This window comes from Eptesicus fuscus, chromosome 2 (genome assembly GCF_027574615.1).
Source record: "Eptesicus fuscus isolate TK198812 chromosome 2, DD_ASM_mEF_20220401, whole genome shotgun sequence".
NCBI classification, from domain to species: domain Eukaryota; kingdom Metazoa; phylum Chordata; class Mammalia; order Chiroptera; family Vespertilionidae; genus Eptesicus; species Eptesicus fuscus.
In genome coordinates this window covers 92139310-92716025 of record NC_072474.1, presented here as the reverse complement: position 1 = coordinate 92716025, position 576716 = coordinate 92139310, and the positions used below count along the sequence as shown (strand labels likewise).

At 43.9% G+C, this 576716-nt stretch overlaps 4 protein-coding genes, 1 long non-coding RNA gene and 1 pseudogene across 9 annotated transcripts; 4 read left to right on the top strand and 2 right to left on the bottom strand.

Annotated features, from left to right (window-relative positions):
- The first annotated feature begins 81209 nt into the window (after nt 1–81209).
- On the top strand, nt 81210–86827 carry LOC129150866 (uncharacterized). Its single transcript, XR_008557633.1, has 3 exons — nt 81210–81421; nt 84980–85171; nt 86498–86827. It is a non-coding gene; the product is annotated as an uncharacterized LOC129150866 (long non-coding RNA).
- A 48756-nt stretch (nt 86828–135583) lies between these two features.
- On the top strand, nt 135584–175425 carry NSUN7 (NOP2/Sun RNA methyltransferase family member 7). Its single transcript, XM_008140363.3, has 12 exons — nt 135584–135705; nt 136012–136403; nt 140636–140694; nt 141077–141207; nt 144103–144255; nt 144580–144763; nt 146358–146565; nt 158041–158184; nt 161457–161558; nt 163843–163960; nt 173106–173229; nt 173688–175425. Exons 2-12 carry the CDS (start codon nt 136091–136093, stop codon nt 174321–174323), a joined length of 2172 nt encoding a protein of 723 aa, XP_008138585.1. The 5' UTR covers nt 135584–135705; nt 136012–136090; the 3' UTR covers nt 174324–175425.
- Nucleotides 175426–179544: 4119 nt separating this feature from the next.
- APBB2 (amyloid beta precursor protein binding family B member 2) lies at nt 179545–519465 on the bottom strand. 3 transcript variants are annotated; one of them, XM_054729387.1, is made up of 18 exons: nt 519261–519465; nt 451683–451838; nt 415302–415407; nt 387434–387546; nt 355620–355688; nt 344536–345351; nt 285076–285284; nt 278279–278341; nt 277799–277884; nt 277633–277693; nt 253648–253794; nt 250961–251088; nt 191359–191473; nt 189873–189960; nt 188879–188962; nt 186430–186545; nt 184676–184855; nt 179545–180913 (listed from the first exon to the last, which is right to left on the bottom strand). In XM_054729387.1, exons 5-18 carry the CDS (start codon nt 355636–355638, stop codon nt 180746–180748), a joined length of 2280 nt encoding a protein of 759 aa, XP_054585362.1. In that variant the 5' UTR covers nt 355639–355688; nt 387434–387546; nt 415302–415407; nt 451683–451838; nt 519261–519465; the 3' UTR covers nt 179545–180745. The 3 variants fall into 3 exon arrangements, with proteins under 3 accessions (XP_054585362.1, XP_027999506.1, XP_054585363.1); XM_028143705.2 differs by lacking the exons at nt 250961–251088; nt 253648–253794; nt 277633–277693; ... (7 more) ...; nt 451683–451838; nt 519261–519465 and adding an exon at nt 212830–212932; XM_054729388.1 differs by lacking the exons at nt 250961–251088; nt 253648–253794; nt 277633–277693; ... (7 more) ...; nt 451683–451838; nt 519261–519465 and adding an exon at nt 197947–197966.
- LOC103284925 (mitochondrial fission 1 protein-like) lies at nt 432197–432768 on the bottom strand (annotated as a pseudogene).
- LOC129150521 (vasodilator-stimulated phosphoprotein-like) lies at nt 508748–519533 on the top strand. Its single transcript, XM_054722302.1, has 2 exons — nt 508748–508895; nt 518716–519533. Exons 1-2 carry the CDS (start codon nt 508748–508750, stop codon nt 519531–519533), a joined length of 966 nt encoding a protein of 321 aa, XP_054578277.1.
- Nucleotides 519534–555594: 36061 nt separating this feature from the next.
- UCHL1 (ubiquitin C-terminal hydrolase L1) lies at nt 555595–567841 on the top strand. Of its 3 annotated transcripts, XM_008140249.3 has the most exons (9): nt 555595–555710; nt 555828–555839; nt 556295–556423; nt 559313–559463; nt 561582–561667; nt 561747–561794; nt 563049–563115; nt 563993–564051; nt 567421–567841. In XM_008140249.3, exons 1-9 carry the CDS (start codon nt 555678–555680, stop codon nt 567505–567507), a joined length of 672 nt encoding a protein of 223 aa, XP_008138471.1. In that variant the 5' UTR covers nt 555595–555677; the 3' UTR covers nt 567508–567841. The 3 variants fall into 3 exon arrangements, with proteins under 3 accessions (XP_008138471.1, XP_054579831.1, XP_054579825.1); XM_054723856.1 differs by lacking the exon at nt 555828–555839; XM_054723850.1 differs by lacking the exons at nt 555595–555710; nt 555828–555839 and having other exon boundaries at nt 555934–556423.
- The last annotated feature ends 8875 nt before the right edge of the window (nt 567842–576716 follow it).

Below are 576716 nucleotides of genomic sequence, written 5' to 3'. Positions count from 1 at the left end.
TAGCTGGTTTGGCTCAGTGGATAGAGCGTCAGTCTGCGGACTGGAGGGTCCCAGGTTCGATTCCGGTCAAGGGCATGTACCTTGGTTGTAGGCACCTACCCAGGAGGCAGCTGATCGATGTTTCTCTCTCATCGATGTTTCTAACTCTCTATCCCTCTCCCTTCCTCTCTGTAAAAAAATCAATAAAAATATATTAAAAAAAAAAAAAAAAAAGGATAGGCAGACTGAGGGGGAGACAGGAGAAAAAAAGAAGGCAAAGAGGAATCTAGTCCTGGCCAGTTTACTCAGTGGTTAGGGTGTCAACCCGTGGACCCAAGGGTTGTGGGTTTGCTTACCTGTCAAGGGCAGGTACCTGGGTTGTAGGTTCCTCAGCCCCAATAGGGGTGCATGTGGGAGGCAACCAAGCCATGTGTCTCTCTCATGTGGATGTTTCTCTTTCTCTCCCAGTCCTTCCTCCCTTCCACTCTCACTAGAAATCAAGGGGAAAATATCCTCAGGTGAGGATTTAAAAAAAAAAGAGGAACATAGAGGATGCCACACATTGTTGAAGAGAAATGCTTCAAAAATAGGGCCATGCCCCCAGTGGAGGTACCTCCAGCCCAAACTAGAACTTTGGGTTAAGCAGCTCATTCTCACTCGCAGTGACTAGAAGGCCGGCATCATATTAGAAACTGGACTGCAGAGCCAGTTCTGAGGCCTCCATCTTAGTTCAAATCCTGGCTCCATCATTTACTAGTTATTTGTAAATCATTTAACCGCTCTAGACCTCAGTTTCTTCATTTATACCTAGGAATATTCATAGCACCTGCCTTCTGACTCATAAGGATAAACTGAGTTAACATAAATATAGTGCTAAGAATGGTGCCTATCTGGGTTAAGGGCCATACACCCTTAGTTATTCTTTATTCTTACTATTCATGGGTGGCACCATGAAAAGAACACTGGACTCGGAGACAAAAGCTCCGCCATTTCCTAACAATGCAGGGGTTTTAGAAAAGTTACTTAAGTGTCTGACCCTCAGAAGTTATCTATAAAATAAAGGGATTGCATTATAGCTAAAATTTATTGAGCACTTAGTATATGCCTATGACTGTACATACTCTTAAGTTTTTTCATTTAATGTTCACAATGATACTTCGATGACGATTTCTCATCTTTTCTTCCATTTTTTCCAAGAAGAAAGCTGTGTCTTCAAAAGGTTAAGTCTCTAGCCCAAGGTTAAAAGGTTGGGTATCCTATACTGGTGTGTAGCACAGCAAATGCATTTGAAGGAAAGAATGTGATCAATGTCCATAAAAACCAAAGAAATGTGGGGCCAGCCCAACAGTATCCAGATAAAGGTCAGGGCATTTGGTTGTCCCACAGGACTGGGGATGGAACAAGACGAGAGAGGTATGGAAACAGAAGCTATATTGGAGAACCAAGAGGTCAAAAATCTATTATCACATCATTCCTAATGTTACCATGCTTTATAAATGAGACAATCTAAAATAATTATTTCTATATTAAATACCCTAACACTGGCTTCAGTGACCTCAGATAACGGTTTTAATTTATGCAATTTATATCTAAGAATCCCAACAACATTCTTTTTCGAAGTGTTTTCTCTCCCATACTCTTGAATAGAAAGATTAAACATCAGAAGATGCCATTTTGAATTAATGTATAAGTTTAACATACTCACCTCCAAAAAAAAAAATAATAGAGTTTTGTTGTTGTTGTTGTTTTGTTCGTTTATTTGTTTGTTTTTTAAGCAAGGGAGGTTTGGCAGTAGACAAGTTAATCCCGAAGTTCATAAGCAGGACAATTCTGACTGAAGGACAAGCAGCACTATCAGATATTGAAACATAGTATAAAGCTTCAATAAATAAGTAGCGTGATCCAGGAGGAACACCACACCTCAGATTATTTCTATAAAAACATTTCAAATACAAAATCTAGCATCCAGTCAAAGAGAACCAGACAACATGAGTGAGAACCAGCAAAAATATAGGAAACAAAATTAAACTCACAGGGACTTCAGATATTGAAATTATTAGACAAACTATAATAATTATGCTTATTATACAAAATGCAGTTATTATCTTCAAAGGACTAATAGTTAGATTGACAACTGCCTTCTTGGCACCGATAAAGAAACCCAAAACACAGTAGAATGTATTCAATATGGTGGAAAACAAACCAAAACTATGAGCAGAGAATTTCATTCTCATCCAAAATTTTTCAAAAATGAAACTGAAAATAATGACATACTCGGTCAAATTAATAGTGAGAGTTCATCACAAGTGGACGGCCACTACAGGATGCTCTTTAAGCAGAAAGAAAATAGTCAGGAGGGGAAGTTAGAGAATACAGGATAGAATAAAAAGCAATAAAAATGATAAAATTAAATAAACATCAGCTATATAAAACTTTCATGGTAATGTCTTATGAGGTTTTAATATAAACAAAGATTTAATAAATTAAAAATACTAATTAAACATGGCAAGAATAGCACATAAGTCAGAAGGTAGGTAAATAGACTTAAAAGCAGTCCAGCAACCTATAAGGTAAATGCTATTGTTTAAAAAGACAGAATTCCAAATTAATGAAGTAGAAAATGGGATGATAAAACACAGATACTTATACAAAAAAATGGAATGCTGGCACAGGGGTAGTTGGAACAATGGAATGGAAAAGAAAATCCAGAAAAGTATGGATGGAAATTCAATAGATGATGAAAGAGGTATTATATACCAAGTAGAGGCCCAGTGCACGAAATTCGTGCACTCAGGGGTTGGGGGTCCCTCAGTCCGGCCTGTGCCCTCTTGCAGTCCAGGAGCCCTCAGAGGATGTCCCTCCACTGCCACTGCACTAGCCAGCCATGAGCCTGGCTTCTGGCTGAGTGGCACTCCCCCTGTGGGAGCACACTAACCACTAGGGGGCAGTTCCTGCATTGAGCATCTGCCCCCTGGTGGTCAGTTCTGCTGTTCAGTTGATTTGCATATTAGCCATTTATTATATAGGATAGAGACAGGACTTGGTGTTGGGACATCTAGATATTCATTTAGCAAAAAAAAAGTTAGATTTGTACCTCATATCTCATGTCTGATATCTAATAAATCCTGAATGGATCAAATATTTAAATGTGAAAAATTAAATCACAAAAGTTCTACAAGAAAACATAAGAGAATTCTTTCATAATTTCAAAATAAGAAAGACCTTTCTACCATGACTCATAAACCAAAAGCCATAGCAAAAGTCTTATAATTTCAAATCCATACAATAGTTCTTAAAACTACAAATAAAATCAAAGGGTAAATGATCAACAGGAAAAATAGTATTAGATAGCTTTGGTTTAAATACTAAATTTGTTAAAAGCTAAAAGGTCAATTAGATGATGTTTTGCCACAAAGCTGTCATAGCAACTGAAGAGCAGTATTTAGAATATTTTTCCATTAAAGAAATTAGAAAGAGTAGTGCCAAGTGGACAGGTGGAAGAAGCCACATTGTGCAGGTCTTCGGTTCTGCAGCCTCCTGTGGGTGTCGTGGGTTACTGGACTTCTGACATCTACGACCTTCTCTAAGAATGCAAGAGGCTCGTCCTACAGGGCCTACACAGAACATCACTGCATTATTTCAGAAATAGCCCGGGAAAAGCTTCTACCATGAGAGAAACAAGCTTTCTAGTAAAAAAAAAACAACAATAAAAACCACATACATTTTAATTATCATTTTTCTAAGAAAACCTTGAAGACCTATATTTGCTTGATTCCAGTGAACCTCAGGGGACCCACCCGACTGAGACAAATGAAATAGAAGTAAGAAAGAATCTCCAGATACTTTTCTTTTAAATATATTTTATTTTTTTTACAGAGAGGAAGAAGGATAGAAAGTTAGAAACATCGATGGGAGAGAAACATCGATCAGCTGCCTCCTGCACACACCTCCTACTGGGGATATGCCCACAACCAAGCTACATGCCCTTGACCGGAATCAAACCTGGGACCTTTCAGTCTGCAGGCCGAAGCTCTATCCACTGAGCCAAACTGGTTAGGGCAGAATCTCCAGACTCTAAAAAACTCAAAGAAATTACTCCTTCCAGGCTGTTAGACAAACCTGGATTCTGTAGGTATGTTTGAGAATTTCATAAGTAACCACAAGATCAAATACTGTAGGAGGGGAGAAGAAAAGAGCAAGACTGCTATCAAAATATTGGAAGAAATATAATTGAAGGGGAAAAAAACACAAAATCAAGAATAACTCAAACAGGTTACACAGATGACCAGGTGGTCATTTTCCTAAAGAAAAACCCTGATCAGGGGTTGGAGGGAAGTCTGGGTAGGGAGGGTATTGGCCCCACAGAAAGAAACACTATCATTCACAAAGGGAATATTACTCCCGTAGCTACCTTTAAGGAGTCTCACCAAGTTACCTGGCCTTGGCATCTGAGTAATGGCTTTGTCCTTAATCTGCCGTGGGCCACTTGATCAGGGCCGCTGTGTGCCAGGTGACCAACCCCTGAGGGTTTTCCTGGGACTGTCCTGGTTTTAGCCCTGAAAGGACCAGTGAAGCCACTCTGCTGGCCAAGAGCACAGTGCCACTTGGTCATTTGGAATTTTTCTCTTCTGAAGAGACAAATCTGGTTTTCTTCACGGCTTTCTCGGTGCCTGGCCTCACGTATGACAAGCTCCCAACGGGCAGGCCAGGCCGCAGGAGGGGAAGAAAGAGTTTGATCTCTCAGATGCTCTCTTGGCAAACAGCCCCAGTGGGAAGGGTGGGGTCTCTTGGGGTCTCAGACTTGTCAGTAGTTCCTCTGGTTCTATCCCCACCCAGTTACATGTCCAGGGTCCAGGTTCTCCTTGGGAGAGGGTCCTGGGGAATGGCGCCTGCCCTGGGGTCCACACAGCCTGCTAAGGGACAGGGCGTGCAGTCGGCCTTGGTGGGACGGCCTCTCCTAAACTCCGCCTGGGGCGGCACCTCAGGCAATGAAACGCATTCCTTGAGACCATTCCCCTTAGCTTTCCTAGATTATACTCTCTCATCAGCCTATTAAAAATGTGGGACATATTCTAGCTGCTCTCTATCCTCTGATCACTGGACATAACACATATGAAAGCATTTCACAAACTGTAAAATAAAAATAAATGTAATGGGTTAACATCATAATGAGAAATCATTTGGGTTGAGGGTTAGCGGTTGACGGCGGCTTCTCTTTCTTGATGAACTTGTATAATTACCATGGGGCAGATACTGTTATAAGCACTGTGCATGTGTTAGCTCAGATAACATTCACAAAAACCTTATACAGTATTATGAATCTGATGCCCATTTTACAGAAGAAGAAACTGAGGTAGAATGATATTAAATAACATTCTGATTCAGGCAGACTGGCTGCCAAGCGAATGCTGAATGTTTACCTGTCACTCACGCCATTCCAGGAGAAAGAAGGGAGTGTTCAGATAAGGTGCCCCTCCTGGAATGAATCAGTAACTTTCAGCCCACCCCAAGCATTTGGTGGCCTGAGGGTCACGTGCTGAGTAGAAACCCTGAGTGAGTCACTCAGGAACACATGACTGTGTTAGTTCCTTCTGGGTCTGCTTCCTGGAACAGCCTTCCTCGAGTGCTGAGCCGACAGATGGGACCAGTTTCAGTTCTGGGAAAGAGGCTAATTCCAATCGCTGCGTCCACACTCCAGCTCTGCATGCTGGTGACCCCAGCCTCACACGGACGGCCACGGAGACTTCCTCAAACAGAAATGCCTGCTCACCAAGGAGGGTCCCTGACCCACAGGCTGTCTGCAGACTAAACTCCTGGCAGGTGGCCTCAGGAAGACCCCGGCGTTAGTAGCTTAATGAAGACCGTTCTAGAAACAGCTCACGGGATAGTCCAAACACATGCAGAGAGTGTAATAGGCACCTGGTCAGATTCTATGCAAAAATAATGATGTTCCTCTCTGCCAATTATTTTCTCCTCCTGTGTCCCAATTTAAAAAAATAAAAATAAAAAATCCTGAATTCCCTTTCCTGATCCTCTCCTATGGTGTTTCATGCTTTTTTTTAAAAAAAGGTCTGGAATAACCTTAGAATTACAAAGAGACAGGAATGTCGCCAAACAAGAAACCAGAAGCCTCAATCTCAGCCTTATCACAGACACTCTCAAACTGGCGTTTTCTCCTACTTCAGCACAAATCTTCTGATTAGATAGCTGTGGGACCATTGTGCTTTTCCCGGGTAAAGAAACCAACACGCACACACGCTTAGGAGTCTACCCCCGGTGCCTAACAGGTTATTTGTTGAATAAATGGTCTCCCTCTGATTCCATTTTCTACTTCCATTCATTGTCAGTGTTCTTAGCTTTTTCTTTCTATACCCTTACCTAGTGTCAAAGCCTACTTAAAGTACATTGTTCTTAATTCTAAAAGCTTGTATTTGGGGGCCTTTCCTATAATTTTCTCTTTTACCTTAACTTCAGGAATTCCCGTGCTACATAGGATATCAAGAGGTTAAGAGATCTAACTTCTGTTCCTGCGACCCTCCACCTATGAATGGTGTGAGAACAGTCCGTGCTGTGAGAGGACTGACCACGATAATGCTCCTAAGATACCTGGCACGATGCCTGGTGCACAGTGCACAGCTCAAGCAGCCTGGCGGCCACCGATGAATAAAATCCCTCCGTTAAACAGGATTACGAGTTCAGATTGTCTCTGTCGTTAAAATGTTGTCACTTTTAAAAGTAATGATGAAAACTGAGGTCTGACTTCAGGGAGGACGAGATGGCTCACTGCCCCCACGTCGTGGAGGTTGTGCCAATCAGAGCACTTCGCCGCACGTGTGGGTAAATGCACGCTAACAAGCAGCTCTGGGGGAAGCCTATGAAGCATTTCCCCTGTGGGCCATTTCTTTGCTGCCATGTTTTTGTTTTTGGTTTTTTTCTCAGTGATTTTGGAGGTACTGCGTTGGGAAAGTGGACTTTAAGGTAATTACTGACCAGCAGGAATACAAAGCATTTTCTCCCACCCTGATCATTACTGTGCAAAAAAATCGTATGCAAAATCTAGTAATTTTTTTTTTTTTTTTACCCAGAAATGTTTTCAGAGTGCTCCCAAGTTCTAATTCCGTTGAAATGCCAGCATGCTGCATATCCGCCAGGAAATCTTCCTCCACTAAACTTTGTTTAGTTAGCAAAGTCAAATGATTCCACCTCATGGATATTTTCTACGTTTGTTTACTTGCACTTTAAAAAAAGACAATCTTAGAATCCAAGAGACTGACCTGTATGCTTGAATCCTTTTCTCTTTCTCATTTTCCTCCTCCAAGTCTCCAATGCCTCCTCTCGGGGAGAGAGAGTCAAACTGCTCGACCAATGAGTTCAGGTTCCTCATTTGGAACCAAAACTCTAAATCCTCTTTCCGGTTTCGGGGCTCCAAGAATTCCTGAGAACACTACAAGATAACCTTTGGGTACAAAATGAGGAACTCGGACACATGGTAGAGGCCCTATGGCCATAGGCACAATGACAGCTGATTTACACGCTGGAAGGAGAGGGGCCTGAAATGATGGTTGCCAAGTGCTCCCCAATGAGCCAACCAACTGGGGGCTGCATTCACTGCTGGTGTCAGCGGCACTCCTCGCATGGCCCTTTCCACGCCGCCCATCCTTCGCCGTGGTCGCTTATTTCCTATGGCACAGCAAAGCAAGAGAGCGACTCGTGGCCACCTCAGCCCGGTCCTCCTCGCTGGCCAGCTCCACAGTCCCACCCTGACCCTCTGCAGGCTGCCGACGAGGGTCCCGGCAGTCCTCGCCCGAGGGCATCTGTACACGCGGCAAGAACCTGGCTTCAGAGAGATGCCAAGCTTGAAACCTGAATCTAGCGTTCCTGATGATGACTTAAGTTTATTTCAAAAATAACACTGCACTGATACCAACTATATGAGACTACTGGATTGCACGTCAGGTAGAGTCCAGAGTAGGAGCTCAAAAGAGATAGCTATTATTTTCTGTTGCGTTTTAAAATTCAGGGTCTACATCATGAGCGCTCAACAAATGATAAAGAATAGATTATGTTAGTACTTAGCTTTGCCTTTTAACATCAAATTAAATCGCTTTTTTTGTTGTTGTTCCTAAAATAAATTACCTGATAGGACAATGCTGAATCACTAAGCCTTTAGGAATATAATCAGCCTCAGAACAGAGTGAGCTGAGACAGAGAACGGACCCTGGAACGTTCATCCGTCATCCACTTCCCGACAGAGAATTCTGTCAGGCCTGGGAGGCAAATAGAGTGTCATGATTGTGGCCATAAATGATGCACTTGAACAAGCTCACCAGCACCCAAAAATGACCATCTATCATTCTTGCATACCAGGCGCTGGGGTACTATGAACAAGCTATCATGGAGGGTTAAATTGTGGCTTGTCATTCCTTAAGATTTACTCAATATATTCTGGTTTCAGAACATATTCATTTCACAAGTTTTCACATATTATTCAATTAAGACTCAAAATTCACACATATTGAGGAATAACCCCCATCACATCATTCCAGGGTGTGGCCATAAGCACACATATAGGTCCTAAAGGAGCTATAAGCATGTTCCCTGTCCACAAATACCTTTCCCTTATTGGCATCATATAAAATAAGCAACATATAAAATAAGTAACAATGCAAAACAGTGTTTGATTAAGGAACAAAATAATTGGCATGGCACATTATATGATTTACTCTCCTTGTACTCTGCACCCTTCCCCTCTGCTGGAGGCTGATCCATGTGGAGTTGTCTTCTCCCGTGCCCTCTGGCACCCCACTGGGCTAAGCCAATGGGGGCACGGGCAGAAGATGAGAGACTGGGAGCAGAGGTCAGGGTTCCTGGCTTCCGGGTGACAGCAGGGTGGCTGCGGGCCTGCTCCATGTAACTATTTTTTCTCTGTTTTTGGAGTACTTCACAATCCCTTCTTGGTTTCCCCAAACCTCGATAACCCCTTTAATAATCGCTCCTCAATTATCCTGTTGAGTGTACATCTCTTTCCTATCAGGAATCTGACTGATAGAGCAGCCTCCCCTTCCTCCCACAAAAGATACAATCACTCCAGAACCTAGTACTTGTTTCACAGCAACTGAGCTGAAGTGACTGGGGAGAACACCTTAACTTAGGGGTATTTCCCCCCAAGAATCAAGCTCTTAGAACAAGTGCCTCCTGAGTGCCTGCGAGGTGTCAGCACTGTGCTGGGTGCTGGGGGTAGGCGGGCACCAGGCCTCACACACTAAAGGGAAAGACGGACCATGCACGAGTAAACCAGATGCTCTCAGACAGCGGTAGGTGCTGAGAGGTAAACACAGCGGGGCAATGGGTGCAGCCTGACAGGGATCGGGGAGAGAAGGCCACTCGCAGATATCTGTGCTGAGAACTGAACGAAGAAATGAAGGAAGTCTAGCAGAGCTGACGGAAGAACAGTCTAGATACACACAAGGCAAACACCTGGTGCAAATGCCCTGCAGCAGGAGCAAGTTGGTTCGCTTGTTTTGTGTTTCATTCCAGGAACAGGAACCTGTAGCTGGAATCTGGTGATAGAGGATGAGGAGAAAGAGCCGAGTTGGGAAGGTGGCCCGGGGTCTTGCGGCAAAGGGCCTTGGGAGCCATGGAAAGGAGTTGGGGTCTTATTCTAAATACAAGGAGATGCTACTGGACTGACATTGCCTGAACACATTACTCTGGCTTCTAGTTGTTTCTTGTGTCTACACTGGGCCCTCTGCCTGTTTCTACTCCAACTTTATGCCCTACTCTCAATTCCTGCTCATTCATCAAAACCATTCAATTGTCACTTCCTCTAAGAAATCTTTCCTAATCACCACCCTGGTAGAATCCATGGTCTCATTCCTGCCTCTGCCCACACTGGACTCTCTTCCAACTTCTACGAGGGTACCTGTGACATTTATTGTCCTCATTTACAAACTCTCTCCCTGGACTAGTAGTAAGCACCTTGAAGGCAGGAACTTTATATTCATCTTCGTATTCCTAGCACCTATCAGAGAGCCTGGCACATAGTAAGTGCTTAGTACATACTCATAAATAAAACTTTAGTAGAGATATGGAATGTGCCCACTACAGAAAGGACAAAGTAAGAGAAGAGAAACTTTGGAATCAAAAGCTAATTGCAGAATGGGGCAAAGAACAAGAAAGGATAAAAGGAAAACAAGACAAGGTCAAGGATAAGCACAAGAAGAGCAAGTAAATTTAACACTAAAATAACTTTAACAACTTGCAAAGGAATGGCAGCTCTGACAGAGCCTTCCAGATACAACAGCAAGAGAGCAAATCGGATGCTTGAGGACAGTGTTGGATATTTTATAAGGCCAATAATAATAATAATAACAACAACAACTTTGTGATCAGCAACAATTATCAAAAACCGAGTGCATCTCAGATACCAGGTAATTTATGTGGGTTATAACTTTTAATACTTGTAACAATGCTTTTAGGTAGGGACTATTATTGTCCAATTCTATAAATGAAGAAACCAAGACTTAGCAAGTTTAAAATACTAGTCCAAGGTCACACAACTAGAAAATGGCAGACCTGGAATTCAAGCTCAGGTCTGCCTGACTCCAAACCTGAGCTTTTAACTACAAGTATTTGGTGTTCATAGCATAAAATATTATTTAAGAGCTTTATAATGTTATCTATAATTAGATTCACTTAACCATACTGTTGAACAGCTCTTCACCAGCTGAGTTGTTTAAAATTTCAAAGTTTATCCCTAGCTGGTTTGGCTCAGTGGATAGAGCACTGGCATGAGGACTTGAAGGGTCACAGGTTCAAGGGTGTATGCCTTGATTGTAGGCTTGATCCCCGGGCTTGGTCCGGGAAGCAACCAATCGATGTGTGTCTCTCACACTGATGTTTCTCTCTCCGTGTCTCTCCCCATCCCTTCCACTCTATCTAAAAATCAATAGAGAAATATCCTCGAGTGAGGATTAACAAAAAATAAAATAAAATTTCAAAGTTTATCCCTAGCTGGTTTGGTTCAGTGGATAGAGCACTGGCATGAGGACTTGAAGGGTCACAGGTTCAAGGGTGTATGCCTTGATTGTAGGCTTGATCCCCGGGCCTGGTCCGGGAAGCAACCAATCGATGTGTGTCTCTCACACTGATGTTTCTCTCTCTCTGTCTCTCCCCATCCCTTCCACTCTATCTAAAAATCAATAGAGAAATATCGAGTGAGGATTAACAAAAAATAAAATAAAATTTCAAAATTCAAATTATGGTATTTTCCATGATAAGTAAAAATAAATATATGGTGCAATTTGGCAATCAAAAATTATCCAAGACCCTCTGGCTTTGACAAGCTTAAAAAACCAAATTATTACATGTGTTTTGTGATTTGCTATGACATACACTTCGTTGTTTGTTTTTAACTAAGCTCATTATGATGTCCTCACAAAGTAAACTGGTGAGAACCCTGTGGCCCATCATGGAATCTTTTGTTGTGATCCATCAGACCAGTGCTCTTCTGTATTAACATCATGAGAAACACTTACATATGATTTTAAATTTACGGCAGCCACATGTTAAAAGTACAAAAACCAGCTGACATTAATTTTAATATATTTTCTTTAACCTCAACATATCCCAAACATTACCACTTCAAAATGTAATCAATATAAAAAATGAATTACTAAATAAGATAGTTCACATGATTTTTTTTTTTAACCAAGTCTTCAAAATCTGGGTATATTTTATGCTTAAAGCACATCCCAATTTGGATGTTAAATGTTCATCAGAAATAATCAGTATAACATAAAATTTACAGTTGAAAAAGTAGATTCACACATCCAAGTTACTCCAACATACTTTAAGCTTACCGATAAAGCTGTGTTTAATAAAAAATACTTTACAGGGCCTCCGTTTTTAAATTAATTAAAGTTAAAAATTCAGCTCAGTCACAGTAGCCACATTTCAGAAGCCACAAGCAGCTGGTGGCTTTGGACTGCACAGAGCAGTGGCAGAATATGAACTGACTGCCCTTGACTTACAGGGGCAAACCACTGTGCATTCACTACTTCCATTACAGCTGCACAAAATGTGGCTCGGAAACAAAGCAGAGAAAATAACCAAGGGACATTATTAATTCATTACTCTGCTTTTCTAATAGGTTGTACTTGAGGTCATTACATGAATACCTACTCCATGTGACTGGACTACTTAAAGATTTTATCCCAACAAATCCTTGCTCGAAAAACCAAGAAAACTAAGAGGATTATGTGTTTCCATGTTAGTTAAACTAGAAAAACAGAGTTTCTGCTGTTTATTTTAAAACTTTATTGTACACAGGGAAAAAACTGGTATGGAATGAAATTCATGAGCCAAATAAAAATGAAAAGGGGAAAATAAGATCAAATTCCTTTGAGCCTAATTCTTTTTTTAAGTGTATTTTTATTAATTTCAGAGAGGAAGAGAGAGAGATAGAAACATCAGTGATGAGAAGCATCTATTGGCTGCCTCCTGCACGCCCCACACTGGGGATTGAGCACACAACCCAGGCATGTGCCCTGACCGGGAATTGAATGGGACCACCTGGTTCATAGCTTGACACTCAGCCACTGAGCCATGCAGGCCTGGTGAGCCTAAGTCTTATGTATCCATTTCATTTCCAGGCACCAGAACAAATCTGCAATCATCAAAAACTGTGACATTTATTGTAGAAGTAAAGAAGCAACTAAATTACCCCATATATACTTAATTGTTTCATTAGGCTCTAATAAACTGATCTTTAAAGGTCTTACATAAAGATAAAGTGCATACATTACACAACTGCCTATTATTTTCTTGCCTCAAACGGGTAGTGTTGGTTAACCAGGGTAACCACATTGGTGGGGCTCGTTGGGCTAAACCCATCTTAGCATCCATACTGCACAACAAAATCAAGGAAATCCAGGCATTCCGGGAGACAGAGGTGTTTCAGCGCATGATCACGCATGCCTTACTAACCACGCTCCTACTGTTACTAATGAGATCATGACAGGTCACCCACCAAAGCTCTCTAGGGCATACACAAAGGCTATTTTTATTCATGACTGATGTCCAGGACCAAATACAATGCCTGGCAAACAACAGGCACTCTAGAAATATTTGTTGAATGAGTTAATGAATGAATGAATGAATGGATAAATACATTCTGGAGAACAAAAGTGGAGTAGTCATTCTTTAGTATTCTGGAAGGTGGGAAAGATGATCGACACTCTTTTAAAAAAAAATTTGTATTGATTTCAGAGAGGAAGGGTGAGAGAAACATCAGTGAGGATGTTTCCTGCACGCCCCACACTGGGGATCAGCTATCTCCTGCACACCCCCTATTGGGGGTCAAGCCCAAAACCTGGGCATGTGCCCTGACCGGTAATGGAACCATGACCTCCTGGTTCATAGGTCAACCACTGAGCCACACTGGCCAGGCATGGTGGCATTCTTTATCTCTTCCCATACAAACCTCTTCCTCCAACCCTAAGCCCCTTCCCCAAAATACACTGACATGTCAAGTCCACTCGGTTCAAGTTCACTAAATGCCCAGCACTGTGCTAAAGGCTAATGGACCAGCAATTCATAAGAGAGGGTACCCGTCTTAGAGAGTTAGCGTGTTAGGAAGACACCGTAAAAGCTGCCTCCCACCTCCCACTCCTACGCAGACATGTTGAATGTAGGGATCGATGTGTTATAATCTGCTGGGTTCATCCTGTTGAGGTTTGGGATCAAGAACCCTTTGGGCAGTGTGTGTGTGTGTGTGTGTGTGTGTATTGGGGGGGGGGGTGTCCCCCTAAAGAATGTGACTGTGAAAAGAAGAGGCTCCTCAAACCAGAAAGAGAATCTGGAAGGTGAGCCTTTGATCGCCAGGAATAGAAACTCCTGTGTTGGGGTGTTTGCTTGAGTGTCAGACTTTGGAGGATGCGCCTGGGTATCAGGGGGTTAGTAACCGCCTCTGTTTCATGGAGACGAGAGGGAGACAGACCTAGAGCAGAGGCCCACCTACCAGCAAAGATGGGAAAAAAAGCCTTCACTTGTCAATCAGAGTGTGTAGTCTGCATGTAACTTTGTGTTTATTCCACCCCCTCAAGCATCCTCTATCCAGCTTGGAAGTTTTAAAGTGGGAGTAGAGCTCCTGAGAACAGCCAGGAGGGGGTGGGTAACAGTAATGGGTAAGAGCCGTCCAAGGATTAGGTGGTCCTTGGAAAAGAGTCACAGGGAGGAGGACCAGGCACCCCAACCACTGATGACCCCCTCCATTGCCCATTTGGAAGATCTGAGTTATTTTAAGGGTGTTTTCTGAGTTTCCTTACAGAAAACATGCATAAACACACACAGCAGGTGAATACAAGATGGTAACATGAAGGGATGGACGGGAGATGCAGAACAGCTGTGTGCAGGCAATGAACAAATATTTTAGAAAACAGTGTGACCTTGGGCACGTCACATGACTTGCTTGGGCCTCAGTGTCCTCATCCATAAAATGGGGGGTTTGGGCTGAATAATTTTACCAAAGGGATGTCCTGCTCAGACATGAGCTACTAACCTAAGTACTAAAAGGTGTGATACACACTAAGTGCTCAGAGTTCAGAATGGAGGAGTCTACTGTGCTGGGTGGTTGGAAAGGGCTTTGTGGAGGAGGCGGGACTTGAACCGGGACTGAGGATGAGGAGGATTTGAGTATCTAGCAAGACAAGCAGAGGGAAAGGGCAAAGGGAAGAACAGTTTGACAAAAACTCACAGCCTTAAGTTTGGGACTGTGTGTGGTGTGTTTGGGGAAGTCCTCACTGCTGACTTGGGAGGAGGGTCCTAGGAGCTGGAGCAGAGGCACAGGGACCACAGACTGTGCTGGGGGAGGAGCTGTGGGCAGGGGTGGGGAGTAAAGGGAAGGCAGAGACCAGAAGCCTTGACTCCCTTCACTCCTCCCTCTGGTTCCAAACATTTACCCAATACATTCAATGAACATGTATTGAGACTCTGTGCCAGGCATTAGACGCTGCAGAGAGGTAGGGGTGGTAGAGGGACATGGACACGCAATATGAAGACAAAATAAGCCTTTTCCTTCCACTTCTATGAATTCTTTTCCCTGCCAAGCAAGTTTTAGAGTTCGTTTTAACTTGATTTCACTAAATAAAATATTGGAGAGGTGGGGTGGGGCATTCTCAGCATTTTAATTCACAACTACAAGACCGTCCTTGGCATTTTCCTTAACCATCAGAGCCTCTGTCTATGTAATGGGCATAATGACACCCCTGAAAGTAGCTGTAAAAATTGAATGAGATGCCCAGAGCACGGGTGAGGGGGGAGGCCAGACTAATTAGGGTTGTTAATTAACATAAACAGCAAGCAGCAGTGCCTTAGACCAGTGGTCGGCAAACTCATTAGTCAACAGAGCCAAATATCAACAGTACAACGATTGAAATTTCTTTGGAGAGCCAAATTTTTTAAACTTAAACTTCTTCTAACGCCACTTCTTCAAAATAGACTCGCCCAGGCCGTGGTATTTTGTGGGAGAGCCACACTCAAGGGGCCAAAGAGCCGCATGTGGCTCACGAGCCACAGTTTGCCAACCACGGCCCTAGACAAATGCTGGTTACTTGGTATTTTCACTGTTTTCATTTCAGGGAAGTAAAAAGGATGAAACTGCAGTTCCAGGGAATTGTAGTGACTTGACCAAGTGACAAAGCCAGGCTCTAAACCTGGACCTCTGCCAGGCAGCACCATGAGTAAGTCGCACTGCAGTCTATGTGTTTTCCATTTGTCAGTAACTGGCCAGAATCTCTCTTTTGCCTGGCCAGTCAGGAGACCTTGCTGTGTCCGCTGGGACAGGGACCCCAGCCCAGTGCCCTCCCCACTGAGGCCCCACTTCTCCCAAGGTGTGCAAAACCCTCCCAGACCTGGACTTAAGGACCTGCAACTCGCCGGAACCGGTTTGGCTCAGTGGATAGAGCGTCGGTCTGCGGACTCAAGGGTCCCGGGTTCGATTCTGGTCGGGGGCATGTACATTGGTTGTGGGCACATCCCCGGTGGGGGGTGTGCAGGAGGCAGCTGGTCGATGTTTCTCTCTCATCGATGTTTCTAGCTCTCTGTCCCTCTCCCTTCCTCTCTGTAAAAAATCAATAAAAATATATTAAAAAAAAAAAAAAAAAAAAGACCTGCAACTCAAAGGACCAGTGACACCCAGCAAACACAGAGCCATGGCATGAACTGGGGTGAGGCCAGAGGAATGGCAGATAAACTTGAATTTCAGATAAACAACCAATAAAACTTCATTTGTTTAACTATGGCAACCTTAGGTCAACAGGAAACTGAAGACTGCTTGCAAGGTGAGTCCCCCAGGGTAAGCAGGGAAACTGTCCAGCCCCTGAGGCTTCGCCATTTAAATTCAAAGCTTCTTCCCCGAGGTCATCATTGCTGGGGTGGTTTCCCTTTCAGGATTCAAAGTGTCACAACTGAATACACAGTAAGAATAACGGCGACACCTGGGCCGTCCTTGCACATGTCTCATTAAAACTGAACCTTTCCTCAAAGGATGGCCAACCACAGCCAGAAATGTTCGGGTAGGGCAGGAAGTCGTGACACTCCCTTAAAAACACTCAGGCATAAATGAGTTTGTTTCTGAAGTTCATATAGAAATCCACTGGCTGGGGTGAGAGCCTAGAAGTTTCCCACGTGTGGCAGTAACCAGACTTTGATCGAAGGGACAGACTGATTTCGTTCCAACTATGTCCATCCTCTCAGATGCCTGGGTTGGGCTTGGAATGTAGTGATGAGCTGCTCACAGCTGTAAATTATTTTTCGAGAATTAAGACTCCAAAGAAAGATCCTGTATTGACAGGGCGAGGGGGGGGGGGGGGGGGGGGGAAGAGGTGCCACATCTATACTAATAGAAGGGTAATATGCTAATTAGACCAGGCGACTTCCAGACATCCTTCCAGACAAAGCCATGGTGGCGGGGGCCAAGGCAGAGGTGGTTAGGGGTGATCAGGCCAGCAGGGGAGAGAAGTTAGGGGCAATCAGGCCTGCAGGGGAGAGCAGTTAGAGGCGATCAGGCTGGCAGGCAGAGCTGTTAGGGACAATCAGGCAGGCAGGCAGGTGAGTAGTTAGGAGCCAGCGGTCCTGGATTGCGAGAGGGATGTCCAACAGCCGGAAGTCAGACATCCCCCAAGGGGTCCTAGATTGGAGAGGGTGCAGGCTGGGCTAAGGGACCCCCCCCCCCCCATGCACAGATTTCGTGCACTGGGCCTCTAGTCTATAATAATAAAAGCATAATATGCTAATTAGACCAGACGTGGGATCGAGGCAGCCACCAGGGCTGCGAGGGAGGGATCCAGGCAGCTGTGGCTGCGAAGCCCTACTCTTGCACAAATTTTGTGCATCGGGCCTCTAGGGAGTTAATAAGAGACTGGGCAGGGCAAAAAGCAGGGCTAGCAGGGGACAAGGAAGAGCAATAATGAAGAGCTATAGTCCCTCTCCACCCCCTTGTTGGCAATGGGAGACACTGCCATACTCCAACAGTGGTTGCATTGGAATTTTCACTGATGTGTAAGTGTTGTGTTCTCTTTCAATCTCTTCCAATCCCTTCTACTGTATCAAAAATTCTGATATTTGATTAGTGGTGGCTTAGGTCTGAGGGGAAGGGGGATAGAGCGGTACTAGCCAAAGGTTTTATTTTTGAGGTGATGAAAATAGTCTAAATTGACTGTGGTGATCATTGCACATACCTGTGACTATACTAAAACTCATTGAATTGTACACTTCAAATGGGTGAATTATATGGAATGTAAATTCTACCTCAATAAAATGGTTTTTTTTTTTAATTCAGGTACTTAGGAAGGTCAAATGGAGGACAATGATCCTAAGTGCCTGAGGGGGCAAGGAAGGCAATTCGGGAAGCAGCGACTTTCATTTCTTTTTCTATTTTTGGTAGGGGCCATCTTTCACTTTCCTCTAGCTTCATTGTTAGAAAAAACAGCAACTCAAGCGGTCTGACCTTTGGCCTCACTAAAAAAAAGGTGGGGCTAGGACAACCGGGAGAGGACTTGCCCCAACCACCAGGGGCAGAATGGGGCAGCCCACACTCCACTGTGACTGGCAGTTGCCAGGCAGATGTGTCAGGTACTGATTAAAGCTTTGTTCTGTGTGTGTTTTTGTTTTTGTTTTTGTTTTGTAAGACAGAAATTCAGATGTGTGTGGAGGGCAGGGAGGATCTCTTACATTTTAAATGTGGGCAACTGATTCAATTGTTAACGATTGAGCAAGACAGCAATGCCTGGAAGAGGAAACCCGACACATCTTGGGGGCCTCGTTTTGCCCATTGACAGCCTCTTAGCTAAGATCACTAAGCAGTCCTGGTAGAGTTCCCTGTTCCTGGGCAAGGGCCCTGGTATCCATGCTGAAGACACACTGCCTCACTTGGTAATCAGTACTTAGCTTAGCTGTGGTTAACTTAAAAAGCAACGGTCCATGCCTGGCTGGCATGGCTCAGTGGTTGAGCATCAACCTATGAACCAGGAGGTCACAATTAGATTCCCAGTCAGGGCACATGTCCGGGTTGTGGGCTCAATCCCGGTGAGGGGCATGCAGGAGGCAGATTCTCTCTCATCACTGATGCTTCTCTCTCTCTCCTTCTCACCAAAAAAAAAAAAAAAAGGCAACAGCCCAAAGGGTGGAAACAATGCAAATGCCCATCAACAAATGAATAGATAGACAAAACGAAGTAAAGCCAGGAATGAAGTGCTGATACATGCTATAACGTGAACAGACCTCAATAGATCATGCTAAGTGAAAAAAGCCAGACATAAGACCATCTATTGAATAATTCCATTTATATGAAATATCCAGAATAGGTAAAGCCATAGATACAGAAGGCAGATGAGTGGCTGCAGAGGCTAGGGAAAGGTGGGATGGGCAGTGATTTCTTAAGTAAACACAGGGTCTCCTTTGGGAGTGATGAAAACACTTGGAACTAGATAGAAGTGATGGTTGTGTAACATTTCGGATTCCCGGCCTCACACCCAGAATGTCCTGACGCAGGACTCGGGCTGCTGGCACACTTGAGAATCCCTGCCCCTTTACATCAACACTGAAATGGCATTCAAACCCTTAGTCTGCTTTAATAACCTCCCCCAACCAACTTAGTATCGATGAAAACAATTTGGGACACCATCTATTATAAAAACATTAAAGAATGTTTTTACTCCATGAATAGAAATAGAAACCTTAAACAATGCCTGACTAAAGGAAGAACTGTGGAAGGCCACGTTAGATGTACCTGAACCCTGGCACATGCATATCCCCACCAATCAAAGGGAATAATTCAGAAAATCATTCTTCTCTTTTCCCCTCCTCCACCCACTTCAGATATGAAAATTTCCACTCTGGCCTCTTTTTCCGGCTAGAGCTGTGGAAGCATATTCCACTATACTCAGGGATATTCCTCTTGATTTGAAAGTGATAATGGAGAGATGAGGGCCATTGTGCAATGCTTCACAGATTGGTTCTCTGGGAGATGTTTTGGAAAACAGCATGTTCCTGTGCCTTTCACTTTTTTTTCTTTTTTTTTTTTGAACTGAGATAGCAAATCGGCACAGAGTGACATTGGACCAAGGCAGGAAAAGCCAAAGCCTGTGGCATGGCAGTCTTCTGGAACGGAGGACAGAGCTCACACTCAAAAAGCTATCATCATGCAGGTTTACAAATTGCTGGTGGGAGTATATACACAACCATGGATACCAAACGCCTCTACCTGGCATCAAGGCCTTGCCTAACAGACCTTAAACCTCATCACCTTTCTCATCCCTCCCTCTATTTCCCTTTGTATATGGTCCAACTGAATCACTCCTTGGTCTTCGCTTGCAACCCGATTACCTCTGCCTCAGTACCTTTGCTCACGCGGTTCCCAAGGCCTAGAGTTCTCTTGCTCTGAATTCCATTGTTGCTTTTCCTGCGGGTCCTCTAGAAGCCCTTCAGAGTGTCCCCAGCACGAAAACACCTCTCCCTCCTTTCCGCTCCAATACCTTTGCTGTACCTCTCTTGTAACCTTTATCACACTCTACCTTTCCTTCCTGGAGTATTTATCATTTTCTGTTGTTCATTGTTTCGTTTCACTTGCTCACTTGTGCCCTGAGGTTGAAGACTGAGTATTATTCTTCTTTGTATTCTATCTGTCATCTCCGCAGACACCCAAGATGACCATTCCCTTCTTCTCTGCTAAGAGAACTCCCAGGTCTCACTGCTAATACACAGACCGCCCGGCTTCAAAGCCGATGAAGCTCACCACTGCGCATAGGGGCCCCTTAAGGGCACAGCACCATTCAACACTCAGCGACTACTGGAAAAGGAAGTAACCAACTGGGACAATGACCTACATAGCTTTGGCTTGGGAAAGGAGAAGAATCTTCGTTAGAGAGACAAGGAAGTGGTATATTATCGTTATTAATTTTTTTTTCAAAAGAAACTGAAATATCTTCAACTCTTCGTAGTTTTTGTTTAGAAGTTCATTCGCTCACTTACTCCTGCCGACCATGGCCTGTCTACCTTTGCTAGTGTGGACGTGATCTCTTGCTGCGCCAGAAGTGGGAATTTTAAGACACAGAAGGCAAGGGAAGTGCAAGGGAACTCCATGAGCCTAATCAGAGACACAGGCAAAGCATATGGCTAAGCAAGAGCTTTCAGGAGCGGGGAGGTGACTATCCTTGGAGCGGTTCTTTCTGTCACAGGACAAATGGAATTTGGTTTTGTAGGCATGAGGGTGGGAAAGTGAGAGCAAGAGGAAAAGAAGCTTAAAGCAGAAGAATAAGATCTAATCATTCAGGGGGTGGGGGACTGGACGGGGAAAGTTAATCATTCTTGGTCTCCTGAGACAAGAGAAAAGGAAGGGAGAATTTCTGGGTTATTACAGAAAAAGCCTTTTGTCCACTGCAGCCTTCTCCTGGCCAAAGCACATATACCTACATACCAACCTTCCTCTAGCCAGATTATTTACTTTGTGTATGTGTGTGTGCAAATGCTAGACAAGGGGTTGGCAAGCACTGTTTGTAAATGGTCAAATAGTTGATACTTAGGCACTGGTGACCGTACAGTTTCAGTTCCAAAACTCAAATCTGCCACATTACACAAAAGTAAACATAGGCAATATGTCTTTTATTGTTGTTGTTTTTACATTTTTAAAAATGTATCTTTATTTATTTATTTATTTATTTATTTATTTATTTATTTATTTTTTATTTTTTAAAATATATTTTATTGATTTTTTACAGAGAGGAAGAGAGAGGGATAGAGAGTTAGAAACATCAATCAGCTGCCTCTTGCACATGCCCTACTGGGGATGTGGCCGCAACCAAGGTACATGCCCTTGACTGGAATCGAACCTGGGACCTCTCAGTCTGCAGGCCGATGCTCTATCCACTGAGCCAAACCGGTTTCGGCTGTATCTTTATTTTTGAAAGTATTATAGATGTCCCCTTCCTCCCCTAGTGGCTCCTTCTGGGCCTTTACTGCACTATTGTCTGTGTCCATAGCACAATACGTCTTTACACTGTGTGCCAATAAAACTTTATTTATGGACACTGAAATTTGAATTTCATATAATTTTCAAGTGTCACAAAAGGTTATTCTTTTTATTCTCCCTCCCCGCCATGATTAAAAATGTAAAAGCCACGTGTTATTTATGAGTATATACCATGTGTAGTAAAGATAAGAAAACATAACAGGGAATGATAATCCCTGCATTTAGGGTAGAGGCCACTCCTGTGAAGGGAGGAAGAGCATGGGTAATGTTCACAAAGGGCTTCAATTAGCTCTCCAATGCTTTATTCTTTACTAGAGGCCCTGTGCATGAAATCTGTGCACTGGGGCAGGGGGGCAGGAGGCGGGGGGAGGATGGCGTCTCTCAGCCCAGCCTGCACCCTCTCGCAGTCCGGGAGCCCTCGGGGGATGTCCGACTGCTGCGGAGGCAGGAGAGGCTCCCGCCACTGCCACTACGAGCCCAGCTTCTGGCTGAGCAGCGCTCCCCCTGTGGGAGCACACTGACCACCAGGGGGCAACTCCTGCGTTGAGCATCTGCCCCCTGGTGGTTAGTACATGTCATAGCGACCAGTGGTTCCACTGTTTGGTCAATTTGCATATTAGCCTTTTATTATATAGAATGTTGGATCATGGACACAGGGGCATTGGGTGTACCATTCCCTATACTTTTCACTAGGTCCGAAATACTTCAATAAAACAGAGTAAAAGGGACATAAAATGAGATTGCTCAGGTTCATTTCTATTTTTTCAGTAATGACTATGTCAGTAAAAAATAACAAGTAAGTAAACAAACAAACGCTAACATGTGTCCATGAAAAACCTATTATTTCAGCTTGTAAATCCCCATAAAGACTTTCCTCGGGCGTCTGAGCCGTAGAAAAACAAGGCACCTTGTTATTGAATGAATTGACCTCTCTTATCCAAAGGATCTCAATTTTACTTCTGCACATGGCATTTTCTGCTTTCTAAACCTGCACTTTTTGGTCAATTTAGCATGCCAGCTGCTAGCATAACTCCACAAAATGGCAAATTCTTAAAGCAGGGAGCTACGTTAGGTCCCTAACAGTTGCTTTCTGGAAATTCTTTAGTGTATTATTGCATAGCAGAGGAGTGTGATAAGGATCAAAAGATTAGAAATGATTTCAATTAATCCCTTCTGATAATATAGGTAGAGGAATAACCCATTGAATTTTGCCTCAATTTCCAATGGAAAACAAAGTACACATATCATTAACCCAAATTACAGTACTTTAAAATGCTGTTTTAAAGAATCAAAACGTCATAACATGCTCTGTGGGGCTTGAAAACCGAAAATTATGTAATAGGATAAGAGTCTAAAGTAAGCTACTTCTAAGAACCCTTTGATGAAGGGTTTCTACGTTCTTTTTCTACCCAATCTCCAGCATCCTTCTGTCCTCTGCTCATATGTGTATAAATTTCAAATGAATTATATCAGAAAGTCTTTTGCCTGGCCAGTGTGGCTCAGTGGTTGAGCACTGAATTATGAATCAGGAGGTCACAGTTCGATTCCTGGTCAGAGCACATGCCCGGGTTGCGGGCTTGGTCCCCACTGTGGGGTGTGCAGGAGGCAGCCAATCAATGATTTTCTCTCATCGTTGATGTTTCTGTCTCTCTCCCTCTTCCTTCCTCTCTGAAATCAATAAAAATATATATTTTTTAAAATAAAGTCTTTTGTCCATCAGTCTGAAGGAGGATCTATCCTTGTATGATTAAAATATTAACGGGCTCATCAACCTTAACTTCAGCAAATAATTAGTACTGATAAAGATTGTACTATATAGCCGAAGCCGGTTTAGCTCAGTGGATAGAGCGTCGGCCTGCGGACTGAAGGGTCCCAGGTTCGATTCCGGTCAAGGGCATGTACCTTGGTTGCGGGCATATCCCCAGTGAGGGGTGTGCAGGAGGCAGCTGATCGATGTTTCTCTCTCATCGATGTTTCTAGCTCTCTATCCCTCTCCCTTCCTCTCTGTAAAAATATCAATGGAATATATTAAAAAAAAAAAAAAGATTGTACTATATAACTAAAATAATTATTAGAACAAGAAGTCCCAAAGTTCATATGCCTCAAAGTAGAAAAAATAAAATGTTCAGCAGAATTCTCAAACCAAAACAGGTAGTACCAACCCAGGAACATGGGGATTACGTGAGGCTGATCCTTAGCATGGCAGATCAAAGGTGGCACTCCCCACATTGAGAGTTGGGTCTACGTCCCTCCACTTGAACTGGGTGTGTTCTATGCCTGCTTTGCCCTGAAAGTGACACTCTTTCAGCTTCCAAGCCCAGACCCAAAGAGGCTAGCTTTGATGGCCTTCTGACCCTTGGAATGCTTAGCTGATATGGAAGTCCAACTAATTTGTTGCAAGAGAGAACTTATGGAGAGGCTTGAGACTGACCCTGCCCAGAATCCGTGGGCCAGATTAGCCACAGGTTGAATATCACCAACTGATCCCTGTTGATGCATGTATTACAGAAGAATCTCCCAGCTGAGATCTGCCCAAATCATGCCCAAACCATGAGAGAGATGGTACTCACTGGTGGGTGTTTGACTTACTAAGATATTGGGCAATTTATTGTATATCAAGAGATCATTGGAATCCATGCACCATTCTGGAAACTACAGACTAATGTGACTCTTCACTTTAAATTTCTAGAGGGGTGCCTTTCACCCCAAAAGAGGGATCTGAAGTAGTATTCCTCTTGAGAGCAAAACTCGGCCCCATGGGTGAAATTTATGATAAAGAAGATTCCAGATAAATGTAAGAGCTTCCCAGTAGGGTTTTCCATTTCCATGCTGAAGTGTCTCAGGGACATAACGATGCACCCATCACTGTAGGAATTCAAGGCCAACATGGAAGCAGTGAGACCTGTGTCTGGATCTGTTTTCCTATAACTACCTGTGTGTTGTAGCCTCCCTCAGACAATTTGCTCATCTGTGAAATAGAGACCGTTTACATGGGAAGCTCAGTGAACACATTTATCAGATCATGGTTATCACTAATGCTGCCGAGGCATTCCTGCATTGGATGGAATGTCGAACCAGAAAGTCCCTGTGGCCTGGTCCAACTAAAAACATGCTAGATGATCCCATGACCACTCATGGCAAGTCTGTGTCAGCTGAAAGCAGCCAAATGTTTTTCAATTAAAACTCCATCAAGACCACAACATTCTCTTTTTGTTAACTTGGGGTCATTTAATTTGTACTGAAGACCCCTAATTATATGAGCAGAAAAGCAGAAAAAGAACAATGGATTGAATCTACATGTCAAAAAAGCTTTGTTTAATGGCTTGAAATAATTCGTTATAAAATGTTCATTATGGATTTTATCACATAGCTAGCTCACCACTCCTTCTCCATTTATTGCCAGCCTCCTGCTCCTCTCTGATCCTGGAGACTCACAGTCCAAGCACAACTGCCAACCCCAGCTGGCCCTGAGTCGTGGACAGGACTTAGAGGAAACGGTTTCAGACAGTCACTTACTAGCCCTGATTCACAGCCCTTTGGGTCTCAGTTTCTTCATTTGGAGAATGGGGATAATAATGAACCCTCATAGAGATGTTCTAAAGATGAAACAGAATAACGACTCCATATGGTTTACATGTTGTAAAACAAAAGGCAGTTGTTTGTAGCCATGACTTTTAAAGCTAAAATGTGGCAGATAAAAATCCCAAGCTCACGGAATGAAAACTTTTGAGAGAAACAGCTCAGGATCTGAGAGTCATCATTAGTTTATTTATTTTTCATTAAGTATATTTCTTTCTTTCTGGAACAAGCCTTTTTACTTTTTAAAAAATTGTTAAGTCCTTTTAGTTTTTCCCATTTTAAAAAAATATATATTTTTATTGACTTCAGAGAGGAAGGAAGAGGGAGAGAGAGATAGAAACATCCATGATGAGAGAGAATCATGGATCGGCTGCCTCCTGCAAATCCCCCACTGGGGATCGAGCCCACAACCTGGGCATGTGCCCTTGACCGGAATTGAACCTGGGACCTGTCAGTTCACAGGCCAACACTCTATCCACTGAGCCAAACCGGCCGGGGCATTTCTTCCCATTTTTAAAAATATAAACTTTTCAATGACGTTTAGCATATGTTCAGAAAACGCACAGGCTAGGAGGGCACCTCTCAGTAAATTTTCACAAACGGAACAGGTGTTTCACCAGCAGCCCAGAAGTCCCCCTCATGGTCTCTTTGTAACCAGCTGCCCAAGGTTTTTGAACTCTATGTAAATGGAGCTTACAGTGGCTACTCTATAGGGTCTGGCTTCCTTCACTGGACATCATGTTTGTGAGCTTTGAGCACATTTTGTGCAGTAATAGTTGTTCATTCTCATTATATATGGAATATCCCACTGAAGGAATATACCATAGGTATTTTTTTTTTATTCATTCTATTATTGATACGTATCTTTGTTGCTTTCAGTTTGGTCATATTTTCAATAATGCTGCAAAGAGCATTGTTAAGCTTGTCTTTGGTGAACATCCTATATAATAAAAGCCTAATATGCAAATCAACCGAACAGCAGAACGACTGGTCGCTATGATATGCATTGACCACCAGGGGGCAGATGTTCAACGCAGGAGCTGCCCCCAGCCCACAAGCCCCAGGCCAGCCAAGGCAGAGGCCAGTGGGAGCCCCACGCACACCCCTGCCGGCTATCCCACAGAGGGAGGCAACCGGTGGGGCCAGTGAACAGGCGGTGCCAGGCCAGCCAAGGTGGGTGCCAGCGGCCCCCACCCCCCCCACCCCCCCCCCCCCCCGCATCACTCCACCAGTCATCCCACAGATCGGCCCTGATCGCCAGCCAAGCCTAGGGACCCTACCCATACATGAATTTCATGCACCGGGCCTCTTAATATGTACATATTTTTATTGGGTACATTCCTAAGAATCAAGTCACTGGCTCAAAAGGTATGTACGTTTTTAGTTTTAGTGAATCCTTTTCTTTTTTTTTTTTTGGCTCCAGACATTTTAATTAGTGCTTATTTCATATATGTCTCCCTATCTTTAGGATCTCACTCCTTCTTTGACCTCCACACAACCAACCACACTTCACAATGTTAAAAATAGCCCTGGAGATGTTTGTTTCAAAACATTCTATGATTTAGGAATGCAGCATTCAAGATCACATTCAAGGTCTTTACCCTCTGGCCCTAACCGATCATTTACTCATTCAACAAATAATGTCCCCAGCCTTGAGGCACTTCCCAATCTGATAGGGACGCACTAAACAAGTAACAGCAATGTAAGAGAAGACCTTATCTCAGAGCCAAGTTCTGGAGGAACCCAGAGCACGTGAGAAGACTTAACTGAGGATGAACTAGCCCAGCTGTCACGGCTCAGTGGTTGAGTGTAGACCTAGGAACCAGGAGGACACAGTTCAATTCCTGGTCAGGGCACATGCCCGGTGGTGGGCTCGACCCCCAGTGTGGGGCATGCATGAGGCAGCCGATTGATGATTCTCTCTCATCACTGATGTTTTCTCTCTCTCTCTTCCTCTCCCTTCCTCTCTGAAATCAGTAAAAATATACTTCAAAGAAAAATAAAACAAATGTGGAGAAATTATTTGAACGGATCCTAAGAAAGGATGGACGAAGAAGAGGTAGGACTATCAAAAGAACAATATATTACAATGAAAAAGCATGAGTCCAGGGAGGAGGGAAGCCCACTTGATGTGATAGCCACACTGAGGTGCTGATGTGTGGGAACCAGATGTGGGGCTGTGGTGTGGACTGAAGCCAGGTTTTGAAGAGCCTAGTGCAAGTGTTAGACCCTTACCCTCCAAGCCCCAATTTCTCAATACTGTATGCGTGACACACCCTGCTGGTGTGCAAGCTGCTCTTGGGTGGTAATGACTGAAGGAAGTTCATTTAAATGGTTTGGTTTATCTAAATGCAATTAGAAAAATACTGCCTTTCCATTTAAGGTAGTGAGATAAAATTTCACTTTAAATAAATGCATTTAAGCAAAATAAAAGTGAGTTGATACACAGGAAAGTATTAATGAAACAATGATACAGGTGAAATACAGGTCTGGGGAAAATTGCAAAAGTAGTAGGAAATGGCTGTTGTTGGGAAGGTAAATAGAAAGATGGAGAACCAGGGGCAGATTTTTGATAGGAAATGATGTGGTCAGATGCGTCTTTCATAGAGACAACTGCTGAGTGAGGACACCTGGTCTCTGACCTCATCTATCACTCTCTCCTGTATCCCCATTGTGCCCTTGAACCCCATCGAGACAGCTGCACTGATTGGGCTCGCCTTGCCCATGACCCTGCCTTTGTAGGAGACTGGGTGCCTGAGAGATGAACTCCAGAGCCAGACCGCCTGGATCCAGCCCCTAAGCTCTCCACCTACTGGTTGGTAACCTAGCAAATGTTTGCCTCTTTGTGCCTCATATGCCACCTCATGGGGTGGTAGTGAGAACTCAGAAAGTTAGTATTTGTAAAGGGCTTGAAATGTGACTGGCATTCAGTAAGTACTGTGCTACATTCCATATGTATGCATTAAAATGATGGGTTTACCTGCTCCAAAATGCACCCTCCCTCTATGCCTGGCAAAACTTTCTATTTGTTCCAAATCCAGCTGAAGTCAAGTGATGAATGAATAAACACAATGTGGTATATCTATATAATGGAATATTATTCAGCCATAAAGAAGATAAAGTACTGACACAACACAACATGAATGAACCTTGAAAACATGCTAAGTGAAATAAGCCAGACACCATAGATCACATATTATATCATTCCATTTATATGCAACTAGAGGCCCAGTGCATGAAATTCTTGCACTGGGGGGAGAGGGGGAGGGGGAGGACCTCAGCCCGGCCTGTACTCTCTTGCAATCTGGGACCACTGGCTCTTAACTGCTCACCTGCCTGCCTGCCTGCCTGATTGCCCCTAACCACTCTGCCTTGCCTGCCTGATTGCCCCTAACCACTCTGCCTTGCCTGATCACCCCTAACTGCCTCTGCCTCAGCCCCCTGCCATGGCGGCTTTGTCCGGAAGGACATCCAAATGACATCCAGAAGGTCATTCAGCTGTCGGGTCTAATTAGCATATTACGTTTTTATTATTATAGATGTCCAGAACAAGCAAATATATAGAGATAAAAAGTAGGTTAGTGGTTGCCAGAGGTAAGGGAGAGGGAAATGGGAAGTGAGTACTTAACAGGCCTGGGTTTCTTTTTTGGGGTAATGAAAATGTTCTGCAATTAGTGGCAATGGTTGCACAATTTAGTGAATATACTAAAAACCACTGAATTTTATACTTTAAATTATGAAATTTTATCTCTCCCCTAAAAACATAAAAAAAAAACAACAAAAAACCAGTGCAACCAAAAGACCATCCCCTGACTATCCCCTCCTTTGGGCTCCCTGGTGAGATCACATGCCCTGCTACACCACAGTAAGTGGGCACTGTCTCTATAGAGTGTGAGCAGCTCAAGGGCAGGAAGAGTGTCCATCTGTTCATCTACAACTCCCCAGAATTTAGCAGAATGACCGGCAAGTGTCCAGTCATTGCTCTAGTCATTGCTTGTCAAGATAATAAGCAGAACACTACCATACAAGACTTGGAGAGAAACTTATTTCCTTAAGGGTGAGGCTCTAAAGTACCAAGCCAGTAGCAAAAAATCTCATATGCCCTGGCACGGTGCGGGGCTAGGGTGGGGGTGGGGGCACCTCTGCTGAGTATTAAGACTGTGTGAAAACAGCATAAAAAGCCCTTTCTTTCGCTTGAGAATGAAACAAGCTTAGACTTAGTTTTCTTTTCTCTCTTGTCAACTAGGCTTGCTATGCCGGGCCAACGTGCAAATCCCAAATTTAGGTACTGTTGGACTATACCAATCTCTGCTCTGGCGACCACTGTCCTGCCAAAGCCATTGCTAGCAAAGCAGGTACAATTCTCAGATCCTGGCATGGAAGCCACACTCTGGGTGAGCACACGCTACGAAGTAACTCTAAGCTGCAGAAATTCCACGGACGTGGCACCGTGCAATGAAGCTGAGGGTCTTGTACGTACACTCCTTAGAGCCAGTCTGCTGATCCTGCTGTCATTACTGCTTCGGAAAAACAAGATGACACAAAATCCGTGAGCTACCTGCGACGTTGGGATACATTTCCTTACCTCTTCTTTTTATATCCACCTTTGCTGGGGAGGCAGGTGTGAAACAGAAAAAGACCAGCACCTTGACTTAGAACACCCAGGTTAAACTGTGGGAGAACACCCGGGCTAAACGGTGGGTTCCATATGAACTAAGCAGATTCCTCACGGAGCCTCAGTGTTCACCTCTACAAAATGGGGGCTGTGAGTATCACAGGAATGCTGTGAGGATTAAGTGAGATCACGGGAGGGACGGTAGTGTACAGAAGTGCCGTACGGTTTGAGGCCAACCATGTGAAAAAAAATGCAAACATGTTCAAAAGGGCTTAAAGGAGAGGCACCAACAAAGCTAATGGAGCTCTCTGAGTAGGAGCCCAGGTGATTTTTCCTTCTTTGATAGTTTCCATTTTTCTATACTTTCTATAAAGAACATGCTTTGCCCAGGAGACGAAGTCCTTGTGATCTGGTTTCTCCCCACCCCTTCAGCCTCATCTCTCTCTGGGCTCAGGGATTCCCCCTAAATGGCAACTACTTGTGTTTCAGATCTCTGAGTCTCTTCCAAGACTCATTCAAGAATTACCTCTAACTCTGGAGCCAAGCTGCCTGGGTTCAAGCCCTGGCTCTGCCCTTACTAGCTATGTCATCTTAGGCAAATTATTTATCTGTACCTCAGTCTTCTGGTCTGTAAAATTACAATAACTGTATGTATCTCCTAGTGTTTTTATGCAGATTAAATGAATGAATCTTTGTAAAGTACTCAGAATAGCACCAGACACCTAACACGTGTTATGTAAATGTTATAAGTATATTAAAGGTCTTATCTTTATGAAGAGTTCCCTAAACATCTCCCTTTTCCCCGGCTATGCCTCCTCAGGTTGAACTGATGCTACTGATTCCTAATAGCATCTAGAATATTTTATGGCACTCATTTAAATATACACTGAGTGGCCAGATTATTATGATGTCTGAACGCATAATAATCTGGCCACTCGGTGTATATCCTATATAATAAAAGGCTAATATGCAAATTGTCCCCTCGACCAGGAGTTCGATCAGCAGGCAGGCTGGCCAACCGCCCATGTCCCCTCCCCCTCGCCAGGTTGGCCAGACCCCACCCATGCACAAATTCATGCACCGAACCTATACTGTATATATACATACATATACATATATGTGTATGTACACACACACACACATACATATTTTATTGGTTTTTAGAGGAGGAGGAAGGGAGAGGGAAAGAAAAACATCAATGTGAGAGCAAAACATCAATCGGCTGCCTCCTGCACGCACCCCCACTGGGGATCAAAATGTTTTCTTTGTTTGTAATAGATTTCTTATGGAAACTAGGTAAACTCAGCTTCCCTCAGCCAGGAACAACTGCAAACCTAAATGCATTTATCTTTCTTTCCCAAATCTACAGGACATCAAATATTGACCAAAATGTTTCCGCAGAGGGAAATATCAGCCTAGTACATGGAGTTCGTTTCTAGCCATCCTTTAATGTTTATCGTTTTTCCAAAGCTGTGGACAATGCATCTTTATCCCCGTATGTATTCATTTACCATAGCTCTTCCCTCTCCACAGAGTTTAAAGCACAGTATAAACGTTTTTCATTTTAAATGACTTTAAGATACAGACTTGATAAAGCATAGAACAACTTCATTCTACTTAATCTCAGGCTTCAAACTTTAGGTCCGAAAAGATTCTACTAACAAACTTTCTCAAAGCCCAGCTTTGACAGAAATGTGTAAATAACAAGACACCTCTCAAAAACGAAAGTCCAGCTGGTGTGGCTCAGCGGTTGAGCATGGACCTAGGAACCAAGAGGTCACCGGTTCAATTCCAGGGCACATGACGGGGTTGTGTGATCAATGCCCAGTAGGGGGCATGCAGGAGGCAGCCGATTGATGATGTTCCTCTCTCATCAGTGTTTCTCTCTCTCTCTATCCCCCTCCTTTCCTCTCTCTCTAAAGTCAATAAATATATATATATATATTTTTAAAAGTCTAACAAATTCTGGAAATATTTAGTGACATTTGACTAAGGACGAATTCTCAAAACTGGAGAAGGAAGGAGTGAAGTGACTGACATTAGTCACCAAACCCACGGCAAAGGGAAAAACAGACTATGAACTGAGGCCTTCGCTGGCAGGCTGCTGGTGAACCCCAGCACCCAAAGGGCAGCGTTCAATCCAACCTTGTCACTGACCTCCTTCCCCAAATTCCTTCCCAGACTCTGGCTCTTCAGAAAGAGATAAGGGTAACCACTAAAGAAAGTTTGAACACTTCTAGTTCAGGTTCTGTAAGACTGTAGTGGATGTGGGGAACGAAGGCTCATCTAGAATGGGGTACCTTGGCACTATGAACATTTTGGACCAGATAATTTTTTGTTTGAGGGGCTGTCCTGTGCGTTGCAGGATGTTTAGCAGCTTGCTGGCCTCTGCCCACAGATGCCAGTAGCACCCTGCCCCTCCCAGACGGTGACAACCAATAACGTCTTCAGGTATTGCCCAAGGCCCCTTGGAAGACAGTCTCCCCCAGTGGAGAACCACGGTCTAGAACCACCCCCTACACCAGCTACATTCACTATCTTGAATGGATTCAGGAGTCAGGAATCAAGTCTGTAGGAACTTTGTAAGATTTGGACAGACCATCTAACCTAGCAATTTCCTTCCTGTGATTTAACGTCAGGGTGCCTGCCCTTCTAATCCCATAGCCCCCGTCTACTCCCACCACCCTGATCTTTCCTTTAGACATCTAACGAATAGCAATCTATGAGAGATTTGAACCATGAACGTAAAAAGACTTCGAAGTCAAGAAATTTGGGGCTGTGCAAAATATGTCTAGTCCAAAACCTCCCTTCCCTTCTATCCAAGTTTAAGGACAAGGAAATTGAAAGGCAGTAAAACATACCAAGTCCAAGGGCATTTGTCTGCTAAGCCAGCAACAGATCTCAGTAAGAGGACTGGGTTCTGGTCCAGGGATTTTCCCAGCCCTTACTTCGGAAGCCTTACAACAGTCTGAAATCCTGACCACTATTTACCCTGGTCAAGTTGCTTGACCTCTCAGTGCCTCATTTCCACATCTGTCAAATAAGAATAATAGTAGGGCCTGGCTGGCGTGGCTCAGTGGTTGAGCATCAACCTATGAACCAGGAGGTCACAGTTCGATTCCTGGTGAGGGCACATGCCTGGGTTGCAGGCTCGATCCCCAGTGTGGGGCATGTAGGAGGCAGTCGATCATTGATTCTCTCTCATCATTGATGTTTCTATCTCTCTCTCTCTCTCTCTCACTCTTTCTTCTCTGAAATCAATAAAAATAAATAATATTAGGACCTACTTCTTAAGGGTGGTTCTGTTGATTAAATAAGGTCATGCCTAGCATACAGAAAGTGCTTATTCAATGTCAGCCATTATTCTTAGTCATTATTATTTTGTTTTTAGCTACCAACCTCAAATATTTAGTTACAGACAGCCGTTCAGCAATTACTCAGACGCAAGCCTCCTCCTTTCTCCGTGAGATTATTGTAGGCACACATTAACAACTCTTCGCCAAAATGTATTTCTTATCAAAATCAGAATTTGAATAAATGTGAAACCTTCAGGCACTACTTTTGGAAAATGACCCATCTTATACAAAAACAAAACGTACACCATTTGGCTCAATTAAGAAAAATAAATTTGATTATACCCCATAGACTCACTGGTGTTGACATACCAGAATGAAAAGCTACAGCCGTTGACAATTCCTATAGCTATGATTGCAAAATAATACCCATCTACCATCCATACTGGTTTATGACTTTTTAAAACATTACTTTTTTAAAAATGAAGTTTTCCAGTGTGTAAGACAAAAATATAGCATTTTATTCCTACAAATTTGGAAATATATGCTCAATCACTCCCCCCCCCCAAAAAAATAACCAATTTTTTTTGGGGGGGAGGGCTTGCAGGGGTGATGCGATAAGCAGAAAAAGCTTCCACTCCTCTAAGCTCCAAAAGGCTTGTGCCTTATTCACCATCATATCCCCAATGCTGGCTCTAGAACAGTGGTTCTCAACCTTCCTAATGCCATGACCCTTCATTTTTTATTTATTTATTTATTTTTTAATATATTTCATTGATTTTCCACAGAGAGGAAGGGAGAGGGATAGAGAGTCAGAAACATCGATGAGAGAGAAACATCGATCAGCTGCCTCCTCCACACTCCCCACTGGGGATTTGCCCGCAACCAAGGTACATGCCCTTGACCGGAATCGAACCTGGGACCCTTGAGTCCGCAGGCCGACGCTCTATCCACTGAGCCAAACCGGCCAGGGTGCCGCGACCCTTTAATACAGTTCCTCATGTTGTGGTGACCCCCAACCATAAAATTATTTTCGTTGCTACTTCATAACTAATTTTGCTACTGTTATGAATCGTAATGTAAATATCTGTGTTTTCCGATGGTCTTAGGCTCTACAGCAGCGGTTCTCAACCTGTGGATCACCACCCACAGGTTGAGAACTGCTAGCAGGGTCGCCTAAGGCCATCGGAAAACACAGATATTTACATTACGATTCATAACAGTAGCAAAATTACAGTTATGAAGTAGCAACGAAAATAATTTTATGGTTGGGGGTCACCACAACATGAGGAACTGTATTAAAGGGTCGTGGCATTAGGAAGGTTGAGAACCACTGCTCTAGAAGCTCAAAAGATGAGTGTGCCAGAGAAATAAGTCAGCCTTTCACAACGTAGTTTACTAGTAAAATGAGTCTGAACTGGCTTCCAGTTTCCACTCACATGTCACGCAGAGGTGCGGCAGGCCCTTTGTAAAGTTAGGTAAGGAAAAGAGAAAATATATTTGCATGTTCTAAACGGATCCATTTTTATTGTCAATATTTACAGCACGAATCGGCATGCCTCTGGGTGATTGTAACTCAAGGAAATCCACTGTTTCATCCTGCAATATTTTCTTTTATCTTTCGTAATGTGGGTGAATTTTTGTTCATGCATGATTTACACTTAGTTTTGAATATCAAATATGTTGTTTAATGTATATTAAATATGTATTCAAGTTTTAGAGATCATTACGTATATATTAGTACATAAATTAATGTTAAATAGATAATATAAATATCAAATATACATTTAAGGTTTCAATATTCTATATAGGATTAATTTGAATTAGAAGATTGCTTGGTGACTGAAACTATACTTAAGATTTTTAAAAAATATATATATTTTTATTAATTTCAGAGAGGAAGGAAGAGGGAGAGAGAGAGAAACATCCATATGAGAGAGAATGATTGATTGGCTGCCTCCTGCACACCCCCTACTAGGGATCGAGCCCACAACCAGGGCATGTGCCCTTGACTGGAATCGAACCCGGAACCCTTCAGTCTGCAGGCCGACACTCTACCCACTGAGCCAAACCAGTTAGGGCCTTAAGGTTTTTTAATGGGGGGGTAAATAGGGACGAAAAGAGACTTTACTTTGGGCGAAGGGCACACGATGCAGTGCACATGATGTTTTGTTGAGTTGTACACTTGAAACCTGTATGGTTTTGTGAACCAATGTCACTCCAATAAGTTCTATAAAATCTATACTAATAAAAGGGTAATATGCTAATTAGACTGGGAGACCTTCCAGGAGACCTTCCGGACGTTCTTCTGGACAAAGCCATGGTGGCGGGGCCGAGGTAGAGGCGGTTAGAGGCCAAGAGGGGAGGGCAGTTGTGGGTGATCAGGCTGGTGGGGGGGAGGAGAGCAGTTGGGGGGGAGCAGACCAGCAGGGGGGCCAGTTGGGGGCGAGCAGGCTGTCAGTGGGTGTCAGTTGGGGGTGATCAGGACAGTGTGTGGGGGGCAGTTTGGAGTGAACAGGCCAGCTGGGGGGCAGTTGGGGGCAAGCAGGCCAGCGGGGGGGGGGGGCAGTTGGGTGTAAGCAGGCCAGCAGGGGGAACAGTTGGGGGCAAGCAGGCCGGCAGGGGGGGCAGCTGGGGGTGAGCACACTGGCACGGGGGGCAGTTGGGGGTGATCAGGCTAGCAGGGGGGACATTTGGGGGCAAGCAGACCAGTGGGGGGGGGGCAGTTGGGGGAGAGCAGGCTGGCAGGCAGAGTGCTTAGGGGCAATCAGGCAAGCAAGCAGGTGAACAGTTAGGAGCCAGCAGTCCCGGATTGCGAGAGGGATGTCTGACTGCTAGTTTAGGCCCGATCCCTGTAAACCGGCAGCAGGACATCCTTCAAGGGGTCCCAGATTGGAAAGGGTGCAGGCCAGGCTGAGGGACACACCTCCCCCCATGCATGAATTTCATGCACCGGGCCACTAGTAAATAAAGATTGTTAAATGTTCAATCCTTTAGCCCATCCCCCATCACAGTTTCCTAAACACGGTAGCTGCTCAATTAAAAATATTATTTTGTTGCCGAAACCGGTTTGGCTCAGTGGATAGAGCGTCGGTCTGCGGACTGAAAGGTCCCAGGTTCGATTCCGGTCAAGGGCATGTACATTGGTTGTGGGCATATCCCCAGTAGGGGATGTGCAGGAGGCAGCTGGTCAAAGTTTCTCTCTCATCGATGTTTCTAGCTTTCTATCCCTCTCCCTTCCTCTCTGTAAATTATCAATAAATATGTATTTTAAAAATATATATATTATATTGTCACTTGAGATTATTATATAAATAAAGGTCACACACCTTACCTATATGTGTAAATCTGGACCAAGTGAAAAAGAGAAATACTGAAATATAAAATAGTTGCCTAGAAGAGGAACCTCCTGCTCTTGTTGGAGGTGCTGGATACCAAAGGGAAACTTACAACATCTCCTTGGAATTTTTTTCATTTTTTTATTAAGGTATTATATGTGTACATATCTTATCATTGCCCCCCCCGCCCCGCCATACTTGGGATTTTTATGAGGCATCTCAGTAAAGATGCTCAGAACTGAACTCTTGATCCGCTCTGCCCTCCTCAAACCTGTTCTCCCCCATTGCACCCAGTACCTCAAGTCAGAATTCTTATTTCTCTCCTTTACCTCTACATCTGGGTTATCATCAGATCTTGCTATTCCTGCCAGCCATCGGTGAAACTCCTGCCAGGGCTGAACCGAGGCTGTAAAAATGCAGTTGGATGCACAGAAGAAATTGCACCCATTTATTTGACCAGCTTCTTTCCACCTCCACGGCTACCCTCCAATAGGAACTCAAATATTCATGCTTTGTCTGCTGGGACAGCCTCCCTCTAGTCCAATGTTCACCCAGTTGTCAGTTAGCTCTTGACAAGTATATCCTTTTCAATGGCTTTTCCAATGGGCTTAAAAAACAACACACATACTCCTTTCCGTGGTCCTGAAGGGCCTACATATGGTCTCAGTAACCCCCACAACCCTATCTCATATCCATCAACTCCTCGCTCCCAGCACTTACATCCCTCAACATGCCAAGCTTTTTCCAGCCTTAGGACCCTTATAAATGCTACTCCATCTGGCAAGGATCTTTCTATTCATCAGCATGACCTCCCCGGAGGAGCCTTCTGGGACCACTCCAGTTAAGAATCCCATCACTATTGTCTGGTACCTGCTGGTTCCTTCCGAGCACTGAATCCCATCTCCATCACCAAAGAAAGCCCCATGAGAGCAGAGGACTTTACTCTCCACTGCATACCTAGTACCTAGTGTTTGGCACATAGCAGGTACTCACACAGTAACCGCTGAGTCTATGTCTACATTAGAAAAGTAGGTCCTTTCAATGTCCAGTTTAATTAATAATCATCTTTATTTTTTACAAGTGGACCTATTTACTCATTCTATATTTGGGTAAATTTTTCTAAATCATAAGTAATTACCACCAGCTCCTTCTGCATAGTATATTGTTAAAGACAGGTCTGTCTAATTTAACATTTATATGCTATACATTTTTAATTTCCCATTTGGTAGCTATGGTAAGTAATGAAATGATTTGCAGAAAGTGCCATAAACATTAGTTGTTTATTAAATATATTTTTTTTAATTCCTCAGCAAATTGTCCAGTTACTATCAATTGTGATAACAGTTTCCAAATCAATTTAGAGGTGAAAAAATATACAATAATTCTAAATCAGCCACAAGCCATGATCAACAAGTCAGAAATAACCATAACCAGGATCTTCATGTGCCTTCAGCAGGATTTATGTAATATTACTTTTCTGACTGCAAATAACCTTCCTGGAGTATATGCTCACCTTCAGGACTGGCTCTAGGGTAGTAGTCACGGGATTCTACCCACCACGGGGGAAGCCCTTTCCGGTGCCGAGTTATGGATCTAAATGAGGCAAGTGGACACACAGAGGGAGTTGTACTTCCAAAGATCAAGAAATGCACTTTTCATTGGCCGTGGCTGCCTCCGGCGAGGAATGGCGGTAACGGTGAAAGGAACCGGCGTGTGAAGAAGTGGCACTTTCCGGGGCGCTGTGTGAGAGCGGTGAGGCCTCTGGGTGGGAGCGGGGGAGGGGGAGCGGGCTCGAAAAAAAAAAAAAAAAAAAAAAAAAAAAGAAATGCACTTTTCACAAACCAAGGTAATTGTACAAAAGGAGAGAATGAGGCCGGTGCTAGCAAACAAGTGTGACAAATCAGAGAGTTCCTTTGCCACTCAGTAAAAGGCAAGACCAAGGTTTTGTGTAAAGGTCTGGGGCACTGGTCGGCAAACTGCAGCTCACGAGCCACATGCGGCTCTTTGGCCCCTTGAGTTTTTAGCAAAGGCCAGCTTAGGAGTACCCTAATTAAGTTAATAACAATGTACCTACCTATATAGTTTAAGTTTAAAAAATTGGCTCTCAAAAGAAATTTCCATCGTTGTACTGTTGATATTTGGCTCTGTTGACTAAGGAGTTTGCCGACCACTGGTCTGGGGAAATACTAAAGACTCGGCCAATGACACCAGCACTCTTATTTCATGTCCGGTCAAGTTAAAATACCTAACTGAGCTCTGCAATCGAGGAAAATCTAGATGGAATCCTGTAGCCGCAGTTGGCATTTGGCAAAATCTCAAAGGTCAGAAGAGATAGTTTAAAACAAAAAACAAAACAAAAACAAAAACTTGTCTTGACAGTTAACTTTCAGAACAACCATTAATTATAATTAAATGACAATAGAAAAAGTGATAAACAATATAGTAACATGAGTTAGTTAAGTGTAATTATCTGTAGGGCATGCAATTCACAAGCCCGGTTCAAACCAGAGGGCTGTAAGAATTGGAAATCACAAAAAGATTGCCAAAGACCAGGTTTTGATTTGGAAACAGAGAGAAGTGCTGAAATGATTGCACCATCCCCACACCGAGACCTGCCTTGCTCATTACTTAGTCATCAGCCTCCATCAGGGGCTTTGGGTGGCACAAAAATAATGAAACGAGAGAAAAAACAAGGCCGCTTAATAGGAGAAGTGTAGGAGGAAATCCATGCTTATTCAGAAAGGTGTGTTCAAGGTTGTATTTTGAGTAGAACACACAAGTTATATGACACTTTCAGTTATACTTGTGCTGTGTAAAAGCCTGTGTTTTATTCATTCATTTAAAAAATGTTTATTGAGTGGCTACTCTGCAGCAGATTGCGATAAGATGCTTGAACTAAATGAAGCAGACATTCTAGTGGAGAAGAGACAAGCCATACAATTATGTAGTATGCTAAAAACTAGTTAAGTATACAGTATTTTAAAAATAGAACAGGGTAGAGAGATAGAGAGTGCCAGCAGGAAGGAGGAATTACTGTTTAGATGGAGGGAGGAGAGGAAATACCTGAAGGAGGTGAAAGGGTGAGCCATGCAGGTATTTGGAGAAGCTGATTCAGGGAGAGGGAGCAGTGCAAAGGCCCTGAGGCATGAAACCGGTAAAGCAGAGTGAATAAAGAGTGATAAGAGTTGAGATTAAAGAAGTAATTAGGTTAGAAATACAGTGGGTACCTCACTGGCTTTAGAGTGCGATGGAGAAGCACTGGAAAGTTTTCAGTAGAGGACTTACATGACCTGACTTCGGTTTTGAAAGAGTTGCTCTGGATCCTGTGTCAATAACAGGTGTGGATGAGGGCAAAGATGGGAGTAGGGGGAAAAGATAAACAGATTCTACAATTTCACGGACTAGTTTCTTCACTAGCTATAGCCAGTGGGAAAAGGGTAAGACCTTTCACACCTTACTAGGTAGGATGTGTGAGAACATGGACATTAACATTTATTTGTTTGTTTAAAAAATATTTTTATTGATTTTAGAGAGGAAGGGAGAGGGAGAGAGAAACATCAATGATGAGAGAGAATAATCTATCAGCTGCCTCCTACACACCCCCTACTGGGGATTGAGCCCACAGTCCGGGCATATGCCCTGACCAGGAATCAAACCAGTGACCTCTTGGTCCCTGGGTCAACCCTCAACCACTGAGCCACACCTGGCTGAGCCTGGGTGTTAACATTTAATTTCAGGGTCTGTGTGCCTCCCACAGTTCCCACCGAGGGAGTGACTCCCGGTTTCCGCAGTGGGAATGGCACTAGGAGGATATCCCAAGAGCCCCACCTTCCCAAGTTCGGGTGGTTATGAATATGGAGCAACCCCAGTTGAAAGGCACAAATTCCATTAAAAAGTAAATATTTAAAAAAATCAAACTCATAGAAATAGACAATAGATTGGTTGTTGCCAAGGGATGAGTGGGGGGTGAGGGGGAAATAGGTGATTATGATCAAAGGCTACAAACTTGTAGTTATAAGAATGAGTAATTCTGGGGACCTAATGTACAGCATGATGACTATCTATCTATCTATCTATAGATATATATATATAAAAGGCTAATATGCTAAGTGTCCATCCACCCATCCAACCAGTCGCTATGATGTGCACTGATCACCAAGGGGCAGACTCTCAACACAGGCGCTGCCGTGACGTGCACTGGCCATTTACAGAGAAACAGCAGCGTGGACCTGGTGCCGACAAAGCAATACTCGGCTTCCCCCAAGTGGGACACAGGCCCCGCTATCACCCCAGAGCGACAGCCCACCAAATCACAGCCGACACTGCCGAGACCCCATGGCACAAAATTCGGCCCACAGCCCAACCCAGCCCAGAAATGGTGGCTGTGGGCGCCAGGTAATGACATCACATAGCAACACCTGGCTTCCTCTCCCTAGCGACTAGCCTCCTTGGAGTTTCTTCAGCCCAGGAACACAAATTGCTTTATAGCCAGGTGCAAATATTTTACAATTTAACCAAATGTTTGTGAAGTGTTTTCCCATGCCTCATCTCATTTGATCCTCACAGAAGTCCTGGAATAGGTAGATAGGAGACTCAGTAGAATCCTATTTTCTTTTCATTAGCCAGAAAACGAAGATTTAGAAAGCTTAGAAATTTGACCTGACTGAAAAGAAGTAAGAAATGGTGGACCTTGAAAATGACTTTAGGTTTTCTCACTGCACAGAATTTAGTCAAACACTGCTGCAGTTAAATTTTTTACCCTTTGTTCTCCCTGAGTGATCTCAATAATAATATACTTTGTGTTGATATTTACTGCTGTGTTGCTGACAATTACCTGAAAGAGAAGTTGGGGTGCTTCACTGGGCAGGGAAAAAGTTTAGCTACATCAGAAAGCAGGTCTAATTAAGCAAGTTTATTCTATATCTATAAAAGGCTAAGTTGATGCCGAAGCCGGTTTGGCTCAGTGGATAGAGCGTCGGCCTGCGGGACTGAAGGGTCCCGGGTTCGATTCCGGTCAAGGGCACGTACCTTGGCTGCACAGCACATCCCCAGTGGGAGGTGTGCAGGAGGCAGCTGATCGATGTTTCTGACTCTTTATCCCTCTCCCTTCCTCTCTGTGAAAAATCAATAAAATATATTTTTTTTAAAAAAGGCTAAGTTGACTCACGCATGCATGATACATATAAAGCTCTCGCTGGCACCAATCACACATGTGTGTTTCCATCTGTCATTGTGGATCGTGAATTTGGTTGACACTTGTATTATAGAGAAAGGGTGAATAGCGATATTAAAATATTTCTTCTAATTAATTTCCCTTCAATATGCATGAATCCATGCACCAGGCCACTAGTAAATAATACACTATTGGATTATTTGGAAGTTGCTAAGCAAGTAAACCTTAATGTTTCAACATACACACAAATGGTAATTATGTGAAGTGATAGATGTATTAACTAACCTTATTAGTATAGTTATTTTTCATTATATATGTGTATCAAATTATCACATTGTACACCTTATTCTTACACAGTGTTATACGTCAATTATATGTCAATAAAGTCCCGGGGGGGGGGGGGGGGGGAGACGAGCATAAATTCCACTCATCAGTCTATCTGAGGCAGATTTTGAAAACTACAATGTAGGGCAAAGAGCAAAGATGGTCCCTGGGCCAAAACTATTGTTTGCACCAAGTGGGAAGAGCTGACTTATTCCTGCATTCTCTTTGCTCTGCAAATAGGATTTCACTAGAGGCAATTGTCTCAATACTTCTTTAGCCACCTGTGCTTCCTCAACTCTTTCCTTTAGCCACGAGAACACCAGCCCCCCAGGAAAACCGCACCACTGGGCTCACAGACCTGAACATTCACCTGATACTGTTCTTCTCCACTTGGATTCTGTTGTGGTTGTTCATTTTCCCTAATGTAAGAATATGCACATTTTTCTATTCATTATCTAACAAATTCCTTCTAACTCTGAGAAAATGTATTTCCGCCCCTTCTCATAGTTACCTCGCCACAAGGCTGAGCCCTTTAAAGACTGGTAAAGAACAGAAAAAGAGGAGCATATACATTTCTACACAATGTAATGGGCACCTAAGCGCTGTAAGAGATCGACCCTCCCTATCCCAGGCCTCCCGACCCTGCCAAGCTTTCCGAGGCAGGGCTGTGGATAGGGCTTAGGTTCTCATCCATTCCTGCCTGAGTTCATTACAAGTCATTCAGATAACTACGATGAATTCTTATGTTCTTTTATGAGCACTCAACTATAAACTAGGGACATTGAGGGATGCAAATGTTATCCAGACACAAATCCTGCCACTAAGGAACTTCATCTCTGTCTGGTAGGAAAAACAGTACAGGAACCAAAGTCAGAAGTGATACAGGTGTGCCATGAGAAGTACACAGAGGAGGCACTGTGGCAGTTGTGAGAAACTCCCAGATTGCATATCACACTTATGACTAGTTAATACTAACCAATAAAAAACATAGTAAGAACTACTTAAGTTCGGTGCATTAAGCTCTTTCACACAGAAAATGTCTACTTTGCATCAGTCATCTTCAGAATCGCGCAGTCTCACACTTGACAGATATGATATAGCATCATTCCTTTCGTTTCTGACAGATCTAGTTTACTAAGGGAGGGAAAATGCACCTGGATCGTTCTAAGTAACATTCTCTCCAGACAACTAAGATACAAAAACAAATAGCAAAATAGTGCCTGCCCCCAATGCCAATGGCCATGTGGTCCAAGCCAAGGAGTTATGCTGGGAAGAGAATCCTGGATTCCAACTGGCAGAAGAGGTCACGAAAGACAACTCTTCCATGGTTAGAATAATGACACAAGAACTCAAACCCAGAAATGCATTCAAACCTGATGTATATGCACATCATACTGAGTACATGCCAGGCACTGTTCTAAGCTCTGTTCAGACAGTAGGTTAATTTATACTAATATATTAGTGTATGCCACGTATACTTTAACAACAACCAAAAAAAAATTAAAGAGAGAGAGAGAGATTACATAAGTTTAATTAGTATCATCAGAAAGACTCCAGGAGATCTTGTACAGACTAAGATCCTAAAACGAGAATAGTCTGCTAAGAAAAATGAGTAATGAGAGAATAAACAATATAAGACACATTGCAAATAGAAGGAGGCAATCTAAGAAGTTGAATATGCCTCTATCAGGCATTTTAAAAAGAGAAAAGAGAAATCTAGGAAGTATATACAAAAAAAAATTTTTTTTTACGATCAAGATTAATTAATTCAATTCTTACAAGACCCTGCCAGGTAGGCAGTTTATGTTTGGGGAAACTGAGTCACAGAGTGTTTTGATTTGTTTTTAAAGGTAACCTGCCTAAAGTCCCACAGCATGTGAGGGGCAGAGCCAGGATTTGAACCCAGGCTATCTCTGCTCCTAGGCACTCTGCCAGGCAGTTTGAATTTAGAGCCAATGGTCAGCCCTTTCCCCCAAAATTGTCATTTTTCATGCTGGCTGACGCCATTTTTTTTTTCCTTTCCACACGTGATCAAATTCTGCTGAGAACAAACTAGCTCCTGAGCCGAGCTCTCCTGGGCATCGGCATGCTGCAGCTTTGGCCTTTTGTAATCTAACTAAACTCCACGGTAAACCCGCAGCCACCACGTCCCTCCTGGGCAAGTCTACACAGTCAGACCATCTGTATGGAGAAATACAACACAGAGCTTAGCCCGGAGAGCATAACAAACAACACAAACATGAGGCCACTGGATTTTCTGTTAATAATAAGTTGCAGTGCCCCACTGAGTTTTCTGTGTCACCAAATCCTCCCGGCCGCCGTTATACAAAGGCAACTTTGTCTTAAGAAGGCTACTGCGAAGATGGGCCTAATCTTGGCAAGGGCTTGGTGTCCCAAGAACCATGTTATTATTTCAAAGACGAAATGACAACAAACAAAAAGAGAAATATGATTTAAGCCATCTTTTCAAAAGGCACACCGTGCTATCACGGGCAGGGATCCTTACTTTCAGAAACACGGATATTTCACCTGAGCTCAAAAGGCCCAGATGTACATTTTTCAGAACGGCAATCAAGTGGATCTAAGAGAACGAACAACCTGAAAAAAAAAAAAAATCTTCATTTTAGTAAATAGTTCTTTATGTGTTTTTGGCACGATGTGCAATGTTTCACAGGAATGACCAAGCCGGGCCTCAGTGCTCTGAAGGCTGAATGCTTTTTGTTATAATTTTCACAGGTTGGCATTTCCTTGGTCAGGTAGAGGCGTCCTGTTCCCGTTTCACCGGCACAATGCCCCGCATTCATTGTGCACCCACCCGCTGCCCGTTGGTACCTATAGTTAACTCTTGCTCACCCAAGTGTGGATTAGCCTGGGATCAGCTGGTCTCTCTCTCCCCAGCTGGTGGAAGCTTCCATGTTCACAATATTGACTACTATCCAAAGCCAAGCACAAACAGGAGGCTACAACGGTCAGCAACTCCCCTTTCTTCAACGTACACCCACCAGGCACTTACAATGGTCCTTGGCACTAGGCCGCCACGTTCATAAGAACCACAAACAGACACTCTCCCCCAAGACAAACATCGTGATTTGAAGAGAGCAGAGATTGTTTTCTTGATTAATATGAATGGCTACAATTTGTAAAACAAAGTATATATTTTGCACTACCAGGAATCTGCGGAGACCAAAGGACTGGTATTTTCCCCAAATCACAAAGAGTTTTCAGGGTTACATTAGCACTTCTCCGATGTCATCTCTCCTATACATGGATGGCCTTCAGCAAGGTGGGGAATTGTACTTTTGATTTCTAAAACGACTCTCTCAAAAACGGAGAGGGTTTGCCCAAAGGGCAACTATAAACTGTAGCTAATGATTTCTATTAAAGTATCAATTTACTTATGTTTTGTATTTTACAGACATATAAACTGTATACATCCAAGCACGTTTCACAAATCATTCTGCACGAACTAAATTCAGATGATGACAAAAACTGCATATTCACAACAGAAAGAATGCTCACAGTATATACATAAGTTATAAAAACTAAGCTGTGGGTTTGGTGTTGTTTTTCAGTTGTCCTTAAATCACTGCAGAAGGTAGAGGACAGACACAGTGGGAGTGAGGTTGGGAGGCTTGTGCCTTTTGTAATCAGTTTACTTTTGGTTGTACCAAGAGATGATATCTTTAGCTCATTCAAATTATCTACTGCACTGCGCTAGGAGCATTTGAACTACAAAAAGTGAGGAAACGAGCTTCACATCCCTACAGTTGACAGTTCACCTTCAATTTCAGAGGACATCGATCACCGCCAAGCCGGCTTGCTGGTGAACTCTGCATTACTAACAGTGTTTGCAAATCACCTGCTTCTGGGCTCTGTAGTCCTCCAGACACGCTCTCCCCTTCTACTTTCACTGGGAAATCCTCCTTCACCTCCTTTTCAGGGCAAAATATAAGACGTTCTGAAAAGAGGGGGTTCACTGACTTCAAAAGGAGGATATCCCCGCCCCCGCCCCCCCCCCCCCCTCACCCCGCCGGCTCTCCCGCATACAGATGCTGATAGACTAGAAAGGGAAGCAACTCTGACAGAAGTGGGAACACTCAGAAATCAAGGCCAGGTGACCTCAGGAGTGTTTGACTGACAAGACGATTCAGGACCACACACAAGAAGTGGCAGGGCGCCATCTCCCCCTAAATCCCTCCAGCATGAGAAGTTTCCAACAGATGGAGGTGGCACCCGAACAGTGAATTACTGTTATTTCTATGACAGTTCTTCTCTAGAGATCCTAAAGGCCCCCGATCTCGTAAACCTGCATTGCCATTACTGAAAACCTTTTCCCGGTTGTTCTTTGAAGCAGGTACTCTGAGCAGGTGGTTGACTAATGCACACCTCTTAAGACATTAAACCAGAAAATCAACATCATCATAAGACACAGAGACTGCTCCCAAGAGGAAAAAATATATCTCTTAATCAGGCCAGCAGCTGTAACGTTCCCATATAACCTTTAACTTGGCATCATTCTGACAACCACTTTTGAAGCTGCATTATACCTTCACTTCAATGTCACAAATGTTTGGTGCACAATACTAGAGTCATGACAAAATGTATTGTTTCTCTAAGTCTTAGGAATCCCAAATTAAAACCCTCTTCAGAGTAAGTTTTTTTTTTCTAGGATTACGATTTCTCTGGGGAAATCTAATCCCAGTTTCACTTGAACCTGGGGTCTGTGTGGCGAGGAGCTCTCCTTTTCCCCACCAGCACCTCGGTCTCCATTCCCCTGCCTGGTCCTGAAAACTCAGAGGGGACTTGAAATGTGTCACTCAGAGGGTGGAAACCTGTCTGAAATAGTCGAATACTTTCCTGTTTCCTGTGGCTCAATCACTGGGAACTGGATTTACTTTTAATCTTCAGATCAAGAATAAAGTTTGGAAAGCAAACTCATTTTGTAAAAGAATTCCATCTACTTTAACTTTCTAATCTTTGTTTAAATTACCCAGTAATCAAGTCAAAGAGGCCATCCATCAGGGAGTGTATCAAAACAGGGGGAAGGGTTAGGTGGGGAAGAAAGGATACAAAACCCCAAACTTCTTTCTTTCCCTCCTCCCAGATTTCCCTTTCAAACCAGTTTGGCTTCGTCCCCTTCCAAGATTCCAGATCATCCGTTTGACAAAGAGGATTATTTAAATTAATAGCGACACAATTTCCCACCAAGCGTTATCGCATTGCCGAGGTGGGGTACTACGGTTTGTCTAAGGGTTGTGCTTTATGCCGCTGACAACACCTCACTTTTAAGAACTGGCACCTGAAATTCTCAAATGCTCTTGGTCTAGTTGTAACTGTGCTTAGATCTGCGGCCACCTCTTCACGTCTGTGCTGTCAACCCTTTGCTATCCCTCCTCTGAAAAATGCATGTGATCCAGCATTAAAACTTTTAAAGAATACATTTCTAACCTACATTCCTACTGAAGAAAATGGAGTGAGTCATTCAAATGCCACTGGGAAGAAAAAAAAAAAAAACACTATTATTTGATTTTTCCCTTCAGAGCAGTATGGCCTATAAGAAGTACCTGGAGACACTATCTTTCTATCACTTTGATAAGCCTCAAGACAGAAGCCACAACCAAGAGGAACCGAACATTTACCTAATTAAAAAAGGAATAATTTACTTGAAAAATTCCATTTCATTTATTGTAACTGATTTCTTAAGTATCTGGTGACTAGTGATTGGCCCCACACTTTTATGATTGAATTTTTAACTTTAAACAACTAAGCCTCCAGCCAGGGTTACCTTTGGAGATAAATGACTACAGGAAGGCATTCCCCCCCTCCCCCCTTCCTCAACATTTCAATGAGATGGCTGTCTGGCTTCCTCAATCTCACTTCAATAATCTGAGTCTAAAAAGTCACCTGTGCCTCCAGCATGTGTTTTCAAGGGTGACAAAAATCTGTGTTTTTTGGATGAAAAGGTTCCACCACCGCAGGAAACATGATGCGGGTGGCTGTGTAGGATTTTCTGCTTTTCCAGAAGCTGACGCTTTTAAAATCTTTTTTTTTTTTTCATAAACCATTTCTCTCCCACTAAATATACGAGAGTCACAAGGAAGGTTTCGGAATGAGGGATATAAGGGCTAAAGAGAGAAGAAAAAGAAAAAAAAATATATTTTTTTTTTTTCTTTTTCAAAATAGGGACCCAAATGTAAGATGAAGCAACAGTAGTTGGAAGGGTTACCAAAAACCCCCTTACCTTTGTTATGTATTTGGAGTCGCCCCACTTCAGAAATTAGCACCATTCAATTCACAGCCCCGGTGGCAACTGACACGGCTAGCAAGTCACCTACGACATCTCCCCCGGCCTCGCTCTTTTTAATGTAAAACCAAAATAAGGAGTGTCCAAGCTACTCCCCACCGCGCCGCTTAAAGCAACAGGTCGTTTTCAGGCTGAACTCCCAGGCCCTGGGAATTCCGGTTGGTCAGAGTTTTTCTCACTTTGGAAACCTGCAGAGAGAAGCTCTCAGCGGGGACAACTCCCCGAGCCCGGGCTGCTCGCCGTCCCGAGCTGCACCCTCCGCAGCGGGAAGCGGGAGCGAGAACCAGAAGGCAGCTAGCTCTGGGGGAGGGGGGGGGGAGCCTCAACTCCGGGCCGGAGCGAGGACTGGAAAGCGCGGCGATCCTCCTGGCAGGACGGCGCCCCGTGCGCACCCCGGGGAGACGCGGCCCGGGAGCCCAGCGGCGTGCGGCGGGCGCAGCGCACGGGAGCGCCCAGCGCCTGCTCCCCGAGCCCTTCCCGGTCCCCTCCTCCCTCCTCCCGCCGCCCTCCCCCGCCGGGGCCATTCGCCTCACAGTAGCAAGGTTGTCTCTCTCCGTCTACTCCCTTCCCTTAAACTCACCAAACCAGATTTTTACTCTCCACAACCGAGAACTTCCCGTAAATCTGCACTGAAATTTTACCCTGCTCGCTGAGCCTCCCCTGGCTGGAGGCCAGCGCAACATTCCTGTTGTTTTAGGAGCCGAGATACCTTTGCCGAAGGTTAAAAAAACGAAGCCCGCCTCGATGGGAGAGGTCGGGGGGACCTGGCCGCAGGCTGCCCTCCCCGCTCAGAGGGTCACTTCCATTCCAGACACCCCGACGGGACCCCAGAAGGGACACCTGCTCCACCTGAGCACAGCGATCCGAAGCAGCCGCCCCGGCCCGCTCCGGGCTGTTCGGAGAAACCGAGCAAGAACCACGTCCGAGGAATCAGGAACCTGCAGCTGAACCGCGAGCCGATCAGCACCCCCCCCCCCCCCCACCTCCCCATGCCGGCCCCTAGTCAAGCCGTCGTTCGGCCAGGTAGGATCCGAGCGAGCCCCGCGGCGGGCCGGACGGAAGGGGGACCCCCCCCCCCGCGTGTCCTTACCTGGAGGCGAGCGCCCGCTCGGACCAGCGCAGGAAGGAGCGTCGCGCGGACCGAGGCCCGACCTTTGCCGGGGGCCTGGGCAGCACGGCCTGGGGCCTGGGTGCAGCTCGCCCAGAAGTGGCTCAACTTGAGTGCGCCCTGCCCTAAAGTTACAGCTGGTTTCTAGAAAGGGAACCAGAGGACGCCGGGCTGGAAAACGGCAGCCGAGGCCTCCCTTAACCTTTCCAGATCTCGGAGGAGTTGGTTCTAACTCCCACCCCCATCCTCATCCCCAAAGGAGCCGGCAACCCGTGCCCCACCCCTGCGCATTACCTGTTTACACAAGAGTTCAGGAGCCTCACGCATTGCAACGGAGCGCTAAGCTTGTTTACAGGCGCGTAATCGGCCAACAGGAATCGAATTCTGTGACTAAACAAACTAGAAGAGGAAGCAGGAACCACCAGGAACCTGAAACGGAGTTGTGATTTCTGGTTGCAATGTCATGCAACTGAGAAAAGAGAGAGAGAGAGAGAGAGAAGTGCTGTTTCTCTTGGGGCTACTTGACTGAAGAACTAGTTCAAAAAAATGCTTTTTTGATGGTTAAATGAATTAATACATACAAAGAGCTTGCAACAAGTGCCTGCCACATAGCATTAGCTGTCTTTATTGTTATTAATTATTATTATTATTATTTGTACTATGGCTTTTTTTTTTCTGAAGAGGAGAGGGAGTGATCAGTTAGGTAAGGCCATGAGCAATTTTTTTAAAAAACATCTCCTAGGGTCAGTTTCTGGAAGATTCCAATGATGAGGTGTTTTTTGTTTTTTTTTGTTTTTGATAACAGTTTACATGGGGGAGAAAGTTCGTGTAAAGGAGTGTCCGACTGATTTTCATCTCACTGAAAAGTTGCAAGATTGACAAGATACGTGGAGATAAGTTGGCCTGTGCATTCCAAGAAGCTCACTAACAGAGGGGAATCTCTGGACCCAGCAATCAACCCTCCATGTGTGCTTCATTCTAATATGGATTTAGGCATTTGATTTGCTCTCTGACCCTGGGAGGAGGGTTCCTTATCCTATTCAATTAGAAACTGATGCTAATAGTGTGAAATAGGGGTGTGAAAACCAGTATGAAATAGGGGGAAATAATCTTTAAACCTCTCATGAACATTAAAAAGTGATTATTGCCGAAACCGGTTTGGTTCAGTGGATAGAGCATCGGGCTGCGGACTGAAGGGTCCCAGGTTCGATTCCGGTCAAGGGCATGTACATTGGTTTTGGGCACATCCCCAGTAGGGGGTGTGCAGGAGGCAGCTGGTTGATGTTTCTCTCTCATCGATGTTTCTAGCTCTCTATTCCTCTCCCTTCCTCTCTGTAAAAAGTCAATAAAATATATTTAAAAAAAGAAAAGCAAGCACTTTCAAAAAAAAAGTGATTATTGGAGGCTAAAATCTGGTCCGCGCCTACAGAACACCCTTTTCCCTTAACTTCAACTTTAAAGAAGAAATCCCTTTACATCAATGAGGTCCTTTGTACTTAACCAAGCATTTCACCCACCTCATCTGATCTGATCTTACAAATCAATCCTAAGAGCTACTTTATACCCCTTTTGTAGGTTAAGACACTGAGGTCAATTAGTTCAAAGTTTCATTTCATGGTGTGGCAGAGACTAGCTCATGGTTCTAGTTAAATCTAAAAAACAGCCTTTGCCACCCTTAGGGAAAATGATTCCTTAAAATTAGCAATGAATTCTGAAACATTTTCAGTTCCTTTGATTATGTATGTATGTATGTATTGTTAATCCTCACCCAAGGATATTTTTTCCATTCGTTTTTAGAGAGAGTGGGAGGGAGGGAGAGGAAGAGAGAGAAATTTTTGTGGGGGATTTTTAGAGAGAGTGGGAGGGAGGGAAAGGGAGAGAAAGAGACAGAGAGAGAGAGAGAGAGACATTGATGTGAGAGAGACACATGGGTTAGTTGCACACATCTGGACCAGGACCAGGGATCAAACCTGAAATCCAAATATGTGCCCTTGACCAGGAATCAAATCCAGGACCATTCACTGTATAGGCAGATGCTCTAACCACTGAGCACAATGGCCTTTGATTTTTTTTTTTTTTATCTTCCTCAAATGGCAAAATTTAACTCAGGTCAATTAAACATATTCTGAGTTCTAGATTTGTTCCTGGTCCATACAGGCCAAAATGAACTATCAACAACAGGGGCTCTGAATATTCCCCGGTCCTCTCACTATATCTAGGGGTCGACACTAGCAAGCATGAACAAGGGCTCCACACTTAAAAACTCCAGTTTCATATTAGCCTTTCTTCTCCTTCCCAGAAATATCTGGATTGTGGCCTTAAAAGCCTCTCACTGTCAGGGACCCTCTGAGTTAAAAGATTCAAGGGGGGACCTTCCCAGTCTCACAGATTTTTCCACCTCAGAACAGGTTTTTCAGTAGGAGGCACTGGGCCAAAGCCTGGGGAATAATGAGCAGAAATAATAAAATGAGTTTGAAAGTGTGAAGGTCAGTGACTCCCGGTGACCTGGAGCTGGAGTCAGGGAAGATGGCCCTGGAGGCACAGGTCCTGGAAGCAAGTCCTGATGGCAGTTCCGAGTCGATTACTTTCAAATGTTGTCTGGATCGTCTGCTCCTGTTTTCTCAGTTTTGCCCACTTCCACCTATTAAATGGGTATAGTTTTTGTTCCTAACTACTCCCAGAAATATGTCACAAATTAAACAGGCTTTTTTAAGTGGAAGGCTTTAGCAAAAGAAATGTGAGCTTTCATTATTTCTTCTTTGTGGCAAAACCTTGAGGAATAATAATAATAATAATAATAATAATAATAATAATAATTTAATTATCAGACAAACCTCATGCTCCTGGGGTATTTTAGGTGTGCAAAACCCTTCCTTTCCTTCTTTCCCTTCTGTCTGGGAGGCAATGTGCTAGAGTGAATGCAAACCTCATGCAGATTGGTTTCCCACAGATTTGAGTTTGAATCTTCATTTTATCTCTTAGCTATCTGATGCTGGGCAAATTGCTGCTTTCATTATAAAGTAATAACTGCCACCTCTCCAGATTTCTAGATCAGTTAAATGAGAGGTGAAATCTTAGCACAATTCCTCGCACACAGAAGGTATTTAAATAATGGTATTTCTGCCCTAGCCAGTTTGGCTCAGAGGATAGTGCGTCGGCCCGCAGACTGAAGGTCCCAGGTTAGACTCCGGCCAAGGGCATGTACCTCATGTACCTCGGTTGCAGGCTCGATCCCCGGCCCAATGAGATATTATCATCTTTGATCATTACCGCTGAGGTAACTATAGGCAAAGCTCAAATCCTTTGTATTGCCCCATTGCTCAGATTAGGAAACCCAAGAGTTGTTCCAAGTTGCTAGTAAGTAGCAGAACCAGGTTTTCTTTTGTTTTGTTTTTAAAAAAAAAATGTTCTTATTTATTTCTGAGAGAGGAAGGGAGAGAAGAGACAGAAACATCAATGATGAGAACAAATCACCAATAGGCTTCTTCCTACCCGCCCCCGCGCCCCCCCCCTCCCCGACTGGGGATTGAGCCCACAACCTGAGCATGGACCCTGATTGGGAATTGAACTGTGGCCTCCTGGTTCATGGTTAATGCTTAACCATTGAGCCACACTGTCCAGGCCAGAGCCAGTTTTTTGTTTGTTTGTTTGTTTGTTTGTTTTTACTGCTTTTGACTATTCCCTACTATTAGAACTGTGATTACGTTATGATTACTTTATTCCTACTCCCACTTAGGGAGAAGAATCAAGGAGTTCCAAAAGATTGCTTTAGTTTGTAGTTGTGGGGAGAGAGCCAGGAGATTCTGGCCAGAGTTTCCGGACACTTCACATTTGGAGGCATGGAAAGCCACAAAGGAAACCATCAAAGGTCTGTGCTCTGCGCAAGTCAGGTGTGCTGACCCTCTGGAGTTCGCTTCCAGCCCTATGACAGACAGAATGGCCGCAAGGGAAAGAGCTCGGGCTTGATGTCAGCAAGAGCGAAGCTTATTTCCTGGCAGCTGTGGGGTCCTGGGCATAAGCCTCAGTTTGCTGCCAATGGCAGTACCTAACTGTAGGGTCGTCATGATGCTTAAACAAGATGATACACATAAAAGGCCAACGTTCAACACACTCTAAGTTTTCAATACATGTAAGTTATTTTTCTAATCAAATAACAAGTACTAAAATGGTACATGTGAGGCCTAAATGAGGAATGTAATAAATAAATGCAACGCGCTAAGAACAATGCCTGGCACAGAGCAATTGCTATTTGCTATTAATTATTGTTGTTATCATTTTTCTGTATAATAATTTCCTGTGACTGCAGTCAGGTCCTGGTAAACAATCTACTTTTTAGGGGATAGGAGCTTCTGTTACTTATTTCTTATGAGAGCTGACATTTTAGGTTCCATCTTATAGTGTGACAAAGGATAATAAATCCTTCTCAATGGTTTTATTTTCCCTCTGTTTCCCTCATTTCTCCTAATTTTACCTGAAACAGAAAAAAAAAATTATTGCTGGATGGGATAAAATTACTGGCGTGAACCCAAACTTTCTATTGAGGCTGCTGATATTTCTTCCCAACAGAAATCATTCAGACATAAGCCCTATTTTAATCTAGAACATGCACTTGACCCAGAGAGACCTTTCAACTCCATAATTTCCACAGCCTCTTTCCCTCATATGGTAGCCACTAACTTCTCATAGAAACCTCTTTTAAAATCTTTTATTTTTTTTTTGAATTTTTATGAGCTTATTTTAGCCAAACAGACAACATGCCAGAAAAACCTAAAAATCTTTTATTTTTTTTTTAATTTCCATAATAAATCCCCACTGGATCTAATATGTGCACATTTAAGACAAGTTATTCCTGGGCACTCTTTAATCCAAGGGATTTAGCCCAAGCACAACCCGAGAAGGCAGTCAGCAGCCCCCAGGTCAAAGGAGGAGGGAGGGCCAGTCAGAGCTCTGCCAGACAGGCGCCTGGGTTTGTGGTTTCCATGCCACACCATAGGAGGGCCCCTAACTGAATTTTAAAAATGTACTGAGTTCACAGAAAAGGGAATTAAGTGTAGCAGGGGTTCGCTCCAAACATTAATCTCAGAAGCCAAATCCTTGATTTTGAGAAAGGCCTTCAATATGAGTCCCTTGACCTTCGTTCTTCCTGCACAAATAGCTCTGCCAAAGCCCTCCAGCCTGCGCTGACGGCTCCCCGCCTCCACCCACCTGCTGGGATGGAAGGAGCACTAATGTAAATTAGGGGCCCTTAAAGGCCCACCCGAGACCAAGAAGTGGTTTTGTTATGGCAACAAATGCTGTTAATTCCTTTATTTCCCTTTAGGACCTATTCCCCACCAGAGAAGATCTCCAGATTTCTTTTTAGTTTAGAATGGAAAACAGCCACACATCAGAAGCTCACTCATTCAGAAATTACTAACATTGAACTAGTGCTTACCAGAGTATTGGCCAGACATTAAGCACTTTACATGTATTTTGATTCTCACAAAAACCCCATGAGACAGAGACTGCTGTTGTGCCCATTTTGTAGGTGAAGAGACCAAAGCACAGTGCGGAGAAGTGACACTGCTGAAGTCTCACAGCTAGAAAGTGGCAGAGCTGCAGTATACACAGGCGGCCTGGCTCCAGAGCGTGTGATCTTAACCACAGCACTCTATTGCTTCACAGAAGAATCTGTATGTGCATGTGGTTATATTACACATGGGTGCCTGCGTAAAGACAGTGCCTGGCACAAAGTAGGCACTCAATAAGTGTTTGTTGAATGAATGAGTGAATGTAGATATACACTGAGTGGCCAGATTATTATGATCTCTGAACGCATAATAATCTGGCCACTCAGTGTATATCCTATATAATAAAAGGCTAATATGCAAATTGTCCCCTCGACCAGGAGTTCAACCAGCAGGCAGGCCGGCCAACCGCCCATGTCCCCTCCCCCTGGACAGGCTGGCCAGATCCCACCCATGCACGAATTCATGCACCAGGCCTAATATATATATATATATATATATATATATATATATATATATATATATATATATGAGAGAGAGAGAGAGAGAGAGAGAGAGAGAGGGTGGCCAGATTATTATGCGTTCAGAGATCATAATAATCTGGCCACTCAGTGTACATTTCTTTTTTTTTTAATATATTTTTTATTGATTTTTTTACAGAGAGGAAGGGAGATGGAGAGAGAGTTAGAAATATCAATGAGAGAGAAACACCAATCAGCTGCCTCCTGCACACCCACTACTGGGGATGTGCCCGCAACCAAGGAACATGCCCTTGACCGGAATCGAACCTGAGACCCCTCAGTCCGCAGGCCAGCGCTCTATCCACTGAGCCAAACTGGCCAGGGCTCAGTGTACATTTCAACGTTATGATCTCAATATTTAGAAGTGTGTGTCAAAGGAGGTAGGGTTTAGCTCATCTAGGATCTGAGGTTTAGGGTCACATTAGAGAATGAATACAAGTGTGTTTTCAAAAATATGATTAAGGTTTTAATTTGATATATGCTATAGGAAATGAGTATTTTGTGGGATGGAATTAATTGCAGGTGTGGCCAAATTTACTGACCATAAAAACCACATAAAAATAATGTGAATATTCTCACTTTGTTTCTGTTGTTTCTCTGCTTGGAATACTCTTGTATGCTACATCCATTCATCCATTACCAGTTATAAACATAGTAGTTAAGAACATGGTCTGGCCCTGGTCAGTGTGGCTCAGTTGGTTGGGTGTCATCTGGTACACCAAAAGGTTGCCAGTTCGGTTCCCAGTCAGGGCACATGTCCAGGTTGTGGGCTTGATACCCAGTAAGGGGCATGCAGGAGGCAGCAGTCTATCAATGTTTCGCTCTCACATCGTCTCTCTCTCTCAAAATCAATTTTTAAAAAATCAATTAAAAAAAAAAAAAGAACACAGTCTGTCCTTTCACCCAAACTTCCAACATAATTTTTTAAAAAAAGAATATAGTCTGGAGCCAGACACCTGAGTTTGAATCCTATCTCTGCCATATACTGTGTGACTATAGGCAAACAACTTGGCTTTAGAATCCTCATCAGTACTCACCTCCTTAGGAGTATGAGGAAGATTTTGTGTGTTACTTATAAATAGGATCTGAGAATAGCACCAGACTATTACATTGTTACTAGAGGCGCGGTGCATGACATTCGTGCACTGGGGGGTGGGGGTCCCTCAGCCCAGCCTATGCCTTCTTGCAGTCCGGGACCCTTCGGGGGGTGTCCACCTGCCTGCTTAGGCCCGGGCCTTAGCCCTGTCTTGGAGGCAGGAGAGGCTTCCGTCACCGCAGCTCCTGCATTCAGCGTCTGCCCTCTGGTGGTCAGTGCGCATCATAGCAACCGGTCATTCCACTGTTTGGTCTATTTGCATATTAGCCTTTTATTATATAGGACTAGAGGCCCGTTGCAGGAAGATTCCTGCAATAGGGCTTTCTGCAGCAGTCTGCTTCCCTCCCTTCTCCCCCACCCCGCCTGCTTCCCTCCCTTCTCCGCCACCCCGCCTGCTTCTCCGCAGCTTCGCTCCCTTCTGCAGTTCTTGGCTTCCTTCTATGCTGTCTTCAGTCTTCCCTCTGCACCTGGATATGCAAATTAACCACCATCTTGGTTGGGTTAATTTGCATACTCGCTCCTGATTGGCTGGTGGGCATGGCTGGTGGGCGTGGTTTGTGGGCATAGCGGAGGTACGGTCAATTTCTCTTTTATTAGATAAGATAATTATCCATTCTACCTCCCATCCATTACTTTATCCAAAAAATACTTATCAAGGATCTACTATGTGCCAGGTTCTGTGCATCAGGCTGAATATAGAAAAATAAATGAGATATGGTGCCTATCTCCAAGACACTCATATTCTGTGGCAATAGGTAAGCAATCAGCCAATGATCTTGCAGTGTGTAGGCCCATCAAGTCAGTGGCAGTCTAAGCTAGACTTTAGGGGTCAATCTAGGGGTGATGATGTCAGAACTGAGAGGTCTAAAGGTTACATAGGAGTTAGGCAGATAAAGCAGATGAGAAGTGTATTTCAGGAAGTGAAAATCACCAAGGAAAATGAGAAATGGTGGATTCAGGGGTGTGAAGGCAAGGAGATCTTTATAGCTAGAGGTTTGGATGGCAGTGGCGTAGATGGAATTGAGAGATAGGGCCAATTGATGGGGAGAATTATGTTATGCTAGAGTTCAGAAGAATTTTAAATAGGGATGCTGATATCAGGTTTGCATATCTACTAGAGTTGAAGTGGTAAAGTAGATGGCGAGGAGAGGATTCAGGATATATACAGGTGGTAGGAGTCATGGGGCTTAGCGATTCATCAGAAGATTTGGAGTAGAAATGATCATTCATTCCATAAATATTTGTTGAACACATACTATGTGCCAGGTACTGTTCCAGACCTTTGTTTTGCTTTTATTGATTTTAGAAAAAAGGGGGAGAAAGAGAGAGAGAGAGATCAATTTGTTATTCCACCCATTTCTGCATTCATTGGTTGACTCCTTTATGTGACCTGACTGGGGATCAAACCTGCAACCTTGGTGCATTAGGACTACGCTTCAACGAGGTGAGCTACCCAGCCAAGGCTACAACAGGTTTGATGATGGTAAACACTAAAAATGAAAATAAAGCAGGGGAAAGAATAGAAAACTAAAGCAGAGAAGAAAAATAAAGCTGAGGCAGACTGCAATATTTCAAAGGTGGTCAGGGACGACCTCCCTGAGCAGGTGACATTGAGAGGGACTGAAGATGGTGAGAAACAGAAAATTCAGACACCCAGAGGAAGTGCACTCCAAGCAGAGCAAGAGTGTCTGTGGCATATTGAAGAGCAGTCAAAAAGGTCGGTGTAGCTGGAGTGGAGGGGTGGAAAGAAAGAGTGATAGAAAATGAGTTAGTGAGATAATGCAGCGAGATAATGTGTACAGCCTCATAGGCCATTGTAAGGACTTTGGCTTTTGCTCTGAGGGCAGATCTGAGTAGGTTTCCGTTTGTTTATTTGTTTGTTTGTTTGTTTGTTTTTGTTAATCCTCACTGGAGGATATTTTTCCATTGATTTTTTTTAGGGAGAGTGAAAGAGAGAGGGAAAGACTGAGAGAAACTTCAATGTGAGAAAAACACATCAATTGGTTGCTTCCTGCATGAGCCCCAACTGGGGCCAGGGACAGGGAGGAGCCTGCTACTCTATCCACTGAGCCAAACTGGTTAGGGTGTGACTCTAGGGTGGGGGTGAGGAGGGTGAGGGGGTAAGAGATCAACCAAAGGACTTGTATGCATGCATATGAGCATAACCAATGGACACAGACATGAGGGGGGTGAGGGCATGTACTGGGGTATGCAGGCGTCTGGGGAGAGGTCAATGGGGGAAAAGGAGATTTATGCAATACTTTAAACAATAAAGAATTAAAAGAAAAATAGAAGGTTGCTCTGTGTGCTGTGTTAACACACGCTGCAGGGGATCAGAGCAGCAGCGGAGAGACCAGTGAGGAGGTCACTGCAATAGGGTATGAGTCCAGCTTTGAACTCCTGAATCTGAGGTGCCTGAGGGATACCCATGTAGAAAGGCCTAGTGGGCAGTTCATTGGGTGCACCTGGCGGGCATGAGAATGTCCTCTGCATAGACACAGTTTTGGTGGTGCTTGAAGCCATGAGACTACTTAAGAGTGTTGGGAGAACAAGAAAGAGGACTGGAGATAGGTACTCTGTCCTGGCAAAGGGAAAAGTGCCCTTGAAGAAGGCTTAGAAGAAAGTATTAGTCTAGAAGAGAATGAGATTCTACAAGAAAGGCATGTTCAAAGTCAAATGAGATACAAGCAAGATAAGGATGGAAGACTTATTTTCTTTAGCAACTAGGAGATAACTGGCGACCTTGACAAGGTAATTTCAGTGGGTTGGTAAATCTGAGCAGTGAATGGGTGGTGAAGGAGTGAAGATAGTAGGTATATACAACCATCTCAAATAATGGCTTGGAATGAAGAACAGAGATAAGATAATAACCACAGGATCAAAGGAGAACTTGGTTGTTGATACCAGAAAGGCCTCAGGATGTCTATAATCTGATAAGAAAAGCTAGTCAGGTGGGACCAGGTATTCTAGATGCATTGGACAATTCATTCACTAATTTATTCACTTGTTCAACAAATATTTGTTCAGTATCAACCAAGAGTCAGTCACACACTGACTGTTAAGAAAGGGATACACAGATGAACAAAAACATGGTCCATTTCCTGATGTTGGGAAGACAGACACATCTATAACTAATACAAAGTGAGGAGGGCAAAAGAGATGGATGGGAAATGCAAGGGAGAAATCGTCAATTCTGCCTCCGTGGAAAAGGGAGAGTGAGGGAAACTTCCTGGAGGTTCAAACATTTGAACAGGGAATTAAAAATGAGAAAATGAAGGGTAGCAGAGCATTCTAGCCAGGGGAACTTCATGACCAACAATGACAAGATGCAGAGATGGGTGGAGAAAGCATTAGCATCCCGTGTGATGGAAGACTAGGGGTGTGGTGAGGCAGCAGGATTTGAAGCTGGCAAAGTAGGGTTGGGCCAGGGAGTAAGAGACTTGAAAAGAGAATGGTCCTTATTGTTATGGGTGATCAGATTTGGGCAGAACCTTACGTGGTTCTGGGTGTGTTTTAGAAAAAAACACTCAAGCTTAACACAGAGGATAGATTGAAGAGAGAACTTGGGAGGAAATTGCAATGGTTCAGGTGAGAGATGACAAGGTCTGTAGGGCAGTGGCTGTTCCAGAAATGTTGAATGTGGTAGCTACTGCAGATTATCCCATTCCACTCTCCTCTCAGTGTACCTTCCTGTACTGACAGGTTGGAGGACTAAAAACTACATTTCCTGCCCTAGGAGGTTTGGCTCAGTGGATAGAGTGGTGGCCTGTGAACTCAAGGGTCCCAGGTTCAATTCCAGTCAAGGGCTCATGCCTGGGTTGCGGGCTCGATCCCCAGTAGGCGGCATGCAGGAGGCAGTCAATCAATGATTCTCTCTCATCGTTGATGTTTCTATCTCTCTCTCCCTTTCTCTCTGAAATCAGTAAAAACATATTTTTTAAAAAATTAAAATAAATAAAAACTACATTTCCTAGACTTCTTTGCAGTTACAGTTCCAAATGTAATGTGAGTTCAGACAAGCAGATCCATTTGCACAAGATTTGGAAGGTCAAAGTGAGGGAGAGGCCAGGTTTCTGGTTGTTTCTGCTGTTTCCTCCACCAGGCACAGTCATAAACACACCGTGTTCCTGTGGTAGCGCCCCAGGGTGCTGCTCTATCTAGCTTTATGGGTGGAGCATGGAGCACAAGGCACCTTTCCCTTCCCGCGCCCCCCCCCCCCCCCCCCCGGATCTAGTAGCCATAGCACGGCTCTGTTGCAAATGTGGTTGTGGTCGCTTTCTGACCCCAGACTGCAAAGAAAGTGTGTGTCACAAAATACAATTGTTCCAGGGATGCTGTTCTGCTTCCCCATCTTCTTGATTGTGGCTGGCAATGTTACTATAGAAGTCATACCTCAAGGTCCAGCCAAGTGCCTGGTGTCCCAACAATTATGTAAGCACCTAATTGCATATATTAAATCCCTTTTTGTTTAAAACAGCTGGAGTGATTTCTACTTACTTCGATGGAAACCCACCTGACTGTTGAATACATAGAACTGAGAGGATCTGATGCCAATTGAACACGGTAAGGAAGAAGGGAGTGGGTGGCAGTGAGAAAAAGAGAGGAGGCAACTACTTCCAAGGTTTCAAGCTTCATGTGGCCATCAGTCAAAACAGGGATTACAGAGAGGGTTGGCGTTTTGCAGGTAGGAGAGCGGGGCATCTCATGAGTTGGTTGGAACAGGTTCTCCACAGCATCAAGCAGTGAAATTAGGTCATTACTGACTAACAAGGGAGTAGAAGGAGATTCCGTCCCAGAACCTAAGTGGCATTTTTATTGCAACACATCACTGACCCACACCTTCAAGTTCAATTCTTGTAGGAAGAGTTATATGAAATAGCAATGGAGGAGTTAGTGAAATTCATACATAATAACCCGTCTGTCCCTAGGAACATGTCCCCCTCATGTCTTACTATTCAGAAAGCTAAGTGATATCCCTTCCTTAACTTTAGTAAGACCAGTGCATCTTTTCTTTTTAGAATGGTAAGTACCAGTATAGGCTACCAGCATCTTCCTTTCAGGGCCTAACTGACACAGTGTTGCTCAAATAAAATCACATTCTAACCTTGACCTATTCCTCTGGCAATGATAACCATTCCATGGTCCAGTGACCCATATGACTCCTCCCCTCAAAAATATTGTGTTCCATTGTGGTTATTACAACAAACCTGAACAAGTAGTATGGTCTTCTTTTTCTTTAGTCTTCCTTTTTTTTTTTTTTTAAAAAAAAAAAAGCAGTTTATTCCATTTATTGTCAGCACAGTGACCATCTTTCCAAGGTTGTAGGCAGTAGAAAGGGAAATGGACCTCATTAGCAACTTTGAACTCTTTAGACAAGTAACAGCCTGACACTGCCAACTTGAGATGGGAACATATGTTTTCTGTTTTTACAATAAAATTCAGGGATTTACCCACTTGTCATTAAGTATGGGCCTACATGAATACATTTTTTTAAATTGATTTCAGAGAGGAAGGGAGAGGGAGAGAGAGATAGAAACATCAATGATGAGAATCATTCTTTTTTTAAAAATATATTTTATTGATTTTTACAGGGAGGAAGGGAGAGGGATAGAGAGCTAGAAACGTCGATGAGAGAGAAACATTGACCAGCTGCCTCCTGCACATCCCCTACTGGGGATGTGCCCGCAACCAAGGTATATGCCCTTGACTGAATCGAACCTGGGACCTTCCAGTCTGCAGGCCGACGCTCTATCCACTGAGCCAAACCGGTTTCGGCTACTGATGAGAATCATTCATCGGCTGACTCCTGCACGCCCCTACTGGGGACCGAGCCCGCAACCCGGACATATGCCCTTGACCTGAATCAAACCCAGGACCCTTCAGTCTGCAGGCCGATGCTCTACCCATTGAGCCAAGCCGGCTAGGGCCTAAATACATTTCTTAATGGATATGAGGATTGGAAGCAAGAGATAGAAGTAGTAGAAGCTTTTGTAATCTATTATAAATATCAGCACCCATTTAAAAAAAAAAAAAAGATCCTTGGTAAGACTTCAAGATGCATTTGAACATGCCTTTATTGTAGTACTAGTGACAGTTAATTAAATGTAAATATCTTTATGCAATTGTATTATGATCCCCCTCTCGGGACTGCAGAAATTGTCTTGTTGAGCTGTGTTTTCCCAGCGCCAAGCAGAGGCCCATATGGTGTGCCCTCAAGGAATGCTTGAAGGAAGTTTCTAAACTGGGATCAAGAGACAATATTTTAGTACTGGCTCTGCTTCAGTTTCCTCAGCTATGAAATGAGTTTCCAGGTCATAAATTCTTTTACTTCTTTGAAGGGCTCCTTACTCATAAATATTTTTGATCCCTACAGGAAAAAAGATAAAGAATCTCCTTCCCTAAAAATGTCTGCAGTATCGCTGGTGAGTGCATTCAGCCTGGTTGCGCGTACATCAGGGGGTGGATTAAATGACTTCTGGAGGTTCTTCAAGGACTCTGATGGTCGGGTCCTATTAACTCCCCGTTACCCTGAGATCTGCGTCAGGATCACTGGGTGTGGAGCTCCATTCCAGAAATGATTTTGGCTACTGGATTGTTTCTATTCTCCTCTTGTTTACCATCAGGATATTTCCCCTTTCCATGGGGATTTTCTGAAAAGGTCACATAGCCACTTCAGAAAACTATGCTCTTGTTGAATGACAATGATAGCCTCTTTTTCTGGTTGCAACCAGAAGCAACTGCTGTCGGACCTAAGCAGAAAGAGGGGGCTAGGCGACTTAGCTGGCCAAGGCCAGAGGGAAAGTCCAGCCTCCTATGATGACATTGGGACTATGGCTAGATATTGTCCATAGAAGTGACAATTAGGCAAAGTTCCACCAAGGCCCGGCTGGGGAAGCACAGGGGGAAGGTAGCATCTTCTGTGACCAGCTCTGGGCTTATAGGGAAGGAGTCCCAAAATACTTTGGACCATCCCATCAGCATCTCCTTTCCAGTTTGCTTCCAAAATGCATACACGAGATAATCCAGTATCCTTTGGACTCAAGAACAATCCTGCTAGAAGCACACTGCATAGGCCTGGATAGAGCTGTGATTATAAACCAATCTAATCATTCACTAATCAAATACTTTCTGCGGCCCTGCCATGTGCTAGACAGACCCTGCACTAGGTGTTAGGCTCAGGATGGTACATAATCTATCATCATAATCTATAGACTGAGGTCTGGTCTGGGTAAGCATAGACAAGCAGAACTAATTATTATAACAGCACTAGAGGCCTGGCGCACGAAATTCGTGCCCAGGTACGGTCCCTAGGCCTGGCCTGCGATCAGGGCCATCTTCCCCAGCCCCGCACCCCGCCACCACCCACCCCCAGTTCCCCTTTCGCCATCAGGTGCCTGATGGCCGGGGGAAGGGACCAAGAGGTGGTCAGTGCGCCTCATAGTGACTGGTCCAGCGGTCGTTCTGGTGGATCCACCGTTAGGGTCAATTTGCATATTACCCTTTTATTATATAGCATAAGGGCCCTGCTCTGCCTGGCTACACAGAAAATGAAACAATTTATTCCTATCCTAATAGTGCTGCTGATTCCTCTATCCCAATGGTCGGCAAACCGCGGCTTGCGACCCACATGTGGCTCTTTGGCTCCTTGAGTGTGGTTCTTCCACAAAATACCATGGCCTGGGCGAGTCTATTTTGAAGAAATGACGTTAGAAGAAGTTTAAATTTAAAAATTTGGCTCTCAAAAGAAATTTCAATCGTTGTACTGTTGATATTTGGCTCTGTTGACTAATGAGTTTGCTGACCACTGCTCTATCCTATGTGCTGGCAGGGCCAGTGTCTGTGTGTCGCTCTGCCTTCCCATCTCACAACCTGTCCTGCTTACAGGCACGTGACCCTCTGCATCTCTAGGCCAAGGACTCTGCCGCCCAGATCCCTCAGTGACTCCCATCCCTTATCCGTAAAGAACAGCCCCCCTTAGCAAGGCATACGATTTGACTCCCACTTTCCTTTTCAGTTTTCTCTCTGGCCGCTTCACGGAACAGTCCATAATTCATGGCGCTCTTTCCATGTCTCAGTGCCTCCGGTCTCCTGTAGCAGATGCTATGAGACTTGCTCACATCAGGCTGTGTTTACCTGTCTACCCTAAAAGTTGCTGCAAACAGCTGTATCTCTCTGAGGATTTTTGTTTTTAATCCGTGGGAGGACTAGGAAGGGCAAGCCAGAAGTGTCCCTGGACACAAATCCCCCACCCAGCTTCTTTGCCCTTCTGTTAGGATAACTTGGAGACATGCTTTACACTACACTGACTCCCTGAGCTGTGCAAAGGGATTAAGCTGCAAATTACCCACAATGGCAAACATCTGATAACAGATCTTTCATTCCTGGTTGCAGGCTCCACTCCTCTACCATTCTTTCCATCTCCCAAATGACCTATTGCCTTCAAGTTCTTGTCTCTGGGGCTACCCGTGGAGAGATCCAAACCAAACAGCCTCTTCTATCTCCCCAACTTCGGCCCTTAGGCCCCTCGTCTCCAGTCAGTGGAACTCCTTATTCTTTTTTATTTTTTTTTTATTTTTATTGATTTTTCACAGAGAGGAAGGGAGAGGGATAGAGAGCTAGAAACATCGATGAGAGAGAGACATCGACCAGCTGCCTCTTGCACACCCCCCACCAGGGGATGTGCCCGCAACCAATGTACATGCCCTTGACCGGAATCGAACCTGGGACCTTCCAGTCCGCAGACCGACGCTCTATCCACTGAGCCAAACCGGTTTCGGCGGAACTCCTTATTCTTGAAGGCTCTACCGAACAATCACCTCCTCTGTGATGCCAGTTCCCATCCTCCACACGCCACCATCCACATGTGAAGGCCTCCTTCCCCTAAGATCCTTGGCCATTTACACAGACCTCTCTGATGATGCACATCACCGGCATGGTAATTATGTGTAATTGACTTTGCCCACTAGGAACTGGGACTCGGTTCATCTTTGTGAACTGAGGCTCTAGAAGAATAGATACTATAGAGTAGATACTTAATAAATATTTGATGAATGAATATATGACCTGATAGGACTGTAGGGCAATACAATCCTTAACGGCCATTTGTACACTTCCCGCTAGAGGAGAATGAAAGACCAGGAAAAACTCGCTGGACACCAGGAGTCAGACCATACAAGGAACTGAAACTGAAGGCACCTGATCGCACCCCTGCATTCCATCCGCATTCTGAGCCCACCAGCTCAGCCTCCAAACCCACGGAGGACTAGTTTCCCACCAGTGACTGCATATAAGGATGAACTCCAGCTCCTGGGTGCACCATCATTGACCCAATGTCCCCTTGGCTTGGTGCTGTGCAGCCCTTCCCTTTGGATATCCCCCTGCCCCCCAACCCCTTTCCCTTAAATAAATTAAATTTTTTCTTTATCCACTGTCTGAGGTGGCTGTTTGGCCTACCCACACGCCACCATGCCAACTTTCCATGCTCACCTTCCATGACCCTCTGCTGTTGTTTCCTGGCTATAATCCTTATGGACACAGCAAGAAGTTGGAAGCCATGTTCCTGACCCAGCTCTTCTGGCCCAAGAGAAATTCTGACTATGCCTCGAGAGGAGGTTAGGAAACCTCTCCGTGCCCCTCCCACAGGACTGAGTAAACTGAGGACTGAATAAATAGCCCAAACAGAGATGTAATCCAGGAGAGGAACCCAAAACTGTTGGTTGAGCAGGCAGCTGGTCTTCGGGGAAGGCTGGTTTCAACAGACTCTCTGTGCTTTGCCTGCGGCGTTATTTTAATATCTCACTGCCAGGGAAGACCTGACCCCTCTGAGGAACCAGGAGGAGCAGGGATGGAAGGCGCTGGCTGATCCCCTGCGATGTGAGATTTCAAACAAACAAATAGAAACACAAATTCCAGAGAAGGAAAGTTGGTCTTCCCTGCTGAGCAGAAATGGAAATGAACTAAACCGCTTGCAGCATAAGAAATGGGAGTTGGCAAAGGAAAGTGACCTTGTGTTCTACCATGTTCGTGGAAATGAGGAAAGGAGGAGGACTTGACCAGTGGCAGTAAATGCACTAAGTAGGTAAGGGAAGAAGGAAGGAAGGAAAGAAGGAAGGAAGGAAGGAAGGAAGGAAGGAAGGAAGGAAGGAAGGAAGGAAGGAAGGAAGGGGCATTAGCGTATCTTTTCTTCCATTGCTTTTTAAATTTTTCTTTTTATAATTTAAAATTTTCTTTTTATAATTTAAAAAGCAATGGAAGAAAAGATACGCTAATGCCCCTTCCTTCCTTCCTTCCTTCCTTCCTTCCTTCCTTCCTTCCTTCCTTCCTTCCTTCCTTCCTTCCTTCTTTCCTTCCTTCTCCCCATTGCTTTTAGATAAAGTATAAGGGAGGGGCGGGGAGGGGGGAGAGAGAGAGAGAAATATCGATGTGAGAGAGACACATCAATTGGTTACCTTCTGCACGCACCCCTACTGGGCAGGGATGGAGCCTGCAACCGAGGTACGTGCCCATGACCAGGAATCAAACCCGTGACCCTTCCCTGTGTAGGCCGACATTCTAACCACTGAGACAAACTGACTAGGGCACATTAGCACTTCTTAAGGGCTGCCATGTGCCAGGCAGGTAGCATTTATTTTTTATATCAGAGAAATTTGAGTAATTATATTATTATTATTATAAATTAGAGCTCAATTGCTTTGAGCTATTATGGCCATTCTACAGATGGAAAATCAAGCTCAGAGAGGTTAAATGATTAGCCCAAGGTATCCCAGCTAGTTAGGAATGAAATCTAAGTTTAAATGACAAGAAGAGTTTGAAAATAATTCATGTCCAATTCAAGAAACAAGATGAAAAAAAGGAATCATGTCATAACAATTTTTTTCCCCTCCTCTGTGCATTTGCAAATTCACTACTTTTTGGTGCATTGTGAGGTGGTGCATTGTGAGTTTGGTGCAATGACTGTGGAAGAAAGAAGGAGAAAGGATCTTTTAGAGGATCAAGTTTAAAGAGGCCCAATTTTGGGGGAAATCTCCAAATTTAGGTTTAGCAGCAAGCTTGGCTTAAAGAGAAAGAAGGGAGAGAGAGAGAAGAGCAGGAGGCTGCAAGCATAAGATTTAAATTTTCACACTTCCTAATATTAGTTATGACTGGAGTGAGACACTAAAATACCACCCACAAGACTGGCAAGTACTGCCCTACTTTCAATTCAGCCCAAAGCAGGAAGGCTTAGGTATGTCACGAGAAAGCCTCTTGTTACTGCCCTAAGACCAGAACAAAAGCACTGGAGGAAACTCCCAGCTCCACTGCATGATTTCCAAAGAAGCCCTGCTGGTCTTATGACTGTGACGGCTCAAGTGTCGCAGTTGTGTAACTCGCTGATATTCAAAAATGATCCTCGAGTCCATCACGCAGGATTATGAAGATAATGTACACCAGTTTTAGTAAAAGGGGAGAGGAGTGATAACTCTTGCTGAAGAACAATGAGAAGAAGAAGAAACCTGGACTGGAATCCTGGACATGAGGGTTCTAGTTCTGGCTCCTTCACTATTTGAACTTGAGGTGATACCTCTGTACTTTCCTCTGCTTTCAGGAAGGAATTGTGCTAGACGTCGTGGAAGAGAACTTCCTGCGCCAAAGGTCCAAGGCAGTGATTTTCAGCAAGTGTGCCGCGGCACACTGGTATGCCACAAGAATTTTGAAAACATGCAATCTGACTAGTCAGGGGCACTGACCTCTTTTCCCTTAGATTGTCAAATCAAAACATGACATCAGCCAACACAACAGTTGCTGTCTGGTGTGAATCAATCAAAATTATACTTATTTTTTGGTCAGATTGGCAAAAATATATATTTTTTGGTGTGCTGCAGAACTTTAGCAATTAGTTTATGTGTGCCATGAGATGAAGTAGGTTGAACATCGCTGATCTAAGGGATTGATTGGAGGCTTTCTGTCTTTCTTTCTCTCTTTCTAAATATATTTTTATTGATTTCAGAGAGAAAGGGAGAGGGGGAGAGAGATAGAAACATCAATGATGAGAGAGAATCATTGATCAGCTGCCTCCTGTACACCCCCTACGAGGGATCCAGCAAGCAACCTGGGCATGTGCCCTGACCAGGGAATTGAACTGTGACTTCCTGGTTCATAGGTTGATGCTCACCCATGGAGCCACCCCGGCCGAGCTGACTGGAGGCTTTCAATGTGGTAAGAGCTGTTGGGTTGTGAGTCAGAAACTAATCCAAGGGCTATTTTTACTGCTACTTATTTAAAATTTTCTAATTTGGTTTCAACTAAATGAAAGAGAAAAAAAGGGGGGGACAACTATCAAGAGGTAAATAGGAAAAAGGAAATAGCAAATAAATATTTAAAAATAACAAATATCTTTTTATCAAGTTAAATAACAAAACATTTAGTGTACTAAAAGAATTCTTTTGGGTGGCAACGTCATACTTTGTTTTGAGTCCAGAAGACCTACAACTGAATTACAGTCTTATCATTTATGGCATAAACAACCCCGAATAAATCTCTTCATCTCTTTGAGTCTCAATTTCTTTGTGTAGAAAAACAAAAAGGATAATTATAACAACAGTAGCTACCATTTATTGGATAAATTTATGTACTAGCCACTGAGCTAGGCTCTGTGTATTATGTCTCTGAATCCACCCACATTGTATGAATTAGATATTACTATCTCCACTTTATAGATAAGGACATTGAGAGCAACCAAATCAAAGAGTAGAGTGAGATTCAAACCCAATTTGGTAAAACTCTGAAGCTTATTCTCTTATCTACCCTCCTATACTCCCTCTAAGGATAATAACACAGATCATATAAGTAATATTTTAAAGGATACTTTGTAAATGGCAATATACAAGTGTTCCATACAGTATTCATTATCAAAACAACAATAATGGTAATAATGAAGTAGTAACAACAATAATGAATTTTTAAGCGTTCATAATCAAAGTGAGTATCCAAATAGAAATATTCATAATCTTATTTGAATATCTAGTCAAACAGGGCCTAGATGCTGACTCCAGGCTAATCAGGCCCTGGGAGCTTCCCTCATCGGTTGTCATCACTGAGTATCTCAGTTTCTGGGCTCAGAAACAGAGTTTGCATGAGCAGAAATGTTGATGTCTGAGAAACAGTGCAGAGAAGATATAGAGCACAGTGAAACCTCTTTGTTCTGTACAGTTTTATCACCGAAAGTGCCATCTGGCCAAGCATACCAAAAAAAAAAAATAACCAGAGATTGCCAGCTGGCAAATTTTACCTTTAAAAAAAAAAAAAAAAACAAGCAAAAGACTCAATAATCAGTGCAGTAATTCTGGATTGTAGTCAGATTAAATAGGTGGACAAGTGTCCCTATGAGTCATCAAGGCCTACAAAGAATCCCTCTGGCCTTTTAGAAGTAGATCAGTTAACTTGAAATTGAATCTCTGCAGAGGAACAGGGCATAGCTCCTTTAAAAGAGGATGTGGGAAACCAGTTGACTCAAGCAGGTGGCACCGTTGACCTGGGAGTCTAGGTCCCACTGAGGTATCAATGCCTGTCTGAGGAACCCTCCTCCCTACCTACTAATTACTTCAATTTTTTCAGTTCCCTTAAAAAGTCTTTTCAAACCTGTTAAGACACAGGATGTTATATGTGAGAAGGACCTTCGCACTCATCTGGTCAAATGTTCTCATTTCACAGGGGAGAAAACAAAGGCCCTGAGAGGTCAAGTCTGTAGGCCCCAGAGCTCGTCAGCGGCACAGGCAGAACATGAATCTCTACTTTCTATACACATATTGTTCTTCTAACAGATGCCACTGCCCCATCTCAGCCTTCATTCACCCTTCGGTGCTTTCACCCTGATTTTTATTTTGACATATCTACACCACAACTCACTCATAGATGCACTAAGATCTTTGGGAGGATAATAATCCCAGAGCCCTACTCCTAGGCACTAGGCAGTACTTTTCATGTGCACAAGTCTAAGCACTTTAAACATAGGAACGTGTGAATTCTTAAAACAACCCTAGGAAGTATGCACTATTTTTATCTCTATCTTAGAGAGACACAGATAGGTTAAGTGAAATGCCTTAGGCCACACAGCCAGTCAGTGGTAGAGCCAGGATGTTAACCCAGGCCAGTCAGCTCTAGTGTTTATGTTCTTATCTCATACAACGATGTATAGTCATGATTACTGGTTGCCTCTGGAGAGGAGAAAGGGGGTGGGGAGGCTATAGGGGCTACAGTGGGAAGACTTTATTCTCCCTGTAAACTTTCATAGATTGCTTATATTCCTTATATTTTTGCCATATGCTTTGTCACTTATTCAATAAACAAATTAAAATAACTATTGTGGGTATCTTTTAAAAATAGTTCTAAAATGGGGAGTGGTGATGGTTGCACAACACTGTGTAGATGTACCTAGTGCCGCTGAATTGTACATTTAGAAATGGTTTACATGGCCCTGACCGGTGTGGCTCAGTTGATTGAGTGTTGTCCCATGCATCAAAGTGTTGCCATTTCGACTCCTGGTCAGGGCACATACCTGGGTTGCAGGCCTGATCCTCGGTAGGGGGTGTGCAGGAGGCAGCCAACTGATGTTCATTCTCATATCAATGTTTCTCTCTTCTTTTCTCTTCCTCTCTCTAAAAATCAATTAAAAGTCTTTTAAAAATGGTAAATTATAGACTTTATATATTTTGCTACCGCAAAAAGTTCTAAAAGCCTTTTTGGGAATGATGAAGAATACGGGGGCAGTGCTTTTCAAGACTTCAAGCAGCATATTTGGGTCTGGAGCCTAAACATCACAAGATAATTCAGTAAATGTTTATTGTACACTATTGTACAGAAGGCTCTGTACAAGGTCTGGCGGGATATATAAAGATGATAAAGCCATCGTCTTTAATCTCAAAAAACGGATGGGAAGGCAGCTTGGGTGATGGAAACACAAAGTCAAGAGGAGAGCTTCTTTTCTGTGAACCATGATGCCTAAGGTACCAAAAGGGCATTTTTATGGGGCTCGAATGAGACACTGTGTAAGGCACCTAATACAGTGGCTGGCATAGGTAGGAGTTTAATCAATGCCAGTTGTTATTATTACTGTTATGTGACTCTTCTGAGACTTACTTTCCTCACTTGTAAAATCAGAGGCTATGGACTAGATAACCTACAGACCTATAACCAGGAAGTGGGGTGGTCTTCTCTGTTTTGTCAATGAGTAATGTGAGACAAGGCATGCTAGAAGGACTACAGGCAGTCCTTGGGTTATGTTGGACTCGACCTATGTCATTTCATGATTACGTCACCATCTCCCATCCTATCTAATAAAGAGGGAATATGCTAATTGACTGTCACACCCTCACAAAGATGGCGGCGCCCACAGCCAATAAGGAGGGAATATGCTAATTGACTGTCATACCCTCAAAGATGGCAGCGTCCACAGCCACAAGATGGCGGCATCTAGTCCCCTCAGCCCTGCTGTGTGCCTGCCTCTGGAGTCCCCCAGTTCCCTCAGCTCCCCAGCCGCCCAGAGCCAGACTGAGGCACAGGTAACCAGGGTCGGGCCGAGGCTTGTGCTGCCGGCAGTGGCAGCAGCAGAGGTGTGATGGGGGCATCGCCTTCCCCTGATGGCCGGGTCGCCTCACACCCCTGAGGGCTCCCAGACTGTGAGACGGGGCAGGCCAGGCTGAGGGACCCCCCCTCCAGTGCAATTTTTATGCACCGTGTCTCTAGATTATTTATTAAAAAAAAAAAAGTCCCGTCATTTCGATGTATGTACATATATGCTTTATGTTTTATATTATTTACTGTATTTATCACATGTAAAGGTCAGGAATTGTTACCTTTCTTTTACATTTTTTTTACAGTTTCACTTCATTACTGCTGTGTATGTGCTCCATGTGAGTGACGTAGGTGCTTATGTAGGTGGGTTCCGACTGACGGCAAAAATCGCGTTACATCATGCCATAGGAGCAGATCTCCGCGTAACCCAAGGACCTACTGTGTCCTCACGGAACGAGAAAACAGGAGCCCTGGGTGAGAGTGGCTGAGCTCCATTTTGAAGTGACAGATGTGAGCCCTGCCATAGGCGCTGGAGCTGCCTTCCGGCGCTCACCACTGCTGAGCCGGTGGTGAAACAGCCGCTATTAAAAGTAAATGATGTAAACTTACACTTAAATACACGACGCTTGAAATGAAGTAACAAACAGTCAAAACTCATCATTTCCCAATTATTTCATTACATTTCACTGTTACCTATTTTTAAGGTTATTTCTATCCATTGTATTTGAATGGTGGGGAGAGTAGATAATGGTGTGCCACTCTGCATCTCTTCCAAACTCCTTGTTCAGTGATGCCAGGTTAGTGGCTTAAGTCACCCAAGGCAGGGATATTTACACTGCGGAAACCGGTAACAGTGCAAAGAGGCCTCCAACCTCCCCCAGAACTGGCTGTTACGCGTTTACCAGCGCACCACTGGTTCAAACCCGTGTGTGCAATCTGGGTCTCTCGGAAGGACCCTCCTACTGCTCTCAAGCAGGAGCGTGCGTAATTATTATCCCATTGCACATACATCAGGGGACATGAAGAAACAGGCTGTTCGATGTGGCCCTCTCCTCCTCTGTTTCCTTATCCAAAGTAAAGTAAATAATTCTGAGTGCTTGGCCCACAGCCAAGGACCTCTCGTGTTCAATTCTTCATCTCCTGTTTGCAAGAGCTAATTACAGTGAGGGGAGTGCAAAGTGAAATAATGGCTTAGTCACCCCTGAGAGCATGAAGGCTCTGTACTGCTCCTCGGGGCAGTGAACACAAACCCCAGTATGATGGCATGTGACTTTTTCTTTCTCTAAATGAATCAGACTTTGTGAATAGAAATTTAGATTTCCTCCGCCCACTCTGGCCCCACCATGCCAGTTACATATTTTTCTGTCTTTTTTTTCTAGTTGAATTGACTCACTAATTGTTTTAGGAGCCTATTGGTCCGAACGTTCAGTACTGATAATATCAGACAGAGGTGTAATTCTTGCTCTGCAAACTCACTGATTATACAGCATAAATCTGATTCTGTTTTTCTGTAGAGAAAATGAAACCCACTCCTAAGATAGAGAACTGAGCACTGGGTTTGGGAAGGCCATCTTTTCTCTCTAGGTTTCTGGGTTTCAGTGACCTCTCTGTAGACCCAGAACACTGCAGGGTGGCTTTGAGCTGAGTGCCAGGCCACAGTCGGACACAGTTTAGGGCTTAAAGGGTCCAGGCCTCAAGACCCTAAACACTGGACTGATGTTGCTGCTCCCCAGATCACAGGTAATTCAAAATAAAATTTCTAATAACTCAAAACCTACATGGCGAAAAGTATCATATCTTGAACAAGCACGTGTACTCCAGAGCCAGACTGATTGGATTTGAATCCTGACTTTGCCATTTATTACTTTTGTGATCTTGGGAAAGGCGCTTAAAATCTGTGTTTCAGCCCTAGCCAGTTTGGCTCAGTGGATAGAGGGTCGGCCTGTGGACCAAAAGGTCCTGGGTTCGATTATGGTCAAGGGCACGTACCTTGGTTACAGGCTCCTCCTCAGCCCCAACCCTGGTCGGGGCTCATGCAGGAGGCAACCATTGATGTGTTTCTCTCACATCTCTCACATCGATGTTTCTCTCTGTCCTTTCCTCTCTCTTCCACTCTCTCTAAAAGATCAATGGAAAAATATCCTCGGGTGAGGGTTAACAAATAATAATAATAATAATAATAAATAATAATAATAATAATCAATCTGTGTTTCAGTTTCAAAAGGGATAATTAATACTACTTACCCCAATAGGGTTGCCATGAGGATTAAATATGCTATCATTTGTAACATGCTTAGAGAAGGGCCTGGTACATATTAAGTGCCATATAAATGTTAGCTATTATTTGAATGCTGATATGCTAATGGTTTTGAATTGAACATCTATGCATAGGTCGATTGAAACTGAACTATGACTTATAGTCCTTCTCTGAGCACTTCATAAATATAGCCATTAAATGGTAATTCTTTGAGTGGAAAACCCAATGGAAAAAAATCCATGTGGGGGAAGAGTAATGCTATAAATGCAAAATTTCAGAGCTTGATATTTTAGGCATATGTGGCAATATAATAACTCTCCACTTTAATACATAATCAAGTCCATACTACCTTCATGCACAGTATAATTCATTTTCAGATTTCAAGATGTGGTCCTCCCAGCAAACCGCAGGAATCGAACCATGATCTCCTGGTGCATGGGTCGACACTGAACCACTGAGCCACACCGGCCAGGTGAAATGTTTTGTTTTAAATATACCACAAATCTAAAGATATTTATTTTTCTGCCTCTTAAATATACTACAAATAGTATTTCTGGCATTGGATTTTTTCTCCTTTCAACACCACTACATCTCTATACAATCTAAACCACACAGATTAGTACTAGGTCATATATCCAGCCCTGGATTGTATTTTAATTGACTTATGGGTTGTCAATTCTGTGGAAGTTCTACGAAGACAAGGAACAAGTCTATATAGCCTATTTCTCACAGAGCCCTAAGAAATAATTAATCCAAGGACTAATAATTATAGACCACTTAATTTGTGTCTGGCAATATTCTAAGTACTTTATACTTATCCTCTCACTCACTCCTCAGAACAGTCTTTGCGGCACACACTATTATTATCATCCCCATTTCACAGATGGGGAAACTGGGGTTAAGTGACTGTCCCTCGTCAATCAGCTAGTAAGAGGCAAAGCCAAGATGTCAGCCAAAGTCTGTCCAACCCCAAAGCTGCCAGTTCAACCACTAGAGTATACTACATGCCTGCTGGTGCTAAATATATAACAGATACTTAGTAAATGTTTGTTGCCTGATCAGTCGATTGATTGCTTTATGTGTCTGTTTATTCTTTTATTCTTAGTGGAGGGAGAGAAAATGAGGATGATGAGGGAAGAGACAGTTAATAAATGGGAGTATCCAGAAAAATAACTGAGCTTAGGGCTGGGGGCCAAGCAGAGACTGACACTGGGGAGTGTAGGGAAGAAACAGAAAAGACACTTGGGAGGGAACCAAGGTAGTGACAGCCTTGGCTGATGTCACGGTTGCAAGACACACTGGCATCATGCAGGCTTTATGCTCCTACCTACTCTGATGTCACTTGAGAATGGAGACATGGTGTCCTCTTGTGTCCCTAACCTTCAACAACCATATATTTTGTTAGTTTACATTTCACTCATTCATCTATGAAGTGATAGAATATATTGTAGGCCCTGGGGCCATATAAGTGAACAATATAGATAAAAATTCCTTCTTTCATAAACCTTACTTTTTAATTGGGGGGATATAGGCAAAAAATAAATATTTAATAAATAAGTAACTTATATAATAGCTTTAAGTGGCAAATTTCTGTGGTTTACAAAAATAGAACAGGATAAGGAAGACCAGGTATGCTGGGGCTAAGAAGGTGGCCTCACCTACAGGGTGGCATATGAGCAAATATTTAAAGAAGATGAGGTTAAAGGAAAGATGAGGTTAAAGGAATGGTTAAGCTCTAGCTGGTTTGGCTCAGTGGATAGAGCATTGGCTGGCAGATGAAGGTTCCCGGGTTTGATTCCGGTCAAGGGCACATGCCCAGGTTGTGGGCTGGATCCCCAATAGGGGTGTGCAGGAGGCGGCCAATCAATGATTCTCTTTCATCATTGATGTTTCTATCTCTCTCTCCCTCTCCCTTCCTCTCTGAAATCAATAAAAATATATATATATATATAAAAGAATGGTTAAACCCATATTGCTAGGTTATAGAAATTAAGAATGAATGTTTTATAATAAAACTAGAGGCCCGGTCCACGAAATTCGTGCACGGGGGTGTGTGTCCCTCAGCCCAGCCTGCACCCTCTCCAATCAGGTACATCCCTTTCACAATCCAGGACTGCTGGCTCCCAACTGCTCGCCTGCCTGCCTGATTGCCCTTAACCACTTCTGCCTGCCAGCCTGATCACCCCCTAACCACTCCCCTGCCAGCCTGATCGATGTCTAACTGCTCCCCTGCCAGCCTGATTGCCCCTAACTTCCCTCCCCTGCCAGCCTGGTCACCCCAACTGCTCTCCCCTGCCGGCCTGGTCACCCCTAACTGTCCTCCCCTGCAGGCCTAGTCCCCCTTCCCACAGCCCTCCCCTGTAGGCCTGGTTGCCCCCAACTGCCCTCCCCTGCAGGCCTGGTCCCCCCCAACTGCCCTCCCCTGCAGGCCTGGGTTCCCCCTAACTGTCCTCCCCTACTGGCCTGGTCACCCCCAACTGCCCTCCTCTGTGGGCCCAGTCACCCCTAACTGCCTTCCCCTGCAGGCCTGATCGCCCCCAACTGCCCTCTCTTGCAGACCTGGCCCCTCCCATCTGCCCTCCCCTGCTGGCCATCTTGTGTCCACATGGGGGCGGCCATCTTTGACCACATGGGGATGGCCATCTTGTGTGTCGGAGTGATGGTCAATTTGCATATTACCTCTTTATTAGATAGGATTACTACTGAGAAGTTGAGTACTTTTACAGAGGAAAAGTTACTTGTAGCTCTTCCATTCTGCCCTGGGAGGTCTCAGAGATGACAAAGCACCTATAAACTCAATTTTCATCTCAATTTGTTTAAAAATAAAATTGCCATCTCTTCTAAGTGGTGGTAGCATACATGTGAACCTTCAGTCAGTTGTTTGCTTGTGCACATGCTGTTTGTGAGCTTGTATGTTGAGTGGTTTGCTCTCATGAGCACGTAACTGGAATCCACAAATGACAATGAAAACCACCACAGGCCAGCAAAGACTGACTTTCTGTTCGTGAATGAAATGAAGTATAAAATTAGCAAATAGCTCTTCAAGAATAGCCAAAAATGTGTATTTTTAATATAAATATACAAAGAAGCGCTACTTAAATAGTTTCTTAGACAGGAACATATAAAATTGAATGTGTTTCCAAATTCCTATTCTGATACAGTAACAGCTAACAATTATTGAGCTCCTACCATGTGCAGATATTGTGTGAAGTATTTTATGTGTATAACTTCATTTAATTCGCTCACCCACTTCACGAAGGTTATTGAGCACTCACTTGTGGCAGGCATTGTCTTAGACTCTGGGGACATAGCAGGGAACAAAACTGGCAAAATCCTTGATATTATGGCTATAGAGTAGGTAAGTGCTGTAAAGAGAAATCAAACCAGGGTGTGGAGAGTGCCTTCAGGAGGCAGTGCTGCCCAGAACTGAAGAGTTTACTCTTCAGTGATCAGAGAAGGGCTCTCTAATACATGACAGTTCATTTTCTGGGAAAAAGTATTTATAGGCAGAGGATACAGCAGAAAGTAAGAACATATGTAGTATTTGACTATGTAAGCTAAGTTTTATTTTATAGAAAACTGGAGGCTCAGGGATAGTGTATATATATATATCACATAAATAATAAGAGGCAAAGCTACAACATGACTCCAAATCAATTGACCTCAAAATCCATGCCTCACTGTCCAAAAATATCATTAGTTTAATTACCCAAACCCAAAGAGTTACTCCTTTAAAAGATTGGCAGAGCATAGGACTACCAGGAATTAATTGGTGCTGCTTTATTTCTATAATTTACTCTAGCCTTAGGCAAATTACTGACACTTGCTCTTCTCCATAGCCTGTAAAATGGGGTTCAGGTAATTAACAACTCACAACAACTGTTATGAGAACTAATTACACTGCTTACAAAATACTTTGAACATTAACAATAAGAGTGTCTTCATTCTGAGTATCACATTTCCTCCCAATGGAACTCCAGAACCTCCCTCCCTGTCCTCCCTCAACGTCCATATCTGGTCTTTCTCAGATTTCCCTCTGTTGGCAAAACGAATTACCTAGTTATTAAATCCAGAAGCCCAGGAATCATTTTTAACTCCTTTTCATTCACTACACACATTCCCTCGTCCTGTTCATTCTACCTCCAAAATGTATCTTATATCCATTCACATCTCTCCATCTTCAATGCCACCCGTCTATTTTAACCCACCATCCTTTTTTTGCATGAACAATTGCAATAATTGGCTAATTGGCCTCCTTTTCCATTTTTCTTCTTCCCAATGCATGTGCCACACAAAAATCCAAGAGTGACTTTTGAGAAGAGAAATCACAACATATCATTTCCCTACTTAAAACCCTTCAGTGACCACCTATTGCAGACAGGGTAAGTGCAACCTGCTACCATGGCTAGAGTGACCAGCTCATCAGGTTTTGCCCAAGACTTCCCCGATTTAAGCACTAAAAGTCCTGCATCCCAGGAAACTCTTCAGTTCTGGGCAAATAAGGATGACTGGGCACCTTAACCATGGCTTGTAGGGCCTCACAGCCTCATCTCATGCCACTGTCTCCTCAATCACTACACCCTTCACACACTGGCCCTTGTCAGGTCTGGAAACATCCTGACCCTTTCCATTCTCAATGTCTTGTTGTGCTTGCCTTGCCTTGGCCTGGAATGCTCTTCCATGGCTGGATTTTGCTCATCCTTTAAGGCTCAGCTTAAATGTTCCAGAAAGGTCTTCTCTGATCCAAGTTAGCTCAATAATTCCTTTTTGCTATTCTTATTATAACATTCTTCTACATTCTTCCTCCCCAGCACTTGTCATTAGTCTTAATTTATTTTCCATATACCTAGTTGTCTCTGTTTTCTACCATTGGAGTGTCAGAGGTCAAGAACCTTGTTTGCAGTGTTCCCTGTGGTACTCCCAACACATAGCACATGGCAAGTGCTCGGAAAATATTTACTGAACCAACTTTAAAATTTTGAACCTCACTCCCACCAAACAACAGGTGGAGACCCAGGCCGTATAGGGTCTAGAGATCCAGGTCTTGCAAACACCAGAACATCTGGTAGACCTTGCTGCCCACCCACCCCTACTGGTGTCTGAGACCTGACCTCAAGGGGACCCCAAAGAAATTTTGGTTTCTCTGGAGGCCTAGAGAGGTTAAAGAACTTGGCCTATGCTACACATTCAGTTTACACTTTTTATAGGCAAGGCTAAAACCAGTATTTCCTGATTTCTTACCAACTAAATTCTTTTTTTTTTAAATATATTTTATTGATTTTTTACAGAGAGGAAGGGAGAGGGATAGAGAGCTAGAAGCATCGATGAGAGAGAAACATCGACCAGCTGCCTCCTGCACACCCCCTACCGGGGATGTGCCCGCAACCAATGTACATGCCCCTGACCGGAATCGAACCCGGGACCCCTCAGTCCGCAGGCCGACGCTCTATCCACTGAGCCAAACCGGTTTCGGCATCTTACCAACTAAATTCTAATTTCAAAGGATCTTAGTGTAGGAAGAAATCTCCAGGCCCCATTTGCTTTAGCCCTTCAAATAACACTCTACCCCATTAAAACATAAGATATCTGAAGCCAAGAGAAATAAATGACTTTTCCAAGGTCACATGACTCTGGAAAGGCAAGGAAAGACTGCATTCTTCTATTACATTGTCTCTAGTTTGAAATATTTTTCATTCTGGACTTTTTACAACCATCCAATCAAGTATCCTTTCCATAACGAACAGGATAGCACATGCTATTTTTTTAAAAGAAGAGGAAAAAATTGATGCAGGGATACCTCAGGAGTGGCAAATTATTTAAACAGATACAATGCTTTTGTGTTCCCGATTCATTAATTCATTCATCAAATATTTGATTGAATTCTTGCTATGTGACAGGAATTGTTCTGGACATTTGGGATACAGCAAAGAATAAAACAAACGAAGCCTAAGAGCCCTCCTAGAACTTACATTCTCAGGTGGGAGACAGATCTTAACAAATGAACAAATAAATAGATTTTTTTTAAAAAATATATTTTATTGATTTTCCACAGAGAGGAAGAGAGAAGGATAGAGAGTTAGAAACATCGATGAGAGAGAAACATCGATCAGCTGCCTCTTGCACACCCCCCACTGGGGATGTGCCCGCAACCAAGGTACATGCCCTTGACCGGAATCGAACCTGGGACCCTTGAGTCCACAGGCCGACGCTCTATCCACTGAGCCAAACCGGTCTCGGCCAAATAAATAGATTTTTAAGTGTAAGATGGTCAAAGTGCTATGACTATTAAAGCAAGGAGCACAGCTGCTTCAAAGAAAGACACTCCAGTAAGGTGCCACCTGAGCAGTGATCTGAGTGAATTAAGAGCAGGAACTAGAGGAAGAATGTTCCAGGCCAAGGCAGAGCAGATGAGCAATGGCCCCGAGGCAGCGTAGGACTTGGCATATTCAAGGGAATGCCCAGGGCCCTGTGGTTGGAGTGGAGTAAACCAGAAAGAGGAAGGAAGGGTCACAGGGAGCTAGGGCCAGATCCTGGTGGTAACTACTCTTCAAAACTCCTTTTTTAAACGATGTCTTCACTAGTATAAAGCTAATATTTACAAAGCTAGGCCTTGGAGAGAGGGGTTTTATTGCGCGTATTTGTGTGTGTCTGTTTCAGTATGTTAACCAGCATCACAGGATTTGTTTTTTCTTTCCCTCACTGCCTCTTGCTGTTAGGATGCTAATCTATCTAAATCCACTCAGCTTCACCAGTTTGGAAATCAGTCACTTTGTAGCCAAAAAGATCAACGGATACGTCTCAACAGAGCAGATAGAAGGAGCCACTCCCATGGATCAAGATCACCGCAGAAACCTGAGCTACTGCTCAGCCAATAGTTTCATATTGGTTTCTAAAAATAAGTAAGAATCTGAGTCATCCTTTCCTTAGTCAGACAGAGCTTTATTCCTTTTCTCCAGTGGCTCCTGGTTGGTTAACACATCACTTAGCAGCAGCGTGGGCAGGGCCAACCGTTCCCCGGGCCGTAAGTGGTGTGGCAGTGAGGGAGCAAGGTGAACTTTCAGGCTCTGAAGTCAGGTCTAAGTCAAATCCTGCCCACACAGCCTTCACCAGATGGCTTTCACCAATTAACTTCTTTGAGCGTCAGTTTTCTCTTCTGTAAAAGGGGGCTGTTAAGGCTGTATTCGCTTTCTACTGCTGCATAACACATCTGGAGACGGGAACAGCGCCCATTTATTATCTCGTGGATCTGGAGGTAAGAAGTCCCAGATGGCATAACTGGGTCCTTTGCTCCAAGTCGCACAAGGCTGAAATCAAGGTACAGGTCAGTGCGCTCTTGCCTGGAGCTCTGGGTCCTCTTCTTAGCTTATTCCTGTTCTTAGCAGAATTCCATTCCTTGCAGGTGCTTCCTTGCTGGCTGTCAGCTGCGGGCCTCTCAGCGACGATGGAAGGCTGCCCACATTCCTTCTCCAGTGTTCCCTCCAGCCTCAAAGCAGGATCCACACACCAAGTCCTCTCCCACTCGGGGGGTCTGACTTCTGGTCTCAGCCATCTCAGGGCTGCTTTTCAGGGCTCAGGCATTTAGATCAGGCCCACTCAGATCATCTCCTTTTCTTAGGATCCACTGTGTCATATCACATAATATAATCACTAGAGTGAAGTCTCATTATATTCACAGGTTCCAGAGAGTAAGGCCATGACATCTTCCGAGGCCATCTTAACAATTTTGCCTACAACAGATGATGTCCTCAGAGAACTTCCTTGAAAATTAGAGATAATGGATATGTGTAAAACAGTAGACAATCACTTTAGCCAGTGTTATACATGAGGACCCTTCTGGTGTACGGAGCAGATAAGTATCTGAGCTACTTGCTGAATCAAGTATAAGACAAGACTCTGAATTGTCTATAGTAAATACTTATTATCTTTCTCACATTCACAGATGTTAAAATAGTATTTTGCACAGAATAAGTGGTCTCTGTTTTACTTGGAGCATTGATTTGATGACTTGGTTTGGAAGTTCTATTTGACCCAATTTAACAAGACAAAGATTGGGTTTCTCCTTTTTCTTTTGAGTACGTTACTTCTTTCTACCTTATCAAATCATTTGGCAAAGCTGCCTCTCCTTCCTTCCCGTGTACTTTGGTGAGACGTTCATCAGCACAAGGCTGAGTTCGGGATTTTACAGTGAAAACACCGAAAGAATTCTGGGAATTGACTCAAGTCCTGCCACCTTGAAAATTGGGAAGGAATGTCCTCTGCATATATCATTGAAGGCCCAGAAAACATAAAAGGGGAGTGGGTGGAGTTCAGAATTAATTTCAGGATATGATTTTTTGTTTGTTTGTTTTTTCAAACTATAAGCAAAAGTTTACTTCGAAAGTCACAGAGGTAGAAAAAGTGAGCGGTGGAAGAAACAGGCTCAGGAAACAAGGTACAGAAGCAAAAGAAGGGGCCCGTGGAGCTTCCGTGCCTGGAGGGAAGAGGAGTGGGCCGGGAAGGTGCAGGCGCGGCGCCCGGGAGAGCGCCCAGAATGTGACTATTTTGGTTGACTATAGTTAAGATGGCCAAGGCTACAGTTTTCACGTTCATGACATGACACGGTTTTGACATCATGACATCATGATGCACAGCACAGCACCGTAAAGAGCATAAACTCTAGAGCCACGCCACTAGAGTTCAAATCCTGTCTCACCACTCTCTTTCCGTGCGGCCTTGGGCAAGGTACTCCATCTCTCTGTGCTTAGTTTTCTCATCTGCAGAGCATCTACTTCATAGGGTTGTTATGAGGACTGAATTAATTGAATTAAATATTTATGAAGTGCTCACAACGGGGCCTGGTGCAGAGAAGTACGACATAAGTGTTTGTTAAGCAAATAAACTTTCTCCATCATCTCTTTCATCCGATCTGCTAAGAAGTAGCAAAAGTGAGTCCCTTAAGGCTGCTCTCTTCTTCCCCAGCCTAATCTGTTCTCTTATAAGACAGTGGCATGGATTTTTTAAATTATGCATTATTGATTGATTGATTGATTGATTGATTGATTGAGTTAGCAAAATTTACACCTCCTACAAAATTTAAAAGGGTGCAAAAAGATAAGCAATAAAAAATAGGTTTTTCTCTTACTCAGGCATCCAGATACTGAGCTTCCAGAAGCAATAATTGATACGTTTTTTACTCACTTTCCTAAAGATAGTCTGTATATAAACTATAGTGTGACTATTTATATGATAATATATCATATAGATCATCTTCACAAATATGTTTGTTGTTTTACAAATATGTTTTTAACACGGACAACATTGTATTCTTTCCTGCACTTTGCTTTTCTTCACTTAGCAATGTCTCTTGGAGACTCCTCCACATTAGCTCGCAGAGAACTACCTTGTTCTTTCAGATGCTGTAGAGTATTCCACTAGATGGCTATATCATGTTTATTTAACCAGTCCCCTGTAGATGGACACTTAATTTTCAAACTTTTCTACTATAAATAATACTCTGATTAATACCCATGTGTCATTTTGCACATCCGTGAGTATATCTGCAGGATAAATTTCTAGAGGTAGAATTGTTTGGTCAAAAAAAATGTGCAGTGTTGATACCGATTGCTGAGTTGTCTTCCATGGAGTTTGTACCAATTTATACTCTCTCCAACGGTATATGAGTGCCTGATCTCCCATCCCTTCACCAAAATAGTGTGTTATTTCCAAGTTTTTCTTTGCCATAGACTGCAGGCCTGACTTTGACCTCCCATGTCAATGTGGTTATTCATATTCACTAGCAAATGTAGCAGCGAAATAATTAGGGATGCTCGTATCTGTAGTCATGATAGCGCAGACAAACGGATCTCTGGAAACCAAGATCCTTTAAGGCAAAGGACAACTAAATCTGACTCTGTTCCATTCTCCATGGTAACAGCCTGGCTGTCAATACAAGATTGCAAAGACTAGCTGTCAATACAAGATTGCAAAGACTTGATGAGGACAAAGATTCAGTGAAGACCAAAAATGATCTTCCACATGCAGATAATATACCTTCGGCTCTGGCTGCTTAATGTGGATCCCCTACGGTTCACAAGGCAGTGGGACAGGTGACTGGGGAGCAGTGGCTGTTTTGAGCCTGGACATTGGGCCCTTTTATTCTGAAGACTGGCTCTCAGCAGGTACAACAGAGTTCTTTGTGTTCAGGAGAGAAAACAGCCTAAATACCAAATTGCATGAGCACCACCAGTCAAAAGTGTGCAGAGTCAACAAGGAAAATGCTGGAGTCGTTGAAACCTATCTGTGTTCAACGTGATGGCACGTCTGGAACTCACTGTTCCGTGCTGGGAAGCACCGTGTGCCTGGGCCTGGGAGGGGCCAGTGTCTGTCAGTGCATTTAGCTAGTGAAAGAAAGAGGTCTTCTTCCTTGGATTTATACTTAAAACTACCCAGTCCTGGCAATATTATGCTTTATGATATTACTCAAGTGATAACTGACAGCATGCAATACTATAAAAGTGATTTTATGTACCAGGATATGAACAATTGTTTCTTTTGGCACATAATGAGAGGGTAGGGATACTGCAAGCCCAGATGAACACCCACTTCTTAAAGTAATAAGGTTTGAATTGTAGATTGTATACAGTGGAATTATAGATAGCTGTAGTTTAGGTCTTTTTGTACCTCGGCCTTGTCTGGTAAAGGCTTGTCAGTTTTTGGAGAAATTTTTCTTTGAGCCAAGAGTTTATATGCATGTTGTGAATCTTAGTTCAAATTGGTTGGAAGTTGGATAAAACTCTAAGTCTGAATGTTTCTTGTTTCTTCTCTTTTCCAGCTACAATTTTGTTCAAAGTCCAATCTTCGTTAAATAACATAGACCTCTCCCACTACCCTCCTTTTTTCCATGATGATGACGTCTAACCTATGAGGACTGATACCATGTCACTTGGATGAAGAATTGGGTTAATGCCAACCATGCTATGGTGTGTGTGTTTGCTTTTCCCTAATTTGGATGCCAAATAAACAGGTGAATGAATTATCTCCATTTGGTCTTGTACATATTCTATAATGGTAATTGCACAGATATTTAAAAATTCCATACAGCAGCCTTGATATGCTACTTATGGGACCCCTTGCTGATTGGGTCTTCAAATGAAGATCTCCCCATTATGGGAGGATATACTAGTAACCTTTTGGGTATGCTGACTCTTCTGTTGAGAGCAGTGTCCAGAGAAGGAAGCAACTAGGAGTCATTAGTAGTCAACACTCAGCAGCTGGGATGGGTGCACTAGCAGGTAAAGGAAACCTGGGCAGGGCACCTATGGTATCCACTACACATAAAAATGGGGGAGGGAGGTGGTTGGACTTGCTCTAAAAATAATAACTCGGGTGAATCTTCCAAAATTTCCCCACTAAGTCTCTCCTGTATAGAAATTTTAGATTAACTGTGGCTAGACAAATATGTCCACTTTCCTGATGTGTGTCTGGAATGTAATTTTGTTAAAAGAAGAGCATTTGCTAAATTACCCTCTCCCCCTCACATTTTCATTTCTCAGGAGAGGAAATCATAAGAGGAAATATTATTCTGTCCTTAATTTTTTAAATGTATTTTTATTGATTTCAGAGATGAAGGGAGAGGGAGAGAGATGGATAGAAACATCAATGATGTGAGAGAATCATTGATTGACTGCCTCCTGCATGCCCCATACTGGGGTCCAAGTCTGCAACCCAGGTATGTACCCTTGACCGGAATCGAATCTGGGACCTTTCAGTCTGCAGGCCAACACTCTATCCACTGAGCTAAACCAGCTAGGGCTGTCCTTAATTTTTACTTCCAAGGCAGAATAGGACCACGAGGGATAAATATCATGACAGAGAATCTTAAATTCCGGGAATGCCAATTTTCAGAGAGTTCCCGGAAAAAGATAGCTCTGAGTCTCTACAAAGAAACTCTCAAAGGAACTTGGTTCAAGGAGGAAGAAAAATTCTGAAAAGTGAAATGTGAACTGTTGATCCCAATGGATACCTAAGAGTGACCCCCCAGCAACTGTGTCTGGACTATATGTCCCAGCTCCCTGGCCATAGCTGGTCTAGGAGTGGACAAATGACCCTAGTTGGGTCAACAAGCTTCTAGGTCCAAGGAATCTGAACTGCTGAACTGAGAGTCCAGGAGTAAGGGGATGTCCATGCCCCGAAATGGAGCCAAGAACTGCTACTGAGGTGACCCTTTCCAAAGTTTGGTTCCAACTCTTCCTCAGAGTCTTTTGGTTTAGTAACTGTTTTTAATCAATTTCAAACAAGTCATTACTATGTATATTTCATGATTTACTTCATCAGTTATTCCTTGTTGTAGGAGTGTGCAGACAAATATGCCCAGCTTCAACTCCAGTGTCATGACAAGGGACTGTGCATGAGACCAAACCCTATCTCCTGTGGATGGACTTTAAAGAGCAAAACTGATTTATTTTGGCCAGAGTTTGTTTCTGTTATTTGCAACCAAAAGAGCCTTAAAAAATACAGATCTTCAAGTTTTGCATGAAGAGTGACTACAATTCACATATAGCTATTACTTTAAAAACTATCTGTACTAGTAGACATTAACAATTTATGTTAATTCTCAGTTTTAGTTTGATAGTAACTTTTTTTGCCCTTATGTAGTTTTCTCACTCAATAAATACTAAAAGCCCAAATAAAGTAAAAAATGTGTTGATGTTAATAAGATGATTTCAATAAAGAAGAAGGTTGGGAACCACTGATCTAGAACATCTGACAGAGTATTGGGCCTTTTTGTGAGGTAATGACAGTGACACCTAAAAGGTTGGTGAGCATATATGTGAGGCGGGAATCACTGATACCTGCTCAAAGTCTGGCGATCTAACAGACCAACTGCATGGCTCAGTGGAAGTATTGGGTAGAGATGCTTGCAAGTACACTTGTAACAATTTTACAGTCTCCATCTCACTCTACATTCAGAGCGGGCTTTGAGTGGAGGATTCAGGTAAGTCATCACGGGACTGTGCAATGTACTTGAAAGGGTCTGTGCTCCAGCTTCACACTTCTTATGAGGGTCTATGTATTCTGGGAACTTACTTCCACCACTCTCTTCCTTTTATTATTTCTTTTTAAAAAATATTTTCATGCCCCGGCCTGTTTGGCTCAGCGGATAGAGTGTTGGCCTGCGGACTGGGGGGTCCCAGGTTCGGTTCAGTTGGGGACATGCAGGAGGCAGCTGATCAATGATTCTCTCTCATCACTGATGTTTCTATCTCTCTCTCCCTCTCCCTTTCTCTCTGAAATAAATAAAAATCTCTTAAAATATTTTTATGTTTTTATTGATTTCAGCAAGAGGAAGGGAGAGGGAGAGAGAGAGACAGAAACATCAATGATGAAAGAGAATCATCATCGGGTGCCTCCTGCATGCCCTTCCCTGGGGATCAAGCCTACAACCTAGGCATATGCCCTGACCAGGAGTCGAAGTGTGACCTCCTGTTTCATGGGTCGATGCTCAACCACTGAACCACGCTGGCCGGGCCTACTCTCTTCCTTTTAACACAGTTACGCCTGGCTGTTGTGGCTCAGTGGTTGAGCACTGACCCATGAAACAAGAGGTCCCCAGTGGAGGTTGTGCAGGAGGCAGCCAATCGATGATGTTTCTCTCTCACTGATGTTTCTATCTCTCTATCCCACTCCCTTCCTCTCTGCCTAAAATCAATAAAAACATATCTTTTTAAAGTCAGTTAGAGTGTGTGGTGGTAGACATAGCCTGTACTTTGAAAGCAGAAAGAGTTTACCTTCCTATAGAAAAGAACCACTGGGATGTTGGCCATGTCCCTTTTGCTACTAATAAAGGTGAATACTTGGAAGCAAGGGTGAAAATCCAGAGTAAAAATTGGTCACTATTGGTTGGATAGGAAGATTTTTATTTTATAATTCCTCTTGACATTGTTTTAAATGATTATAAGTATTGAAAATCATGATCAATCTATTTAAAAGGCCAATCCTGCTCTCTTTGCAAAAAGTAGTCTAAATGAGTGATTACAGTGGTCCTCATGCAACATGTGGTGCATTTGAACCAGTGCATCTGCTTAATCAATAGAAAAATCTCACTTCCTGCTTTAAGATTATTTGAAATTTTAAGATAAATTATGCATTATCATTAAAAGTATGTAAAATCAATAATACTTTCAGAATATGTTATTAACAGCTACACACCACTGCCCCCACCACACTTACCTATACACTGTCCTCTGCTTGACCCGCATAGTCAGAGAAACAAGTAGTTTCTGAGTTCAGAAGCATTACTAACCAACCATGGAAACCATCCTGCATAACTATTACTCCTCAAGTCTCACCACTTTGCTGACTCCTTACATTACATGCTCTTAAGGCTAATTTTTTTCAAGTATATTTTGAAGATGGACTACCTTTATTTCTGGTTTTCCTTGCAAAAAAAAAAAAAAAAAGAAAAAAGAAAAATTCAACTTGGCCTACCTCTCTGACACAGAGGCTCCCGAATCCCAAGCGGACCCAGATTTTGATGTTTCCGACCTTCTTGGAAACAACCGGGGAATTCTTTCCCATTTGGAAAAAAACCCTGCTGTTTTCAGGTAATACTATTCAAAATGAAGATGGTCTTTCATTGGAAAAGTTATTAGATTTTAACTTGAAGATGCAAAGCCGCTTAGTTGGGGAAATACATATCTTGACCAGAATCGTATTTGACTTGCTTTTCAAGTTACCACTGAGCCAAAAGATGGAACAGTGCCTAATGCAGAGAGAGGACACGCACCCACCTCTGAAACCCTGTTAATACCAGCAAACAATTCCTCAGAGCCCATCATTTCTGTTTGTGTTCATTCATTTTCACCTGAAATAACAAAGATCAGGTCACCTTGTCTATTACCTGAAACAAGTTTAGAAAATGGCCCGGCCAGTGTGGCTCAGTGGTTGTGCATTGTCCCAGGCACCAGGAGGTCCACTGGTTCAATTCCTGGTCAGGACACATGCCTGGGTTGCAGGCTTGATCTCCAGTAGGGGGCGTGCAGTAGGCAGCCAATCGATGCTTCGCTCTCATCATTGATGTTGTTATCTCTCCCTCTCCCTTCCTCTCTGAAATCAATAAAAAACAAAAACGAACAAACAAAATGTTAGAAAATGGGAGACCAACAAGTACAGCATCAGTCTGAATTGATCAATATTGGGAACACCTTGTTAATAACATTTAATTTTGTTATGTAACCTGATGTAGCCTCTCCCTAAAGTACATTTCATTGCTAACGATACATAACCCGTATGTTCAGAGTGTTTCAGACCCAATCTAAGAAAGAACTGAACGCGGAAATTACCTTCCTTTAGTTGTTTCCTTGTATCTGTTCAGTTAGTTTCTTTACAAAAATAAAAATGGACATTGCTGTTCAGTGACCATTAAGTGCTTAATTTGCCACTGCGTGGCTAGCCAGACTCTGCGGAAGGTGTTATGCAATAGAAAGAGCTGGCTACTTTGATACAAGCTGCCACATTTGAAAAACAGCCTGTACTCCAAGCTCATTTTTAACGGGGCGCATGTTTTCTCACAGAAACAATATGCTAAACACTGGATTGGTCCCCTTGATAATTCAACAGACGTATTTAAACCTAATAATATACTGGCACACTTACCACATCACATAATGTGTTTTTCCAAACAATACCAACATAGCTGTGCTATTGCTCAAACTCTATTGGGAAATTTTAAATTTCCTTTTTGAAATCACCAACTATGGCTGAAGCCTTTTTTTGTCTTTGGGGGTGGTGAAGTCAAAGAAACCTCTGTGCTTGGGTGGGTGGAGGTGGAAGAGGACATGGAAGGGATAAATGGTGATGGAAAAAATAAAATAAAACAAAAACAAAAAAAAACCCTCTGTCCTTGAGGCACAGGAAGAGATAAGTATTTCTGGAAGTGTCCTTTTGCCTTCTCAGAACTGAGTTTCTGCCCTTCTTTTTACCTCCCTGCTGCTACATGCAGTCACCTCCAACTCCCAGGTCTAAGGACCAGTCCCCATGGGCAGTACCGAGTCATGCCTTTCCTTCATTGGGATCTACATTTGTCTCTTGATTAACCATGTTTTGTTTTGTGTGTGTTTTTTTCTGAAGACTTAACCTACACAGTTAGTTTCCTGTGTAAATACTGTACCTTCTCCAAGTCACCCTGGACCTCTGTACCCTACTACACACAGGTGTATGCAGGTGGATTAATACCCAGATTTCAAGATTCCTTTATTTATTAATTATTGCATGCTCTCTTTACCTCAACCTCTGCACCATCTGATCCTTATAAATCTTCTTTAAAAATATATTTTTATTGATTTCAGGCAGGAAAGGAGAGGGAGCAAGAGATAGAAACAACAATGATTAGAGAGAATCATTGATTGGCTGCATTTCCCTTACTGGGGATTGAGCCTACAACCTGGCATGTGCCCTGACTGGGAATCGAATCATAACTTTCTGGTTCATAGGTTGACACTCAACCACTGAGACCCACTGGCTGGGCTGAATCTTATAAATCTTTGAGAATGTATTTGTTACAAATTTAGAGTTCTCTTATTAAGACATTTTGCTGTTGGGTTACCCCGGCCTTGTGGATCCATTTTCCTGTGGTAGCAGTGGGAATTCTAAGTGTTCTGGAATATATTATGGGCCACAGAAATCAGATCATGAGCTCATGATGGGGAAGTTTCCTTGGGAAAAATCGCAGTCAGTGCCCTTTGTGATGGTAATTAATTTTATGGTGGAGGTAGAGGTAAAGGTAAAAGGTTCAGAAAACTCAACAGAAAAAGACTCAGACAGTGAAGAGCTCTCAAGAAAGCTGCAAATTAAAGGAATAGAAAGATTGTGCCACAGAAAGGGCAGTAATCCTTCCAGAAAATTGACTGTGACATTCAAAGCTATTAAAACCACAATTTGTAAGAAAAAGTGCAGCCAGAGAAGACTAACTGAATATATATTCCTGAGGTACTTTATCTATTGATGGTTCTTTCTTTTGTTACATCAAAAATATTGTCATATAAAGTATCTCAGACAGCCCAAATGACAAAAAATAAGCTTTTATGTAACAACTATTATCTCTACTTATTACATTATGCTACCACTTTATGTGACAACCATATTACTGAACTTTGGGATCAGTACTGGATTCTTCCGAATACAAAATTACAAGTTACCTTAGTTTTGAATTACAAGTTACCTTAGTTTGCATGGCTTTTATCTTGAATATATTTTCTATTATTAGGTTCTGTATGTCTAAGCAAAATATTGGAAACTTTGCTCACCTTCGTGTATTCTAATTAATAAATTGTATTAGAAACAGACTTTAATAAAGATCCATTTATTCATTCTTTTAAAAAAGAGGCATTCAGCAAATATATGGCTCCTGCCAGGCACAGTTCTAAGCACTGGGGCTACAAAGATGAAGTGGAGTGGATAGTCTTTGCCGTTGAAAGCCACAGTTTAATAAAAATAGAGAAGCAGAAAAAAAAAAAATAAAAAAAAAAAAAAAAAAATAGAGAAGCAAGCCCTAGCCAGTTTGGCTCAGTGGATAGAGTGTCAGCCTGTGGACTGAAGGGTATTCTATTCTGGTCAAGGGCACATGCCCGGATTGCGGGCTCAATCCCCAGGTTAGGAGGCATGCGGGAAGCAGCCAATGAATGATTCCCTCTCATCATTGATGTTTCTATCTCCCTCTCCCTTCCTCTCTGAAATCAATAAAAATATATTTTTTAAAAAATAAAGAGGCAAACAAATAATTAGTGTACAAGAAAGGACTGTAGCTAACTCTTACAGAATGTATCAAGGTAGATTCCGAGAGGAGGTAATCTTTTGAGCTGTCCTAAAGGATGATAAGCAATTTGCTTTGTGGGCAAAGAAAAGGAAGGGCACTCCAGGTCTAGGGAACAGAATTTGTGATAATATATTAATGTGAGAAAGAGGCGATAATGATTGCTTAATGTGGGTGGGACACAGGGGGTCTTTGGGAGATCGGTGGGAGATGAGGTTGGAGAGGCAGACAAGGCCTAGGCCATGGAAGGTCTTAACCCCAGCTAGGAAATTTAGGCTTGATCAAAGTTAGGAGAAATGAAAGGATTTTTTTATTTATTTATTTTTTATTTTATTGATTTTTTACGGAGAGGAAGGGAGAGGGATAGAGAGCCAGAAACATCGATGAGAGAGAATCATCGACCAGCTGCCTCCTGCACACCCCCCACCAGGGATGTGCCCGCAGCCAATGTACATGCCCTTGACCGGTTTCGAACCTGGGACCCTTCAGTCCGCAGGCTGACGCTCTATCCATTGAGCCAAACCGGTTTCGGCGAGAAATGAAAGGATTTTAAATCAGGAAGTGAAAGGATGAGATTAGCATTTTAGGAAGGTTACTTTGGTAGCAGTGGAGTAGATGAAATAAACAGGGAAGGGTCAGAGACCAGTGGTTAGAAGATTACCACATGGATTTGAGCAAGAAGGATAATTACGAACATATACTGAGTGTTAACCATGTGTCAAGCACTTGACATGTGTTACCTCACTTAATCCCCACAATGATACTACAAGATACTATACTAGTCAGGACAGGTTAGCTTATGCTGTGACAAGAAACAACGCCAAAATCTCATGGCTTAAAACGATCAAAATACCAGTAATTCTTTGCTCATGCCACATGCCCCATGCAGGTTGGTGGGGGAACTCTGCTCCTCACAGTCACATAGAAACCCAGGATAATGGAGGCTCCATTTCAAAATATACCTCACAGCAGTGGCAAGGGGTCATTCCCTGTGCTTCTTGGGAAGGGAATGTGGTTCATTGTGTCTGGACTCTCAAACTTTTGCCCAAATGTCACACAGCCACAACCAATACCACAGGAGGCAGGGAAGTATAATCCTACCATGTGCCCCAAAGGAGAACCAGAAATACCTAGACACGAGCACTAATTACTACACATCCTATTTCTAAGTATAGAGTAAAACTGCATATTTCTGACCTTTTAAAGCTGGATGTAGTCAGATGACCTAACTTGGTCAATGAAATGAAAGAAGCTTTAGGAACTAGGAGTCTTTAAGAACTAAGAACTAGAACATAATTGATCAGGCTCTTGCTTTCATTCTGCTGTGGCAACTGGCCATATTTCAGATGTGGCTGCTCCTTTATTCTGGGTTCCAAAGTGAGAATAATAGATAGCAGAGCCTCCATCAACTTCCATTGGGCATGTAGTGTGAGCTGCTATTGTACATGACTAAGAATTGAAGGATGTTTGTAACTACATAACTCAGTTCACCTGGGACTGTCATAGAGAAGACAGAATATTTCTGTGCAATTAAGAAAATTTCCACAGATAGGCTTATCATTATTATTATTATTCCCATTTTACAGGTCAGGAAACTGAGACTCAGAAAAGTAAGAGAATATGCCCAAAGTTGCACTTAGTCACTCCATTGTCTTCTGTTCTCCCTGGTTTCTAACAAATTGGTTATCTCCACATAGTTGTTGCCCTGTATGTAACATGTCATTCTTCTATGGCTATTTTCAAAATTGTATTTATTTATTTATTTATTTATTGGAAATCTGAGAATAATGGACCTACGTATGTTTTCTTTCTATTTATATTGCCTGGGTTCCCTGCACTTCTTGGATTTGACATTTTCATCAACTTTGGGAAATTTTGGCTATTATTTTTTCAATTATTTTTCTGTCTTATTCTCATTGTATTCTCCTTTTGGGATACAAATTACATATATGTCTGATATTGTCCCACAGTTCTCTGAGCATCTATTCATCTTTCTTCAATCTATTCTTCCGTTCCTCAAATTGGATATTTTTTTCTGATTGATCTTCAGGTTTACTAACTCCTCTGCCATGTCTCATCTGATGTTAATCCTCTAGTGAATTTTGTTATTTTGTTTTGAAAAGTTCAAGAATTTGCATTTGCTACTTCTTTATAGTTTCCATTTCTTTGCTGAGATTCCCTATCCATTCCTTATTTATTTACTCATTCAAATCATATTTTCTATCATTTTGAATATATTGGTCTTAAATTCCTTGAATATCTTTATAATAACTGCCTTAAGGTCTTTTCTACTCAATCTAACATCTGAGTAATAAGATCAATTTCTATTTTCTACTTTTTTTCCCTACTATTTTTGCATGTCTTGTATATTTTTTTTATTGTAATACTGGAGGCTACAGGTGATACATTGTAGAAATTTTGGATTCTAGATTCTGTTATCTTCTGAAGAGTTTTTATTTTTATTCTAATAGGCAGTTCAGTTATTATCTGGCCACTTTGAACTTATGTAGGTTTTTTTCTTCCTTTGTTAGGGTAGATCTTTGGAAAGTCCAAGATGTCTTCCCAAACCGCTCTAACTTAGTATGTTCAACCTTCATATGGTTTCCCCTGTGGATCTTGTCAAGGCTCAGTTTTAGGCATTGTTAGGGCAGATCTAGTGTAGGTCTTCCTCTAGGGCAGTCGTTCTTGAACTTTAGCATATATCAAAGTCATCTCAAGAGCTTGTTAAAACATACTTTTCTGGGCTTCTTCCCTGATTTTCTCATCTAGTAGATGTGAGGTGGCCCCTAGAATATGCATTTCCAACAGTATGTCTAACAAATTTTCAGGTGATGCTGATGCTACTGGTCTGGGGGCAACACTTTGAAAAAAATTGCTCCAGAACATGATCCTTACTTTTATTTATTTTTTATTTTTATTTTTATTTTTTTTTACAGAGAGGAAGAGAGAGGGATAGAGAGTTAGAAACATCGATGAGAGAGCAACATCAATCCGCTGCCTCCTGCACACTCCCCACTGGGTATGTGCCCGCAACCAAGGTACATGCCCTTGACCGGAATCGAACCTGGGACCCTTCAATTCGCAGGCCAACGCTCTATCCACTGAGCCAAACCGGCTGGGGCAATCCTTACTTTTAAAATGTGATCTTCCCGGTGTTCCAACTGGATGAATGAGGTATTACTAACAAAGTATTCATGTGGCTTCCACTCAGGCTAAGCCTAAACGCTCATGACCCCCATCACTTTTTAAATTCTAATATCCCTGCTCGGCTTTCAACCCCAGAAATGCTGGTATCTGGTAATCCTTGGATAGTCTCACCTTACACATGTGCGACCAGCTCTTAGCCAAGTACCCATAGGAACTCTACAGGGATTTGCGGCCCTCCCTCTGCAAAGCTCCCTCCTCTCCAGTGCCCTACCCTGCAGATTCCAGCTACTCCGCTGCACTAATTTTTCATGGATGAGTGAAAAAGGTGGGTTGGCAAAAGAGGCATGGAAGGAGTGGTCCAACAGGCCTGAGAAGAGCCACTGTCCCAGAAATCAACGGTGAAGAGTTTTAAGAAGATATTTTGAATTCTTACTATGTCACCATCCCCGATGCTAAGAGGTTTACAATTAAAAAAAAAAAAAATTCCAATCAACCCAATAACATGATACTATTACCAATCCCATTTTATAGATGAAGATGAGGATGCAGATAAAGAAACTGACTGTTAATTAACTAGCCCAATGTCATGCAGCTGGTAAGTGGCAGAGCCAGGACTTCAATCCAGGTATTCTGGCTCCAATACTAAAAAACACAACAGCGCTCTGCCTCCCTCCAGAGCAGGAGAGGATGGCAAATGCTGCGGGCTGTCCAGGAAGCTGAGGATTAAAAAGTGCCTATTGGATTAGGGCCACTGGTGAGCTCAGCAAGAACTCATTGCAGTAAACAGTAGGTGCTAATTAACTGCTCAACATTATCAGCTCCTGGGCTTAACTCTTCTTTCGGGCTAGCAGAGGGCCATGCGCAGGACACCTCTCAGCCCCAGCTTGCGTTGTCCTCCTCAGAGACCGGCTCTGGATTCCTGATCAGAGAGAGGAGACTCACTCCCTTCCTGCATTCAGCTTCCTAAGGGAAGTGTGAGGTGCCGATTTCTAGCCCAGCAACCGTGCCCAGGCACAGATTTACATGCATCCAAACATACCACCAACTCAATTACCTATGTTCAGATTAGCCCCAGCAAATCTTTAAGCGCTCCCAGCTGTCTTCAGGTGTTCAGGGGATTATTATGGAGCGATGTGGATCAGCTGTTCTCCATGTCTCCTGTGGGCAGAACAAAAGGAAAGAGGCTTAAATGTCAGCAAGGGATTTAGATGTAAGCGAGAACCCAGTGAGGCAGGGAGGTCTTGCGTTTCCAGCCTTTCTGTTTTATTTAGCCCAAAATAGTCCCTCCCCACCACACCATCTCTTTTTTGTTTTATAACAATGACAATAATAGCAGATGATTTTATAGTTCTTACTTTGTGTCAGGTATTGTTGAGTTTTTAAATCATATTCACTCACTTAATACAACAACATGGTGGGACAAATACTATTGCCATCCCCATTTTACAGATAAGAAAACTGAGGCTCAGGGTGAATAACTTGCCAAAGGTCGCACAATGAGCAAAACAAGTGAAGCCTCCTGCCCGTGCCCATCCTCTTAACCACTACCCTACACTGCCAGTCTATAGATATTGCACCAGAGCAGAACTCAAATAAGGAAGAGCATGGAGAAACGCATGGAGGCTATAGTAGATTGTTCAAAATGGCCCTGAACGAACTGTGCCGCCCTGAAATCACAGTCCCCTTCCACACTGAACCCATGCCAGCATGACTCGCTCGGCCAACAGCAGGTGACGGAAACAACTTTCTGGACTTCAAAGCCCAGGCCTTAGGAGGACTGGAGCGTCCGCTTTCTCTCCCAGAACCCAATTTGTAAAGAAGGACAGGCTGTCTACCTGTAGAGAGAGGGCCCATGTGGAGAGGAGCTTCAGAGGTTGAAAGCCCATGTGGAGGCACCTCTGCAAGGAGCCAGCACCAACGTGGCCAATGAACCGTCTTGAATCCTCTCCTCCCAGCTGAACTGTCCCAGGAGACACCTTATAGAGCAAAGATGAGCCGAACCTGGTGAGCCCTGCCCCAGCTCCTGACTCTAAAAGGGTTGTGTTTTGCCCTAATTGTTTTGCTCAGTGGATAGAGCATTGGCCTGCAGATTGAAGGGTCCCAGGTTCGATTCCGGTCAAGGGCACAGCCCGGGTTGTGGGCTCGGTCCCCAGTAGGGGGCATGCAGGAGGCAGCTAATCAATGATTCTCTCTCATTATTGATGTTTCTATCTCTCTCTCTCTCTCCCTTCCTCTCTGAAATCAATAAAAATACATTTAAAAAATAAAAATAATAAAAAGGTTGTGTTTTTAAGTCACTACGTGTTTCTTTGTTATTTTGGTGAAATATACATAACATAAAATGTACCATTTTAACCATTATTTAGTGCACAGTTCTGTGGCATTAAGCACATTCAGATTGTTGTGCAATCATCACCACCATCCATCTCCAGAACCTTTTTGTCATCTCAAACTGAAACTGTCCCCGTTAAACACTACCCCTCCCTCCTCCCAGCCCCTGGTTACCACTGTTCTACTAACTGTCTCTATGAATATAAGTCAATAGGTTTTATGGTGGTTTTTAAAAAATGTATCTTTGTTTAAAGTATTACAGATGTCCACTTTGTTTTTTATCCCATTGACCCTCACCCTGAACCCACTCTTCTCAGGCCTTCACCCACCATTGTCTGTGTCCGTGGGCTAAGCATATATGCATATAAGTTCCCCAGTTAATCTCTCCCCCGCAACCCCCCACCCTCACTCTGAAATTATGGTGGTTTGTTAGGTAGCAACATATAACTTCATACAGATACTGACAGATTTAATGATCTGCTTTTAGAACATATTAATGTGTTTGCTAGTTTGTTAAACACCACAGAGTTGTAGGAGCATCAGGAACCCGCCCAGAGCTTTAGTTTGCTGTCATTTGTTTAATTCTAATGTGTCACAGCCTACGGTGTTACAGGTAAAATTATAATTATACCTAACATTTACTTTAAGGTTGAGAGGGCAGTTTCATATTTAATGTGTCATTTGCCTTCCAGAACAGCCTTGGGAGGTAGAACTAGTTTTTCATTTTATAGATCAGGGGACCAAGGATCAAAGAGTTTAAGTGACTTGCTCAAGGTCACAGCACAGAGTAGAACTGGTTGGTCTGCTTCCACGTATTGATCATTCCTGCCTGGGAAGGGAGATGGGGAAAGGACCCAAAAGACAAGCTAGCAGCTTGAACGGGGAGACACAAGCCTTGTCCTCAAAGCATCTGCTCTTCAGGACACACCCATGGATACACCCAGAGGAAAGCCCTTTGATTGCACTGAGTACTAACCAAGATGGCTCCCCATGAAATGTTTTATAGGGTGTGGCTGGGTCCCACATTAAGAAACAAATAGGTTTGGCTGGTTTGGCTCAGTGGATAGAGTGTGGGCCTGTGGACCAAAGGGTTCTGGGTTTGATTCCGGGAAAGGGCACGTATCTCAGTTGCAGGCTCCTCCCCGGCCTGGGCTCTGGTCCGGGCGCATTCAAGAGGCAACCAATAGATGTGTTTTTCTCACATCGATATTTCTCTGTCTTTCCCTCTCTCTTCCACTCTCTCTAAAAATATCCTCAGGTGAGGATTAAAAAAAAAGAAAGAAAGAAATAGGTTTGGCTTGTATTTGGGGCAAGACTAGCATGATAAGGCAAGTCAGTTACATTCCCATTGAGTAAAGCCATAGAATCATATCCTATTCCTAAAAGGACAAAATCAATCTAGTGGGTCACAAACTATATTTTTTTAATGCAATAGAGCAGAAGTCATTGAAATAGTAAGAGTGAATTTTTTTGTGTGTGGAATTTATTTTATTTATCCTTAATAATAAAAGCCTAATATGCTAAGTGTCTGGTCATCCGGTCAACCAATCAAAGCATAATATGCTAATGATATGCTAAGGATGCTCAATTGCTCGCTATGACGTGCACTGACCACCAGGGGGCAGACGCTCCGACCAGTAGGTTCGCTTGCTGCTGGGGTCTGGCTGATCCGGACTGAGCAAGACAGGCTGGACAGGCCCTGGAGCCCTCCTGTGGTCCCTCCCTGGCCCCAATCATGCACCGGTGGGGTCCCTTGGCCTGGCCTGCACACTCTTGCAATCTGGGACCCCTCGGGGGATGTCAGAGAGCTGGTTTTGGCCCAATCCCACAGGCATAAAAGGCTAATATGCAAATTGACCAAACAGTGGAACAACAGGTGGCTATGATGCACACTGACCACCAGGGGGCAGATGCTCAATGCAGGAACTGGCCCCTGGTGGTCAGAGCGCTCCCACAGGGGAAGTGCCGCTCAGCCAGAAGCCGGGCTCACGGCTGGCGAGTGGCAGGAGCCTCTCTTGCCTCCATGGCAGTGCTAAGGATGAGTGACTCCAGGCTGACTGACGCCAGGCTGAGTGACCCTCCCCCGCCACCCCGAGTGCATGAATTTCGTGCACTGGGCCTCTAGTATTGTATATACATACTTGACTCTTTTTTTTTTTTTTAATTCACTCTTTATTTTATTTATTTTTTAAATATATTTTTATTGATTTTAGAGAGGAAGGGAGAGGGAGAGAAAGATAGAACCATCAATGATGACAGAGTATCATTGATTGGCTGCATCCTACATGCCCCACACTGGGGATTGAGCTGAATCCCGGGCATGTGCCCTGAGCAAGAATTGAACCTCCTGGTTTATAGGTCAATGCTCAACCACTGAGCCATGCCAGCTGGGCCATACTTGACTCTTCATAATCATTTTTTTTTTTTGGGGGGGGGGGGTTGGTCACTTTATGAAATGTATTTCTTACTGTGGATGCTGGTGAAAATGCTTGAAAACTACTGCCCTACCCCATTTCTATGCTGGCCACAGCCTTTCTCAATGTGCAGAAATATTCTGCAGACTCTGTGGAAGTACAGTCCATCCACATGCACTGGCCTTGGGCCAACACAGTAGAAAAGAGACCGATGTCATTTTAGCACAAGAACAACACTCCAGAGGCAAGTATGGAATGCCTGCATGTTGCATGTAAAAGTTTTCCCACTGTCCAAAGCCATTTTAGGGTACAAAAGCATATGGTGGTACAATGCTGAAAGCACTGGGTTAGATAGGGGGAAACTGAGGTTCCAGTCTTGGGTCTCCATCAAAGACCTATAATTTCTCAGGATTTTCTGGGCTTCCATTCTCCTGTCTTTAAAATAGAGGGATGCAACTAAATTTATCCTGAGGGGAAGTCTCCCACCTAGAGAAGAAACGCTGGTGAGATTTATGTCCCTGCCTCCTCGTTTTCCCAAGGAGGGGCACCTGGGGTGAGAAATGAAGAGGCAGAGGGAAAGTCAGTCTCTTAAAAAAAAATGTCCAGTTTTTTGTTTATATTTATTCTGAGGTTGATAGGGATAGGTAATATATCCCCATTTTAGTTAATGTACATTTCTGGTTTGAGGAAGGGGACTTATCTTGAGTACCCCACCCAGGTCCATATGTCTATAATCATGAAACTTACATAAATTTGTTCTCATGAATTAAACAATAAACTGTAATTGTCTATGTTCAAGGTATGATGGTAGAGTCATGGCACTTCATCACATATAAAATTTTGTTCCTGTAATTAAGCCATATATAGGAGAGAGCAGTTGGAATTCCTCAGGAGTTAAAAGCACATGAACATGATGATTCTGAGAAAACACAAACCATATATCCTATCTAATAAGGAGGGAATATGCTAACTGACTGTCATGCCCTCACAAAGATGGTGGCGCCCACAGCCACAAGATGGTGGCACCCAGTCCCCTCAGCCCCGCTGGGACAGCAGGCATGCGGCACAGCTGGGCCCACCCCCAGGCAGGTCCGGCCGCTCCGAGTGCCTGCCTCCAGAGTCCCCCAGTCCCCTCAGCCCCCCAGCCACCCAGGGCCAGCCCGAGGCACAGGCAAGCCTTGGATGGCGGCTGCCCAGCCGCCCAGGGCCACCTGAGGCTCAGGTAACCAGGGCCGGCCGAGGCTTGCGCTGCCAGCAGTGGCAGCAGCAGAGGTGTGATGGGGGTATCGCCTTCCCCTGATCGCCGGGTTGCCTCCTGCCCCTGAGGGTTTCTGGACTGTGAGAGGGGGCAGGCCGAGCCTCTAGTATATATATATTACCAGAAAATACAGTAGTCCAATAGATCTAATCCATTTTATCGAATCCCATCAATATAATCCAATATACCGTATTTTCCGGTGTATAAAACAACTTTTTAGCCCAGGAAAATCTTATACGCCCAGTCGTCTTATATGCCGGAAAGTACGGTAGTTGATTTCAGAGAGGGAGAGGGAGAGAGAGAGAAAACATCAATGATGAAAGAGAATCATTGATTGGCTGCCTCCTGCACCCTCCCCGCCCCCCCACCGCCTCCCCCCGGGGATTGAGCCCACAACCCGTGAATGTGCCCTGACCAGGGAATTGAATCATGACCACCTGGTTCATAGGTCGACAGCTCAACCACTGAGCCACGCCGGCCAGGCGAAAACACAAACTTCTTGATGGCAGGATTTCAATCCTGGAGGGAAGGGAGCTGGGCCAGTGGCCACTGACAGCTCCTGATGTCAAGAAAGGCTCCGTGGCAAAAGAGAAGGAGCCTGGCTGTGGCCGACAGCCACTGTTTTAAAAGAAAAGGAGCGTTGTAGAGCCTCAGCAATAATGGCCCTGCCTCTGCCAGGGTCGGCAGGAAGACAGGTGCAGAGAGCACTGAAGAGCTCTCTCAGCCTTAGACGTGGCCCAAGAAATGTCCCAGAAGCCCGTGCTTCTTGACATGCTGGGCTGAACCTGGAGCGGTTCCAGGTATACACAAACGGGTCTGGCTGGGAGTGACGTGGGAACTCAGCAGCTTTGTTTGCAACTGAAGAGTAAAAGTTGTTTTTTGGTCAAACAGAAAATACCTTTGTCCATTTGAGTTTAAAACGAAGTAATGCTGTTTGGAGACTGATACAAGCAAATTCATTCTCATTGGGGAACTCTACATCTTTGTTCAATTTAGGGAAAGTATAAAGGAATTATTTGAATTGCTTCATTTATATTTTCTCATGGTATAGAGAAATGTATGTGATTTGATGATTAATTTTTATGGTAATTTTTTTTTTTAGAACGCATTCAACAAGATGCCATTTAGAAGATTTGGATGTTGCCTACCTCTCTGGAGATGATAAAATGCACATAAGTAAGAAAAGATTTATTAAAGGTCAGTGAATTGTATTACTAGACCAGTGACCTCTCCCTCCCCCTAAACTAACCCCAGCCCAGCTTATCTCAGTAAACCAAAGGAAATTTAATCTTAGCCTTTGCTATATATTCGGTGCATTCTGGCTGACATTTAAAACCCTGTTAGAAATCTGGTCAGCTTCCAAGCACATGCAATACTAGAATGGAGAAATAGTATAGATAACTATCTCATTTTTCTTTCTCTCTGAAACACTGACAATGATTCTTTGTAAAATGTCTCAGGACACTGAAGGAAGTTATCGACAAACATTTTGCAGAAATCTGTCAAGGGCTGATGATTGCAATTTATATAATGTGGATATTCCATGCCACAGGCTTCACGTGTTGCATGATTAAAACATGCATGGAAGACAATGGGGTCTATAAGCTGCCAAACATACGGGCGACCAGCAATCAAGGTGCATGTTCAGTTGTATGTTCAGTTCCTGAGAGGACAAATGATGACCTCAGGGGGGCGTAAGCGGAACCACCAAATACACAACGATCCCCAACCACCACCAGAGCAAATATACTAACCAGCAAAGCAGGAGAAGCCCTAACTGCATCTAGCTGCTCAGAAATCCTTGCAAACGTGTGGGATATGCCACGTTCCAGTGCCGTGCCGGGAGACAGGAATATCACAGGCACTTGAACACTCAGGCCCTTATTTCTGCCATTCATTGTCACCAAGTCCCAGCTGTAATCAAGGCTACGTCTCAGGCAGGATTCCGCCCTCTTCCCCAGCCCCATCCTGCAGAGCAGCCACTGAGTCATGCAGTACGTGAGCGCAGATGCCAAGGCCAAGGCTCCGTCCCAGACTGGATCGTAACCCTTTGGAGACTGAACACTGGAGTGAGTAAGAAGACTTCATGAGAGCGTGGCACAGCACAGCAGGCTCACTTGACTAATTCTCAGAATCAACCACCCAAGGCAATTCTAGATTTTTTTCTCTGATAAGCCTCAGTTCTTTTTACTGTGTGGGAAGAGACATATAGATCATGTAATTCTACTTGCGTTAGGGTTTTTATTTGGGATTTCACCTGTGCCCACCTACTCTTTTTCCCAGAAACAGCAGCTCAGTCTCACCACTCCCCTAGATCAGCACAGTAATCTCATGCTTGCAAATGACAAATGAACATTAGGTTAAAGTCTCTCGAACTCCTCAACAAAGATGATGACATTTTCTTTCAAAGCATTGTACTTTGCATGTCAATCTTAACTAAACTATTTGCTTAGGTTAAAATTATGTGGAGTATATTTTTAAATCCTTTCTGGATGCACACATTTAAAATAAGTCTATATATGTTATATGCACAAACACACACACACACACACACAGAGATAAATATACAATCAAGTCAACCTTTTTTTAAAAAAATTCTTTTTAAGAGCCATTTCAACTAGTCACCATGACTATGTGGATCCATCTGTGCTTTTTTGTTGTTGTTGTTTTGGTTAAAATAACAAATAACTAGAGGTAGTCAATTTGTCCATGCTATAAAAACACATCTACTAGTATAATTTGAGTATCTCTCTGCAAACAACAGGTAATGTGCTAATGGTTTCCATAGAAATGCAAAGTCCAAAAACACATCAAGGTTCCTTTCCTCACCTCTCTTGAACTTTCATTACTGGGTGAAGAGAGATCACTCATTTGGTTGGGCGTTTGAGAGATGTCACCATTATGCTTCTGTTCATAACCATCTCTATGTAGGAATAGTATAGCTCATAAAGTATGCGCCTATTATTGTCTCATGCTCCCCACAACAGCCCTGACAGGTTGGGCAGAGCAGAAATAGTTATTTCTATTGACAGATGGGAAACTTAAGCCAGAAGAGGTTGAGTTACTTGCCCAAGGCTATAGTACACACCAAATTACAAGCTGGGATTCAAACCCAGATCTTTCTCTACTTTGTACATAAAAAAAAAATAAAAAATACTGGTGCTTTTAAAAAAGATACTACAACTCCCACTTGCTTCGGTCCTCCTCTGAAAACTAAAAGGGATAGAGTAGATCACCAGGCGAGTCCAACAAACGTGATGCCTGTGTCACAACCAGTGTAGGGCACTCATCCCTATGGCCAGGATGGAGTCCAGGCAGTGTATGAGGGACTATTTTATGGTCTGGCAGCAGCTGCCCTGTGTGCATCCTTGGAGGAGTCCCAAAGCCCTGCATTTGGGCTGTAACCACTAAACGCGCCCCCCGCCCCCAGTTCAGCCCTCATGGCCTGCTCCCTCATCCTCTGGTAAAGTACAAGAGTCGGGGAGAAGATAATTGGCAAAGAGTTGGTTCTGGGTGAGGGGTTGGCACAGCTCCTTGTGTGGGAAAAGACATAGAAGATGGGAGAGATTGGCCACAATTTTCGGAACTTCCTCCAAGGGAGGGCGGCAGAAAGCTTTTTGCACAAGTAGCATAACGTGAAGTACTGGACCTGGTTCTCCAGTAAGTGAGCGAGGGAAGAAGTCTGAGATGTCGTCAAGCCCATCCCTCATTCACTCCTTCACCTGTTCATTCAACAAACAATTATTGAGCACCTACAGGGCAGGATATAATGGGACAAACCAACGTCCCTGTCCTCACAGTTTATTTTCCAGTGGGGAGAGAAACAGCAAGCAAATCAAGAACTAGTACATACGCTGGTGATCAGGGCTGTGAAGGACAGGAAAGCAGGGTAAAAAGAGAAGTGACTCCTCACGGAACAAAAGGTCCTACCTTATCTATGTTGGCTGGGGACTGATAAGGTGCAGCCCACTGATAATTACCTTTGAGCAGAGACTTGAAGGAATTGAGGGAAGAAGCCACGGGGGTATCTGATGGGAAGAGAATTCCAGACAGAGGGGACAGCAGGTGAAAAGGCTTTGCTACAGAAGGCTTGGCATGCTTAAGGAGCAGCTAGGAGGCCTGTGGGGTCAGAGTGGCATTAGGGGGAAAACTGTAGATGAGATCAGAGAGATTGTGGAGCCCTTAGGCACAGGATGGGCAAGAAGAGGTTGAGTCCTGTGGGCCAGTGTTAGGCTTGAGTGACAGGGGGGCACATTGGAGGTTTCTGAGCAGAGAAATGATAGGATTTGACTTTTTTAAAATAAAATTTAAAAAATTTATTGATTTTAGAGAGGGAGAACGAGGGACCGAAAGAGAGGAGAGAGAGAGAGAGAGAGAGAGAGAGAGAAAGAGACAGACATTGATTTTTGTTGCTCCACTTGTTTATCTATTCACTGGTTGATTCTTGTATGTGCCTTGACCTGGGATCACACATGCAACCTTGGCGTATCAGGCAGATGCTCTAACCAACTGAGCTACCCGGCCAAGGCCGGATCTGACTTTTTATTTTATTTATTTTTTATTGATTTCAGAGAGGAAGAGAGAGGGAGAGAGAGATAGAAACATCAATGATGAGAGAAAAATCATTGATCGGCTGCCTCCTGCACGCCCCCTACTGGGGACCGAGCCCACAACCCGGGCATGTGCCCTTGACTGGAATCAAACCTGGGACCCTCTGCGCTCTATCCACTGAGCCAAAACAGCGAGGGCAGGATCTGGCTTTTTCAAGTATTCTTCTGGCTGCTGTGTTGGAAAACATATTGGGACTACATCATGTAACATGATGAAAGTCAACTTCATTCTTAAAAGACCTTGTACACTATTCTATTGCCATCATATTTTTCAGATTGTTTTTCATGCTTTTCCCTAAACAGGTTTCCATCTATTTGTTTTATTTTCAATAATCAGATTCCTTAAAATAGTCTGATCTTGTCATCATCCCTTTTCAACCCCCAACGTGAAATTCCTCAAATGGCTTTCATTTGTTCTTAAGAGAAAGTTTTAACTCCACCCTCTGGCCCAAAAGGTCCTTTAAGATTTAGCCCCCACCTCTCCTTTTGTATTCCCCTCCATCTTCCACTTTCTACTCCAGACACATGGATCTTTCAGTTCTTTCTACTTCAAGGACTTTCTCCAGATCATGTCTTTTTCCTGATATGTTCTTCCTCTGTCTGCATGGTACATCCTTGCCCATCCTGTGCCTAAGGGCTCCAGGAATTTGTTGAGTTACTTAATTCATGCATCAAATGTGGTCTATAAAATGAATCCACACTTTGGAGTTATTCCTGTTTTGGAGGAAGTTCAGAATTCACTATTACCGAAATTCCATGTGGTATTATTTTAGATTATGTGAACATATTTTGGAGTAAATATATGTGATATTAATAAATTATGTGATTGCATTTTGGAATACCTTTCTTAGACATTATCATTCTAATTCACCTTACTACAACATTACAGCATGATAAATTACATGAAAAATCTTGTTAAATAAAGGCTTGCTTGTCATGAATTTTAGTGTGACTACTTATTATGGATTTCCCTAGTTTGGTATCTTGTTAGTAATCTGAGAGACTCGTTCTCCCTCTGTTACCAGAGCTATATTATATTGTTTAATTCTTTGTAGATATCTTTTAAAAAAATATTTTATTGGTTTTTTTACAGAGAGGAAGGGAGAGGGATAGAGAGTTAGAAACATCCATCAGCTGCCTCCTGCACACCTCCTACTGGGGATGTGCCCACAACCAAGGCCCATGCCCTTGACTGGAATCGAACCCGGGGCTCTTCAGTCTGCAGGCCGACACTCTATCCACTGAGCCAAACGGGTCAGGGCTGTAGATATCTTTTAAAATTATGGAGTTGTGCTGTTTAATATGGTACCCCAGCAACGCATGGCTTTACATTTTAAGCTAATTAGAATTAAAAATTTTAAAGTCCATTCCTCAGTTTACATCTGGGCTACCACAGGAACCAGCCCAGATACTGAACATTTTCTGTCATTGCAGAAAGTCCTGTGGGGCAGCATTGTTCTAGAGCCTGCCTGTCACATCTCCTGAGTGTTTTGACATATCTTGTATTTCTAAGGAGGTATCTGCAACAACTCTATCAAGGGCCTTTCCTTTAGTGCCTACAGTGTGACAAAAATTGTGGTAAGACAGTACCAGATAGATAGGCAGGTAGATAAATTATCTTATTTATTCCACACGAGCCAACGCAGTAAGGCTATTCTATAATATTACTGTAATAAATTAGAAATTGGATACCCATTAACTCAGGTTTCCATATTCAACTCTTGAATCATCAGGTAAAATGTAAATTGGTCCACATCCCATCAGACCATAGAGGCTTACAATGCAGATGAAAGATAATTCTTGCCAGTGTGGATCAGTCTTTTCAGAATCTGAAAAGCTTTCAAGTTCAAAGACAGGGAGTAGGGGGGCATTGAACCCTGAGGCCTAAACAGCCAGAAAACATTCAAAACTGGAACCAAACAATGGATGGGCACAGTGTTCTTTACTGAAGAAGATCAATTTATCTTTTATCATCAAAGTTATAAAACTTTTAATATCCTCCAAGAAATAGTCTGCTTTAGAAAATCATATATACAAACATGTATATGTGGGCACATACATGGAGAGAACAAGATGGGAGATGATTTGCAAGTCTAGAAATCAGGAAAAAAAGGCCTTTAAAATGTATTTTGGCCCTAACTGGTTTGGCTCAGAGGATAGAGCATCGGCCTGAAGACTGAAAGGTCCCAGGTTGGATTCCGGTCAAGGGCATGTACCTTGGTTGCGAGCACATCCCCAGTAGGAGGTGTGCAGGAGGCAGCTGATCAATGTTTCTCTCCCATCGATGTTTCTGACTCTCTATCCCTCTCCCTTCCTCTCTGTAAAAAAATCAATTAAAAAATATTTTTTTAAAATAAATAAAATGTATTCTGATGATACCTAATAAGTATATCCACATGAATTAGTATAATACTTGGCTAAGAGTAACCAACATAATTATAAGTGATGTCAGAAGTTGCAACATGAGAGGCAATTCCAAATAACTTAGCATAAGAAATTCCTTATTGTGAACATCAAAAAAATGGTAAGCAATTATTTTTGTCAGCAGGAAATCCATTTCTCTTCATTCCCACTAACAATTAGCAAATAAATATGTAAAGAATATTGGTTTGAAGTAAAGGCATCCAAACAATACCTGTAGTGCCCCCATGTCTTGGCTTGGCCCTGGAGCTCAATATGTTTACTGCCATTTTATAGATGGGAAAACTGAGGCTCAAAGATTTCCTGGGTAATAAGTGGTGGAACCAAAATTGAAACCTAGGTCTCATCAACTCAAGAATTCCATTCTGACTCCCTCTCGGGCAATATTGACTCTGACTCATCTTTGATTTTTGTGGTTACATTCTGAATGAAACCAGAATATTAGAACATCTGTTTAAGAAACTGAAATCAAACTTGAAGGAAGCAGCCAGGACATTGTTAATGCAAGACCAATTTAGCTTTTGATTCAGAATATTCCTTTAAAAAAAAAAACAAATTCATTTTAAAGATTATGCTTCAGTCCATGGGAAATATCTAGAATTATTTTTAGTTATTTAAAAGCCTATATCTATTTTCATCTCATATTGTTTAATAAAGTTCTTCATCCATTAAACAACCTAAAGCAGGGGTCAGTAAATTTATTATGTAAAGGGCAGGTAGTAAATATTTCAGACTTTGAGGGTCATATGGTTTCTGGCACAATTCCTCAGTTCTGTCATTGTAGCATGAAATCAGCTATAGAAAATACATAAATTAGCCCAGCTATATTACAATAAAACTTTATTTATGGACTCTGGAATTTGAATTTTATATAATTTTGCATTCCATGAAATAGTCTTCTTTTTATTTTTTCCAATCATTTGTAAATATAAAAACTAGCTGGTTTGGCTCAGTGAATAGAGCATCAGCGCACAGACTGAAGGGTCCTGGGTTCGACTCTGGTCAAGGGCATGTACCTTGGTTACAGGCTCGATTCCTGGTCTGGCCGGGGCATGTGTGGGAGGAAACCAATTAATGAGTCTCTCTCACATCAATGTTCCTCTCTCTCTGTCTCTCCCTATTGGAAAAATATCCTTGGGTGAGAATGAACAACAACAACAAAAACTACCCTTAGCTCTTGGGATTTATACATAAAAAGTACTTACTAGGCTAGATTTGGCTTGTGTTCTATAGTTTGCAAATCTCTATTCTAGAGCATGAAATCAAAACTTGTTTCAGAATCTGGAAGAAAAATAGGATTCTGCTCTATTTTTTCTACTTACTCAGCTTAATGAGTTGTATCCTGTCATAGAGAAATGACAATAATGAAAGCCCCAAGAGCGTAACTTAATTATATGTGGGGAAGGGGCATTTTAAGGCCATGAGCCAGAACTGCTGTGAAATGCTTTTAATTAAAGCAAAGCCAGAATGCCTGCCATTATTACTCCACATGCCTTACCTATAACACAGTGGCAAAAACACAATACACTCTTTCTAGTAGAAATATTTCATTCCCTCTGCCACAAAATTACATACTATTATTAACTGCAAACTCTGCAAATATTAAGCTAAAGGGTAACGCAGGGAGGAGAACAGTAGGTTACATTTTTAAATTCTAATATTTGTTGTCCCAACCTGGAATCAATGGATTCAAAAGAAACACTTGCTTTAATTTTCTCCAGTAATGGATTATATACATATAAAATCTATATGTGATTAATATATCATGACTTTGAAGATTAGTTAATTGGACTCCTCTTATATCATTCAATATTTATTGAGGGTTTACTATGTTCCAGGTACTATTCTAGGCTCTCTCCCTCTTTCTTTCTCTCTGAAATCAATAAAAAAATATATATTAAAAAATAAAACATATTTTGCAATAATACGTCTGCTGAACTTTGCAATAAACTCAAAGAACTTCACACCGATTTTTCTCTCTCTCCTACCTCTTCCATGTCTTCCCATAATCTGTGTCAAATAGACTGAGGAAATCTGAGCATGACAGAATGCAAGTTGTACAAGAACCTAACTAGTTTAAGCAGGGAAAGTATGAGGGTTAGAATCTAGGTCTTCTATTTTGAAGAATCTCCCTCCTCTTTATCTCCTATACTAAAACTTTAAATAAACCGTTAATCAGACAGTTCCAGCTGCACAAACTGTTTGTCACACACAGTATTTCTGCTTAAAGTGAGCAAAAACAAGAAACATTTTTTTTCTTTTCACTACAAACATAAAAAACTAGAAATACCAGATGGACCTGGAGGTAATGAACGCACAGCAAGTTGAACTTTTTACCTGTAACATCACTTTATACGTGCAATAAACAGCTATCATCGAAATGAGATGATGCTTTAACTAAGCCACTGGGTTAGATGGTTGACTTTTCCTTGAATGAACTGTCATTCTGTCTTTCCACTGCCTCAGTTCCCATCGCCTGGTGCAACCACTGAACTGACATTGCTTGTAAAGCTCATGCCTTCATCAGCATGTTTTTCCCAGTGCTGATTTGTGGTTTGGGGTGGCCAGGGATAAATGTAGTGGCTCATCCCACAACCCCAGGGCTTTCTTCAAGGGGTGAAAATCTGAAATCAAGATGATCCAGGGCTGGCTAAGGGCCACCCTCAAAGTTCAAATCTAGTTTTGGCAGATCCTGAGAACCTGCGTTCTTATGTACGTTTTCAAGTTGACTACAGGTCGGCACAAGGAATTCTCACCTCAAGATCGGATTCTGGACTGGAGCTAGCCATGACCTGGCATTCTGGTGGTTACTGAAACTGGAGAGTTCCCTTCAAACACAGGGAGCGAAGAGATGGGGCATGCTCAATGACCACACATAGGCAGCCCCTCCCCAGAACACACATCGAGTCCCACTGCACCTAAGCCTGCACTTGCTGGGTTCTTAACCCTCTTTTCACCATGGATCTCTTTACTCATTCTGAGAGTAAAGTTTTTAAATGAAAAATAATGTATAAATAAGCTATATTGCAATACTGTTACCAAATTTCCTTATATCGTAATGTATGTTTGTGCTTCCTTGTTAACACATTAAATAACAGAATCCGGGTTCTAATGACTACATAAATTTGAAGCAGTATAATGATATTTCTAAGATATCAGCAACAACTGTAATGTGATATAAAAATGTCTGTAATTTCTTTTAGTGAAAAGTCACAGGTACTGCTAGTGTGGTGTATTGCCTACAATCATTACTGAAGGAAATTAGAACTTTTATTTACAGGTTAATTTTTTCAACTAAGATCACCTTGAATTCTATCAACGGACCCCACGTTAACAATCCCTGAGAGGTCTGAAAATAAACAAAAACCCTAGTGACCACCTGATGAGAAAGTTTCCAGGCGGGGGATGCCCCTTGTTTTCCAACCATCTTATTTACGAATCACAGTTCTAGTTAGTACTCAGCGAAAGATGCCTCCTGTCCACGATGTCTCCACACTGTTGCTGACGTTCCAAGTGTGTGCTGGTGTTTCTGACAATTAGAAAACACACTGAGAGCAGATCCCTTTCTAAAAGAGACATGCTACACCAAGACAACTATTCAGATAATTTACCGTAAATCCTCCCCCCAAATTTAGGAAAAATACAACACTTATTTTACTGATTTACACTAGCCATGATTCTGCTTTAAGCTCCTTTACTTGTGGAAAAATACTTCAATTAAAAGCCCTTTGTAACGCAGTCAAATACTCTTTTGATGAACCTACAATTAGAGGTCAACAGACCAAGTTATAGAAAAGCCTGGCTTCGGGGTGATTAAGATCTGGTCAAAGTAAAATTCCAGATAATTACCATCTTGGAGTCATCTTCAACATTAGTTTTTTCAAATTTATTTATTAGCAGAAATGAAACAAAGAATGGTCAAGACAACTGTTATTGTTGCCAGAAATAGCAGCATTAACATCAATTCAGTCACTGTCCACATTCAATGAAAATATTACTACAAAGTTAGCAAGAGAGACTTTTAAACTTAGGCAGTGATTTGTGTGTGTGTGTCAAAATAAGTTCAAGCCCGGCTGGCATGGCTCAGTGGTTGAGCATCGACCTATGAACCAGGAGGTCATGGTTCGATTCCCGGTCAGGGCAAATGCCGGGTTTGCAGGCTCGATCCCCAGTGAAGGGGTGTGCAGGAGGCAACTGATCGATGATTCTCTCTCATCATTGATGTTTTCTCTCTCTCTCTCTCCCTCTCCCTTCCTCTCTGAAATCAATAAAAAAATATTTTTTAAAATTTAAAAATTTCAGTTAATGGATAAGGAAACAATTTCAATCTTATTCCTGATTTTAAAAGAAACACAACAATACATACCAAAGTAAATTACAATATGAAAATATAATGTGTAACTACTTTGTAAATGATTAGTATAGTTAGTTCTGATAGCAGAGTGACCTTAATTTATGAGTGTGTGTATATCATGCTGCAAAGAGTGTGTAAATGATTTTATTAGTTTCAAGGACACGGCGGCTTAGGTGGATAAAGAGAGTACTGTGCTTTATTCTAAAGCAAAGCACAAACCCAAAAAGTTAGCTCATATCTAAAAATGCTTTCACAATAATTAACACCATGTAAATAAAGCTTCATTTTTTAAAGGTCCTGATGCAAAATAGGCCTTGTTCTTTGAAAATTATGTCTTGCTTAATTTGAAAAGTTAATGAAACTATAAAAAGTTGTGTTTGATATTAACCTTGACATTTAGACTTGGGCAATCTGAATTCCAGCTATAGCTGACCATAATAATAAGCAAACAAGTTATCAGATATCTACAAGGTCCCTGACAAACCAAACCATTGAGAAATTGCTTGTTTCATAAATAAATCTGTTAGCTAAGTGCAAAATTGTTGATTTCACTTAAAATTGTGAAAAAATAAAATGTACAAATTGTAGTTTGCTTTTTTGTATTATTCTTTTTACTCACTTGCTTTCCATTAATTGAAAGACCAATGAAAAAAGTAACAAAAATAAAATTTGGTGTGAAAGCTAAACTCATAAATAAAATTTATTTTAATTGAAAATTGATTCCTCTGTGCCCTCTACCTCAAGCATTCCAAAATAATAACATTTTGCGACAATTATAGACTCTTTTGGTTTATAATTTCCAGGTTCAAACATAAGCAAACAGAACATAATGTGATGAATAAGTACAGCAAGGTCACAAGATCAATATAAAAAAAATCAATTGCATTTTTGTACACTTGAGATGTACAATTTAAAGTGAAATAAATTAAGAAATTATTCCACTTATACCAGCATAAAGATAAAATCCTTAGGAATACTTTAACAAAAGAACTGTAAAACTTATACTATGAAAACTGTAAAATATTGTTGAAAGAAATTCAACACAATCTCTATAAAATCCTATCTGGTTTCTTTGTAGAAATTGACAAGTTTATCTTAAAATTCATACATGAACTTAGGGGACCTAGAATAGTTAAAACAATCTTGAACAAAGATGAACAAAGTTGGGTTTTCACATTTCTCAATTTCAAAATTTATTATAAAGCAACATTATTTAAGATAGTGAGTACTGGCATAAAATATTCATGCAGGTCAATAGAATAGAATTGAGAGTCCAGAAATAAACTCCTATATCAATGGTCAATTGGTTTTTGATAAGGGTGTCAAGATTTTTCAATGGGAAAGGATAGTCTTTTTAACAAATGGTACTGAGACAATGGGATATCCATATATGAAAGAATAAAACTGAATCCTTACCTCAAACCATCTATATATATAAAAGCCTAAGCGACCGGCAGACCAGCCGACCGGCCGACTGTTTGACCGTTCAACTGTCCAACTGGTAGCTATGATGCACACTGACCACTGCGGGCAGATGCTCAATGCAAAAGCAGAAACCACAAGTATGGAAACATGGAACAGACTAATGAAACTCAGAGGGAAGGAGGAAAGGGGGAGGGCGGGAAGAGATTAACCAAAGATCTTACATGCATACTAGAGGCCCAGTGCACAGATTTGTGCACTGGTGGGGTCCCTCGGCCTGGCCTGAACCCTCTCGCAATCTGAGACCCCATGGGGGATGTCAGAGAGCCTGTTTCAGCCCAATCCCCATAGGCCAGGCTGAGGGACCCCACCGGTGTACGAATCTGTGCACAGGGCCTCTAGTATATTATAATTAATGCAAACTGAATTAAAGACCTAAATGTAAGAGCTAAAACTATAAAACTCTGAGAAGAAAACAGGAGTAAATACATGTGACCTTAGATTGGATAATAATTTCTTAGCTATGATACCAAAAGCACAAGAAACAAAAGAGAAAACAGATAAATTAGACTTCATTAAAAGTTTAACTAGTCATCATCAAAAACAAAAACTTTAATAATGCAAAGACACTATCAAGAGAATTTAAAGACAATCCACAGAATGAGAGAAAATATTTTCAAATCATAAATCTGATAAGGAACTTGTACCTAGAATACCCAATGAACTCAATATTAAGACAAACAACCCAATTTAAAAATTGGCAAAGGATCTGGACATTCTCCAACTGAACATTTCTCCACAAATTGCTAATACGCATATGAAAAGATGGCCAACATTATCAATCATCAGGGAAATGCAAATCAAACTTCCAATGAGACACCACTTCATGCCCACTAGGATGGCTATTACAAAACTAAAACAACACAAACAAACGAACAAAAAATGGACACTAACAAGTGTTGTTGATGATGTAGAGAAATTGGAACCCACATACACTGCTGGTAGGAATGTAAGATGCAGCTACTGCAGAAAACAGTCTGGCTAGTTCCTCAAAAAGTTAAACATATAGTTACCATTTGACTCAGCAGTTCATTTGCTTTTAGGTATATGCCCCAGAGAAATGAAAACAACTGTCCACACAAAAACTTACACATGAATGCTCATAGCAGCATTATTGATAACTAGAGGCCCGGTGCACGAATTTGTGTACTGGTGGGGTCCAGGGCAAGGTGCCACAGGCAGTTTGCTGGCCAGCCCCACCCCCAATTGGGGTGGGGGTACCCACTTGGGGACAAGGCAGCTGAGTGGCCATGGGCATTCTGGTCCTTCTGCCATTTGGTCAATTTGCATATTACCCTTTTATTATATAGGACTAGTAGCCCGTTTGCACGAAGATTCGTGCAATAGACCTTCATTCACCTGGCTGCCTGCACCAGTTTTCTGCCGGCACCGGGGACCCAGGCCTTGGCTGTGGCCACCGCCTTCTGCCTTCTTTCAGGGTCCGGGCTTGGCCCTGGGCGGTGGCCTTGGGCTCGGCTGCACCCAGCGTCCCTGCGACCAATCGCAGGAGCCGACCCCCAGTGGTCTCCTGCGATCGGCGCTGGCGCCCAAGGCCGGGAAAGCCTCAGGCGGCTTTCCCGGCCTTGGGCTCAGCCGCACCCAGCATCCCTGCGACCGATCGCAGGAGCCGACCCCCAGTGGTCTCCTTCGATCGGCGCAGGCTCCCCGCTGGCGCCCAAGGCCGGGAAAGCCTCAGGCGGCTTTCCCGGCCTTGGGCTCCGCCACACCCCAACGTCCCTGCAACGGTTTCCTGGTGGGCGTGGTTGATGGGCGTGGCTTGGTTGGTGGGCGTGGCTTGGGTGTAGCGAAGGTGCGGTCAATTTGCATATTTGTCTATTATAAGGTAAGATTATATAGGATAGCCTAAAAAGTAGAAACAACCCAAATATTCATTGACTAATGAATGCATAAACAAAATATGATTTATCCATACAATGTAATATTATTTGTTCAGAAAAAGGAATGGTATGTCTATATTTTTTCCCTTATTGATGGATAGATTACATATGTAATAGATTATTTGCTAAGAACCATTCTTATATTTCTGGAATAACTCCTGTTTGCTCATAGTACATTATTCTTTTGTAGCATAGTTAGATTTTTGTTTCTCATACTTTATTTTGAATTTTTGCATCTTTCTTCATAAGTGAAATTGCTCTATACTTTTATGTTGTTATACTGTATTTTTTAGTTTTGGTATTAAGGTTTGCTGTTTTATACAATAAATTAGGGGAGTTTCATCTGGAATGGTAAATAACTTTGTAATTATCTCTTCTTTCTTTAAAATACATTTTTATTGATTTCAGAGAGGAGAGAGAGGGAGAGATAGAAACATCAATGATGAGAGAGAATCATTGATCAGCTGCCTCCTGCACACCCCACACTGGGGATGGAGCCCACAACCTGGGAATCATGTATCCACACCCTGCCCCTGGAAATCAGCAGTCAGCTACAGCATCCTTTCTTAATGAGTTCTGGCATGGTCTCCTAATCCTTGTCACCACAGTGTGACAGACAGGCCCTCTTTTAGCATTGGCACCCCAGAAGGTAAACCCCAACAGAAGGTCAGTTTCATGAGGGTAGGGCTTTGGTCTGTTTTATGCACTGTTATATGCCCAAACCTGGAGAAGTGCCTGGAAGGTAATGAACGTTCAATATGTACTTACTCAATGAATTCTATCCAGTTGCCATCCTAGTTGCAGAGCTATTTGAACACAGCTCAATTCCAGTAAATTAAACCTGGACATTATAAAGAGAACCTTTTCAAAATCTGTGAATGAAAAGAAAATTTTAAGTCAGTTTTAAAAAAAACTGACAGGAGCCAATCTCTCTTTTTTTCACACTTGTAGTGCTACTACTGATTATGAATTTTTAACTTTTAAACATTTTCAAGTAGGCTTCATACTCTCAAAAAAAAAAAAAAAAAGAGATAGGTCCCTGATGTATTTATCAGAAAGCCTACAATCATACTGCTTGCTAAATATGTTATTATAATACTAGATAATAAAATCCAAACACTTTGCAAAATTCTCCATAATGTCAGTTTCTTAAATTCCCTTGAGAAGCACAGAATGAAATAGGCAGGCTCATTCACAGCCACTGGTCACAGCGTTCCAGAGTTGTCATTGCCTTTTAGAGTTTACCAAAAGCCCTAGTAAAACTTTAATAATGATGATCATTATCATGATTATTATAATGACTATTCTTTGTTGGAGTGCTTATTATGTTCTAAGAATGATGCTAAAGGTTTCACATGCATTATCTCATTAAAGCCTTAAAATAATGCCAATAGTTACTTGCTCAAAGTCATCCAGCTAATACATGAAAGAGCCAGGATTAGAACACTGGTCCGCCTGACTTGCACAATTGGAATCTTGTCCGCTCAGTCAGCAGCCCTCCCCATTTTTGTAATGAGAATACTCAAACCCCCAAAAACGACATGATTTGTCCATGATCATACAGCTAGAGCTAGTAACCTGCAGAGCCAGAGCTAAAACCTATATGTATTTTCAGGGCCAGATTCTTCGCTTATACAGTTGTCCGTCCACAAGCAAAGCATGGGGCACATAATTTATTCAAAATATGTTTTAATCACTGAAATTAAAATTTGGCCTTCCCATAGATAAAACTAGTGAATACTGATTTTTTTAGTCTACTTTGCCATTGACAGCAAAGCATTGTATTTAGCAGCCAGGATGAGGATCGGGAAAGCAGTGTTACGGCACTAAGTAGAGTACACAAAAATCATTGATCTTTGTTCCAAACTAAGCGAGCAAAGTAAATGATTATCTGTGAAAGTGGTCCGTGATTAAATGCTACTGTGGCATGGCACAGTGGAGGAACTCAGGCCGAAGACCACAGAAAGCCTTGGCTGGAGCTGAGAGTCATGAAATACGATTTAAAGTGGGGGGAGAGAACTGTCTTGTATTGCTCACCACGTGGACCCAGATCCCTCCCGAAGGCTCTTCCCACACTTCCCTCCACAACTTTGAATCTCCGGCACCTGGAGGGCTGGGGGCCAGAGCCCAGGGAGTGGCCCACCCTGTAGTTTTCAGGGCAGAGCTGACCAATCAGCTGTGGAAAGCAGCAGGTGCCCTGTCAATCTCCGGGAGAACAATGGACTTCTCAGTCCTGGCAGTCGCCATGGCTTCCCTCAAGGCCACCTCCCTCACACTTAAGTCCCTTTTTATTGAAGCCAGTTGAATGCTGTCTTATCCGCATTAATGGGGCTTGGGCTGCTCCCAGACACAATTAGATTTTTATGCCGCCTGGGCAGAGCAGCTCCCTGCATTTCCAATGTCCCACCATTCCAGGAGATTGTTTTACTTTGAAATCCACAATTAATTTTTGCTCAGCAGATTATTAGATGAGAGGAACACTAGGCTGATACGTAGTAAAATACTAGCGGGGTTTTACAGGAAGTCCAATGCCAGCAACATGGTGACTAATAATCAACTCTGAGAGGCATGCTCACAAGTGTCGCAGCTCAAACAGCCGAAATTGTTCCTATAACTCCCCTTGCTGGCCAATGTAAGGAGCAACACAAGAAAAAAATCAACTGTACACTTCCTGCTCTCCCCAATACCTCTCTTCCTCTTACTGCATGTCCAAAAACTCAAGGTTAGAAAAAACAAAATGGTTAGAAAAATAAAAAGGGGGGAAAAAATCTAGTGTGAGGGGGCCAAAGTCAAAGGCTTTATTTGAGAGGTCAGCTATTCAAGTGGGAAGTAAGGTGAGTTAATCAACTCTGATGAGAAAAAGTGCCCTCGCCATGTGAAAACTGCATGCCATTCATTTCACTTCACAAGAAAGAACACAAATTACATACCCGCAGCACCAGAGAATCTAGCTATTACAAAGCCATGACATCCAACTAATCTCAGGGGAGTGGGTGAAAATGAATTACATTTGTTGAATCTGGCACTAGTCATGATGAACTGCAGGTACGAGAGAACCATCAATTCAGTTATCTCACTGAAATGACATTTTTAATTCAGAAAGAAAATTCCTGGAACATATGTGTATTCAGAAATTAAACACTGGCACTACACTCTAATTAATCTTAGGGAAAGGTGACACGGGAAATGTAGTCCACCAAATACACAGATTTCTGACAGTTATATTCTTTAGAATGGTTTGGAAGATACAAGCAGTTATTAGCTTTAAAACTCTGTCATTTGAAATGAAATAGTTCCTACACCCTGGGGTCTAGTCTTGTAATAACAGTAGATGTGTTCTTTCTGATTGCTCTGCCATCACTAACAGTCCCATCACTAGGTCAGCTTCCGATCATGCCTCATAACAAATTCTGCACAATCCAGAAAGGATTTTCCTCCCAGTGATTAAACTATAAGAAAAGAAGCTTATTTGAAGGCCATTTTGAGATGTTACATTAACTCTCAGAAGTTCTCCCATGTAAGTTACTTAGTATTTTATGTTCTTCTAATAATTTGCAAGATGATATCCTCATGGCAATTATATTTGCTGTATTTTGGAACTCTATCACACTTACTTCCTGAGGTCAGGACCTGCAAAAAGAGAAGTTTGAGATAGAAGAGTACTAAGAAACACTCATAATTGCAATCCTAGGAGCCTGTTTATAGCATTCAGTCCTAAATTATATCCTACTAGCTTTCCCGTTGCAGGAAAAATCCTGCAATAGGATTTCCTGCTGCACTCTACTCCGCCTCCATTCCTCCCTTGTCTTCTGCCTCACCTTCTCCTCCAGCCCGCCCGAGTTTCCCTTCGGCCCCGGCCCCGCCTCCGCCTCCGCCCCGCCCTTGTCACCCGGCTCACCTTCTCCTCCAGCCCGCACGCGTTTCCCTTCGGCCCCGCCTCCGCCTTCTCCTCCAGCCCACCCGCGTTTCCCTTCGGCCCCGCCTCCGCCTCCGCCCCGCCCTTGTCACCCGGCTCACCTTCTCCTCCAGCCCGCCCACGTTTCCCTTCGCCCCTGGCCCCGCCTCCGCCCCGCCCTTCTCCTCCCCCCCCCCCTCGGCTTGCTTGTTTCTTGGAAGCTTTACTCCCTTCTGCAGCTCTTGGCTTCTTTGGCCGCTGTCTTGATATGCAAATTAGCCGCCATCTTTGTTGGGGTAATTTGCATACTCGTCCTGATTGGTTGGTGGGCGTGGCTTGATTGGTGGGCGTGGCTTAGGTGTAGCGAAGGTGTGGTCAATTTGCATATTTGTCTATTATTAGATTAGATACTTGCTCCCTAACTGCTCCAGTTATGTTAGTCTGGTTTCCTTACCCAGATTTCAAGCAAGGACTGTCATTCAATCTTTATATAAGCCCCATGGAGACTAACAGCAGTGCTGGTCTTAAAGTAGGTAACCAGTCAAAAGACTCATTGCATGCAGGGAGCCTCCTGCCCCCACCCCCCTCCCCACCCACTCCGCCGCCCGGAGGCCCCAAAGGAAAAGCACAAGCAGCGTGAGACGCCACCATTCCGGAGACACAGGCCACCGCTCATCCTCGTCGCTTTTTAAAAAAAACGAAAGGAAAAAAAAATCGCAAACTTAGAAAACTTTTTAGAGGAAAAACTATTTAAAACTGCATTCTCTTACAAATAGGAAAGGTTTAATAAATATTTGTTAATACAGTTATAAAAATTATTTTAAGTTGATAAATTTTGTTAGAACCATCGCCAGACTCTTTGTTCCCAGTTTCATAAATTACAATTTAATTTCCCCCCAGAGTTAAAATGACAATAAAATATAATTTTATACGTAAAATTTTAAGCCATGTGAATATGTAATAGCACTATAAATAATTATTCTGATGTTACCTTTATGTTTGTAACTCAGACTAAGTTAAATGGATTTCAAGGTCTATATGGGTTTAACCTCAGCCATACACTAGCATTTTTTTCTCATACAACTATTTTATTGAGATATAATTCAAACACTTAAAATTCATCCTTTTAAAGTATACAACTCAATGGTTTTTAGTATACTCACAAAGTTGTACAACCATCACTGCTATATAATTTCAGAAAGTTTTCTTTACCCCCAAAAGAAATCCCATTTCCACTAGCAGTCACCCTTTGTTCTCCCTTGGCAACCACTAATCTATCTTTTGTTTCTATGGATGTGCCCTATCTATACTAATAAAAGGGTAATATGCTAATTAGACCGGACGTCTTCCGCATGTCCTTCTGGACAAAGCCACGGTGGCAGGGCTGAGGCAGAGGCAATTAGGGGCAATCAGGTGGCAGAGGAGAGCAGTTAGGGATCAGGCCTAAACCAGCAATCGGATATCCCTTGAGGGGTCCCGGAATGGAGAGGGTGTAGGCCTGGCTGAGGCCTCCCTCCCGCCCCTGTGCACAAATGTCGTGCACTGGGCTTCTAGTACTATATAATAAAAGGCTAATATGCAAATCGACTGAACGGTGGAATGATCCATCGCTATGACACGTGCTGACCACCAGGGGGCAGACGCTCAATGCAGGAGCTTCCCCTGGTGGTAAGTGCGCTCCCACAGGGGGAGTGCTGCTCAGTCAGAAGCCTGGCTCATGGCTGTCGAGCGCAGTGGCAGTGGGAGCCTCTCCCGCCTCCGGGGAAGTGCTAAGGACCCCTCGGGGGATGTCCACCAAAGGGTCCCAGATGGTGAGAGGGTGCAAGCCAGGCTGAGGGACCCCTCCAGTGCATGAATGTCATGCACTGGGCCTCTAGTTTCATATAATTGGAATAATAAAATAGGTGGCCTTCTGTGTCTGATTACTTTAATTTAGCATGATGCTTTCAAGGCTTATCCATGTTGTATTATGTATCAGAACTTTATTCTTCCTGAGCATCAGTTGATGAATATTTGGATTGTTTCCAACTTTTGTTGTTGTTAATCCTCACCTGAGGATACTTTTTCATTGATTTTTAGAGACAGTGGAAGAGAAGGAGACAGAGAGAGAAAAACATCAATGTGAGAGAGACACATTCATTGGTTGCCTTCTGCATGAGTCCCAACCAGGGCCAGGGATTAAGCCTGCAACTCAGGTATGTGCCCTTGATCGGAATCGAACCCAGGACCCTTCAGTCGGAGGGCCATTGCTCTATCCACTGAGCCAAACTGGCTAGGACTGTTTCCATCTTTTAGCTATGAACATATGCCCTAAGGGAACCTTTTTTCAGTTCCCTTGGGCATGTAACTTGGAATGGAATTGCTGAGTACAATGGTAATTCTATGTTTAAGTTTTTGAGGAACTATCAATTTGTTTTCCAAGCAACTGTATCATTTTACATTCCTACCAGCAATGTCTAATGGTTCCAATTTCTCTAGGTCCTCACCAGTGCTTATTTTCTGTTTTATTTTTTTTTATTGTTATTGTTGTTGTCATCATTGTATTAGGTGTGAAATGGTATCTCATTGTGGTTTTGATTTGCATTTCCCTAATGACTAAAGATGTTGAACATTTTTTTATGTGCTTATTGGCCATTTGCATATTTTCTTTGGAAAAAAATGTCTATTCAGATATTTTGTCTACTTTTTAATCCTTTGTCCTTTTTTTAGAGTCTAAAAGTGTTAGACACTGATTATATAATACATATTGAAAGTACACACACACACACACACACACACACACACACCTCAAAGATAAGGTTCTCCAAAGGTTTTTGGACATTTCATCACCCTCGTACTTGGAGGTCTATCACAGTTGTGTGTACTCCTGACTTGACTAGGTGTGAGATGATTGTAATCCTTTGTTGTTGTTTTTTTATTGTGAGTTGTAAGAGTTCCTTATACATTCTGGATATACATCCCTTATCATATATATGATCTAAAAATATTTTTTACCATTCCATGGGTTATCTTTGCATTTTCTTGAGAGTATCAGTAAAGTTTTTACTCTTAATGATGTATATCTGAGCTTTGGATGAAGTCCAATTTATGTAATTTTTTCTTTTGTTGCTTCTGCTTTTTGTGTCATACCCAAGAAAGCATTACCTAATACAAAGCTACAAATATTTCCTCCTGGGTTTTCTTCTAAGAGTTTTATAGTTTTAGCTTTTACATTTAGGTCTTTGACCCATTTTGGGTTTTTGTATATGGTGCATACACTAACATTTACATTTTCCATGTGTAATCATATGCATTATCTACCATCGTTTATATAGAGTAGAACAAACAACTACAGATGTAAGTAAAAGGAATGACAATTTTCAAGTAATCAAGCTTATTAAATAAAAACTCACAGCAGTTAATTTTAACAAAACAATTATCAGAAATTTTATCTTGAGGGTAATAAGCACAAATATATTAACCAACTTCTTTTTCCTATTATATTAAACTCAGTAACTTTTTAAAAATATTTTTATTGATTTCATAGAGGAAAGGAGAGGGCTGTGGTTGGGTGATTGTGGGAGGGTCCAAGGAAGCAAGGTCCTGGATTGAGTCCTGTCAGAACGCAGGGACAATCTATGACTGGGTGTCTCATACTTACTTATAGGGAGGGCAGACTAGAGCGAGATTAAGTTCCAAAGGTAAAGAAGCAGTAGTGACTCATATTAGCTGTAAGAGAAAACTATTTGGTATTTTGTGGGTTGCACAGAGACTTGGCTTTTGTCTATGCCACTTTCTCCCTCCTTTTCCTTCTCCTCCTTCTTCTTCCCCTTCTCTTTTAATCAATAATTGTTTATTGAGCACCATATCAGACAGTATTCTACTGTTAGGACTATGCCATAACAGGACAGTCTCTGCCCTCACAAAGCTTACATTGTTATTCCAATTTGGAAAGCACAGTCATACTATGTTCCCAGATCACAAACAGTAACACCAAAAAGGGTTTCAGAAAATCCAAGGAAAAATATACTGACCAACTTTCTTTTCTTTTTAAAATGTATTTTTATTGATTTCAGAGAGGAAGGGAGAGAGAGAGAGTTGGAAACATCAATGATAAGAGAGAATCATTAATTGGCTGCCTCCTGTAGGCCCCCTACTGGGGATCGAGTCCGCAACTGGGGCATGTGCCCTGACTGGGAATCGAACTGTGACTCCCTGGTTCACAGGTTGAGCTCAACCACTGAGCAACACCAGCGAGGCTCACCAATTTTCATGATACTAGTAAAACCCAGAGTAGTCACCCAAGCAAGGCAAACTTGCTTCCATAGCCCTATCAACTTGCTGCCAATCTTACATGGAAAAACCTTCTGATAACAAAATATATTATATATATATATATATATATATATATATTTTTTTTTTTTTTTTTTATTTATTTTTTACAGAAAGGAAGGGAGAGGGATAGAGAGCTAGAAACATCGATGAGAGAGAAACATCGACCAGCTGCCTCCCACACAACCCCTACTGGGGATGTGCCCGCAACCAAGGTACATGCCCTTGACCGGAATCGAACCTGGGACCTTTCAGTCCGCAGGCCGATTCTCTATCCATTGAGCCAAACCGGTTTTGGCTGATAACAAAATATTTTTAATATTCAACTGTCCCCAAAGAACAACCACAATGCCACATGTGCTTTTTGTCTGTGTTCCATATCAAAATGTTCTTGCCTCTAGTAGCTGAAAGAGGTTTTTTATGTGTTTTTTTGAGGATGAAAGGTACAATTACTGAAAGGGCATTTGACAACATGAATTTTATATTAGAAGCTACCAACGTGCCAGTCAATCTTTCCAATTTTATTGAAAACTAAAAATAGCTCTGCTCAATCTCTATGCAAAATCTCTCTGCTCAAATTCTGATTATTAATTTTTTAAAACAAAGTCTTCTTTAGGAGAATATATTTTCTTATTTTGTTAAATTTTTCTCCGAAAAATACACTGAGTGGCCAGATTATTATGATCTCTGAACACATAATAATCTGGCCACTCAGTGTATATCCTATATAATAAAAGGCTAATATGCAAATTGTCCCCTTGACCAGGAGTTCAACCAGCAGGCCGGCCGGCCAACTGTCCATGTCCCCTCCCCGTGGCCAGGCTGGCTGGACCCCACCCATGCATGAATTCATGCACTGAGCCTCTAATATATATATATATATACTAGTGGCCCATTGCAGGAAGATTCCTGCAAGCGGCCGCTGCCCGCCCTGCCCTGCCCGCCCCGCCTGCCCCGCCAGCGCTTTCCCTCTGGCAGCCTCCTTGCTTTCCGCTTTCCCTCCCTCTTCCTTCTATGCTGTCTTCAGTCTTCACTCCTCCCTCCCTCGGTGTATGCAAATTAACCGCCATCTTTGTTGGGTTAATTTGCATACTTGCTCTGATTGGCTGTGGGCGTAGCAAAGGTATGGTCAATTAGCATTTTCTCTTTTATTAGTGTAGATACACACGCGCACACACACACACACACACACACACACACACACACTGAATGGCCAGATTATTATGCGTTCAGAGATCAGGATACTAGGAAATAAGCAATGCTAATTACATTTAACCCAATAATTTAGGTGTTTTCATCTCTAAAATAAGCTTTGTGCTTTGGACTTTAATCTCTCATTTACAGGAAACTTATAAAATGAAGTTGCTACAAAGCTCTCCAGTTGTTTAAAACACAGGGACCTACTGTTTGGCAAACTGCTGGATCTTTGTTTCTTTGTTCTCTTCTTGAATCCTGCTGCTCTCTGTTCCATTTCTCTGAGTATACAGTTTGTACTATTGTTAAAATGCTTTCAAATAGAAATGTCTGTTCGGGAAAGGTATTCAGGAGGTCTGATAAGTAGATGACATTACTACTCAACAGCACTTGACATTACTCTGTTTCAAATAAATTGTCCAGTATCAACTACCTCATCTTCTTCGTTACTTCTACTTCTTTGAACAGAACAACTTAAAATTAGCTGTACTTCTGAAAATATAAGATAGTGTATAGTTGGTTTATCAAAATTCCTCTCACCTGTCCATAATACTACAGAAGGAAATGCTATAAAAAGTTACTGAGTCTGGCCAGCATGGCTCAGTGGTTGAGCGTGGACCCATGAATCAGGAAGTCATGGTTTGATTCCCAGTCAGGGCACACATACCTGGGCTACAGGCTCGATCCCCAGTGTGGAGCACGCAGGAGGCAGCCAATCAACGATTCTCTCTCATCATTGATGTTTCTAACTCTCTCTCTCCCTCTCCTTTCCTCTTTGAAATCAATAAAAATATATTAAAAAAAAAAAGTTGGTGAGTGTATTTTTCCTTGGATTTTCTGAAACCCTTTATGGTGTTACTATTTGTGATTTGGGAACATACTATGACTGTGCTTTCCAAATTGGAGTACCAATGTAAGCTTTGTGAGGGCAGAGACTGTCCTGTTATGGCATAGCCCTAACAGCTAGAATACTGTCTGGTATGGTGCTCAATAAACAATTATTGATTAAAAGAGAAGGGGAAGAAGAAGGAGGAGAAGGAAGGGAAGGAAAACGAGGGAGAAAATGGCATAGACAAAAGCCAAGTCTCTGTAACCCACAAAATACCAAAGAGTTCTCTCTACAGCTAATATGAGTCACTACTGCTTCTTTACCTTTGGAATGTAACCTCGCTCTAGTCTGCCCTCCCTATAAATAAGTATGAGGCACCCAGTCATAGATTGTCCCTGCGTTCTGACAGGACTCAATCCAGGACCTTGCTTCCTTGGACCCTCCCACAATCACCCAACCACAGCCCACATCCTGTAACAGGTCCTTTCTAACACCCTCTTACTGAGATGCCCGCTGCTCCCCGTGGTGTGCATCCTCCCTCACTACAGCGAGTAATAACCCAGCTTGTTTAACTGCAGGTGTGTCCTTGGTGGCTTTGGCTGGAGGGCACTGCCATTTTCAAGTACATTATTTAATGTAAAGGTCATAACAAGAGCATAAACCTGTATTTATAGATGATCTTAGGGCTCCTACAGGTTAATTTTATTCAGCATTACAGGCAGAAAGAGAGAAAGCTGGGATTTGAACACAGGCCCTTTGAACACTTCTTACTACCTTGAATGACTGAAGACAGAGAAAAATACAGACAGGAAAATGTCCGAATGGAGACAAGACGATTTTTTTTCTTACCCTTTTAACTGCCACTTTCATGGAGCAATATCTCCATCTTGTGATATTTTATAACGAAGGTTTTTTATCAATTAGATTTTACAATTGTAGGCAATCCTTTAGATACAACCAAGATTTAAGAGTATATTTTATTGATGCTTGCTCTTCAGGCATAATAAAATTAAGCCATTAAATTAAAAACCAGAGTTATGAGGAAAGAAATGTCTTTTATTATCATTTATGGCACTTTTAAAAAAAACAAAACAAACTGAGAGACAACACTACTTATCCTTTTATTTGAAAATAACGTCCCTTGCCCTAACCGTTTTGGCTCAGTGGATAGAGCGTCGGCCTGCGGACTCAAGGGTCCCAGGTTCGATTCCGGTCAAGGGCATGTACCTTGGTTGTGGGCACATCCCCAGTAGGGAGTGTGCAGGAGGCAGCTGATCGATGATTCTCTCTCGTCAATGTTTCTGGCTCTCTATCCCTCTCCCTTCCTCCCTGTAAAAAATCAATAAATATATTTTAAAAAAAAAAAGAAAATAATGTCCTTTAAGATGACTAAATATCACATAGAGTATATTGGTTGCCTTTGCACTAAGAAACTTCTGGTGCCTAAAAGATAGGGGTGGGAGACTTTCCATTGAATATCCTTTGGAATTTTTTTAAAATTTAATACTATGTGAATATATTTCAAATATATTTGAATATAATGCAAAACATAAATTAAAAAACTTAAAGGTCAAAAATAAAATACCAATGCATGTCCCTTTTACGTTATTAAAAGCAGAATCTGCAACTAAGGTACTACAGAGAATAAAATGAATTTTCTTTTGATTTTTCATTTACAGTTATAATTGGCCTAGATTCCTTATATATGAGACTGTAGTGTAGCAGCGGGGAAGAAATACAGTCAAGGAATAAGAGCTCAGTTAAGAGATGACGAGGAGTCAGGTATAAGCTGGAATAGAGGAAGACAAACACGTCATGCGGGATCATGAATATAGCAATGAACATATTCTTCAACAGTCATGCTCTCTGGATTTCAAGGAAACCTTTTCTGAGTCACTTGGAAGAGGCTGAGAGTAAATTTAAAGCAAGGAAGCACTGGCATATGGAGCAAGTACTTTACTGACATACTTGCGCTAAAAAATCATTTGTTATTTGTCTGAAACTCAAATGTAACTAAGCACTCTGTAAATTATCTGACAACTTGATTATACATTCATTGGGGAAAAAAAAAATTACAGACAACTCACCAATTTACCAGCAGATGGCTCCCCAAAACTAGTTTAGAGTAAAACAGTACACTTAAACCTGGTGAGGAATCATTGTATAATCATTGTAGTAATGATTGTACTCATTTTGTTTTGAGTATATTTATTTGATTGGTCTGGTGTGGTTAGCTTAGTTTTTGGAGGAGGAGTGAGAATTTTGTATTTAGTTATATAAAAACATAAAATACCCCTTCCCACCATTTTATGACTCTTCGTGATCCTTAAATTTAGAATTAAAATGAAAAGAAAATCATAATTTAATTTTGTACACTGTTTTCTTTTATATTTGCTCACGCATTTAAATGCTAAGTCAACACGTATAATTTCAGTGTAAACTGACATACCTTTCACAAAGGAATTTCATACAATCATGTATGTTGAACATTAGGGCAGGAATCTTCATAAAAACCATACCTTTACCTCTTCAGCATAGTTTGATATGCTAGGAGAGTGGTCGGCAAACTCATTGGTCAACAGAGCCAAATATCAACAGTACAACGATTGAAATTTCTTTTGAGAGCCAAATTTTTTAAACTTAAACTTCTTCTAATGCCACTTCTTCAAAATAGACTCGCCCAGGCCGTGGTATTTTGTGGAAGAGCCACACTCAAGGGGCCAAAGAGCTGCATGTGGCTCGCGAGCCGCAGTTTGCCGACCACGGTGCTAGGATATTCTAGCATTGAGGCATGAACTCTTAGTTTTGACCCCAAAATAGACTCACAGTGCTTCCAATAAAGTACTAAATAGAATTTTTAATCCTGCCACAATTTTACTAACCCTTTAACAATGCCAGAATGTCTTGCTATGTTTCTCTCTATGATTTATTTTCTAAGAAAAAAAAAAAGTGTTATAGAAATGATTGTATCTTAAAGTCTACTTTGTCTAACAATGGCACGGCCACTCAAGCTCTCTTTTGAAAATTATTTTCTTTTTCTATTATAGTTTGCATTCAACACTATTTTTTAAAATATGTTTTTATTGATTTTTAGAGAGAGAGGAAGGAAGAGGGATAGAGAGATAGAACATCAATGAGAGAGAAACATTATCAATTGGCTGCTTCCTGCACACCCCTACCAGGAATTGAGTCCAAAACCTGGCACGTGCCCTGACAGGGAATCAAACCCGTGACCTCTTGGTTCCTGGGTTGATGCTCAACCTCTGAGCAACACTGGCCAGGTAAGCTCTCTTGGTTCTATAGTTTTCTATCCTTTTACTTTCAACCAATTTGTGTCTTTTAATCTAAAATATTTCTTTTGCCCTGGCCGGTTTGGCTCAGTGGATAGAGCGTCAGCCTGAGGACTGAAGGGTCCTGGGTTCAATTCTGGTCAAGGGCACAAGTCTGGGTTGTGGGCTCGATCCCCAGTAGGGGATGTGCAGGAGGCAGCCAGTCAATGATTCTCTCTCATCATTGATGTTTCTATCTCTCTCTCCCTCTCCCTTCCTCTCTGAAATCAATAAAAATATATAAAAAATAAAATATTTCTTTTGTAGCCAGCATGTAGTTGGATTTTTCAATTTATTCTACTAACCTCTGCTTTTTAATTCGAGTATTTAATCAATTTATATTTACAGTAATTACAAATTAGGTAGGATTTACATCAACCATTTTTCTATTTGTTTTCTGTTTGTCTTATAGCTTTGTTCTTTTATTCCTCCATTTCTGCCTTCTTTGGTTAAAATAGACATGTGTATATATATATATATATATACACACACACACACACACACACACATATATATGTGTGTGTATATATATATAGATTTCGGAGAGGAAGTGAGAGGGAGAAAGAGATAGAAACATTAATGATGAGAGAGAATTATTGCTTGGCTGCCTCCTGCATGCTCTCCACTGGGCATCGAGCCCCTAACACAGGCATGTGTCCTGACCGGGAATTGAATTGTGACCTCCTGGTTCATAGGCTAAGGCTCAACCACTGAGCCACGGCCAGCTGGGCAAAATGAACTTTTAAATAGACATTTTAAATATATATTATTAAATAAACATTTAAATAGATCTTTGAATATCTTTCTCCTATTGACTGCCAATCTTAGTCTTTTTCTTTTTTTTTTTTTTCATTTCTGACACCTCAAGGTGTGCCAGGCTCATCTTGTACTTTCCCAGCACCTTATGTATCTTGACCATTTTACAGTTTTTGAGGTCTTGTAAAAGGTGTTTGTTTTAAATCTTTATTGTGGAAAGTATTACATGTCCCCTTTATTCCCCCATTGACCCCCTCCAGCCCGCCCCCACCCCTCCTCCCTCCTACAGCAGACCTTCACCACCCTATTGTCTGTGTCCATGGGTTATGCATACAAAGTCTTTGGTTGATTATCTCTCACCCACCCACCCTCCCCTGACTTCCCTCCAAGATTCTGCATTCTGTCCCATGCTTTAAATCCTTCTCCACCCACTTTTTTCTTAGTAAATGAAGCATAGATTTGAACAAATCAAGACACAAATATAAAGTGGAGGGCCTTCCCATGGGGTTATGCAACGAATTCATCACAAAACTAGGACTAAAAACCAGGTCTTCGGATTCTACCTAGCTTTAAAATTTCTACTGCCATTATGCCATGTAAGTAGACTAAACTCATCTGTGACATGAGATCCTTCTAATTTCTTTCTTGCCAGTTCTAAATGTTTGTATTTTCTCCCTCTTGTTTCAGAGGAACCACTTATCTTCTAACTAACTCTTGAATTTAAATCTCTTAATGCAGTGTTTTCTCAAGTGTGGTTTGAGCACCACTGAAGATAGGAGAGATGATCTGAAGTGGTATGCAGACTTGGCATTGAATAACATTAAACCACACAGCAAAAAAAGCTGCTTTATTCAATGCTCTTTTGATCCTTCTGACAAGGAGAAAGTCTCATTTCTATACCTGTGTTTAACACGTATATTGCCCATCTGCCCTTGAACCAAGAACAGTCAACCTCAAGCCGGGAGCCTTGGCACAACTGTTTCTAGCTAGAATTTCATGGCATTGCTTTTGTTGCGGTTATTTTAATTGATGGCATATCATGTTGATTTTCCATTTATAGTTCTACTTAAGTAAAAAAAAAAAAGTGAATCTGATTTAAAAGAAAACATTAAGTAAATATTTGAGTATGGCGAAAAAATCTTGCAAGTGGTGCTTGAATAACCAACCCTAGGAAATTACTGTGTTGGTTTATGCTATTACAGTGATTGTCTGTTGTAATCCTTGTTTCTCCTGGGCCAAAAAGGACAATCAAGGGCTGGAATGAGAAGTGTTTTGAGTCCTCTTTCCCCCTGGCATCCTAGGTAACTCAAACTCTTCCTTAGTTGCTGTTGTCATTTTTGGCTTCTAAATTTCAGAGTATTATTTCTAAGGGCACCATCTCTGAAAGACTATGGTGTAGACCAGTGATGGGCAACCTTTTGAGCTTGGTGTGTCAAACTTTGCCAAAAAACTGAGCATAACTCGGGTAGTGTGTCACTTTGAGGAAAAAACATTATTTCGCAAATGTTTCATCCTCAGGAGCAGCAAATGTTTCATCCTCAGGAGCAGCAAATGTTTCATCCTCGGCATGCGGCCACCTCAGCGGCCGCGTGTCATCAGAAATGGCTACGCGTGTCAGTGCTGACACGCGTGTCATAGGTTCGCCATCACTGGTGTAGACTTTTGTTCCTCTCCACATGCCCTACCCTTTAGAACACTTTGTTCCACCCAGTCTTCTGCTGCTTCCCCTCTGCAAGTGAATAAGGCTCTTTTAACTAATCATTCATTATTAATGGTCTTGTGTTAAATAACCCACCCACAATCATCTGTTGTTTTTTGCAGAGGGATGTTTGCATTATCAGCTTACTACATCCTTTTCAAGTTGAGACAAGTTTCCATAAGGACTACTAGCAAGAGGACGCTTGAGTAATGCTACCTTTCACAATACGTAAAACATTCCTTCGCACTAACTCACCCAGCATCAGAGGATGATATTCACCTAACTGGGGTGAGTCTCCTGCCTTCTTGGGCATCTAGCCCTTATCCCCTCCTTTGGGGATGGGATATTTCAGATCTGACCATGAATTCCCATTTCTAAATAGCAATAATTATAAATTGCATCCTGGTGTTTAAGAACACAAGTTATAAATCTTTATTTTTCATATGCTTTTTACATTTCTATAATAGGCTTTAGAGGAACTGAGCAGTTTTATACACCCAAATCAAACTGAAGCAAGTGAGCAAATGCATTTTGAGCACCTACTTGGCGAACATATAGGAGCTACTCTGAGTCAAATCGAAGGAATGTTAATTTACAAATATTTCCAATACAGACCCCCTGGGGAAAGAAAAGCAGTCCATTAAGTTCCTTTGGCAGGAAGCTCCCGGTAACTAACTCTTCAGTTTCGACACCATCTCTAATTTACTGTTCTGATCATGTTACAGAGTGTGACTTAAACAAAGACTACATTTTTTACTACTCTGCTTTCACAACCATTGACTCCACACACCTATCTCTATGGTTACTTTTGTACACTGCTCACTGAGATTGAATGTGCTCCCCTTGGGCCCTCCCCTCCACAATGAGGCCATAACCCAGAAGTGAGAGGTAAGGAGGCAGGATTATACACACAATTAGAGTAAATAGCAACGGTGAGTTCACTAACCCACAGCTGTTTGCCTATGCTTTATTTTGGTGGTAAAGACTCTCATTAAATCTATTTTTCAATACAATGGATTGTCACTCATATTGATCTATCATAAAAGACAAGAAGCTTCTCAAATAATATTTTGAAAGACAATCTTATCTTAAGTTTATAGCTGGCTTTTAGCTCATATTTTCAGCAGATTGTACTGTGTTCTATGTGATGAATAATAAAATGCACCATAACTCCTAAGACATCTTATATTTACAATCTTCTGTGCATGTGTGTGTGTTAAAGAGAACAATATTTTGCTAACCTCTGGGAATAAAAAGATATAATATGTAATAAAAATAAAACAATTTTAGAGCATGTGTTGTTCAGGTTGTGTGGCTAGAAAGAAGGTAGACGAAGGGGGAATACAGATATGTGCAAATAATTTTTAAATTTTTATTGTGTGTGTGTGTATATGTATATATATGAATGTATATTATTGATTTCAGAGAGGAAGTAGAAGGAGGGAGAGATAGAAACATCAATGATGAGAGAGATGAGAGAGAATCATTGACTGGCTGCCTCCTGCACACCCCACACTGGGGATCGAGCCTGCAACCCAGGCATGTGTCCTGATGGGGAATCAAACCGTGACCTCCTGGTTCATAGGTCGATGCTCAACCATTGAGCCACGCCTGCTGGGCGCAAATATTTATAATAAAAATTTAATGGTGCCAAACAGAGGCCAAGGGATGTTAAAAACTTGCATAAGATTTCACAGATGTAAGTTAATCAAATTCGAAAGTCTATCCCTTCTTATTTCACACACCAAGAGAAGGACTAGGAACCACAATTTAGAATCCCTGAGTATCCATAATAATATTAGTGTAAATGGTGTTTATTTTCCAGATTGAACCACTTCTACAAAGTAGTTGGGCAAATTTCTGAGATTCCTAAACAGGAGTCAGTAGGGTCTCTAGACTTACGTACCTTAAGTATATTTAGCATGCTTGCACTTGCAAGCTTTTTCATATGACTTTGTTTGATTTCAGTCCAGAATTAAGAACTTCACTCATCTTGTAGACTTTGTTTTGTTTTTGCCTTATGGAGAAAATAGGGACCAAGTACCTAGCAGATTTTTTTTTCTTTTAAATAGATATTAGCATGTATTTTATTAATTTCTTTAAAAGATTTAATTTTAAACTTGAAACATAATTTATCAAGTTTCTTCCATAATTCAACGCCTAATTCTATTTTACAAAAGGTTTTTCTAAACCAGGAAATGTAAAGTACATACATGTGACATTTCATTGCATGACCTTTATATAGTCACGTTAGTATTAGTTTACTGAATTTTACTGCAAGAGAAATTAGAGTGCATGCAAAAAGGCTCTAGATATTTCGACTGGCATTAAAATTATTAGACTACCTGACCTGAAATTTGCTGGAGAAGATACAAAGTAGCAATAGAAAAATAAAGCAATCTTTTCCTTTCCTTTTTGGTTTTAGAACTTGCACTTTGAAGATAGCAAAATAGGTTAAAAGGCCATCAATGAAGTGTTTAAAACGCACAGAAACTCAACAATAAACTCAAATCTCAGTCATTTGGTTTTATTCTAGAAATTCATGAGTATTTTTCCATGTTTAAGATTATTCTTTGCCTTGACCAGTTTGGCTCAGTGGATAGAGCGTCCCAGGTTTGATTCCAGTCAAGGGCATGTACCTTGGTTGGGGGCACATCCCAAGTAGGGGGTGTTCAGGAGGCAGCTGATCGATGTTCTCTCTCCCTTCCTCTCTATAAAAAAAATCAATAAAATATATTTTAAAAAGATTTTTCTTTGATGCAGACTTCGTTCTAGGGCTCTCAAAAATTAAGAATAGCCATATTAAAACCCTCTGGGGAGGTTTATATATGTTCCCAGTTGCATTCTATAATTTGGAGGGTGGGGCGAATTTGATCTTTCGTAGGTCCATTTCAGCAACGCCTTTCTTTGCAGGCAACGTCTGTAAAGGAGGGAGGTGGTCTTAAGTTGGCAGAGATCTTTAAATAACTTACCCTGGAAGAGTCCGTCTAACGTGTTAGCTACAGTTGTAAAAAAAAAAAAAAAAACCACAACCACGGAATACATTAAGTCTCTTATTTTTTCCCCCCTTTTCGTCAATAGTTCTACACCCACCTGTTTGCATTTCCTGCGCCTCTGCTAAACCCGCTAAACTGGGTGTTGTCCGCGACACAAAATTCGGGCTTCCCAGGAGACCCTAGGGGACGTGTCGGGAAAGAGGGGCCACTTGCCATCCTGGGGGAGTCAAGGACCCCCAGGTCCGCGCTAAGGTGGTTCGACTTCGGGGTGGGCGGGGCTGGCCCAGGTGTCCCGAGAGGCGGGAAGAGCAACTCGCGGAGCCCGAGGCAGCCTGGGCCAAATCCCGCGGGAACTGCCCTCGGGCGGCGTCCGGCGCCCCGCCCCCAGACCCCCGCGCCCTCCTCCCCCCCGCCCCCCCCGCCCCGTTCTCGGTTGCCATGGAGACCAGGATCCTAGGCGGAAGAGCTATCCCCGAGGCGGAGGAGGCGTACCAGCGGCGGCCTGAGCCCGCGCGGGGTCCATCGGCTCGCGTTCCACCGGCTCAGCCGTCACGCCCGCGACGAGTGACCGCGCGTGGCCGGCGAGGCGCTGCGGCGCGTCCTCCTCCCCGAAACCCCAGCGAGGCGAGCGCCGGAGGCCCCGGCCCCTGCCCCTGCCCCGAACCCGCCGGTGGGAGAGGCTGCATTGGAGCCGAACGGCCCTCGCTGGCCTCCGTCGCCCTCCGTCGCCCCCGGGCTCGCGAGGGCGCCTGTCCAGACGCCGGCCTCGGTGTGCGCCGTGCCGCCGCTGCGTCCCCCGGCCCGGGAAACGTCCGCCCTGGGGGGTAAAGGAGGATTCGCGCGAGCTGGTGACAGGGGCGCCCGTGGGGGCGGTGGAGGCGGCCCCCTGGGGAGCTGGGTCCCCAAGCCGGCCTGGGGGGGAAAGCCGCCTCCCCAGCCGTCTCCATCCCTCTCCCCCTCGGAGTGTGCGGTTTCGTTGGGGCTTGTTGGGCTCGGAGTCTAGGATGCTCCGGTCGGCCGGGGAACGTCACCTCCCACCTCCCGGTCTGGAAGGCCACAGCCGAGGGGGGCACCAGGCGCGGCCCCGCCGAGAGCGGGGTGTGCTGAGGTAACCCTTTCTGTTCACCCAGACGATGCTGAAGGTACCGGGAAAACCCATTTCCCGGAACCTCTGAGTTGCAACCGACGGCGGCCGGCCCAGGGGCGGACATGCTGGAGCCAAGGGAACTGCCGTTTCCCGGCGAAAACCAGACCGAGGAGCTCCCCCCGCTCGCTGGCCTGGCCCGCGCGGGCGACGAAGCCCCCAGCGACAAGAACCCGAGTGGGATCCCCGACAAGACGGGCTATCCGGACCCCGTGTACGTTCTGGCGGCGAACATTTTTCAGGGGATTCGGATCGAAACGTCACCCGAGAAAGTCTTAATCAAGTACGGGAACGAACCCCTGCGGCCCCTGGGCGGCGAGGCGGAGGATGAAGCCTTTCAGCACCTGTCCTACGAGCTGGCCTTCAGCGCCCTCAAGTGTGAGTAGCGGGGGCCCCGCCTGGAGGATCGGCACCGGAACACGAGGAGAGAACCGGCGGCGCGCAGCGCCCCCTCAGACCACGTTTTGTTTCTGTGCATGTGGATGTCTGTAGTCGGTGGTGGCAAAGGTCAAGGAATGAGGAGAGTTCCCGTAAAACTCGCTCTTTCAGGCCAGAACTGTTTTTTGTTTCAGTGTAGATTTCGTCTAGCCTGGCGCCTTAGACGTAAGGCAGTCATTAAGTTGAACAAGGAAACACTCCCCGTTAGCAGGAAGAACCAGGGTCCATGGAAGCACGTATTTATAGTTTCCCTCTCCTTGGGTATTGCTTCCCACTCTCTGTGTGTTTACATCTTGTGTTTTAGTTGTGTTTTAGAGTGTGCAACTCTCAAAAATATAAATAAAAAACCAGTAAGAGCCGGAACCGGTTTGGCTCAGTGGATAGAGCGTCGGTCTGCGGACTCAAGGGTCCCAGGTTCGATTCCGGTCAAGGGCATGTACCTTGGTTGCGGGCACATCCCCAGTAGGGGGTGTGCAAGAGGCAGCTGATTGATGTTTCTAACTCTATCCCTCTCTCTTCCTCTCTGTAAAAAATCAATTAAAAAAAAAAAAAACCAGTACGAGGGTCGGGGAGAGGAACAGGGATGGAATAAGAAGAAAAAGTGCAATATATTAAAAGTGAATATACAAATTAAATCAACCCCAATTCAGATGACCCCATTTATCATCAATAGCTTTGATTTGGGGAGCTTATCCATTCATTCCTCCAAACTTTTGCAGAATTCTGCTTGCTAATTTCCTTCCAGGGCGTGAGATGCCATGTTGCAGATTTCCTCAGCGGTGGTTCATTATTAACTTGTGAGTGTGGGGAGCCGATCCCAGGGTAGAACCAAATATCGCTACTGGGAGAGCAAGAAGTCAGAGGGCTTGGAGACATTTGTTTTTGTACTAGCCATAAACTCTAATTTAAACAATACAGTGATTTATAATGTAATATAAACTGCAAAGTTTATGTTGGCTTGTAAACGGACTGAATATAGTTACAAAAAGCAGTTCTGGAACTATTTGGAGTATTAGCATGGTTGGAGTGATAAGCACATAGCTTCCTAAAGAGATTTAAAAGGGCAATTACTCATTTGCCTTTCTATTTTTAGTATTAATACTTACTGGGCCTCCTTGCACATAGGCAGTTAACAATTGTTTAGAGGAATTAAAATGTCCCATTCATTTCTCTCTTTAAAAATAAGTTTTTGTTGACTTTAGAGAGAGAGGAAGGGAGAGAGAGAAACACCAATTGGCTGCCTCCCGCACATCCCCTGCTAAATAATGTTCCATTAATTTCTTAGATATGATTATATATTTTTGGTTGTCTGCTGAGATAATGTAAACTTTAAGGCCAGGAATTTGTCAATATAGAGAAAAATTTGATGTTAAGAGGCAACTTCCCTTTAGTTTTCTTTTCTCCTGCTTGTGATTTTTTTTCTTTTAAAATCTGTCTTAACCATTTTTCCTCCTCCAGTTTAATCTTAAAGACCAACCAATGAGTCAATGAACATTTTTACACTTTTCCTCACAAGAATGAAATGCAGACTGGGCATCTCTGTTGATTAGTTGGTATTTAATGTTAATGCCAACTAACATTAAATGTATTATAGACACTTTGTTTTCCTAATGGAATATTGAATCTTACCTTTAAAAATAAATACTAAAAGTCTGAAATTATTTTATGTAAAATTATGCACTAATTAGATCGTCATGTGTGTAGTAGATTCTTTTTTCTCTCAATCTTTATTTTTGTTTTATGAAAGGGTCTTGTTACTATTGATTTTTAAAAATATATGTTTTTATTGATTTCAGAGAGAGGAAGGGAGAGGAGAGAGAGATAGAAACATAAATTATGAGAGAGAATCATGAATCAGCAGCTTCCTGCACACCCACTACTAGGGATTGAGCCCGAAACCCAGGCATGTGCCCTGACCAGGAATTGAACTGTGACGTCCTGGTTAATAAATCCACCCTCAACCACTGAGGCATACCAGCTGGGCCCTATTTGATATTTTTTAATAACCCAGAAAACCCCATTCAAATAAATCATTATCATAGGCTTTTACAAACCTGCTTTTGCTAGAAATATTCAAATTCTAAAGATGACTTTGGTTGTTTACTTGGTACAAATATTTTCTTCTTAGAATAATAATATATTGCTTAAGTTATCATCTGAATAATTTCTGAATGTTCAAGTAGAGTAAAACCCTGAATTCCTAAGTGCAGTGAGTTTTCAAGACAATTAAAGGCCTGATATTTTGCTTTAAAATATTGGAAGCTCTTGTCATTTCACATTTATCTTCTGCATTGTCAGTGCTTTATCAGTACTTTCACATTATATTTTGTAAGCTCCTATTTGGTTTATACAATACAGGTTCATGGAAGCACAGTTCAGAAAAGAAAACTAGGGTTTCTTTCATACGATTTTATAGGAGCAGTAAAGCTGAAAAGATTAATGTACAAGCTCAAGAGAGCTTGGGTAATGGTCTGTTTTCTGGTGAATTTGTAAACAAGTAATTAGATCATATTACTTTCTTTTAGGAAGTACAGGAGAAAAAAAATAATGTCAGAGAAAATCCCTTAATTATATACATGTTAAGTGTATTCCTTTGGTTGGGTTTTATGTTTTCCAGTTTTATTGTTTGCTCCTTTGATGATATCCTTCTTTGTGCATAAGCTCTATCAAAGCAGAGAGTGTATATCTGATTAACCTAAGGTTTAAAGGGCTCAGTATAATGTTTTTTGAAATGAAGACAACCACTACTCCTGCTTTACTAACTAGCCTGAAGGCCTCCTTTTTGCTAAAGGAGGTAATGAAGAATAACCTACCTATTCCTATTAAGTACTAGAAGCTAATTTTCTTTTTCAAAGAATCTCTGGATCTTTCAAGGAATACTAAATATTTAAAACAAAGAAAAACTGGCAAAATGATATCTTAAAAAAATAAATTTCTTTAAAAAAAAAAAAAGAAAAAACCTTGAGGAAAGATATGTCCCTGTAATTGTTGATTTTATTGATGGCTTAATTCTTTCTCCAACTTCTCTAGGTGTATATAGTAGTTAGTGAATTATAAATACCAGGTACTGGTGTGGCCTTAACCTGGCCATTTCAGAATCATCTAACCTGTCAGCGAAAAACCTTTTAATTGCTTAATGTATGCTTTGAGAACACGTTCTGAATCCCTTGCTCACTTTCTTCCCCTTCTGGCACCCTTAATATTGTTACATTTCATATTGTCCCACAGCTCCCTTAAGCTGACCTCCTGTTTTTCAATTGTTTATTTCTTTCTGGTTCTCTGATTGAGTGATTTTTTTCTACCCTGTCTTCTAATTCACTGATCTGATCCTTGGCATCCCCTAATCTGCTGTGTATTCCTTCCACTGTGTTCTTTATTAGTGCTATGTCATTCTTCATAGTTACTATATCTGTTCTCATGCCATCTTTGCCATCATTATTTTGAACTCTTATGTCTGATAAATTCCTTATCTCCATTTTATTTAGCTCTTCTTCTGGAGAATTCTCTTGTTCTTTTGTTTGGAGCTTGTTTGTTTTTGTCTCCCCATTTTGGCTGCCTATTTGAGTTTGTGACTATGTATTATGTAGATCTGTCATGCCTTCTAATCTCTAGTGCAGGACAGTGTCAGATGCTGTTTCTGACTGGCCCTGTATACCCTGTGTGGAGCTCTCTGCAATCCACAGCTTGTGGCTCTCTCTGCTGTGGCTGGGTGCCTTTGGAAAGGACCAAGATGTGCACTAACAGTGACAAGGATATTAGAAGTTATAGACCACCCCTCATGAACATAATCATATAACAAAAATCCTAAATAGAGTATTAGCAAATTGAATCCAGCAATACATAGCAAGAAAAGACATTATGAAGGAGAACTTTAATGTTTATCAAAAGACATAAATTAAAGGTTGGGATTTCTTTATTACTACTTTGACTATTCAGATAATGCACCTTTGACTATGATTCCATGTGGTGCCTGGGTCATTAGGGTTCAAATTCATAACAGTTGCAACTATTTCATCATGTCATTGTAATTTAAGTCTTTATCAAGAATTGAGGTATATTTTAGATATGAAAGTAAATGTATTTTATGACATTGTCTAAAGTGTATTTTGATTCCAAAGTTTTCATTTTCAGCTTTGGTATATTCAGTAACAGACATTTACCTTGTCTTGCAGATCAAGGTATTTTGGAAACTATATTAATAGATAGCTGCATCTTCCCAAGTACTACAATAGTAAGTAGACACCTTTTATATAATTAGCTGTCTCCTGATTGTTATTTCAAAAGTACAAAAAGCCTTCAGGTTTAAGTCATAACTAGTTTTCTAAATGCTGACACCTCTTTAAAGTATATTCTTAACTCTTTTTACTTCTAATGCTTCTAATACTGACCCTAGTCATTTTGATGAACATGCCAAAAATTGTCTTCTTTGAAAGATCTATTTTGTACTGGGCTCTTTTTTTTTCTTTTCTATTTTGAGGTCTTTTTCTCTCAATCCAGCCAGACTCTGTAAATATAGTCATATTCCTCCCCTGTTATGAAAAATAATGGAACAAAAAAATAATGCTATTAGATATTGTTTATATTCTTTTCTTTTTGTGTGTTTCCCTTGGTAGCCAGATCATTTGAGCAGTTTAATTATTGTGATGCTGTATGATTTCCAAGATAGAAAATTTCAAGCTCGTCTCTTTTCTGATAACAAACAGTGCATAGTGGAAGTTCAAGAAGTAGAGAACCTTCTTAACAGGTAACTGTAAAAGTAAAAAGGATCCTATATAATAAAGATGTAATATGCAAATGGTTGTTACGCCGTGAAGTGTAACGACTAGATCAGCAGGAGGGTGGGACAATGAGCTACAAGCAGTCAGCGGAGAACTACAGGAGGGGGCAGGGCAGCAAGCTATGAAGGGGGGTGGGGGGTGGAGGGAGCTACAGGAGGGTGGGGCAGCAGGCAGAGAGCTACAGGAGGGGGCAGGGCAGCAAGCTATGAGGGAGGGTTCGGGGTGAGGGGGAGCGGAGGGAGCTCCAGGAGGGTGGGACAGCAAGCGGAGAGCTACTGGAGGGCGGCAGCGAGCTACTTGTGAGCTACTGGCGCACGGATTTGTGTGCAGGGCTACTAGTGTTTTATATGGACTCATTATTAGTATTTTCATTGACAAAATTCTATACAGTATAATGTATAATACATGTTAAATTTTATAGAGAAAAAATATAACAGTTCACAAGTTTCTTACATTCTTTTTTTAAAAAAACTGTGTTTTTTTTGTTTTTGTTTTTTAATTTCAAAGAGGAAGGGTGAGGGAAAGAGAGATAGAAACATCAATGATGAGAGAATCATTGATTGGCTGCCTCCTGCACAGTCCCCATTGGGGATAGAGCCTGCAACCTGGGCACGTGCCCTTGACTGGAATTGAACCTGGGACACTTCAGTCTGCAGGCTGACACTCTTATCCACTGAGCCAAACCAGCTAGGGCTCAAGGTTATTCTTGAGGTTTATTATTCAATTAGATCCCTACTGTGAAAATATGAATATGGGTCAAAAGAAAGTCCTCTATTCTCATTTATTAAAAACTAGAGGCCCGGTGCACGAAATTCGTGCACGGATGGGGGAGGTGTCCCTCAGCCCAGCCTGCACCCTCTTCAATCAGGGATCCCTCTCACAATCTAGGACTGCTGGCTCCCAACTGCTCGCCTGCCTGCCTTCCTGATTGCCCCTAACCGCTTCTGCCTGCCAGCCTGATTGATGCCTAACTGCTCCCATGCCAGCCTGTTTGCCCCCAACTTCCCTCCTCTGCCACCCTGGTCACCCCTAACTGCCCTCCCCTGCAGGGTTGATCACCTCCAACTGCCCTCCCTTGCAGGCCTGGTCCCTCTCAACTGCCCTCCCTTGCAGGCCTGGTGCCTCCCAACTGCCCTCCCCTGCTGGCCATCTTGTGGTGACCATCTTGTGTCCACATGGGGGCAGGATCTTTGACCACATGCGAGCAGCCATATTATGTGTTGGAGTCATGGTCAATCTGCATATTACTCTTTTATTAGATAAGATAGAGGCCTGGTGCAGGGGTTGGGGTCAGCTGGTTTGCCCTGAAGGGTGTCCCAGATCCGGATGGGGGTTCCCTTGGGGTGTGGGGTGGCCTGAGCAAGGGGCCTGTGGTGGTTTGCAGGCCAGCCACGCCCCCTGGCAACCCAAGCGAAGGCCCTGGTATCTGGAATTTATTTACCTTCTGCAATTGAAACTTTGTAGCCTGGAGCGGAGCAAAGCCTCGTGCTCTCTCCATGGCCAGCAGCCATTTCTGTTGGGGTTAATTCACCTTCTATAATTGAAACTTTGTAGCCTGGAGTGGAGGCCTAGGCCCGCCCTGGCAGGTAGAAAGCTTGGCTTCCTCCATTGCCGGGGGCAACGCTGGCCTGCTCTCTCCAGCTCCGTGGCTGCCGCCATTTCTGTTTGGATTTGTTTACCTACTATAATTGAAACTTTGTAGCTTGAGTGGAGGCTTAGGCTGGCAAGGGCAGGAGGAAAGCTTGGCTTCCTCCGTTGCCTGGGAAACCTTGCTCTTTGGCTGTAGCTATCTTGGTTGGGTTTATTTGCATACTCGCTCTGATTGGCTGGTGGGCGTGGCAAAGGTACGGTCAGTTTGCATATTACTCTTTTATTAGGTAGGATTAGGGCTATAACATCAAGAAAAATGATTGGGTCTTCATGGTCATGCTAACCAATTCTTTTTCTTTTCTGTTGTTTGGAACTTTGAGGCATGGGATAATCAGAACTAGGAAGGGCTTGATACAGATTCATGCAAGTTCCTTAATCTTATCAAGACTACCTTGGCTTAGCCCTAGCCGGTTTGGCTCAGTGGATAGAGCGTGGGCCTGCAGACTGAAAGGTCCCATGTTCGATTCCAGTCAAGGGCATGTACCTTGGTTGCAGGCACATCCCCAGTAGGAGGTGTGTAGGAGGCAGCTGATCGATGTTTCTCTCTCATTTATGTTTCTAACTATCTCTCTCCCTTCCTCTCTGTAAAAAATCAATAAAATAAAATAAAAAAAAAAAAAAAAAAAGACTACCTTGGCTTGGTAGCTCAGTTGGTTAGAGCGTCACCCTCATACACCATGGTTGTGGGTTTGATCCCAGGTCAAGGCACATACAAGAACCAACCAATAAATGCATAAATAAGGGGAACAACAAAATCAATGTCTCTGTCTCTCTCTGTCTTTTCCCCCCTTTCCTCCCTTTCTCTATCTCTCTCAAAAAAAAGAAAAGAAAAATGACTACACTGTTGCTGTCTTAAGGTCACAAAGTTAGTAAGTGACAGAACCTGACTTTAACTTCAGGTTTGTCTGACTCTAAATCCTACACCTCTCTCACTACATTAAATTTGTCTTGAAACTAGCACTTGATATAAGTATCTGAGCAGATGTACAGTTAACTATACAAGGGCAGCAAAAACTGAAAAGAGGAAGCAGGATTATTGGATTTCTGTTTTTAAATATGGCCATTTATTTATTTTAGACTACAAAAATTTGAAATAGAATTACTGAAGGATTTGTTAAAATTTGAAATCTAATTTGTTAATGTTTCCAGTGGAAAATTGATAGACTTGTCTTCAATGCAGTAATCACCAAGAATGGATTTTCTATCTCTAGTTTTAAGACAAAATTGGCTGCGGCATTGGCAAGATGTCGAATCAAACATGATGCCCTTTCAATTGACCACATTCTTCCAGAAACAGTTAGGAACCAGGAACTAAGGGCCTCCACTTTGCCACTTTATGCTTGGATAAATACTTTAAAAATTAGGTAAGAGTTTTAATCAAATTCTTTATTCATATTTCAAAATAATGTGATAAGAAATATTACCTTTTAAATGGGTGGGGGCACATCTTGGGGAGTAATTGGAGAATCATAGTTTAGTTCAGAATCTTGTCACCAAATTACCAAAGATAATCACGTAAATAGGTTAACTTTTCTGTCTCTATCTTTTAACTTACTGTTGCCTAAAATTGTAAGTTCCATTAAGTGTAATATATGGAGTGATATATTTTTTTTGTAGGCAAAGATGCTAGTATTAAACACATTTTTAATGTAATATGTTTGTAGTTACAACCTAATGTATATTTACAGCCCTGAAGAAGTTTATTATAGTTTGAAGAAAAGAGGCTACACTAAAGTCAAAACTGTATTGCATATTGGTGGAAAAGTCTTTGCTGTGGACCAACATTGCTATGATGTCTTAATTTTTCCATCTCATCTTAAAAGTGATCTTCTAAATATAGATCTCTTCAAAGATTATAAACTCATATTTCAGGTAAATGAACACTTACATTCATTGTGATTCTCAATAATCCTACTTATCCAAAGAATCTCTCCACTTAAAAGTAAAACCTGCTGTAGCTGATTTGGCTCAGTGAATAGAGCATCGGCCCCAGGGACTGAAGGGTCCTGGGTTCAATTCTGGTCAAGGGCATGTACCTTTGTTTGCAGGCTCAATCCCCAGCCCCAGTGCGGGAGGCAAGCAATCTCCCTCACATCATTGTTTTTCTCTCTCTCTGTCTCTCCCCATCCCTTCCACTCTCTCTAAGAATCAATAGAAAAATATCTTCAGATGAGGATTATCAACAACAAAAAATAAATAAAATAAAATCTAACAAACATTATATTTTTCTAGATTATCAGGGAGGTTTCTGATTTTCACCTTGAATAAAATTAATACCTCTACAATCAGTGTTCCTATTATACTTTGGCATCTTTGTCCTATGTGAAGTTGTAAAGAACATATTCTCTCCCTAGATTCCATAGGTGGGGAGACTTGTATTGCTGGCAACTATATTTTTCTCTCTCAATGGAAGATTCAAGAGAAGGTACAATGATACCTTTTCTTCCTTACATTTCTGTGGAAGATGCTAGAGCCATCCAGCATTTGAAAATGCAATGTGTGATACTTTCCCATTATCTCTTTAATATAGTCTTATAGCTTTGATTTGTAAGAGGTGTGTAATGTCTATCAATGCAGGAAGAGAATGTGAGATATAATGAGGTTTCCATAAAATAAAAAGTAAAAGGTCTAAAATATTAAGTTAAATTAATTTTTATGTCCTTAGATTCCAATTCTTAGCTCAGATTCACCTAGCCTTCTAAGGTTTATCCCTTTACTGGACCCATATTCTTGGGCAGAACCTTTTGGCCTTATATTAGAGTGACACCCTACTGAGCTCTGAGATCAACTGCAGAATCCCAGTCTGTATAGCTCCCTTTTATATGCTTATCAGCCATTTTTTAAGCTCTGTGAACTAGCAGCAATTTAAATTACAATGTAATAGGGAAGAAAGAATGGCAGTAACCCTGGCCAGGTAAGCTCAGTTGGTTTAGCATTGTCCTGATTCTCCAAGGTTGCTGGTTTGATCCCTTCTCAGAGCACATACAAGAATCAACCAATAAATGCATAAATAAGTGGAACAACAAGTTAATGTTTCTCTCTAGTTCTTCTTTCTTCTCTCTCAAATCAATAAATATATATATATATATATATATATATATATATATATATTTTTAAAAGGGAGAATGGCAGTAGTAGATGAATGGGTTTTCATGAATGAATAGGAATGGGCAGGACATCACTAATCTATTAATCACATTTTGGGGACTTTGGCATTGCATTATATACCTCTTACAAATCAAGTTAAATGATAACAGTTATAATTTAAGCTAAACAAAGGTCTTTGTTTTAAATCAGTTTATATCAGTTATTTTTGTTAACTTTATATTTTAATGTATAAGATGTTTTAAAATAAAATGGGTTAGGTGTCTCTTCAAGATTCCTACCAACTACTTTCTTTTACCAAAAAGAAGTCAGTTCATGCTTCTAGTTAAATTCTTTGAAATTCTAATCATATATCTTTCAGGACAAATCTCGAAGTCTTGCTGTCCATTCTGTAAAGGCTTTATTAAATGTGGATGATGATATCTTAATGGTCAATACAGGTTCATGGTACACAGTTGCCCATATGTCAAACTTAACAAATAATGTCTCAAAAATATTTGTGTGTGGAGTACAATCACAAGCTAAGCATCCTGACCTGAAGAACCTTTTCACAAAAATGGGATGTAAAAGTAAGTACCAATATTCATTTGTTTGATAATGTTCTACAAGATTTAGAGCCCTGGCCAGGTGGCTCAGTTGTGTTGGAGCATTGTCCTGAAACACCAACGTTGCAGGTTGGTCCCAGGAGAGGGCATATACAAGAGGGAACCAATGAATGCATGGATATGTAGAACAACAAAATTGATGTTTCTCTCTCCCCCTTCCTCTCTCTCTCTCAAACCCATCAATAAAAAATTATACAAAGGTTTAGAAATACTAAAAATGTTTGAATTTGTTATTTTTAGTATAAAAACTCTATGTGAACTATACTCTTAAAATCCTCACTAAGTCATGCTATATCCGTCTGTTTTTATTGCTTAATATTGGTTAAACAACTATAGTTTTTGAAAAAGTATTTTTATTGATTTTCAGAGAAAGAGAGAAGGAGAGAGAGAGAGAAACATCTATGTTAGAGTGACACATCTATTGGCTACCTTCTGCCCAGAGATTGAGCCTGCCTCCCAGGCATGTGCCCTGATTGGGATCGAACCAGCAACCTTTCGGTGCATGGAACAACGCCCAACCAACGTAACTACATCAGCCAGGACTAAACAACTACAGTTTAAATTAATGGACATATTGGTACTTTGGTATATTGCTTGACATTTAGCCACTATTTAATTTTAGGTTCAAACAATAAGTAGTCAAAGTGAGTGGTAGAAATGATTGATGATCTTTTAATAAATAAGAACACAATCATAGGAGTGCTTAAGGGACAAAGATATTATCTAGAAGATAAGTCCCCTTAGGCTTCTTATTTTTAAAAAGGTTTTCATTGGATCATGCTAGGACTAAAAATAACATTTATTATAGGCCCAGTGAGGCTGAAAAGTAAGAAAAACTTTTGACAGATTCACAGGGTGAGGGAGAGAAAAAGTAGAATTCAGGGCTTGACCTAGAAAGATAGACTGGTAAATAACCAGCATTTCATTTGGAGCACAAAAGAAGTATATCCTGGATAGTAATTAGTTCTCCCATGAATTGAAGCCCAAATGTCAATCATCTCAATTAGCAGTTGGATTAAGGTGATGTGGGATTGCTAGTACTCAGGTGCCTACCAGAAGTGAAAGTAAATTCTCCCTGGAAGAAAATAACATAATCCTAGGTTTCATATCATCTCTTAAATTTTTTCAAATGCAATGTCTGGCACTACGTTATAAAACACAACCCACAAAAAGAAAAGCTATAGCTGTAATAAAGAGAAAAAAACACTATAATAGAAGCAAGCCCACAGAGGGTCCAATACTAGAGATATCAGATGTGGACTTCAAAGTAACTATGATTAATATGCTGATGAGACTAAATGCTAAGTTGTAGAATTTTAGCAGAGAACTGGAAACAGTAATTTTAAAAAGTGAAAAGAAGCCCTAACCTTTGGGTCGGCAAACTCAGTGGTTGGCAAACTCATTAGTCAACAGAGTCAAATATCAACAGTACAACGATTGAAATTTCTTTTGAGAGCCAAATTTTTTAAACTTCTAATGCCACTTCTTCGAAATAGACTCGTATTTTGTGCAAGAGCCACACTCAAGGGGCCAAAGAGCTGCATGTGGCTCACGAGCCGCAGTTTGCCGACCACGGCCCTAACCGGTTTGGCTCAGTGGATAGAGCGTCGGCCTGCAGACTGAAGGGTCCCAGGTTTGATTCCGGTCAAGGGCATGTACCTTGGTTGCAGGCTAGATCCCCAGTAGGGGTATGTAGGAGGCAATTGATCGATGTTTCTCTCTCATCGATGTTTCTAACTCTCTATCCCTCTCCCTTCCTCTCTAAAAAATCAATAAAAAATATATTTTTTTTAAAAGTGAAAAGAAGCCCAAATGGTGTGGCTCAGTGGTTGAGCATTGACCCATGCACCAAGAGGTCACAGGTTTGATTCCTGGTCATGGTATATGCCTGGGTTGCAGGCTTGATCCCCAGTAGAGATGTATAGGAGGCAGCACATCAATGTTGATGTTTCTCTTTCGTCAGCGTTTCTATCTCTCCTTCTTCTTCTTCTCTCTCTAAAATCAATAAAAACATTTTTAAAAAATTAAAAGTCAAAAGAAAATTCTAGAACTGAAAAATACAATATGTGAAATTAAAATATTGATAGATTTAGTAGATAAGACAGAGCTAAAGAAAGAATAAGTGAGCTGATAAGCCTGAAGAAAATAACCCAACTAAAGCATGGGAAGACAAACGTGTGAATAATATGGAAGATAACACAAAATACACGAGACTCAGTGATCCAGTGATTGTATGTATGTTGTGATTGGGGACCCAGGAAAAAAAGGAATTGGGAAGAAATAATATTCGAAATTCAGGCTGGAAATTTTTCAAAATGGATGTAATAAATTAAGTCTTAGGTCTAAAAAGTCCTATGAATTTCAGTAAGAATAAATATACAGAAAATATACAAGGCACATCATAGCATAATTGCAGAAAGACAAAGTCAAAGAACAGTGTTCAAAGCAACCAGGGAGATGATACATACTATTCTTCTTCTTTTTTTTTAATCTTTATTGTTGACAGTATTACAGATGTCCCCCTTATTTTCCCTCCATTGTCCATCTCCACCCGGTTCCCACCCCACCCCAGGCCTTCACTACCCTACTGTCTGTGTCCATAGGTTAAGATCTTTGGGTAATCTCTTCCTGCCCCTCATTCCCCTCTTCCCTCTGAGATTCCTTAGTCTGTTCCATGCTTCCATGCCTCTGATTCCATTTTATTCACCTGTTTATTTGTTCATTAGATTTCTTATTACCGTATTTTCCAGCGTATAAGACTTTTTAACCCAGGAAAATCTTCTCAAAAGTTGGGGGTCGTCTTATATGCCAGGTGTTATCTTATAGGGCGGATATATCCCAAACTCTATATTTTAACTGGAAAAGTTGGGGGTCGTCTTATATGCCCAGTCATCTTATATGCCGGAAAATACGGTAGTTTGGTTTTGATTTTTAGATTTGATTGTTGATAGATATGTATTTGTTGCCATTTTGTTGTTCATACTAGAGGCCCGATGCACAAAGATTTGTGCAAGAATGGGCCTTCCTTCCCCTGGCTGCTGGCACCGCCTTCACTCTGGCTGGAGCCACCTTTCTGCCTCCCCACGCTGCCCAGAGGCCCGGAGCGGCTGGGGTGGTGTGGAACACCTGCATCATCGCCATGGCGATGACGCAAGCATCCCACCCCACCCCCAGCCACTTGGTGCCTACGTATGCAAATTAACCCGCCATCTTTGTTGGGTTAATTTGTATACTCCTGATTGACTGGTGGGCGTCGCGAAGGTATGGTCAGTTAGCATGTTACTCTTTTATTAGTGTAGATTTTATCCTTATTCTTCTTTTTCTTAAATAATACCCTCCAACATTTCATATAATATTGATTTGGTGGTGATGAACTCCTTTAGCTTTTTCTTGTTTGTGAAGCTCTTTATCTGACCCTCAATTCTAAATGAGAGCTTTGCTGGGTAATCTTGGTTGTAGGTCCTTACTACTCATCACTTTGAATATGTCTTGCCACTCCCTTCTGGCCTGTAAAGTTTCTGTTTAGAAATGATCTGACAGTCATATGGGTGCTTGCTTGTTGGTAACTAACTACTTTTCTCTTGCTGCTTTTAATATTCTCTCTGTCTTTAACGCTTGGCATTTTAATTATGATGTGTCTTGGTTTGGGCCTCTTTGGTTTCCTCTTGTTGGGACTCTCTGTGCTTCTTTGACTTGTAGGTCTATTTCTTTCACCAGGTAGGGGAAGTCATTATGTCTTCAAATATGTTTCAATATCTTGCTCTCTTTCTTCTTCTTCTGGCACCCCCATAATGCAAATGTTGGTATGCTTGAAGTTGTCCCAGAGGCTCCTTACACTTTCTTCATATTTTTTTATTCTTTTTGCTCTTCTGATTGGGTGTTTTTTGCTTCCTCATATTCCAAGTCATTGATTTGATTCATGGAATCCTCTACTCTATTGTTGAATCCCTGTAAATTGTTCTTTATTTCAGTTAGTGTATGATTAATTTCTGACTGGTCCTTTTTCATGTCTTTGGCATTCTCAATAAGATCCTTAAAAGTCTATTGAAGACCCTTGAGTAACCTTATGACCATGGTTTTGAACTCTGTAACTAATATTTGCTTACTTCCAATTCTTTCATTTGTGACATGTTTCTTTGTCTCCAAATTTTGGCTGCTTCCCTGTGTTTGTTTCTGTGTAATAGGTAGAGCTCCTATGTCTCCTGGAATTGGTAGAGTGGCCTTATATAGTAGGTGTCCTGTAGGGCCCAGTGGCTCAGCCTTCCCAGTCACCTGAGCTGAGCCCTCTAGGTGCACCCCTGTGTGGGCTGTGTGCACAGTCTTGTAGTTGAGCCTTGATTGCTGTTGGTCTCTCTGGGAGGAGTTGACCTCCAGGTCAATTGGCTGTGATGACCAGCTGTGACTACAGTGGGAGAGCTACTGTGCAGGATTTGAGGCCTAACTGTGGAGTAGTTCCTCCCAGTATGTGTCTGGGTCCCCCAGAGCCACCCAGTGCTGGAGCTCAGAGATATTAAGTCCGAGTAAGTTCACATGCTGGCCATTTAAAAGGAACACCTGGGTCTCTGGCAGCCTCTGTGTCACTGAGCCCCAATCTTCATTGTGTGTATGTGTGTGTGTGTGTGTGTGTGTGTGTGTGTGTGTGTATTTTTATTGATTTTAGAGAGGAACGGAGAGGGGGAGAGAGAGATAGAAACATCAATGATGACACAGAATCATTGATTGGCTGCCTCCTGCACGTCCTCTGCTGGGGATCGAGCCCGCAACCTGGGCATGTGCCCTTGACCAGTATCAAACCCGGACCCTTCAGTCTGCAGGCCAACACTCTATCCACTGAGCCAAACTGGTTAGTGCCCCGCTGGTTTTTACAGCCCGTTGTTATGGGGACTTCTCTTCCCAGCTCTGGGAACCTGGGCTGGGGGGTCTGGGACCCTTTTCTCCTCTTGGGTGGCCTCCACAGAGATGATCTCTCTGCTGATTAAAAAAGCAGCACGCGTGGGTGTTGGACCTGCTCGCTCAGTGCGGGCTCCCTTTCTACCAATCTCAGTGTATTTTCTTTATTCCTCTAGTTGTAGGGCTTCCATTCAGCCAGCTTTCAGGCAGTTCTCATGATGACTGTTTCAGTATTATAGTTGTAATTTTGATACATATTATTCTTAATGGAATAAAAATAAAACTAAAAACTAACTTTTCAACAGAAAAAAACTGAAACTAAGACCTTTAAACAATATCTACATGCTGAAAGAAACTGTCAGGCTAGATTTTTATACTCAACAGTATAAAATAAAGTGAAATAAAGACATTAAAATATCAATTAAAATAAAGTGAAATAAAGACATTTTCAGACAAATAAAATCTGAGTTTGTAACCAGCAGACACACTAAAGGGTATACTAAAGACTATTGTTTAAATAGAAGGAACATCATCTCATATAGAAAGTTGTAGATACTGGAAAAAATGATGAACAATGGAAAAGGTAAGTACATACATAAATCTAAATAAGAGTAGTGTAATGTCTTGTGGGATTATAAATATGTGTGTTATATGTACTTAAAATACAACAACATCACATAGAAGGAAACAGAATTAATATGTTCTGTCATACTTGTTCTGTCCATGAAATGATAAAAGTAGTAAATTACTAAGTCATTGATGTGTGTTATAATATTTGGAACAATCAAATAAAGGATGTATATCTAATAGCTAAGGAAGAGAGGGAAATGGAATTGGAATATTATATTAACATGTATGATACATACTACTGAAACAACTGCAATATATAATAGAGGCCTGGTGCATGAAATTCATGCACGGGTAGGGTTCCTAGGCCTGGCTGGCGATCAGGGCTGATCTGTGGGATAACCAGCAGAACAATTGGGGGGCCCACACTGGCACCCACCTTGGCTGGCCTAGGGTCTGTGGGTTGGAGGCAGCTCCTGCATTGAGTGTCTGTCCCCTGGTGGTCTGCACGTCATAGCAACTGGTCGTTCCATCGGTTGTTCTGCTGTTTGGTTGATTTGCATATTAGGCTTTTTATATAGGATTCACACATACACACACACACACACACACACACACACACACTAGAGGCCCAGTGCATGGATTCGTGTACTGGTGGGGTCCCTCAACCTGGTCTGCAGCTCTCCGACATCCCCCAAGGGGTCCCAGATTGCGAGAGGATGCAGGCCAGCCCAAAGGACACCACTGGTGCACATTTGGGCCATGGGAGGTCTCCAGGGCATGTTGGGCCTATCTCGCCCAGTCCCAATCGGGGCCCAGGAGGGACTGCAGGAGGGCTCCAGGGTGTGTCCAGCCTGTTTTTGCCCAGTCCTGATGGACTGGACCTCAGCAGTAAGCTAACCTACCGGTCAGAGTGTCTACCCCCTAGTGGTCAGTGCACATCATAGCGAACGGTCGAACAGTCGCTTAGGCTTTTATATATATAGATTGTGCTAAAACCACTCAATGAGGAAGGAATAACAAATACTGCTGGGACAACTGGAGAGCCACTTGCAAAAGAATGAAGTTGGCCCTAGCTGGTTTGGCTCAGTGGATAGAGCATTGGCCTGTGGACCACAGGGTCCCAGGTTCAATTCCAGTCAAGGGCCCATGCCTCAGTTGCAGGTTCCTTTCCAGCCTGGGTCCTGATCAGGGGTTATGCAAGAGGCAACCAATCGATGTGTTGCTCTCACATTGATATTTCTCTCTGTCTTTCCCTGTCTCCTACACTCTCTCTAAAAATCAATGGAAGAAAAGCCTTGAGTGAGGATTAAAAAAGAGAGAGAGAGAGAAAGAATGAAGTTGGACTCCTACTTCAAGTTATATACAAAAATTAACACAAATTGGATTAAAGACAGAGATGTAAGAGGTAAAACTATAGGGCTCCTAGAAGAAATCACAGGGTATACTTCATGATCTTGGATTTAGCAGTGGTTATCCTATCTAATAATAGAGTAATATGCAAATAACCATCACTCCGCTACGCCCACGATTGGGCAGTGGGAGGCTGGGGGGTGGGACTCGGGGTGGCCTCTCAATGGCCAGATCAGTCGCCGCTGAGGGGAGACCCCTCAGCATTTGCGGGTCGGAGTGGTGGCGGCGGGTCCTGGACCCGCGAATGCTGAGGGGGTCTCTCTGGGGGCGGCGGGGGCGGGGTCTCTCCAGGGGCGGCGGTGGCGGTGGCGCCAGGACCCGCCCCCATCAGCGCTCGCGGGTCTGGGGGCGCCACCACACCGCCACCGCTCTGACCCGTGAACGCTGAGGGGTCTCTCCGGGGGCGGCGGCGGGGGCGGGGTTTCTCCAGGGGCGGTGGGGGCGGTGGTGGCGGCGCCCGGACCTGCCCCCATTCGCGTTCGCAGGTCTGGGGCAGCAGTGCCTGGACCCGCCTCCATGCACCTGCACTGGGGGAAGGCCTGGTCAGCAGCCGCCGAGGCTGCTTCAAGGGCCAAAGAGGGAGGCAGGGCCAGACCCCAGCGGCCGCAGCTGCTGCGGGGCTGGGGAGCCAGGCAGGGCTGGACAGGCAACCTCAGGGTGGGCCTGGGGGTGGGTCCAGCAGCGCAGCTTGACAGCAGACAGCAGGGCCTGCTTGGCCGTAGCTGCCGGCGACCCACAACAGGCAAGTGGGCCTGCAGGCAGCACCCAGCAGGGCCTGCTTGGCTGTTGCCACGGCGACCCAGGAGCAGACAAGCGCAGCTGCAAGGCAGCACCCAGCAGGGCTTGCTTGCCCATCGCTATGGTGTGGAGCAGGCAAGCCCCGCAGAGAGCAGAGAACCACAGGGAGCGGGCCTAAGCCGTCAGCAGGACATGCCCTGAGGGCTCTCGGATTGGAGAGGGTACAGGTCGGGCTGAGGGACCCCCTGTGCATGAATTTCATGCACCGGGCCTCTAGTTTAGATATAATAGCAAAAGCATAGCAACAAAAGAAAAAAATAGCTAAATTGGACTTTATCCAAATTAAAAACTTTTGTTCTTTACAGGTCACTATCAAGATAGTGAAAAAGACAACCCACAGAATGGGAGTAAATATTTGAAAATCATATTTCTGATAACAGACTTGTATCTAAAATATATTAAATTCAGTAAGATAAATATCACAAATAATGGCTAAAGGACCTGAATTTATTTTGACTCAAGATAAAGATCATAAAACAATTCTGATCTGGCCCTGGCTAGCTCAGTTGGTTAGAGTACTATCCCAAATTGCCAAGGTTGTGGGTTTGATCCCTGGTCAGGGCACATATAAAAACATTTTTGAGCCCATTCTGATAAAAATCACTACGGATCCTAGAGACAGTTAAAACAATAAAAAGATACTATGAGCAACTTAATGCCAACAAACTTAAACATTTAAACAACATGAGCATATTCCTGGGACAATACAACTTACCAAAACTTAACACAACTTTTGGTATACTCCCTATACTCCATTTCTCCATTGCCACCTGGCTCAGTATTAGGCTCTGCCTTCAGAAGGAGCTGGAGAAACATTGCAAGACTGGAGAGGAAGAAGAAAGGACTTTTCTTCTCCTCCCAAGGTCTGTTTTTCCCTATGGTGACCATGCAGGAGTCCTAACAGTGTTAGCCTTGCCCTCTTAGAGATCTCAGTCTCAGCCTTGTTCCCCCTCCCCTTGCTCTGACTTGTTAAGTTCCTTGTTTACAGTTCTTTCAGCTGTGGTAGGCAGTGGCTACTCTGCAGTTATCACCTCTGTACATTTTAGAGCTCTCAAGTAGTTGACCACCTTTTACCTAGTTAGCAGGGAAAACAGGAACTATTGGGTGGCCAAGCATAGAGGAAAGGAGGTTTCTCTTTTTCGAAGTATTCCAGATAATAAATAAAAAGGATGATAGAATTAGTATACTAGTACAGTAGCCCCTCCTTATCCACAGGGGATACAATAGGTGCCTCAAACACATGTGGTTTGAGGCACCCATGATAAAGTTTAATTTTTTAACTAGGCACAGTAAGAGATTAACAGCAATAACTAATAATAAAATGGAACGGTTTGACAATATACTGCAATAAAAGTTATGTGAATATGGTCTCCCTCTCTTTCTCTCAGAGTATCTTATTGTTCTGTGCTCACCCTTCTTGTGATGAGATGTGAGATGATAAACACCTACATAATGAGATGAAGTGTTAGGCTACTATGATCCTCTGATGATGTATCAGAAGGAGGATCATCTGCTTCCTGCGATCCTCAATCATTGAGCCATGATGATGTCAATGGTTGATGATGTCATTGGTTGATGTCTGGAGCAGCTGAAGTTGATGATTGGGGAAATTTAATATTTCAGACCATGGTTGACCACAGGTAACTGAAACCATGAAAACAAACTGTAGCTAAGGGGATACCATCCTATGACTACTTTATAACCCCTTTGCTGGTACTACAGAGGGAACATAGTGGATGAATATGACACCATTTGTGAAGTAGTTTTGCTTCCCCCTGCCTCCCCACTGAAAAAAAAACAAAAAACAAAAAGAGAGTCTGAATCTAATTGAGCTAAAGATCTACTGATTGATGGGAAGAACAAAAAACAGGGACATATGAAATTACACTCTAGGGCAGCAATTAGCAAAATCCAGACTGGGAAAATCTAGTAGTACAAGTAACCAAGTTTCATTAAGAAATAAATGGTAAGAATAATGGAAAGGGAACCTTCTTTAGATAAAAAATATTTAATATAAGATGTATCAATATAAACTATTAAACATTTTTGACGTGTGTCTGATGGGAAATTTGAGCCATCATTTGATGTCATTATTATTTGATGGTAATGAGGAATTTTTTTTAAATTTTGCAATTCTATTTTAAAAGGAGTTTTTATCTTTTAGAGATATACGGTGAAATATTTATAGATTCAAAGTAATGTGGGGTGTTAGAAGTGGGTGCAGATATAGATGAAACAAAATTGAACATGAATGGTTCACTGTTGCAGGTCTGTGACAGTACTTGAGAATTTATTATATATTATGGCTATTTTTGTATATGTTTGAACTTTTCTAATAAGTTAAAATGGGTGTGGGGTGAGGGTGGGGGAGCAAAAGGCCCACTTGAATAAAACAATCATTTCAAAGGAGACGGAATAGGAAGAGGGAAAACTTGATCAGGTGAGAGGAAGGAGTGGGTAGGGCAATTTCGGGAGTGACGACTCAGCAGTGAGGGGAACATGAGGCATCGCAGAAGTAGAGAAGTGGCGTTAAGATAGGGGCACAGAGCCCTAACCGGTTTGGCTCAGTGGATAGAGTGTCGGCCTGCAGACTGAAGGGTCCCAGGTTTGATTCTGGTCAAGGGCATGTACCTTGGTTGCGGACACATCCCCAGTGGGGAGTGTGCAGGAGGCAGCTGATCGATGTTTCTAACTCTCTATGCCTCTCCCTTCTTCTCTGTAAAATATCAATAAAATATATTAAAAAAAAAAAAAGATAGGGGCACAGAGCCCTGGCCAGGTTTCTCAGTGGCCTGGGGACTGAAAGCTCCCGGGTTCGATTCTTTTCAAGGGCATGTACCTCAGTTGCAGATTGCTGTTGGAAGATTAACAACAACAAAAATGATGGGGCACAGAGAGTTATAACCCGAGGGAGGGCAGACTCCCAAACTAAATTTCAAGGCCCCTGAGGGACCTTACACTATGCCTCATAAATACTACTGATATCTTTTTTCTGGGAAGATAGAATATAAAAGGGGATTTTAAAAATGGACAGGGAAATAACCATTACTGAGCACTGGGTGTACGTGAGGCACCATGTGAGCTTAACTACTTATCTCAGTCTTCACCACCGTTAGATGAGGGCGGCTTTGTTATCCCACTTTATAATATATTTTATTGATTTTTTACAGAGAGGAAGGGAGAGGGATAGAGTTAGAAACATCGATGAGAGAGAAACATCGATCAGCTGCCTTTTCACACCCCATACTGGGGATGTGCCCACAACCAAGGTACATGCCCTTGATCAGAATCGAACCTGGAACCCTTCAGTCTGCAGGCCAACGCTCTATCCACATAGCCAAACCAGTTAGGGCTGTTATCTCACTTTAATGAATAAGGAAATGGAGGCTTCGAGAGATTGTCACGCAGCTAGTAAATAGTGAAATCGGGAATCAAATTTGGGTATTTCTGCCTCCAAAGCCATTTCCCTCCACTGCAGCCTATTGCTTTAAATGGAATCTGAAGTTCAGAATGGAAAACTTAATTATGTCTTATGTAGGAAATGTTTAAACTTCAAAATCACTCTCTCAAGTGAAGAGAAAACCCTACAGAATTCATGTATTAACTGCGAATTTATCAGAGATGAACATCCTCCTTTCAGACTACATTAGGATTACTTTTTGTGGCTATGAGGATTTAAAATCCAACACTGGTAAATAGGCTTACTTACATACTGCATTAGGGCTTTTAATTAGTATTTTACATTAAATTTTTCTATATTTTTTCTCCCAGATGTTGAAATACTTCCTGAGACATTTCTGGACATTGAATGGAAGGATAATAGATTACAGAAAGTTAAAGTGATTCTGCTGCTACCTCGTTGTTCAGGACTGGGTATTAGTAATCCAGTAGAATTTATTTTAAATGAGCATGAAGGTACTTGTTTTAATTTTTAAATTCTAAATTATTGAAATGTATTGATAATTTAAAATTATTTAAAATAATTAAAATGACATCAGATATATCTGATTAATGAATAGCTTCCATGTATGAAATACTATGTATAATGTACTTGATATCCACTGCCTCATTTAACCCTCAAGCCAATCCTGTGAGATATGAGCAAGGGTGATATTCAAAATATTTAGTAATTGGAATGATGTAGGCAATCAGAACAGAAGCTGGCCAGTGCTGTTCTGGCATATTCTGGAGCTCAAATTATAGGCATTATAATTTATCAGCACTTATTTGTATTTTTTAAAAATATTTCTTTTATTGATTTCAGAGAGGTAGGGAGAGGGATAGAGAGATAGAAACATCAATGATGAGAATCATTGATCGGCTGCCTCCTGCACGCCCCCTACTGGGAATCAAGCCTGCAACCCATGCATGTGCTTTTGATTGGGATCGAACCTGGGACCCTTCAGTCCGCAAGCCAACACACTATCCACTGAGCAAAACCAGCTAGGGCAACAATTTATCAGCATTTTATAGATGAAAAAACTGAGACTCAGAAAGATTAATTCATTTTTATAAGGTCACATAGCTAGTAGCAGAACTAGGACTCAAATTTAGAGTTGCCTGATTTCAGAACCTATATTCTAAACACAGTCCTAATTAAATCATAATCAGACTGTGTCAAACTCAAGACTTCCTTAACATGTATGGTTTCTGATATGAATACTCAGATTAAATATTAATTCTAGGAATATTTTATTTCCTTTAATAAATTTCAAAATATTATTTAACATGAACCTTTATTGAGCACTTACATGTAAGGCACTACTGAGCTAAGCACTTTATTTAGATAATGTTACCATATCCTCACAAGATGCAAAGAAGTAGTTACTCTTATAATCTTCATCTTACAAATACAGAATCTGAGGCTTACAGTAGAGTTTGAAGTCCCCCAGTCTTTTGACTAGTAAATGTCAGAGCCCGGATTCAAGTACAACCGCTCTGACTCCAGGGTCAGCACTTCGAATCCTTCTCTTAATCACAGTATATTGGCCCCACGTTAACTGAAATTGACTTACTCTAATCCCTTGTTTATATTGAAAGGCATTCCACTAATCAGAACATGGTGAGTAACTTTTCTCTTTCTAGCAAGGACATAATTAAAAATTGAGAAAAAGAAATGAAGGGAAAGGAACTAATATTTATTGAGCAAAACTGTGTCCCAGTTGATATTCTAGGTAGTACACATGCACTACCACTTAATAGTCACAATAACTTTTTGGGGGTAGTGTTATTTGATTATTTCTATTTTACAGAGAGGAAAAATCCAAGACTCAGAGAAATTTAGCAAGTTGCCTAAGGTCATATAGCTAGTAAATAGAGAAACTGGGTTTTAAACTTAATCAGCACATTTAAACTTAATCAGCACATTCTTTCCAGTAACTACATTTTATTTATTTATTTGTTTGTTTGTTTTACTACATTATTTTTAATTGGACTTACACAGTACCATGCGGAATATTGATGTGCTGTAGATAATGTTTTTCCAGTGAGAGTTAAACAGAAGAATAACTATCTGAGATGGGAGAGCAGGCTGAGAAAATGCCTGCACTAACTCTGGGAAATGATCAATGAAGAATTAGTAGACACTGAAAGGAGAGGGGGAGAAATAGCACCTATAATAAGCCTTGCAGGCAAGAGAATCATAGCTGAGAATGTGGGTCTCTGGCCTTATCCTGGGCCATGTTGGAGTGGGAATGCAGAACTAAATAAGCTGTGGATGAAAATAAACTGGAGGCTGGGAGACCAGCCCAAGGGAAACGACAAACGATGAGAAAGGGAGAAAGGAAAAAGTTTTCTAGGTATTGGTAACGTTTTGAGGTCTTTGGCAAACTTGGAAAACCGAGGGCTTTTGAAGGAAACTGTACTCTGAGGAAATAATAGCCAAAGCAAATAAGGAGCTGCTGACCTGATGACTGGTAGAAACAGTAGCCATGAATTTAGGGGATGAGTCCAAAAGATGTTTTATCAGACTTAGATGCTAGGTGGAAGAGAGCAATCATGAATTCATTCTGGAAAACATTGAAAACTGTTAGTTAGAACCATTGAAGAATATATGAAGTTTAAAATAACTTGGAATTATTTTAAAATAGGATGAAAAAGGTAATCTATATGGTTTTAGAGTGTAATAATGTATAAATAGTCCTTTAAAAAGTGATGGATAATTTTAGAACAGAGATAGAAAGATGTGGAGTGTAAAACTAAATTGAAAAGAAATGGAGTTTAATTAACCTTCAGTGATATTACTGGAGTGGGGAACAGCCAAATATGGGGTAAAAATAATTGGCTGTTACAATCCAGGGAGTTACTAGGAGGTGAACAATACAGAGGTTAGAAATTTGGGCTCTGTGGTCAGGTTTTGGAGCTAGAATCCTGGTTCAACAGAGTAGCTATGTGACCTTAGACAAGTTGTTTAATGTAGAAGAGTTATTAGGAGCAGGCAGTGACAACAGAAAAATTACATCAAGTAAGAAGCCAAAAAGAAGGAATAGAGAAGATGAATGGATGTACCATAATGGATGTACATAATTATTTCACTTCAGCACAGTTTCCTCAATGTTAAAAGTTGTTGAATAAAATAATCTATATAAAGTAGCATTCACTATGTCTTAGCTAATAATATCAAGAAATATGTTAACATTAGCTTCAGAAATTAAAATGTTACTGTAATAGTTTCTTGATCTATTAAGAAGGCATATATTTGCTTCCCTGAATTTTTTTCATCCAAAATTTCTTTTGGTAAGTTAATTTTTTAAATTGTATTCTTTGTGTTTTTTTCGTACTGAGATTAGACTATAGGTCATCATTTCTACTTGGGAAAATAAATGTTATCTTCTCTTTTCCTCTATTAGTCTCTAGGCTGACAGCATTCTCTTTTCTGTACCTAAAGACTTACTTGGCTAGTTGAATGGCTATCTCATAAGAGTTTGGAGAAAAAAGAAAAACTATTAAAACTAAAAAAAAAATATCTTTGTCAACTTAGTTTTCAATATTTAAGTCAGTGTTTTTCTATCTATTTAGTTTTAATAATTTTCATGACAACTTTCATTAATACTATCTATTTAGTTTTAATAATTTTCATGACAACTTTCATTAATAGGGAAAATGGTCAAAAATTAAATAATGTGATAATAGCAATATATAAAAAACATGTAATAATGATATAATTTAAAACATTTGTTTGCTTTTAGATACAGATTTACTTAAAGATTTCTCTCAAGGAGGCACATCAGAAGATAAACTTCGTTTTCTTGCTCAACAGCAATATGCACAGCTAACACATGCAATGCAATGTAAGTTTATCAGTTCAGTCTTAACATGTTTGTCATTTGAGAAACATTAATACTCCATTTCTCTAGTTTAATCAGGTAGTGAGGTGTGAACCATAGTGAATTTCCCGGAACACTCAGTCTTAACAACCTTAAAGTAACAAAATGTTTATTTTTATCAACTTAAGTCTTTAAAAAATATATGCTTTGCTATCATTTTTAACAGAGGTTAGCAAGGATAATTCACATTTCTTAATGCTGAAGTGAAATAATTATGTACATCCATTATGGTACATCCATTCATCTTCTCTATTCCTTCTCTTTGGCTTCTTACTTGATGTAATTTTTCTGTTGTCACTGCCTGCTCCTAATAACTTAATAACTCCTGCTTCTATAATCCAAATTTTAATTAAACTCTTATTTCTCTTACTGCCAAGTAGAGAATAGAGAGAGGCAATTACAGATCAAGCCTAGATCTCTTGATTTGAAGACTAAGTTCTTTAATCACTGCATTCAGATTTAAGTACCATTTAGATTCTGAGTACACATGGACATGGAACTCTGAAAGTGCCTGAGAAATTGTATACATTTTTATGAATTCAGTGCATGTTTATCAAATGCCTACTCAAAGGTCAGTGTAGGTGTTAGAGACAGAAAGCGTTCCTCCACCCGGTGCGAGCAGAGCCAGACACTAGACACTGAGAATTGCAGTGGAGAAACACTGGCTATTTTATTGACAAATGGTGCCACCCAGGAGAACGGGAAGCTAATGCCCCAAAGCCTGAACTCCTTGATGATGGGTAGGTAACAGACAAAGAGCAAAATCTCAAGACACCGTCGGTTCCAGGTCATGTTGGGAGCTGATTGGTAGGAGGTGAGGTAGGGGTAGAGAATAATTTCCTCAGGTCTTAAGGGCAGCTCTGAGGTATTTTCTAGTGTCCCTTTGTCTGATGTCATGGGAAAGTAGCTGGGGAGTGGTTCCACCTTTGGGCTCAGGAACTGAAACTTATGTCAAGATGTTATCTTTAGCCTGCCAGAGGTCTATACCTTGTGACCATTAGTCAAGTCTGATCTGTCTTCTACTCCCTGGGGTTGCTGATTATCCAGGGGGAAGGCTAGGTCTCTGAGGGGTGTATATATAGCTAGAGGGATATCATTTCTAGAACTAGGACTTAAAGCTAAATTTAATCAAAGTTATAGGGACCCTCGGTTTCATAGGGTATTGGTAATTCAGATCATAAAGATATAGCATACATGAGGTAGAAATAAGGCAAAATGTAAGGCACAGAAGAGGTCTGCCCTTTTGATACTACTAAACATTAAACATGATAATTGTGTATATTATCTATGAAATAAGTTGGATAGAAGATTAGAAAGTTGGTAACTAAATTTTATGATATTTTTTCTGACTATTCTATTTAAAATTAGAGTATCTCTTGAAACTAGACATCCTCCATGCCTGCTTTGTTTTTCCTCTATGGCATTTATTATCTAACTACACTTTTCCTGCTTATTTATATCTCATTATGTCAATAAAACATAGAAAACAAGCTCCCCAGGGACAGGGACCTTTGTCTGTGTATCTCCAATGGCTAGAACAGTGCTTGGTAAGTGTGGACAAATGAGTTGCAGGTAGTAGCATTACCTCATTTTAAAGATGAAAAATCTGAGAGTTTCAGTAATTTTCCTAGGTTCAGACAGCAATAAATAATAGAACTAAGATCCACATCTATGTCTGTCTGTCTTTAGAGTCCTTTTAATTAGTTATATGATATGGCTTGTGGAATAGTGGCTGGAAGTAATCGCTCATGGTCATTGCAGTATTTGTTTGTGTTTGTAACTTAACTAGGCTGGTCACATTGATTGAATTTTCAATTCCATACAAAACAGATTTACTTTACTTTTTGGCCACAGACTACATAATTAATATGTGCTATATAGCCGAAGCCGATTTGGCTCAGTGGATAGAGCGTCGGCCTGCGGACTCAAGGGTCCCGGGTTCGATTCCTGTCAAGGGCATGTACCTTGGTTGCGGGCACATCCCCAGTAGGGGGTGTGCAGGAGGCAGCTGATCGATGTTTCTCTCTCATCGATGTTTCTAACTCTCTATCCCTCTCTCTTCCTCTCTGTAAAAAATCAATAAAATATATTTAAAAAAAAAATATGTGCTATACAGGGGAACCATCTATGGAAATCATTCCCATCGAAGCCATGCAGTATTAGTACAAACAGAGGTTCGGAAACATAGCACATTTGTTTAGAATTGTTAATGGGGTCATTGTGTTAATTACATCTTCTTTAAATGTAGTTACTAAAGCTCAAGCAGTTGTTTACTGCACATGTTCAGTTTATCCAGAAGAAAACGAAGCTGTTGTTAAGAAAGCACTGGAATTTCAAGACCCTGGGACCAAAATACAACCTTATAGGTAAGAAAGGACAGGATTCTTCTAAATAACTCAACCAAATATTTTTAAAAGTGAAAAATTATTATTTTCTAAGTTTTCTGAAGATATTCCATTTTATTTTTGTTAGACTTTAATATGCCCAAGTTGCCCATCTTCTTACAACATTACCATCAGTTCTATAGAGCCTTTACAATGGCTTGGTATGAGCATTCTCTTGTACACTGGATTTCTATTGTTATTGTTAAAGCTAAAGCCATTTTGGCCTTGACTTATTGTTTTCTGGAAAAATTGAGTCTAAACTTTATATCCTGAGTATTAGATACATGCATGTCCCAGTTAGAAAAAAAAAAAGTATATAAAATATTCTGAGAAACTAGAGAGAAAATTGGTTGTTTATTATCTGAAAACATCCATTTCTTAGACCCTTATATATAGCCTTTGGCACCAGCAAGACTGAGGTAAAAATAGCCTAAATAATTAGAATAATAACTTCTGTGTAAAATGTTGCAATGAACTGGGAATAGAGAAGAAAAACAGTAATACTACAACTGAACTATGAACATCAAGATAAGGAACAGAAAAAAAAGATAAGATATAAGACTATACAACACCAATTAGTTCTTCAAGTCTGTGACAATAAAGTATTTTAAAATGTTTCCTTCTATTTTCTAAATATGTTTTTATTGATTTTTAGAGATAGGAAGAGAGAGAGAGCGAGAGAGAGAGAAAGAAAGACAAACATCGATGTGAGAGGGAAATATTCATCAGCTGTCTTCTGCACACCCCCTATTGGGAATTGAGCCCAAAACCAGACATGTGACCTGACCTGAAATCTATCTGGGATGATGCTCAATCAACTGAGCCATTCCTACCAGAGCTCCTATTTTTACTTATTATTCATGTTTTTGAAATTTTCCTTTAATTCTTATAGAAGAGTCTTAATATGCATATGGTTTGCTTCCTTCTTTTAATTTGGCATTTTTCCTTTGTCCATTCACAAGTGGACATGTTAATCACACCTGTATTTCCCTTCTTATTTTACTTCCTTATTTAGTAACTCCTGTTGGTAGCTAACAGCCAATCTTATGTTCTGAGTGATTCCAACATAGCACAGGCTAAATCACCATCTAGTGGCACAGAGGATTATTGCACGTATATAACCAAATTCATCAATATGGATGATCATTTCTTAGGAATAAGGTTTCTAAGAATGTAGTATGGCAAACATGGAGGAACATCCATATTTTATTTCACTAGATTTTATTTCAGGTAAACCATTATTAATCTACTAGGGGCCCGGTGCATGAAATTCATGTGTGTGGGGGTGTGTCCCTCAGCCCGGCCTGCACCCTCTCCAATCTGGGACCCCTTCGGCAGATATCTGAATGCCAGACAGGATCGGGCCTAAACTGGCAGTTGGACATCCCTCTCACAATCTGGGACTGCGGCTCCTAATCGCTCGCCTGCCTGCCTACCTGATTGCCCCTAACCACTTCTGCGTGCCAGCCTGATCACCCCCTAACCGCTCCCCTGCTGGCCCAATGGCCCCCACTGCCCTCCCTTGCCGGCCCAATTGCCCCCAACTGCCCTCCCCTGACGACCCTATCGCCCCCAACTGCCCTCCCCTGCTGGCCCGATCACCCACAACTGTCCTCCCCTGCCACAACCTGCCTCCTCTGCTGGAACCTGCCTCCTCTGCACAAGGTGGCAGAGATGCCGGGACCAGCTACCTCCACGCTGCGCAGAGCTGCGGGACCCCCAGACCTCACCACGCAGAGCAGCCACCAGGCCCTGCCTCTGCTGTGTGTGCGGCCATCTTGTGGTGGCCATCTTGTGGCAGCCATCTTGTGGCAGTCATCTTGTGATGACGTTGTGCATGAGGGCCTGCTAGGCTTTTATTAGTATAGATAATATGGTATAAAATACATAAGTAATATTTAGGGACATATTATAAAGAGAATAATCTTGGATTTGGGCTCAAATTAAAGAGTATATATTCAAGAGGTCTATAATTGTTGGGGATACTGTCAAAGAAATTATGAATTACTTAGAGAAATGCACTATATGGTCTCTAAGAATAATTTCTTAATTTCCAAAGTAGTAGACTTTAGGGTTGAAAGCAGTATTATATGTCGTCTAATCTAATCACCTATTGATAACTTTTCCTTATAATATCCCAGAAAGTTTCACCTCATTTTAGACTTTAGCCATCATCATACTTACCTATATGTCAATGCAACTTTTTTTGCTGCCCCTATTATAAAAACTTCAGTTTTATTTCATTATAGAAATACTAACTTAAAAAAAATGAGTTTTTCCAAATCCCATTTAACCATATAACCCTTACCAGTTTGACAAGGTTATGCATATTTTACATTTTAATTGGTATTGTCAATTACCCACTGAAATATACACTCTTATAAACCTACTTAGAGGCCCGGTGCACAAAATTCATGCACGGGGGGGACAAGGGGTATCCCTCAGCCCAGCCTGCACCCTCTCCAATATGAGACCCTTTGAGGGCAGTCGGACATTCCTCTCACAATCCAGGACTGCTGGCTCCCAACTGCTCGCCTGCCTGCCTTCCTGATTGCCTCTAATCGCTTTTACCTGCAAGCCAGATCACCCCCCTAACCACTCCCCTGCCAGCCTGATTGATGCCTAACTGCTCCCCTGCCAGCCTGTTTGCCCCTAACTGCCCTCCCCTGCAGGCCTGGTCACCCCTAACTGCCCTCTCCTACAGGTCTGGTCCTCCCCAACTGCTCTCCCCTGCAGGCCTGGATCCCCCCAACTGCCCTTCCCTTCAGGCCCTGTTGCCCCTAACTTCTCTCCTCTGCCGGCCTGGTCACCCCTAACTGCCCTCCCCTGCAGTCTTGATCACCCCCAACTGCCCTCCCTTGCAGGCCGGGTCCCTCCCAACTGCCCTCCCCTGCTGGCCATCTTGTGGTGGCCATCTTGTATCCACATGGGGGCAGTCATCTTTGACCACATGGGGGCAGCCATTTTGTGTGTTAGAGTGATGGCCAATTTGCATATTACTCTTTTATTAGATAGGATTTCCCCACAGCTCCACAGATGCTGGGTTTTATCAGACTTTAAATCTTCATCAGGCTGACGTGAAGAGATGAGATCTCTTTGTTGATTAAATTTTCATTTATCTATTAACTAGTAGCCCTGCACATGAATCTGTGTGCCAGTAGCTCTCTGTGGGGCCTGGCCGCTCCGCACCCGCTGCCCAGAGGCTCTCCGTGGCCCAGAGGTCCATCCGCGGCCGGGCGTGGAACACTTGCCTCGTTGCCAGGGGCGATGATGCAAGCATCCCCCCTCTCCCGCCTCCTCCCCCCCCCCCCCCGCACCGCTCTGTGCCCACTGCCCAGAGTCCCTCCGTGGCCGGGGTGGAACTCTTGCCTCGTCACCACAGCGACGAAGCAAGCATTCCGCCAGGCCACTCACGCTACCCACTCTCAGCGGCCGGCCCCCCTGGGACTGGGGGACTCTGGCTGGGCTGAGAGTACTGGGCACCACCATCTTGTGGCTATGGGTGCCGCCATCTTTGTGATGGAGTGATGGTTAATTTGCATATTGCCCTTTTATTAGATAGGATGAGATTGGGCACATTTGCTGTTTACTGACTGGGAAGTGTACTGTGGGGTAAATAAGAGTGAGGGTTCTAGAGCCGTAGACTTCAAACAATTTTGCAGTGTTTGAAAAAGAAACTCATTCAAATGCTCCCTACATGTTTTTAAATAACTATATAACTTTTTCTGTTTTAAAGTCTAATATTGTCTACTTGATGTCTAATATTTTTTATCATAAGTTTAAATAGTTGTTAAATATATTATTTATGGAATGTTCCATTACACATATGATTTAAATATATTTCTGTTAAATCTTTGTATCTGCAGATTTATCTTATTCAGTTTATGGAAAAATGATGAATTTGTTACCTATTTTACAAAACTAGTTGTCATTGTGAAAACCAGATTGACTTTGTCAGAAAAGTCTGAGCTTTTAAAAAATATATATTTTTATTGATTTGAGAGAGGAAGGGAGAAGGAGAGGGAAATAGAAACTGGGATTCGAGCCTGCAACTTGGAAATTGAACCGTGACCACCTGTTTCATAGGTCTATGCTCAACCACTGAGCAACACCAGCCAGGCTACTTTTTAATTCAAATAAGCATGTTTATATGCCCCCATGAGTTTCTTCTAATTTTAATCTAAGATAGATATGTGGAAATAAGGAGGGGGGAGTAGAGGGGAGAAAAGAAGGGAGGGAGAACAGAAGGGAGGGAGGGAGAGCAGGAAGTTCAAGAACAGAGATTTTCAATGTTTGGCAAACTCAAAGATTTCTTACCTACACCCTGCTCTGATATTGGAGCAGAGAGCTGCGTTCTTGAGTTGTACCTTTGTTTAGCAGTACATCGCAGGACAATGTACTATAACAAGGCAAGTGAGTGCCTTTTTGTTAAGTAGGAGAAGGGTACCATGGAAGCAGAGGAAGGAAAGGTGGCTGTAACATGGATTATATTACCTTCCTCAATGGATCTTGGTGGAGATTGAATATATAACTCCATGGCACATAAGAAATGTATAATAAATTAGCCTGTTCATATTCTTTACCACCTTTTCAACTGTATCATTTCTCTTCTTTTTATTTGCCTTGTCATTGTGTATTAGGGATATTAACTGTTTTCATATGAACTATAGATATTTTAAAATAAAATTTTAATTAAAATTGCTTTATAGAAATCTCAAATTTCTGTGTAGACAGGAGTATCAATCTTTTGGCTTGTGTTATATCGATCCTTAGCTTATACATTTTTTTTTTTTTACCAGTTTTCCTTTAATATTTTTATATTTAAACTAGAGGCCCGGTGCACGAAATTCGTGCATGGAGGGGGGGTTGTCCCTCAGCCCAGCCTGTACCCTCTCCAATATGAGACCCCTCGAGGGATGTCCGACTGCCCGTTTAGGCCCGATCCCGGTGGGCAGTCGGATCCCTAAACGGGCAGTCGGACATCCCTCTCACAATCCAGGACTGCTGGCTCCCAACTGCTTGCCTGCCTGCCTTCCTGATTGCCCCTAACCGCTTCTGCCTGCCAGCCTAATCACCCCCTAACCACTCTGCCTGCCAGCCTGTTTGCCCCCAACTTCCCTCCTCTGCCGGCCTGGTCACCCCTAACTGCCCTCTCCTGCAGGGTTGATCACCTCCAACTGCCCTCCCTCGCAGGCTTGGTCCCTCTCAACTGCCCTCCCTTGCAGGCCGGGTGCCTCCCAACTGCCCTCCCTTGCAGGCCGGGTGCCTCCCAACTGCCCTCTCCTGCTGGCCATCTTGTGGTGGCCATCTTGTGTCCACATGGGGGCAGGATCTTTGACCACATGGGGGCAGCTATATTGTGTGTTGCAGTGATGATCAATCTGCATATTACTCTTTTATTAGATAGGATAGAGGCCTGGTACAGGGGTGGGGGCCAGCTGGTTTGCCCTGAAGGGCATCTCGGATCAGGTGGGGGTTCCCTTGGGGTGTGGGGCGGCCTGAGCAAGGGGCCTGTGGTGGTTTGCAGGCAGGCCACGCCCCCTGGCAATCCAAGCGGAGGCCCTGGTATCTGGAATTTATTTTCCTTCTACAATTGAAACTTTATAGCCTGGAGCGGAGCCAAGCCTGGGGCTCCCTCCGAGGCTGGCAGCCATTTGTGTTGGGGTTATAATTGAAACTTTGTTGCCTTAAGCGGGTGGGCTGGGCCAGGGTGTGCGGAAAGCTTTGCTTCCCCTGTTGCCTGCGGCAACCCTGGCCTGCTCTCTCAAGCTCCATCCTGCCGCCATTTGTTTGAATTGGTTTACCTTCTATAATTGAAACTTTGTAGCTTGAGTGGAGGCTTAGTAAGCCTGGCAAGGGCAGGCGGAAAGTTTGGCTTCCTCTGTTACCTAGGAAACCTTGCTCTCTGTGGCTGTAGCCATCTTGGTTTGGGTTAATTTGCATACTTGCTCTGATTGGATGGTGGGCGTGGCTTGTGGGCATGTCAGAGGTGTGGTCAATTTGCTTATTTGTCTATTATTAGGTAGGATAATAGATTTATCTGCTGTTTATTTTGGTAAAGAAGCTCTCTGCTCCAATGTCAGAGCATGGTGTAGGTACAGAGAATGCTCCATTCCCCACCTCAGGTCCTTTACCTCCTTCCCCTCACTGATTTAAAATGCCTCTGGTTTTTTATGTTACAATCCTGCATATACTTCTGTGTGAGTCTGTACTTCTATTCTACTCTGTTAATGTCGGCTATTTCTATACTAATATAACAATGCTTTAATTATTATAATTTTAAATGGTTTCCTTCTCAAATTGTATTATTTTTTTTTAATTTCAAAACTCTTACCCACATTTGTGTATCATGTAAAACAACCCAAAGATACATAATGAAAAGGTTAAGAATTACCTTCCTGTATCTCTTCACCTCCAAATTCCCAAATGTCCAGCAGCTGGAACAGGGTCCTGGAGTTCCCTTGATGACCTGGTGTAACCCTCTGTTCCTTTCTAATATGTGAAGGTCTGGAGGGGGCACTGGGAGAGCTGGGGCAGCTAGAGGGCACCAGAAGAAATACTATTACCACTGGTATAGCCACACCAGTGTGTACTAGTCGAATATTAGCCACATGAGTGTGTACAGGCATACCTCGGAGATAACTGCAAACTCGGTTCCAGAGCACCAGAATAAAGTGAGTTGACATCTTTTTGCTGTGGAGGGTCTTGCCTTCAATGTGTAAATAACACAACATTTGTGAAGGGAAATAAAGTGAAGTGCAATAAAATGAGGTATGCCTGTATATAGATAATATATACACTAAATATATGGAACTGTTCCTATTTTAATAAGTTTTAAAAATTGAAATGTTATCCACAAACAATAATTCATTTTAAAGTACATACTTCATTGCTTTTTAGTATACTGAGGAAGTGTTTTTAGTATATTGTGCAACCATCAGCACGAGTTCCAGAACATTTTCATCACCCCAGACAGAAACTTTGAACCCACTAAGGAGTCACTTCTCATTCCCCAGGTCCCCTAGCTCCTGGCAGCCACTTATATACTTTTGTCTCTATGGACTTGCCTATTCTAGACATTTCAGTTAAATGAATTTATACAATATCCTGATATCATCAACTCAAAAAAATCCCAAATGTCATCATCTCAGTCAGGTGTGAGACTCTGGGTATGAACTTATTTTACTATTCAAAGAAATGGACTATCAACTGGGGTTTGGAAATCATTTTGCTTTGGAGGGACATTTCTGGACGGTAACTTGACCAATCTTAATTATGGATTATTAGTACCATTAAAAAAGAGCATACTAGTATATGTAGTTAAAATACATCATCGCCTATCAAATAAGTATTTATTGAATACCTATTATATATCAGATACTCTTCTAGGTGCTAGGAATATATCAGTGAATTAAAACTGACAAAAATCCCAGCCTATGAATATTTATATTGTGGAGCTATGTTCCTAATTGGGAAGAAATGATTATTTTCAGAGAGTATTCTTTAAGTGAAAACATTTTTAAAAATTATTTCTATGTGTTGAGAACATAGATGAATAGGCCTTAGAAATTCAGTTTATTGGTTACAGTTATTGGTTGGCGAGAGGAGAAACTAGCTCTCTTGCCTTTATAACCTACATAGCTATTATTATACTAGTATTTTAACAGTTCAGGTCAGCATAAGCATTTATTAAAGCACCGCCATTTGCCAGATGCTTTGGCGTGTCATTTGAGGTCATGTGTGTTTGCCTACATTCTAAGGGACCTCTCCATCCCTTTACTCACTTTATGCCCCAGACATATGGGAACACTTGCCATACTCCAAACAGACATTTTCATGTTCTCCTTTCTGTCTAGAATCACCTTCCTTACCTTATTGGAAACCTAATATTCTTAAAGATATAGCACCAAGGCTGCTACTACTGTGAAATCTTCATATTTGATGTCTCCCATGGCCAGAGTTGACTGTATTTTATTCTGTATTACCATGTAATTTTGTCTCTAGTTTGCTCAGCATTCTTATTTGTGGTTTTTTTATATTGTGAACTGATTACAGTCTACAATTAAATTGTAAACCATTTATGAGAATCAATATTTAGGTGCTTTGCACAGTAGGCAAATCATTAATACATATACATTTAAAATGTTTGTTTTTTTCCCCAGCGGTACAGATCATCATTCAATTTATGGAATGGTCACTTCTGAGACAACTCTTAATTCCCATACTACAAAATCCTTTATTTTCACTTCTAGCAAATGACTACAAAATCCAGACCAGAAACTCTCCTGTCTGCCACACATAGACCAGGAGGCACTTTCTCTGTCGGCTGTAGCCACAGCCCTTTAAAATGGTTTTCAATTTCAGAATATAATAGACAAAATTATTAAGAGTTTCTGATATTTTAATTTATATGAAAAGTTTTTATTGCCTTGGTTAAATACATTTTAATTGTAAAAGTATGGAAATATAAGAATTATTATTTATAAATGAACCACTTACTATTAAATAAGAAATTAATTATTAAATACAAAAACCAACATTTTATTTTAAACATATTAGTGATTAGAATTTTTTATTTCTGATATGAAGTTTTTATTATGTACTTTCTTGAACACTACATAATTCATCCATTAATACAAAAAAAAAGTTATTGGGAAGAATAATGTAGTTAAAATGCTAGACCAAATTTTTTTGTTGTAATTGTGCAAAAGGCAACTAAAAGAAGGAAGTCATACCTTGTGTAGTTTGACAACATGTGGAAGTAAAGAATTTTTTGGATTGTACCTTTGTGATTACTATACATATTAACCTGTTTTGATTATGGGAGCCTTTTTTTTTTGGTGTTAACATATTGACTTGGGGAAGAGTTTTTAATTTGCTAAAAGGTTAGTATTCTTGGCATAGTTTTTTTTAAAGGTGGAAATAGACTAAATTATGAGTAAACATGAAATATTACAGTTTTAAAATTATAATAGTATTGTACAGTTTCAGTATTTTATCCTAACTTGGAATTTACGTTTAAATGACTGGTAAAACATAACAGAAGAAAACTTGTTGCAGTTTACTCTCTCCCTCCATTGGCAAATTAGCCTTTCTAACTAGGACTGTTTGCTCCTGTCTCTTGCAGGCTTAGTCCTCCTGTCCTTCCACTGTGTTCCTTAAAGGAAGTACATTCGTCTGCTGATAAATTCTTCAGAATGGAGCCATCTGAAACTACCAATGGTTGTTTTCTTTCTGTTCTAACAAGGGAGGTAAGGAAACAACAAATCCTCAGGAAATCTCTGAGCATTTTGTAACAGTGTGCTTATTTTATAAATAGCTAAAGGGCAGGAATAAGAATTATTACTGTGTGGCAAAAAAAGGAGAAAAAAAAAGCCCGTTTTTATCTTTATATTTCACCTGAGTATTCCTCTCTTGCCTGCTCTCCATCCCCACTTCTCCATACACTTTGTCAACACCTAGTTAATCTTATTTCACATATAAGAAATAAGCTCTGTCATTCTCTCCCCCCCCTCCCCCCGTCATAAATGAGGAAATTTAATTACAGAAGTCATTTGCTGAGGCTTATGGGATATATTAGAGACTAAGGCCTAAAAACCATTTCTTTTAGTATAATGTCCTCTCTTACTTCTTCTGAAACACTGATAAATATTTGTAAATATACACACTAAATCAACTCCCACATTTAGTACCTGCTTCTTTATTGTAGCGGGACCCATCTGAGACAGTGTCTGTGAAAGATGTTTTGGCTCGCGCTGCAGCAAAGGGTCTACTGGAGGGAATTGAGTTGGGTAAATCTTCAAAACGGGAGAAGAAGAAGAAATCAAAAACAACATTGCCAAAAGCTTCCTCTACTGACAGTAAAGGCATTCAAATGAAAATTGCTGAGTTCCTGAACCGAGAAACTAATGCAAATGCTAATCGGTCACAGACAGCAACAACAAAAATATCTCTTCTACAGAAAAGTACAATTCAAGTGGGTTCTACCTCACAGGTCAGAAAACCCAACAAGCCTGCCGCCAATCCCTTGGTGCCTGCATTTATGAAGAACACATCTCTCTCCAGACCATATGAGCGTCCCACAAACTTCGTAAGACCTCGCCCGGAAGACAAGATGGTTGTACTGAAACCCGTAGAGATTGTTTTGCCTCCAGTAATGTTCCCATTATCACCTCCCCCAGGGATCAGACCTCATATACCAACTCAACATTTTTACTATCGTTGGTTTGCACCTAAAACTATTGTGCCCGGCTACCATTCCACACCATTGATATCCAGAAAAGGGGAAAAGCCGAAAGGAAACTTACCTTCTTCCTTACTCAGACATCGTCGACCATGGCTTTGACTGTCTTGTATGTGTGTTGTTGTTTTTCTACAGGGGTCAAGAGCAGGTTTTTTTTTCAGCCTGATATTTCTCTGAAGGTTAGACATCCCTACACATGATACTCATCCTTTCAGTCACTTAGTATCTTCTACATGTGATATTACCTTCAAGGGAATTAAGACAAGTGAGACTACACAATCATGGAGGTGGTTAAGCAAAGCAAAACTCAGAGATTTCGACATCTCAGTGCTGATCTGTTCTAGAATGGCCACGTGTAGACCCAGCAGCTGTTAGAACTTGTCTCACTCTAATTAACTTTCAGTGGGGACCAGGACACCACCTTGAAAAGAAAGCTACAACAGTTTTCCCTGAGGGGAAGCACTGCCTTACTCACAGGCTTTTTTCCTAACTTAATTTTTGAGGCAATTTATTAGAAAGCACAGGTGTGGAAAAGACGCTGGCCCCCCTCACCGACTTTAGATTGCTCTTCAGTGTCTAGTCAGTCATAGTTTAACGTTTTTAGTCACGATCAAGGTTCACTTTTTCTTAAATATCAGAACATTCATGAAGCCGGGGCTGATGTGAGTTTTGATGGAGGTTGAGTCTGAGTAGGAAGAACAGGAAGCTCCGAAGTTCCAGGTGTGGGTAGTTCAGATGTCCAGTTAGAGTGAACACTATTTCTCATTGGAAGAGCTTCCAGGATCTTGAGCAGATCGGACATAATCAGCCCTCCCTTCTATTTATGCCAAATAGGATTGTAAAAAAGTGACTATAAGCTAATTTCCATCTAAATAGTAATAATTCTGAGGAAGAGGCAAACTGTTGAATACAAGTGACACCTATTGTTGAAGAAACCCATAACAATTTGATTCTATTCAAAGATCAGATATTGAAATCTACAAGTCATGTCAAATGGCACACAGTAATCAAATTTTGGTAAATCATTTCTGATGCACAATGAAAATATATTATAGCAGTATGTTAATTATATTAAAAATCAATTAATCTTGACTATATGATCAATTGTCTACCAAGAATTGGTATGATCATTTCTGGGTCTATTGATTTTTTTTCCCTATCATGGCAAAAGAAATTGCTTTTGACATTAAGTGGAATAAATTACACCTACAAATCCTATTGTTCAAAAAATGTTCATAGACACATTCATAAAGTTTGAATTTAAAGTTCTATTTTCAGAATCCAGTTGTGTTGAACAGTGTTATATAAATTTCTGAATGTTCAATTCAGGTGGCATGATTTTAGTAGAATATTACCTCTTCCAGATGAATGTTTAGATCTGTTTCAACTCTAATGTTCTTTATTTTCTCACTTGAAGTGAGGATAAAAAATGGTGAATATCATTTTAGTAGTAAATTATTTTTATTTTAGCTGAAGGTTTACATTTACCAGTGAAATGTGTCAATGAAGGAAACAAAACTTTTTATATTTGAACCAGGTTATATTTTCAATATCAAAAGAATTCCCATGTTAATTATGACTCTTACAATGTACAAATATTTTAAATGCTCAACTTATTTCACTAATTTCACAGTTAAAAACTATGTATTTCTTTGCTCTAAAAGTTATAGTTTCACCCTCTTATTCCATCTGGCTTAGAGTGTTCCATGCCTCTGGGAAGCCAGTGCAGCTGAACTGAACTTTGGTAAAGAGCTGGTATTTTATCCCAGGAATCTTCTACCTCTTTCCTACCCTCTTCCCTCTGCCCCAGGCTGAAAAGTACTCCATTGTCAAAAAGCAGCAGGTCTGAGGTGTTTGTGGTAAGTTATATGAAGAAAACTCTCATTGTTAGGAAATAGTTCAGGATATTTTTCTGATCTCTGTCGCAGCATGATTCACGTCATGTCACTTTAGCCGCTTACATTTAGAATCGCGTAACATGCACCTGCCTCTGAATCATCTTCTCTTTGGAAGTACATGGAGATCCTGATTAAACCATTCACTAAGCCTGCAGGTTTCTTTGAGAATCTTCTAAGAAGGGCATGATCAATTATTTAGATACTGTGGTAGAGTCAAAAAGGAAAAGTACCTGGGATAAAAATAATATTTGAGAATTCTAGTGAAGGAGAATTAAACATTGACATTTTTCTTTCTTGAGGTTCCTAGAGAAAGGTGTTGCAAAAATCTAAAATAATACTGTATTTAGATATTCCAACAGCAAATTCAGATTTTTATCTAAACTTACCATTACATAATACCTGAAACCAAAATGAAATTTTGTTCCTTGAGAGTAACTGCCTTTGATAGAGTAAGAGATAAACTATCGGGGGGAAAAGCAAGATGAGCATAGCATGGGAACATACTTTAAATTGTTTCCTTCTCCACATGTCTAACACTTAAACTAAGCCAGATTTAACATATTTGTTTTTCTAGTTACCTTTGATTTGGGATTTAGTGCCTGTACAACTTTATTCTTCATTCTTTGATGTCAGGTTCTTTCTAGTTCCTACCAGATGGAAATATGCAATAACTAAACAAAGCTGAATCTGACATTGCTGAAATGATTTTTTAAAATATGTATTCTTATTGATTTTATTGATTCCAAAAAGGAAGAGGGAGAGAGATAGAAACATCTATGATGAGAACCATTGATCGGCTGCCTCCTGCACGCCCCACACTGGGGATCAAGCCCACGACCAGGGGCATATGCCTTGACCAGGAATCGAACCGTGACCTCCTGGTTCATAGGTCAACGCTTAACCTCTGAGCTACACCAGCTGGGCTGAGATGATTTTTAAATTGAGGTAAGAATAATCTGAAAATAAAATGATTAGCATGGAGAACTTATATTTGTATTTCTACATATATGTGACTGACATGCCAGATAAATGAGCCAAAAACTTTATGCAGCTAAATTTATTTTCACAACATATTACATTTAAATGTGTAAAAGTGGTCAACAGTAAATGGGCAAGAAAGCAAAACCAAATGTTCTTTCAGGATAAACAAGCTGCTTTGGGTGGCAGGGAGAGCTCTCGATAAAGTGTGAGCAGTACGTTTCCCTGGAGCTGAAACACACCTCATGTTGCTGGCTGTGTAACAACCTGTAGCTGTGGGGGAGGGTCAGTCAGTCTGGCAAACCAGAGCGAGTGGTTTCACTAAGTTGTGCTAATACCAGGGAAGTGTTTTCCGAGTTGTGTGTGAAATCTTGAATGTGTTGCAATGCTTACAAAAATGAGTATGTCACATGAGAAAAGGAGGAAAGCTTTAGGGCTCCTAGTAAATGAACTGCTCTGTAGAATCATCTTGCCAATGTCGATCATAAAGTCATAAAGTGATTTTTTTTTAAAAAAAGTAGCAGTGCCGGCAGGTTATCACCAAGAACTTATTTTAATGGAAATGAGAATAATGTCCCTTCATGCAGTAAGACACAAACAAAAAACAATGGTTCTAATGAGCTCTGGGTGGAAACAAAGGCGTGTGGACATGTGTCTCTTTCGGAGGAGATCACACATGTTGGATATAAAAGTGCAGCACCGAGCAGTGCTTTAGTTTGCAAAGTAAAAACTTGAGCCCTAGGCATGTTGGCCATTCCCCTTGATGCCGCCCACGAGCACATATATGAGGTGGCAAGTCTGTGTCTGTCTAGCTGCTTTTAAAAAATAAAATGAACTTTAAGCATTTTGCCTTTTCATCTACATATTCCAATAAAAATGTGACTACAAATCATTACAAAACCACCTTTTAGGCAACAAATAGTTCACTGAGATTACGTAGACCTGGATACATTGTGAGATAATATCCAGTAAAGATAATACATTAACACAATAATGCAGTATATTTCAGTAAAAATAGAATAAATAAAAATATTTTAAGCTGTATTTAACAGGTTAATTAAAAAAATGAGAAGACATACAAGGCATAGTGAACATGGCTGCCTGTTTACCGAAGGACAGACATAAAGAATGCATAGATAACAGAGTGTTGCTACAACATCATGTCAAACACTGGTGTCCCTGCACAGAAAAACACACACACTTTCATATATACTTTTTGGCCATGGCAGAAAGTGTCTGAACATACTGTTTAACATAATTAACTTTACAAAATTAACCACATTTAGTATGCAAAGCTACCTTCAAAACAAAGTATCTGCAGTAAAGTTTTCAATATGTAAAGGCTATCATTCATTTTAATGTATCCTATAATTGCATATATAAATCAGTTTGCTACTTAAAGCTAGCTCAGTATGCCTGATCCTGTAAATAAACAAACATATGCCTTAAAAAAATGAACACAGGGTTCTGGTAGAGATCTCCAATATAAAAGTGGATTGTTCAGAAGTTTGAAGTTTATCATACTAAAATGTTTCATTGTGGAGATCAAGATGAAAGAGGATCATGATTGAATTTGAAAAGCTTTCAAAGGGCACAGTATGGATTTTCTTAATGCAATAATTTCTGAAAATGGTATTGGTTACTTCAGATAGAAGCATATAGGCTGGTGAGAAGTATAATTCATTTCTAGAGGGGCATCTTTTTTGTCATAACATGAAGGTGCCAGCCACAATTTCAGAATTCTGAGAGGGAACAGAGGCAGGAGGCCACTCCTCATTCCATGTTCTCTGGTGGCTAAGCTGCGTGGATTAGGACCATCTCCACCACCAGTAACATCATCTCTGGGAAATGGCCTGGGATTCTGTCCTCTCCAACACACCAGAGGCACCCTGCGGGACAGCCCTGGACTGAGAAGGCAAGGGTTTTATAATTCATACCAGTGAGAGGAATTCCGCCACATTTCCTACTTCTACAGGGAATGCTACGATTTCCTGACCATATTGGGTCTGCCCAGAGTCAGTGTGTAAAGGTGAGGAAGCAGCATAGCCTACAAATGGGAGGGGAAGCCTGGGTCCTAATCCTGGTTTTCTCACCAACTTTGGTCAGACCTCAGGCTTGGAGACTGAGCGTCTCGGTACTTCATGTTTTTATTTCTCAAATGTGTTTAGTACCTTCTCTACCTTATAAGGCTCAAGTGTGATAAGGATGTGGAAACCATAAGACAAGCACATAGCAGGGGATATACAGAAAGCAGTTACTTTTATCACTGAATGTTGTAAAATGTTAATTTTGACATTAGAAAGTAAGACAAATGTTGGGATTGATCTCCTTAGCAAATTCCTTTTAAAACAATGTTAACAAGGATCTAAATCTGTGACTTACAGCTAAGTTTCATACCTATAGAGAGAGGAGGAGAAAAGCATTAGTTTTGGGAAACTTGTTAGTACATTGTCCTTATGTAGATTTTGCTCTGATTAGAAATTTTTAAATCTTGAAAATATAATGGAAAAAAGATAAATAAAAAAATATAGCTAGTGGAGTCTACAAATTCGGATAGTAAAGACATAAGTCCAAGAAAGGTTCAACTTAATGTACTTTGTTGCCATGGAAAATACATGATGGACAGACAGCTTTCTGGGCAAAAAGCATTAGGGTAAGATTGAGCCAGATGCGGAATCCTAGCAGACGTTACTTAGGAGGTGGACAATATAAAATATAAATGGCATTTCCTCAATTCCAAATTGCATATTGGCTAATTAGCAAACTAAGGACAAAAGGCTTACGAGGAATACTTCATTTTAATGTTGTTTATGCAGAGAATGGCCATAGTGAACTATAATTCTCTAGCTGCATTGTACAATATAAGGCAGAAGTTTGAATATGTCCCACCCAAAATGCATTATGATTTTGTTAACCTCTTTCTTTTTCTTAATCGGTTTGAAAACCATCTGAAAAGAAAGGCTATTTTTGTTCCATTTTAATTTCTGACATTTGGTTTGTTTTCAATTGTGAAGTTTCATTTTTCCCCCCAACACCCCACAATCAGCTGCTGACATGAAACGGTGTCCACGTGTCGAGCTCGTCAAGGAAAGCGGCCAGTCGGTTTCCATTCTGATGCCAATAGCCAATTTTGACAACGAAAAGGTCCAGTTTTACGAATTTAACTAAAAATCATCCTATTTTTACAGCATCTCAGTGGTGTCTGGGATGCAGAGTCTTCTCCAAAGTTGAACACAGGACAAAGTGCCGTAGGACTGCAACGCTGCTCAGGACAGATCCTGTCACGAAGACCGCAACCCGGGCGTCCTTCACGCCAAGGACTCGGCATCAGTTCGCGAGGAGGGAGGGGTGCGGCCACATTCTTCCCCGTGTGTGTGAAGTTAATCATGTTCACGATATTTACAATAAGAAAAAGACCTTCCACGGCTCATGATGGAACTTACAGCAAAAAAATTAGTCATGCTTCTTTTCATATCACATGATGGTGGCAAGACGAGAGAACATGCTTGTCTAACACTGTTCGGCGAAGGATAAATTTTCTGAAGACAAAGCATCAGCAGCGGAACGGAAGGCCGGAGACAGTCCGTGTTCTTCAGTGTAGCTATTCGATCTTCGGGGAGAGAGGGCGGGATCCTTTAGCATCCGCAGCTACGGCGTTTCCGTGACAGGGCGTTTCTGTTTCAGAGTGTCAATGAGGGACAAGACCCCGCGTTTCACATTGGTTGTGACCCGTCTGGTCACCGAGTCCGCTGGCGGAGGAGGTGGCCGGACTTTCTGTGACGGCGGCCTGGCTACCAAGCACTTCTGGTATCGCAGCTGAAACGAAACATGGTTGATGGTCGTTAATAACGTATCATCCCTTCTTGTTGAATGTGATTTTAATTAATCACCACTACATTTGCTCCCCAAAGTTAACGACCTAGCTCCTAAACATGAATCCAAGAATCCAGTAATTTTTTCTTTAAGTGGAGTGTTATTTAAATTTCCTTAAAAGATCCTGAGGCTTGACAAAGATGCTTTGGCTTTGCCATCTTTTTCTTCCATCCAGCTCCTCCCTCTACTTGTCCTCTGTATCGATAGGCTGCAATTCACACACTACCTCATAGTCGAAGAGCAAGTCTGAGTTTTACAAGTCTAAACCTTAATGGGTTAATTAAAAGAATCCATTATCCTGGCACCACGAACAGTTTCTTATCCTTCAGAAAGAAAGATAACACAATCCATCTGCTTTTGTATTATACAAAGATAAGTAATTCTTAAAAATTAGATTAAAAGGCTAAAATTTATCCTTTTTTTTTTCCTAATCCAAGCACTTAAAAATAAATCCATGGCTGGATTTTAAAAACCTACTTAAACATTAATAATTCCCTCAGCACAGTGTGAAACAGGCTGATGCTCCCCACCCCCCAAAAGCATCATCTATTTGTAGCAAGACTCTGGGTCACAGTGTCTGTCACAGCCCACAGGCCTCAAAACTAGCCCCTTCAAACCCAAACGCACGAGAAATGGGTTTGAAGGGGCTAGTTTTCATTTGAAGGGGCTAGACACATTGCGTGTCCCCTCTGTGTAAGGTACCCGCCAGGTCTGCACCACAACCCAGACTACACACTCTTAGAACTCGGGGTTGTTAACGGGCAGCTGTGGCACATGGCACGCTGGACTGGGAGTTCCTAATGCAAATTAGGCAGTTCCAGCGCGAGTCAAAACTGCCCCTATCCCTCTCCGCCTTATTCTAAATTTCACCAAAATATTTTCAGCTGGGCTCTAGCACACAGCTGCAAAATTTGCCTAACAATTAAGTAGATTCAAGCGAATGTGTTCACGCCACAGACATCTCAGATGGTACAGATTCATGCACAGATATTTCAGACGGAGAAGCATACAGATGTGACTCAGGACGCTGGCTTCGGCATATAAGGAAAGGTCTGATTTTATCAACGGGCCTTATACAGGACTGGCTGAGCCTCTCCAGCGGCTGCCCTAATGCCATTAAAGTAGCAAGCAAATGAGTAAAAAATTGCCTCTAAGACATAAAATGGGCCTGGGAATCAGAAAACAAACTGTAACCAGTGATAAAGCTAATTATTTAATTGCCGTTGGCATTTGAAATGTATAATTAAGGCGGAAAGCTATTCATTTTATGACTAAAACCATCTGTTACGATCATTTTCAATTTCATGACATACCTAAATAGTCGCCCTCCATTTCTGCTTGGCTGAACTCTCCATCTTCTCTCTTCTTCACATAGTCCCTGCATCCCCTCTCTGTCGCCCATGCCCTGTCAGGAAGGTTCATCTCAACTCTTCCCGCACCCCTGTTTCCCCCACCTGGCCCTGCTCCTTTATATGCATAATCCTGGCTCCACAGAACCAGGGGGACTTGTACCCCTGATCAAGGACTGTGGTAAGAAGGAAGCCAGCTCTTCCCTTCCCTTCCCCATCCGCCCCTCTCCATTTCAAAGGGGTCTTTTATGATAAAAGTCAATCGGCTCTTTTCTTGTTCCTCACCTCTGTTACCTGCCATCCACCGCATCTCTTCCCCCTCATGCTTAACCCAGCAACATGCGGTGTGGGAAACCACAGAACTCCCTCAACTCCTCTAAACCCCACTTCCTCTTGGATTCTTGGCATCTTCTGGCCAGTCTCAAAGTCCCTCTAACACAGCAATTTTCACCCAGTGTCCCACAAGGATTTTAAAAACATGCAATACGGCCGAAAACGGTTTGGCTCAGTGGATAGAGCGTCAGCCTGCGGACTGAAAGGTCTCAGGTTCGATTCTGGTCAAGGGCATGTACCTTGGTTGTGGGCACATCCCCAGTAGGGGTTGTGCAAGAGGCAGCTGATCGATGTTTCTCTGTCATCGATGTTTCTAACTCTCTATCCCTCTCTCTTCCTCTCTATAAAAAATCAATAAAATATATTAAAAATTAAAACAAAAATAGAAAAAAAAAACCCACAAAAAAAAAACCAACATGCAATACCTGACTACTTAGTCAGGGGCACTAACCTCTTTTCCCTTAGAGCAATGGTCGGCAAACTGCGGCTCTGTTAACTAATGAGTTTGCCAACCACTGCCTTAGAGTGTCAAAAATAAATAAATAAATAAATAAATACAACAGTCAACAATCTGGTGTGAATAAATCAAAATTATACCTATTTTTTTTGTCAGATGGCCAAAAAACATCTTTTTTGGTGTGCCACAGAATTTTAGTTACTGGGTTGTGTGCCCTGAGATGAAAAAGGTTGAAAATCGCTGCTCCAACCTAATTAGCAGGCTAAGCCCCTCCTCAGGCTCTTAATCTACCACCAAGACCCTGCCCCAACCACATATCTATATGCCTCCATTCCAGTCGGCTTTACTGGTTCATTTCCCTCAATGCCATAATGCAAGGATGCTTTCTTAGTCCCACTTGAATTTCCCAGAGTCCAGCCCATAAGGGGTGGGTTGAACTAGATGAAGCCCAGGTACTTCAAATTCAGAATCTCCTTCATGCCCCCTCCCCGCCCCGCAACCCCCTGCCATGCGACTCTCCACAACATCCGCCAGGTCACCTGCTCCTGGTTTCCATGCTCTGCAACCCACATCTGGACCAGTAACCTGGCTTCCTGGTTGACGTCCCCACCCCAGACTCCTCCTCCCAAACGTCTTCCACTTTGTTTTCTTTCCTTTTGCTCTCGAGTTCACTTTAAAAACCTACTATGGTCAATCCACTCCCCTGCTTAGCAACCTCTGCTGAAGATAAACGCTTCGGCACAGCATTATGGGCACTTCATGATACAGACCCTGCGTCCTTCCACTTGGCTCCCCCGCCCACCACGCTTCAGGTTTTGATGCCCACATTCACACAATCCCTCGTTTTTACTAGCACTTTCTCAGTGCCAGCATCACTGGTGCTCAAAGTATTTTGAATGACAAAGTATTTTTGTTTGTGTGAAATCATACAAGATGCGAAGAGCATTGGGCTTTGGTACCCAGAGCAGGTGGGACGGAACGCAGACTCTCGTCAGCTCTGTGCCCAGGGCCCCCTTCTTTCCTCCGAGCCCGTCTTCTCATAAATAAAACAACTAACAACTGCCTAACAGGGTTGTTGTAAGCCCTGAGTTCACAGACACGAAGTAAATAAAATATGAAAGGACAGTGCACATAAACCAACTCTCTGAAATAAAAATCATTCAATCCATTAATTTTTTTTATTTAAAGTACCGAGTCGGTTCAAAACAGTACCAACTCATACATGACCAACATTTCCTGATCACATCCTGAAATTAATAAGGGACTAAGAACTGAGAATCCTTACACTCGTGGTTTCAAAGATTGTCCTTTCCAACGTTCCCGGAATCTCGATGGAATTTGGCTCCATCCGGCCCTGCTTCTTGCAGGTGCCCTCGCCCCTGGTTATGGCAAACTGTTTATCACAATTGATTCTGTCCCCAGGAATGAGAGTGTTACGCAGTAAAGCATTACGTTTGAGATTAGACTCTTCTCCTTTTAAAATTAGTGACTCTGCTCCAATTTACGGCACAGAAAACATAAGCAGGGGCGTGCGGCCGAGCCAGTCCCCGCCGCGGGATTACTCACCATGCAGGCGGCCTGCACCGCCTCGGACACGTTAGCGGCGTTAGGTTCGCACCAGAAAACGTGGCACTCAAAGCGCTGGTTCCCAGTGTCCATGATGAAGGCAAATGTATGGATATCCTTCCCGACGCCCATGAAGGACAGAAACCGCACGCGACACTCCACTAAGATTTCCTCTTCATTCTGCAAGACACACTGCTCAGCAGCCCACTCTCGGGGAGCCAGGCAACCGTCACAAACACATCCAGACCCTCCATCAGAGGTTCAAGCTCGGGGTGGCCACCTCTAGGATTCAAAATATGCAGCCAGCCTGAATCTGGGCAGCACGTGTCCCCAGGGGCTGGAAAGGCCATCGCTGCTGAGGTGTCCCATCCTGGCATTTAATCTCGCTCTGAACTACACACAACCGAGGTGCGTGTTCCGCTCCCTGTGCACGTGCTCCAAGCCCGGGGCTCACTGAGCGTGGGGCGATGTCATGCAATCTTCTTACGTGTTCCCCCCATAGGCCACCCAGGGGCTCGAAGCCCATCTGCCCAAGTGAACCCACAGGAAACCCCGCGGCCCCCAGAGAGAAGGAACCGCGGGATCTGTCTCCATCCGGGTCTTCTTCCCAAGCTACACGGCACGCCGAGTCATATTCTACCTAAAACCGTGTAAAACAGAAAGTCTCCAAATCGTTTTTTCTCTTTCACACACTGGTATCCGTAGTGTGAAAGGATGCAGTGTGCAGGACGGTCCGGAATGCATCCTTACGAATGCCACGCCCTTCGCAGCAGCAACCACATGCAAGTTGAAATCAGTGAACACAACCAGCACGGAGACTTGTGGGCCCTTAGCCCCTTGACTGATTAAGCGTTCACGCAGGTGCTGTGGGACTAACAGGCCAACTGAGCTAGTGTGGGAGGCCTGGGAGTTTTCTGGGGAGACATTATGTTCAAGTGGAAATCTGGGTGAGGCACAGGCGTGGAGCACAGGAGCAGGAAAGGGCGCGGCCCGTTTGGCGCCCGAGGAGAGCCCAGCGCCGCCCGCCGGAGAGACAGGCAGGCGGGGGCAGTGAGCGTCCTCCTCTCCCTTAGAAGGTGAAGCGGGCCTGGAGGTGACCTGCGGAGGACAGAGGAGCCGCCGCGGGTGCGCCGTCTTTCCCTGACGGTGTTTCACGCAGGCAGAGAGGTGGGAGAGTCTGGAGCCAGGCTGCCTGTGTTCAGTCCTGACCCTGCTGCGTCCAGCTCCGTGACCCTGGGTAGTTACCTAACCTCTCTGTGCTTCCGTTTCTTCCACCACGAAGTTGGGATAATGTGAGTGGAGGCGAATGCTGGCCTCACTCAAGATGACCAGTGGCCCCTGCTACTAACTACCAAACCGCAGGATCTCCGATAATGGAAGCCACTCCTGCCCCCCAAACCCCAGAAAATACAGCCCACTTGCCACCGGAGCCCGAGAGGGACCGGCCAGAAAACCAAACCACCAGTGCGATACTGCTAGTGCCTTCCAGGACCGCCAGCAAATGACCTCACTCTCTCGGGCAGATGAGGGAGAAGGAAGCAGGAGCACCAGAATGGAAGCAAAGGTGTGCAGACCCCCAGACGCAAAGGGCAAATCTTTTTTTTTTTTTTTTAATGGAGGCTATTTTAATCATAAGCAAGCACAACTCCCCAGAGCTCCAGCCCTGGCTAGGTACCCACGTTTCACGGAAGACTGTTGTGTCCAGAACCCCCGTGTCACCCAGACAGGCCAAGTGCGTGCGCGATCCTTCTTACCTTCTCACTGATGACCGTCACAGTGGCATCGGCCACGCTCATGCTCACGGATGGCCAATCCTCCTGGCTGGACGAGGTCATTAGGCTTTCTATGGCATTGTTCAGGGTATCCATTCCTGCATGGATTGAAGGAATCATTGAAAAAGGCCCTATAGCTACGTATCACTCACAAATGGGGGCCCAAATCACCCAGTAACAGCTGCACCCAGGCTGATCTTTTTTTTTTTATAGCCCCAGAAGACATTTCATTTCTCATGTTGGCTTAAAAAAATAAAATGCCAGCCTTTTCCACTGGAAGGGTCAGGAGACATCTGAGATGTAGTGAGTGATGTCTTGTCTGATGGGACCACATGCTCCTTTCCCGTTCTCTCTCAAGGTTCCCCAGCCCCGACTGTATAAACCAGTGATGGCGAACCTATGACACGCGTGTCAGCACTGACACGCTTAGCCATTTCTGATGACACGTGTCCGCATGCCGAGGATGAAACATTTGCTGCTCCTGAGGATGAAACAATTGCGACTAGAGTCTTGGAGTTAGTTTTTTCCTCAAAGTGACACACTACCCGAGTTATGCTCAGTTTTTTGGCGAAGTTTGACACACCCAGCTCAAAAGGTTGCCCATCACTGGTATAAACAGCACTCAAGCAAATGCCACGTGTTTCTAAGCACAGAGCTTTGGGAAAGGGGACCCAACAGAAGCCACCATTTACGTTGTTGCTTCAACAAGGCCAAGCAGGGTGGCACCTTGACCAAAGCTGTAGGAGCTATTCAATGGGGCGCTTTTACTGGGTGTTCCCACAGCTGTGTTTTGGAGGGGAATGGAATTATATTGCGATATAATCACATTAACATACAAGTCGCTCACTCAAAGTGTCTTAATTCAGCCCAGGCCGTGTGGCTCAGTTGGTTGGAGCGTCGTCCCACACACTGAAAGACGGTGGGTTCAATTCCTGGTCAGGGCACATACCTAGATTGCGGGTTCAATCCCCAGTGGAGGCGCGTACAGGAAGGAGGCAACCAACTGATGTTACTCTCAAACGTCGATGTTTCTCTCTCTTCCTTCCCCTCCCTCTAAAGTCAGTAAAACAGCCCTGGCCGGTGTGGCTCAGTAGTGAGAGCATTGGCCTGTGCATCAAAGGGTTGCAGGTCCAATCCTCCGCCCTGGGCCCAGTCAGGATGCATGCAGGAGGCAAACAGTCAATGTGTCTCTCTCACATAGAGGTTTCTCTCTCTCCTCTCTCCCCCACTCTTTCCACTCTCTCTAAAAATCAATGGAAAAAAAAATATCCTTGGGTGAGGATTAAAAAAAAATCAAATCAAATCAATAAAACATCCGCAGGTGAGGGTTAAAATAACTTTCTAATGTATAATTCAATTTGTTTTTGTACATTCAGAGTTGTGCAACCATCCACAGCTCCCTTTAGCAAATCTTCATCAGCCCACCAAGAAACCCTGTCCCTTTTGGGAGTCACCCTCCATGGCCTCCCAGCCCCCTAGCCCTAGGCAATCACTTAGTTTCCATCTAGAGATTTGCCTGTTCTGGGCATTTCCCACACGTGGAACCAGAGTACGTGGGCCTTTGGGCCTGGCTCCTCCCACTTCGCACACGTGGTCAAGGTTCATCGCGTGGCAGGCAGCGTGTGCCAGCGCGCCATCCCTTTTCCTTGCCACGTAAGACCCCTCTGTCTGGCAGCACCACACCTCATTCATCCACGTGCCAGCTGGCGGGCATCCGGCTTATTTCTGCCTTTTGGTCGTTACAATAATGCTGCTGTGAACATTCACGAGCACATCTCTGAGAGGACGGATGTTTTCATTGCACTGGGGTAAGTGCCTGGGAATTCCTGGGTCACACGGTGACTCCATGTCTGACGTTTTAAGGATCTGCCAGACCGTTTCCCCAAGCAGCGGTACGATTTTACACCCCCAGCAGCACGAGGGTCCATCCGGGTCAAGGCGGCACCTCCCGCGGCCTCTCAGCTTCCTATGGCCAAGCAGCGAGGCCCTGCCCCTGGATGTGAGCTGACTGCTGTGTGCGCTGCTTCCCGGCCACACCTCGAAGGGAAAGCATGAGGACTCCCCAGCCCCCCCCCCCCCCCCCGGCAACCAGGTGACAGGGACTGAAGCAGGCGCCCGGGCCCCAGAGACGGAAGCCCCACTGGAGAGCAGCAAAGCCCTGGGTCACGCTTCTCCGGAATGCTGCGTAACGAGAAACAGGTGCCGCTTCATCAACGTCCCTGCGTTCTGGGGATCAAGGGGCCTAGCCTGCCCTCCTCGCTCTTTCCATCAGGACTGCCTGTGTGCTCTGGCTGTGACAGCGCAAGGGCCTGATTCAAGATAAGGAAAGGGGCCGAAACAGCAGACCCCCCCCCCCGCCGTGATGGGAGGGCGGACACGCCCCCGAGCTCCCCAACACCTGCAGGTGCAAAGACACACAGGCCTCACGTACCGACCGGCTTGTCCACAGGTAACATGCCCAAGTACTGCACGTGGAACTTCTGCACCAGCTCCGTCTTTGGTGTCGGGAAATCGACTGCAGGGAACAAAAGCAGCACATCTTTCTCTGTGGTTCCAACACGCGCACAAGAACAGCCATCACCCTGTGTCATCTGGAACGCACTCCCGGTGCCACACTGTCCTCTGTTTCTGGAGGTAAATGAGGGCCTTGCTCTATAAGAACAGAGACGCTGGGGCCCCGTCGATCACAATCCCATTCAACTTTCACTTCCCAGGCGGAGACACATTGGAAAGCAGGACCCGGCCCCGCCGGCGTGGCTCAGTGGCTGAGCATCGACCTATGAACCAGGAAGGAGGTCACGGTTGGATTCCTGGTCAGGGCACATGCCCAGGTTGTGGGCTCAATCCCCAGTGTGGGGCGTGCAGGAGACAGCCGATCAATGATTCTCTCTCATCACTGATATTTCTCTCTCTCTCTACCTTTCCCTTCCTCTCTGAAATTAAAAAAAAAAAAAGAGCAGGACCTGGAATCTATGTGTACAAGTTGTCCTTGTCTCTTTGATGTGCACTAAAGAGCAGCGTTTGATGTCCTATATGTTAGGCGTGGTTGATGCCCAGAGAAAATTTAATCACCAAGGGTGCAACCAGGGAAAAGAACTAAACAGAACCCCCCACCAAATATCAACCCGCATATTTTTTAGCTAGCTGGTCCTTACCCAGGCTGTAGATGAGTTAGAAAACCACTGAGGATAATATTTGTTAATCTTGTTCAACAACAAAACTCATCCTGGCCCTTTGTGCCCAATCCCATTGACACCAATCAACTCTGAGCCGTGGCGGGGGCCCGAGGTCCCGCTCAGCATGAGCTGGTGGACGTGAGCGTGGTTTTAAGGGGATGAGAAGCACCAGGGGACTATCCCGGACCCTTCGGTTCCTGGGTAGGATGGAGAGCGCCATCGTGAAGAGAGCAGGTGCCGCCGACCTACCTTGCAAGGGAACGTCGAGGTTCACATTGGTTCTTTCCTGTAAGGAACTGCAGGCCAGGGCTTTGGCGTTCTTCCGTTCGGCCATAATCTGAAGCAGAGAGATCACAGCGTGGGCTTGTGGTTACAGAGCTCGCCTGCAGCAATTCGAGCCAGTCAGGTACCTGAGCAGACTGTACTTCCACGTTAAACCAGCTGCCTATTCTGAGAACGGTGCCATTTTCCCTAGGGATGCGAGGTGAGGAACTGTGCCTCACAGGAACAGTCTCCTAATCAGTTGACATTTATTCTTCCACTCACTCCCATTGTTCCTAACACAACCCACACAAACATCCCTGGCCTGTGCGGACCTGCTGGCCCACTGTGGGGTCCCCCACTGCTTCTGGGCAATGACTCTCAGGTGCCATTTTCAGGGCTCTGGGGACAAAGCACATTAGTCCCCCCGTTCCACAGGGACCCATGCCAAGTCCCAGTGCCTGCCTGAAACCGTGGATAGTACTGAACCCTGTAAATGCTTTGTTTTTCCTCCTCTACAGACATATCCACGATAAACTAGGCACGGTAAGAGATTAACAACAACAACAACAAAATAGAACAACTATAACAATATACGTTGATGAAAGTTATGCGAATGGCTTTGGAGCCATTCGTAAATAAAATGAGGGTTACTTGATCACAAGCCCTGTGATACCGAGATAGCTGCCCTGATAACAGGACGGCTAAGTGACTAATGGGCGGGCGGAATATACAGCGTGGATATGCCGGACAGAGGGAGGAGTCATGTCTTGGGCCGGATGGAGCAGGATGGCACGAGATTTCATTACGCTACTCAGAATGATGTGCAAGTTAAAACGTACGAATTGTTTGTTTCTGGAGTTTTCCATTGAATATTTTCAGACTGAGGTTGACCGTGGGTTACTGAAACCGCGGAACATGAAGCCGTGGGTAAGGGGAGAGACGACCGGACATGGGTTTAAATCCCGCCTCCGCCACTTACTAGCTGTGTGACCTTGAGCAAGTCACCTGACCCCTTGGGTCTCTTCCTCCAGCGTACGTGGGGATGATAATATTTATGTCCCTAATAATAATAATGTTATGTCAGTTCTAGGATTAAATGTAAGCTCTCAGAAATATTAGCTGCTGTCGCTGTTATTCTCAAACTGTCTAAATCTGTCAGCCGTCTTCCAAATGGTCTCCTTTCCGTTAGGAGAGTCATCACTTTCACTCGTTTATGGTGCTGTGGGTCTGAAGGAAGGAAGGAAGCACCCCTTCAATGATCCCCAAAGCAACTCACATCTTCATTCCCGGCCCAAGCTTTCCCTCCACGTGGAACAGAAGACACTGTGTCTCCAGTGTCCTCCCCAGAGCGCTGTGTCTGGGCCAGCGGCTCAATGCGCGGTCAGCGGGCCACCCTCCCACCCCTCCACCCGCTCCCTGCTCAGCAGTGAGGAAAGCGAGGGATGAGCCACTGCGCCCTGACCCACCTTACCTTGGAACAGATCTCGTGGAGACTTGTGGCGATGGCTTTTGCTGGTGTGTCACATCGAAATACATGACATTTCAAAATTCTTGTGTCTCTGTCTCTTGCTACATAAGCAAAATCTCTGTACAAACAAAATGCATCAGGACGTTACGAAAGGAACCTTGACTAACACACTCTGGTGGAGAATGGCTAACTGAGCTGGTGGCCCGTGGGTCAGTGGTCAACAGTATGCAATGGTTAAAAAAAAAATCGACAGCCACCTAAAGCAGAGGAACAGCTTTATGGGCGTTAGGAATTCATTTCTGAGGAACAGGACCCAGGCAGGTGTGCGTTAGGTGCCGCTGGGTCTGACTCCTGGCGGCCCTGTGACTGAGTGGTGGCCACAGAGTCCCGTCTCCGCAGCCCTGCTCAGCGCCTGCAGACCCGGGCCGACGGCTTCTTTCATGGAGTCACTCCACCTGCTGCGTGGACTTCCTCTTTCCCTGCTGCCTTCTATTTCCCCAGCATGACTGTCTTTTCCCAAGATCCCTGCCTTCTTCTCACGATGTGCCCTAGGTAGGACAGCTTCAGTTTTGTCATTCAGTGATGTTTCGGGCTTATCTTGGAGATACTGCGGGTTTGGTGCCAGACCAGGGTAATGCGGTGAGTCACGTGTCATTTTTGGCTCCCCGGTGCTTATAAAAGTTGTGTTTACACTGAACAGTCGTCTGTTAAGTGTGCAACAGCACTGTATCCACAGAAATAATGTGCATGCCCTCACTGAAAACGCTTTATTGCTGGAAACACTAACCTTCATCTGAGCCTGTTGGAAAATGGCACCAAAAGACTCACTTGGCGTGGGGTTGCCACAAACCTTCAATTTGTAAAAAAAATGTAGTATCTGCTAAATGCAATAAAACGAGGTACACCTGTACAGTGTTCCCCAAACCAGGTCGGCGGTAGCCTTGGACTCTCTAACAACCCTTAATGAAAAGGGAATTTTATAGAAACAAATATGATTATAAACAAAACAGGCGTGAGAAGAACACGAGAATCTGCAGGAGTGAAACTGTGACCAACAGAGGGCAGCAGAAGCAAACAGGCTCTGACGCGTCAACATGTGCACAGAGACGAGGACCCCAGCAGCTGGCGGAAGCTGACGGGCAGCCACAGGGGGCGCCGGAGCACAGAGACCCCACAGACTGGATCCTGCCCCAGGCGACCACAGGGTGAGCTCAGACCCCGCCCGCGGGGAGCGTGCAGCCGGGGCTGGCTTAGGTGTCTATTTTGCTGATGAGAAGGGTAATTACTGTGACATTACCTGGCTTCAAAAGAACCATGTCACATAACTCAGTGTCTCACTGTTAGTGGTTTAAAGATCAAAGTGTTTATGAGAAATAAATGGCGAGATGTACCCGCCTGGTAACGGATCACGATGACTGCTTTGCGTTCGTTGCTAAGCCAGGATAATGTCTGCATATGTAATCACAGATGAACTTATTTTTAATGATTTCTATTAGTGTAAGAACTGGCGGTCTTCTCACAGACTGTGACTGACACTTTCCCCAAGACACCCTCCGCTTCCTCGGAAAGGCATGGGGATGGAGATTCTGGGGTAACTGGCCACGGTGAAGGCCTAGCGGGAAAGCCTGCCCCAAGGCCCTGCCACGCCCCAGGCGGCCCCTCAGTGGGACTCCCTGAACCCGGCCCCAGGTCAGGGGCACCTTTACCTGACAGCGCACAGGCACTTGAACTCTAGCCTGTCCACATCTGGCCTCCCTACCTTCTCTCTCAGCTGGCGTCCTCCACGCTAGAACCAGGAGTCCTTCCTGACTTCCCCACCCCAGCCCCAAGTTCAGCCCATTTTACCTTCTGAAATGCCCTGGACCCCTCTTTCCTCGCCTGTTCCCCTCCTCCTCCCTCCCCCCTCCCACCACGCAGGCACGAGCAGGCTCTCGCCTCCCTGCCTTTGTCCATGCTGTCTCCATGCCCCTGTCGAGGTTTAGGGCTCAGCTGAAGCCGGGTGGGTGCCCTGCCCGGTGCTGCCACGGCTCCCCAAACAATGTATTTGGTGCCATACATGTTTCTTTATGGGTTTGTCTTCCCACAATTCCATGCAGCTCCTCGAAGATGACTTGTGCCTTATTCATCCCCGATACCCAGTCGAGGGGCCTGGCTACCATCGGACCCGAGTGCCCGTCCTTCCTGAAGCACAGGCCTGCAGCACCCGCCCGGTCAGAGGCAGCAGCGGGTCCTGTGGCCGCGGGCCGAGGGCTGGGGCTGAGCGAGGAGCTGGCCCAGACCGAGGGCTGAGCAGCCTTCCTCCAGGCTGTGGCCCAGAGGCCTTTCCATCCCAGTCTCAACCACCATCAAGGCAACGTATTACGTAAAAACGAGGTGACAGGAGGCATCACTTCTGGAGCCCATGCTCAAGGGAAGCCGTTTTGGCCCCCTTCCTCTGGCTGCTCTTCCTCCGAGACTTACCCTAAAGTCACCCCCACACAGGCTCACCACCCACCACGCCTTGTCCTTCGAAACGCCACCGTCCGCCCCATGGTTATGAGGCAAAAAAAAATCTCTGCAAAGCTCTATGGCCCCCCAGAGGGAGTCTAAAAATCTTGTCTGGATTTCAGGACTCCCCAGATTTGTCCCACCGACTCTGCCAACATCTCTCCTCCAGCCGAGGAGCTCTCCCGTCTGCTCCAGAGTGTGGGCCACGTGTCCACTCATGGCAGCTCCCTCGCCTGCTGACCGCGGGCCTCCCGCCCGCTGTGCAGCCCAGCCCAGAAGCCTGCCTGGCCTGCTGGCCCTTGCTTGTGTCTAAGAGCTTATTACGGTATTTAAATCTGTACCACGCAGGATGGGAGCTGTGGCTGCCAGGCAGGTCTCGGCTGTGTCTGTCCTCTCTCAGAGACAGTGCAGAACAACTGGAGGGCAATGAATTCTAGTCCTATTTTATTACTGGTTCCCCTGAGGTATAGAACCTTGGGCATGGAGTCTAATCTCACCACTAAGTAAGGGGGATACGCCAAAAAATCACAAAAAAACACCATTTCCAAGGGCCCTTTCTGGCTCCGAGGCGCAAACTTCCAGATCCATCACGTTCTTACATAGATAGAATTTGCTTATGTTTTTATCTTCTTCGAAAGGACTTCAAGAGGCACCTACAGACTTCTCACTGGTCACCTAGACCCGTGGTCGGCAAACTGCGGCTCGCGAGCCACAGGCGGCTCTTCGGCCCCTTGAGTGTGGCTCTTCCATAAAATACCACGTGCGGGCGCGCACGTACAGTGCGAGTGAAACTTCGTGGCCCATGCGCGGAGGTCGGTTTTCGGCTCTCAAAAGAAATTCCAATCGTTGTACTGCTGATATGTGGCTCTGCTGACGAATGGGTTTGCCGACCACTGACCTAGACGAACATTTCGAAGTCCCGTCTGCAGCAGTCTGGGCAGGCGGTGCCTGGGCCATGTCAGTAACATGAAATCTCAATCACTCAGCCTGTCTCCCATTGCTGGAACATTTCTAGTGAACCAGAATATTTTCCCCCCTAAATAATGAGCCGAAACTTGCCTCCCTGCGACTGCTGCTTGTGGGATCGAGCTCTGCTTCCTGGGGCCGCGCGGGAACAAGCTGACCTTGTGAGTAACACACAGCCGGGACCTGTCTGGCAGTAACACCCCTTTCTTTTCTATTAGACTCCCTTCCACTCTGTCTGTCCCCAAACCCCCTCGGTTAGGGTCCCTTACCACATCTCCACAATGTGACACCGTCCTCCCCAGAACCCAAATTTGCTCAGGTCAAATACACATCGCGTTTGAAGCCAGGAACTTGCGAAGGCTGGCAAGTGACAGGCATTCGGATAATGGTATTTGATCTGCGCCATCCTATATAATAAAAGGCTAATATGCAAATCGACAGAACCGCGGAAAGACTGGTCACTATGACGTGCACTGACCACCAGGAGGCAGACGCTCAACGCAGGAGCTGCCCCCTGGTGGTCAGTGTGCTCCCCCGCTCAGCCAGACGCTGGGCTCACGCTGGCGAGCGCAGCTGCTCCCGCAGTGCTAAGGACCCCCCAGGGGATGTCCGACTGCTGGCGTGGGGAGCGGGCCCAAGCCAGCCGTCGGACATCCCCCAAGGGGTCCCGGACTGTGAGAGGGTACAGACCGGGCTGAGGGACCCCCCACACACACCCCAATGCACAAATGTTGTGCACTGGGCCTCTAGTATCATTATAAATGTGGTAAAACAAGTACAAGAAAAAGCCTAAAGTACTGCCTCCTAACCCACGAGGGATGTTTTAATGACCACCTGCATGCATATGACTTAGGTTAAGACTCGCTGAACTGTATGTAAAGGCCCTTTCCTCCCAGCCTATCTTCCTGTAAACCACAGAGGTGTTACTACTGCAGAGAGTGGGCCCCACCTGCAAATAAGGACAAAACAGCAGCAGAGAGATTTGGTCCAAGCATCCCATTTCTAGCCCTCTGTGATAAAGGGCCTTCCCTCCTCTGTGCTCCACCTGCACAGGGCCTGGGGGGAGAGTCCTGTCTCAAGACTGCCTGCTCTTATATTCTGACTGTGCTCTGAAAAGCTTGTTTTGAGGGTGGGAGGAGGGACGAGGGAGAAAGGGATTGAGAAATGTCATCTTCCTAGATGGCCAATCCAGAAGGTTTCTTCTCCCCCACCCCCCCACCCCTCTCTCACACACACAGGCCTTTGTTTTCTAATTTTCCCCGTGGCATATGCACCACACGTGAGCATCATTAACAGCACAAAGCTCAGGCTCCAGCCTGGTAAACTCAACTTTCCTTTTCCTTCCTTGCCAAGCTTCAGATGCTGACTTAGTAAATTCTAAAAGGTGTCCCCCAGGAACTTATCGCCCGGGTAAACCCTTCTCCACAGGGAGCCCCTCCCCAGGCACCTCCCTGAGACCACACAGGCCGTGTGAGCAGCAGATCTGAAACTCACCGCCCGCACACAGTCCAGGTGGCCCGGGCGGACCTGGATTGGCAGCCGTCTCCGGAGCAGTCTTGCTGTTCATTCATTTTCAGAGCAACGGCTTCCCAGCGAAAAGACCCGAAGGTGGGAACTCGCACACAGCTGAAAACAGCCTCACCGTTGGCTCACACAGGGCTTAGTACTTTAGACGAGGGGGCTCGCATCCAAACAGCCAGCCCTCGTCTTCCAGAACCTTCCACTACCTCCAGAGGTCAGGCTCACAAGTTCTCTTCATCGTCCCCGTCTGGCAGGCTGGTCCTGGGAGTGCCCCCCTCAGTCTATGCCATTTCCTGCTCCCTCCTCCCCGCTGAGCCCAGACAGCAGCTCCTCCTCAGGGAGGACAGGGGCCTCAGCCAGAGGGGTTCACTGAGATCCACCCTAAAGCGATGGCCTGGGTCTCCTGACTTTGCCAAGCAGTAACCATGATCAGTCCTTCAAGGAGAAACATTTCAAGGCGTCCTCCTTTTATCAAACATGGAGAGAGGCTCCCGGCCGGTGTGGCTCAGTGGTTCAGCATCGACCTTTGAACCAGGAGGTCACGGTTTGATTCCTGGCCCATGGCACACGAGTGGGTTGCGGGCTCGATCCCCAGTGGGGGCGCGTGCAGGAGGCAGCCAGTCAGTGATTCTCTCTCATCGTTGATGCTTCTGTCTTTCTCTCCCTCTCCCTTCCTCTCTGAAATCAATTGAAAAAATATATTTTAAAAAAATGGAGAGAGGTGAAGGGTTTGAGAAGTACGACTCGGCAGTGATAGGGCAGTCACAGGATGTAAAGCACAGCCGAGGGAGTGTAGTCAGTAACACCAGTAACTGTGGGTGCGCCAGGCGGGCACTGAAAACACGGGGGGAGCACTCCGTAAAGCAGGTGAATGTCGAACCGCTGTGCGGTGCACCTGGAACTAACACACAATAACCCCGAGTGTAAACCGCAGCTGAAAAACAAAACATGCGGGGAAAGGGGAGCTTTCCTTACGTGACAGAGCGATGGAGGGAGGAGATTAAAGCCTCCACCCGGCCCGACGGGCAGGCTGACGTTCAGCGCCCTGGAGACGCACAGACCCGAGGCGTCAGTGCCTTTCACGTCAGAGTAACACGCTTCCCACGGGCTGCTCGGAATGCCACGTCTGTGGGCCCAGAATCGAGATGGACATGGAGCCAGGCCTCCTGGCGATTAGCCTGGAGCCAAACCTCACCGATAAGACTCGCCAATCCGTAGCCTAAGCAAGTCCTGATAGTACTTCCCCAAGGAGCGGGAGGAGCCTCCTTACCCAGCGTGGCACGTAACTAAAGACTCCTGTCGGCTGACGGCTAGTGCGCCCCGGGACGCTGCCGCGGCCACCCGCCAGTGACCACGCCCCCCGTTCAGCTGCCCATCACCTTCCCCAGACAGGGCCAGCGACAAAGAGGATCAGGGACCCAGATGCAAGTCAACGCTTTGCTTTAAAACTAGGACACACAACAATGATGATGATAAAATGTTAAACAAAATGAAGTTCTGTCTCCCACAGACAGGACGGCTGTGACCGTGGCATGTGGCATGGAGACAGGCAGCAAGTGAGCTTTGCCAGACACGAAGGCACCAGGAAGGGGAGAGAAGTGAAAAATCAACGGTTACCTCTCTCTGCATCCGGGAAGGCATGAGGGAACAGAGCAGAAAACAGCACGTTAGCATTCACACGGCATCCGGCAAATACGAGTAAAACCAGCCCGTTGACAGCAGCTCGGAGCACTGCCATCCCATCTTATTCCCCAACTCGGCTGCAATGAAGAACCCTTCGGTGCTTATTTTAGCTGAACTCTTACACCGAAGTGCGTATTTTGAGCCACGTTTACCACGAAGCCAAGAGAACCAGCTGAGTTTACAAGGCAACATATCAGCCGGGGGAGGTAATCGAGCTTAAAATATCCCCGTCCAATACAGGAAACTGTTTGCAGTCAACACAGGCCGGGCACGCAGCCCCGTGTTCCAGCTCCACCTGCTCCCAATAAAAACCACGTGGGAACAACGACATGGACACGGCCGTGCCGGTTTTACCAACATGCCTGACATTCTATTAATAGAGCTGCAACGTTATAATCGAGGGACTCTCACTGAAGTGGCTCCGGAGAGGGCCGCAGGACACGGGGGCGGAGACAGGGCAGGGCAGGGCAGGGCAGGGCAGGGCAGAGGTGGGAAGGGGGCGGGCCAGTGAGTGAAAGCGGAAAGGGTGAGGACAGGGGGATGAGCCGGGGAAGCAGAGAAACGCTGGGAGCAATGGGAGGTCTGCGGCTGAACACTTTACGTTCCATCCCCGGAGCCGCCCGGAGCCCCTTAAACTCCTGACCGAGTGCTCACCGCCCCCTTCTGCTCGTGTCACAGCCGCTGAAAGCGTGTGAGAGCAGAGCCCCACGTCGGTCACATGTGTGCATTCAACACGGAGCAACGGGACGGCAGAGGCGGGGGCGCCCGTCACATGGGGGCAAGGAAGAAACCCGCTTTCTCAGGCGCCCCGTGGCCAGGGTCACGGAGCAGCGAGCGGGACCCTGCAGATATGACAGCTAAATGTGTGATGTGAAACGCAAGCTCACCGGACAGGGAGCCACAGTCATTACGTGGAGCGGCACGTCCTGACAGGGCCTCACCACGGCGCACTAAGAGGAGAAACCAAACAGGCAGACGGTCCCCGTCGCCGATATCCGGTCTCGTATGAAAAGCAACAGAGTTCGAGTGTGTGTTGTGATGCACACACAGCAGGAAGTCTAGAACAACATCACACCCAGACTGTCGGCGGGAGGAGGGACCTGTGGCCCTCTCCGTGGACTGGCCAGGTACCACGGACCACGGGACGCGGGGGAGTCACCTCCCGCCCGTGTCCCTCTGCTCTGCCTTCGACCCACTACCAAAGTTAGTCTTTGGAGGCAAGCAGACCATTAGCAAAGGATCCAAAAGACCTGGACTCGAATCTAATGCTGAGTAAACATGAGAAGCTTACCCACTCCGAGTCCTGGGTTTCTCATCGCCGACTAGACGTTCAGTCAAGGAATTGCACAGAGCTCGGATTTTTATCAGAAACAGACCTGTGCACGGCTTGACTCTCACTACAAAGAATGAGCGGGTAGCCTTTCCTTGACTAGATTCTGACATCTACCCAACTGTTCTTAATTTGTTACTCTGCATAAAAAGCTTATGCCTAGTGAATGACAAAAAAAAACACAAACCACTGCTCAATAACCTTAAACCTAGAGACCTAAGAATACAACATGCTTCTTTGTGCATAATTATTATTGGAGCCTCGGTTATTTTAAATCAGACCCATTACTAGCATTCACTTAAAGAAATAACATCGCGATGTAGCCGCTGTGTTTTTTTTCCATTAGGGCCGAACGTGGAAAAAACGACACTACAAACTTTTTAACAAGGTTAATTGTGTTGGGGGTATTAGACACTGCCTGATTTAAGTGTCGAAGTGAAAACCGGCCATAAGCAGGGGCTTTAGAACGATCTCTGAAATGTCCTTTAAAAAATGCGGAAGAGTCACAGAGGCAGCGGCTCCAGCGATTTGACACCTTATAAATTTGCTGGGGGGAAACCATCAGCACCCAGGCCGGGCTTCTGCCTGACACACACCATCCTGAGAGCGGAGAAGGCTATATTTAGTCAGGCGCAAGCTCACTCCCTTCTCACTGTACACGACACACCAGCGGGGAGAACTAAACCCCAGAAATAATTCCACGCCAGCCGCACAGCCGGGGCTGCCTGATCAGCATGCTCGCAGGGGCTGTTTCTTGGGAAAATGAATGTGGGAGTAATTGGCATTGTTTTCATTAAAATAAGCCTGACATAACAGAACTACTTGGCATGTGTAACCGGGCATCCAAATGAGTAGGAAATTCCCCCCAAAGAAACAGCACACCAGAAGGACAGCGTCTGTTCTGGCTTTTTGGAAGACATTTCCGAACCCCTGGCCCGGCCACCTGTTTCTCATGCAGCATACAACCACACACGCTGAGCCCGGAGAGGAGACCCGCCAGTGTACTTCTCCCTCCATTTTCACAGGACTCTCTGCTTCGGGCTACTGTTTGGTGCTTGTCTTTCATCACCGGGGGTCTTAGAGTACCAGCACAGGCCAGCATCCTCCACGTGACAACGAAGCTAAAACTATAAAACTGTCATGAAAACTCCCATGCCACCTGCTGTACCTGAACCTGTTTATTTCTGCCTCCCACCCCCCCCCCCCCAAGCTTCAAGTGTTTGTGTTTTTTTGTCCCTGACGTTGATTAGCTATTCGCCCTTGGACAAGGCCCTTGGCCTCTGTGTTCCTCAGTTTCCTCATCTGTAAAATGGGAATAACACTGGTACTAAGAGTGCTGTAAGGATTACTCTTTAATCTGCGTAAGGCTCGCACAGCCTGATGGTGTGCACAGTGTGCACCTGATGTGCGTGCTGACCCGTGTGGTAACTAACTAGGGGGTGAAGAGGGAGGGATGCCAACAGGAAGGTTCCTTCCTAACCTGTTTTGGATCCTGGGACCTTTTGGAATCTGATAAAAACGCTCCAGAAAGAAATGTGCGCTGACCCACAGTTTTATGCACACTCTTAGGTGGGTGGGGCCAAGGTCCAATAATCCCTGAAACTCACTCACAGACCCCTTTAGTATCCACGCCCGGCAGGGGAAAGTCCTCTGACCTAACCGGAATGCGGGTTTTATGCAAATTTACCATCTGGTGTGTGGTGAGTTACAGGAAAATTAAGCTCAGGGAAAAGGTTCCGTCCTTCCCAGGACCCCGTGGCTGCAGCAGAAACACCATCTCTGACCAAGGGTGCCCCGTTCTCTCCCACCTCCCTGCTCCGGCCCAGCACAGGACAGCCTGTACCTGGAAGAGGAATTCCAGCTTCAATGGGACTGGCTGTGAAGCTGAGGCCTTAAAGTGGTGCAAGGTTATTGAAATGCAAGGCACATCCTTCTAAACAAAGGGCTTTCTCATGCCACTGGAGAGAAGACACAATAGTTACCACTCAGCTCACTAATGAGGGAAAAAAACATATTTGAGAGGCAACAGGAAGTGAGTATTTTTTAAAAATCCATCTTTCAAGAGAGCACAAATGAACAAGTGTCTGCTCTCATCTGTTTTGTATTACAGTGAAAAAAACAAAAAACAATCTCACTTATCAGCCGAAACCGGTTTGGCTCAGTGAATAGAGCGTCGGCCTTCGGACTCAAGGGTCCCAGGTTTGATTCCGGTCAAGGGCATGTACCTTGGTTGCGGGCACATACCCAGTAGGGGGTGTGCAAGAGGCAGTTGACCGATGTTTCTCTCTCATCGATGTTTCTAACTCTCTATCCCTCTCTCTTTCTCTCTGTAAAAAATCAATAAAATATATTTAAAAAAACAAACAAACAAACAAAAAAAACAATCTCACTTATCTGAATATCTGAGCAAAAGAATACAAGCACGACTTACATTTAGTTCTCCAGTGAGAAGTAACTCACAGAGTGTTACAATTCCATGGTATAAAATTTAGGGCATAATCAAAAGATAAAAACGATGTACATTATACCTGAATTATGAAGCCATGGGCTGGATTCCTTCCTGAAAGTTGAAATGGTAAAACAAAAACAAAAGCTACTGGATGCCCAGGAGGCTCCTCTCTGACAAGGTGTGACTATTGACAGGCTTTGACACAGAGAGGGAAAAGGTTAGCTCTTCACGCGGGGAAAGTGAATTCCATCAATAAAGGCCACGAGGGCACAGACCACGGGCAAGGTACAAACAAAACTGCTGGCTAAAACCGCGGTGAGCCTGAGGATGAATTCCCTTACCCAGCCATAGCAGAGGGCTTCTTGTGGGCAAGGCACCTTCTTATACCAGTTCCTAAACTGTCCTAAATTTTTAAGAGGATTTAGGGCTATCACGATATGGCCAATCCCATTTCTCTGTGCAGACAGAAGGCACACTAGTGTCGATGACACAAAAAGCCACGGCACTGGGCCTTCATTTAAATTTTGTCAATGTCCATCCAGATAACATTATTCCTGCCTCGAGGCCCGGTGCACGAAAACCGTGCACGGGTAGGGTCCCTAGGTCTGGCTGGTGATCAGGACCGATCTGTGGGGCGATCGGGGCCCCCACTCACACCTGCCTTGGCCTGGCACCGCCTGCTCACCTGCTCCACCATCCCGCCACCGTCCCGCTCTCATCGGGGCCCATTGGGGCCAGCAGCACCTCCACTGCCGCCCACGGCCAGCGCCACCCCCTGGTGGTCAGCGCACACCTAACTCCGGGTTGGGTGAACTCCCGCCCATGGGGACAATTTGCATATTAGTCTTTTATTATATAGGATGTTTGATAGGACAAGGGTCTCAAGATCTGGGTGGTTCTTACTAAACGCTATTATTGCTAAATGTGAAAATGTAGTACCATATTTTTGCAAGAGGCAGCTGCAAGTGGATGGGCTTGACCTGAATTGCAACCAGAACTGCAAATGGATTAAGTGCAGCCAACTGCAAAGAAGAAATTAACATGCAATTAACCAAACAGTATACATAAGAAATGGCTAAGCCTCCCTCCAGGGGGAGAAAGGACTGTGGACATGAGTCCCCTGTCTCCTTTACTTGTTGCAAGTAAACAAAACTACCTAACAATCACACAACCACGTCTAGTTTTTTAATAGAACACCCCAAGCACCAAACCCTTTGATTTTGGTAACACTGACCCTCTATAAACTCAATAATACCTAAACAAAAAGAGGCAGCCACACGAGGATGACTGATGGCTAATAACAAAATAGCAACAGCCGCTCCCCTTTATGGAGCCTGCCACCAGCCAGGCTGTCTTGGGTGTGCGTTATATGGCCACGCCTCACAATAACCCTGCAGAGGAAGCATTTCACGACGCTCATTTTACAAACAAGGAATCGAAAATCCATGGAATTGAAGTGAACTTGCTCGAACCCCCACAGCTAGAAAGTGGTGGATCCGTAAGTGGAACACAGGTCTGCCCGGCCAGTCTCCTCTCCTTTGTTTTTGGGGCACCTGGCCACCTAAGCCCGCCTCCCTCTCCATTAATGGGCTCCTCAGAACCCCACCTTTGGATGAGGAGAGGTGGCCTCTGCTTGTGTCTCTCTCCTGATTGGATTCTTGGTTCCATCACTGCTGGGCCTGGTGACAAAAATTAAGTGCTATGTTTGGTCTGAATCCTTCTGTTCTCCAACTGGTACACAGGCCTGTCTCTGCCCTAGAGCCATTGTGCTCTCTATTCCTGCTGCCTGGGTCACATTTCCTCATGTCTTCCATGGAGGACTCCTCCCCCGCATCACCTCCAGTCACTGCCGACACTCACAGCCATCTAAAGCTACCCTGCTTATTTGTTTATTGTCTGTCCTTCCTTCCTTCTCCCTGTGAACCTCAATAAAGAAGACCCCTACCAAGAAAGGCTTGTGGCCGAAACCGGTTTGGCTCAGTGGATAGAGCGTCGGTCTGCGGACTGAAAGGTCCCAGGTTCGATTCCGGTCAAGGGCATGTACATTGGTTGCGGGCATGTTCCCAGTGGGGGATGTGCACGAGGCAGCTGGTCGATGTTTCTCTCTCATCGATGTTTCTAGCTCTCTATCCCTCTCCCTTCCTCTCTATAAAAAATCAATAAAAAAAAAAAAAAAAAAAAAAAGAAAGGCTTGTGGTGGTTAATTGCACTCAAATTTAAAAAAACACAGAGCCTAGCAGCCATTTCTACACAGGGGCCTCTCACACAAACTGTACTTCAGGGAAAGCCTGCCTATGCTGTTTTCCTGCCACCGGAGTCAGCCCTTGGAGAGGAGTTCCTGGAGTCCTGTTTCAACCAATAGGACTGAGGCTTTTCCCATTCAACTGGAGCTGTGCAGCACCAACCAATCAGAGCAGCTCCATTCTGACCAATCAGGAAAGTGCCTTTTGGCTCAATCAAACGGTGAAGATTTGGAGTCCTCATTTGCATGACCAGGGGCAGGGGCTTGTGCTTATATAAGCCAGCTCCCCGCTGGCTTGGGGAGCTCACTTTCCCCATGGAAGGCTGAAGACTGCGTAGTCCCGGCTGAGCTGAAACACCGAAGATGTCTCACACTGGCCAAAGCAGGCTGGCCCTGGGGCTGGCCTCACAGCTATGCTGTAGCACAACGGAGCTGTTTTGCACTGAATAAAGTTTCCTTCTTCACCGCACCCCAAATTGGGGATTTCTGTTGGCACTGAATTGGTGCCAATGACCATTGGTGGATGATTCCCACGGTGTTGTCCAATCACCACCACCTGGCGCATAATATGTAGTCAGTAAGTATTTTTGAACGACTGAATAAATAACTAAAAAGGGTAAACGAAGGACTTTTCTCCTTATACCTGGTTAGGTTGGTAAGAACCTAAGGGAACGATGCCGTGAATAAAAGGGAGTTGGCTGGATTTTTATCTCCCGTTACTATTTATCACAGACGTCACTTTAAAAACGATGTTAGTTCATATTCCATTTTCATGTCATCTGAAACAAAGTTAATAAAACATATTTCACCTGAATGGGCAGGAGGCGAGTTCTGAAAAGATTAATCTCTTGTGACTATTTGAAAGCAAAGCAAATCTATACTCTGATCACCTCCAGCAGGAACAGCCATCTTGTTTCCAGAGCCCCTAACTAGATTCCTTCTTCAGAACATCTGTCTAAATGAAAAACGGCGCTTCTGCTTCTGAGGAAATCAATATATAAATTCCCCCTGTACACTGATTTCTATCAAGATTTACTGACTCCCTAGATAATTTTCCTAATAATTGTACCGGAAGAGAAATAAACCTTTGTGTATCATTTAGGGAAAAGAACCCAGACAATGCATTCCCATACAGGCTGAGGCAGAGAAGTTGGGAGAGCTGCACGAGAGGACCCCCACTTCCTCACCCCCCTACCCCATCCCCCCAGCCCAAGGCCCTGAACTACCTTAGCAGGAGTTAGCTTCTTGATACAGGCTGAAAGAATACACCTTTCTTATTCAGAAAGGTTACTTTTTAAAAAATACATATTTTAATTGATTTTTAGAGCGAGGAAGGGAGAGGGATAGAGAGATAGAAATATGAATGAGAGAGAAACATCCATCGGCTGCCTCCTGCACGCCCCCTACTGGGCATTGAGCCAATAACCTGGACATGTGCCCTGACAGGGAATCAGACTGTGAACTCTTGGTTCATGGGCCAAGGCTCAACCACTGAGCGACACAGGCTGGGCAATAAGGTTACATTTTATATGCAGCTAGTCTCCTTGTTTCAGCACCTTTTTTTCTTTTCTATCAAATATGATCCTACCTAATAAAAAGGCAATATGCAAATTGACCGTACCATCGACACACCCACAAGCCACACCCACCAGCCAATCAGAGCAAGTATGCAAATTAACCCAACCAAGATGGCTACAGCCACAGAGAGCAAGGTTTCCCAGGTAACATAGCAAGCCAAGCTTTCCGCGAGCTGTTGCAGGCCTAAGCCTCCACTCAAGCTACAAAGTTTCAATTATAGAAGGTAAACAAATTCAAACAGAAATGGCGGCAGCCACGGAGCTGGAGAGAGCAAGCCAGGGTTGCCGGCGGCAACAGGGGAAGCAAAGCTTTCTGCACAACCTGTCCGGACCCAGCCTCTGCTTAAGGCTACAAAGTTTCAATTATAGAGGTGAATTAACTGCCACAGAAATGGCTGCCGGCCACGGAGGGAGCAGCAGGCTTGGCTCCGCTCCAGGCTACAAAGTTTCAATTGTAGAAGGAAAATAAATTCCAGATACCAGGGCCTCCACTTGGGTTGCCAGGGGGCGTGGCTGGCCTACAAACCACCATAGGCCCCTCGCTCAGGCCGCCCCATGCCCCAAGGGAACCCCCACCTGATCTGGGACACCCTTCAGGGCAAACCAGCTGGCCCCCACTCCTGCACCAGGCCTCTATCTTATCTGATAAATGAGTAATATGCAGATTGACCATCACTCCAACACACAATATGTCTGCCCCATGTGGTCAAAGATCCTGCCCCCATGTGGACACAAGATGGCCACCACAAGATGGCCAGCAGGAGAGGGCAGTTGGGAGGCACCCGGTCTGCAAGGGAGGGCAGTTGAGAGGGACCAGGCTTGCAAGGGAGGGCAGTTGGAGGTGATCAACCCTGCAGGAGAGGGCAGTTAGGGGTGACCAGGCCGGCAGAGGAGGGAAGTTGGGGGCAAACAGGCTGGCAGGGGAGCAGTTAACCTTTTGCACTCGGATGTCGAGTGTGACTCGACACGGTTAGCATTAGAATAAAGGAATCGAGAAAAAAGCAAGCGAGTGCAAAGGGTTAAGCATCAACCAGGCTGGCAGCGGAGTGGTTAGGGGGTGATTAGGCTGGCAGGCAGAAGCGGTTAGGGGCAATCAGGAAGGCAGGCAGGCAAGCAGTTGGAAGCCAGCAGTCCTGGATTGTGAGAGGGATGTCCGACTGCCTGTTTAGGCCCACCGGGATCGGGCCTAAACAGGCAGTAGGACATCCCTTGAGGGGTCCCAGACTGGAGAGGGTACAGGCTGGGCTGAGGGACAACCCCCCTCCGTGCACGAATTTCGTGCACCAGGCTTCTAGTAACACTAAAAAACAAAACCCACAATTCCATGACAGGAGTGTCCTGCTTTTACTGAGTTTACCTTCCTTTTATTGTCCATATTTTTTTACTTTACTTTTTTTTATTGTTTAAAGTATTACATATAGTAGTACATATATATCCTTTTTTTTTCCCCATTGACCTTCCCCCAGCCTCCCCTACCCCCTGTCGCATGCCCTCATCCCACCCCCCCGCAGTGTCTTGTGTCCATGTTTGTTAGTATTTGACAAACAAACATACCATCTCCAAGAAGCTCAAGTGTGGGCTTGGGATGTTTGAATATTGGTTTATAACAGCCCACCCTTCTCCAGGAAGTCTCACGTCTGGTTTTCAGAACACCACAAAGCCGGCCAAAAGGTGACCGAGACTTCTTACTGCCAAAGGACAAGGTCCCTATTTCAGTTGTCACTGTAAGTTCCATTCAAGTCCTTTAAATCAGGGGCTGCAAACTATGGTCCCTGGGTCACAAACCACCTACCCCCTGCCTGTTTTTATAAACAAGATGTCACTGAAACACAGCCGCACCCTTCTACCCACTATTTTCCGTGGCTGCTTTTGTGCTACATTGACAGAGCTGAGTAGTTGCAACAGAGACCATCCAGCCCCAAAGCCCCAAATATTTAAAATCTGGGCTTTTTCAGAAAAGGTGGGGAACCCTGCTTAGATGACACCCTGACTCAGGCGTGCAACATACAATGTGGACAAAAACTGAGATTAGGACCAGTAATGAAAACGCAAGGCCCCATGTGGAAAAATTATTAAGGATTTCAAGATGGTAACGCAGAGCATTAAAACGAGTTTGCGTCACACCTGTGCGACTAGCTGAAAAGCTGGAATGATCCTTGTTATAGGGGACAAACTCCGGGGCCAGCGAGAAGCTATCCCACCCAGATGCAGGAGTAGGTCCCTTCCAATTTGTATCTTCTTTAGAACCGAAGAAACCTTCCACTCAACTGACATTTTACATGGACATCCAACACGAGAACCAGAATTCATATAGAGCTCTGCCCCCGTTCACTTATTTCACGAAGGTCACTAGCAGGCTGTGACTGTTCTTAGAATGCTTAAGGGGGCCAAAGGGAGAAAAATGAAAAACCAAACACACTGGACTACTGGAAAACAGCATTTTCATGTAACCTGGCAAACAGATGCATGCTTTGACATGACAGAATCAGGCCAAATCAGCCCCAATTGTCAACTGTGCTCTCAGCTGCTTCTCCTCTACCATAATTATTTTAACTGTCATAATTTATTCATCCCCAGAAAAACTCGCATGTGCTAGGGCAGTGGTCGGAAAACTCATTAGTCAACAGAGCCAAATATCAACAGTACGACTGAAATTTCTTTTGAGAGCCAAATTTTTTACACTTAAACTTCTTCTAATGCCACTTCTTCAAAATAGACTCGCCCAGGCCGTGGTATTTTGTGGAAGAGCCACACTCAAGGGGCCAAAGAGCCACATGTGGCTCGAGAGACGCAGTTTGCCGACCACGGTTCTAAGGTAACCAGTCCAGGCTTTCGGATCAGGAGGCCTGGCAGCCCCAGTCACTTCTGCCCCTTCTCCTCTGCGTAAGGAATATTTTCTGCATATCTACACTAATAAAAGAGAGATGCAAATTGACCGTACCTTCACGACGCCCACCAGCCAATCAGGAGTATGCAAATTAACCCAACAAAGAGGGTGGGTTAATTTGCATATGCAGGCACCGAGCGTCGTCACAGGTGTTCTTCACCACCCCAGCCGCTCCGGGCCTCTGGGCAGCGTGGGAAGGCCGAAAGGCAGCTCCTGGCCAGAGCAATAAAGGGGCTCTGGCCGGAGCGAAGGCGGTTGCCGGCAGCCAGGGGAAGGAAGGCCCATTCTTGCACGAATCTTTGTGCATCGGGCCTCTAGTATATACAGTATATATACACATATATATATGAAATATTTTTCAATTTTTTTTTCAAAACCAAACTCAAGCTGGTTCCGAACCAAAGTTCCCTGACCTTTGTAATCATTCAAGTGCACAAATCTGAAGATTGGCACCAAAAATCCTATCAGAACCCAAATATTTCATTTCTCTACTTTCAGATACAAGGAAATGGGTTTTCTAGCTCACAAAGTGCTCAGTGCATTTCCAGCAAAGCTACTAAGAAATTTTAGTGCATGGGATGATGCTCAATCAACTAAGCCATACCAGCCAGGGCTACTTCTTCTGATTTTAAACACATATGGAACAAGTTTTATTTATGACAGAGTATTGGTTACTGGAACCACGTAGGACGCTGCATGTGAAATAACTTCAAATGCAATTGTCAATGGTTTCTTAAGAGCAAAGGTAAGAGTTATTTTGCATAGATTAAAGCTTAAACCTATCTTCTTTCCTACTCTGATCCTTTAGTTTTATGACAGAACAAAGAAAATGCTCCAAGGTCTAATAATCAGGTGAGATAGTCCAGGGTGAAAACATCTTAGAAAAATGGCCAAATGCATAGCATCCACTGGCTATGTCCACTCATCCACAGTGGAGAATAAAACAAAACTAAGTCAAGGTCTCGATACAAATTTGTCCTTATACAGTCATTATTCCTATTAATATGCATTTCTAACAGAGATAAACAATAAATCTGAAATTCCAGGTGTGGTCCTAATTTATTCCACTTCCTGCATCTTCTACACCCAATCCTGCCAGTTCAGTCTCCACACTTGCTCCCCTTCATCCCCTCTGCCATGGCTTTGATCTTCCCTGGACCAGGACTTGCTAACTGGCCCCCCAGCTTTCACCTCTGCCCCTGACATCCATTCCCCTTAACAGCATTCATTGAGATCTTTTTAATGAAATAAATCAGATCATGACACGGCCCTGGTTACCACCCTTCAAAGGCCCCCATGGCATTAACAAGAAAACCCAAACCTTGAACCACAGACAAAAAGTAGGATCTTGTCCCCACCCACCTCTCCCATCCCGGAGCACACCACTGGCCTCCTCCCTCCTGCTCAACCACGCTGGCCTCCTTTCAGAGCCGTGAACACGCTAAGTGCCCCTCTTCCTCAGACCTTCCTACTTGCTCCCCACATGCCTGGCTTCTTCTCAACCTTCAAGCTCAGCTCAAATGTCCCCTCCTAGGACAGGTTGCCTCTTGGTGGGCCCTGTACCCAGAGCTACTTTCTGTTGCATTGTGCTATTGCGTGTCTTCATGGCATATATCCTAATCTATACCATCTTGCTTCTGAATTGTTATTTTGGCTTATCTCCTGCCTCTTTGAATCTTGCCTGCCTCCTTCCCTCACATACCTCACAAGATGCCTGACATACAGATGTCCCATATCTGCTGAACAGCTAATTAACCTGTCAAGTACATGTAATGGCCATAGTGAAACCCTATAAATAGAAAATAAAATATTTTATTTATATTCGTTCATCTGCCCATTCAACCATTCAGTTATTTATGCCAGGTAGTATGTTAGGACCAGAAAAGTCTAAAAAGGTCTAAGAATTTCTAAAAAATGTTATATTCATAAGTGTTTAAAATAGGCACTTAGAAAAAAACCAACAAGTTACACTACTATTTAGTATGTTTTCATGTGACGCGAGGGATTTGTAGAGAAGTCTGAGAGAGCATAAACTGGGTTTTCCCACTTGTATCCCAGGTCTCTAAACCCAGGAGTCACCTCTTCACACTTGGGAGACTGTGGACAGATGTAAAGCTTTGCTCACTCAGTGCTCCAGAATGAAATTCATCTCCCCAAGCAAGCTGCTGAAGATGAAGGTTATTGAGGTGAGACTAGGAGCCTGCATGACTGACAGTTTTCTGAACAGACTGGAATTATCACATCCAAATATACAACGCCATGTTCAGACTCTTTTAGAACTCAGCTTCTGGCCCTCCTTGCAGCCCCAGGCTCTTGAGAGAGATATCCCTGACCAAGGCCAGCCGTTTCAAGAAGGCAACCCCCTGCCCTAACCGGTTTGGCTCAGTGGATAGAGCGTCGCCTTTGGACTCAAGGGTCCCAGGTTCGATTCCGGTCAGGGGCATGTACCTTGGTTGCGGGCACATCCCCAGGAGGAGGTGTGCAGGAGGCAGCTGATCGATGTTTCTCTCTCATTGATGTTTCTAACTCTCTCTCCCTCTCCCTTCCTCTCTGTAATAAATCAATAAAATACATTTAAAAAAAAAAAAAAAGAAGGCAACCCCAGCGCACAGTGACCACTCATCTGGTTAACTCCGCCACCCTGGGAGGGGAGGTGTCCTCGGCACACCTGTTTGCACTTGCAGCTCTGGGCTCAGCTGATCTCCAGGGCAACAGCCCGCAGCAACATTCTCTCACTCCTTAGTGTCATCCACACATTTCGGAGGACCTGAGCTGGGCCCTATGCCAGCACCGTGTGAGCGCCAAGAAAGCAGAAAGGGACCTGTTGCATTGACCATTTAATCATTGCTGCCGATGCCCGGCACATAGTAGGTGTTTAATAAATACTTGTTAAATAAATTATTCCCATTGCTCAAAAGCTGGGGCCTGCTAGAATGACCACAGAGCTCATAAATATACCTGCCGTCAGAAAAGTGGGGTTCCTGACCACACCGGATCGTAGCCCATGCCTTCACCCTGAGCCTCGCTCACCTTGCCAAGAACGACAACCGCCCCTTCTTCAACAAGAACGGCTGATGCTTTGTGGAAAGTCTTCCCCCCCATTCAGCCTTCTATTGACATTTCATTTTGGACAACACAGCCACAGTCTGTAATTTAAAAAAATTATAGACAAAACCGACAAATACAGATTTAGGGCGGTTTTCCTCACAGGATGTCATGCTTCTAACTTCTTCTTTCTTTTTTTTTTTTTCCTTCTAACTTCTTGCAAAAGGCCGTGGGACACCTGAAAACTCCTTTTACAAAGCAAATGGCAACTAGAAGGCAGTAACAAAGAGCTGAACTTGAGGGAGAAAACTTATAAACTGCCTTTGTGTCAGAGCAAGCCTGGAGCTGAGACTGAGTACTCAAAGGTCTAAGAAAACCACAAAGAGAACAACAAAGAAGGCAGGCGGAACCCAGCTTTCCTGAAACAAGCCAAAGCCAGGCTACAGTTAAAAAAATAAAAATAAAAAAGACTAATGGAGTGCCGCCTTCTCCCTCCCACCCAGGGCCATAATGAAGATGCACAGCCAACACATTAATTAGGGAAGCCGCGGACATGCCTGGCTACAATATCGGCACAGGAAGCAGTTATCAGTTAGGAAAGCCTCGCATTCCCCGAGAATCCAATAAAGTGTTGTATGCAATATTTAAAGGACGTTCTTCGTTTTTGTTTTTAAAAAAGACTCCCCTTTCCATGCCAAGAGCAAGCACATGGTAAGTTGGCTTCTTTTCTACATTTTGGGTATTTGAGACGTTTTCTCCCATGGAAGTCACACCAATATTCTAAATCACATAATAAAAATGATTTGAAAAAATGTGGTCTTTCTACACCAAAGCATATTGCTTTTAATGCAAAAACTGGATTACCCAGACCCTGCGCTAATTCCTCACTCCTAATAGACAAGAAGGCATACATGCGATTCCCCAGAGGGCACGTGAGATACATGCACTCATTCCACCCGATCCTACAGCGCAGACCCTCGGAACAGGCCCCCGCGGAACAGCTTCCAGCCGCGCGGGGACACGGGGATCAAAAGCCTCCCCGCCTCCCCCATCTCACACCCCCGCATCCCTCTTCCCAGGAGGCAGAAAGACCCCTCCTCAACCCCAGGCCGCCCTGACCACACGCCTCCCTAAGCGCTGACTCCGGGGCAGGAAGGGGCCGCCTTTGTCCCGCGGGCTCCCGGGCCGCCCCGCCAGCCCCGCGGGCGAGCTCGGGCTCCAGCCGGCTCCTTACCTCCGCGCGCACCTGCAGACAAAGGCGCCCCGCGCCCCGCTCACTCTTCTCACCTTGGCCTCCCGGGGCTGGGCGGGGATGCCGCCCCCGGCTGCGGACCGGGCCAGGGGTGCGGGAACCGGCAACCCAGGAGCCGGCGCTCACTCGAGCAGCAGCAGCAGCAGCAGCAGCAGCGCGTTCCTTCGGTCTCAAGTTGAAGTGAGTGGCGTCCGCGCCTCTCGGCGTCGCCCTCCCGCCCGCCCGCGCTCCCCGCCCACCGCCGCCGCCCATTGGCAGCTGGAGAGGCGCGCGGGCCGTCGCCCCGCCCACTCCGCGCCCCGCCCCGCCCACTCCGCGCCCCGCCCCGCCAGGTGCCCCGCCCCGCCAGGTGCCCCGCCCCGCCAGGTGCCCCGCCAGGTGCCCCGCCCCGCCAGGTGCCCCGCCAGGTACTACCAGCTGCCAGGAGCTGGGCCAGGGCAATCCGAGAGAAGGGTGGGACACCCACATCACCAACATACCCCCATTCTACAATAAACACTTCCCTTTCTGGACTCCAGGACTGGGGAAGTTCATTCTAATCCCACCGAACCTCTTTCGAAAGCTGGCGTTCCGGGCCTGGGTTTTGGTTTCTAATAGGACCAAGGCTGATCCCTGCGGGGTGGAGGTGGGGGGACAGCGCAAGGGCGGCAGGCAACCCACAGCCCGAAAGCCCCTGCGATGCCACCGAGCAGCAGAAGCAAGCTGTGGTTTGATCAGACAGACAGACAGCCAGTTTTGCACGGAGCTGAAAGGTACTTCTCACAGACTCCCCGCCAATTCACACGAAGCCCTTAGCAGTAGGTCACCCCTGCACACCTTTCTGGTCGCCACCTCCCTCAAGGCACCTTTTGTTTACTGCGGACCTGAAGCCAGGGTGACACTGGCATCCCAACACTGTTCGTCGCTAGCTGAGAACTCACGCAGGGAAGCAGGGAAGTGTCCAGTCGGCTAAGCGAAAGCATTTTAAGAAGAGGGTGCTGGCCAGCCATTGGCCAAAATAGACTTTGAAAGGAAAACCCGAGGTCTTTGACTATGTTGTGTGTGTGTACTGAAAGCACTCCTTCTTTCTAATTGTTTCTGGGCAAGAATAAGCTATTTGATTGTGCAATTAACGAAGTGGAGTAGGCAGGGGACATCAGCCAAGCTTTCTGTCATATTCAAAGCTCGATACACTCCTTTTTCAGGGAAACAAACATAAAACATAAAACATACATGGAAAAGCAAGGGTGTATGTAAGCAGGAGGTCTTGTCTGGGTTTATTTAGTAAAATACATCACAGGTGTACGGGAAACTCTTTTCAATGTTCATGTCTTTATTTATTTTTAATATATTTTTATTGATTTCAAAGAGGAAGGGAGAGAGAGAGAGAGAGAGAGAGAGAGAGAGAGAGAGAGAAACATCATTGATGAGAGAGAATCATTGATCAGCTGCCTCTTGTACACCCCCCTACTGGGGATTGAGCCAGCAACCCAGGCATGTGCCCTTCACCGGAATCGAACCCGGGACCTTTCAGTCTGCAGGCCGATGCTCTATCCACTGAGCCAAACCAGCTAGGGCCAATGTTCATGTTTTTAATGTTCATGTCTAATCAGACATCTACTCATTTGTTCAACACTTAATAAGCTCCGTGTTGACAATTTTATGGGCTCTTTTGGTTAATGGTTGTCTTTCAAGGGGGCATGATTTAATTCATGAATCTATGACCAGTAATACTGCAGCTGTTTAGAAGAGATGTTTACAGTGAACTGCTCTGGCAACCACCATTGATTGGAACACAGCCCAAACTGGAAGTGGGGGTGGTAGGTTTGAGGCTTGGGGTTTAGCAGTCAAAACGGACATCACCAAGTCTGGAGGCGTGAACCGATTTCCCCACTGCACCTGTCACCTTCAGAGGTTTCCCTTCCTTCCTGCCACATAATACCTGTCAGTTTGGCTGTCTGATTCTCCGCCTGCAGCAGAGCAGAAGCAACAAATCAGATGGGGCTGCCAGATGCCCACAGGTGATGGCACGATGTGACAGCTGAGGGTCTGCCGACAGGCAGTCCTGCTTGACAAGTCCCACCAGCTCTACCTCTGACTGCTCTCTCAAACTCGTCCCCGCTCCCAGCGCCACTGCCACCTCGTTCTACCTGCTGTAATCTTGATGTCTGCAGCGACCTTCTAACAGTCACGTGCTTCCACTCTTGTTCCAGAGTGGCTAGTCTCAGAGCCACACATGTGTCCCTTTAAAAAAACAAATCACAGCCCTAGCTGGTTTGGCTCAGTGGATAGAGTCAGCCTGTGGACTGAAGGGTCCTGGGTTTGATTCCGGTCAAGGGCTAATGCCTGGTCGTGGGCTCAATTCCCCAGTGCGGGGGGCATGCAGGAGGCAGCCAATCAATGCTTCTCTCTCATCATTGCTGTTTTTTATCTCTCTCTCCCTTTTCCTTCCTCTCTGAAATCAATAAAAATATATCTAAACAAACAAACAAAAACAAATCACAAATCTGAGCATCCATGCGCCTGCTTTAAATTCTATAAAGGGAGAAACCAAGATGGCGGCATAGGTTAAACACCTAACCTGCAGCCGGGCACAACAATTTCAAAAATACAACTAGAGGTCAGAACGGACATCGTCCAGAACCACAGGAAAGTTGGTGGACTGAAATGCCCACAGCTGGGGGGAAGGAGAAGGCCACGGGGACAGTCGGGGAAGCCGTAAAAGCCTGAGGTATGGAGAAACGGGCGGAGACACGAGCACACGCGCCTGCGGGGAGGATGGAACCGGAGAGGAAGGGGCGGCTGATGACCTGGCCGGAGTTCACTGGCAGGAAGGAGATAAAGGCTCCGGAGTGCGCTGAGCACCGGCTCCGATTGCACTGAACCCCATTCCGGGCGAAACCCTGGGAAACTCACTCACTTTCGCAACTCCGCCGCCCCCGCAGGCCGCCCGGCCCGGGACGCTGGGGACGCCGCCGCAGCGGCGCCCGGAGCCCGGCGGCCTCCCAGCACCCGTCCCCGCCGCGCAGCCCCCGCGCGCCTGGTGCCGCGGGCCGCGCGCCCCGCACACCGGACGGAGGCCCGGGCGCCCTCTCCGTGCACCTCCCGGCGGCGCTAGAGTTCAGTAGAGTTGACTGAATTCAAGGGATTAAGAAGTACAAATTGGGGGGACACCGCGGCGGCGACGTCCGGAACGCGGCGATGGCGGTGCCTGGAGCTCGGCGGCCGCCCAGCGCCCGTCCCAGCCGCGCGGCCCTCGCGCGCCTGGTTCCGCGGGACGCGCGCACCGCGCACCGGACGGAGGCCCGGGCGCCCTTTCCGTGCACCTCCCGGCGGCGCTAGACTTCAGTAGAGTTGACTGAAATGAAGGGATTAAGAAGTACAAATTGGGAAGTTTGAAAAAGATGGCGGCGGAGGTTAAAGGCTGTTCTGTTGCCTCGCACCCAGCGAAATCGGAGGGGATGAGGTGTGGAGGCGCGTGGGTCTGGCTGGTGGCGGGGGAAAGGGGCTTTTGTTCCAAACCTAGGGGAGATTAGCTCTCCATCACCCTGAAATCCATCTTCTGGCGAACCCCGGGAGACCCAGATGCCTGCGGGGAGAGGCGGGACTCTTGCGGAGGTGCGCCCAGCAATCAGTGTTTGCTGCGCTGGAGTGCGGAACGAGGGGACTTAGATACATGGAAGGCAGAAGGACCAGACTCACAGCCATCGCGGCTCGCCGCACCATGGCCTGTTGGCGCCCTGAGACCCCGCCCCGCCCTGGGACCCGCCCCGCACGTTTTGAAGACCTGCCCCGCAAGTCTTGCAGGCACACCTGCGCCCCAAGCAACGGCTTATGCATGTGGGTGGCCTGCCCTCTGGCAGCGGACCAGATGAACTGCTGTTCTAGTCGGACTGCTCCAGGGCCACTCAGACAGGAGGAAGAAACTACAGTTTTTGCTGTAATCCTTGCTGAGTGCCTAAGGCAGTAGCTGATCTACATCCCATTGGAGACCCAGAAACGAGGGCATCTAGTGGTCTGTGGGAGATGACACCAGATTTCAACCACGTGCATAAGGGACACATTCAACGGGAATATTCAGTGAGCGCCAAAGCTTTGCTGCACCAAGACCCGGCCCATAAACGTGTCTCCTGCACAGCAACTCTTCCTTTATAGACAAAGAGAGCCCCCCCAGTGACACCAACAACAATCAAGACTTAACTATACAAAGGAGGACCAAGATGGAGGCATAGGGCGGAAGCCTGATTGTTGCCTACCACAACAACTTTGAGACTACGACAAGAGAGCAGAGCAGACACCATCCAAGACCACCATAGGGCTGGCTGAGTAGATGCTCTACAACTAGAATAAAAGAGGGGTATGTGGGATGATGCTGATGCCCGTGACCCAAAGACCACACTTTAAGAACTACGGCTCAGGCGACACAAAAGAACTATGGCTCAGGCGATACAACAGCGGCCTGGAACGTGCTCGGCGCAGTTCCCCCGGCGGTCTCCGGCTGAGGGGACGGCTCCACTGGCAGCCAAGCACGGACAGACGAGCCCCTATGAGACATGGGGTGGGAGACTCCACGCTTGCTGACCTCCGAGTCCGTCAAGAATCTCAACGCCCCGGAAGCGGCCAGGTGCGCATGCTCGGCGACCGGCCACCAATGCAGACCCAAGGGCCGACGCAGCGACGCCAGACCGGCCCACCGCCATGCACCGGGTGCACCGGAGCTTCGCCGAGCCGCCGCCCGACGAGTTCTGCAGCAGCCATACTGGAGCTCTGGAAGGATGGCCAGGGGAATTGCTGAGGGGGGATTGACCGGCAGGAATTGGGATCGGGAAGACGGGGCCCCGCTGAGACCCGGGTGCGGGCGGGGTTGCGCGCCTCTGGGCTCGGGTGTGGTCACACGCCTCTAGGTATAAGTGAGGCCTCACGTCCCTGGGTCTAGGTGAGGCTACATGCCCCTGGGTCCAGGTGAGGCCGGACTCCGGGTCCGGGTGAGGCCATGTGCCCCTGGACCCGGATGACGCTGGATCCCGTGCCCGGGCGAGGCCAAGCGCCCCTGGGTCTGGGAGAGCCCACACACCCCTGGGTCCAGGCGAGACCATGTGTCCCTGGATCCGGGTGAGGCCGCGTGCACCTAGGCCCGGGTGAGGCCATGTGCCCCTGGGTCTGGGAGAGGCCAAGCGTCCCTGGCTCCGGGTGAGACCATGTGTCCCTGGATCCGGGTGAGGCCGCGTGCACCTAGGCCCGGGTGAGCCCAAGTGGCCCTGGGTCTGGAAGAGGCCAAGCGTCCCTGGGTCCGGGTGAGACCATGTGTCCCTGGATCCGGGTGAGGCCTCGTGCACCTAGGCCCGGGTGAGGCCACGTGCCCCTGGGTCTGGGAGAGGCCAAGCGTCCCTGGGTCCGGGTGAGACCATGCGTCCCTGGATCCGGATGAGGCCTCGTGCACCTAGGCCCGGGTGAGCCCAAGTGGCCCTGGGTCTGGGAGAGGCCAAGCGTCCCTGGGTCCGGGTGAGACCATGTGTCCCAGGATCCGGGTGAGGCCTCGTGCACCTAGGCCCGGGTGAGCCCAAGTGGCCCTGGGTCTGGGAGAGGCCAAGCGTCCCTGGGTCCGGGTGAGACCATGTGTCCCTGGATCCGGGTGAGGCCTCGTGCACCTAGGCCCGGGTGAGCCCAAGTGGCCCTGGGTCTGGGAGAGGCCAAGCGTCCCTGGGTCCGGGTGAGACCATGTGTCCCTGGATCCGGGTGAGGCCTCGTGCACCTAGGCCCGGGTGAGCCCAAGTGGCCCTGGGTCTGGGAGTGGCCAAACGTTCCTGGGTCTGGGTGAGACCATGTGTCCCTGGATCCGGGTGAGGCCTCGTGCACCTAGGCCCGGGTGAGGCCACGTGCCCCTGGGTCTGGGAGAGGCCAAGCGTCCCTGGGTCCGGGTGAGACCATGCGTCCCTGGATCCGGATGAGGCCTCGTGCACCTAGGCCTGGGTGAGCCCAAGTGGCCCTGGGTCTGGGAGAGGCCAAGCGTCCCTGGGTCCGGGAGAGACCATGTGTCCCTGGATCCAGGTGAGGCCTTGTGCAACTAAGCCCGGGTGAGGCCACGTGCCCCTGGGTCTGGGAGAGGCCAAGCGTCCCTGGGTACGGGTGAAGCCAGATCCTGGGTCCGGGTGAGGCCGTGCGCCCCTGGATCCATCCGGGTGAGGCTGGGTCCCAGGCCCGGGTGAGACCACGCGCCCCTTGGGTATGGGTGAGGCCACGTGCCCCTTAGTCCGGGTGACGCCGTGCCCCTGGGTTCGGCCGAGACCAAACCAGAGGGAGTCGGACCTCCATTACCACCATTTGTCCACCATCCTGAGCTGAGGGGTCAGTGCTGACATGTACACATAAGGAACCACTGGACATCGAAATTGGGTCTCAAAAGAACTGTTGGTCCAGGGGGAAGCTCACTACAGATTGATTCATTTGCCTGTCAGCATAACTATTATTGCTCGTCTCACATTCAGTTCTTATTAGTATATATCTAGTGACATATGATCTCGCTCATCTAGGGGAAATGATGAACAACATAGACTGAGGAACAAGAACAGAACCAGAAGCAAGGAGGCATCGATCGGACTATCGGGCCTCAGAGGGAGGATAAGGGAGGGTAGGGGGAGGGTGGGGGGGAGGGGGAGAGTTCAACCAAAGGACCTGTATGCATGCATATAAGCCTATCCAACGGTTAAGTTCAACAGGGGATTGGGGCATGCGTGGGGAGAGGGGTGGGATGGGAATGGGGGGATGAGGACAAATATGTGACACCTTAATCAATAAAGAAATTAAAAAAAAAAAAATAATAAATAAATAAATAAATTCTATAAAGGCTTCCCCGTGACTGGAGACACAGTCCATAATCACTTTCAGGGGCTCTGAGGCCACCTGGGACCTGGGATCTGGTCCATATTTTCTTTCTAGTCAATATTGCAACCACATTCCCTCCTCTTTCTCTCTGCTCCAGCCTCATCTTCTCCAGGTTCTGGAACACGTCCAGCTACTTCCCACCTCACAGCCTTTCCACCACTCGTTCACCCCTCCTGAAATGCTCTTCACAGCACTGCTCACCTGGCCAATCCTGCTCATCCTTTAGATCTCAGTCCATTTCTTTGGGAAAATCATCCTAACTGGCATCCCACCCCCATCCCCAAGCATCCCAGACTTTTCTCTCACAGGTCTCCTTTCACTTTACGGTTTTATAAACTTACTAGAGGCCTGGTGCATGAAATTCATGCACAGGGGTGGGGGTTGGGGTGTCCCTCAGCCCAGCTTGCACCCTCTCCAATCTCGGACCTTTCAGGGGATGTCTGCTTGCTGGTTTAGGCCCGATCCTGTGGGACTGGGCCTAAACCGGCAGTCAGACATCCCTCTCACAATCTGGGACTGCTGGCTCCTAACCACTTGCATGCCTGACTGCCCCTAACCACTCTGCCTGCCAGCCTGATCGCCCCCTAACCGCTCCCCTGCCAGCCTGATTGATGCCTAACTGCTCCCCTGCCGGCATGATCATCCCCAAGTGCCCTCCCATGCTGGCCCGATCGCCCCCAACTGCCTCCCCTTGTGGGGTTGAAGGGACTGGGGGACTGAGGCTGGATGAGGCAGGGCTGAGGGGACTGGAGGACTCCAGCTGGGTAAGGCGGAGCTCAGGGGACTGGGCACTGACATCTTGTGGCTGTGGGTGCCACCATCTTGTGAGGGTGTGATGGTCAATTAGCATATTCCCTCTTTATTAGATAGAATAGTAGTGTCTAGTTTGTTTCTGTATAATAAGAAATTCAACCTTGACCAGAGAGAGGTCTGGCCTTTGCCCTCGGCTTCTGGGAGGTGATCTCTAAGACCATGGAATGTCATACCTGATACAAGTCTTAGGTCACACTAGTTTAACAATGTGATTTAGGGCAGGAGCTTTGGGTCATCTGGCATCAGTTTCGCCTTTGGAGGGGCTGGAGACTGAGATCAGCCACGTGGACAGTCAACCATACCTTCATGATGGAGCCTTAATTAAAATTCTGGACACCAAGGCTCGGATGAGCTTCCCTGGTTGGCAATACTCCATGCATATTGTTACACATCAATACTGGGGAAGTCACACTGTCCATGACTCCACGGGGAGAGGACAACTCTGTGTTTGGAACTTTCCTGGACTCTGCTCTATGTAGCTCTTCCCTTGGCTGATTTTAATGCCTATCCTTTGGCGTAATAAACCATAACTGAGTAAAATAACTTGCAGTGAGTTCTGTGAGTCCTTTCAGTAACCTGTAGAACCTGAGTGGTCTTGTGGACTTTTCCCCCAGTATATTTTAGCAGCAAGCACATTTCCTAACCCATAGGAAGTGCTTAATATCCTATCTAATAAAGAGGGAATATGCTAATTGACCCTCATGCCATCACAAAGATGGTGGCACCCACAGCCAATAAGGAGGGAATGTGCTAATTGACTGCTCCGCCCTCAAAGATGGCGGTGCTCACAGCCACAAGATGGCGGTGCCCAGTCCCCTCAGCTCCGCCAGGGCCTTGCTGTGCACCTGCCTCTGGAGTCCCCCAGACCCCTCAGCTCCCCAGCCATCCAAGGCCACCCCGAGGTGCAAGCAAACCTCGGATGGTGGCTGCCCAGCTGCCCAGGTCTGCCTGAGGCTCAGGTAAACAGAGCCGACCAAGGCTTGCGCTACCGGCAGTGGCAGCAGCAGAGGTGTGATGGGGTGTCGCCTTCCCCTGATCGCCGGGTCAACTCCCGTCCCTGAGGGCTCCTGGACTGTGAGAGGGGGCAGGCTGGGCTGAGGGATCCCCTCTCCAGTGCATGAATTTTCATGCACCAGACCTCTAGTATTTAATAATGAACAAATGTGATAAACTAAAATTTTTCTATAGATATTTTTTAAATGAGCATGCATGCAATCCGCATGTACTGCCTTCACAACTTCAGGAATAAATTTCACTTTGAAAACTCCTACTTCTGAGTCAGGGTCCAGATCAAATGTCACCTCTTCCGTGAAGCCCTTCCCTACTCCCCAGGGCTTGTCATTTTTGGCTCTGTAGTCTCTGGCCCATCTCTCTGTGTTCATAGCTGTCAGCAGTATTGAAACATCTGTCTTTGTGAAGGCCCCACTGAAACATCTGTCTTTGTGAAGGCCCTTTGTTAGATGAACTCTGAATCCTAGCATCAGGCGTGTACACAGAGCAAGTATACAAAAGGTGTTTGCAGAATGAAGGCAATTTTTTAAAACATGTTTGGTTTATAGAAAAATAGGTTCAGTTATCTGTGAATTCTGGTACATATTACCGTTCATTCCCTAAAAGATAAGGTAGCTGTTACTGTAGTAAGTGGGTGCTATAATGGTATTCTGCTCTATTATTTTCTTTTCCTCTTTCTAAAAATAAAATTGTTCCTTATAATTATCATCCACTTTAAAAGCCTGACATGCTTTAAATAAAAATATGGAAGTAGATCATCTGACTTTTAAAAATCATCTCACTCCCTAATTAGAATAAAATATTACAGTTTATTTACATAATACATTAAGAAAATAAAAAAAAACCACTAATCTTACTTTCCTCCATACAAACCTAATTAAAAAATTCAACCAGCATACCAATAACCTGTGATGTCCCCAAGTAGCACAGAAAAAAAATCAATTTTATTTCCTGCAGACCTGCATTTAAACTGGATAATAACTGCTATCCTGTGTAACAGCCATAATCCAATTTCAATTTGTTTGATTAGATGAGTATAAACACTAAACAAGAAAGTCACGGGATTTTAATAGCAATGTTCACACTGTTAACTCATTATAGAACAAAGCATTTTAATTTGCTCCTAGAAAACATGCTACCAGACATATATATATATATATATATGAATTGAACTATCCTTAGGTAGCACCACAAATGTCCTTATAGTGCCTCACCCAAAGGTAAAAGCAGCTTTGAACTCAGAGGCCACCTGAAACTCTCCCTGACTTTAGGATAATAAAATCCCTGATCAATGCCTTAACTATTGGAGATTGTATTTAAACATCCCTTTGTATGACCGCATAACCACTGAGGATATCAAAGCAGCACCCGGATCAGTGGGTTCTCGTTGTGATGAGTGGTTCTCATCACATTCAGTGGTTAGAATGTGCATAATAATCCTTACAGTGAACATCCCAGGGCCTCGCCCCCAGAGTATAACTCAACCAGTAGGTTTGGAGTAACCCCCTGCTTTTTTCTGAATCAACACCACCCCTTCTGACCCAAAGGATTCGGAGGCAGGTGGCCCCTGGACCACACACTTAGAAGTCCTCTGTGTAGGTGAAGAAGTCAATGACACAGATAAAGACACTGGACAATATGATGCTGTATGTCTTTTTGTGTCCCCCACTAGACTCTGAAACTCAACCATACTTCATTTGGGCTTGTATCTTTATGGACCAGTTCAGCTTCATAAATACATTTGCATAGTCCTGGCCAGCGTGACTCAGTGGTCAGAGCATCGGCCTCACACCAAAAGGGTGGCAGGTTTGATTCCCAGTCAAGGGCATGTATCTGAGTTGCAGGTTCGTTCCCGGCCCCAGTTGAGGCAGGTGCAGGAGGCAACTAATCAATATGTTTCACTCGTATCGATGTTTCTCAGTCTCTCTCTCTCTCCCCCTCCCTTATTCCCTTCCACTCTTTCTAAAAAGAAAAAAATTTGTATTTATTAATACATATAATAATAATTAATAAAATAAATTATTTCATTAAATAAATTAAGTTTACTTGTAGCAAAGTGGCATGCACTCACACTCATTCATGGCCACCAAGAGAACACACCAGGGGTGAATTTCCGAGGGTCACACATGATCCTAACAAGATTATCATGAGGACAGGACCTTGATCTAGATCAGTGCCTTTCAAATTTCACTGTGCAAGGGCAACCTCTGGGGATGTGCTAAAATGCTCACTGATGCAGTAGGTGTGGGGTGGGGTCCGCATTCCCGAAAACATCCCAGGTGGTGCTGATGCTCTAGGCCGGAGACTGCACTCTGAGTGGAAAGAACCCAGGTGCAAATTAGCCAAACCATGGACACAAAGATAAATATACAGCCAAAAATAATTCGAGCGCAGATACACAGTGAACTGGGACAACACACAGTGAACCTGGACAACAAAAGCCAGGGAACTGTGGACCAACAGTAATATTCCCCAACTTATTTTAAAGGACCAGGGTACAGGGTGGCTGCTCTTGGAGGAGTAACTGCATTTGAAAAAGAAACCCCCACCGCCCATGGAACTGATCAGGTCCAGCTGGGCCTTGGCAGGCACTCACATAGGGATGTGACTTTATTCTAAAAGACCTCCAAGTTTTACCACAACAGCTTTTTAACTCAGTTCTAACAAAATATTTGAAAAAAAATTCTCCTGCCCAATGGCCTGTTCTGCCCTATAAAACGCAAAGGCTATCCTATCTAATAAAAGAGTAATATGCAAATTAACAATCACTCCGTTACACCCACAAGTCACGTCCACCAGCCAATCAGGAGCGAGTATGCAAATTAACCCAACCAAGATGGCTACGGCCATGGAGCAAGCAGGAGGCTTGAGTTTCTCTGGCAATGGAGGAAGCCAAGCTTTCTGCACACCCTGGCGGGCCCAGGTCGCCGGGTGGCGTGGCTGGCCTGCAAACCACCACAGGCCCCTTGCCCAGGCAGTCCTATGCCCCAAGGGCACCCCCACCCTGATCTGGGACACCCTTCCGGGAAAACCAGCCGGCCCCCACCTGTGCACCAGGCCTCTATCCTATCTAATAAAAGAGTAATATGCAAATTGACCATCACTCCAACACACAAGATGGCTGCCCCTATGTGGTCAAATATCCTGCCACCATGTGGACACAAGATGGCCACCATAGGATGGCCAGCATGCGAGGGCAGTTGGGAGGGACCAGGCCTGCAAGGGAGGGCAGTTGTGGCCGATCAGGCCAGCAGGGGAGGGCAGTTGGGAGGGACCAAGCCTGCAAGGGAGGGCAGTTGGGGGCAATCAAGCCTGCAGGGGAGGGCAGTTAGGGGTGACCAGGCTGGCAGAGAAGGGAAGTTGGGGGCGACCAGGCCGGCAGGGAAGGGCAGTTGGGGGGGACCAGGCCTGCAGGGGAGAACAGTTGGGGGGGGACCAGGCCTGCAGGGGAGGGCAGTTAGGGGTGACCAGGCCTGCAGGGGAGGGCAGTTAAGGGCAATCCGGCTGGCAGGGGAGCAGTTAGGCATCAATCAGGCGGGCAGGGGAGTGGTTAGGGGGTGATCAGGCTGGCAGGCAGAAGTGGTTAGGGGCAATCAGGAAGGCAGGCACACGAGCAGTTGGGAGCCAGCAGTCCTGGATTGTGAGAGGAATGTCCGACTGCCCATTTACCGGGATCAGGCCTAAATGGGCAGTCAGACATCCCTCTAGGGGTCCCATATTGGAGAGGGTGCAGGCTGGGCTGTGGGACACACCTCCCATGCACGAATCTTCGTGCACTGGGCCTCTAGTCTATATTATAAAAGGCCAGTGGCCGTAACGCCGGAATGACCAAACAAATGGTCACCAGGAGGTGCATGGAGCACCTCTCGGTCCTTCCCCCAGCCTGTGAGCCACTTGTGGCGAGGGGGCGGGGCTCTTGGCTCTTGCAGTGTGGAGGGGCTCGCAGCTCGCGTGGCGAGGCGGGGCTCATGGCTCATGGCAGCGAGCTACTCGTGCATGGCGGGTCTGGGGTCCTGCCAGCATAGCGGGTCTGGGTCTTGCGATTTCACGCGCTGGGCCTCTAATTTATAATAAATGTGTACAACCATAGTCTTTGTAAATGGAAGATATTTCCAAGCCCTAGGCAGGGGGTACAGCTTATATCCTTTATACAATATTTAGCAGACAGAACCTCCCACCAGACTAAAGACAGCGGGTGAATCGCTGGATTCCCTAAGGAGAGTTGACTTCCCCTCCTCCCCACACCTCACCCAATAGTTTTCATGTTCCCAACTGCTAGGTGGTGGGAGGTGAGCATAAATCATTACCCGCTATGATTCAGAATCCTAATAGAACCAGCACAGCATTCAGTTCTTAAAAGTCATCCGCTTAGCTGCCTCCCTAGTCAACACCCTGGCTTGCTCTCTCTGGAAAGCAGAATTATAGGAAGATGCAGGGGCACAGAAATCCTGAGGAAGACAGAGCCCACCCAGGAACAAAAATAAAGGGCCAGGAGAAATGCCTGCTGACCAGCAACTTCCATCATTAAAATTAGAGAAACTTCATGCTTGTATTTCTGTATTAGAAACTCAAGCTTCAATTGATACTGAATCCATGGTTGAAGGCAAAGGCAGGGGTATAGGAGGATGGGGGCTGGTAGAGACAAGCCAAGAGAAGATCTTGGGAAAAAATTGTCTTTTCCCTCACCGCTGGCCCACCGCTGATCTGGTTCCCGCCCCTATAGTTTTGCCTTTTCCCAAAGGTCATATAAATAGAATCGTATGAACCTTCCATCTTCCATTTAGCATAACTGTTGAGTGTATCAGTAGCTCATTCTTTTTTATTGCTGAGAATATCATTGTATGGATGGACCATATTTTGTTTATCCATCTACCAGTTGATGGATATTTATGTTGTCTCCAGTTTTGGGCATTTATGAATAATGTCAATAATAAGAAAACAACAACAACCCAATTTTTAAAATGAGCAACAAATTTAAACAGACACTTTGCCCAAGAAGATAACATGGTTTTCATAGCCCAGGAACGCTGCTCAATATCATTATTTGTTAGGAAAATGCAGATTAAAACTGCCATGAGTTACCACGTCACACATTGTAGAATCCTGTAATAACAGCAACAAAATCCGACAAAGAACAAAAGCTTGGCAACTCCAAATGCTGGTGAGGATGCTGAACAACTGGAACTCCTATGCTGCTGGTGGGAATGCAAAATAGTGTAGCTACTTCCAAAAGTGGCTTGGCAGTGTCTTCCTTCCTCCTTTTTTTTTTTTTTTTAAGTTCAATTTCTTTTAAAAAAATATATTTTATTGATTTCAGAGAGAAAGGAAGAGGAAGAGAGAGATAGAAACATTAATGATGAGAGAATCATTCATCGGCTGCCTCCTGCAGTCCCCCTACCGGGGATTGAGCCTGCAACCCGGGCACGTGCCCTTGACCAGAATCCAACCCGGGACCCTTTGGTCCACAGGCCGACACTCTATCCACTGAGCCAAACCGGGTAGGGTGGCAGTTTCTTATAAAGTTAAATGTACCATTACCACACAACCCAGCAATCCCACTCCTGGGTATTTACCCAAAAGAAGTGAAAACATATGTTCACACAAGAACCCGTACATGAACGTTTATGGCAACTTTATTCATAACTCATTATGAACTTCCCTTTTCAGATGTATAGGCAACTGTCTTTTAGGATGGTTTTCCTAAAACTCCTCTGGTTTATTTCAGTTTTTCAATGTTCACAGACCTGAGCATATCAGTGATTTAAAAATAAAACTAAGAGATTACCAAAGAAAAAACTGAGTTTCTTGGTGGTCACAAAACTCCATTCTTATAAGCCTGCTGTGGAGGCTGAGTCTCAACAGAGAGCTCACTGTGTTATTGCCACTTACAGCACCGGGAGCAGAAAGAGACACAAGTTGGTGTTCTGACCCTTAACTGAACCTTGACTCTCTCCTCCCCACATTGCCTCCCATAATCCATTTACATGCCCTCATCCCCCAAAGAGGTATCAGCTAGGCCAGGGGACTATGGAAAGCAGGGCAGATGGAATTAGCCAGCACTTCGATCCTTTAGTGTCGAGTTTACATAAAAACATCATTTATAATTGCTAGCATTTGTTTTATCTTCATGCTCAACTAGAAGTTCCTAGTTTTGAAGGACAGTGGCATTTTGGATGAATTATGGTACATCTAGCATAGCTGGGCCTTGTTTTTAAAGTTTTATTGGAACACAGCACAGCCATTCATTTATATCTTGTGTAGGGTGGCTTTTGCCTATCCCTGGCAGAGTTGCATATTTAAGACACAGAGTGACCTACAAAATGTGAAGTATTTATAGTCTAGCCCTTTACAGAAAAAGTTTGCTGACTCTGGATCTCATCTGCAGTCATTCCATTAATATTAGTGTTCTAGTTGTGTATCTACTAATTCCTAACATTTGTGTAATATTTTATTTATATCTTCAGATATGAACAAATGTCTGTTCATATGTATAATGTCATTACCCCATTAGCCCTATTAATTTGGCAATTATTATTATTACCATGACCTTTTTACAGACAAAACACTTCAAAGAGAACGGGTGGATTTATTTATAAAGAGGTGAAGCCAGGACTTGAACCCATTTGATTCTTCAAATCTGCTTTTGTCACAAATAAATAAAACAAATAAACAGAAAATAAAATATAGCACACATAGCAAGCTCATCATTTAGTGGACAAGTTAAAATCAACTTGGATTTCATCTGCCTAAATGCCCCACTGAGCTCATTCAATTAAAGTAAGTTCTACACAAAGTTCACAGATGATGCTCACGTCCCCACTAACCCTTCTTTCTGGCACGAAGGGACCGCTTAACCTACAAAAACTTCTTGTGACAAACTGTATTCCTTTCACATATATTAGTTCATTATACTAATTAATGATCAGAGAGTTGATTCAGGTTTTATGGGAGCTAAAACTTAGACAATTTCTGGGTCCCTCTTTAAGAAAAAGAATACAAAAATATCTTCCTTTTGCAAATTTTACAAAAACCATGAGACCTTATTCCTAGGCCCCCACCCAGAGCCTGGAAAGGGGCCCTAAGTTTAAGCCTCATTATCCTAATAGTAAATCCTCCTCCGTGTACTATCTCTCCCCCTTAGAGAAAGGAAACTCATATACTCTCAACTCAGTTTCTAGAAAAGAGTGGAGCCTTTTGGCTAAGCAGAATGATTATTTAAACCTGCCACCCCATCGCTTTCTCTTAATGCTACGAGTCTGAAAGTGTTCATGCTTATTCTTGTCAAACCCTTTCTTCAGCCTAAAGCAGTAGTTTTCAAAGTGTGGTCCACAGACAAAATTAGACTCAACTGGGGACTTGCTAAAAGTGCAAGTTCTCAGGCCCTGCTCCAGAAGTACAGAGTCGGAAACTTGGAAGATGGGACTCGACCGCTTGTGCTTTGGAAAGACCTATAGCCGATTCCGACGCGTGCTCAAGTTCGAGCACTGAGCTACTAGGCCATAAGTTCTACTTTCTCCGCTCATGCAAAAACATTTTTGAGGAAATGAGGGGAAACTATATTGTTGAGTAAGTTTTATAGTTTCTCTTTAGGAACACAACAATCAATTTTAACATCAAGCAATCCCATTTTTTAGAATTTTAGAAAAATATGACAGGTGAGATGTGTCAAGAATTAACCAGAAGGAAAGAAGCAAATGCTTACAGCTCGCAGTCTACTGGGATGACTTCTGAGTGCACTGATGATAAATCAAACAAATTCATGACTTACTGAGTGGGAAATGTATATTTAAACACTCCTGACAGTCAGAAGATTAAATCAGTAATTCTGAACTCTGAATCATCTTAGAAATTGAAGGAACTTTCCGCAGGAACGCTAAATTACTTGCCCTAGCTGGGTGGTTCAGTTGGTTGGAATGTCATCCCATACACAAAAGGTTGCAGGTTCGATTCCTGATGAGGGCACATACCTCGGTTGTGGGTTTGATCCCTGGTTGGGGCACATACTGGAGGCAATGGATCAGTGTTTCTCTCTCACATAGATGTCTCTCTCTCTCTTCTCTCTCTCTCTCTCTCTCTCTCTCTCTCTCTCTAAAAATCAATAATAACATGTCTTCAGGTGAGGATTAAGCAAAAGCTAACTTACCTCAAGTAAAATTCCTTATTTTCAAAGAGTGGGCAGTTGGACCAAATTTATTCTTTTAAACACCAGAGCCATTTCTTATTCAGCCACCAAGACTTCTTATTTTAATATATAGTTCTCATACAAATAAACTGCTTTGATTTGTCCCTCCACTGTTTTCTCTACTAATACTTCTGATCAGCATTAGCTAACCAGCGTTGCCACTGTTGAGTTGATATATTTTAATTCCCACCAGAAGCAATGTTTTAGTTGGCCTGTGCAGCTTTATATTGCACAGATGCATAATTTTCCCTTTGGTCTCTCCACATCTACAAAATGTAAATAATAAAACCTGCCCCCTAAGGCTGTTGTAAGGATTTAAAGAAACAAAAATAAAACCACATCAATGTTTCTCCATCTCCCCCCCGCCCCCCCACTTCTACTCTGTCTGAAAGTCAATGGGAAAAATACCCTCAGGTGAGGATTTAAAAAACAAATCAAAACCAAAAAACAGATACAGTGTAATTAGCACTGTATTCAGCAAACGGTAGGTACGCAATGGTAGGCAGTTGGTATTTCCATGATTGTTAACTAGGCTGCTTAAATATTGAAATGAACATAGCCTGTCCTAGCCTTTTTCTGGGAAACACCACAAGACCTAAACCCACGTGGCAACAGCAGGCTCCTGGTTGGCATCCAGCATGAAGTGACCCTGGCCAGTTAATTAGACTAGGGTGGGCGCCTGGTCTGGGCGGTGAGCTTCTCTTCCCTCAGGAACTTGAAATTGAGAGACTATACTCTTAGACTGCCTAGAGAAGAAATATGCATGGTCACTTTCTTTCTTTTTTTTTTTTTTAAATAAATAGTTTTATTGATTTCAGAGAGGAAGTGAGAGGGGAGAGAGAGAGAAATAGAAACATCAATGATGAGAGCAAATCACTGATCAGCTGCCTCCTGCAACCCAGGCACGAGCCCTAACTGGGAATCAAACCGTGACCTCCTGGTTCATAGTTTGACACTCAACCTGAGTCATGCCAGCTGGCCTACATGGTCATTTCTACCATATGAAGCAGAGAAGAGAATGAAACCGAGAAGAGAGGTGAGAAACAGAAGTTCATCCTGACACTACTTCAGACCCTGTTCTGTCCAAGGCTTGGCCACCCCTACTTTGGGGTTCAATAAGACAATCAAATTGTCTTTTGTTTAAGATCAAATTGTTTTCTGTTGCTTGTAATCAATGATCTTTAACACCTCCAAGCCCCCCATGGTGGTAGGTCCCCCATGAGGCCTGAGGTCAGTGCCAACTCGACATATATGACTCCAAAAGCAATCCCTGGCCACGAGGATGGCTGTTTACCCAGCACATGTCCAAGAAGACATATCTTCCAATAGGTGGAAATCCAAAAAGGCAAGGGGCCCTTAGTCAATACATTGCAAGTTCAGACTCGAGTTGAAGATACCAGCCCATCCAAAGGCTGGCGGAAGGAGAGATTCAGTGCAAAGGGTTTTATGCTGGGGTCTGTCACCCACCAGCTGTGGGATCCCGGTTAATTCTCTTCACCTCCTGAGTCTGTGTCCTTTAGAGTTTCCTCTAAAGCAGGGGTGAGGAATGTCCAGCTGTGGGCCATATGAGGCCTGTGAAATCCTTTGGTCTGGCCCTGCCAAGGCATTAGGGGTGAGTCAATTAAATGTTGGACCAAATATAGCAGGCTAATTTTCAAGTTGATAATTCTGTATGGCCTGCGAATGATGTTATAAATATCCAAATGGCCCTTGGCAGAAAAAAGGTTCCCCACCCCGCTCTAAAGACTATAAGACAATCACAACAACAGTAGCAGCAACTATACAAGGACAGTACATGCTTACCTAGTCTTTATCAGTCAGGGCACAACAAGGAAAAGAAAAACTGCTCTAAATATTTCAAACGGAGGGAATTTAATAGAATTGGTGACATGTGTAATGGATGAGTTAGAAAACAAACAGAAGATAGTGAGGTCCAAAGATTAGCAAGAGCAGGAAGCAACCTACCACTCCCAGGAGAAGGGCCCAAGGGAGGAGGTGGTAGACCCAGAGCCCTGGGGTCAAGGTCAAGGCCACCCAGAGGAGCCACAGTTTGGAGGCCCTTAGAGGGGAGAGGAACCCTGGCTTCTACTTCCTCCAGCCTCCAGCGCCTCCCAGTGGCCAAACCCAGGCTGAGCCTGGGACAGCCTGCAGGGGTCAGATGTCAGCAGGGGAGGGCTGGGAATGGAGGGCAAAAGCACTTACTAGATATCTGCCAGACACTGTTCTCAACTCTCAGCAAGAGTAGCATTCACTCTTACGCGGCAGGCAATGTTATTATCTGACGAGGAAGCTGAGGTACAGACAAGTATGTCCCAAGAACACATAAATAGTGAGTGGCAGGGCTGGGATTCAAATCTTAAATATCAATTTTCTTTCTTCCAGAGGTGTGGCAAACTAAACAAAATGCCACACCATTGCAAGCACTGTGTGTCTGCTATTAGACAATGCAAATGCTTTAAATATTTAATACTGGAACACTGCATTTATGCTATTTATCCACAAAGGAACACCATACCAGTGTTCTTGGTCGTTCTGAACCCTGCATGGCCACAAACTCAGAGCCCTAAAGGTTCACAATCGGGTCCTAAAAATGTGTTTTCCCTTCTTGAAAAGGTCAGCTCTCTAGGCAAACAATTATCTCCTTCCTTTCTCCCTTTAATAGATAATTTTCAAGAAACTACTGAATTTCAGCTATGATGGTATTGAGTATTCAATATTTGATGCCCTCCCCCAAGCCCAGTTTTTACCTTTCCTGTATAAAAGTTATTGTTAACTGATGACTCTGATGGCAACCTGAGTGTGTAAGGGCCCAGATGAAGTGCATTCCAATAACTGCCTGTTCAAAAGGCATGCTGTGTCACGCCTGTGCCTCCTGTTCCATGTCCATGGCAGACATGACTAACAGATCACAGAGCTCCTCACCAAGCCTGGTTTTGGTCTCATGGCTCTTCTCAACCCAGCACTCCAGGCCCTTCATGTCAGTAGGTCAGAAATGGTGAGCAGACCCCCTACGTACTATCCTTGTTTTAGGGTAAAAACTTCCTGAAAATAAGGCAGATGTCTGAAGGGACTGCTTTATAAACAAATCAGGCCAGAATTTTTTATTCTGAAGGCAGGCAGTGAATGTCTGTGAAATCACAGAAACCTCTGAGGGAAAAAAAAAAAAAGGCTTTATTATTTCATGGTTTATTCCATTGTATTAATTTCCATGTCAATTATATAATTATTTTTCTTTATAGGCTTAAAGCTATGAAGGCTTATTATCTATGCCATTTACTACTAAATACTTAGTATTTAGTCAATACTAAAATTTACTGGAATTTATGTTCACTAATGTAGGCTCTACATACTACTTCAGAAATGGAAAAATACGAGGTCAACCGTACTATGCACAGGTGTATCTATCTCTTAAAGGGACAAAGTGCCCATGATTGTGCCCTACACTACCTTCCAGTTTAAATGGCTGAGAGAGAAAAAACATCCAAGTGTCTAAAAATGTAGGTACCAAAGCATGTTATACATCACTTTGGAGGAAGACACAGTTCTCTGGCAGCAGACTGCTCACCCATGAAATGGAATCACCCGTCTAGGAAAGGATGATTAATTATTTAATAAACAGTGTGTGTTTTCCGCTTCACTGAGAAAAACACCTGGGAGGAGGTGCTCTGGGAGTCTCAATGGGCGGCACCCTCTTCCTCCAGCCCACGAGGCCCATTGCTGTGGGTGCGGAGGGTGGAGAGCCTGCGTGAAGAACAGCCCCGCGGGGGTGCGGAGGGGCTCTCTGCAAGGTGCCCAGGCCTGGCCCCCTCTGATTTATGATCTCACACCAAGCTGCAAGTCGGTTCTCAAGCCTCCACCTCTACACAGGACACGGAGGTTCAGGGTGAGAGACTTGCCGGGCGTCCCACAGCCAAGAGGCAGATGAGACCTCGGCATCCACTGGGTGCGTTGGACCCCAAAGGTCCTCCCAAGGCACCACCTAACCTGCACCACCCAGAGAGGGTCCCCGCCATGCTGACTGCGGGAGGCTGGGAAAGGTGTCATCCGGTCCTACCCGCTGGAACCTGTAAATGTTACCTGATAAGGAAAAAGGGTCTTTGCAGACACGGTGAAGCTGACGATCCTGACATGGAGCTATTGCCCTGGATTATCTGGGTGGGTTCCAAATCCAATCAGAAATGTGCCTACAAAGAAGAAGCCGAAGGAGAAGGCTCTGTACAGAGGACGTCGGGGCTGGAGCGGTGGCCACAGCCAAGGAATGCCGGCAGCAACCAGGTGCAGTGGGAGTCAGGACAGATTCTTCCCTCGGCCTCCGGGGGGCTCCCTGCCAACACCTTGATGCCGGCCCAGTGAGACTCATGCTGAACTTCTGGCCTCCAGGCTGAGAGAGGGTACATTTCTGTTGTTCTAACCCAGCCGGTCTGTGGTCATCTGCCACGGCAGCCACAGGAAACTAACACACGGCTGCTGATTACAAGCTGGAGTGGCTGCTGTGTGTCCCCTCAGCTTTACTGGGAGCCAAATACCAGGAGCTATACCCCCATCCGGGTCAAGGGCTTTCAACTCTTTTTCTGAAGCTTCCTTGTCCCTCCCCCTGTGTGATCCTCAGCTCAAGAAACAATTGGGGTGTTCACAGGAACAACTATAAGGGCAGGAAAAGGACAGGATTTAGAATTCATGGTTTCAGACAAAAAGCTCAGTTACTTTTTTGTGTGTGCAACACCAAGTAATACATAGACAAGTTCTAGGTCTCACTTTCCCTGATCTGTAACAGGCATAGTAATAATACAGAGACGGGTGTGCACAGACCCTTAGTAAACTCTAAAGCACTATGTGGAAACTTTCATGGAAAGAGTTCCAATATTCTCCTTGATGCAATCAAAAGCATCTTTAGGAACCTAACACTAAGAATAGCATCAGGTTGAGCTACGTACAAGGAAATATAAAACACGGTGCGGGCTGTCAAGGAAATTACCTTCTCACTAGGGAGACATGCACATCTACAACGTTTAGTAACAACAAAGGTTGAAAAGATTAAGTTCCAATAAGATCTACATGACTGCAGAGATAACAAGCGACCACAGGGTACTGGGTGGTGTGACTATCCGGTCCCCTTCCTAGGGGAGGGGAGTGTATTTCTCCAACCTCTGAAGGCAGGGTTGGTCATGTAACTTGCTTTGGCCAATGAAGCGTGAGAAAACATCATTTCCAGGCAGAAGTTTGATGAGTCAGTGCATCTTTTTGCCCTCCCACCAAGGCTGACAATACTCTAGTCTCAAGAGTGACTGTATCATCGGCTTTGGATGCCGAATGAGGGCAATGACTACAAGGAGCAGTGCCTCCAGCCAACCCGCCATGGACATTTAGCAGAATGAGAGGTGCTTTAAGCTTCTGAGCCTTTTGGTTGTTACTGCAGCACAATGCAGCCAGTGCTGACTGAAATAAATGGTGATAGAAAGGGTAACAGGAGAGTGGGGCCTGGATGAAACCATAAGGACAGTGATGCCATCTAACACGTGTGGGGGCTTGATAGTTACATTACAAAGTGCTTCATGGACTCAAGGACTCGTGTGACCATTTGCTGTTCCACTTAGTAACTTCTATGAGGGTAGGGACCATGATCTTGTTCACAGCTACATCCTTGGTGCCAAGCACAGGGATGACACATGGTGGGAACTTAATACATGGGTGTCCAATAAATAAACAGACAGGTAGATGGGGCCATACCACAGAGGAAGAAGGAAGGAGAAAAGAAATTCCACAGCTTGACACCTCAAGGTTGGACTAGGACGATGTAGCCTTGGGCATGAAGAAAGCCAACTTGACTAGTCACTTAAAAATACACCAGTACAATCAAGGTTAAATTATAATCACAAAGCTTTAAAAAAATGATGGAGCCCCTTCTGGATGATGACTCTTCTCTTCCTGTCCTGATTAATATACTTCTTCGGTGTAATCTATTCTAACAGCATGGTTCCAAGGCCTAAGAGAATGATTAACAACATTCTGATTAAAAGTGAGCCAAGATATAAAGACTTAAGATATAGGCCATCTTTTTTTTTTTTTTAAAGAAGCATTCTAATTTGTACAGTACAGACATATTAAAATCTTATCTTTAATTTAAAAAGTTTCCCCTCCCTTTATTTCCAACCCTTGACTTAGTGAGTTATGAATATGATTCAGTTTTCTCTTTCTTAATATCCTCCATAGCTTCTCTTTTGTCAATAGAAAAGACAAAGCAACTTTTAGCTCGAAGGTATGTAGAGATACATCAAAACATTTCCTTTGGGCCCTAACTGGTTTGGCTCAGTGGATAGAGCGTCGGCCTGAGGACTGAAGGGTCCCAGGTTCTATTCTGGTCAAGGGCATGTACCTTGGTTGTGGGCACATCCCCAGTGGGGAGTGTGCAGGAGGCAGCTGATTGATGTTTCTCTCTCATCAATTTCTGTCTTTCTCCCTCTCCCTTCCTCTCTGTAAAAAAATCAATAAAATATATTAAAAAAAAACCCACAACATTTCCTTTGGGCAAGAAAGGGGCACAGGCAATTACTCTAGGCCAGTGGTCGGCAAACTCATTAGTCAACAGAGCCAAATATCAACAGTACAACGATTGAAGTTTCTTTTGAGAGCCAAATTGTTAAAACTTAAACTTCTTCTAATGCCACGTCTTCAAAATAGTCTCGCCCAGGCCGTGGTATTTTGTGGAAGAGCCACACTCAAGGGGCCAAAGAGCCGCATATGGCTCGCGAGCCGCAGTTTGCCGACCAAGGCTCTAGGCCAGTGATGGCGAACCTATGACATGCGTGTCAGCACTGACACGTGTAGCCATTTCTGATGACACACAGCCGCTGAGGTGGCCGCATGCCGAGGATGAAACATTTGCTGCTCCTGAGGATGAAACATTTGCGAAATAATGTTTTTTCCTCAAAGTGACACACTACCCGAGTTATGCTCAGTTTTTTGGCGAAGTTTGACACACCAAGCTCAAAAGGTTGCTCATCACTGCCCTAGGCCATCGAATTTGTGGGGGAAATATATTAAGAAAGTCTACACCATCCATTAGATGTTAATGCTTTTGGTAATAGCTGCTTATCTTGGTAATGGGACCCCTGGTGGTGGGGAACAGTACTTTGGCAGCAATAGCTTTAGGGCTGAGGCAGTTTCTGTGACACTATTATTCTCTAATTCATGTACAAGGCCACAAACGTCATTTAAATTGGTCAATAACTACGAATTGATATATGTATGTGTACACATACATATATGTATATATATATATATATATATATATATATTATTTATATTTTAAATTGATTTCAGAGAGGAAGGGAGAGGGAGAGAGACAGAAACATCAATGATGAGAGAGAGAGAATCATTGCTTGGCTGCCTCCTGCACACCCCCTACTAGGGACTGAGCCCACAACCGGGGCGTGTGCCCATGGTGAGAACTAAACCTGGGACCCTTTGATCCGCAGGCCAATGCTCTAACCACTGACCCAAACTGACTAGGGCGAGATATATTTTTAATGTTGTTGTTCTCAGGAGGACTTTTACAGTAAACAAACAAACAAAGAAACAAAAACAACCCACCCTCAAAATACTCCTATTGCAGAATGCATAGCATTTCCCAATTATTGAATCATAGGAAAGTTGGGGGGAAAATCTGTTTTAAACACCCTGTTGGTTAATGGGGCATTATAACTGGATTCTGTTTGTTTATTAAAATTTATATCCCATTTGCCTCACAAAAGAATTAAGTGATTTGCAATAAAAGACACACATTCTATCAGGCTCTTAAATTAGAAAAGTAAAATTTAAAACCAACTAGAAGGAAGAAGTAATTCTGTAAATCAATTAGGCTAAATATTAATTTAAACCACATTCAACCATTTCTAATCCACAATAATAGCAGTCATATGGTTCAATCTACTATTATTACTACAATTAGGGATTTAATTTAACTTGAAACTTCCTGGCAAAAAGGGAAACATGATAAACTATGCAATTATCACTCTTAACCAAATTATTTAAGAAAGAGAATATTCACTGACTGCAATGAAAGCTATGCTCATAATCAAACAGCCCTTTTCAGTGACGGCATGGGGGGTGAAGTGCTAAGCAAATGAAAAGTCTAAAAGTTTAGCTTTGTTAAAATACAATAACTTGACACATAATTATCATTGAGAATCCCTACATCAGTGCTCTTCAGCCTTTCCTAGCCCGGCTGACCCCGAAAAGCTGACCCTCTGGAAGTTCATTGGTTTTAGACCGTGGAGTCATTTTTTTCTCTCTCTTTATACACAAGTTATTAAACTGGTACAGAGTTCAGCTCAAAACTTTTTGGAAAAGTTAACCAAGATCAGTGTTATTCAGACTATGACCAATTCGTGGTGATAAGCAGCATTTAAACAGTTAAATAGAATAGAGTAGCAAAGACGAGAAACACCACAGGGCCGGACACACAGTGAAGGTAAACATGGTGTGAAATTTTTGTTCGTTATATGTGAGTGAGTAAAGGAGACAGAGAGAGAAGAGAGGAGGGTGGGTAAGGGGGATATCAGGCCATGTCATAAATTATGTTTCTTATGGGTTATGACAAAATAAGTTTGAAAGCCAATAACACAGAAAAATAGATGACTAGAAAGAATGTAGCGTTCACACAATTTTTAAAAATCTAATTACCGTCCCTGCAAAATTTATTTTTATGTAGGTGAACATACACATTATCAGCAACTTAGATAAAACTCCCTTCAACGTGATGTGTGTATAAATACATACATATATGTATACATACATACAGGTGTGTGTGTGTGTGTGTTTAATTCATTCTGCTTGGGATCTTTGTGATTCTTGAAAGCACCTGTGCTTCCTGGTGGCTTGATGATCAGTTTTGAAAGATTCTGTCTTTCCTATTCCTTTACCTGGCTCTGGTGTCCTGCTGGTTCCCTCAATCATGAGTTAGACACATCTTTGACAAGTTACTCATTGTATATGTTTAAAATTACATTTTTAAAACTGCCTTATTGAGGTATAATTGACATATAATAAACTGCATATGTTTAAAACATACAATTTGATGTTTTGATATGTGTATACACCTGTGAAGCTATCCCCACAATCAAACCAGTGAATATATCTGTACCTTCCAAAGATTTCTCTTGTCTCTTTATATTCCCTGCCTTATGTCCCTTCCCAGGTAACCACTGATTCACTTTCCATAAGTATAGATTCGTTTCCCTTGCATTTTCTAGAATTTGATATAAATAAAACCATACAGTATGAACCTTTTTTGAGGGAGGCTGTTTGGTTTCTTTCACTCAGCAAAATTCTTTGGCGAACGAGCTATGCTGTGAATATCAGTAGTTGACTTCTTTTTGCTACTGAGTGAACATCCATTGTATGGACATACCATAATTTGCTTATCCATTCACCTGCTGATGGACATCTGAATTGTTTCCAGCTTTGCTTATTACTTACTGTGTATATGAGTCTGTTTTTAACTTTTTAAAAATTATTCTTTGACCTAAGTACTAAAGAGGCTGAATCATTAGGGCTGAGCCCTCCCTGAACGTGAGGAGGGTAAGAGGACACGTGCAGCTGACACATGCAGCTGATTAGATGACAGAGCCATTACCCATGGTGGAGTAGCAGGAGTTGGGTGAGTGAGTGAATGCATGCATGCAGAAACGAGTGAATGAATGCACGAATCTAGAACACAGGAGAATGAATAACTAGGAAGATGGGGTTAGGTGAGTGGGTGGTTAAAGACGTTACTCTCAGTTTTGAGTGTAACAGCCATGTTTTGGCATTCCAGCAGGCAGCTGCTACCACACTCAGAGCAAAGGTGGCAAATAGGTTAGCCAAGTAGGGCCATACTCACGGTCTATGACCTCGTGGTAGCAGTGAGGAGAGAAGTTTCCTCCAAAGGCAGCTGAAATGGATGCTGAGCTCTTTGGGTTTCAGACAGTGGCCTAGAGATTTAGGAATGACTGTACTTTCTTCTCCTAAATCTCGATCCCCATTCCGGTTATGTCCCAAGGCAGATGGGGTGTAGGGGCTGCTGGGGGGCTGGGACAAGGGGAACTGGATACTTGCAATTTGAATCAAACACCTATTTCACAGATTTTCTAATCAAAGAAGGATTAACTTTAAAAAATATGACACCAGTGCTTCTGTTGGTATGTCTGCAAAATCCCTGCAGAACGTATGCCAGGATGTCATTACCCATTTAGTGTGCCTCCTGTGGAGACCCGGTTCAGTGCCCACACAGAAGTGTTTGGTTCTACTGAGCCAAAATTGAGACTTAAATTTTTCTGGCTTTGTTTCCAACAAATGTGCACTCAGGAGTTCTCTTTGCAGGGGTGGCAGGAACGAACTTAGGGATCAAGAGGCAGGGGCCATGAACGATTTCCCAGTAACAAGGGACTCGACTCTATCATGACATCCCGGGCTGGGCAGCTCAGGGCATAGGGCATGGCCACGAGCCCTGCCTGAGGGTGGGTCTCCAATGGGCCAGGTGCTCTGTGCAGGAAAATAGGGGCCCTTGAACATGCACCTGCAGCCACTCATTGAAAGGGGCGAACTGGGCAAGACAGGGTAGGTGACGAGGCCTAGAGAAGCAACGAGAAACATGAGGCATCGTCTGTAGAAAGAAAGGCAGCCATGTCTGGTTGACCTTTATGTGCCTCCCGCCCGCCATGCCATTACTCACAAGTCTGTGAGCCCTGTACTCAGTCCTCCTCCCTCCCCAGTCTCCATCAGAGCCTATAATTATGCACACCTACTCCAATCCTGTCCCCAGTACTTTCAAACGTTTCTTTCCCTTTGGCATGTGTCTGGTGTGAAACATCTGAGTGAGGTAATTTTCTAGGTGATTGTGACCTGCTGGCCCCGGGGGAGGGACTGGGAGGTTGGCTGGCAGTGGACATAGGCAGCAAGGGAAGAAGGGAAGCGGGGAGGAGGGGAGGCAGGGAACCTGATCGGCCCTGTTCACCGGCCAGGCCTAGGGACCCCACCTGTGTACAAATTTCGTGCACCAGGACTCTAGTTTTTAGACATTTAAAGTCAAAGAGAGAATAATGCTAATCTCCCATGTGTTTAAGTTCCTCCCAATTATTTTATATGTTTGACCCAGGCAGCAGTTCAAGGAAACATTACTACCTTCATGAAAGCATTACTACCTTCCTACAATTGGGAACAACGTGTGATGCTTCTAAGGAAGCTCCTCCCCATATCTGCCACCCCAGCAGCGACCACCACGGCAGATGTAGAGGCTGGGACACTAAGCGTCCCCAATGTCACTGCATGAAAAAAAAACCATCATTAAAAGCACACGGTGGGATTCCTCTTCCACTATTCCTTCAGCTGACCAATTCTAGATCTCCAAACTTCACATAATTGTCCGTGATGGGACTCCTTGAGTCCCACCTGATGTTCTCAAATCTGTCTTCTCCAGTGACTAACTGCTACAGTGATGTTATAATATGACTAGAGGCCCGGTGCACGAAATTCATGCACCGGGGTCTGGGGGTGGTCCCTCAACCCGGCCTGCACCCTCTCACAATCCGGGACCACTGGCTCCTAACTGCTGGCCTGCCTGCATGCCTGATCACCCTAACCGCCTCTGCCTGCCTGCCTGATTGTCCCTAACTGCTCGCCTGCCTGCCTGATCGCTCCTAACCACCTCTGCCTGCCTGGTCGCCCCTAATTGCCTCTGCCTCGGCCCCACTGTAGTGGCTTCGTCCAGAAGGTCATTCGGCTATCTGGTCTAATTAGCATATTACACTTTTATTATTATAGATAAGAAATACATATTTAGTTTTTCAGTCTCACCAGGGAGGGAAGAGGGGTTTGACATTGAGCTGATTACCAACAGTCAATGATTTAATCAACCTGCCTATGTAACGAGATTTCCATAACACCCCTAAACCACAAAGCTGGGAGAGCTTCCACTTTGGTGAACACAACCAGGTGCAGGATGGTGGAGCACCCCAAACTCTTGAGGACAGGAGCTCCTGTGATCGCAACTCTTCCGGATCACAACCTACTGCTTCTTTATCTGGCTGCCCATTTATAAACTAGAGGCCCGGTGCACGAAATTTGTGCACGGGTAGGGTCCCTAGGCCTGGCCGGTGATCAGGGCCAATCGGGGCCTTCCTTCCCCTCGCTGCTGGCTGCCAGCCGGGGCCTTCCTTCGCTCTGCGCTGCCCACTGGTGGTCAGCACACGTCATAGCAAGTGGACGAACTCCCAGTCGGTTGAACTCCCGAGGGGACAATTTGCAAATCAGCCTTTTATTATATAGGATGCCTTTATGGTGTTTCCCTGAGACTATGAGCCATTCTAGCAAATTACCCAACCCGAGGAGGGGTCGTGGTAATCCCCGATGTATAGCTAGTGGGTCAGTGTTCCGGACCTGTGATTGGCATCCAATCTTGTGGAACTGTAAAATCTTCACTAACTACAGGGAGGTAGAATTGAATTAAATTGTAGGACATCCAGTTGGTATCCGCAGAGAACTGGAGAATTGCTTGGTGTGTAAAACCCACACATTTGGTGTCAGAAGTGTTCTGTGAGTTGAAACAGATCACAGGAGCTATGCTATGTTCCCAATGATCAGACTCACCACGAAGCCAAAAGTCTCAGATGACTGCATTTGAGTTAAAAAAGTTCAAGGTGACGACTTGTGCATGGAAAGCAGTGACTGCCCATTCATCTGCAATAACACGAGGCTTTCAGCAATTCATCACACACCTAACTATTTATTGAGCTTATGCCACATGCCAGCAACCAAGCCAGGCTCTGGGTTAGAAGAGCGACAACTTTCTCTTCTAAGACACTAAGCCATGTATGCATATGTGGATTATTAAGCTGTTTTTCCACTAAAATTATTCTTCCTTCTGTTGTTGGAATGCTCCAAGTATTCCAAGAAGACCTATACTTCAGGGCTGACACTGAGAATCACTGCAGCCAAGCATGATTGATCTCTCCCAATTGCATCCACAAAGCCCCAATCCTCATCTGGCTTGGGACTCTGGGGAGTTGTACAGTGGAAGTTGTTCAGGGATCAGCATGATAATTCCTTCCTTCCTTCCTTCCTTCCTTCCTTCCTTCCTTCCTTCCTTCCTTCCTTCCTTCCTTCCTTCCTTCCTCCCTCCCTCCCTCCCTCCCTTCCTTCCTTCCTCCCTCCCTTCTTCCCTCCCTCCCTCCCTCCCTTCCTTTGTTCCTTCCTCTGTTTCTTTCTCTCTCTCCCCCCCCCCCCCCCCACAACAACCTCAGGCCTCCACACTTCACTGGCTGGTGCTGAAACATGCTTATAAGAAATGCTAGATCATGTGCTGAACCAGTTACCAAAATGGATGATGTGATCTTCAGAAGATACTACTATCATCACATATGCACCAGCAGGGACAGTCTCTCTGTGAAAGATCTGCTGGAAATGCCTTCACACATTCCTCTGAGGGAAACCACCTGGATGATCCCTTACAATGTCTTCCCTAAAAGGTTATTCTAAGCTGAAAGTATTAGCAAGCAGCCCAGCATGATTAATAGAAGGCAAAGAAGCCACTTCTAAAGAGATAAAATATAACTACACTGTAAGTCAGCAAAATGGTCAAGTACACCCTGATGCCTCCACCTCTCATGGGGCTGCATGAAAAAGAAATCAACTCTAGAGGTCAAGATAACACCGCAGCCCGGGGAGAGAATTATAGCTGTGTCCCTGAGGACCCTTCTCCTGAGGCAGGACAGCACATCCCCCGGATTAAACTTTCATCAGCGGGTTTGGAATCCATCAATCATTCATTACTGTCTGGCTCAGAGAACCCTCTGACTAGACGTCATTACAAAGTCCCTATCCTCTATGCAGAGACCCCCCCGCCCCCTGCCCCCTGCCATTACTCCTAGGAAAAGAAACAACTGCCAGGCAAAAATAGAGATAACTTTCAGATTAATTCAAAAACCCAGCAGCCCGCTATCTCTACATCCCTGTCACCTGAAAAAGAACTGCCCTTTGTCGCTGCCAACTTCTACCAATTAGCAAGGACGTCTCCTTGGCACGAGCGCTGTGTGTCACCTGCTGTGGGTGCAGCTGAACAGAAAGGACAGCTCCACTCGCTGCTGCTCAACAAAGCTGCTCCAGCAGCCACCTCTGCACCGTGCCGGCTGCCTCCTCAGTCAGCACCAGCTCCTTGGGAGGTCAGCCAGGGAGCACACAGGCAGGAGACAGAGAGCACACGGTTACTTGAACAGAGAGAAGATCATGTAAGATCACTAGGAAACTAAAAACGCCAGAAGGGAACATGGAGAGGTTACCGGGAAAGCAGCGATGGCAAGGTGGGGCAGTGACCTGCAGGGAACAAAGGACACAGGTGGGAATCATTCACCCTTAGAAGCTTGGAGGTGGCGCCCCAGGGAGCAAATGCACTCACACCGAGGAGGACGCCCTGCATGGCGGATGCTGGTCTCTAGGCCTGAAGGGCCTCAAGGCTCCAGAGCCCAGACCTTTAAGGAGAGCGGGTGGTGCTGGGGGCTCTGGAAGGGGTGGGGTGCAGCCGTGAGTGTTGGAAAACCTGCAGGGTGGGGTTCGAACTGAGGAAGCTTGTCCAGGATGATGCTCACAGCAACAGGAAGCAGGTTCCTTCTTCCCCCTCCAGCCTTGCAGTCTCCTTCCAGTCACAGCCAACAGGCAGCAAACGAGAGAAGCAGAAATGTGTTCTGCAGAGTCCCAGCCCCGGCCTCACAAAGCGGAGCAGAGAAGGTGGGCTCGGAGCTAAGAGACTGCAGCTTAGTAGCTGGCAGGGGAAGCTGGGTGTGGGCTGCGAGGTGGCTCATTTCCACACTCCATCAGAATGCTAGTTGCTTCACCTCTCTTTTTGGATAGTAGTTTTACCTTGACAACTGTCAGCCCAGCTAGAGACTCCATTTCCCAGAGTCTTTTGCAGCTGCCTTGGGCCAACAGGATGTGAACAGAATCCTATACAATAAAAGGCTAATATGCAAATAGACCGAACGGTGGAACAACTAAACAACCGGTCGCTATGACGTGCGCTGACCACCAGGGGGCGTGCGTGGAACATGGTGGGTGTTGGCTGCGGTGGGATGGTGGAGCAGGTGAGTGGGGGTGCCAGACCAAGGCAGGGCACAGGTCGCTGTCATCGGGGCGAGCCTCTGGTGGTTACTGAAAATTCTGTGCTCCCATGCGTCGCGGTCCCGCTGGGTGCTTGCACCTGCTGCCGGCACCAACCCTGTTCACACCCACTGCCGGTGCCCGGCACCAGTCCTGATCGTTCAGTGCCGTCAGCAGGTACGAGTGGGAGCAGGGCTGCCAGCAGACAGGGAACCAGGGCTGTAGCAGAAGGGGCCAGGCGGGGGCATGGAGGATGGGCCGAGACCCACCCCTTGCCCACTGCAGCCTCACGTGACCCACAGTTCCTTTCAAGGTGCACGAATTCATGCACTGGGCCCCTAGTGTGAGTATAATGTGAGGAATGCAAATTCCAGGTCGCTTCAACTCAGAGACAGGTCCCTTGAACCATTCGGACTAGGACAACCCTGGAGGGATGACACAGAGGGACAGACAGAGCCTGTGTGGCCAGAGCTGCCCGCAGACAGCACTGCTCACTGCAGACTGCCACGGGACAAGTAACCTGGTACTTTAGCTGTTACCAGACCCTGGTTAGTACAGAGGGTTAGCTCTAGGAACCAGAGGAGCAGTGCTCAGGTACCCGGCATCCTGGCAGAACTGAGCCACAGGTAGGAAAGAAAAGGACTTGGCCTTTTCCACACGACTTCCTACAACAGCCAAGAAGATCCCCAACCCTATGCTGAAAGCATCACTGCTAACATTCTTCTGTAAAGAGCCAAAGCCAGGCATGCGGGGTCTCCACATCTGTATTCTTGGCTAATTTTTATTTTTTCAGACAACCCACTAGAGATGTGAGGCCACGCTTAGCTTGGGGCCATAGTTTGTCAATCTCTGCTCTCAATGCACACCTGTGTCTTTTCTTATGAAGCCAGATCCTTAAGATCAGGGACAGGCCACAGAGTCCGGTCTCCCCTCGGGCCCCGGGGTCATTTCAAACCATCCACCATCTCTTGTTGGGATTAACAGGGGAGCGTCCTCTTTGGACAGAGGGAGATCCCAGGGGTCTGTTTATGCCCTGCCCCAGACAGGCCACCGAAGGGGAGTCGCACCCTGCTGTGCCCAGCCTCTAAAACAACTTAAACCAGGGGCTTGTGGGAAAAAGCCAGCTGGGAATATCCTTAGGAGCAGAGAGTAGGGGAAAATATTCTGCACGCATGGCACTATATTCTTTAGGTAAACGTTCCCTGAGATCCTAACCAGATAAAACAATGAAAGGTAAACTCATTTGGAAGTTCATGGATGCTCTATGGCATGGTAAAACTTTATTAAAAATTATTCATAAAAAACAGAAGAAGTGTACGCAATGCCTGCTAGGAGGAGAGTTTTAGTTCTTCAAACTATGACCATGAGCCATGTCACCGGGTCGACACGTACTGCGGAAGAAAGCCCTTTTAAAAAGCACTTGTGCACAGTGGCTGTGACAGCCGCCGCCGCTGCTGCAGCACGGTGACCTTTATTAGAGCAGGCCCAACGGGACGTCCAACTTACAGCGGCTGTTTATGGGCAGTGATTCAGTTCTTCTCGTACGAGCCAAAGTAGCAATCTATTGTCGTCACTGATTTAAATTAACGCGCTGGCTGGCCAAAGCAGCCTTTCCCAAAGTGTGCTCCGTGTGCCTGCGTTTCCATGAAGAAAAGGGGTCCGCTCGGGTCCGGAAATGCGTTCCTGGCGGGTCCCAGTGCTCGTCAGCACAGGAAAACCTCCCAGGAGGTCTCAGTTTCCCCACGGACCCTAGAACCTTTTTTTTTTTTCTCTCAAGGAAAGTCTACGAATGTCTTACTTCATTAGTGCTCCACGGCACCCTGATATGGAAAGCACTAGGGAGAATCCCACTATGGGGTCTGAAGTCCTGTGACGGTACCATCTGCCTACGCTCCTGCCTCACGGGAAGCAGATGGACTAGCACTCCACTGACCATTAGTAACGTACGTAAGAACCTGTGTGTCCAGATGATGGAGGCATATCCGCCACAAGAGGAGGGAGGTGTCCTATTAAAAGTCCCCTATGTTCAGAAATTACGTTGCCGGTTTCTGATTCCTCTACAAAAGAACAGGGAGGAAGCTTTCCCCAGGGCCCCCATCGGTAAAGAGAGCTGTGGCCGGGCAGCAGCGTGGGCCCCTGAAACAGCCCGCCCCATCCTGGGACAGGCAGCGTGGCAGGCCCACCGAGACAAGAAGACAGGTGGGGCACTGGGCTCGCCTGCCCGGGCACTGGGGGCAAAACGCCAGCTCGAAGGCCCAGAGCCACTCACACCCAGAAGGACGAGGGCAGGAGAGAGCAGGTCAGTCTGGGTGCTCCCGGTGCTGCCTCTGAACGGAATGCAAGGCTCACGAAACCCCGTTCCCCACTCCACGTCTGGAGCCTTCACACGGACCCCACGGCGATCAAAAGGAACCGAAGTACAGAACGGCCCAGGGAGCGGAGGCAGCCCGCCCTCTGCCCGGCAATAGTGCCAACGCGCTCCAAGGGATGCCAGAGGCAGGCCTGGCTCAGGACCAAGACAAAAACTTCAGCCGCGTCGAGCAACCACCAACCCCCCCCTCGCCCCCAGAGAACCAACACCAGTGTGACTGCCACTCCTTCATAAGAAGCAGCTTCTCAAGTCAACCTTGGGGACCCGTGGGAGAAAGGTCACCCCCAGATCACCCCCTCACCTAAAGTAAACTTACTCCCTAAGGAATTCCTTCAGAGCAAATCAAAACCACTTGAAAGCCTTAAGAATAGGCTAAACCCAAAATAACGTATAAATTCGGAAATCGCATGGCTTAGTGAAGCACTCTGACCTTCCAGGGGGACTTGTGCCCTCCAAGGCTCTGGTATACACACACTCCTTCTCCACGTCAACCACGTCAAGAGATCCCCTGAGAGATTCCAGTCTCTCGGCAAGGAAAGCCACAAAAGAGAATGAGAAACAGGCTCGTTTCCACAAGCAAAATGAAACACTTTTATGTTTTATTCATGCAAAGCGCAAACCCCTTCCCTTTGCGGCATTACGAATTGAATTTGCTCTTGTAAATGGCTGTAAAAAAAAAAAAAAAGAAAAGAATCAAAAGCAAAAGAAAGTTAAAAAAAAAAAAAAAAAGCAGGAATGCAAAGGCCCCTTCTTCTAGGGAATGAAAACTCCGGGGACCAATGGGGGAAATAGAACCTTTCACTGGCAGACATACATTTTTATTTGCTGCAATCTGGCCCGAGGCCCCAACCAGCACATGAGCTTGTTCAGATCCTGAGAGCCAACAGGGAACCCTGAGTGAGTTTCTAAATTACAGAAGTTGGAGGAATTGAGCAAAAAAAAAGAAAGAGAGAGAGAGAGAGAGAGTGAGAGAGAGAGGGTGGGGAGAGAGAACTCATGGACGTGGACAACAGTGTGGTGATTGTAGGGGGTGGGGTGGGTGGAGGTGGAAGAGGGAAAAGGGGATAAATGGTGATGAGAAAAATAGAAAAAAAACTCACCAACAATCGTATCTAATAAAGAGGGAATATGCTAATAGACCCTCAGGCCGTCGCAAAGATGGCGGTGCCCACAGTCAATAAGGAGGGAATATGCTAATTGACTGCCACGCCCTCAAAGATGGAGGCACCCACGGCCACAAGATGGCAGTGCCCAGTCCCCTCAGCCCCCCCAGCCGCCCAGGGCCGGCCCGAGGCGCAGGCAAGCCTCGGATGGCGGCTGCCCAACCACCCAGGGCTGCCTGAGGCTTGCGCTGCCGGCAGTGGCAGCAGCAGAGGTGTGATGAGGTGTCACGTTCCCCTGATGGCCGGGTTGCCTCACACCCCTGAGGGCTCCCAGACTGTGAGAGGGGGCAGGCCGGGCTGAAGGACCCCCCCCTCCAGTGTATGAATTTTCAAGCACCAGGCCTCTAGTTTCTAAATAACACTTACCTACTAACATTGAGCAAGAAGAAGTGGTTTAAAAAACATGGGTAACCCAGCCCACCTCTTAAAGACATAACCAAGGCAATGTAACCTAACTTACACTGACATCCCCGGGGGCAGAGGTGAGGCTCTTCCTGCCTCGTAGGACAACTGAACTCGGAGCGTCTGGCCTCTCCTCCTCTGCATCACAGGATAAGCTGCTCTTGAAACCTCCCTGAGGCCAGGCCCCTCCCTGTCTTTGAAAGGAAGCCATGAACGTAATTAGCTGCACCCGCTAGTGCTTTGACAAATCCAGAGCTAACACCCACTAAGCATTTGCCGCGTCCCCATCACTGTGCCAGTTACTGTACACACACACAGGCACACGTACCATGCTATGTGGTCCTTAGGATCCGCATTTCACAGATGACGGGAACCGAGGCTCAGAGCTTAAATAATTCAGTCAACTGGAGTTTGAATCATTTTTTTTTTCTTCCTGAACATGTAGCGTTTGGCCTCACTTTAAAGAGTTGGACTGGGCTGAAAACCTCATCAGTGAAATCCGCTCACAACGTACCCTTAAGGAAACACAACCCCATCTCCTTGTACATGTTTACAATGATCTTCACCTTGGCTCCCGCCTTAACAAACAAACTTGGAGGGCAGGAACCAGGGAAGGATCCGGTGTCTTACACCCTCCCATCAAGGCTAAACATTTTCAATGCTGAGCAAACATCATCAGGTATTTTCCTTGTAAAATGAATCAATTCGTGTTGGGCATCCACTCCCATGCCACAGCTCTGCCAAGCAAGTGAAGGGCAGGTGTGTTCACTTAATCTACCCCCTCGTTCCCCTCAAAGCACCTGGCCCAGCGGCCGCCCTTCGGCACCCCGTTACGGAAGCTCAGGCACAACTAGGCACAACCGTGCTCCCGGGAGGGTTCTCCCACCAGCAGTCAGAGGACGCCTCCCCTTTCTTGTACAGACCATTTCTCAAGTCTGGTTCCAGCAAGAATGCTTGTTCTTTGACCGATGGATGCCTAACCATTTTCCTTTCTGGCGTAGAACTTGCAACTGAACCAAGGCAGGGGCAACCCGAGGCAGAGCTCTAGAGAGGATCACCCGTTCCGATAACCCAGATGCCCAAGGATGGGACCAGGGGAGCCACCTCGCTGCTGTCTGGGATTTTCACCCGCGTTGACAATGTTCTTACCCCGTTTCCACAAGGCAGTAACTAACCACCCTATAGTGCAGCCCTAAAAGCTCCGAGGTCCTCAGGTACGCTGAGAGTTGCCGAAGATTAAGTAAACAGTTGACCCCGGAACAAACAGTTGACCCGGAGGTCTTCAGCAGGGGTTAGGGGCACCAACCATCCGAGCAGTGGAAAAGCCACACGTAAGTTCAGTCGGCACTCACACACTCCGATTCCCAACTGCAGTTAGAGAATACAGCCGACCCTTGAATGACATGGGTTTGAACTACTTGGGTCCAATTCATGAACCCAAGCAGTTCCAGCCTGCGTCGTTTCAGGGCTCAGCTGTGATTCAAGCGTTCAGTGCCTTTAATGCAGCCCAGGTGCCGAACGGTGGCATCCACGCGGCGTCTGTGATAACGGCCGCTTTTTAGATAGAATATGAATATGAAAATCAGAACTTCCAGTCAGCCTGGAGGACAAAAAAATTCACCACACACCTGAGTGAGAAGCACCTCGGTCAATCACACATTTTCAGAATTTCAGAAAAAGACGCATTGAATGGAGATTGGATATGACCCGATGTTTCAACGTGTTAAAAAGTTCAGCCACCCTAAGCCCCCCGAGTTCTGGTCATAGTGACTCAGCGATCTGAAGGTGGTGACTCAGGCTGTGCAGCTGCTCCCCCACGCAAGCTGCTCCCCCACACAACCCTTCTACAAAGTACCAGGGGGAGGCGTGGGGAACGAATGGCCCAGACCCCACCGAATGGAGTGGAGGATTAAAACAGAATGCAGAGCAGGGGGGAAGGGAAGTGAGGGTTCAGGGAGCCTGGTGCGTGGGGAACGTCGCTGGATGAGGATGAGCAGGAGGAGAAACACGCAGAAACCGAAGGCAGGATCCAGAACTGACCAAAGGCTTGAGGTACCGAAACCGGGAGGGGAAGTAGCGTGGAGGGCTTCCGCGGTGGGGACAGCAATCAGCTGTCGTTTTTCACATTTCTGAAGGAAGTCTACCGTCATTGCACGCTCAGTGAAGTGCAGCAGCAGGTGTGGAGCCACACCGGGGCCCCGGTGAGGGGACGGGCGGCCCAGCCCCCGGACACTCACCGGCCGTCGTCGCGGCCCACGCCCCACACGCGGATGCTCACGATGGGCTGCGAGTGGAGCACCGTGCGGTCCATGGGGTCCACCAGGCTGAGCGTGTCGTTCTCCAGGATCAGGTACATGTCCTTCCCCTGCAGCCAGAGAGAGCACGTTAGCCTCCTCCCGAAGCGCACACGCCCTCGCCAGGTCTGCGGCTGCCTAGGGTGTCCTTTCAACGAGCAAAAGCAGCCACCCCGTGGTCTCGAATTTGTTCTCCTAAAGGGAGAGACACCCTCTCCCGAGTAAAGAGTTCATAAATCTTGCATACTGCCTCACATCCCAATTTCTCTCTCCCTCTCCAAGTCCTCTGGAAAGTGTCCCTGGCCTGCTTTCTCGCCGGCTCTAATTTTTCATTATTTACATTTCTGAATCTTCAAGGAAAAGGTGGGTTCCCTGGAGAATCTGGCCCCTCACCAACTCCATGCCTGGCGTCCTCACACAACCATGCTCTCCCCATTCCTTCCCCCTGGCCAGACCCCAGCAGGCCCCTCAACGGCCTCTCAGAGCCACAACGATGTCCGTCTCTTCTCACCTCTCACGCCACTTCATGCCTGTGTGCTGTGGCTGGCAATTAACCTGCTCCAGGTCTGACACAGCCCGTGATGCCCTTAGCTACAGGGTGCTGTGCAGACACCGCCGCAGGGAGAGGTCGCGGCTCCTTCTCTCCCACATCACCACTCAGGTTTTGGGCTTCGGCCTCCTGTCCCCCCACAGAGGTTGGCCCTTTCAGGGCGGGAATGCTAACTATTCAACTTTATTCCCCCTGAAATTCCTGGAGCATACTTTTAAGAAATGATTCAACTCTGCTGTACAACTGAAAGACTGTGCCTCCTGAAGGTCACGGCCACCCCTGGTGCTGTGACCCTGAAGCTAGGGAGGCCTGGCTGGGAGAATGGTGAGGCTTCCTGATGGGTCTTCAAGTCCCAGAGCAGGATAGCTGCGTTACCCTGAGGCCTGGCACTTGAGGAGGATGTTTTAGGTCCCTGTCCAAGGTTCTCAGAGTGAATACAAGCGCCACTGCTTACGTGGCAGACATGGGTTTTCGGTGCCTCTGCTGGCCAACGTGTAAGCTGAGGGTCTACGTCTGCGATCCAGGATGATCTGAAATCTCCCCAAAGGGCAGGGAAGCCGTTTCCAGAAGAGAGCCCTGGCAGAAAGCACAGCCTGCGCAGGACTGCAGAGCCGGAGCGACCGGCTGCCCGCTACCTCAGGTCCACGGCACCCCCAATGTCCTTGCTGGGGAACTGCAGCTCTTTCAGCTTGTGTGGGGGAGGGAGAGGAAGGGTAGGGCCCATGTGTCTGTGGCCACTTCAAGGTCACAGCTGTGTCCAGACCTTGGGCAAAGGGCCAATCCTTAATTAACTAGTTTGCAGATTAACCATGACTGCGGTGTGGGTCCTGGAGATTCAGTTGCCCCGTATCTCACGGACGCTGGTCAGTAGCTGAGCAACAGTTCACAGAGCAAGAAGAGAGCCAAGCTGCCGACACCGTACACTGTCCTTCAGCTAAGGGCTGCGCTCCTTGCCTCCAGACCGCACCGCAGTGCCCAGGAGCTGCATGATCGCCGCGACCTGGGAACCGGAGAGCAGAGCAGGTCCCAGGTCCCCCTGGGCCACCAGCGATGTGCTCTGAGATAACAGGGTCGCTAAGGATTTTTGGTGCCTTCCTCTCAGCCAGACCCACGGTGGATGGCTCCCAGGACAGCTCCTACAGGTAGCAACCCCTTCTGTGCAGCTGCTTCACGGCAAACACTGTGCAGGGACTAACAGACGGAGGGGCTCGTTGTGGCTGACATCACCACCTGACATGCCGAACACGCCTTTCAGGATGTGGCCCACAGTGAGGCCAGGTCCCCTCAGGAGCTGGGAGATGCACCTTCTTTGGGCTGGTTCAGCTTATTAAACACCTCGGCTGGGCCTCCTAAAGCCAACAGGTTCTGCTCACTGGGAGGGACCGAGCGGGACTCGTGTGGCAATTCTATCCGAGACGCTCCGGGCATGCTGGCTGGCTGGTCTCAGAGCACGGCAGGAACTGGTTTTTCATATTTCGCATGATTTCTATGGATATCTCATATTATTTTCCTTTCTGAAATTGTCTCAACTAATATTTCAAAGTGGAATAACTTTGTTCAAAGTGAGAAAGAATAGATAGGTATCAATTTCAAAACTCATGTATAAAGTTGATTTTCAGATTGTAAATAAAGAATATGGTAGAAAGGAAAATTTTTCCAACTTTTAGAGCAGCTGCATTGACATTTCTGTGTGTATGTGTGGGGGCCACATTCCCCTCTGAGGACATACTTTGAGAGGGCCCTGGGTCGTCTTCTTATATCCTGGCACGCCCAATTGTGCACGCAGATCCAAGGGGTTTTCTGGGCCCTGAAGTCCACAGTGGACTCCTGGGGACTCAGGGATCTCAGGCTAGACCCCGTCACTGAGGCGTGGAGAATGTTCTCTCCCAGGGCCCCGTCCTCCCTGGGACCGGACACTGCTGACGGGTGCCTCCTGCCTACATCACCTGCCTCTGTGGGGAAATGCACCTGCTACACCCCCGTCGCCCCTCAGGTCCACATCCCCACAGGGCTCCGGCTTCCGCGAAGCACAGCGGGATGGAACCAATCCTGCCGTTCATTGTCGCCACGCGCTACTTACCTCTCCCCAAATGCCGACCGTGTCCCGGATGTCATTTTTGCAGTAAGAGAGCTGCCTGATGCAGTTGTTGACGGCAACACTGCTTTTCCCGGGGGCGAGGTCCTCCTCTGCCATTTCTACCCATCCCAGGGAGCGCACAGCAAAACACTAGAAGACAGAGTCAGGAACGTGAGATTCCTCACAGGTCACAGGTCACAGGTCACTACCCGTCAATCTGCCATAAAAGCCTCCGCAAGGTATGCCTAATGAGCCTTTAGTTGCTATATCATGTTCAATATCTCATCCCTATTTTTTTTTGGGGGGGGGGGGGTTAAATTTATTTTATTGATTTTTTTACAGAGGAAGGGAGAGGGATAGAGAGCTAGAAACATCGATGAGAGAGAAACATCGATCAGCTGCCTCCTGCACACCCCCTACAGGGGATGTGCCTGCAACCAAGGTACATGCCCTTGACCGGAATCGAACCTGGGACCCTTGAGTCCGCAGGCTGACGCTCTATCCACTGAGCCAAACCAGTTTCGGCTCATCCCTATTTTTTTTAAATTTAATTGATTGGGGTGACATTGGGCAACATGAACATATAGGTTGAGGAGTGGGTTTCTGTGCCACAGGAGCTGTATACTGCACCACGTGCCCACCACCCAAAGTCAAACCTTCTCGTCACCATGTATTAGGACCCCCCTCTCCCCATCCCTATTGTGGGAAAATTACACTGTGACTTTTTTTGCTATTAGGAAGTGTAGTGATAAATATCCCCTTGCCCAACTTTCTGTGTGCGTGCTCAGATTTTTTTCTTAGAATAGATAACGAGAAGTGGAATTACAGGGCCAACGGACATAAAAACTTCTAAGCTCATTTATCTACTAGAAGGCAGTGTTTTTAATCGTAAGAAGTGCAACCCCCATGAGCTCTGTTAGTTGTTAGCACCTAGAAAAAGACAATGGGAGAGAGAATGAATCAAGTCCGTGTTAAGCACTTTAATAACAACGAGGCCAAATGTACCCTCTGATGCCCAGGAGTGAAGGGAAGAGGTGCTTCCGTGACCGCGGTCTCGGCTCCTGCCGCTTGTTAGGAGCAGCACATCCCGCGAAGCCCGCAGAATGGCCGGCTCGTGAGACTCCTTACAGCGCAAGTTCATTTATTCTTTTATCATTTAGAGATATTTTGAGATGACGCTCCTTGTCTTTTAAAAGTTCAGTTATTCAATTAAAATAATATAAAAAGCATCGTATGCATATCGCAACACGTAAAAAGTCCGAAGACGTATAAAGAAAGAAGTCCCCGGGACCCGTGTGGGCTGCAGCATCTGCTTTGCTGATCATCACCAGGCGGGCCGGGTGGCTGGACTGGGTCCCTCACCTGACCCTGCAGCCCGGGGCCCCTTATCCCCCTCGGAGGGCTGGGTCCCTCCAGAGCTTGCATCAGTGGAAGAGACCACCCTCCCGGGACAGGAGGGCCATCTTGTAAAGTTTCCCAAAGCGAATGTCACAATAAAATGAGGAAATGCGGCTAATTGTCCCAAAGGGACCCCTCCAGCCCAGTTCAACCTTCCCCGTCTCAGCCTCACAGCCCAGACTCCTTCCAGAGTTGTTAATCATAGTATCTCAGGGGACACACACACACACACACAAACACACACACACACACACACAATTACCAAAGGCAACCTACTTAAGCCCAGTACATGAGGATCCTCCCACCCTACAGAAGTACTGAGGTACCTGTGTGACCACCCTGAGCAGAACCGCTGCCACAGGCTGATGGTGACTAAGGGCCCTTTACAAATGCACCAAAAAGAAGGTTGCCCTTGGGATGACTGCAAAAGCTCCGCAGGGCCCTGTGTCCTGGTTCAGAGAGAGGAGCAGACAGGCCTCAAGTCAGGAGTCAGGCTGTGCCCTGTTTCTGTGTCCTGGGGAGAGGTCTGAGAGATGCCCTCACATTCCCTCTGGGAGCGCGACTGCTCGATGTCATTACAGTTTTTTTTTTTTTTAAAAAAATATGTCTTTATTAATTCCAAGGAGAGGAAGGGAGAGGAGAGAGCAATAGAAACACCAATGATGATAGAGAATCATTGACTGGCTGCCTCCTGCATGCCCCTACCGGGGATCCAGCCCACAACCCGGGCATGTGTCCTTGACCGGAATTGAACCCGGGGCCCTCCAGTCCGCAGGCCAACGCTCTATCCACTGAGCCAAACCAGCTAGGGCTCAATGCAGTTTTGAGTGTGTGGCTCTAGAGTAGGGATCGTCTGGATTCAAATCTTAGCTCTTAGATGTACTGGTACTGTGATTGTGGGAAAGTAATATACAAAGTCCCATTTTTTCCCCCCATTTCTAAAAATAGAAATAACAATTGTTCCCTCTCAGGGTTCTCACTAGGAGATAACAATGTAATATAGCAAGAGAACCAGCATGTAGAAAACACTCAATGAACATGTGTTGAGTGTGAAAGAGCAAATGAATACAGTGCCACATAAATCTTAACTAGGGCCATCAAAGGGGAGATTGACGGGAGCAGAACATTTGTACTTAGGGTGACCATACATTTCATTTGTCCCAAGATGGCTCTGGCTCATGTCTGTTGTTGTGGCAAAATCATTAAGAGCAGCTCCCAGTTTGAATAATAAATTATTACAGTCACTTTAGTCAAAATTCCAGCCACTCAGCCTCTGGTATGGAAATAGGCTTGGACAGGATACTGAGATGTGCCCAACTGGAAATGGGGTTCAAAATCAACAGAAGCTGCTATGAGTAGAGTATCTTGGTGATCCTGGGTTTGAATCCTAAGAAACCAGTATTAATGTGGAATGTCCTTAAAACTAGAAGCCAGGAACATACTTTTCCACTTTCTCTAATTGCCTACTACAAAATCCTACAGACTATGAAAACCCAAAAGAATTTATTAACAACTAGTGGCCTGGTGCACGAAATTCGTGCACATTAACCCTTTGCACTCGCTTGCTTTTTTCTCGATTCCTTTATTCTAATGCTAACCGTGTCGAGTCACATTCGACATCTGAGTGCAAAAGGTTAAAAAGGAATTAATTAGAGGAAATATTTTAATATTGCTATTTGCTCTTTCTCTAAAATAGAAGTGTCAGAGATGAAAGAAATTAGTAAAATGTATATGAAAATCTTCCTCCTGTCAGAGTCTGGGGCACGTTACGGGACCCAGAGTCAAGTCCCCGCCCACCTGCATGCGCTTCGAAATCGTGCGAGACCCAGACCTGGCTGGCCCCACCCCCCATCAAGCCCCACTGGGCGGGGGGCGCAACCTCAGGTCCTCCGGCCTGGGGCAAAGGGCATGGACTGAGGTCCCCCTGTCAAGCCTCACCGGGTAGAGGGGTGTGGTCTGAGGTCCCCCGGCCCGGCACTGGGACTGGGGGCATGGCTGAGGTCCCCTGTCCTGGCGCCGGGGCAGGGGGCACAGCCTGAGGTCCCAGTCAAGCCCTGCTGGGCAGGGGCGCAGCCTCAGTTCCCCTGCCCCGGCCTGGCATCATGCAGCCTCAGGTCCCTGCTGATTGCTCATTACGGCTCCTTACAGGAACCCTGCCTCTGCTGTGGGCGCAGCCATCTTGTGATGGTGTGAGGGTCAATTTACATATTACCTCTTTATTATATAGGATAAGTAAGGTAAAAAAACAAAAATACTGGCTGCTTTTTGTCCCTTGAGTCCAAGAACACCTGGATTTAAAACTAAACCAGCTCACTAAAAAAAAATCAGGGGTATTTTTCTTGCCTAAGAAATGCAAATGGCTAACTAATCCGACCACAGCACATTAAGTATATTGTTTTGTCATGCTGATAAAGAGAAAACAAGAGCCCTAAATATATTATTATAAAGTTTTTATTTTAAGTCGTTTTCCTTGTACAATCCTGCTCTTGCAGTTTAGTTTCTGATTTGAAAAGCGTCACCACCAGAGCAAAAGAAAACTGGGTGCATGGGGAATAACAGCTCCACCAGGGAGTGTGCTCAGCTTCCTCCCAAGGATGGAGCAGCAAAGAGCAACCTGTGCTGTTTGGTGCTGCCCCCATGTGGCCTGGAAGGTTTATAACCACCATCACTTTTCCTTTGGGTGGGGCGTATGTGTGTGTGTGTGTGTGTGTGTGTGTGTGTGTGTGTGTATTTAATGGTTTCCATACTAATCAGCTCTGGGAAGACTCATTTCAGAGTATGGGAAGAGTTCAAAATATTTAATAAACCTGCCTTTAAAAATGCTTTTTCAATTTTTGAATAAAGCTCAATAGTTGTACTTTGATTGATGCTCGTTCATCAATAGCTCTTAAACAAAAGAGCAAAAATGAGTAATGGTTTAGAGCAGTGGTCGGCAACTCATTAGTCAACAGAGCCAAATATCAACAGTACAATGATTGAAATTTCTTTTGAGAGCCAAATTTTTAAATTTAAACTTCTTCTAACGCCACTTCTTCAAAATAGACTCGCCCAGGCCATGGTATTTTGTGGAAGAGCCACACTCAAGGGGCCAAAGAGCCGCATGTGGCTCGCGAGCCGCAGTTTGCCGACCACGGGTTTAGAGAATGCACTGTGCCATCAGATGAATCTGGATTTAGTCATAACCTTGCTATTCTGGGCAAGTCACTTCAGGTTTCTAAGTCTCAGTTTCTTCATCTGTAAAATGGGACTAAAAATAGTACCTATGCTTTACAGTACCACTGTGAGGCCTAAATGAGATAAAATGCCGGTAAAGTGCTTAGTATACTGCCTGGCATATAGTAAGAACTCAATAATGTTTATTATTATTATTATTATTGATACATTTAACACTTTTCTATGTGTGAATTTTAAAGATTTTTCTAGTTTAACTGATTTTAGCCAAGCTAACACATGGAGTGGAGGGGAGGTACAGCAGATCATGGTATGTGTGAGCACACTACCTAGAGGGCTTTGTTAAAATGCAGAAAACTAGGCCCGCCCCCATGGTTTCTGATTCAGTGGGTGAGGGTAGGGCTCGAGAGTCTGCCATGTGCACACTGTCCACCAGGCGGCGCCAACACACTTCCTTTTTTCCTTCCTTCCTTCCCCCTCCTTTTTCCTTCCCTCCCCAACCCCCAACACCAGGTAACAGATCACTGAAGGTAAGGAATCTCCATGGAGACGGGGAAATACAGCTGCAATCAACTGAGGCCTGTGCTCTGTCCACCACACTGCTGTTCGCACTGTGTTCTGTGATGGCCTAGTGTTGTTAGGCTCGGGGACAACCTGAGGGCGGGGCCGAGGGTCAGCCCAGTGTGGGGCTGGGGCCCCGGGGCCTCCTCAGCTAGAGTGCTGCTCCTTCTCTCGCACCAAAGGCTTCCTGCTGTTCAAGCACGGCCAGTGCTCCCAGCAATGACAAATCCTCTACAATGCCTGGCCCACTGTCACTCTTCCCTACCATGCTGAGTAGGGTGAATTGTCACCACATTATTAACAATGTAAGTTTAAAAATAAAAACCAGAATGTCCATTTATTAATTTCCAGAGAGAAACATATGTCTAACGGAATGCTTGGGTTGGCTCACAGGAGGATTTGTTCTCGAGAGAAAATCCACTCCCGTTTCTAGTGACCAGCCCACTGCAGGCTGCTGCGTGAAGATGCAGGCAGAGAAGCCCACTTCCGCATCCCGACGGCCAGGACCCTTGGAGATTCATGGCCAGTGTGACAGACAGGCCTCTGGGTTGTGATTTAGTGCGAACACAGGTAACTGTGTTAGTCATGTCCTGCCCAGGAGGCAGGTTGCTCTTCTGAGGCCTATTTTTATCAATAGAAGAGCTGAGTGGAGGGGGGTTTAACCAAGAGACTTAGCTCAATGTTTCAAATGTCCCAGCACAAATTATGTGCATATGCATACTTAAACCCAAACTTGCAGGCATATCACACTGCACATGTTCACGTGATCGTCACCATCCTACCTAGCAGTGACCATTTTCCGAGAATTTTACATATTCTGTGCTGAGTATTTCCTATACAAAATTAAGAGCCTACACCTGCTGGGGAAAGCATGAAGGATGGCACCGACAATCATGGACCGTTTTCCAAACACTACATGCTTCACGACACGTAGCGCATGTTCCCCAGCCCTACAAAGTATGAGCTACATTTGCTATTTTCTTTCTTTCTTTAAAAAAAAATATATTTTATTGATTTCAGAGAGGAAAGGAGAGGGAGAGAGAGATAGAAACATCAATGATGAGAGAGATTCATTGACTGGCTGCCTCCTGCATGTCCCCTACTGGGGATCGAGCCCTCAACCCAGGCATGTGCCCTTGACCGGAATCGAACCTGAGACCCTTCAGTCCGCAGGCCGACGCTCTATCCACTGAGCCAAACCAGCTAGGGCTACATTTGCTATTTTCTATACGAGAAACCGATGCTCAGAGAACTTGGTGAACCGCCCAGGGTCCCACAGTAAGTACGCAGCAGCTAGAGCTCCAGCAGAGGCTTAGTCCTGAGGGTAGATCATTATCCTGGTTTCAGAGAAGAAACCAGCTCAGTGAAGTTCAGTGCAGGGACCCCCTGAGGACCAGCTGGATGCCCAGCCTAGTCCCGATCCCACTGCCCTTCCTTCTACCTTAGTTGTCCTATAAACAGGAACCTCCATCCAAAGGAGGCTCTGTGAGACCAGGCCTGTTCTGTGGCCCTCTGATCGCCCACTACTCAGAGGGCCCGGCACATACTTCATGCTTCGTAACATTAGTGTCAAATGAAGACACGTGAGCTGGAGACAGACCGAGGTCTGGTGGCAAGAGGGGACCAGATCTGGTTAGGAGCCCTGGACCACTACTTCCTGGCCGTGCCCTTGCCAAGTTAATTGTCACCAGTTTTGCATCCTTGGAGGGATACCCCTGCCCTTGCAGGTAGGTGCTGCGAGGATTCAAGGGGTGTGTGCCGAACCCTGGCAGGGAGCCTGGCACAGCCATTTCCACTATAGCCCAAGGCCCAAGGCAGCTCAGAGTCACCACGAAGCATCTCTAAGAAAGGATCTGACAGTCACCACAGGAACTTCTCCTGGTGGGACAGTGAACACGTGTCACAAAAGCAGCAGAAGTTCCTGCTGGAGACACTCGGATGCCCACAAAAGCCGGGTCTGTGGCAGCAAACACCGGATTCCCAGCCCACACTCTCAGAGCTTGAGCGAGAGCCAGCGCAAGGCCAGGCCAAGAAGCGAGGCTGGCCGGGACCCGCCTCTATTCCTGCAGAGGAGCAGCAGATGTCCCCACTGCTGGGAAACCATCCTTCCTCCCAGAAGCTGTGAACGGTGTTTTAGTCTTCCCTACGGGAGTCCTGGAAGAAACTGGAGGCGAGTTCTCGGGTCCACACCGCTGACTTACACCGCAGGGTCTGTGTCTGCTGCTGAAAGCTGAGAAATGCTATCTGCAGAGTCAGCATAGAGTGAAACCACAGTGACTACCCGAGCTTTGCATGGAAAGCGGGCCACACTATTTTGCTGGGGGAAGCGAGGTGGCCAGGTGAGCTCTAGGGGAGATGCTGGTTCAGAGAGAGGAGCAGAGAGGCCTCAAGTCAGGAGTCAGGCTGTGCCCCCTGGGCTGGGGCTGGGGCCCGAGGCAGCAGGGAACAGCCAGAGCGGGGACACTGGAGAGACGGGGTTTTACACAGCCCACTCTCCACTGGAGACAAGTCTACTTGTAATACGGGAATTGCAATACTCAAATAAACAAGGGTATCATTCTCATCAGCAGCTAGCCATAAGTATGCTCTCAGGCGGAGTCTGAGGCAATTCAGGACTAATCGACCCTCTGCTCTAAAATGGGCCCAACAGATGTCTCCACTAAGAATGATGCCACTCGGGTCCTGAATAAAGCCCTTCCTCTGAACAGCTCCAGTGCAAATACAGTCAGTCCCCATCATCTGTAGACTCACCTGCTCACTGAAACGTATTTGTCCCCCACAACAAACACTCCTGGCACTCTTGTGGTCACTCATGGACATGTAGAGTGGCAAAAACGTGAGCTGCGTGATACGCACGTCCCCACTGAGGTTGAACAAGGCAACTCGCTGCCTTCTTATCTCAGCTCTCCTATTGCAGAGAAGTGTCCTTTCCGTGGTCTATTAGCGCCTTGTTTTTTTGCATTTGTGTGCTTTTTGTTGGTGACTTCGCTGTTTAAAATGCACCCCCCAAGCACAGTGCTGAAGTGCTGTCTAGCGTTCCTAAGTGGGAGAGGGCTGGGGTGTACTTTATGGAGAAAATACGTCACGTGAGCTTTGCTCAGGCGTTGAGTCACAGAGCTGTTGGCTGTCAGTTCCGTGTGAGTGAACCAACAATCCGCGTTCAGCAAGGCGTCTTTAAACAGAATCACACATAAAACAAGGTTATGCATGGATGGGTTGATGAAAACGTAGTGACAGGAGGCTCGCCGGAACCTAACCTTGCACTTCCCCTGGGGAAATGGCTCAGGATTTGCTAATTTATTGTGGCTGCGCCTTCAGAGAAGGACTACAAATAGCGAGAAATGGCTGCATCTGCCCTTCACCCCAGGAGAGGGGTAGTGAAGGTGAATTGAACGACTCTCACGCTTCCTAGATCTTGGTGAAGGAGGGTGTAGGTGGGACAAGGAACCAGGAACCCTGGGTTCTTGTCCTGGTGCTGCTACTAACTGGTGACTTTCAGGACGTCACCTGATTTATCTAGGCCTCACGTTCCTCATCTGGCAAAAGAGAGAGGAGAGAGAGGGAGTTCAAGAGGGAGAAGGGTTTGGGCTAAAAGACTGCTCAGGACTTCTCCAACACGAAAGTACCCCTCAGACGTTGTGTCCCTTCTTGACCCCATTGCCACTCACTGGGCTCCGGGCTGATCCCCCCTCCTCCAGGCGGCTTACCTGGGCTCTCCCCCTCATCTACCTGGTCCCTCCCTCACCTCTTCCTCAATGTCACCTCTCAGGAGGCCTTCCCTGACTATTAAACCTGCCTCCCGGGACCATCTAGCTCTCTTCCCTGATTTATTTTCCTCCATGGCAAGGATTTTCACCTGAGGCACTTATACTCCACTTGTTTTGCTGTTTCTCTCTCGACACTGGAATGAAATTACCTGAAAGCAGGACCCGGCCTGCAGCGCCCCAGCCCCAGGCAGAGAACCTGCCGTCAGGGTGAAAGGAGCCCACACGTGTGAAGTCAGGTGTGAGCGGTCCGGTAAAAGTTAGCTCCCATCACCGGCATCATCGGACTGATTGCATTTTTATTGCTGGTTTAGAAGAAGGGTTTCGTTGCACTACTCACCAATAAACCCGCAGACGTTTTTACAAGGTGTCTGAGATGAACTCCGTGAGCTCATCAAGTGCAAAGGCCTACGAAACCTCAATTAAAAGCATTGCTGTTACCAACCCAGAGAGATCATTCACGCTGTTCTAGGTCCCATCTGAGCTGATTCCTAGACTTTGCACCACAGTCATGGGGAAAGGCATTAACCACAGCGGAGACCCACGGCACACAAGGCCCTGGGGACGCTAGCGTCCGACCACCTCATTTCACAAACGAGTACCAAGTCCTGAGAGCATTTCCCAGAGCGGCCGCTAGTAAAAACGAGGCCTGCCTTGTGCCGGGGGGAGTGGGCGCGATGGGGCCTCGAGAGCGTGGACGCCACCGTTAAAGGATCCGCGAGTAACGACCACCTCCTGCAATGGTCCCTGACCAGCCGGTACTTACTGTGAGTGCAAAGAAGAAGTGAGTAGGAATAGATGCTCCTGCAAGACGTTTATGGCAATCCAAGGAAAAAGAAGAATTTTAAGTAGTTGTTTTAGAGAATGTGCTTTACACGAGGTGCACTGAATTCTTAGGGGAGGAATGCATGTGCACAGCTCTGATATTAAAAAGGACATTTTCAGCAATCGGTTAGAATAAAGGCTGAAAGCCTGATCCCAGAGATGACGAGGTGTCTGAGGAATAGACATATCTCGGGCTTTATCTGAAGACAGACAGACCAAGAGAGACCTCTCGCGGCTTCGGCTCACAGGCGGGCACGAAGCAGTGCTGCCGACGACAAACCTATTTTAGAAACATGTCAAGTTCCTCAGGCAGCGATTTTCCACTTTGTTCCTCACCTGGAGGCTGGCAGCTCTTACCGTTTAGCTGAGCTGAGCTCCTCAAAATGCAAGATGGGTTTCTGTTAGGATGAAACAGCTTTAGCCCACTTTTAACTTACACGGTTGGCTTCTGTTCCAAGTAGGCGAGGTACCTGTGTCTCCAATATACTCACGCTTTAACTTGTGCATGTGTGGACACAAGGAAAGATGGATCGAGGGAGCCTTAAGGAAGCCCAGTGGCTGACCAACCCTGGTGATCACACAAAAGGACTGAGGAGAGGAGGGACCCAGAATGTTGGAAGGCAATGGATTCCCAAGATTCCAAGAGACGTGACTGCAGATTGGATCCTGCCACAAAGCCTTGAGGTGGTAATGGGACACCAGGAAGTAAGCCGCTTGCGGAGGCAAGCCTGGACAGACGGGGCCCAGAGAGAAGCCCTGGGTGAGGAGAACGAGCTAGGAAGGATCAGAAGGAAGGAGAGGAAAGTTCACATTATCCAGCATACACAGCCGGCAGCCTCAGCACCATGGGTGGGGCTGGGCCACACCGAAGACTATTGCTGGCTCCCTGCACAGACCAGGGCTCCCAGACTGGGACCAGCCGGAACAGCACCTGCTGTTGCCTGGGGCTCGTTACTGCCACCTGCAGTACAACTGGGACTCTGCACCCTGAGCGGACCTGGGCTGGGTCTAGTGATCTGAGCCCATGCTTTCCCTGAACCCCCACGGCAGATCCTCAGTAGCTCATCTCTTAATGCTCTGCTATTCTCTGAAGTAATGCCAGCTCCCCAGTTATCCTCTGAGCCTTGTGTTCAGAGCTGAACTCAAAGCTTTTCTTGTCCTCTGCTTGATCAATGAGGTCCAGCAAGGAGAAGTGACGTGCCCAAGGTCTCCCAGACTCTGAGTGGCAGGTACGGTGAGCATGGGGTCTCCTGATCCTTAACACAATGCCTCTTCCATTACCCACTGCGGCCTCCCTGGGAGTCACTTGAGATCAGAGACCCCTGTAAATAGTATTTTTCAAACCTCGCAATGCCTAGGTGAGTGCCAAGTACATTATCAGCACTTAATATCTGTTGATTATTTTTTTATTCTAATGAGAAGCTACAGAGTATCCAGGGAGCAATCGCCAAAACTAATCAGAGCAACATGAGTCCTATGAATTACAATTTATACATTTATATAATATATAATATATATTACATTATATTATAAAACTACATTATTTTTTTCAGAGAAGAATGAAAAGGGCATCTTGAATTATTATTATTACTATTATTTTTTTAATCCTCACCCAAGGACATTTTTCATTGATTTTTAGAGAGAGGGGAAGGGAGAAAGAGAGAGAGAGAGAGAGAAACATTAATGTGAGAGAGAAACATTAATCAGTTGCCTCCTGCACGTGCCCTGATCAGGGATTAAACTTGCAACCTGGGTATATGCCCTGACTGGGAATCAAACCCATGACCTTTTGGTGTATGGGATGGCACTCCTACCAACTGAGCCACACTGGCCAGAGCTTGAATTATCTGAGTGACTGTGGGGCAAATGCCAGCCAAGTTGTCCTTCTACATAGGGTATGAAGAAAAAGGTGGAGGTTTTGGAATTACGGGGAAAATTTGGAGAATGGTAATAGTGAACTTCTTAAGGAAAATGATGTTTAAACAAGGAACCCTGTACTGAGGGAACTGTGGGCTCTTTATTCCTGGGGCAAAGCTTCCAAAACAGTCTGATGAGTTCATTGTCCCCAGGGAACTTCCCGTTTCAACGAAGATGCCCACGCCAGCGCCACCAGTTTATTCTGTGTTTGGGTTATGATTCTGTCTGCAAAATGCAACCTCGGTGAAACTTACTGCATGGCAGTGATTAGAGCCTCGACCATCCCACTTTTCAAATTTCTTTGGGAAGAAGAATCCTTACCTCTGGAAGGAGAGGGTGGCAGCACGTAAAAGAGGGCGCACAATAATATTCCTTTTTATGTCTTCAGAAAATATCGACTCATTAACAATGCAGTGTGCCTGGTGCTGGCCAGTCCACATCATCTCGTTCCACACAGCGTACCATGCAGCGCATCGGCACCTGCTACAAGGGCACTGAGCACGGCCACGTGTGCCTCTGCAGACTCTCCGTCCTTCTCAGAGAGGTCCCCCGAGAACTCGAGAAGGATGGAATGCAACCCCAAAGGCTGCTGGGGCCACTGGCAAATCTCCCAGCTTCCTGTGCCCACTTCTAACCTCCTGTTAACTTTTTAATAACTTAAGAAAAGGATCTTTGGGAAAATGTTTCCTAGGTGCTACATTATTTAACAACGGTCTTATCTCCTGGACAGTATGAGTTCTCCAATGCAACAGGCCAGAGGCTGCAATCCCTCACTTTTTGGCCATTCTTCCTCTGAAAATCACTGCAAACACTAGGGAGAAGTGGCAATTGACAGTTTCCTACAAAATGGGCAACTTTAAAGTCAATTATTACTTAGATAGAACTTCGGAGTATTTTTTTTTTTTTTTTTAAGCTCGTATGAAGCCTCTGGTGACTAAGGCCCAAATCTTTTCAACCAGGACTCTGGAGGCTGAGGCCAGACTGGGCTTCCCCCCGGGCACCAGGACAGGAAGACGTGTGTTACTGAACAACTTGATCCATTCGATCTATTCACCCACTGACAGAGAGTTAAGTTTCCAATTAAACCGTTAGCGTCATTGCTTCGAGAACTGATCTCAAACGCTTCTTCAACTCGAAGCAACTGAAATCCCACGGATCGCTGCAGGTGGCTGCTTCCTTCTGTGACCCAGTTATGTGGTAACTGCTGTTCTGAAACGGATGACCATGTTCTCTGCCCTATTGTTTTCCTTTGCTTCCCTTCCCAGTGTGATCAGTGTCCTACCGCCTTGCATGTAATTGCTGTTGAATAACAATGTGCTAAGTCAGTGGTCGGCAAACTCGTTAGTCAACAGAGCCAAATATCAAAAGTACAACGATTGAAATTTCTTTTGAGAGCCGAATTTTTTAAACTTCTAACGCCACTTCTTCAACATAGACTCGCCCAGGCCGTGGTATTTTGTGGAAGAGCCACACTCAAGGGGGCCAAAGAGCCGCATGTGGCTCGCGAGCTGCAGTTTGCCGGTCACGGTGCTAAGTGAATGGCTGGCTGAATCCATTGCAGACACGTGTTGAGAGTTGTCACCCTCGGTGTCCGTTTAGAGACTGAAAATACGGAAGCCTGACTACTGAACCGGTCCCCGATGAGCAGCAGAGCCAGGAGGAGAGCGCAGGCTCTGATCTTCGTGGCTTCGCACGTTGATGAGATGTTTAGACAGGAGTCCTTGCAGTGAGGGGACAGTGTGCCTTAGCTAAGACGGCTCAGTCCTGTAGGAGGAACCATCATTTCACTACAAATTCTCTTAACTGCAAAGAAATAAGACATGTCTGCATTTCTCCCGAGATCCTGGTGCTGGAATTAAGTTCTCAGTCAACAGCCCCAAGAGGACAAGACTGGATATCCGTTGGCAATGTTCCAGGCAGCCTGGGAACCCCAGCTTCAGGGTCCCCAAGTCTTGACCAGCTGGCCCTTCCTGGAGGACCCAGCCCTGATAGAGGGATTACCCGCTGCTTCTGCCTGAGGCCGCTCGGCTCGGTGGCCACGCGTGGCCCAGAATTCCCTGCCAGGCTCCCTCGGGGCCGGGCTCCCGCACCTGCTGCTCTGGCATTCTCGGGATGCCCGTCTCTGCTGCGGCTGCTGGCGGCTGCCCACCCCCTCACCTGTTCCCACCGCCTTCCTTCAGGGGCAGAGGGAAGACTGCCTTCCTTCATTAGCCTCTCCAGGCATCTGCCTCCACAGGGCGCAGCTGCCAACCGTTGGGTAACAATGCAGCTTGTTTCAAGAGCGCCCTTCAAAACTCGGGGGCTCACACGGCTGCCAATTCCTCGAATGCTCATTCAGGGGCCAGAAGTTCATAAGGGAAAGGGAGCCGTGGTCCTGCCAGGAGCACAGCGTCACGTTGGGCTGTGTTGGCAAATACAGGGAGGAAAACAGTTGTGCAGACACAGAAGCTGTCCTCTCGCTGGGAGACAAATGATCATCCGGGGCCAATGAGTGGCTCAGTGTCCAAGGGGCTCTGCCCGGTGGAGGCCACGCTGGCCCAGGTCAGGAAGCCACGCTGGGGTTCTGCTCTTCTGAGACCAGCCTGTGCTCTTGGGCAGGTCACGTGGCCTCTCTGCTCGCCTCCCACTCGTCCTCGGGCCTGAATGGGATGGTCCTGACTTTCTCTTTGTGAACGTCAACCTAAACGCCACGCACAGGACGGCCCGCATTCTTCCAGGACGCGGTATGCTCGTCCCTGGCTCTGTGCCTTGGTTTCTTGATGCCACCGTGTCAATAATCATGCTCTCCACTAAAGACATTTTCGTTGAGTGACTGAAAGGTGGGAACGACATTTGTCACAGGTTGCATGTCCCAAAGGTGGCCACCAGAAAGCCTCCCATCCCACGTGCTCTCTGCAAGGTGACCTTGCCGCTTGCCCTCAAGAGGTGGACCCATGTCTCCATGGTCGGTCTGGGCTGTGGCCTCTCTGATCCACAGGAGGGATGTGGTGCTGTGTCCAGGACCAGCCTCGTCTCACCTGGTGGCTTCAGCTTCCTGCTTCCGCATGAGAAGTACACCTGCCCACCCAGAGACCAGCACTGCGAGAAGCCCAGGCCACCTGGGCAGGCCCTGGAGGGTGAGACCCCAAGTGAAGAGAGAGAGAGACCACTGAGAGCACTGAGCTGCCAGCCACATGGGTGAAGAAGCCACCTTGGAAGTGGGTCCTCCAGCCCCAGCCGCCCCCGTGTGGATCAGAGAGGAACTGCACTGCTGAACCCTTCTCTAAGTCCACAGAATCCTGAGCAAAATATGCAGTTGTTTTTGACTATGGTTGGTTTGGTGTCACACAGTATATAGGATTAGATAACAAAAGCAATGTAATCTACAGTACTAGACAAATAAGGATAGGCCTTATCTTAACAGATCTGCTCCTAAAAGCACTTGCTGAACAGGAACACAAATTTACATATAACATTATTTAAAAATCTGCACTTACACTTACAGAAAGGGGGAGAAGTGCTAATTTCTATTGCAATGCAAGTACACTCATCCGCTTAGGCACCATCTCCTGGGAGAGCACATGATTCACCCCTCACAGCCAGGGGAGACGCCCCATTCCTGACATCACAGCTCAGCACGCAGCACAATGCATTGAATTTGCCTGTTTGCTGACTGCCCCTAGAAGCAGGGGACATATCTAGTCCTCTTTGTAATAGGAATAATGATAATGGCTAATGCATAAAGAATGCTTATTATGTCAAAGCACTTGGCATATATCTTATGTTTACAATATCAACTCACTCAATGTTTAGAGTAGCCCTGTGAGGTAGATACTATTATTACCTTCACTACAGATGAGGAAACTGAGGTAGAGAGGCTAAGGAACTTGCCCAAGGCTGGGTAACTTACCCAGATGATAAGGAGCAGAGCCTGGCTTTGAACCCACGCAGTCTGGGTCCAGAGTCCATGCTCTTAACCATTATACCATGCAGCCTCTCCTCTGGCATTAGGCATTCCATAAATGCTGCTGATGCTATTAATGAATCCACCATAGAAATCAACTCCAAACTTCTCACACAGATCAGGGTTTCTGAAGTAAACAAACCTGCGCCACCACATGAATAAAAATCAATTGTAAGAACTATAGGCTGACATAAAATCCCATACAAAGGCTAAGTAATGATAATGAATTTGCTACACAGACCAGAAATAAATCGGAATGAGAAAAGATACTCCCTACCCCTTCCTGTTTACCTATTAGTGCTAATCAAGTCAGCAGCCCCTAATATCATTACTTCCTGAAAATCTATGCGAAGAGGAACCCAGGGAGGCACCGACCAAGCTCACGGATGAATACATTCGAATCGCATGCTCATTCACCATTCACCGCAGCAAGTTCCTCTACCAAACCTCCTGACCAACTGATTCGTATCATCTCCTTCCCCTTTCTCTCCATCTGGGGCAGGTTACAATGAGAGTAAGGAGAAAAGCTGGGCTTTCACCAAATCCAGGGTCTGGATAAAAAAAAAAATCCACAAGCAGCTGAGAACTGGTTGCAAATGGCCACAAAAGAACTGGAAGGTCGGTGTAGACGGACTCTGACCACTTCCCGGCAGAAGAGGCGTGGATACGATGCCTCATTTGCAGGTTTCAAACTACTCAACACGTGGTTTAGTAGACCAGCCGCACCAGCAGCACCTGAGCGCTTAATAGAAACGTAGTTCTGTGTCCTGCCCCAGGGGTCGGGATGTGTCACCATGTACAGAACACCCTGAAAGCAACTGCAAAGGACGAGCCATGTGAGCTTGGTGACGGTGAAAAGAAGGGGGAGTGACTCTCCAGTTCCCTCACTGCACCAGCCTCCAACATCTCTGCTACCTCCACCCAAACTCCCAGGCGGCCAACCTGACCGTCAAGCTCAGGGAAGCAATGACTGGGAGTGGGCGGGCACGGCGTTTTCTTGGACTTTGGCGTGAAATGCATCTGAGTTCGAGCCCCAGTTCCACCAGGTACCAGCTGTGGGAGAACACAGATGATGTCATCTGTAATGTGGGGGGAATAAGCCCAATGCCTTGTGATTGCAGAAAATTGAACGCAGGTAGGTACCTGTGCCAGCCACCTGTCTCCAGCCCAGGAGAATACTCCAGAGCACACTCTCTCTTTCCTTCTCCCGATCTGATGAGAGATCAGGCTGAGCAGTTTCATCGCCAGGTGCCAAGGATCAGAACGGCCGCGTCCCATTTGGAACCTTCAAATCGCTCAGAACCAGAAGTGGCTTCCGAGATGATGACACATTCATTGAACAGATGAAGCCGCGGAAACCCAGAGAATGTAATGCTTGGGATAATACAACCCTCCTTACCCAGCTCCTTTATTATGGATATCAAGACCAGTGAAGTGCGGTTCTAAAACCCCCTCCCTCACAAATACCCTGAGAACGATGCTCTTCACCGGAAGCCGACAATAGGATGGGTGGTCGGAGGCCCAGGAGACCCATGTTTGAATGCCGTCTCCACTACTAACTGTGTGGCCCTAGGGCTTATTTACTCAGATTTTCTGGGGCTCACTTTTCTCACCTGTAAAGGCGGCCCGTTGGGTCATCTCTATAGTCACTTTCCCTTATACGCGATCCAATGATTCCAAATGAAATGTAGCTTTGGCCAAGGTCTTTAAAGATGTAATTTTCAATATTTTCCACAAGGTGGCAGAACATCTCCTTCACAGAAGTCCCAGCAGACTGACACAAAGGATGGGAAAAGAACTTCAAGAAACTAGTGCATATTTTTCAAAATATTAATTTTTCTGCAACTTAGTGATAAAATTTTATTTTGGGGTTGGTAATTCTAATCAAGCGTTTGGCCAGCAATGTGCCACATGCCAGGAGACAAGGAAAGTGTTACAGAGCTCAATTTGTATTTTAAGGTATTAAAGTAGGATGCGTACAGGGGAGAGACAGTAAAATAATGTGAGTTTAGAAACACAAGCTACCCAACCACCCAAATCTGGCAAGGACTCGCCTTCTTGGTAACAGAAGCATGAGAGGCAATTATTTTCAAAAGGTTTGAATATACAGAAATTTAAAAAAACAGTTTCACATGGAAAAGTGCCACAGAATAAACAGAGAGATAAAAGTGACTACAAAAAATATTTAAGATTCTAATAGTAGAGTTTTGAATTTTAAAATGCATAGGGATGAAGCACAATGTGGTATACTGAATTAGATCCTGGAACAGAAAAAAAGACATTAGAAGAAAAACTGGTCAAAATCAGAATAAAGCATTTAGCTTTGTACCAAAGTTAATGTCTTCGTTTTGACACCTGTACTAGGGTCATGTAAGACAGACATTAGGGGAAGCTGGGTGACGGGTAAAGGAGAATGCTGCACGGTCTTTGCAACTTTTCTGTAAATCTAAAATTGTCCCACAATAAAATTTTTCATCTAAAAAATGCATAGAAAAATAAGACAAACTGATAGCCAATAACAGAGAGAAACACAAAGAGTTTCATAAGAAATGTCCTGTCTCGATGATGATTTAAGAAAAGGAAATTGGAAAGTAGGGGGCAGTCGCTCACATGCAATAAAACAAAGACAAATAAAAATGGCAAAGCCTGGAGCAGAGTAGGCAGTGGACAAAGAGGTGTATTCGAGGACAGAAGCCATGAACTGACAGCCTTTGACCTGGTAATATCAGTTTTAGCAACCTACATCAAAGCAATAATTTAAAAGAAAAAAAAAAGGTCACCTATTTTTATGAAATCGTAGATCTGCACTGTAGTACTGAAAATTGTTTCTGTGGCCAGTGGGTGCCTAGACGAACTCTGGTGCTATAAATCACATGGGACATTATAATGGAATGAAGAATGGCGAACTGAGGATTGTAGAAAGGACTATGTGAAGCCATTTTTAAAGAGCTCACTATATGCAATGTAGCATCCTAGACCGGGCCCTGGAACAGAAGGACATTAGTGGGGTGGGGAGGGAAATGTGGATCAAGTTTAGTTAATAGTAACTTCTTAGTTTTGACGGTCGTGCCATGATTATGAAGATGTTGTTAGGGAAAGCTAGGTGAAGGGTATATGGGAACTCAATCTCTGCGATTCTTATAAATCTTAATTTTTTGTTAAAGTGAAAACGAAGAGCTCAGAATTATACACAAACACCTACTGTGATCAACTACAAAAAGACTTACTGTATAAAAATTAGGTGGGCTCGAGGAACATTTCCAGAGTTATAAAAACACTTTGCTCTTTGGGTGGAGGGCGGGGTGGGGAGACAGACAGGCATTCTGTGTTGCCGTTGCTATTTAGAGGTCTCGCTGGACTAACCATGATCAGGACGCCCAGACTCACAGAGGACTGGGAAGTGTCCACATCCTGACCGTCTAAAAATGTGCTTTTTGGCGTGTAAGTGTCATGTAGGGAATAAAGAAGAAACTTTCTATAATAACTTTTTAAGGAACCACTCCTCAGAGACTACACTTATAATTTCAGGGTACGTGAAATTAAATTTTTTCTTTTATAGACTAGAGGCCCGGTGCACAAAATTCGTGCACTGGGGAGGTGGTCCCTCAGCCCGGCCTGCACCCTCTCGGAATCTGGGACCCCACAGGGGATGTCTGACTGGCAGTTGGATATCCCTCTCGCAATCCAGGACTGCTGGCTCCTAACTGCTCACCTGCCTGACTGCCTGATCACCCCTAACCACTCTGCTGCCTGCCTGATCACCCCTAACTGCTCGCCTGCCTGCCTGATTGCCTCTAACCACCTCTGCCTCGGCCCCTGCCGCCACGGCTTTGTCTGGAAGGACATCTGGAATGACATCCAGAGGGTCGTTCGGCTGTCTGGTCTAATTAGCATATTATGCTTTTATTATTATAGACATACTTTCTGGTTATTGCGGGGGAGGGGTCGCACTCAGTTTCCTAGTACATGGCATGTAAATGTTTATCTAAAGAAGTTACTTATACAAAGCTTGAGCATTTGGAAAATCCTGGTTTTCTAGCCATTGGTCCCCTCTTAGGTGCCCGAGGCAACATTAAATAGGTGAGGAGCGACTGTGAGGGTGGATGGGAGAGGGGGTTGATGCGGGGGTAGAGGGGGGAGAGGGGGACTCCTCCAAAGTGGCTTCATTCAAGTCAGTTCTAAATTCACTGGCTTCTTCAAAATTTGTAAAATGCAAATGCATTGGGGCTGTTGGATTTTGAAATAGCTGTAATGCTGAGAACATCTTGGCTTTCTCCACAGGGCTTCCCTTGGCCCGATGCCATGAACGGTGGCGTGACCACATGACCACGCACCCCGAGGAGAAGCACATCGGACAACAGCTCAGTGTCTGCAAGGGGACTAAGCGGTGGCCGCAAATGTGCACATCGGCCAATCACCAGCGATGCAGACCCCCTCCACTCCAACCCCCTCCACTCCAACCCCCGCTTCCTCCTGCTGTGGGCCCACCTTTATCGTAAGTCCAACTGAAATGATACTACTGAGGAGGGGTCTGAAAAACGCTGCACCCACTGCACTTCTAGAGTCCAGAGTTCATCTCGGCCTCAAGTCAGACCCGCAGGCGGGTCCACCATCCCCCACCGGTTTTCAGAGAGGGAGTTTTGCTTGGGTGTTTGTCCTTCCTTTCCAGTGACTAATGCTGTGAAATACCAACATTAGACAATACCCAAATTTCTCTCTGTCTCTGAGTGCTTGGCATTCGTGGAGGACACTGATCACAGTATTTGCTGGGGGCCCCTAGAGAAAGCTCCCAGTGAAGTCTAGTGGGCAAGGGCGCTGGAGCCCCATGGCCTGGGCACCAATCGTGACTCCACGACTGATTCGCCGCTGACCTTTCCAGGCCTCGGCGTCCTCATCTGCAACATGGGGACAATGGTACTTGGCCCCCTACATTTTTATGAGGGTGAGAGTCAGAGGAAATAAATCTTTAGGATCACGCCTGGCAAAAAGTTAGCCCTCAATAAAGACTCATGATGACAGTGATTTTAGGACGAGGTACTAGAAAAACCATCACATTCCACAAGGAATGCTTTTGCGCTCTGCACAGTGTGATTCGTATAAAGTGGGGTTCAGAGCCCTTTCCCCTCCCTCTATGCTTGGGGTTCTCAACAGCAACAGTGACTTTCTACAGCACGAGGACCTTGAGGTCCTGGGTGGGCGGGGCAGTGAGAAGCGGGTGCACTTTGCCGAAGTCCCTCCAAGATTCTGAGTTGCCCTTAGAGGTTCGTGTCATTCACCCTCAATGCACACAGGCTGATGCACTGATAATGCCCTTATCTTTCTGCGCCTCCCAAAGAACACATTCCTTCTCATAAGTCTTCTCGTATCTTTTAGGGAACAAAGCAGGGTACAGAGTACATAATACAGCGCATGTATTTTCTTGGTTAGAACTGAGCACAACTGCAGCACCTTACGAGAAAGCTGGCCTCCGCACCAGCACGAACACATTCACAACAGGTGTGGGCACAGACCTGCCGGCCACAGAAAGGTGGCAGGTAAGAGCTCGAAAAGCAAAACACCTCGGAGGGAAAAAGAGAAAGCGTCGACTTCGGTGGTATTTCAGCCAGGCCTCCATGCCTGGTACCAATTCCCTCCCCGTTCCAGGCACCACCCTCTGACCCCTCTCTTGTCAGTTTCGAACGGTAGCTTTAGGGCCCTCACTGCCCCAGCCCTGGAGGGTGGAGAAAGAGCCCTGGCCGGGTGGCAAGGTTGTTTGGAACACCATCCCGTACACCAAAGCACTGTGGGTTCGATTCTGGGTCAGGGCATGTACCTAGGTTGTAGGTTCCTTCGATCCCCAGTTGGGGTGCATGTGGGAGGCAGCTGATCAATGTTTCTCTCTCACATCAATGTCTCTCTCTTTCTCTCCTCCCCCCTTCTTCTCTCTCTAAAACCAGTAAAAACATATCCTCAGGTAAGGGTTAAAAATAAAAAGAGTGGAGAGAGATACTGCTGCCGCTCACTCCTCCTCCTCCAGCCTGTGCTGATGGCCCTTGTATAACACCTGGTAGCAAAGCAAATGATTCACATCCCACCTTCCTTGGGCGGGGGGCATGCCTTGAGGTCCTCCATCAAGCCCTGCCAGTCGGGGGCACAACCTGAGTTCCCCTGACCCAGCATACGGGGTGCACCTTGATGGAGGACTTCAAGGCACGCCCCCCGCCCCGGTCTGGGCTGGCCCTTTCCCCTCCCTCTAGGCTTGGGGTTCTCAACAGCAACAGTGACTTTCTACAGCACGAGGATCTTGAGGTCCTAGGTGGGTGGGGTAGTGAGAAGTGGGTGCACTTTGCCGAAGTCCCTCCAAGATTCTGAGTTGCCCTTAGAGGTTCGTGTCATTCACCCTCAATGCACACAGGCTGATGCACTGATAATGCGCCCTCCCCCGCCCCCATGGGGCTTGACAGGGGACCTCAGGCTACGCCCCCCATCCTGGTGCCGGGCCAGGGGAACTAAGGCTACGCCCCCTGCCTGGCAGGGCTTGACAAGGGTGGGATGGCCGGGTCTGGGTCTAGCCCAATGGAGGGGGGCGGGGGGGGGCGGCTGGGTCTGGGTCTCACGCAATTTTGAGGTGCATGTGGGTGGGCAGGGACTTGACTCTGGGTCCCGTGGCGTGCCCCAGACTCTGACAGGAGGAAGGTTTTCATATACATTTTACTAATTTTCTTTCATCTCTGAGACTTCTATTATAGAGAAAGGGCAAACAGTAATATTAAAATATTTCCTCTAATTAATCCCCTTTTAATGTGCACGAATTTCGTGCACCGGGTCACTAGTTTAAAAATAAATAAAATAAAATAAAATAAAGGCCAGCATGCTAGCAGCAGGCCAAGGACTTTTTCCGAACAGAACACTGCCGGCTCCGAGCGGCCTTCGTGCGATCAGGCTGTGCTTGGAATGAAGCCGAGCAGACGAGGAGCAGTGGAGTCAGCAACCATGAACCCTGCGTGTCTTACCAAAGCCATGGCACTTCGGCAGTTTCCGGCAAAGGAGTCAAGGCTCTGGGCCTGCAAGGTGTAACTGCGACTAAGGGAGCCTGTTCCCTGTTTCATTCACAGACACAGATCTGTGATTCACAAAAAAATATCTAGAACCAGCTTCATAATTTGCAAATGAAAATGAAAATTGGGGCCCCCTTGTTCAAAAGAGCAGGGGAAAAAATGCTGCAAAAGTACTAAAACATGAAACGTCTCACTTTGGCATTCTCTCTCTCTTGACTTACGGTGTTTTTAGCTTGTTATTTACTGTCACGCTCCCTCGGGCATGGGGATACTGTCAGGGTGAGTGCAGACCATCCCAGGCCCAGGGGCCCTGCCCACCCCCACAGACCATCATCTTCTGGGTTCCCCCTCCCATCAGAGATGGCGAAATTGAGCCAGGAACCTCCCTTTTCCATGGACTTACTCCCCTAACCCCCAACCCAAAGCAGACAGGTGTCCCTCAAGTTTATTGCAACATCTGCACCAGGACATTGCTAGGTCCCTAGAATGAGAGTAGGCAGGCTTCACCCACCAGAGTCGCCCACTAAACATCCCAGGTGCTACCAGCACTGCTTTGACCCTTCCCGAGACACCGTGGACCTTACGTGCCCAACACCAACTCTCCCCATGCTCACGCTAGGCTCCTACTGGGGTGGAAGGCAACAGAGGTGGCTGGATGGGGACAGGGATAGGGAGGTCTGGCAGAGTCTGGTGTAGGGAGGTGGCAGGGCTGTGCACAAGCTAAGGCTCCAACCCCTGGTGCACACTCCATTGCCCCACGGGACTCACTAACACACAAAGTCAAAGATGAAATGATTAAGAATTTCAAGGCGGCGACTGCATTGAATGAAACCCCAGGCCTGAGGCCCTGATTCACAGCACAGGGCCCTGTACAACGGCATGACACCAAGCCCATAAGGCTGGCCCTCGGGTACCCCACCGGAAGGCCAAAAGCAACAGTTCACTCTCACTCTCCATCATAAAGCGTGCCTGCGCTGATGACCGGCACGGCAAGGAGGCTTCGCCCTGCACAGGTGTGAGGCCACCCTGGAGGAGGCGGCGTGAGGGGTCTCATACCACCTGCGAGGCAGAACCGGGTTTACCTTTAAAGGCTTCTGAAGCCCATCCAGTCAAACAGTAATTTTAACTTGCCACGTTGTGCAAAAAGCCGATACAGGCAGAGTCGTGATGATCACAGAAATCCTCCCAAAGCTAACGTGGTCTATAGGGATTTACTTTAAGTGTTGGGGAGATTAGAAAAGACAGCGCATCGAGGGATAATTACTTAATAAGTGGCTCTGGGTTGATGGTTTGTAAGAACTGGGCCATTATCCAAAGTCATTACTTTGAGGTGAGACTATAACCTAGTCGCTGAAAGCACGTTTTTACCAACCTTCGCTTCTGGGTCACTGTTGATACTACAAGAATCGTCATCATCAGCATGTGGGGCATTTCTAGAAAAAAAAACACAAACAAGCAGGAAATGGGACTTAGAATTCTATTGCAAACTCTGGTGGCAAAAAAGCCACCCATCACGGCTGGGCGTCCCAATGCCCTACCTGAGCTTCAAAGACGCATAGCGTAGTGTTGCTCCTTCAAACTCTTTGAGACTGGGGTCCGGGTTAACGGTGGCTGCGTGCAGATCCTAGAGGAAAACAGACGCCTGTTAGTGGAGAATGGGGGAGGGCCCGTGACACGGCTGCAGATATCATGAGAGAGGAGAGTCCTCCCGGCCGGAGGCAGAGTGCACGTGAGCGTAGGCGGGAGGAGGCATGCAAGGGCTGCTGGGTGCTTGCTGGCTCCGTGCAAGGTGCTGCTCACAGACAGCAGGCAGCCCGGGGCAATCAGCTTGAAGTCATTCGCAAGGGGAGACGTCAAAAAAAAAGGCCACGTGTGTGTGAGCTGGGCGTCCCTAGCAAGAAGCCCCGTCACTCCGTCCCTGCCGAATGCATGATGCTCGCAGAGAAGAGAAAGGTACAGCCACAGCCATGCACAAAGGACAACACAGCAAATGATCTAAAAGCTGACAATATACTTGCCTTCCAAATGTCACTATTAATCTTTCCCCCATTCAGAACAGCAAAATCACTCCATGGCTGTTTCTAGACATATAATTATTCACACAGGGGGAAAAAGCACATTGATTTAAAAAAAAAGAAAAGGAAAGAAAAGGAAAGAAAAAAAAAAAAGACACAAGACACGGTTGTTAGCATTGATATTCACAGGATGGGTTAGGGAACAAATTTCACTCTAACAGCCACTTGCTAGCTCACTTTCTCTAGGTCTAGATGAGCATCCAAAAGACTAGGCAGCAGGAAAGAGAGGGCACTTTACTTACCGAAACACATGCCTGAACAGTATTAGCAGACAGAGAACTTGTTTGCTAACTGCGGCCTTACAAGCAAACAAAATGCTTCCAAATATTAAATCCCCAGCACAGCTAACCCCATTGGGACCATTATCTTTCCCATGAACCAAACAAAGCTGTTGTCTTAGGTAGGGGTGCAGGGAGGGGTGCACTTGTCAAGGGCCTGGTTTGGAAACTGAGGAATGTCCCTGGCCAAGGGCATAAAAAGCTGAGGGGTCAAATTATTTTCATTTTAAAGAAAGAAAAAGGACAACGAACGGGGAAAGAGTTAGCAAGAAACAGCCTGACATCACCATCTTGCTGAGCTTTATCCCAGAAAAAGCGAAGGTAAGTTCCTCTAATCCATAGAAAGCCCTGCTTCTCGGACACACAAGCCTCTTCACACATTAATTAACATTTGTTCACTAAACACAATTACAGAACAAAGCAGGAAGCCTTGCCTTGGTGGAAGAACTCTTACAATAGATCTTTGAATCCAAACAAAAACTTCTAGTGGGGAAATTCCACCCCCCCCCCACTAGATTGAGTGAATATTCAAATATTTTTCATCTAAGATTTGGGGAGATAATACTAATCAGGCCCAGGGACACCCTTATGAATTTGTTGCATTGACTCAGTGGGCAGATCTTTTTTTCTCAGATAATAAATCAACAATGGAAATGTCAACTACAGTCCTTTGACAATGAGTTGAAAGCACCGCCCGTACCTTTAGCTCACAACATTAATACAATTTTTTAAAACCACTCAAAGCAGAAGGAGCCACGTTCCAATAGCCCGGGTGTTGAAAGACGCACTTATCTAACTCTGAGGGACTTTGCAAGGGCAAAGCCATGGCAAACTTAGATCGGCGAACTCTCTCGCACGCTTGGTGTCTCTGTTGCTTTCTTCTTGGACTAGGCACCTGAACTGCAGTTTTTCAAAACAAATTAGAACGTAGGCCACTGTGTTTATCTTTAAAATAAACTCTTTTTATTGAATAAAAGAGTATGAATGCTGCCCAGTCTGTTACCTCTTTCCTACTCCATCCCCCAAAGCAATGTTCGGCTTTCACTGAGGAGAAAATGAATAATGCAGGAGGGTCTCCAGGGGTTAGCTGAGGGTGCCTGGGAGCCCCCTGGCATGGGTGGGCTCTTGTGCATGTGTGTTTTCCAGGGGAGATGATCCCCAATTTTTCTTATATTTCCAGAGGGGCCAGAGACCAAAAAAGGTTTAGAGTCACTGTTGTAGGGGTATCGAGTAGAAAATAAAATTTAAGCTAAAAATCTCTTTTTCAAAAGGAAACTAGTTCTATTTAGCTCCGAATCATCATCATTGTTTACATGTGATCAATCTTTGGTTTTCACTTAAGTCAAATTTGAAAGAGGATATCAGAACATGAATTAGGAAGACTAAGATCACTGTGTTTTTGCAGAGAAATTTTTTCTTAAAAGGGTGTATGTCTGACAAAAGAAATCTGAAATTGCTACTTATACTTAAGAGATACTCTACTGGGACTGGGGAGGGTTGAAAGAAGAGTATTTTTTAAAAACAAGTATTCAGAAAAACCTGCATCATTTAATAAAAAGTTCTCTGTAAGTGTGTCTAAAAATGTTTTATGTATTTACTCTTTGGAAGAAAGGGTCCCCGTAAAGTAAAACTCGATTACAGTCCTAAAACTACATGAATCTAGCTCTCATGCTACGAAGACACGAGTCAGCTGGCAAGCTTCCAACAATCACCCTTTACAGATTTAAATAAACAAAGGTCTAATACAGTGATTTTTAAAAAAAACTTAAAAAAACATGGGTACTCCTCAAGAAACCCTTTCACACAAAAATCAAGTTAGGAAAAATAGAAACTGACATTTTATGTTATGGTTAGGCCAAAGACCTTTTTTTTCCTTCTGTATTTAAAAATAGTCATTAAAGATTTTTTTCTCTTCAATAAGTAATCATAATTTCTTTTTCTTTAAGGACAATGGAATTCAACAATTTGTTTTAAATGTTCAGAACCACATATTCTATTCATCTATTTTTTTTTTTAATTAAGGGGAGAGAATACAATATTGTAGCTAATACATTTTTAAAAAAATAAAACAACCCGCCCTCACTGGTCTAGCTCAGTGGATAGAGCGTTGGCCTGCCGACTGAAAGGTCCCAGGTTCAATTCCAGTCAAGGGCATGTACCTGGGTTGCAGGCATATCCCCAGTAGGGAGTGTGCAGGAGGCAACTGGTCGACGTTTCTCTCTCATCGGTGTTTCTAACTCTCTATCCCTCTCCCTTCCTCTCTGTAAAAAATCAATAAAAATTATTAAAAAAAAATAATAATAAAAATAAAACAACCCAACAGAGATTCTTTGGTTCTACAGGAAGTCTGCAGCCGCCCCAGCCTGTAGTCTGGATGGTGGGAGTGAGCTATGAAAGGAGAGGAGAGACAAAGAGAAAGCCAAAGAGGAAAAGGCAGGTGGTGGGCAAAGTCACAGCACGAAGACAGGGGGACAGGGTCGTAAGGGAAGAACAGAGACCGTCTTCCATGAGCCATGACCGCCTGGTTGATCATCTCTCGGGCACAGAGAGTGATGGTCTGGCGTTAGAGTTACAGCTGGGGACACATTCTCCGGGCGCCTGACCTGACCTTGCCCAGGGTCAGCGCTTCTGACCCTGATTACGGTGATTGTGCTCCATTCTGGGTTCTCAGGCAGCCCTGGGGCCTAGCTCCTCAGAGACAGTGTGTCTGGGGGACTGACCCAGCGCCTGGAGTGTGGTACCTTCGTGACCACACAGCAGACGCTGCGTGAGGATGAACCCACCAAAGGAATTCAGTTCTCTAACCTTGCCCAGAGAGAGTTTTCTTCTTCCATATTTCTCTGCTGAGATCTTGGAAAGCAATTCCACAACTCACACAAAACCCTACTTTCTCCTCCGCCCTCTCTCCTTAAGGAACTGGGAAGCACCTTCGGGCTGGAAAGAGTGTAAGGAAGACTTGCCTAAGGGCTATTAGTTATCCATAAACATATTTTGTGTAGCTCCCTCTTCTAAAATTCAACCTCTAAGTGATTTGGAACCAGTCAACAGACTGGGGGGAGATGATCACGGGCCAAATTTCAGCAGCAAAAGCTTCCTGGCCAGTTTATAAACGTTCGAAAATACTGCTGGCACGTGGAGATGAAACATTATCCGCTGTGCTTAACACTTCCCCAGTCAGCTCTGGAACGTGATATGTAAAATCGTCAAACTGTAAGGAAGCCGTCAGTCCTAAACTTTTGTGGGGCTTAGTCAACAGATCTGGCACTCACTCTTTTCTAAAAAGCCAGCTCAGAGAAAAGCTGAATAAAATATGCATTTCTAACACAACGTCTTAGAAGTTTCTTCTCTCCGTTAACATTTCCCTTTCTCTCGTGTTTCCAAATTAGCTGAAATAGAGTCTATTTAGGGATCAAAGAAATGGTGTCAGAGAAATAATCACGTCTCTTTAACGGTTGTTAGGACCTGAGATAATGTTATCAAGAGAAGTCATTTTCTGGAAGGTTCTGCATATGACACAGCCCTCGTCTGGGGGAGGTGAAGAGATTCCAGGCTCTCCAAGACCCTCACATACAGTATAGTGAGGCTTGGGACGAGGGGGACCTTCATTCAAGCTCGACTCTACCGGGGGTCAGGTGCGTGATCCTGAACAAGCTCCTTCCACTCTCTGTGTCTCAGTGTGGTCAAATGGGAAACGAGAGTGACAAGTCTGGTGCCAGGTGCACAGGGTTTTATGAGGACTGAGGTGATAAGGCATGAGCCTGGCCCTGTAAACACGCAATCACCCTCATTGCCTCTGATTTAATATCCGTTGCAGCATCTGCACGCCCTGGGTACCTGACAGCTGGGTCTTTCCCCCAGTACCCCACTTGTTCTCTCTACTTTTGCCCCTGTGATTGTAATTCATTGGCTTTTATTTTATTTGTTTTTTTAATTCTTTATTGTTTAAAGTATTACATATGTCTCCTTTTAACTTATTGGCTTTTAAGTCTGCTTGGTTCTTTGACTTAATGGGTGGCCTTATGTACAGGAAAAACATGCATGAAGCAAACAACGGAAAGGTTCATCTGAAGAACACCTTATCCCATTGGCCTATCAAAGTGCTGGATAGGAGTCACTCTCCCTCTGAAACTTCAAAAACTACACATCCATTAGCAAAGTTCCTTGGAAGGATGAGACTTTGTCAAGAACAATGGCGTTAGCAACAGAAGAGAGGAATGGAACCAACAGGGAGGAGGAAATCCACTCAGTCCTGGGCAGAGCACAGGCCCTGGGGCCAGAGGACCGGATGAATGCCCACCCCAACACCAGCTGCCTGCTTACTCCAGTAAGTGAGCCTCAGCTACGTCTTTTCTTAAATAGGGAACATGATGGCGGTCTTCCCTGCCACATGAAGAGTCTTGAAGGAACAAATGAAATGACATCCATGAAATATCCTGAAAGCCACAGTAAGTCATAAATAGCAGCAGAGGCTGAGCAATGGGGGTGTGAGGGAAACCCTGTACTCTAGGATGGGGGAGGGAGGGCCAGGGGAAGGGACCCCCAACCTGTAGATGGGAAGAAGGAAGCAGGCATGAAGAGGGGGAAGAATAGGCACAACTGGGCATCAGAAAAAGGCTCAGGGGTTAGAGATGGACTCGCTACCTGACACTGGCCCCCGGGCCAGCTGCCCACCTGTGCTGCATTCTTCCCAAAACAAGGAATGAAAGTCTACTATAGTCACTGAAGAAATAAAAATCCGAGACACAGAAACCGTGGGGTGCCCTCCTGGACACCACCATCCCCACACCCTGGCCCCAGGAGGTGAGCTTTAGAAGGACTTCATTTCTCCCACATACAGAGGACAAGAGAGTCACTGAACACAAATGGGAACCCAAAGATACTCTAATCTCCTCCCCTCTGGGTCCAAGTGAAAGCAGAGCAGGCTGAACCCCCAAAGCCAAGGAAGAGGAGTGAGAAGCACTCGGGCCTGTAATTCAGGAGGATTTAGGAAGTCCAAGTTCTACGCCCAGTATTGCCGCTGGTCACTGACCTCTCTGTGCCTCAGTTTCCCTGTCTCCGATGTATGGACACTGGTGTCAAACGGCCCCTTCCCACCCTGGCATTCTCTGGCTGTAGGGCCCTTCTCATTGGTGGAGATGGCTGAAGGGTCGCATTAGGGGAACGAAGCCTTGGAATGGAGAAAGACTCTAACAGAGACGCCAAGAGCAAAGGTGTGTGGGTAAGGAAGAGAGAGGATATCCGTGCCTCAGTGAGAACTGGCTCAGATTCTGGGAGGCCACTGCCACGCTCTGTGAGCATCAGGGCTGTGTTCGTTCATCTTTCTCCCCCGGTGCACCTAACACAAGATGAATAATTGACAGAGTGGAATTTGCTCAGGGAGCAGGCACATGATGCTTCAATGAAATGTTATCAAAATCGCCCGGTGATAAACAACAAAATCCTACGTGGCTCAGTAACAGCAGGATGTGGTGGGAAGGTAGGTTTTACTGCCCCCCAGAGAAGAGCAAGCAAATAATCGAAGATGTAGAAAACAAGATCTCTTTCCTTTTCCTGCAGGAAGGGTGATAATAGTTGCAAATATATAGAGGAGCTTTGCAGGTAAGAGATGCAGTTCAAATGTCATCCATGTCCCCAAAGTAAAAGAAAATGGGTTGTTTAAAAAAACAAGATTGTGGTCAGAGAAAAGCAAAAATGTCATGGTGTCGGTGATCAAATCACTTTTCTTACATAAAAAAAAAAAAAGCCATGATATAATTGTGACCTTTTCCAAATGTAATTCTCTTGACTATTTCATTAGCAGGATTCACAGAGGTTCTCTGCAGGACTCTTTATATTAATAAATACCACAATGGAATTTTTTTTTAATGCCTCAATTCTTTGTTTAAACATTCCGATTTCTTCCTCAGGGACAGCAAAAATTTATGCTGCTCATTATTTCTAAAATCACGTCACTTCTGCTAAATAAACAGATCCTGTTTTTAAAATAGAAATTAAGCATTTAAGGGCTCTCAAGGGTTATTCTTACAGACATCCTCTCCATGCAATCCAATGAACCCAAGGATAATAAGATATGCAGTAATTATAAGACGTCTGGCCAAGAGACGTTCTTCTGTGTGTAAATATTTTATGGAGTCAGCACCACGCAATGACACCTACAGAGTAAAATATTGCCTCTGGGAGCCCTGGGGAATCTTAACCACTTCTCATTAATCAGCCCCTCTTACTTGGTGTACCTAAAACAGTGTTTCAAGAGATCAAAAGCCATTAAAAAATGAAAACATCCCTGAAAGATGGTATTAACACTATTTACCAAGAGGTAGCATTACTCAGGTTTCAAATGCAACATGCACGATAATCAAAAAGCTTACCTGGATGACCTGTTGGGGCAGAAGCAATGAGTGTAAAGAGAAATCACCAGTTACATCCACTCTACTAAGCCGTTACAAAGAGACTCCGTTTTACCTCGCTCTCTGGGGTGGGAGATGGCGTTACAGAACTAAGCGAGCCTTTCCTAGATCCCTGAAGATCCGCTGGGACGGAGACAGGGCGCTCCCACTGCGTCGTTCCTGTTGGTATGTGCCAGTAATAGGTCCCAGCGATGTCGTTGACTCTTTTCCAGCCAGGAGGCAGATCCGGGTCAGTCTGAAATGAGTGATCACTCCATACATCTGCTGGGAAATGGAAAAAAAAAAAAAAGAGAGAGAGAGAGAGAGAGAGAGGGTTTTGTTAAAAGAGGAAACAAATTACAGTCTTCCAAGTTTAGTACCAACAGTCAGGAGAATTCCATAGACAGACGTGTCCAGAGCCCAAGTGAGAAGAACCACAGCCATCCAACGGATACAGAGCATGGTAAAGGGGTGATATGGAATAAAACAAGGGAGGAACTGGAAAGGAAGGATGATGTTTGAGAATCTACTAGTATATATATAAAAGGCTAATATGCTAAGTGTCCGACTGTCCGGGTAATGACGTCACGCAGCAACGCCCGACTTCCTCTCCCTAGTGACTAGCCTCCTTGCAGTTTCTTCAGCCCAGGAACACAACTTGCTTTATAGCCAGGTGGAAACATTTACACTTTAACCAAATGCCCGTGCCTCATTTCATTTGATCCTCACAGAAGTCCTGGAGTAGGTAGATAGGAGCCTCGGTGGAATCCTATTTTCTTTTCATTTGCTGGAAAATGGAGACTTAGAACATTTAGAAACTTGACCCAACTGAAAAGAAGACATGGTGGACCTTGAAAATGACTTCAGGTTTGCTCACTGCGCAGAATATAGTCAAACACTGCTGCAGTTAAACATTTTACCCTGTGTTCTCCCTGCGTGATCTACAACAATAACCCACTTGGTGCTGATATTTACTGCTGTGTTGCTGACAATTACTTGAAAGACAAGTTGGGATGCTTCACTGGGCTGAAAAAAGTTTAGCTACATCAGAAAGCAGGTCTAATTAAGCAAGTTAATTCTAAATCTACAAAAGGCAAAGTTGACTCGCGCATGCGCAATACATATAAAGCTCTTGATGGCGCTAATCGTATGCATGTGTATCCATTTGTCATTGTCGATCGTGAATTTGGTTGGCAAAAGGGCGAATAACGATAATAAAATATTTCTTCTAATTAATTTCCTTTCAATGTGCACGAGTTCATGCACCAGGCCACTAGTACTATATAATAAAAGCCTAATATGCAAATTGTTTGACCAGGAGTTCGACTACTCGCTATGATGTGTGCTGACCACAAGGGGGAGGCATGGAACATGGTGGGCGTCAGCGACATGGCACTGGCAGCGGGCAGCAGTGGCGGCGCCGCTGGCCCTGATGAGAGCGGGACCGCAGCAGGATGGTGGAGCATGTGAGCAGGCGGCACCAGGCCAAGGTAGGTGTGAGCAGGGGCCCAATCACCCCACTGATCGCCCTGCAGATGGCAACCAGCGGCCGGCAGGCCCTGCTTGCCCGATCGGGGCTGGGCCCTGGGCTGAGATGGGGAACTGGGGGGTGGGGGTGGGGTGCGGTGGCCAACCTCCCACATGGCCCGGGCAGGGGCTGCGACGGAGGTGCAGTGAGAATTCGGGGTGTCCGCCAAGCTCGCTCTCTCTCCTCCTGCACCCTCCCCTGGGAAACCAGGGCTCGTGCGCCAAGGAAGTCCCCACACTTAGGTGCCAGGCCTCGTGAGGAGGCCTCCCCACAGCCATGCGGCCTCTTCCGAGTGAGCCAGGCCACAGCCACTGGGACTGCAGGGGCCGGTCGGGCTCCCCGTGGGTTCACACAGGAGCCGGTCTGCGAGGCCAGCTGGGAGAGAGTGCACTGCCCACCTGGCTTCTGTGTGGCACTGGTGGGCAGCCCAGAGGCCCACACTGCACCCTGGCCTACAGCGTCTGGCCGCACTTATTGCATCTCCGCGTGGGGACTTGGGCACCATGACTCAGGCAGAGGGGGACACATGGGGGGCCCAGAGGTCAGCTGGGACCTGCCTTTCCATGCCAGATGCTTGTGCTTTGAATGCTGGCCAGGCCTAGGGACCGCACCCGTGCATGGATTTTGTGCACTGGGCCTCTAGTATTTATATAAAGGACCCACTCACTGTCAAGTTATCCAACACCTCCAGAATCCTATGATCAAATTAAGACTCTATTTGTGGTTAGGTGCCGTTGAGTCAGCTCTGACTCCTGGTGGCCCTATGACTGAGTGATGGCCACGGTGTCCTGTCCTCAACAGCCCTGCTCAGCTCCTGTAGACCCAGACCTATGACTTCTTTCATGAAGTCACTCCACATTTGGACTTCCTCTTTTCCTGCTGCCTTCTATTTTTCCAGCATTATTGTCTTTCCTAAAGAACCCTGACTTCTCATGATGTGCCCAAAGTAGGGCAGCTTCAGTTTTGTCATTATTGCCTCCTGTGATGTTTCAGGCTTAACTAGCTCCATTATCCAGACTTAACTACCTAAGTGAAACTTACAAGGTTATGCACAAAATCTATTGAATCCATTTATAAATTATTAGTAAAATTTACTGCCTGATATCCTATAACATTCCCAGCAATGAATACAACTCGTATCTTCTTTTAACCACTTTCTATAAATGAATACTGACTGTATTTCCACCTTTTAATAACTCCTCCCATTTGATATAAATATATGCACAGTAGCAATGCTTTTTATAAAATTCTAGAACTCTAAATTGCACAAAGAAGATTCTCAAGGAAGACCACCTGGGAAAGCCTTGGTATTCAGGAAGGGACCAGGCCGACTGTAAAACCAGGCTAGTAATATCTATAATAATAAAAGCGTAATATGCTAATTATAATGGACAGCCAAATGACCTTCCGACGTCCTTCCAGACAACCTTCCAGACGAAGCCAGGGCTGCTAGGGCCGAAGCAAGCCGCCATGGCTGTGAATGCTGAGCCCCTTGCACGAATTTCATGCATAGGGCCTCTAGTACATATATAAAGTCGGGTGGGTGTGAAATATGACAGAGAATGGTGGGGACTGTGGCAAACTGGCAAGCATGTGCAAAGTCCAAAGGCGTTCAAATTCAAGAAATAATTTTTAAACACTGCAGGGGAGGTGGTTAATAAAATTAATCAGCCATTCCCTGGCCTATGTGAATATTTTATAAGTTTACTAAATAGCTATATTTGCTTTTTGAAAATCTCTTTCTTGACCTTTTTTTTTTTTGAGTTGAATCTGAAATGGATTAAAGTGCCAGAGAAGGCAGGAGAGGAAAGAGGAACAGAATAAGAAATTCATAGAGGCAGAGGCAGAATGGAGGAATCACAGACAGCCCATCACTGCAGGTGGGTAGAAAAACTTAAGAAACTTGAGCTCTGAATCTGGGGATCACTTTATTCTAAGGATCAGGTCCTTTTCTTGGTGGCCATTCAGAAAAGGCTGGAGTGCAATGCAAATGAGAAAGCCTGTGGGCCTTGCTCTGTGCAAATGTCACTGCATCACGTGGGCCGGCGGAGGGAAGGCTGCTACAACCACCACAGGAAAGAAAGAAGCGAAACAAAGAGGCTGATTAAGACTATGGGCACAGATGTACATTCATGAGGCTGTTTGGATCCCAGCATTCACTTTCTCATTTAAATTTGCCAGAGGCAAAACTGCCACTTGTCTCAAATTATGATGGAACTTACCCTCCCCCTGCAGGAAATTAAGCATGATTAAATAATTTCAAGTTACCCAAAGTCCAAACAAACATGTGCATAAACTCCTTTGTCCTGTGTTGGTTTTAGGAGGTTGTTTCTGCAGTTACATTGTTTTCAGCATCTCAACTGAGACAGGACAGGTAAATACATGGGTCTGGGGAACGTGGAAAAAAACGCTCAGGGGTGTCCCCTGTCCCATTCCAGTGGCTCCAAGACAAGCTCTGGGGCTAGAAACTGAAAGGATATAAAGAGGCTACCAGTTACCACTTCTGGAGTTTCTGAGGTCTGTGGGCCTGCGTTTACACATTTGTCCTAGCTTCCTCTACAGCTGGGGCATTAGCATAGCTGGAGAATAGCTATACACAGAGCACTAGCACAATATGAAATTACTAGAGGCCCAGTGCACAAAATTTGTGCACAGGTAGGGTCTCTAGGCCTGGCCGGCAATCAGGGCCGATCGGGGCCTTCCAGCTGCCGGCCGGGGCCTTCCTTCATTCCGTGCCACCCCCTGGTGGTCAGCACATGTCATAGCGAGTGATCGAACTCCCGGTCTCCCGGTCGAACTCCTGAGGGGACACTGTGCACATTAACCTTTTATATATATAGATGTCAGACCAAGGACAGAGACCAAGGTCAGTGGTCTTCAGGTTTGGCTGTGTGAGGAGGTACCTCAAGGGCAAAATGAAAGGAATTGTGGGTTGCAGGGCAGGAACTAATTGGGCTGTTCTGTCTTTAACCAGACCCACCCACTTATATTTGTTTTATACTCTGAGTTTCTGCTGAGATTCTATTGGAATAAAAAAAGGGGGGGGGGAGTGATTCTGTTGGTAAAAATTAATGATGGTGAAATGATGATGATGGAGAAAGTAAGGTGGGCACATCCACAGTATTATTAATAGTTCTAGAACCACTTACAGAATCCCTTCCACATCATCCCACACTGGCAGTAAGGGGCTGTAAGCCCTATGAGGGCAAGCAGACCTCATGCCGGTCTCATTTGCCATTATATTCTCAAGGACTAGCACAGCAGGTGTTCACTAACATTGAGTTGGATGGATGGTGAATGGATAAACGGATGGATACATAAATGAATGGATGGGAAGAAGAAGGAATAAAGAAGGGAGAAATGGCCCAAACCGGTTTGGCTCAGTGGACAGAGCGTCGGTCTGCGGACTGAAAGGTCCCGGGTTCGATTCCGGTCAAGGGCATGTACATTGGTTGCGGGCACATCCCCGGTAGGGGGTGGGCAGGAGGCAGCTGGTCGATGTTTCTCTCTCATTGATGTTTCTAGCTCTCTGTCCCTCTCCTTTCCTCTCTGTAAAAAATCAATAAAATATATTAAAAAAAAAAAAAAAAAGAAGGGAGAAATGAATGAATGAAGTCCTTGAGTAGTGGGGATTTGGAACTTGGCACTTAGCAAAAGAGGGATTCTGAGGAAATGAGTTCTGTGCAAGTTCACTAAAGGGAGCAACTCCCCAACCCACAGGGATGCTAGCTTCTGGTTAGAGTGATGTCTACTTCTCTGGATGGTGCACATGAATATTCTTATGTATAAAAAAAATGCAGAAGGAAATTTTGGGAAGAATTCTGGGCTGGAAGTCAAGAGACTTTGAGCTGAGATTTTGTTTCTTTCTTTCTTTTTAAATATATTCTTATTGATTTCAGAGAGGGAAGAAGAGGAAGAGACAGAAACATCAATGATGAGAGAGAATCATTGATAGGCTGCTTCCTGAACAACCCACACTGGGGATCAAGCCCGAAACCCAGGCATGTGCCCTGACTGGGAATCGAACTGTGACCTCCTAGTTCATAGGTCGATGCTCAACCACTAAGCCACGCCAGCTGGGCTGTTTCTTTTTTTTTTTTAATCAATATATTCAGCAAGGAAAAACAAAAAACATGTCTTCTGGGGCACCACGGCCCTATTTATACTTCACTAGAGGCCCAGTGCACGAATTCGTGCACCAGTGGGGTCCCCCAGCCTGGCCTGCAGGATTGGGCCCAAACTTGCTCTCTGACATCCCCCGAGGGGTCCTGGATTGCAAGAGGATGCAGGCCAGGCAGAGGGACCCCCACCAGTGAACAATCAGGGCCAGGGAGGGATGCGGGAGGTTGGCCAGCTGGGGAGGGACTGCAGGAGGACTCCAGGGCATGTCCAGCCCATCTTGCTCAGTTCCGATCTGCCGGACCCCAGCAGCAAGATAACCTACCAGTTGGAGCTTCTGCCCCCTGGTGGTCACTTCATGTCATAGCGAGCAGTTGAACAGCCTTAGCATATCATTAGCATATTACACATTGATTGGTTGAACGGATGACCACACGACTGGACACTTAGCATATTAGGCTTTTATTATATAGGATTGTGTTTCGTCTTCATAGCCCAAATTTGTTTTGTAGTTTTTTTCCTACATAAAATGATGCATATATTTAAATAAGTGCCTTGGACCTTACTTAATGGGCCAGTGGTTTTCAATTGTTATCAAATTGGGGAGGAAGACAGTGGTGCAGGGAGGTGGAATTCCAGATCCTTCCAGAACCTTTCAAACATAACAGCACCATTTTTCTCTGTGAGGGCTCTCAGTTTTACATATTGGTCTTGTATGTATTATTTTCCTTGCAAACAGGGGTCAGTTGTTTTAAAGAATTTTATTGCTTACAATAAAGCTAGAAACCACAGCCAAGGCAAGAGAACAGTGGGGCCAAGGCATCTAAACACCAAGAAACTGCTTCTGTCATAAGATTGTTCAAAAATACTGCAGAGCAGCTTAAGTGGCTGCCCTCAAACAGACACCACAGTGGAGAGGGCATGCAGGAGGGCACGCGGGCTGCATCAAAACAGGAAAGTCTGCAAATACCAGGTTATCAGAGGAGAAAGTTCCAACTCCTTTTGATTCCCAGAAAATTACTTAGGTTCTGCTGAAGAAAAAGCAAGGAGCTGATGCCATGGAAAGGAAATGGTAGCTGGACTTCACTTTTTAAAAGACCCGAGAAAAATCAGTATGGACAGCTCGGGGGGGAAGTGAGAAGGTGAATGAATAAACAGGGGGAGAAACAACAGAAAAATATCACAATGGCTGCAATGCTGAGGCCATGAGCCCAGCCTGCTGCCCCGACCAAGGTCAGAAGGCTAGTAAGTGATGGCACCAAGATTTACTCCAGGAGACTGGCCCCTGCACCACTCAAGTCCGATGAGGGCACTTCCAATGCAGGCTTTCCCCAGGCACTTCCTTTCTGGGCCTCCCTCCCTAATCTGCCTCCAGTGAATCGGGACAGCTGCTCCAGCTGCCCACACATCTGGGCTCACCCATCAGAGGCCTTGGGATCACACTCCCTTCTAAGGCAGCTGCAAAGGCCATCCTAACTGTCCCGAGGATCTTGCCCGTAAGCTGCTTAACGGTAAGGTGAAGTCACAGGCTGACAGGTGGATGAGGGACGAGGAGCGGAACTCAGGAGGTGCCCTTTCAATGTGGCTCTGTGGTCCTTCATTGTTCGTAGTTTTGTTCCTTCCTGAGGGAACAGGAAGCAGGGCCTGGAAGTCAGCGTGTAAAAATAGCAAGGCTGAGAGCCCCAGAAAGTCCCTCTCCTGCTGGGAGCCTCTTGGGCCAAAAGCCCTGCTTGATGTGGGAACAAGGAGCCCATCTGTGAGCAGCAAGACCAGCCCCTGCAGCCACCTCTGGCGCCTGTGCCACTGGCCTGGCTCCACCCGTGTCTTTGCAGGGGCCTGTGTGTGAGGCAAACCAGCTTCTAATCACCCTCTCCCCTGGGCTCACTTGCAGGAATCCAAGGGTCAAATGAAAACAAATTAGCATCTACCAGCAGCAGCTGGAAAATTCCTCGCCTCCTGGAGGCCACAGGCAGGAGGAATGGGTGAGCCGGGATTCTGAATTTGGCCAGGTCTGCAGACGTTTCCCTCGGGTCCTCAGATGGCACGCACTCCCTTCCTCAACGCCTTGGGTGTGCAGGGCATGGGGAGGGAGTGGGGAGGAAGAGGAGATGGAGTGATTCATTCAGCAACCATTTCCTATCTGCTCTGTGCCAGGCATTGCTTTAGGCCTGGAGATACAGAGGTCATCAGATAGACCCAGGCCAGGCGTCAGGGACCCGGGGCCATGGTTCTCAAGCAGCAGAGTCACCCGGAGAACCTGCTAGAGCGGAGGCCACTGGGTGCCACCCCAGCGTTTCCGACTCAGTGGGTCTGAGGATTTGCAGTTCTAACAGCTCCCTGGTGCTACAGATTTCATGCTACGGGTTTCAGAACCACACTTTCAAGAACCACTGGCCTGGAAAAACAGAAAAGGTAATCATTCCTTCCCAGCAAACTCCATCGAACTACTGGCTCCATAAAGGAAAGCATGTGAATATGTATTCAATCATTCATTCATTCAATCATTCATTCATTCTTTTGTATTGAGGGCCTCCTATAAATGCCAAGCACTGTTCTAGAAGCTGTGAACATGGTAATGAGTAAAAGGCAAATTAGGAAATGTGATCAATTGTGCCTGGGGACGGGGTGGCCTATTTGGACGGGGGTGTGTGGGAAGGTCTATGAGGAATCAACTAGAAGGGGTGAGCCTTGGGGAACAGACAAGAAAACAGCATTCCCAGCAGAGGGAACAGCCAGTGCAAAGACCATGTGGCAGGAAAGAGCTTGTCATGTCATTATAATGGGAAAGTCATCGGTAAGGCCACCCGGGCTAAGAATTCACTCTCTGTGCAAAGGAAAACTCTTGAAGGTCTTGTGTGATCGGTGTCTTCAAAATCAGAAGGGTAATTTGCACGATGCTCCCATTCTTGGAGAAGAAAAGACCGTCTCTTCCAAAGTCTTAGTTGCAGCTGCTGCTACTCTTTTAAGCAATGTTATTCCTGAGGGATCCAGATACTCTAATCCAAACCATTTGAATTTGGCTTTAAAACTCTTTTTCTGATCATCCGGTGGTCTGCTTCCTTTGCCTCTCTCTTCTCTCTCTCTCCCCCCTCTTCCCCTCCCTCTCTTCCTCCCTCCCTCTCTTCATCCCTCCCTCTTTTTAGTTCCTTTATTTTTACTTGACTCAGAACTTCAGATTACTGCGAACAAGACTTTTATTTCCTCCAGCTTCATTACCAGCCTTTGAAGACAGCAGCACAGAGCGCAGACTCTAGGTCTAGATCGTTAATTATGTATTTGCTCAGGGTTCCAAGCAGCACACAGACTGCTTAGAATTGATGCAAGACTGTCCTCAGCCAAAGGGACTGGCAAACCCAAGGACTATGGGAACAAGAGAATGAGCCCCAAAGTGTTTAGAATCCTGACCCACCAGCCTGCCACAAACAGTTTCGGGGCCTCCTGTACTTCATGATACGTATTTGCAAGGCATCACTGAGAGCCTGAAATCTCTCTCCCAGCCTTAGGAAAAACTCACGCTGTACTCAACTGAGCTTTCCTGGGGTAGCATTCTTTTAACAGTTACAATAAAACTCCTAACGGTTTTGGGAGTGAGAATTTCCTAACACATTTCCCCATATCTTTCTTTAAAAAAAAAATTAAGATATCTGAGTGTCCTTCAAATAGGGCGCTATTTGTAGCTGAGGATTTTTCTGTTAAAGATTTTGGAGTAAATATTCTAAGGACTCATTATTTAAATGGGCCTTACATTTGGGCCTGGCAACACTGCATACTTTGTATCCTTTTATCAAGTATTCTGGCATAAGGCCAGCACAGAATTTCTTCATTTACTAGGGAACTCACTGGAGACACAGTCTTTGCTGAGCTTACCCTATTCCATTTTAAGCTTCAGGGCCATTTGACTATCGCAGACAGGAGCTCTGGAGCCAGCCGACAGCCTTGAAGCCGAGCCCCAACACTGGCTCGCTGTGTGACCTCAGACCAACGGCCCAATGTGTGATGGCCCGGCTGCTCCGCGCATCACAGAGCTGCTGACAACGCCGCCCGCAGGGGACTGACGCAGAACCAAGGGCCCCTGCACAGAGCCCGGCACACGGGACTCACTCAGTAAATCTGAGTTATTATGACGGCGATTGGCTTCATTCAAACGTGGCTGCGGGGACACAACGTTTTTGAAACGGTCTCAACCAACCACTGTGCAATTCATTTTAAAAACGGAAGACGTCTCAGAGCTTGCCAAAGGTGTTTCTACTAAAAAGGCCGTTTTTATTTAGACCAAGAAAACCGGACGATAACTCTGGCACTGCCCTGACCATGCAGAACACATGCTGGTGTGTACGTGGCACCTCTTTTAATCGGCACGGGGCTGCTTTATGTCATGTAGTTGAGCCATGAAAGCAGCCGAAATGAAGTCCAAACAAAATAGCTTGTTGGGTGTGCTGTATTATTTAAGACATCCGTCCTCTGAGACTGCTTCTGCTCTAGCTCACAGCCCCGGGAAGGTCTGTATAGAGGAACGGACCCGATGTTGGTGGAAGATGAAAAGGAAGACGTGCCTCTGTTCACAGGCTGTTATCCAAAATCGAAACACGACGCCGGAGTCAGGGGGACTCTGCAAAGACACTTAACTTAAAAACCAAATGGCACAAGAGGTAAGCAGCTGAAAATTATTCAGAGGGAACACTGGTATTCGTCAATATCCATCGAGCCATCCCTATACATACATATAATTGAGGTGAATCTTATGGCCTGGCTATAGATATTGTAATATCATCAGAAGGTCTTATTCTAAACACCGAAATACTTAATAAGACGCGCATTTCCCTACAAGTGATACAAGAAGACATTAAAATCGTACGAGGACATGAAGTATCTGAGAACACTACTTCCTTGTAGAGGACGCACCAAGGACAAAGTGGCCTAATTTACAGCCACCGCTGAGAAGCCACAGGCTTAAGGGCCTCCCCCTCAAAAAAAAAAAAAAAGTTAAAAATAAAAACATAAAGCACGAGTGGAGATTTATATTTCATTTTAAGGAAGCTACAGACCATTTCGATAACCTCACTTTTGTTTTTCTAAGAAGCGCTGGGAAAAATTTGTGACGAAACCAACAAATGTCTGAAATCCAAAAATCTAATCCATGATAATGAATGGAGAACGGGTGCAGATGAGGATGCTCTTGAAATCATCAATATTTAAATAACTTTAAAAAGTAAAGATCACAACATATTTGTGTAAAATTGCTAGGCAGGTTTATTAATTTTACTGCCAGTTGTCTGACTATACCACGTACCTATTGAATGGCAGCCACGCAATACCAGATGGGACTAATCAGGAAGATCAACAAATCAGGCCTAATATTCTTTGCTTTTAAGTTTGGGAATTTAGTGCCTACTCCTCACTACAGTGTTCTAGGAAGATCTATCTATGAAAACTGAGCAAAGATGACCGGCCGGCGTGGCCCAGTGGCTGACGTGGCTCAGTGGTTGAGCATCGACCTATGAACTAGGAGATCATGGTTTGATTCCCAGTCAGGGTTGTGGGCTTGATTCCTTGTAGGGGACATGCAGGAGGCAGCTGATCAATGATTCTCTCACATCACTGATGTTTCTACCTCTCTTCCTACTTCCTTCCTCTCTGAAATAAATAAAAATATATTTTTTAAAAAAGAAGAAAATTGAGCAAAGTGTTACTGCACAACATCATTCAGAGAATGTGTCCAGCTGCCATACCCTTGGTCAACCCAACCACACAACTTTGCCATTTGATTATCATTTCACAGTGAGCAGTTAGAAGAGAGAAGACAAAATACCACCATCATAAGCAGAAATCTTTCTTTGGCTTCCATACAATTAGATAAAATCACTGCTGGCACCACACTCTTTCAAGGTAGACTGGTTTAAAAGTACATTAAATAGAGCCAATGTTCTTTTCCATTATTTTGTCAGGGTCTTCAATACACTTTTCTCTTAGAGCTGTGTCCCTCCTCAGGCTGCAATGATGACAAGGTGGAAGCTTTCCAAGGTTGCCTGGACCAATTTCAAGGTCATTATTATTTTAAACGGTGGTGTGCCAGGACCTGACTTCCCAGCGACATTAAATATTAGAACAAAAGGTGATTATTGAGAATCTAGGAAGCAGACTGTTCAATGACAAATGACCATTTGGCCTTTCCTCAACGTATTAAAAAGCTGAAGTGGGTGCATTCTTTCTTAGAATCAAAATCTTTATGTGGGAGCACACAGAACTATGCTCCCACAGGTTAAAATGCATACATTTTGTTTCTAATGTAAGAACAAGAGCATGCACTGCTGGCCCCTACAGGACTTTCCAAATGCTGTAACCAATCCAACCGCACGGGATCCCACAAAACCTTACGACACAGATAGAGGAGATAACATCCCCATTTTACAGGTGAGGAAACAGATTTCAGCAACGTTAAATAACTTGATCAAGGCTAGGAAACTGGTAATCGTTGACTGTGGAGAAACCTCTGTATTTTTGTTCATGAAACGTTCTCTTTGTTAAGTGTGTTTTTAAAGGTTAAATGCCCTTAAAAAAACAGCAGCACTGAAGTAAATTGTTCAATCTGCCAGAGTGTTTAGTGAACAAGTTTGCAATATTTGATGTAATATAGGACTTTAAACTATGGATGGGGTGGAGGAGTTCAGAGAAGAATGTTTTTCTGAAATTAACTTTAAAAACACACTTAAAGGAATGACAGTAAAAGCTGTTTTTTATTACTCCTCTGAGATATTTATTCTCTACCTGAATTTTAAAAAGAGTTTGAAGCTACTTACATAAAACACATATATTTCAACTAATAAAATAATGAGAACAGGGAGTTGAGAAGAAATTTAATTTCTTGCTCTAAAAATGTACAAAGTTTTAGTTGTCTGATAAAAGAAGTTTATCAAGAAAGAAACTTTTTCTAAGTACAAAATCTAAGAGGAACTCGGCATGTGGGAAACAGCACCGGTGATACAAGGGCAATAACTGATACGGAAATTCCACATTGCATCCGATGGTCTTACTTCGTAAATCTTGTTCTAAATGGTAATCATATGAACAACAGGGAATTAAATGTAAACAATTTTTAAAAAATAATAAAGTTAACTAGGCAAACCATTCTGTGCTTTTCCTTTAATTTATGAAAAGCCTGATAAGGTACCTGTAGCAGACAATGCAAGGTGTTAATCAATATTCAGTGTCTTCTTCCAAAGCAATAAAGACTTCTGATTGAACAAATGGCCACCCCGAGTAAGAATACATTTCCCAGCCTCCCTTGCAGCTAGGTGTAGCCATGTAGGTAACATTCCAAACATTGGGGTGTTAAGTATAGAATTATATGGCAGTTTCTCAGAGCCTTCCTTATAAAATAGCTGGAAAACATTTTTTCTTGCTGTTTGGAATAGACATGCCACCTTGGACCATGAGGACACAGGCTATACTCTAGGGATGGTGGAGCAGTATGGTCAAGGAATTTGGATTCCTGAGGTATTTGTGAAACAGAGCCAGCATGAGTGGGCTGCTACTGCTAGGCTTCCATGTGAAAGGAAAATCAATTTCTGTTGTAATCCACCACTGGGATTTTACAGTCCTGTATTACTAGCAGTTGGAGTTGATCCTAACTCATCCATCTAACGGCAGAAAACGGAATTCCAGACCTAGTACCTAGGAAAGAAACAGCTTCTATCAAATTAGTTTTGCAAACCCATATTCAATCTCAAACTATAGGCACTTAAATTACATAGTTTTTAAAAACCCAGGCTCCTGGCTCCCAAATTCTGCAACACTCTTTTCTAAAACAGCACATTGTTGGAACATAACGTCATCGGTCATCATTCATTCACTTCCCATCACCCACCAATTCAAGCATCCTAACGTCACCTCCAACTCTCGTCAAAAATACCAAATTCAGTGCTGGGCTTAAATGTTCACAAACTTCAAGAAGTATCAGGATTCAGCCAACCACATGCAATGTCCAGCCACTCATTTGATTCACATGTTTTAGTTCTTAGATCTACACCAGCCTCCTCCCCCAACCCCTCCAACTCTAGGTCAGAAGAGAAAAGCAAAGATTTCCCAGGGAAAACAAAACGGCAAAACCGATTAGCTGCGGCACACCTGTGCAATAGTTTGGCTTTTCCTTCCACCATTAGAAGAGTGATATGCAGAGCCCTGAAATTTTCAAAGATGCTGGGGGCACTGGCAGGAAAGAGGCAGGGGTATTTGTGGATCCCATCTGCCAGGGAGACACGTGTAGAAAGTATCTTTTTTTCCCCCTAATGCTTCTCAAAATAGAATCCAGCATAAGACAATATTAGATAAGTGAGCCAAAATTCCAGAAAAGGACAAGTAAATAAAAGAGTTATTCTCAAAATCTCAAACAATAAATTAGTGCTTAAAGTTCAGAAGGACTCCCTTTCTGTACTAATTTGGTATGGAACTATTTGGTCTTTAAATTGTGGGTCCCCCAATAGCAAAATGTTCAGAAAAAGTTAGAGATACTATTCATCACAAATTAAACACATCTTAAGTTCCCTAAAGAAAAGACTAGGCTGGTTCTTTGTTTTATTTAATCAACCAAAGTACCACATACATGTCTCATACACAGCAGGTGTGCAATGTGGGAGGGGTTCCCTTTTTCATATTTCATTCTCTGAAACTACAGAGGCCACCTAGATAACACCCACACAGATGAAATCTATGGGAAAGAGGATCCCAATGAAGAGAAAGGAGGAAGGAAAGAAAAAAAGGGAAAATGGGGGTGTGGGCATGTATCACTAATTAGCCTGCCTGGCGAGTTCTACTTTGCTATGGAATCAGAAAAGGAACTAGAATCATTGTTTGTTAGTTTTTATTCACCCACAAAGGTACTGGCTTAACCCTCTAGGCCTCGAATTCCAGCCAATAAGCTATAATTTCCTACTAGAAAAATGCTCTTATCTGCAGGGTGTCTCGGAAGGATTCCAAATTTATTATGCTACAGAAATAGGTTTGGGTTTTTTTGTGTGTTTTTTTCCCCTCCTCATCTCAGTCTAAGCCTCTCACTTGTGAAAACTGATTCGAGCAACCATTTTTGTTCTGGGTGAACTCCATTTCCTTCTTTCTGGATCTATCGGTAGGTGGTGTCCATTTGTAAATGATGGTCTATTCTTGAATTCTGCTATTTCTAAGCATCTTCCTCCTCAACTCTCCCCATTTTTTCCTCTCTGAAAGAAATTACTACACCCTCGAAGCCTCTGAGAGAAGACTCTCTCAGCACGCACAAATGGTCCTTAGATCTCAGAAGTGGGTACAGAGGAACATTCTTTGGAAGCCAATGCATCAGATGCTGTGTCAGAGTCCGCCTTGTTGCAGACAGAACAGTGGATGGCTGTGTGGAGAACTTCACCCTAGACAGCTGTTTGTGCTTCCTTCCTTGGAGAAACAAACTTTGTGTGTCTTATGTCACAGACGAGCTTTGATGAATGAACTGAGAGCACACACCCCTCTCTTTCGTGGGAAGTACCTAACTTTGGAGCCAGGAGCGGAAAGGAGCTGCGTGAAAGAAAACACTGTGATTTTTTTTCTAAAAAATTCCCTTTGGAGAAATAAACAGTATAAATTACTTTTAAAAGCAAGGGTGTATTTTCAGTGTAAATTTTCCATGGATTATTTTCGTAAGGGTAATAATTTTTTTCTTCCACTTTCTGCTTTGATGACAAATTTATTTAAAAAAATATAGTATGCTCTCTGAATAGTGGGAGAATTGCATATTTTCTTATTGTGAAGGAAGGCTACACTTGCACTTGGCCCAGATCCGAACTGGTCACCCTGGGAAAGCTTGACCCCTTTCATGGCCATTGGGCCTGTTTGAGAATCATGTCTATGAGATTTCGTTAAGCTACTCCTGAAAAAAATAAGCCCCAACTGGATTCACACTAGTAGTCAAAGGGATCTGATTTAACAAACAATTGCAATGCTTGTTTTTCACTGAACAAGGTTATATCAAAGTATAGCCATCAATAAAAATAAGGTCAATAATTTTTTTCCAAAACTGGTACATATATATATACTCTATGACCCAGCAACACTAAGTATATGCTAGTATTCCACACACTTTCTCACGCAGTTCCGCTAGAGCACATATGCCACAGTGTTCCCTGTGGGGGTACGGGAGAAATGGAGGCACTGTGGGAACCCATCATTCTACGAAGGAAAGTGTGCTGGATTCACACCATGGAACACCAGGCAGCAATGAGAAACAATGCATTAGATGTACACACGGCCTTATGGGTAGATCTTTAAAACACAGTGCAGGGGGGGGAACCCTTTAAGTAAGTACACACACACACACACACAAAACAACAGTGCACATTGCAAGTACATTTTTGAACAAAGATAATAGCCATTGTTTAGGTTACTGAACTGGCCAAGGCTCTTACAAGCCCTAAGTTCTTCTATGGTAGCCATTAGTCACACCGGCTACTGAGCACATGAAATGTGGCCAGTCCACACAGTGATGTGTCATCAGCGTGACACACACACTGGATTTGGAAAACTTAGTACAATAAAGAGAACAGAAAATATTTTATTAATAATTTTATTTGGACTATATATCAAAATGATATTGCAGATATATTGGGTTAAATAAAATGCATGATTAAAATCAATTTCACCTGTTTGCTTTTACTTATTGAATGAGGCTATTAGACTGTTTGGGGTATTACATATGTGGCTCACGCTGTATTTCTAATGGCCAGCACTGGTCTAGAGGCTTCCAGTGAGCCAGGGGTAAAAGAGGGATCCTTTTTGAAAAATTTATTTGGAACCCCAAAGTGGGAGGTTGTGATAAACATAATGTGATCCCCTGACTGGAAAGATATAAAAGCAGTTCAGGATTAAATATTAACATTTTAGGTCAGGATTTGCCAACAATTCTGAAGCATTCACGACCTTCCATTTCTCTCATTTAAAAACTTACTTAGGATTAGTGCCACTCTTCCGACATTGAAGCCCAGTCCTTGAAACCAGACTAAAATGAAAAGAAATTGTCTACTATACCTCATTCTGAAGCTAAGATTTAAAATAATAAAATTTAGTTGGGAAAAATCTGATATAATTGATCAATATAAGATACACAAATATGATTTGAACATCCACAGGGTGCTTTTAAAATAATAAAAAAAAAGATTTTAAAATCAAAATGACCTTAGCATTAACAATTTAGAAATTACATGGTATTCAGTAATCCTCACCCTTCCCTCCTGACCCCCGCAACACACTTACACTCTCATTGTCTCGCTCTCTTTCTTATGTGGTCCTTTGCCACCTATGGTCTATTTTCTCTACACTCTTTTATATGGGCCAATTGTGTTCTTTTATGGCAAAAACCTTGCATTTTCATATTTGAAACTCTAGCACTGAGTACAATGCCTGGCACAAGATGGATGGTCAACAGCTGTCCATCAAATTAATTATGTGAGAGTTCCTAGAGGGGCAGACGAAGATGTTTGGCGAGGAATAGAGTCAGATAACTTACTTTCTTATGATTGCTTAAGAACATTATAAAAAAGTGCCCTACACTCAGCAATGTTTCCAGATTTCATCAACATCAGCATCAACATGGATGTTCACTGAGAAGTTTATCATGTGCCAAGCACTGTTCGAAGCACTTCACACTTATTGATTCATTTTCTCCTTACTAGAACCTTTTAAGGTTGGTGTTATCTTGCCCCCATTTTATAGATGAGGCATAGAGAAAGTGACTCATGGTCCCAGAGCTAGAGCTGGGGTTCAGGCAGGCAGTTCCCCACCAGAGCATGTGCTTGTAAGTGCATGTTGGTCAACATACAAAATCAAGTTTCAGGAACGGAATTGAGAACAGTACAGCCCGCATACGCACGCCTTGCTTTCCAACCTCCACAGCAGGGTGTCAGTCCAAGCTCTCAAGAACCTCGCCTGGATTTGAAAATGGTTCATAATCAGTTATTGTGACAACACTGCTCCCTCTAATCATACCCCAACTAGTAATTCCCAGAGAACATCCGTTTCAACCACTTCTCACTCCTCTTCCCGTACAAAATAAATGGACTTCCCTTAGCATGGCAGTGTGGCCAATGCCCTCATCAACGGTGTCCACTCCCTCCAACATCTCCTGCACTCTGCCCTGTCCAATCCAGACAAACACTCGCTGGTCTCACAACATACTGCGCATTTTAGCAGCCATGTGCCTGTGCTTATGCTGTTCCCTCAGCTGGAATCTCCTTCTCTACCTTCCTCCAAACCAAAACTTGGTCATCCTTCAAGGGTTGCTTCCTCCACGAAACTTTTCCCAAGCACCCATTTTAAAAATTAACCTGTTCCTCCTTGTCCTACCACCTCGCTTTAGAGACAAATTACTTAGGCTGATTTTCTACTTAGTGTTACCGTTTTCTTTCTTTTTTTCTTTTTTTAAAAATATATTTTATTGATTTTTTTTACAGAGAGGAAGGGAGAGGGAGAGAGTTAGAAACATCGATGAGAGAGAAACATTGATCAGCTGCCTCCTGCACCCCTCCTACTGGGGATGTGCCCGCAACCAAGGTACATGCCCCTGACTGGAATCGAACCTGGGACCCTTGAGTCCACAGCCCGATGCTCTATCTACTGAGCCAAACCGGTTCGGGCAGTGTTACAGTTTTGTTTGTTTGTTTGTTTGTCTTTTTTTAAAATATATTTTATTGATTTTTTACAGAGAGGAAGGGAAAGGGATAGAGAGCTAGAAACATCGATGAGAGAGAATCATCGACCAGCTGCCTCCTGCACACCTCCTACCAGGGATGTGCCTGCAGCCAATGTACATGCCCTTGACCGGAATCGAACCTGGGACCTTTCAGTCCGCAGACCGACGCTCTATCCATTGAGCCAAACCGGTTTCGGCAGTGTTACAGTTTTTAGTGAGACACCCTCCCCCTCAGCTTATGAAGTCTGGAATCAAGGATTGCACAAGTGTGGGGTCTGCGACAATGCCCTTGAGAGAAAGTTGAACGGGAGGTGGAAGCCACTTCTCACAGGGCTTCCCAACCGCACCCATGAGTTCAGAGTTCATTGTACAGCAACAAAATGCTACCGAAAGTTCTGAGCAGGAAAATCCATATGTTTTGTGAATATTATTATTAACAAGGTAGAAAATAGATGAGATGGAGTTGGGCGTATCAGTGTAAAAATTATGTCTCATAACGCATGTTCTCAAATTATGTGCCAATAATAGAAGTGAAAACACAGAACCAGATTAACATATAATTACAAGATCGACACTGCTATTTAATTTTGCTATCGCTATAAATCAGTGATTAAAAACCAGTCACTGGCCATTTGAAAGAGTCCTTCCTCCCAGCCTGTAACTGTTGCCATGACAACATGACTTCCAGCTGTATCTCTGTGAACAAGCTTATGTTTACCAGGAGAAGATGAGGATCGATCAGGTTACATAAAGAATACATTGACCAATTTTGAAATGTAAAGGATATGTGTTTCAACCCAAGGTTACCCAGTATAATCTATTTAAACTCCCTTAAATTACAGAACCAGACTGGGCTTTCCTAATCAATAAAACTGAGCTTAGCATCTATATTCCTTACAGATAATAATAATACACATGTTAGTCCTACACACCAGCCTTGTAATTAGGGATTTTTCCAAAACACAGTCTGCCCTCACACGATCTGATATTACCTTAAGTCTTCCTAAGTCAGAGGCCGGCTGCCCATCTATCTCCTGCCTCATCCCATCTGAAGGATGCACCATCACTGCGAACTGACTCTCTGCTTCAAAGGAGACGGGTGGGGAGTGGGATGGAGGTCCATTATCTCTCCCACCCACCCAGATATTCTACGTGTGGACATCCTGCATGACTATATACATTACTTTGAAAATTCTGTGAAAATCGGTAATTACTTGTGAATAAGATCCACAAATGAATGAGAACGTGACTAAATGTTTATACACAGAATCAATTTCCTCACCCCCCACCCCCAACCCCATGCAATGGAGTATTTATTAGCGTCACCACCTCTCTCCCTTCTCCTTTCCTTTGTGCATTTGGGTGTTTGTTTGTTGGAAGAGGGAAGATAGCCTTTGCACCCACCTCACTTCAGCCATGGTCTTGCCAACCTTTGCCCCAACCAGGGGCTCCAACACCCTAGGCGAGACTCGCCAGGGACAGTTTCTACCTCTAGGGGGCATCTGGAAATATATGGGGGTGTTTGGGGTACCACCGTTGAGTGAGGGCCAGGGATGCTCCATGTCCTGCGATGAGCAAGGCCTCTACCCAGGGTAATGAACTGCCCTGGTTTTCCCGGGACTTCCCTGGTTTTAGCAATGAAAGTCCTACATCCTGGGAAGCTTCCCAGTCCCAGGCAAACCACCCCCTTATGTCCAGCACTAATGAAGGATGTCCCTGTCAAACACTGGAGACCTTCCTCTTTCGCAGACAGTAAACATACATTTGCCCCATGAGTCCAAGAATCCTCTATGGTTCCATAACTCACCAGTCTCTTCTGACTGTGCCGTTTATTTATAGTTTATGTCTCAGAGGGCAAGTAATTTTCCTCATACATACTTGCAACCTTAGGCATTCTTAGCATGGGTGAACATGCAAGCCAGCTTTTATGAAAATAATTCCTACATCAAGGCTACGAAATGTCTTCTTAGTGCTCAGCATATTTCTATTGACTGACAAGCTCCAGCAAAACCCAACCCTGGGGATGGGGGATGTCAGCATAATTCTTCCTTAGGTGACGCAACCTCTAGAAGGCAGGAAAAATTTTAATCCAAAAATCAAACCGCATATACAGAGAAACAGATCCGTGGCCTTGCGACCTGCCTTCTCTTATTTTTTTTGGTTTCTTTCTTCTCTCAATGATTCTTAAGCTGAGGAGGCATTTTGTACTATTGGCAAGTATAAAAACTAAATTCTCCACTCGTTCCGATAAAGGACGCAGTAACTGGAGTGAGACTCTCTAAGGATAAATTCTACATCGCGCAGAAATGGCAGAAACTTGCTGTGGGAAAATAGTGAAGTCAGCTGCTTTTCATTCTCTCTGCGTTCCCCCATCCCGAGGCTACTAGACAGCATAGCTGCTCAGGGATTCTGCAATGTTTTTCCTGGAAGTGTTTTCCTTATATGGGCATCAAAGGAGACCTGGTTTCTTTTTAGTAACGGTACTTTGGAGGCGCTAAGGAGTTAACACCCCTAATTTAATACCAGAAAATGTTTGAAGAGCCAGGAAAGTAAGTATCCAACAACTGTTCCTTTGATACCTTTTGGTTCTTAATCTGACAGCAGGTGGCTGGTATTTTGCTTTAACATTAAAATGAGTGAAGGTATTCCCCAAAATTGTTGGTCTACAGCTAAACCACTGACTTAGATGTGAAGAGGGTACAGTGCAAAATAGATCATTTCATATTCACATTAAAGCTTTAACTTAGCTTCAGCGCATTTTCTTATGAACCAATCACTTTATGAGAACGGTAACCAAAAAAAACAGAAAGATATTTGGTTTCAATCCCTAAAACTGAACAAGAGTGCTCTCAGGAAAAAAACACAAAACTCCCATAAGTTCAATCCGGAGTTATAAAATAGATAAATTACAGACTATTTTGTTCTAGCATGGTTCCATGCTAAAGGATTCATGTAAACATCCTTTCAAATAGCAAACTTCCCTAATGCAGTTAATCTGTCCAATTTCATGTATTCTAAGCCACCCACTAATTTTGAGAAATTCCTAAATAGTAAAATGAAAGGGTCTAAAATAAGCCACTGTGGCACAGAAATAACTCTGCACTGAAAGCATTTGAGTTTCTGAAATCTCTAATCTGCCCAAAAGCAGAGCCTCCCCAAAGAACTCAGCCATCATAAACCCTCTCCTGGGAGACGAGAAGTCCACACCCAAATAGACGGTCACCAAACTATCCTAGCTCCCACCTACTCTCCTAAAACCCTAGTTATATTCCCCCAAATAATTGGTTTTCCCATAAATGCCCTTTCTCCCTTCTGAAAAAATGTTGTTTGTTCTCCCCAAAGTGCTACTTTGCCCATCTCCATCCCGTTGAGATGGTATATAAGCTCCAAATTCTAACAGCCTTCTCCAGGGAGCTCTGGAGGAGGCATTAAGTATGTAATTCAATCTGTTTTCTCTTGCTAGTCTGCTTTAATATCAATTTAATTTGCAGGCCCCAGCTATTGAACATAAGAGGGTGTTTTTCCTCTCTGGTAAATATAAGGCTTTTTCCCTCCCCTCCTCTTCCCTCCCCTCCCCTTCCCTCTCTGCATGGGAGAACATCTTCCCTCCCCTCCCCTCCCCTCCCCTCCCCTCCCCTCCCCTCCCCTTTCCTTTCCTCCCCTCCCCTCCCCTTTCCCTCCCCTCCCCTCCCTCCCTTTGCCTTTCCTTCCCTTCCTCCCTCTCTGTCTTCCATGTTTCTTTCTTTCACTGAACATCAGCCATGAGTAAGGTGTCAGGCTAAGTGTTGGGCTCGGGCAGTAAACACGACAGATCCCCTCATTGCCCTCAGGCTTGCAGTCCTCAGAGAAAGAGTGACATCCAGTAAGTAATTTAAAGCTACACTGAAATTACACCCTTATGAGAAAAGTAGAGTCTCATGGAACTTTTAACCCTTGTTAATTTAGTTGGTACTCACTAGACTGCAAATTCTGTGAGGGTAAGGACAGTCTACTTTGCTTAGTGCCATCCCCGGAGCTGTCTAGTTTCTGGCACTACAGTAGGTACTTAACAAACACTTCTCGGCAGTCGATATCCGCAACCACAGTATTTGTTGAGAGCCGGGGGGATGCAGAATCCTGCCTTAGACACTGGATTCTCTCCTTCTCAAAGAGACCGGGTAGATTGGAATGGCATAGACCCCTCACTCCAGAGGTGCGGGAGATTCTCCAGTCCCTCTTCTAAATCTACTCTCCACCCTTTCCACCCTGCCCTACACTCCGGGAAGCTAGATTCTAGGCAGGTTCGGTTGCTGAGCAGCTCAGCGGGTGACAGGAAGGCGGGAGGAGCCAGAGGCGGGAGTGAGAATTCCCCAGCTCCCTCTCTCAGGAGCACAGGCCGGCGGGGCTAAGATCAGGCCCCACTCCTACACCCACAGCTGCACATGAAGCGCTGCGTGGGCCCCAGGAACCTGCCCTTCCATTCCCTTGGAGTGCGAACGCAGACCAGCCGCCAGCCCCATGAGGCTTCCCCATCCCTTGGAATTTCTCTAACCGTGTCCAAACCTCTGTGAGCACTATTCTTTCTCTGTGAACAGTATTTTTTTGAACTCCCCCAGTTACACTGCTGGAGTGGTCATCTATCTCCTGATTCACACAGAATAAGTGTATTATAGTTGTCGTCTGCTAGGGCTGCCCTAACCAAGTACCACAAACCGGATGACTTTTAACAACAGGAATTCACTCTAGCTGTTCTGGAAGCTGGAAATCCAAAACCAAGGTGCTGGTAGGGTCATGCTCCCTCTAAATCTCTAGGGGAGGATCTTTCCTAGCCTTTCCCAGCTTCTGGTAGCCACAGCTCTTCCTGGGTTTGTAGCAGCCTAACTCCCATCAATGCCTCCGTCTTCACACACATCTCCCTGTGCGTCTCTGCCCAAATGCCCCTCTCCCTGTGAGGATACCAGTCATGTTGAATTAGGGCCCATCCTACTCCAGCAGGACCTCATCTTAACGTGATGACATCTTCCAAGACCTTATTCCCAAATAAGGTCACACGCACTGGTGTCAGGAGTTAGAACTTCAACATATCTTTTAGGAGGACATAATTCAAACCGTAACAATAGCTAATGTGTTCAGCGACGTCTTCTACATCCCGAATTGTCTGAGGTCAGGGAGAAATCTTCACCCACCTGCCCCCACAGGACCCCGCCACGGCCAAGCACACAGACAGTGTAATAAATGTGTGTTCACACAGACCCAACCAATCAGTCAATGAATGGCAGGCAGAGTTATTAAAAGAGAGAGTTGTGGTGTTGTTATAGTTAACAATATCATGTCAAGGCGATGTGATAAAAGAACAGAAGCTGCTGCCCCATTTCTTCTGCTGCAGAACTGAAGGCCAGGATGCTGAAGGCACGGTTTGCTGTGCATCTAGCTCTGTGCACATCTAATTCTACGACCTCCACGAAGATCTGCCTAGAGACGTTCCCCTCTTTAATCGTACACAATCAGAGGACATCTACTGAACAGCTCACTGCTTTGGGCTGGACGCAGATAAATCCTGAGGATACAGATATGAATGAGATATGGTCACTGCCTTCAGGGAACTCACATTCCAGAGGGGCCCAAACCTCACACACAATGCAGAGGGCCTTGCGCTCACTGTTCGTTTCTCTGCTTCGTTCAAGTGCTCAGAGCATGATTTCACCTTTTTTGGTGACTCGAGGCCATTACTCCAAATATCAACTGCTACAATGAGTTTTAAACTCTTCACATACATCACTGCTAACTGAATGCTCTCGGACCACTTAAAGTGTGGTCTGGGCTCCTTGCCTCCCCTCCGGCCGCCCCCCGCCCCGACTCCAGTGCTAAGCTTTCACCTTGCTAACACTGGAAGGCTTGGCTCTATCGGTTTCTTTTCTCCCAATTCTCCCTTCCACCTCCTAGTTCCCTTCTAAACCACTAAACCCAACCTCTTGCCTACATGCAGCTGTGTTACCATTGCGTCTAAATCGGAGGAAAAGGCTTGGAGCGAGGACCTGGCTTTCCTCAGTAACTGAAGTGAAAATGGTTGGGACACGGACAATGGCCTATATTTGGCTTCTTCAAAGGCTTTTGCCCTTGTTTCAGCTTCATCTCACTGATCTAATTCTGCTCCTACCCCCTAAACCAGGGTGCTTTTCCATGTTGAGCAGTGATCACAACTGATTTTGTTTAATTGTATGTTTCATTCCTGTCTGACTCCTGCAATGGAATTTTAGCTCCTTGAGGCTATAAGTGGAGCAGACGGATATAAGGGATGGATCTTTAGCATCTTGTGCAATAGCTGGGTGCATGCTACACGCTGTTAATAAATACCCTCATCTTCTAACATTTATGAGCCTTTGCCACTCCAGGCACCGTGCACTGTGTCTCCTGTAACCTTACGTTGGCTGGAACGGAGGACAGACTGCCGTAAGGTCCCCTGTGCAGTGCAGGGAGGCAGCTTGCAGGTATAAGGGGTCTGAATGCAGTAGGAAAAACACCCTACTTCCCCCAGATAAAACCTTACTCTTGACAAAACAGAGAGACCCATTCTTTACTTTTTTTTTTTTTTTTAACCCACAACTTAGGTTGACTCTAATTCTAGGGAATCTCAGGAATACTTTCATTCCCACTTAATCCAAACCAGTGAATTTAAGTTATTCAGACTTTTAAAAATTTCTATCCTTCCTTTTAGTTGAAATTATTAGGAAAACTAGCATCAGTAACAAGGTTTATACAAACTCATAAAATACGAATGATGTTTAAGGCTGTTTTTTGTTTCACGTAAAAGCTATCCTTTCTTTCCTCTATAAAATTCAGTGCTACAGAGTTAACAGTATATAGAAAATTTACTAAAATTAAACTTTAATTCCAAATTGTTTTTTTTAGATCTGGAAAAAAAACTAATAATGTTGATACAAGTGCAAAAATCCCAATTTCATAGTAGCAAGACAGAATCAAATTCAGAACGGTGCTTACTTTAATTTTATGTAAAATGCGTAATAATTTACTGTAACAATTAAATAGTAAATGTAATGGGATTCACTCAATATCAGAATTATCCAAGATGCCAGTTCTTTTTTTTGAGGGGTGGGGTGCTAGCCAAGGAAGACTGAATTACCCCTTTATTATTTCCATAAAATGAATTTTTTAAATTACCATCCTCCTACCCACCTACCTCCTGATAGCCACCAGCTTGTTCTCCATACCTATGAGTTTGTTGTTTTGTTTTATTTATTCCTTTGTTTGTTTGTTTTAGATTCCACATATAAGTGAAATCCTCTGGTACTTGTCTCTCTCTGTGTGACACATTTCACTTAGCAGAATGTCCTCTAGGCCCATCCATGTTGTCGCAAATGGCAAGATTCCATTATTTTTTATTGCTGAACTAGAAGCCCGGTGCACGAAATTCGTGCCCTCAGCCCAGCCTATACCCTCTCCAATCTAGGACCCCTGGAGGGATGTCCGACTGCCCGTTTAGGCCCGATCCCACCGGGCAGTCGGACATCCCTCTCACAATCCAGGACTGCTGTCTCCCAGCTGCTTGCCTGCCTGCCTTCCTGATTGCCCCTAACCGCTTCTGCCTGCCAGCCTGATCACCCCCTAACCACTCTGCTGCCAGCCTGGTTGATGCTTAACTGCTCCCCTGCCAGCCTGTTTGCCCCCAACTTCCCTCCTCTGCTGGCCTGGTCACCCCTAACTGCCCTCTCCTGCAGGGTTGATCACCTCCAACTGCCCTCCCTTGCAGGCCTGGTCCTTCTCAACTGCCCTCCCTTGCAGGCCGGGTGCCTCCCAACTGCCCTCTCCTGCTGGCCATCTTGTGGTGGCCATCTTGTGTCCACATGGGGGCAGGATCTTTGACCACATGGGGGCAGACATATTGTGTGTTGGAGTGATGGTCAATCTGCATATTACTCTTTTATTAGATAGGATAGAGGACTGGTGCAGGAGTGAGGGCCAGCTGGTTTGCCCTGAAGGGTGTCCTGGATCAGGTGGGGGTTCCCTTGGGGCGTGGGGCGGCCTGAGCGAGGGGCCTGTGGTGGTTTGCAGGCTTGCCACGCCCCCTGGCAACCCAAGTGGAGGCCCTGGTATCTGGAATTTATTTTCCTTCTACAATTGAAACTTTGTAGTCTGGAGTGGAGCCAAGCCTGCTGCTCCCTCCTCGGCCGGCAGCCATTTCTGTTGCAGTTAATTCACCTTCTATAATTGAAACTTTGTAGCCTTAAGCAGGTGGGCCAGGACAGGGTGTGCGAAAAGCTTTGCTTCCCCTGTTGCCGGGGGCAACCCTGGCCTGCTCTCTCAAGCTCCATTCTGCTGCCATTTCTGTTTGAATTTGTTTACCTTCTATAATAGAAACTTTGTAGCTTGAGTGGAGGCTTAGGCCTGGCAAGGGCAGGCGGAAAGTTTGGCTTGCTCTGTTACCTGGGAAACCTTGCTCTCTGTGGCTGTAGCCATCTTGGTTGGGTTAATTTGCATACTTGCTCTGATTGGCTGGTGGGCGTGGCTGGTGGGCATGGCTTGTGGGTGTGTCGAAGGTACGGTCAATTTGCATATTACCTTTTTATTAGGTAGGATAATATCCCATTTACACCTTTATTCATTCATCTATTGATGGACATCTAGTTGCTTCCATATCTTGGCTGTTACTAGCAAGGCTGCAATAAACGTAGAGGTGCACATATCTTTTTGTATTTGCATTTTTGTTTTCTTCCAGTAAATACCCAGAAGTGGAATTGATGGATCATATGGCAGCTCTATTTTTAAATTTTTGAGGAATCTCCATACTGTTTTCCATAAGGACTGCACTAATTTATAGTGTACAAGGGTTCCCTTTTCTCCACATCCTTGCCAATACTTGTTATTTATTGATTTATTGATGCTTTGATTTGCATTTGCCTGATAATGAGTGATGTTACACATCTTTTCATATGTTTGTTGAACATCTGTATGATGAGAAATGTATATTCAGATCCTTTGCCCATTTTTCAATCAGATTTTTATTCATTTCTTTATTTTTTTGGTGTTAAGTTGTATGAGTTCCTTATATATTTTGGGTATTAACCCTTTATCAGATGTATCATTTGTGAATACCTTCTCCCATTCAGTAGGTTGTCTTTTCATTTTGTTGGTGGTTTCCTTGCTGTGCAAAACCTTTTTAGTTTGATGTAGTCCCATTTGTTTATTTTTTCTTCTGTTGGCCTTGCCCGAAGAGACTCATCCTAAAAGCAACTGCTAAGAGCGCTGTCAGAGAGTTTATTGTCTATGTTTTCTTCTAGGAGTTTTACCATCTCAGGTCTTACATGTAAGTCTGTAATCTATTTTGAGTTTATTTTTGTATATGGTATAAGAAAGTGGTCCAATTATTTTTGCATGTATCTGTCCAGTTTTCCACATACCATTTATTAAAGAGACTATCTTTACTCCATTGTATGTTCTTGCCTCCTCTGTCATAGATGAATTGACCAGATAAGTGAGGATTTATCTATGGGCTCTCTATTCGGTTCCATTGATCTATATAACTGTTTTTATGCAAGATGCTAATTCTTAATCTGACACCAGGTGGCAGACATTTTGCTTTAACATTAAAATCTGTTAAGGTATTCCTTTTAATCCTTTGGTTCAGAGACGAGAGAGACCTTTGGCAATCACATTACTTACAATAGGAATTCCAATTTTTAAAAAGCAGAAAAACATTATGTCTACAGATGAAAGAGTGTTTCCTAAAAACACTTACCAGCTGTGACCCCAGAGCCTTTGATCACTAACACGTCCTGTTAGGCAGGGGTCACAGACAGACACAGTCCTGCGGACCAGGAGTTTGCAGTCTAGGGTGGCGGAGGACATGAATTGATATTCACTCAAATAATTAACGAACGGAAACTGTTATCAGTGCTACAAAGGCGCAACACCTCAGCGTTCTCTGCAAACCTCATAGAAGAAACATGGGGCCAGAGGTTTCAGAGAGGACAATATCCTCAATACCTCAAAACGCAAAGCACCTTGCCAGATGCTGATGGGCAGTGGCTCTCAACATGCAAGCATGAGGGCATCTTGTCTAGTATTCTTAGTAAATACCTACTGAGAAAAGACTCAAGTTATAATAAAGCCAGTGAGCTTTTAAAGAAACGTGTTTTGTTTTGTTTCATCTCATGGGCATCTAAATACACTAGAAAGAGAGTCACACTCATATCAATCATTGGCTACATTTACCGATACACAGCCTCCAAAATATCTCATTGTTGCCAGAGGCCCTCGGACCACAGATGAAGAATTACTACAATATGCGATAGGTACAAAGATGATCCCCCGACGGACACTGGGGACACTATCCCAACCCCAAGGAACCTTTGTTGTTGTTTTTTGTTTGTTTGTTTTGTTTTTAAATATATTTTTATTTATTTCAGAGAGGAAGGGAGAGGAAGAGAGAGATAGAAACAACAATGATGAGAGGGAATCATTGATTGGCTGCCTGCTGCATGCCCCCTACTGGGGACAGAGCTCACAACCCAGAATTGAACCCTTGAGTCTGAACACCGAAGCTCTAAACACTGAGCCAAACCGGCTAGGGCAAGGAACCTTTGTTTTAATGGAGACTTAACAAATGGACAAATGCGTTTCATAGAAGGTAAAGAGTAAACACGAACTCCCCAGGCCCCAGAGTCCAAGAGGGTGCGGCACAGTGATGTCACAGATATAGGCTTCACGAATGGCAGAAGTAGCAAAGGGGTTCCGCCCTTCTCACATGAACGTAAGAGATGTCCTCGTTTGTACCTGCAACCAAGCTGAGATATAAGAAGATGAAAGAGAGGGCTATGGCCACATTGCTTCCCCCACCTTGGGACTTCAGCTCATGCACATGCCTTGACAACTGCTAAAGAAGTGTGCTCAGACCCATGTTGGCAAGCAGTCCATTGCTTCACCCCAAATCAGGCAGCCGGGGACTGGGCTAAGTCACACATTACTTTAGTCAGGCACTCAGACTAAGGACCTTCTATGCCTACTTGATACACCCACAGTCTCTATACTGGGACAATAACGAGATTCTCGATTGGTAACAGTCACTTTTCAAGCTAAGAGCGAGTCTATCCACCCCAGAGGTCATTTAGCAGGAGGTCCTCTGGAGAGGAAGCTTGAATACAAACTGCCATAGACACACATTGTCTTGTCAATGGTAAGATTTTACTTCGGAAGAAGAAATGTAAAAATATTCAATCCTATTTATACTTAAGTTGACATATTTTTTAAAAACTACCAAGTATCACTGAATATGGGGAGAAAGGAGCATGGAAAATTACTTAATGGATATCAATCACATTGTCAACCACAAAAAAAAAAAAAGTGGTTGTTTTTTTTTGTGTGTGAGGCAGTTGGATCATAAAAGCTTTCTGTAGTTCCTATCCCCACCATTAGCTCTATGTAATTCCTTGACTGTGTGAGTTATCATGAAAATGATGAAGATTATACAAATACAAATAAACAACCCAAAGCTCATTTTATCCAGGATTCCGAGTCATTTAGTAACTAATTGGTATACACATCAGAAGAAAAATGTTCTAATTCACAAGACAATAATGGGAAACAAAGAAAACTGTTCATTAACGTCAGTGAGCTCCAGATTAATAAGAGTACTTGGAGCTCATCTTAAAAAACACACAAAGAGACACACAGAAAAGGAAAAGATAGAAAGGGACAGAGCACTTGCAGCCTCCCCTGCTCCACGACCTTGGGAAGTCTCTTCCAGGGAGACAGTTTCCTCATTTGCACAAGGAATGCAGGTAATGGGATGAACTCTGGGAATTTCTAGCACTCTGTGATTGCAAATTCTGGAAGGAAAGGCTAGAAATATTTTATTCAGCTTACCAGCATTTCTCAAAAAAGTTGCAGATTAAAATTGATATAATTAATTTGAGATCCATAAAAATTAACTTTTAAAGAGTTAGCTAGACTGACTCTTTTTTTTTAAATTAACTTTATTATTCAGCAGAGTGCACACTGGGCCTTCGTTTGGAGGGGTTTTAAAGACTGGGCATTTAGGGGAGGATCTCAATAGACTTCATCAGCTTTATGCTCTGACACTTTATGTTTTTATTGATTTCAGAGAGAGAAAGGGAGAGAGAAAGAAACATCAATGATGAGAGAGAATTATCCTGCACGCCCCCTACTGGGGATCATGCCTGAAACCCAGGCATGTGCCCTGACCAGTAATCAAACTGGTTCATGGGTCGACACTCAATCACTGAACAACACTGGCCAGGCAAAAATTAATATTTCTATAGAGCTTCTAACCAACTAACAGTCAACCTTTAGTGCCCAACATATAATAAACAATCTTTGGACATGTGGTAGGCCTTATTCCTTTTTTTTTCAATTATTGTTTACATTTAATATTATTCTGTATTAGACAATCATATACTTTACAAAGTGGTCCCCTGATATTTCCAGTATCCACCTGGCACCATACTTAGTTATTACAATATTATTCACTGCATTTCCTATGCTTTACTTTACATCCCTGAGACTACTTCGTAACTACCAATCTGTGTTTCTCAAACCCTACACCTTTTTCACCCAGTCCCCCAGACTCCCTCCCCTCTGGCCTTATTCTAAGATGGACCAAGATCTCTGCCTCCTGATATACATGCTCTGCATCAATAGGGGCGATACCGATGAGGACTATGATGGACGATCATGCCTCTGATGATGCTAGATTGTAAGGTGAAGGGATTTTGCAGACTTAATTAAAGCCTCTCATCAGTTGACTTTGGGTTAATTAAAAAGGAGAATATCCTGGACCAGCCTTAGCCAATCAGGTGAGCCCTTTAAGGAGATGCTCACCTAGAAGTCAGCCACCACATGACGAGGGCCCCAGGGCAGCCTCTACAGCTACAGCCTGGCCAAGAGCTAGCAAGAAAATGAGGATGCTGAGCATAATCGAACTCTGCCAACAACCAGTGGCTTGGAAGAGGACCCGATGCTCCAGATGAAACTACAGCCCCAGCTCACTCCTCGACTTCAGCCTTCAAGCGTCTCAGCAGAGGACCCAGCTAACCTACACGCAGAATCCAGACCCACAGAAACTACAGGTGTTACGCCGCTGCATTTCTGGTAACTGGTTACTCAGCAATAGAAAACTAATACAGGACACCTAGGTGTGGGGAGCAAAACCAGGGCCATTTCCACATTTCACCACCAGCGGGACCTTTCCTGGCCTCCCCCAGTCCGCAACTTCCTGGAAAGCACTATCTGTCTCCTCAGGATTATTATTTTTTTCTTCTTCATCCATTTTGAATTCATTTGTTCTTGTACAACCCGCCTGAGGGAGCGGGAGCCATTCCACCGTGGGGGTAAGAAAAAGGAACGTCCACATATGATCCGTGAGGGGACATGGCTGAGCCAGCGAGTGTCCAACTAAGGCACGACCATTTAGCTCAAAGATCTGTAGTAGCAGAGAGGGGAAAGCTTGGGACAGCATCAAAAACAGTAGAAATCATAGACCTACCAGTAGAGAGCTGCCTCTCCGTTTTGTGCAATCTAGTAGACTGTGTTTATGACCTCATAACTTGATAGCTGCCTAGGGGCACAAAATAAAATTTAGATTGTATACCCTCTGAGGGCAAGGACTTAAAAAAGGAGTAAGAAGTGTCCAAAATGTACTATTTCTCAAACTCAGGCTTTTTCCCAACTCTATTCCAGTCCCCAATCTCATCTGTTTTCATGACTATGAGATCTCGGATCAGGTTGTCAAAGTAGAATTGGGGGACCCCGTGTCCGGTTCACTTAGGGATGCTTCCTAACAACAGACTCCTGGGCCCATTTTTAGGCCTTACTGAGTCAGAGTCCCTATGGGGTGGGGCCTCAGGAATGTACACTTTTTACACATTGAGTCATTTGTACACTAAATTTGCAAACTAATAATATAACTTGGCCAATCCCATCATTTGTAGATGAGGAACACGAGGCTAAGCAACTTGTTTGTGGAGACATGGTTAGCAAGGAGAGCTAGGATTAGAATCCAGAATGTACAACCTACTGATGTAGGTCAGGAAGCTGGAAATGAATCCGTGTCTGCGTTTTCCACAGGATATTCCCCTCCATTAGTACAGATAATTAAGTAGTGAAGATAAAATGACTTTCTAGTGACAGAAATACGTAAACACATTAGGAAAACAATTCCATTTCGCCGAGGTCTGTGACTATTTAGCATTTTATGGTTTATGCAAAATTTGACAATACACTAAATTATCACAGAAATGGCTTGTGAGGAAGGTTCTTCATTGAATGTCCCCTCCCAACCACCTACGGCTCCAAACGAGTGGCCATTCGGGCAGCACACGTGGTCTCTGTGGACAGTGTGGCTTCCATGATGATGTGTATGGGCTGCCCCTACTCAGCCCAGTTGCAGCCTTAAATTCTTCCACCACAGCAGTCACATTGCTGTTTGGGACTATGCTTCTCTCATGTGCAGATCACGCAGTAAAGTAGAATCTGCCTTAAAATACCTCCCAATATCACTCAATTTCCAATAACACCTATTGTTATGGACTGAAGCGGTCCCTTCAAAATTCATATATTGATGTGTTAACCCCCAGTACAAGAAAATGTGACTGCATTTGGAGATAAAGGCCTATAAAGAGGTATTTAAGGTTAAGGAGGCTGTTAGGGTGCGTCCTATTACAATAGGACCAGTGTCCTTACAAGAAGAGGAAGGACCAGGGATGTGTGTGCACAGGGGAAAGACCATGTGAGGAGGAGGCAGCTTATTTGCAAGCCAAGGAGAAGGGACTCAGGGGAAACCAACCCAGAAGCCACCTTGGTCTTGAACTTCCAGCCTCCAGAACTGTGAGAAAATAATTTTCTGTTATTTAAGCCAGCAAGTCTGTGGTATTTTGTTACGGCAGCCCTAGCAAACTAACACACCCATCTACAGTAACAACTCTCACTAAACATAACATCCCCTATGCGATAACCAGAGTCAAGAAAGGAGCTTTGAGGTTGCATTCCAGCCATCCTGCCCTTCAGATAATCAGTGTTCTGATTGCAGCAACTTTTTTTTTTTTTCAAGAAAGAAAATATTTAGTCAATGAATTTTTAAAAACCCATATTCTCCCTGCAAGTGTGTAAGTGTGGGTATTTCTGTGGTCACGAAGAAGCAGAGTCCATAAAAATAATGCATATTGATCACCTCTGCTCATCACTCAAAAATAAATCTTCATTTTAAATAATTAAACCCATAGACACACAGAAGATCAATTCAATGGAGAAAAAAGCAAACCCCTGTCCTCCTCCCCCAGAATGAACTTCAATAACCCATGTCAACAAACACAAACACCGGAGCAAAACCACGTGGGCAGGTTCCCTTCCCACCTGTCCTCCCACCAGGACACAGACCATCAGAGGTGCCTCCTCCTCTTCCCCAGAGAGGAAATATCAAACTTGCCCAAATCCTTCTATCTGTCCACATGCACCAAGTAGAAAAGTAGCGAACCATCCCTGACATGTCACCTTGGCCTTTCCAGGGAACCTGAACTGCCCTTTGTCATTCCCTCCTAGCCTGACCCAGGCTACCGGCTGGGGGAGGAGAAGGATGGACACAGACAAGACATTATCTACGTTCAGGGTTGCAAAAATAATAACCGTGGTTGACATTTATTGAGCACTTATCATGAGCCAGACACTGTTCTAAGCACCTTTAAAAACAGAAATTACTCACTTAATTCGCAAAACTTCCAGTTTCACAGGCCAGGAAAATGAGGAACAGCGAGGTTAAGAGGCTTGCTTAAGGTCATATCGCCAATAAATGGTGCCACTGGGATTCCAACCCACGGCTCTCAACTATTACACTACTTGCTCTCTCCTAAGAACTGAGGCAAAGGCAGAGATGGTTTAAAAGCGTTCTTTCAGTGATCTGACTTCCCACCCATGTCCTGAATACTGTTTATGGGGGGAAAAAAAAAAGAATGAAACAAATAGTTTAAATGTAAAATATTGGGAACTAGAAACATTTCCCAGACATCCTCTTCCTACCATTTACGAGGTAGGTAAATATTTCTCTCGTTAATGGACAACACAGCTAAAGCTGACTTAGTACAATGCCACAGCAAGTCTGTATCCCTAAATCGAGTCCTATTTATATGATTTTTTGATTCCTGAATCATGAGGGGAAAAGTAACATTCTTACTTGCAATACTGCGGTGAGTTCACTGGCTAATGAAATGATCCAAAGAAGAGCCTGGATCTGCAATTATCTAGTTAAAATGCTGGAGGTGGACTAGTCCACAGATTCCTAACTTCGTTTGGGTCCTTGGAGACAGAAGAAGGCGGCAGTGCAAGGGATCGTTGGGTGAGGCTTAAAAATTGATGGCCTGTCACTCGGCATAAATCACAGGCTCAAGAAGGCTTTCTCAGCGGTACGAGGCCGGTAGTCATGCACGAAACCCACAGGGGGCTGCCCTCCTGGGAAGCTGACCAGTCTCAGCATGTTTAGCATTTGTGTTGCCTTCTGAAAGTTCATGTAACTGGGCCTAGAATCAGTTATTTTTGAGTGAGTTCAGAGTTTTCTTTCTCCCTTTCAGGGATCATAATAGACTTCCTTTCTGAGAAAATGGAGGACAGAAGTTGGTCAGGTAACATAAGCTTGGATCTGGGGATTTTGAAAGAGGTATATGGTCGCTGGCCAATCGAACTTCTCCACTGCAGCCGAGGGTGAGCAGCGGGGAGGAGTCAGGGAGGCAGAGTTCCTGCCACCCCCCTCAGGAGCACCTTGCTCTGTGGAAATGGTCCAGGCCAGACATGTCATTTGGCTCACTGTGGTGATGTGTTCTTCTAGTGCCACCCAGACCCCTGGGGCCCCGAGAGACAGAACGACACTAACAAGAAGCAAAGAGGCCGAGAAAATCTGCCCAGACAAAGCTGGGAATTCAGTGTGCTGCTTATTCTTTCCTTTGGGTAAAGAATAGCTGTTTGCAGTAAAGATGCTGCCATATCAGTCTTCATGTTATGAGGAGTATATGAAATCTACAATAATAAAAGAGAAAGATGCAAATTGACCGTACCTTCGTGATGCCCACCAGCCAATCAGGAGTGAGTATGCAAATTAACCCAACAAAGCTGGTGGTTTAATTTGCATACACAGGCCCCAGCAGCCAAGGGCGGGATTCTTGCATCATCGCCATGGCGACAACGCAGGCGTTCCGTACCACCCCAGCCACTGCAGGCCTCTGGGCAGCGTGGGAAGGCAGAAAGGCAGTTCTGGGGCCTGAGCAAAAGCGGTGCCAGCAGCAAGGGGAAGGAAGGCCCATTCTTGCACGAATCTTCATGCATTGGGCCTCTAGTTAATAATAAAACCCATTTTACTACATTTTTCAACAACCTCCACCCTCTTGGTGAATACTGCATGTACCTAGTACTATTCTTGCTGAGACCCTTGCACAAGGAAACAAAGAGATTCACGAACTCACTCTTCGTCACAGCTTCATTTACAGTAGTCAACCTTCTCAACAGAGGTATCTGTCAAAATTCTTTGCCTCGGTAACTAGTCCGAAAAAACACTTGCACATATTCATGAGATATACAAGAATGTTCACAGAAGACTAGTGTGTCATGGGGAAAATAAGAAACAACCTAAAGGCCCATCAATAAGAGATAATAAAATAAACAAAATATATATTCTAAATTATTACGCAGGGGAATAATGGAGGTCTGAGCCTGGAGTCTTGAACCAGACTTCCTGTATTTCAATCCAAACTCCACCAGGCATTGGACAGTTGTCTCTTCCAAGGTAAACCAGGCTGTGACAGACAGTGGTTCATGGATCCGTGTGTTGCTGTTTAATGGTCTCACTATGTGACCTTAGAGAAACTGTGTAACCTCTCTGGGACTCAATTTCCTGGCACTGTAAATGCAGATAATAACAGTTGTCTTCTTCTAGGGCTGGTGTGAGGTTATAAGTAAAGTGCTTAAAACACTGCCAGGCATGGAGTAAGGGCCATAGAAGTGTTAGCTACTAGTAGTACTATCCCCAATACAGGGCTGTGAGAATACATAGAGATTACCTCATTTACACAAAATTAAATCAACAAGCCACAACCACATATCTATCTACCCATCTCTTCCTCCATCTCCCTCCCTCATCTCTTTCTCTGTCTGTCTCTCTCTTACACACACACACACACACACACACACACACACACACACACACACACAGAGTTTCTCTCTAGAGAAGAGCAAAGGCAGAATGGGGAATGGGTATGAAAGAGAATTTTGACTCATAAGCCTATCCTTCAGAACTGCCTGGATCTTTTAGAACTGGAATCATCTACACTGGCTCTCTCCAAGTTCTTACCTCCTACTCAGTCCTAACTCTACACCAATTGCATTCCACTCATGGCACGTCTCCAAAATTACTGCCCTCTAGTCATTAGCAACCTCTTGGTAAACTCAAAGCATATTTTTCAATTCTTATTTTACTTCACCTCTTAGCATCTTTCAACGCTACTGACACCACTCTTTTAAAAATGGCTTCCAGGAAACCTCAGCCTCCTGGCTATTCTGCAACCCCTCTCGCCACTCCTCAGTCTCCTCGACTATCTCAGGGCCTACCCCTGGGCCTTCAGTGTTGAAGGCTGATCCTGGGCCCTTTCTCCTCTCATCTGATTCAACTTCTAGGCAACCTCGTCAGTGCCCAGGGCTCCAGCTACCGTGTCTAAGAACATTCCTCTCACATTTACACTCCAGATCCTTCCTTTGAGCAGCTGACAACATCAACTGCCCATTTGGCATCGTAACTTGATACACTAAATGTTCCAGGTCCAAGATCTGGTCTTCGGTTTCCATCATCCCCTATCTCACCCATCCAGTTTTGGAAGCCACATATTTTGGGCTCCTCTTGACAAATCCCTCTCCCGCTAGGCCCCCAAATCTAATCCTACAATAGCTAGTTACTGCATCTCCCTCGCATCCGTCTCCTTCCCTCCTCCATCTCTACTGCTGCCTTCTTCAGCTTACACACTCACTCACCTAGGAGACTGCAATTGTCTCCTAACTGGTTTCCAGGTCTTACTCTTGTCTTCCTCTCACAGGTTCTTAACCCAGGGTCCATGGACTCCTTCCCAAGGAGTCTGGGATAGAATTCATGTGGCCCGTGAACTTGGATGGGAGTAAAAGAAATCACATCTTTATTTTTATTCATCTCAAACTGAAATGTTCCATTTCACTCAATCATGAATGTCAGCAACAAACCACACTAGTATAAGGAGAATACTAGTATTCCAAATACTGTTGTGATTTTACCACCAACAGATGTGTTCATATCACATGACAGTTGCTATATACCTTGTTTACTGTCATCCCTACTTTGAAATTACTGTAGCTATCAGACTGCCCACTGATCCTTACTTATTGTGCTAATAAAGAAGCACATATAGTACTACATCTCATGTGTGTGTGTTTAATATTTTGACAACTACATTTAAATGTAATTGGTCTCCTTTGTAATCCTATATGTTTTATTTTACAGATTTTCAAACATTATTCTTAGAAGGTATGCCTAAGCTTCATTAGATACCCAAAGAGGTCAAGGGTGCAATAAAGGTCACGAACTCCCACCAGCTGATTTTTCACACTACAGTCACAATTATTTTCTTAAAACACAAATCTGAGGTCACCCTCACACGCCTTTCCACTGTCTTGCTAATAAAGACCAAAGTACTCAACAATCTGGACCTGCTCACGTCTCTGGCTTCACCTGGCATCACTTGTTCCCTAGGTCGTCTATATCAGCTGTCTTTCAGCAACTCAAACGTGCCATCCCCCACCTACCCCAGGGACTTTGCTTATGATCTTCTCTGCCCGCTCATCCCTACCTCCACCTGTTGGCACAGCTAACCCTTTTCCAATCTTCAAACCTTCCTACAAACATCACCTCCTTAAGGAAGGCCCTCTGGGACCCCAAGGCCACCCCTTCCATTGGCTCTGCACTCTCAGAGCTACCAGAACTTTCCCCTCAAGCACTTGTCATGATTGCTAATAAAATCTCCTGTGTGGCTGTATCAGCTCCATGAGGCAGGGGCCATACTCCTATGGAATCTATTCTACTGCTGGTCCATGCTATGAAATAAGTTAATATTTGTCAAATAAATGAGTTTGGGGGAAAATCTGAGATGTCCAATGATGAAACTAATTAAATAAATTATGGTACTCTACACACTAGTTACTGAACAGCCATTGAAACCACTTAATAAACGTATATTTGCTGACATGAAAATTTATCAGCATGTCTAATATTTAATGTAATAATAAGTAAACAAAATAAAATAAGTAATAATAAAATAAACAAAAATTTATTATTTGTCTAATATTTAATGTAATAAGTAAAAGGGGCAAGTTACCAAATAAATGTTGAGCAATTTCACTGTAATTAAGAAGAAAAAATAGATATATAAACATATGAAAAGCTAGAGATAGTGCCATAGAACAAAATCTGAAAGGATATTCATAAATGACGTTTAACAGTTCTCATCTCTCAGTAGTAGAGTTAGAGAAGACTTTAATAACATATTGTATTTATTGCAGTATATCCAAAATGTCAACGTGTGATCCATATCAAAATATTGACAGGGCCATTCACATTCTTTTCTTGTATTACGCGTTTGAAATCCCGTGTGTGATTTAGAAGAGATGATTTTAAATTGTATATTTACATTTACCTATGTTGCCTTAATTTTATCTTCAATGGACAAGCCTTGATTTATGCAATTAATAAATTAATAAAACTTCAAACTATCTAATTATTTAAAAAAATAATTAAATAACCCACAGGGGGCGAGTTTGCTTGAGTGAACCAAGGCCCATTTCAGCAGCCCCATAAGGAACTGTAGAATCTAAGTAAGTATATACCTGACAGGGAGCACAGTGCCCGCTGTGCAGTAACTATGACAAGCACAGGTCTCTTCAGGTTGGTAGTGATTTCATTATCTTGTAAAATCTACTTAAGTTATAGTGAGTTTCATGTTCAATATATTGAACTAGTCCACAAACTGTAATAAAGAAGATAAAAATCATGGCAATCTTATCCAGTATTAAAGGCAGACTTCTTACCAGATATTCTGAAATTAAAGTAATACTTTTTTATTCTGTTGCAGTTTAATCACATTAAATCTCTAAGTATTAAAACAATAAAAAGATAATACCCCCGAATTAATTAATTTGAATTGGAGTGATCCTGGGTAAAAAGATAAACATCAGTCATTTCTAAAAGTTGAGGAAAGCATTCTAAATATAAGTCAAACTGGGCGAGAAAGCGTCACTGGTAATAAGCACAAGTCTTCAGCTCCAGTTTCTACCTCATTACAGTGAAAAGTTACTTTGCCTTGTACTAACGCACTGGCTGAAATGAACTTGTTGATTCACATATCTTGAGCATAGACTTTTTCTACTTGAATCACTTAACAGGTCACCCAGAGAAGAAATTAATGACCATGAAGGAGAAAACAGAAGCTTTACAACAGATTCCGGTTCTGTTTGAAAACTTTCAAGCTCCACAGACCACAATTTACAAAACTTCACAGTAAAGCTAAGAACTTTAACTTGCGACAACTCTTTTCAAGCTGCTTCAACTCAAAATTGCTCATTTCCCTCTTTTTATGATTCCCCTGCCAGGCTCACAAAATAATAATAATGATGATGATGATGATATAAAAAAAATCAAGTTCTGAGGTGATCTAGAAGCAAGCTATAACCAACGAAACACCATAACCTGAGATTACTTACAGTCTCTAGCTGTGACCGTGCAACCCACTCTCAGCTGATCTGCTACCAGCATCCTTTAGGTTTTTGAGCTACATGTCTCAGTAGTTTCCTGTCCTCCTTCACAGGCCTCCAATGCACACAGTTTTGAAGCAAGGCCCACCATTTCACGTGGAAACAAGAATGTAGTTAATTAGCCTACGTAGAATCCGATTTCGTGGGGAAGAGAGAAACCACCTCTCCCATGCACATTTGCCCAGACACCATGTTCCTGAAGCTCTCCATGCAAATGAAATCAACACCTCCTGGTCCCGCAGAGCTGAGCAAAGGCAGCTGGGAAAGGCACATTCACCACTGACCCGCTTCCAGTTTGAAAGACACTGATGCATGATCTGACTTACTCCATTCAAGAGACGAGCTCTACACACAGGGCATTTGGAACATGAATCTATTATATTAATCTGTCATCCATGATGGATACTAAACAGCCACCTATACAACAAAAACCACCTCCCATACACACTGCTCTTTCAAGCACAAAGGAAACCATTCAATAAGAAGACCTTCCTTAGAAATTGTTGGGATAAACATGGAGGGGAGAAAAGGGCTAATAAAAAGTTATAAAGACAAATTTGGGGGGGGAAATTCTTTCCGAGGTTCTTAACCTTCAATACTCCACAGGAGCACAGCAAGAATGGTAGAAATTGATTTTGTGAGAGGCTATTAAAGAGAGTGCTGTTCTCATCAGAAAGTCCCTCCCCCTTTCAACCATAATCAATAATTTAAAGCAAAGCCAAAAATCACATCAGCCAAATGACCATGAAAACTTTTTTTTTTGCGGAGCATAGAAGCAAAATTAAATTAGTGTCTGCTAAGGAATTATTACTCTTAAGAGAATTATGAAGTAAAAACTTTCATTCTTTGCCACAGCTTGCCAATATACTCACTTGAAAAGCAAAGTCCAATGTTAAACAATATGATACCAAGTATAATAATAAAGTTATCCTTTTTATTACTCAGATATTTGATGTGCTGTCAAATTTAAAAGCAATTTGAAACTTAACCGGCACAAAACATTCTTCAGAACTTGGCAGTATAATTGTAAAGAGTTGCTTTCTTTCCCAGTTTAGCCAATTTCTTAAAGTTACAAAATAATCAGCAGGAAGTGATGCTTTGATTACAAATTATACTGAGCCAGTTCTTTATTTTTAATGTGCTTTGTTTTCTTCAGGCACTTTAGTTCCTTCTTACTAGGGCGGTGGTTGGCAAACTGCGGCTCGCGAGCCACATGCGGCTCTTTGGCCCCTTGAGTGTGGCTCTTCCACAAAATACCACGGCCTGGGCAAGTCTATTTTGAAGAAGTGGTGTTAGAAGAAGTTTAAGTTTAAAAAATTTGGCTCTCAAAAGAAATTTCAATCACTGTACTGTTGATATTTGGCTCTGTTGACTAATGAGTTTGCCGACCACTGGACTAGGGTATGAGAATTCCCATATTTCTGGCCGGTAATCACAAAATGAAAGCAGGTGAACTTTGGCGAGTAAGCTATGTACCACCATGTTCATGACTGCTCTCGAACTCTTTCACTGTGATGATTCTGTGAGCCACCAAGCATCTGAGAGATGGATTCATCCTAAGCAGGTGCTGAATAACCATCTCTCTAGGATGGAACAGAAGGGAATTAGAAGGGATCTAGAGTAGATAACAATCTAAGGTCCCTTCAAATTCCAAGATTCTATGGTCTTTCACTGCATTAAAAAGATTTTATGTTCAAACATTAGCATTCATCAAGCAAAATCAATCTCTTCAAACCTCAGCTTCCATGTCTGAAAAATGGGAATAATTATATCTAGATTACTCTGAGAACTGCATGAGATCATGGATGTTCATGTAGTTGCTGAGAAACATATGGTCACCATGACTGAGTGACTCGCACCAAGGATGATTCAAAGCCAATTCTGACACAAGAATTTCAAAGCCATATTACAGTCACACACAAAATCCCAGAGAGTGGCTGAACCAGACCCAACCTAAGATGTGTTGTTCCCATTGCTCTTAGTCTGAAAGCCCGTATTCGATACACCCTATACTTCAATGCAAAAGAATTAAAAATTAATTCTTTCCAACAACCCATCCTTTTGTTTCCAAATGACAGGGGCTAGCACATGATACACACACAATTAAAACTGCTGTTATGAACACGAATAAATTAAGGCATTTTCTTCTGCTGTCCGAAGTCTTTTTCTGGATTTTTCCATTTTCATTTAGTGGATGAGAAACAAGTGGATTTTTCAGTGGCGTAGAGAAAAGAGAGGAGGTTGATAATGTAGCCCCCCTTCCCCACCTCATTTACACATGCACAGTATCCACAGTCAGGTGACCATTACTACTTGCTTGGACTCTCAAAGCAGACAGCTACCACATGATGCCTCGCCTCTTCCTGTACTGTTCAGGGTCTGAGGTAGAAGGAAAGCCAAGCTCAGCTCAGGCAGGGTGCTCTCTCCCCTCAACTGTTCATGGATGCACACCAGAATGGACATGAAAAATGCCTTCCACAAGTGGATACTTCTCTGCAGAAAGCTTCACTTCCTGGAAACAAAACCCAAATCTCTGCATCTAAAATCTATGCTTCCAAAAATTATGGCCTTTCTTTCATCACTTAGCTTTCATAAAAACAATGTGCAGATGAGCTTAGTGGAAATCAATAAAACACAAGAGTTTTTAATTTCCCTTGAGTAGACTAGAAAGTACTTTTTCCCCCCAAAGCCATCCCAAATGTGTCCATTTTCAAACTAGCTGCATATTTACTTTGTTTCATAATTTGCTTGTGTATTTATTCTCTAATTACTCTAATAAATAATTCATAGTAACTCAGAGAAGTGCATGCATCATATAGACTATTATAAAACCTCCTACTGAATCTGGTCCCTGTTATATGGAGCTTTAGAGTGATCACTGTGTCACAAGAGCTTCATCGAAAGGGAATGTGTTTGCTAGAGGATGGTGTCACAGACGCCACATTTATAGATTAAATATCACCCAATCAGACTTTTTAATCCAACAGCAACAAGATTATAATCACTGTGTATTAAGGAAGAGCAAATCCTGGTTTTAAAGAGATTTTCAGCAGACTGTCCAAGTGGGAGAGAAAAGAAGAAAATGAAAGACCACATACAAAATGCCAAAACTATGTTCTCAAAGAATCAATGGAATAATCTGGCGAGCTTGAAAAAAATGCTGATACCAAAGCTTTAAGTAAGTACTGTTCCCATCACAGACCAGTCAAAGCATAGTTCAGAGTGGAAATACCCCAGCATAGTTTTTAAAATCTTCCAGGATATTATAATGCATAGCCAGAGTGACTGGGTTGAATCCTTTGCCGAGGACAATGACACATTTTTTTTCCTATGACCCATCATACACGTCTACCATAGGTTTTTGGCCCACCTGTTACACCAGTAGTCTCAAAAGTGGGAGTGGTGCAACATGGAAGCAACCCAAGTATTCATCAACAGAGGAATGTATAAGCAAAATGTTGTACCTATATATGCTAAAACATGAATGAACCTTCAGGACATTAGGTTAAATGAAATAAGCCAGTCACAAAAAGACAAATACTATATGATCCCATTTATATGAGGAATCTAGAGTAGTCAAAATTATTGCAACAAAAAGTAGAATGGTGGTTGCCAGGGGCTAGGGAGAGAGGGAATTTGAAGTTATTGTTTAATAAGTATGGAGTTTTATCAGATGAAGAATGCTCAGGATGGGTGGTAGTGATGAGAGAGAATCAATGATGAAAGAGAATCATTGATCGGCTGCCTCCTGCACGCCCCACACTGGGGATCGAATCTCATAACAAAACTAATGTAATTAATGTAATTGAACGGTACACTTAAAAATGGTTAAGATGGCAAATTTTGTGTTATATGTGTCTTACTATAATTTTAAAAAAAGAGAGAGTAGTGCAAGATGGCCTATGGCAGTGGTCGGCAAACTGCGGCTCGCGAGCCACATGAGGCTCTTTGGCCCCTTGAGTGTGGCTCTTCCACAAAATACCACGTGCGGGCGCGCACGTACAGTGCGATTGAAACTTCGTGGCCCATGCGCAAAAGTCGGTTTTCGGCTCTCAAAAGAAATTTCAATCGTACTGTTGATATTTGGCTCTGTTGACTAATGAGTTTGCCGACCACTGGCCTATGGAATTATGAATAAAGTACATCTTCTATTTATACTTGTTATCCTATCCATTTATTTCTATTTTTGTGTGTTGTATCTATACACATAATATATTAGTATATTGCAAATGTGCATGGCTTATACATAAATATATATATATATATATATATATATATATATATATATGGTCAGTATATATATGCAATTATCAGGATGGACAATTAAAAGAGTTGCAAAATGCCAGATTTCCTAGAAAGAAGTGTGGATCTTAAGGCCCCTTTAGAAGACAGGTGTGAAACATATGCCATCATTAAACAGAGTAAAGTTTAAAGCAGTGATGGGCAACCTTTTGAGCTTGGTGTGTCAAACTTTGCCAAAAAACTGAGCATAACTCGGGTAGTGTGTCACTTTGAGGAAAAAACATTATTTCGCAATATTTATAGTTTAAATAACATAAATGTATAATTGTTATATATAATTGTATTGAATAAACCTCAGCGGCCGCGTGTCATCAGAAATGGCTACGCGTGTCAGTGCTGACACGCATGTCATAGGTTCGCCGTCACTGGTTTAAAGACTGGAGCAGGCCAAGGCAAGCAGGGGAAGGCGGAGCTTATGGCACCCAGGCACCTGCCTATCACAGGCATTCACTGAGCAGAGCAGCTCATAGAGCCTACTTCCATGCAAGTTCCGTTCTGCTGGCTCTACGATAATAGCAGACCAATGCTAACACCAAATCAAACGAACCACCAACAAGCATCTTGAAATTTTGGGAAAACTAGATAAAATGAAAGTAAGGAAGCAAAGACTACTGGTTCCTGTTATGTGTCAGGAATATATTTGACATACACATATATACACATACATACACATTTTGCACATATTTCCACACACACACGTTACATATATATTATTAGTTCATCTCATCATGGCAGGAATTTTATGAGGAAGGTGATATGAGCCCATTTTATACATGAATAAATTGAGGCTTAGAGACACTTAGCAACTTGCCCAGGGACACAGAGCAATGAAGCCGATCTGGGATTCAGGTACATCTGACTCTAAATACCATCCTTTTGCCGCTATACCACAGGGATGCGTGAAGTGTAAGAACTACATTTTCCCATCATGACCCAGTAAATATGCATGTGTTTGTTCAACTGTAAAAACCGCTTCATAAAATAATACTTAACTTAAAACTGACAGTCCATGCCCAGCATGATGGGGACATTCAGCTGTTTCCGGTGTCTCACCAGAGAAAAAGTGATCTTTTTACAAAAGGGCTAAAAGCAAGTGGTGAGAGTCCAAAGTTGATAATTTCTCATGAAAGCACTCAAGCCAGAACCGCTTCTTACACAGAGAAAAGGAAAAAAAGAGAACTCAGCTAATAGCTCAGCATTTCATTAGCCTGCCGTTCCACACCTCCCAGACTTCCAGAAGGCTCTTGGCAGAACTATGCAAGCTCCTTGCTTCACCGCCATGGCATCCAGACCCCATGCGTCATGCAGGAAAGGCGCGGTGGGTCCAAGGGTACCCATGTGGGCAAAGCGACACCGATTAAACAGTGACTCATTTCATCCCAAGCTACATCCATCATTTAAAAACTATGTTTCGTCCTGCCACTCCCAACTGTACACACGGCATCGTCTCTTCCACGTCTGCCAAGGGAAGCAGAGACTGGAATTCAGCTCAGGGGGGTTTAACCTGGGCTTACGTGCTCTTCGGAGGCAAGCAGAGGAAAAGAGAAGCAGGGAGGACGGGAACAGTGAGGGGAGGGTGGGGATCTAGTCTGCTGATGACACAGACTTCTGCATTCTCAACTGGACTTTGGTTTTTAAATGTCCTATTTTACTTCCTGGTATTGATAAGAAGTGCCCTGGAGAATGTCATGCACTATGAAATTCGCACATCTCTACCTCAACCTGTGCTATCCTTCAGATTAAGAATAAAATGTCCAAAACCCTTTAGGTTGAATTATGATGGGCCAGAGTCCATACTAAATGATGCTGTTTATTTAAATAAAAAAACATACACAAAGTACACAGGAAAAAGTACGTACGGAATTCCAACGATAGCAGTTTCCTCCTGCTTCTTGGTCCTGAGTTTGAAGTGAGGTGGTTTTGTTTGTTTGTGGCAAATGAGCAGAGAAGAGGATAAAGAAATACAATTGAGCTCTAGACCCTCTTTACAAAATAGACACTTTAAAAAATATATATTTTTATTGATTTCAGAGAGAGGGAGGGAGAAGAGAGAGAGAGAGAGAGAGAGAGAGAGAGAGAGAGAGAGAGAGAGAGAGAGAGAGAGAAACATCAATGATGACAGAGAATCATTATTGATTGGCTGCCCCTGCACGCCCCACAATGGGGATGGAGCCCGCAACCTGGGCATGTGCCCTGACCAGGAATCGAACCATGACCTTCTGGTTCATAGGTCAACGCTCAACCACTGAACCACACCAGCCAGGCCAAAATAGACACTTTTTAATTTACTGCTTTGAAGATTCTCCTTCCCTAATTCAGCTTATCCCTCTGTTTTCTAGATTTCTTTTAGAACCTGCAGAACAGCAGAAGGTATTTTAGCTAAAGATGCTACTCATCTTGCCCACTTTACAAACAGCACTCCTTTTCTCATAATCATCCATCATTTCCACTAACAAAAGCAAGTTCACAATTAAGCATTAGCATTCTCCAACCTGGCCTCCACCTACCTAACTGACCCCCCCTCACAATTACCCTTCACAGACTTTCCTCTCCACCCAAATTGCTAGAAGCATTGATCCCGGTACCGAGAGCAAATGTTCCCAAAAGCGATTTCAGGGGGTCTCTGAGGTTGAAATTATTTCCATAACACTAACATATTATTTACAGCCCTTTTCACTGTGCTAACATAACCTTTAACTGATAGAGCACAAAATTTATGGATAAAATTGCTGGCATCTTAGCATGAAGCAAGACAATGGCACAACTTGTACCAGAAATTATGGTACTCCCCAATACTACACACACCCACTGAAAACAATGTCAGTTTCACCCAAGAATGTCCCTGTTGCAGCAGAAATTTTTAGTTTTATTAAACCTCAATCCTTAAATATATGCCTTTGTTGTTGTTGTTAATCCTCACCCCAAGGATATTTTTCCATTGATTTTTAGAGAGTGGAAGGGAGGGGAAAAGACAGAGAGAAACATGGATGTGAGAGAGACACACAGGTTGGTTGCCTCCTGCACCCACCTTGACCAGGTGTGTGGATGGAGCTTTGCAACCTAGGTACACGCCCTTGACTGGAATCAAACCCCGGACCCTTCAGTCTGTGGGCCGATGTTCTATCCATTGAGCCAAACCGACTAGGGCAACTATTATGCCTTTTATTTTTATTTTCTTGTGTGCTTTGTTTTGTTAATCCTCACCTGAGGATATTTTTCCATTGATTTTTAGGGAGAGTGGAAGAGAGGGAAAGACAGAGAGAAACATCGATGTGAGAGAAGAACATTGAGTGGTTGCTTCCTGCAGGAGCCCCAACCTGGGTCCAGGCTGGGGAGAAGCCTGCAACCAAGGTACATGGCCTTGACCAGAATCGAACCCAGGACCTTTGGTCTGCAGGCCAACACTCTATCCACTGAGCCAAACTGACTAGGGCTATTATGCCTTTTATTTATTTATTTATTTATTTATTTATTTATTAAAATATATTTTATTGATTTTTTACAGAGAGGAAGGGACAGGGATAGAGAGTTAAAAACATCAATATGAGAGAAACATCGATCAGCTGCCTCCTGCACAACCCCTACTGGGGATGTGCCCGCAACCAAGGTACATGCCCTTGACCGGAATCGAACCGGGGACCCTTTAGTCCGCAGACCGACGCTCTATCCACTGAGCAAACTGGCCCGGGCTATTATGCCTTTAAAATGTAAGTATGCATACAGTACTTCTGCTGCAGACGAAGGTCAGAGTGCTTCAGGAAAAGCACACAGAGCACCCTTTTTACTCGAAAGAACGAAGGACAAACTATGGTTACTCAAATATGGGTACTAGGCAGAATATTCTAAAAAATGAATGAGGTGAGCCTGACACATCAAGGAAAACAACTGATGGCATTTGCTGCCGATGATAAAATGCGAGCTTTCAAGCAAAAGTTGGAATTTTGGAAAACTTGTATCCACCACTGAGAGCTTGACAGCTTCCCCAATAATGAATGGCTTTGCTGATGAGGTGTGGAGAGACCAATGAATGTAATGTTTTCATAGTGTATAATGAAACGTGTCAACATTTGGAAGAGCTTCATAACTCACTGAACCAGTGTTTTCCAAGTCGCCAATGCGTGATGTCACAAAATTATGTATGGGTAAAACATCCATCCAGAATGTAGGACAGACACTGGGTTTTAATGAAACAGAGTCCAAAAGAGTTTACTATTGTGGTTTCAGATTCCACATTGTAACTAACCTTTAAGAAACTACCAATTATCGAGCTTTGGTGTAACATCAAAAAAGAATAGTCATAATGGTCTGAAAAGGCTATTAAAATATCCCTCTTTTCCTTCTACAAAGCTGCATGAGGACAGCAGGATTTTCTTCATCTACTTTAACCATGTTTATTGAAACGCACTAAAGGTAGAAGCAAGAGACTCCAGCTACCTTTGAGTAAGACATATATTATAGAGATTTTCAAATAAAGAAAAACATTACTTTTCTTATAAAATTATTGTTGGCTTTGAAAAAAATGGTTATGTCTCAAACAATATGTTTTATTCTGTTCATGTTAATGGACTTCTTATTTTTTTAAATAAATAAAATTTAAATATATCTCAGTTTTAATTTTTTAATACAATAAATATTGATATACTCGATGTACACAAAAGTTTTTTGGGGTTCTCAGTACTTTTTGAAGGTGTAATGGGGTCCCCAAGACCAAAGTGTTTGAGAATATTGCCTTCCAGCAATCTCTTCTCTTGCTTTCTCCCTGTTTCTTCTTCCTGTGTACTCACTCCTTCTTTACTTCTCTAAACACCATCATCTTTCAATTCTGTCTTCTTCATGCATTACATGAGGCCTGCAGATCAAGAAATGCTTTGTCTGGAACTTCAGGACCTTTATCTGTCCTACATACTTGGCAAATAATCCACCGGGTATCATTTTGAGGTAAATGTATTTATTGCACATTATTTTTCCCCACAAGCATGCCTCAGGCTCTGTTTCTTCTATGTGCTCAGAATACAGCAGTGAACAGAACAGACTGCATCCTTCCCCCTGCAGCTTATAATCCAGAATTACCACTCAAAATGTGACTCAAAATGTGGTCGAACACCAGAAGCATGTATCAATATCAACGGAAAGAGCTTGTTAAAAATGCAGAATGTCCACATTGTAAAAATGAAAAAATATTTTTATGCAGAATCTCAGGCTCCAGCCCAGACCTACAGAGTCATAACCTGCATTTCAACACGCTCCCCGGAGAGTTTCCTGCACATTAGCCTCTGAGGAGCAGAGGATTTACTCATCTCTCTAATTATTATGAACTTCTTGGAGGTAAACTATTACCTTTAATATGTTGTACTGCTAGTGTAAATAATACAATGTACTTATTATGCTCATCACTCATTCAAACATGAGTACCCACTATATAGGTTTATTTCTGGAGATTTAAAAACAACAAGAACAAAGGTAAAACATCCTATATCCTGAAGAAGCTTTCCACCTCATAGGAAAGATAAGACTAATTATAATGATAACTAACGTTTCAAAAAATGCTTCTTGTGGGCCAGCTTTTGTGCCAAGGGCTTTATATAACAATCCCATAAGGTCGGTAGTATTATTATTCCCACATTAGAGATAAGAAAGTTGGGGCTCAGAGGTTAAGAAACTGATGCAGCTGGAACCAGTGAGGACGTTGGATTCTAAAACCCAGAAGGCGGTAAATGCCGTAAGAGAGTTAAAGAGATTTGAAAGAATCTTGAGGAAGGGGCCTGTGAGTTCCTCGAAGGAAGCATTGTGCCTCAACCACGGAGTCACCCAGAACACTAGCTCAGTTCCTTACACACAGGAGGAACTCAGGAGACGTTCATCCATAGAAAGTATGTGAGTGTCATCCTCACTAAAGTACCCTTAAAATAAACAGTCTGGAGTTTACCAAACCAATCATCCTTACCTCCATTAAAGACATGACGGAACTAAATCCATTCCATAACTCAGGGCCCTTGTCCCATAACACATGCAAGAAAAATAAACAGGGGGCAGATGGATAAGACATCAACTAAAAGGTGAAAGCCACTCAGAAATCATGAAAGAAGCTGAGGCGTGTTCTGGGGAAAGAGGGGAAGGGCAGGAAGCCATGGGATGTCTGCCGTGTCCACAGTGAGCAAGGGATGAAAGGAATGTTGGTCAAAGGTCCCCCACAGATTATAGCCTGGAGCAGACACAGAAAAGCAAAGTGGAGAATTAGCCCATTACTAAGAAGTGTCCCTAGAGGCTTCCATCAGCAGGTGTCTCCACAGCCCCAGTCCTTGACCTTCTGCTATACCTCCCATCAGCCCCTTCCCAATGATTTGGAGCTGGGGGTCATCTTTGTTCTCTCACTTTCTGACAATTCCACATAGAACGTTTTCTTCTATAACATTCTGAGAAACTGTTTTATGGTTCTATTATGATTACGCTACATATCTATTAGGGATTAAATAATAGGCTTTCATGGGCCAGCCATCTTTATACCTAACCACCACATACACTACCATATGTATGAGAGAAAGATCCTGGTAACAAACCAACAGACTGAAATCAGCTTCTTAGACAAGACACTGATAGGATGGAAATCTACCATTATAATATCCCAGATGTACCAGTTCAGTGCAATTCTATAGGAAAACTTCTTCAAATACTGAGGGAGAAAACTAATCAACCACCAATGTCTCTAATTATATTAAGGAAGAATCCTTGCAGGAATTAAATTGTCATTCTCAAGAACAAATCTCAGGAAAGCAAACCAACAATAAAAGCTTACATACGATAAATATTATCTCCTCTCTTAGATACCAACACCAATATTTTGGAGTTGGTGTTTTATCCTGTTCTCTCACTTCCTGACCATTCCATATGGAATGCTGACAATTTTCTAATAGTCGACTAATTGGATTTTTCCAGTCACATCTGTTTGAATATGAAGCTTTTATTTCACCATTTTACACCCAAGGTTTCTAGTAGATAAGCACAATATCTAAATTATAAGAGTAACTGGTAACTATCCTCACATTTATGAAAGCGAACTGGGTATATTAACTGAATCAGACTCGAGGTACAAAAATTTATGAACCACCCACATCCCAGCTTTTGAAAAGCTAATGTTTTCCCTCCTCTAACCAGATTAACAGATGGAAGAGCTCTGAGGAGTCATCTAAAGATGACTTTGGAAATTTCAAACATGTTTTGCTTAATAGTTCATGTCACACTTTATAATTCTACCAGAAGGCATGGGACTGAGACTAGAATGACTATGATGAAAACAAGTCCATAGATACGAGGAGGTTGCCACAATGGCGCTGCACTTGCATGCAGTAGTCACAGGCAAGATCAACATCAGCCCAGTTCTTTCTACCATAAGTTTCATGTGTACACGATGGCTGAGGGGACGAGCAGGGTCCACAAGCCCAGTGGCTGTGCCGAGGACAGGAGCCACCTAAAGCTGCCGCTGAGTGTGGCCTATTTGGCATTTGAGCCCAGTGTCATGAGATTTCTGGATTTACAAGGAAAATAAGAGACCCACATTTTTATAGAAGTTTCCAATTTCTAAGCTTTGGCATTGAATTCCAAGTCTTCTCAAACACTGTCTACTGGACACAGCCTGTCTGCGGGTTGCCGGTAGGCTTTCCAGCACTGCCCATTTGTGAAGCTTCCACGGCATCCTATTGCCTGTGCATTGCTCTAGAGTTAGGGTCATCATTTTCTTTTATATTCTACACTAGAGGCCCGATGCACAGAATTCGTGCAAGGGGTTTGGCCCCTGCTGCCACGGTGGCCACCTCTGCCTCAGCCCCCGCCACCATGGCTTTGTCCAGAAGGTCATCTGGAAGGGCGTCTGGTCTAATTAGCATATTATACTTTTATTAGTACAGAAAGCTCCTAAGAAAATCCTGTATATTTGGAAAGCAATGTCTCTTAAACAGAGCTGAGAAAAACATGGCTATTATAAGCTTCGATCAAAAAGAATAACCCCATCTCCACATGCCAAGTACGCTGAACTATCCCACCCTTCAGAACTGAGCCATACTGTTAAATGTCAAGCTCTACTATATCATTATGATCTTTTCCATACTTTTCCCCAATCTCAGTTGGGTTTGCGGTTTCAGATTCAACAGTATCAGGTCCATACCTAAGTTTCCTCATCTTTACAAGGAAGAATTTGGATGAAGGTAACCCAAAACTACCTTGAGGTCCCTTGCAGCATATTTTATTCACTTACCAATTCTCACAACGCTTGCAAATGTTAGCTTTCCTTCTCGAAAAAACGGAATATAATAATTCTTACAAACATCCTCTCACATCTCCTCTGTGTTGCATACAGTAAGGCATTATCTATGATACATCTGTACTGGGTTAAGTAGTCTCCCCAAAATTCATGCCTACTCATGACCTCAGAATGTACCTCATTTGGAAATAGAGTCTTTGCAGATATAATCAATTAAATTAAGAGGGAGTTATACTGGATTAGAGGAGGCCCTAAATCCAACGACTGGTGTCTTTATAGCAAGGGGATGGGAAGACAGAGGTGGAGTTGCACTGATGCGGCCACAAGCCCAGGAATGGCAAGCATCGCTAGGAACCCTCAGAAGCTTGGAAAAGTCAAGGAAGGAGTCATCCTGCTGACACCTTGATTTCACACTTTTATCCTCCAGAACTGAGACAGAATAAATTTCTGTTGCTTTAAGCTACCAAGTGTGTGGTGATTTGTTACAGCAGCCCTGAGAAACTAATAAAACATCTAAACATCTCCTCTTCTTTGCTTATAAACTTGGGCTGCCCAGGATCTGGGCTTATTTCTTGTTCTTACTAAGATGTGACATGTGCCAAATGGGACACATTTTAGAAAGCACTCTATATATGGTGGGAACATTCTCCATGGAGACAGGAAACTAACTGTGTTTGAGCTATCTGAGGTCACAGTTCTAATTTATTTCTATGTCTTGGGTATCTCGCACAGCTCACAGAGTAGACTTTTAATGCACATACACATGCCATTAACCTGTGCTCAGCTGGGGCCACTGAGGAGGCGGGACCTCTGGCCAAATTCTAACAGATTAATGGTATGTGTATGTACATATGAATGAACAAATGAGAAAGAATGAATGGATGAACAAATGAGCAATGGTAACTATGCATGTATTAACTTAAGGTTCTGTTGTGAGGATAATGAGTCTGGGCAGATAGTTCGTGGTGAAATTTGACCAGAAAACATCTGAACATGGCAAGTAGTATTTTTGTGTCTAAGATTCCACTGAGGCACAATCTTACAGGCTACATACCTTCCATTAAGGGCATGAGGGCATCACCTGGCACTTCTGCCCTCCTTCCTAAGCAGCCACTCTTTGTCTACACTACTCTTTCCCCAGAAGCTAAAAAACTTGCCAAAATAGAAACTAAAATTTTTATTTTCAAAATGCTAGTAAAGCAGAGAAGAGTGGGGTAAAAGTCATGACTTAAACTTCTTTAGTGATCAATATAAAAGAAATGAAAGTGATTCCTTACTTTTTAACAGCTCTAAAGGGCAATGATCTCCCCAGATAGCCATCCAATGAAAGTCTCTTCAACTTCCAGCACAGATAACATCTAGAACCCTAACTTCCACATCCCAATCAATCAAGTTTCTCCTTCCTATGAGCATCTATCCACAGCACTCTAGCCTCTTATAGCCCCTTCCTGGTTCCATCTAAAATATACCTTCTTTCTTGTGCTCACTGACTGTTAGATTTTTGCTGCTGCCCCTTTCATTATATTTATCTTTCTTCCCCACCCCAAAGTATCTAGTATAATATTTTATAATGCAAGACAATCAAATGTTCAATTGAATAATTATTTTTCTCTAGAATGTTTTAAAAAGATTTAATTGAGCAAAATCACTTTCTTCCTTAAGTTCATGGGATAAGATAAGAAATATTTTTATACATCTTACTCCCAAGGTACTAAAATCTAATTTGGAAATCACACGATCTACCCCAGGACGCAATGTGTCCAGGCTATTTTGGAAACATCTCACATCTGTCTCCTTGAATTCCTCCTGTCACATCATGGAACTGTCAACTGAGAAGACAGGACAGGAAGGCCAGTGAATCACTAAAGGGTGTTTAAAAGACTGAAATTAATTCAATGGGGGCAAACCAGCTGAAAACAGCATTTCCGATATCCTGGAATTTTCTTTTTCCGTTTTAAAGGGATTGGGAGCTTTTAAAAAGCAATTTAAAAATCATTTATGGTTGAAATTACCAGAGCAATGTGACATAAAATGAACATCTAGAAGAAGTTCCTAAAAGTGTTAATATAAACGTACCCAATGCTCTAACACTCTTGAGCTAGCTAAGGCCAGAAATAAAAAGTGCTGCCAAATGAGACTGACATAATCAAGTTTGTGCCTTGGCTTCCACCTCCCCCAACTATCCAGCTTGCAAAAGAGCACCCCTTTGTTTGCCTGGAGAGTGAAAGCCAATCAATTTATAACATCAAAGGATTCAAATTCCTGAGCAGCAGGGATCCATCTGCAATGCAAAGCAACTGGACCCAGGTAGCACCAAAATGTTGCCTCTTCCAAAAGTTTTCATGAAGCAAACATAAGACACCAGGTGATTAACAGAGAGACCACATACACAATCCTATCAACCTGGGTTTACCTGAGCCCCTGTGCACACCTGGGGCCACCGAGGAGGCGGGACCTCTGGCCAAATTCTAACAGATTGAAAGTCCTCACTTTCAACTACCAATGCTTTTCTTTTAGAATCTAGGAGAAGGCATGCTTCTGGACTTTATGAAACTCAGTAATTTCATAGATGCTTTCCTTTTATAGAATAGCCTCTTGTTTTCTCAAAGGACAGAAAGGAGGCAAAGAGGAGCAAGATATTGTACACATAGGATTGTGCAAAAAAAAAAAAAAAAAGACCACAAAAAAACACGTTACTAAGATGCTGGAGGGGGCAATTCAGAAAGGGGAATAGGAAATCGAGAATCTTCTAATTAGTCGGTACTCTTTATTTTACAAACAGCCTTTAACTTGGAAAGGATGCCCCGAAGGTAGGGATGAGTCTGTTCTCTTTTTCTAGGCTCCCCAAGCACACAGTCTACAACTCAAAGGTAACTGTGTCATCCTGATTTAGTCACAGGACACCCCCCCCCAGCGATGAGTAATTACTTAATACACCGCGAAGACGCACACACACTTTTTCTACGTATGAACTATCACAGTGCATGCTAGTATTTTACAAAATGTTTGCTCCTATTTTTCCTTCTTCAATAGTCAGTGTTTGTGTGTATTACATATAAACACGGGTATACTATATAAAATATACAGAATAAACATTAATTTTGCTATTAGAAGTGAAACATACAATGTTTAATTTAAACTGATGGTGATCATTGTACACACTATGCTTCACAGGAAAGATGAAATCAAAAGCAATTTTATTTCGCTCACTAATTTAGTATATGGTGGTCAGTACCTGAAACTCCAAAGTGTGATCATGAAGTAGAGGATTCTATTCAGTAGGCGTTCACAACTGGCTCTCAGGAAATTCCAAAAGAATTCCCAGATATTATTAATACTAGAGGCCCGATGCATGAAATCCGCGCAAGGGTAGACCCTCACGGTCCCAGCTGCCTCAAACCTCTAGGCCCGGCTGCCTCGGCCCTCACGGCTCTGGCTGCCTTGCCTTGTGGTAATGGCAGTGGGGAGGTTGAGGTGAGTCTGGCCCCACCCACTGGTCATTCCAGAAGGTCGTTCTGGAAGGTCGTTCTGCCATCTGGTCTAATTAGCATATTAGCTCTTTATTACATAGGATTATTATATAGGACTAGAGGCCCAATGCACGAAATTCGTGCAAGGGGCTTGGCCCCCGCCACTGAGGCGGCTGCCTCAGGCCCCGCCCGCCGCAGCAGCCGCCTCTGCCTCAGCCCTTGCAGCCCCGGCTTTGTGTCCGGAAGGTCGCCCAGAAGGATATCCGGTCTAATTAGCATATTATGCTTTTATTATATAGGATTAATATCTGGAGACACTGCAGCATGCTGAAATAGGCCCAGAGATCCCAAAGGGACCATTTTGAAGGATAGCACAGGTTTGGCCTCCAGTATGTTTTTAAAAAACTCAGTCTCACTGCTTTAGAGTCACAGCTAACACACTCTTCCCAGCATATTCTATTCAAAATGTCAATCCTTAGCAGCCCATTCAGGGCCATCACCATACTGTCACCCATACTTTAAAATTCTAAGGTCTTCAAAACTGACTTTAAGGGAGAAAAATGAACATATCCCTCAACATGTCAGAAAACCCTCATCCAGTTCCCACGATGCACGCACTGTAATGAGTCATGTAGAGAAGCCACAGGAAGGACCCCCAGGGCACTGAGCGAGGAGCAGTGAGCAGAGGGACCCGAGAGCCGCCGTGGATGGAGAGGACTGCACATTTCAGCAAAACTCTGAGCTCTCCGCAGGCCCTTCCCGACACCAGCACTCCGTATAAGCGATGGGGCTAGAGATACTAACCATCTAAATTTCAGTGGTGAGAAACTGTTAAGTAACTCACAGAGCTTGAAAATGATGGAATAGCACCCCTAATACTTAAAAAGCCTGAATGTCCTGATATGGACAGTTCTACAAAATACATATTTAAGGGAAAAAAGCAAAGCATTTATAAAACAATCTAATGTAATTTTTTTCTTGTTTTAACTTTTAAAAATATATATATTTTCATTGATTTCAGAGAGGAAGGGAAAGGGAGAGAGAGATAGAAACATCAATGATAAGAGAGAATCACTGATCGGCTGCCTCCTGCAGGCTCCCTACTGGGGATCGAGCCCACAACCCTGGCATATGCCTTGACTGGGAATTGAACCGTGATCTCCTGGTTCAACCACTGAGCCATGCCAGCTGGGCTGTTTTAAGTTTTTATTGTGGAAAATTTTAAATATATAAAATCTGAGAGAACACAACAATGAACCCTCATGTACCCACCTTTAACGATTATCAGCTTATGGGCAATTTTGTGTGTTTTATTTTTATCCCCACCCCAATTATTTTGTAAAAAAGTCCATACTGAATATTATTTATATTAGTTTATATTATGTTATATTACATATTATACCATTCTATATAGTAGTATAATAGTACATCTCTAAAAAGTAGGGACTCATTAACAACATCATTATCATAAAATTTGGGTATATTTTATTTTTTGTAAAGGAATTTACACTAGTATTTTATCATTGTGACATAAACTTTTTAAAGACTTTTGAGACATGTATACAACCATACATCCACACTACACATTTCCATCTACCGAGAAAGTTTCTTCATGCCCTTTTACAGTAAAAAATTTGGTAAATTTTAAAATTTATTATAGATGTGGGTATATGCATAAAACGTTTTTGAAAGAAAACACTTTAGGAAAAGAAGTAGTGGTCGTCATTGGGAAAAGAGTTAGAGTGAGGAGCAGAGGAGACTTTACTGTTCATTAAATAACTTCCAGCAAAATTTAAAACTGAACTACCACAGACAGCAGCCACGTCTGCATGAGCAGGGAGGCGTGGGAGGGAGAAGTGTGAAAATAGGAGGTCAAGTTAGGGTGTGTGTGAGATACTCAAGTTATCTCTATAGATTGAAACACCAGCAGGTGACAGTGCCATCAGCTATAGGATATGAATTCTCTCAGTGGATGAAAAGTAATCGAGTTGTGAACTCAGTAACATTACCAAGCATAATTATGATCCCAATAATAGCAGGTCTAGACATTTTCAAGATGAAATAGACTCACCTCAACCTCCCCACTGCCATTACCAGCTACAGCAGGCTGATGGAATCATTTAAAGTGCTGTGATTTTTAAAGGGCATTTCAAAAACTTTTTTAGAACACGTTAACCTCTTAACTTTCCCCTTCCCTTTTCCTTATCCGTAGTCCTTGTAGTTTCTCTGCCGTATAGGATGGGGAAATGTTACTTCCTTCCCGAGTGGTTCTATCTATCACACTCACACAGGAACCAACAGGGTGTCTGCAAGGTTATGGTACAGAAATACGCCTTTGCGAGTGTTTGTTTACTCTGACTGCAGGTACAACAACGTCCGCCACATCCGTTAGTTTTATGATCGGTACAGTGGAGGGCTATGAAAAACTGAGGTTAAAAGTAGCCCACGTTTAGGGACCTGTTTATTTCTGTCACAGTCTTGACTCCTCTGACACGTCTGAAGACGTTATTGATAAGGACAAAAGTCAATCAGACGAGCTAAAATCCTAAACTGCTGAACATATTTTAAAAGAAACATCACTTTCTCATTTTCAAATATCCCTTACATAAGACTAATAAAAGGTTCCCCAGTAAAAGTCAAAAGGGAGATGTCTTTTAATAATCAGACTTTTGCCCTAACCAGTTTGGCTCAGTGGATAGAGCATCAGCCTGGAGACTGAAGGGTCCCGGGTTCGATTCCGGTCAAGGGCATGTACCTTGGTTGCGGGCACATCCCCAGTAGGGGGTGTGCAGGAGGCAGCTGATCGATGTTTCTCTCTCATTGATGTTTCTAACTCTATCCCTCTCCCTTCCTCTCTGTAAAAAAAATAAAAATAAAATAAAAAATAACCGGACTTTTAAATTTTCATTAGCTTGAACATAAATACATTCTGCTGAGAACTTTAAAATAGCTGGTTCTCTTAACTGGGTTATATCTTGTCCCCGGCAACTGTATTTCTTTTATTATTTTGCTTAACAAAACCCACTATTTCTAGATAGTAGAAAGAAATAGTTCACCTAAGCACGGGCAGCACAGTTTCTGAACAGATGATGTTTTACTGTACCTACCACCAAGGACCTATTTCTTTTACAAAACTGCTTCCCAGAGAGAACAACTCTTGCATGAATCAAAATAAAACTGTTAAAGGATCCATTTGCCACCCAAATTGCCCAGTTTTACCCCAAAGGATCATGTTCTTCTAGCCACAAATGGATTTTTTGAGTCAGTCTGGAGATGAATTCCATCAATAACGGAAAACACCAAAAGCAAGTGCCCCCTCCCGACACCTTTCCCGGGGGTACCTGCTTCGTCCGGGGAGCTGGGCGAGGCGCTGTCGTGGGACAGGGTGGTCCAGCTGGACTCCTCGTCGCTGGGCGCCAGGTTCTGGATCCGGTGTAGGGCACAGTCCGTTTTGGCCCCTGTTTTCGGATGATCCTTCTTGGTCTCGGGGCTGGAGGACACGGTGGCTACTTGGCCCTCTTCGGGGCTGAACTGGGATTTGTTTGGTTTCTGCAGCGGCAGGTCCCCATTCCCAATGACGGTGGAGGCCTGGCCCTGGCCCGGCTGGGACTTGTCCTCCACGACCCCATGCTGGCTGCCCGAGTCCGGCTCCAGGTCTCTGGTTGAGGTTTCCAGGTCTGCATAGTAATTGAGGAAGCTCTTGGTTCTCCGGGGTTGGGAGGGTAAAATTTCACAGCCCGGGGAATCCTGCGGCTGGGGCTCTTTGCCTTCTAACTTCTCAGAAGTTATGTTGATGACGGCAGTGGGACTGACGTTTTTGTTGGGGTCCTGCTGTCCCTGCTCGGCAGCCTTCCGGAGCTGGTTCTCCCCGTTTTTCACCAGCTTGATGTTGGCCGAGCCATTTCCCAGCAGAGGCTGTGCGGCGGGATCGGAGAGGCCCATGGCTGCCTGGATGTTAGTCAGTGCATATTTTTTCCTGCATTTGGGGGGTGTGCTGTTCTTGGCTTCCGTGTGCTTGATTTCAGCATTCAACTGTTCATTGTGGGAGGAACGGAGATTAAGGGTATTCGGTGGTGTGACCGGGCTGTTCCGATTCGTGGCATCCGTGGTTCCGCTGCTGGCCATAAACACCGCCAAAGTGTCTACGCCCGAGGCAGCTGGAAGACAAAGGGAATGGGCATTAGCTGCCTGGCATGATGAAGCCACCCAGCATACAGAGTGAGCAAACGTTTTTATGCAGAAATTGGAGAGAATGAAGGCGTCTGTTGCACATGTTCTTGTAAAATTGACCCATTTTCCTCTTTATTGTCACCATTTGCTTCTATATCAAATAGGAGCAAATGAAAGGCTTACGGTGGATTCCAAAAAGCCAATTTACAGAAGAGCTAAGAGGTCTGAGGGTCCACGTTTTACCTAAAATTAAAAAGTATCTCTCTTGCCGAAACCGGTTTGGCTCCATGGATAGAGCGTCGGCCTGCGGACTGAGGGGTCCCAGGTTCGATTCTGGTCAAGGGCACGTACATTGGTTGCGGGCACATCCCCAGTGGGGGGTGTGTGTGTGTGCAGGAGGCAGCTGATCAATGTTTCTCTCTCATCGATGTTTCTAGCTCTCTATCCCTCTCCCTTCCTCTCTGTAAAAAATCAATAAAATATATTTTTTAAAAAAGTATCTCTCTTGAATTCATATGGAAGCATTCAGATGGTTTCATTTTTCACAACCTTGAAAATCACCCCCTTTGCAAACATTTACACCACATTTCTATCCCGTTGTTCCCTCAGGTAACAAAAAAGCTGCTCAAAATCCCCTGGGGCCCAGCAAGTGTGCCCCGAGGGGTTGAGTGTTGACCTATGAACCAGGAGGTCATGGTTCGATTCCCAACCAGGGCACATGCCCAAGTTGTGGGCTCGATCCCCAGCAGGAGGCATGCAGGAGGCAGTCAATTAATGATGCTCTCTCATTGTTGATGTTTCTATCTCTCTCTCCCTCTCCTTTCCTCTCTGAAATCAATAAGAAATATATTTTAAAATCCTCTGAGTCTCCAGCTTTCTTAATTAACCTGAATGGTCCCTATTCAATAATGCACTATACATGCAAGGTAATTTTTCTCAATCAGGTTTAGAAATTGTGTAAAGTCACACCTCCATTAGAGTGTTTTGCTAATGTCTTTGTAAACATTTTTGACTTGGGCTTAGTGTTTGTACTAAACAGAAATGTTGGTGAAATGCCTTAATTGCTCAAGAAACACACACACATACAGACACAACTATTACTAATAATGTAGCATCGAGCCCTTCGCTTCAGACGTGTTAGAGCCCCAAAGGCGCCTGACTATGTTCCACTGAATTAAACTACAGACTCAGCTGCTTGCAGCACCATGTGCCCCTGCAGGACTCCTAGGCAACTATCTGACAGTTGCATTTATCTCAGATATTGTTCACACCATCCGTGATTTATTCCATGTGTCTCTTGCTAGGAAGAAAGAACAGTTTCTCAGACTAGAAGGGAATAAAATTCATCAGCGAGAATTCCTGAGGTTTCACATTTCCCAGCCTGTGAGGAATGACTTCTCTCTTATCTGATCCTCTGCCCTCCGCAGAGACCTCAGTGAGTTCTCCACGGCAGTGGGTGAGCCAAAGCACAGCTCCTAACATTCCTAAAATTGCTCTGTGACAACTCCCTCCTCCTCCCCCAGGCACAACAGGGACCTCCACCAGGAGAGGAAGGCAAGAATGCTCCCTTCAGGAGCTGAGAGGCATCTGTCTGTCATCAAGTACACAGGATGGGCTGTTTAGACAAGGATGCCCCACTCCTCCTAGAGTCTGCCTGCATGCTTCTAGGAAACTAGGCAACGTCTATACAGTCCAGGCAGTGTCCACTTTTACAACAGAATGACCGTGTAGCCCATGGAGATAGTTAAGGGCTGTAGTCCCAAGTGGCCCGCCCTTGAGCCCCATTCTGCAGAATTATTATTTATGAGAATTGCTGCTTACCCGGCACCCACCTCAGCACTTGGGCTTCATGTTACAGGAACAGAGAATCGAGTGCGTTTCTCCCTTTCAAGCAATACTTTGAGACTAAATTTAAAAAAAAATTAATACTGTTTTGGCTGCTACTACCATTTTGTGGAAAACATATGTTTCCATTTATAATTCAGCCTCACTCAGGTGTAGCATTTGTTATGAGAAGAGCCCATCTTGAACCCACATGAAGTTTTCCACCGAGACACACACCCACCACGCAGACACACAAGGGAAAGTTACTTTTAGACTCTCGGGTATTTAGACCGACGTTATTATGAGAAAGTTGGAAATCTGCTGGCGTTTAAAAAGGCAGGGCAAGAAATTTCATAAGGCTATTTTATGCCAGGTTCTACATTCTAGCAGTGTTATTAGGGAGACATCTTTGTTTATAACCATAAACATTTTCCGAAAGAACACCATCAACATTTCCAGGTGCTTTAATATTCAAGTCACTTTCATATCCTGGGTGTGACAGATGAATACTTTTAGCCATGTTCACATCAGCCTTTGGAGCCCAAACGGCTCTGCATATGCTGTGTTTATAGATCAAAGCCTGAACACAGTGTGAGTGTGTCTTAGATGTGAAATGATGGTGTCATCGGAAAGGTCGGATCTAGCGCTAAGGCAGCCCAGGGAATTCTATGCAGTTACAGTGTCTCCAGCGGATGACATATCTGTGAGGCAGTCATTTGGGTCCAAAGGGTCATGAAGTAGGTAGAGGTTAGCAAAACCCTAGAAAGACCCAGGCTGCAAGAGAAAGGCCCCCAAAAGTGACAGGCAGTGGCCTGAGCATAAGAACACAGACCTTGGGGTCAGAGAGACTGGCTCGAGCCCTGTCCGTGATTCTCACCAGTTGAGTGATCTAAGGACACCAGACCTTCAGTTTCCTTGTCTGAAAAATGGGAACAATAATAGTACCAGGTTGTTGTGAGGATTAAAATGAGAAATGCCAGTAGAAAGTTTAGCATAGGACGTAGCAATAAATGTGAGCAACCCTCACCCCTTTTATTCAAGGGACAGAGCCCAGGGCTGCCTATCAAGGCCCCCAAATTAACCTCCCTATTTGGTGTGAGTGATCAAAATGGTCTTATTAGAGAGATATACAAAGAGTAAGTAGACTAATAGGAAAGGATAAAGAAATTGGGTCTAGAAGGGTTTAATTATGAAACCAAAAAACATTCCTTGGGCTTAGAAGGAAGAAGGTTCGTGTGTTTTTTTTTCTCCCCAAATATATTTCTATTTGTTTCAGAGAGGGAGAGGGAAAGAGAAAGAAACATCAATGATGAGAGAGAATCACTGATTGGCTGCCTCCTGCACGGCCCCTACTGGGGATTGAGCCTGCAACCCGGACATATGCCCTGAATGAGAATCGAACCGTGACCTCCTGGTTCAGAGGTCGATGCTCAACCACTGAGCCACACCAGCTGGGTGATGTGTTTCTTTTTTAAAGGAAAGAAAATCTTACCATGTCTGTTTAAACCTTCTACTATTTGGCTGTTTTCTTTGGAGTAAAAAAAGGCTAAGAATAAAGCCGAACTCCTTAACATAACAGACAAGTTACTTCAGCTCCCTGTTTCTAATGTCGATAACGGTGCCTACACCTCAGTGAGCTTCAGTGGGGACTGAGAGAGCAGACTGCGGAGCATTTAGCCCAATGCCTGGCATCTATAAGAGCTCGGTCCCTATAGGGATCACTCTTACTTCACAGCTCCCTCCTTCCCCGTACACTCTGTCTCTGGCCACCATACCTCAGGCAAGCATTTACTGAGCACCTTCTTCCTGCCAGGCCCTGTGCTGGGAATGGGGAAATCAAGGCACCTAAAGTGCTTTCAGCCTGTGGAAGACAAACACACAATAAAGTGATAGAGATCAACCAGGGTGGGCGTGGAGGAAGGTGCAGAGGCGGAAGTGATCTTCCCACCTTAGGTTGGAGAGGGTCAGAAGGTAAGAGAGGGCGGGTTACCATCTATATAGTCTGAGCAAATCAAGACATGAAAGGAGAGGTGGTAGAGGGGGAGGTGGGGGGATCAGGCAGAGTCCGACAAGACGTGCTTGAGGCAGAGAAGATCAAGCACTTGAACAGCAGCCTTTTAAAAAGCCAGCGGATTTCCAATGTTCTCACAACAGTGTCACTCTAACTACCCGAGAAGAACGAAGCTGAAGCTGAAGTGCGTGCATGTGTGTGGTCGGCAAACTGCGGCTCGCGAGCCACATGCGGCTCTTTGGCCCCTTGAGTGTGGCTCTTCCACAAAATACCACGGCCTGGGCGAGTCTATTTCGAAGAAGTGACGTTAGAAGAAGTTTAAGTTTAAAAAATGTGGCTCTCCAAAGAAATTTCAATCGTTGTACTGTTGATATTTGGCTCTGTAGACTAATGAGTTTGCCGACCACTGCTTTACGTGGTGGGGGAAAGCCATTTTCCCTCCAGCACATTTTCCAAGGCATTAAAGAAGCCATGTAAACCAGGCAATTGCCACATCCGTGGTCATCAGGGAAAGAGTCGAAAGAGGTAGGCAGAGGGTGTCTCCCTAGCCAAAGAGGTAGGCTGGGCCCATCTCCCTGCTCCGCTGTGTGGTGTCACTCACTGAGTGGGAGAGAGCCCAGGCGTGGAAACACTGGAAGGCTTGGAACGGTTCAGTCCAGACACAGGGAGAGGACACGGTGGGCAAGGCAGACCTGGGTCTGGGGGAAGTTTTCTCCCACCCGGGTCACTCCTCCCTTGACCAGGGCATGGGGATGAAGTCTCCGTTCGCCACCTGGACTTCGACGTGAGGACTAAGAAGCACCAGGGGCACTGAGTGACGATAAGGACTCTGGTGGCCTCTGTCAGATCGGCTTCAGGAGGTGGCAGGGGTGGGCAGAGGCTGCCTCGAGGAACTTCACTGTGAACAAAGCAGGGGAGGGAGAAGAGCCGCCAGGGCAGCCACAGTTGTGGGAAGAAGTTTGTGTTCTAAAGGCGAGCCTTAGCCAGGTTTTACCGTTCACAGGCCAGGAAAGCAGAGGCCAGTAGAGAGGGGGCAAGCGGAACACAAAAGAGGGACAGACCCAGAAGGAAGGGTCCAGGTGAGGAGAGGGGAGGGGAGCAGGGACCACGGCAGATGTGGACGAGTCGGCCTTGCCCAGGACAAGGGCCACTTTTTCACGTGAGAAGGAAAGTGAGGGATAAGGATGGGGACAGGCGCGATGTCACACCGAGGAAAGCAAAACTGATGGCCTCAATTTTCTCATGAAGATTAAGTCTTCCCTGAGGGGAAGCTGTCTCGGGAACCCACGGAGATGGAGTACTTTTAGAAATACTCACAAGGACAAAACACAGGATTAGTGACATTAAAAAAAAATTTTTTTTTTTTAATTTGATGGCATAAAAACAGACACACAGATCAGTGGAACAGAATATAGAGCCCAGAAATAAACCCATGCACATATAGTCAGTTAAATTATCCAAAAGAGCCAAGACTATACAATGGGGGAAGGACAGTCTCTTCAATACATGGTGCTGGGGAAAATGCACAGCCACATGCAAAAAATGAACCTGGACCACTCCCTTACACTAACCCCAAAAGTTAACTCAAAATGGATTAAAGACTTGAAAGTAAAACCTGAATCCATAAAACTCTTCGAGGAAAACATAGGGGGCAAGCTTCTTAACATGTCTTGGCGATGATTTTTTTTTTTTTTTAATTTGACACCAAAAGCAAAGGCAACAAAAAACAGAATGAACATGTGGGACTACATCAAACTAAAAAGCATTTGCTCAAGAAAGGAAACCATCAACAAAATGAAAAGGCAACCTATGGAATCTATGGAGGGGGAAAAGGAAAGAAATACCCTGAGATGGGGGTGTAATGAGGGTGTTGGGTGGCACCCTAAGGGCCGGTCTTCAGTACAAGGGTGGTTGTGCTCCTAGATTTCTGGAAGGTGGATAGGGCCCAAGATTTTGCCATCACCTCCCCATCTATTCATCATGCTGCTCTGAGTGTTACCTATGAAGATCCAACATCAATGCAAGAGGATCAATTCCTATTCCAGAGCTAGATATAAGTTCAGCGTTAGAGTGTGACAAGAACTAATGGGACTCCTGCCATCACTCTCCTGCAGGATGGAGAAACATCTATTATAACCTGGCATGTATTTCCTCCTTTTCTGATAAATGCCCCAACATTTTTCCTGAGGAATCAGCCTTCCTCCACACCCATTCAACAGATTTTCTGGGGTGTGTACCACTATCGCAGAGACAGTCCTCACTGCTGAGGTTACAGCAGTGAACAAAACTGATGCAACAAAAATACCTGCTCTCACGGAACTTACATTCTAGGGATTCAGCCCCTGTGTTTCAGGCAGAGAGGACTCTACCCCTGACTTCATGGCCCAGGCCCAGCCAATCACAGTAGCAAATCCCCATGGCAGTGGTGCCTGGTCCAATCCTAAGGCTTTTGCCACAGTGACCAGAAGAGAAGCGCTCTCTTTTCCCTTCTTGAACTAGAAGATACAAGCTTCAAGGAGTCACCATGGAAGGAACCTGCTTCTTGCATAAGCGAGAACTGAACACATGGGCAAGTAGAGTGAAGACACAGAGACAAAGTGAGCAGGCTGCAATGACATCGCTGGAATCCCTAAAAGAAGCCGTGTCTGAAACAAAACACCCAGGAACTTCTAGGTTATAGAAGCCAATCAATTTATATTTCTTCTTCTCCTTCTTCTTCTCCTCCTCCTCCTCCTCTTCCTCCTCCTCCTCCTCCTCCTCCTCCTCCTCTTCCATCTCTTTCTTCTCCTTCTCCTCCTCCTCCTCCTCCTCCTCTTCTTCCTCCTCCTCCTCCTCCTTCTTCTCAAGCCACTTTAAGATGTTTTTCTCCTTTTAGCAACTTAAAAGAGCCTTAGTTAATATACAAGGTATTTTTTAGGAAGCCTAGACAGAATTAGGTAAGCCAGGGTCATTTTAATTCCATGGCTGACAAAGCTTTCCTCAAACCCAGAGTCACAGAGGTCCCAGCACCAAGCTGTGACCCCATAACTCAGATGACATCCTCACACACCCCGTGCTGGAGCCTGTGGTTAAACCTGCTCCCCTCTTCTCTTTCCTGAGACCTCTAGCCTTCTGTCAACGAAAAAATTTGTCAGAAATGACAGGAAACTCCGCTCTTCAATAACCCGCTGCTCTTTCTCCGCTCCCATGACATGCTTATAAAATTGGAAACTGACAAATGGTCCCGGGGTTGATGAATGGGCCCAGGGAAGCCCGACGCTGGGCCCACTCTTAAATGAGACTTCACAATGTCCTCATTTTTATTTTTTCTGCTGTACAATTTTATTCCCACTGAGGAGTTAACAGCAAAGCTTCTACCCTGAGGGATGTTGCCTTTTGAACTAGACCTCAAAGTATTAAGGAAATGAAACAAACTCAGATTTTTTTTTTTTCTTTTAGGAAAGAGAGGCAAAATAAAGCTGGTTTCCTGAAATTACTCATGAAAGTAAACTCTCAATGTGACAAAAATGATAAGAACTTCTCCCTGAACAAAAGAGGAAAAGGTCATGGAAGGCAGCGAGGGTCACTGGCTCAGAGAGATCACAGGATTCCTACCTTGGAAGTTTCTAAACCAGGAAAGCAGCTTCACACAGCTGGTTCCCAGGGCGACTTCCCCAGGCTCTTGGAGATAAAGGGGTGACTTTAAGAGCTGGGTCTAAACCACCTAAGGGTTTCCCATTCTCCACTCAACGTAATTGCCTGAGGGCTCACTCTGTTCAGCATCCCCAGTGGGATGGAGGAGAGTCAAGAAAGGTGTACCAATTGCTTTCCTTTAAGAAACTCAGTCAGATAGGGCAGCAAGAAAGATAACTTATTAAACAAACTCACAATGGCTAAAGACAGAGCGGCTTAAAGAAGATACTAGGGATGAGGAGAGAGGGTCAGGGAAGGCGCCCACCCAAAACACAAAACAACAGCAACACAGGAAACAGTGGAGGTGGGTCCTGAAAGGTGGGTAGGAGTCCATCAGTCAACAAGGAAGAGAAGCCCCCAGGTGGGGGAAAGATGGCACTGCAACATCACACCTGGTAGCTGTGATGACTGATTATTTGGGAAACACAAATCAGAATATGTGTATTCAAATAAGAATTAAGACATTCAGAGTAGTCACCTTGGGATATGATACACTGATCCCGAGGATATTATCTCTGCTCAATTTCTAGGTTTCATCATTTTCATCGTTTAGAAGAGCTTCAGTGTCTTCTGAAGATGAATGTTTTTTGTATTTTTTTTTGTTTTTGTTGGAGTGTTTTTTTAACATTTAAAAATATATATTTTTATTGATTTCAGAGAGGAAGGGAGAGGGAGAGAGAGAGAAACATCAATGAAGAGAGAATCATCGATAGGCTGCCTCCTGCACGCCCACACTGGGGAATGAGCCTGCAACCTGGGCTTGTACCCTGGTGGTAATCAAACCATGACCTCCTGGTTCATAGGCCAAGGCTCAACCACTGAGCCACCATGGCCGGGCTCTGGACGTTTTTGGCCATCTCTGGTGAACATAGTCAATGATCAAGCCTGGGAATATTGATTTAGGTGAAAAGAGTAGTAAGTTATAATGTACTGATGCAGGTTTTCTTGAATAAGCTAACCACAAGTCAATTCCAAAAAAAAAAATATTAAACAATGAAAGAAGCCTTAAAATAAGGAAGTTACTTGACTATGTCATAGCTAAGACCTATTCGGAAGAGACACCCAAGTTGAATCTTGAAGGTTCAACAAGAATTTTGTAAGCAGATAATGGTATAGATTTTGGTATGTTTGTTTTTTAAAAGGTTCTCAGTAGTCACAGCTCCTAAGAGTTGGAAAATGGGATTGAGGCATACCTTATCCCACTTATTGGTCCAAACTCTCCCTTACTAGCTGCCATTTAAATTTTAAAAAAGAAAGAAAGAAAGAAAAAGGCTGGAATATGATATTCTACTGAAGTAAGAAAACTGCTTTCTTGGCAAAATTTGTTACATTTATACCAATGCATGATAGTAGTAGCTTTTATTGATAAACCATGCTGGATAACAGCTTCATTATCTCTTATTTAACTACCAAGAAATAATGCAATTTGAGTATCAACAGAAAGAATGACTAAGTCAGCATAACCAAATACAGTGGCCGTAAGAAATTTCCACAAGCTATTTGATTAGCTCACCCCCATTTAGAGGAAAACACATCATTTAATATATTTGCCAGCTTTGTTCCTAAAACGTTTCCAAATTGAGTCTATCTTGCAAATGTAATAAAAAGAATTTTAATGCTAAAGAATTCCTAAAAGGATTTATTCTCAACACTTAAAATGTACTTTTAAAAGCACATGCATGTTTGCCTTGATTTTCCAAAATTAATATACCTATTCAAATATGTGTTTACAAAGAAAATCTACTCCCTGGCCCCAAATTTTCACAGTATGAATTAGCTAACCTCTAAGAATCACCTCGAAGTTCCTAATTTTCCTCTGTGAACTTAGGTGTGCCATATTGGTTTTGGCTGACTTTTGTAAAAATAGGATATTCCTGCCACTCATATACCTCTACTGAGCTTAGTGTTTATTTTATTGTTTAATTTCAGTTCTCTGTTGAAATGTAACATGCAATGTTATATAAAGAAAAAAAGGCTTTGGCATACTTAATGAGTTTGATTTAAAATTTAGGGACATTAATATCTATTTGTCTATGGTTAAAATCTATTTCTTTAAAAACTCAAAATTCTCTGAGTGGCATGTATCCTAACAAACATGGAATCCATCCAGATGTATCTCCCACTTACAGTCCTCTACTCTGTTTAATTCCAAATGTTATTGCCATTGCTTTTTCCTTATTATATTACTGTGATGCTAAGAATTAAATCCCACACCATCTTGTGTGTAGACTAGCATCTATCATGTCACAAAGAAAGGAACATACAATAAAATAAAGGTGATTTTTCTTAGGGACTGAAATTAATCAGCACTAAATGCAAAAGAATGCCGACCTGAGGAACTCCATTCCAGGCAAAACCCGCAATGGCTACTAAGATGTTGTTTATAGAGACTCACAACCAACAGCTCCTTTGCTCATGTTTAACAGTTCACAGGGTATAATGTGAAATGCTAGATGGCAAAGCATGATAGTTTCAATTTCCATTATAGTCAACTAAAATATTTTCACATTATGATATTAGTAGAGTTGTGCAATTATTATATGAATACAGTTAAGTCCAATTGATTCTGCTACTTTATTTTAAAGATTCATCTTTCTATTACATTAGTGAAAAACAATGAAAACCCAAAACATGTTATCTTAGCAAATCATATGTTTAACATCAAAACAATCATCTATCATATATATTTGTTAAAGTTTCAATATTCAACTGCTTGTCTGCATTGAAACATGTGAAAGTGTATCTGACCTGGAAGTACTTCTGACATGGATCGCTGGACGTCAGCAATGGTGCAGGAAATGGGTTATAATTTGAAATCTGAAAAGAGGGATCATTTGAGAAATTAAAACCCAAAATAACAAAGCATATAAGGAAAAAAGCATATCATTGAAAATCCTTCCAAAGCTGTTTAAAATGTTAAACAAATTTTGGCAGATAATGTCCAAATTTTTGTTTATTTAGTTGCTTATACCACTTTTGGCTAAAATTTGAATTCCTGCTCAGCCACATTTCCCACAAACATTTGTGATTAATTTTTTTTTTCATTCCAGGCTTATGTTTATCTATCTATCTACCTATCAATTTATCTAATATCTATCTAAAGTTCCCAATGCCTTTCTCATTAAAAACACACAATTCCAAAGCCAATAAGGAAAAAAAACTGGTACATTTCACTATATAAAAATTTAAACCTTCCGTTTAGAAAAAAAAAGGCTATAAACATAGTAAAGACAAAAAAAAAAGAAAAAAAACACACACCAAAAATGACACAAAAGAGCTTATTTCCTTTACATAGAAAGAACTCCTTGAAATTATTAAGAAAAGTATGAGCAAAGCCGCAGGAAAATGAGCAAAGACTAGGTACAAGTTACAAGAGAAACACAAATGTCCAAAAAACGTATAATAACTATCCGCCCTTGAAACTAAAAAATATGTAAATTTAAATAATAATGATTTATTGGCTTTCCTATATTAGACTGCAAAGACTAAGAGGCTTGATAACATATAACCTAAGGCAAGGACACTGGAAATAGGAGTTATTAAACATTGCTGGTAGGAGTAAAAACTGGCAAAACTCATTTAGGAATATCTGAGCAAATTGCAAATATATGAACCCCACTGCTCAGCAATTCCATTTCTAAGAATTTACTTTATAATTTAGAATATATATTTTATAATTATTTTATAAATTTTATAATTTATTTTATATTGATTTCAGAGAGGAAAGGAAGGGAGAGGGAGAAGGAGAGGGAGAGGGAGACACACAGAGAGAGAAACATCAATGATGAGAGAGAATCACTGGTCGGCTGCCTCCTGCACACCCCCTATGGGGGATCGAGCCCGCAACCTGGGCATGTACCCTTGACCACAATTGAACCTGGGACCCTTTAGTCCACAGGCCGACACTCTATTCACTGAGCCAAACCAGCTAGAGCAAGAATTTATTTTATAGATAAACTCACATGGATTCTATTGTTCTAAAAGCAAAAGATCAGTAACAACCTAACTGTTCTTCAGTGGACAGCTGGCCCATTCAATTACACTTCCACATAATGGAGCACTGTGCGGCCAGTAGGAAAAATGAAGCAGAGCTCCGTGAGCTGATGGGAAAGGGCTTGCAGATAGACCACTGAGAGGTGAATAAGCACGCACAGCACAGCGTGACTGAATTTGAGTGAACTCTTTAAGGCAAATACATGTGCATACACACACACTTGTGCGCATGCACACACTCTTGCATTTAGATAGAACATTTCTTAAAGGAATATTAAAGAACTAAATATTAGAGTGGTATACTGCCAGTCTACCAAATTAGATGCATAATAAGGAAAACTGGAAACAGACCTTATTTTCAATGAGTTGCCATCAGAAATGTCACTTAGAATGATAATCTGCTTTATTAATTCAAATGCGGATACTGCAGTGATTCCAATTATATAAAGCACAAAAACAGGAAAAACTTATCTATGGCAGGATAATGGTCTACCCTGGAGGGCAGGAAAGGGGGAGAACGCAGGAGGGCAGCCTCCGGGATATTGTGATGTAATGTTCTAGTTCTTGATCTGGATGTGAAAATCCACCAAGCTGTTCCCTCGTGCCCACGATTTCTGTATGTTTATTACACTTCTGTGACATGTTAAAAGAAAAAGTCAAATGATGGAGGTTTACTAAAGCATTATTTAAACGCAGACACTTTATACAGGGGCTAGCAAAAATAGGTTTACAGTGTTGAGTACACGAAACACAGTTTATTCTTGTATTATTATTTAATAATTATTGCATTATTTATTTGTATTACAACTGTAAAGCTACTTTTGCCCACCCCTGCATTTGCAAACACTAAGTCCTAAGCTAACCTTTCCAAACTAGTAACCTTTAATGGGTATTACTTCCAACTTTATGACTCAGATAATGACCTGACAACCTGGTCTACTGGCCCACAATACATTTTTAATCATATTTTCACATATTGTGGGTACGGCTCACTGCTCTGCTATAATTAAAAGGGTGGGTTTATTTTTAACTGTCCTGAAACAGCAGGAGAAGCCTTTTTCGGCTCCTTACACGTATTTCACAATTCCATTTTCCTTTTTCCTAGCTTTTGTCTTCAGTGCACCTTAAGTTATAAGCAGAGACAGATGTGTGGTGATAGGCATTCCGAGAAAATGAATACCAATCAAGTAGAAGAAAGCTAGGAAAGGCATACTTACAGGAGGATTTTGAAAGGGCTTGAACAAAACCTCAAAATCGGCATACTTTTTAGTATGCATAATTCTTAAAATAAAATATTTCTTTTTTCCCCAACACAAAACAAACTCCAGCATCTATAAAGTTCAGAACTGGAAAATCTACTAATAACTTCATATTTTAAATGGCCCTGTGGTATTATTATCTGACCAATATTTATTCTGTATTCTCCATGGGCAGGTAATACTTTAGTGAACAAAAACACCTAACCCACCTTCGTGGATTTTATAGCCTAGTCAATAGCTATTAATGACTAAATTACTCAAATCAGTGTATACACACACTTTGAATCATTATAAAGGCAGTGTTAATTAAAATACATTACATTTTCAAAACTTAGCTATTAGCTGTTAAAGTGTATATATATTTTGGGGGGACACCTTGTATGTTTCAGAGGAAAAGAACTCTAAGAAAATATAATGATGGGGCATGTATACTTCTCTGAGAAAGTAAAAACTCAACTGACGTTGAGGACTAACTAGGATTTAGCTAGGTAAGTACTTATAAAACCCCTACTATGTACAAGGCACTCTCCAGCCCTGAGAATAAAGCACAAATATGCAGAGCTATTTTCCCCTAGGCACTGGTATCCTTCATGAATAAATCTTAACCTAGTAAAACAGTTTCCAAGGACTTTGTGGCATGGACTAAGTCTAATCCTATCTAATAAAGAGGGAATATGCAAATTGACAGTCATGCCATCACAAAGATGGTGGCACCCATCACCACCAGATGGCGGCACCCAGTCCTCTCAGCCCTGCTGGAGTCCCCCAGTCCTTTCAGCCCCGTGGGAGGGGGTGGTGGTGAGGGAGGTTGCAGGTGCGCAGTGCAGCCGGACTCGCCTGCCACCGGAGTCCCACAGTCTTTTCAACTATAAACTTCATGAAATCTAAATACAGATCCAGTATTTCCAATGGACATTCTGCATCTGGGTTGACTGCTGTAAGTGTAAACCACATGCTATATTTGGAGACTTTGCATAAAAAATGTAAGGTGTTTCAGTAATAATTTTTAAACATTGATTACAAGTTGAAATAGTATTTTAGATACTGCGAGTTAAACTAAACAGTTAAAATTAATTTCATTCATTTCTGTTTTTGAAAGTGGGTACTAGAAAATTTCAAATTACATATGTGGCTCATATGATATCTCATTTGGAGAAGTGCTGATCTAGATAATGCAGGCAGATTCTGAAACTTTATCCTAATCCAAATATTGTCTACCTTTCCCATAAAAGCAAAGACAGGCAGAAATGCTAGCTCAGCTGTAAAGCCAGAGAAGGTTGGCTGGCATTCAGAACAAGTCCTTTGCTTCTGAAAAACCACATATGAGTTCAAAGACACCCGGGAAACAGGTTAGGCCCTACAAGGTCCACATTAATACAACTGTGATTAGCCCTGGCCAGGTGGCTCAGTTGGTTAGAGTGTAGTTCTCATACTCCAAGATTGCAGGTTTGATACCCAGTCAGGGCACATACAAGAAGCAACCATGAATGCATAAATTGGTGGAACAACAAATCAAAGTCTCTCTCTCTCTCTCTCTCTCTCTCTCTCAAATAAATTTAAAACAAAAGAATGCAGTTGTGATTTTCAAATAAAGCTTAAAACTGCACAAGTGAAGCAATCTAGCAACAACAGTTTCCTTTCCAATAGCATTTTTGTGTCCTGGAATGGCACAAAACTTAAACAAAGGAGTGAATAAATAAATTCAATGCCCACTTGTATCTTATTTTGGTATAATATGCTATCTACTTTTTTCCCCATTAGACACCAATATATAAATTTGAAATTATATATTTATTCAATGTATTATATGATAGTCCAAGCTTCATTGTCTTTTTAAAAATATATATGTTTTTTATTGATTTCAGAGAGGAAGGGAGAGGGAGAGAGAGATAGAAACATCAATGATGAGAGAGAATCATTAATTGGCTGCCTACTGCACGCCCCCTACTGGGGATCGAGCCTGCAACCTGGGCATGTGCCCTGATCGGGAATCGAACCTACAAGAATATTTGGTGCAGTATTTGCAAGCTTTGCTGAGTGAGACATTCTTTGTTACACAGATTTGTCTTGGGTACTGCCAGACATTCATCATCTCTGGTCTCCATCCCCAAAAATGCAAGTAATGGGTGCTGTAGATACCTCCAACCCTTAATTTTGAAAAGTCTAACCTCAGCCCAGAGTTACCTCTTCCTCTCCTTAACCCGTTCATCACTTAGGTTCTATATGATTGTGAACCAATACTAATGTCGGAAGCGTGTCTTATTCAACTGCAGATTGTGGTTACCAGCAATCTGACAGTTACTGTGAGGACTAAATGAGATGTGACAGGTGGCGTGCTTGCTTTGCTTAGTGCCAAACCTTCAATAAAGGTAACTGCTATTACCATTGTTATAATTATCATTTTTCTTACACACATGACCTGTTTTCTCAATGAGGTTGTAAGATTTCTGAAGAAAAGCAAAGTCCCTTGGAGACCTTCGCACATTCTCTACCTTCTCTCCCTGCCCTGTCTTGTAAAATGTTCCACAAATGATAAGCTGAGTCCAAGAATGGAGCTAAGAACTGCAATGATAATGAAAACTTTCTGCCATTACTGGAATCATTATCATAACTGCCAAGCACAGACAGGGCTGTCAAAAACTACCGTCTTACCCTTGCTCTTGATACTTACTATACAGGGTGTATTAGTGGATAAATACTTTTTAAGTAGACATTGCATTCCAGGATTAGAACTGTCTCCTAATTCATAGTGACTCAATCTCACTTTAAGGGTTTAAACATTTCCCCTGAGGAACTTCATTTCTATCCAGATCTATAAAATGGAGCAGCTGCGTCAGATGAGCAGGGTTCCTTCCAGTACACACTCCATCTAACATTTATTGAGCACTTATACTAGCTATCAGGCATTGTGCTACATAGGAACTTTATAAGAATCATCTCGTTTAAAACTTCCAATAATCCTATGACAGAGGTACTATTATTACATCATGTTTAATAATGGGGAAACTGAGGCACAAGGGTTAGGTAACCTGTCCAAGGTCACATGGAAGGCAAGTGACAAATCTGGTATCAGGACCTACATCTCTTTGCCTTCAAAAAGCAGACTCGTGACCTCTATGCCATGCTTGTCAGGACTCTTTCTCTTGAAGTTGACTCAGATTACCTGAATCAATTAATTCTGCACCACACTTCTTGCCACATTATAATTCTTTTGAAGTTTATGTCCAACATCCTGATAACCAGTTAAACTACAAACAAAGAGGCTCTCTATTGCTGACAAGCAAAACCCAAGTCCTCTTTTTCCTTACAGCTCAAGAGAGTAAAATGTAGTACAATTAAGAACAAGTGTGTGAAATCTTAGCTCACTCTGGGGGTGAGTTCCAAAGTCAAAAAATGAAGCAAAACTCGACAACAAACTTACTTTGAAAAATCCTTTAAGTTGCCTACTTAGTACAATATGCACAGTTTCCGTTAAACAACTAAAGTATGTGTAACTTTATGATGCATACACAATGAAGAGTGTTTAGTAAGTATATGTATGCAAATTTTTAATTCAGTGGTTTATTTCTGCAGAGAAGAGAGAGGCGTGGCATATAATATTTCACTCTACGGGAATAAACTTGATTTTTAGAAAAACTTTTGAGATGTAATTACTAGTAACAATTTCCTGCCATCTGCACACCTGGTGCTGCATAGCTGCTGCTGAGAATCACTGTTCTGGAAGAGCCTAAATTTACCACTTATTCTGACTTACAGTAGAGAAAAAGCAATAGGTGCAGGGACCTAATCCTGTCTCTAATGTCTACAGCGTAAGCAAAAGCAACATTTAAGGAGTTTCATTTATGATTCTAGCTCTTTACCTTCTTTTTTTTGGTAAATGCCACTGCACTTTTTGCTTGTTTGTTTGGCTTTTTAAATTTGTTTTTCAATTGCAGTTGACATTGTATTAGTTCCAGGTGCACAATATAGTGACTAGGTATTTACACTGAGTGGCCAGGTTATTATGATCTCTGAACGCATAATAATCTGGCCATTCAGTGTATATCCTATATAATAAAAGGCTAACATGCAAATTGCCCCCTGGACCAGGAGTTCGACCAGCAGGTGGGCCGGACCCCACCCATGCACGAATTCATGCACCAGGCCTCTAATATATATATGTGTGTATGTGTGTGTGTGTGTGTGTGTGTGTGTGTGTATATATATATATATATATATACACACATATATATGTATGTGTGTGTGTGTGTGTGTGTGTGTGTGTGTGTGTGTGTGTGTATACTGAGTGGCCAGATTATTATGCGTTCAGAGATATACCGTACGACACCTGGATAAGTTTAGTACCATCTGACCCTATACATAGTTATCTAGCTCTTCATCTTTCTTGATTCATTGTTCTCAAAGCCAGATTTCAAAATCAATTCCTAAAACACTATCAAACAAAGAAAAAGATGCATAGAAGGGAAAACCCTGTATCCAGAAATGAAACCCAGGGTAAAACACTAACTGGAACAGAAATATTTTCAAGATAGAACAATGGAAGTGAGTTTTTCCATGCATGAGTTGCCTTTATAACTCTTAACAAGACATTTTTTAAGTGAAGCAAAAGCTTGGTCCTCACTTTTCATATTTCAAAGGCAAAACAGCTGTAGTTTTGAAATAACAGCAATGTTTAATGCTTCTAAGAAGTGCTAGCTTAAAATATGCTGCTGGGTAGCAATGGAGGGCTGCCTGCATCAACGGCCTTACTCAACATCTTCTCTGTGTCCTCGCTCCCTTCTCGGTAACTGCAGTCTCTTCCCACTGGCTCAGACCTAGCTGTGTCACTTGCTTTGGTCAACAGATTAGCAAATGAGATGACACAGAAGCCTGGCCCATTTTCAGCCCCAGGAGAAAGAAAAGATCTGTGCTACTACCTCTAGGACACGCCCAGGCTGGGCTGCCGGAAGGACGTTGGAGACTTGGGTAGGATACCTGAATCCTCTTGGCCAAGGCCATCTTAGACCAGCCTAACTAAGCCAGCTGACCATCAAACACATGTGAGAGGGCTGCAAAGACCTGCACACTATACCTGCAGCTGACTGCAAGCACATGGGTAAACCCAGCAGAGATCGTAAGAATCACCCAGCCATCCTGCAGATACTAAGGGCTATTGTTTAAGCCACTAAATGTGGGGGTGGTTCCTTATGCAGTATTATTGTGGCAATAGGTAAGTGATACCGTAATTATACCCACAACAACCGAAATGTTATAAAAGAAGAGCCACTCAGATTAAACCTGAATCAGTGCAGGGGAGAGCTGATGCTATGTGAGAATCCCCTATAGGGAAGCACATTCTTTTTCTTAATGTTAAATTTTTTTTTTTTAATTGAGGTAACATTGATTAAGAACATTATATAAATTTCAGGTATACAACATTATAATTCAACTAGAGGCCCGGTGCACGAAATTCATGCACAGGGGGTGTCCCTCAGCCTGGCCTGCACCCTCTCCAATCCGGAACCTCTCGGGGGATGTCTGATTGCCTCTCGCAATCCTGGACCGCTGGATCCTAACCACTCGCCTGCCTGCCTACCTGATCGCCCCTAACCCCTCTGCCTGCCTGCCTGATCACCCCTAACCACCTCTGCCTGCCTGCCTGATCACCCCTAACTGCTCCCCTGCTGCCCTGATCGCCCCTAACCACCTCTGCCTTACCCTGCACCCGGGACCCAGGATTCCCTCCTCTGGCCAGTCGCAGGCACCCGGGACCCGGGCTTCCCTCCCTCTGGCTGGCCGCAGGCACCCAGGACCTGGGCCAGCTTTGCCTGGGCCGGCTGCAGCCGCAGTGGACTGTGGGCGGGCGGCTTCGCGGGGGCCGCAGCCACAGGAGACCAGGACTGTGGGGTGGGTGGCTTGTCCCTCTCCCGGGCTGCAGGCAAAGGTGCAGCCACTGGCACCTGGGACCACGGGGACCATGGGGCAGGCGGCTTGTCCCTCTCCTGGGCCGCAGGTGCAGGTGCAGCCGCTGGCTTACGGGACCGTGGGGCAGGTGGCTTGTCCCTCTTTCAGGCTGCAGCCCGGCTGGTCCCCATTCCTCTCTCATGAACTCATTTGTGCCTGGCTGGTCCCCATTCCTCTCTCCCCAGTGTTGCATGTCTGAGACATTATGGCATGACAGTGTGAGGGCGTGACAACCATTTGCTCTTTATTATATAGGATCTCCATATGCACTGTAGCATGCTCACCACCAAACATTTAGTTTCCATCTGTCACCATATATTGACCCCTTTACCCATTTCATTCTCCCCCCAACCCCTTCCCCTCTGCTAACCCCCATCTGCTGTCTGTGGAAGATGTATGCCCTCCCCAGATTACATGGGGCTGTCTTCCTCAAAGGAGGCTGCATCTTCATCTATACTGTTGTTCATTCACAAGCTACAACCACGTACACTTTGCACATTAGAACACCTCATGACAGCCATTTTAGGAATTTTTCATTAGGACATATAAGCAACATTACTTCTACTAGGAGCAAAATCAGAAACAAGCAAAATGCCCATCAATAAGAAATGGATTAAATAAAATATCACTTCTGTACAGTGAAATGGAATGCATCATTTAAAAGTGAGATTGTTTCTATATGTAGTTATGTAGAAGGCTCTCTCTTAAATATTATTGAATGAAAAATCTATCTATAAAAAATATGATGAGCATATTAGAATTCCACACACAGTGCTTTCAATTTTTCAGTATGTCTGAAAACTTGTCATAATAAAAAGTTGGAATAAAGACAGCATGTATAGTATTATTCTTTCATAAATTTAAGAAAAATTTTATGGTATTAAGTGGTATGAAAGTACAGAATACTAACAAGATTAAATTCCATACAATTAAAAAGAGAATAATGAACAGGTTGATATCCTTACAATGAAAACATGACAAAAAGACATGTCCTTAAACAATTAAAATTATAATATATTATTTCAAAAGAAAGTAAAATAGATTTTAAAAAGTATACAAGACATGAAAGAAAAACATACATCTGAATTAGAATATACAGATGGTTCCTAACGTATGATAGTTCAACTTACAATGTTTTATTTTACAATGGTGTGAAAGTGGTATGTATAATAAACTACATGAGATATTCAATGTTTCAGTATCAAATAGACTGTGTGTTAGATGATTTTGCCCAACTGTAGGCAAATAAGTGTTCTGAGCATGTTTAAAGTAGGCTAAGCTATGATGTGAGGTAGGTTAGGTGTATTAAACGCATTGTTGACTTACCACATTTTCAAATAATCTGGGCTTATCGATACATAACTTCATCATAAGTCCCGGTGTATCGGTGTTAAATTAATTTATATCATCTATTTAATATCTCTGTCTCCCCATTTGGAAAAGCCCCATGAGGGCAAGGACTATGACTGTTTCATTTATGAATGTATTAGAGGCCCTTGCAGCCGTGGCCCTTGTAGCCGCAGCTTTGTCTGGAAGGTCATCCGGAAGGACATCCAGAAGTTCGTTTGTTCGGCTGCCTGGTCTAATTAGCATATTACGCTTTTATTATTATAGATTTCCAGTGCCTGGCACATAGCAGACTTTTTTTTTTTTGTTTGTTTGTTTTAAATATATTTTTATTGATTTCAGAGAGGAAGGGAGAGGGAGAAGTAGAGATAGAAACAACGATGAGAGAGAATCACTAATCAGCTGCCTCCTGCATGCCCCTTACTGGGGATTGAGGCCACAACCTCCGCATGTGCCCTGACTGGAATTGAACTGTGACCTCCTGGTTCATAGGTCAACGCTCAACCACAGAGCCACGCCGGTCAGGCCATCACAGATGTTTAATAAACAGTTCATAATGGAATAAGTAGAAAAGTTAATCAAAATGTTAACAGCAGTAATCTCTGGGTGGCAGGATTTAGAAAAATGCCTTCTAATGTTTTATATGTTGATGATTTATGCAATTTTTTTATACTGAGCATGAAGCATTTTCATATTCAGAGCAAGAGTTATTTTCAATTTGATAGAAATGAAGTTTGTACATGAAGTTATAAATGTACATACCATATAGTTTTTAAAATAAAGAAAGGAAGAATAGCACCCCCACCCCGCCCTACCCTCACTGGGTATGTCTCCTATTCATAAAGGAAAGCTCTGGTGTAAAAAGTGATAAAGCTGAGTTTTGCTAGGGAAGATTAGATTTATCGTTTGTGAATAGGAAGATAGCAACCACCGCCATCTACTTTCCATGTTATATTTGACAGATTGTACTCTGTAGCTCAGAGAATAGGACTTCTCATGGTGAGAGGAAGGGATTAAAAAAAGCAAAGAACCCGGTTGTGACAGTTCGGCACTACATGGAAAATGGCTCACAGTGCCTGCAATTTCTGGAACGAAGATGACACCTTTTCGTAAAATCTACACTCCAAGACGTGCCAAATACACAACCAAGAAAAGCCGATGGCAGTGAGGCAAAAAGCACCAAACAGAACAACCCTAAACAAGAATGAGATGAAGCCTTAATTTGTTTAACTGGGGCCTCGTATATCTATTAGGGAAAACACAGGAGATGAACGGGCCTCACAAAGCAGATGGTCTTCCCCAGTTCTTTTTTTAACAAGATAATTAAAGGAAACGAACGAGAGCAAGGATCTTGTTAAATTGGCCAAGGAAAATGATTTCATCTGACTAGGATGTATGCGTTTTTGAAGGCAGGATCTTGAGTTTGCCCACAGAGCTGACACAGGTCATTTGGTGATGCCTACATTAAAAAGAGAAGCTGTTCCAAGGGCAATTGCCTCGGAGACAGCCTGGGACCCCCTGCCGGGCCTTATTAACAGAAGCAAGAAGGAAGGCTGAAGGGGAACAGGGCCCTGGGGAAGGAGCACTGGAATGAAGTCAGGACACATGGGACTTGACTTCTCAATTGTGATTTTGTCACGTTAATTTTTCGTAGAGAAGCCCATTATGCATTCCTCTATCCTATCTTAGTAGTGAGAACAAATGAGATGAGAAAAATCTCTGTATAACGAAGACTGTAAATGCAAAATTGTTAGTTTATAATAGAATTTTGTTTCGTTGCTTGACATGAGAGTCTCTTGTGCAGTATTAAGAATTAAAAATTGAGGGAATGGCCTGGCCGGCATGCCTCAGTGGGTAAGCCAGGAGGTCAGAGTTCGATTCCCAGTCAGGGCATATGCCCAGGTTGTGGGCTTAATCCCCAGTGTGGGGCGTGCAGGAGGCAGCCTATCAATGATTCTCTCTCATCACTGATATTTCTCTCTCTCTCTCTCTCTCTTTCCCTTCCTCTCTGAAATCAATAAAAAATATATATATTTTAAAAATCTGAGGAAATGGAAATGAGGATTCAGATATTTTGAAACCAATAGAAGAAGAGAAACTATATCCGTTTCTGTTCTCCTTTAAGCTCCAAGACAATTTGGGGAAGAGGGGAAGGAGAGAGAGGGAAACAAAAGTGTACCTCAAAAGCAACTCAAGCCCTAGCCGGTTTGGCTCGGTGGATAGAGCATCAGCCTGCGGAGTGAAGGGTCCCGGGTTCAATTCTGATCAAGGGCACATGCCTAGATTGCGAGCTGGATCCCCAGCGGGGGACCTGCAGGAGGCAGCCAATAGGTGATTCTCTCATCATTGATGTTTCTATCTCTCTTTCCCTCTCCCTTCCTCTTTGAAATCAATAAAGATATATATTAAAAAAAAAAAAAAAAAAGCAACTCAAGAGTCCAGGCCAGCCTCTTGGCTGAGACAGTGATAGGAGCCTGGGATCTTTTATGGTCTTGGCTGGGATCCATCCAGAAAGGGCATTGCTCTGAAAAGTCATTGCGTATGGCTTGCCTACTGAGTCGGAATTTCTAACCAAAGCCCAGGGGATAACAGTAAGCCCTAGGTAACACTAAGTAAGTAACAGTTGTTGAGGGCTTCCTGTGAGCTAATCATGAACAGTGTGCACCATCTCTCTCAGCCCCACAAGTCCTGGGAGGTAGGCACCATCATGCTACTCATTCTACACCGAAGGACACAGAGCTATAGGAGGTGAAGAAACTAGCAACACATCAGGCAGCTCATAAGCAGCAGCCCAGGCTCCGAACCTGGTCTCCTCGTCCCAGAATCCTTAGCTTCAGTTCTATGCTACTGCCTCTTCCAGAGCTGATGAGACAGACTCCAAAGATCCCATTTACCATTCATCGCTCCCTCACCTCCTGGTTCCAGAACCAAGCAGTCATAAATGGCTTCTCTTCAGCCACATCACAAAAGCAACACAGAGCTTTCCTTCTGCGCAGCCCCCCAATGATCTCTGGACCTCCTTTCCTCCCTGCATTCTTGAAAGCCTTTCTCCTCTCCCCCTGGGACTTTTCCTGATGCTTCTAACCTCAGTTCCCCAACCCCTCGCCATGAAAACCAAACCACTCCGTGTTTCAACAATGACAGTTAAATCCCATTTCAACACCTTATGTATATGCATCCATCCTAATTTCACCTTATAGTGGCTTAAAAGACACTTAGCAATTTTCTTAATGGTAATGATGTCTAATACTCACATCACATTACTATTCACCAGGCATTGTCTTAAGACTTTATACATATTAACCATTCAAATCCTTATAACCATCCTGTTCTCCCTCTAGTATTTCTGAGATCATTCTAAGGTACAATCCCCAGAAATTTTTAACATGAAAACAGGGAGCTAAGAGACGTGGTCAGTATCCTTTTAGATGTGTTGTTCCATTTGTTCATCATGACACCCCTTCCAGTAAATATGACCAACCCTCACCTGGAGATGAGAGATTAGAGAACACGTGCATGGACATTCTGCCAGTGGCTGAACCAGAATTGCGATCCACACAGGCATATTGTCTTTCCAGTGTTTTTTAAGGAGCTTGAGGACAGAACGAGCCAAGTCCTCAAATTCCCCTCATCTCTGCTGGATAGCTGTGCCCAGAATAGTGCATGGATGTATAATCCCATAGGCAACCAATCCTTATGTGACTCCCTAGTACTACCTTTCCCCCCAAAAGCAAGATGAGAAACCATATGCCCAGCCGGTGTGGCTCAGTGGTTGAGTGTCAACCCATGGACCAGGAGGTCACAGTTTGACTCTGGGTCTGGGCACATGCCCAGGTTATGGGCTCGACCCCCCAGTGGGGGGCATGCAGGAAGCAGCTGATCAATGATTCTCTCTCATTATTGATGTCTCTCTCCCTCTCTCCCTCTCCTTTCCTCTCTCTGAAATCAATTAAAAAAAAAAACATAAAAAAAGATGGAAAACCATAATCAAAGACAAAAATAGGTGCAGTCCCATTTACTGACTCTGTACAATGAACTGTTCTGATTTTAATAAAAAGGGGAGAGGGGGAGAAGGAATGATGGAAGGAAGGAGGGAAGAATGAAAGGAGGGAAAGAAGAAGGAGAGAAAGAAAAGGAGAGGGGGAAAAAAGAAAGTCCCAGACTGCAGAAATGGGAGGAAAACACACACCCAAATTGTAATCTCAATGTTCTCTCATCGACTTCAGGATTTTTTTCTCCCACAAGAGTATCCGCTACTGAGCTTGGAATAACCTGCTGGTCCTCGGCCCTGCAGCTGGCCCTGCAGCCAGGTCTCAGCGAAGACAGTCCCCAGCAGGAGCACAGTTTTCAGAAAGGCAGCAGCGGAGAGGAAAATGTCCTCAGGCTGCCCGGCAGGCTGAGGCCGCCACCAGGAACAGGGCGTGCCCTCAACACAGAACGACCATTCAGAAAGAGAACCAACGGCCTCTATCTCCAGCCATGATCAGCTCTCCTAGCCGAAACGGAAGGGCAGACAGGAAAGCGGAAGGCAAGAATCACTGGCAGGGAAGCTGAAACAAAGGTGCCCCCAAATGCAGGACCACACCCATCACTTCTGTTCTCACACCCAATATTCTTAAACTGGGAAGAGGACAAGTGCCTTTAAGGTCACAAACTATCTAGAAACACTGTTCAGATCTACAGTGGACTCAATGCCACGCTAAGACAGATGAGTGGGGGAGGGTCCATAAACTCAGACGTTTGTTAGGAAACACATCCACGGATTTTTCTCTAGATAGTTTTCCCAGGTTAAGAACCACTGCACTGGTTGATCACAATGAGAAAAGAGAGCTCGGTAAAAATAAACCATCATGCTCCCACCATATCTTCTTCTCAACGTTCCTAATCCAGTTAGGCAGACATCCAAGTGATGTCCCAGCCCCCACGCCCAACTGGGGACCTGGTACCACTAATCCATGCTCAGAAGTTGCTGGCATCTGTATTATCCTCCCTCTATTGCCACAGTCACCAGCTAAGTAAAGCTTTTATGAACCTTCCTGGAGGCCTGCAATCCACCTCCTGATTGCCCGTCTGCTTTCACCCCTGTCCTCCTGCACACTCCTACCATTTCATCTTCCCAAGAGAATCCCCCAATTCATCTTCCCAAGAGAATCCGCCACTTTTATCAGCACCATACCCACACTACAGATCATCGAAAAGGGGACTCTAGGGCCAGACCACCTGGGTTTGAATTGTCTCCATCACTGCCTATGAGTGTCTCTATAATCACCTAACCTCTCTGTGCCTCAGTTTCCTCAACTATGAACTGGAGATAGAGTACCAACATCGAAGGCTTGTGGGAGTTCAACAGGTGAGGGCATGTGAAGCACTAAGAACGGTGGTGGCACACAATCAGTGCGATGTGTTAGCTATCATAGTTGTCATCAACATCATCATCATCATCATCATCATCTTCATCATCATTTTAAGTGCTCCCCACTGGCTACCAAATGAAATTCTAACTCCATTTATAGACTCTCCATTGACAGACTCTGCATTTTCACTGGCCCAAACTGGCCTGAACTAGCTCCAACTTGCCCCTGATTTCTTGGACATAAGTCCTTCCTCTATCTCCTGATTTCAAAGGACACTACCCTGGGTTGCATCCTCTTTACTGACCCCACTAAAAGTTTCCCACTTGCATGCTTCTAGCATCTGCTCTGCCTGGATGCCCTGCCTCCTATCGGTGCCTGTCAAACCCTCATCTTGCACTGCTGGTGGGAATGCAGACAGGTGCAGCCACTGTGGAAAACAGTATGGCATTTCCTCAAAAAATTCAAAATGGAACTTCCATTTGACCCAGTAATCCCACTTCTAGGAATATATCCCAAGAAAACAGAAACACCAATCAGAAAGGATATATGCACCCCTATGTTCATAGCAGCACAATTTACAATAGCTAAGATTTGGAAACAGCCTAAGTGCCCATCAGCAGATGAGTGGATTAGAAAGCTGTGGTACATCTACACAATGGAATACTATGCTGCTATAAAAAAGAAGAAATTCTTACCATTTGCAACAGCCTGGGTGGAATTGGAGAGCATTATGCTAAGCAAAATAAGCCAGTCAGAGAAAGACAAATATCACATGTTCTCACTCATTTGTGGAATATAATGAACAATATAAACTGATGAACAAAAACAGAACCAGAGTCACAGAAGTGTCAAACAGACTGTCCAACCTATGAGGGAAGGCGGGGGGTGAGGGGGTAAAAGATCAACCAAAGGACTTGTATGCATGCGTATGAGCATAAACAATGGACACAGAGTGGGGCGGGGGTGGGGAGGTGGAGGAGGCATGTGCTATGGGTTGAGGGCGGCTGTGGAGAGGTCAATGGGAGAAAAAGGAGACTTATGTAATGCATTAAACAATAAAGAACTTAAAAACAAAACAAAAGAAATGCTCACCAGCTCTCAAAGACAAGAACACCAGCCCCACCTAAGGCACTGGAGCAGACAGCACCGACGTTGTCAACACATCTAGCAGGTTTGGTGGTCCTGTCCCTACTGCCCAATAGCCACTTCCTGCTCCAACTCAAAGAAATAACCTTTTTCCGCTCAGGGCTTCAGTTCTTTTTTGTAAAACGAGGCATCACAACAGATGGCATATTAGGTCCTTAAGGCTGCACAATGTTTCCTCATTCCTATGGAACAGTCTTTCAAGATGCACAGAGTAGTCATATGTATTTTTATTTTTTAAATAAATGACTGAATTTATTTTAGTTCTCAAGTTCTGAGGTTATGAAAAAAGTAGGATTTTTACTAGATGATGTCTAAAATCCCTTTCTCTTTACAATTTGTTGACCCTATGACTTACAGTCCCTATTTTCCTAACAGCTTAGAAGACACTTTTCTTTCTTTCACTTTAAAATATATTTTTATTGATTTCAGAGAGGAAGGGAGAGGGGGAGGGGGAGAGAGAGAGAGAGAGAGAGAGAGAGAGAGAGAGAGAGCGAGAGAGATAGAAACATCAATGATGAGAGAGAATCATCATTGATCGGCTGCTTCCTGCATGTCCCCTACTGGGGATTGAGCCTGCAACCTGGGCATGTGTCCTTGACCAGAATTGAACCTGGGACCCTTCAGTTCGCAGGCTGACATTTTATCCATTGAGCCAAACCAGCTAGGGCCAATTTTCATTTTATACCTTATATTATCTCTGTGATGCATACTACAGAGCCATTTCTACCCCTCCTGTGGAAAACAATGCACTAAGTGTTTGCACTAAGTCCAAGACAATAAAAAAAGAAAATACAAACTAATTCCCCCTACCCCTCTTTTCAGCAATTGAGAATTACAGGATAAATAGTTTTCCATAAAAGTACAAAACCAGCCCCCCAAATTTCTTGAAATCGCCAGGGTGGAACTTAGTCATAAAAAGTTCTAGAAGCAGCAGAAAATATAATAATACCATTACCCTGAAGTACAATAAAGCCTGTTGGAGCTTCACATTTTTAAGAAATCAGACTATTTACGCTATTACCCCTAGTATTGCTATAGCTTCCTATAAAGTCATAAATATACACAATGTAGTCCACCAGAATATTGACTAAGACTATCATAAAAAAGGCCATAAGGAAGACACTGGCCATGAAATACGCTCTATGGTACGTGCTACAGCAGGTTCACGCAGACAAGTCCATTTATTGTGAAAATTGCATTTCTAGGTCCACAACTCATCACTTTTAACTGTGAGCAACTTTTAACATGAGTTAGAACTCTGTTTTCAGAGACTGTTTACACACAGGCGAAAGGTCACACTGAACATCCAGGAACATTTATGAAGCCATCGCAGCACACAGGAAAAAGCTTATTACATCAGTATTTTCTCATTCACTTCAGTTAGCACTGTATTCAGCCTTAAGCATCAGACACCTAACTAACAACAGAAAGTAGCTGGAAGGCCGGGGTGCTGGTGTCCATTTAGCAGGAACAGTGTACGAGCAGGTATCTCTCCATGGTGCTCTCAGCTTGTCCTTCAGGCTCGGCACCTCAGGGTGACAAGAGGACTGCTGTGCATTCGGGAATCTTATCAGCATTCAAGGCAGAAAGCAGAGGAAAGCAACGAAGGGCAGTGACAGGCTCATTTGTCAGGTTTTATCAGGACAATAAATGCTTTCCCAGAAACCCCACCTCCATCCCTGCGGACTTACCCTTAGGTCTCGCCGGCCAGAACGAGGTCACATGGCCACACTAGCTAGTGGAATGCTAGGAAGTCAGGGGCCAGGACTGGTATGTTGGCTTACACCATCACAGTCTACTGTCTGCGGCTGGTCATTGTGCCAGCCTGAATTAAATCCAGGTCTCTTGCAAAAACAGAACAAGACATGGGTACTGAGTGGGCAATTCATTGTGCCTCCAACTTAGGAATAAGAAAGTCATCCAGTAAATAGAGAAGGTAATTAAAGTATTTCCAGTGTTTTCTGCTCCTCATATCAAAAGTATCTATTACATATAAAGTAACATTTTAAAAAATCCCAATGCCTATAAAAACAAACAAACAAAAGCTATTTAATCTCTAGGGTCACATGCTCCAGTGTAAATACAGAGGGTGGGATAAAAGTAGATTTACAGTTGTGAGTACACGAAACACAGATTTTATTCTTATATTATTATTTATTATACTAGAGACCCGATGCACGAAGATTCGTGCAAGAATGGGCCTGCCTTCCCTGGCTGCTGGCACCGCCTTTGCTCCCGCCTGGAGCCGCCTTTCCGCCTTCTTACAGGCCGGAGCTGCCTTTCTGCCTTCCTATGCTGCCCAGAGGCCTGGAGCTGCTGGGGCGATGCGGAAGCCTGTGTCATCACCATGGCAACGACACAAGCATCCTGCCCTGCCCCCGGCTGCTTGGTGCCTGTGTATGCAAATTAACCCACCATCTTTGTTGGGTTAATTTGCATACTCACTCCTGATTGGCTGGTGGGTGTCGTGAAGGTATGGTCAATTTGCATGATTCTCTTTTATTAGTGTAGATTATTTTCCATATGAACACTACTTTTTTAAAAATATATTTTATTGATTTTTTACAGAGAGGAAGGGAGAGGGAGAGAGAGTTAGAAACATCGATGAGAGAGAAACATCAATCAGCTGCCTCCTGCACACCCCCCACTGGGAATGTGCCCGTAACCAAGTACATGCCCTTGACTGGAATCGAACCCGGAACCCTCCAGTCCGCAGGCCGACGCTCTATCCACTGAGCCAAACCGGTCAGGGCTGTAAACCTACTTTTGCCCCACCTGTATATATGTAAACAGGTATAAACTGGCAGTCAAATGGTTAAAAGGTTGGTGTGAAGTCTTGCTGCTGTGAATTCTGGTCACAACCTGAACACAAGCTCTACCCAAGGTGAGGGTCATCCTTCCCCAGGCAGAAAGGCCTTGTCAGCTGCGATGCCATCTTCCAACGTACCATTTGGGAGAGAAGCACCCTAAAGATACTTTCCCATCTGTTTTCCCTCTGCTTTTATTCACCTCCCTGCCCCTGCCTAACCCTGGATCTCCCACAGGATCCTGCCACCCACCTACTTAATGTTAACTTCCCACTGCTCTTAGAAAACAAGAGAAACTTCTCACCAAGGCCCTCAAGTCTGATTGAGCCCCGCCTCCTCTTCAACCTCATCTCCCACCAAGCCCACCACACCCACTATGCTGGGGCCACTTTCACCTCATTTCCATCCCCTGAACTGTCCCTATTCCTACGGACTGCAATGAGCTTTCCTCAGTTCTCCCCGTGCTTCTCCCATGCTTCAGACCACGGACCAAACATCACTTCTTCAGGGAGATCTTCCCTATGTCCCCCTAAATCATATGGGCCCTGCCCAGGAATGCCCGTCATTCTCCTGGCTCCTCCACAGCATGTACCACAACCCACAATTATCTTCTCTATAGAGCGGCTTTCCTATTGTCTGTCACTGTCACTACAAGTTCCATGGAGCAGCAACCTTACCTGCCTTACTCACTGCTCTATCCCCAGTGCCCAACACACAGTAGGGCTTCTAGACTGTTAGCTATACATTCCTACTTCCAGGACAGGCTCCAATGTCCCTCTGTATCACTAACTCCTGATATGGTCACCAAGAGGACACTGCATCCCCAGGACCTAAAACCACTCCTTACCCCCACAATCCTGATCTTGGAATTTTCTTTCTCCCCAACAACTTCTCTTGCTTGTAACCTCTTCCTACTTTTCTCACATTTATCAAAAGCAGGCAGCACAGTAGTTCTGGAGCCAGACAACCTGGTTTCAAATCCCAACTGTACCACCTATGATGTAGCCTTAAATAAATAACTTATCTCCTCTGTGCCTTAATGTCCTCATCTGTTACTTGAGTGATCACAGCACCTGTGTCACAGAGAGCTGTTGGAAGAATTTAAAAATACACAGTGGCCCAGTGGTTGAGCGTTGATCTATGAACCAGGAGGTCACAGTTGGATTCTGGTCAGGGCACATGCCCAGGGTTGCGGGCTTGATCCCCAGTAAGGTGCATGCAGGAGGCAGTCAATCAATGTTTCTCATCACTGATGTTTCTTTCTCTCTTTCCCTCTCCCTTCCTCTCTCTGAAGTCAATTTTTTAAAAAAAACACATAAAAAAATACACATAAAGTGCTCAGAACAGTGCCCATGTGTTAGTCATCCTATATAATAAAAGGCTAATATGCAAATCGATCGAACAGCGGAACAATGGGTTGCTATGACGCGCACTGACCACCAGGGGGGCAGACGCTCAATGCAGGAGCTGCCTCCTGGTGGTCAGTGCACTCCCACAGGGGAATTGCTGCTCAGCCAGAAGCCGGGCTCACAGCTGGTGAGCGCAGCGGCAGTGGTGGGAGCCTCTCCCGCCTCCATGGCAGTGCTAAGGATTTCCAACTGACAGCTTAGGCCCGCTCCCCTCGGGAAGTGGGCCTAAGCCGTCAGTCAGACATCCCCCAAGGACTCCCGGACTGCGAGAGGGTGCAGGCTGGGCTGAGGGACCCCCCTGAGTGCACGAATTTCATGCACCGGGCCTCTAGTAATCTATACTAATAAAAGGGTAATATGCTAATTAGAACAGACATCTTCCGGACGTCCTTCCTGACAAAGCCGGGCCTGGGAGAAGCCGCCCACCCCATGGTCCCGGGCACCAGCAACTGCAGCTGAGAGAGGGAGAAGCTGCCCAGGGTCCCCTGTGGCTGCGGCCGGTCCAGGCGGAGCCATCCCAGGTCCCGGGTATCCGCGGCCAGCCAGAGGGAGGGAATCCTAGGTCCCAGGTGCAGGGCCAAGGCAGAGGCAGTTAGAGGTGATCAGGCAGGCAGAGGTGGTTAGGGCCAATCAGGCAGAGGGGTTGGGGTGATCAGGCAGGCAAGCAGGTGAGCAGTTAGGAGCCAGCAGTCCCGTATTGTGAGAGGCATGTCTGACTGCCAGTAGTCAGACATCCCTGCCAGTAGTCAGACATCCCCCAAGGGGTCCTGGATTGGAGAGAGTGCAGGCCAGGCTGAGGGACTCCCCCCTCCCCACCTCCCCCTGTGCATGAATTTCATGCACCAGGCCTCTAGTTAATAATAATATAAATAGTCTATCATGAACTTGCTCTTTGTTCTCACCAGGATATGCACTCCCTAGATCCTCCCTGGGGGATCATACTTCATTAGGTCCCTCCATATCCCATTTCATGTGCCCTTCAAACACCACCCACAGCATCTGCAATTCCACAGCTGACCTTCTGACTCCATGATCTGAACCACATCTATTATCAGCCTTTTGTGTCCCATTGGAAGAAGATGCTCTCTACATTTGTTGTTTCCCCTTGAACTTCACCAGTAACACTTATCTTTAGTGGGCTTCCTGGCCTCTAAATGCTACACCACATAACTTCATTCTGATCATATTGCTACTACTTTGAAAACATAAACTCTTTGTGAGGACAATCTGTAACTCTTCAACTCTCCAGAAGCCAGCATAGCATTATGAGTACAAGAGATGCAGCTTCGATTGATCTACTGATTGACCTTGATAACCCTTCAGCCTTAACACCACCCTGACCCTCAACGAGAAAAAGGGAAAGCTCTTTTAAGCTTGGCTCTTCTGTGTGAGGAACAGTGATTTTAAAAACAGAGACTTTCTATCTCCTGATGTTCAAAACAATAGGAAATTCTCTTCACACCTAACCGAGCTCCAATCACAGGAGAGGACAGTAGCAGGTATGCATGATCTAGTCAAGTCATGCTGGATTCACTGGTATCAAGTTGCAAATAAGCAATATGTTACTGAAGCTCTTTGGGGAATTTCTTGTAGCCTGGGAGACGGGAATCAACTTTTCCCATAATTGGACATTCCTAAGAACATATTCAAAGGAGGAAACAAATTTAATCCCATGGATTTTCCACAGAACTGAAAGGGAGAGAATGACTAAAAAGTATAGTTATACCTTTAATAAAGCATTCTCTATAGAATATTCATACTACGTGCTTGCTATTATATATATACTCTTTCTACCTATGGACCGACCTATCTATCCAAACACACACACACACACACACACACACACACACACACTCATAAAAGAAAGGTCTAGCAGGTTCAGAGGCTAACAACAGCCTGATCTATCTCCTGACTCTGAAATATACCAAGTCATTCCTTTCAGAATTCTCTGATTTCATTTTGCAACGCTCTTTGTGGTCTTCATTCAGGTCACTGGCGCTCACTTCCACCCAGAACAACTCCAGGTTTGCATAAACAAGCAAAGTGTCTAGGAAATCTGAAAAATAACTCCCACCGGCTTTGGCTTCCAAATTGCCCCATAAAGTTGCGTATTTCTCTTCTTTCCTTTCCGAGGGCTGCTCCCAGGAGATAGGTCTTAAACTTCCAAAGTCTGGCTGGGGCCCTTCCTTCCTGCTATTCCCTGGCCAACCCCTTAGGACAACACATTCTTCTCACCTCAGTCTGAGTGAGAGCTTGTCCACATACACAGAAGGGACCCTTGCAAATCCCTTTCATGTGGAGTGTGGGGAAAATGTCCACAAATGCTGGGCATGAGGTCCCCAGGTATCCAACACACCACAAACAGGGTTCCTTGCAACAAGAAAGCTAGTCTATAGAAAGAGGAAAATAAATGACATTTAGTTCTCTCCAAGGACTCTTCTGCCATGTTTCCTATTCTCATTCTGCAACAAAGCAGATACCACGTGGACTTCTTTCCCAGGTGTTGATTCCTATCACTGAGGACAACATAGAACATCGTGTTCTGTGTTCTTTTGTTGCTGCAGGGAAAGTGCTAGACCCAGAGCAACCATGTGAAGGGGAGACATTTTCATTCCAACAACATAAAAGTTCAAATCTCAACCTTAAAGAAGGAAGATTATGGAGGGGGTTAAAAAACACACAAAAATTTACAAAGAAGGGATTTTTAACTTGAGCTGTGGAACTTTTAATTTCTCTCTTGAGACAGAGAAATAACCTTTCTTTAGTACTGGTAATACCAAGATATAACCTTATTTACTAGACATGAAAAAAAGCTCTATAGTTATGACTACCTGAAAAAATTGGCAATAGACAGGCCAGAGATAACCAATCTCACAGCTCAGGTTCATATGCCATGTACAAATCTAGAACCTCACTTACTGAGTCTGAGACAGGCACAGAAAGTGTATTCTATGAGTGACCAGATGGCCACCGTGAGACCGAACTCACTGCACTGTGAAAGCGTGTTTACTCAGGTACCAGGAGTCCCAACAGAAGAATCTGTAGATCAGCCATCATCCACTGACTTAACACTTATCTATTTTTAAAGTTCTGCAGAACTCAGGGATTATAAACTGGTGATTCCAAGATCTTAAAATCCTATAATCAGACGGTGATGATAAAATTTCTAGCCAATATGGTGAGCCAAAATGACAAAGAAGGACTCTGCCTGTTTTAAATACATGGAAAAACTGAGTAAGAAGTAACTAACAATTTTTTAAATACGAAGGAAAAGTCAAAATTATGAGAAATAAATCCCTGGGCCACAGTAGAGGAAATGGGCAGTCCTCATACAAGGATGATAGAATGGAAACAGATAAAACTTCTCCAGAGGGCAGTCTGGATGTGGGTAGCAATGTCTTTAAAATGTGCAAGCAACCCTTTAACTTAGCCATTTCACTTCTAGACACTTTTTAAGGAGAAAAAAGTTATGAGCGATGACTACGCTAGAAGGACAATAAAAGACTGGACATAACCTAACTGTTCAACAATGGGTGACTGTTAATTATGATATATCCATGCAATGTAGTAAAGTATAAAATCATAAAATATCACATACTAGTAGAACGTTTAATAATATCAGAAATTTCCATGATGAATTAAGCTACAAAAAGCAGGTCCTAAAATGAGATGTACAGTATGATTGCAATAAGGCTTAATCTAAAGGTATAAATACATGCACACATACACACAGACTATAAAGACACATGCAAAATGTGAAGGATCTTTTTTCCCTTCCTGTGCTTTGGGTGTTTGCACATTTTCTAAAATAAATGGATCTTATTTCCTTGGGATAGAGTAAAAATCTAATCAACGTTATTTAAAAAATCGTATTGCCTTTGACCTTGCCCAACTCCTGTATCCTCTCTTCATTCATGGAATTTTATTACTGAAACCGTGAGCCTCCCCCAGGGGTTCTTCTGCTGCGATCGCCCACGTCTGGACATCCTGCAGGACTTCCTCCTGCACCAGGAAAACCAATTAAAACCAGAGCAGAAAGCCCCTCTTCTGAGATACAGCATATCCTGGCTGCTCTGGGCACTGGGACCCACTGGCTGGTAATGACCTTGAGCACTGCTCTCAGGCTCCTGGTCTTAACGCAAATTCCAAATGTTTCCTCAAACCCTGGCTATGCTCAGAGCTCCCACCACACCCCCCGCCCCCTGCAAACTCCAATTCTGCCCAAGCTCCAGTCCCGCCCGATCTCAGGGCCAGTGCTCTTCAAACTGGGAGGTGAGACAATGAATGGGTGGTAAAAATCCACTGAGTGGGTCCTGACCAGCATTTTTTTAACTACAATTGTTCTTCCTTGTACCAAGGTGAATCAGCTGTCCTGCATTCCCCTGGTTTCACTGCCTTTCTCTGGAACATCATCGAAAGAATAATTCTACCACAGGCTGCGGCTGTCTGTGAGCTGCTATGAAACTCAATGTACTGGTCTCAAGAGCTATTTATGACACTGACTAAAGACAATGCATGGCCTCGTCCCATTTCTGCAAGTAAACAGAGTAAATAAATATATTGAGAGAGAGTATGTGAAGTATAGAAAAGTATTCAACAAAAGGTTAAAAGCAGTTATCTCTCAGTGTGTAGGGTTGTGAGAACTTTATTTTTTAAATTTTTCTATATCATGCATGTACTGCTTGCAGGATGTTACTATTTCCGTATTAATTATTTTTACTCTTTCTATACAAAGTGCTCTTCTAGGACCTTTGTATTACCGGTGGCTACCAGGTTTAAAGAATGAACAACATAAACTGATGAATAAAAATAGATCCAGAGACAGAGAAACATCAATCAGAACATCAAACCTCAGGGAAGGTAGGGGACAGTGGGGGTAAGGGGAAGAGATCAACCAAAGGACTTATATGCATGCATATAAGCCTAATCAATGGACAGAGACAAAAGGAGGGTGGGGGCATGAATGAGAGGTGGGGGGTAATGGGGGAATAAGGACACATATGTAATACCTTAATCAATAAAGAAATTAAGCCGAAACCGGTTTGGTTCAGTGGATAGAGCATCGGCCTGCGGACTGAAAGGTCCCAGGTTCGATTCTGGTCAAGGGCATGTACATTGGTTGCGGGCACATCCCCAGTAGGGGGTGTGCAGGAGGCGGCTGGTCAATGTTTCTCTCTCATCAATGTTTCTAGCTCTCTATTCCTCTCCCTTCCTCTCTGTAAAAAATCAATAAAATATATTTTTAAAAAATAAAGAAAGAAAAAAAGAAATTTAAAAGAAAAAGAATGGAGAAAAGAGGAGGCATGAGACAGCTGTCAGCATCCTTTGCTGCTGAAACTTTTAGGCCTTTATGGCCCATATTACCAAACACCGTGTTAGCGAGAACAGGTAAGTAGACAGCACCTAAATAATCGATCGCCTGGGTCTCAGCCAGTCAGTAGAAAGCTCGATGGGAGAAAGCACAGACCCGGGGAGCAGACACACCTACGCTCACACGCAACTCTGCTGTGACCCGTTACTTTGTTGTTCAAGCCTCTCTCTCTCATCTGTGAGATGGAGATAATAAGATGAACCTTTCAAAGTTTATCCAGTTGGAAGTGAAAAACTTCTCGTAAAATCAGGACACAATGTGTGGCATGAAGAAGGAGCACAAAGCACACCAGCGCCTCTCATCAGTGCGAGTGGGGAAGGCAAGAAGGTACAGCCACAGGAAAGAACCCTGAGTGCCTGTTGTTGCTTCAACTTTTCAAATGGCAACTTCCTGAGTGCAGAAAGGGAGGAAACACGCCCCTCCGAGTGAGAGGGAGGGAAGGCAGGAGAGAGCCTGGGCGGGTGGGGCAGCACAGGCCCGGCACCCGGGCTGCCCGGGGCCCTGCCTGTGCCTCCTCGGCCTGGGCCTGCACAGGCTCTGCCACGTGCTCTGGAAAATGCTTCCCTGGGCCTTCCTGAGGACAGGTATCCAGACCCACCCCCACACCCCAGGTGATTCCGCAAATATCTGAGCTCTATCCTCACACACAGAGGAGAGAAGGGAAATGAAAACGTCGAGTGTCGAAGTTCGGCAGAGTATTCATAAAGAGCAACTGGGGACACAGGCTTCAGGAGGGAGATGTCAGAGCTACAGGAGCACGTGCTGCCAATGAGGGGAATCCAGCGGGGCCTCCAGGAGAGGGGGCCGCTCGGCTGCACCCCGAAGCCGGAGCAGGGTTCCAGCGGGCGTCTAAAGATGGAGCGACGGCACACGGACCCGGGGGCAAAGGTGTGTCTCCACAGGAGCGCCCACATGGGCTAGCCTCAGGCATCTCCACTGACAACAGCAATCACGATTTTTAACCTTGAGCAATGGGTACCACAGGAGTAGCAAAAGGAAGTATGGAGGACTTGAATGTCAGGGCGCCCTTCTGGACGAGGGAGGGTATTCTAAATACTCTTGGCAGGGAAGGGGCATGCTCAGAGCTAAGGTGTAAGCGCTCAGGAGTTGGATTACTGTGGCTTTTATGAATGAGTCAAATCTGCAGGGAGGGAGACAGCAGGCCAGAAGTCAGGAGGCTGCTGCAACAGTCCAGATCTTGATGCCAGTGTTCGAGCGGCGGCTGCAGTCAGGCAAAGGAACGGATAGGTGCAGGTAAAAAATAATTAAGGAGGCAACCTCCTTATCGATTCCCAGGACCAGTCAGCTCTAGTCTGAACACAAGCACGAACATCTGCTGACAAGTCAGGAGAGGTCAGGCTCTGGCTCTTGGCTTCTTATTTGGGCGCTCGGTGGATGCCAGTCCACACTCACGAAAGAACAGCATCCTGTCCCCAAAGCGGCATCCTGTCCTTGAAAGGCAAAGCCGGGATCCCAAAACAGAAGGAGAGAAAGTCTCAACTCCAAGTTGCCATGTGAGCCTCAAAAACAACTCAAGAGCACAGCAGCTCCTGTCCACACTTAGTAACAAAACTATAAACTCCAGAGAATTATTTTCTCCCCCCGAAATAGTTTCCCTTCCCTGGGAACAATGTGGCCCTGTTCAGCCCCAGGCCTGGCCCGGAGGCACCATGCCACCTTAGATTTCTTGTCTTAGATGACAGGAGACAGAGCAGCTGAGGTTCATGTTTCCACAGAGTGGCCACTAAACGAGGTCAGCGGGAAGCTTCAACAAGCAAATTTCATCTAATAATCCGGAGAAGGGAGGTACAAAGGGGAGCGGTGAGAACAGAACAGAAACCACATAAAATAAATGACGGTTTGAATGCATTGGACTAAGGCCGTGGTCGGCAAACTGCGGCTCGCAAGCCACATGCGGCTCTTTGGCCCCTTGAGGGTGGCTCTTCCACAAAAATACCACGGCCTGGGCGAGTCTATTTTGAAGAAGTGGCGTTAGAAGAAGTTTAAGTGTAAAAAATTTGGCTCTCAAGAGAAATCTCAATCGTTGTACTGTGGATATTTGGCTCTGCTGACTAATGAGTTTGCCGACCACTGGACTAAGGGATCAACGATATTGGAATGAAGGGACGGAAAGCACACAAGGGCGAGAACCACATTCCAGCTGCAGGGAAGGACGTTTCAAGCAACATGTCATGCAGACACACTGCAGGCCAAGGGACCAACGTGTGCCCTATGGAAAAGGCAGCCACTCACTCTCCTTCCCACCAGCAGCAAGCACAGGTGACATGCCCAGCAGAGGCCTCTGAGGATGCCAGCAAGTCCCTGCACCCAGGAAGGTAAGATAAGAAGACAGTTTTCTCCTAGAGAACTCTGGGTAAAAAGGAATATGTGTAAAAGAAGAGCTTCCTTTCAGCTACCTGACAGCTAAGCCTTTGCAGCTCGGAGCCCCCTGGAAAACTCCCAGGGGGTGGGATGGGGGCGGGGAGGGTGTGCAGGGAATCATTCCCCAGGACGGTGAAAAAGGAGCACATTTACATTTGTGAATTTCTAAGTAAATTTAACTTCCCAAGAGAACAAACGCTGGAATTTTAACCATTTGAAAGAAGAATTTCCTTAATATATATTAGATCCAACCATATGAAATAAGCATTTTAGTAGGCTAAATAATAACACTTTCATAGGGTTCAATGATAGCACCTGGTTTCCAACTTTCTTCTACATCAGGGATAGGCAACATTTTTTTTAACAGGACAGATGGTAGATACATTAGGTTCTTAGGGACAAGAAGCAAAATAGAGATTATGTAGGGATTTATATAACCACTAGAGGCCTGGTGCACGGATTCATGCATAGGTGGGGTCCCTCAGCCTAGCCTGTGCCCTCTCATAATCTGGGAACCCTGGGGACCCCTTGGGGGATGTCAGACTGCCGGGTTTCGGCCTGAGGGATGTAGCAGTGCCAAAGCGGCAGGCGGCTGGGGAGGAACCCCAGCCAGCCAGCCCCATTGTTGCTCATCCTGGTCCCACTGCACCTGCTGTCACCACCCGGTAGTGCTGCCACGGAGGCAAGAGAGGCTCTGGCTGGTGAGCCCGGCTTCTAAATACTGTCAGTTAAACATAAACCTTCACCAGTTCAGCACCCTGCCATATTCTACAATGGAAATAAGAAGGAACATTACATGGGCTGAGTGGCGCTCCCACTGTGGGAGCACAATGACCACGAGGGAGCAGCTCCTGAATTGAGCGTCTGCCCCCTGGTGGTCAGAGTGTGTCATAGAAACTGGTCATTCCCACAGGGATCGGGCCTAAACCGGCAGTTGGACATCCCTCTCGCAATCCGGGATGACTGGCTCCTAACCATGCGCCTGCCTGCCTGCCTGCCTGATCACCCTTAACCCCTCTGCCTGCCGGCCTGATATCCCCTACCTTGCCCCCCTGCCGGCCTGATTGCCCCTACCTTGCCCCTCTGCCTGCCTGATTGACCCTAACCTCTCTGCCTACCTCAGTGATGGGCAACCTTTTGAGCTTGGTGTGTCAAACTTCGCCAAAAAACTGAGCATAACTAGGGTAGTGTGTCACTTTGAGGAAAAAACATTATTTCGCAAATGTTGCATCCTCAGGAGCAGCAAATGTTTCATCCTCGGCATGCGGCCGCCTCAGCGGCCGCGTGTCATCAGAAATGGCTACGCGTGTCAGTGCTGACACGCGTGTCATAGGTTCGCCATCACTGGCCTACCTGATTGCCCCTAACTGCCTCTGCCTGCCTGCCTGATCGCCCCTAACTGCCCTCCCCTGCCGGCCTGATCTCGCCCCTAACTGCCTCTGCCTCAGACTTCACCACCATGGCTTTGTTCTAGAAGGAAGTTGGACATCTGGAAGATGGCCGGTCGACCCGGTCTAATTAGCATATTACCCTTTTATTAGTATAGATAGATTATATAGGATAGGATTGCTTAAATGAAATGGAGGGGGGGAGCCTTTTTCAGCAGGAGGAGATGCTCTTGGCAGACAAAAACACATAACCCCTATATCTGGACTGATAGCCAGCCATATACACTATACTGCCAAACCAGTCATTAAAAACTTGAATCATTTTCTTACACCTTACACCAAACAGCTGTTGCCCTTAAAACCCCTCCTCAGGCCCCACCTTAGGTTCTGCCTTCACAGTTCACCCAGATTAGTTTCTGATTGGTCAGTTTCTATGCCAGTCAGCATCAAAAGCTCCACCTCCTAGGCAGCCATTGGCTCCTTGCAATTCACCCAGATTTGGTTCTGATTGGTCGGTTTCTATGCCAGTCAGCATCTCCGGGCCTATCTTCGGGCCTGATCATAGAGGCAGGGCTGATCAGCAGCCACCCCAGGCTGCTGGCAAGTGGGCTGAACTGCTGACCTCTGGGAGAGAGAGAGAGGCTTGGCTGCCACTGCTGATCAGCCCCACCTTTCTCTCTCTCTCTCTCTCTCTCTCTCTCTCTCTCTCTCTCTCTCTCTCTCTCCCTCCCTCTCTCTCTCTCCCTCCCCCCCGAGAGGTCAGCAGTTCAGCCCGCTCACCTGCTGTGCGCGCAGCCTGGTGTTCAGTCGAGCCTTCGGTCATTTTGGATGTTACGACCCTGGCTCTTTATATAAATAGATGTGAAATGTAACCATTTAAAACCACAGAAGCCATTGTTAGCTCCTACAAAAAAATGAGCCTGGCTGAATTTGGCCATGAGCCATAGTTGGCCAACCTCTGGACTACAGTATACAGGGTGAACTTTTTGTGATGTTGTTCACTATGAAAACTGTTCATTTTACAGTAATTCAGTAATGGCCTTGGAGGATGCTAAGGTACATGTGAAAAGCTGTCTATCCCACTCCTGTGGCTTTGACCCTGGTGCTTGGTCTGAATCCTCACCCTGTTGTCAGTTCTCCCTCCAATACTGCTCCCAATGATCTGGCTGTTAGGGTGATGTTAGAAGCTGTTGTCTGGGTATGGCTTTGAGGGGGGGGTTCTAACTTTCCTATGAAGAAAAAAGTGAACTGTACAAGAAAAAGGGACTTAAAGGTAGATATGGACAAGCAAAACACTGCACGGGACATGGAAGCAAAGGCACTCTGGGGAATTACACACCCAAACACAACCCTGATTTGAAGCTAAAATTCCAGAAATTCAAAGGGAAGCAACAAAAACAAAGAAATATCTAAACAGCTAGCTGAAAGACTAAAGGGAACAAAAAATATGTTTGAGACAAACTCTCCTTTATAGAAATAAAAAGGAACATTACATGGGCAATAATCATTTTTCTCCTAAGTGAATCAGGGGTAGTGACAAACAGGAAAAGGGTACAATTGTAGCCATTCCCCAAAGATGATGATAGGAAAAACTTAAGTGTTGTGAGGCATTAAAAGTCATCACTGAGGCAGTCAGGAATTTCCTCTTTGGAAAATGTTAAGAAATAAGAGTTGGGGCCTCCCTCCCTGACACGTGTTCAACAATGACATCCCCAGAGGACCTCTCTTCTGAATCCATGAATTTTTTTATTTCAAGGAATTCAAAGAGTCACTGGGACATGTTTTTAATTTATGGCATTGCTATTGGTCCAAATGTTATATATTGTGATGAAAAAGGAAAGCTAAAAAAAAAAAAAAAAACACACACACACACACAAAACCCTCTATATGACTGGATGCATTGAAAGGAAGATTGCTGATATACACTCTTGGTCTTATAGGGCCAATATATTATAAAAAATTCTAATTTCTCATCATTCAATATTAAACATTTACCCTAGAGCGATTCACTCTCTTGCATTCCTAAATACTGTCAATTAAATATAAACCTTTACCAGTTCAGCACCCTGTCATATTCTACAATGGAAATTAAAGGGAGAGAGGGAGAGAGAGAAAAGAGAGAGAGAGAGAGAGAGAGAGAGAGGAGAGAAATCCCATACATACATGAGCTGCCTGGATGACAGTGAGCCTCCGGGTACCGTCTGCCCATAGCGACCAGTCAGCACATTGCAGGGGCCTCGGGAGTCTCCACTACTCAGGAAGACTGAGAGGGTTTGCTGTGGTGGGGGAGGAGAAAAAAGTAGAAACAAAACAGAGATTGAGAATGATGACTGCATTTTTTTCATTAAAATGCTAATGATGACCACAAATTTCCAGATAACTACATTTATGAATTATTCATGGTCACATCCGAGGCGCTCTCCCTGTCCCTGCAGGCAGGCACAGAGCTCGCTGACGATTAGCATGTGGCCCCTGCAATAAGTGTGACAGGAGTGCAGGCCACTGCATGTCTACCCAGCAGGGCTGGCCCGCTGGCCCTCTCTGGAAGACCAGGCAATCCCACGTGAGTTACCTATGCCTTTTCATCTCACTCTTCCTTAACGAAAAGGAACAGCAGTAGCCCGGTTCTTTGCTGTTACATCTGAACTAATATCCTGTGAAAACTCTAAGAGCTTGAAAGGAAAAAAGGAAATTTTCTGTACTGGGTAGATAAGCCGACAAACTGATTCTTAGAAAAACTTTTTATTGAAATCTAACATTGATACAGAAAAGTACACATACCGCAAGTGGACGGCACAATGGATTTTCCTAAACTGAACACACCGGGTCAAACCCAGAACAGTATCGGCACCCCAGAAGCTCCCTTCATGCATAGATTACTTTTGCCCATTTTTGTAAACATGCAACTGTCATAAATAATGATTTACTGTCATTATTAATTTTTCCTTTAAAAACCACTCGTTGAATCCCTACTATATGCTAAGCACTGTGCTAGACACTGGAGCTACAAGGAGGAATAAGACACAGGCTCTGTCATTAAGGAAAGTGAAGTCTAGTGGGGCCTAGAGACACACACAATGCACCTGGTAGGACAGTGGGATGGGGCAGCGGCTGAGATTCACGCCAAGCAGGGGCACCCAGCCCAGAAATGGAGAGGTCAGGGAAGGCTTCCAACAAAAAGGGGATGCCTGGCATGTCCTCAGGCTGGGCAGGACTTCGCCAAGCTGGTAATGGGGCACAAGACAATGGAAAAGCAGGTAAGAAACTGCATGGTGTAATTCGGTGTGGGGAGTGAAGCCAAGAAAGAAGCCTAAAGCCAGATCATAACCTTACTCACATACCCAGGAACTCTGACTTTATCCTGGTTACAGACACCCCCTGATGGGTTAGGTCTGGGTTTCCAAAGGAGGAAACTGGCTCTGGATGGATCCAAAGGAGGCAGAGTGGAGGCAGGGAGACCAAGTAGGCCAGTTTAATTGTTAGACCGGAGAGGCAGGGTGGGGATAAGGGTAGCGGAAGTAAGTAGGAAAGGGAAAAGGAGAGGAAGAATTAGGACTGAGGAAACATCCAGATGCCGAAGCAAAACAACTTGGAAAAATGACTCTATGTGGGTGGAGAGAAGAGACAACTGAGGTAGAGAATGCAGGAGAATGAACAAGTTTAATAAGGAAGATAAGGGGTTTAGTTGGGGGCATTAGAAATTGAGGTGTAGAAGATTCAGGGAGGGATGCCCAGATATCCTTGAGTATGAAGCTTGGAGAAGAAACCTAAGCAAAACATAAAGGCATATAAGTGATCATTACACAGAAAGTAGCAGAAATTATGTTAGTGGGTGATGCCACTGAAGGAACTTGGATAGAAGGAGAAGATTGGAGGATCAGAGCTAAAAGCAGAACCCTAGAGAACGTGAACAATGACAGAATGGGCAGAGGAAGGTCTTGTGAACAAGACCAAGGGAGAAAGGTAGAGAAGTGCCATGGAATACAATGAGATGAACAGAGAGGAGAGATGAAAAATATACCTTTGGACTTGACAGTCAAGCAGTCACTGGCCACCTTGACTGAGGGAGGTTTCAGTGGAAGGGAGGAGGCAGAGATCACAGAGCCAGCAGAAGAGTAGAAGGAGAATGGATGGTTGCTGGAAGAGATACGTGCTGATGGAAGTCCACATTGAGAAGCTGAAGGAATCGGTAGGGAGAGAAAGGTTGAGAGTACAAGAGGAAGGAGGCAAGGATGGAATAAGATCCCAAAGGAGGTGGGAAGGGCTGGCCCTGAAGCGGAAGTGGAATCCACAACCTTCTGATATTAGGAGAATATTAGAATTAGAGGAATAAAGACAAATGTGGTTATAGTAAGTATGTAGGCAACAGCACTGGGATGTTGGAATCAATATACCAAATGACATCAATATTGTCAATAATAGCTGGCAAGACTTTGCTGAAATGAGCTGACACATAAATGGTTTGGAGACACAGATCTTGAAAATCTTGGTTTCTGGCAAAATTAAAGTAGTTCAAGCCCATTTTAATGAAAATAAATACTGTATCCGCTAGTACATATCAAGGTGGAAAAGGGTATTTGTGAAATAAGCACACCCATAGTAGAACTTAATAGTATCAAAAGATTCAGAAGAACACTCTTCTTAAAATGATCTTAGGTTCTGGATGACAATCTTTCCAAAGGTTTGCATATAGTTTCATTAAGTGAAACTACTACCCACCATCTTATAAGGCTTCTTAAGATGCTTCAATTCAAAGATCCCTCCTAGCATGACTAACCTAATGAAAATAAAGTCAGACATCCTATATAATAAAAGCCTAATATGCAAATTGTCCCCTCGACTGGTAGTTTGACCAGGAGGTGGGGCCAGCTGGCCGGCCAACTGCCCGCAGCGCCCCCCCCCTCCCCGCCGGGCCCCACCCAGGCTGGCAGTGGCAGCAGGCAACCAGGGTCAGGGAGGCCCTGGCCGGCAGCTGGCAGCCAGCAGCCGCTAGGGACCCTGCCCATGCACGAATTTCATGCACTGGGCCTCTAGTTTGAATATAAAGGCAAGGGGAGAATGGAGCTGGCAGAGGCACCTGCCCCTGAGATTTCCTAGTGTAATGCCTCTTAAGACAGTGCCATTGGCTTCCCACTTCAGAATCCTGCCCACTCTTCAACCTCCAGTCTCAGTAAATTCAGAAGTGGGTGGAGGTATTGGAAAGCACTCCAATCATGTTCAAAGCAGCAAGGTTCATTAGAAAATCTAATGAAATGGAAAACGCCTTGAAAGTAGATTCTATGTTCCCTGGACAGCCTTTGCGACCTCCGAAACTTTGAGGCTGCTCCAGTTTGTCTATCCTGTTAACATGAACATTTCCAGGCCATCTTTGGAAGATGGCAGCATTTTAGAATTCTAGATAAGCACCTTATCATCACTGAATTCTGCCAGGAGAAGGTTCCAAAGCCATCTGATGCCTACTGACTGGGCCACTCATCTTTGTATCCCCAGGGCAAGGATATATAACAAGCAGTCAATATACAGTACATGGGATTAATCAGTAATCCAACGCATAAGTGAAGGGTTCACACAACTAAGAAAGAGACCAATTAAATAATGAGACCAGAAATAGTCTTTCTGTTCCTTCCTTTCCCACCCTCATTGACTCAAAGCCAAGCTGCAAATCACAGTCAACTACATTTCCTTTCCTCTCTCTGCACAGAAGAAACTCTTTATGATCTCATAAATAAATATTGTGTGTTAAGTAAGAGGATTCAGAAATAACGAAATTATGAAAAAAATGCTTCTTAAATGAGAAAACAGGTAGGTGCGAACATTTGGAGCACACAAAGAAATGGAAATTGCCCACTTTACATCTGTCTGCCTCCTCCTTATCCTTCTGCGTGAAGGACAGGACATCATTACTCCTAACAGCAGGATGCCTCTCCTCCCAGACGCTGCTTCAACACAGCAACCTGCTCAGGTTCAGCCCACTGGGGCAATAGATAGTAATAAGATAATGAAGACTCGCTTCTTTGAAAATTCACAGGTCTATGGTTTGGTACTAATATATATTTATATTATTCATCATTTCACTTCTTTTATAACACACAAGCTTTGAGGAATCACTGATCACACTGAATACATTTTACACATCACACAGCAGCACACTATGGTATTGTCTGAAAACAACTTTAATAATAAAAATTTCAAAAGGGAACAGTGGGATATTGTTGTTGTTGTTGCTATATGTACTATGTGACATTTTTTCTGAGCTGTTAAAAAATAACTCGGTCCTGAAAACAACCAGTGTTTCTGCCCATCTGATCAGCAAGATCTTGAGAAGGAAACAACTCTTTGAGACAGCCATCCTTCTTTCTATTCTTGATTAAGAATGCTAAGAGACCAAGACGAACAATGCACTACTCACCTGAATGCAAGCCATCGAGGGGACAAAAGGAATGTTTATGCCAATCCACAGAGTGTTTAGTGTGCAACTTTTTAATTACTATATTTATGATACTATTCATAATATATTCACTAACAAGTGCTCTACAAGGACATTAATCCTCAACAGACACATTAATGCTGGGCCTCTCCTACAAACTCCCATTATGCTGATGTGGGGCAAAAATGCCAAGAATTTTCTCAAGTAAACATTTCATGTCAATAACCACTTGTGCTACTATCTCCCTTTCCAAATATTTTATGACATCATAATGTCTCTACTTACGCATTTGCTATTATTGACCTAAAAAACAAATTTGTAAACAAAATGTTAAAAAATGGCTTTATTTAATGCATCATTTTTTAAAATATTGACCTTTTATTTTTTGAAATATATTTTTATTGATTTCAGAGAGAAAGGAAAAGGGAGAGAGAGATGGAAACATCAATGATGAGAGAGAATCATTGATCGGCTGCCTCCTGCACGCCCCCACTGGGGATCAAGCCCACAACCCGGGCATGTGTCCCTGACCAGAATCAAACCCGGGACCCTTCAGTCTGCAGGCCAATGCTCTACCCCCTGAGCCAAGCCAGCTAGGGCTAATGCAACATTTTTATATGAAAGCTGTGCAAGCTACTAAAAAAGTTGGTAATGTTCTTCAAAAATAATATATTCTATAACATTTACAATTCTCTGAATCACTCTGCAGTTATTATACTATATAATCTTGCTACTTGGAAAGCTCAAGGAGTAAGTATTGAGAATGATCAAGATTTTCATAATAGTTGAAGGACTACTCATCTAAGTTATTTGAAAAAGTGAGTTTACTTTCAACCATACTGAATTCATTTTTTTTCCTAAAAGGTAATGCCTTCTCAGAGAATCTAGAATATAATTAACCTTTGTTTGGTGACACAGGATCATCAATATGACTGTCAATGATCTTGCTCCCTTGGAACATGAGAATACTAACTCCGAGGAAAAGGAGCTGGCCCAGTGCATACGAGGCAGAAGTTGGGTTTCTACCACCAGGAGGAGAGCTGGGTGGGGAGTTCTTATCAAAATGACAGAGCACTCTGAGAGTCAAAAGGAAGAAATGGCCAACGTTCAAACACCAAGGAAAGCACAGATATAAGTACTCTTTGGAGAGTCAAAGGTGAATCCAGGTGACAGATCCAGGTCTAAAGACAAGCAGAGTCAGGATGTGAGTTGAAGATAAACGAATGCAATAGAGGGACAGGGCATAAGATTGACTTTGGGTGGATGCTACTGGTAACCAACTAAACCTCCTGTAAAGGCAACACAACCTTCCGAAGCACAGAGGGCTGCTCGATCTTTTACTCAAAGCCTCTGACTGCTATGCTTTGGGAGATAATTTTGTCAGCCTTTAATCGTTTGGTTATCGCCTCTCCTTTGCCCTCAAGGGTCAAGTCTCATTGCTGCCAGAGTGTCAGCTTTTCCCTTCTTCAAGACAGCTATGGAAACCAAATAAAATAAAAAAGTGTAAGAGAACTAAACATAAAATACCAGCTGCAGATAAGATCTGAAGGGCACAGTGCTCAGACTCTGCACCCATACTTGGGCAGTTGAAATGTCTTTTTTGTTTATTCCTTGGTTCTTGGAGGATTCAAATACTAATCCTTAAGTAGGACTCATCTGAAGTCATTTGTACAAGCACAGCCAAGCCTAAAACCAGGCCCGGAGGTGTTATTTGTAAGTGACCACTGTTATTTAACAAGCACGCCTTGTAGAGAAATCCAATAAGCTGAATATCCAGAAACACAGCAGATCAATTGATCTGGCGTGAAGCATCTGTGGAAATAAACCCAAAACCTAAAGAAAGGAGGGCTTTGTCACCGGGGAAGTAAATGGCTGTGGGCATGTCGATTAGCCTTCCATGCCTCATCCGTACAATGGGTTGGTTAATCATACCTACCTTGCAAAGGTGTGAATGAGAACAAAATGAAAGGCGCAGATGGCATCAATAAATGTAAATTAAACCTAATTAAGTGGAATCACAGTACAGAACCCCCTATGACTTACCCATCTTTATTTAAAGCTGAGAAAGTCATATGCCTGGTGGTTTCCACCCAATCCCCACCACTTCTTATGATAAGAACTCCTCCCCCTCTTCCCCCCCCCCCCAATTATTTTCGATGGAACTTTTCTTCTGGTTAATAAATAAAATGTTTTCAATGTAACCATTTAAATAGTAAGTACAAATACTCATGTTTTTTTCAGATTAAAAAAAAACACAAACTAAACTGTACAACTCCCCCATGATGACATTCCTACTTTGTTTCTTTATTAACTTTTTTTAATCCAAGTTATTTCTTTTCTCTCTTTCCCAGTTTTCTTTACTGAATCTTTGTGGATATTTTTTCTCATTTAAGCTAAACCCTTGCAATAACAGCAACTAACATCTTTTGTTATTTACAAGACACTTTAGTATACATTACTTATTTCTCTTAAATTACGTCTACTTTCTTCTCTTTACTTTCCCTTGCTCCACTTCCCCAAAACACAGGAAGAACTTTCCAAAATCAGCCAAGAATCAATTTTTCTCTTTCCAACAGCCAACACAGTAATACACAATACTCTGCAGAGTTGCCTAATGCAAGTTAGACTGTGTACGGTTTACCTACATCCTGACACATCCGATTCTCCCGGCAAATAAATTTTCACCCCTGGTGGTGGTTTTTTGAAGTTAAAGTACAGTGGGAAGTGTGTACATGTTAACTATGTTAAAACAAGACACGTGAACCCTTCAAGCATCATCAAAAGTAATACATGAAAAATAAAAGGAAGAAGAGGTCAAAAGATTGGCAGAGAGAGAAAAAGAACAAAGTTGTTGCTGCTGTTCTAGCTTTCAGTAAAATTCCCGTTACCTACCTTACCAGAGCTATTTTTTCTCCGAGCTCTGCAACACATAATCTGATAGTTAAACCTGTGAAAACCACAAGGGATCCACCCATCTCATTAAAAACATGATCTTTTGAGTTATGCTAATGAGAAAGAGTATCTATTTCTGGTGTGAAGGACAGAAGTACTTCCTCCTTGTTGCCCAGAGGCAGCAACACCTCTAGCAAGTGTTAGCAGGAAGACAGATGCCTGGCACTCCTACTATCGCGAGGAGAACAGGAACCTTCAAATAGAAATGTTTCCTCTCAGAACTTGTACATACTCTCAGTCTTCATTTACCAACAAAGAACATGAGGTGTCTGAAACAGAAGAAATATTAATTCTATCATGTGAAGGTAAATATCATTATTTTTTTAAGTTTCTGCAAACTCTAGATTGGGAATCAGATCAGATTCTCCTACACCAGTGGTCGGCAAACTCATTAGTCAACAGAGCCAAATATCAACAGTACAACAATTGAAATTTCTTTTGAGAGCCGAAAACCGACTTCTGCGCACGGGCCACGAAGTTTCAATTGCACTGTACGTGCGCGCCCGCACGTGGAATTTTGTGGAAGAGCCACACTCAAGGGGCCAAAGAGCCGCATGTGGCTCGCGAGCCACAGTTTGCCGACCACTGCCCTATACTCATTCAAATGCTGCAGGACACAAAGCCTTTAAAATTTGAATTGGCTTCCCTTTGCTTTACAATGGTTGAATAAGGCCTATAGTAATTTACAGTAATTCTTGAAAGACCTAAATAATATATTAAAAATTGTAAAAAAAAAAAAAAAAATCAGTCACTACTGTTAAAATTAGGGTGTTAATAAAATTTAAGGAAAGAGTTGAAAGATCGTATTTGGTCCTGATTCTGCTGTGGTGTTCAATAACGTAAGCCTTTTGGCACATTACAAAACCTTCTGTATTTTACAGGAGTTACTCTTGAGTGATTTTATCCTAGGAATGGAGAAGGATGTCATGGTCCAACTTTCTCCTATAGAATCTAGAGATGCCTCATGGAAACTCAGCATCCCGCAGAGTACAACTGGGACCAGAGGAGAGAATGGTTCTCAGAAAAGAATGTTTTTCCAGCTTGAACACAACTCAAGTCAAACTAGTAGGAAATCTAAAAAAGACAGACCCAACTGGGATTATGGTTGTAGAACACTCCAGGCAATAAAAGTCAGTTCTTTATATTATAGGAAACTGCATGTTATTCTTGTGAACGGGTTTGAGATCAAACTTGGAATTTATACCTTAGACATAACTGACCCTTTTTCCTATTATACTCAAATCAAGAACGGGTAACACCTAGCTCATTTTGTGTCAGTGAGAGTAACAATCTCTGAATGGAACTAAAAAGTAGAGTAAATGGAATCCATCCTAGAGTAACCTAATTAACTCTTCGTTAATGGACCAGACAACCATGTATCCAAATTGAAAGACCAAATCTCAAAAATTCATTAGTAGGGATTTTCAGTTGGATGTGGTAGATTACAATCATGTGCTTAACTCCATTCCCTCCACTCAACGACAGTAAGCAAGAAGCAGAGATAAACTCACAAGAAGAAAGACAATGAAAGAGGAGAAAATTAATTGGGGGCGGGGGGGTTGAAAATGGAAAGCAGATGGGCCAAAGATGAGTGAGTCTTCAAAGCAGGGACAGGAAAAACGTAAATGCCTACAGACTATAACTGTCAGGAAGAAGCAAGCCAACATGAGGCACAGAACCTTAGGAAAGTGCAAGTTCATTATGATGAAACCTCAGAACATTTAAAAAAAACACAAAAAACTAAATACGCTCCCTCCCCCCACGTCACATATAAAGTAACCAGAACCAGAAAAGCATCCAACAATTCAGTAACAAAATTAGAAGCAGAAGAAAATGAAACAAGGCCTCCAAAACTCTCAGGAAAAACAATTTCCAACTTTAATTTTATATCAATCATATGTGTGGAGAAACTAAATGATATTTTCGCACATGCCAGACTCAAGAAAAATTACATCATACATACTCTTTCTCAAGAAGCAACTGGGCAATGTGCTTCCCCCAAAGAGAGAAGAAACCAAGAGTGAAGCCATGCAGCATAAACAGGTCAGTCAAGAAGTCCCAAGGTGAGAGTAACGGCAAATTCCTGGCCAACAGCTGTGCCTGAGGCCTCAAGAGTAAACAGTCCAGAATGGAGCAGGCAAGCGGAAGGCTCCAGAGAAAATGTCACACAGACACAAGAACTGAGAGACAAGCCATTGTATTTGACCTTATCTGATAATTTGGGGATGAATAAGTAGTATATAAGTAGAATTTGAGTTTAAAAAAAGGAATTTTTTAATATGCTGTACAAGAAAGAAAATCAAGCCATAGTACATGCATAACTTAGCTGTGAAAAATACAGTGAAAACAAATTGAGATATAACTACCTTGGAATGTAAATGATAGGTATTTAATGGAGGGAGAATAAAAGAGAGCTAACCTCTTATCTTCCTTAATTAGAATTCAATATTTAATGTCTAAAATTGAAAAAAAAATCAAGAAATATCGCCCTAGCTGGTTTGGCTCAGTGAATAGAGCACTGGCCTGTGGACTGAAGGGTCCTGGGTTCGATTCCAGTCGAGAGCACATGTCCAGGTTGTGGGCTTGATCCCCAGTGGGAGGTGTGCAGGAGGCAGCCGATCAATGATTCTCTCTCATCATTGATGTTTCTATCTCTCTCTCCTTCTCCCTTCTCTCTGAAATCAATAAAAACAGGTATTTTTAAAAATCAAGAAATATCAATATGAACATATTAATTAGCTATATGGAAGTAAATATTAGAAAAAGAGCTAAATGAATTGAAAGTGGTTGCCTCTGAGAAGTGGGAATAATGCAAATAAGCAGGCAGAAAGTTGTAAGCTATATATATGTCTTATTGCAAATAAAAAATAAATTTTAAAAGGGTAGAAAGTGATTAAACCATCTAACCATATAAGACTGACAATGTAAAATTTCATTTTATACTATAAACTAGAGGCCCAGTGTATGAAATCCGTGCACTGGGGGGTGGGGGGGGGGTGTCCCTCAGCTCAGTCTGTGCCCTCTCACAGTCTGGGAGCCCTTGGGGGATGTCTGACTGGCAGTCAGACATCCTTAGTGCTGCCGCAGAGGTTGGAGAAGCTCCCACCACAGCCACTGAGCTCACCAGCTGTGAGCCCAGCTTCTGGCTCAGCGGCCCTCCCCCTGTGGGAGTGCACTGACCACCAGGAGGCAGCTCCTGCATTGAGCGTCTGCCCCCTGGTGGTCAGTGCACATCATAGCAACCGGTCATTCCACCGTCAGGCTGAAACTGGCTCTCCGACATCCCCTGAGGGGTCCCGGATTGTGAGAGGGCACAGGCCAGGCCAAGGGACCCCACTGGTGCACGATCAGGGCCAGAGAGGGACCGCAGGAGGGCTTGAGGGCGTGTCCGGCCCATCTCACTCAGTTCCGATTGGCCGGACCCCAGTAGCAAGCTAACCTACCAGTCAAAGTGTCTGCCCCCTGGTGGTCAGTGCACATCATAGCATGCAGTTGAGTGGCCTTAGCATATCATTAGCATATTATGTTTTGATTGGTTAAACAGCTGACTGGATGACCTGACACTTAGCATATTAGGCTTTTATTATATAGGGTAAGGAAACAGATAAACCTTAATCTGCTCCTCCCAATCAAACCACTAATATTCAATTTAATTGATTTTATCTTGAAGTAGTAAGGAACATACTGTGAGAGGTCAAATATGCCTAAATCATTAAATCACCCCCCTGGCTTTAGTAACACATGGTGAAGCGGTCCCTGAACACCACCAGTGCACAGAAAAAGTGAGCCATCGCCGTCGTCACTGATTTCATTAACTGCGGCTTCAGATGGATAAACATGCTGGCTACCCCCCTTCTACCAGAGCCCCACTGTAGCGTCTGATAGTGAAGATTTGTCCTTCCAGAGGCGGGTAGGATGGAGAGTACAGTATCTGAACCCCCTTCCTGTATCTGGAGAATTCCTCATCGCATGAGTACTGACGAAAGGCACACCTTCAGACACAGAGGGAATACGGCTGGATGCTCACCTTCCCAGAACTCCCTGCAGCTAAGGCATGGGCACATGACTTAGCCTTGGCCAGCCCTACATCTAGAGCTGGAGACACAAAGGGGCAGGGGCAGAAGGGCATTATCAAGGCCGAGAGCAATGGTAACAACAGCCTGTGCCCAGAGGCAGTAAAGGCTAAGGTGACAGAGTTGGTGGCAAGTGTCTGGTAGCTAACAGTGTGGTCCATGCGGACCAGCATGGCCCAATGTTCAATGATCAGGTCCATCCTGCAGAGAACTCATCATATCAGATGACCTTGGCTATGAACCTGACTGTTTAGTCTCTATTTGATCCTGCCCTTTTCCCAACTTTCAGCAGTTCAAGAAACTACCCAGTATTTTCTCAGAAGTTACTTATCTGCTTAAATCCTTCAGCCAGTCTCCACCGCTTCTAAGAACGCTGCCGGATATGGTGCCCCAGGATACACAGGTAGAGACATGTGGCTGTCTACAGATGTTAAGAATAAAATGTGTATGTTCCTTAAGATACCAAAGCAGCCCTAACCGGTTTGGCTCAGTGGATCGAGCGTCGGCCTGCGGACTGAAGGGTCCGGGGTTCGATTCCAGTCAAGGGCACGTACCTTGGTTGCGGGCACATCCCCAGTAGGGGGTGTGTAGGAGGCAGCTGATCGATGTTTCTCTCTCATCGATGTTTCTAACTCTCTATCCCTTTCCTTTCCTCTCTGTAAAAAATCAATAAAATATATATATTTTTAAAAAGATACCAAAGCAGAACCAAGAACATCTTTCCACAGGGAAACATGGGGGAAGGTCGGGCTTTAAAGGTCCAAAGAAAACGATGCTATTGGAACGTTACGGGTTAAAGAAGTTTCAATAGGCTCCGCTACTCTTTGAATTGGTGTCTCCCATTAGGAAACACATTCCAAGTTCAAAACCACTAACTGACTTGACAACAAGCCATGGGACTGTAATCAGTGTGTGAACGGGGGAGTTGCCGCTCTTTGCGTCTGGCAAAAAGACTACGCTCACCATTTGTATTGTTGTGAGTGGGTGAGGAAGAACAATTTTCTTTGTCTTTCTACTTAAAACAGGGCTTTCTGAGGGATGAAGCCATTTGGAAACCAGTGGTCAAGAACTGCACATGAATATGAAAATGCATGCCAAGGCATGCAAAGATTTATATCCGACTGTAGCGACATCAATATTGCTGAAAAGCTGCATCCATCAGCTCAGCCACTGCAGCATATTTAGTTCCCAGTCTGAGGAAGCTGAACCCCAGGCAATTTATCTGCACATGTCTCAGGCTAACCACACAAATTTTGCGGACGAAGCTAGAAGTTAAGATAGATAGCTTAGAACAAACTGTGGATGCGACCAGAAGGGCTCCATAAAACAGTCATGGCATTAATAGAAACGTGGATGCAAAGAAAGAAGGCCTCTCTCTGTGGTGCCCATTGTTTCTGGAAACGGAGCAAGTCTTTCAGGACAAGCTACAGCTACAGTTAAAGGCATGACAAAGCACAAGCGCAGTTTTTGTTAGTTGTACAGAACAGGACCATACTCCCCCTGTGGAGAGGTTTACAAAATAACTGCAATGTGTATAATTTCCCTGCCTGTGGTGTTACGTCATAAAGATCTGCCAAGAGATCAATCCCTCAGTCACAGAATTCAGGCTACTAATCACTTTGGCCAACAATTTATTTCATCTCCGCTGGTGATGTAAATGCGACTTCAGATTCTGTCAACTGCCAAGCCATCTTTATCATATATGCTGTGCAGTCAGTTCCCATGAAATATCCAATGGCCGCTAAAACAAGAGTTTCATCCCACCATTGTCTGAGTGAACTATACTGTGTTCACAGCGTGTTTTGAAAAGCTGAGATAAATTTATCTCAGTTTCAGAATCTGCACCATGCTTTCATTTGGGGATCACAATGGACAGTGATTATGCACAGCAATAGGTGTGTGTCTCCAAGTAAATACACAATATAATCAGCACGGCTCTGTAGGGAACAACATACAATTCTGAAAAGAAAGAAAAGGGGCAAGCGGAGGGGGATTCCAAGAAACCAGTCTCAAAAGCTGTTTCCAAGACTACCTTTTTAAAAAATCCTCACCCGAGGATATGTTTTTATCGACTTTTTAGAGAGAAAGGTAAGGAGGGGAGGGACATCTATGAGAGAGAGAAACATCAATTGGTTGCCCCCCGAATGCCCCTCGATCAGGAATCGAACCCACAAGCTAGGTATGTGCCAGGACCAGCATATACCTTAACCTTAACCTTTTGGTGTACAGGACAATACTCCCACCAACTGAGCAACCCAGCCAGGGCTCCAACTATCTTTTTAAGAAATTCAAAAGTAAGGTTGGCTTCTTATGCACAAATACAAAGGAGGCAAATTCACAGCCAGCTAATGGATTTCAAAATGGTAGAACCCTCGATAGCTATTTCCAAAAAGGACTCACTGTACCCAAAGTGTGAATGAGTATTCAGGTATACAGAAATCATTCTTTGTTCCCCCCGCTCTGCAATGGTTAACGGGATCGGCCAGAAATTTACCCAGAGGGGTTTCACCTTTGTCCCGCGAGGGTTCTGTTTCCAATCATCAGAAGTAGCAGATGTTTAGATTTCACTGTAAGAATCTGTATTGGATTATATAATCTCTCAAACACCGTCTTAATCTGAATTTAACAAATATGACAAGATACAATTAACGTGTCATTGACTTCACCAATATCACACAATGTAAACTGACAGTCGGTGAAGTTTTAAGTTAAGTAGAAAATGGGGAAATATCGTCCCTCGTTTGAAAAAGTAGTAACTGAGAGCAAGTCAAATGAACCGCCAATCCTTCAACGCCTACTGCACACACAGGAGGCTGTGGTAGGCGTGGAACTGAAATGAAGCATGTGACACAGGTACTGGCAACAGGGAGCTTAGCTGTTGGAGAACCAAGACACAGGAAGATCTGGACAAACACTGGGTCAGGCCTCTCGGAAGGCTTAGACTTGAAGGAAAAAGGCTAGATAGGAAGAGGGGCCATTTTCTGTCAGATAATTAAGCCTTTTATACACATGATTTTTAAAAAAAAATTTATATGACATAACTATGTCTACATCTCTTCCATCATAGAGGCTACCAATAGGCACTGCTGAGTCCATTGTCTATATGGACTGCAGTTCCTTTATCCATTCAGCTGTTGATGGACACTTCTGATTGCTCCCATGTATTGGCAGTTGTAAAAATAATGCTTGAATGAATAGGAGAGCACAGATACTTCTACGAGATAATGGTTTCATTTCCTTTGGATATGTTCCCACAGGAGAATCACTGGATCGTATGGTAGGTCTACTTTTAATTTTTTTAGAAACCTCCATACTGTTTTCCATAGTGGGTGCACCGATTTACATTCCCACCAACAATGCACAAGGGTCCCTTTTTTCCACATCCTCGCCAACACTTGTTATCTCTTGTCTTTTTAATGACAGACAAACTAACAGGTCTGAGGTGATCACAACACAGTTACTTAAAGACTTTTAACTACACCAGTATATGCCCAATATGGTTCCACCGACTCACCCCTGCCATGGGAAAGAAACCTCCCAGGATTATACGGGAGCTCTTGATCGCTGTGCCTATTGCCATCCATCCCTGTGGGAGGGGTTAGGGCCTGCCCTGTGAGAGGTGGAGTGCCCAGTGTCAATTATCCTGGGAAGAGCAGAGCCTGAGGTAAGTAATGAGAACTAGCAAGGAAAGACTTGGCAGAGAAAGAGGGGACTCCTCCGTCTTCCAGGGCCTCAGTCTCTTTGATGCCTGGGCTCTATGCCTAGATGGGCTGACAGTCACTTCTGGGTTGGGGGTCGGGGGTCAGGCCAGAGAGGCAGCCTTGTACAGGACCCAGTGAGAATGGGTCTAGGCCAACGTATCTAGTAACCAATTTTATGCGACTCTCAAGGTTTTGTGAAAAGTCATGAACTCCTCTTCTCTCTGCTATAAGGAACTAAGGACCTGTTTCCAGATTAGGGATGGAATAGAAAATGGGAAAGCCCGGTTCCCAAAGAGCTGCCACACTGCTGGCAGCGATGATTAGCAAGGTCCCCAAAGAAAACGGGAACCCTTGAGACAGGAATCCAGGCAGAAGGCTAGGCTCACACCATCATATGAAGGAGGTGTCCCTTCCTGATCATCTCAGAGGAGAAGGCATTGATTTATACTAGGAAGCACAGTGGGCTTCCTTGCAAATCATCCCAGGTCAAACACAGATTTGCTGATATTGACAATACAGGCTGATATCCAGTGAGAACCATGATGACCATCCAGATGTTTACAGTCAGAATCCATTCTGATGGGCCAGAAATCGGTTAACTATTTTGACTTTCACTCTTCCAATAACAACACATGTCTCTCTATCCTCCGTATCTGGTAGTGATTCCTAAGCCTGGGAGAACACTAAACTTTGTGTAACATGCTTAATATTTATCCCAGATTCTGGAATGAATAAACATGTTAATAAACTCGAAGCAATAGATATAGTTTTTCCTATTTTATAGGCTAGAAAGTTGAGCCTCAGAAAAAGAACTTAACCCATAGACAGTCAGTGGCATAGTCCAAATTTAATTCCAAAACAAATGGAATTTTATAGGATTGTATAAAAATAGTCCTTCTACTCTAGAAACCTACCCTCCTATGAAAGATTAAACTGCAGGGAACAAGAAACAATGGGACCTGAAGGCAAATGCATCACTATCTCATAAAATATTAATGTGGAAAAGACTGGTCATAAGCATGATTTTAATCTACCCACTCTTACACTGCAATTACTGTCAAGCATTACCTGAATACCTAAAGCTTTTACATACATCTGTATGACAAAATACTCGTTTGTTTCTTCAAATCCATATAAATGAACTATAAAAACCAACTTAACCCTATTAATTAAGAGAAAAATCCCAATATAGATTCTATTAATACCCTTGAAGTCCCTATATGAATGCCTCATTTTATTAAAGTATTTCAACAAAAGACACAACTTAACAGAAGATTTGAGGGGGAGCAATCTGAATGTGACAACTTTCCATCCAGCCATTTCTTTAAATCTCTGACAAATCCTCTGTTCTAAAGAATTATTTCTTTTACTTTCCACTTAGTGAACAAATGAAAATGCATCTGAATTCAATTACCATTGCGGTGGAAACACCGACACTCTAAATCAAAACTAGTGATGATGCCAAGATTTCCTCGAAGCATGCCAGGTTCCCTAAACGCCACCCATCATCAGGATAACCTTTAAATGCCCTTTGATGCCAGCCATTAGTTGTACTAGCAATTAAAGTTCATTTTGTTGAAATCAACTTATTTCTCTCTACATATGATTCTTTTCAGCTACCACTCATTTTCTCTTTCTACTTATTATAAGAAATCAGACCCTAGTGTATTGTGTAATTTTATTGGTACTACATCCACATTAAGTTAATTCCTCAAAGTTAGTCTGGATGCTACAAAGGTTTTCTTTAAAGATATAGAATGCCACCAAATTCCATTCTTAGCAACGTGGCCATTTAATTTACCTTCCAAACCAGAATACATGATATTGAGAGGAGCATTACGAAATATAATAACAGAAAACAGGCATAGTCAGGTCTGTCCCAGCAAGCCAACATGTCTAGTCACCCTATCAAATACTGTACTTAAAAGCCAAAAATCCTCAAAAATTGAAATCAAGACTGTGGTTGGAAAGAGGGCATAGAGGGTTCATGTGTGAACAGGAAGTCAGAAGCGTCCAATGAGACGATCAAAAGAAGGCTGCAGTCTCTCCCAAGCACCCAAACTCAATGGCAGGTCCAGATCCCCTGAACACAGCTCCTCCCCGCTGTGGTTAGTAAAACAGTTTGCACATGTGAAGTAAGTCTGTAATCTGTCATGGCTCTCCTTGCTTATTTATCGGGGTTTTTTATTGCCAATCTCACATTCCTCCTTGATGTTACCCAACTTATCCCCTCCCTATGAGCTTCCTTCCCCCTATTTGATTTCCCATCACTGAGCCAACCAACCAGAGGTATTGGAACTTGCTACATGCCAGGCACTGTGCCTCCTATATGAGATGCGGAATCCAAAGCTGAAACAGACATAGTCTTTGCCAGGTGATTTTTCAAATCTGTGTTTGCAACACTTTACTTAAAACTCAATACAGTATCACTCCAACCTCCATCCTTGCATGTTCTAAGGAGCCCGAGCAAGGGGTACAATTGCAAAGTATTCTAGTGAAGCCATCCCTCTGTTTATTAATTTAGTATACACCGAGTGGCCAGATTATTATGATCTCTGAACACATAATAATCTGGCCACTCAGTATATATCCTATATAATAAAAGGTTAATATGCAAATTTTCCCCTCGACCAGGAGTTCGACCAGCAGGCAGGCCAGCCAACCGCCCATGTCTTCTCCCCTTGGCCAGGCTGGCTGGACCCCACCCATGCACGAATTCATGCACCGGGCCTCTAATACACACACACACACACACACACACACACACACACACACACACAGAGTGGCCAGATTATTATGTGTTCAGAGATCATAATAATCTGGCCATTCAGTGTATATACGGGTGTAAAAGAATAACAAAATAAACTTTTGTTAAGGTGTCAAAATTTCCACATCTTAAAAATTTTTTATAAAACCTCTCCCAACCAAGCTGTAGCCGGTTTGGCTCAAGTGGCTAAAGCGTCGGCCTGCAGACTGAGGGATCCCTGGTTTGATTCCGGTCAAGGGCACATGCCTGGGTTGCGGGCTAGATCCCCATTAGGGGGTGTGCAGGAGGCAGCCGATCAATGATTCTCTCTCATTATTGATGTTTCTATCAATGATTCTATCTCATCATTGGTGTTTCTATCTCTCTTTTCCTTCCTCTCTGAAATCAATTAAAAAAAAAAAAATCTCTCCCAACCAAGACACTGCAGCTTTGCGGGGAGCAAACACTCTTCTTCAATCATCGTTTCCTCCTTGAAGCTGGTGAGGACTCGGCCATGTCTTGCCCACCACTGAATCTGCAGCACCGTGCAGAGTGCCTGGCACAAAATAAGCACTCAATCAATGCCTGCTGAGTAAATGAATGCACAAAAGGTTCAAGGTTAACCTCTTTACTCTTGATTCCAACTCCTCAAAATCTTTGTTCCATTGATTACCTCCTCTTAAAAGGCAGCTTTGGAGCCAGCCAAAAAAAAACCCACAGGTATTTCCCAGACACTTAATAGCAATGCAACCGTGAGCAAGTTTTCTGATCACTCTCTATGCCTTGTTTTTCTTATTTATAAAATAGAGATAGCACTATCTAGTTTGCAAGGTTTTTGTGGTATCTGTGAGATTTGAAAACAATCTATGTACGGGGCCAAGCAGGAATCACATGAGCGCGAATTGAATGAATGAATAAATTGCTATTCTGTTCTGTGGCTCCAGATCAAAATGTAACCATCAAAATCTAATTTGCCAAAGCTGATCTTTATTTAAACAATAGATATGTTCGAACAAACATATTACAACACAACTGGAGTCTGTCTGCTGCTGAACATCAAAGGAAGAGTTTAACATCTGCTTTTAAATGCAGGAAAACAACAATTAGTTTAACAAGTAAAAGGAAAGGTGCACAACCCGATTATATTTTCCCCACCAAAGTATCCCTGTGTTAAGGGATTACTAGCTTACAGCCGACTGAAGCTTTTTGCGGGGGTCACATAGTGAGGAAAGGGGACCCTGGAAAAGGTTTTTAATCCTACGTTTATTGAAAGCTGCTCTTCATTGTGAAGAATGCACAGGCCACGTTTGCCCTTACTCGAAAGTGTAAAGGATAAGATTGGGTCTGGGGAGTATTTTTATCCAACTTGCTTGCTTTTCTAGTAATCCATGATATAAAACCTCAAGAGGGCATCACATCATGAGTCTTTGTGCGACTTCGCATTTATGAAAGAATATAAACTCTGTGGCAGACAGGCACACGTTTGTTTTTGCAGCAGAGCAATGTTCTGAGGCCCATTTCCCCCAAGCCCAGCAGTGGCCCATGGGAATCAGAAGCTACCACGCGCTCTATTTCAAGCGCACCTGAACTCGCCATCTACTGAGGCTACTGGAGCTATTTAGGGTCTTCTCTTCCTCTTTCTCAGGAGCAGCCAGAGAGACAAGCTAGGAAACTTCCCCGGGTCTGGTTTCCTTTCTCACAGCTCACTCGGGCTGTTCTTCTGGAAGATGAAAGAAACCCCGAGTTTCTCAAAGCCCAGAGGCCATGTTGATCTGGAATAGCATTTTCCATTTTCTTAAAAGCCATCGCTTCCTACTGTCCTCAGGCAAACAGAGTATGAAGCACAGCCAAACCTGCCTCCAGAGTTCACGAAGGAGATGCACGTGTTGTAAGAGAACGTGACCTCTGCTATGACATCAGCAAAGCCTCGTCCTGAGATAAACATGGGCTGTAACAGTGAAGCGTCCGATCTGTCCTCCGCGCTCACACGTTGGATGCCTTTAAAGCACAAGCGGCTCCCATCAGGACGTGGATTCCCCCCTAAATTCCCCAGGACCCAGCAGCACAGGAACCAATCAGGACAACCTGTTTTCTTACCCATCCTCATCTGACGGACTCTTTCTCACCAAGGTCACAGAGTTCAGAAGCAGAGAGAAGCTGGGACGCAAATTTAGGCAATGGGACCCCAGGGCCCTGATCTGCCCTGCAGGAGGAGAGCACGTCCCTCTGTTGTCTCAACCTGCACCCAGCAGGGACCAAACAAGAGTGACCTTCAGCCTAAGGGCTCCGCATGAGTTTACAAGCTGAGGTCCTCCCGGCATGAATGACAGTGTGACGTTGTTCATGGACTCGAAATGAGCATTCACGACATTTGACTTTTATACCCGGCACGGCGATGCGGCCGAAGGCACGGCTTCACAGCCTGCAAAGAGGGCTTGCCAAAGGGCACTTTGATCGTGGCTTCAGTCTTGGACAGCCAGTCACCAATTATTTATCTGATAAAACGGCAATTAGGAATTTCCTAAAACTTTAGCAATCAATCCAGATAGCACACTAAAATCCAGTGACTCCTTTTGTTTTATCGTTTTTTAAATCCTCACCTGAGGATATGTTTTTATTAATTTGAGAGAGAGAGGAAGGGAGAAAGAGAGGAACAACGATCGGTTGCCTCCCATATGCGCTCCAACTGAGGATGGAACCCACAGCCTAGGTGTGTACCCTGAAAGGGAATCAAACCTGCCACCTTTTAGTGTACAGGACGATGCTCCAGCAAACGAAACCAGGGTGGGTGACTCCTTTGACTTCACTTTTACTGCAACTGAAGCCTTACTTACATAATTTAAAATTATTGAATTTTAGGACACAAAATAATTTTAGAGATCTATCACCTTATCTATGCATAATTTAGGAAAGACCACAAGAAAAAACAATTAATGAGACTACATCCCAGTCCTCAGGATCTCACAGTCTAGTAAGTTAAACACAGCATTATATGAAAACTATGACCCAATTCAAGTGAAAAACAATCCTACCTAATAAAAGAGTAATATGCAAATTGACTGCACCTTTGCTACGCCCAAGCCACACCCACCAACCAATCAGGGTGAGTATGCAAATTAACCCAACCAAGATGGTGGTTAATTTGCATATCAAGACAGCGTAGAAAGAAGCCAAGTGCTGCAGAAGGGAGCGAAGCTGCTGAGAAGCAAGCAGGCAGGGCGGGGAGAAGGGAGGAAAGCAGGCAGGGCAGGGGAGAAGGGAGGAAAGCAGGTGGGGCCAGGGAAGAAGGGAGGAAAGCAGGTGGGGCGGGGGAGAAGGAAGGGAAGCAGGCGGGGGGGGGGGGAGAAGGAAGGGAAGCAGGCGGGCGGGGCGGGGGAGAGCGCAGCAGGAAGCCCTATTGTAGGAATCTTCCTGCAATGGGCTACTAGTAAAAGATAAAATCAGATTATGTCATCAGAGAGATTCAAGTAGGGTTTTAAGGGAGTTCAACATAGTGCACACACTTCTAAGCATAGCGCTTCAGCACAGCTGTTAAGAGCATGAGAGCCACATAGACCTGGGCTGAAGCCTTGACTGCCACTCCCTGGCTGTGACATTAGACAAGTTATTTAACCCACCTGAGCCAAAGTTTCAAAATCTTTAAAATGAGGCAATGACATCTACCTCTCAGAACGGATGTAGGATTAACCCTTTGCACTCGCTTGCTTTTTTCTCGATTCCTTTATTCTAATGCTAATCATGTCGAGTCACACTCGACATCCGAGTGCAAAAGGTTAAATAAGATGAAACATGTAAAACTCTTAGTAAGTTCTCAGGACACTCTCAGGGTAGCCTGCTAGCAGTGGCTTCCAGTCCCAGGACTATTATCTGTCCATTTTGCCTGCCTAGCTCCTTTTCTTACCAACGCCCCTTAACTGCTCTGTCCGGGGCCCTGCTAGATCCTATTAACTCTCCCTTAACGATGAGGAAATCAACTTTGAGAGGACGGGGAACATGCCCAACATCATATAGTCAGGAAACAGACCATCACATCCACCTCCAGACTCAAGCCTTAGGGTACATGGTTATTTCTTGATCTAATCTCTCCTATTATTTTATAAGCAAGCAGGGCAGCTTGTTGCAAAAATTCTTAAAGGTGCAGGCCCTCTCTAGGCAGGCCCAATCCCAAGAGCACACAGCTTGGTGAATAACGTGCTGGGCCATTATTGGTCCCCACCACCACTCACACGTACCCTTGTGCAGTGAACAATCTGCACAACCCTGTGTCTCCAGTGTCCTCTTTTTCAGTCTATATTGCAGCCTGCCCCCAAGTGATCTTTGTAAAACTCCCCTCCAGTTATGAAATTTCTTCTACCATAAAATTCTCACCATTATATAGAGCTTAGTAACCCCGCGTCTCCAGCATGGCACACATAGGCCTTCCTCATTCTGGCACCGAGGCTTTGCAACCTGAGCCTACCCTACGCTGCTCTCCAACACGCCCATCCCCAGCTACCCTCTGAACACCCACGAGCCTCCATTCCTCTATGACCTGGAGCATGCACTTCCTGCAGCCCCTCCTCTCCTCCCCTTTTCTGTCCTCTAGCTCAGCCCTGAGGCTGATTTCCCTGCCAGCTCTTCAGTGCAGCAAACACCTTTCCTGATTCCTCAGCTGAAATGACTGCCCCTCCTTGGCAGGCCCGGAGCATTTGTGAGTCCACCTTCCCCACCAGCTCACTGGACTCAGGAGGATCCTGCAAGAGTTAGACAGATGGAGACTGGAGTCCTAACTCTAACGTTTTCTAGCTGTGTGAATGTGAGCAAGTCCCTTTTCCCCTGAGTCTCAATAATCCCCAATCCCAGGAATTACTGGGAAAACCAAGTGATTAAATACTATGGCTTCCATCCTTGTTCAGACAGTGGAGCTACACTAAGGGCAGAATGCCATTAAATCTTCATATACTTAAAAAAAGAAAAAGAAAGTCAATCTTGATATATTTATTTGTATCATGTGAACTAAGAACTACTCTACTAGCAGAAAGTACAACTACGTTAAACGTATACAGGTTTCTAAATATAAAAAACATACATGTATACACACACACATATTTTTAAAATCATCATTCTATATTTATCAACTAAATGCTTGTTATTTGTTTAACTTTTTTTCCCATTTGCTAATTTAACTTAACAAGTAGTAGCAGGTACCAAAAGTTTAATAAAATATAATGGAAGAAAAAAATGTATAGATTAGAAAATTCTATTCATAACTTAGTTTGGAGGGGATGGGTCAATAAATATCATTACTCAATTTTACTAGCCAAAGACCTCATCTAAGACCATCCATCAGCTCACTGCTTGGCATACAGTACAAGCTGAATAAATGTTATTTGAGTTCTGAATTTGAAACTCAAATTAAGTTCCTTGAAAGCAACAGCATATCTCATTAATCTCTGAATAATGAGCTCCTAACACAGTGCCTGGCACACAGTAGTTGCTGAACAGATGTTGGCTTAATAAATAAACTTAAAATTGAAAAAGCATGCAAAGGTGTCTGAAACATTTTGCATCTCCAATTAATTTGAATTCCAATTGATTCCAATACATTATATCCCAAAGTCTAGGAAATGTTCCTTCTGTACCCATTACCTTAGTAATGGTTTCTTGAGAGGAAGAAACATGTAGGTAGAATCCTTCCTTAAGAACAGAAATACTGATGGAGACAGCTATGCGGGAGGAACATGTCACCTGCGCTCTTGTAATGGAACGAAGGGACCAAAGAAGACACAATGCTGCATACACCGTACCTGTCAGGCAGTGACACCTACAATCTGAACACATATTTAGCCCCACCAGCCGCCTATTCAGAAGACGTCTGGTTACAGTAAACACTGCAGAGACTACAGGAGTCCTAATCTATTCTCTGTTTGCAGATGAAAAACCTACACCATATACGACACCTATTTCTACTCCTTCCTAACTGAAAGCCAGGGTAGCCTCAAATCAACATAAAGCTAAGATCCAGCAGTTTCGCTTTCACTAACAATGAGATTGTAGATAAATATTTATTAAGATAGGGCCCTGGTTGGGTGGCTTAGCTGGTTGGAGTTTTGCCCTGTGCACCAAAAGGTTGTGGGTTCAATTCCTGGTCAGGGCTCATACCTAGATGGTGGGTTCAATCCGCAGTCGGGACTCATATGGGAGGCAACCAATTGATATTTCTCTCTCACATCAAAATCAATAAAAACATATCCTCAGGTGAGGATTTTTTTAAAAATTATTTATTAGCATAGGAGTTCATTATTTATTGTTAAATGGAAAAAAACAGGATACCAAATAATTTATGGCATATACTACTCTTTTAGTATTAACATAAACATGTGCATGTATTAAATAAGATAATAAAATAGCAGCTGTTTTTTACTTGTTAATCATCCATGGCTAATTTTTCAAAAGTGTATCTATATTTTGTCAGCATTACAGACTCAAGTTTCAGAAATCGACCTCAAATAATTAAATGAAATACTTGAAACAGGGAAGACTTGAAAACATATCTGTGATTAAGAAAGAAAAGTAGAGGACAAAAGGGAGTTAAAAAGAAGTGCGGAGGTGGTCTATGGTTCTGAATTTTCCCTAAAACCGTGCGCTTGCCTCCTCAAAAAGAAGCCAGTCACCAACACATGTAAGCACCCCTGAGAGCGTACAAAGTACTGTCAGCACCATTTGCTCATGGCTTATAAATTTCAGAAAGGACATCCCTCCTCCTCCCTTAATGATTACTTCCACATAACAATTGCTTCAGGACGAGATTCCTGTGGAGCATACTTATCCTATATAATAAAAGGGTAAGATGCAAATTGACCCTAACGGTGGAAGGACCAGAACGACCGTTGGACCAGTCATCATGAGGCACACTGACCACCTTTTGGTCCCTTTCCCTGGCCAGCAGGCTCCGATCGCCTGATGGCGAACGGAGAACTGGAGGGGGTGGGTGGCAGGGCCAGTGAGCTGGCGGGAACAGCCAACCTCTCGGACCCTTCCCCTGGCCATCAGGCACCAATCACCCAATGGCGAACGGGGAACCAGGGGTGGGTGGTGGCAGGGGGTGGGGCAGTCAGGGGAGATGGCCCAGATCGCAGGCCAGGCCTAAGGAAGATGGCCCTGATCGCAGGCCAGGCCTAGGGACCGTACCCGTGCACAAATTTCGTGCACTGGGCCTCTAGTGTACTATAACCTTCTCCTTTTATTTTTTGCTAGCTTAAAGGTGAATTATGAACATCCTTTGGTGCATATAAATATTCACCTATGACATCAGGTTTAGTGAGCAGAGATCTGTTTGCCATGGTCCCTCTGGCAACACAATGTCTATCTTTAGCTTATTATTGTGATCAAAAGTCCTACAGCTACCTTGCCTCCACAAAATGGAAAAATGACTTTTACAACAATGTCCCAAAGGGAATATTTTGGTATAATGGAAGAAAAATATTTCACCAGAGACTATATTAAATTTTCAAGAGATGCTAAATGATTTGAAAGGCTGTTTAAGCAGCTTACTTTCTGAGACTAAGTTCTATCTCCAATCCAAACACCACTGCATATATCTGAATCCTGAGGCCCAGAGAATTAACCTTTTGTCCTTTTCATTCCCTTTCTGTGAACAGATTGGTGACTTCCAACATAATCCTCTTTCAAATATCCTTCCAAGCTGGAATAACAACTACACCAATAGGATTTCCTTTATTTTAAGGTTAATACGTGAATACAAGACTACAAAATTTAACTAAATAAAAACTGCTATCATCTTTTAAAATTCCATTGCCAACAGTATTTCGCTATTGCCATATTTCACTGGAACAAAACAACTGTTTTGGGAGGAAATTTCCAAAGTCCTTCCTTTCAATGGACTATATGAGCAGAGACTCAACAGCACTCAGAATTATATCCGTGGTGTGTGATTACTCTATGTGTGTATGTATAGTATTTTTTCAGTACAAATATCTTATTAAACTTCAAATGGGGTTCATAGTTAAAGACCCTTACCTTATTATTATAATTACTACCAAAAAATACACAATTTAATTATAAGTAAATTTATAGTAAATATAATCTATATATATAAAAGACTAAGTGTCCATCGAACCAGTAGCTATGACATGCACTGACCACCAGGGTGCAGACGCTCAACGCAGGAGCTGCCATGACATGCACTGGCCATTTAAAAATAAACAGCACCACAGACCTGGCCCCAACAAACCAACACTTAGCTTCCCCCAAGTGGGACACAGGCCCTGCCACCACCCCGGAGCGACACCCCACCAAATCGCAGCCAACGCTGCCAAGACCCCATGGCACAAAATGTGGCCCACAGCCCAGCCCAGCCCAGCCCAGAAACGGTCACTGTGGGCGCCAGGTAATGTCATCATGTAGCAATGCCTGGCTTGCTCTCCCTAGTGACTAGCTTCCTTGCAGTTTCTTCAGCCCAGGAATACAACTTGCTTTATAGCCAGGTGCAAACATTGTACACTTTAATCAAATATCTGTGAAGCGTTTTCATGTGCCTCATCTCATTTGATCCTCACAGAAGTCCTGGAGTAGGTAGATAGGAGACTCATTAGAATCCTATTTTCTTTTCATTAGCCGGAAAATGGAGATTTAGAAAGTTTAGAAACTTGACCTGACTGAAAAGAAGTAAGAAATAGTGGACCTTAAAAATGACTTCAGGTTTTCTCACTGCACAGAATATAGTCAAACACCGCTGCAGTTAAATATGTTACCCCTTGTTCTCCCTGCGTGATCTACAATAATAATATGCTTCGTGTTGATATTTACTGCTGTGTTTCTGACAATTACCTGCAAGAGAAGTTGGGATGCTTCACTGGGCTGGAAAAAGTTTAGCTAAATCAGAAAGCAGGTCTAATTAAGCAAGTTTATTCTATATCTATAAAAGGCTAGGTTGACTCGCACATGTGCGATACATATAAAGAGCGATACATATAAAGCGCTCACTGGCGCTCATCGTACACGTGTGTTTCAATCTGTCACTGTTGATCATGAATTTGGTTTACACTTCTATTATAGAGAAAGGGTGAATAGCAATATTAACATATTTCTTCTAATTAATTTCCTTTCAATGTGCACGAATCCATGCACCAGGCCACTAGTATAACAATAAAATCTGATATTATCTAATGCTTCTATAGAACTTGTAGAGCAAAGTTCTTTTCTGCCTTGCTTTACTTTAGATGCTTCAACTATATCAAATATGTAGAGGAGCTGTAAGACACAAGGCATACCTAGTTTAGAAAACTACCTAGTAATTAAATGCATGAACAGTTCTTATTGTCAATGATATTGTTCCTGGAACATGCCAGAAAGAAGGTTTGGGTGTGTGTGTGTGTTGTTTTGTTTGCATTCTTATGGGCCACGCATGCTTCCAAGTAGTATTTACAGCAAAGTACAGTGACTGTATTATTTTTAAGGCCCATTTTATCTTTTCAAAAATATCAGAGAATAAAATTGAACTTTATAGTCTCAAGCAATTTTTTCTAAAAGATAGCAAAACCATTCATACAGGTGTCTCAATTAGCATATCTGAAAGTCCCTCAAAAAGGTATAAAATAATAAAACCGGCAGGTGCACCAAATCTTCCAATAAAAGGCTACATGAAGAACTTATTGAACACTTGACTCTACATTTTGTTTTCCTTTCCAGACAAGAAAAGAACCATATGGATTTCATTCTTATTCCAAAAATTCAGAATCAAAGAGCCCATATAAAAGTCTAAAATACCTGAAGCTCAAAACACTGGACTCACTTTTCTGTCACACCACATTGCATTCCCTTATTTTTTTTAAAGTTTAATTCACCTACTGCACATCAAATAAAAGGCCTTATTACAACCTTGAGGGCTCAGTTTTTGAAACCCAAAAGAAATGGCACAATGCAGAGAGTCATCCGAATCTCTTTAGAAGGTTTTTTTTTTTTTTTAAAAGGTCTCCTGAGTCCCTTCCCATGTTTCAAATCCATATGAATACATAAAACTTACAAAGCCAGGACAGAAGGAAAGCAGAAAGGCCACAGACCCACTGTTAACTTTCTGAGAGAAGTATATCAGAATTTTTTTTTAAAAAAAGCAAGTTAGAAAATGACTTACTTTTCCCCGATCTTTGGTACAAAGCTCAAAAGGCAAGTTCCCTTCTCCCACAAAGTCTTGTTAATTAATAGCAATCACTCAGTGAGGTCAGGCAGCCCAGATGTATCTAAAAATTGTGTAGAGACAAAAATAGTTAAAATTCAAAGTCAGGTTAGAAATTAAAAATCAAAACATCCCATTGCTATTCACATCCTCTCTGCATAATTAAAGTACAGATTTCACTGAATAGCTAAATGATGAGTTTTGTGAGCTACGTTTCTTTCAGAACAATACTAACAAGGCTTGCTAAATCTGGACGGCATTTTGATCTGTTGTCTTATTAAAGTTACTAAAGCAGGAATCAGCGAGGCTTCTTGGCAACCATTCGTAGTAAAAATGTCCTTCTCGGGGAGTCATAAAGAGCAACTGAGGGAGGATCTGGACTTCTAATTATACTGAGATTTGGGAGGGAAGGTCTAAGGAAATCACACTTGTGCCTGCACCACCTTCCAAAGATGAGCCCATCTCACAAACACGAAGCAGTTTGAACAGACGGGAACAATAACAAAGAAAACCATCAGCAACGTAATGCCCTTCAGATGTATTCCCTTAGGCACCCCCCCCCCCCCTTCCCTGCAGCAGGTGGGAATAAGAAGAGTCCTGTTAACTTTTTTCTAAAAACAAACACCCAGAAAATCCAAAAATTCTGCACGATAATAACCCGATTTAAAACCTAAGTTACTTCCCCAACAATGCTGTGAATGAATACATACATAACAGCTCATTCACAAGGTTACAACGTTTGAGTAGGTGAAACAGATGCCACAGGTAAACCATAACCTCAAGTCTGTGCTCTCCCATTCTGGGCCTTATGTTAGATGTAATTCTAAGAAGCGTGATGAACTCATCAAGAGGTTGAAAAATAGGTCAATTAGAAGACAGACAGAACTGCTACAGTAGCAGTCACAACTGAAAAGCAGGCAGAATCCCAGAAACATCAATAGGCATCTTTTATTATTATTATTGTCGTTGTTACTGCCAACACTTACACAGTGCTGACTCTCATGCCAGATTCTTCTGTTTTACACAGATTAACTCCACATAGGATAGACACAGCAGAATATCTCCTACACATCACCGTATTACCACATGTTGTACTCAATTCTGCTAAACCTTGTGTTTGTTCCAAGACTAAGACTGTAGGAAACAATTTGAGCATAACTCGAATTTCACATTTGTTTATGCATCATTTCATTGCAAGCAACGCTGGGTAATAGCAGAAGACTGCACCCAGGTGGCACCCAGATGTGTAAGGGGAGATAGAATGCGAAAGTCCATGCCTCACACATGCACTAGTGTGGTCTCAGTTTCCACCAGCGTGCTGTGAGCCACACCCATCCGCATCGGGTGCCCCGACGTTCCTTCAGATTTCAGGTGATGCTCCTTCCAACACTTCAGAATACCTCACAGGCTGCAACCCTTCCAAACCCTCGGACAAGAAAAGGTCAGGGCTTTGTCAAGGTACAGTGCCATATTTATTTATTCCTTAACCAACTAATACGTGTAAAATTGTGCTTCAATTTTTTATTTAAAAAAAAAACCTTTTTTTTTTTAATGTATCACTAGTAAACACTGATAAAGGTTTTTGAGTGCTATGTCCCTGACCCCATTTATCCCATAAGCGTTGTGGGTTGGGTTCTACTGCATGATTTTGCATAGCATGGTGATTTTTTTAGAAATGCGTGCATCACATTTTAGCAGAAATGACTGCACGGTAACTAGTGTTTATAACAGGGGTGAGGAACGTCCACCCCACGGGCTGTATAAGCCCTCAAAATCATTTGGTCTGGCCAAAACCGGTTTGGCTCAGTGGATAGAGCGTCGGCCTGTGGACTGAAAGGTCCCAGGTTCGATTCCGGTCAAGGGCATGTGCCTTGGTTGCGGGCACATCCCCAGTGCGGGGTGTGCAGGAGGCAGTTGATCGATGTTTCTCTATCATCGATGTTTCTAACTCTCTATCCCTCTCCCTTCCTCTCTGTAAAAAAATCAATAAAATATATTTTAAAAAAAATCATTTGGTCTGGCCTGCCAAGGCATTGGGGGTGAGTTAATTACATGTTTGACCAAATATAGTGGGCTGATTTTTAAAAAATATTTTTTTATTGATTTCAGAGAGGAAGAGAGAGGGAGCGAGGTAGAAACATCAACGATGAGAGAGAATCATTGATTGGCTGCCTCCTGCATGCCCCACCCTGGGGATCAAGCCTGCAACCTGGGCATGTGCCCTGACTGGGAATTGAATCTTGACCTCCTGGTTCATAGGTTGTTGCTCAACCACTGAGCCACGCCAGTCGGTCTAGCAGGCTGATTTTTAAGTTGATAATTTTGTATGGCCAGAGAATGGTGTTATAAATATCCAAATGGCCCTGGGCAGGAAAAAGTCCCCCACCCCTGGTGTATAAGATTGCTTATGATGTAAACCAGAAGAGGTTGCACTGTGATTTTTCAAATCTTTTCATTATGTTAAAGGGAACAGTAACATATATAATACAATTTTAGAAAGATTCTCATTCACAATGTTCACAATTACCAAGTATGGACTCTTAAGGGTCAGTTTCTATTATGTGAAAATTTTATTTATGAGAAGTTCCCTAAAGGTGGTAGATAAATAAGGTGGTACTGCACCATTCTTTACAGACCAAGATGATGGTGTTATAGATTCTTGGATAAAAGAGGGCTTACCCATAATTGCTGGGAAGGCAGATTTTAAACTAGTATATTGAAAAGCCTCTGAACTTATCCTTTAAAAAAGTGTAAATTATACATAAAGATATATACTAAGAACTTTTCTATTATAAGTAATATCATTTCAAGCAATTTGAAAACTTTAAGTATCCAACAATGGATAAATAGATTTTTTAAATCTGTAAGGTATTTAAGTGGGAAAATGTTTTTAAGTAGTGTTCGTGGGAATGCAGACTATAAGGCAAAATGTTCAATGTGGTACCAATTTTGTTTAAAAGTATCTACATCTAGAAAGAAAACTAGAAGTAAAAAAATAAGTCAACATGTGAATAGCTGCTTACTAGAGATAATAGAATTAGAGTAGAATAATTTTTCTTTCTCTGCATCTCCCTGTGGTGCCCAAATTTTCCACAATAATCTCATCTACTTTTCCAATTAAAAAATAACAATGTGCTATAAAAAAAAAATAAGACTGAGACATTTGGTGGGAAAATCTCTTTTTATCCCCACTTTAATTTCACACGCGAATCCAGACAATAGAGTGAAGGCCAGCATAAGAACCAGGACACCAGACGCTTTCTCCACAATTACTAACAGATCTAGTTTCACGGCTGTACCCTTAAAAGTATTTTCTAACTCATAGTTCAAGGCCAACCCAGTCCCAACAGGGATGTTCAAAGTATATCAATCCATTACAGAGTCCAAAATATAATTTGCTTTTACTGGCTAAAATAGTCATGGACTTGGGAAAATCCAGATGAAAGATTTTTTAAAATTATATAATTGTATACGAGCTGTCTTAATGTCTGAAGGAAATTTCATATTGAATGAAGAAATTATGTTCTGGATAAAGCTCCTTTCAAACAAGAGCAAGATGAAAGAAATACAAGGAGTGGTGGATTTGGGCACAGGGATGAATGTTCACTTGGGCAGTTTTAAATAGAAAGTGAGAACAGGGAGATTGATCTTTATGATCTCCAAAAGAACTCAGTTATATTAAAATGTCCCCACCCACGACGAAATTTGACTTTGAAAATAATCCATTTGCCATAAGTGGTGACTCTGTAGTCACGAGTGCATTTTGTTAATCTCACAGGCTGAAATCTCTTAAGAACTGAATGGTGATAGTACTCAAGACTCAAATTGGCCCCCACACACCTGAGTTCACTCACCTGTGCTTATTAGCAGCACATTTAAATGATGTGTCCCTTTCCATTTTTGGTTTAACCTTCTCACATACCATACAGCCAGAAACTATCCTATATAATAAAAGGGTAACATGCAAATCAACCAAATGGCGGAACGACTGGTCGCTATGATGCACACTGACCACCACAGGGCAGACACTCAATGCAGGAGTTGCCCCCTGGTGGTCAGTGTGCTCCCACAGGGGGAGTGCTGCTCAGCCACAAGCCGGCCTGACAGCTGGCAAGCGCAGCGGCCCATCTCGGCAGCAGTGCTAAGGATGCAGGGAGCGGGCTTAAGCAGCAGTCTGACATCCCCCGAGGGCTCCCGGACTTCAAAAGGGTGCAGGCTGGGCTAAGGGACACCCCCCTTCCCCCCCCCCCCCCCCGTCAGTGCATGAATGTCATGCACCAGGCCTCTAGTTTTGTATAGATCAGCTGCTTTACTATGACTCCCCATTCTCAAAAAATGTACTGAAGATTAAGAGTCAGAGTGTGTGTGTGTTTGTGTGTGGTTTTGTTTCATAAAACTACAAAGCATCCGAAACATTAGATGTATACACCTGAATAATAACCATATTCCTGCTGCACAAAGCATAGATGTAGTAGTCTTTGCTTCTTTGTTTTCTTTCAAAAAATGCTGACTTCCATAAAAAAAACAAAAAACAAAAACAAAGCCCTTCTGTTTCAAATCTGCTTTTGTATTTTTAAGCATTTTCATAGGTCCCCTAGCAAATGGAAACAAAAGCTACTGGCATCGTGTTTTGTTTTTGTTTGAAAGAACAGAATAGGCAAATGAACATTTTAATTATGCTATTACATATAAAAATAGATCACAGAGGAGATAGTGAGTTCCAGAAAAATCAGTCAGTTCAAGTTCAAGATCCCCCTCGGAGACGATCATTTTATCAAATGCGTGCTGTTTACTTTGGAAAATAACTTGGGAATTCTTGGTTTCTGTGTCTCACAAGTTGCCGCCTAAAATGCTACACATAGGCACCTTTAATAATTTGCAACCAAATATTACTAGTATAATCAGCAAGTAAACTCAGATGCTATACTCAACTATGAGTACTCAAAAGAAAATCTAAGAATTTTAGTTTTTAAAAGAAGGCATGCTGAAATATACACCCATCTCTACATGCCTCACACTGACTGAAAATGTAGAGCACCGAGGAGCTCTCAGCAGGAAACCTACATACTTCTTAAATTGCTGCAAGAATTAACATATGCCTAGCTCAGGGGAATACAGTCTCGTAGCATTACCGGGTGTTAAAAAAAAAGGGCAACCAATGTTTTCAAAGTCTACCTGGAAAACAAGCAGAAACTGTTTTCTCAGGCTCTCTAGTCTCTCCCTGGGCAGAATTCCAACACAATCTAAATTGGTCTTTGGCACCATCGCAGGTCATTTTTTGCATCACTGTGCCACTTCCGGTCCAAAACCCAAAGATCTTCGCTTTCAGTGACCTCCTCCTCTCACTGGTCCTTTCCTTCCAATTTCTAAATTCGCAATGCTTCCATGGGACTATTTTAGCAGAAGTTCAGGGGTGGGGAAGCTTAAACAAATGCCGAGTGACTTAACTTTCTCTGGGTTATAGGCATTTTTTAAGGAAAATTACCCAGATTTTTGGTTTCTAAATATTTTAGCTCTTTGGAGAAATAGTTGGGTACAGGCCTGAGCTAAGAAAAGTACAAGATAAGCCTAGAACATGTTTCTATGCCAGAAAGCAAGAAGTGCTCAACTATTAATGCAGACATGACAAAAAGACATTGGTAGGAGCTGGTCATCACTTTGAATAACAACAACAACAAAACGATATGGATGAATTAGAACACATTGAATAAAAAAGAACCATTTACCCAGAGATATTCATGAAAAAGAGGATAGAGGGAAGCTCATCGTTAATTAAAAAATTCGAGCTAATAAACACCAAAAGAAGAGCAGAAATAGAAAATCCTACTTCGCAATCAGTGAGGCAATAATTGATTCACTCAAGAACCATTAAAGGATGCTAAAGCCATGAGGGAAAAGGTTGCTGTGCGACAGGACACTCAGTCTCCGAGGATCACCCCGCAGACACTTACCACTTACCTAAGGGAAAAGGTACCTTGAGCTCAGTTATAGGACAACTAAATATATGTGTCTCCACAGGAGCGATGTGGTATGTCGGTCAAAATGCTTAATCTGTATGTAACCATAAAGTAACAAACAAATCCAGATTGTGGTACTTTCTACAAGACAACTGTCTTGGAATCTTCCAAGATATCAGTGCTGGGAATGACAAAAACAAACAAACAAAACAAAAACATGGTGACTGTTCCAGATGGAAGGAAACGAAAAAGACAAAATGCAACAAATGACTGTTGATGAATCTTAGATGAGGAGAGGGGTTAGAAAAGACATTATTGGAATAATTTAGGAAGTTTAAGTAGGTATTCAAATATTATCTATATGTGAGATAATATTTCTAGGTGATAATAGTATTATCAGTTAGGTGGAAGAATATTCTTTTTTAAAAATATATATATTTTATTGATTATTTACAGAGAGGAAGAGAGTTAGAAACATCGATCAGCTGCCTCCTGCACACTCCCCTACTGGGGATGTGCCCACAACCAAGGTACATGCGCTTGACCGGAATCGAACCTGGGACCTTTCAGTCCGCAGGCCGACGCTCTATCCACTGAGCCAAACCGGTTTTGGCAAGGAAGAATATTCTTGTGCTAAAGGTCATATCTCTACAACTAATTCAAATGGTTCAGCAAAAAATTAAGTGTGTGTGTGGAGAGAGAGAGAGAGAGAGAGAGAGAGAGAGAGAGAGAGAGAGAGAGAGAGAGAAACAGATAAAGCAAACTTGGCAAAATGCTAGCATCTTCTATGGCAGGGTAGCCCTAACATAAAAATGAGTAACCATGGTTACTTGCAGGCTGTATCTATTCTGTATAAAGAGAGATCATAAAAGAGCTTATGGTTGAAAGGAAACTGACACAAATAGAAATACAGTCCACTGGTGTTAGAGCATTCAGTCCATTTCTCAAAAAACTTTATCCGTTTCAGAATTCAAAAATCTTTTTCCGATTCATTTCTGTTCTGCAGCAATTAATGGTTGTTAGCTGGGAGAAGGAGATTGAAAAAGAAAAAGAAACGCAAAGGAGAGGAAAGCAATGGGTCAAGATTAGCAACAGAAAAGTTCAGTTCTCCTCCACCCATTCTGAAGAAGAGCTGGGTCTCCAGGTTTTAAAAGCTCTGCCTTGTTTCCCATCCTGATGAGAAACCCGGTGTGGGTGTGGGCATTTCCAATGAGGCAGAAAGCGCCCCTTTGCAAGATGTACACTGACTTCATCCCGTGCCCACCTCTGGTCAAGCCTAGAACAGGGCCAGGCATCTGAATTACAAGCCATGTGAGCAAACACACATCCCAGACCCACAGCTTTCAGCAGCTGCCCAAACTCAATGTGTCTGACACAGAATTTCCTCCCCCCGCCCCCCTCGCCACAAACTTGATCCCTCGTTTCTGTTACCTCTTTCCTTTGTCTATCCAGTCTCAAAATTGCAGCTTTATCTTTTACTTCCGTTCCCAATGGCCCATTTTTCACACCCTCTCTTCCTCGTCCACATCCTTAAAGCCATGTTGGCCACAAGGTCCCTCGGAGTCCAGGAAGAAATGACCTCTCTTTCCTTTGTTCTTTCTCAATATTTCTGTCTATGGCACTCACTCGGCACTTTTTAAAAATCTCTTCACCACTTAGCACTGGTTCTGCACCCAAGGCAAGCAAGTGCTTTGCTCTGTTACCTCATTTTAAGTCACTGCAATTCTGTGAAGCAGTTTGTTATTTTATCCCTAATTTACCCAAGAAATGGCTACTCAGACAGGGGCAATAAACTTGTTCAAGGTCACCGAGTTGTGAAGCTAATGTTCAGACCCTACCCCAGGTTCTTCAGGTTCCACCCCAATACCAAAGTGCTTTGTATTGTCATTCATTAGTTTTAAACACCGTCTCCTGTCCTTAAGTCCAGCAAACCTTCCTTGAAGGAAGGGATCCAGTTTATCCAACTGTGAGCTCTCCCCAGAGCCAAGCATGCTTGTAACTCATGTTCACTGATTCATATTTCAAGACTCAGCCCAGAGCCTTGGCCAGTGTGGCTCAGTGGTTGGGCATTATCCTGTGCACCAAAAGGTTGCCATTTCGATTCCAGGTCAGGGCACATGCCTGGGTTGCAGGCTCCGTCCCCAGTGGGGGGCATACAGGAGGCAGCCAATAGAAGTTATGCCTCTCACATAGATGTTTCTCTCTCCCTTTCTCTCTCACTAAAAGTCAATTTAAAATAAAATAAAAATTTTTAAAGACTCAGCCCAGAGACGATTTGTCTTTCTGACTTCCAGCCCCCATCCCTACAGAACCAACCACTCCATCCTCCTGGCCTCTGTATGCTTCTACTGCAGTATATGCAAGACTTTTTTCCCCACTGAATTTATTGGGTGACATTGGTCAATGAAGTCATATAGGTTTCCGGTGTGCAAGCTTGAACTGCGGGGTGCATGACAGCCACATGTATGCCTGGAACAGAGTAGGCACTTAATGAATGCTCAATGAATGAAATGTTTATGCAAGAGACAGTTGGGTTTCTCAACTGGGGTGCTATGCTTTGCTAACAAAAATTTATGATCTCATTTTTTTATCTTCACCATATAGGGAGGGAATTATTTTAGACGAGAGGAGCAGAGAAGAAGTGGAAAAGAAGAGCGAGTACAGGTCTTGGCCTTTTGGGGCATATCCACTTCACCTGCTGCCCAGGGTATATGTGCTCCAGAGCTTACAACTTGTCATGTATGTGTACTATCATTCAATACAAATTATGATTCAGTATGTCTGAGATAGAGCTCAAGATTTCACATTTCTAACAAGCTTCTAAGAGATGGTAATGCAGGTGATCTACAGACAGGCTTATGAGTAGCAAAAAGTTCTGACAGTTGTGAAATTATGCCCATTTAAAGAGATACAGCCCAGCCAGCATGGCTCAGTGGTTGAGCGCTGACCTATGAACCAGGAGGTCACAGTTTGATTCCCGGTCAGGGCACATGCCTCCTCAATGGGAGGGGTGCAGGAGGTAACTGATCAGTGATTCTCATTGATGTTTCTATCTCTCTTCCCCTCTCCCTTCTTCTCTGAAATATATATTTTTTTAAAGAGAGATAGCATGCAGACTAAAATGACAAGACATAAATTCACTGACTGTTAATGCTAGTTATCTCTGGATCTCTGCTTTCTGCTCTTCTGTAACTCCCTAGTATTCTATAATGACTCTTGCTGATGGAAATAAAAATTTTAAATGCTATATGTACATGCATAAAAACCTGCAGAGTTGGACCTTTTCACTCTGCATGCCTACATTTAAGCAACAAATATATTTAAAAGGATTAGACTTTGGAGATAACAGGTTGGTGAATTTAGCAACCCCCTACATACTCATTTTAACATGCAGATTAACATAAAACAGCAATTACACTTAACAAGCAGCCACTACCGTAAGCATTGTTTTCCTCAGGTTCCTTTCCCTTAATAGAAAGAGAAAGAATCCATTCAGTTACAATACAATAAAAGGCAAACTAAATTAAGGACAGAAGACAAAACAAGCAGGCGCTACACGGAACCTCTTCCAAGTGGGTCAACAGAACCGCGTGAAAGTTAAAAGCGAAGTGAAAGGCATTCTCCCGGCAGAGACAGGGTGGGCTGGGGTCCACAACAAGGTTGGATGGAATAAATCAAATCAGCACTCGCTGAGCAGCTACAAGAGAGGTGGAAGGAATGACCCTCAGAAGAGCCCCAATTCCAAAGCATAACAAGGAGAGATCATTAGGAAAAGGCAATGAAGGGTGCACATCTACAAGAAAACATTCCACAGATACCCAAAGGATGCCAGGGCTATTCTGCCATTGGTAGAAGCTGCAGGTGGCATTCCAAAGGATGCCAGGGCTATTCTGCCATTGGTAGAAGCTGCAGGCCGGGCAGGTGGGCATTTCACACCCGCTCCAATACCTGCATCAATTCTACACACTTGCCCAGCCATACCTGTCTGGGCCTCAAGGAGGCCAAAAACAAAGAAGGAGCCCAACCGCCCTGCCCCAGGGCATTGTCAGGGCCTTCTGGTCGGAGGGGAGCTAGCCAGGCCCTGCATCCTCTGCTTTCCAACTCAACCCTCTTCCAACTTCCAGGTAAGCGATCCCCACCACAGGCTCCAGGTATTCACACGACAATTGCACCTACAAGTCCCAACTGATTTGGGGGCTTAAAGAAATATTAAGAAACTCACTGTGAAACTACCTACAAGGATTAGAACTCAGTGTCTGGAAAGCTCATATATACAACGAACTGAAAATCACTTCTGTGTGTCTACATAGTAGCTCTAAGGAAGTGCTTTCATAGCTTTGAGGTTTACACACACTGGACATTTGGCTCAACTGGAAACGTGTTATCGCATCTCTGTTGAATTCTGAGAGTCGAGCGCCAGACCACTCCAGACAGGTAAGCATTATGCTGATGATTAAAGTGTGATCACATGAGATTTCAAAACTAGTACCAAAGTCATCGTCTTCCCTGGGGGAAATCTGAATTTACTTAGACTTCCTTACATGTATTTTATTGAAAGTCAGTGTTGTTTTTATTTTTAATTACATCGATGATAGATGAGGCAGGAGAGAGGGAAGACCACCATAATCTTTTCAGTGCCCCAAAGCTTAAATGGCTTACTATCTTAGCTGGAATTTTAAATTCAAAGAGATTTAAGAAGCATGAAAATAAAAATAATTAAAAAAAAAAAGAAAGAAAAAGAAAAGACATACATGGTCTTTTGCTTGGGTTCTAGCTTTTAAAAATTTTTAATGCTAAAGATTTGGGGGATAAATTTGGGAAATTTGACTATGGACGGTTAGTAAATGATATTTGGGAACTATTGCTAATTCTGTTAGATGTCATAATGATATTGTGTTTACGTAAGGCAGCTTTCTTAATTCTTGGAGATGCCTGCTATAATACTTAGGGGTAAAATATCATGCCATCTATTTATTTCCGCAAAACATAAAATGTGTAAATTTATACAGATGACGTACGTAGAAAAGAATGTTAATAATTGTTAAAAGTAGATGGGGATTCTATGGGTGTTCATCATTCTATTCTTTCTACTTTTTTCTACATTTGAAAACTTTTAGAATTAAAAGTTTAAATTTATAACAATAAAAAAAATATTTATAGTTTTATCTCCCTTATTCTATTGTCTTGCCACATTAGACTACAGTCCAACTATAGTCAACGATTATCTTTCCTCCCGAAGACATTCTGTCACACCCTCCCACCTCTGACCCACTGTGTGTTATAGTCTCTCAACCTGATTATTTTTTCTCTCCGGCCAAAGTCATTTTGGTGAGAGTCAACTTATTCTCTTAGGTCCATTTCAAATGCTGCCTTTTCTAGGTAAACTTCCCTAACTCCCCAACTTTATGCAGCGCTGTTTTCTGACTCCCCATAACACTGGGTACCTCTCATCATACTGATCACTCTCCGTCTTGCATGGCAAAAACTGAAACTGACATTTACACACAGCTTCCCCTGTGTGAGGCCCTGCTCTGCCTACTCCCGCATGTGTTCTTTCATTTACTTATTTTATTCCTACCCCACCGGGATAGGAACTGTTATCACTCACTTTTCACAGGTGAGGAAACGGGCTTTAAAAGGCTGGGTCACTTACCCAAGTCACCAGGTGAGTAAATGGCAGACCCAGGCTTCATTCCAATGGAGCCCCATCGGCTCCCAAAGGCTTAAGCACTAAAGTGCATGATGTCATTTGCTCGGTGCCCTGACCCTCCCCTACTACTCATGGCACCTGGAGGCAGGCAGAGCACCTCACTTACTCATCCCCTCAACCAATCTTTGTTGGAAAGCCTCTGTTGTCAGGAAACAACAGCTCAATGTGATGGGATTAAAGTGGAGGGTGGAATAGGACAGTTTATGACCCAGATTAAAAAAAAAAAATAAGAAAACATGAACAAACTATGGACTTTAGTTAATAATAATGTATCAATGTCAGGTCATGAATTGTAGCATATGTACCATATGAATGTTAAGATGTTAAAATAGGAGAAATGAGATGGGAGGGTATATGAGAACTCTGTACTATCATCTCAATCTTTCTGAAATGCTAAAACTATTCTTTAAAATAATGTCTATGTTTAATTTTTTTAATATATTCTTTATTGATTTCATAGAGGAAGGGAGAGGGAGAGAGAGACAGGAACATCAGTGATGAGAGAGACTCATTGATCAGCTGCCTCCTGCGTGCCCCCAGTGGGGATCGAACCCACAACCCGGGCATGTGGCCTGACCGGGAATCCAACCGTGACTTCCTGGTTCATAAGTCGATGCTCAATCACTGGGCTATGCCAGCCGGGCAAGAATGTCTATTTTTTTTTTTTAATATATATTTTATTGATTTTTTACAGAGAGGAAGAGAGAGGGATAGAGAGTTATAAACATCAATCAGCTGCCTCTTGCACACCCCCTTCTGGGGATGTGCCAGCAACCAAGGTACATGCCCTTGACCGGAATCGAACCCGGGACCCTTGAGTCCGCAGGCCGACGCTCTATCCACTGAGCCAAACCGGTCTCGGCAAAATGTCTATTTTTTTAAAAGAAAAAAGAATGTGGCAATGAGGCTGGTTTTCTTGATTGGCTCACACACCGCCTCTCACACCAATTCCATAGAAGAGTGGCCCCGTCATGTTTGATTTAATCAACATGCCCAAGAGGGAACTCACCACATCTCCTACTTCTCTAGGTCAAGTCGAGGTCTTAAAGGAAGTCTCAGAAAGACTCTAGGAAATTCAATTTTGAAAAAATAGTGTTGGTATTTTTTCCTTAAAAATCCGAGTCCCGATTCTCAAGTTCTATGGCCACTTCAAATCCAGAACGTTAGGCACCTGCACATGAACATCGGCAACCATCCATGCCTGATTCTCTCCCAAAGAAGATAACTTTCAGATCCCCGATCCAGGGACTTCTCTCCGCTAGAATACATGGCTCTCTCGGGAGCCTTTGTGAGATCTGCTAGACTTCCCCATGTAAAACCTTCCTATGTGGAGCCAACCTAATAAATCACCATGAGTAACAGTAACTCTGCTTTACATCAAAATCCTAGAAAACCACAGACGAACCAGGAAAGACAAATATGTCTTTCCTGCGTGACAAACATGTAAATATTTAGCAGACACCATTTGACAATATTAGCCACAATAAGCAACACCATTAAGAGTACTTCAGTGTTTACAGAGCATTTTGTCATTTCGTTTCATAAAAGGTGGTAAAGGACATGGGTGGTAAAGATATCCCCATTTTATAGATATGGAAAATTGAGGCTTATCATTGAAGTCAGAACTCAATCACATCCACCACTGCTGACTTGACTCCACTCAGGATCCCTCCAGACTTGGCTCAGTGCTTTTGTTCTCTCCAACCAGGAAGACGGGAGTTCTCTCCCATTGTAATTTCCCACTGTACTTCCCTCCCCTCCCCTCCCCTCCCTCCCCTCCCCTCCCCTCCCCCCTCCCCTCCTCTCCTCTCCTCTCTTCTCTCTCTCTCTCTCTCTCTCTCTCTCTCTCTCTCTCTCTCTCTCTCTCTCTCTCTCTCTCCAGGTCATTTATCTGTTCATGCATCCAATCTCCTGAGCAGAATTATAGAGACCAACTCAGGACTAGGGCACATCCCCACTCATTCTTACAGCCCCTGCATGTTAACACAATGCCTCCCACGGGGGTGCTCCCCAAACCCCACAGCCCATGCCCACATGAATACATGAATGATCCTGTGCCACAAAGCTTACCCATCGGCAGAAGCTGTGAAACAAAAATATACCCTGTCCTGGTTCCGGAAAACGAATGAGAAATTCAAGGTGACTGTTTTTCCTTGACCTTGAAGCAAAATAAATTATGGTTCTGTTTTACAACATGGCTGATAACCATAAATAGGAAAGATAAAGTGTTCTGTTTTCCTCCTGAGTCCTCAGCTCGGCTTCCAATTTGGGGCCAAGAACATTTGGGGAATGTGCCACAGGTCCTGGTTTACATCCAGATTCCAGAAAACGGGGAGAGGAAAATGAGTCTGACCGTCCATATCGCTTGAGTTCCTGTGACAGGAACCACTCTCTCCCTAAAATCCGTGTTTCTCTTTCTGTGGACGTACTGGTCACATTGACCATTTTGTTATGAGAACCTTTGATTCTCAGAAGCTAAATCAGATGGAAAGTCAATTTTTAAAAAGATTTTTATTGATTTCAGAGAGGAAGAGAGGGAGAGAGAAACGTCAGTGATGAGAGAGAATCGTCAATGATGAGAAAGAATCATTGATCAGCTGCCTCCTGCACGCCCCCCACACTGGGGATCGAGCCTGCAACCCAGGCATGTGCCCTCAGTCCGCAGGCCAACGCTCTGTCCATTGAGCCAAACCAGCCAGGGCGGAAAGTCAAATATTTTTAAAAGATCAAATCATTAAAAAAAATTCTTCTCGGCCCCCTGGTATGAAATATAAAGCTGCTGACTTCACACAGAGAGGGACTAATTCAGAGTTCACTGCTCCTGCCTGAAGGGAAACCGAAGGCCGCCCGCCCCTGTGCCAGGACATCACAGAAGTTGCTGAAAGAAGCAGTTTACTGAATAGTACCTCTGTGTCTTCAAAGTTTTACCAGGTCCAACCGTGGAAAACTAAAACCACTGGGATCAAAGAGGCTAACATTCAATGCTTGCTTTGTTTGTTTTCAACCAGAATAACCAAAACTGAATATAGTTCATCAAGATTTTAAGTTCTGCTTCACTGTATTTTTCCTTCTGTGTCCAACTATAAAAGAGGCCTTTTAAAAATAATAAAATGTTTAATTCTACCATCAATAACACACGTGCTTTGAAATTTTTTTTTTTTCAGAAATGAGAGATGAGGTGTGTAGAGCGATCCAAACCTTTTCATGTCTATCCAAAGGCATATATTGTAGAATCAAACTGAAATCATTACAAATGTCCTCAAATTTCAGTTAATGAACTGCTCCTCTGCCCTCATCACAGAATACCAGAAGGAACGTGTGTGTGTGTGTGTGTGTGTGTGTGTGTGTGTGTGTGTGTGAATGTGTGTGTGTGTATGTGTGTGTGTGAGCACATGCACATGTGGTATGTGTACACACTTATGGGTGCTCATGTGTGCTGCGCCTGGGGGTGGGGCTGATGTGGGGGAGGGTAGGCATCAGAACTCATAAAAAGTGTCTTAGGTCCTCCTCAGATCTGGTTCCACTTGCCCCTTTGCTTTTCCACCCTGTTCTTTGCTCCAGGTGGCTGAGCATTTAACAGCAGGCGCCCTTGTCCTCTGGCTCATGGTTGGGTTTAGCCAGTGGAGAGGCTCTCACAGGAGGGTGCCTGCAGGAGAGCAGGAGGAGGGAGAACATGCCATGCGGGGTCCTCTCAGGTCACCAGTCCCATCAGGTGGCCACTACACACAGCTCTCTGTCTCCCTGTAGCCGCCCCTCCCTCACCCCCCAGGTCCAGAGCGGAAGGAGCTCGGCTGCTCTAAGCCCCAGGGCACTGAGCTTCCTTGTGGTCCCTACACCCTGCCTGAGTTCCCAATCTGAATGTGCCCCCTGTGTCCTGATGGGACCCGAACTACTATGCAGACCTAAAGCCTTTGCATCCTCACCTAACGAGATCGTGTCCTGTAATTAGCACTGGTGGATCCCTTTTTTTATGACAGCCCGACATCACTTATGTCAAAGAAGAGTCCCTCTACAATATTTCAGAACCTTTTAAAGCTGTTTGGACTGGTGTCCTGACATGCTTTTTGTTTTGTTTTGTTTTTGTTTTAATCCTCAAAATGTCATCATCTGTAATAAATTACACAGTAGTAGAAATATACTTGTAGATTAAGTGGTCTTTTTCCCCCCAGCCTTAGTGAGATATAGCTGACATATAAAAATAGTGATATTAAACATGTACATCATGTATTATACAATGGTACACCTGAAACCTATAATTTTATTAACCAATATCATCCCAATACTTTCAATTAAATAAAGTGCACATCGTAGTGATTTGATATAGGTATACATTGTGAAAGGATTCCTCCCACCTAGTGTTATCAACTATAGTCACCATGCTTTACATTAGATCTTTAGGCCTTATTCATCTTACGGCTAAGTTTGTACCCTTTTACAGACCTCTCCCTATTCTCCCTACCTCAGCCCCTGGCACCACTTTTATACCGTGTTTCTATGAGTTTGACTTTTTTTTTAAGATTCCACATATACGTGATACTATGCAGTATTTGTCTTCCTCTGTCTGACTTAATGCCCTCAAAGTTTACCCGTGTTGTTGTAAAGATAGGATTTCCTTCTTGCTCATGGCTGAATAATATTCCATTATATTTATGTCTGTGTGTGTGTGTGTGTGTGTGTGTGTGTGTGCATCTCACTTCTTTATCCATTCATCAGACAGGTTGTTTCCGTATCTTGACTAGTGTGTTGATAAAGCTGCAATGAACAAGGAGGTGCATGTATCTTTTCAAGTTAGTGTTTTTCTTTCGTGTGTGTGTGTGTGTGTGTGTTTTCAGAAAAATACCCAGAAGTGGAATTTCTGGATCACATATTTCTATTTTTAATTTTTTGAGGAAACTCCATATGGTTTTCCATAGTGGCTGCAAAAACTTACATTCCTACTAGCAGTGCACAAGGGTTCCCTTTTCTCCACATCCCCGCCAACACTTATCTCTTGTCTTCTTGGTGACAGCCATTCTAACAGGTGTGAGGTGAAACACCATTGTGGTGTGTTTCCCCCCCCCAAGTCAAAGCCCAATTTTATTTACACTCATCCTAAAGCACACGATCTGGGGCTAGAGGACAGATCTCAGGGGAGAGGAGGGTGAGGCCATAGAGGACAGGGGTGCAGGAGAAGAAAGGGACACAGCGAGAATGGATGGGTCCCTCTCTGAGTGTTCTGCATGGGCTCCCATGTATCCCTGGGCAGAGGCAGAGGTGCAGTCTCATTCAGGATTTGGACTTGGATACAGCAAACCTGATGAGTCCAGCCAGTCCCGCCACACCCAGGGCCATGCCTCTAACAATGGCCATGCCCCCCGGTCCCTCTTTCTTCATGGCCTTGACAATGAGCTGTTCCAGTTCTTTGGCCTAGTTTGGGGCTCTGTCTGCAGCAGCCCTCGCACATACTCTGGGGCCTTTTCATATTCCTTGAGCCGGCAGTTCCCCACAGCCCGGTAGACGACATAATCCCGCTGCTCCTCTTTGCTCCCTTTGAGCAATAGCTCCTCCAGCAGTGCAACGCTTTTACGGATGTCAGCATTGTACTTCCAGGCACACGCAAACTGCATGCTCTTGACACCGAGCCTGCTGCCTTCTCAGACTGAAATGTCTTTCCAAACTTCAGCAGCTCATCCACAGACACCAGCTCGTTTAGCACGGCCTCCATGGCCGCCGGCCCCGCAATCCTCACACCTCGGACGTAACTGTGCCACCAACTCCATGGCCCACTGGCAGGAGGGGAGAACCACTTCCGGGCTCCACTGTGGTTTTGATTTGCATCTCCCTAATGGTTCTGATGAGCTTCCAGCTCTCTCTTCCCTTGATTCTCCTCCACTGTGCTTATTACACTGGTATGTTTATTGGTTATGGTCCATTTTCTCTCAGGAGAGTGCATGGTCCCAGAAAGTAGGGACCTTGTCCGTTAGGATCACGGCTCGTGCCCACTGCCTAGGACAGGGCATGGCATACAGTCTGCACTCACTAAACATTTGTTGAATAAATGGAAGAACTGCCGATCTGCTTCGTTAAGGACTACAGCTAAATTTCCTGGGACCGAGATGCTCAGTGGCCAGCTTTCGAAGATGCTGTGGAAGGGATTCTGTTTAAATTAAAAGAGGAGACTGTGGAACGATGTGCCATCCTACATGAAGATTTTCCACACTGCACCTCAAAACCAGCAAAGTACACAGGAGACAAACAGAAAACACGAATAAACTTAAACAATTGTTTAAACCAGGGCAGCAAAGGTTTTCTGTAAAGGGCCAGACGGAAGTTCCACTTTGAAGGCCATAGAATCTGTCACAATTGCTCACCTCCGCTGCTGTAACAGGAGAGCAGCCACACACAGCACCCAAATGAATAGCACAGCTGTGCTCCAATAACACTTAGTTTATGGACACTGAAATATGAATTTCACATAATATTCAAGCATCATGAAGTATTATTTTCCTTTTGATTTTTTCCCAACTAAAAAATGTGAAAAGCATTCTAGGCTCAAAGGCCATACAAAAAACAGGCAGCAGGCTGGATTTGGCTTCATGCTGTAGCGGGCTGACCCCTGGTTTAAATAATTTCTAAGGGTGTTTTTTTTTCTATAGACAAAATACATCCAGTCAATCAATCTGCTGGGTAGCTACAATTAAGCATGGGATAACTGTACTTGGTAAAGAATAATATGCTGGATGAATAAACATTACTAATCACTCTTTCAGGACTGTCTTTCCACCCAGATTTTGATCATTTTCAAACAAATTCTGAAAGCATCTGTTTCTTCATCTAAGACTCTCATCTTCCACCCTAGTGAAAAAAATGTGTCCTGCGCCTTCCCTTATCGGAAAGGGAACTGTAACAAAAGCTCAGGCAGAGAGAAGAGGATGTCTTCCCTCGTTTGGGGGCAAGGCAGATTCCAGTACAATGTTTTATGATGAAGTGTACACTGTGTGGCTTACACTTTGCTCTCAAGTACTTTTAAACACACCCTGTTGTGTGGGCTCTGGAATGAGAACTATTTTGATTTCAGGTGCTGCTAGAATTCAGAGTCATCTGTCCCCAGGAGCTGTAAAATTTGCTGCAAAGGTCAGGCTGGGAGATGGCGGGGCCAAAACGTGTTATTTCATAACTTAAAGCAGAAGACTTTAAGTTCGCTCAGTTTTAATAATAGTCTCATCTCTGTTACATATTAGCAGTACATGAAAATAAGCAATCTGAAGATCTCTTCTTGGTATTATGCAGAAGAGGTATCATTAACTTGAAAGATGTATTTGACCTTAGATTCACAGCAGAGAATAGCAACACTTTGCTTTTAGACTCTAGATGTTTTAAATATCCAAATGAAGGGTGTCCCAGAAACCCGACCAAGAAATAATTCAAGAAGAAAGTTCTCAACATTTACACCCCGCATTTTCTCCAACACACGCCTTATCATTCACTAGACCCTGGAACCCTTCCCTAGTCTCTTCTGGCCTCTCCATTCCAACCACCACAATCCAGGTCATTTTTCTTCTCAACATCCTCTCTAGAAGATGAAACCCACACAGCAGGAATAATGAACTACTCACTGTTAAACCCCTAGCTCCTAGCACAGGACCTGACACACAGTAGGAGCTCAAGAAATATGGGAAGGCAACACTCCTGTGTATGACATTCCTGGCCCCTCTCATTCTGGCCGCACTTCCCATTTCTAGTCTGTCTTCTGTCATTCCCCATCATCCGCACCCTCCTGGCTTCACACACACACACCCATTTGTCCTTGAATTCCTCCATGCATGCCCCTGCCTCCATAAGGTCATTTGCATGATTTCCTCCCCCTGAAACGTCATCCCCTCTCCCCCACCTGTGGGCCTCGGAAAGCCCAAATCCACAGTACGAGCCTGATGTAGAAAGGAAGAATGACTTGCCCCTGTGCTTGGTTTGCACAGAAGGTTAGACATACTGTCTTAAATCATTACACTTTGTTTTCTGGCTGTCTCCCAAAAAAACTATGCGCTCTGAGGGCAGGGCCCCGTGTCCTTTTTCTTTTATTTTTTTATTTTTAATATATTTTATTGATTTTTTACAGAGAGGAAGGGAGAGGGATAGAGTGTTAGAAACATCGATGAGAGAGAAGCATCAATCAGCTGCCTCCTGCACACCCCCTACTGGGGATGTGCCCGCAACCAAGGTACATGCCCTTGACCGGAATCCAACCTGGGACCCTTGAGTCCGCAGGCTGATGCTCTACCCACTGAGCCAAACCGGTTAGGGCTTCTTTTTCTTTTTTATTCTCAGTGGCTTACTTGTAATATATACTTGAGTGCTTCTTGAAAACTACTTACTCATTCATGCAACAACTTCCTATAAAGCACCCAGCCTTCACTGGCACTATGGGGATGTATCACTGAACACACACACAGACACACTTACCACTGCCTATTGCAATTTGTATTATAGTGAGCAGAGAGACGTAGTAACTTAAAACATAGGTCTGCAGCTTTCAATATGTCATTCGGGTAGGTAGGGCAGGTTTCAGAGAGGGTAACATCTGATCAAAGATTAAAGAAGAGAAGAGGTTAGCCCTGTGGATATCTGGGGAATAGCATACAGGAGGAAGAAAGACCAAGTGAGAAGTCCCTGAGGCAGAAATAAGCTCAGTGTGTTCAAAGGCCAGGGCAGGGGGAGTGGAGTTAGCTGGAGGAGAAGATGAGGAGATGCGGTCAGCGAGACAAGCGGGACATCGTATGAAGACTTTCGGGCAATCCCAGGGACTTCATCTTTTATTGTGAGGACAGAGAAGTCTTTGCAAATTTTGAGCAGAAGAGTGCCAAGACTTTACAGAACCTCTCTCGTGAGAATAGAGTGTGGGAAGGCATGGAGAGAATTAAGGGAAGCTGTTCGGAGGTCCTTGGAATAGTCCAGGTGAAACAGAACAATGGCTCAGGTCAAGGTGGCAACAACAGATATGTTCTAAAGGTCAAGTTCATTAGGTTTTCTGGCGGACTGGACCTTGGAAACAGGTCTACATTTCCTCCTTTCATTGATAGTGATAAGCCCCAGCCCAGACCCTTCTCGTCATTCCTTCGTTTCTGTGAAAGGCTCCAATTTGTTCTCCTCCCCATCAATTCTCTCCTCTCTTCATCCTACAAACCACCGCAGGGTGGTGTTCAGAATGGCACTCCCATCACACATCACCTGCTCGAAGCGGGTGGGAGCACAGACCTGCTCTGAAGCCCTCCCCGACCTGTGTCCTCAGTTCTTGTCATGCATGATACCCAATGACAGTGGTAGTATTTCAGCTTTTTCTGTATTATAAACATAAATAATCAATTATGTACACATACAAATATATACACATATGTGTATTTTGGACAATGTCATCTTAATCTCCCTAAGGTTCAAATACCTTAAAGTATGGGGGGTATAATTCCTGCCATGACTAAGTGTAAGGTCAGATATTAGTACATAAGCTGTAAAGAAAAAAAGGAAGGCAACACAAAAATAAATATTACTAATTCTGATGGTCTACCCATCAATCAAACCATTTGAAGAAAAAAGTTATTTAATTGTTTTTTAATTAGAAAAAACAATTTGGCTTTATTTTTTAAATGAAACAGTAATTATAATGTATTGAAATATGTATAGGTAAGGGATACCATAATGAGTTTATACTTCAGACCACCATTGAAGTATAAACATTTGAAAGAAAAACTGTCATCATTTTCTTATCTACTAGAGGCCCGGTGCACAAAATACGTGCACTGGTAGGGTCCCTAGGCTTGGCTGGCGATCAGGGCCCATTGGGGCCTTCCTTCCCCCTCCCTGCCCCCTGGCACCACCACCCCCCGCCCCCCACTGCCAGCCAGGACCTTCCTTCATTCCGCGCTGCCTCCTGGTGGACAGCGCACATCATAGCGAGAGGTTGAACTCCTAGTCAGTCGAACTCCCGAGGGTACAATTTGCATATTAGCCTTTTATTATTTAGGATTATTAAATTTCAGGGTTCAAACTAAGGCTACGGAGGTAAATCACACCACAGAGAAATGACTACGACAGTTTCCAGACAAGCCCATCAGGAGTTGCAGAGTTAAGCAGTTATTGCTGTTGGAAGAGTTTAGGGCAGGCATCTCCTTTGACCTACAACCTGCATCTAGGTTTTAATTAAGAGGAAAGTGAAATCTGGACAGAGGAATCAGAAGATATTTAAAAGGCCCACTGCCTTTATCTGTACATCAGTCATTACTTCTAGTCCAAACAGGCAGGCCTTTCTTAGCAAACAGCCTTCCTGATTAGCAATCAGATTGTGGAGACTTCCAAGGCTACCCCCGGCCTTACAGCCTGAAAAGCAAATACAGTTCAGACCAAAGCTCATATTTAAAGCAAACAAACTGAGCATAAAGGTACACTTTCAGACACACTTCAGCAAGATGGGATTCTTTGTCCTTCAAATCACATTTGGTAAACAGCTGTCTTTTTTCCTTTCTCTATCTCAACTCAGTGTTTTAACTAATACGCTTTCAAGGGAACAGTCGCTGGCCCAGCACATACTTTACCACTTTTCCCACAAAAATTACCTACTTCTTCTGCATGCCAAGAGGATAAGAAGGACTGACCAATAAACACAGTTTTGAAAAAATTACATTTTTAAAAAATATTTACTAGGGTTTTAGAAACAATATTAAAGCATAATGAAGCAAAATGACTCATGATCATACTACCTGGCTAGCTCCTGATTCTTTTCTAAAAGGAAAAAAAAAATACATACACGACCATAGCTAGAAAACTCAAATCATGCAGAAAAGAAAAAGAAGAAAAGTTTTTCAATATATAAAAGTTCGTATCTTTTTCAGGAAAAAATATGTATATACTAAATTTTTTAAAATTATACAAAAGGGAATGGCATTCATGTGGGTCTACAAAACATTTTTCATTTTATATAGATACATGCACATACACATATAAGTGTATGTGTGTGTATAACAATTCCAAATCAACACACATACAGAGCTACTTCATTCTTTACAAAGCTGCTATAATGTAATTTGTAAAATATCTTGGCATGGTTTTAAGTGAACCTATTTATGAAATTGCTGGTTTTAAGTGAACTTATTTATGATTTACGTTTTGAAATACATTGCCTAGTTGCTCTCCAATGGTGTCTATTTTAGAAGACAAATAATTACAGATGGTGGTCCTTTTTCTACATGTGTTGTACGTACCGTATTTTCCGGTGTATAAGACGACTGGGCGTATAGAAGATTTTCCTGGGTTAAAAAGTCGTCTTATACGCCAGAAAAATACGGTATCACAAATGACCTGCTTTGTCGCAAGCTGCAGCACAGCAGGCCAGACAACCAACCCATCCCAGACCATGTCAAGCTCTTCTAGACAACGCAGACTCTATGAACCAACCAGAAACATCGCAGAGCAAAGCTGGAGGGTGGCCATCACAGCTCTGTCGAGGGTTCTGTGCAGCTGACCTTTTACTTGTTTTTACGTTCTTTGTCTAAGACAACTGCAGGAAAAGATGGACGGGGAGGAGGGGGATTATCTTCTGCTGGGTACTTACCTTAGTTCATTTAGCCGCTATGACACAATACCACAGGCTGGGTGGCTTCTGAACGATAGAAACGTATAGCTCACAGTTCTGGAAGCTGGAAATCCAAGACTGAGGGGCCAGCACAGTCACCTTCTGGCGAGGCCCCTTTTCCTGCTCCATGGCTGACCCTTTCCCTGTGCGCTCAGCTGGCGGAAGGGGCTAGGGATCTATCTCTCTGGAGGCTCCAGTATAAGGCACTGATCCCATTCATGAGGGCTCCACCCTTATGACTGAAGCACCTCCCAGTCACCACTTCCTTATCTCATCTTTGAGAGTTAAGATTCCGACATATGAATTTGGGGGGGCACACTCATTTAGATCACAGCAGTACTTACCTAAGAATACGAGCAGTCGAAAATACTAGGAAAGCAGTAGATAGATGGCAGTCACATACCATCAGAGAGCTGAACACCTTGGACTCTCCCCACTGTCAAATCCTCGGGAGCCCCGCAAAGCAGACAGTGTGGAAAAAGCTCAAAGACCCAAACAAGGAATGCAGAGTGGGGATGCAGTCGGGAACATCCCAGAAGGAATGACCTTCTTCCTTCCTTCTCTAAGTAGCTGCTTAGGAGAGTCTGCTTCCCCCAGCAACCGGATAGCTCCGGATAACACAGCAAGCTGATAGAGGCAAGGCTGGGCTACATAGCTTGGCTGCAAAACCTGGGACAGATGATTTTCAGAGGGGTGGGGTTGGGGGAGCGGGAGGGGAGTGATTAACCAGGGAACTTGTATACATATATGCATAACCCATGGACACAGAAAATAGAGTGGTGAAGGCCTGGGAGGGCCGGGTGTAGGGTGGAGGGGATCAATAGGGGAAAACAAACAAACAAACAAACAAAAACAAAGGGGCATCTGTAATACTTTCAAGAATAAAGATACATTAAAAAAAAAAAACACCTTGGGACAGATTCCCAAACATACCCTGCATTATTATTTCCACCTCTGAGGGTCTGATTAGGTATTTTCCTCAGGTAAAAGGGCTTAAAATCCTCCATTCATTGACAGCCTCCTACCTCCTACTTACTTATCAAAAAATAAATAAAATGCCACTTCTCCAGATTAATCTACACTCACATTGCAATCTCTCCTTGAAAATTCTATTGATCTATTACTTTGGGCCTTTATTGTCTCATTAAGTTATAAGAAGAGTAAAAGATATAAAGAAAGATATAGAGAGGAAGTTTTCTATAGGTCAACCGTTTCATAGGCATTGCTTTCATTTATACTGGCACCTAATGTTTTGAGAAAAAGTTCAGATTTAAATCTAAATTAGTAGATGTGAGACTTGGATAAAATCATTTGGTCTTGCCAATCCCCAGGTTCTTTATCTTTAAAACAGGGTAATACTCTCTCTGTCATAGGATTGATGTGAAGATCAAATAAAGTTCCTTCCCCCTCTTCCCCATCAAAGACTGAGAAAGTGCTTAAGTACTTAACACATGGGACATGCTCAATAAAACCTGGGCTCTCCCAAAAGAGCTTGTATTCTGGCTGTCTCTCCCCAGGATAGTACATTTTATTCCCTCTAGCAACTACCAAACTAGACTTCCACAGAGGATACCATTAACAAGTTAACTTGGCATTTAATGGAATTGCACTGAACTAAGTAAAATTTATCCAACATCTCTTATCACTCGTAAATAAATGCCTGCTCAAGATCAGTGGTCATTTTGAGTCTAATTTTAGAATCCTCGAGGGCCTAAAGTCGTGATTGGAATTCCAGATTTTTTTTATTTCTGTGATAAGTCTTGGGTAAAGTCATTAATTACCCTTTTACTTTCCTAGGCACTGTCACGCTTTAACTAGATCAGGCGTCCTCAAACTACGGCCTGTGGGCCACATGCGGGTGTTTTTGCTGTTTTTTTACTTCAAAATAAGATATGTGCAGTGTGCATAGGAATTTGTTCATAGTTTGTTTTTTTTAAACTATAGTTCGGCCCTCCAACGGTCTGAGGGACAGTGAACTGGCCCCCTGTTTAAAAAGTTTGAGGACCCCTGCTTTTTAGGAATTAAAGAAAAACAGTTTTTCCCGCAGTCATCATTCGAGGCTCTTTTAGGATAGATGTTAGCATCTTAGTAACTATTCTGTGCTTGGTTTCACAAGGGTGATTTCCTTGAAGACTTAAGGGTGCAGACAGTTTGTTCATGCTTTGGCTATTATCTAGTTCAGGGGTCCTCAAACTTTTTAAACGGGGCCAGTTCACTGTCCCTCAGACCGCTGGAGGGCCGGACTATAGTTTAAAAAAAAACTATGAACAAATTCCTATGCACACTGCACATATCTTATTTTGAAGTAAAAAAACAAAACGGCAAAAACACCCGCATGTGGCCCGCGGGCCGTAGTTTGAGGACGCCTGCTAAAAAGGGTGCGCTAGCACACTGCACTGAGAAACTTCCTAACACAAGCTAGACTAATGCTGACATTCATGTTTTAAATAAATTACTGGGCGTGGACATTGTCTATGTAAAAACATCCAATAGACTATTTTTGTTAATAAGTGAAGCTGAGGATCAATCCTTTTTTGAGCAGATAATAATCAATTTGGAAACTTCAGAAATTCTGAACAGTCATGTCATAAATACAGATCTTATTTGTGAAATAGAATCAAATTAAATGTTTTGTTCATTATACTAGTAGGTCATTGTTGAACTGAGAAACTATCACCTGTTTTTATACAAATAGCTACATTAAAATAAATGACAATTGACTATGTCATTCGAGTGCAGTATCTTTGAAGGCTTTTAAATGAAACCTAAAATTTCACAGGTTATTTAACATCCTATCTAATAAAAGAGTAATATGCAAATTAACCATCACTCCGCTATACCACAAGCCACGCCCACCAGCCAATCAGGCGTGAATATGCAAATAAACCCAACCAAGATGGCTACAGCCACAGAGAGCAGGAGGGAGGCTTGGGTTTCCCCGGAATGGAGGAAGCCAAGCTTTCCTCCTGCCATTGCTGGCCTAGGACTCCACTCAATGCTACAAAGTTTCAATTATAGAAGATACATAAATTCCAACAGAAATGGCTGCAGCCACGGAGCAAGCAGAAGACTTGGCTCCGCTCCAGGCTAAAAAGTTTCAATTGTAGAAGATAAATAAACCCCAGATACCAGGACCTCCGCTTGGGTCGCCAGGGGGCATGGCTGGCCTGCAAACCACCACAGGCCCCTCGCCCAGGCTGCCCCACGCCCCAAGGGAACCCCTACCCTGATCCAGGACATCCTTCAGGGCAAACCAGCCAGCCCCCACCCGTGCACCAGGCCTCTATCCTATCTAATAAAAGAGTAATATGCAGACTGACCATCACTCCAACACACAAGATGGCTGCCCCTATGTGGTCAAAGATCCTGCCCCCATGTGGACACAAGATGGCCACCACAAGATGGCCATCAGGGGAGGGCAGTTGGGAGGGACCAGGCCTGAAAGGGAGGGCAGTTGGGGGCGATCAAGCCTGCAGGGAAGGGCAGTTGGGAGGGACCCAGGCCTGCAGGGGAGGGCAGTTAGGGGTGACTAGGCCTGCAGGGGAGGGCATTTAGGGACAAACAGGCTGGCAGGGGAGCAGTTAGGCATCAATCAGGCTGGGAGGGGAGTGGTTAGGGGGTGATCAGGCTGGCAGGCAGAAGCGGTTAGGGACAATCAGGAAGGCAGGCAGTCGAGCAGTTGGGAGCCAGCAGTCCTGGATTGTGAGAGGGATGTACAGCTGCCAGATCGGGCCTAAACGGGCAGCTGGACATCCCTCGAGGGGTCCCAGATTGGAGAGGGTGCAGGCTGGGTTGAGGGACACACACACACACACACACACACCCCGTGCATGAATTTCGTGCACCGGGCCTCTCGTAAAAATATAAAGACAAGCAAAAAAATCAAAACACGTAAGATTCTGAACTCTATTAATATCTCTACATATAAAAGCCTAAGCGACCGTCCGACTGTTTGACCATCCGACCGCTAGCTATGATGTGCAATGACCACCAGGGGGCAGATGCTCAACGCAGGAGCTGCTGAGCTGAGGTGACTTGGCAGCTGCGGTTCTTGGGTGACGCACCCGGAACCAGAGAAAAGGGAGCCCGATTCTGGAGTGCGTCACCCAAGAACCACCCTCTCGCAACCTGGGACTGCTCAGGGGATGTTGGAGAGCCAGTTTCAGCCAGATTCCCCGCAGGCCAGACCGAGGGACCCCACCGGTGCACTAGTATTTATCATAAACACCCTTATTACAGATTTACACAAAAATGGTTTCTCCTAATGAAAGCAAGTTACAGAAACCCTCTTTATTCATCTTGCATTGGCTCCCAAATGTGACTACGTTGATGTGGTGATTTTTCTTCATCTGCAACCAAATAATTATAAACAGGCTGAAGCCTTCACAAATGTAATTGTACCACAACTCAAACTTCCCCGGCTCAATCATTCTGAACCCCTGATTTCAGTCAGCACAGCACTCGACTCAAAGTAAAGGGCAGTTAAAAAGTTACCGTCACCCAGCCATATTCTGTTTCAGCTTCCTAAGAAAAACAACAAGACCCAATTCTCCTAGAACATTATACTACATTCCTCAGAGGGTCATTCATCATTCTGAGAATAGGTCACAGAGATTTCTGAAAGGGCACCAAAGAGGAAGAAAAGATTAGTAGGAGTGACTGGGTTAAAAGATTCGTGATACCCACTTCCAGGATCCTAGAGATATAAATGAAAGCTCATCTATGGCTTTTTTTTTCTTTTAAATGAAGAATAAAAAAAAGAATAACTCCACATTGCTCTCTATAGATGCATTTTTATGAAGTGATACTATCAGCCAACAACTGATAAATCAGCCAAAGGACTGACTGCCAAGAAACGCACTGGGGCCAGGTAACAAACATGTCAGTTCCCATCTAGCTGCTCTACCCACGTTGAAATGAGAAGATTACAATGAAAGAGGAGAAGCAGGTAAGCCATTCTGGAGAACTGAGCCCTCAGAGAGCTGGGAGGCATGGCTTGACCTACTAACAGATCTGCAAAAAAACGTATTTTAAATCTGATACTGTGATTTTAATTAAAAACCTAGTGGAAGAAATCAGCTTTTACCTATATGAGGAGCAGGGAAGTGTCTCTGAATTTCATTCAACACCAAATTTATATATTTTCACATGAAAAATAAGTTAGTCCCCAAACAAAATTACAACTGTACTAGAAAACAAAATGAAAGAAAATGGCCAACTAGAGTCCAAACATCTCAATAAAGCAGCGATTTTCAACCTTTTTCATCTCATGGCACCCATAAAATAATTACTAGAATTCTGCGGCATATCAAAAAATATGTTCTATTTTTTGCCAATCTGACAAAAAAAAATTGATATAATGTTGATTCATTCACACCAAATGGCTAGTGTTGTGTTGGCTGTGGTCATTTTTTTTTTTTTAATTTCACAATCTAAGGGAAATAAGATCCATGCTCCTGACTAATCACTGCATAGGTATTACATGTTTTGAAAATTCTTGCATCACACCATTGTGCTTTTTGCAACACACCAGTTGAAAATTGCTGCAATAAAGCAATGACTTTTTTTACTCCTTTTCAATCTTAATGCATTCATAATTTTTACAGTTATAAGTAAAGAAGAGATATAAAGTTAGTCTCCACATTTCCCATATAATTATATTCATATCAACACAGTAGTCTATTGAGAACCATACTAATACAAAGAAAAATATAACAAAGCTAAGTATAAAAATACAGCTAGCATTTTAATTATATCATGAAAACTACCCAATTTTCATAAAACATAAAATCATTCTATATTCCCCAAACCCAAGGCATTTTAATTAATATTTTCCATGTAATAAAAGAATAGTTTTGTGAAATGTAGCTTTTTCTGTATAAAAGACTCAACTCATATAACCATTAGTGAAAATTCTTGATATTCTTGAAATAATACCAAACTTGTAAGTCCTTGTCAGTAGTTATTGGCAATGGTTAAGAAGAGGTAATAATTTTTTTAAATTTAATCTGTTTTATTCAAATGGATAATGGCATAAAAATGCTTATCACTTTTATGAGAAAATTACTTTTTAAAAAAATTTTAATTTTTCAATTACAGTTGACATTGGATATTATATATTAGTTTCAAGTGTACAGCACAGTGGTTAGACATTTATATATCTTACGAAGTGATCACCCAGATAAGTCTTACACCCACCTGGCACTATACATAGTTATTACAATATGGACTATATTCCTAATACTGTACTTTACATCCCATGACCATATTGTGACTGTCAATTTATATTTCTTAATCCCTTCACCTACTCCCCAATCCCCCTCCCATCTGGCAAGCATCAGTTTGTTCTCTGTATCTATGAATTTGTTTCTGTTTTGTTTGTTCGCTTACTTTGTTTTCTGGAATAAACATAAAAGTGAAATCAGAAAAGAAGTACTTTTGCTTTATTTTTTTTTTTGTACTTTTGCTTTAAATAATGGATGTAATAATCTAGAAAATGCATGTAGATTGACTTAAATTCTCATCTACCACTTCCGATTCCCACAGTTATCCACAGGGAAATAAGCAGACATTAGAGTACCTTTAACACAGTTACTCAAACAGGAAGGGAGAGAAAAAGTAGCAAAAATACAGTAATAGTTTAATTTTTCTAAAAAGAGAAATATATTTCAACTTAAGCCCATTTCTTGAAGCAACTTTTTTCATAGAAAAACTGCATCGTAAAAAACTAACTAAAGTGAGCTACTAGCATAAAGAGCAGAACTGAGAGTCCAGAAATAAACCCTTATATTTATGGTAATTAATTTTCTACACAGGTACCAAATAAGTCAATAAGTAAAGGATAGTCTTTTCAGCAAATGGTGTTGGGACAACTGGATATCCATATGCAAAGAAAGAAAAGAGCAGAAGGAAATAAAAAGTATACCTGACCCTCACACCATATACAAAAAATCCAAAATAGATCGTGGAACTAAATGTAGGGCTAGAAAGAAACAACGGAGAAAAATCTTTGTGACCTTTGGTGTTAGCCCAAGAGTTTTTAGAAACAAAAATCATAAGCTTTGAAAGAAAATATGATATATTGAACTTGATTACAATTAAAAACTTTTGAGCCTCAAAGGACACCATTAAGAAAGCAAAAAAACAAGCCAGAGACTGGGAGAAAATATGTACAACTACATATACCCAATAAGACAAATAACCTAAAATAAAAATATGCGAAGAGTTTTACTAGCATTTCCCCAAAGAAGACAGGAGTGGCTAAGAAGCTCACTGATTGAATAACTAGCTTAATTATGAGAGGATAAATTTCATAATTACCATCTTTTTGTCCTTTTCAAAAAGCTACATAATAGGATGATTTCATTAGAAACTCCAAAGCACATTACTTCGTATTTCTCATATGATAGTAAAGTTTTCACATCACTGTAAAAAATAAAGATAACAACCAGAGTGCACAAGAAATAGAACTATCTCTAGTCATGGGTGATATAATCTGGTATGTAGAAAATCCTAAGGAAGTCACATACACAATAAAGAAAACTGCTTACCAATACTGATAAAAAAAAGTTCAACAAGGTAGAAGAAAACAGGATCAATATACAAAACTCAATTGTATTTCTATACACTAGCAATGAATACTCTGAAAATAAAATTTTTAAAATGATTCCATTTATAAAGGCATCAAAAAGGAAAACACTTAGGAATAAATGTAATAAGAAATTTTGTTCCCTAAAAACAAACAAACAAAAAACAAACAAAAACACTATGGAGGAAATTAAAGAACTAAATCAATATAAACACACAACACATTCCATGTTCATGGATTGGAACTTTTAATATTGGTTAAGATGGAAATACTCCTCAAGTTGATCTAGAGATTCAATACAATCCTTATCAAAAGGCTGGTGCAACATTAAAAAATGAATAATATAATCTTTCACCTTAATAAGCTAAAAACCAAAAACCATATGATCATATCAATAGATGCAGAAAAAGCATCTGATAAAAATCCAACATCCACTGTGACAAAAACTCTCAATAAACTAGGAATATAAGACCTTCCTCAACTTAATTTTTAAAATTTACAAAAAACTTACAGCTAACATTATACTTGATGGTGAGAAAGTAGATGCTTTCCCACTAAGGATCAAGGTCAAGGAACAGACATCACCTCTCACCATTCCCATGGAACATCACATTGGAAGTACTTGCTAGTGAGATAAGACAAGAAAATCAAAGGCATACAAATTGGGAAGGAAGAAATAAAGCTGTCTTTGTTTGCAGATAATATGGTTATTTATATAGAAACTTTCAAAGAATTAACAAAAATACTCCTGAGACCAATATGCAATTATAGTAAGTTTGCAGAATACAAGTTAATTACACACAAGTCACTTGCTTCCTTATATACCAGTAATAAACAATTGGTATTTGAAATTAAAAACACAATATTATTTATATTAGCACCAAAATAAATGAAATACTTAGATATAAATCTAACAAATATGTACAAGATCCACATGAGGGAAACTACAAAACTCTGATGAAATAATCAAAGAAGATCTAAAGAAATAGTTATTCCATGAATAGGAATACTCAATATTACCAAGATGCTAGTTCTTCCCAACTTTACCTATAGACCCAACACAATTTCAAAGCAAGTTCTTTTGTGAGTGTTATTAAACTGATTCAAAAGTTCACATGGAGAGGCAAAAAGCCCAGAACAGCCAATACAATATTGAAGGAAAAGAACAGGGTCAGAGGACTAATACTATCTGACTTGAAGATTTACTATAAGCTACAATAACCAAGACAGTGGTATTGGTGAAAAAATAGACAAATAGATCAATGGAACAGAACAGAGAGACCAACACAAATACAGTCAATTGACCTTTGACTAAGGAGCAAAGGCCATTCATTCAATGAAAAAAGGATAGTAATTTCAATAAATAGTGCTGAAATAACTAGGCATCCACATACAAAAAAAAAAAAAATTAGAAATATACACAAAGACCTTAAACCTTTCACAAATATTAACTCAAAAGATATTATAAACCTAAAAGTAAAATGTAAAACTATAAAACTCCAAGACAATAACATAGGAGAAAACCTAGAGGACCTTGGGTTGGCAATAGCTTTTCAGATACAAAACCAATGATCCATGAAAGAAATAATTGACAAGCTAGACTTCATTAAAATTAAAATTTTCTTCTATGAGAAAGAAATTGTCAAGAGAATGAAAAGACAAGCCATAGAACTGGGAAAAAAAAATATTTGCAAAAGACATATTTGATAAAGGACTGGTACCCAAATACAAAGAACTCTTAAAACTCAACAATTAGAAAATAAACAATCCAATTTAAAAAATGGGCAAAAGATCTGAACAGATACCTCACCAAAGAAGATATACAGATGGTAAACAGCATATGAAAAGATGCTCAACACCATACATCACTAGAGAATTGCAAATGAGAACAACGATGAGATACCACTATGCACATATTAGAATGGGTAAAATGCAAAACACTGACAACACCGAATGCTGGGGAGGATGTGGAGAAACTCACTGCTGCTGGAAATGCAAAATGGTACAAACACTTTGAAAAACAGTTTGGCAGTTTCCTACAAAACTAAACATACTCTTCGATACAACCCAGCAATCATGCTCCTTGGTGTTGACTAAAGAAGTTGAAAACTTACGTCCACACAAAAACCTGCACATGATGTTTACAGCAGCTTCATTCATAAATACTAAAACTTGGAAGCCATCAAGATGCCCTTCAGTAGGTAAAGGAATAAATAAACTGTAGTACATCGAGACAATAGAATATTATCATTAAAAAGAACTGTCAAGCCCTAGCTGGTTTGGCTCAGTGGATAGAGCATCGGTCTGTGGACTGAAGGGTCCTGGGTTTGATTCTGGTCAAGGACATGTATCTCAGTTGCAGGCTCGATCCCCGGCCCTGGTCAGGGCATACACGGGAGGCAACCAATTGATGTGTCTCTCTCACATCAATGTTTCTCTCTCTGTGTCTCTCCCTCTCCCTTCCACTCTCGCTAAAAATCAACGCAAAAATATCCCCGGATGAGGATTTAAAAAACAGTCAAGACATGGGGGAATCTTAAATGCATATTGCAAAGTGAAAGAAGCCAATCTGAAAGGCTACATACTGTATGATTCCATATGACATTCTGGAAAAGGCAAAACTATGGAGACAGTAAAAAATCAGTAGTTGACAAAACTTCAGAGGGAGGGAGGGTGGGAGGGATGAATGAATAGTTAGAACATGGGATTTTCAGGGCAGTGAAAGTATTGTGTGTGATGCTGTTATGGTAGATATATATCATTAATTATTAGTCAAAGCCCGTGAAATGTACAACACAAAGAGTGAACCTCATGTAGACCATGGACTTTAGTTAATCATAATGTGTCAATCTTGGCTCATCAGTTTTAACAAATGCACCACACTCATGCAAGATGTTAATAATAGGAAAAACTTAGGGGTGGTTGGGACTCTGTACTTTCTGCTCAATTTTTCTGTAAATTAAAACTGCCCTCCCCAAAATAAAGTCTATGATTTTTTTAAAAAGCAAACCATATCCATTATAAAAAAAAAATCCTACCTAATAAAATGGTAATATGTAAATTACCATCACTCCGCTACGCCCACGATTGGGCCAGTGGGAGGCGCAGGGGGCGGGACTCAGGGTGGCCGAGGTAGCCGATTGGGCCAGCGTCTGCGCCATGGCTGTGCTGCAGAACAGAAGGGGCCTCTGGGGCAGCGAGCTCACGTCCCGCCGCGGACCATCAAAAGCGGGTGCCTGTCTGCTCCGACACCAGGCCTTTCAGAAGCCTCCGCCGCGCTGGAGGCTTCCGAAAGGCCTGGTGCACCAGCGGACAGGCACCCAGCTCCCCCGCGTGTAGGGGACCCTACACGTGCATGATTCAATCATGCACTGGGCCTCTAGTAAAACAATAAAGTCTAATATTAAGAAGAGAAAATAAATCTTTAAAATTCATGACACACTTGAAATTCTGCCTGGAACAGAAAGCCAGCTGAGGTTTTCATAAGAAGAATAACTGTCACCCTGCGGTGTTAAAATAAACTCTGGACAGTTCTCTGATAACCTCTCATTTGGCTGCCCTGAAACAACTGTGTTTACAGTAAATACCAAGATTCTACTCCTAGCAAGCTCTGAAATTATCTTTCTTACCTGCAATTTATTTTAACGATAGCCTCTGGAAAGCCTCCCTTTCTTTCTGATTCAAAAAGCAAGTAATTGAATTAAGTATATTTTTTAAAATGTTCCTGAAAACAAAAATCCTATTTCTCCTTTGTTAAATAATAGCTCTCTCTGCTAGTGTCTCCACTACCCAGCAGAATTTATAATTCCACCTTTTCTACTCCCACAAAACTTAGTCCTTACCTCTACTGATACATTTTTCACTGCCAGCTAGCCAAATGCTGATCTAGCCTACCCTCTCTGTGAGCCCCTGAGTACAGGGACTGCCACAGTCATTTCACGCTAAGACCCCATCCTAAAAGGCACTACCCGTCAAAAAGTTTGCAGATGTAAGTGATGGACACTAACTCAGACTAAGAGGCTGACCTGCCAGGAAAGTGAAAATGAATTAGCTGGCTTTAGGTGATGCAGAATCTGGGACCATAAATTTTGTGCGTGTGTTGTGTTGTGTATGTGTCGTATGTGTGTTGTGTGTGTGTGTTGTGTATATGTTGTGTGTGTGTGTTCTGTGTGTTGTGTGTGTTTGTGTGTATGGTGTGTGTTGTGTGTGTTGTGTGGTGTGTATATGTTATGCGTGTGTGTTATGTGTTGTGTGTATTGCATGTGTGTGTTTTGCGTGTAGTGTGTATGTTTGTGTGTGTGTGTTTGTGTGTATGTGTAGTGTGGGGGGGGGGGTTGGGGGTGTGTGGGTGTGACCCCCCTTCCCTCCTCATATTGTTTCCTCCATCTCCCTGCTCTGATTTCCTGTGGTAGCAGAGAGTAACCAGCAGCTCCAGCTTCACAAACCCACAAAAAGGAAAAATGTCTTTGCAATAGTTTCAGTGAAAATACTAGGGCTCCTCCATAAACTGATCCTGGTGACCCTGACTAGCCAGGCTATGTCAAATGCCCACAGCAGAGACACTGAGGTCACCTCCTCTAACTCCACAGGCTAAAAACAAAGCAAGGGTGACTGCCCAGGGAAACCTGGGAAATTTGTTGGAGGAGGAAAGGATGCTGGGTGGGCAAAGTCAACAGAAGCTCAGTACTTCACAGGTTCTCCAGACTGCTGACTCGCTCCCTTCCAGTGAGTATTTATCAGCTGCCTATTATGTCTAATGCTGCGTTTCCCACTGAACATCCGATAAAAAGGTTCGCAGTGCCCATCCCTGTAACACAATCCTCTTTCTCACAATGAATTATTTTCCATCTTATTGTGAGATGAGGTTGTTGTGCAGTGTCGCGCTCGTGGTCCACTTCATTTTGCCCGTCTTTACATTCTTGTTACTTGAGGGGATTTCTTCTCCTTTGTCCTACATGAGTATCTTCATGCCCAAAGCACTCTGCTGAAACCAAATGTGTCGCCAGCTTTTGTTTTGGGGGAGACAAAAGTAAAAACTTGCCAAGCAAACTGGAGGAGCACAGACAGAAATGACCCCCTAAAATGGCAGGCCCCCATGATCACCCTTCACGGTGTGAACACCCAAATGGGGGCACGTCTCTGAAAGGGCCAGTGCCAGTCCTGCTTCTCAGGGTCACCGCTTTCTCTCCAAAATAAAGCCAAGATCGCCGGGTTGTTAGGAGTGGCTTGTCACATAGTTGTGCTTGAGATCTTCCTCTCTCCTCTAGAAGAGGAAGATGGGGGGCGGGGGGGAGGAAGAAGGAAGACAACAATGCCCTGTACACAGAAGTCTATCAGGGTACAGCATCTGCCACTTATCTGATGCTCTCACATAACTGGAACGATTATTCGGGGTCGCCTCAAAAACACTTTGTGAAATTAACAAAACAAATTTTCCGCATCTGACACAAGCCACGTTGTCCAGCCTCTGTTACCTTATACCAACCTGATCTCGCTTAAGTTATGGTCTGTCTCAGGCTCTCACAGCAGCTTTCTTTTATGGATTTTCCATCCAGCGAATGTTTCTGTTCCACAGCTGGGCAGATCCGACCACAGCATGCTTGGCTATGGACCGCAGCAGCTCACCCAAGGCAGCTCCAACCTGGAGGGGCAAAGGCCAGAAGCCATTAGAAGACTAGAAAAAAGGAGATTCATTCTCCCTCTCTCTTTTTCTCTCCCTCCTTCTCCCCCTCCCTCCCTCCCTCTTTCTCTCTCTCTCTCCTATGGACTTGGCAGGATAACCCCAAACATCTAAATGTTTAAAATCATTAATGAGCAGAGACAACAGCTTATAAGTGTCCTAGAGAAAAGCTTGGGCTATTGTGAGGGGAAGATTAAAGTATTTAATCATTATTGAAAAGGCTTGGCCAAACGCTTGTGCTCTGTTTGTGGAAAATTTAAAAGCCAGCTGTTTTAATTAACCACAGAAAACACAAGCTACAACTAAAATTTCATGAGCATACAGCTCTGCCCTGTGGAAAACCACAGGAATGTTCTGGCAGGGCTCAGTCGAATTCTTGGGACACAGAAGGCTGGAATCATTCCCCTTAGGAACTTGAACAGAAAATCAACTTGCTCAATATGTGTGTGTGTTTTTTTTTTAAGTAAAATGAAACCCAGATTTAATCTCAATCAAATATAAAACATTTCAGGCCTTCAAAGGGCACCACCAAAAGACACATAAGGGAAAGGTCATGAAAACATTCCAACGTGGCTCAGAATTTAGAACGTATTTTCAATGCAAAATGAAGGATGCAGCAGAAAATTATATGGGCTAAAATAATCCAAAGGGGAAACTAATCACCTTTCATTTCCTAATAGAGGAAAAGGATACATGAAACCAACATTCAACATGTGGTTCATAAATATTATCAAGTGAATAACGTATTCGAGCAAAAGGAAATCTTTTAACTAACCTACTTCAACCTAACCTGTGGCCAGGCCCACACTAGCTACCATGCTTCAATGTGAAGAACCATGGCACCCAGAAAAACAGTGTTAAAATAACGTCTGCTCACTGAGGTTGCAGCTAGCAATTCTGGTGCAGAAGAATAAAATGAGGGGGTCTTATAAAAGCAATTAGTGAACAATTAAAAGCTAATTGATTAGGAAGTCTTCATTTGTTAATTATAGTAATAGTTATGACAACATCTATACATGTTAAATATTGAAAGCCTATTCAAAAAGGAACCGGACAAATGTTATTTTCAGATACTGGGTCCATAATTCTATTTCTGTAAGTCAAAACAGATCCTGTCATAAGTGTGCCAAGCATAATATTACATTAATCTCTACCTTCATTTGAAACTGTAGTCCCAAAAATAAGTTAAAAAAAAAAAAGAAACTCAGCAAGAAAAAAGATACCAAGTTATGTATTTGTGGTTCTATCCCAATTTTGTTCTAAAACTGGGTATATATAATGTAAAGGCACCACAGTTTGAACAATAGATATTTCTGGGTAATGGGATTATGAGATATTTGTATTTCCTTCTTGGTGTTTTCCAAATTTTCTATAATTGTTAGAATATATTTATATTTTAAAATATATTTTATTGATTTTTTTCAGAGAGGAAGGGAGAGGAATAGAGAGTTAGAAACATCGATGAGAGAGAAACATCGATCAGCTGCCTCCTGCACACTCCCCACTGGGTACATGCCCTTGACCAGAATCGAACCTGGGACCCTTGAGTCCGCAGGCTGTCGCTCTATCCACTGAGCCAAACCGGTTAGGGCTAGAATATTTTTAATGAGATTTTTATTAAACACTATGGGAGTACAAATCAGAAATGGGGTGTGATACTCTATAAGCCTGATCTGTAGGCTTCCTCTTATCTGAACAAGAAGGGCTAATGAATTAACAAGTCTTCATTACTGAACTCAGTAATTCCTAATTTAAAAGTTCAACAACCAAGTGCCTAATAACACTTCCAGGGCTAACAACAGTCCTTTCTCAGAAGTAAGACATTTTTATCTATTATTCTGTAAATTTGCCACAAAGAAACAAAGAGGCCCTGGTATTTCCCTCTCTGACCAATGCATCCAGTAAGACCACCTCCCCCTGTTGCTGACAATTTCACAGGGGCGTGGCCCTCGGTGAATAAATACCGCCACATCCATTTCTGATACTCAGCATCTCAGAAAACACCAAACACAGGGGTGGAATCTTCACACCCGGGGACTTGGCAGCCCAGGACTCTGAGAAACCCAACCCCTGGGTTTACCAGTGAGGACACTGCCACCCAGAAAGGTCCACTGTCTTTCCTGAGAGGGACGAGAGTCCACGTCACCTGCCTCCGCGCTGACCAAGCGCGCTCCCCACCACCCAATGTCTCAGCACTCTTCAAAACCAGTTTGTATGAACCACCTGCAACATGTCAAATTCATACCAGCAAAACCAGAAGAACAAGACAGAAATGTGTCCCACCGAAAATGAAATGCACGCGGGGGAAAAAAGCCAAGACTCAACCGCAGGCTAACACAGACGACCCAGCACACGCTCGGTAGAGAGACAATGGCTGCAGTGTGCTCGGGGAGCAGGTGTCCTGAACGGAAACTGCCTGTCACACGGACAGCTCTCTGGTCCCAGTACTTGCTCTGTTGACAACAGCACATTCCCACCACTCAGGGCAGGACGAAAGATTTTCAACCAGACGACACTTGCACCCAAGCCATCTGAGAGAGCGGTGGGGTGCATGCCCACCCTGGTGCTGGAAATAAGTGATGAATGCCATCCGGGCCTCTCCCTTCCAGAGTGACCCACGTCTTTGGGGAGAGACACCAATGATTTCAAAAATTAAGAAAACAAGACTCTCTAAGACCCAAAATAAAATAATCCAACTGCTTCCTATCTTATGTCATATGTGACATAGAGAGTAAGCAGGTTTTTCTCTTTTCTTCTAAATTCTTAATCTGAAATATTGCTCACCTCCACTCCTTTCTTAGCATCTACCTACAGTGTCCAGGCCACGCTAATCAGAGACCTAAGAGTTTCACAAAAGGTGAACAGCCTGAAAAACAGGGCAGAGAAGAGGACAGAAGCGCTCCCTGAAAGGCCTTTATCCAGCTCACGTCTCGCCACCCTTGCTACTGTGAGAACAAAGGCATGAACTGTGACGCTGCTAATAAAAAAGCCGCGTCGAGGGATGATGTGATCTCGCTTTGGAAGAGCCAGAACAAATACAATGGCTCTGTCCCACCCCATCGGAGAAGTCAGGCATTGGAGCAGAGAAGAAAATGTGTGTTTTCCACCCAAAACTGCTCTTTGCGTCCCCACCATACAGGGTGGGGCAAAAGTAGGTCTACAGTTGTACGTGAAACCCAGAGGTTATTCTTGTATCATTATTTATTAATTACTGTATTATTTTTCCATACAAATACCTGTAAACCTACGGTTGCCCCATCCTGTATATTTCCATGGCTGGATCCAGAAGGAAAGACCGTATTGTCAGTTTATTCCCATCGATGCCTCAGTTCTAATGCCAAAGGTTAATATCCACGGCGGGGACAAGGAATTAGGTTCTTGTTGCTATTACACAATGAAATTAAAGCTTTGTGGTGAGTATTGATCAAATAACTCTCTGAAGTCTAAGGTAATGGCAGTATGTTTAAATCTAACAGTCTAGTAGAATGAAGTCTGACCTACTAATCAAATTGGGTAAAATCGTACGGACATCACCAAATTCTCTTCCCTAATAGAGACTAGTATACAAAGGCTATAATTAAACTGGATTCACAGATTTTGAAATCCTTTCTTGCTTAACACTTGGCTGTGTGTTGTTTAGTTTTTAGCTTCAGTGAATGCCTTTGGGAAAATGTGTGCCCAGATGTTGCCACTGTGTGAAAACCTTAAATGTTTGGCCAGCATCTTATTTATTCTATTCTAATGCCACAGGGAAAGTTTCTCCTTCTTGTGCCTGATGCCAGGAATATCAGCCAAGCCAATTCAAGACTGCTGAAATTCCTATCTCAAAATGACCAGGAGATCCTGGCAAGAATATGTTGGAGAACATTCCTCTAACCACTTTTAAAATTTTATTTTTAAAATGTAAATTCACAGTATCAACAAGTTTACATTTTAAAATGTTTGGGAGAAGGTATAAATTATATGAAATAATGAGGGCTTGTTTGTCTCCTTCCCCCCCCCTCCCCCCCCCCAAAAAGACTCTATCTTAGGTACCCATCACAGGCAACTGAAAAGAATCTATTAATGAATAACCCAAAGTGGCACCCAACAAAGTTTGTGGCTGATGATGAAGACATTATGGCAATTCAGAAAAGGTTTCACACAGTAACCTCCCCTGTCATATTCTCAAATAAAGAGCATTTCAACTGGAGGGCCGAGAGTGAAAATTTATGCTTATTAATGTTTTAAAGACTGTTCTAGAAAGAACAAAGGATGAAGAAATTAGCACATATAGAAGTTATGGTCCCAGTTCTGCTACTTATGACTCAAGGCTTTCTGGGACAATTAACTTATTCTCTTTAACCTTTGTTCCCTCATTTGTAAAACTGGGATGAGACTATCAGCCAACTTCATGGGATTGTCAACTGATGAAACCAAATATAAAAACAGTATAGAAATGTTTAAGGCACTATGTATTCAGTCAAATATTTGTTTTTATTTTTTTTGTTAATCCTCACCCGAGGATATTTTTCCATTGATTTTTAAGGAGAGTGGAAGAGAGAGGGAAAGACAGAGAGAAACATCAATGTGAGAGGAACACATCGATCGGTTGCCTCCTGCATGAGCCCTGACCAGGGCCTGGGCCCTTGGAGGAGCCTGCAACCAAGGAACATGCCCTTGATCAGAATCGAACCAGCAGACGCTCTATCTACTGAGCCAAACCGACTAGGGCCAGTCAACAAATATTTCCTAAGAAACTACAATGCTGCCAGATATAGTGCTGTGGATGCAACCATAAGGACCTAGATTAAGGGATGGAGTGTAATTTGTAGGAGGTACAAGGAGCTATGGGAAAACGTAGGCAACCTCTAATCCCAATACCAGACAAATATCTGGTAGTGAGCAGTGGTAGACGTGGTTTTTACTTTGGGTTGTCTAATTGTTAGCGCATTCATTTAGCACATCTTTTATTGAACACTCGCCATGTTCAGGCACTATTCTAGGTGCTAGGGATTTAGCACTGAACAAATTTCTGCCCTAATGGAGCTAACATTTCAGTCATTCCTCACCCATGTGGAATGTAAAATACACGAACTAAATAGATTTAAACACCAAGGCTGCTGCTGCTACAATAAAATGGGTTTTTAAACCAAAATATCCACACACAAAAGTTAAAAGGCGTATTCTAATTGATCTAAATACAGTAAACATGTTGTTATTTGAATCTCCAGGCCATGTTTTACCATATACCAAATAACTGCCATCGTACAAAAGTTGCTCTTAGGCTTGAGGAATTCCCACTGCATGTGGCGGCAATGGAGCAGAACACTCCCCAGACACCGTCCCCCGCCCCCAAAAGAAAAAGAACACGTACTGGAATCTATCCAATAACAACCCCTGTTTTAAGAAGGGGAATATCAGTTATTTTAGAAACATTTCCTGCAGTCATTTTTTTTTAAAAGATAAAATAAAGTCGAATTATTTATTTTAGAAACTAAAGTTCAATTCTGAAATGCCAAATGTCTGTCTAAAATGTTTCTTTTAAAATATTTTTATTTTAATTTTTTAAAGAAAGGCTTGGGAACTAGGCTTCCAGGACATAGCTCAACTGTCTAAAAATTCACTACGGGAGGGAAGGGAATGAAGTGAGAAAGAGAAAGGAAGGTATATGAGTGCAGATCCATACATTGGTCAGTAGTAAGAACCTAGAAGTTTACATACTCAACAAATACTAAGAGCTAATGTTCAAAGTACAAAGAAAAAAGGTAAATATCTACGTAAAACTGACCAAAATGCTACTCAACTCCAAAGCAAGGGTTCCCAAACCTGGGGTCCCCACAAAAAATACAAAGTCCAAAGCCCAAGTACCCTAAATACCAGGTCTGGGGTAGCATACAGCAATCTTTGTTTTTTTAATTGTCCCAAATAATGCTGATACACAAAACCTGGTTGGGAATCACTGTTTCACTTTATTTCTGTATTGAAAAAAAGTATAATATTTACTAGAGGCCCGGTGCACGGATTCGTGCACTGTGCGGGGGGTGGGGGGGGGGGGTGGCCTGCAGGGATCAGCCCGCTGTGGGAGCACCGCTCATCCTGGTCAGCTGAGCGCCACTCCCCCTGTGGGAGCACACTGACCACCAGGGGGCAGCTCTTGTGTGTCATAGCGACTGGTCAACGGGTCATTCCACCATTCGGTCACTGGGCTTTTATATATAAATATACACACACACACACACACACAAAGATATTATAATAAAGGGTTAACTGTTTTCCTAAGTACTTAACATTAATCCTCATGCCCATCCTGAAGAAGGAACTATTATTATGCCTATTTTTAAGTGGGGAAACTTGGGTCATGAAGAAGTCAAATAACTTGACTGACGTTAACAGCTTTTAAATCAAGGACCTGCGACTTTTACTCAAGTCTTATCTGCTCCATATTTTCTTAGCACTTGGATCTGGTGATCTTCAACAAGGTAAGTCCTTTTTCTACAGTCTATGCTAAGGATGTGATTACTCATCTTAATAACACACCATAGGCATTAAAGTTTTTAAAACAGAATTTAAATCACAAAATTCAGTCATAAGTGCTGTCATTTAAGAGGACGAACCATTCATGCTCTAACCCCATATAGCATCCATTCAAAGAGGCACAGGTCTCCACATTTTCACACAGGTAATATTGAGATGTGCCTTAAAAAAAAGGGGGGGGGGGGCATTTAAAAAAATTGGGCAGTATTTTCCTTAAATTTATTTTACTATAATGGTGGCTTTTATGACAATGGCACCTCACAGTCAATGACCAGCAGAGCTGATCTTATGTATCTCCCTTCCATTGCTCTACAGCAGCGCTGTCCAAATGTCTGTATTGGTGTTATTAAACATAGCAGACGCCAGCCACCTGGGCCTTGAAATGTGGCTAGTATGACCAAGGAACTAAATTCTTAATTTTATTTAATTTTAATTAATGAGCTTTATCTACATGTTTACCAATTTCTTTGTTCATCGTTCCTTTTAGAATGTCAGTCCTTCCTCCTGGAATCACTTTCTTCTTCTTCCCAAAGTGTCTCTTTTAAGAAGTTTCTTGGTAAAGGTCTGTTGTGCTCAATTTTAGTATATTTTACCTTTTTACTTGAATGACAGTTTTGCTGGCATACAATCAACAGCATTTTAGCCTTTTGAAGGTATTTTTCCAAATGCCATTATTGCTGATTTAAAAATTAGCTATCAGTCTTTTACTCCCTTGATAATCTTTTTTTTTTTTTTCAATCTGAGGTCCTTAGGATCATCTTTTTTAATTCTCACCCAAGGATATGTCTATTGATTTTAGAGAGAAAGGAAGGGAGAGAGAGAAAGAAACATCGATGTAAAAGAGAAACATCAAATGGCTGCCTCCTGCATGTGCCCTGAGGGATTCGAACCTCAACCTAGGTATGTGCCCAGACCGGGAATTGAACCTGAAACCTTTCGGTGTATGGGACAATGCTCCAACCAACTGAGCCACCTGGCCAGGGCATAAGATCATCTTTTTAATTTTGATGTATTGAAGTTTGCCCATATCTAGATATAGATTTCAATTTACTTATCCTTACTGGTGTATGTTGTGCTTCCTTTGTCCATAAATGGGTTTAAGGAACACAGGTCATTTATGTCCTTCATAAACTCTCTCTGGAAATTATTTATATGCTAGATCTTCAAATATTACCTCTCTCCATTTGCTCTATTATCTTTCTGGGACTCTGCACAAATCTTGTAGCTTTCAACTACACTTTCCTGTTTTTCTTCTCGTTTCTGTTACATTCTCATTAATTTCTTCAAACTTTTTTCTAGTTCATTAATTGCTTCTTCAGCTGCTTCTAATCTAATTTATTACGTTTTCATTTCGACTGTTATTTTTCTCCTTAGGTTTTATTTTTGTTTGTTTTCTTCCAAAATCTGCCTGGTGAATTTTTTTCAGCAACAAAACCAGATTAATGTTGACTTGGTACACATTCTCCTCCCTCCATTTTATCTTGACATATATCATTGTAATAGTTTAAAGTGTACAACGTAATGATTTCACATATGTACTATACACTGCAAAATTATCACAAGTTTAATTAACATCCATCACCTCACGTACAAAAGTTTTTTCTTGTTTTGAGAACTTTTAAGGACTACTCTCAGCAACTTTCAAATATACAATATTGTTAACTACAGTCTGTATGCTGAGCATTATGTCCCCAGCATTTATTTATCTTCTAACTGGAAGTCCATACCTTGACCACCTTCTATCATTTTCCCTACTACCAACTCCCTGGTACTGGCAACCGCCAATCTGTTCTCTGTTCCTAGGAGTTCAGTTGTGTGTGTGGGTGTGTGGCATTTTTTTTGCTAAGATTTCACATGTAAGTGAGATCACACAGTACAGTTTTCAACTGTTTGACTTATTTCACTTAGCATAATGTCATCAAGGTCCATCCATCTTTGTTACAAATGGCAGGATTTCCTTCTTTTTTAATGACTAAATAATATGACTGGTCAAATTTTATCTTATGCTTTTTACAATTACTTGTAATTACAGAGTTTTTTTTCCCCTTAAAGTATTTCAACATAGTTATTTTATATCCTGTATCAGATCATTTTAATATCTAAACTCAGTGTTTCAAATCTATTGCTTTTTATTGGTATCTGGTGGCTCTCACTCCCGGCGGCTTGTTTTCTAGTAGGATTGGAGATCTTGATTCTGAACTCACACTTGGTTGATCTTAATCAGAAGAACCCTGAGATCTAAGGCAGGGATGCTTTCCTCCAGAACGGATTCACATCTGCTTCTGCCAAAGACCAAGGAGCACTGTCTACCTGGGGCCACTTCAACTGCTTTCATGAGTCTTAGTAAAACGCAGGCTCTCTTATCTTGCAAGTGACCCAAAGCTTAGTCTCCAACCACAGTGGTGATATCAGCATTTGCTCTTCAGAAAACCTGTCTTTTATGTTTGTTTACGCACAAAGCTCCCAGCTTTGAGGGTTGGTGGGGTAGGAGACATAGGAGATGTCTTAGATCATAATCCCAGAAGTGCAGTAAAAATGTTCTATCCAGAATGCAATGCTTCAGTGTGGAAGTGTGTTAGAGTGTCCAGTCCACCGTACGCATGCTAGAAACCCAAGTCTTGAACTAATCGTATTTCCTCAAAACCTACTTTTCCTCTTTTGTTTCACATTTTGCTGAAGGGCACCACGGACTCTCGCCCAAATCTGAAACCCAATATTGCAGGTACCAATGAATGACCTTTCTCTTTCCTCCACTGCCTCAAGTGCAACTAGTCATCACGTCCCACCTTCCTGCTTGATCAAAAGTGGGTTTGCATTGAAGTGTATGATCAATGTGGGACCAAGTAGTGTAATTTTAATCATCAAGAAAATGTTTTTAAAAATAAGGCAGAAGTAAAACCAAAATCATGTAGTCCAGCCAAATAAAGGTGCTTTACATGAAGAAAGATTCAAATATAGGTAAGTGGAAGGAGAAATGAGTTTCACAAGACTCTCAGAAGAGCTGGAACTCTGGCTGTCAGACCATAATTACATTTTCAAGAAGAGGCTTGATATCTGTCATGATAAATTAATGTAACTTTGGATTTTATTGGTTTTGTAGATTTGCTTGAATTTACTGTATAAATTTGTCATTGTTTTATAGTTATATAAGAACTGGAAGCATAAGGAGTTTATACCTAGTTTTATATTCGGCATATTTAAAGCTACTTCATAATAAAAATATTTATACCAGTTCTGGGGATTTATGAGAATTTTTTTTCCTTTAAATAAAGAAGTCCTAAATTAGTAAGATTTCAGAAACACTGGTCTTTATATACTTTGCCACCTTTGATACATCCATCATTCTCTCCACAAATGAATAGCCTGAAATGGAATATAACAGCACAAGCAAGAAATCATTTACTAAACTCCAATTTCTCCCCAATTCTCCAATTCTCCAGCTGTTTGAATCAACTAAAATCTAATGAATCTTTTAAGACAGCTTTGCTTCTTTCCTCTGACAGTGGTGATTTCGTATAAGTAAGACAGTGTTTCGTATAGAAACACTGCCCTGCCCAGCTCCCACTACCACCCATTTCTACTAGGACCTATAAATTGGTACAAGTGCACCTGGCAACAATACAGCAAATGAAATGTGTCCAAACAAAGCAGTCTTGGCCTTGAGGAAGTCCATTTCCTGGTTGGGTTTCAATAACCGGGAATTTTAGTGAGTACAGCATTGTTGTTGTGAATGATTACAAGAAACTCCCAATCATTTCTTTTTAACTTCTATAGTCTTATTCTTTATGGACTGATGGACGCTAGTTCCTTCAACCACCAGATATTTCATTTTAAAAGTCCTCCATACCAAGATAAACCTTTCTTTCTCCCACATATTGACCCACGTGTCAACATTAGATTTCTCTTCCCACAGAGTTGACTCAGTGAGAACCAGAAAGGGGCAGGGCCGGGGGGGGGGGGGGGACACAGCAATTGCTTACTGGACAGAGGAGCACACTGGGGCCCAGAACGTGGAAAAGGCTTGCTGGGGCCTCACGGCTGATGGGCAGAGACCAGAATCTGCTTCTACCCAGCCTTCCACCCAATCCAACTCTGTGAGTCATCTGACGCACTTTAAATCATAAGTTGTTTGAAACAGGACTTCAAATTAATGACTGTGGTCATCATTAACCAATAATTTGATACTTTTAAGTCCAATAATTTGATTGATATTTTGCTAATAACTTGATATCCACAATTTATAAAACACCAACTCGTGTTTCAATAAAAGTCTAATGGACGTATCTCAAATTCTGAAACCTAATCCCAGGATACTTATTTAGAAGTGTTTTTTTGTTTTTTAATTCAGAGTACATTAACTCAGGGAGAGGGGGTGAGATTACATTTTTATTTCAAAAAAAGAAAGAAAAATAACATTCTACAGATGGTTTTAAAATAACATAGTAGCCAAATATAACTCTAAGTCAGTGATTCTCAAATTCAGACCTGAGGTAGGGCACAAGAATATGCATTTTTAACAAGCGCAAGCTGATTATAATTCTGATGGTCTGAAGGCCAGTTGATGGGAAATACTGATCTATTCAAATTTTGAAAAATTACACCATTCTACCTAGTCAGGAAAGTTAGAATAAAGGCAGAAAAGTAACAGAGAACCCAAAAGATGTACTGCTCAAACAGATGAGACAGCAGACAGACAGACAGACATGGCGTTACCCTTCAAGCACGCGGAAAAGTGGCTTTTATAGAATAACATTCCTACACTCTGGCCTAATAAATTATGCTGAGAGCTGCGGCTAAGAATTTTTAAAACCAACTCAAAGAAGAAATGGCACCATCACCTCAAGGACAGGTGAAATCAAAGGCCAGTGCAGGCTTTGGCAGGTCTCGGACCCTCGTGAAATATCTGCTTAATTAAGAAGCAACCCTAGCTCTCGCAGGAAATCTAGTTAACCACAGAAGTGAAATCATAATTACTATGATCACATCGTGTTTTCTCCCTGTGTTTGTTTCCTCGGGGCATCGATGATGCCTGAATTGGAAATGGAACCGTAAGTATTATAGTAACAACATTTGTTGGGAAGCTCATCCTATTTATTTTTTTTTGGTAATTCATAAACTGAGGCTATGTTTTCAAAAAACCTGAACTTTAAAAAAATTGTGGACATTATCCACCATAAACCAAGTAATACTGGGAAGCAAAACCTTCTACTAGAAAAGACAGGTGGGGAAAAAGAAAACGGGAGAGACAGAAGGCACAATCAACTGAGGGACAAAATCAAGAGTAAAGAAGTCAGAAATTAAATGTGGCTAAAAATACAAATTGCTACCTCATGGTCCAAAAACTGTAATATATCATTGTTAACAAAAAAGGGGAATAAAAATCCCCAACAAACGTGTTCAGAGGAAAAGGATCGGAGCTCCCGAGGACACTGTAGGAGGCTCTCCCTGTATTCCATATACCCACACCAGTCCAGCTGGCTTCATTCACGCACTCCCTCACTCTTTCATTACTCATTCTCTCCTTTTCTTTTTGCTTCTTTCATTTCAGGACATTTAGCAGTGTGTCTTCATTTTATCCCAAAGAAAATCCTGGCGTTATAGTAAGAAAGAAAATGTTTATTTACAGATTGATGCCTGCTGTGAAGCTCAGTGCACAGTTTGCGTTCACAGAAGGGCAAAGTATTACGTAGAGTACGCGGGTTTTGGAACCCGAGGAGAAATGGGTTCAAGTCCTCACTGCACCACTTGTCTGCAGGACCTTGAGACGCATTTAACTTTCTGAGTCCGTTTTCTCCTCTGTACAATGAGCACCATAACATCTAGCGTTTGGATGGAGTGGGGTTGGGGGCAAAGTGTCCTGAAGAGCCTACCACAGTGCCCGGCACACGGCAAGTGGCCGTTTTGGGGGTTATTGTCACACCTCCTACATTTGCCCAAGGGCTCTGCAATTTTTTTGTCTGGGAAGGACCGTCCAAAGCAACTATTCCCAGACTATCACTCTGCTCCAGGCTGCAAAGGGCTCTCACATGACAGTCCTTCTCAAATGACCGTCTGACACCACCAGGCTTGTCAAAGCTGGGAGCCCGGCGCTCCCCGGAGGCTTTTCTCAAAGAACCAAACCAGCGCCCTCAAAAAGTGCTCAGTGTATCCTTTTAGCTAATAGTGAAAGAAGCCAAAAGAATGACCCCAAACTTCCACTCCTGGAACAAGCTAGTCCCAAACCAACAGTAAGCAAGCGGGTGTGTGGGAGGAGCAAACATGAGAGCGGGGTTGTACATTTGCTCTATCACCTCCCTCCCCACCTGCCAGCACACACCACTGCTCCAATGTAGGAATCCTCTTGGGAGTCTGGACGGGCCAGGATATGCCAAGAAACAACAGAGTCAGTGGAGAAAGAGGCTACTGTACTAGTTCTTACCAAATTTCCATGGTGCTTGGGTAAGAGCTACATGCCCCGAAGCCCATTTCCAAGGCCATCCTATCTGTAATGGAGAGAGATGAGTACCACCAGGGACAAGGACACCGGCTCCAGAGCCAGGGTGCCTGGGTTCTTAACCTGGCTCCTTCCCACCCTCGCTGTGTGACCTTGGACGTGTCACGTAGCAGGGGCACAATGAGAGCACCTCACTTGTGGAGCTGTTCTGAGAACTGAATGGGTTAATATATGTAAAAGCACCCGAGTTAGCTATTACTACTATGAAGGAATTACACCCAATTCTCATTAACGAGGTGGAGTGGACAAGAGTATACGGTCTTCTCAGAAACGCCGCTGTATCCTTAAGAGGCTACGCCCAAACTAAAGTTTCACAACGTGAATCACATTTTAGACTCACTAGAAAGTCATCCTGGCCTGTCTATAAAGCTCTACGCTCTAAGCCAGGGTGGCATCAGGAGCAGCTTTTCCAAAGGTACATGCCTGGGCAGTGAGTGTGGTTTGGAGCCCGGAATGTGCATTTTGACAAAGTAATGTCACGCTAATGCCCACCTGGACATGAGAAACACTGGCTGAAAGCAAGTCCGAACTCTACAAGGCCAGCCTTTCTTGGCAGGGACAGTGCAGGGGTGTTGGAAGAGGCCTCTGCAGCCTGCGTGCTGCTGCCTGAAATCCCTCTCAGCAGATTCCCATTGCACAAGTCAAACATGCATTTTAAACTAGAAAAGGAACTAACGTTGGTTGAGCATCTACAGCGTGTCAGGCCACATGTATATGTGTATCTATCTATAATCCTATATAATAAAACCCTAATATGCAAATTGACCGAACTGTGGAACGACCAGTCGCTATGACGCGCACTGACCACCAGGGGGCAGACGCTCAACACAGGAGCTGCCCCCAGTTGGGAGGGAGGCAACCAGCAGCGGCAATCAGGGGGCAGGGCCAGCCAGCAGGCAGCGCCAGGCCGCCAGCCAAGGTGGGTGCCAGTGGGGGACCCCCCCGACTGCCCCGCCTGCTGGTTGCCCCGCAGAGGGAGGTGACCAGTGGCAGCAGCGGGGAGTGGGTCCGGCGAGAGGGTGGCACCAGGCCACCAGTCAAGGTGGGTGCCAGCCCATACAACCCTGCCCACCGGTTGCCCCACATATCGGCCCTGATCGCTGGCCAGGCCTAGGGACCCTACCCTATATATTGAGAACAACCTCTTAGATTTAAAAATTAAAACCTGACAAGGCTACTCTAACACTGAAAAAAACAGGATGATGCAGCGATGACATGCATGGACTCTGGCTTGCACATTTTGGGGTCAGCCCTGATTCTGACACTTACAACTGTGTGACAAAGCCAATTACTTAACTTCTCTCTGCTTCAGTTTTTCCACCCATAAGATGGGGGAAATGGTACTACTGCCTCAGAAGGATCATGTTATGTACTCCTTTTAATAATCAAGACAAAAAAATGTAGCTGCTCATACAACAGCAAGATGCCTTTCACCTGTATGAAAAGTATGGTCACTGGTGCATGCAGCGTCCCAGATTGCGAGAGGGATGTCGGACATCCCCCAAGGGCACAGGCCAGGCTGAGGGACCCACCCCCCCATGCACGAATTTTGTGCACTGGGCCTCTAGTCTACATATAAATAGATACATGTACACACATCCTGCTCCTCACCATCACTCGGTGTACAGCTACTGTGTAAAGGAGGAAACTGAGGAGCAGAGTTCCATAGCGGAGCCAAGATTCCTCACCCCCACCCCCAGGTGTGTCTGCCCTCGGCACCACACTGCCTCCCAGTCCTCAGGAATCCAGGGTTCTAAATCAAAGTCAATGAAACTGGACTGAAGGAGGTCCTTCCCACAGACACTACATCCCACCCCAGGTCTTCTCAAACTGTACTGAACCAGGACTAAGCTGAGGTTTAAAGATGCAGGAAAGGGTCTACTCACCCCTTGCCTTCTCCAGGGAAAGATTTCAGGACAAATCTCAGGCCCACAGGCCTTAATGCTGCATATATACAACAGAAATGTATTAGCCTTCAGTCTTTCTCTCTACCTTTTTTTTATTCTTAATAAAGCAAGAAGAAAGGAATAGATGACTTAATAGTCAGATAAAAATGAAGAAAATGGCCTCATCTACCTCAAAAACTACTTTACTATGAAGCTCAGGTAACTTCACAAGATCCATAGTAATATAAGTTAACATTTATTGAACATCTGGTGCCTGACAACCCCCAGAGAGTCCCATTTCACAGATGAGAAAACTGAGGTAGAAAAAGGTCAAAATAGCTTGTCCTAAGACCCACAGAGTATGAATGGGCATTCAAACCCAGGATAACATCTAGCCTTTCCATTCTTAAGGCTAGTATGTTATTTTGCCTATAAAATTGCTATGTAGTCTGTCAAGTCATAGAGATACTACTTTTCCTGTTAGTAGAACATTCCCATTAGCCATAAAGTGCCTCCAAGCTGCAGAAAAAGCAAAGGGATGTGGGTAATCTATAAACTGGAATAAATAAGAGAAGCTCGTAAACCTATTTTCAGCTTAATGAATGGAAAATAAATAGAATCATCCAAAGAAAATGAAGGCAATCAAGAAATGAAATTAAAGAGAGAAAAAACAACAGGCTTCAGGGAGAAAAACGAACAAAAGAAAATCACAGGATGCTGTGTTGTGGGTGCCGGAGAAATAACGGCCAGGATGAGAAACGAGGGCGGGGAGGTGATTCCGCCCCCGGTAAGACAGGGATCCAGGACCCGGGGCAAGCTGTCTGCAAGGAGCACCCGGGCCCCACAGGTGCTGCCGGCCCGGCCAGGACCAGGGCCTGAGATCACCAGGCCTGACAGAGGAAATGACAGAAGCCCCGCTGCCTAAGTGATTAGTCAGAGCCTGAGGAACACCGCGCTCACTTCCACTTCCCTCCCTGCAGATGCTAGAGCATCCCCAGACATTCCTTCTCAGCAGAGGGAGTGGTTTTCACCGACGACATAGACCAGACACACAGGAAGAATTTCTCTCCCCACACTGCACCCTCAGCAGCCGTTAGGATGCCAGAGGAGGCATCGCAAAGCTGAACCCGGCAGCAGACACCACTGGCAGTCAGGAGGCTGATTCCAGAGGGCGCTCCACAAATGCCCTGGCTGCGCCACCGCAGGCAAATGCCCCAGCAACTCCAACCAAGAGCATCCAGTGAGGGGCAGACAGGGTGACCTGTACAAGGAAGTTCTGGTCACTCCCTCCCTTCCCGTGTGACCTGGGTCTCCCTCTCCCCTCTCACAGACTGCGGAGCGCTCTCCAAAGAGAGGGAGAAAGGAGGGATGACACTGAGGATGGTTCCTCTAAGAACTGGACACCCCAAAAATAAACAAAGCTCATGGCGCTGATAGAAAGCATAGCTGCCATTTACTGAGCCATTACTATGTGCCAGGCACGGATTAGCTCCTTTAATCCTCACAAAGCCCTCTAAGGAAGGTAGGCGAAGGCACTTGTCGGGGACACAGTTTGTGAGTAAGCGAGGATCTGAACCTGGCCTCCAGAGCCTGGGCTCTTAGCCACGCCACACGCAGCGCTACCTTCAGGGATGAGCCTGCCCACGAAGTACGTGATGCTTCTTTGCTCTTTGGCTGAAATTCTATCAACTCAAACCGACAACGTGCATTACAGAGTGCTGCCGGTTTCTCTGGGGAAGAGGAAGCGACAAGCTCGGAACTCACAATCTGGCAAATGCACAGCTGGAGTGAAACCAGGCCCTTCACAGACACGGCTCCTTAATCCTGGGTTCCTTCTCCCTGAGCGCAGGCCCACAGTCTCTCTCGGGGGACAGCATAGGTGACCACTGACAATGAGGGCCCACCCGTGAACTCATTTACTCAGGACAGTCCACGAGGCCCACAGATGTCGAATGAGCGGCTCTAAGTCATTCGAGAGCCAGGGCTGGATCTGAGCCTACAGATCCCAGTTTCACACCCTTGCAATATTTTAAAAACAAGACCCATGCCCGGATGGCGTGGCTCAGTGTTTGAGCATCAACCTATGAACCAGGAGATCACTGTTCAACTCCAGTCAGGGCACATGCCCATGTTGCGGGCTTGATCCCCAGTAGGGGATTTGCAGGAGGCAGCCGATCCATGATTCTCTCTCATCATTGTTTCTCTCTCTCTCTCTCTCTCTGTCTCTCTCTCTCTCTCTCTCTCTCCTTTCCTCTCTGAAATCAATAAAAATATGTATATATTTAAAAAACCCTCTGACACCAGCAGGCTTAGTATTTATTGAACATCTGGTGCCTGACAACCCCCAGAGATTCCCATTATCCCTTGCTTTACCCTGTACCTTTTATTACAGAAACTTTCAAACACCCATTACAACCATTATCCTGCTTCAACATTTCAACAATTACCAACTCACTGCCAATCTTGTTCTAGCTCCACATCCACCTAGTTCCCACCCCCTTCAACCCCCAAGCCCCTAATTCCACTCCATCCCCCCCCCCCCCCACTCTATATTTATACAAGGGTGGGCAAAGTAGGTTTAGAGTTGTTCCTATGGAAAATAATAAAATAATTAAATAATAATACAAGAATAAACAGTGTTTCAGGTACTCACAACTGTAAACCTACTTCGCCAACTCTTGTGATTAGGGATAAAATGCAAGCATGTGTTTAAATCTCAGTCTCTGAATTCACAACTGATTTTAAATGTACACACGAATTATAATCAGGAGCTTAGGACAACAAATTTCAAAGACACTGACACAGAGTACAAGAGAAGACTCCTTTGATTTAGAGAAGACCTCAAGGCACATAACTTCACGTTATCTATTTAGGAGAACACAATCCTTTTCTTTGTACCAGACAGTGCAAACCCAATTAAGTGCTTAATAGATACTTTCCGTGATGATACATCCCTTTAAAACAACTAACAAAAAAAAAAAACACCCTTTACAGATTGCCTGAAAAAGTGAAATAATACCATTTCTCCTTAAATCTTAACCTTTAAATAACTAAAACAGCTATTTAATCCTCTGCATTTTAAATCCCATATCACACTAGCTTTATGGGACTAGAGTAAATTCCAGGTGCTTTTAGAACCAGCAGAGAGTTGTTACTTAGGAATATTCCTCAGTGATCCCTTAAAACGTGGCTATTTTTTAGGGGACCAGATTAAATCTAGATGGTTAAGTATACATCAAGGTTAACACAATGTCCACCTTCTAAGACCAATTCTGGATTTTCCTTTTCCTTTTTAAGTTTAATTTTACAAAGGGTCTTAAGTGGGAATCTTTTCCCTTTGGGCCCATTTGCAGAAATTTTCACCATCAGAGTAATCAACCACTTCCCTAAACCATTAAACCCCTAACAATCCCCTCACAAAAACAAATTATTTTCTATTTTATTTGACCATCTGAGGTGAATGCAATAGGCCCATGTAGAGAAAGACAATTTGATTTTGAGCTTTAGAAGCCAAAGAACCCCAGCTGTGCAGTTTTCAGCTGTGTGAGGCTGGGACGTCACCCTTTCCTCACTGTACACTAGAGTCATGTTAGCACTCGTGGAATATGAACAAGGATCCAGTGGCATTCCCCTGCTCACTGCGAAGGGCTTTGAGCTCGTCCAACCAATATGAGGCTCAACACATTTGAACAATAATTGGGAAAACTTTTTCCCGAGATGTGAACACAGATACACACCATTCTAGAAGCTACTGTCAGCCATTTGTCACCTTGAAAAGGACCACACTGGGGCCAGGGTGGAGGTAGGGGGGTGGGGGTGGGGTGGGTGGAGCTGTCAGCGTAGGCCAGCACCAAAGCAGCACTCCTCAATAGCCTGTAACAGTCTATAAGAAGGTCAGAAAGAAATTGAGAATAAGCATGTTTAGAAACAGTTATAGCAATTTGACAGAATAATTTTACATCTGTTGACTATAGTAATTAAGGATCTGGGTTTATATTTGCATTTTTTTAATTTCACTTTTCTAGTCATTCATTTGTATTGTATTTTACAAAAGTATTGGTCTGGCCTGGCTGGCATGGCTCAGTGGTTGAGGGTTGACCTATGAACCAGGAGGTCACTATTCGATTCCTGGTCAGGGCACATGCCTGGGTTGTGGACTAGATCCCCAGTGTGGGATGTGCAGGAGGCAGCCAATCAATGATTCTCTCTCATCACTGATGCTTCTATCTCTCTATCTGTCTCCCTTCCTCTCTGAAATCAATAAAAATTTATTCTTTAAAGTATTGGTCTGCATTGATTTAGAATTTTTTTAAAGTTACTTTCCTCAGATAGTTTGAGAATTAGAACTCAGCCCTGATCAAACCATTGGAAGCCTGACTCAATCTCTACTTTTTAGGAAGATGAGCCAACAGTTACCTTTTGTTGGTTAAACCTGTTGGAGTGGACTTTTATGCCATTTACAATAGAAACTATTTTATCTGATGCAGGGAACTAACTAACCATCAGCCCAAAGTAAAGTGAGAGAAAGGACAAAGGTGGAGATAGGTCACAACGCAGGCAAGGGTACCAAGAATTCCAATCGTAACATAAAACTCTACATGAAACTGAAGAAGAAAATATCCATTCAAAGATGTATAGTCAGATAAAGGCTTTTCACAGCCCTGCAATTAAATAGCCACCTTGACCGATTTCCTTCCGTTAAACAATAAGCCCGTGCAAGCATTTCATTGTCTCCCCCATTTCAACAGCCGCCAACTTGGAGCCAAATAAATTATCCTCAAGTAAATGTCACATACAGTGGGTAGTGATTTCAGTTTCCCAAATCGTTGTCAAAGCTTTGCATACTGAAACTTCCAAAAAGGAGAATTGGAAAAATGACAATTTCGAGGTGGGAAAGAAACATGAGTTATTTCAAAGCAGCAGCCTGAGATAGGGTGAAATCTTTTTTCTAATGTGCCTCCATCTAACATTTTTCCAAATTGCAATCATTTCAATGGCTGGCTCTCACTGTATTTATGCTAAAATTTAGCAGACTTATTTTTATAGTAGTTTACAAGGGTGAAAAGCCAAAAATGAATAGAGGAAAAAAGGAAAAGAAAATATTACTGTGGGTTGTTGTTTTTTTAAGATAAAAACTATAAATGGGAGAATTAGAAAAGAATGAACTTTGTTAAGAAAAATGTCGGTTAGTTTAATTTGTTAATCTAAAACAGAATGAGGTTACTCTACACTAAAAGTCCATGTATAGCCCTCACCGGTTTGGCTCAGTGGATCGAGCGTCGGCCTGCAGACTGAAGGGTCCCAGGTTCGATTCCGGTCAAGGGCATGTAGCTTGGTTGCGGGCACATCCCCAGTAGGGGGTGTGCACGAGGCGACTGATCGATGTTTCTCTCTCATCGATGTTTCTGACTCTCTATCCCTCTCCCTTCCTCTCTGTAAAAAGTCAATAAAATATATATTTAAAAATAAATAAATAAATAAAATTTTTAAAAAGTCATGTATAATAAGTGAGTTGAGTAGCCATTGGGGGAAAGTACCCACCGTAAATACGCAGTTCGAGGCCAGGAACTCCCAAATCCCTTAACAAAATGGTACACTCTCAAGTGAGGGCAGCAATTACGAAGGGTAATGTCAGAGCCCCCTCCAGTTTCCCTAACTGTGGGGTCCAGGGACTATTTCCCCCAGAAGTCTGAGATTTAGAAACTTCTATTTCTTTTCTATTTTTATAATAATTTTAAAATTAATTTATGTAATATAAGTATATCCTAGGCCAGTGGTCGGCAAACTCATTAGTCAACAGAGCCAAATATCAACAGTACAACGATTGAAATTTCTTTGGAGAGCCGAATTTTTTAAACTTAAACTTCTTCTAACGCCACTTCTTCAAAATAGACTCGCCCAGGCCGTGGTATTTTGTGGAAGAGCCACACTCAAGGGGCCAAAGAGCCGCATGTGGCTCGCGAGCCGCAGTTTGCCGACCACGGTCCTAGGCCATCCAGATACCAACCTGATTATAGTCATATAATCTCAATTCCTACATTTGCATTTATAAGCACGCTGATACCAAGATCACTTAAAATGAGAGCTCATGGTTCTCAAGCTGTGGTACCCCAGATATGGTCTCAGAGGTCAACATCTCAAGCCTAGCTAATTGTATGATATCCAATGGGAAGGAAGAAGTAAATTACTTTAAGGTTAAAAACAGAGAAGAATGACAAAATGCCCTGAGAAGCACACAACATCACTCCCACAATAGTCTTTTTTTTTTTAAAGAATTTTTTTTTATTTTATTTTATTGATTTTCCACTGAGAGGAAGGGAGAGGGACAGAGAGCTAAAAACATCGATGCGAGAGAAACATCGACCAGCTGCCTCCTGCACACCCCCCACCGGGGATGTGCCCACAACCAACGCACATGCCCCTGACCGGAATCGAACCCGGGACCCCTCAGTCCGCAGACCGACGCTCTATCCACTGAGCCAAACCGGTTTCGGCTCCCATAATAGTCTTAACAATAATGCATAACCTTATTCAGTGCCGAGGAAACAACCAACAAACTCAGGGGCATTCTACAGGAGTGTCAATGTCACGGCAGACAAAGAAACACTGAGACATGTTCCATATTAATAAGACTAAGGAACTGTGACAACTGAATGCAACATGTAATCCTGGATTGGATCCCAGACCAGAAAAGGACATTAATGGGACATTAACTGGTAAAATTTAAATAAGGTCTTCAAATGATAGTATTAAATCATTGTTTATTTTCTGATTTTGGTCACTGTACAGTGATAATATAAGATATCAACATTTAGGAAATGTGTGTGAAGAATGCAAGAAAAGTCTTTGTACTATTTTTTGAAAGCCTGAAATTATTTTAAAATAAAAAGTTAAGAACAATAAAAAAAAATGTTTAATAGACAAGAAATGGTATGGACCAACAAAAAGGAAGCCCAAACAGCAAGCTGTTCAATGGTTATTAATGTCCAGCTGACTAAAGTGTGTGGCCCTCTCTGTAGAGATGCCCCTTATGGAGATCTAACCAGCATGTGATGTCAGATTCTCATTTGGCTTCCCATGTAGGCTCCCATTCAGAACTAATATCCAGACCCCTTTCCAGCCCTAGTCTTCACTCTGACATTAACCATGGGTATGTTTGTTTGCATGAATTTCTTGTGACTTGGGTTAACAAGAATCATAGAGGACCCTCAAATTCCAATCACTTTATAGGTGTGCTGAGAAAATTAAATTCCAGGTAATCAAAATAAGAACCAGACTCCAGACTATGGTGATAAAGAGCTACTAGTCTAGTAGACACTGCCCAACAACTATTCTGCAAACCTATAACACCTATAGATTGTTACTATTCCACAGCTTTTATCAAAGATAACAGCCAGCTCCAACAAAAAGAATGTACTCTGTCCTGGTCGATTTTGCTCAGTGGTAGAGCATCGGCCTGTGGGCCAAAAGATCTCGGGCCTGATTCCTGGTCAAGGTCACATACCTCAGTTGCAGGTTCAACCGCCTACCCTGGTTGGGGTACATGCAGGAGGCAACCAACAGATGTGTCTCTCTCATGTTGATGTCTCTTTCTCAGTCTCTTTCCCTCTCCCCTGCCCCCCGCCCCCCCGCCCCCCGCTTCTCCCTTCCTTCCACTCTCTCTAAAAATCCATGGGAAAAATATCCACAGGTGAGGATTGTTTAAAAAAAGAATGTACTATAGCTACAATCACCTTGTAAAGCAGGGGAAAGTGTCAGCAGAAAACTTTGAATCTTATTCAATAAACAGGATAATGGAGGACAGAATAGCTAAGGGCCAAGAGCCAAACTCATACACAACTCAGCAAAGGTTTAGCAGATTGTTTGAGTTGAGTAACCCTTTTACAAGGCTCCATGAGGAGCTGTATCCACAGTGATTCAGAATTGTCCTTATAAAACATAAATCTATCCATGTCTTTCCCTAACATAACACTCTTAAACAGCTTCCCATTGCATTTAAAATAAAGACCAAGATCCTGGTCATGGCCTGGAGTCATAGCTCCTGCCCGCTGTTTCAACTCCTAATCAGCTTCCTTCACCCTTGCACAGTACAGTCCCTGAGTCAGCCTTGATCATCACTTCAAAGACTTAGTGCAAACTGTGATCTTTGTCTAGGATGTCTTCCCACCTCCCCTCCCCTCTATACACACATTTCAGCCTAGCTAACTTCCACTCATCAAGATTTACTCAGGTTTCAGCTTAAATATCAATTAATCAGGAAAGCCTTCCCTGCAACTTTGGAGACTAGATGAGTACCCTCTGTTTTACATTCTCATGGCATCCTACAATTTCTCTTCTTAGAATCCACCACCATTTCTAATTATATATTTGTAAGGCTCTTCGTCTCCCCACTAGAGTAGCAGCATCCAGAAGCCAGTAACTAAATCTGGTGTGCTAACTACCACATCCCAATGCCTATCAACCCTCTGCACATTAGACATCAGGGTGAATGATCCCCAAGTCCTCGGCTTATTTCAAGAATTAAATAAAATAAGCCAAGCAAGCATATGGATATGGCAAGCACTCAATAAATGATAGCTATTTGCATTACATTCAAATGACTTTGCTCTAAATATGCTTGAAATTTACCACTGCTTTTTCTTTCACCTGATGGAGGAGAAAAAAAGCCTAGCTAAAGATGCCAAGTTGTAATTTTTTTCAATGATACTTTTTGACTGTCAACTCAGCTCATTTTAAGATACTGAAAAACTTCAAATTGCAAGGTATAACACCAAGAAAGGAAATGCTTCCAAAATGAACACACTACACTTTTGTTTTTAACTCTGAAATAAATCTATACTCGTCATCACTACATTTTCACTTCCCTCTGCAGCCTTCACTGCCGTCTTCTCTTTCAAAATCCTGATTATTACTCGTACAAAGACAACGGCTCATTTTCAAACACCAAATACTCCACTAATAACTTTCATAAAAATGATTTTCAACTCTGGCCAAAATTTCATTTGCTTTAAAACCATGAAAAACTTGCTTCTATCTCGACTATGAACTAATAAAACCAGGATAAATCACAGTTATCCCAAGTCATCCTTGTTCATCGGAGAGTTTAAAATCATTTAAAATTGTAATTTAGTTAAAAGATAAGATGAAGGATTGAAACACCAAAATTGATCATTTTTCTAGGATTGTTTCACTGTAACACCAGCTAAATTCTCCTAGGCCCAGACAATATACTCAAGCAAAGGAAACAGGGACCAAATACTGAGATTATCTTACGGGACAGATAACTAAACTGATTCCTACTGACCAGAGAAGAAATGAGAATTCAAGATTGTATAGTGTCCTTATCAGAAAACTACACCATAGAGAATTAGGCTTTAGAAAATGTCTCCATTGAAATGGCTACTTCCCACAGCTATGTATCATATGCAGTAATACCTAGCAGATATATGCAAAGTCCAGGCGGTATTTCAAAGAGAGATGGTGAAGGGGAGAAAAGACTTTACTTCTACCCTCCTAGGTTCGATAGCTGGGTTTATGAAATAAACTGACAACAGGCAGATTAACTGGAGAAAAGGTATACATACTTACTACTTTTAGTATTACGTGCACAAGATCCCAGGAGGGAGGGGTGGGGATAAATACCCAAGAAAGTAGTAAGATTTGAGAGTGTATAGACTATCTTAATACAGGACGTGGAGGATTGTAGGCCTTTCAGGAGAAAGTACAGTAGGTCCTCAGATTACGTCGGAGATCTGTTCCTATGGCGCGACGTAATGCGATTTTTGCCGTAAGTTGGAACTCACCTACATAAGCACCTACATCACTCACATGGAGCGCATACACAGCATTGATGAAGTGAAACAATAAAAAAAATTTTTAAATAAAGATAACAATTCCTGACCTTTACTTGTGGTAAATAAATAATAAAAAACATAAAGCACATATGTACATACGTCGAAATGACGGAACTTTTTTTTTTTAATAAATAAATGGGAGATGGCGATGTAACCCGAGGACTGCCTGTAAATGACTTTTAGGAAAGATGATTGGGACCTTAGATGAACAGACGGGAGGTCTGATAGCTTGTTATAAAGTCAGTCTGGGTGTGGTGTGTGTTAAAAGTCAATCTTCCCTGACTGATGAAACTCCCAGGGAGGGGATTTATGACAACTGACTCCCTTTTGGAGGATCCGTCTTTAGCTAGGTAACGGGTTCAGAGAAAGCCTCTCATTGCATTTGCTGTTTTTCAAGTGCCTTCAATTCAAAATCATCAATACACCAAAATAGCATATTTTGGGGTGGCATGTCCTGAACTCCTTCAGAGGAAAGCATGATCCCAATCCTCACAATCATGGGATAAACAGAAACATAATGTATACAAACTAGAGGCCCGGTGCAGGGGGTCCCTCTGCCCGGCCTGCACCCTCTCGCAGTCTGGGAGCCCTCAGAAGATGTCTGACTGACGGACATCCCCAGCACTGCTCAATGCGCGTCATAGCGACCGGTCATTCCACCTTCGGGCCGAAACCGGCTCTCTGACATCCCCCGAGAGGTCCCAGATTGTGAGAGGGCGAAGGCCAGGCCAAGGGACCCCACCAGTGCATGATCAGAGTGGGGAGGGACGTGGGAGGTTGGCTAGCCAGGGAGGGACCGCGGGAGGGCTCCAGGGCGTGTCCAGCCTGTCTCGCTCAGTCCTGATCAGCCAGACCGAGCAGCAAGCTAACCTACCAGATAGAGCGTCCGCCCCCTGGTGGTCAGTGCATGTCATAGCGACTGGTTGACCGGTCAACTGTCTGCCCTCTGGTGGTCAGTGCACATCATAGCGAGCGGTTGAGAAGCCTTAGCATATCATTAGCATATTATGCTTTGATTGGTTGAACAGATGACAGGACCCTTAGCATATTAGGCTTTTATTACATAGGATAGGATATGCACACGCCTTATATTTTCATGAAAGTTCCTAATCTTTTCTGGGGTGGGTGGTGGCTTATATTAAAGGAAACTGTCTTAGCTGATCTCCATTTAACCACCTTGCCAAACTAACCATTCCCCCTGTAGAGCATAATGACTGATGTTTGAGCACACTAACCACTCACAACTAAACTGCGATGCTGGATGAGCATAAGGCTTCTCAAAGTCTGGTTCAGAAACAGATGCCAGTCTGCAAACTGTTTGTAACCAGCTGCCCAGGAAATGGAGAGTGGACATTAGAAATGTGTGTAGCCATTAGGCATGGTTGCAACATCCAAGCACACGACTAGCAGACTCCTCTCACTGACCAGTTCTGGTGTTGTTGACCTTGTAAGGTGAGTTGCATGTGGCACCAGCTGCCTACTAATCAAGCCCTGTAGAACCATATGACCACGAGTGATAGTTTAAGGTTATTTTGTCAACTGTAATACAAAAGTACTAAAATCCAGAATCCATTTCCTCCACCGAAATGTCTTTTAAATTTGATGATGAAGTTGAAGAATGAATTGTTGGAACTGGCTACTAAAGAAGGATTGAAGGTGAATGTTGACACAGCAGCATCACTTGCTTCATTTTGGAGAAAAGTGAAAAATGAAGATCTTGAACTTGCTGAAATTGCCTTAAAATGTCTTTTTTCATTCTCAACATCCCTCTGTAAGACCAATTCCTCCACCATGAGTGTTATTAAAACAAAACAATGAACAGTTTAGATACATTAACCCTGAGATAAGCTGTCACCAACCTAGAGTAAATAGGTAAACAAGCAAATTCATTTGTGATATCTAAAATCTTAAATATTGATATGTATATATGGAATTTATTCAAAGTATACATGAAGTGTTTAATATGGGGAATCAACATTTCACACATAACTTTTTGTTTAGTTATAACTTAAATAACAAATGAATGCGATTAATAGTGTCTTGTATGTGAATTGCCTATATGCCCAGATTTGAAGAACATGACAGATTTTGTAATTTTCTTTTTCCCTATGTTATGTTTGTTCTGATTACATTTAATAAAACATAATTTTATTTCTGTTGTTTCTAAAACTAAGTTAAAATAGTAAGGCTTGTATTTTGTATGTGTTTTTTATTTCTTCTTTTTTATTATTTATAAAATTACAGGTCCGTAACAGATTGAAAATGAAAAAAACTACACATTCACCACATAAACTGAGAAGCAGTAATCTGCTCCCACCAATCACACTGTGTCATGTTTATTCCTAACCCATTTATGACAGATGTGCTTATTCCTAACCTATTCATGCCAGGTGTTCTTATCATTTAATTTAATTATATGTAAACACATAGTAAATTGCATATCTATCTATATGTCTACACTAATAAAAGAGAAACATGCAAATTGACTGTACCTCCACTGCACTCACAAGCCATGCCCACAAGCCAATCAGGAGCAAGTATGCAAATTAACCCAACCAAGATGGTGGTTAATTTGCATATCCAGGGGCAGAGCAAAGACTGAAGACAGTGTAGAAGGAAGCCAAGCGCTGCAGAAGGGAGTGAAGCTGCGGAGAAGCAAGCGGGGCGGCAGAGAAGGGAGGGAAGCAGGCGGGCGGGGGAGACGGCCACAGGAAGCCTTATTCTTGCAGGAATCTTCCTGCAACGGGCCTCTAGTGTAAGATAAAAGGCTAATATGCTAAGTGTCCAACCGGTCCCTATGATGCGCACTGACCACCAGGGGGCAAACACTCAACGCAGGGGCTGCCGAGCTGCAGTGACTTGGCAGCAGCAGTTCTCAGGTGATGCACCCCAATACTAGGAGGAGGGAGCCTAATTCCTCACGGGGCCGCGTGATTCCACCTTCAGCCATGGGTTATGTTGTTCCTGGGGCACTGTCGGTCCTGAATCTGATTTACTGCACACATGTGTTTGCGTTCTACATCCTGTATGACAGCAACTTTGCAGAGTGCCCTCTGCACTCAGGGACCCCTCGAGGGATGTCGGAGAGCTGGTTTCGGCCTGATCCCCGCTGGTCAGGCCCGCAGGTCAGGCCAAAGGACCCCACCTGCCAGAGGGACCCCGCTCACTCTGCAGACACTGGGGAGGGACTGTGGGAGGTTGGCTCCAGGGCATGTCCAGCCCATCTCACCCAGTCCTGCCCCACCAGCCACCTACTAATTAATTTCCTTTCAAGGTGCATGAGTCTGTGCACTGGGTCACTAGTAAACATATAACATGAGTCCAGAAAAATTAATGTTCCTATAAAATGAAGTTGAATATTTGAATAATGTGCAATAATCCAACAAAAGTAAAACACTAACATAATATCTGGTATATTAGATGTGAGGAAGAAATGCAAAGGACTCGGAGACATATCAGAAAATCTGCAAGGATTCTGCACTCAGTTCACAAGTACCTTAAAGCTCCTGTACAAACACATTAAAGCAACCCACACTGAAAACCAGGCAGACCATGCATCACAGGTGCGGTTTATGTGCAAAAGCCAATGTAGAAACCACAAATGGAGCCCTACACCAGAAATTAGCAACGTGATGTACATTTATATGTCTGAGTTCCGGCTCTGTTACTGAGATGTAACTGGTAGGTGATAAAACTGGGACAAAACACAATGTATGGAAAGGCTCGCACCAATCACAAAAAGCGCAAGGAGTCCAAAAAGAGATTTTCACCAAATAAAGAAAATGAAACAATCTGTGAAACTGCAAAGCATATGTCTCTTTCTTGCGGATGTTATATCCACACCCCATTCCTGCAGAGAGTGTGCCTTTTAGCAGTTAACTAACCAAATGAAAGCAGAGTCCTTGGGGGACAATTTCACAGGCAAAGCTGAAAGGTCAGGAAACACAAGCATAAATCGAAAAATATATTAAAAGTGCTTTTTGAGATACTGTAAAACGTTTTCCTCACTATAGTTACAAAAAGTGTCAGTGATGCTAATCCATGCATTGAGCAAATACAAAGACATGGGTTTAAGTTTAATTCTGAATTCAGACTTTTCTGCAGCTTATCTACACTGGCCCACAGTTTCAGATTAACGTTTTAATTCAGTGTTAGAAAAAATAAGTAAAACAAATGAAAAGTGTAATAGTATGATGAGGGAAATTAACACGGGAAGTCTCATTTAATAAAGCATTCTGGGTTGACAAAAATGAAAGTAATAGAAAAATATTTCTAAACATTTTACTAAACTTATATTGAAATAATTTGAGAACAAACTCATTTTGAATTAACAGCCAGAGTGTACCCTATCTCCACTTCACAGCATTGGGACTTAGCTAAATCAACATAAAATTTCACTGCCAATCATACTGCACAAATAAAATACAATGAAAAGAATATGCAAGGAAAAGGCATGGGAACATATACAGGAAAGGAAAAATAATTCTCCCTCTACCCTTCTGAATTCTTAGCTGAGATCCCTGAAATAAAAGACAGATTAACAAGATAAAAATAAACAGAAGTTTACTAACACGTATACCTCATGTATACATGGGAGACACCCAGGGAGAAATGAGTAATTCAAAGAAATGGCTTAGAATTCAGGCTTAAATCCCATCCTCATAGAGAAACTGATTTCAGGAAAGATAAAGGGTCCTTAGAAGACCAGATGGGAAGTGTGAAAGTTTGGACAAAGGCTGTCTGGGTGTGGTGTCCACTTCTAGTCGCCTATGCTGTAGGTAAGAGTCCATCTTCCCTGGTTGATGAAACTCCCAGGGAGGGGATCAATGACAGCCGAGTTCCTTTTGGAGGCTCTGTCTTCAGGCAGGTGAGGTAAGTTCAAGCCTCTCCCTGTTTTCCACGTGTCCACAGCTCAAAAAAATCAGTATGTCCAAGAGGCATATTTTGCGGTAGCATGTCCTGAACTCCTAAGTCATATTTTGGGCTGGCATATTCCGCTGCCCTCCACATGGAAGGCCTCCACAGGCTGTGGGGACCCTGGGCTGATGTTCCGAGTCCTGGTCTCCATTCTGGCTCTTCCCATAATTAGCACCACAGCCCCGTGGAAACAACTCACCTTAATTTTGGGGTCCCCGTCTGTGAACTCAAGGAGTCAGCTTATGTACACACCGCAGGGGCTATCCATACTAAAGATTCTACTGCCTTGGAAGTAAATATACAACTGACACTGGACTGAAGCTCCTATGGGCAGTGAAGGGCAGGAGGCAGGTCGGCACCCTCGCTGACCCGCTGAGAGCTATTCTGGTTACGAAACAAAGGAAAAAATGGGGAGGTATGCAGCCCAGAGAGCAATGCAAGGACTAACTACTAAATTTGTATCATTTTTCATGGAAAAATGCATAAAACCACAATAGAACTTTGAAAACAATTTGGTCTTAATATAGGTTTTCTTCCTAAGTTTGTAATTAAGAAAAATGTATTTAAAAAACACAAAACAAGAAGAAAATATATTGAGAATGAAGGGATTCACAGAGATTATTTTAGGGTTGTTTTATTGGTATCTTCATCTTTTCTTATAGAATGTTAAATTAATTCTTTTTAAATGGGAAGTGATCTATACTAATAAAAGGATAATATGCTAATTAGACCAGGAGACCTTCTGGACAAAGCCATGGTGGTGGGGCCGAGGCAGAAGCGGTTAGGGGCAATCAGGGCAGGAGTGGGGCAGTTGGGGGTGATCAGGCTGGCAGGGGGGGCAGTTGGGGGTGAGCAGGTTGGCAGGGGGGGGCAGTTGGGGGTGAGCTGGTTGGCAGGGGGGGCAGTTGGGGGCAAGCAGGCCAGCGGGGGTGAGGGGGGAAGTTTGGGGAGAGCAGGCCAGCAGGGGTAGGGGGGACAGTTGGGGAAGAGCAGGCCGGCATGGGGGGGCAGTTGGGGGCAAGCAGGCCAGCAGGGTGGGGGCAGTTGGGGGTGATCAGGCCAGCAGGCAGAGTGGGTAGGGGCAATCAGGCAGGCAGGCAGGTGAGCGGTTAGGAGCCAGTGGTCCCGGATTGTGAGAGGGATGTCCGACTGCCGGTAAACCAGCAGTCGGACATCCCCCGAGGGGTTCCAGATTGGAGAGGGTGCAGGCCGGGCTGAGGGACCACCACCCCCCCCAACCCCTGTGCACGAATTTTGTGCACTGCGCCACTAGTAATGATATAATGAAGAACACACACTTGGACGGAGGTGGCCAGGGTGAAAGTCCCCCTCGCCAGCTGCACAGCCTTGAACTCCTAAGCTTTGGTGTCCTCATCTGTACATGAGGATGGCCCGGTCTCAACACCTCACCTGGTTGTTGAAAGTCAACAGGAGTGAATATATGTAAGCCACCGAGCACAGTGTCTCTGGCACACAGGAGAACCAATATAAGCGTTTGCTAATATTTTATGGTAACTTCATCTTTAACTAAAAATAGATGTCCACTAATATTCCAAATGGAAAACCACAAAAACATCAAGCCCCTAGAAAACCTCACATAAAAATATCAACATTAAACATTTAAAATATCAAAACAATTCCAAGACTAGATATGACATATATGCCGTAGGACATATAGGATCTACATGGCAGATAGAGGCTCTACATGTCAGTAGCTTCATGTAACTCTTTCCCAGACTCCAATCTTTCATCAATCTACCCTATGTAGCCACTAGATTAAATGTACTAAAGCAATGTTGTGTTTAAGTCCCTACAAGAGCCTTTAAAAACTCCACAGAGTATAAGATAAACCTCAAACCCCAGAACCAAGCTCTACCCCCACCCCAAGACTAGGATGAGCCTCTGGCACTCTGTACTTCACAGTTCTTATAACAGATTGTGGTTATATATTTGAGTGATTGCTTGGCTAATACCTTTCTCACCACTAGAATGAAAGCCCAGGAGGTAGGCCTGGGTTCTAGCCACCACTGTCTATCACAGGCCATGGCTTGCTGCAGGTGCTCAGTAACTATTTGATGGATGAATGAGCCTCTTCATCCATCAAGGCTCACACCACCACCTAAATATGTATGACCCTTCACAGTTTGCAAAACACTCACATAAATTTTCTTGCCTGAGCCTCATAGAAAGCCTTGAGGGAAGGCAGGGCAGAGGAGAAAAACCAAGGTCCAAAAATTCACTGAGTCACCCAGGGTCACATTCTTAGCAAGTGATAAAGAACCGGTGTGTTAACTCCTAGTCTGGAGTTCCTTCTAGAACATTCTGCCGCCTGAGTTAAATCTAATAGAAAGTAATCAGGCACTGGCCGTGCTTTGCACTTTCCAGGCTCTGAAGTTTTTCCCCTTCCCTTCCACCCACCCAGAACTGCCTCCTACCTCTTTTCCCACTTTTCATTCATTCCATTCATTCAACAAATAAACAGATATTTATTAAGGACTGTGATTGATGGGCAAACCCCCTTCTTCCTTCAGGGCCCACCACTCCCCCATATGTGCCGCGCTTATTGAATGGACATCTATTTATTCACTCAACAAAAGTTTTTCATTGTAGGGACATTTATTTTATTCTCTCAATACAACACTGAGCACCTGCTGAGTGCCATGCTATATGAGGTCCCAATGAGAAGTGTACAGTTGGGATACTGACACCCTAGTGGTCTGAAAAACTACTGAAATTTCCGGAAAACAGTAACAATGTAAACCAACAAGATTTTCATGCAACATAATCACTGCCAATTCACAAAGCCTGATATGTCCCTGGTACCTTAATTGAGAAGTAAAGCAAATACTAATGCCCATCAAAATAAATATATTAGTTTAAAAAGGACTATAGATTAAATTTATCTCCCATCATAAAAAAAATATTCATTCAATGACATCACTCAAGCCAAGTATCCCCAGGTCTGCTCCATCCATCAGGTCTGTTAAATAGTTAACAGCCCTTTTCAAACTTGTCAGCTCAAAAGCACACACAATTAAAAATAAAAACCAACAGATTCAGGGGTCCTATTCGTCTGATTACCAGCACAGAACCACAACTCGAAATACAACAGCAATAAACCTGCAATAACCCTCATGAAATATAGTATCAATTAAATGTTGGTGCAAGAAATGTAATGCAGAATTACTGCCGTATTAACACTCCCTGAAGATAAATCACCCAAGACTTTAAACAAATGAAAATCGATTCTATGAATATTTAACACAGCTGGCTTTATTTAAAATTTCCCATAGCAGACAAATACTGGCATGAAGAAGAGCTACAAAAGGGTTAATGATGCTAGATTATACATGAATTCAGAAGAAAGGGAGATAGCAGCCTGGGACTCTTCCTTATCTTGGAAATGACAATATTTTACTGCCCTGAGGGAAAGCATATAAAAGAGTATTCGATAATATGTAAATGCAGTACAGCATTTAATAAAAACAACACCCAACGAGTCCTCCCCTTTCTTTCCCACCTAAATGTCAATGCTGAGTGTGAAAAGCCAACCTCAGACAAGACAAGAGGACCACTGCAAGAGCAAAATAATGCTTGGAACGGTCAGGAGCCCGAGAAACCATTTGTGTGCGTGGGCCAAGGTCTGAGTCCACGAAGAAGGCCTGTCTCCCAGCTCACCGCTCCGGCACAGACACAACTGCTCTGATGGTCCCGGGAGGCTTCAATAAGCCCAAGTAAGCCTGCAGGATGGTGTGGCTGTGCCTGAGGGTCTTAAAGGCCCGGCAGTTCAGTTGGTGAGAGCCGTGGTCGGCAAACCACGGCTCGTGAGCCACATGCGGCTCTTTGGCCCCTTGAGTGTGGCTCTCCCACAAAATACCACGTGCGGGCACGCACGTACAGTGCGACTGAAGGAGTACCCGAATTAAGTTAATAACAATGTGCCTACCTATATAGTTTAAGTTGAAAAAAATTTGGCTCTCAAACGAAATTTCAATCGTTGTACTGTTGATGTTTGGCTCTCTGTTGACTGATGAGTTTGCCGACCACTGGGTTAGAGCATCGTCCCAATACACCCAGGTTGTGGGTTCGATCCCACACGGGGCACATACTAGAATCAACCAAATGGGGAACAGCAAATCGGTGTTCTTCTCTCACCTACACTCTCTAACATCAAAAAATAAAAATTGAAAAGTAGCGTTAAACTTGCCCAGATGTTCTCTTGTACATGCTAATGGAACAAATGTGCCCTTCCCCCACGCCCCTTTAAGGTCTGCGCACTTGCCTTTCCCACACCTTGGCCGTGGGCGAGGGAGGGATTTATAAACCCTGCAGAGAAGCCTACCCGTCCTCCAGGGGCCTCATCAGAAAAAGCGTCCCTCTTATTACATCTAAAGCTCCTCTCTCTGTGCAGTTTAATTTCACCTCCTTTTTTTTTTTTTTCCCCTCTGTGAACTCAGTGGAAGGGAATAAACCCCTGAAAGAAAAAAAAAAACCCTTTCATCTCACAGAAATAATCACATTTGGTCAAATGAATTCTGGAAGTTAATAAAACAGGTGTGCTCTTCTTAAATGAAGGACATCAATGATCAAATTTAATTCTATCATTTATGTTAAAAAAAAAAACACGTCAGGCCTAATACGGCCCTGTAGAAACTAAGCATTTAATATCTCCATTGGCTCCAAAACGGCACAGGTGGCCCTGAAAGCTGAAGTTCATGCCTTCACCTACAACCAATTCCACCTCTGGACAGAGCTTCCTCTCCCTGGTTGGTGTCACAGAGCATCTGAGCAGCGGGAACTCACAACTCACAGCCCCGTTGGTTCACTCCCCTCCGCAGGTTCCCCAAAAGCTAGAACAAAGCGATGACACGGATTCTCTCTCAGCCATCAGAAAGAATACCCTACCGATACCTTGATCGTGAACTTCTAACATCCAGACTGTGAAACAGTCTGTTGGTTAGCCACCCACTGTGGTCCCCTCTTACATCATCCCTAGCAAACGAAGACACCATGTCACACAGAATAAAAGGAGAGCCCGCAATGGCCAAAAGGCCCCCCATGACTGTACCCTGGCTCATCGCCGGCCTCCTTGTGGTTCCCCCACCCATGAGGGACACTCCGGGCCTTTGCTCTGGCTCTTCCCTTGCCTAGACCTGTGGATGGCAAACTGCGGCTCGCGAGCCACATGCTGGCTCTTTGGCCCCTTGAGTGTGGCTCTTCCACAAAATACCACGGCCTGGGCGAGTCTATTTTGAAGAAGTGGCGTTAGAAGAAGTTTAAGTTTAAAAAATGTGGCTCTCAAAAGAAATTTCAATCGTTGTACTGTTGATATTTGGCTCTGTTGACTAATGAGTTTGCCGACCACTGGCCTACACCACTCTGCCTGCCCCAGGGCCCCCACTCCCTGAAGTTCTCTGTTCAAATACCTCCATAAGGCTTTCTCCCTTTGACACTCTCCACCCCCCTCCGCCAGCTTTATTTTTCTCCATCCTGTGTCACCAGAAGACACTCTAAATACTTTTTGTATTTGTCAACTGGGAGATGCACTGTCAGAACTCCCTGAGCAGCTGCAGGTAGATGACCTTCAGGGCCCAGAGCCTCGGGTCAGCCTCAGGTGCAGAGCTGCCTCACCTGCCCCAGGGCACACCCTTCTCAGAGCAGCCCACACCTGATAACACACCTGGGAAAGGAGCGAGGCTTCCGCTCAGTAGGGGGCACTGACAGGGAATGCTCCTTCTAGCGTTCCCTGCTGGGTTGGCGGAGGCCTTGTCAAAGCTGCAGCCCAGTTCACACTTCTTCCTCTGCCCAACCCTGTCCCCTAATGTATTCACAGCATTGATCCCACACAGACATCTGTTCCCCAAACTCCACCTCAGCGTGTGGAGAACCCAACCCTGGGACACGGGTGTCCTTCCCCCACCTGGGATGGAATCTTACTGAGGGCCGGGACTTGGTTTTGATGTGTCCCCGAAGTCTAAATTAGTCCCTGTCACAAAACAGGAAATGACGGACTAGAACTATCAGAAGGAAGGAAAGAAGGGAGGGAGGAAAGGAGCGAAAGGCACTGTTTGGAGACGAGCCCATGGATAAAACAAAAGCCTCTTAATATGGTTATTATCTGCCACACAGCCAAAGGAATACACACTCTTACAATGAAACTGTATGAGGTTTCTAAGTAACACGTTGCTGTTTGATTTCAGAGAAACTTATAAAAATATGTATGAAGTTTCTAAGATTCACTTATTTGTCTTGATACTCCTGGCTCTTCCCCTCTTCCTAGTGTTAACGAAAAAAAAACCATTGAAACCTGTAAAGAATTTTAGTGAGTTTATTTGAGCCAAAATGTCGACATATGCCGGGAAGCAGAACCTCAATGAATTGAGATAATGCTCCGAGGAAATGGTGGGTTACATCTGTATTTATACATTGCCATCAAAGGAGGGACATAGGTCGGCTACATGAAATTCATTGGTGACGGATTAAGGAGGTGGGTTAAAGTCAAACGGTGGGAAACCCCTGGGATTGGATAAAAAGTAAAATGATGGACACATACTTAGGTGGGTACAGGAACAATTACATGATAATGAAGGAATTTGAAGTATCTGTCCTGGCGCCCACCACATTTGGTTGTGCCTCAGGGGCTCCAGCAAAAGAAGGAAGTTACAAGTTACCCAGACATCTCACAGATATGTTATCTTAGAGGCAAAAAGGCAAATGGGCTCAGTAAAGAAGATCTAAGTTGACCTTTGTCAGGGAAGATATCGGCCTAGGACGTGACTGCCCACTATAACCTGTTTGTAGTTAAATATTTAATTTTCAAACCATCCTTTGTGGTTATTTCAGGTCTCTGAGTTTGCAAGACGGCCACACAGGCCTCCCCTGAGCTTGTCAGGTTAGCATGTGGCTCCTTCCATTCACACTAGGATTTGACATTTTGCAACCTCAAGTTCTACCACCAAGACAGTTTCAATACCTTAACCTTCAAAGTAGGGAAGATACCACTTCATTATTGTGCAATAGCTTTGTGACATGTTTCTTCTTAATTCCCACTAACAAGTAAGTCTGCTCTGCATTTTTTCATAATAAAGAGCATATTATAGCTTTTCTCTTTATTGACTGTGTCTTATTTCAAGCCTCACTCAAAATATTATTTTTTCTTTTTTGGCGAATTGCCTTTCACTTTATTGCAAGACTAATTGTGTTGCTCTGGCAAATGAGTTAAAGTATATTTTTTATGCTCTATAGTTGGCTACTAGCTCAGACCCAAACAACGCTCATTTCTACCTGTGCATGCACCTCATGCCAAGTCAATCAAGGATATGTGAGGTTTGGCTCTAAAATAATAAAGGTGGGCCCTAACCGGTTTGGCTCAGTGGATAGAGCGTCGGCCTGCGGACTGAAAGGTCCCAGGTTCGATTCCGGTCAAGGGCATGTACCTTGGTTGTGGGTACATCCCCAGTAGGGGTGTGCAGGAGGCAGCTGATCGATGTTTCTCTCTCATCGATGTTTCTAACTCTCTATTCCTCTCCCTTCCTCTCTGTAAAAAATCAATAAAATATATTTTAAAAATAAAAAAATAATAAAATAATAAAGGTGGAGGGAGGGGAGTTGTACTTGTTTGACTTATAGAAGCCCTTTCATTTCTTTAGGTATCATTGTGCATGAGGAAATTCTAAGGAAAAAGAAAAAAAGACATGTTAACATCAAAAACAATGAAATCAACCCACAATGGAGCTATTACTTCACTGGTCTGATTCAGAACACTGTCGGGGTGTTCACAGCACAGGAATATCATACACAGGTGTACCTGAAATATTTTATAACCATAAATATGAATAACAGCATCTTCTCAGTCAGACCTATCTAATTTCATCAACATTCTGAAATCACATCTTTTGCTAAAGCAGCCTCGGGGTGCACATGCAGTAAGATAACATTAATTAAAATACATAAAACCATCCAGGAGTAGTAAGAAGTATACTACATGTTTTTAAAGGGTATAAATTAAACTAAAAATAGTCATCATTATTTTGCCAGCTTAAAAAGCTAGGTCTTTTACATAGTGCCTGAAGCTACACTTCTGCCAGGCCTTTTCCAAGGTAGGATCATAATTAGTATGTTACTCATTTGTCTGGTATGCACCGAACTTCACCGGGTTGTGTGTGCATGCTCTTTGCAACCGTGAGCTTCAGTTCTCTGCCACCGATGGCCACGAAGCAGAATCCAGGAAGTTCCCAAGTACCATGTGCCACCTCTTACCACTATGCCAACAACTGTACGACACGCAAAAATGAAGCTGGTGTGTAATCCTAATGAGACACTATTATCACTGCTGAAGTTCAGCTGTCCACTTCATTTGGAAACAAATTACTGTTGGCCATAAATAAAGGACCATCATACTATTTCTAAAATAACCACAACTGCCTTTGCACTGACATGATCCCACTGTCATCTCCATAGCAACCCTATCAGGTGGTATGATTCCAGTTAGATGAGAAAACTGAAGCTCAAAGTGATTGAGAAACTTGCCCAAGGCCATCCAAATAGGAAGCAATGAAGCCAGTACTGGAACGCTGGCCTGTCAGACTTGAAACCCCATGCATTTGACTGCACTATATGTTCCTTGGAAAATTATTGTAAATGTAAACAAACATTTAAGGTGCATAGAAACAACCTAATTTTATCACTACAATTCATGGCTTCTGCACACACACAGTAATCATCAATGTGAAAGTGCTATTTGGTATTATGTCTTCTCATTTAAGATTATTTTCAAGCATTCAAATGACCACAGCACAGAAATGAAGTCAGGTTAGGCTCTGAGCTTCAGCTAGAATTTTGTTTCCTGATGATGTGAAGACACGATGATACAAAACAGACTCTCAGGTAACAGAGGGCAACAGTTCTTTGGCTTCCATCATATTAAAAAGAAAAACCTGAGAAAGGAAGATGGAGGCATAGGTAAACACATGTACTCACCGCCTTCCACAACCACATCAAAATTATAACTAAAATACAGAACAACCACCATCCAGAACCACCAGAAAGCTGGCTGAATGGAAGTCCTACAACTAGAGAAGTAAAGAAGAAAGCACACTGAGACTGGTAGGAGATGCGGAGGCACGGAATGGGATGGTCTGGCACCCACATATGCCGCCTTTTTAATCGGGAGGGAGATCATCCCTACAGAGGCTGCCCAGAGGAGCAAGGGGTCCCAGACCCCCAGCCCAGGGTCCCAGAGCTGGGAAAAGAAGTGCCTATGGGCAATGAGAACTACGGGCTGTAAAAACCAGTGCAGATTGGGGCTCACTGACACAGAGGCTGCTAGAGACCCAGCTGTTCCTCTTAAAACACCAGCACCATGAACTGAACTTACAAGGTCCTGCTTCCTCTGAGCTCCAGCACCAGGGCAAGGCTCTGGTGGATCTCAACACATACTAGAAGAAACTGGATTGTCTGGCATCAGGGCAGGAGCTTGGGGGTGGCTTTCTCCCAGACAGAGGTGCTCACAGGGATCATTGTTCCTATGCTGGGACCTACCTAGTCATGGGGCTGACTGGCAGCCATTTCTGTTTGTTCCGCCCTGGTGATTCCCTAAGAGCCCGCCTCATCCAATTTACAACCCTACCCAAGCTGGGTGCAGCAGCTTTTGCATATGAGTGGCCTGTCCTTGCTCAGGCTAAACTATCTCAAACAAGCTGCAGCTGGGTCAGGGGGCCCCAAACCTATCAATAAAAGGACCAAGAACTGAACCAGCACTAGCACCAGCCTGCCTTGCTTCACAGCTGAGCCTTGTCTGGGCACTTCCAAACCTAATACAAAGAGGAGGAATCAGCAGATCTCTCTGTAGTTCCTGCTGGGTGGCCCCAGGCAGTGACTGACTTTAAACTTCCCTGGGCCCCCAGGAGCCAGTGTACCCAGTGGTCAGTGTCAGACGATACCAGATTTCAACTCTACACATCCATAAGCACACACTCAAGGGGCAGACTCAGTGAGCACCAAAGCCCCACTGAAGCAAGTTCTGCTCCATAGGGGTGTCTCCTGCACAGCAGCTCTCCCACTGTAGTCACAGCTGGTCCTCACAGCCAATTGGCCTGGAGGTCAATTCCTCCCAGTGACACCAACAGCAATCAAGTCTCAACTACAACAAGACTGTGCTCACAGCCCACAAAGGGGTGCACCTAGAGCTCCCAGCTCAGGTGACTGGGGAGGCTGAGCCACTGGGCCCTAGAGGACACTTACTACACAAGGCCACTCTACCAACTCAAGGAGACATAGCAGCTCTAAAACAAACATAGGGAAGCAGCCAAAATGCAGAGACAAAGGAAAATGTCACAAATGAAAGAAATGGAAGAAAGCAAACTACTGGATATGAAGTTCAGAACCACAGTTATAAGGTTACTTAAGAATCTTCTAGAAACTTCCAAAAATATGGAAAAGGACCAGTCAGAAATTAAGCATACACTGAAATAAAGAATAATATACAGGGATTCAACAGAAGAGTAGAGGGTTCTGAGAATCAAATCAATGGTTTGAAATATGAGGAAGCAAAACATACCCAAGCAGAAAAGCAAAAAGAAAAAAGAATCCAAAAATATGAAAATAGTGTAAGGAGTCTCTGGGACAACTTCAAGTGTACCAACATTCACATTATGAGAGTGCCAGAAGAAGAAAGAGAGCAAAATACTGAAAACCTATTTGAAGAAATAATGACAGAAAACTTCCTCTACCTGCTGAAAGAAATAGACTTACAAGTCCAGGAAGCACAGAGCGTCCCAAACAAGAGGAACCAAAGTGGACCACACCAAGACACATCACAATTAAAATGCCAAGGGCTAAAAACAAAGATAGAATCTTAAAAGCATCAAGAGAAAAACAGTTATCTACAAGGGAATGCCCATACAACTATCAGGTTATTTCTCAACAGAAACTATGCATGCCAGAAGGGAGTGGCAAGAAATATTCTAAGTGATGAACAGAAAGAACCTACAACAAGATTACTCTACCCAGCAAAGCTAACATTTAGAATTGAAGGTCAGATAAAGAGCTTCACAGACAAGAAAAAGCTAAAGGAGTTCATCACCACCAAACCAGGATTATGTGAAATGCTGAAGGGTATTCTTTAAGAAGAGGAAGAAGAAAAAGGTAAAGATAAAAATTATGAACAACCAAGTGACAACAAATACATATCTATCAACAAGTGAATCTAAAAATCAAGTGAATAAAAAATCTGATGAACAGAATAAACTGGTGAATATAATAGAATCAGGGGCATAGAAAGGGAGTGGACTGACAATTCTCAGGGGGAAGGGGGCATGAGGAGTGCGGGAAGAGATTGGACAAAAATCTTACACCTATGGATGAGGACAGTGGCGGGGGATAAGGGCATGGGGTGAGGGGAGAATCGGGTGGAGGGGAGCTATGGGGGGGGGGAGAGGAACATCTGTAATAATCTGAACAATAAAGATTTATTTTTTTAAAAAAGAAAATGTGATATATATATATATAATGGAATATTATTCAACCATCAAAAATTATACCTTGCTATTTGCAATAAAAACATGGATGGAGCTTCAAAAAAAAAAAAGAGAGTATTTCAATTTTAGAAAAATAAACAAGTGATCTTAAGTTCAGATCTTGTCTACAGAAGCCATAAAGAGAAAGAATAAAATTAAATAGAATGACCACATGCTACGAAGTCAGAAGGCTTGGCTATATATACCAAACCATCCAGTGCTGTCCATGTGACCCCAGGGGAGTCATTCAGCACCTCAGACACAACAGTTCCTTACTTGCAAAAAGAGGATACTGTAACACTACGTACTGAACATGGTCGCTGTAAGAACTAGATGAGAAGCACATGTATTTATGTGCACACTTACACATTCATAAGCTGTAAAGTGCCATCTAAGAGTTATTAACAATCACGATTTTAAAATCTAAATAGAAAGATCCTTAAATAGATAGTACTCTCATTCATTTCTGTTACACAAATTTATCTGTTCCTATTTTAACCATTTTAGAAGCCAAATTTTACTGCAAAGGCAAAGTGCACAAGTGTGTGTGTGTGTGTGTGTGTGTGTGTGTGTGTATTTCTCAAATGATATTCCCAAATGATATCAGCAATAGACTAAAAAATCATTACTCCTTAACTCTTATATATATATATATATGCATGCAAAGAAGTTTAAACTTTACATGACAGCCCATTTTAAATTAGATCCCCATTCAATTCATATTAAAGTGCCCATGAATTGTAATGGGCACTATTAGTTATGTATCTTAATATTCTAGGAGAACATTTGGAGATTGACTTGTAGAAAAGAAAATCTAGAGACAGAACAACCAATTAGCAGGATATACCACCATCGAAGTGAGAACATAATGAAGACATCTGGGGACTGAAAAGAGAAAACAGATTACAGGGACATTTTGGAAGATTGTTGGCTATTATTCCTATTGATGGCCTACTTGGATGAGGCAAAAGGAAAGAGACAGGAAGGTTCCAGCATCGGTGCCTATGGGGATGGTTATACTGTTAACTACAGTGGGGAACAAAGGAAGTCCTAACAAGGTTAAAAAGCGGTGGCATCATACATAGCTGGGGGGATGTAAACCTGAACAACCATTCTGAAAGACTTTATTAAATGTCCACCAGAAGGCATTTACAAGAATGTTCATAGCACCATTATTCTCTATAGCCAAAAGCCGGGAAAACCAAATGTCTATTAACAGAAACATAGATAAGTTGAAGTATAGTCATATAATGAAATATAACACACAATGGACAAGATTGAGCTACTGCTACTCACAACACTATGGATAGTTGAGCACAGGACAGACGGGGGCGGGGGGCGGGGGGGGAGAGAAGAAATTTTTCTCTACCCTTCCAGGTTCTTTCAGCTGGTCTAATAATTAAATATACATAGGAGACATCAACAAGAGAAAATGACCAAATTTAATTACATACATGGGTACAGGAACTCCACACACATGAGAGGTTCAGAGACAAAAGCGGGGACCGAGGTAGTATATATGACATTCTGGGCCAAGGATGAGGTAGGGCCCCTTGGGGCTTATGAGGGGAGGAAGGTCATTCACAGGACAATAAGAAGAGCAGATATTCAGCAAGTGGAAGTTTGCCCTGCCCTATAGATAGGTCATAAAAAGTTATTTTTGATGATAACTCTTATTAGGGGCAAGGCCCCTAATTTAAATTCTTTAAGGGAGAAGTAAAAGTGTCTCATGCGCCCACAGAGTCCTGATTGTCTTCAGCTCAAAATAACTCACATGTCAAACAGCACATCGTGGGGACCTCTGTTCTGAACCCCTTCACAGCCAACATGAACACACATGAAAAACACATATTGAACACATGAAAAACACACATGAACACACATGAAAAACACACATATTCTTTGACATATTCACTCCATTTACACAAAATTCGAAACAGGGAAAACTCGTATACAATGCCAGAGGTCTGATGGGAGGGTTTCTGTCTGGAACGGGCCACGAGGGAAGCTGCAGGACAGATGGAAATATTCGCTATCTTGATCTGGATAATGGCTACACAGCTGCTGCATAAGGGGAAACTCATCAAGCTGCACTTACGACTTATGCACATCATTGAAGAGAAGCTATACCTTAATTTAAAATTTTCATAAGTAAAATTTACTTATTACAATGACTGAGGACTGAAATCCACAGTACAAGTAAGTGTGTGTTTAAGTATGTGTGTGTAATGTATGTAATACATAGCTTTCCTGAGGAAGTCATTAAATGTTCTGGACATGACTCACATTCTTCAGATGCAGAACTGTGGCTCTGACATAGTATGTCATCCCCTCTCTTCTACTTTCTCTAAAACCCCCAAACAACATCCATCGATCCTGCTTATGTGTTAGCACAACAGGTCTCTATATAATAACACTTATTATAATAATAGCTTATTCACTTTTGTCTCCTACGCACCTTGTACACTGCCCTAGCATAGGACTGATGTTCCATAAATGTTTACTGCATTTTGTTTGATCAAGTCAATATGCCTCCAATAAAATTCCCTTCAAACTTCATGGCTAATGATCAAGTGTCACATCTTCTTTTATAATTATTCAAGTGGGCCCAAACTTACATGAATTTTTTTTTTTTTTCATTAAAAAGTTGACTTAGCCCAGCTGGCATGGCTCAATGGTTGAGTGTCAACCAGGATCGATGGATGTTGTTTGGGGGTTTTAGAGAAAGGATCGATGGATGTTGTTTGGGGGTTTTAGAGAAAGTAGAAGAGAGGGGATGACATACTATGTCAGAGCCACAGTTCTGCATCTGAAGAATGTGAGTCATGTCCAGAACATGGCTCAATGGTTGAGTGTCGACCTATGAACCAGGGGGAGATGGCTCGATTCCCGGACAGGGCACATGTCTGGGGTTGCGGGCTCGAGCCCAAGTGAGGGGGTGCAAAAGGCAGCCAATGAATGATTCTCTCTCATCACTGATGTTTTTACCTCTCTCTCTCCCCCTTCTTCTCTGAAATCAAAAAAAATATTTTTAAGTTGACTTAGTCCCTTAATATTATCATCCTTGAAGAAAACAATGTTCCACAGCTTCACAGCTAGTCTATTTCGTCTATTTCTTAAAGTTCTGCCTGTGATCGCCTCATCAGAAGAAGTGCGAAAAAGAAGAGCAAGTATCAGTCATGAAAAAAGGAATACAAGTCCTCCTTTCTATAATCAGATGTGGCTATTGAGCATGTTTTGGTTTCTAATGTTTAATTGTATATATTATGCATCAGAGACAACTTCATACTAGTCTTATATACTGGGCCATAAAAATATGGCTTGATTCCTGGACTTAGCTAAACTTCACTTCCCAGTAAAATAAAGCAGTTGAGCTAATAACAGTAAGGCTCCAAAAGTAAGACCCTTCTGTAAGAGATCTCAGAAAGCTAATCTCCCACTTCTGATTAAGGAGCTTTGGAGAAATGGACCAGTAAGGAGCTGGTGGTCTTTCCTGATGGACAAGAGCAGCAAAAGGCTGAAGGAAGGGGAATACAGGCCAGCTCTAGGATAGGTGTAGTTGGCCTGCCATTCCCCATGTGGATGATGCTTCGAGACCCAATTGGATTATTTTAATTCTCCCGAGGGAGGAATTCAGCAGGAACCCAATGGAGTCAAGTCACAAATACAATCTTGACAGCAGCCTTATAGGCCCTAGAAAGAATGTAAAGACTGAAAATATGCCACTCATGGACAGGGGGTTGGGCAATGGAAAACTTGCACCACACATCTTTTCCTCCTTCATCCACTTTAGCCAATCACTAGCCTCCTTCCCCCTTATTTTTTTATTTAAAAAAAATATAGATATATTTACTGTTGATAGTATTAAAGATGTCTCCCATTTCCTCCCTTTGTCCCTCTCCGCTCAGCTCCTACCTACGCCCGCCCCCCAGGTCTTCACCACCCTATTGCCTGTGTCCATGGGCTACGCATATAAGTATATAAGCTCTTTGTTTTATCTCTTCCCATTCCCTCACCCCCACATTGAGGTATGTCAGTCTGTTCCATGCCTCCATGCTTTGGGTCTTATTTTGTTCGTTAATTCATTTTGCTCATTAGATTCCACAAATAAGTGAGATTATGTGATTTTGTCTTTCTCAGATTGGCTTATTTCACTTAGCATAATAGTCTCCAACTCCATCCATGCTATCCCAAAGGTTAAGATATCCCTCTTTTTGACAGCTGCATAGTATTCAATAGTGTAAATGCCTGTGTGTGTGCATGCCTGTGTGTGTGTGTTCTCTCTCTCTCTCTCTCTCTCTCTCTCTCTCTCTCTCCTCAGGCCCTTACACTCTGCTCATTGCTGTTTTTATTCACTCATCTACTGATGGGCACTTGGGCTGTTTCCAAATCTTAGCTATCTATAATAATAAAAGACCAGACAGCTGAACGACTTTCCGGACGTCATTCGGACGGCCTTCTAGACAGAGCCATCGTGGCGGGGGCCAAGGCAGAGGCAGTTAGGGGTGATCCAACAGGCAGGCGAGCAGTTAGAGGCGATCAGGCAGGCAGGTGAGCAGTTAGGGGTGATCAGGCAGGCAGAGGGGTTAGGGGCGAAGAGGTAGGGAGGCAGGCAGGCAGGCAGGCAAGCGGTTAGGAACCAGCAGTCCCAGATTGCGAGAGGGATGTCCAATTGCTGGACCGGGCCTAAACCAGCAGTCAGAAATCCTCCAGGGGGTCCCAGATTGTGAGAAAGTGCAGGCCGGAATAAGGGATACCGCCCCCCACCCCATGCACGAATTTTGTGCACTGGGCCTCTAGTTGTAAATAATAAAAAAAATCACTCAAGGATTTTTTTTTTGTTGTTTAAAGTATTACAAATAGTAGTACATATGTCTTCTTTTCCCTCCATTTACCTCCTCACCCCCTAGTGTCTGTGTCCATTCGTTATGCTTATATGCATGTATACAAGTCCTTCGGTTAATCTCTGACCACCCCCCCCCCCACCCTCCTCTATCTTCCCGCTGTTAAAGTGGGAATTAAGTGTCTCTAATCTGCAAATGAAGACGACTCAGGTGTAACTTGTCCATGATCACACTTAGGGACAGGGTTAGGATTTGAAGCAAGGACTGAAGGACACCAAGGCCTGGGCCGTCCCCTAGACAATGCTCCTCGCACTGGCATTCCTGATCTCTCCAAATGGAAACCTGGGACCCCCAAGGCTACTTCCATCAGCAAGCTTACCACATCCCTTGTGGAGGCTGCTGTTTCCTGCATCATTACTTCTGTGGCTCTCCCAGGGCCCAGCTGGATACAGGACCACGTTGCTGCTGCTATAGCAGCTGTCGGAAAAATATGGCACAGCCTTAGGCAGAGTGGAAGGGCCTGAGTAGATAGAGAGGGAGAACACACACAGGCATGCACACAAGCAAGATGCACACGTGTGTACAAAAATAAGAATAGTAGAACGCAAACTAAACTAGTAGAACTAACTGCAATGATAAGGAAGTAGAGATAAATTTTAAGACATCCAGAACAGTGGTCCCATGTCTTTAATATGGGTAGTAGGTACATCAGTATCTAATACATTAGTGTCTACTTCCTGCAATATTTGCATATTTAAAATATTTTGTTGAGATAAATATAGATACACAGATACCAATATACATGTACAAAGACTCTCACGTGTACACACACATCTGGAAGATTACCCAGACTGTTAACTATTAATGCTATCTACAGGGAGTAGGAGAGAGAATGGGGCATTTATACTTAATACAATTCTGTGTATCTCGAGAAATAAATAAGGTAAAACCTAAAGAACACGCATCAGTTTTCAATAATTACTATATTTTTACACAGAGATGTGATTTATTTTTATATTTGACCAAGCAGATCACTTCCCTCCCTTGAAATACATCTTCCCTTGGCTTCCAAGACACACTCTCACCTCAGTGGCCACCCCTGTCCAACTCTCCATCATCTCTCAAACTGTAACTGGACAATCAGTGGGTCTGGGCTGCCTGTCACTACTTGAGCCAATTAAGCAGAGACAGGGTTGAATCATATGAGCATTTACTCCAATACTGCCGGCAGTATGGGAGAGGTACAGGTCATCCACAAAAATCTGCTCTCCACCCCACCATAAACCAGCTGCTTATACCGGGTAGGAGGACTAAGATTACGTGAGGAAGTAGGCAAAAGAGTGTGCCAAATGGGCAGCTTACAGGTCTTCAAAGGGCTAGTGATGTGCAAAGGGCTGGGGGTCTTCAAAGAGCTAGCAATTCTGGTTTCTGCAACAAGGTTGTTAATCTTTCCATCATAATCTGCATTTCCAGGTGAGCTCCCAGTTCCCACGTGCAACTCCCAGCCAGGTTAGAATGCCCTACTTTAATCAGAACAAAACAATCAGAGTTAACAGAGCATGATTAATATTTCTTACAATTATAGCTGGTCCTCAATATTCTATTTCTACCCCTATCAAAATGAGATTACTATAACAGTCTTTTAACTGATCTCCCTCAGTCCACCCAGCACCCCTAAAATCTATCCTCACCACAGTCATCAGATGACCCTTGTAAAATGTAAGTCAGAGCTACCCTTGGCTGGGAACCGTCCAGCAGCTACATATCTTAATTGACATGAAGTTCAAGGTCCTTTCAATGACCTACCTAGCCCTGCAGAATGTTTTCCCCCTTTCCCCCCAACCTTTTTATCTACCTGATCCCATCTACTCCTTTCCCCTTCCTTCACCCAGTTCTACCTGTGCTGATATCTGCTCTTGGACGCAGCACTGGCCTTCCTCCCTCAGCCTTTTTCCAGTCTGAGTCAAATACCACCTTCTCCATAAAGTCTTTCTGACTCCCATCCCCTGCTTCTAGCACCACCCCACCCCACCCCACCCCCCCGCCACCTTTCTCCATCCCTCTAGTCTGGTAGGTTTTTCTCCACAGTGCTTGTAATGTTGGTTATTTATTTACTGTCTAAAATCCTGGCAATGGGTGAAAGTCTCGCAAAAGCTTGAATTTTTTTGCCCGGCTGGTGGGACTCAGTGGTTGAGCGTCAGCCTATGAACCAGAAGGTCACAGTTCAATTCCCGATCCGGGCACATGTCTGGGTTGCGGGCTCGATCCCCAGTGGGGGGCATGTAGGAGGGAGCCGATCAATGACTCTCTCTCTCATCATTGATGTTCCTATCTCTCTCTTCCACTCTGAAATCAACAAAAAAAATATATTCAAGAAAACCACAATTTTAAATGACCCTTCTTAAACAAATACGTAGGGAAGACCATGGCTGAAAAGACGCATTTGCCATCCACAGCTCTGACAAATGTAGCCAAAGAAATCTTGAGGCCGCACACCTCCTTTCCACCTCTGAACACACGCCAAATGGGGCAGCACCGCCAGCGGGCTGTGATCTGAATTTGGAGATAATTAACAAACAAAAATCGTCTTCAAATTGATCACTTAAAGATACAGGTGGTTCACCAGATTTAAAAACAAGACCATGTTGGCTCAACATGCTGGGTTTGTTTTTACTTTTGCCTAATCAGCAATCTACAAATAGCTCTGTGCCAATGTCTGGCTTATTTTCATCATTTCCCCCTCTATTTACATGTGTGTTACAGTTTTTTCACAGTGTTCAAATGGTGAGAGTTGTTTTCCTGAGAGTTTACAGACCCAAGGGTGTACTCTTTATGCAAGTCCACAGGAATAATTGCACTGGATTAGGAATATTAAGTGAACCTTCTTAACCTGGCCTTCTAATAGCAAATACAAGAGTAATGACATTAATTAGAACCAATACTTTTTCAACACTTACTTTGGCCAAGCACTGATCTAAGCACTTTGAATTAATATACTCATTCAATCCTCCCACAGCCTGTTATCACTATTTAAAAGACACAATACAGTGGCACAGAAAAGTCAAGAAAGTAGCTTAAGGTCACACAGCATTAAGTTGGCAGGATCTGAATCCCGGCTCCAGGTCCTACGCTCTTATACCACTGTGAACAATCCCTGGGTGTCTTCCATACTTGCCTCTGGATATGCTGCGCCCATTTTCCCTAACGTTCTTTCCCCCGTTTGCTGTCTGGCAAATGCCTACTCAACCTCCAAAACCCACCATTGGGAAACCGTCCCTAATACTCCCAGGAGAATTAACCATGCCCTTTCTACTTTCCCCCACCACTGTCTTTGTTATGTGCTATTTCACCAACAAGTAAATAAATCTCCCCCAACTTGACTCTGAGTTCTATGTGGAAAGGAGCTGCATTTGATTCATACCTGAATTCTCTATGCTTACCAAGTATCAAAAGAATAAATTAACTTACAATTTGAGATCTTTCAGGGCTCATTTAATAATGTAATATTTACTAAGAGCTCCATTCTAGGTTCTTTATGTATTTTAACTCCTTGAATGCTTACCATAATCCTACTGAGGTAGGTATTTTTTTAAATATATTTTTATTGATTTGAGAGAGGAAGGGAGAGGAAGAGAGAGAGAGATAGAATCATCAATGATGAAAGGGAATCATTATTGGCTGCCTCCTGCACGTCCCCCACCGGAGACTGAGCCTGCAACCCGGGCATGTGCCCTTGACCAGAATCGAACCTGGAACCCTTGAGTCCAGGCTGATGCTCTATACACTGAGCCAAACCGGCTAGGGCTGAGGTAGGTATTATTACTGTCCTCATTCTGCACGTGTTATTGAGCCTCACAGTGCCTCAGTTTCCTCATCTCTAAAACAGGTCTAAAAAGAATATCTTCCTCATATAGTGGTTTTGAGGGTAAAATAATATGTGTGTAATACTTTGAACAGAGGCAGAGAAAGTTAAAAATTCTATTATTGCCCAGGGTCAGAGCTGGTAAAAAGCAGAATTTGACCCCAAGATGTCTGGCTCCACGCTCACAGCCTTCCCAGGACACAGGTTCTGCAACAGACTCTCCAAAAAATTAGCCTGTAAGGAATAATATAAACAAAGTACACAAGTATTCAAGTAAACAGGAGTGTTTCAAATTTCCCCCATTGACAGCTTCTTTATTCTAGTGTCAGACTGTGCTTTGTTCATCTGTTAGTCATGAGAAATACATTCACCGTACACTGGCAGCCTGATTTTCTCTGTATGTTAGGGAAGCAACCAGAAATTTCCAGGAAGGCTAAACCAGAACTTAGCCCTTTAAATAGACTTGGGAAAATTCTCCGGCCTGTATAATTATTAACCACCCCACTACTCAGGAATTATTCTTTGAAATGGGTTTTTGGATGGCATCACTAAATAAACGAATAGTTTGCTAACATCATGCAGATGGTGAAAAGGACCACATAAAGTGACCTAACTCATTTTAAACATTAAAATATAACATTTAAGTCAGGATGCACTGCAGGTCAAAGCTACTCAAAACAAACAGTGTAGAGAAAATACATCCTAAAAATCAAACTCTTGATCTGAAATTTGATCTGCTTTCTTGCATTCCATCAGTTATCTAGACTCAAATAGAAGTGCAAGTCTAACAGGTTATTCCAAAGGACAGTTCAATTACTTTGGAAGAAAGAAATGAACCGTATTTTAAAATAATAATAATAATAAAGTAGCCTTCCTCTAGAGAAAGAGTGTTATTAACATGGAATAACTTAGCAAGTACAATTCTGTTTCACCAGGACACCACATTAAAATGCAATTTTCAGGCTAATGTATGTACAGAACATTTCTAAACGGCCAGTTGCTTACCCCTGACGGCAGGAGCTTAGCCTCTGTAATTATACTGAGCACGTTCTCAGGACAGTTTGTGCTTCTGACATGAGCGTTCTCACACTAGTTGGTCCTTAGACACTCTCTACCCTCCGAGGGAAGTCCCAATTTTGCAAGCTAGTAGCCCTTGTGTCTCAAGGAAATATTAATTTAAGGGAATAGGGGGAGCCCGCACTCCCATTTACAGAGTACCTTCCTCAACATCAAGTTCTGTTCTCATAATCTGTATTCAGACCAACCCTATCACCTGCTCTAGCTGTATGCCCTTGGACAACCTTGGGAGTGTCAGCCCCCGCACCTGTATTTGAGGGTAATTAATCACAGCAGCTACCTCATAGAGGTGTGGGGCCAAATTATATCCTCCATGTAACACATCTGTCACTGTGCCCACTGTCTCACAGTCAGTGCTCAATAAACATTAACCCTTATAACTTATAAAGGATCCTGCCACAGGGGAGGTCACCATGCTGATAGACTAACCCAGGTTCAAGACCACAGTACAGTATGGGTCTTCCAAGCCCATAAACGATAGTCTGAGGCACCAAACACACTGAGGGACTCTCATCCACATTCTCTGAAGACACTAAAAGGGGAGGGGGAAAGTAATAATAAAAATCAAGACCATGCAATTGAACATAAAGCATTAAAAACTTACTACCAATTACAATTGTCTTCCCATCAATCTTCCCCCCAAATTATTTTAAAATACTTTAACTCTAGTATGTACGTTATTAATCAAGGACTATCTTCTATGACACAAAAACAAATGTGAACTTAAACTAGAATGCCTGGTCAATCTACTGACGGTTTCACCAACAGGAAATCAAGAAAATAACTATCTTGATCACTTTATAGCATGCATTTCCTCCCAACCAGGTAGGTACCCTTCTAGATGTTTTACAGATGGAGAAACTGTGGCACAGGCAGGACACCCACCCACCTCCACCTATCTCAGGGCAGGGCAGGGCCCGAACTGAAACTCAGCACTGTCTAGATCTAAAACCCATGTTCTCTGTAAAACAACATGGACAAGGCAAAAAAGAAAGGTTAGGCCACCTAACTGCTTGGCTTTGAAGGTACAATCAACGAAATAAACAGGAAAGGTGACAGTTTTTGAGGACATCCCAATGAAGATTAATTTTTACCAAATTATTTCACCTCCAAAGTACAAGTCAGTAACAGACATGACCCAAAACATGCCTCATGTAGAACATATCCAATTCACAATTTCAAACTTATCTAGGTCAGTGTTAATTTCACACAAAAGAAAGCTTTTGAAAAGACAGGAGCTCAGCATCAGGTTTAAGTGAGTGGTACCCGTAACCTCCCCAGCTCTTGGGGCCCACTCGACAGAGCTTCATGTCTTAGTAGCAGACTGCACCAAGGTTAGGACATGCCCTGAGTGGCTTCAGTCCAAAGCAAATTAATTCCTCCTTAGGGATCTAAATGAACAATAAGGCAAATATCCTTGGATCACAGTCCTTGGGCTGGTGAGGACTTGGGACTAGTTCTCTTTTTCTTTTCTTTTTTTTTTGAGGATAAATTTTTTTTTTATTGTGGTAAAATATACATAACAAAATTTACCATCTTAACCATTTTTAAGTGTACAGTTCCGTGGCATTAAGTTACATTCACATTTTTGGGGCAACCATCACCACCATTCATCTTCAGAACTTTTTAATCTTCCCCAACTGACCCTCTGGACCAAGCCTTAAATAATAACTCCCACTACCCCCTCCCCCAGCCCCTGGTAACCACCATTCCACTTTGTCTCTATGAATTTGATTATTCTAGGTACCATAAGTACCATACTTTCCGGCGTATAAGACGACTTTTTAACCCAGGAAAATCTTCTCAAAAGTCGGGGGTCTTATACGCTGTAAAATACGGTAGGTTAGAAAAATCTCTGACAAGGTATATCAGATTGCTTAAAACCCAAATACCGTATTTTCCGGCGTATAAGACCCCCGACTTTTGAGATTTTCCTGGGTTAAAAAGTCGTCTTATACGCCGGAAAATACAGTACATTACACAATATCTGTCCTTTTGTGACTGGCTTATTTCACTAAGCATAGGCCAGTTCTCTTCTCCCCCCCCCGCCCCCCAACCCGTTAGTCTCCTTGAATAAACATCCTGAAATGCACATCCTCTAGGAAATAAAAATGAACACGTGAGAATTATTTTTTTTCCCTATCTACTTACTCATTACTAAAAGGATATAAAAACACTAAGGATAGCTGAGGAGGAAGAAGAGAGAGAAAGCCATCATACATAATCCCACCATGGAACCACTGCATCTTCATTTCTATAAATATTTTATAATTACATCACATTGAGTATCTTCCTTCTTTAACATAACCATCTATCCAAGTGATATTTCTGCAATTATTTCAAAAATTAACTTTGAAGGTCAACACTAAAGAAAAATAAATGAGCTCTCATGAAAACTTGTATCTACCGAGCTCTCCTATGATTGAAATAAGTTAATATTGCCTGAAGGTTCACTCTTATATAAGAAAATTATTCTTGGCAGTACCGTATTGTTTAATAGTTGGTGCAGGGAGAAGACAACACCTTCACAAATGTTCATACAAAATCACTTAAATGTTAAGTAAAACTGTATATAAACTCCAAATGCAGCCATCCATCCCACTATTATCTCTCTCAGTGGAAAACAGCATAACATTTAATAAAAATCCTGTTTTCTTTAGAGGAAATAAAGATAATAAAGCCACAAGTCAACATTCTCCTCGGTTTTATTTTTTTTATTGGTTTTTCTTGCAATCCACATGTTCTCAGAACTAAAGGGAGAAAAAATAAAATTCCACATCTTATTTTTGTTTCTTATTTCTATTTATGGCTTGTAAAAATATATGTACATATCTAACAACAGGATCTAGTGCCAGTAAAGGAAAATGATTTAAGCTGAAATAAAACTCAAGCCAGCAGGAGATGACTTTGATCGGGAGACAATTATACATTAAGTTGATGGAATGCAAGACTTCCTTTATTTATTTTAGTAGAAATAATCTCGAGTCCTGGAAAAAAGACATTTTTAGAAAATGACACTGACCCAATTGCTAAGTCTCATGAGGAAGAGCAGTGCGTGTGACTTTGGTTGCACCGCTGCTCATATGTTTTCTGCTCAAATCACTGGAACCCACTTCACTTCAATACTGGAGTTTCCCCCCCGCCCCTGATTTTAGGGCACGAGATGACTGCATTCATAGAGACCCTGTCCACAGTAATGGTGTCCAACATACCCACTGTTCATACCACATTTCCTGTCTCATTTAGGGAGAGCACAGCACCATGAAATCAGAGCACCCCAACAAAGGACCAATCATTCCAAATTTAGAGTCCAAGTGCACAGAACTGCAAGAAGTCCTGGGGATGCCACCCTGAATTCTCCCTAACACCCCAGACCTGGTTCCCTTCCGGGGGGCGGGGGGAGCTATTTCTGGGCTTCCTTTAATCCTCTTCTCAGTCAAGTCCCCCGGCATCTTTCTGGAGACTGCCCCAAGCATAAAATAAATATCAGAAGTGCAGAATAGGGCCTCCTCCCCTATTTTTCGTGAGCTTCCACACCTTTTCTCTTTCCTGGTTTGCTGTGCCAAACTAGAACCATAAAGACTATCAGAGAAAAACAACTCTTTGACAAGAGAGACCCAGACCATCAGCTCTGTCTTCAGGAAGCACCAAATCTAAATATACCTCAAACGAAAGGAAATCTAAAAGTCAATATTTTTAAGTTGGGATCAAGATTCCAAAATGTCAGCAAAAATGTCAGACATGTTAACCAAGTCTAAGCCCAAGTTTATTTTCTCATACCTAATGTTCACCCTTAGCAACTCAAATAGGTCAGTCCTCTCTCCCTATTTCTACTCGGGGACAGCTGACATCCAAGGCTATGTCTAAATACCAAAAAGAAGATAGGATGAAGTCATAATTTGAACAATTCAAGTCAAAAACCACTCTTCACTAAATTAACTGCAACAAAGCATGTACAAAACCGGCTTGGGTGCCAGGTGGCATTGCAGCCAGCTCTTTCCTGAGGCAGCAAATGAGCAATAATCTCCCGGACTATACATGCCATTGACCTCTGGATCCAAGTCGGTGGGACAGACCAACTGGACACAAGGCACAAGGAAAACCAACATGAGGCCCGCCCAGTGTGGCTCAGTGGTTGAGCTTTGACCTATGAACCAGGAGGTCATGGTTCGATTCCCAGTCAGGGCACATGCTCAGGTTGGGAACTCGATCCCCAGTTGGGGGCTGTGCAGGAGGCAGCCGATCAATGATTCTTTCTCATCATAGATGTTTCTCTCTCTCTCTTCTCTCTCTCTCTCTCTCTCCTTCTCTTTTCCTCTCTGAAATCAATAAAAAAATATTTTTTAAAAAACCAACTTGAGAAATCCTGTCTCTGCCGAAGGTACTGCCGTCTCCTACAATGTTCACAAAGCCACTGACGAAGGGCGAGCAGAAGGTGGGGAGTAGAGCGAAGTCTCCATCGTTGAAGTACCTTTACCGCTGTGCCTTCCGAGCTGGTTGTCCAAGGTGTGCACCAGGAAACACTAGCTCTGGGAAACTACAAAATGGGCCCATGGGCAAACGCGGAACTAAACGAAGTTACTTTCCTTTTCAGCAGGCCTTTCTGGAATGTGTTAACGGGAAGAGAAGATGAATTTGATGGCAGAAGCCTTTATTCACAACACATTTCCAATCACGTGGGCTTCGTGGACCCACGTCGGGAAGCACTGCTCTAGAGGCCTTGGAAACAGGTTAGAGCTGAGACCTGGATACACAGGCACAATATTAAGGCGACATCAATCCGGTGTCTGCAGGGACAGCAGGGTTCCTTGAAGAGGTATTTTCAAATGACGCCCTCTGGCCCTGGCCGGGTAGCTCAGGCGGCTGAGTGTCATCCCGAGATTGTGGGCTTGGTCCCCAGTCAGGGTATATACCAGAACCAACCAATGAATGCATAAGTAAGTAGAACAACATATCAATGTCTCTCTCTCTCTCTCTTCTCTCTCTCTCTAAAAATCAATAAATATATATATATATTTCTATATTTAAAAAAACCTCTGTACCAGCAGTCACCAACCGGTGGTCTGCGGACCACTGGTGATCCATGAGGTCCGGAAGGTTGGCGACTGCTGCTCTATACCACCATTTCCTTGGCCTGAAATTACTCCTCTCCATGTCATGATCTCGACATGAACATCACTATGCCACTCAGAACACAGACTAATAGCTACCCACTCAGACCACTTGATCTAAGGAGCCCAGTAGGTATTTTGTATCACACCACCCATCTATGTTTTCTTCACAGCACCTTCCACAAAGACAGCAGAGAGTGTTTAGCTCATTGCCATATCCCTAGGGCCTACTGGCACATAGTAGATGCTCAATGAACATATGCAGAATGAATAAGAAAATGAAATATTCTAGCTATACCTCCCTCTGGCTTGGAGAAATGATTACTTACACATCTGGTTATATTTCATTTCAGTTCAATATGATTTACTATTTCAAATAAAGCGTCCATGCTTATGATATGGTTGCTAAATTAAATGACACCTGCATTTCTTTTTGACACACGTTTTCAGACTGAGCCACTACAAAAATCTAAAAACTATATATTTTTGAGCCATTCCAGAAACAATGGGTTTAAGGTGAGCTCCTCCCCTAGACCTTTCTGGAATCTGGACATAAAACCACAAAGTTAACTGACTCTTATGTTAACCAGACTCATACTGACCTCGTTAAGATCCTGCTCTAAGGCTACATCATCATAACTGGGGATGGCCGCTCAGGAACACTAGCTGCTGAAAATGCCCTGGGGCATCTTTATTAAAGCCTCCGACGACAAGATTCTTTTTCGTTCAAATATCCGTTCTTTGACAAATATTTATTGAGCACCCAGGGCTTCTGAAGCACTGGAAACACAAAGATGAAGAAGCAACAGGGCATCCCTGCAGCAGCCTACAGACCAGAAGAGAGCCAGGAAAGGAAGGCAGTGCAGCACAAGTGGGTGCGAGGGGCTCACAGTGGGAGCAAGCACAACAAGTCGCCCTCTGCAGTGCCCGGTGGTCTTCCAGGTGTGGCCTCAGCAGCATCCCCGGGGAAATTATGAGAAGGGCAAACGTTCATCTGGCCACCCCCCGTAGACCTATGGAACCAGAAACTCTGAAGGTGGGGCCAGCCATGTGTGTTTTAACAAGCCCTCAAGTCATTCTGACACACACTGAGTGGATGATGAGTAAGCTGCTTCCTGAAGGAGGAACAAAAGTCAAGCAGGTAAGGAGCAGACAGACAGGGTGGATGCAGGCAGAACAGAGGATAAACGCCTGAAGGCCACAGAAAACCCCGGCATGTTGTAAGAACAGCGTGACTCAAGCTGAGCTCCTGGGATAGAGAACACGGCAGGTCAGGAAGGGTGTCAGGTGTGGCACCCAGGAGCTGGGACTTCACCCCGAGGAGAGCAAGGAACCCCCGAAGGGTGGGGATGGACACCCAAGACCTGCAGACGTTTTCACCTTGGAGGCAGCGTAGAAAACCAACACAGAGAGGCCACCGAGAAGGCAGCTGCAGACGCTGAGGTGAGAGCCAACAGCGGTCCGAAGGAAAGTAGAGGCACACCATCAGGAACAGCAGGGCTCCAAGAGGGAGCTGAGAGTCAGGGGCGCCTCACGCAGAGATGGGGCACCGGGCACACTGCGGGATGGATGGAGCTCGCCTTTCCCTGTGAAGCCTTCCCTGGCACACCCTCCGCACCCAGCCAGGGCAACTGCGGGTCAGGGAAGCACCGAGTACTTCTCCTGGAAGCACACATCCATCCCAGGTCATCGCGGTTGGCTCTCTGGCTGCCGGTCCTGCCCTACAGACTGACAGCTTCCAGCAGGCCGAGGCAGTGGCCATCCTGGGCAGTTTCCATCCTGGTCAGTGTCCACGGACAGCATTTGGAAGAGCGCCCAGCCAGCACCTGGAAAGCCAAGCTGAATGAATGAAGCTGGACAAGCCAGGAGGAGGCCACGGAGAGGCCACTGCTCTCATTCCAGGGGGAGGTGACCGTGTCACGGGGAAGGACTTACACAGCTAGAACAACGACACTCCTTTATTTCTCTCTAGCCGGTTGCTACCATTCAAACCACCGGATGAACGTCTTCTCGAGTCAATTATGCTATGAAAATTCAACAGTAAATCTGACAGGTTGGGTGAAGTGCACAAACGCATCTTCCTGTGGCAAGTCAGAAAGGACCACGGTTTGAGTGCTTCTGCAAGTGCAGTAAGACACGGGTCTAGGCCCAGAGAAACTGCCACCTATTTGAGATGGGAAGTTTGCTTTCTTTCGTCTTCAGAACCATCTGCAAAGCCTCCCAGTAGAGGATGGAGACATTTCATACCCCGCTGAGACAGTCTACGCCTTTGCTTTGATTTTTAGAGATGATTTCAAGCAGGCAGATAATGTTGTGACCCAATTACAGGGTATTTTGGAAGCAGCAGGCACCTAACTTGGGGGTGGAGCTGGTGGGCGTAGCAGGAAGAGTTTCTAAGCAGGCACTACCACCTGCCTCTCAATCCTGCACAGAATTTTTTGGAGAAAGGAGCTGTGACAATCAGGAAGTAATGCAACATCTCCCTGACCTGCTTCCTGTTTTCTCACTATTCCCAAAATAGACAAAGCTAAAGGAAAATCATAAATGCATTTCTTAGCCCTTTGAGGGGAGGTTCATCAAGGACACAGATTTGAGTCCCTCAGGGGGAGTGGGGAGGGGAGGAAGGAAAGGCAAAGTTACCCAAAGTCCTAGAATCAAGAGGTGAAAATAAAACCCCTGGACAAAAAAGGAACCAGAGAAACAAAAACTGGCCAATTTTTACACCAAAGCTTACTGCCAGGTGGTGCCACAGCTCAACTGTCCTGGAGGCTCCAAACTCAAGCTCTTTCAGAGTCAAAGGTTGAAGTTTTTTCTTAAAACTAAAAATAAAGGTTAAGGCCTTACTTCATGCCAAGTATTGTTTACGTATCATATATTAGCTCATGAATTTCTCCTATCCACATTATATAGGAACCCTTAGAACTCCTACTTACGGATGAGGAAACTGAGGCACTGTGAATTCTGTTGTCTAAGTATAATTCCATTGTCCTCTAATTCATGCTAAGGCAATTCTAATTCTAATAACTCATGGTTATTCAACTGCAGAGCAGTACTGGAACCCTAACAGTCTGGCTTTTAACCTCCAGATCCCTACTTCCTCCGTCCACATAGGGCTGTCCTCTGCACGCATTGTTAGGATCCTTGGCCTCTACTCCCTATATGACAGTAGTACTCACTCCATAGTCAAAATGGCTCGTCCCATGACAATCAAAAATGTCACCAGATATTGCCACATGTTCCCTGGAGGGCAAAACTGCCCCCTTTGAGCCGAAACCGGTTTGGCTCAGTGGATAGAGCGTCGGCCTGTGGACTGAAAGGTCCCAGGATCGATTCCGGTTAAGGGCATGTACCTTGGTTGCGGGCACCATCCCCAGTAGGGGGTGTGCAAGAGGCAGCTGATCGATGTTTCTCTCTCATCGATGTTTCTAACTCTCTATCCCTCTCTCTTCCTCTCTGTAAAAAATCAATAAAATCTATTTTTTTAAAAAAACAAGCAAACAAAAAAAAACTGCCCCCTTTGAGGCTCACTGTTATAGAGATTTGACAGGCCCCTTATAGAAAGAGTGGCAAGTGCTGGGTAGAAGAAACAGGCTACAACAGTTCTACTGAGTGAAGAAAAGATGGAAAAGGAGGCAGCTGGAGGTTTTTCTCTAGTGGGGGTTTAGACAGATGTCCCTTGCCACGGCTCCTACCCCGAGAGGCCTCCCTACTCCAGCAGAGTGGGCAGCCCCCTCCTCTCCATTCCCTAGAACCCCACGCACACACAGTCTCTCTGAGGCCTAGCCCTGTGCAGCACCTTACAACCAGCGCTCTGCTACATTCCTCCCCGTCTTCCTGAACTTCACCCAGTACCGGGCACAAAGCTTGTGCTCCATCAACATGTGCTGAACCAAGGCATGAACAGATGAAGCTGAGGTTTCCGGGTGTCACTAAATGAAGGTAGCGCGGTCTTCACTAGGGATCTGAAAAAGGCATAAGGAAATAAGACTGGGTTCTTGAGGAGGATATAAGAGGTTCTGGTCAGAGCATGAGAAGAATCTGAGGTTGAATCAGCGCTTGTGAAGTACCTACACCCCCAAGTTCACTATGAGCCCGGGCCATGGCTATGACATTAAACATTTAGTTGTATTCGTTCACTGAGGAACAAATCGACTCGAGAAACCTAACTCATGCTAAGGAAATTCTAATTCGTTCACCTCCGCTGACACCCAGTGCTGCCCTGCGAATTGGGACGCTCGGTGTGGCAGGTCCACCGCCTGTCTGGCCCAGGACAAACGTCTCCTTGGGAAACCAGATGAAGAGCAGAAGGTGAGTACAGAGCCAGCACCCAGGAGCACGTGGGATGCTCCCAAGGAGAGGCCCCATCACCTGGTGCGCAGGTCCTCTCTCCACCCCTCCCGCAGCCAGGAGCCTCAAGTCAGCCAAGGGGCTGACACCATCCCCCGTCTTCTTCCAGTCACCAGAAGTTTCTGTCGTCTCAACATTGCCTCACAATTGGTACCTGACAACAAATCAGACACCTTCTAGCCTGGAATCTGCCCAGAGAGATTCAACACAGCAACCCCAAGTTTCACACCTACTCAGCAGTTATATCTGGGTTTCCCTACGGCCCCCTTTGTGTTCAGATGAAAGAAATACACAATGGGGCCATAATTATTTGGAGGAAATAGTTCCACCACTAAATACGAAGATTTAGATGAACATCCATTATGAAAATGGTGGATTGAGGGAGGTCTCATGGTGAGCCGAAAAGAAGAACGCAGGCTGTGTTAGGCCTGGGAAAGTCCTTTACCTTTTCAGAGCCAAGGCTTCCTCACCTATAAAAGAGGAAATAAGACCGAGGTAGCCCAAAAACTAAGTGAAATGTTTCCTGTGTAGCATCAGGCACATGCGTAACCCTTAGTCCAGTGATGGCGAACCTATGACACGCGTGTCAGCACTGACACGCGTAGCCATTCCTGATGACACGCGGCCGCATGCCGAGGATGAAACATTTGCTGCTCCTGAGGATGAAACATTTGCGACTAGAGTCTTGGAGTTAGTTTTTTCCTCAAAGTGACACACTACCCGAGTTATGCTCAGTTTTTTGGCGAAGTTTGACACATCAAGCTCAAAAGGTTGCCCATCACTGCCTTAGTCCATCAATAAATGTTACTGCTTCATCCTGTCAGTCCCTCAGCAATCCATGCACTCTTCTGCATTGACCACAATTCCAGGTAAAGCATCATCGTTCACTGTGCAGTCTTTAGTGAAAAAAAACAAAACAAAAACAAAACCTCAGCTTCCTTATCTCTAAAATGGGTGCAATGTTTTGTAAGAATTAAAATGGGTATCAACTATAAAGCTCTTAGTACAAAATAAGAGCTCCACAAGAATAATAATAATAGTAATATATTATTATGACCAGTGAGATCCAGGTATGACTAAGCACAGATTCTTTTTTTTTTTTTTTTTTAATCCTCAGCTGAGGATTTTTTTTATTGATTTTAGAGAGAGGAAGGGAAAACACCAAATATTTGCTTCCCACATGCACCCCCCTGGGGACTGAACCCGAACTTGGGTATGTGCCCTGACGGGGAATTGAACCCATGACCCTTTGGTGCACAGGATGGCGCTCCAACCAGCTAAGCCACACTGGCCAGGGCACTAAGCACAGATTTCTTAAATATTATCAGTAATACATTATTTTCATAAGCTACTATTTAAAACTCACAAATAATTTAAGTTTTGCAATTCCATGAGCAAATTATTCTCAAGTTTCCTCTAGAGAGTCATCAAAACTCGCCCTGGAGGTCCAAACCAAGCTGCCTATTATACAACTCGTGGTTCTATGGCGTTGATTCCATCAGCATTTCCTAGAATCACCGACCCCCAATTGCTAAAGCGTGCTGTTTTGGCAGAAAGAGGCCTGCATGCAAAGAAATAAACATCGAGATCCATCATTGTGAGGCCTGCTAAAATTCACATTTCAGTCACTAGTCCCTTCTGCTCTCTCAGACCCTCATGTTTCATCTTGGCACTTTCCTTGTCATTCTTAGGCTATAATTCAAAAATAGTACGCTGGTTCCCAGAGCACTTTCAAAATTAGTTTCTTCTCAATTCCCAGGATCTTGGGTCTGTACCAGTGACTACATTCCTGGAAGGCCCAGAGGCCCCATCAAGCCCACCCACAAGCTCCAGTTTGACCTGGCCTCCACTACTCAACTTGATCCTGAGGGCAGGGCTGTCTACATCTCAGGCCTGGATTCCCAGACTTATCAATTTCATGGACCATTAAACTGCCAAGTAAAAATATTCCCATCAATTCATAAAAAAAATAAAAATAAAAAAATCTTACCCCCAAATCTGAAGAGTATAATCTCAGAGACAAGGACATATTTTCTCATTTGAATACAGTGAAATAGTCATCATCAGTATCATTTTGATAAGGACAGCTAAAACTCACCAGCAGACAATGACAGCGGGCCTAGCATTGTGGTTTGCATACAGCAGACACTCAGTTATTTTAAATTGGATAGAACCTAAGCCCCGATTCAATGAGCAGCGGCTTTGTAAATGCTGCATCCCACACCACCGGTAACACCATGCCTCCCTCATTCATCAAGGGCATTTCCCTTCTCTCTGGGGCTCTGCAAGATCGCCCCAACCAAACCCTCCTAAGTGCACACTCCTAGCTCAGTTCCCAAACTGCATGCTTTTCCGTCAACTTTATAGGGAAGAACAAAACCACTCTTCCTCGCACTCTAAGCATTCCCAAAGCATACTCCCCATTAGAGATGCATCTCTGAAACCTCAGCTATTCCCTAGCAGACCAAACTTTGCAAGATTTCTGTAAAAGGCAAAGGACAGAATGGTTCACTTTATTTATAACCACTATCAAATCATTCATACATACAGAAAAACTTTAATCATAACTCCATTCATTTTTTTTTCATGCTCTTTTCCCCTCTTTGTCCATACAAAACTGTATGTTTTATGTATCAATAAATTATACATTGGGACTTGTCTCCTGATGATGAAAACAATGTCTGTCCTAGCATTGGTTCAATGCTTAGAAGACTGGGTAAGATTCACATATGATGGGAATAAGATTATAGAGAAAGGGAGTGTCTCCTGTAACTCTACACCCTCTGATACTGATTCAGACTTCTTACTTTTTGCCAAGTGGTGATGATTTGACTCTCTGCCCTCCCTGTCCTTCCTCTCTTCCAGCTCTCTCTCATCTAGTGCCTAGAGTGACTGCTCCTCTCCTAGCGGGGCCCAGTAACCTCTGGAGCCTGGTTATGATCAGACGCTCCAGGCGCGCTGTCCATTTATTATCAATTACTTAAAGGCGGATGACGACTCTGGCTTCTCCTCACCTCCCTCACTTAAAGGTTAATGAGGCTGAGTTTTGTGAGCACCTTGAAAGCAAAGGGCACTGAAAACACCCAATGGGATCGGTTTTCTTCGCTCTCTGCCCCATCATCACAGCTTGCCAAATAAAATAATTTTTTTTTAAAGGTTCATGATCTTGCCAACAAGGCGTGGGCACATTTCTACAGCCATCGCTCCTGCCCCTGCAGCAGCTGACCATGGGCACCGACCCAACCCAGGGATGGTGTGAACACGAAATGATCGCTGTAAGGCAGGCACCAAGGGCTGCCCTTCTGATCGCAGGCGGGGACAGGGGCAAGGCTTGCCAAAACGTCACGTGGGTGGGCCCTGGCCACCAACCCACAGGACACCCTCCCCTGCAGCCCCCAGGGAGGCTTCTTCCTCAGAATGCCCAAGAGTTGCATCTCTCCTCAGAAGAAGTTTTAAATATCCAACGTGCTTTACCCAAATCTAATCATCGTTTTATTTCCTACCTAGACTTGGTAGAGGCACAAAGGGTTAATTTTAGGATAATCATTCTTTAACAAATAAAAACTAAAAGGGAGATCAGAAGGGCATTCGACAAAGCCGGACAGGCCAGACTTAGTGAAACACAACGTCGGCTTTGCCTCATACTTTACATGAAGACCCCCCCTCCTCAAATGGCTGTATCGCAGAGCCTTGGACTGCGACAAGAAGAACCCAACAGACACCCAGCGGGCGCACTCTGTGGCGACTCCCACATTTTACAGATAGGAAAAACAGAGGCCCAGAGAGCTGTACGGACTTCCCCAAGTCACATTTGGCATTGATGTCAAAGCTACTGACACATTAGATCAGCGGTCGCCAACCGGTGGTCCGTGAGGTCCGAAAGGTTGGCGACCGCTGGTTGAAGGAAACCTTTGGAGCAGCGGTCGCCAACCGGTGGTCCGTGAACCACTGGTAGGTCCGTGAGGTCCGAAAGGTCCGAAAGGTTGGCGACCGCTGCATTAGATAATAGATTTAAGGAGCTTAATAACAGACTTGACACATAGTAAGCATTGAACAAATGCTTGTTTCCTTCACCCAGGGTGGGAAACATTAAGTATCACCCACATACGTAGGAATTACCTTCTTACTTTACTTTCCTAAAAGTCTGTCCTCCACTCCTGGAAAATGTAAGGTACTATATCATCATGGTATTTTATTTTATTTTAAAAGTGTAACTGAAGCCCTAACCGGTTTGGCTCAGTGGACAGAGCGTCGGACTGCAGACTGAAGGGTCCCAGGTTCGATTCCGGTCAAGGGCGTGTACCCTGGTTGCGGGCACATCCCCAGTAGGGAGTGTGCAGAAGGCAGCTAGTTAGTTGATCGATGTTTCTCTCTCATCAATGTTTCTAACTCTCTATCCCTCTCCCATCCTCTCTGTAAAAAATCAATAAAATATATATATTTTTTTAAAAAGTCTAACTGAAAAAGGCAGAGAGAGACACATTTTACAGATAGGAAAAACAGAGGCCCAGAGAAGTGTACTGACTTCTCTTAAAAGACAAATTTAGATATCCTGAATTCAGGGAAATCAACATGACACTATTCTAATGTTATGGCAAGGTTTTCGGTATTAATTCCTGCTGTAATGTGGGGGGGGGGGGCGTGAATTTAATGTTTATTGCTTATCTGGCAGCAGGAAAAGAAAACAGTCATCAAAAGTTTAAACATGACATAAAAAGGGTAACAGTTTTTAAATATTTTATCTTTGCACATGTAGATTCTTGCAATGTTTAGTGGACTTTCCCTAAATAACTCTGTAGTCAGTACTCACATTACTCGAGTTAAATGTAAAACGCCAGTCTTTTACACTTAAGCTTATCGAGCTTTTCCACTATATAAAAGTTTCAGAAAGCAGGACTGTGCTGGCTCCATCGAGGCCCATTACTACTTAGTTAAAAGTATACTTTGGAAGAGAATAGCATAAAACATAAACACCTTCCTCGGAAAAGAATCTCAACTTCAGAGTCGTCTCTCAAAGGTTCTGAGCAAACCCCTAGCAGGCGTCCTCAAACTACGGCCCGCGGGCCACATGCGGGTGTTTTTGCCGTTTTGTTTTTTTACTTCAAAATAAGATATGTGCAGTGTGCATAGGAATTTGTTCACAGTTTTTTTTTTAACTATAGTCCGGCCCTCCAACGGTCTGAGGGACAGTGAACTGGCCCCCTGTTTAAAAAGTTTGAGGACCCCTACCCTAGAGACATGCCAGGTTGTGAAGATCCTGAGTGATGTTCCCCGCCAATGAGTAAAGGACAGAACAGATGTCAGGCCTCTGCCTCCCCACCCTGGCGCCGGGACTACCAGCCCACTGTCCGCTACTGCCCCCTGTGTTCTCCCAGCATTTCCCCCCGCGGGGAGGGTCCTCGTTCTTCTGACAAACGTCAGGCTTTCAAAACACTACCATTTCTAGGATTCTGCAAGTTATGATAAACAAGTGTTGAGCAAATATTGCTTTCGAGCTACAAACTGCAAATACCACAAAGCTGCTACCTACGTGGAAAGGAAATCCCCTCGCAAGGATTACCTGCTGTTCCTGAAAGGCCAGCTACAAGGATTCAGATGCTCTTAATTACCGTGGACCTTTGAGGACAAGATTTGAAATATAAATCACGGCAAGGGCAAAAAATATATATATATCAATCAATCAAAGATGTAATAGACCCAAATCCAGAACAACAGATCAAGATGCCACGGTTTGCTGTTTTAAATAAAATCAATGAAATTTTAAAAACAAATGACAGACCGATGCCGACCTCACAAAGTTCCCTCATTTCTTGAGCACCGCTGCTGGCATCATGTTATCATCATCCTTGAGGTATTTCACCGAAGTCATCGGGCACAGTGTGAAGACAGTGACTGAGGGACTTCTTCAACAAAACTGTGCCCTCCCTCCCAGAGCCCAGGCCTGGAGCTTCCGACCCTGACCTCTCAATCTTGGCTCTCCCCAACCACTCACTCCACCCAAAAGCCTTTGTGACCGTCGTGTCTCTACACTGCACAGAACTTGACGACAAAACGGCCACCACTCGAAATCTGAATTCTCTGATTTTTTTTTTTTTAAGTCCCATGCTCCCTCGGCCCGCCGCCCCTGACTTCTCTGCCCTCTCTCTGCACCAGATACCTAGACCACCTTTCATTGTTTCCATGGGACTCCGAACCTCTGCCTCCGTCCAGCAAGGTTTTCATCACACACATGTCATTTCCAGCGTCCAACCCTCCACTGCGCCCCGCGAGCAGCAGAGGGGCTTTCTGGACCCAATGGCCAGCTTTCCAGGTTCGATCCCCTCCGCACAGCCATTTTCTAGTGAAAACGCTCTCTGCCTCCGAGGGGAAAAATGAACTTTTCCCCTTTTGGTCTCTAACCCCCCCCCCCCCCGAGAAGCCAGCCCCTTCTCCAACTCCCCGGCAGGAGCGCGATGCCGCCCCGGGAGCGAGAGCCCCGCCGCACACTGGAGGCCGGTGCCAGGGTTAGGGGGTGTGCGCTCTTCCCCGCTGGCGCCCACCCTCACTTTTCCCCTCCGCAGCCCCCACTCGGGCGCACCCCCTCCAAGCCTGGCTCCGCCGCCCCAGGCCCTGCCAAGCCGGGGCTGCCGAGGGGAAGAGGGCGCCGGAAAGCAGGAGGGATGCAAGTCAAGGAGTGAGCCCGCAGTCACCACGCCACCCGGCCCTGCGGCGCCGGGCGCAGGGCGCAGGGCGCACGGGACTCCGCAGCGGGCGCCCGCTGCAGATGTGGCGGCAGCTGCTGCAGCTGTGGCTGCGGCTGGGCGGGCGGCAGTGGCCGCGCAGTCCTGGGATCCGGGAGAAGAGGAGCAGCCGCTGGGACGACGCGCAGCCACTCGCCGCAGGCAGCTGCCCGGGTGTCTCGCCAGCACTCCGGGCCGCCGCGGGGTCCGGGGCAAAAGCCTGGAAGAAAGCGCGGCTCACCGGTGGTGCGCGCGGTCCTCGCCTCGGCTCCGGCGCCCGGTCGCTCGGCTCCAGTCTCGCCCTCCGCGAAGCGCCCGGATCAGCGGCGGGTGCAGCGCGCGAGCTTCCTACTTGAGATCAGGACGGGCTCCGGCGACTGAGCATGCCCAGTGCCGCTCCGCGAGTCCCGCGCAGGGAGCGGCGCCGGCGACATTCCACTTCTCCAGGCTTTGGCGGCGGCTGCGCGAGGAGAAGCTGGAGGGGCTGGTCCGGCGGGGGCCGAGGGGGATCTAGGCGGGGCCGGGGGCGGGGGCCGGGGAGGAGGGGGGCGGGCCGCGCTCCTAGTGCGACCTCTGCAGGCAGATGCTGCGGGGCCTCCGGGACGCACAGTCCCCGCATCGTCTGGGAGAAGGGTAAGGAGGCGGTGGGGCCTAGGGTGTGTGGAGACCCAAATGCTGGGGAGTCAGGGAGCAGCCGGGTACCTCATCCATGTGGCCTGGCGTCTGTCTGCACTAAAAGGCAGTGGGGTAACCTTATCCCTTGCTAGTCTTTCCTCCTACATGTCTGCATTCCCCTGTAATCGGAACATGTCCCCAGATGAGAGCTGCCCACACCCTCTCAGATGCAACTGGTAAGCGAGACGTCCTTCCTTCTGCCTCCTTATCCGGAGCCCTAGGCATATGCCACACACACACACACACACACACACACACACACACACACACACTGTTCCTCGATGCGAAAATCACAGCAAGAGCACCTCAGGGAGAAACACACCTGCAGGAAGGGGAAAGCATAATTTCCTTTTCACCCCCAGGAAAATGACCTTTAACTCAACTGTAAGCAGACAAGCAAGGTCCTGCTAAGAACCCACACGCTGTAAGTGGTCACCAGTGCTCTGCCAGAGATTGGGAGTGCCATCCCTCAAAGCATCCTTGGGATTGCTCTTTCCCCCACGCAGTCCGTGGCTGGCACACTTGAGCCTGAGTAAGAATCGGCCGCAGAGTTTATGGAAACACTGTGGGGTCTCACTCCCAGAGTCTCTGTGGGTAGGAGGGGCGGGGCCCACGGATCTGTAGATCTAACTAGCTCCCAGGTGCTGCTGGTCTCAGAATGTACTCCTTCCTCAAATAACAAATTCACACCAGCTGGCCCTAATTCTACAAAGTGAGGACGCTACATGGTTGGAGTGGGAATTACTTTATTCCTCCAAACATTGTGAATTTATCGAGGACCCACAATCCTGGGATAGCAGTGAGTAAAAAAAGCTCAGGCACTGCCTTCATAGAGCTTACAGTCCAGCTAGGTGGACAGACACATCCATCAAAGAATCAGGTTCCTGGGTTCGATTCTGGTAAAGGCACGTACCTTGGTTGCAGGCTCCTCCCAGCCAGGGCCCTGGTTAAGGTGCATGCAGAAGGCAACCAATCAATGTGTTTCTCTCTGTCTTTCCCTCTCTCTTCCACACTCGATAACAAGATCAATGAAACACGGTGGGTGTGGCTCAGTGGTGGAGTGTCGACCTATGAACCAGGAGGTCAGGGTTCGATTCCCATCAGGGCACATGCCTGGTTTGCTGGCTCCATCCTCAGTGTGGGGTGTGCAAGAGGCAACCAATCAATGATTCTCACTATTGATGTTTCTCTTTCCCTCTTCCTCCTCTCTGAAATCAATAAAAAAATATACATATTTTTAAAAGATCAATGGAAACATATCCTCGGATGAGGATTAACAACAACAAAAATGTCATTTCAACGTGGAGAGTGCTAGAGGGAAATTTACTGTGTATAAAAGCGTGTATCATGGGACCCTGACACAGACGCACAATGGGGTTGGAAGGAACGAATGGTGAGGGGAAGCTGCCTGGTGAAGAGGTGTTTCTGGCTTTTGCACAGTTTCCCTCAGACCCATCTGGAGGCCAACCATCATGTCGCCCCTGCCTGCAACTGGAAATCTATGAAAGTGCTCACCCTTGGGGCTGAGACTCTGCACCCCAAGATCCGCCTATCGAACCTGTGGACCATGGACAGTCGGGAGCCCACTTTGGGAAATGTAACCCATTTTACGAAAATGCAGGCTTTGAGCTGGAAAGCCTTCTAATTCTAGCCCACGTCTTTCAGGCCCGAAGAGGTGAGGAAATTAGCCCCAGACTACCCCGTCTGTCGGGAGCCCATCGGGCCGGCTTCCCACCTTCCCGGCAGGTCCTCTACCCAGCACTCTGTCCCCTCGAACCCTAAAGCTCCCCGCGGTTCCCCAGGAGTCCTGCTCCGCAAGCCCGTCTTTAGGGTCCCGGGGCGGTAAAGCGCACCAGCGCTCCGGGTCGGCCTCCGCGGAACCGGGAGGAAAACCCGCGGTGGAGTGCCGGGGCGGGGCGGGGCGGCCGCGCAGGCGCAGTGGCCGCCAGGTTGGGCCGGGAGGCGCCGCTCCACACCTGATGCAATCAGCCTCCCGGAAACGGCCCGGCCTCCGCGCTCACCCAGGAAACGCTTCCACGCCGTTCTGGCCGCTGCGCGCACACCCCCGCCCGGGTACCCAGCCGCCCCGTCCCCCGATTTCGCCCGGGACGGGGGCCGACCTTCGGCGTCCCACACTGGACCGGCCGGGGGAGCTGGGAAATCACCGCCTGGGAAGCAAAATCCCTGGCCGCCCTAATAGTGCCGAGGATACGGCCACCGAGCACTGGGGCTGCTGGAGGAAACTCCCTGGATTGTGCATTTCCCGAGAAGATGGGCGGGGGCTGGAGGTGGGGTGGAGACAGGGCTTTTAACCTACCCATCCTTCCTCCTCCCTCCCGCTCTTCCTTCCTTTCCTCCTTCCTTCCTTCCTTCCCTTCCTTCCTTCCTTCCTTCCTTCCTTCCTTCCTTCCTTCCTTCCTTCCTCCGTCCACTTCCCAACACATTTTCTTTCTCCCTCTCTGAAAGGAGCGTTTATAATAATAGCAGTTTTGAAGCAGTTTGGAGAGGACTCCGTCTTGCTAAATAAATAACAGCTCCTTAGCTCTGCTACATAAAGCCTTCCACCATGCACATTCCTTGTATAAATAAGTAATTGGTTTCTCTGTATCTCCTAATTTCAGTTTACAAAGAAAGTCATTTCTCGTGTCTCCACCTCATGCAATTTTGATATCTCTTGTTGAGTGGGTTTTTTCCTTCATGCTGACTCACCAATGAGTTATTCTCCAAGGAAATGATATATTCCAAGAGCATGTTTGTAAAAGCATGAAAGTACAAATTAAGGTCTACCTCAGGAAGACCGTTAAGGCCAAAGGGAAAAGGAAAAGGCAGATTCAAGAAATTTGGGTTGGAAGGATAGTTAGGAGGTGACTCTAGAATTAAGTCTGGGTCAACATATTTTACAGAGGACGTTATCTCTCTGTGGTCCAAAGAGGTAAATGACTTTTCCTTACTTAACAGGTAAGTCAATGGCAGACCTAGCACTTGAACCCAGATTTCTTGACACCTCAGTCTAATGAAAAAAATATATTTGTGCTTTTTGCACAAATACTGCACAAAGTGCAAGACTATATATTACAGTGCTGTTTATTCCATCCAGAGAATACAAAGTACAAAATCGATGGCAACAGAAGGGATCCTATTACTTGTTCCAACTTCTGAAGTCATTCCTCTTTAAGTAGTCCTTGATCTACCCAACCACTTCTAAGATAGTCGAGACCAAGCATTAAATATTTCAATTAAAGTAGTATGAGATTCTTCAGAACCTCAACACATCAAGGAATCTTTTGAGTCAACACTTAGAAGAGTCTCCAGTATTTTTGCTTGATCATATGGTGTATGAACTCTTTGAGGTAAAGCCAAGGGAATTTTAATGATGATCACAACAAAATAGCAGGGTTGTGATCTGCCATTGTACTGACTTAAATTCTTTAACAAAATAGAAATCAAAGTGAAATACAAATATAACTGCAAAACTTAGGCTACAATAAGATAACTTTTCAAAAAATGTATATTATTGAAAGTATTACAAATGTTCCCCTCAGATGCCCCCCTCCCCCATGACCCCCTCCACCCCACACCCACCCTCCCCAGGCCTTCACCACACTATTATCTGTGTCCATTGGTTATGTATATCCTATCTAATAAAGAGGGAATATGCTAATTGACCCTCATGCCATCACAAAGATGGCAGCACCCACAGCCAATAAGGAGGGAATATGCTAATTGACTGCCACACCCTCAAACATGGCGGTGCCCACAGCCACAAGATGGCAGTGCCCAGTCCCTTCAGCCCCGCCAGGGTGGCAGGTGTGTGGCAAGGCCGGGCCCGTCCCCAGGCAGCCCCGGACACTCTGTGCGTCTGCCTCCGGAGTCCCCCAGTCCCCTAAGCCCCCCAGCTGCCCAGGGCCGGCCCAAGGCACGGTCAAGTCTCGGATTGCAGCTGCCCAGCGGCCCAGGGCTGCCCAAGGCTCAGGTAACCAGGGCTGGCCAAGGCTTGCGTTGCCAGCAGTGGCAGCAGCAGAGGTGTTATAGGGCCTCACCTTCCCTTGATCGCCAGGTTGCCTCCTGTCCCTGAGGGCTCCCAGACTGTGAGAGAAGGCAGGCCAGGCTGCACTGGGCCTCTAGTATGTATATAAGTTCTTTGGTTAATCTCTTCCCCCCTCACCTGAATGCTCCTCCATCCTCCACCCCCCAAACTCCCCTACCCCCTTACCCCCTCCTTCCCTCTGAACTTCCTTGGTCTGTTCCATGCTTCTGTCTCTCTGGATCTATTTTGTTCATCAGTTTATTTTATTCATTAGATTCCACAGACAAACTCTATCTACCTTTTTATCTTGTTGAATGTGTACTTCCTTTTGGAATGTTCTAACATTTGGAGACCTGGGAGAATACCTTTACTTATGCAAAAATAAAGTCAAGTAAATATCAAAATACAGAGGTGCAAAGTACAAACTCATCACAAGTTACAAGTTACAGAATAGCTACCTGTTACTGAGGGGTTAGCATGTGCCAGACACTGTCCAAGTGTTTTACGTAGGTTACTTAACTTAATCTTTACCACTATGAGTAAGATACTATTGTTAAGTCTATTTTACATTAGTGAAAGTGAAATTTGAGAATAAGAACTAACTCAAAACACAACACATTCAATGGCAGACCTGGGACTTGAACCCTGGTGTTTGCCTGGAGCTTGAGCTGTTAACATTCTACACACACACACACACACACACACACACACACACACACTTTTTAAAATGTAAATATAGAAAAAAATGATTGTGGTTTTTATCTCATATAAGAAAGGAAGTAAAATATTATACTGACTCTCCTGCCAAAGATAAGACTTGGTAAAAATTATTTTGTTGTCCACATTAGGAAAAAAAACTTTCCTAATTGTGGTTCCCAAACTTGGGACCGATCTTACCTCACAGATGTGAGGCAGATGATCAAATATTTAGTGATGTTTCAGGGGTACCAGCAAGGCCTCCCCTCTGATGGACTTTCTCCCTGTCTGGCTGGATTCTCTAATCCTAAACAACCCAATATGATAGTCACTAGCCACATGTACTTAATGTTAAATTAATTAAAATTCCACTTCCTCAGTCAAATTAGCCACATTTCAAGTACGTAACACATTGCAGACGGATCACAAGAATTCTCGTGTTTTCTGTTCTAAGGCTTGTGGCCAATCATGATAATTCTTTAAAAAGATATTAGCTTATAAGAACATGTAATAAATAACTTAAAAATGCAATGGGTATTTAATTTTAAAGCCTTTAACATTTATGTAAAACGTGTTGTTTTTTTTTTTGTACTCATTCAATAGAAACTTATCTGGCCACTGGGTAAAGCTAGCAATAAAACTATTGGTCCGAAATTGCCGGAAGCCAATTCCAGCATGTCTGCAGGGCTGAATCATCTGGAGATGGCTGAGGGCATTTCCCCACACCTGAAGATTTTCATAGATGATTGCTTGCTGCCAGATAGCTGAGGGCATTTCAATCTACATGTTATTGCCTCCTACTGGGCAAACACCTGAACAGCAGTAGGCAATTCTTCCAATCTGAAAATGGATTCTGTATACTAAACCCTGGCCTTTGATGTATATCTACTTTGCCTTAGGACAATTTGTGTTAATAAAAAGCAAGGGGTCCTGAGACAAGGGAGAACTTAGTTCCTTTAGCTAAATCTTCTCTGGCTCACCCAAATGCCTTCCAAAATTATGTTTCGTCTCTGGACTCTAATCAATTTACACACAGCGCCTTCTCCAGATTCCTGAAACCTTCTAGATGCTGGATCAAGAACACCGGCATTATGCAATGTGTTAATAGCCACATGGGCTGATAGCTACTGTATTGGACAGTACAAGTGCAAAGCATTTCCATCCCTGCAGAAAATGTATGTAATGCTCCTGCTGCAGTCCTTTATCCCAATAGTGTAAGGTGACCTCTCTTCACTTTTTGCCATTCTTCCTCTGAGAGGGCCACGTTTCCACCTCTACCTTTCCCCTAAGTTCCAGCCCCACTTTTCCAAACTAAAATTATGATCAGAGTGTGGAATACTATCATGGAAAGATACAGACTTAGATGTAAGACCTTATTTCACACCCTAGCCTTCTTATTTACCACCTGTGTGACCTTGAGCAAGTACCTGAAGCTCAATGAACTTCATTTTCTTATCTATGATAAAATGGACATCTTAATCTTTTCATCATGCGTGTGTTTTGGATTAAATGAAATGACACATATAAAGCTTCTACTAGACCTTACATAGATTTCCTTTCTTCCATTCCTATTTCAGTTAATGACATCACCAATTACTCAGTTTTCCAAATGAGGAACCTCAGTCATCTTCGGTTCTTCCTCCTCAACCACTGGCTTCAGATTACTCTGCAAGCCCTGTTGCTTCCACCTCAGGGATGTCTCTTAAATCTGGGCATTCCTCTCTGTCCCCTTCACCACTATTTCAGTATCCTGCTAACTGACCTTGGTGACACCCACCACTTCCAATCCAAGCCCTTCCTTCATGTTGCTGCCAGAGTGATCCTTCTAAAAAAAGATGCTAATGATGTCACTCACCTTCTGTAAAACCACTGATGACTTCCAGTTGCTTACGAATAAAAACTTAACTATTAAACCTAAAGACTCACATGACCAACCTCCCATTACATTTCAAACTTACATTGGACTCCTTTATTACCAACCTCTCTTTCAGCCACCCCTCCCCCAGCTCATAACTCTCCCCATACTCCTTTTCCCCCACCCACCACACCCCCTACACCAGTAACCAGCGCTCCATGGGGCATTCCTGGAACAAGTAATGGCCTTTCACGTTTCTGCCCTTGCACAGACCCTTCTCAGGCTAAACTGACCCTTTTATACCTTCTTTACCTGGCAAATTCCCATGTATTCTTTAAGCTCCAGTTCAGATAGTATCTCTTCTATAAAAGCTTAGGCAACTGCCCCAGAGAAAGGTGGTGACCAGCTTATCTGTGGTGCCATAGGTTTAAAAGTATAGTTGCTATATTTGGGCTACCCAGATTTAAATCCTGGATGTACCACAATCGCTTTGGTGATTTTGGGAAAGTGATTTACCCTCTCCAATCCCAGCTTCCTCATCTGAAATTGTGGCTAATTATAGCACATACAACTTAGTGTTGTTGAAAGTATGTAATGAGATAATGCACATAAAGCTTATAATAATGTACCCAGGTCAATACATAGTACCTTAAAATTATTACTATTATGATTATTCATCCATTTTATCCTTTTGTCTCTATGTGGGTCTTTTTTTTTTTTTAACTGGCAAAAAAAAATGTTTCTAATTTCCATTGGATTTTACATTAAACAAAAAGTATTTTATTATAGAAGTAATTGATATTTTTTGGACAAAAAATTAGCTTTTAGTAAGGTATTGAATTAAGAACTTTATAATATTAACTCAATTTATTCTCAACTTATAATTCAATATTTTCTCAGACTGTATCGCCACTTCATAACAGAGGAAACTGAGGCACAGAGGAGTTAAGTTACTTTCCCAAGGTCACACAGCTATTGAAAGACAGAGGTACAATTTGAGCAAGGCTCTCTCCAGAGCTTAGGCTCTTACCTAATGAGATGTTATAACTCTGTGAAAGGTAGTACATGGTTCTTTTTCTAGGGAATTCCACCACAATTATTTTTTTTTCTTTTTTAACCCCAACCGCCTCTAGTAAGAGGAGAAAGCTAACTAAATTACTCTGTAAATTCTCACTATTAAAAATGTATTTAGGAAATTTTATGAACACTTATTCATGGTTCTTGAGCAATGATAATGGATGTGCTCTATGCAGGAATTCCTAGAAACTCCGTTTATGAGCACTAAAGCACACCATAAAATCCGTCACACTCTTTGTCTTTGCCCTTCCCCCAGGTTACCAAGAGTTGTTACTGAAGACACGGGCATTTTATTGAACTGACTCTGGTACAAAGAATTTATGTTCTTATGCTCAGGGCAATCTCTTTTCCTGTCTATATTATATCCTCTCACCCCTCCCAAAACCTTGTTTTGCTTATCCTTAGACAGTAGGAATTTGAGTCCAGAGTACCAAAGTGCATAGTGTCTCACAATGAGCTGTCTGCATAGATAAGGGCAAGAAATTTAAATCTTGCAAATGGAGGAAAACCATCACCTTCATGCTTAAAGGTATGACATAAATAATACCATGCAATCTGGAGTAATACTTGTTTTAAAATTTATGTAAACATAATTAAATAGAAAGGGGGGAATCTGAAATGAGAAATGCTGAAAGACAGAAGAGGTTATTAAAGAACTGGAAATCATGTACAAGAGATAAATGCTTCACTTATACCAGAGATGGGCAAGCAAAATATTGCTAATTTGCAAAGCAATTGATAGTTTCTTTTGTCAAGCAAAGAATTGATTATCTCCTTTTTCTACGTGTTCCTGCCAAGTATCTTATACTTTTAAGTGCCTCAATACAAGGGCTACAAAAAGGAAGGAAGGAAGGAAGGAAGGAAGGAAGGAAGGAAGGAAGGAAGGGAAGGAAGGAAGGAAGGAAGGAAGGAAGGAAGAGCAGACAGAGTAAATGGAGAAAAAGACCTAGAGATATTGTGGATTTAAGAGATTAGTATTATACTAGTAAGTAAATGTCTGTCATTAGGTTAAATGAAGCCTAGTTCCTTACAAATTCCTGAGAGCATAAAAACTGAATCTGGGAGGTGGAGGGGCATTAATATAGGAAAAAGAAGTGTAATTTAAAGTAATAGCACGGAATTAATACCTAACGTGGAGGTTATATATTAGGAGAAAAAGGATTCCTGGTAAGGTTAGATAAAAGGAAAGACTTCAAAGGGAGATAACAAGTACGTTATCCCTTGAAACATTTTAAATTAACCTGGACAAAGAACTAAAATACATTTTATGGAAAGCTATCCTTTCTGACAAGTTGGTAGATTAGTTCTAATTGATTTTTCCACCTCTAATTTCTTTGAATCTCTGAAATGCTATTCGTAGGAGACAAATGAATTTTTTGACATTGAATTCTCCATCTTCATTTTAATGAAATAAGATATAATTTCTCATGAAAATAGTATCCAAACCAATAACTTTGCAAGCAATAATTTCTACTGTCATTCAGATTATAATAGTAAAAAATCAAAGTTAGAGCATTAGTAAACATGATAAATTACAATATATTTTCTCCCATCATGCACTAGCAATAGTTTGGGAATAAAATGCCCAACAAGTGGAGAAATAGGATGCAGCCCAAAACCAGGAAAGGTGGAGCAGGGAAATAGTCTCCTAGTGTTTACTTTTTTGTTTTAGGTTCATATCCTGAATAGAAAGTTATCACTGAGAGAAAACATGTACTTTCATTGAAATTTTGTCAACTTTTTTATTACTAAATTAGATAACAGTTTTGAGGTGACAAGTGATAACATCATACAAATGTTATTTATTACTAGAGGCCTGGTGCACAAAATTTGTGCACTGGTGGGGGAGTCCCTCAGCCCGGCCTGCGCCCTCTCAGAGTCCAGGACCCCTCGGGGGATGTCTGCCTGCCGGCTTAGGTCTGATCCCAGATCCCAGATCAGTTCTAAGCCGACAGTCAGACATCCCTCTTGCAGTCTGGGGCTCTCGCAGTCTGGAACCCCTTGCTCCTTACCGCCCGCCTACAGCAGAGGTGAGAGAGGCTTCTGCCACCACCACTGTGCTTGCCAGCCACGAGCCTGGCTTCTGGCTGAGTGGTGCTCCCCCTGTGGGAGCACACTGACCACTAGGAGGCAGACGCTCAATGCAGGAGCTGCCCCCTGGTGGTCAGTGCGTGGCATAGCAACGAGTCGTTCCACCGTTTGGTCGATTTGCATATTAGGGTTTTATTACATAGGATAAGAAAAGGACTAAATTAGAAATGTTTAGAAAAACTTTGCCTTTGAATTTTCCTAAAGAACATTTGCTTAGGAAAAAAGGAAATACTAAGTGAAATAGGAAGTATATCTATTTCTTCATCCATGATTTTCTTTTTTTTTTTTTTCATCCATGATTTTCAAAGCAGTTCTACATACTTTGATAAATGTTACTGTTTTCCATGAATAAAAATAGGATTGGGGGAAAAAATATATATATATATATATATATTGTTAATCCTCACCCGAGGATATTTTTCCATTGGTATTTTAGGGAGAGTGGAAGACAGAGGGAAAGACAGAGAGAAACATCAGTGTGAGAGGAACACACTGATTTGTTGTCTCCTGCAGAGGAGCCTGCAACTGAGGTATGTGCCCTTGACTGGAATTGAACCCGGGACCCTTTGGTCCACAGGCTGACGCTCTATCTACTGAGCCAAACTGGCCAGGGCAGGAAAAATATTCCTGATTAAGAAAGACTTTTTTATCCCTTGGTTATAAAGATACTTTTCCCTATTGTATTTGTTGTTTTCAAGTTTTGTTTATTTTATGTTTTTATAGTTAGATCTTTAATTTTCTTTGTATTATGCTGTGAGATACAGATACAATTTTACAAGTAGAAAGCCAACTGTTCTGATGCAATGTATTGACTTACCCATGTCTATAATGCCACTTCTATCATATACCAGGTTCTCATTGGTCTGTTTCTAGGCTCTCTATTCACTGATTAATTTTGTATTCCTACACTAATACTGAACTATTTATCTTGATATCTGGTAGAGTAGGCCTATCATCTTTTTCCTGCTTTACCAAAACTGCCTTAGCTCTTCTTTCACAATATCTCTTCCTTATAAAAATGTACAATAAATATACCATTTTGTAAAGAAATATCTTTAGAATTTTTATTAGTATTAGATGGAATATAGATTAATTTGAGGAAAACTAATATCTAGACATGCACTTGATTGACAATGGGGTCCCTTTTCTATGGTTCTAAGTTGGAATGTTTCTGATAACCAGAATTGCTTTTGCTTCTATAGCCATCTGCCACTCAGGGTATGATAGACATGAGGCCTGTTCACAAATAGAACTGCATTTTTCACCCCCTTTTAAATCAAGCATGGCTGTATAGCTTGCTTTGTCCAATGAAATATGAGTGGACATAATGTGAGTGCCAAGTGGCACTCATGCCTTTTGCTCATGTCAAAGTAATATCTGCTTCAGCCTAGATCCCTGAAGAACTACAGTGAGCAGAGTCTCCCCCTGACCTTCTTTGGACATGTAGTGTGAGAGCTAGTAAATCATTGCTGTTTGAAGCCACTGAAATTTAGGAAGTTGTTTGTTACTCCAGGATAACCCATCCACTCTGGGACGATTATGCATGGTTTCAAAACCTTTTTTAAAAAGAAGAAAAAGGAGGAGGAGGAGGAGGAGGAGGAGGAGGAGGAGGAGGAGAAGGAGGAGGAGAAGGAGGAGGAGGAGGAGGAGGAGGAGGAGGAGGAGGAGGAGGAGGAGGAGGAGGAGGAGGAGGAGAAGGAGAATACTACTAAGAAACCTTAGTCCAAAAAAATTATTTCTATGAATTCTGTGACTAGTTCACAACCCATTTTCCATAGGTACCTACTTGCTTGTAACTTCCCTAAAACTGAGGCCATTCTCATTCCTAAAGGAGAGCTTGTTAGCTTTTTAATTTTTATTATCTTTTTCAAATCTTCACCAGAGGACAAACTTTTAAAGTTTATGTTGGAAAGAGAGGAAGGGGAGGGAGAGAGAGAGAGAGAGAAAATATTGATGTTGCCTTTTGTTTGCACCCCAACCAGCGATCAAACCTGCAAGCTGGGCTTGTGCTCTAACCAGGAACTGAACCCATGACCCTTTGGTGCATGAGATGATGCTCTAACCAACTGAGCCACACTGGCTAGGGCAAGCTTCTTAGCTTTTAAGACTCTTCCTCATTGTGCCAGTTAACCTGAAACATAAACCACCAAAAGTTGTCAGAGCTGACAGTAAAGAAAACCAACACTAAACATTAAATATGTTAGAATGGTAACGTTCCTGTGGGCTTATGGTTATCAGAAAACAAACGCATTGGCTCCTGTTTTCACCATTAAAAGAAAAAGTAAACAACCACACATGAAGGAATGTGTTAAAAAATGGATGTCATAGGCCTTTGCAATGAGATACAAAGAGGGGAAGTTCATCAAGATCACCCTGTATTAATCACTTCATTACTAAGCTATTATTCTCCTTCTGTTCGTGGCTTCTATAGTATTCATTGCAGACATTTTAAGTAGAGTGTGTAGGAATATCACACATTTTGCACATGTTTGAAGCATAATAGACATGTAAGTTGAAGAGAAAAGGGGTATAAGAAGCAGAAAAAGTAAGAAATATATAAAACAATAAAGAAACACAGAAAAGTGAGGCTTAAACAGAAGGAGATTCAGAGAATAAGAATATTATTTTTAAAGCAAATACATATGAAATAAAATGCAGTGCAAATGATTGATTCATGGAAATTTATTCATTCTAGAACATATTAAAACCTGATTATGTATACATATAATATACACAAAGTTGTTTTATCTAAACTTCCTTGGCCTAAAAACTACCCAAATTATGTTTGAAACATAATTTCACTTGAAATAAACTTTAAGAAAAAAGATTTCCTGTTTGAAACCTTGCTGTAAAATTGAAATAATTGTTGCCCAAATGACCCTAATCCTCCCAATAGGCTTACGTATCTCAATAACTAGGGAGCAGGAGGGGTAGTCTCTTCTCAGAACTGCCTGAAGCCCACCTCCTGTGTCACCATCTGACTCATTCACTAGGCCAGTGGTTGAGATTCTTGTCTTTTAATCCTGAGCTCCTTGGTGGCAACATTCATTTAACAAACGTATTTGTGTTATGCATTGAGTCGGTCATTGTGCTATTTGACCTGCCATTCCAAAAATGTTAAACTCTCGGCTATTATACAAGACACAAGCCATTATCAGGCTCATCTTTGCCCCCCTTCCCTCCCTGCCCAAGATAACCTTAAGTCCTAACCCAATACTTCAAAATGTGACCTTATTTGGAAATAAGATCAATACAGATGTAATTAGTTAAGATGAGGCCGTAACTAGAGTAGGATTGGCTCCTGATGCAGTATTGCTAATGTGCTTATAAGATAAGGTGACCAGACGTCCCGCTTTTGGCGGGACAGTCCCGATTTTTAACAATTTGTCCCGCGTCCCCCGGCGTTTTAAAAAAGTCCCGATTTTTGGAAAGAATGCACGACAAGCCAGGGAACGGTGGGAGAACGGGAAGGGAATATACGGTTTTTGGAGGCCATGTGGCTATTTAGCCAGGATATGAGTTTTATATTATTTTTGTTAATTTTATAATGTTAAACTTTAATAATAACAAATAATTGTTGAGAACTGATTATCGAGAACTGCTTATCAAAGTTCGCATTGTTGATCAGTTGTTAGAATTCGACCACCATTGTTTGGACTTAATGAACAATGGCATTTTTTGGGATTGGCAACGACGAAAACATTTTGTAACTGTCTCTCAGACGGTACACATCGTACTGCGTGCTTGTAAGCTAGTTAAACAAGTGATGTCATTACAAATCAGCTATTCAGATAATTTAGGTAAGTAATTTATTTATTTATTTCATAAATACATAAATTTTCTTGAATTTAGCAGACAGTACTCGTATTATTTATATTTTATAGTGGCGGCAAAAAGTCTAGCGCCGGCCTTGAAAGTGACACTTACGAGTTACGTTACGGCAAATTCAGAGGAAAAATAATACAAGTTAGTATTGTTATTATTTAGAAAGAAATATAGGATTAAAATAATTTTTAAAATATAGTTACTTTATAACAATCAAATTAATTTAATTTATAAACTAACAAAATATGTTCATGTAATTATGTATTTTGCGTTCTATGAAAATTTTTGTTGCTGCTCCATATAGACCAAATTTTTAATCAAGAACTCCCCCCCACACCCCCCCACCCCCCCCACCCCCGTCAGTGGTGTCCCGCTTTACCAATGTTAAAACCTGGTCACCTTATTATAAGAAGATAACCATGTGAAAACACAGAGACACTGCGAGAATACCACGTGAGGAAGGAGACAAAGCTTGGAGAATTGCATCTACAAGCCAACAATGCCAAGAATTGCTATCAGCAGAAGCTAGGAGAGAGAATCAGAAAAAAATCTCCCTGAGAGCCCTCAGGAGGACGCAACCCTGCCAACACCTTGATTTTGAACTCCTAGCCTCCAGAACTGTGAGGAAATACAATTCTGGGGTTTTTTTAGCCATCCAATTTGTGTTATTTTGTTACCACAGCCTTAAGAAACCAATACATCCACCCACTCCAAATAAATGCTTCACAGTATGTTGTGTGAGCAGGTGACTCAGATCCCCATGGCTTCTCTCCTGCTATAATTCCTCTTTTCTCTCAATCCATGCTTATGGCCAGTGAGAATAGAAGAAGGAAGTCATAAATACGAATGACGAGCACATGATCAGTTGCAGAAATAGGAGCTATAAATAGTTAAATTATTTCTTCCTTACTTTGATAGGAATATATTTGTGTGTGTGTGTTTATAAAATATAAATAATACGAGTACTGTCTGCTAAATTCAAGAAAATTTATGTATTTATGAAATAAATAAATAAATTACTTACCTAAATTACACACATATACATATATATATTCTTTCTTTTCTGTCCCATTTCTCTACTAACATCCTATCTAATAAAAGAGTAATATGCAAATTAACCATCACTCCGCTACACCCACAAGCCATGCCCACCAGCCAATCAGGAGCGAATATGTAAATAAACCCAACCAAGATGGCTACGGCCACAGAGAGCAGGAGGGAGGTTTGGGTTTCCCCAGCGATGGAGGAAGCCAAGCTTTCCGCACACCCTGGCTGGCCCAGGTCTTCACTTAAGGCTACAAAGTTTCAATTATAGAAGATACATAAATCCCAACAGAAATGGCTGTCGCCACGGAGCAAGCAGAAGGCTTGGCTCTGCTTCAGGCTACCAAGTTTCAATTATAGAAGATAAATAAACCCCAGATACCAGAGCCTCCGCTTGGGTCGCCAGGGGGCGTGGCCGGCCTGCAAACCACCACAGGCCCCTCGCCCAGGCCACCCCAAGCCCCAAGGGAATCCCCACCATGATCCAGGACATCCTTCAGGGCAAACCAGCCAGCCCCCACCCGTGCACCAGGCCTCTATCTTATCTAATAAAAGAGTAATATGCAGATTGACCATCACTCCAACACACAAGATGGCTGCCCCCATGTGGTCAAAGATCCTGCCCCCATGTGGATACAAGATGGCCACCACAAGATGGCCAGCAGGGGAGGGCAGTTGGGAGGGACCAGGCCTGCAAGGGGAGGGAAGTTAGGTGTGACCAAGCCGGCAGAGGAGGGAAGTTGGGGGCGACCAGGGCTGCAGGGAAGGGCAATTGGGAGGGACCCAGGCCTGCAGGGGAGAGCAGTGGGGGGGGGGGGAGGACCAGGCCTGAAGGGGAGGGCAGTTAGGGGTGAGCAGGTCTGCAGGGGAGGGCAGTTAGGGGCAAACAGGCTGGCAGGGGAGCAGTTAGACATCAATCAGGCTGGCAGGGGAGTGGTTAGGGGGTGATCAGGCTAGCAGGCAGAAGCGGTTAGGGGCAATCAGGAAGGCAGGCATGCGAGCAGTTGGGAGCCAGCAGTCCTGGATTGTGAGAGGGATGTCCCAGATTGGAGAGGGTGCAGGCTAGGCTGAGGGACACCCCCACACCCCGTGCACGAATTTCATACATCAGGCCTCTAGTAATGTTAATAATAGTCAACCTTAAATCTTGGGATTTATATTACAGAATATTTTGTTGTTGTTGTTAATCCTCACCCAAGAATATTTTGCCATTTAGGGAGAGTGGAAGAGAGAGGGAAAAACAGAGAGAAACATCAATGTGAGAGAAACACATCGATTGGTTGCCTCCTGCCCAGGCTCTGGTCATGGCCCGGGCTGGGGAGGAGCCTGCAACCGAGGTATGTGCCCTTGACCAAAATCAAACCGGGAACACTTCTGTCAGCAGGCCAATGCTCTATCCACTGAGCCAAACCGGCTAGGGCTATGTTACAGAATATTAAAGAGGGGCTTAATTTACCTAAAAGAAGAATAAATATAAATAACTGAAATATGGATAAAGTGGAATTGTGAGAAATAGTTGTATCATGTTACGTAGAAGCATGCTTTTGCTCTTGTCTTTATTTGAGAGTTAAATACGTTTAGAAGAGCAGCCAAGAGTGGCCTCAGGCCCACCACCACATGCTGGGCTACAAACTCACAGAGGAGAAACAGATTCTCTTGGCTCTGTCCACAAACTCCCTGTTTATGGTCCACTTTAGTGGCTGAATGTTCTTGGCTTCTCAGGTTTCCCTGCAAGCTTTGTCTTGCACCAATGCTTCGGGGGAACTGCTTAGTGACTATCTGATCCTCCAAATCCACCATCCCAGACTTTCACTTTCCCAGTGGGTTCCACAGCTGGGTAAGATCTAATTCATATATATATATATAAATACAACACTCATGGTATCTCTGCTTCCATGGCTGAAACCTGACAGATACAGGAATATTTAAGCCAAGGCCTGAAGAACGTAGGGAGTGGTCATGAGACTCCCTAGGAAGAGCATTCCAGGCAGAGGGAACAGCAAGTGCAAAGGCCCTGTGGCATAAACATGATTAAGGAAGCTGTTATGGCTGAGTGTAGTTAATGAGGGGGGTTGGGGGAATAGGAGGAGATAACATCAGAGCACTAAGAGCGGGGGAGGCAAGATCATTGTAGGGCCTTGTAGATAACTGCAGGAGCTTTGGTTTTTTTTTCTCCACTTGAAATAGAAACCATGGGAATGTTATAAGCAAAGTGGCATGATCTGACTTATTTTTAATGAGCTCATTCTTGCTACTATGTTGAGAATAGACTGTAGGAGGTAGATAAGGGCAGAAGCAGGAAGATATCAAAAGGGTAGCTCAATAATCCAGATGAGAGATGTCTTGACTCGAATCCAGCTGTTAGCAGTGAGCAAGGTGGTGACAAGTTGTTAGAATCTGGATCTATTTTGAATATAGAAATAGGATTTGCTGTCAAATGGAATGTTGGATATGAGAGAAAAAGAGGAAATCAAAGATCACTCCAAGTTTTTTGGCTTGAGCAATTAAAAATGGGATTCCCATTTAGTGAAACAGAGAAGGCTAGGGGGAGAACACATTTGGAAAGTCATATCAGAAGTCCAGATTTAGTCATTTTAACTTTGTGATGTCTATTGGATACATAGGGGACTATGTCAAGTAGGCAATTATATAGGTGAGTTTGGCATTCAGGGAAGAGGTCCGAGATGGAGACAAATTTTGGAATCATTGGTTTACAGATGGATAAGATGAGTGTAGTTCAAGCATGTCAAACTCGCAGCCAGCGGGCCGCATACCTTGTTGACATGCTTGGGAAAAAAGGAGTGTTCAGGACTGAGCTCCGGGGCAGTTAAGCTGGAAAGATGAGGAGTGGCCAGAAGACTGAGGAAAACGAGGAGATGACCCAAGTGTCCCAATTCTGTGTAACTCCACCCTCCTTATAGCAGGGAACATGTCTTATTGATTTGAAATTGCTGGCATGTAATATGGAATCAGTCATTTACTGGGTGCTTAGCACACAGATGTGTGGGCCCTGCTGGATGACCTAGTGGAAAGATAACCCCCAGAATAGAAGAAAAAATTTGCAAATCATATATCTGATAAGGGACTTGTATTTAGAATATATAAAGAACTCTTACAACTCGATAATAGAAAGACAACCCAATTTAAAAAGTGGGCAAAGAGCCCATCCGGTGTGGCTCAGTGGTTGAGTGTCGACCTATGAACCAGCAGTCACAGTTCGATTCCCAGTCAGGGCACATGCCCGGGTTGTGGACTCAATCCTCAGTGTGGGGCGTGCAGGAGGCAGCAAGAGGCAGCTGATCAGTGATTCTCTCTCATCATTGATGTTTCTATCTCTGGCTTCCTTTCCCTTCCTCTTTGAAATCAATAAAAATATATATTTTTTAAAAGTGGGCAAAGAATCCAAGTAGACATATCTTCCCAGAAGATTTCCAAGTGGCTAAATCACACACGAAAAGAAGATTAACTCATTAGCCACAAGGGAAATGCAAATCAAAACTACAATTAGATACCACTTCACACCCAGTAGGATGGCTATAATTGAAAGGAAAATCACAAGTGTTGGCAAGGATGTGGAGAAATTGGAACCCTGCTGGTGGGAATGTAAAATGGTGCAGCCACTTCGGGGAAATAGTCTGGCAGTACATCAGAAAGTTAAACATAGAGTTACTATTTAACCCAGCAATTCCATTCCTAGGTATATAGCCAGAGGTCACAATTATAATAACCGGCAAGGTCAGACTGGCAGTAAAGAGGGAGCCTGACTTGGAGAGATTTATGGAGATAGAACTTGGTGTCCCTGGAGCAAAATGCATGGGCAATTGATAAGGCAAGAAAAGGAGAGAACCCAGATTAACCACAAAACCAACTTAAAATATGTGTTTAGTCCCTCCCCTTGTAATCATTACCATGTTTGACACCCTGACAGCTATTTGCTAAGTGCTCTCTCGTTCTCTCTTGCTGACCATAAAGTTATCCACTTTTGGCATCTTATACAGTAAAAAGAAGCTACATATATTTTGGTCTGTTAATAAACATGAGAAGTTGTACTATGAAAAAGATATGCCTCTAGAAAATTGAAAAAATAATGTATTTATTCAGAATGATGGTATGGAGATGTAACGTACAGCTTACAGAATATAGTCTACTAGAGGCCCCCTGCACAAAATTCATGCACAGGATAGGGGGGTCCCCTTAGCCCAGCCTATACCCTCTCCAATCCGGGACAACATCTCAAATTCCTGGACCGCTGGCTTCTAATCACTCACCTGCTTCCCTGCCTGGTCGCCCCTAACTGCCTCCCTCCCCACCCACTGCCAGCCAGGTCGCCCCCAATTAACCCATCCCTGCCAGCCTGGTTGCTCCTAACTTGCCCCCCCCCACTGGCCTGGTCACCCCCAACTGCCCCCTTGCCGGCCTGGTTGCCCCCAACGGCTCCCCCTGCTGACCTGGTTGCCCCCAACTGCCCCCCCTGACAGCCTGGTCACCTCTCATGGCCCCCTTGCTAGCCTGGTCACCCCATGCAGCCTGCTTGTTTAATCATTTGGTCATCCCTCAGGCTGGCCCTGGGTGGCTGGGCAGCTGACATCCGAGGCTTGCCTGTGCTTTGGGCCGGCCCTGGGTGGCTGGGGGGCTGAGGGGACTGGGGGACTCCGGAGGCAGGTGCGCAGAGTGGCCGGACGAGCCTGGGGGCGGGCCCGGCTGTGCTGTGCACCTGCCGCCCCGGTAGGGCTGAGGGGACTGGGCGCCGCCATCTTGTTGCTATAGGCACTGCCATTTTTGAGGGTGAGGCAGTCAATTAGCATATTCCCTCCTTATTGGCTGTGGGCGCTGCTGTCTCTGTGAGGGTGTGACGGTCAATTAGCATATTCCCTCTTTATATGATAGGATGATATTGTAAAAGTATGTATGGTGCCAGGTGAGTACTAGACTTATTGGGGGTGAGGGGAATCACCTCGTCCTATATAATAAAACCCTAATATGCAAATCGACTGAACAGTGGAATGAACTGGTTGCTATGACACACACTGACCACGAGGGAGCAGAAGCTCAATGCAGGAGCTGCCCCCTGGTGGTCAGTGCGCTCCCACAGGGGGAGCGCCGCTCAGCCAGAAGCTGGGCTCATGCCTGGTGAGCACAGCGGCAGTGGCAGGAGCCTCTCTTGCCTCCACAGCAGCGCTAAGGACCCCTCAGGGGATGTTCGACTGTGGGCTTAGGCCCGCTCCCCATGGGGCCTAAGCTGGCAGGCGGACATCCCTCAAGGGGTCCCGGATTGCAAGATGGCACAGCCCGGGCTGAGGGACACATGCCCCCCAGTGCATGAATGTCGTGCACCAGACCTCTAGTCAGTTATATAAATGTCTAACCACTATGCTGTACACCTGAAACTACTGTGATGTTGAATGTCAGCTGTGTTTGCTAAGCACTTTAAATGCATGAACTCATTTCATCCCAGTAGCTCTCTGTGAGGTGGGGACTATGAGCAGTTTCATGTTACATATGGGAAAGTGAAGTTCAGAGAGATGAAATAACTTTGCTAAGATGATTGGAAAATATGTGGATGTCCTCATCTCTGCACATTCTGTGTCTTCTCCACTCTTTGTGCTCATAGAATGTAGGACATATAAAAATAGAGAGATCCAGGAACTTGGTATCTCAACAATACAATGTCACTGAAGTCAAAAGAGTTGAAATGTGGCCTGAATTTAGAACATTTCATTTCCCACCTTTTACCCTCATGTTCATTTTATGCTTTTGTTCTCTCAACTTTGTGTTTTGCAATTGGTTAGTTTAAACTCAAAACTTTGACTTCTTTCTTTAACCATGATACATTTATTTCTCTCTTTTCACCTATATAAATTGTGCCCTGCGTATAACCTCTTAGGCCTGGTATCTCTGTAAAAATAAATAGAAGATAAGTTTGAGAATACCAGAGATCAGAACAAGCAGGTTTCACAAGCATAGAAGTAAAAGAATCTCATTATATTTTGTTTACTTCTTTATAAAAATTTGCCAGGTTCCATGTATAAGTTCATCATGCATACAGTTCATCTCTAAAACAAGACTTAAATACTATTTCAGGATCTCATAAATAGAATTTCATATCTATAACCTGGAATTTTTTCAGGAGAAAGGACAAAGTAACCTTTGTTGTCCCTCTCTCATCAATATTGTTTTAAAAATTGTTTAGTACTTTCTTCCTACTCTGCTGAGTTGCTGGGCATAAATCCAGGAAAATGAGGCACCTATAGCCGGATGATTTCTGTTCCCTTCCGGCTTGCAGTTTTATAAGTCAGTCTCAAGCTCCTGTGCCAGTTAATGTTTATATGGACAATTCCCCAAGAGTTTTCTAGCTTGCATTTGTGATATGGGAGCTGCTGTCACTGTTTCTCATATCTCCTTATATACTTTGCCCCAGTGGATATAGAATATTATTTTTCATAGGTTAGTTAGCCAAGATCCTCAGAAATTTAATCAAAACATATGGTTTCTGACATTTAGTTTTACGTGCATAGAGCACAATAGTTGTACACAATTAATATTATTATTTAAACAGAAAATCCTAAACACTATGAAGGTCTTTTCTCTGCCTATTGACAAGCATTCAATACTTTCAATACCTTTTCCAGGGTTTCATCTCATTACTCATTATATACAGTAACTCCCCCTTCTCTGAGACCCCCCCCAGTGGACACCTGAAATTGCAGATAGTACTGAACCCTGTATATGCTATGTTTTTCCTATATATTCATACCTATGTTAAAGTTTAATTTATAAATTAGGCACAGTAAGAGATTAAAAACAATCCTATATAATAAAGATGGAATATGCAAATTGACCATCACTCCATCACAAAGATGGCTGCACCCACAGCTGAGGCCAAGTTCCCTTAAAGAGCCTTAACCAGCAATCAGCAGGGACCTGAGGCTATGCCCTCCCCTGCCCCGTGGGGCTTGACAGGGGACCTCAGGCCATGCCCCCCCACCTGGCAGGGATTGTCAGGGGACCTCAGGCCATGCCCCCCGCCCTGGTGTCAGGCTGGGGAACCTCAGGCTGCGCCTTCTGCCTTGGCACCAGGCCAGGGGACCTCAGGCCATGCCCCCCACCTGGCGGGGCTTAATGGGGACCTCAGGCCTCAACCCCTGCCCTGGTGCCAGGCCAGGGGACCTAAGGCTGCGACCCCCGCCCCGTGGGGCTTGACAGGGGACCTCAAGGTGCGCTTCCTGTCCTGGTGCTGGGCTAGGGGACCTCAGGCCGCACCCCCTGCCCCAGCACCGGGCCAGGGGACCTGAGGCTGTGCCCCCCACCAGTGGGGCTTGACGGAGGACCTGAGGCTGCGCCCCCCCTCCTGGTGCTGGGCTGGGGGACCTGAGGCTGCGCCACCCCCTGCCTGGCATGGCTTGATGGGGGACCTCAGGCCATGCCCCCCAACCAGCGGGGCTTGACAGGGGACCTCAAGGCATGCCCCCCGCCCCATCTGGGAGACCTCAGACCACACCCCCCATCCTGGCGCTGGGCCAGGGGACCTGAGGCTATGCCCCCTGCCCGGCGGGGCTTGACAAGGGTGGGACTGGCCGGGTCTGGATCTATCCCAATGGGGGGGCGGCCGGGTCTGGGTCTCACGTGATTTTGAGGTGCATGTGGGTGGGCGGGGACTTGACTCTAGGTCCCCCTTTTAATGTGCACGAATTTCGTGCACCTGGCCACTAGTAACTAATAATAAAATAGAACAATTATAACAATATACTGTAAAAAAAGTTATATGAATATGGTCTCTCTCTCTCTCTCTCTCTCTCTCTCTCTTTCTTTCTCTCTCTGACAACTGATCTGATAGCTGAGACTAAGTGACTAAGGGGTGGGGAGCATGGACAAAGGGATGATTCATGTCCTGGGTGCTGGACAAAGCAGGACGGTGCAAGATTTCATCACACTACCCAGAATGGTGCACAATTTAAATTTTATGAATTGTCTATTTCTGGAATTTTCCATTTAATATAAAACTGTGGATAAGGGGAAGACTACTGCGAACTATCTTCTTCATTCTCTATCTTTTAAAAATTCTCTATCTTTTAAAACTTGTTTTTCGAGATGTAAACAACACCTAACCCACTAATTAAACCTTGCAGTTACTAAAAAAGCATTTAACATAAAACTTTGGTGATCTCTTAAATATAAGGGCATCAAATAAGCCTAATAATATATTAATTAGAAATCAAGCTCTAAGAATGTGGCCGTTTTAGGAGTCACAAACCAAGCGTTTTTGCTCCAAATGCATGCATTACTCTGGCAATCTAGGTCACCTAGAGCCATGGTCAGCAAACTGCGGCTCGCGAGCCACATGCAGCTCTTTGGCCCCTTGAGTGTGGCTCTTCCACAAAATACCACGGCCTGGGCGAGTCTATTTTGAAGAAGTGGCGTCAGAAGAAGTTTAAGTTTAAAAAATTTGGCTCTCAAAAGTAATTTCAATCGTTGTACTGTTGATATTTGGCTCTGTTGACTAATGAGTTTGCCGACCACTGACCTAGCGTATAAAGCAATGGTAACAAAAGTGACAACAAGGATTCGCTGCAAATAAATACTGCAGAAGAAAACTGGAGGGGAAGAGAGAGAGGAAAGGAAAAAGGAATGGATGTAGAAGGAGCAGAGAAAGGAGGCAGGGAAGGAGCCCAAACTAACAGAGGTTTCCTTTATTTAACCTCAGCCAGCTCAGGTGTCTTTCTAAAGAGGCCAGTAATCCACAGGACATCAAAGGCAGCTTCTACAGAAGATTGCTCTATTCTGAGGAGCTGAAAGAAACTGGGTTGAAGGAAGCTCTGTCAGAACACACTACCTGGGATCTTCTGTCCAAGGCCATCATCAAGGTCGAGTTAATGACTGGAACTTCAAAAAATGTGGTCTTAGTGAAACCCAACCGAAGTCATAATGCTCTAATAGCCACATAAATATCCAAGAGGCAGGTTTCTGTCCTACTTTTGCCACTCACTGCTATTATAGCATTTGACAACTAATGGAACCATTTTCGGCTTAACTTTTAGCACATTGAGGTGACAGGCAGAATTGGGTTGGAATTCCAGTGCTATCTCTTAACTCATTACTATATGATTTTAGGAAAGTTAGTATCTCCCACGAATCTACTTCTTTTACCGTAAGATGTAATTAAGACATTAGAAGATTTTTTTAAAAGAGATGAAAATTTGTTTGAAAAAAGCCAGACAAGCTCTAGCCAGTTTGGCTCAGTGAATAGAGCATTGGCCTGCCTACTGAAGGGTTCCGGGTTCAATTCCGGTCAAGGGCACCTACCTCAGTTGCAGGCTCCTCCCCGACCTGGGCCCTGGTCGGGCACATGCAGGAGGTAACCAATCAATGTGTTTCTCTCACATTGATATTTCTCTCTGTCTTTCCCTCTCTCTTCCACTCTCTCTAAAAATTAATAGAAAAATATCTTCGAGTGAGGAGGAAGGAAGGAAGGAAGGAAGGAAGGAAGGAAGGAAGGAAGGAAGGAAGGAAGGAAGGAAGGAAGGAGTCAGACAAAATAAAGTGTATAATATATGATTTCATCTATAGGAAACTCTAGAAAAGGCAAACTAATCTATGGTGACAGAAAGTAGAGCAGTGATTCCTTGGAGAACCAAGAATCAGGGCGTGGCAGGAAGGAAAGAATTACAAAAGGATGTACACGGAAACTTTTGAAGGGGTGAATAAGTCGTGATCTTGATGTGATGATGATTTCACAGGTATACACATATGTCAAAGCTTATCAAGTCCTACATTAAACATTTATTGTATGTCAATTATATCTCAATAAAGCGTTGTTGTTGTTGTTGTTGTTGTTTTTAAAAAAAAGGGCCAGAGAATTAAATATGATAGCATGTGCAAAACACTGAATGTAGTATATCATACAAGTTGGCCTCCAGAAATAAGAGTTCCCTTCCCAAATTATGTCACAGGGCTAGTTAAAAGGGTACTGTATTCCATCAACATTCATCAATATAAACACTGAAATCTTCCCGGCAGTTTTCCTAGCTTGATAAAAATTTTTTTAAAAAATATGGGACAATATGAAAATATGTGTGTGGCTTTTTGAAGATATTATTTCTGTGGCTTCCTTTCAAATCTTTATTAGAAGCATATTTTACACAGTTGGAATCACATTACACATGGGACTTACATGCCACTGTTTCATTCCATGTTGCATCTAAAATGTGTGCATGCTATTTCTAATGGCTGCCCTGTAATTTTCTCAGGGGTAGGAATTCTGGATATATTGTGAAGACAGAGCTGCCAGGATTTCCTGACAGATCGAATTTGGGGCGTGAGAGAAAGAGGACTCAGGGATGACGCTGAGGTTTTTGGCCTGAGCAATTAGAAGTCAGATGAAGTGGACATTCTCTAAGAGTGTGAAAAGGGCAGATTTGGAGGGGAGGATGAGGAATTCTGTTTTGGACAAGTTAGGTATTAAACATCAAATGGAGATGTGGATTAGGCAGTTGGACATGTGATCAGAGGGGTGGTCTGGCCAGAGAGAGGAAGTTCGGCATATCCAGCAAAAAGATGGGATGTAGAGCCATGAGCCGGCTGAGGTCTTCCAGGGCTTGAGTATAAATAGAGAAGAGAAGAGGTTCAACCACTGAGTCATGGGGGCCACCTAATGTCTAGCTATCCTGGGGTTGAAGAGGAATCAGCAGTAGTGAGTGACAGAAGAGGAGTGTCAGGGAGGACGGAGGAAATCCCAGCAGCGTTGGCTGCTCTGGGAGCCAAGAGAGGAAAGTGTATACAGAAGAAAATGCTGATTTTCAAGTAAGAGGAAGACAAAAAAGGACTCTTGAAAGGAAGGAGGAGCTGTATCCAGGAAAACTTTGGTGGAGTACCGTGAGCAAAACTATTGTTGGAGTGGATTCAAAAGGTTATATTAAATAGAAATTTCTCCAGAGAAGACATACACATGGTCAATAAGCACATGAAAAGATGCCCAACATTGTTAGCCATCAGGGAAAGACAAATCAAAATGACAATGAGATACCACTCCACACTCAGGAGGATGGCTACGATAAAAAGAAGAATAACAAGTGTTGGTGAGGATGTGGAGAAATGTTTTTATAAAGAGGCAAATTTGTAGAGGTCCTTATGCTGTCATCACCCCCAGCCCCCCCCCCCCCCCCACCTCATGTAGGCCAGCATTCCCTCTTGTTTATCATCTCAGGAATAGTTTATGTAAGAACGAATGATCTGTCCCTTAAGTGTTTGGTAAGACTCACCATAAACCTGGCTATTTCTTCATGGAAAGATGTTTAACTACTGCTTTATTTTCTTTCACAAAGAAGGCTTTCTATTTTTTCTACATATTTGAAACTTATCTCTAAGTTTTTAAATTCATTGGCATAAAATTGTTCAGAGTATTCTATTGTCTTTTAAATCTACAATGTATATGTAATTATGTTCCCATTTTGCATCCTTAATATTGTCTATGTCTGCATAATCTCTTTCCCCCCATAAATCCTGACAGATGATTGTCTATTTTATTAATCTTTTAAGAAAAACAACTTTTATTTGTTGACTATCTCTATTGTATTTTCCTGTATCATCTATTTCTGCTCATTATTATCTGCTTTCTTCTACTTGTTTTGAGTTTATTGTAGTGTTCTTTTTCTAATTCTTAAGTTGAATACTTAGCTCACTAAACTTCCCCATTTCTTCTTTTCTAATATAAGCATTTAAAATTGTAAATGTCCCTCAAATATTACTTTCATTACATCTCATAAATTATGATATTTAAACTTTTATTATTTTTTAGTTCTAAATCCTATATAATAAAAGGGTAATATGCAAATTGACCCTAACAGTGAACGAGACCTGGAATGATCAGTCGCTATGACGTGCACTGGCCACCAGGGGGCAGGCACTCACTGCAGGAGCTGCCCCCTGGTGGTCAGTGTGCTTCCACAGGTGGAGTGCCACTCAGCCAGAAGCTGGTTCATGACTGGCGAGCGCAGTGGCAGTAGTGGGAGCCTCTCCCGCCTCTACAGCAGCACTAAGGATGTCAGATTAACCCTTTGCACTTGCTTGCTTTTTTCTTGATTCCTTTATTCTAATGCTAACCGTGTTGAGTCACACTCGACATCCGAGTGCAAAAGGTTAATGGCTCAGCAACATCAGTGGACATCCCCCGAGATTAAGCCAGCAACATCAGTGGACATCCCCCGAGGGGTCCTGGACTGCGAGAGGGCTCAAGCCGGGCTGAGGGACCTCCCACCCTCTGAGTGGACGAATTTTCGTGCACCAGGCCTCTAGTATTTTTATAATTCAATTATAACTTCTATTTGGACCTATGATCTACTAAAGAGTGGGCATTTTCATTTCCAACATTTATTTTATGCCTCATTTGTCATTTTATTGTTATTTGAATAACTTGCATTACAATTTGAAAATATGGTCTACTTGGTTTTACAGAATCCACAAGTAATGCTTTATTAACTAAACTAGAGGCCCAGTGCATGAAAATTCATACATTGGAGGGGGGGCCTGCATGAATTTTCAGCCCTGCCTGCCCCCTCTCACAGGCCAGGAGCCCTCAGGGGCAGGAGGCGACCAGGCGATCAGGGGAAGGCAATGCCCCATCACACCTCTGCTGCTGCCACTGCCAGCAGCACAAGCCTTGGCTGGCCCTGGTTACCTGAGCCTCTGGTGGCCCTGCGTGGCTGGGCAGCCTCCATCCGAGGATTGCCTGGACCTCAGGTTGGCCCTGGGCGGCTGGGGGACTGAGGGGACTGGGGGACTCCGGAGGCAGGCGCGCAGAGCGGCTGGCCCCACCTGCCTTCCCAGTGAGGCTGAGGGGACTGGATGCTGCCATCTTGTGGCTGTGGGCACCACCATCTTTGGGGGTGTGGCAGTCAATTAGCATATTCCCTCCTTATTGGCTGTGGGTGCCACCATCTTTTGCAATGGCACGAGAGTCAATTAGCATATTCCCTCTTTATTAGATAGGATGCTTAATCAATGTTTGTAAATGCTCCATGAGTCCTTGAGAAGAATGCACATTTTTAAATTATTGGGTACAGAGTTTCACATATGTCCATTACATTAAGATTAATTGTGGTGTTTAAAAAATTTTTTTTCATCTTCACCCAAGGATATGTTTATTGATTTTAGAAAGAGAGGGAGGGAGAGAGAAACATCAATTGGTTGCCTCCTATATTCACCCTGTTGTGCCCCCACTGAAGATGGAACCCGCAATCAGGGTATATGCCCTGATTGGGAATTGAACCCCCAATCCTCTTGATTTATGGGATAATGGTCCAGCTAAGTCAACCAAGGCTAAAAAAAATTTTATTTTTAAATATGTCATGCCTGGCCAGCATGGCTCAGTGGTTGAGTGTTGACCAGGAGGTCACTGTTTGATTCCTGGTCAGGGCATATGCCTGGGTTGCAGGCTCAATCCCATGTCAGGCATGCAGGAGGCAGCTGATCAATGATTCTTTCTCATCACTGGTATTTCTATATCTCGCTCCCTTTCTCTCCGAAATTAATAAAAATATATTTTAAAAAATTAAAAAAATCTATGTCAGAAGCTCAGCCATCTCAGCTGGGAAAGAGACAGAGACAGAGAAAGTGGTGGGGAGAAGGGGGAGGTTGAGGGAAAGAGAGAGAAAGAAAGACCTGAGCTGCCAGGAGTCAGAGTAGCTGATTAAAGCAACAAGCCAAAAATGAAAGAGCTAAGCCTTTAATCACTTAATGCTACGGCACCAGCAAGAGGCTAAGCAGGAGAAAGTGCAGACTCCTCCTGTTTCATTTTCCCCCATGGAATGATGCACTGGGCACGGTCAGGTGGATCAATGTAGATGTAGATGTGGGAGTCATTTCACTGTTGAGGGAGTCCAGGAACAAAAGATTTCAATAGTTTTATGGACACTGGGTCAGGGTCAGGGTGAGGGGAAAGAGCTAGGAGTGGAAAAGTACTGAGGCCGCCTGAGTAAAAGTGTCTTCTAGGTTTTCCCCTCTGCCCCCATCAGGAGGCCTCAGCAGAGGCAGCTGAAGATCTCTGCCCGGGCTCAGATAAAGAGACCTAGAAATGAAGGCTCTGGGACTGGGAATGTATGTGAAAGAGCATGACTTGTTAGAGGGGGCCCAGTCCTTGACTGCAACTCCCCTCCGAGGCTGCGCTGCATTGGTGTGCCCAGATCTGGTGTGGGGAGGGCACTTCCCCCAGGACGTGTGCCAGGTGAAGCCTTTGTCATGGCCTGCAGTCATGCCTGAAAAATCACACATAGGTTTTAACCAGAAACCATACTCCTCCCTATATTGTGGGTTTGACTTATAAATAATTGAGAAAGGTGGGTTCATGGTGATGGTGGATTTATTTATTTTCCCCTGTGGTCCTATTAATTTTTGTTTTGCACATCTGAGGCTACTTTATTAGGAGCACACAATTTTAGAATTGTTATATCTTCCTGGTAAATTCAATAAGCATACTGATGCCCTCTATCTCTAACAATGTTTTTGCTTAACAATGCTGATATTAATATATTGTTATACTAGGTTTCTTTGTTGTTGTTTTTCCTGAAAAGCTTGTCCCCTTCCCTTTATTTTCATCTTGCCATATCTGTATGCTTTAAAATGTCCCTTAAAAATAGCAGTTATCTAGATTTAAAAAATCAAATTTGATAAAACATTAAAGTTTAGTCCATTAATATTTAGTATGATTTTTAATGTGGACTTTTTCTACTTTTTCCCCCCTGTTTTACCTTGTTATTCTTATTTGTCCTAGATTTTCTATTTTCTTATTTTGCCATTTGGTGGGGGGGGGGGGCGCGTTTTTTCTTTCCTTTTCTATTTATCTCTAATTACTTGATACTTTTTCCTTTATTAATTTCCCTTGAGATGTTACCATGACTATTTAACTTAACAAAGTCTAAAGCTAAATAATTTCTTAGCCTCTGCCAGAAAGTAAAGGGACCTTAGAATACTCTTACTCTCATGACACTTCCTTTCATCACACATATCATTAAGTAGAACAGTATTTAGCACTATTCTATTAATACCCCAAATTAGATATTATTATTATACACAAATATTACTTATTTGGATTTACATACAGACTTTCACTGAATATTATTATTATTATTATTTTAAAAATATATTTTATTGATTTTTTACAGAGAGGAAGAGAGAGGAGAGAGTTAGAAACATCGATGAGCGAGAAACATCGATCAGCTGCCTCTTGCACACCCCCTACTGGGGATGTGCCCGCAACCAAGGTACATGCCCTTGACCGGAATCGAACCTGGTACCCTTGAGTCCGCAGGCCAATGCTCTATCCACTGAGCCAAACCGGTTTCGGCCTGAATATTATTTTAATCCTTTTTTTTCAGACTACCTACTGAATCATTTTCTTTCTTCTTTATATCCTTTAGAAGTTTCTTTGCACAGGTAGGTTTCTAGGTAGTAAATTCAGCTTCTGTTTATAAGTACATTTTTTTTCACCTTTGCTTTTGAAAGATAGTTTTGGTGAATATGAAATTCAAGGATGGTGGTTATTTCCTCTCAACAATGGAGGTATTATTCCACTGTTATCCGGCTTCCTTGAGGAGACTGATGTCATTTTCATTTATGCATTCCCAAGGGCTGATTCTAAAATCTTTCTGGGTTCTTGGTGTTTCCAGTTTCACTGGTTATACCTAAGCAGGGATGTTTAGAAATTCTTTTCCTTTTGGAGATATACAATGTGGATTTCTTTTTATTTTTCCTTCTTGAGATACAATGTGCTTCCCACTCTCCTTAGGTGATCAGAGTCCCCTTACTGGGATAGGCAGGAGGCTCAGCTCTGATCAGTTTTCACCAGGGCAGTTTTTAAGGAGTAGGGGCTGCTGATGAAAGTTTGGTAGCTAGTAAAAAGAAACAGAGTACCTGCTTCTGGTATTATGGCTGACCTAGTGCTCTGAAGGATCTTCCACTGAAGATGTACTGAGACACTGCATAGGACACGTTATTTAAAACTAGAGGCCCAGTGCACGAATTTGTGCACAGGTGGGGTATGGCTGGCCCGGCCCCAATCGGGGCAGATCGGGGCTGGACCCATCAGGAGGAGGAGACGGCAGGAGGTTGGCCAGCAGGCCTGCCCTGATCCAGGCCTGATCAGAGCCCAGCCGGCTGCGGGGAGGGGTTGAGGGCGATTGGTCAGCAGGCCCCACCCCTGATTGGGGTGGGGGCTGATAGGGGCGGGGCCAGCCATGGGGAGGGGCTGTGGGCAGTGGGCCAGCCAGCCCCACCCTCTAATGGGGTGGAGGGGGCCGATTGGGGCCAGTGGCCTGGGGGAGGGGCCATGGGTGGTTGGCCAGCTGGCCTTGGCCCTGATCGGAGTGTGGGGGGGCCGATCAGGAGCAGAGCTGACTGGGGCAAGGGGCCTCAGGCTGATTGGAGTGGGGCCAGGCAGGGGGAGGGGCTGCAGAAGGTTGGCTGGCCATCCCCACTCCTTATTGGAGTAGGGGGGCTGATCAGAGGCAGGGTCAGCGAGGGTGAGGGGCTGCGGGCTGATGGGGGCAGTGGGGGCCCATCGGAGGTGGGGCTGGCTGGGGGGAGGGGCTGTGGGAGGTTGACCGGCCGGCGGGCCCCACCCCCCGATTGGGCTGGTTCACTGGCCAGAGTGGGCGTCATAGCGACCGGTCATTCAGGTCGTTGCAGCATTCTGGCCACTGGCTTTTTATATATATAGATGCTGCTGGTCTCACAATAGGCAAATGTGAGCTCCAAGGACAACCTCCCTTCCTCCTCCTCACTCCCTTCACTCCCTCCAAAAACAGTAGGCTTGAGCTGGGGTCTGAGAAAGCAGTATTGAGTTGAGGCTAGAACAGTGGGCAGCCAGGTTGGGAAGGAAGAAGAGAATACATTTTGGTTGGGAACCCAACAGAATTTGCTATTCAACTGGTCAAGTATTGGAAGGAATATGTGGAGAAATGAGACTGAAAATTTCTTAGGGTAGTGAATTTATGGATTGAGTTTTGTTTTTTTCTTCCCAGTTTAACTTGTTCAGATTTTTAAAAAAATGTTTCATATTTTTAGGCTATTGGCACTAAATGTCCAGGTAAGACCAAGACACATCTATATATTGATCTATTCACTCTAAGGATTCTGAAAAAAATGCTTGGTTAGGTCTTAGAACTCAGCAGTGTTCTCAAGAAAACATTTCTTCCTGGTATATTTATAGACTTAAATTTTGTTCCTGCTTATCCTATTCCTCATATACCAATCTCCTGGTAAAAGGAAATGTGTAACAAATATCTCTAAAGCACCTTCATAAATAAATTTTAACTGATAAATCTTGTTTATTATATCCTAGTGACATCTTAACCCTTTGCACTCGCTTGCTTTTTTCTCGATTCCTTTATTCTAATGCTAACCGTGTCGAGTCACACTTGACATCCGAGTGCAAAAGGTTAAAAGTCTAATGGCTAAAATTAAAGAATTAGAGATAATAGTAGACTTAACTCAAACTTTCATATGATTTGGTCTGTATATCTCTTTTCTGCTGCTCAAGGTCCTTGCTATGCCAAAATTGGGAGAAATAGTAGAGTTCATGAAATCTTCATTTTACTGTTGAGGAAGCTGAAATACAGAGAGGTTCGTTAACCTGCCTCTGTTTACACCATTGGTGGCTGATCCAGGCTCACCAAAGCCCTCTGATTTCTAACATTACAACTGCACAAGAATAGTGACTGAGGGACGCTAGGTCAGGATGACATGTACCACTAATGAATGCCTGCAGTACCAATAGAGGAGTCCGGAACTACTGTAGGTAGAAAGGGATTTAATACAGGGAATCGGGTGTTTACAAAACCACTGGAAGTGCTGAAGGACTAACCTTGGGGATGAGCTTTCAGGATTGACTCCCTAACACTGTGGAATGGACCTGCCAAGGATATTCAAATCTCTATCCCAGTGGTTCTCAACCTTCCTAATGCCGCGACCCTTTAATACAGTTCCTCATGTTGTGGTGACCCCCAACCATAAAATTATTTTCGTTGCTACTTCATAACTGTAATTTTGCTACTGTTAACGAATCGTAATGTAAATGTCTGTGTTTTCCGATGGTCTTGGGCTCTACAGCAGCGGTTCTCAGGATCGCCTAAGACCATCAGAAAACACAGATATTTACATTACGATTCGTTAACAGTAGCAAAATTACAGTTATGAAGTAGCAATGAAAATAATTTTATGGTTGGGGGTCACCACAACATGAGGAACTGTATTAAAGGGTTGCGGCATTAGGAAGGTTGAGAACCACTGCTCTATCCTATTAGTGATCAGAATCACAAGAAGGTAGTTTCCAAAGGGTCCATCCTAAATCTTCACTGTTACTAGAAAAATAATACTTATGATAAAAAACCATTCTATTGCTGGCAAATTAGAAGTGGTATCTTTATTTATGAAGGACAACTTATTCATTGATTTTGTTTCTCCACCTATAACAGGTCTGCTCCACGTTTATCCTAAATGTCTAATTGATTAAAAAAAAATGTTTTTCCTTCTGTTTCTTATGTGTTCATTTTGAATGATTAAAATCAAAATGTTTTGACTTTTCACTTGATATTTTTTCATATTCATATTATATAACCCATTGTATTACATAACAATATTATATATAAAGTAATAAAACATTATTTTTATAACCATAGAATCAAGAAAAAAGTGAATATGAAGGTTAACTGTTCAAGATAATTGACATGCAGAGCTTCACACATATCTCTACTGAATTTTTAATAGCTTTATTGAGATATTCACCTATTTAAAGATTTTTAGTATAATCATAGAAGTGTACAACCATCATCAAAAATCTCTATTAAATTTCATCACTTTATTTTAAACTCAATTTTCTAAATCTCATAATTTGGGTTGCTTATTCTTACTTTCATGCTGTAATAAAATGGAATGATACAGGGTGAAAACCATGGCCAGGTGGCTGCAGGTTGAGATTACTCTGTTCAGTAGAATAATTTGAATAAGCTGTAAAACCACCCCAACTATAATATCAATTTACACCAACCCAGGCATCATGAAGAATACAATGAGAAGTGTTTTGCTTATCTAGCTAGTAACCACTAAGTAAAAGGAGGTAAGTGCTGGCTGACATAATTTGTTCTAAATGCAACCATTCTGTTTTTGTTTTTTTTCCTTAATAGTTCACAAATGACGAGTCCTAAAATTTGGCTAATGACTGATATAAAATCTGGCCTGTAGTTTCAGCAATGCATCCCCCCCTGCCTTTTTAAAGATCAGTATGAGGTTTGGTCATGTCCAGTCTCTGGCATTGCCTTGTAAGCAGGGAGTGATTTAATTGTTTTATTCATTGCTCTGATGTTTCCTGGCACATAGTAGGCACTCAATTTAAATATTTATTGAGTGGATGCCTTGAACAGAGATTTCTCATAGTGTTTTCATGACCACTTTTTCTATTTATTTTGTCCACCTGTCCATCAGCCCTTATCTTAAACGTCACTCACTTTAGGAAGCCTTCCTGATCCCCTGCACAAGGGTAGATGCTCCTGAGCTCTACTCCTTTTGACACCACTCTTATTATTGATACAATCTCCATGAGGGAAGTTTCCATGTTTATTTCCTGTTTTCACCTTTATATCCCCAATTCCATGTTCAGTGCCCATCACACAGTAGGTGCTTAATCAGTCAGTATGTGTTGAATAAATGAAGTAAATTGGGATGTAATTTGTCTCTGTTGGAAGGTAAGAACTCATTCAACACAGCCAGGTGTTCTTGTACTTACCTATTCACCTGTCTTGACTTTCAAGCTATTGTCTTCCCCCCGCCCCCCCCCCTTAAAAACAACTTTATTGAGGCGTAATTTACATATCATAAAATTCATTCACTAAATTCTTCGTATTATTTTGTTTTTTCCTCTCATTTTCTGTGTGAAGTTCATTTTTCGGGTGGGTAAAATGGGGACAAAATAGAAGTGGAATGTAGTGAAACCTTGAATGTGCTCCTAGAGCCCACTTTACTAGGTGTACTTCTGTCTCACTTTTCTATTGTGATCATCAGCACATAACGCCTTTATGCCTTGGTTTCTGAGCTGCAAAACTGCACTATTAAGAGTTTTGTCATTGGATACTCTAAGGATTAAGTGAAACGGCATGCGGAAGATCTGATGCACTGTAGAGAGGTAATAACACCAACCATGTAGATTCCCTCCTTCTCTTTGTTATCTTATTAACCTTGGACCCCCCCCCCCCCCCCAACCCCCAACAGGAGGTCTGCTCTTTCACCATCATCATTATTTTGTTCTAAAGCACATTTAAAAAAAAATACCCGACCTTCTTCCTTCCTTAGTATTTCTGCAAATCCCACTTCATGCCGAGGTTTAGCTTTCCTGGCACAATTCTTAGAGATTTTTCCCCCTCTTTTTATTCAACCGTTGGCATATGCTTTTCCTCTCCATCTCTTTAATAGGCTGGTAGGGAAAACAAACCCCACCTGAGATCATTAGAGAACAGGGGTCTCTTTAGTTGCCATTCCCTTTCTTAGTCACTGTATTTTATTTTGAACTCGGAATTTTATCTTTCAAAGCCTCCATTCTTTTCACAGATGTTTTTCTTTTCACTAGTACATCCTTTCGTCTGGAAATCATATCTGTTTTCCCCCTGGATCTGTTTTCTCCAAGTCTCCCCCCCTCCTGATGCTCTGTGTGCTTGCTATATTACCCTCACACCCCCCAGGTTTCCACAGCTTCCACATGACCACACCATTCCTCCCAGGGAGTAACATGACATCAGCATGACTAATGCAGTATCTGTTCTATTCCAGACTGTGTTTTATTCTAGTCCGTCAATTAAAGGACGAAATTTGGTTCTGGCCTGATTTAACATGGAGGATGAAATTGTCTAAGGTCAAATGCAAACTGCTGCGAGATGTGGGAAACACATTTATATTCATATTAAATATAGACCTGTTGAATTTGAGCTTTTTTTCTCAACGCTTCAGAAGCCCCGAGATTCCAGGTAATTGAAATGGTAGAAAGGAAGAGTTTCCAGAAACTTCGCAAAAAATTAGACTCCGTCAAAAGGACTGCTCCATACGCTCAGGGAGCGCCCAGCAACAAATGCATCGCCGCCACCACCAGATTATCTCACCGGCAAGTGAGGCTGCAAGGGTTGGGGGCCCGGCCGAACCACTCCGCCCTGCGCAGAGGGGGGGTTCGCGCCCGTGTTGCGGAGACTGGCCGTTTCCCCCGCTGTTGGTGTTGCCCCGACCCCCCTGCGCAGGCACCCACAGTGCGTCAGGCCGGCGCTTTATAGCGGCAGCCTGGGCGGCTCCGCTCGCTGTTTTTCCTCTTCTCCGGTGGCCGGTCTCACCTGTGGTCCGCGAAGATGCAGCTCAAACCCATGGAAATCAACCCCGAGGTGAGCGTCCGGTGCATCGTGGCCCCGGGAGCGCTTGGGCTGAGGGTCAGCCCACGCCGGGCGGCCGGATCGCTGACCGGCTTTATTTTTGTGTTTTTCTTTGCATTTGTCTTTCAGATGCTGAACAAAGTGAGTGGCGTCTCGCGTTGCCCCTGTCCCCTCCCCCCACCCCGCCCAGGAGAGCCGAGGCGGAGGCGAAGGCGCCCACCTGCTCCGGCGGCTTCGCAGGGACTTAGCGGCGCCCTGCGTGCTCCCGAGGAGCCGGGCTGGGCGCGGTCGGGACGCCCTCCCGCGGCCCCATGCATCGGGGGCGGGGTGGGATGCGGGCGGAGGAGGCGGCTGCACCCACCGGCGAGCGCCCGGCCCAGCTCCCGAGGGCGTGGCTGGGGCCGCGGGACTCGGGTGCTCGGGCTTCGCCGGAGCCACGTGTGGGCCGCGCTTTGTGCTGTGTCATCGCGCTGGCGGGGCGGGGGACCGGGCGGAGACTCCTCCCAGGCTCGAGTGGGGAGTCCTCCCAGGCTCCTGGGGGAGCGCTGAGGGTGTCTGTCTCCCCGAGCCTGGCCGCCGTGTCTCCTTCTCTGCAGGTGCTGGCCCGGCTGGGGGTCGCCGGCCAGTGGCGCTTTGTGGACGTGCTGGGGCTGGAGGAGGACGCGCTGAGCTCGGTGCCGGCGCCCGCCTGCGCGCTGCTGCTGCTGTTCCCACTCACCGCCCAGGTAGGGCGCGAGGCCCGAGGCGCGCGCCTCTCCCAAACCAAAATGAGGCATTGAGGACAGACCCCAGGCTCCTCTTCCCACCTGGCCTAAGCGCCCACACCTGGCAAAACTGCCCTCTCCCTGGGGGTTGGGGGTGGGCAGGGCGTGGAGGGAGGAGCCCACACCCTTGGTACCTACTCTTTGGGGCTCCTGTTGTAATAGAGCTTATTGCTCTTGTTCACCCATCCAGCATTGCCTCAAATTTGGAAGAGAAATAATTCCAAATGATTATCCCTCAGGGAAATAATCCATCCTATTCATAAGCCCTTTGAACCTAGGCTTTTCTGAACCTTCCGTGCCAAGGCATGGCTGGTTCTTTCACTTTGAAAGGCTGTCACCTTGCTGTTACATGGAGGGGGATGGGCTTGCCGAAAGCACATGAAAACAATAGGTTCTTTAATTCTCCGCTTCCACTGCCTGGGTCTCCTCGCCCGTGGTCTCCGGGAATTCTTCCCACTCTTCCACTTTCTACAACATGCACACTTGGGTTTTAGCCTCACCAGTGTGCTCTTGCAAAAAGCTTAATCATTTTGTATATGGTTCCTGTACGGGAACCTCCTTCCACCTCTCTTAGCCTCTTTCCTCTCTGACCCTGTGGGTAAATGAAATAGGTGGGCATTAGAGCAGTCTTGGAAATACCTTTTCATTTCCCTTTAGATGGTCTTCCTCCTACAAGTGTGCATCAAAGACTGAGCATCAGATATAAAAAAGGTAGCTGGGATAATTGTTGTCTTGCGATGTATGGAATTCCACTAACCGGCATGGTATTGTCTATCTCCTATTGCTGTCACTTGACCCCTGATTTGGGAGTGGTTGAACATTTCCTGTAACAAAACTTGATGCATTCGCATTTGGGGCATCATTCCAAAACACAGAGTGAGTTGAAGCACCAGCCTGAAGTCTGGGTGTTCTAGAAGCATCCTCTGCATAAATTAGGCCCTATGGGAAGTTCCAGGTGTTCCTCCTATAAATGGGTTAAACACCCTTATTAAAACGGTTAGGATATTCCCAGTGACATGTTTTTTATTGCCAACGCTTTTACTTAGGTGAAAACGGAGCTGCCCAAAATTGCACGTCTAATTAACGTCTCTGTTGGCCAAATGAAATGCCGTCTCCTCTCTTATTTGAGCCCCTCATAGCTTTCTTGCTAGAGGAACCATGATGACTCGGAGGTTTTGAGCAGCTCTCATACACCAGGCCTCTGGGAGGCAGTGGCGCAGCATGCTTGTCTTTCAAAAGCAAAAGCCCACTGATCTCCTTTTGCTGGATCAAGTGGTTCTTGTTAGAGAACGTTGTGGTTTGAACATTTTATGTTTGAAAGAGCTCAGTAACTAGTTTTTTTTTAGCTCCAGTTCAGTCTGTCAGATTTATTGAGCACCCATTCTGCGATACAAAACACCTACTGGGCTAAACACTAAAGCAAATTCAAAGAAAAGTTGAGGTTCTGTAGCTTGACTTCCAAACAAAGTTAATTTAGAAAGCATTTAATTTTGTCTAAGAGAGTATTATTAAATCCTAAATGGACCACTGTAAAATATTAATGTTAAGTGATAATGAATATTTCAGTAAGGGTATCCACGCAAGATCTCAAACAACCCTAAAGGATGTGCTATCCCATTTTAAAATGTTTAATTAACCTAGAAAAGTGAAAAGCCTTAATCGCCAGTGAGTCACTAAATTTAAGGATCTAGTGGATACATGGTGCTAGAACTTCCTACTACTTGGAATTAAAAGTTGATTTTGTGGGACAAGAGATCATGTTCCTGTGCTGATGCCACGGAGAAGGCCTAAGTTTCAGTTCCATGTACAGTAAGGGAAGGCTGCTAGGATTGGAAATGTTTTGTCTGAATTACACTGGTTATGGGGACTAGTGTTTCTGTAGCATTAGCACTCTGCTGTTAGCTGAGAAGTCATACCTGTAAGGTCTTGAACACTTGTTAGCGGAAGGTTCGGACAAGCCCACTGAGTGACTGTACAAAGAGCGAATGGATGCTTTGGGAAGAATTGACTTCCTGATCTGTACCCTCTTCCTCACCTCCCGTTGCTCATCTGTCCACAAACGGGATAGCTGGCAAGGACAAACAAGTGTCACATCTTCCTTTTGTAGGATGGGGAGGAGTTTTTGTGAAATCGCAGCCAGCACCCTAAGCCAGTTGTTTTTCCTTCATTAAAAAAGGGGAGAGGGAATCATAAATGTCTTTAAATTGTGCCTTTACGTTAAGGCTTGTATTGTTTTTAAAGAGAGGTGTACTAGTACTTGGATAGAACAGAATAGAATGTTAAAGAATAGTGGGCTGTAAACTGGCTGGTATTCTTGGCTGTTCCATTAACCAAAGCTTGATTGGGGTGCCCATGTGAAATATAGTCGTTGTTGGTATTAAGGAAAGAAAAACTTGTTGGCTCTTTACATTTCTATTTAAGATCCTTAGCTTATAGAATGAACGTGTCTGTTTTTTAACTTTGTGACATCATCCATTTCCAGCTAAAAGGCTGCGGTGGTGTCTAGACAGGCCTTGGGCGATATCCAAGGCCATGACTGCACTGCAGCATCAGGGTGGAGTCTCAGAACCTCTCAGAACCCCACGGGCTGGTGTGGGTGTGAGGGACAGGCAGGCCATTGCCTTGGCGCTGAGAGTTGGCCAACTGTCTTAAAAGGCCTGAGAGTAAGTCTTTCAGGCTGGAGGGCCATATGGTCTCTGCCCTGGGCGTTGGCTGTTGTGTAGAAAGAACCAAGGCTGCTGGTCACACATCCTATTTGTGTTTCCATTTAAAGGTGGTAGAACTTACTGCGCTACCATCTGTCTTTGCATTTTTATTTGGAGATATTAGCATGTTTTTTTACATCGACAGCATGAGAACTTCAGGAAAAAACAGATTGAAGAACTTAAGGGACAAGAAGTCAGTCCTAAAGTGTACTTCATGAAGCAGACCATTGGGAACTCCTGTGGAACCATTGGACTTATACATGCGGTGGCCAATAATCAAGACAAACTGGAATTTGGTAAGTGTGAGTTTTGAGACCAGCCATCCTCTAGTTGACCTCTCGTTAACCGTCAGTCTTCACTCCCAAATCCCCGATGGTCTGTTCAGCAAGCACGTTGCCTTCACCATTTTTGCAGCCTACTTCTCCAGATATATCTGTGGGTGAGTTCTTGTTTTCTCTGTTTCAAGGGAAGGAAACTCATTTTCTAAGAAGCGTCATTTGGCTGCTTCCACCTGGAGAGGAAAAGGGAGTGGCTCAGTTTTGTACTGTTGCTCTGCATGTGCTCTTCATTTGTACAAAGCTTAGATGAGTGTCAGGTGAAGGATAAAGAACACTTGAGGGCCAATTATTATTGTAATTCCCCTGTGTTTACTTCTCAGTGATTCTGGATAATGAGAGATGATGTTAAGCCCTGAAACATCAACAGTTAGGACCTGCCTTTCATGGTACCGTGTTTCATAGTAACAGGAGAGAACCAAAACAGCTTAGAGCAGCCGTCACCAACCGGTGATGGTCGGTGAGGTCCGAAAGGTTGGCGGCCGCTGGCTTAGAGCAGCTGGGTACAGACAGTGAAGGTTCCCGCAGAGAGGCACAGCAGCAGGCCGCAACTCTGAAAGGATTCAGCTGTGAACAAAGTCAGGTCAGGGGCTTGAGCCCACCTTCCATGGGTGCTGTGGAGGATGTAGAAGAAATGAGTGGGGCTCAGCCCTAAAGCTTGTCAGAGGCACAGTTGGTAGCACTAGAATGTGTTAAAATACATGGCTATTATGTCTGATTTAGGCCAAGCGTCAGCAAACTTTCTTAAAAGGCCTGAGAGTAAATCTTTCAGGCTTGAGGGCCATATGGTCTCTGTCCTTGTTGTGCAACAATCAGCCATCGACACAGATCTGAACCCCAATGGATGTGGCTGTGTTCCAGCAGAACTTTAGTTACAAAAATAAGGTAGCAATCTGATTTCGACAGTAGGTGGGGTGGTTAAGAATGGAATAATTTCGACTAATAGTCCACACTGTTGCTTAGAGCAGGTCAAATACTTCTTCTTACAAGGAAAGTGTGGCCAAGACTATAATACTGATACACTTTTGCAATTAAAAATAAAATAATAAAAATCACCTGCCTGGCCGTAAACATCCAGATCTTCTAGAAGTTGCTTTTCCAAATATTGACTTGACTGAGCTGTGTTAGGCAGCTGCAGCTTGATCCTTTCTAGTTCTTCCGCAGTGGGTCTCACTTTATGTAGACTGCTGTGTTCTTGAGATTAGCGAAGGCACCGTGATTTTTTTGTAACCGTCGTCATGATGGTGCTAAAGGCTTAATCTGAACCACAGCCCTCCTCATAAAGTGAAGAGGATTCCATCACTTCCAAATTTTGAACAGTAGCAATGTAATACATTTACTTTTTTAAAGTTTAGAGCTGAAAGGTCAAGTTGAGGTCTTTTTGACATTTTAAGTTTTTCTTGATCTAGCTGGGTAGTCAGTGTCTCCTAGACTTATCCAGCCTGAGCAACGACTAAACACTTGGGTTAATCATCAGTTGTCAGCTCTCTCTCTCTAGGCTGGACTATGTGGCCTTTTACATTTCTATTTAAGACCCTTAGGTTAATGTCTGTCCTGGATAACGGTATTACTAAGCTTGCACTTTCTACACTGAAAGAAAAAATCTTGGTTGAGAACTGGTTAATTAGATTAGATTGTTATTGTTACATCATGTTCGCAATTCACATTAATTGTGCATTGCCAGGTGCTGCAGATACAGCAACCGATAAGACAGTTTCATTTTATGGCACCAAAAAGCTCACAGATACATGTTACCAAGGGATAAGTGCTGTAACAAAGTGATGATAAGAGATAGAGAGATGAATATGAGATGGGAGGTGAAGGGAGCTGGGGAGTGGCCAGGAGCAGAGGAATGCTTGGCACATGAAGAATGGAGAGTTCTCAGGCTCGAGTGCAGTGACAAGGGAGCGGTGGGAAAGAGAGTCTGGGGCAGATGGTACAGCCCACCCACGTCCTTGGAGGCCATAGTAAAAATTCAGGTCGCTCAACATGACTGGCTGCAATAGTTTAAATCACCAATAAATGTGCACCCGTTGGCATTATTTTATCTATACTCATGTTTGTATTCTTTTCTTAAAGAGGATGGCTCAGTCCTGAAACAGTTTCTTTCTGAAACGGAGAAGTTGTCCCCTGAAGACAGAGCAAAATGCTTTGAAAAGAATGAGGTAGGAAGAGAACTTCCAGAGCATCACGTTTTCGGTAACTCGGGAAGATTTTGTGCTAAGGGTTCTCTCTTGTCTGCAGGCCATTCAGACAGCCCATGACGCCGTGGCCCAGGAAGGCCAGTGTCGGGTAAGTGCAAATACCAGTCAGAGCCAGGCTGCCCAGGTGCCACCTGTGTTTTCCCTAAAATATGTGGAGTGACCTCTTACTGGGACACAGCAAATGTTGTTTTCCACCCAAGGCCAGTTAACGCCGAAAAATCCTACCGGCACCATGCTTTGACCAGACCTGTTTATAAGAATTGGCTCTCAGAAATCCAATTGGCGATGGGCATAACCTTGAGTAAATTCAGGCTGATAGTATTTCATTTACATCCAAGTGAGTAACACCCCACCTAGTAATTGAGCACGTCAGATATTCTTCTCACAGACTGTTGGGTATAGGAAGATACACAAACAAGGACTGACAATTTCCGGAAGGCTTATGTACCATTAATCTGCACAGAGCCTTCTAGTCAAATGTTAAGTTAGATTTAAGTCAGCTACACTGCCTCTATAATGATAGTTTGCTCTGCCACTTTCTCATCTTGACCTTGGATGAGATCCTTACCTTCCGTAAGCCTTAATTTTCTCTTCAGTAAAAAGCAAGTCAGCTCTGACAGCTACAGTCTATCCACTTTACTGCGCTTAGATTAGAGCCTAATGTTTAGGAAATACATAAATGTTACCTATAATAATTTTAAAAATATACAAGCAAGCCTGGCCTCTGTGGCTCAGTGTTTGAGTGTTGGCCTATGAACCAGGAGGTCAGGGCTTGATTCCTGGCACATGCCTGGGTTGCGGGCTCGATTCCCAGTAGGGGGCAGTGCAGGAGGCAGTTGATCAATGATTTCTCTCATCATTAATGTTTCTATCTCTCTCTCTCCCTCCCTGAAATCAATAAAAAAACATTAAAATTAGAAAAAAATATATATACATACACAAGCAAGTTGGTTCAAGCATATTATACTTATTTATTACATATTACATGTTTTAAGTTTTTTTTTTAATCCTCACCCAAGGAAAAAAATATATATATATTTTAATCCTCACCCGAGGTTATTTTTCCATTTATTTTTTTGAGAGAGGGAAAGACAGAAATATCAATGTGAGAGAAACACATCGATTGGTTTCCTCCTGTATGAGCCCCAACCAGGGCCAGGGTGGAGCCTGCAACCAAGGTCCGTGCCCTTGACTGGAATCGAACCCGGGACCCTTCAGTCCTCAGGCCGACGCTCTATCCACTGGGCCAAACCGGCTAGGGCTATATTACATTTATTTTTAACAAACTACGTTCTGCTTTACAAAATACTCATTTCCAAAAAAATTTCTTGGCTCTCTCCAGGTAGATGACAAAGTGAACTTTCACTTTATCCTGTTTAACAACGTGGATGGCCACCTCTATGAACTTGGTACGTTTCGCTCCATTTTTGGAATCTAATACAGTTTCGTTCTTTCAAACTTACTTCCTTTTGCAGTGTTGACATGTAACTTTATAGCACGTTAGTATATCATTGTTTATGAAGTCAGAACAACAGGGTATTCCCAATGGGGGAACTTAACCCTTTGTGCTGCCCAGCCCTTCCCTTTGGGCAACTGACCTGCCAAATGATGGCTCTGGTCGGACCAGTAACGAGACCAGTCCAGCACCAGTCAAGGCGGGAGTGTTCAGTGTTTCTTCTCACTTCTCTGCTGCAGCACTGTCCGCATAGGATCTCTGGCATCATCCTTTTCAGACAGGGAATACTTTGGGGAAAAGATAAATGCCTAACTATGACCTTGTTAGTGTAAAAATGGATTTGTACATGTGGGGTGATTTCTGTTCACGGGTATATGGCAACAAGAAAGATGATCCATCTTGTAAAAGTCGTCCTCATTGTATTCATGGAGAAAGCTGTGTTGTCTCACGTCCAGACACTGCCTCTGAGTAGATAGCTCACCGGCAGTCATTGAGGGGCACACCTCCAGGGGCCCGGCCTGCCTCCACCGTCCTGCACCTTAGAGACCGAATCTGCCTTTTGCTCTGGGGTCCTTCCCAGGGGGTGGGGCCCAAGTCCTTCAGTGAGGGTGGCTGGATTGGGCTATGATCTTGTTACTTGGAGGTGAGAATGGCCTGGGATGGATTATCCACTTGAACCTCCTTCCCAGCATGTTGCTTTATAACTAGGCTTTCTTTGTGGGAGTGGCAACGGTATTTGGAAGAATCTAAAACCCCCCCTTTAGGCTGGACAAGCACAGTAGCCAGAACACGTGCATAGAAAATTGACACGCCCGGCTTCTTGGTTGTAGATGGACGAATGCCTTTTCCGGTGAACCACGGCACCAGCGCAGAGGACTCGCTGCTGCAGGTGAGCTTTGGAATCCATCCCCAGTAAGGCCGCGTGTCTTTAGCCAACTGTCTGTTGTAAAGGGCTAACGCTTCTTCAGTACAGCCAGCAGCAATCACCCGAGTTAATAGCATTCTTTGGGGCTTTAAGATCATTTTAGTAATCCTACCTACCTTAATGTATAGCAAGTGGATTTAACCAGGATCCTTCAGAGCAGCCCCGACTAACCTGTGTCGTGTGCCGTCTCTAGCCCACAGTGAGACTCAGCCTGAAAGGCAGGGCTCTGCCTCTTTGTGGGATTAAGGTGACCATTGTCCTCTTGCCAGATGACATCATAGCTAACGACTCGTGGAACAGCAACCTGAGCTTTTCCTCATCCGTCCCGGGCTGGTGGATTTGGGTCAGTTTTGTAGGTAGTGTATTATGGATTCTGGTTAGGCAGTTAATTTCAGGAGCATTTTCTTCCCACTTGGTCCGCTGTTAATAGGATGAGAGAAGCAGATTCAAAACATGCCTGACAAGAACTTTTAAGATCCAGGATCACAGTGTAACCATCCCCGAACAAGTGACCACAGAAACCTTAGTTCTGGACCAGAGCTGGGAGGCTACTCTAGGCCTCTTCACCCTGAAAACGAGTCTCCACAGTTGAATCAGTTTGCTGTTATAAAGGGAAATGATTGTGATGAAATTAAAATGCTACTGCATTTGTAATACAGCTAGTCCTTTTTTTTAGCACTTGCTGTGTGCAGACTGGGGGTTGACAGAATTTTTCAGACAGAAGATGCTTTACCTTTGGGTGGCATATGGCCCATTGCAAATATTCAGTTCTGCTGTGACAGCTCCAGAGCAGCCCATAGACAATGGATAAATGAATGTGTGTGGCTATTGCACTGAAACTTGAGTCACAAAAACAGGCAGCAGGCTGGATTTGGTGCCCAGGCTGCAGTTTGCTGACCCCTGAACTAGGTGCTCTTCTAAGTGACTTAGAGCTCTTATGCAATCCTCCTAAGGATACTGGGAGGCAGGTATTATTTTTCACATTTTACAGGTGAAGAAACAGGTGCAGAGGGTAAGTGATGCCCAAGGTCAAAGACTTAAAATGGCAGAGCCATGGCTCCAGTCTCTACAGTCTGTCTCTAGAGTCTGTACGTGTCACTGTACAACACTGCCTTTCTAAGCAATAGACCTGTCTTTGGGACATCATAGACCTGACAACTTGGAGGTGCTGGTGGGCCAAATATGCCACTCCAGGAGGGAGGGTCACTTGCTCCAGGTGGCTGATATACACACCTGAGATCAGTGGGAGCTGATTCTTGGATTTACAGGGTTATGAGAACAGTAATATAGAACGAGAACTAGACCTAGAGAAGCAGGATCGGGAGATTTGCAAGAGAGAATCAGCATTTACTTATGGGAGAGAGTAAGAACAGAGGCACAATTTCTGGTCATGACCCATTTGGGGGAAAGCTTCTCCAAATAAAGCTCTGAGGTCCAGTCTGACTCATAGCTGACACTATCCTGATACCATGAAATGCACCCCCCATGGGATACCTACGACTGTTACGTGAGGAGAATTTATGGGGTGGAGGGGAAGGTAAAACTTTATTGTTCAAAAAAATAAAACCGGTTCTAATTAGAATCTCATTTAAAAGTAAATGAATGTAAACTAGCATCTTAATTAGTGAAAATTCTTGAGTGAGGCTGGTTGTATATGATTAAAGATGTTTTAGGATTTCCAAACTTTACACAAAATTTACTTAAGCCAGTGAGAAAATACATAAACTTAACCCAAGCATTACAAACTTCAATGACTTAGGTCCAAACTCATTGTATATACTGGAGAGAATTGTCTGTTCTCCCTTTAGAGGCCCACACTTCATATTAGTTAACACTGTAGGAAAGCCCTACAGGTATGGAATTTCAGTATCTTAAAAATTCTGACAATAAAATGTGATGCCAATCTAGACTCACTTTAGTTTTGCTAAGTGGTTTCAAAGCAGGAATGAAACTCCACCATGGGGGATCTTTTTAAGGGCCGCACTCATTATTGAGTTGGCGATTTCTAGACTTTGGGAGCTGATATTCTGTGTCGTTGAGTATTACCTGTCCTCTTAATGGTCTGATAATTAATGGAGCTGTCTTTCAAGTGGACTCTTCACAAATTGAACATGGTGATACTTATGATCCCAAGGCATTTTTAAAACCTAGAATTTGGTAAATAGCTAATACAGACATACTTCTGAGATATTGCGGGTTTGGTCCCTCTATGATAAAGCGAATACAGTGTCACCATAAAGAAGCTTGCAATCTTTTTGCTGGTGGAGGGTCTTGTCTTCAGTTTAGAAGTAACACATCACTTGTCTATACCTGGAAGACCCTGTATGGAAACTTTTGAAGATAACATTTAAACAAACAAACAAACAAAAAAATAGCAAGAAACTGTAAAATCTGGAGCCATGACCAATGTGACTCAGCTGGGCATCGTCCCATGCATCCAAAGTTTGCCAGTTCAATTCCCGGTCAGGGCACCTGCCTTGTGGGCCCAATTCCCCATTGGTGATGTGCAGGAGGCAGCTGATTGATCTTCCACTCTTACATCGAGAGTGCTCACTAAAGCAAAATGCAATGATCAATTTTCTGTTACCAGTCTTTGTGATCTAGGTCTTAGAATTAGTAACATGTCACTTGTTTATGCCTGGAATAGCAGGTATGTAAACTTTTAAGGCTCTTTTGTAAAATGTTTACTTGGAAGAAATTTGTCTCTACTCTGGGAATTTCAGAATTATAACTTTTGTGTTTTATGGTCAAAACCAGGCACAAGGTGGGAGGAACAGGGCATTTGGTGGGAGTAACAAAGGAGTCCAAGCTTCTGAAGTCAGATCTGTGGTGCAAGTCTGTCTCTCCCTTGACCTGATTTTCTTTTCTCTTGTCTTAAGCCCTGGGGATTTTTTAAAAATATATTTTTATTGATTTCAGAGAGGAAGGAAGATGGAGAGAGAGAAACATCAATGAGAGAGAATCATTGATCCGCTGCCTCCTGCACACCCCACACCAGGGATCGAGCCCGCAACCCTGGGTATGTGCCCTGACCGGAATCGAACTGTGACCTCCTGGTTTATAGGTTGACGCTCAACCACTGAGCCACGCCGGCCCGGCAAGCCTGGATTTTTAACCTTTTGCACTCGGATGTCGAGTGTGACTCGACACGGTTAGCATTAGAATAAAGGAATCGAGAAAAAGCAAGCGAGTGCAAAGGGTTAAGTTTAATGGGAAGTTTACAGTTGACCAGGGTGAACTTCGAGCACTTATAGGCCTTCCTGGTAGGTTCCCTTTGAAAGGTTCATTTTGAGCTGTTGCTATTTGTACATTAATGACATTCCTCCTTTTCAGGATGCTGCCAAGGTCTGCAGAGAATTCACTGAGCGTGAGCAAGGGGAAGTCCGCTTCTCTGCCGTGGCCCTCTGCAAGGCAGCCTAAAGTCCCGTGGGAAGGAACGGCTCTTCTCCCCTCTGCCCTCCACTATGGAAATACATCCCTGCCAGTGTAGTCTTAAAACGCTTGTGTTGTAGCCAACAGCTGTTCTCCTTTGGTTCTGTAGCTGTACTCCCTCTTGATCACACCCAAGCGCTCGCAGAGTTCAGCTGTCGATTGAGCAGTTTGATGTAAGCTTCAGATGGCGAAGCATTTCCCCCATTATATGTCTCGTCCCTCAATATCTAATGCTTTAAATGGCTACTTTGTTTTGTGTCTGTAAAGGCCTTGGATGTGGTTTCAATTGTTTGTCCTTATAAGGAATAAAACTTTTCTGCTGAAAAGAGAGAAGCCTAAACTGGTTTTTATTCTCTTTTGCCTTCCCCTCATTATATCTGAAATAACTTGCAGAATAATAGTGGAGGTACATATCTTCCATATAAATAACTCATACAGCGTAGGTAAGAGAATTATAAAAATACTAGAGGCCTGGTGCACGAAATTTGTGCATGGGGTGGCGGGGGGGGGGTCTCCTCAGCCCAGCCTGCACCCTCTCCAATCTGGGACCCCTTGGGGGATGTTGGACTGCTGGTTTAGGCCCGATCCCTGGCAGTCGGACATCCCTCTCACAATCCTGGACTGCTGGCTTCTAATCGCTTGCCTGCCTGCCTGGTTGCTCCTAACTGCCCTCTCCCCGCTACACCCCACTGGCCTGATCGTCCCTCACTGCCTCTGTGTGCTGGCCTGGTCGCCCCTCACTGCCCCCTGCTGCTGGCCAGGTCGCCCCCAACTGCACGCCCCCTGCTGGCCTGGTTGCCCCCAACTGCCCCACTCTGCTGGCCTGATCGCCGCCAACTGCCCCCCCCTGGCTGGCCTGGTCTCCCCCAACTGCCCCACCCTGCTGGCCTGGCCACCCCACGCAGCCTGCTTGTTCAGTCGTTTGGTCATCCCTCACCCCCCTGCTGGCCTGGTTGCCCCACGCAGCCTGCTTGTTCACTCGTTTGGTCATCCCTCACTAACCCCCCCTGCCAGCCTGGTCGTAGGCAACCATCTTGTGAGGGCATGAGGGTCAATTTGCATATTACCTCTTTATTATATAGGACTAGAGGGTAGGGTCTCTAGGCCTGGCCAGCGATCAGGGCCAATTGGGGCCTTCCAGCTGCCAGCTGGGGCCTGCCTTCATTCTGCGCCGCCCCCTGGTGGTCAGTGCACATCATGGCAAGCGATCGAACTCCTGGTCTCCTGGTCAAACTCCCAAGGGGACATTTTGCATATTAGCCTTTTATATATATAGATATAGAGATTACTGGTTTAGTGTCACTAGACATTTTTCTATACATTTATATTACTATGTGTATTTGCAGACTTTGAAATATTGTAAAAATATTTTAGAACAATTTTAGATTTCCAGAAAAACTAAGATATTACAGTTCCCATATACCCTTCATCCATTTCCCCCTTTGTTATCTTACATTAATGTGATGCATTTGTGGTAATTACAAGTATGTAATTATAATGAAATATTGATCATCTCACTAATGACTAAAGCCCTTAGCTTATTCAGATTTTCTTAGTTTTTACAAAATATCCTTTTTCTTTTCATGTCTCATTCGATTCCCTGTGGCTGTGATAATTTCTCAGACTTTCCATGTTTTTGATGACCTTACCTGTTTTGAGGAGCACTAGTCAAGTATTTTGTAGAATGTCCCTCTATTAGGATTATCTGATATTTTTCTCATAATTAGATTGAGGTTATGAGTTTTGGGGAAGGAAGACCACAGAGGTAAAGTGCCATTTTCATCACATATAAAGGGTACATGCTATCAATAGGATTTATCACTGCTGATATTGACTTGATTTCCTGGCTGAGGTGACATTTGTCAAGTTTCTCCACTTACTGTGAAGTTGTTTTTCCCACTCCCACCCACTTTCATACTATACTATGCGCAGCCCACACTTTAGGAGCTGGGAGTTGAATTATGCTCTAGCTCCTTGTGGGTGGAGTACCTCTAAATTATTTGCAATTGTTTTACAAGGGAGATTTATCTATTCTCTGCTACTTAATCATTTATATCAATGTGAACTCATGGATAATTCTTTTATACCCTGGGTTATAATCCAAAACTATATTTTCTTGCTCAAATCGTTCCAGTTTTGACCGCTGAGAATTATTTCAGTTGCTTCCTGTGTCTATTTGACATACCCCAATCTATGTAGGTTTTTTGGTGTGTTTTGTCCCCCCAGCAATTCTTTGCTTTCTATACATTAGGTGTTTTTGTTTGTTTGTTTGATTTTTAAAAACAAAAACAAAATAACAAATGTCTTTGCCATTTGTTAAGTCTTACTATTTTCTAGATAAGGACATGCCTGATATGTAATTTATCAGCTTGCATTCAAGATTCAGTTACATTTGTTTTCAACAGTTGATACTTGAATATGACCGTTCCTTTCCAGTTATAGGAATGAAGAGCAGCAGGGAAGAAACTCCATGCTTCCTGCTGCTGCTGTGATCTTCACAGGAGCTTTCTCATCCTGTTTGCTGCCAGGGGGCCAGAGAACTTGGGCCTCAGCTGCCTCAAAGTGTTCAGCTCTAATTACTCTATGGTAATAATACCTGTGATTCCGACTTCTGAGTGAAGACTACGTTGGTTCCTAGGAGTAACTATTAACATTTTGTTCACTTGGGAACTAAATATCTGGTGATTTAGGGAATTCTAATTGCTTAGAGTTGAAACCAGAGGAATGCATTTTCAATCCTAACTTGGTGTGTGACTTCTATACAGTCACTTTGTAGATTGTCTGCGGGAAGGAAACAAAACAGGGCTCCTTTCTGCTAACAGGAGCTGGTAAAAAGATTGCTTTTGGCCTCAGGAGAGCAGCTACATGTAGTGGTGTAGTTTGAAATACTTTCATACTTCATGTGTGAGAAGCATACTTATTAAAATGCTTTCAAATTCTGTTATGCCGTAGCACGTCACACCATGGAAGGTTATGCAAGGTGAAGTTTGACCTTTGGGTCCCACATTTTAATGTGGGTGATCGGATCCCTGGAGGTCCAGAGAAATTTCAGTTTTACTGAGGAAATAGGCGTGGAGGCTAGCTAATACGCCCACCTTGTCACTGCTAGTCACTAGAACTTAGACCATGGACTGGCTTCCTACAGTAGCTAGCCTAGTTCGGGAGTCAATATAATAGCTTTAGGGCAGGTGTCCTCAAACTACGGCCCGTGGGCCACATGTGGGTGTTTTTGCCGTTTTGTTTTTTTTGTTTTAAATATATTTTATTGATTTTTTTAGAGAGGAAGAGAGAGGGATAGAGAGTTAGAAACATCGATGAGAGAGAAACATCGATCAGCTGCCTCTTGCACACCCCCTACTGGGGATGTGCCCACAACCAAGGTACATGCCTTTGACCGGAATCGAACCTGGGACCCTTGAGTCCGCAGGCCGATGCTCTATCCACTGAGCCAAACCGGTTTCGGCCGTTTTGTTTTTTTACTTCAAAATAAGATATGTTCAGTGTGCATAGGAATTTGTTCATAGTTTTTTTTAAACTATAGTCCGGCCCTCCAACAGTCTGAGGGCCCCCTGTTTAAAAAGTTTGAGGACCCCTGCTTTAGGGCTTATCAAACCTGTCTTTGACCTCCACTTCTGCTTCAGAAACTTTGGGCAAAGGATTTATCCTCTCCCACATCTTCCTTGTTTTATGTTAAAACTAGTGGCCCAGTGCACAAAATTCGTTCATGGCGGGGAGGGTGTCCCTCAGCCTGGCCTGCACCCTGTCCAATCTGGGACCCCTCAGGGGATAACCAGCAATTGGACATCCCTCTCACAATCCAGAACTGCTGGCTCCTAACTGCTCGCCTGCCAGCCTGATTGTCCCTAACTGCTCCCCTGCTGGCTTGATTACCCCTAACCACCTCTGCCTCGGCCCCATGTCTGGGACCCAGGATTCCCTCCTCCATCTGACCACAGGCACCCGGGATCTGGGCTTCCCTCCCTCTGGTCAGCCATAGGCGCTCAGGCTGGCTGCAGCCACAGGGGATGGTGGGCAGGTGGCTTCGCCTGGGCTGCAGCCGCAAGTGCTGGCGCCCGAGACCGCGGGGTGGGCGGCTTCTCCGTCTACCAGGCTGTAGCCAGCCACAGGTGCTGGTGCCTGGACCGCAGGTGGGCGGCTTCTCCGTCTTCCCTGGGATGCAGTGTGGGCAACTTCTCTGGCTGGCTGCGGCCTGGGATCATGGGGCAGGCAGCTTTTTCGTCTCCCGGGCTGCACCCAGCCTCAGGTGCTGGGGCCCGGTTTCTCCGTCTCCCCCAGGACATGGGGCAGGTGGACATGAGGCTTCTGCTATTGGCTGTGGCCTGGGACCATGGGGCAGGCGGCTTCTTCATCTCCCAGGCCACAGCCAGCCTTAGGCTCTGGGGCCCGGTTTCTCTGTCCCCCCCAGGACGTGGGGCAGGTGGACATGGGGCAGGCGGCTTCTGCGGCTGGCTGCGGCTTGCGATCATGGGGCAGGCAGCTTCTTGGTCTCCCTGGCTGCAGCCAGGCCCAACTTCTCCAACCCCCACAGGCCCGGAGCAGCCAGGGTGCGGGGCTGCCGCCATGTTTTCAGATTAATTTGCATACTCACTCTGATTGGCTGTTGGGCGTAGCAGAATGACGGTAATTTGCATGTTTCTCTTTTATTAGTGTAGATAGACACAACACAGAATGAAGATGTCTGGGAAGGGCCTGTACTCTAGAAGATTCCATCTAGTATCAACATCTTCCCCACTGTTCTCCCTGAGGCCTCAGCCATGTACAACCCTGGGGATACCGTTGACTTGTATTCCATATGAAGGCAGTACCCCCTAGAATTTTGCAACTCAGAGGCCCTTGTTTACCCAGCAAGCCCTCCTAGTTGGTATCTTAGATTTATCAAAGATCTATGTCCAGTTGGCTTATTCCTTAGGATGTTAACTAGTCTTTGGCGATGAAGGTGACTTTGTAGTGCTTTCAACAGGCAAAGCCACCTGATACTAAGGATCCATCCCTTTTAACTAACACCCAAAATGTCCAATTGAGGAGCCTTTAGGTTTTATATCTGTTCAATATAATACTTGGTCTGTCTTAAAGACTCCCAAACATGGAAAAATATTCCTACATGAAACGAGTGAGATCGTTTTGTAAAATGCATATACATATGTGTTTAGAAAACACAGGACCACAATAGCTAAATGTTCACTATATTCTAAGTTAAACTTTGTCATATATGAGATTGACATTATCCCTATTTTACAGATGAACAAACTAAAGCACAGTGAAGCTTAACAAGTTGCCCAAGGTTACCTGGTAGTAAGGGATGTTGCTGATGTTCAAACCTAAGCAACCTGGCTCTAAGAGCCCACAATAATGATTAATCCTGGGGAGAGGTGGACTTAAGGTGAAGTTTGAGCTTTAGTGCCCCACCCTTTAATGACCCCTTCCCACATCCTGGCTTGTGAGTCTTTGTGAAATTTGCAATTTCTCAAAAGCATGGGTATGCTCCTCTCTCTGGGTATTGAGATTATGGGTGATTTTAACTTTATATTCTCATTTTCTAAACTTTCTAAAATTACTATATTAGTTTTTAAAAAAGTATTTTTTTTATTGACTTCAGAGAGAGAGAGAGAGAGAGAGAGAAACATCAATGATGAGAAAGAATCATTGATTGGCTGCCTCCTGCATGCCCCACACTGGGGATCAAGCCTGCAACCCCTGGCATGTGTCCTGACCAGGAACAGAACCATGACCTCCTGGTTCATAGGTCAACACTCAACCACTGAGCTATGCCAGCCAGGCTATATTACTTTTATAATTTTAAAAAGCTTTAATTCCCCCCCTAGGACTAAGAATTCTGTAAGAAGCTTCTGCTGGTGAATTCTAACTTACTTTCAAGTTTCTTTATAACTGAAGTCAGTGCAACTTATTAACTTCGTTTTCTGTCTTTGGTTTTCGTTCTGCCTTTCGATGGCCTTCATTATAAGGCTACCTTAGAACTTTATATTCTCCTAAACCTCAACTTGTAATTCCAGTTTGGTCCTGGGAGGAGGTGAGTGTAACATCCACCTACTCCTCTGCCATCTTGGATCCTCAGGCACAATCAGATTTTATGCTAATGTGTCTCCAAACTCTCTTAGGAGTCAGATGCTTTCCATAGTGTTCATCATTCTCTAATCATTTCTTTAACATCTTACCTGAGTAATGGTACATTTGTCACAATCAATGAACTAACACTGATGCATTATTATTAATTAAAGTCCATACTTACTCATATTTCTTTAGTTTTTACCTAATATCCTTTTTCTGTTCCCGAATCCCATAGAGGACACCACATTACATGTGGTTATCATGTCTACTTAGGCCCCTCTTGGCTAAGACTTTAATTTTTTTTATATTTTAATCAATTACTTTATTTATAGTTTCGTGTTTTGCTTTATCTGTTACTGTTTTTTAATGTCATTATATTTGGCTAAGACTTATTAACTTAAAACCTATTATACTAACCCAGGCTGCTGCTTTGCCTCCAGTTCCCGACACTTCTGCTTGTCCATGTTCTCCTGAGACTGTGCCTTCCGGGCGGCATAGCTCCATGGTTGAGAGCGGAGGGCTGTGCCACCAGCATGTGCCTTGGCCATTGTAACTCCCCAAAGCCTGATTTCCTCGTCTGTAATGGGTCGAGTGCCTGCCTCATAGGGTTGTGAGACCCACATGAGAATACTTGTGAAGTTCTTGTGGATGTGCCTGGAACATGATGCTTTGCTCTTATTTTTGTCTTCACCTATCTTCTGTGCGTGTTTCTCTCCTTTTTCTCCAGCCTAGATTCCAAGGAACTAAGTGTCCTTTTCTGTCCACAGCCAAACTAGATAGAATTTCCTGAGACAAAGTCCCACTTCTAAAACAACTTTTCCTACAAGTTATCCTAACCCACGGCTCCCAGTCCACCAGGGGCTTGTGTTTTGTAGTGATCGGGTACATTAGTTTCACATCAAGATATGAACAATAGAAGTGTATTTACCCTCTTGTAGGTACTGGTGTTAAGAAGGGAATCATATGATATAAACATTAAAGTATAATTCTCTAAGGACAAAAGAGGAGTTTTGAAAATGGACATGTATAGGATTGTTTGCTTTGGTTGACATTAAGGTATCTCTAGTCATTAGAGGAAGCAACTTTTAAATGTCCTGTATTTGGATATTTAAGTCCAATTGAGTGGCCAATACCTAAATTCTCTATTTCACATCCAAACAATAGAAGACAAAAACTTTATTGAAAACTATACTCATTATCTGCAGTAGGTGGCAGCATAGGAAAACTTATGGCAAGCAGCTAAGTAGCTTTGAACAAAGTTGAGCCAGGGAAAGAAAAACATGGCCTTTCTGGCCAAGATGGGAAAGTGTGATAGTAGAATTCAGGACTTCATACTGGCCCAGTATTTTGTACTGGACTAATCAGCCCTGATATAGATTGGCCAAAGTCAGCCTTATGAATTGCTTATTGGGCTATTCATAATTTTGCCCAGGTTCTATAAAAAGAAATAAGCAGTAACCAGTTCTGATATAGATTGATCAAAGTCAACCTTGCGAGTTTCTTCTTGAGCTATTCATAATTTTGCAGGTCTATTTTATCACAGAGATAGAAATAAGCAGTAATAATTTCAAATCACAAGTTTATCAAATGAATGCTTCCTTTGATGATGCTGAGTTAGATATGTTATCCCAAATACCACTGATTTGATGTAACCTGTCTAGTAAAATCTTGCTCTCTAAACCATCTTAACATTAGAAAATAGTGGAATTAGTTGTATAATATTAAATTGTTATATCAGCTCTTTAGGAAAATATGTTTCTCAACACTTGAGTTAAACAATGTGAATTTTATTTCCAAGTAGTTTCATAAACACCGATTTGACCTTTCCTTTAAGAGAACTGGGTCTGGTCCCAACATAGACATTACCTAGTCTGTCGACATTAATTCCCTTTTCCTTTTTGGGTCTCAGTTTCCTCATTTGTTTTTTAAATAAAAGAATTAAATAGACTCCAAGTTCACAAAAGTCCTTTCTATCTCTATGAGTTTAAAACTGCAAAAATATAGAGAAGTTCAGAAAATCATACACAGATTTTTCATTGACATGAGTGCCTATGCAGTGATGGCGAACCTCTGACACGCGTGTCAGTGCCATTTCTGATGACACGCGGCCGCTGAGGCGGCCACATGCCGAGGATGAAACATTTATGTTATTTAAACTATAAATATCGCGAAATAATGTTTTTTCCTCAAAGGGACACACTACCCGAGTTATGCTCAGTTTTTTGGCGATGTTTGACACACCGAGCTCAAAAGGTTGCCCATCACTGGCCTATAGGATGCTCAAAAGCTGTGTACAATGCAGCACAGTTCCTCATCTCACGAGGCTGTCCTTTCACAATTGGCCCTGCCCAGGAGACCTATCCCCTCTCATTATTACAACAACAAAGTATTTGCCCACGATTTTCCCCCCGAAACATTCATTAGGGGTTGGTGCCACCATCCCCGAGGGTCACTTAGCTAGTCTGGGGATGCTTCCTAACTAATCTGTCCTGGTCCAAATGCCTAAATGGCCCCCAAGACTCCCAACCCCTGGGTTACAAACTCTTTCTCCCAGGCATGCAGTCAAACACTAATCTGGATGCTGCTTTGAAGGGATTTTGCAGACGTCATTAAGGTCCCAAATAAATTGGCATTAAGATAGAGAGATTATCCTCAGTTGGCCGGTCTTAGTCCTTAAACAGGACTGGGCTTTCCTGACAAAGGACTGTGGGCAGGCTCCAGGAGCTGAGCTCGGGCCCAGCTGACAGTCAGGAAGGACTTGAGGATCCAAGTTCTAGAGCCATGGGAACCAAAGTTGGCCCACAACTGAATGAACTTGGAAGCAGATTCTCTAGAGCCTCCAGAAAGAAGCACAGCCAACACCTTGATTTCAGCCTCATAAGCCTCCTGTAATAAAACCGAGTCACACGCTGGACTTTGGAACTATAGGACTATGTGCAAAGAAATGGGTGTTGATTTAAGCCTCCACGTTTGTGGCAATCCTATATAATAAAGAGGTAATATGCAAATTGACCATCATGCCAACACACAAGATGGCTGACCCCATGTGGACACAAGATGGCTGCCACAGATGGCCAGCAGGGGAGGGCAGTTGTGGGCAATCAGGCCAG

What these genes read in the sequence shown, in the direction of transcription:
- LOC129150521 (XM_054722302.1), top strand. Translation starts at nt 508,748, where the DNA reads ATGAAGAAGCAACAGGGCATCCCTGCAGCAGCCTACAGACCAGAAGAG. An exon ending in AGTGCCCGGTGGTCTTCCAG is followed by an intron (nt 508,896 to 518,715) that starts GTGTGGCCTCAG and finishes CCCCCCCCCGAG; the next exon opens with AAGCCAGCCCCTTCTCCAAC.
- NSUN7 (XM_008140363.3), top strand. Translation starts at nt 136,091, where the DNA reads ATGCTGGAGCCAAGGGAACTGCCGTTTCCCGGCGAAAACCAGACCGAG. An exon ending in ATTATAAACTCATATTTCAG is followed by an intron (nt 144,764 to 146,357) that starts GTAAATGAACAC and finishes TATATCTTTCAG; the next exon opens with GACAAATCTCGAAGTCTTGC. An exon ending in TTTCTGTTCTAACAAGGGAG is followed by an intron (nt 173,230 to 173,687) that starts GTAAGGAAACAA and finishes TCTTTATTGTAG; the next exon opens with CGGGACCCATCTGAGACAGT.
- UCHL1 (XM_054723850.1), top strand. Translation starts at nt 556,010, where the DNA reads ATGCATCGGGGGCGGGGTGGGATGCGGGCGGAGGAGGCGGCTGCACCC. An exon ending in CCCAGGAAGGCCAGTGTCGG is followed by an intron (nt 561,795 to 563,048) that starts GTAAGTGCAAAT and finishes GGCTCTCTCCAG; the next exon opens with GTAGATGACAAAGTGAACTT. An exon ending in TGGCCACCTCTATGAACTTG is followed by an intron (nt 563,116 to 563,992) that starts GTACGTTTCGCT and finishes TCTTGGTTGTAG; the next exon opens with ATGGACGAATGCCTTTTCCG.
- APBB2 (XM_054729387.1), bottom strand. An exon ending in TATGCGTCTTTGAAGCTCAG is followed by an intron (nt 277,694 to 277,798) that starts GTAGGGCATTGG and finishes TTTTTTTTCTAG; the next exon opens with AAATGCCCCACATGCTGATG. An exon ending in TCCACGAGATCTGTTCCAAG is followed by an intron (nt 189,961 to 191,358) that starts GTAAGGTGGGTC and finishes TCTCTGCTTCAG; the next exon opens with ATTATGGCCGAACGGAAGAA.